Genomic DNA, 576,716 nt, shown 5'->3' on the forward strand with positions numbered 1-576,716 from the left:
CCCTGAGGCGATTCGAGGGGCCGACCTCGCCCCCTCCTCCTCCGCGCCAGCCTCTTTCCTCAGCCCTCACGCCCCGCCGCGGCACGGTGGAGGCCGCAGGGCAGCGGCCTGGGCCCGCGAAGGTCTCGGGCATCCTCGAGGTGAGGGCTGCTTCGCCGATGAGGCCCGGGGACGGCCGAGGCCGGGCCGCTGAGGCGGAGGCCGGTGCTGCAAGGCGGACGCAGCTCGCCCCCGGACCTGAGCGGGCGCTGCGGTGGGGAGCAGCGTGCGGCGGGGAGCGCCGCGGGCCGGGCACGGTCCCCGCCACGGGCACGGCCCCCGCCACGGGCACGGCCCGCCGCCCCCTCACAGCTTCGGCGGGAAGCAGCGCGCGACGGGACTACAGCGCCCAGCGCGCACCTCGGCCCCGCGGCGGCGCGGGGGTGGCCGTGGCTGGCAGCGGGTCTCGGCGGCTCTCAACCAACCTCGCACACAGCGCCGTTTCCAGGTGCGCCCGCCTCCGCTGTCCTAATTGATGAGCCTGACAACCAATCAGCCGGGAGGAATCTCCGCGGCTGCCCAATCACCGCTCCGGAAAGGGGATGTGGGCAGCGTCCCGCAGGACAGCGAGCTTGGTGGCGTCGCGGCTGAGGACGGGCGAGAGCGGGGGAAGCGGCGCGGGGGAGCGCGGCCGGCACTGCCGCAGGGATGGCGGCGGCGGCCGCGAGGGGGTTAACCGCGCCGGAGAAGGCCGCGGGCCCCTCCGTGACCCCCTGAGCGTCCCCCTGCGCTGCGCGTACCCGTCGTCCCTCCCCGCGGGCAGGCCGGCGCCGTCCCGGCACCGCAGTCGCCATAGAGACCGCGCCGCACGCCATGGGGCGGAGGCTGAGCCGGAGGCTGGGCCGGGGGGCGCCGCTCTAGCCCCCGCCCCGCTCCGTGCAGACCATCCCCCGCGGCGGCCGGGGGCACCGGGCTCCGCAGGGACTCGCCGAGCCGCCGCCGCCCCGAGGAGCCGCCGCCGCCTCCTCGGCCCCGTTCCAGGTGAGGAGCCGCGGTGTTACGCGTCGGCCGTCGCCGTTACTCCTGCGCGCCCCGCGGCGCGGGCCCCGGCGGCCGGGCGAGGGTGTCCCCGGGGGGCGCTGCGGCCGCTTCACGGGGGCGCGGCTCTGGGGCTTCGGTGGCCGAGCCTCTGCCGCCCGGCCGGGCGCGGCGGGGCTGCGTGGGGCCGCGTCGCGGTTTCGCTCCCCGCCGGAGAGGGAGTTCGCCGGGCGCGGGAGCTGCGGGGGCCCCGAGCGGGGCTTATTGCAGCGCGGGGAGCGCGGGCGGGACGGGGCGGCCCTCCCCGCCGAGTTAAGGTCAGCGGGTCCGGCGGGCTCTAGCAGCGGGCACCGCCGCCCCGGCCTCTACGGAGAATTCAAATTTATAGGCACGAGATCTTTTTTGTCCCTCCCACTTGCTGCAGGAAGGCAAGCGGTAGATATTTACGTGTTCCGATGGCGAAACGTCCCTGTTTTAAAATAGCTGCAGCTATATTTCCAGTCCTTAATTGCGGCATGCGTGTAACGGATGCATATGTGGGCAAGGCTGGATGGGGGCATCGGGCTGTCTGTCGTCTGGCGCTTTAAGTGCTGGAGCCATTAGCGGCAGTTGCATCAATATATGAATACAGATATGCCTGGCTAGGCCGCGGATGCACTCACTACGGTGATAATAGTAAACATGTAAACTGCATGTGGAAGGAATTTCACAAGCATTTTTACACATACTTTTAGTTTGAAAAAAAAGGAAACGGGGAAATACCTTGTTCCTGAGTCTACAGATGATCTCTGGAGCTGCAGCTGCATCCTTGCACTTCTGTTGTCACTCCAGCAGAAGCGATGAGAGGACAAAGATGGGTATGAGGTTTCTGACCTCTGGTGTCAGCCAGAGCTGTTGAGAACAACTGCTAGTGTGAACGGGGTTTGCAAATAATAATATTAGCGTGTTGTCCTCGGGAGAGGGGGACATGGACACAAAGGGAAGACCCCTGACTATAGCACAGCCTTTTGAGAATTTTCTACTGTATTTATAATCAAGACTATAGGAAATGAGCTATAAAATAGGTTGTAGTGGCTTTCTTAGTTAGACTGTATGTGCAGAACCAGTTGAATTTCAAGTTTAAATGTTCAGAATTAGTAAGCTATATTGAGAGGATGGTTGAGAGCCCTGAAATAAACCATACTCTATTTATTTTAAAATAATGTTACCCTCAGAGTGAGTGATTAGTTTCCATGTTGTGGCTCTGGAAAAAACGAGCAGCTTTTAAATATATTCTGCGTAGTTAATGCTGTACCTCTGTTGAACACATGCTATGCTTGTGTTATGCTTGGTTACGTTAGTTGTTGTAACGGCGAAAACAGAAGATTCGAGCTTATTTTGCTGGTCTTGTTTGATTTTTGTAGGTTTTTTTGGAGGGATCTTAACAATGTGAACTCACGGTACAAAGATACCTGACATTTTAATTCTGTGTTAAATTGCACAGAATACTTCATTGATGATGATTCCTTTGTTTTATGGTGCAAATTACACTTAAAGTATTAAGAGTTTTTTAACTTCTTAAACCAGAAGTATGCCTATTAGCATACTTGTTTGGCTTGTCAAAAAATTGTATATAGGAAAGTTTGACTACAGTAGTATGGATATTCATTGGTCAAAAGTTATTTTGAAAATAGTGCATCAAGATACCATAGTTCAAAAATGTGAAGATGGTACCTATTATCTCTGACAGATACTTTGTTCTTTTCTGATATATTTCCGATGTACCATTATGCTCATCAAGTTCAGCATTTTTTTAGACTTCTTGTTTTGGAAATGATGGGGTTAGAATGAGAAGAGCGAATTGAGCAACCGGAATATTGTGATGTTGCTCAGATGTAGTGTAGTCACTGTACTGCTGCTGCGTGCTGCAGGCTCTGTTACCTCTAACATCACAAATTCCAGAGAGGTTGTTCCAGTGTGACTGATCAAATCAAGAAGGATTTTTGAATGTGACAAAAGAGGGAGATGAGCAGAGTTTTTTAGCAGTTCTAGATATGAGTACAGAAGGTTAAACATTTGCTTAGTGTATGGAGTTGCACTATATGGTATATTAATATACTACTGTGTTTTCTGTGTTAGCTAAGATTTGTTTATCTAGTGGGAATGAATTGATACTTTACAACAGGAGGGTGACAGTTTCTGTGTATTCTTCCTGTGTGTTGCGTTGTCTCTTTACCCTGCTCTGGGAAAGCACTACACAAAGCCTTTGTGTTTGACTAGAGGGGAGGAGAAACAGCTGCCTTTTCAGTACAAGACACCAGGATCGTGGTCTCACAGGGATGTGTTGTATGTGGACCAGCCACTGTCCTTCCTCCCTCATTCTGTTAAAACACTCTTTCCTCATGACAGAGAAACCTGAGCTTTGTTTGATCGATCTCAGGAGAGCAGTGTGTTGCGTCATGGATCTGGCAGATCAGTCTGATGGACCAATTGTTAAAAGTATTGATGGGCAAGAATTAAGACGTGCAAAATTGACTAAATGCAAGGTGTATGTTAAGGAATCCCAGAGCTACAGATCATGTGTGTTTAAAAGTTACTTAGTATCAACTTGATTTCTTGTCAGTGATTGGGCTGAAAGGAACTCGTTCAAATGGGTAATCTTTTATTTGTTTTTTTCTTTTAACTGTTTAGTATCTAGACTACTTAAAAGGGAATTAAACATGTTAACTTTAAGAAGAGGAAATAAAAATGGATGAGAGAGTATAATTAAACAAAGCAGTTTCATTTTGTTTGTTTCCATAGAGAGTACTGTATTCGGTGTCACACAGTGGTAGAATAAAAGTTAACTTCCTTCTCTATGTTGGAAACATTGAATACTATGTAGTGTGGCTTTTAGTAACTGTATCTTATATGTTCTTTCAGAATTACTTCTATGAAAATATCATCCCATCTTTTACTTATTCTTTAAAAAGACATCATATTTACTAATTTTAAAGTTTGTTTTTTTTCTTTCCTTTTTTTTCCCTCTCTGTTTTTCTTCCCCTTCGGTGCTAGATGTTAAGTAGTATGCTTTTCAGGGAATCCAGTAACTTGGGTTTATTTTTAAGCTGCTTATGAAATTGAAGTGCCATTCTTAGCAGTTTAAATTTATAGTCTTTTTTTTTCTTTTTTCCTTCCTGTATTAGCTTAAGGTCACTAATCTTGAAACCTAAGTAGTGGAAAATTTAAACAATAAAATCTTATCTTTTGACACTTCACCTCTTGATCTTGTTGAGTACCTTTTTCCCATTTTTGAGATGTTGTGCAAGTCATAACTTTCAATAACTTATTATTTAAATTTGGTTTTCAGTTAATGGAGACAAATCTTTGAAAACCTTGAGGAATTTCTGGGGAGAAGGGAAAGACTGTATTTGAGAGCAGAGAGGGAAAGGAGGGGAAACTGGGAAACCGAATAAGTCTGTAGTATTTTTCGCAAAACTGTATCTGTTTAAGAATTCAAAAATGTGTTCATTGTTATGTTCAGGCATGTTTTTCTGTGGTTCTTGTGCTACATGGTTGAGAGCAATTCTGTGATGAAAAGCATCGCTGGAATGCTGTTTCATTCTGTTGTTTCGTCTCTGAAGATATTGATCAATTATTGAGAATTAGGTTATTTGCGTTGATGATGAACTCCATCTGGTAATTCTTACTTTCAGAGAAATGTGTATGTTGCTTATCCTTGTGTTTGAGTGCAAGAGAAGCTTCTGGGCAGCTGAAAGAGTTGAAGGCTCGCTGGGTTTTTATGGATGGCACTTCTCTCACAACTGAAGCTACACAAAAATTGTATTGTGTGTTAATGCACTTGTTCCACTGGACTTACCCACAGTTACAGTTAGGAAAGATCTTGCCTTTCAGACTTTGCATCTTTTCAGTACTTGGGAACTGTCTCCAGTCAGCAACTGCTTACTGATTCTGAAAGAGGGGGTGTGTTCTGCTCTCGATCACTTCCCAGATAATTCTCAGATAGCATTTATTGCTTCTGTCATGCAGTCTCTTAGGATATTAACATTTTGTGAGGGTTTTAGCAACACTTATTTGAAACATTGTTCTTCAGCAGCGTAGTAAGAATGAGATTGCTTTGTTGTGTGGTGTATCAGCAGGATGTGTCTTGTTGCAGCTGTTTACTGCTATTGTAATGCTTCAAATGCTACTCTTGGTGAGCATTATGACTTCAGAGCAAATTAAGTATGTCTGTTTAGCTTCACGCTGTTGAAGTATTTAAAAAAGGGGGACAATGATCTATAAATAGAGCATTCTTTTCAGCATCAAACAGGTGACTTTTTAGCATGTACTTGTATTGTTGTTTTGTTTTATATAATGCTATATTGAGTTATTTACTGTCTGAAATAAATATTTTCCTGGCTTTCCATTTGTCAGCTTCCTGACTTAAACAGATCCAAAAGGGGCATTATCAACTGGTTGAAATTGTATTAGGTGAGGAATGACTGTGCTACTCCTGAAGTTTTGTTGAATGCCCTGCCTTCGTATGTGACACTTTAATTTTCTGTTTCCAGTAGTCTATAAAATCAAAGTATAATTCCCTAAGTTGAGTCAGCTTAGAACAAATTGGCATGTCATAATCTGAGAGCTGAAGGAGAGGAGGAATTTATATTGGATCATGATTCTTTTTCTGCATAAAGTGTATTTGCTGTTTCATCAGGCTCTAGAGATTACTGTGATAATCATGATCATATTGGTGAAATGATAGTTTTACAGCTTTGAGCAAGATGGTGTTTCCAGTGGGGAAACCTGTTGAAGAGTTTGTCTGGATGGAGAAAAATCATGAAAGAATCAGAAGACAGAGCAGTGTGAAGAAAGTATTTATTGCCCTGCAGGAGAAATGTGCTAGCTAGCCTAGTCAGTTCTTGTCTTGACTAGGCAAGAACTAAGAAATCAATGCTGAAGCTGAGGAGCAAGCCGTGAGCCTCCCACAGTAAAGCAAATGCATGCAGGAAGGAAGCTCCATTATTGACTGCCTGGTGCTGGCTGTCATTTATTTGTAGGTATACATACATGTAATTGTATTTTTCACGTGTTAGCTCCTGCGGATGAAATTGCACATTATTGTTGAACCAGTCTAAGAGCTAGCTGCTGTTTATAAGCAGAAGATGATATCCTCTGCCTGTGCCTTTTCTAGTGTCCATTGATCTCTGAGCTACTGTGATTCAGCTTGCTAATTTGACAGAGAATGATTTTAAGAAGGGAGTTGTTTATACTGCTTTTTTGTTGAGATAGGTTTATAACTCTTCCTAGGTCATGCTGTTGTGTGTAACTTCACCCTGAATGTCCAGCTGAGATCTAGTCATAACCAGATCTTTCTATTACTGTAGCCTGGGTGCTCAGCTGATAGGTCTTTCTGCCCTATCGTCAGCTTAGGGAAGAAGAAAGAGGAAGAGGAACATCTTATCTGAAGGACTGCTTTGAGGCCATGTTGCACTACTTTCTCTGTTGATTTGAAGGAAGTTCAGCTAGATGCTAAAATTCAGCCTGGACATTTTGCCCTGTTGTCCATACTGGGTGTATGTGTTTCATAAGTTTTGAGCCTCAGATACCTTGATCATGTGGCCGTACTTCTTCTGTCCTTATCTCCAAAGGCTGGACCAACCTTTCCTTGATGAGTCAATTTTCCCTTGACCTCCCTCTGCAATTAGGGAGCAACTGTACTTTGCTTGATTTGTGGGAGTTTGTAGGTAATACTTCAATTCTATTGTTGAGAACATGTATCGCCATGTAACGGCTCCCTGATTTTTTTTTATTTTTTTTTTTTTCCTGGAGTGGTGATCTGGACAGAATTGATTTACGGTCTGAGTGAGGACCAGGGCCTGCCATACAAGTAGCCCTGCAGTAGATATTGCTCATATTTGGTGTTGACATGTTATAATGTACTCTTATATTCCTTGCTCTGGAAGAGGTAGAAGCTGGAATCTTGTTCTTAATAAAGAAGAATACAGTTATTACTACTCTTACCTGTATTATTACTATTCTAGTTCCTTGTATTAATAAAACAAAAGTGTACACAGATTTCACCCATATCATTGTTTCCTGTTTCTCAATAGAAACCTCATAACCCCACTTGCCATATGTTTGCATATCCAGCATGTTCTCTTATAGAGTAGAAATTAATTTTTGTTCAAATAATAATTTCAAAATGAAAAAGTATCTCACCACAGTTTAGAATTGAATATCCTTAAAACAAAGGTAATGGCTGTCAGTGTATTTAAAAAAAAAAAGGAAAACAAAAAAACCCCAAACCCAAACCCTTATAACTTTTGTTGATGGAATTGGGTTTCTTGTAAGTACATTCAAGAACCTATCAAGTACTGCTATTATTTTAGTGTTATTGCACTTTTGCCATTATGGTGTCATGTGTTACTGTTTCCATATCTACAAAATTAAATCTGCGCTCAATGTGAAGTAAAATTTAATCTAGTTTTAGACATTTTATTTGTATAGATCAAGCATTTAAATATTCAATATATACAAATATAGCAGGTTATATGTAAAAAATACAACCAGGATTATTTTTAAAGCCCAAGCTTTAATTCTGACAGATTTGGTATTGAATATCTTTATTTACACACAGCAGGTATTTCTTAAAACATGATACCAACGTAGTACTTTTTTTATTATTTAAGTAAGGATGAAATGAAAGACTGTAATGGGTTTTGGGAAACTTTGCTGTTGTGTTCTTAGGAATAATTTTGTGTTTGGCAGATAGCTAAAATTTGAGCTTGCACTGTTAGCTGCTTTTGTGTGTAATAAATTCACATAACTTTTGAGAGTCTCTTGATCCCCATGTTTGTAATACTTAAACTTGCTGATTCTTATGCCTCATCATTTTTATATATACATTTATGTATATCACTATATATATATATTATGTCAATATATACATTTATATATATCACTTTATATATAAAAGGCCACGCTTTATTTTTTCAGCTGATTGCTGGACTGTTGAAAAGTACTTTTGTGGATTTAGGACAGTCTCAGCATACTAAATTTGCCTGGGATAATTATATTTTCATAATGAAATATACTCGTATAGTTAATTTTCAAAGATAAAATACTCATCACTTATCTCAGCCTGACTGCTTTAAGACCAAGGGAGCTCTGGTGGTTATTGAGGCTAACTTCATGCGTAACACCAGCTTCCCTAGGACTTCTCTGAATTACGTGTGCTAACAGTAGTTGAATAAGATCATATAATTAAGAATTTCAGTAATGCAGAATTCAGTGAAATATTTCGTGAAGTATTCTGATGGAATATCTCTATTGACTAAAGACCATGAAGATCTTTTTATGTTTGTAAGTAATCTAAAGGTTCAGCCTTTTACCAGTATGATTTTGTATGTCAGAATGAAGATCTTTTGTAATTTCTTAGTCTAAAGCCGTTTTTAATAGATAATCTGGAGGAATTGAGCTTCATAATTTTGACACTAAATACATAGACTCTGGTATTTTAATATTTTGTTCTTCTGCATCGTTTTGCTTTTTCTTGAAATGTGAACACCGGAACTGGATATAATATTCCAACAGCAATCCTACAATGAGCAGATAGAGAGGTATTACGCTCTCCCATAGAACTTATTTCCCTGCTCATCTGTAGTTGGTATAGCCTTAGCGCCGCATCAGATGCATTTATCAAAAGTGGCTGATCATCTGTAATGTGTTAGGTGATGTTTCCATTTATTCCTTGCTCCTTGATGTATATTCTCTTCTTTTATCTGAGTTGGAACTTGTGTAGCTTGGTTGCAGTCCGACAGCTGATGAAGTTGGTGCTACACCACTTCCTGATCTCAGTATCAACTACAAAATTGATTTTTGTTTCCTCCCTAGTAAAAAACCTTTCAGGATAAAGTCAGAAATTATTCTTATGGGACTAATTAGAGAAATATTGGTTCAGTTGAATTGCAGTTATATTTTGGGACCTATTATTTAATGTGTGATCTGTTGATTTTCTGCTATTTTAGTTTCTTAAAAACAGACCATGCTGTGTGGTGCAAACTTAGATGTCTTCCAGAAGTGTAAGTGCCGTAGTAACTGTTACGTTTATAGGCCAAACTTGTAACGTAGCCAGAAAAAGTTACTTTGACAAGGAGGGGAACTTGGTTGAATGGCAGTAATTATATTGTCTTCCTTTTAATTCTTTAATACTCGAGTCCTCTGTTTTGCCTGGCATGTGTATCAAGCGGATGGCCCATAGTTGCCAAAGGAATTTTAATGTTTGGAAAGGATAAATAACATTAACTGTCTTCTGGAGTCGTCTGTGTTGGAGGAATTTGTGGGAATCCGCAACGATAAATCGGAAGTCTCCTTGAATATCCCTAGGACAACAAAGGATATTCAAGCGCCAGTCCAGCTTAGCAGCATCTGACTGATACTGGTCGCGGGAGCACAAGATGCATCGTCACCGCCACCCGTTTCCCCGGCCCGGGGCTGGGCGGGGCGGCGGCAGCGGCGGCGCTGAGCTAGCCAGGGTGCTGACCGGCCCGCCCGCCTTGGGCCCGGGGCGGGGGAGGGCGGCAGCCTTGGCCCCGGGGAGGGGGCCCGCGCACCAGGCAAGTAGGGAACGACTTCGTTACAAAAGAAAGGGTGCTGCGATTGTAGCATCTGGTTTATACATATCGTTATGTCCTGGGGCTTGCGCAGGAAATCTTTACGCCATTGCTGGCTGTACCAGAAGAAGATGCTACTGTGAAAGAAGTTTTCCGGGAATCGCAGCTCCGGGCTTTTTAATAGCCCCAGTCATGCTAAACTCGTTGTCATCACCAGCAGGTTCCTTGTCATCCAAATTATGTCAAATGTATCTACACCATCCCTGAGCAAGAGATACAAACTTTTCCAATGCACTTCCAAAAAGTTTCACTATGAAGTGTAACTTAACCAATCGCTGTACATCACAGCAAACTTCCAGGCAGTGTCTAAAGGGCAAACCCATTAATCTGCCTGTAGCTCAACAATTTTCACAAAACACCTGTTTTGTCATCTCAGCTCTGGCCTGAAGATGAACATGGAAAATAACACTAACATCTATAAATAACTTCCAGTGTATTACAGATGATAGTTTCAATTTTTCCCTCCACATCCCACTAATTGCTGTCTTCTGTCTTCTTCCCCACATCACTCTTTTATTTCTTATGTACTTTAAAGATGATTAGTGATAGGACCATTTTTAATTATTATTAGACAGAAACCCCCTTGTTTTATTAAATCACTTTTACAAATGCCTTACCCCATTTACCAAGCATTAGGGCATGTTCATTTGCATTTATATGTAGCTATGTCACCAAATTTGCAACAGTTTTATGTAAGTAGGTATGGTTAATAACATGAATCTTCATTGACACAATTAGGAAGTTCTGTATTCCCGTAAAGTATATAATGGTGTATTTGGAATGTACACATAATATATATGTAAATGATGTAAACACATGTATGTATAATGTAAAATTACATGTGTGGGGTGTGTATGTGTGTATATATATATATGTATGTTATGGAATATTCTTTATTGCAAAGTATGTTAGTTTAGTGGTATGATTCCCTGCATTAGTTTTTGGCTTGATGCAGATATACCTCAGTTGATGCAGAGCTGAAGCTGCTAGGCTTTGGTGACCTCATTAGCAGTTATGAGGAAGTAGTTACAAGAACTGGGAGAGAAGCAAGACGAGGGAGTGCCACAGTGCTAGAAGGTGTTTTGAACATCTGGCATCTTCCTCTTCCTCCCCTTTTCCGACCAATTTAGTTTGCTTCAGGCCTTTCCTGGTGAAAGGTTTGGATGCCTTTCTGCTGTGAGGACTCCATGGCTCTCAGGCGAGAGCCTGCACTTCTTGAGATGGCTTCTGTTCTGTGTAGTGCAAAGCAATCAGAATAAGTAAGGGAACTCGCGGGAGGCAGCTATAGATGGATTAAAAAAAAAGGGGAAAAAATAGAGGATTCATTTATTTTTATTTATTTAGTCTTTGTGTGTGCAAATTGGATTGTGTAGTCTCTAAACTTGGCAATGGAAAATAATGTCTATGAATTTTTTGTTTGGAATCCATGACATATTTTGGTAAGTTTCGTAAGTTTTGATAAGCTTCATTTCTTATGTGTGACCATATGCCTGGCAATTTTATTTGACACAAAAAAGTAATCTCTAGTTAGTTGATTTAACTACTTTCCTTTTTTTGACAGTATGACTATTACTTTATCCATGGGTGCTTTTTTTATTTCCTTAAAAGTAAGATGTAAGCCTCTTGAATCCTTTTTTGATTTCACAGCTTTAAAATTGTTACAGAACAATTGTTAGTCGTTATTGAACTCCTATTGCTAGCTACCAGACTGAAGCAAAGGTACTGGACTGAAGCAATTTAAAAACACTTTTAACACTGCAACACTGCAACCTTCAACACTTAAGTAAAACTTCTGAAAATGCACCTGAGACTTGCATCTCTTCTGCTGTTGTTTCTATCACCAGCTATCTCAGCTCAGCAAGCTTTCCAGGGATAGGTTTTTCTTTTGTCAGGCTTGACAACTGATAATGACCAACAGATAGATTAAAAAGCATACTTTTGCATGTATTTTTCCCTGCGCTGTAGGATCTTGTAGGATTTTAAATATTTAATAGTGTGGTTTTAAAGCCTAGTCCTCTTGAGGGAGGAAATTCTGTGTCAGCTAAAGTGTGTGATCCTTTCTCTAGCAAAGATGTAGAAATCTTCGTACCATTCTTTCTTTTATGCAGGTAGTACCAGATCAAACCTAGGTGTAACTGGGCTGAATGTAATTAGGAAAATAAAAAGTCTTAATCCAGTGGTAAGAATTGAACCGAAAAAGCCTGCATGGTATTGCATGTAATCAAGATTTGCCTCTTTGTGTTTCCTGTGAGAAAGGCAGCAAAGATGAGAATTTAGCTAAAGTTCAGAGATTCCTTATGAAATTACATTAGAGAATATCCAACAAAAAACATTTAAAAAAAATGAAAAGAATATTAAGGGGTGTGAATGTTGTATCAAGTGGCAAAGAATTTATATGAATTCTTGTCCCCTTTTTCATCAGTTTAACGGATTTATGGAAGGACAGTCATATGACTTCCCAGTTGTTTTACAGCAGTTGTTTATGGCTGTTCATGAGAGACAGATTTTTTTTAATATTTTTTTTTTTTTTTTTTTTGCTAAATGAAACACAGTATTGAAAGTTCCCTGAAGTAACCTAAAGTAGATATGAAAATCACAGTAGTTGTGGCTGTTTATACCCTTGCTTCTCTTGATGCTCAGACCTCTTTAGCAGCCTGAAACTTTTTGGTGTCACCTATATAAAAATTACTGTCATATGTTTTGCTGCTGCCAGAAGTAATAACCGGTTTTTAAATGCAAATTTTCAAACTGTAGCATTGCTGTACCTGGCTTGTCAGTGCATTCTGTGAATTTTAATTGTTAAAAATCTTAACCTTTGTGTTTGCACCAGCTTTATTAAGAGAAAGCCTTGAGGTTATGAGATATGTATTAATGTGTTGGTTGTCTGTATCCAAGTTACAGAATTATTCGAGTGTAATGATCAGAGGCATTTCCAAGTATTTTATAAAGCCAGATGCAGAGAAGGAAACCTATTCCTTGTCAAATCAGTATCTTTGATCAATCAGTTATAGTGTGTTTTTTTATCAAATTAAAGTTGTGTAACAAAGTGACATGGTAAAATGATAACAGCAGAGATAATGGCATTAGGATTGGCATGGATGCATTTGGTGTGACATCTTTGGCATCTGTAGGATAAAGTAATGGAAAAATTACAAGTAATGTGTGAACTCATAGGTAAGACAGATTTGCTGCTTCCATCTGATCAATGTGTGGAAGTCGTCAATGATCCTTATGGCTCTGGAGGTTCATCTGCCCGTGATCACCACTATTGAATCACACCATGCTTTAAAGTTCTACTAGCTCAGTTCTGTGCATGCATGACTCCCTATTCATTAAGAAGTGTTAAGACCTGTTGAGAAAAATCATTGAGTAGGTGAGTAGGTTAGGCATTTAAAAAAAGAAAAAACAAACAACAAACAAAATTTGATTGTGATGTGATTAGGATTTATACAGAAGACTCAGACTGTATGTTTTTAGTGTATTTTGTATTAAAATTATTTTGCAGATTCTGCAAGTTTTTTCTGGTTGTTAAGATGGTTCTAAATAATTGAATTAACAATAACAAAAAGTTATTTTGGCATAACTTTTGTCTCTGGGACAAAAAACTTATTAGAGTGCATTGCATAAAGGCTTTTAGCTAGACTGGAGAGGAGAAAAATAAATTATTGACAATAGTCATCAGAATCGTTTTACTTGGAAAAGACCTTTAAGATCATTGCTTCCAACCGTTAACCCAGGATTGCAAAGTCCACTACTGAACCATGCCTCTAAGCGCCACATCTACAAATCTCTTAAAATATGTCCCAGGATGGTGATTAAACCACTTCCCTGGGCAGCCTGTTCCAGTGCTTGACAACCCTTTTGGTGAAGAATTTTTCCCTAATATCCAATCTAAACCTCTCCTACTGCAACTTGAAGCTGTTTCCTCTTGTCCTGTCACTTGTTATTTGGGAGAAGAGACCTGCCCCCATCTGCCTACAGCCTCCTGTCAGGGAGCTGCAGAGAGTGATAAGGTCCTGCCTGAGCCCCCTTTTCTCCAGAGTGAAAAACCCCAGTTCCCTCAGCCGCTCCTCACAAGACTTGTGCTCCAGACCCTTCACCAGCTCCGTTGCCCTTCTCTGGACACGCTCCAGCACCTCAATGTCCCTCTTGCCGTGAGGGGCCCAAAACTCAACACAGTGTTCGAGGTGCAGCCCCACCAGTGCCCAGTACAGGGGGACAATCACTCCCCTTGCCCTGCTGGCCACACTGCTTTGGACACAAGCCAGGATGCTGTTGGGTTCTCGGCCACCTGGGCACACTGCTGGCCCACGTTCAGCCGGCCGTCAGCCAGCACCCCCAGGCCCTTTTCCCCCAGGCACTTTCCAGCCGCTCTGCCCCCAGCCCGTAGCGCTGTGTGGGGCTGCTGTGACCCACGTGCGGGACCCGGCACTGAGCCTTGTTGAACCTGGTACAACCGGCCTCGGCCCACGGGTCCAGCCTGCCCGGATGCCCCTGCAGAGCCTGCCTGCCCTCCAGCAGGTCAACACTCCCCCCAGCTCGGTGTCGCCTGCAAACTGGCTGAGGGTGCACTGGATCCCCTCGTCCAGATCGTCGATAAAGATACTAAACAGAGCTGGCCCCAGCACTGAGCCCTGGGGAACACCACTTGTGACCGGGCACCAGCTGGGTGTAACTCCATCCACCACCACTCCTTGGGCTCAGCCAGCCGGCTAAGTTAACCTGTGCTATTACTTTACATGTAGGTACTTTAACACTGCCACCTTGAAAACAATTCTATCCATTCACCCTCTCTCTTGATAAAAGGATTTGTATTGCCACTTAGTGATTTAGATCAGGCAACTGAGCTAGCTTAAAAACTACTTTTCTGAAAGGGTTAGTATTTTATGTTCCTTTAGGCCAGTTCATTGTGTAGTCTGGAGTGTTAAGGATGAGTTTTTAATGTGATGGATGAATTTACTCAGTGAAGTGCACTACTGGACCTGTTACTGAGGATTAAAGAAGAACTGGTCACACATGTGAAGGCTGATGGCAGCCTTGACTGCTAAGATCATGAGACACACGGTGTAAGACCAAAGGGAAGTGAGGAAAGTGAGAAGCAGCATAGGGACATTAGTCTTGAGAAGAGCAGACTTTGTCTTATTCAGAGAATGAACGGGTGAGATCCTGTGGCAGGCTGCTCTGAAGTTTACAAGAGCTGACGATATTTTTCTACGATTATGTTCGTAGAATAGAATTGGCAAAAGATGTTCTCCTATGGACTGTCAGTAATATCAGTCTGTTTTGTGAAACGAATCACCAGTTTTAGAAAAGTTTAAAAAACCTACATGTCTGCTGCCAAAATACGAATTGGACTCTGTCATGTGCTGTAAATTGCAAGTGCATCCTAAATAGGAAAATTTTTTAAAAGTACTTTCTAAACTGATTCTAACTTTTTTATTAATCAAAAGAGCTGTTGCAATTCAAGTAGCAATACTTAGCTGTGATATCATTCGAGTATGATTATATGATGATAAGTGATTTTGATAACACTGTACATTTTAATGTTTGAAAGTCTTTTGCTATAATAGCATATTCTATGAATAGCCTTAACTTTTTTTCTATAGCAGTGAGTATTACTGAAAACTTTACATTGTTACCACATAGGATTATAGCAAAAGCAGTATTATAACTGTTTGGTATTTATGTAAGAATGTAAGTGCGGTCTTAACCATCAAAACACAATGAACATTAATTAATTGTCACCAAAACTGAGGTGTGTTTAATAGCCTATGAATGGTTTGATCTCTGCTATAGTTAAAATTGCTTTAAATGCCACACTACACTGTGACTGCTCCAAGCCATTTTTCCTTTCATCTTTTTTGTGTAAGTTAACATTTATAAAAGATACATGGAAACTCATTTTTAGAAACGTTTTTTTCTGTATTTTTTTAAAATGCATATTGTAGTAGCTTTTGATGCTTCAGCTGAGGAGTATGTTTCTAATTTTACTGGTTGGCGGGATCACAAACTTGCTCTGTGTAATGATACCAAATTTAAAAAGGAGTATTCCGCTTCAGTTATAAGTGAAAAAAGATGAATGAATACGAAAGATCATTGAAAGTAGCAGACGTACTATAGCTGCAAGTTATTAGATCAACATAATTTCACTGCTGTTCACAGACTTGATGCACCTTTATTAGAGGTAGAATTCAGGCTTATAATATTAGTGATCAGTATTAGTTTTTAATGTGCATGTGAAAATCTGCATTTGAATAAGAAGCCTGGTGCTGGAGGGGATAGAAATATGCCAGCTGATGGGAAGGGCATTATAAATAGAAACACTGAGATTAGAGTTTAAACCCAGCATGAGATGGAAGGGACATAACGTGGAAAACAGAAGTTGAAATAATGGAACAAATTACACTCGAGTGTTTCTTGCATAAAAGTGTTTATAAATTCTCCCCCCCCCCCCCCCCCAAAAAAAAAAACAAACCTCACACAAAACCCCAACAAACAAACCAACCTCACAGAAGTGCCAGAAAGAAGAGTTTACTTGAGTTGAAATGGTTTGCTTTCTGCTGTTATTCCCACACCAGTTAGTCAACAGTTTTAAGGTTGGAGCTTCTTTTAAATAACTGACAAAAGATTACACACAGGAATTTAATTCAAATTGCAGCTCATTAGTTCATATAATTTGAATTTATTATTTATAGGGAGTAGAATTTCTTTATTATCTCTTCATCTTCTCAAACATAATGTATGAATGCAAAATTCTGGAGCAGACTAAAGGTCTATCTTCAAGAGTGGTCATAAGTGGATGCCTAAGGAAAAGTGCGAGAACAGAGAAAATATACATTATACTTTCCTGTAGTACTTTTCCATCTTCTGTTAAGGGACTTCCGGAGCTGAATATGCTTAATATGTATTTTCAGTAACCCATAATTTTCCTTTCCATGTAGTTGTCCAATGCCCTCTTGAACCATTGTGAACCTTTATCATTCACAATATCCATTAGCAAGAGGTTGCACAGGTTAGCTACAAATTAATGAAGAACTCCTTTCTCATGTTTGTTCTGAGCCTGGCTCTTGCTGACATCTTTTGATATTTTTTAGTTCCTTCATTGAATGAGATTGTGAATAGTTGATTCCAAGCCAACCTCTCCGCGCCCCTAATGATTTTGTAGACTTCTGTCAAATACACCTCTCTACTTCCCATTATTTCTTAAAAAAATAGTCATTCATTACCTCATGTGCAAATTAGTCTGTACCTCTGATTTTTTTGTTTCATTTTTTGAACCTTCCCCCCCCCCCCCTTTTTTTTTTTTGAGATGGGAAGGACTAGAATTGCATACAATAGTCAAGGTATCAGTGAACGATGGAGATGACATATACATGATCTTCATGTTGTCATCAGTTTTGTCTGAATTCTTAACGTATGATTTTTTTTTGACTGCTCTTTAGTATTGAGTTGCCATCTTTTGTAACTGTATATCATAATACCAAGACCCGATTCTTGATTGCTAATAGTTTCTCATATTTTTAATGAGAAGTTAGGATTATTTTTCTGACATACATAATTTTACATTTACCTATACAGAACCCCACCTACCATTTTATTGCCTGGTTACTCAGTACCATAAAGTCACCCAGCAGTTCCTCACAGTTGCCCTTCATCTTTTCTTGATTTCTGTTTTTTAAAGACCAAGTCACGTGTTACTGTCAGCCAACTTTTGTTACTTTAGTTCTCACCCTGTTTTCCTTGAACTGCACAGATCATGTTCTGCTTCTTGCACAACTCTGCTTGTAGCCTCGTTCCACTGTGTGAAATCCTGTGTTTCCTGCCTTTTAGCCATTTTTTTTTTGTGTGCAGAGGACTTGTCCTCTTATGCCATGCCTGTTTAGGTTCTTTAAAAAGACTTTATCAAATACTTTTTAGGAATCCAAATAGACTTTATTTGGATCATTCTTACCTGTCTGACTGACTGTCTCTTTTAAGAGCTCTGAGATTTGGAAGATGGCACTTTGTTTTATCAAAGCCATGTTATCTTCTCAACTCTATCACTTATGTTCAAGTGTTCAGTAATTCTGTTCATTGTTACAGTTTCTACTGATTCATTGGGTACAAATATTGGATTTCCAAGCCTGAAGCTTGGATGTCCCGTGTAACCCTTTATTGGCACTGTATTTGCCACACTCCAATGCAGGTATAAATGAGACATTATGTATCATCATAAATAGATTCACTATTTAATTCTTAAGTTTCTTTCGAATCTAGTGGCCTGGTTTCGGCTGGGATAGAGTTAGAGTCAGTTTTGCTTTGTCCTTGTTGTGCTTTTGCAGTTGCTGTAATTTACCATTTTTTTTTTTAATTATTTGCTTTCTTCTGCTGAGAAATTCTCTTAACCTTCTGTTCTTTCATGTTGGCTTTGCTTTGACCTTTTTCAAGTCTGTCTTAATTGATATTTTATGCTTTGCTTCCTGCTTGGGTTTGTGTTAGAGAGACTGCTTGGTTTGCAAGACCAAAATAAAACAGAAACAGAAGATACGGTCAGGCAGTATCTCTAAAAAATGTGACTATGAATTATGTCACATGCTGAATAATGATCTTGTGAAGAAAGATTGTGTTTAGATATCTAAGGAATCCATTCCAAATGTGAAAGCAGAGCTGTTAATGATCCAGATGGAAGATTATGATTCAGGTTTTCTAGATATGAATAATCTGTGCACATCAGCCTAAAAAGTATACCTCTCTGTGCTGTAGTGTGTATTCACAGATGGTCTAGAAAAGATGCAAATGCTGAAGTTACAAAGTCTGGTGATACAAGGGTATTGAAATTAGTAAAGATGGAGAGAAGGAGATGAGCTGGAGAAAGACCTTGCACCTCTGAGGTAATATGTCCTGGTTTCAGCTGGGACAGAGTTAATTTTCTTCTTAGTAGCTGGTGCAGTGCTGTGTTTTGGATTTGGTGTGAGAGCAACGTCGATAGCACACCGATAGGTTTGGTTGTTGCTGGGTGATGGTTATACTAAGTCACTTTTCAGTTTCTCAGGCCCTGCCAGTGAGAGGGCTGGAGGGCCACAAGGAATCGGGAGGGGACACAGCCAGGACAGCTGACCCAAACTAGCCAAAGGGATATTCCATACCATATGGTGTCATGCTGAGCATATAAGGTGGGGGGACATTCAGCATTATGGCATTTGTCTTCCCAAGGAACTGTTGTGTGTGATGGAGCCTGGTTTTCCTGGAGGTGACTGAACACCTGCCCGCTGATGGGAAGTGGTGGATGAATTCCTTGTTTTGCTTTGCTTGCATGTACAGCTTTTGCTTTAGCTATTAAACTGTCTTTATCTCAGCCCACAAATTTTCTCACTTTTACTTTTCCGATCTTCTTCCCCATCCCACTGTGGGGGGAGTGAGTGGGTGGCTGCGTGTTGCTTTGTCACCAGCCACGGTTAAACCACAACATAATGATAAGTGAAAATTATTATAAAGCAGTTAATGTAGGGAAAAATAATTTTAGAATTTACACAGTGATGAGCTTCTTTGGAATGGGATCTTGCAGGTTCTCTGAAAATAGCAGGTCAGTGTATAATAACATTGCGGGTCTCCACATCTCAGAGGGGATGTCGTAGAACTGGGAAAAGCACACAGATCAAAGTCAGTGAAAGACTAAATAGGAGAAGAGATAAATGAGGGGTATATGGTAGCAAATGTGTTCCCTGTGTAGGACTAAGGTGAACAGGGAGCAACAGTAAACTCTACCTTCCAGTACAAGGGTCAGTGAACCTCAAATGTAACTAGCAAAAGACAAATTGGAAACAAAGATGTGCTTCTTCCCACAGCATGGAATTAAGTTAACGATTTACTTGCAGTAGATGTGTTATGGATGCTAAAAGATTTCATGGGTTCAGAAAAGATCTGATGAACTCAGAGGTGAAAAATCTTAAATACCATCTTTGGCTCAGAATGTGTTTTGTGTCCCAGCTTGTTACATCCTCAGAAAATATTCTGGGAAAGTATGAGTTTATGCTTCCTGCATCCTTGTATTCTTCCCTAGACGTCTGCTGCTGGCAACAGTCAGAGATGGGAGATTGGGCTAGGTGGATCTTTGATCTAATGCAGCCTGTCTGCTCTTGTCATTAGCTGTCCATGCTATTTACTTTTCTACTGTCTAACCTAATTTTTTTCTGCTGAAAATTAAGTTGATATTTTTGGGTTTGTCCCAACTTTAAATGCCTTTGCTGAAGTTCCATTTCAGTTTTCTAATACCTGTCTCCCATTTCAAACTTAAGGACCTCCAATTAGGAGCTCAGTTTTCAGTCATTGTTTCTTGAAGCTGCCATCAACTATGGCTACAAAACAGGTGCATGCTCTGGCCAAGTCATTTTATTGACTCTAACCCCTGTACCTTGGAAGTTCCCAGCATAAATATTTTTTAGGGGCAGACTGCTCAGGCAGTCCTAGATGAGCTACCTTTCTCCTTTGCTTTTCTGGATTGTGCTTCTAGATTCAGTATTGCCTGAGCCCATGTGATCATTGTGGAAAATATCCTGTGAGCAAGAGAGACTCCCTAGCACTGTAGAAAGCCCTGCTGAAGCCAGCTCAAAGTGAAGATAAAGTAATAGCTTGTGCTGTTCTGCTGGCAAGAGCTTGTACGTTTATTTTAGCTGCCTTAGTGCCATCTTCCTTCAGCACAGCCAAGCACTAAGCCATTTCCCATATCTCATGTCATTTGGCAGTCCATAAGGGTCCGCTTCAAGTAACTGTCTCCTACCCACTGGCGCTAGGGATGTTGACATCAGTGCTGAGTAGTTGGTCTTGGCATGAGGGTCAGCACAGGGTCTCTTTTTTTTTTGTGTCTTTTCTTTGTGTCTGACTTCTGTAGCGCTGTTACCTACTGCTGGAAAGTACTCGGGTATCTCCTGCATAAACTAGAATGTGATGATGTGTCTTTCCTCCTTAACTCTTTCAGGGATTGCTGCATTGTGTGGCAGGATGGCTGTGCATTCCCTTCATCGAGGAAGCCAAAGCCTTTCAGAGTTTGGTAGACCTCCTGCACTGCATGGACTCACTCAGATTCCATCTTCCTGTCAGCTAGGCTCTTTTGAAGTCTTCTTGCTTGGTGTAGCAGTTACTGACCTCATTTCACACACTGACTAAAAGGAGAGTTGCTGTCTTCATGTATTTAAGGAGATGGGATACCTTTGTGTGCGTGGCCGGTGCCCTGTCTTTATCACAATACTGCTGCAGATTTTAGAGTTACGTGCCCTTAAGATAAGGATTCTAAGAGATTAGACATTACAGATTAAAAAAAGATTATTCTATTGCTTTTCTCCTGTTCTGCTTAGCAAACTGTTGGGCCTTATTCACTATGTTTTTGTGATGTGCTTTATCAACTGACGTATCAAGGGAATTCTCAGCTTTTGTTAGTGAGGTCCGTATCACTTCATGCATAGTGCTGCAGCCTGAGCACCATACAGTGAGTATAGACTTGTGGTCTGCCAGCTGGGCTGCTTGTCTGCCTCTGGCAGTCTGGATCATTTGAACACTATCAGTGCAGACAGCATTTTGCTGTTTGCGTGTCATCTATCTCATCATCTCACCAACGTTCCTCTGCCGATTTTTTTATTATTTTTTTTTTACACAACAAAAATGTTGTGTAATTTTTATTTTTATATTTAGTTTTACAAAATTTATATTTAGAATTTACCTTGAACTTTACTTGATTGGATAAAGCATTCAGAGGTTAATAGCAGTTAGTTGTATATATGTCCTTCCATCATTCTTGCACAGTCCTTAGCAGCAGCTCTTCTCCTCTATAAATCACTGTTTATCTACTGCAAAAAGTTGTGTAGGCTTTGGAAGAAAATCTTCAGAGAAGTGTGTTGTTTGCCTTCTTGCCCTCTGTAGTTGTGTGTTGTATGCCTGGGTTGGGCGTTTATGTTTTTCCTTACTGAGAAAACTGATTTATGAAATAATAGAAACGGATAGTACTAGTGAAAAAGGCGATAGTTCAAAGTGTCTTAAAGGATCAGTTTATGTTAATCTTCGTATATAAAGTTAGTGGCATTGATGGTAAGCTATTAATATTCTAAGTGTATCCTATGGAGATAACTGACTATTCCAACATTTCAAAAAACTGGAAACAAAGGTTTTATTTTGCTGATAAATAGTTTTATATTATATGATTGTGCCGTTATTTAAAATACCTTAATTGTTTGACTTCAGGCTGTCTTTGTATCAGTGTTCAAAACTATACTTCACTATCACTTAGCTCTTCTGCAATGAAAATTTTACAAGGATCTTTGAAAATAATTACTGTAATGCTGTATAATTTAGGTAATTGCAGAACTGACTTTCCGTTCATGTGTTTAAAAGTTTTTTTCACTTTATGTAAGTGATCAGAGACCTAGCTTCTTTGAAGAAGACTTTTATGAGAGGTAAACCAAAATCTTATCATAGGAGAAAACCTTACTTTGAGTTTCATTTATGTTTGTTGTAAATACCACATTATTTTTTTTTCTAAGAAATGACACTTCTAGGGTTTTAAAATTAATTTTTGCATAATTAGTAAGGTTGCACAAGCCTCTTTTTTACTTGGAACTCACTCTGAGTTGTGGAAAAAACTGAGACTAATAGTGTTATTTGGCATGAAGGTGACCTCTCCATAGGGTTAGGTTTCCCCATTTATATTAAAGGCTCTGCACCTGAGGTTGTAGTTCAACAACTGGTTTGAGTTGAAAGCACCACAGTAGTCCAACCTTTCCCTGTCCCCCACAGCTAACTTCCATTCTTTCTCTTGTTCTGACATTAAGTCTTTGTGCAATTGTGTGACAGATCAGATTAGGAAATGAACTCACTTGTCTGAAAAATACTGTGGCAAAAATATCATCTAATAAATGGAGTTTTTGTTTCATGGGTCATTCTAATTCTCCTTGACCAAAAATTTCTGATTGTCTGTAGGTAATAAATTAGGTGCTGTGTTTCTCATAGGAGCCACAACCCTATAGTCTCTCCCTGTCACACGCATATCCAGGTGCTTCCCTTTCTTTATGGCAAGTATTGAGTACCTTTTACCTCAGTTGGTCTAACCAAAAAACATAATGAAGTTTACTGTAGTGCAATTGCTTTCAAGTTCAGTTTAATTTTAAAGTTCTCATTCTATTTTGGACTTGAAGAGGGGTTTGTGTGTCTAAAACTGGTAGGGATTTGCCACCTGTATTAGTTGGTTTAGTGAAAGATAATATACTCCTTCCATAAACTTTGCCTTACTTGGGTTTTTGTAACATTTTGGTGCTGGATTCTCTTGCAAACTGGAAATAATGTAGTAGCTTGAAATATGTGTTTTTAAAATAAGATTGTCACTTGAAACTAAATGTTATATTTTTAACTCTGTCTTCAAACTGAGGAAATATTGCCCCTTTTGTAATAACAACATAGCTGTAAGTGCAGAAGCTGCCAAAAGGAAATCTAGACTCTTTAGCTATAGCACACAAGACAGTTGGGAGCTTTTCACACCTGGAATCTGCAAGTGGTGATGAGTATTTTGGCACCCAAGAGCTTGAGATTGTAAAACCTAAAATTGCATTGGTTATGTGTTGGATCTTTAAAAAGATTTTCTTCACAACCAGTACGGTTGGAAATTTAGGTCAACATGTTAAATTTGGTTTTCTCGTTGACATACTGAATGATGATTTTCAGGACCCCAGCTTGTAATGAATGCATTTAGAAAATATTTGGGTTAGAGGTGCAGGATAGCTTTCTAGTTTGGATGCTCAAATAGACACACTTAAATTCTGGCTTTAGAATTTACAGTTTGAACATGCTTCTTAGCCTGTCTAAGAAAATGGACTTCCCCATAAATGTGGTGAAATTAGGACCTTTGACTACTTCCTGTCCTGATTTTCTCTTTATGCTGACTTGTTTACATTTTCTTTGTTCCTTTAAGTTCTTCTGTTCAAAAGTACAAAGTACAGAACCTTAGATCTGGATTTAAACATCTACAAAGGCTGGTAAGCACAGATTGGCTTCAGTTTAGAGCCATGTCTAAAGAAATATATACATGCACACAAATTACGTAAAACAATTGACTTTGCTTGCTGAGCTAGAATCAGCTTTTACAAAATTGACTTTGTTTTTTTCTGGAGTTTTAAAACTTTTTTCTAATCGCATATAATCTTTCAGTATACTTGGTTGGGGTAATTTAAAGAAGTCTTGTGGGGATGATACATAGCTAAAAGCAGTTAAGTGGATAGAAGAGATTTAAATAATGGATGCTGTTTGTACAATATTCAATTCTGGATATAAGTGCTAACCTTCCTTTAGCTGTTCTCATGTTATACTGTGATCGGTTCCCAGGCAAAGGCTTATGTTATGGAACAAAGTTTGTACTCATTGTGTTGTCCTACTTATTACATGACCTGTCACCTGGAAATAAATTTGATAGAGGGCTAATTGCCTTTAATTGTGATAATTCTGTTACCTTACACATTTCCTTTGATCTGATAAACTGGTCTGATAATGAAACTGATGTCTTAATGGAATGTAGAATTCTATGAGATATATTGCAATTAAAATGTCTGTTACTTTTTTAGGAGAATTATAGTGTTCATTGTGCAGAAAATAACCGTACTGCCACCTGTAAAATTGTACTGCCGAATGATTCATCTGTTGAATGAGTAAGGGAAAGCTTGCACCTTAACTGTATGTCATTAACCAATCACCTGCTTCAGTGGGATACAGATCATACAGAGCTTTCTTAATTGTTTAACAGCATTGTAGGCAATATATGCCTGTATTTCAGTAATACAAATGGAACTGTATCTACTTTTATGGTCTTTAATTCATCTGTGGAGTTTAGAATGGGCCAAACTATCTGAATTCAGGTACTTCAAAATTTAGAGAAGTTTCAGTTTTGTCCTGAGCACCACCTCCAAAGAATGCATATTGATGTCTGTCCAAAAGTCCTTTAAATATAGTCCTCTCCAGTAACGTCCAGGGTTTTTTCCACATGAATTTGGAGAAGGTGGTTGTAATCTAAATTGCACCTACCAGGATACGTGTTTTCTGTTATTAGGTAAGGAATATAAAGATAGTTATCTAATGCAGTACATTAATAACTAACAGATTTTCAGTTATGCAGTGTTAAGGTTGTTAGAGAACAGAAGAGCAATGAAACCCAGTCTATAACAAACTTTGAATAAAAGCTTTAAAGAAACCATATTCTTGCAGCAGTGCCTGTGTATAAGCATCTGGGAAGAGTTGTGATTTAGCAAAAGTATAGAACAGCTTCAGACTTAAATTAGGGAAATAAGACTGCTATCATAAAGAAATAAAAAAACCCCTCTTTTCTTCATATTAGGTATTGGTATGCTTGAGTGTAATTCAGTGTTGGTGTCTAACTCAATTTCGTTGCCCATAACACAAGAAGAATGTGGAGCAAGGAGAGGATTTTCAGAGGCCTACAGAAAAAACCCATGGGATAGAGAGGGAGGCTTAAAGCTTAATTTATTAATTTAGAGGAAGTTGAAGAACTGTGTTTAGATGCTTAAATGAGGTGAAATTACTGGGGATGAAATTTGGTTTCCAAAAATGTAACAAAGTCCTGTGGTAAAAAACTAAAATCAGACAGATTAAACTGTGAAACAAAGCAAGTCATGCTTACTGTGAGGGAAGAGATGTACTAGAACATGTTGCTAGTGAAGATTGGGGACTCTTAATCATTTGGAGTCTTACAAATTAGCCTGTGCTATTTCACTAAGGGAGTGAAGTTCTGTGGCCTGATCAGGTAAAAGTTCAGGCTAGTTTTAAGCTTTCTGGCCTTGAAATTTGTGATTGAATCCTCCTGCTACTTTATGTAGGGTCTAGAAGAAAATATAATTCTTCAAATTAACCTTAACATGTTTGTAAAACATTTTTCAAGTAAAATACTGCTTGCCTTCAGGGGGTGTTTAACACCTTGTCTTCAGGGGTTCAGGAGAGAAATTTTGCCTCCCTGTGTGACAGTTTAATGGGTCCTGGGGCTTTGGTGCTTTGAATATGAGTGACAATGCAGAATAGATTTTATTGCTCTGTAATGATATAGGATGACAAGAGATTTAACAAGGAATTAGTGTATTGGAATAGGATTGAGGAATTGTGTATAAATGAAGATTTTGTTGCCCTGGCCCTGCAGATGTTATCTACAGTAATACAGTACTTCTATGATGATTCTTAAATATGGGGTGGTTCTGTGGATATATGTATTTTACCATTGCACTCTGGGCCAGTTACTGGTGCTCTGTTAGTATGCTCAAGAATTTGTGAATGAATAGCTATCAGAAATGTTTGTCAGAGCTGTGCCTATACATTGTAATTTGAAGTGTATTTAAAAAAAAAAGTTCAAATCAGGTATTGGATCAAGGCTGATAGCAGTATTAACAGAAAACGCTAAAACCACTGTTGTCATATCTTTGCTTTAATAAAGCATTTACTTTTCCTGCAGGTGATGAATTTTGCTCATGTTTGAAAGCTGTAGCAAAAGTCATACTTGCCAATTTTAGATTTTGCTCCAGTGAGATGAATACTTCCTCTATTACTGTTTTTTAAGCAGGGTTCAGAAAAACAACCCCTTGAAGTCCCAGTATAGGAGTAAACATATTACTTAGTGAAGACCACCATCTACTTTGATGTAACTGGGGTGGTGGTGGAAGGGGAAGCAAAGATCTGAGTAAATGAAAAAATCACTGTACATGCTGTAAGCATGTAATTTTGGAAATAAATCTTTTTTCCTTCATTAGTGCCATTTCATTTTCTCTTCGACTGACTTAGTTCCTGACTGTGTTACAATAATTCTGTTAGAAAGGTCAGTAATTATGGTCAGTGGTTAGTAATGTTAAGGGTGTTCACATAGATGACTATAGCTCTCTTTAGAATTTTGACCTTATCTGCAGGGGAGAATTTACCAGCACTGGTAGAATTTAAATTGGTTTAGGTCAACTTGATTAAATTGCAGCGTGGATGCTGTTACTCAGAGCACGCAATCTTAATTTGGTTTCCCTTCATTTGTTTGAATTAAACCAATTCAGGCTACATATTCTGAATGAACAGTCTTTTACAGGGATGTAATCTACTCTAATTTGGTATAAATTTAGATCTTAAACTAATCCTGATTAATTTTTCTCCAGAGGGGTCTGTTTTGTTTGGAGTTGGTTTAAATGTCAGAGTTTACAATTGAAGCAAGAAAGGTGTAAATGAAATATGAAAAATAAATATGAAAGAATATGAAAAAAAATCCCACAGTTACTGTCATGTCAAACAAACATCTGTTTTAAAAGCTAGGTCATTCAAGCAGCAGATTGTTTTTTAAAAAGGCTAATTTAACCCCAATAGTAAACTTGGCATTTACCCACATGGAAGGGCTTACTGTTAATTTAAATCAGAGTGGTTGTACTAATTTAACATACAATTTGTGTGTTGATTCAGGGAGAAAAAGAATTTTTCATTTTCAGTTCATGCTGTTTTGGAAGTGATAGAAATAAATTCAAAGCAAATACGCTTCTGAAGAGTCCTATCGTTGGATGAGAGTTTATACAGAGTTACACTTGTATAATTATACCAGTGTAACAAATAAGAATAATTCTAGAAAAACTTCAAACAATTGGAATAAGCTTTTAATTGGTTGTAGTAGTTGCTAATGGGAGCCATTATGGATGGATTAATCTCCAAAACACAAACTTTTACATTGCTATATAAAATTTGATTTACAGATGATTGCCTAAAGCCAGAAAATTAAAAAATTAAACTGATGCAATTACCTAAGACAATTTTTTTCCTTTAGCTATTTGTACTCTGAAATAAAACAACAAAATTTTACTTTAGACATATTTAATCATTAGTAATCCTATCTATGTGAAACACACTGTAAAATGTGGAATAGTCTATGCAATGCAATAAATTAAATTGCAATGCTGATTTAATTATTTTTAATTCTGAAATGTTTTGGTTAATATTACTTTAAACTTGTTATTATATATTACTATTAATTATGTAACCAATTATTTAGTAAATTATTTTTTTAGGTTTAAAAAGTTGTTTTTATTACAATTAATTATAAATGTAATTATGATTTACAACAATTTGAAACTGCCTGCAGAATATAACTTTGAAAATGTTGATATTCGTTAATACTATTTTGAGATTGGGCTTGAGGATTTGAGAGAGAACAGGTTAAAAAAATAAAGAGGAGTATACTTGACTATCTTTCTGTACTGGAAGTTATTTGGCTAGAATTCCAGCTTGAGTCACGGTGGGATACAAAACCTAGTTAAGATTCTGGGTGAGAAACACAACTTTTTCTGTATTTCATGTTGTTCTGTTGTTATTCACTGAGATCCCATGTTCTGCTCTGTTTCTGCAGTCCCTGGTTAAATGGAAGCCACTCCTGGGATCTGGATGGTTTCTACTGACATAGACTTTGCATAGCAGCTCCATCGCTTCAGGAGGTTGCAATGAGTGGAGGAGGGGAGCAGCCTGACATCCTCAGTGTGGGAATCTTGGTCAAAGAAAGATGGAAGGTGGTGAGTATGCCTTTCTGCAATATTTTCTCCTTTGAAACATGTTTTTAAAAAGAAGTAGTTTGCACCTTGAAATCTGTTTCAAAATTCTTGTGAGATATGTTTTGCTTAATACTTATGTTAAATGGTTAAAGGACTTTACAACCATGTGTTTCTTTTAGCCTACTTTAAAAAGAAGTTATATGCATTTGTGTTGGGTTTTTTTTGTTGTTGTTTGTTGTTTGGGGTTTTTTTTTTTTGTGGTAAGGACTTAGGGAAGCTTATAAGTCCTGACTTAGTGCAGCTTATAAGTCCTGACTTAGTGCCTGTTCAGAGCACAAGTGGAAGAGTCCTGTTAGTATATTGAATCCAGTCAGGCAGTGATTATGTCAGCCTGTTTTGGAAATCAGTCAGGCACCCTTTTGAGACTAGTCAGATCGTGAGATTTGTTACTTCTTACAGGAAGACCTTTCAGGACCTTGCTGCTCTTGCGATTAGAAATGATTTTTGTTTGTTATATTTTGTAGCATAGATTTATTCCTGAGTGATTTATATCCATTTGATTGTGTGCCAGTATCGGTGTTACTATAAATAGCTCTGTTCCTTTTTGGTGTTCATATCCTTGATTTACATCTAGAGGGAAATAGAATCCACTTGAAAGTATTTTTGCTGGGAAGGACAGGCTGAGTTCTCATAGTTCCTCCTCCATTCCCCTAATGACTTAAGAATTTTTTTGCATGTGGATTTGTTTAGATCTAAAAAAAAAAAAAAGGGTGGGGGTGGGGGGGAAGAGCCAAAAAAAGCACCACTTCATAATGGAACATTTTGGGTATCTCTTTGTGTTTAGTAGGCTGTGAATGGATACTGAATCACTATTTTTTGCGCTGTCTTTGGTTTATATTACTCCCATGTTTCAATATTTTATTTAAAACTATGAAACTGAGAAGATACAGATTCAGCATTCATTTCAAATTCATATAGAGAAAATTTCAACTGTCTTGTGTCCTGTCCTTCATTGAAAACTGCAGGAAGCTGATACTAGCTTTGTGTAGGAAAACTTTATATTTCCTTTTGTGTAAATAGAACATAAATGGCTATCTTTGGAGCATAAGTATTTGTAAAATGTCTTCTTACATTGCATCTTAATATTGCAGTAAAGTAAAAAGTGAAATCATAGTCTTGAATCAGATCAAATAGAGTAAGATAGAATTATAAATAGAAAACAGTATACTAATATATCACTAACCACAAAATTACTCTGTTGTCTGATATGTTCAACAGTAGTCCTGTTTCCTGCAGATTTATTTTCTTCCCTAGGTAATGAAGACTGATCATCAGATCAGTGTCTTTTGGAAATTTTGAGAGTAGGCTGTTGTTCATCTCATGTGATTATACATTTTAACTTGTATGTTTTCCAAATAAAGTATTACAGGTAGATGAGTGCCAAATATTGTCTGGGGGTAACTCTTAAATTTCTTAATTTCTGTGGCAGTTATTAAGGATGTCTTGATGGCATCTAGAGGTGATATACTTCTTTTGAAATTCAGGATTTCACAGGACAGTGGGCCAGTGGAAGAACATAACATACAAATTCTAGAAATTCCTTAATGCTTGAAATGTACATTAACATAAGGAGTACTGTTCTGTTAGGTTATGAAGTTTTTTGCTAGTGTTCTTGAAACAGCAGTGTACTTAAAAATTCCTTGTGTAGAAAGATATATATACTGGTGGACGTTCAAAATTTAGTGGCAATGAGTACTGTCCCTAATTATCAGTAGTAATTCTGATTTTTCCTTGTGGAACTGTCCCAATATCCTGCTTTTTTTCCTCCATTGAAGAATGGCAGCACTGTAGTATGATTGCATGAGATTATTTTGTTGTAACCAGTTTAAGAAAAAAAAGAACACTATCTGGAAGTTATGTGAAGATTTGTGGCTGAAATGCAATTTTCAGAATTTTTGCTGTTCAGGACCTTGGTCTTTGTAATTGTGAAAACATACCTGGAAATTGTGGACATGAACATTTTTTAAAGCTATGCTCAAATAAATTTAACTTTAACCTAGACATTTTTTAGAGTGATTCTATCTTGAAAAGACAGAGTATTTTTTCCTCATTGATACCCTCCCTCTCTGCTGGTCTCTGTATCTGTTAATGCTTGCTTTTATCCTCTGTCAATGCCTTTTCTCGTCCCTCTGTTTCGCCTTTGAAATGTTTCTTAGAGTCCTGACTTGGAGATACTTGATTGTAATTATAATTGGTTTTAGGTAGGTTTAAGAACATCATTCAATATGCAATGTAAGCGAAAGTACCAAGATAAAATATGTTGGAAATTGTATGCTGTAGACTTGAAGCATACAAAGAAACAGGAGTTGAAGAGAGAATGGAGAGGATGAGTTTGGGGTATGAGATGCTGAATGCAAAGAAGAGAAGCTTGAAACTAATGTGCAAAATGGGAGAATGTGGTGCAGGTGTAAATGAGGGCAGCATGATCCTTGTCAAGGTAAAAGATGTGCAGATGTGGCAGGAGGTGAGTATGGTTGAACAGTCATCTCCTGTCTGAACTCAAAAGCAAAATGGAAGCCAACAGAAGGTGGAAACAAGGATGGGCTGCCCAAGATTAATACGGAGACATTACCTCTGTGTGTTGGGATGAATGTATAGGAAAGCCAGAGCTCAGCTGGCAGTCAAAACTGGTGAGGGATGTGAAAAGCACTGAGAAAGGCTTCTACAGGGATATTGGCAGCAAAAAGACAACCATGGAAAACATGGGCTCATTGCCGAATGTGGTGCATGACCCAGTGACAAAGGGCATGGAAAGTATTTTTCCTACAAGCAGAGGTGCACTTGTGCTTGGAATTATTGACCAAGGTCATTATTGAATGTTTGTTAATGATTCTGGTGTACTTTCTATCTAAGGATAGAAATTGATCTGTTTATTTTATTAGTATGGTAATGTGTTTGTTTTTTAATTTTTTTTAAGCACACAAGCAGAAAAAAACCCTTTCAGTAGCAGTCTTTCTCAGTCTGGCTATTTCTCAAGGCCAGTAAATGAAGATATATGGTAAACTGCTGTAAGTCTGTGTAGAGGATGGCTGTGTCGCCTTTTTCCTTTTCCCCTCTCACCTTTTTCTCCATGCATTCTCACTGTCCATTGTACTTGTACTATGCTGAAAATTTATGTGCTTATGCTGAAAACTACAGTCAGATCAATGTCTATGTTTAACTCTTGGAGCCCTGTTAATAGCTCAGAGCTCAGTCAAGATAATGGCATTACCAGACCAAGAGGTGGAATGGAAAAGTAGAGACTTAAAATGGCCAAACTAGTCACAAAGCTACATCTTTGAGAGATATACATAGATACACACATAATTAAAAAATAATCAAAACAACAAAACCATATATGTAATCCTGTTAGAACTTCTTTTTTATTTCCCTGATATGTAGATGGCAGATCTCCTTCCCTTACGTAAGGACTATCACTCTGCATATATTGGATACATCTGAATGTAACCAAGAGATACTGAATATTTCACTGGACTTGACAGGTTTCTATTTTTCACAGTTTGTCATTATTTCAGAGTTAACCCTAGATTCTTACCGTAGTAGTACCTTAAACAAGTCGCGTCTGAAGACACAAACTTCTTATTCAGGATTTGTGATACTCTGATCTTGAATTTGTTAAGTTCTTGAAATGTGTATGCTGAAGAGTAAAGGTGTAAGCCTGCATTGGTAGTATGCATGTTGGTAGTATTCAGAGGAAGTATACAGCCTGTGGAGGAAATTGTGTTTGCTAACAGCTAGCGTGCTTATTAGAAAGAAATGAACATCTGAACTTGCAGGCAGCAGGTGTTGCACTAGAAGCAGATGATTAGGTGCATTAGTTCTGTAGGTCTGAAAATGTGCTGTACTGTCTATTTTATACACCTTTCTAAAATTGGTAATGAATTGGCCAGAAGTGAGTAATTTAGATCGTGCTACATATCTTGAACTATATTTTCCTCATCTTAAGAGTACTGAAATAGCAGTTGCTTGCGCTGGTCAAACATCTTCAGGACAGAAAGTACATGGTGAAATACTGAGTATTGTTGTAATCATACAGAACAAAGATTTCATGCAATACGATTTGAAAAATGCAGGTAAACAATGTGAGTATTTTATCTGTTACCTTCTTCCTTTTTCTTAGGGGCCTAGACTATTTTAAAAATTGTTATTCCTTCTCAGTCAGATGGCTTGTTTTATTTTCTGGATTAGGAGACGTGAGGTTTATTTTCAGAATCTGAAGATAGGTCAGCGTATTGCTGATCTGCAGATCCCCAGGATGTTTAGATGACCCTTAATACACTATACTCATATAACCTTATGTTTTCAAATGATGTTTAGAAAACAATGTCATTTCTTTCAAGGTAAAATATAGTAAAAATACAATATTGTGTGTTTCTTAGGGTAATTCTTTTTGTTTCCTTTTCTGTTTTATCAGCTTTAGAATGGTAGCTACAGGGGAGATCACTATATGAAAGCATTACATTAAATAACATTGACATTTTTGATACTGAAAACCAGACAAATCTCTGCTCCCTGTGAAAATTTAAAGCAGGGTGAAAATACAACTATTAATATTTGCTCTGAATGTAGTGCAAACTGTTCAATATGCCAGGAGCATTCTTTTTACCTCTTCCTAACTCGGATGAACTTTTAATTGTGCAAGTTTCTTGAGTGCGTCTGTTAATAAGAATGGTACTGGTGAGCCATAAGTAAGTGTGAATGTAACATTAAAATATAATCTTAGCCATTTCTTACTATTTATGATTTAACTGTTATGTGTAAATCACTGGATATTATAGAAAATGCTGTCTCTTTTCAGTAAGTCCAGGAACTTTTATACCTTTGATATTCAGTGTGTTTATCTCTGAAAAAAGGGAAAAGATGGCATATTTTAAAAAATTCACTGTACTTTTGTATTTGGAGGTCTCTGGGTAGCATGTGAATATTTGAAGAAAGATTTTATTTAGCATGATGACTTTGGTTGGATTAATGTTGGGAATGCTAGTGCATTCTTCTATTTTATAAAATACAAGAAGTTTAGTGCAGATGGAGATCAGGTGCATTAGCCTAGAATTTCCTAGAATTCCTAGTTTTCCTAGAATTCTCTTACAAACTTTATTTAACCATACCTTTGTAGATTATTCAGTAGCTCTTTTATGTACTAGAAGGCTATGATTATGTTATTTTAAAATCTGTTAGTAATACAACAGTGTTTGCAGTATGGCAGGCAGTACAAAGAAGTATTGATGTTTTCTTTCCTTTCTTCTCCCTTCTTTTAAATATGTTTTTGTTCTTTCTGTTTTTTCCCAATATAGTTGAGGAAAATAGGAGGCGGAGGATTTGGGGAAATTTACGATGCACTGGACTTGCTTACTCGGGAAAATGTTGCACTGAAGGTGGAATCGGCTCAGCAACCAAAGCAAGTGCTGAAAATGGAAGTAGCTGTGTTGAAGAAATTGCAAGGTAGGGCTGTACCCTGGATATGCTAGAAGCAGAATGTCAGTGTATTGCCTTAAAAAAATCATTATAATCTCTATTTAGTCACAGTTTGAGAGAATGTTCCCCATATTCTGCGTGTTATTGCTAAATGGTTATGAAATGTGGAATAGAAGCTCTTCCAGCTTCTGAAAGTTTTGCAACAGTGAACCTTTTCTTTGAAACAGGGTGATATGAAAAAAAAACCCAAGAAAAAATTAAACCTGTTTTAATGCAAAACCTGTTCTCAACTGTGTTTTATTCTGGATCCATATCTTCTCCTTACCTTTATTTCTCTAGACTTTGTTGTTAGCTTTTTATTTCCCCTTCTAAATTGGTATCTTTTTTTCCTATACTGTCTAGCATTGATTATTTGTGGGTTCTTCATATAGCATCCAGGATAAGGATGTTTGTGTTTCTTTGCCTTTGCAAGTATTGCCAAGAATAATTCTATTGTTGAAATGGGAGACATATTTAAACCCCACACAAACAAACAAAAAAACAATTTTAAAATGCTGTAACTTGTAGGAAAAAAAGTTATATTATTGGCATGTAGGGACCTGAAATACTTTAGGGTTCAGGTCCTTGGCCATTCAGAATCACAGCTTTGAATAGTCACTTTTGATGTCTGAAGCTATCAATACAGAGGAACAGGCAATGGCTTCTTGTCATTTGTTTTCACAACATAGGATTATAAAAAAGTTTAAATGGCCACTTTTTTCTTTAAAACAATTATTTTGTATCTGGAAGATTTTGACTAATACATCCATCCCTGTCAGCAGCTCGATTTTTCCAAACTCTTAATTTGAATAAAGCAAAATCTGCATGACATATGGTGCTGCCTAATCTACTGTAAAGGTCACATTGCAGTAGAAATTGATGGCCTGTATAGATTTGAGAGGGCAAGCATGTCACGTGTCACAGTGTTAACAAACTGTTCCTACGTTTTTATCTTTTTAATTAATTTCACAAAAACGTCTAGCATAATAGTCAAGCAAGGAGGTTCAGGAACTGCATATTGGTTTTCTTTCAGTTTTAGAATTTCTAGTACAGAGATTAATAGTAAATTTCAGTATTACCAATTCTGAATTTAGAAACCATTTGTGAGGGTTCTTGAAAGAAACTGTCTTAAACATCGTGTGTTTTGAAGTTACTCTATAACTGCTGGGTTTTTAAATGCTCAGAATTATTTTTTCAAGTTGTTTTTTTTTTGGGGTTTTTTTTTTTCCTGCACAGGAGCTTGATTTTGGTTTTAACAAAAATGGTCTTTCAAAATGGTGTAGGTGAAACAGCTAAAGTAATAAGGAAAACAGTAATAACTGAAAGATATTGGAATTTGGTAACACTGCAAGGCCAGTGTTTCTAAAAACATAGCCTTATATATGACTGCATAACTTGAGTGCTTTATAACTTTCTACTGTGAATTTAAGTGAAATCTGAGTTAAGATGTTACAAAAATACTTTTTTCTTATTAAAAACTTATTTACCTTTTGAAAACCATGAATGTTTCCTGAAATAATAAGAAATGGATTTGTGAAGAATTGCCATAGGGCCTTAGAGAAGTTATAATTTCTGTTATCAGTCTTCCTTTGGGAGTATAATTCCTTTAACAATGCGTCTTCCTGCAGAGGAGTCTCTGGTTCCACTGAATCATGGGAAAGGCTGTCTAGATGAAAAGAACAGAACAATGAAACACCTGAACAACAGATCCATTGAGGCGAATAATCCAAATAATACATAATCCAAATAATATATAATAAAAAACTTTCAGTTATTTTTGTTCCCAATGTTATTTCTCTGAGAAAACAATAAAGAGGAGGTTTTATATGACTGAAACCCTGATTTTCTATGAGATCTTCAGAAGGTGCTCTTTTGACAGTCTTCTTTAGGAGAAAACAATCTAAAAATTATTCCTTAATTTTTAATGTCTTTTTTTAAAAAAAATCTCTTACTATTCTCTAGCATATTTAAAAAAAAAAGTTGATGGTTCCATGTAAGTAACACTAGAGGCGATCTTTAGTCAATGAAGTGCAAGTTCCACATTGCAGTGTAACTGCTCTGGTTGTAGATAGGGAATAGTTCAGATGACCGGGAAAGTCACTGCAGTAAGAGACAGGTCAAGGCTGAACCTTTTGCATATATTGAGATCTGTAGTTTGCACAGATGGATAACTTTATTTTTACATGCATACATTTTCATCCATACTTAAAGGATTTTTATTAAATAAGATTATGGTAGAGATCATTTTATGTTTTACATAAAATTTTGATTCCTAGGAGACATTTCCATTAATTATTCTACCTTCCCAAGTTTTCAGTATGCAAGAGCTAGAAATTTGAAGCAGAGAGAAAATCAAGAAAAAGGGAAAAAAATAGGCAGTAAAACCAACTTTATCATATTTTTTAATTAAATGCTTCATTTACCATGTGGAAATTTTTCTTATTTTTGACAAGGTTTTTTTAATGCAGATTCAGAGCAGGTGAAATTGTAAACAGTTCTTTTAGGATATTTTTGTAACAACCTTCTAATAGCATGTATCCTCTGAGACTTTTTTTCTTTTCTTCTGTCCCTTTTTGGCGTGTGTGTGTGTATATGTATATATATGTATGTATATAATTACTATCCTTTTCTCAAAGGGCTTATGTTCTTTTACTTTCAAGGTGTTCTAGTTACCTTGAACATAAATCAGAGGAAGGAATGTAATTGTCATGAAAATCCTTTTCCTTGCAAATATTTGAGAAGTTTTATCTACGAATAGTATGTAATGAGAGACAGGGAGCTGACAGGGTCATTCAGAATTGTCTTGGTGTGTAGATCTGATTTTTAAAATACATATTTATTAACATGTTCTGTTTCTGGGGAAAATTATGTAAGAAACATATGGAGAGGAGTATGTTCACTGATACAGCCATTTATTACAGCTTAGTCATCAACTGTATCTTTGATTTATTTACTTGTTTTTTCCTGCTAATGATGCTGTCTCCTAATTATTGTTGTCAGAATACTGTTTAACTCCTTAAGCTCTGGGGTTTTTTTGTTTTGTTTTAAAAAAGAAATCTGCTGCAACAGATCGTTGTTTTAATCATGTTGTTAGGCCATCTGTTCCCACAGTCAGATGGGAGAAGACAAATTTACCACATCTCACTCAGTGAGGGTGAGATTCACTCAGTTGGTTTCCGTCTCACACAACGTTACAAACTTCTGCCTCACTCATTTACAGCTCTAGCATAATTTAGTGATGGATTGCATCTGGTATGGGCTGAAAAGCTATCTGTAGTGATACACTGCAGCCTGGGGAATGGCATGTAGGCTTCATACCCTCCCTGGGAAGCTTTTCAAGGGCATAGTTGTTCACTGCAGCCTAGTACCATCTTTTCCTCCTGCTCCCTAGCCATATAGCTCACAGGTGTGAGAAAATCCTCTTTTCTCACAGAGGGAAAAGGAACTGAAGGTATCTGCAAGGGTGAAGTTAAGTGTGTGTACCCACACTGGAGTGGCAGAGGATCATGCTATTTGAATAAGGTGTACAGGTCCTACTTCTGTCCTTTGCCGTTTCCTCCGATTTTTGTAAATGTAGTTTCCAGGGAATATATCACACAACTTAAGTTGCTGCTGCAGTTAAAATGGGGTTTCTCTGACCAGACTGAGTTTTGGACATTTACTGAATTTGTCAGATGAAATCTGACTAATATCTGTTTTTCTGAAGATGTTCCTTCAGCATACCCACAGTGGCTGTAAAATGAATCATTAATATTTCAGATGAGACTTTATTAACTGGAAACTGCAGCAATGAATATACAAAATTTAATCTTGACAAATTTGCTGCAAATAATTTTTCTTCATGAAATTACAGTGTCTGTAATATTGCCTGTCTTAAACAAATGGGTGGAAGGAAAAAGAAGAGGAAGAGCAGCGGTACTTACGTGCTTGGCAGAAGTTGTAGAGATTTCTTTTTAAATAATTCTTTTAAAATAAATTATTTTGTTTAATCCTGTACTGTTTTCTTTGCTTAAATGATCCTCTTTCTTAATTGTATGTGGCAGGGAGCTTCCTGAGGAAGCAATAAACAGGCAACCACTCTTCTGTCAAGTGAAGTGAGAATATTCAGAAGCCGTAGGGCCAAGTTTTAGAGGTTTGGTGGAACTATGAGTACAGCAGTAACAATAAGTCCCCCCTGGATCTGTATGTAGCAGTAATAGTATTTTGAAAGCAGTATTTTATTTTTTTTTAATTTTTTAAATTACTTTTCTCCTATGACTTTTTTTTACTGGTTTTTGGGTTTTTTTTTATTTATTTATGACATTCTGGTAATCCTAAGGGTAAAGATATTCATGAAAGAAACGTTAGGTGACACTAATTTTAGATAGCTTTAGCAACCACTTGTGCCCATCTGCTTTCTCTTGGCTATAGCTTCCATGGTGTCAGAACAGCAGGTAAATGGCCCGAGGGACTTAAACCCTGCCGTTCCCAGTTCTGTCATGGAGTGGGGTCATACGGGGTCCCAGCTTCTCTGCAAGTCAATAAATAGAGATACTGGAATGACAATGAGGTTGCATTCCCTTTCTGTTTCCCTACTGCAGTCTTTGGCTTGCCTTTTTCTCTATTTACACTGGGAATCTTATACTTTGGCTTAGAACTGCAGGATATTAAGGAGATGATTTTTGACCAACCCTCTTCTCCACAGTTTGTTCCTGGGACAGGAGGAGGCTTTAAAGAAAATTGGCTTAAGCCAAACTGTGGTTTTTAACTACTACAATTCTTTTATCTCTGCTTCAGTGTACCTGAGCTGAATTTGTCTTTTGTAGCTAAACAGCAAAGATCATATTCTAGAATACTAAGTTGGATTAGTTGAATTACTTTTTGTACAGTTGTTTTTAATACAAAATGTGACCTGCAGTTAACTGCTACTGTTTTCATTCCTTGTGGCAGCTGCCCCTTATAGAAAAAGGGGAATCGTGCCTAGGAATATTGTCTATAAAAAGCCACCAGCTTTGCAAGAAAATAACCTCTTCCCAATCCAAAATTCCTCTAGTTTGTGGACATGTTGTGATGCATGTTTTCTTATGGAAGAATGATAGCTGTGGTAGGTCTGCATATTTTATGGGAAAAAAACTTCTATTTAATTGGGGGTAGAACTGACATTGCTTTTACAGCTCCTGAACTGTGGAGATGAGGAGCTTAAATAAAAAAAATCTCCAAAGAAATAAAACCGCCTCTTCCAGCAATTTGCTAGGTTTCCAAAGGAATAAACCACAGAATTTAATTATTATTGGCTAATTTGCTTCTTTTTCTCTCAGGAAAAGATCATGTCTGTAGATTCATTGGATGTGGAAGGAATGACAGATTTAACTATGTGGTCATGCAGTTGCAGGTCAGTATCAAACAACTCTTCAAGTTTGCTTGCGTGTTTTTGTTTATTAGCCCAGCATGTATGAAAACACCAGCAAAATTTTAGAGGATGGCAAATTCTAAAAAATCCCAAAGGTAATAAGCAAACCTAAACTAAGCATATATAGATATCTTTATTCTTTGATATCCTTTCCATAATTCTCTCAGAAAAGAGAAAGTTTGCATCCTCAGAAAGACCTGACTATTGAAAGAGTGAACCATGATGTCTGCTGAGATAATTCATATTCCTTTGAAGTCTTCATCTGAAGATGGTCTAAAATATAATACATTAGTCTGTGCATTTTGTTGGCTTTTTTGATGAAAGTGAAAAAATACCCTTTGCAAGTAAAAGAAAACACTTAATTCACTTCACTGAAAGACTTGTTCCTGTGAAGAGGGATAAAATGGGTGATTAACACTTAAAGTTATGGGATTATTGTCCTTTATCATCTTGATAAATGTGTATACTGGAGAAAAAAAATATGCCCTGTTGCTGCACTCTCCAAACTAGCCAGCTGCAACAAGGTCTTTTACCATCTCATACCAACATACTCTTCATGCCAGTCCATCTGCTGTCTTCTCCTAGTCTCTCCTTATCCCAGGCACACATTCTCTCTCTCTTCTCTCTACTTCTTCCTCCTCTCTCTTCCTTGGCTGCCCAACCACTTAACAGAACCAGCCACAGCTGCACCTTATCTACAGCAGCCAACCCACTGCCCCTGAAGCCAGCCCACAGCTATATATTAACAATATTCATTAACCCAGCTTCATTCCTCTACAATTCCCCTTTTTTTTTTTTAACATTTCATATCATATGTTACAACCTTTTTACAAATAAGTTTTTTGTACAGTCCTTCAGAATTCCTCTACAATTCCCCTCCTTTTTAACAGTTCATACCTTAGGTATTTAACAATCATCATAACCTTTTTACAAATAAGCTTTTCATACAGTCCAGACAACTTGTCCCTGAACAAATACTCGTATTCCTTCTTCACTTTTATCTTGGGCTTTTCATCTTCTGCAGGTTGATCACCTTTCTTCTTATCTGCTTTCTTAGCATTGGGGATTTTGATTTCTTCAGAGCGGGGTTCTGATGAACTTACAGTGCCTTGTCCTTTCACCTCTTGGGTCATACTGGACAGTAACCCGAGTGAGTTTTCAGCAGCAGCAGATCTAGAATACAGCACTGACACATCATTCTGTGTCCTGAAAAACTTCTTAACATCCTTGTGGTCACCCATTTCTTCTACAAGTGGAGACACCTTCAACAAGCACACAAACACCAGCAAGAATACCACCAGGCCGAGCAGCAGCAGCAACGGTGGGAGCTGCCCACGGCACCGCGCTGCTCCCACACCTTCCCCAGGCACAGCCATCACTGCTGTCTGGCCAGACCCGCTCTGGACCCACCACAGCTGTGGGCTGCTGCCACATCTGGCCAGGTACTCTGCTGCTGTCACCCGTTACCCTCAGTCTCTTAACTCCATGGCAGTCAGGCTTCCTTCTCCTTGATCCCAACAGCTCACTTTTACCGGTGTCTGATCCAGATCCCCAGGTTCTTCCCACCTATCTCAATGTGATCTGGATCACAGTCTATCCCCGCCTGTCTCCGCTATGTTGGGCACCACCGTCACTGTTCAAAACTTCAAACATCCCCCAGGACAGCCATCACCGCTGTTGCCGCTCGTTACACTCAGTCTCATAATCCAAAGGGCCTCACACAGGGCACCAATTGTCACAGCACTCTCCAAACTAGCCAGCTGCAACAAGGTCTTTTACCATCTCACACCAACACACTCTTCATGCCAATCCCTCTGCTGCCTTCTCTTAGTCTCTCCTCATCCCAGGCACACATTCTCTCTCTTCGCTGGCTGCCTAAGCCTTTAACAGAACCAGCCACAGCTGCACCTTATCTGCATCAGCCAACCTGCCCCTGAAGCCAGCCCACAGCTGTATGTTATCAATATTAATTAACCCAGCTTCATTCCTCTACAGTGCCCTCGTTCACACTGTTCGTCTTCTGTTATTTTGGCAGACCAACAGTTCTGTGATATTGTGGGTGTGTATTTCCTGCATAGTATGTTTTTCGTCTCTTTGATTAAGTAGTCAGAGATGCACTGTATAAATAAATAAATGATGTACTCTTCCTTAGAGGTGAGTGTGAAGAAGTCTTTGTGAGCATTTTTTCAGTGGCCTCTTTTCAGGTTGATGCAGATACAATGTTAATTAATAGTGTATGTCTTAGTCTTCTAATAGAGATTAGTTTGGTCCATGTTATTTAGAAGCAGAAAGATACTAGGATTCATATATTCAAAAATAAATTATAAACTTAATGTTGGAGACACTCAAGGACATACAGTCATTGCATTTAGGTAAGATATGTTGTTATTGTGTATGAAGATAGGCAATGAGTATTCCATGGTTAACCATGAACAGCTAAAGAAGTAGGAAAACTACACTGTCTTGGTATTAGTATTTTTTAATGAAAATATCCTTTTAATTTCATCAGGGTCGGAACTTGGCAGACCTGCGTCGGAGTCAATCTCGAGGAACATTCACCATTAGTACCACTCTGCGGCTTGGAAAGCAGATTTTGGAATCTATTGAAAGTATCCATTCTGTGGGATTCCTGCACAGGGACATAAAACCAGTAAGTCTGCCCATTAAATCCAAACATGCAAGTAATATATGGTTGTTAGATGGCTGCATAAATAAGAATAGGTTCTATACTAGATGTTAAAATGAAAAAATGAGAAGGGACAGAAACTTGAATGTTTGTTCATCAAGGGCAGATTTTTTCTATTGATTAATGTTGAATTGCAACAACAACTGCAGTCTTTGTCATCATTGTCTCCAGTTACTTAGGACTCTTTGCAGTTTCCTGTAGCTAAAACTTCCAGCTCTTACCTGTAGCATCAAGCAATCAAGAGTGTTTGTCATGAGTTTGGTTAATGGCAATTAATATCTTCACATAATAAATCTAAGAGAATAGATACTAAATGTAGGGTGTATTTATAAGATCTTCAGTAGCATTTTATTTGTGGTTAATATATCTAAAACAAGGGAAGAAAAGACAGAGAAAACTATTGAATTGTTTTATTGTGCAATTCTGGTAAATTGAGTGTTGTCAAATGTCATGAGGGCAGTGCCTTCTTGATAGCACCATGCTTTTGTTCTTATTGTTTTTTATGGTTTTCTTTCAATTGATTCCTGATTTATTTATATCAGCTCTATATTAAAATTACCATTAGAACTCTGAACTTTCAACATTTGTAAATGAGAAAAAATAAATGAATCTTGTGTTTTCTAATAGATGCAAATATGGCTGGTTATATCTGGCATATATAGCTAAATTTCCTGTCAGCTGAATAATATTTACGTAAAACTTCTGGTAAGTTTCTGTGCATTAGGGGATTTTCATTTTCATCACTTCTTCCTTGCAACTTTTATAAAACTTGCCTTTTCCCTGACCCATCCCCAAGACTTCATTTAACAGGAAAAGGATACAGAAGCAGTGAATGTCAAGTGAAATAGGTGAGAAGGGGTTAGCTGGAGCACAAGATTTTAATGATGAAAACAATTCAAGTTTTGAATGGGAAATGTGTTCCTTTATGGCTGGCAGGATGGATTGGGGACATCTTGTTATCTAGCTGTATCTTGGAGTTTTTTGGGCCAAATAAGATGGAAATGGAGAATGCTGTTAGGGGATGGAAAATCCCAGAAAATTAAATGTTGAGCCAGGATAAACAGCAGTGTAAGGTAGTATATTAGATTCATAAAACAAAGAATTTTTCTTCCCCTTTACGAGTTATGTTGTGACTTACATGTGCAAAAGAAGGCATGATTGCTTTCTAACATGCAGTTTTCCTGGCTTGAAATTTCAAGTCCATTTTATTTTTTATTATGCATTTTCTAGATAGATTATACTAAAAGTAAGCATTGCGCTGAGCTGAAATCTTGAAATCCTTGGTTGGTTTTTTGACTTGTGGTGAATTAGGCAATACTGAAATTCTGTTCCATTTAAAAATAATGTTAAACACACTCATGTCAATTTATGGTTTCAATTGGTTTTCACCCTCATCCTTTGACATTGAAGCAGCTGTGAATTTCAGTTTTATTTAGAACAGTACTACTGTTTCACTTCATGGGAAAAGCAAAGTAGTTTTTCTAGAGTTAACTGCATTAAGCTTCCAGTTTGCTCAGATATGTAGTTTGAATTCCATTTCACAGAACTTGTTTTTAGCTTTATCTTTTTTAAGGGGATTTGGTGGGGAGAGACTTGAACCAATATAGCCAATATGTTCAAGCATCATAAACTAGGAGTGTTGAAGAATTGTTTTGAAAGGGCTAACGTGGAATGGTAATCTGTAGAGGCAAATAAGAAAACTTACTGAAGCTTTTCAGAATTAATTACCTCCATAAGTCCTCACTAACTTTACAGCTCTTACTGTTTAGTTGCTTTTGGGTTTTTTGGGGGTTTCTTTAGTTAAACCTGATTCTTCCCCCTCACATGAAAAGCAAAAGGCAGTGTGCGTGCCCTATTGTGCATTCTGCATATATGATAGGTGCATTTGTTTGGATGAACTTGTCAGTCCCAGGGTTGGCAGTTTTTTGAAGTGTCAAAACCAAATGATGTGAGTAGGTGACACAATTGAAAAATTCTTGTTAAAAATTAATATATTCTAAGTGGCAAAGTAAGATGACAATCTCTTTGGACCATGTAGGCTGCTGCTCAGATACGCTAACTTGCATGTCTCGTTTTCTTAACAATGTTTTCTTCAAGTTTAATGAGAATTTAGTAGAACTGAAAATATGGAAGGAAGGATAGAGAGGTAGAATGTAGATTTTCTATGATTGTGTTACTGCATTGATACATGCACATATTGAAATGTATGTGTATTTATCTGTCTCTCTCTCTGTATTTGTTTTTTTTCCTAGTCAAACTTCGCCATGGGACGTTTTCCTAGCACCTGTAGGAAGTGTTATATGCTGGATTTTGGCTTGGCACGACAATTTACCAACTCATGTGGGGATGTCAGACCAGTAAGATTCTTTCAAAGTTTCAATTTGATTAATTGAATGTGGTAGTAGCTGTCTTTTTTTTCTGGAGAAGTATGAGACTTGCATTGAACTGGTAACTGGTCTGAACTTGACAAACATTATCCCAGATCAGAAATGCAGTGTTATTTATTGATTATATTAAAAGATTGGCAGTCAGGAGTGAATTACGTTTCTGATCATTGGCTTGAGCCAGAGGTGTAGTCTATAATATTTTTGGATGACCTCTCTTCTGGAGAGAAAAAGAGGAAATCAAGTGACAAATAGGTTTTCATTAAATATCAGAGTAATAGACCACAGTTGAATTTCACTTGGTATTAAATATTTTATTAAAAAAAAATCTATGTAGGAGAAAAAAATCAAACACTAAACTGAATGTATAATCTTCTGAAAGAGAAAGTCTGAATAATTAAAAGTGATAGGAGACTAATTATAACATACAACAGGACGTAGTTATGTGTAGTTGCTTTATTCCCATGCGATACAGTCTGAAGAAAATTGTAGATAAAAGCGTATCAATGAGGACATTATAATTTTAAGTACAGCAGAGCCTCCCTAATTCACTGGCGGGCAGTCCTTTTGTTAATTTCAAAGTTTAAAAATGAGCAAGTCAGTACTGTGGTATATGGTGATGTTTAGTTTACATTTTGGTGGTAATACTGAATAATGTACTAGTCAATATTGTGTAGCATATTTATTAATGTGATGTGATTTGAGTGGTAGAAACCATCTCTACAGGATTTTCAATTTTATGTTGCCTAAGACATTGGGAAAGCAGCAAATTTTTGTGTGCAAATCATGAGGTATGTGAATTAGTACGGTAAATTAGCAGGGTTCTGCTGTACTCTATTCCTTCAGCCATAATGCTGGACACTGCAATGAAAGCAAAGAGCAGGGGAGACCAACAGAGTGGCTGCTGCTGTTGGAAAGGTGAGCTAAACATTTTACGTAGTTTTAAATTTTTTTTTTATTATTTTTATTTCTCAGTGTTCTTGTTGTGTTCTGTATGTTTGGCTGCTTATATTTTTCTAACTAACCTGTAATTTCGAAGAGAAAACAATTTCCAAGATTCTGAAATTTTTATATATATACACACACCCCAGTGGTAGTATTTTCAGGAAAAAATAGGCGATGACGACGGAAAATTTAATATTTCTGCTATTCTCTCTTTTGTAACAACTCGGCTCTTGCCTTTTTGTTTTTCATTGCAGTGCCCTACAATGTAACTGAAGTAATTATTTGATTTAATGTTTAGAATTTTCTGACAGTGTAATCCATATTAGTAGAGTGGCAGTGAGGGGGAAAAAAAAAGACTAGTTTTATTTATACTTAATAGTCAGAAATGGCTCTTGTATTGATAGCAACCATACTGTTGGCCTTGCTTACTAATAAAATGTATTAATATTTTCATTAAATGTGCTATATGCTTCTCCTTAAGGCTATCCTTCTTCTAAACTTCATTAGATTTCTTCAGCAGATACTGCAAATAACCTGGAAAAATGTAAAAGCATGTTCTACAAAAAACATAGTACTCTGTTGGTAAGAACCTGTTCCTTAGTTAAGGCTGATTGTTAGATTATTATGCTAAGTCTAATTTTCTACATACGTGACTTTCACAGAAAGAATCTAGTCCCATTGAGATTTTACATATCACCACCGAGTCCTTGAATTTTCAGTGTGTTCTAAAAGAATGAGAAGAGCAGTTTTGGAAATTATAGTTTCAAGTTTTAGTCCTTTAGTACTTTTGTATTCCGCCCAACATTAAGGAATTCCTGGTGGCCATAAATCTGTTTGTTCAACTCAAAAAGATGGAAGAAACTTATATGGATATATAAGTTGAAAGCAGAAAAGTTTATGACAGGACAGTATTTTCCCTCTGGAAGTCATTGGCCAGCACTACTGGTTAGCATATACATTCCGACAAGTGGAGAAAATAGTTTCCTTCAAGACTGATAGAGAAGAAAGGTGTGTAGTTCTTAGACAAAATGCAACTTAGACTGGCAAGTGGGTTGAAACTAAAACACAATTACAAGCATAAATTATAATTAGCTTTATAGTGTACATCTTCTTGTTAATCTAGGTAGTATTCACTTGACTGAAGTTCAAACAAGAAGTTGAAAAGAGGTCCTTATGGTAAGGAAGACTTGCTTTATCTTGTGAAATGAGGTCAAGAAGCAAAGAGGAAGTGAGAAATTTATCAAACCATTAAGCTACCCAACATTAGAGTCTTGGTTAATTGCAGTATATTGTACCAAGACAGAGGAATGCAGCAGAGTTTCGTACGTCTTCAGTGTGATAAGGTGTTCTTGTTTCAGATCTGTTATAAAAAGAGGAATTATAAAACGGGAATCTATGGTTTTATTCTGGTATTTGCCTGAACTATGTGCCGGTGGCTACTACTATCTTTGACCATCCATTTGGACTCTTCCATATTTCTGTTAAGCCTGTGCTTATTCTAGTCTGAACCTTTTCTTTTGTTTACCCGCTCTGGTTTCCTTTCTACATCCACCTTCTCATATTGCTTTGCTTCCAGTTTGCAGTTTTGGTGCCCACTGGAATAGTACAATACAACTAAGTGAAGTTTTCTTTGCTCTGAGTTTCTCTTCTTGGCATCATGATGAAAGCTGAAAGCATTCTGGAGTAAGAGAAAAGAATTTCAGGCTGGTGCAGCTCTGGATTGAATTATGCCTCGTGACAGATAGAGCACTTGAAGAATCTAAATGCCTTATTCAAACAAGACTGTACTGAGTTTGTGTGAAATACAGCTTTGCAAAAGCTCAGGCATAATCAGTTTGGGATGGCTAGTAGAATATTCCTTGACATCATCATGGTACACTCTCAGATCTCTCCTTGTCTACCTTCATTCCGAGGCACACAGGATGTAGGGTTCCTACAAATTACTGTGAGAGTTAATAACCGAAACAAACATTTGTGTCAGCTGCATTAAAGAACAGTTAGAAATGGTTTGCTGAATTAAAAGCAAGCAGCTACAAACCCAGTCATCTAACATGAAGAATTTCAACTTAAGTTAGTAATATGCCATAAGTTTCAAGTGGCTGAATGCAGGAGCTTATATGGAAAATAGTGGCCAGTGTTTAAGTATACATTTTACTACAGTTGCTACATATGATACATTGGCAGCAAAGTTCACAAACAGGCAGCAGTGCTAGTGAGTCTGGAGGAATTCCGATGAAGTTCCAGCAATATTCTAATAGAAAATGTTTATGCTTCAAAGTAGAAATGAAGATTCATTCAGGCTAGATAACTTAAATATTTCTGGTACTATCTGTAGTAATTACTTTTTTTGTTTCACATTGTTATTACAATAGTTACCAAACATACCTGTTTTCATTACAGAAAACACGCTGATGATACAGACACTTCCCTGGCATGGACTTGGTTCCCCCTCATCTTTTCTGTGCTGTATAGACCCGTTCTGAACATTAGTTTCTTCATGTGTACTGACTTGTCTATAATACTCCAAATCATGACCTATGGAACTAAGTCTCCCACGCATACTATTAATTCAATTGCAGCGGTTTAATGAGTTATCAGACTCTTTCTGGGCAAATTTTACAGTAGCATTGGATCTATTTGTATTTGCTGCAGTCTGTTTTCTCATCTTGCTGCCATGCTTTTCTACCTTCCCGAACAGGCTGCAGAATTAAGTTAAAAGCATCTCTTATCTTCCATGATAAATTAAATTATTCTCTAGAGTAAATAGATGTTATAACAGCAAAAATTGCTCACAGGATTTTTGTGCATTACAGACAAACAAAGCCTGTGTTCAAGTACTGCTTGTTTCAGTTGAACTTGAGTATAATCTATATTTTCCTCCTTTTTGGGTGCACTGACATCTTGAATTCTCATTTGATTGTTGTTTATTGCTAGAGAGTTTTAGAATGAGACATTGACACATTAACTAGAATAAGAACATATTTTAATTTATGATTACTGTGAAATAAAATAAGATTTATCTCATTGTTTTGCTGCTTCTGCTGTTGTTTACCATAAGTAGTGTTTATTATAAAGTTCACAACAAATAAAGCTATTCTGATTCAGTCTGCCTTGAAATTAAAAGTGGCTCATACATTAGTAAGTTGAAATTATTCTATTTATTAAAAAAGATGTGTTAATTAAATTGTCTAGGGATCATAATATAATCAAGCTTGCAAAGAAAATTGTGTAGGTAGTTTACAATTGGAAGAAAATGTTTAGCTTGTCTTTAGTGAGAGATGTTAGCATCCAGAATTTTAAAATTTCTGTAATTATGCCATCAGAACTAATTTATATCTTTTCCCATGCCCATCTGATAACTACATCCTGTCTATTGACATCTTCTTTTTCTGTGCTGGTTTTTCTTCTCACCATTACTAGCTTTTCTCTTCTGTGATTCCCATCAGCTTTCTCTCCTTTTCTCAGTTTTTGCCATTTTCCATTAATAGAAGTCTTAAACCTGAATCCACATAATTTCTGCTTCTCTGTCTTTGGTGACAGTCTTGCTTTGTCTCACTTTCCTCTGGCTTCAGCTTCTTTGATGATTTAATTTCAAGTCTTCTTTCTTCAGTGTATCCCCCTCTAGTTTTATGTTCCCTCCTTTTCCCCTTTATCTTCAGATAGCCTCATTCATAAACACATTTTTTAATCTCTAAGCATGTGATTCACATTTATGATATCTCTGTTCCAGTACAGTTTCCTTCTGTTCAAACTAAAACTGTCATCTGTCTCTACTGTCTTTGTTAACATCTTATGATGAACTCAGACCCAACATGCTCTTGGTGTCCTTTCTCCTGAGCCAGCCACTCGGTGCTACTTCTGTTCCTAGTCATGGCACATGAGATCATCTTCCTGTCACCAAGGCTTACTGGCAGTTTTGACTTGGTGTGTCTTTATATCCAGGCTCTGTATATATCCTGACAGTGTTTTCTGTAAAATGTGTGCATACATTCACATGTATATGTATAAGGTGGGTTGGATTTTTTTTTTCATTCACAAACCTGAAGATCTTGTGTAGGATCACCATCCCCTGCCCTGACTGTTACAGTACCCATTTTCTGGTTTGATGAATACAAGGTTTTTGTCTTGACAAACACCAAAATTCAGGGTGCTACTACAGATAGAATTTACGTGATTTGTTTTGATTATATTACCCTTCCGAAGTGCATCAAACAAGCTACTTATTTTCATTTTTAAGGCTTCTAAAGATCTCTGCCCACACAGCCTATTATCTTCCATTCACAGGACAGATAAGCAACAGTAAAGATGCTCTGTTTACTACTTCTGGATTTTTTTAAAAAAGGAATTTAATTCTTTATTTCAGGCTGTTGCTTATGTTGGGAGGGAGATTTCTATAACCACCCAAAACCTCACTGTTTTCTTTTAAATCACTGTTTGGAAACAAAACTGGACAAGTATCATTATTTTCTGTAGGAGGTGGAAGTAATATTTGTTTGTCCCTAAACCTTCAACTACAGTCTTTTATGACTGTAGTTCTTATTTAAGGTTTAAATGGAATGTGTGCTTAACAGCAAAAAGCAGAATGTAGTGGCCAGTCTGTATAGAACTACACAAGGATGGAGATAATACTGCATATGGAAAAGATTATCTTCTAATACAGAAACTATACATGAATGGTAGGAAGTCTTATATATGCATGTGCTATGTACATATTGCTGGCAGCTTATTTTTAATTACTGAAAAGAGTAGTTTCAATATTGCATTTTCACTTTGGCTGTTAATAATTATTTCTGGTAGACAGTTATGGAGGGAGGATTTTTTGTTGTCAGTTAGTTATTTTCTTCCTGAGAAGTTATGGTGTCTCATTCAACTTCTTACCTGGAAGAATGGTCAAGGCACAGAGCTTAGAATGAGAAAGCCTTTCTTGAAGATCATCCCGGCTAATTCCATGAAGGGTTCAAACCATACTTGAAAATTAAAGGATCCCACAGATTTTTGCTGTCATGCTTGTTAGATCCTAAGACATCTCAGTCTTGTTTTCAGAAATGTTGTTCATCTTTGTACTCACCATCTCAATGTCTGACTCCATGGTGATTTAGCACCATTAAATTTTTGCTACTAGGGAGTCAATTCAGCTGTGGTTGCTCCTATCTAAATGCTGTTTTGAGAAAAAGCAGGTTTAATATAAAGAGCTTCTCAGAAAGTAATATTTAAAGAACAGAAAGAGGAGTCCTAAGTGAGTAATTCAGTTCTTCAACACTTGTAGTACTTAATGTATTTTTCATTGCATTTTGGAGTGTCACATGTGGACTGTCTGTTTACAGAATTGAAGAGCAAGCAGTTTTCAGCCCATTTCACTGTTTTTTCCCAGTGGGATTTGCAATAGCATGTTGTTGTGGTTTTTTTCCCTTGGATTAGGTTATCTAAAATGATCTTCATTTGGTTTGCAGCAGCCAGATGACAGTAAAGCTGATTTTGAAAGTAAAAAATGAGACTTGAAGGAGCTATATTGTTGCTTATCCACCAAGAATGTGATAGAATCTAAGAAATTGTTTCTGTAGGTATTAGACATCTTTATATCCACATTTTTCTATCCATCAAACGCCCTTTTTCAAGAAAAATGCAGAACAGTCACAAAGCTTAGGCTTTTGAAGTCAGTAAGCAGCAGTTTTCATATGAACTGCTGTTACAGGATGCACTGATTTTTGCATGTCTGAAGGACACAAATGATTCACATGAAATATCAGTTTTTCTTCTTAATTATCAGTTAGCTTTTCCTCATTTATTGACTCGGGGACCTGGCCAGTCATGTTGTTTGGGTCATCCATTCCATCTGCTCCAAGCTTTCAATACAAATAAAGGAGTTAAAGAGCACAGGATTGCCACCAGTTTTTACAATTGGGAATAAATTGCTGTAAACACAGAAGCATATGGTATTTTTGTTTTTCCTTATTCTTTCTGGTTTCCCTTGTACTTCTGTCATCGCCTTTTTTGCTTTTTTACGGAAGCTTCCCACACTGCAGCTGAAATAGCCTTTTATAGCCTCTCTGCAGAACTATATAATTTCTTCCTCCAACAATACAGAACTCTTTCAGAAAACAATGAAATAATACATCTCCAGTGTATTTCCCAAATATTTTAGTTGTAGCTGTCTTGGTTCCCTTCCCTACAAAGTGAATGCATAGTTTCAAAGTCGTATTTTTACACATCGACTGTATAGGTAGTAATCTGTTGTAAAGTTGATAAAAAGGGATGGAATTGATCATAAATATAATACACCAACGGTTAGAGGAGGACTAATCTGTTCTGGTATTCCATAATCATTGTCTAGACTGTAACTTCAAATTCATCGTTTTCCTTCTGGGAAAATAATCACCCTTCTTTATAAAGATGAGTAAAAGTTCATTTCAGGAAATTATTGGAAGGAGTATTTTAAGAGAGGATTTTATGTAATGAAAATGTTTGTGTTCAAGGTTTATTGGTCTGCATTTAATTTTTGTTTTCTGGGAACATATTTTGACCACATATTCTTTTGGGAAACCTTGAGCAATGGTATGTGTGTAGCTGGGAATAGGATGAAGAATATGGAAACTCGGGCAGTATCCAAAATCTGAAACTAGATTTTACATGTTGGGGACAGTACTAAGAAACAGGTATTTGGGGCAGATGTAGAACTAAATTCTAGAATGGAAGTTGGTAAGGAAACACTTAATTGGTGTGAGGAGCTTTGTCTGGTGACAGAAAAGATTGGAAGAGAACAATGTGTGTGGGAAGAACAAAAAAACTGCTGGGGATGATGTAGGCTGTTAGAAGAAGGAAGGAGGAAATAGGGTCAGGGCATTAAATTGTTGGAGAGAGGAAGCCAGTAATTGAATTAATGGTGTAGATAAGAATTGATTACTGCAAAGCAGGGTAATTAGAATTTAATTGTGGGGAGACTCTCTAGTCATCAGGCAAATACATTTAGCAGGGTGCAAATCCAGTATATTTATGAGGTTCATAGTCTACTGTTTATTGTTTTTTGAGACTGTTGTCAAAGGATATTTTACCTACCATTTTGTTTTCCATTGTCCTAGTGATAGCTGAAGTAAGTAGTACCAGCATTTGTTTTTTCTTAAGACAAAGAATAAATTATTCTTTTTCAGTGTAAACCTAACTTCATAAACCTTCAGTTTACATATATCTGTTTACATGGCGATAGTGGAAAGTGAAGGTGTCAGCTGTGGTTCAGAAATAAAAAACCTTGAGGGACAAAATCCAAAGGACGCTTGTATTCTTAATATCATCAGTACTACAGCTAGCTCTTGGGCAGTTGTCATCAGCCTTGTTTTAAAGTGAATGTTAAACACAACTTTCTTTGAGGTACTATTAAATTTAATATAAAGCAAGCAAAATAAAAGAAAAAAGAAGCTGCTAGTCATTGCTTTTAAACACATTAACCTTTAAAAATGAATTTGAGTTCATAATTCTTAAAAAAAAATCCGTAAATTCAACCATCATGTATTATCACAGGCCTGTGTTTTGTCATCTTTCATTTATGTGGACTTCAAGTTACAAATAACTGAAATGTATTTGTTTTACAGAGAAGATAATATAACTTGTATGCAAGCTGAGATGACAAAGTTAGGGAAAAACACATTTGAATTGAAAAAGTATCTATAAGAAGGTGGTGTTTAGATAAGACCTTTTTATCTAAAACATTTGTGTTTTTCTACTCACTGACTGACAGCCTAAAGAATTATTGAATTAACAGCCAGTCCTTTGAGTCTGGTGATTTGGACTCAGCAAAGATGATTGAAGGAGAAAACTCCTTTTTTTTTTTGTTCAGTTTGGTATGTGAGCTTCCTCTTTCAGAGTATTCTAACTAGTGGGTTAAAAGGTGTTCTAATGAGACTATTTAGTCTGTGGAACTGTGCTATTTTTGATAAGTAAGGTTTTTTAGGTCAAAGAGAGAGTTACCCTATGACTGCTTTTCTCCCTCTCCCCACCTTTTTCCTGCCCTTCCCAGTGACTAGATTTTGGGTCATTCTTCCATTGTTACATAAAATGGACAGTTCCCACCCTCATAGGTTTGTTTAGCATCACCTTAATTTCAAGTGTCTAAACTTTCTGTATTTATTTGAAATAAGTAAAAAATTAAAATTAATTCTTTTAACATACATTATGGAGGTTTATGGTATTTTAAATCTAACTTGCTAGATTTCTTTTTTTACCTGGAAATTTGAGATCTCAAACCTAACCAAGCTGGGAAGTCTTGATTTGAGAACAACTAGGAAATGTAGTAACTGTTTTTTCTGATACCTTTGCATTAAAGGAGTCACAAAACTCTTACTCTAAACATTAACAAAAGGATTCAAATCCAAAGGAGACAGGGTACCCACCAAAATTTTCTGAGGAATTAATCATGCTCTTTACTAGTCACCTGTCAGTAACAAAATTGTCTCTGACTCCTGCTAAAGCAGAAGATACAGCAGCTGCTACACAGTCTGACCGTTAGAAAAATGCAGTGAAAGCAATTGTGAATGCAAATGTTTAGATCTTTTTATTGTCTAGGGAAGCAGTTACAAACCTGTTCACATCAAACAACGAACATATTATTCTATCCAGGTGTTTATGTACAAAATCAGATAAGTACTGCTTGCCTTTCGGCAGTGCTCTCAGGTTCTGATGATTTTCCAGCAAATGAGTTTTTATCTTCAAGTTTCACTTTAGGATGACAGATGGTGTCTGGGAAATATACTTTGAAGGAGCAGAATTCTTTGCAGGGGGGACAAGCGACAGGAATCTCAACAAAAAAAACTCAAAACAAAATAAACACCTAAAACCAACCCCACCCAGCCCCTGCACAGAGTGCGGCACAGAAGTGAGTTGGTAAATAACAAAGCAGAGTATTAGGTGCATTTTGAAAGCTTTCAAAGTCTATTGTACTTCAGTTAAATACAGGGATAGAAGGTATAAGTTTCTTGTATATTCATCTTTTACTTTTGGTTTTTACTTCATGAAAATTTGGGAATGGTTATGCATGTGAATGGCATAGTGTGTGTTTCTTTTAATATTCTGGATTATCTTGATTGCTTGATCTCCTGTCACCTTGACAGAAGAATTGCAGATTGTCTATTTCTGTGTTTGGAAGAGAACATAGTTTTTATGGTACTGAAAGAGTGGAAGCTATATCCACTAAATGCTTTCTATGATGGGAAAAAGTGTGGAATAATTTTAAGGACTAAAGGAGCAATGGTGAATCTACACTGTTGTAAGAAACAAAATCACTGTAAATCTTTAGTCTTCTCTGAAGGCAGTTTGGACCCAGAGACTGCTTAAAGATGGATTGCTCATAGATGCTTCTGAATCTCATTTTCAAGTAAATGCTGTTATAGCCTGATCTAGAAACACTGATATTACTTCAAGAAAAAAGTCTCAAAAGTGGTCCACAGGTAGTACTGACTAAAACTGGTGCTGTTTTATTTATTTGCCCCAGTGCCACTGATGATTTAGAATTTGTGGCAGTAACTAGTCCTGAATAATACCTTGCCTATGCATTTATTACAAATAAAGAGTCTATATACTGGAAGTTGTGCAAGAATAGTTACTGAACATTGCATCTGAATTAAAAATTGAGTTGAATTGAGACTCCTTATTACATTTAAATTATTGGAGCACTTTGGTCAACTCCAGAAAATAGTGAATTTATCAGGTTTTAGTTTTATTTAAAGAGCAGAATGATACATTGTATCTTCATCAGTTTCTTGATACATTCTCTGCTTTGAATGACACAGATTAAGACAAAATCCAAGAACAACTAGGACATGTTTTCTGAGTACAGTATTAAATGGCAGTGGATTATATGAAAAAAAATTCAATAGTACAAAAAAGTTCCAGGGAGCTGTTTCAATTCATAGTGCTCCATATTAAGCATATAATAAATAATTGGCTAAAATATGTAACAGGTCTAAAAAGACCTCTCTTCCAAACCTGACTGAAACTGTTGAAAGCCAGATGCTGCAGGGTAATGGTCCATGTCATTTTATTAAATGTACTGTTCAGTGATTGTTTCATCCTGTTGAGAAGCATTTTGTTGCTGGCATTTACCTTATGCTATCTTTTCTCAGTAATGTTCTCTCTCAGTCCCTAACAGTACATTACACAGGGATGTGATTAGTTGAGGACTGCATATTTGCACCTAAACAAGTAAAATCATTTTTATTTTTCCTTTTGAAATCTTACCTTCCTCAGCTATACTGCCTGTCTTATATTTAACACGTATTGTCACTTAAACTTGCAGTACAATTTTTGAGCTCCTCTTCATTTCATTTTTACCTTCAAGTTGTCACTAAATCATATTGTTTTCTCATGGAAACTTATGAAAACTTCTCTGAAATTTATCCACATGCCTTCAGTCTTTGGATAAAATTTTCATCAATCCTTAGGTTATTTCCTTGTAATTTATTGCAACAACTTCTTTTTAGCCCCCTCTTTTCAGAGTCACTGTCGTGTGAGTGGAGTTTACTGGAGTCATGCCTTGCTAATAATTGCGCTCCTGTGTAGTTAGGCGGCTCCTGTCCGGGCTGCAAGTGATGAATGTGACAAAGAAGTGTCTCTGTAGTTGTAGGTACTATGGTACTATAAATAATACGTTATAAAGAGGAATTTGAATCTGAAGATAACCCTGTTTTACCCTTCCCTTTTATAGTTTTCCTAACCGGTTTCTGAAAAACACAAGAACATGAATAGTTCAGCATGCATTCTCAAGCTGAGTATGGAGGCACCCTGTGACATGGAGCAAGAGCTATGTAATAGTTCAGGCATGGCACAAGAAGCACTCAAGAGCCTTCCAGTGCTCCCATGGGGCTAATCTGCTCAGGCTCAGCAAAGGCTTGTCTTCATTACTGCTGTACTGGACTAATAACAACATCACCTTCTCCTCTTACTGTCATAGAAAGATTCAAATCATGGGAAGGATGATGGAGGAAGCAAAACTTGTTAATCATTTTCTATGTGTATAATAATCCTCTGAGGCTTTTACACATTGATATGCTTTAGAGTAGATCTTTCATAAGTTGTATCTTTGAGTGAACACTCCATTATCTTGCAACAGAATTTTTTAAGCAGGGAAGTGATGAAAAGTTACTTTTCCCTCAGCATTTGCATGAAAGCTATGCATGCTGTACTGGACACCTCAACGCTACTGGTTATAAAGCATGTGCATGTTAAAATTTGGCATGAGAAGTTCCCAGGATGAAATGTCTATAACTGGGCAATCCTAAAACCAGAATTCTTTTTATTAATTTCTACAGTTTGTCTAACAAAGACATAAATTAATGTGAAGAATGCACTGAACGCGTTGAAGTAATGTCAGGCATTAAATGGTTATGTATCTTGCAGTGGCTCCTCCCTATCAAATCCTTTCAACCAATCTTTACCAAATCACTGTGAGTTCCAATTAACTCTTAAAATTCTCCCTTATTCCTTGTGAGGTCTGTGATCAGATTTCATGAAATAAGGGAGAGAAATGCAGTGTATGAGGTATGAGAAAGTGCAAGGGAAAAACAGGAGGAGGAGAGGGAAAAGGGTGACAGAGAGAATGAGTATTATTTACCTGCCCCATTCCCTCTCTACTGCAGAAGTAAAGATATCAGGTGCCAAAACAAAGAACAAGAAATGTTTGGTGATAACCTCAAAGGTAAATGCTTCAGTGACCTTTAAATCTGGAGGTAGTTCAGCTGTATTGGTGTGAAGCATTGTGTGGGCTATCTGGCCTGGGGAGACCACTGTGCTCTACCAGGACCAGAAGTAGTGCCTGTCTCTGTAGAGCATTGCACGGGGTCAGCTGCGTCTTGAAAGAGTTTGAGAAATATTTCTTCTGATCTGTATGAAGGGAGGAAGAAGACATGACAGGGAAGTGGGGTGTAGTGCAACAAAGCTAAAGTATGTCCAATTTTTCATTGTTTCCAGCTTAATGAAGAGTTTGACATGATAGAATAAGTGGCAAGTTGCAGTTTTAGCTTGAACCATAGGACAAGTGTCTTAATCACATATTTTGAGATCAGCCTCCTAACAGCCGTCTCTCTTCTCTTCAGCACTTCTTGGGAAGATTCAAGAGCTGGGACTGTAAAACATTAAAAATAAGTAATAGTTTTGTAGTGAACTCTCTAGCAGAAAGGCATAGAATGAGCAAGAAATTATAAACAAAGGAATATTTAAAATATTTAGCGTGTGAATCTTAGTTTATGTTAATAAAGTTTTGCACTGATTGTGTGTTTTGCAGCAGTTAGCAAAATTACTTCAGCTATTATGGCACCAATGAAAATATTTAAGGAGGGACCAATGGAGACATACGTATATGTGATACAATTAAGCTGCCAAATAGAATGTGATAAAGTCTTGAAAATAGAGTTGGAAACTATTTACTGCATGTTCTTTGTTTCTAAAATAAATATTTTTATTAATAAATAATGATTCAAAAGTAGTGTTGGAAGAGAGGACTGAGGTAATTTTTTTGAAACCTGACCATCCTTTCCTGTTGTAGCCCATTTCTGATTTTCCTGTCTATAAAATTAAACTTTGTACATTTTGCTACTGTAGAACAAATAAAATGTCTAAACAACAAAGATTTTAAAACTGTGTTTTCAGGTTTTCTTCGCTAAATCTGCATGCCAGCCTATATTACATGTATTTTTGGAAACAGATGAGATCTGCAAGATTTCCTTCTGAATTCTGAGCTAAGCATTTGATAGTTGATAGCTTTCTAAAAAATGAACTACTTTAAAGAAAAGATTTGTTTCAGTAAATGGAGTTCTGTTGAAGAGTCTGAGATTAATTATTACAGTTTTATATTTTCTTTATTACTTTCAGTTCTGTTGCAAAGGAATTGTTATATAATATCAGAGCCATTCAATGCAAGACATAAACAAATAGCCTCATTCTTAAATAACCTGTACATACTCCTTAATTCTTTCCCTCATCATCTAAGTCAACAAAGACTGGAGCCTAATTAATCTTTTCTTTTCTTGTTATTTTTTGGTTGTTTTTTTTTTTCTCCTTAAGTCCCAGGGAATACTAAAGCAGGTCTAGATTTTTATGTCAAAATGTCCTACATGGAAATGGTCATTTGCCGGAGAGACTAAGCCAAGAGGCCTTTGTTTTATTAGTCTTACCAGAAGGAATCTGCATGAGTTGAAAGAATTAGGACATTAGTCATTTGAGGCTCCATTTCTGAATTATGACAACTTTATAGGGAAAACAAGGCAGTTAGTTTGGAGAGGTTTTTGCAGACCTTATTTTTTAATAAAGAGATTAAAATAACTATTAAATAGTTATGTTTCAAAAATTTTTGAAGTAATGCATAGCTGTGATATACCTACCAGTGTTATACCTGTGCAGATATAATGACACAGCTGTGTTATACCTACCAGTGTAACACTGTTACGTTTCTCTGCCATAACCTCCTTCAAGGACATAGAGGGAGATTATTTAAAGTCATACAGTCTTTATATGTAGCATTTTCAGCATCCTCTGAACATGACCCTTGCAAGTTTGATTGTGCTATTACTGACAAAGAAGAAATGAAGGAAATCAGTGTTATAGAGACAGACAGCTGGTGTCTTGTGTGTGATGTGTGATAGTGTGAGGTGAAAAAGGCAGGTAGTGAGTTAAAGTAAGAGATGAAAAACAAGAATTATGAATTGACTTACAAGCGACACAAGTAGAATGGGTATATGAATTGAATCTGATCTGATATTTTAGAACATCTCTATGGAGTATTCTTGCAACAATTAAATGAAATGAAAAACTTAAGAAAATCATGTATGGTTATTTGTTTGAGAGGAAGATTGTTTGTGAGCTGGTGTTTGAGCGTTTTTGGGTGAAAAATAAAAAGAATATACAGTCTATTAATATCCTGCCTGAAGGAACGGGTTGATAAATAGTTGAGATATGAAAAAGATTTAATTCACATAATACAATACTTTGTAATTGTTGGAATATATTGGGTTTTTTCTCCTTTCCTGTGGTGTGCAGAACACTGATATCATATCCAGGCAATCACTGAACAGTTTAATTCTGATACAGCAGTTCCTTTATTTTCTATAGAACTGACAGATGCCTAGGCGAATGGGCTGTAGCAGTCCTTTAAAACAAAGAGAAATAGTTTTTTCACTGAGATTTGATATTGTCTTTGAAAAAAATCAAATTATTTCATGCATCATGACACTTACTTCATTCCTATAGTTTTGTGTACTGGTTCCCTTATGCCCTCCAAACTGCTTAGTATTTTCACCTTCATACTATACTCTGCCTTTGTGACCAGTCTGTAGTCACAGTTCTGGGACTAGGCATGTCTTGCTTGCCATCTAAAGTGCATGCTGATTGACCAGCTGACTGGTGTCTTTTAAGATGGAAGTGAGCCATTTTAATTGAATTTTAATGGTCTCCCTCTGTGTCAAGATAATAATTTGGGTTCTATCTGTAATCACTAATTTTCATTAATCTTGTAGAAACTGCTGGAAGCCTTTGAGAGCTGTCCTGTTTGCTTGAAATTAAAAGCTATTATCGTGGAAAGACACATGGTTTGGTCCAGTAAAATTTGTTTCCTAGTGAAAATAGAAGCAAACCAAAGCCAAACCAGAAACTTTAGTTTCTAATTCTTTCTGAGCTATTGACTGAATTCTCTGCTGAGTTACGAAAAATTATTTCAAATAGTTTAAAAGAAAGAAGGAAAGTGTGTTATTTTATGTACATTAGCTTGCTTGAGACCTTTTGCTTCTCATCCTTAGTTGTAAATAAGTCTCCTACTGAAATAAGTCTACTTCTGGATTGATGCAACTCTTTAATGTATGGTATTATCATTGTAAATACTAAATATGATATGTACAAAACAATTAAAAATTAAGGTCTCAGTTCTCAAGTCTGCTAAAAGCACATGACTTCCCATAATGCAGAACAACCATAGAATTTTCACTTATGAAGATAAGTAAAACAATATTCTGTTGTCTGGGGAAATTCTCTGCCAAAGCATTAGGTGGTTTACGTAGGTAGTCTGCATCTCACAGTAATCTCTGCTTCAGCTCTTGGTGGGAGAGAAAGATGGCACAGGGCAAAGCAAACATACACATGGTAGATTTATCATGTGTGATTTTTCACTGCAGTAAGTTCAGGTTTGTGACAGACACTTGGTAGGTTGTTCCCACCTCCAGCCCACCAGACTTTTTCTCTGCATATGAGTCAGCTGTGGAATGATTGCCATTTTCTGCTAGTGCATCACATTGGCTAAGTAAATGCTCCAGATTGAAAACGGAGTAGCTTGGGAGCTGGTTTTGCATATCAAATACTGCTGTTTAGAGATGGTGATGCTCTTTATAGCATATGCAGTTGGAGTTAAATTTTCATTTGTCACCACACATCTGTTAGAACTCACAATAGCAAAATTTAATTGTACTGTTACATGTTAATTGGGCTTGTTTGTTACCCAGCTGCTGCTGGAATGAGGTAACATAGGATGAGACAGCTGTAATCAATATTTGGAAATCATGACTTCTGTTTAGGTATGTCTGAGTCCAAATAATGTATCATACCGACAACTGGCAGGAGGTGGGTCGATAAAGAGTTCTAAGTACAAGTACTTGGTCATTAGTGTCTGATGTAGTTTTTACAGGGGGCTAAAAATGCGGCTTTGAAGAGCTGTGTATATATGGTGAAAACTAATACGTAGAATATATTGTAATGGCAATTGTATTTCAAGTGCTTACTATTTCTTTACCCAAATGATCCCTGAATTTTTCATTTACTTTAAACTGGTGCTAACACATGCTAGGCATTAAATTAGATTGCAAAGCCTACATCCACAGAAAAGGGGGGACTGGAATGTGAATTATTGAAACCATTTGGTATGAAAAAAGGCTCCAAAGAATTGGAACTGTGTATAGTTCCAATTCTGAAAATACATTCCTGTTGGGTAAAAGAACTTTTAAAAGTTCTTTTTAAAAGTTTTTTTTAAAAGTAATAGACTTTTTAAAGGGAAAAGATAATAAAGGAGGATTCTACCTTTAACAAAGGGAAATAGAGGTAATGGAGGTGGGTGCTTCTCTACCCACCCCACTATGTGCTTTAGAGGCAGCACTGAGAAGGTGGGGGTCACTGCTTGAGCTGGTTTCTCAATCCCAAACATAAAGACACTTAAGAATTCTCAGCCATTGCCTGACTGATAGAAAGAACCATGGTGTGTGTCAGAAATAGTGTAAATAATGATTATTATTTTATTTTTCCATATTTAATATCTAGTTTACATGACTGTAGTAAAAAGTTAACTTTTTGCTCTGCATAACATTTCCAACATTGCCGAAAGCAATAAACACAGAACGTTTAGCTAGAGATACTCAACTGAGCTGAGGATTGTTATTTCCCTCCTCCACAGCCCCTCCAAAGAAGCAACAGTCATAGACAGGTTTGTAAGCATAGTGTCTTCAGGAATCTGCAAACCTGTGTGCTGGGAGGAAATGGTTCGCTTTTCTAGGAACTCCTTATTTCCTGCGTGTAGTTTATCTAAGACATTGTCATGTGTTTCCAGGGCAGGGCCACCTCCAAAGAAAACTGATGTTACATTAAAAAGTAGCTTTGTGTGTAGAAAAATTCTTCAGAGTCACTAGATCTGCTTCATATGCATCTATCTTAAAAAAAATATATATTTTAACTTATATTTGAAGAATCTAATGATAGTAATCAAATCTGAGACAACTCAGACTTCCAGATCATCACTTGAGCTAATTATATTTAAAAAACCTTTTTTGTGTGAACCGATGCAAACAAGTTACAGTTTTGTAGATTTTCTAAGTACTTTTTCTGTCAAATATAACTGTGGAAGAACTCTAGTCTTGTTTGAAATTATATCCCTTATTCTAATCAAGTGACTACATCATGTGATTTGTATGGCCATTACTACTAATTTAATACCTGGGATTTAAGGCAAAGGTTTGTAGGAAATATTTTTTTTGCAGAAAGTATGACTACAAAATCTAAGAACTCTTCCTTAATTTCCTGTTTGTTTCTGTGCCAGTTTGAGGGTGGTTTATTTCAAATGTTTGCTTACTCTGTCTGAAGGGAAAACTTGCTGACAATGGTTGCTGTAAATAAACAGAAATGAATGCAAGCTAAATAAAGATGTTAAGTACAGAAGAGCTGGAGAATGGAATCCACTGCTGAGTGGACTGTTAATGGATCCCTGCGACTGAGACAGCATCTGGATGTGGCAGTTTCTCCCAGTCTGGAGAAAAAACCCCCCACTAAATTTCAAGTGAAAAAACAGGAGAATGTTGATTATGACATTCGTCATGGAAAGGAACGTAGATGTGATCCATTTTAATCAAGGGCATCAGGGGAATTCACAGGTGTATTTGGATGTAAGATGCACTATCTCTTTAGTACAAATACCCTTTCCAGCTATATCCTCCAAAAATGCCATAGATTCTATTGGTTGTCTTAATAGGTCACCTGTAATGATTTTAAAAAATGGTCCTATTAAGCTTTTTTCTCAGCATGGAAATCTACTTTGCTTTAAGGAAGCTCAGTTGCTGTGGTAGCAGCTTGCTTAGATAAGGCATCTGGAAGACAATACTATAACCAGTGTTTCTGTAAGGCTCTTTTCCATTCTTCCCCTGGTGACAGGTGAGCTCAGATGGAAAATTTGGGGGTGTTTAAAAACAAATCGACATGATCAATAACATCAGAGGAGGATTTTATTTGAAAAAATGCAGGGAATTGTTCAGGAAGTTGCTATTTTTGCCTCTGATATTTTGCTTTTACTACGTGAGCCATTGTGAGATGCATAAAAAGCTCTGAAACAGTTTCAGAAGTTTTGCAAATGCTCGGAAGTCTGTAAATTCTATTCTGAATTGGGCAAACTTGATTTGAGCTACTAGGGACATCATTCATGTTGTTAGTGACACGATGGAATTAATTTATTTTTGTTGTGCGGCATTGTAATACTACTGTTAAATAGTGACCAGCTGCATTATGAAAGATATTTCATTATGTATTAAATTACATATGCTCTTAAGGCAGATTTATGCAAACTACACTTTAAGGCAATAGATAGTAAAAGGAGGCAAGAAATTGTGAAAGGATTTAGATATCCTTGCTGGGGTGAATAATTCAGAATTCATTTCCTGATAAACTAATGTATAGAAACAATATTTATGCTTGCCCCCCCAGTGAGGTGATTCTCAGATGATTGAAATCATCTTAGGGCACATGATTTCATAGGGTTGTCTAAGGATGGCAGTGACTTTTGACGTTTAAAAGCAGTTGAGCTGGTACCCAATGAAATTCCTCATATGGACATTTCTCCACCAGGACAGAACTGGAATAGGTCAGATTATTAGTTTTTGTAAACTGTATGGGATAATTTAGATTCCATATGCCATTTTTTTACCCTTTTTTTATTTCCTTGTCAAGCAACTGGAATGTTTTTGTGTTAGTTATCAAGTAAGATTTTAAGTTGTTACTCTAGGAATAAAAGCCTCATTTCATCATAGTTTTCCTATTTTTCATTAATCTCCGAAGAATGGAAATATTTACCTTAGTAAAACTGAATATAGTCCTTCCTTTTTAACATTCAGACCAGAGGCTTAAGACAGTAAGCGTTTGGTTTCATCTCCTGAAACTTTATGCTCTTGGGATTTACTGAATTTCTGTTTCTGGGTGTTCTGAAGTTAAGGTCTCAGTGCCCTTCTGAGAAGTGTTAGTCATCAGACTGCATCTTTTCTGGAAATTTACCTGTATTTTGATTGTCTTGGCAGTAATGCTGTATTATTCTTACTTGGATGGTTTGCCAGTCTTCAAAACTACTAAGAAGGAGACTTAAGTCCTTTTTTTGAAAAATTTAGTTTCTACTTAAATTTAGCAGTTCAAAAGCATTTTGAGCTATTCTTTTTATAATTGCATGGTACTTGGAAATTTCTGCAACTACAGTGTTACGCTTCATTTCAGGATAATGTTCAGTATGCAATATGATATAGTTACAAGATGTAAGATAGTAACTCAGTTGTCTGTCCTGCCTGGACACAAAATGTGTTCCAAGTACTTTAAGATAACGTGCAAAACCTAAGATTTAAGGAATATCATCTGAGAACCTGGTCATGTTAACAACATCCTAGAAAATACTTTCCACCTGAACTAACGTTGGTTCAGCTCTCATCGTACCACTCTAGCAGATATTGATTATATGGGCTGTTGAATCCCTTTTAAAGACATTTAATGCATAATCCTGCTGTATTTAATTGATAGGGTTATTAACAGTAATGGCAGCTCCTGACATACTTAAATGATAACTCTCAGTGTAGCGTCTCTTGGTGGATAAGAAGAAATTATACCTATGTATGTATAGATGGGGAGATACTGAAGTGTTTTATCTTAATAGGGTAATGATTATGTATTATAGTGATCTCTGTGTGTATATCAAACCAGACTTTTCAATGTGGTGTGCAAAATTTTTAAAAATCGTAATTGTCATGAGTCTGGGGCAGGCAGACACATCACCAATACCCTTTTTAATTACAAGACAGAGCTGAGGAAAATAATTCAGGTTTCTCACATTCACTGTTAGAGGAAATAAAAAGAAATATTGATTGGGAAGATAAGACTGTGTAAAAGAACACAAATTTAGCAGTTCTGGCAGTTCCCTCTATATAAAATGATTAATTAAGGAGGTGACATGGATTTGATATTTGTTTTAGGCAAAGTAATATACCACCATTTGATTTTTTTAATTTGTAAATGTATACTAATTATGACTATTATCAATTATATAATTCCTTTTGTAACATTTTATTTGAAGGAAAGATGTATGGGAATATATACTCTCTGATTACAAAACACCAATTGACTCATGTTCATACAAGATCTGGAGTGTCAGGGAGAAAATGCCGGTATTCATGAACTAGAAAAGAATGAAATGTTTCTAACTGATGCTTGTAGTGCAGCCCTTGCTATTTATTGCTTAGCCGCAGCTTTGAAACTTACCTGTGGCGTTCCCTACTTTTGGAATTTCTCAAAAAATTGATTGGTTTGTTAGTTCGGAAAAGAATTTGTGAAAATGTTGCTAGGACATTTCAATAAATGGCTGGTTGTCTGTTCATACCACATAATATTGGTGTATTTTAGTAAAGTGGAAGAAATCATTATGGTTTATATCCTGTCAGAATTTAAAAACTCAAACTTCTAATGCTTAAACCCAAGAAATAATTTCATTATTGGAGAAAAAAGAGGAATAGTTCTGCCATATAGCTTTTTTGAGGGATGAGGTAACTAGAACTTGATGTCTGTGAGAACAAAAACTGACATAAATCGATGGTTTAAAAAACTATGGCATATGTCACTGTATGCTGCCAACTTGGATTTCCACTGAGGACTTGTAGATACACGGTAAATTGAAATAAAACAAAAAGTTTCAAATTATATTTGTTGTGGCTCCATACTCACTTTGCAGATGCCAAGTTTAGTAGTCAGAGGGTATATTTCTGACAATAAGAATCTTTTTCTGTTCTTTGACAGCCACGAGCTGTCGCTGGTTTTCGAGGAACGGTACGATATGCATCGATCAATGCTCACAGAAACAGAGTGAGTATCTCAGTCTGTATCATATCCATGTCATGTAGCTGAAAGCAGTCAGTAATGCGGTTACTATTGTTTTTTTGTATTCTTATGTGTGAATTTATTGGGTAGAAATTATAAATTTTGGGAAAAGATAATAAATTTTACAGTAGTGGAGGATAAAAAAGTTCTTGTAGAAATAATAGTGGTTTAACTAGTTACCTTTGGTGTTCAATTGTATTTTAAGTTAAGGAATTAAAAAGGTGAAGTTACTGAGTTTTATAAAATATATAATATCTATAATATCCAGTATATCATCTTAACATCATACACTAAACAAATCTGAATAAACAGCTCTTCCAGTATAGAGATCTGCAATGTTATTTTAACGTACTTCAGCTTCTGTTTTGTTTCTCTGGTCTTCTGTGGAAATTTACTTGGCTGTTTCTACTTAAAATAGTGGCTGGATTTAATTATACAAAATTGTTTTGCAGTGTTGATTATAGTAATTTTATAGATAATAATTTGTCTCCAGAGCAGTAAAGAATCTATGTTCCCTTTTGTCTTATAGGTATTTGTAAGATGCATTAGAATAATATTTCTTTTTCACAGGAAATGGGTCGGCATGATGACCTCTGGTCCCTGTTTTACATGTTGGTGGAATTTGTGGTTGGGCAACTGCCTTGGAGAAAAATAAAAGATAAGGTAAACCTAGAAGCGAAACCAAAGGGAGATTTACTTCTGGATTGCAAGTGAATGCCGTGATATCCACTAAGAATCACTAGTTTGTTACATTTTCCAGTGTTTTCTAGTGTTCTCATTGCTAGTGTCATGCTATAAAAAGCAGACAAGTTTTACAAACTGTTCTAGGCAGGAAGTGGATTGTATTTCTAGTTTGCAAATGTTTTACAAGGCCGAAGTAAGTGTATATATGCCATTTATTTAATTTTTCTGTTTTCACTTGAGGACTTTTTGATTTCACCTATCACAAGTTTAGAGTTACTTATCTATTTTGATTATTTGTGAAAGGAGTGTTTTTTACTTGCTGGTGAAGAATAGTGAATCAGTCAATCTGTGGTAGTGCCTTTAGTCATGTATCACAGGTGAGGTATGCAAAGAAACAGCGTCTAATTTGCCTGTCATTACTTCTTCCAACTTCTTTTGAAGTTGAAACAAGATTACTCTCTGATGTAGTTTATGCGTTGGTAGATGACAAAGTGGTATACAGTCTCTTTTTTGGTTTTGATTTACTCGTCTTACACTTTAATAGGATTTGCTGATCTTAGGCAGTATGATGTGATGACCAAATATACACCAATAAGTGGCTGGACTTCAGATGATGCAGCAGGATATTTAAATCTGTAAAACATGCTTTTTAGAAGGGTTGGAGTGTCTAATGACAGTCCTTGATATCAGGCAGCATTCAAACACAGCAGAAAATTAAATGGCTTTTCATACTGAATTTCAAGTTTCAAAATTATTTTGCATGTGTACTGAGGGGAATGACACAATCTCTTTCCTTGCTGTCTGATGTAGTCCACAGTACTATTCAGTGTAATATACTTACCTGTCTTTCTGGCCACTAATGTATTGAGTGTGTTGTAGCAGAGAATGAAGGCGTGTTAATGTTTGTTGTATTATTTACTCCTAGGAGCAAGTGGGCTCCATTAAGGAAAGGTATGAGCACAGACTTATGTTGAAACATCTTCCTCAAGAATTCAACATCTTTCTGGATCACATTGCTAATTTAGATTACTTTACGAAGCCTGATTACCAGGTAAACATTTTTCTATTTTGTCTCTATGATTTTTAAACAGCAGAATTTTATGCTGTTTCATCTTCAATTTCCTTTGATTTCATTGTTTAGTCTTGGTAGTTATGATGGATCGTGCCATCACAAAGTTATTTTAATGACCTTCTAGTGCCGTGGAAACTTTGTAGTTCAAAGATGTAATTTTTTCCCATTTTGGAAGAGTAAGGCAGTTAAGTTTCTAAAAACAATTGACAGTTGCTTTACAGTCAGTATGCGGTGCAGTTGGGTACTATCCTACTATTGTAGCTTCTCGTGGGTGCTCCTTAAGTTAAATCAATCATACTGTTTTCTCAGTCATAGTCATTCTGGCAGTTTTCCAAAATCTGGAGCTCAGCACCTACAATATATACAGCTAGAACGCAACGTGCAGCCATGGTGAGTTTTTCAGACTGAAGTACTGCCTCCAGAGATCACCAGAAAACTAGTAATTTTAATTTGTTTAAGAGCATTGCCTGTTGAAATGAACAGCCTCAGCTTAGTGATAAGGTGATAGCTGCCAAGAGGATATGCTGTAGAATGTGTCTTACTCAGTGTTGACCCATGATTTAACAATAAATAAAACACAAAGATAGAACTTACTTCAGTCCCACTATGTGGAAAGCGGCAGGGGAATGCTCAGGAAAAGCAGGGAGGGAGAGACTGAGTTGTTGAAGGTTGGCAGTGACTTTAACATTCAAAAGTGACTCTAACATTACGCTGCAGGTTGTCCCTGTGTGCCTTCCCTCTGGCTCCCAGAAGCACACATTCCTGTCAGCTTCCCACTTACATTACCTGTCTGCCTCTGTGCATTTGTTCAACTCACTAACTCGGCAAACCAGAAGGAATAGTTTTCTGCTGATGTGCAAGCTGAATTGGTTCAACTCCAATAAATCATTCTGACTAAGTGTGGAATTGTAACTTTGATAAGAATGATTCCTGTGCTTTACTTAGTAAGATTAACAGAGAAATCAAGATATATAACATTTGAAATAAGAACTGAAATTCTCAACTAATTTCCTGTTAGTAAATTAATTTCATTAGATGTAGTAGTATGTTCTTCTGCACATTTGCAAAAAAAAAAATAATCAATTTTTGTGAAAAAATTTGATGGCAAAGAAAAATCTTATTACAAATACAGGAAATGTTTAGCATTCCTGAAAAATAAATACCTTGGGTTTTTTTCCTTTCCTATTAAAAATTTCCATGGAATTTATCCAGTAGTTTTCAATTAAGTGAGGAAAATTATTAAGAAATTTTTGAGTGGTTTTTGTGCCTAGTTATAAAGATGAATCAGATTTCCTTTTTTTCTTCTATGGTAAAAATCACTGATTGCAGAAATTTTGATGTTGTATAGAAAAACCTTGATTGTAGACTGATAAATATGTTCTATTTACATTATACATCCTGAATGATAGCACATACACACAGGCATATTTTTGCAAAACCTTTTTCTTGTGGTCTACTTGTATCTAACACGGCACATGCTCAAGGATTAACATGATACCAGGATAGAATTTCTCTGTGATAGAGACAGCCCAGTAATTTACAGTCCTCTGGTTGGTCATGGAACATTTGCAGCTGCACAGCTGCAGCCTGAGCCTTCCAACAGAGTCTTGCCTCTGTGCTTTAGACCAGAGCAGGGTGGTTTTATTTAGAGCCATGAGGAAGTGCTTTACTTTCCATGGTCATTTAAGCTCTGGTCTTTCTTAACTAGTATTTGTTGTAGTTGTTGTAGCAGTGCTATGCATGCCTTCGATATCTATTGTTCTTTGTATGTATGGTTAGGCACTGAACAAGAATGTACGTGGTCAGGATCCCTGCTTTGAAGAGTTACAGTCTAAAAAGCTTTTTAGCTTTTAGGAAAAAAAAAAAAAAAGACTAATTTTAGAAAGGTTACAGAGTAAGAGATGATGTGATATGGACACAGCCTTCCCACCAGTGACTACAATTAGGCAAAGTTTTTTCACAGGGAGGGAACAGTAGACGCAATTTCTTTCTCTGTCATGGACACAAATTGGTCTAGGTGATTTTTCCTTGCATAAAATGAGGGTGGAAGGCTTCCAGTGTGACGTTTCTGTGGGATGGATGTCAGCATTAGAAAAAATAAACAATACGTGGTTCTAAATAACAGAAATGTACGAATTAGCAAATCATTATCCTTCCCTATGTACTCCTCATTCATTTCCTTAGTTTCTAGTGGTGTTACCAAATATATTATTTTATCTTCCTCTGCTGGAGAGCCATTTGATGTTATTCTGAAGCAATGTAGTTATGCCTCTGTGTGCCTTTCTGTCTTCTTATGGAAGGCTATGGTGTATCTTTGCCTTTCTTTACTGATGAAAACACAGGTGTATATGTGTTTTTTAAAAAATAAAACAGAATTTTGCATATCTTGAAAAATAAGAAATGGTTACTATAAATAACTGTGTCCTTATTTATGTAAATTGTCTGTCAAAATCTTGAAGAGACATATTCAAGTATTACAGGAGGATATTTTTTAATCGCTTGGTCTCTTAGACAAAAGTTAAACTTACTAACTTTATTCTTTCATTTTTAGCTTCTCATGTCTGTGTTTGACAACAGCATGAAAACATTTGGGGTTATTGAAAGTGACCCTTTTGACTGGGAGAAGAGTGGAACTGATGGCTCTCTGACAACGACAACAACTTCAACCACACCTCAGTTACACACTCGTCTTACTCCAGCTGCAATTGGGTATGTATGCACATTGTGGTCACTTAAAAAGCAGCCACAGAGTACCAAAAGGAAATTATCTCCATAATTTAGGGGTTTTGTGCAGGATGTTGAATAAATAGAGGAACAGCAGTTTGGGAGCATTTCAAGTATTTGCTTTTTTAGGGTTCCTGTCTGTACTATCCTGAAAGATCAGTACAGCAGACTTAAATTTATGGCAATAAAAAATAGTACCTCAGGAAACTGCATATAATTTGCTAGCCCATCCTTTGCTAAATCGTATTTTGTGAAACTAAATGGTTTGCCCTGAGTTTAACTGCCTGGAAATAAACCCATTGTTTTCTGTAAACTTTGAATAAACTGCTAGCTGCTGTCTCCTTATAACTTTGAAAAATGAATGGACCTTTATAGGAAATTTGGAAATAGCTTTTGGTCATGTTTAAAATATTATGTGGTCTTTGAGACCTTCCATAATTAAGTTGAATGAGTTGTGATGTTTAGTAATACCCATACTCATCTCAGGAAACTGGAGAATAGAAGAAATGTTTATGGATGAGAAGGAACATTTTGTGCCTGTTCTGGGCCTTGAGTAGATCAGCTTTTTATCCAAGAGTCACAAAGGTCATGACATGGGAGTTTTGACAGTGTAGTAAGGCTGAAAATAGCTAGAATTTCATGTAGAATGTATTGAATTCCCAGTATTTCAAGGTAATTAAAAAAAGAAGTTAAAATAAATGTCAGTCAAGACATTAACTGGTGTTAATATTACACAGGTGTACAGTGTGCGCTGTTGAACACACTGAAGTTGACAGGGATTTTGCATACGATTCAGCCCCATTATCACACTAAGCATCACATTGGAGTTATCAATAGTCTTGGCTGCGGTTAACAATTTTGGTGGCTATAAAGAAATGACTTTTAATTGACCTCCCAACCATTCATTTTTTAGATATAGCGTTGCTTCAGTTTCAGAATACTAAGCTAAGCCTTAGCCCTATTTAGCCCCAAGTCAATGGTACTACAGAACTTCAATTAAAATGTCCTGTTAGTGTTATGCTTATAAGTATAGTGATTAAAACTGTTTAAAAATTTAGTCTGCTGAGTGATTTCTCTTCCTTACACAGTATGTTTTGTTTTTCTACCAAATTTTGGGGGAAACTATATTATGAAAGTTGCCCATTCGGGTTTTTTTAATAGGAAAATATGTGTAGAAGAATCAGGAGCATAGCTGAGCCTGGACGTGATCTGTTACAAATTTGCTGAGAAGTTACTTCAAAAACATTCATAAAACAGCTTTTAAGTGATTGGGTTTTCATTTCACCTTTTGTTATGTGCCTAAATTAAAGAAATGTGAATTGTGAAAGCCAAGAAGTAGGGGGTATTATATTAATTAATTTACAAGATTTAGTTTTCTACAGAAGCATACTTTTACTTAAAAGGTTTTTTTCTTTTAATAGACTAGAAAATAATTGCAAGAAACACATTAGAGTCTCAAAATATTTACCTTTCCATTTTTTTTTAAACTACTTTTGTAGAATTGCCAATGCCACTCCTATCCCAGGAGATCTGCTGCGAGAAAACACAGATGAAGTGTTTCCTGATGAACAGCTCAGTGATGGAGAGAATGGTATTCCAGTTGGTGTCTCACCAGAGAAACTACCTGGATCCCCTGGGCATCAGCGTCCTCAGGAGAAAGACGTTTGGGAAGAAATGGATGCAAACAGAAACAAAATAAAACTAGGGATCTGTAAGGTACTTGCAATTCTGCATTGTGTATACCACCTTTGAACAGTTTCCTGTCCTCATAGTGCACATAAGATATAATAAATAATGCAGTCTTATTAATATCGATTAGCCAGAATGGTCTAAGAAAACGAGATTTATGGTACAGCTAACACATTTTATTAGAGCAACTTTATGTACTGGAACAAGCAGACAAGCCTTTGGGCCTTGTGCCACTTTATCAGGTCTTTATGATGAATGGTATATTGCTGATAATTTGAGATTCTTTGCAGTTTATTCATATTCATGTTCTTCAGACACAATTTTGATTCTGAATCACTGAATGAAAGCAAAGTAAATTTCCTGCATCTTGCATGTGTGGCAGTCAGATATTGAATATACAAAACTGAATTTAATGTTATTCTTCAATTGACAGGTTGGCAGTGTGATTGGCAGTATCCATTTACTTCACTTGGTGGTTTTGTGTCCATAAGATACGATACCTTTGTACTGATCCAGAGTGGTTCATCGGCTAGTCTTTAGAAGGGAATGCTGCTTTATTTTGAAAAGTAGTCTCTGAGAAATGATTCCTGTCTCCCTTGCTCACAATCACAAGATTTTATATTCTGACAAATATAGCCCTGTTTCATTATATAAACATATTTATTACATGAAGAGAAATCTGGTACTGAAATGTTCTTTAGCTAGGAGAACTGTCTAGTTTGAGGCTGTTACTTCTTTACTAGAAAAAAAAAACATTGTGGGAGAGAATATGGCATGGTGTCTATTTTCAAATTTTCTTACTTGTTTGTTTTTTACCAAGGAGGGAGAAAGATGATTATTCTGGTTTAAACGAAGGCAATTTCTATTAGCTATACCTGTTCAAACTAAGGATGATTGTGATTTCCCAGCTCTACATCATAACTAGTCAGTGTACAAGGTGCAATGCAATTTAACTAAAACAGTTCTGTCACAGAAATATCTAGTAGATTTAGCGTATAACAGTGTTACATGGTCCAGAGAATCATAAAGACAGCTTAGAAGCTAACTTCTTTTTAATAAGAGCACTTGAGTATAAAGCAGACCGAAGAACATACCAAGTGTCAGGTTTCAGACCATTATTAAAGAAAATTTCAGAGATCAATATGAAATATCAGAGTAAATTTAAGTGTATTATTAGGCTTTTGGGACTCTTGTTCTCAGACCTACCCAGAACTAGTATATTACTATTATTTTGTCAGTTGTAGGTGTGTGCTGAAGAGCATATCTAAAGTACATTAACTATGGCATAAACTTAAGGACCATTCCAAACACAAATTGGCTTATCCCAGGCTAAAAACCTGGATGGTGTCCACCATGTAGTACCTTGTCTTCCTCTGTTTTGACACTCCTAGTAAGTTATATTTTTACTTTACTTTTTGAACAGGCTGCCACAGAGGAAGAAAACAGCCATGGGCCAGTGAACGGAATGCTTAACGCACCAAGTCTTGGTTCTCCAATTCGTGTTCGCTCAGAGACCACCCAGCTAGACAGAGATGTCCCACTGGTGCGAAAGTTACGTTCAATTCACAGCTTTGAACTGGAGAAGCGCCTGACATTGGAGTCTAAGCCAGATACTGATAAATTTCTTGAGACCTGGTAAAGAAATTATTTTGTTCTTATGCTTAGATCTTTTCAGAATATGTGGTTAAGATACTGTCATCTTTCCTCTATTGTGTGAAAACCAGGAATGGAGCTACTGGGTTATGCTTATGCAAGCTACAGCAAAGTATTTATTATGTTCATAATGTGGCTGGATAATGGATGTTACCACTTGGCAGCTTCTTTAAAAAAAGATTAGTGCTGGTATACAGTTAAAGCTGGACTTCCACACTTGAGAATTTTTTATTTCAAGACCTATTGGTCTAACCCTGGTATTTATTACCTTTTTCTTCGGTGGGATACTCTTGACAGTCAGTACAACTCATCCTAAATAAAAAATGATGACATCAGGTGCTCAGTAGAGGTAACATGGAATTAGATTATATGAAATAAGGACAGTTTACAAGAAGTGGTGTTACGAAGTTAGAAGTCTGTCTGCATGCCGCAGGTTTAGTTATGCCCAAAGGTGTCGCAGCAACGTTAAAAAAGTCTTGATAGAATTAAAATTAAAATGGCAATTAAAGGCAGAGAGAGACAGATATATGAGAACAGGTTCAATCAGTTTGCTTATATGTAGAAAAAATAAGGGGAGAAGGACACAGTGAAATCTAGCTGAAAAGCAGAGGCTGAGTGGGGACAGTGGAAGACAGCTGAGATGCTAACAGTGGCAAAACCTTTCTAAATATGTCATAGGAGGGTTAGGAATTTGTTTGATGAAGCAAGTTATGCAAAGCCCAAGTAAGGAATCAAAACAATCAATAACATTGGTCTTGAAAGCATCTACTAACTTCTGCTGGAGACATCTGTTTCTTCTGTTCTGCTTTGAATCTCTGCTTTGTAGCATAAATTCAGTCCAGTGGGCATCTGGTGGTAGCCTCACCACTGAGCTGATATCCACTCACTATGCTCCCTTCTGGTAATTACATTTACAATACAACATGATAGATTACAATTACACTTACAATGTGTGCAAATTTCTAAGACCATCCACCCATTTTTACTTGCCATCAGAGTTATTTGTCTCAAATTGTGGATTTTTCAACCATTGTAGATTCTTCTAAAATATGACAACAAGTTTTTATATGTCTAGTTTTCCTCTACTGAAATAATTTAATTCATTCTTAACTAAGTCACATATTATCTTCTTTTCTTAAGTTTGGAGAAGATGCAGAAAGACTTGAATGCTGCGGCAGAGCCTCCTGTTGCTGCTGTTCCTCCTCTTTCTCAGAAAACACCCATTCCTGCTCCTGTAACTGCCCGTATGGACCATGTTTGGCACTATGATGAAGAATACCTTCCAGATGCTTCAAAACCTGTGTCAGCTAGCTCTCCAGAACATGTTGATGGTGTTATTAGCAATGGATTTGTAGCGGTCAACTTAAGTTCCTGCAGGCAGGAGGTTGATTCTAAGGAATGGGTGATAATAGATAAGGAACGGGACTTGCAGGACTTCAGGACAAATGAAGCTTTAGGTCACAAAACAACTGGAAGTCCCTCAGATGAAGAGCCAGAGGTACTACAAGTTCTAGAGGAGTCCCCTCCAGAAGAACAGCCCAGACAGGGTGGTTGGGCAGGAAACAGTGTCCATGCCAAGAACCAAACCTCAGGGGTGGAGTTTGTTCTAGCCATGGAGTGTCATCCTGCTGCTTCCGAACAGCTTACAGATAAATTGGAACTTCTGTCTGGAGCTGCTGGACAGCTTCTTGCAGCCACCCCTACAAGTCCTATGGAAGCTCAAGCAGAAGGAGCACTCACTCCGGTAAGAGAAATGGCTGCTGTTTTATTAAACCTCTCTTTATTCAGAATTACATGATGAGACAGTAAGGCAAAATGCTGTGACTGAAATACAGTAGTGTAGCAGAAATTCCTAGTTTCATCAGATATGGGACTTGATTCTTGAGGAGTGATCTTCCATGTTCTGTTAATGAGCGTTTACATTCTCTCATGGCAGTGGCTATTAGTTCTGCAGGTATGTTCCACAGAACTAGCCTCAATCAAAAAAAAAATTATCTATATATATATGTACACACACAAACAAGCTCCTTAGGAATTGATTCCTAATCAGTGAGAGATACACATGCAAATATATATATTTACATTTGCAGTACAGAAACGTAAGATGACAATGAATGTGTAAAGCACTGCTACAATGTTTCACGTGTTTCAGGAAAAGCCTAAATGGCTGAAATCAAAGAACCAGAGTTACTTGCTCCTCACCATCATCGATGTAGTGTTTTCTTTTGGAATTCCATTTGTTTCTTCTGAAATTTCTAGTGGTTCTTTTACAAACAACTTGTTGGCTTTTATAAATAGTTGCTACTTCTGACTTCCAAGATATTTTTGCAACCACTGCTTTGCTCCCAGAATTTTCTCTTCACTAAGACAGATTGGTTTGCTTCCATTGCATCCTCTTCTTTTTGTGTTTCTCCATCTTTTCTAAAGAATTCTCATTTCTACAGTTTTTGAACATTTACTTTTTTTCTTCTTTGTCACTGACTTTACTGAAGGAGGAAGTGAGATTAACGGTTAAGTGATTTGGCATCAGCTCCTGATTTTGTTTCTCCCCTTTTATGAGTAGAAATTGTGTCATTATGATATAAAGGGCAATTCTTTCAAGCTCCTTTGAGCGAAGAAACCTGGCTGTACTTCTTCCTCACTTACCACCACTTCCTGTGAAGGTTACAGCCAGCTCATTAGAAAATGAAACTTGTCACCTACACTCATTTATTATAAAGTGTGGAATATCCTTTATGGTGAAAACGTAATTAACTATAGCTGTACAATAAAATTTCAAATACACCTATGTTCTCATGGAAAATACAAGATTGTATCTTTCATACAAGATTGTAGTCACTTTGTGAATTACGCAGTTTAAGGAAGATTCATTCAAAATACAGAACTGTATTAAACAACAGAAGATTTTTGAGATTTAAGTTGAAATATTAGTTGCGTGAAGTTTTTGATTGGTTAAAAACTTCTAGAGACTAAAAATTAATTTAAATTGCTCGGTTGATTTCAGTTGTTTGATTTTTGTATTTTAATGTCAGTTTTAGTAAAGCAGACAAGAAAGAGCAACACAGTCTCTAATTATTGGGTGTGTTTATTTTGAAAGCTATTAAAAAACAGCTTTCAATTTTGTGTGCAAATGCACTATCCCACTTTATACAAATTTGGCTCTTTTTGGGGAAACAGCTATTTTACTTAAAACTGAAAGTAGAGGTGATATAAACATCATGTACTGCAGTGCAAATAATGGACAATATCTGGAAAGGAAGAAGCTTCTAAGCGTGGGAGCAGCAATAGTTATAAACAAGGTCAACAAATTACAAGATGTATTGCAAGAAACACTGGTTGAAGTAGACACTGGGGTAAGATTATAATTTAGTCTGGCTTTGCAAGCAGGTACGGGATATTTGCCATGACCTCAAAAATGGGGAGAGTGAATATGATTTATATTATCCTGGAAGGGCAAGTGTGGATAACTGGCTAGCTGAAAAAGTTCACATAGACATAGTCCAGCTGGCTGGACAAAAACGCACATCGCTCTCAGCTTATCTGAAGTAAAACAAAAATACACTATCCTTGGCTGTTCTTGTTACGCAATAACGGGAAGATCGCGGTGGGAAAAGAATGTTACAGGTGGGAACAGATAACTACAGAAGAGAAACTAGGGGCGGGCTTGGTATTTAGGCAACTAACCAATAATGAGCTTAACTTTTGTAATATGTATGAGCTAATTATAAGAAGGCATAAAAGGTGACTGTAAGGCACAATAAACGAAGTCTGCTGATCACTCATATTGAGTGACTGTGTCTTCCCTCCGTCGCGACAGGCAAGTAGTGCTGTGAGGGCAAGATGACTGGCAGGAAGGAGCTCACTGTTTTGAAGGTGCGTCATGTGGAATTGAAATGATAAATAGAACTGGGAATAAAGAAAACAAATTATTTGGCTGATTTAGAAACTGGGAACAGAGTGTGTCTATGCAGTATGTCTATTCCAACTGTAATGCCAATTTGCGGTAGTATTCCCTCTACTTCATTAGCCCTTGAAAGTCCAGGAAGATATTTGGAGGCGAGTTGTTCTTTCTGTCCTTCGTTGGTGGTATTTCACTTCATAAAAGTTACTTAAATATTCCTTGAGATGGGTACTGGAACCTAGCTGTTCTTTTAGGTGAGTGTCCTAGTCACTTCACAGGGAGACAGTATACATATGCCTCTTCATACAGTATTTCTGTCTGTTCCAGAGACCTGGTGACCTTTAGGAGCTGTTTGGCAGAGTCCTTTTTCTTCTTCCTCAAAGCATTTACCCACCTGAAACTGTTCTTTGAATGGGATTCTTGTTTGCAGATCAGATGTTCTTGTTCTTTAGTAATTTTATCTAGGTAGTGCCTTCCTGACAATACAAGTAATAGGTGAAGGGTCATATTTTACTTTTGTGCTGATTTAATGATATTGCACCAGTTACTAAGAGCAGGTTGGGATCCAAGAATGTAAGGTTAGGACCATAAATCAAATTACTTAAGTAATGATAAAAGGCGTTAAAAATACATGTTGAAATTTTAGTAGTATAATAGCTTAATATAATTTGTGAAACCATTTACTCATTTCAAATGGTTTGAAACTGTAGGAGGTCACCCCTCACGGTCATCATGCTTATGAGTATGCCTCCCATATGGATTTCTAGTGATCCGCTTCACTATCACTTAGGAGAAAGTGTGATGAATTACATTCTTTGAGCTTATTCTAATAGGTTTGTTAAATATGCAAGCAATTACTTCAATGGTGAATAAATAAAATAGTTTTCCTGTTTTATATATGTTTTTTTATTTTTACTTTGATGATTCTTCTGTCTTTCAGGGCTTTATTGCTCACTATTTTAGTAGTAAGTAGTAGCAAGGATGTTTCTATATGAGAAACTAAAGCTTCGTATACTCACCCATAATTTTATTTTCTCCTGGAGAAAAGAAATTGCTGGTCTGCAGTCCCCCCATTTGTAGGTAAATGTTCTTCCTGAAACTGTGTGTGTACACAGACTTCCTGTAATTGATGGTAATATCACTTCTTACCCGTTTCATGCAGCATCAGCATTCTAATGGCAATGTTAAGTTGTAGCAGTTCAGGAAGGAAAACTGAACTCAAAAAATAAGGGAGAAGTTATTGGCTTGGAGATGAGCAAGTTTCAGGCATTAAAAGATAGAGCAAATTATGCTATCTATTATGAAAAAAACTCTGCAGGTAAGAGAACTAATTTTCATGTTAACAGTCACGGTTTTCCAGTTGCAATACAGATTCTGTGTGCTACCAGCAAATACCAGTTTGATCTGGCTCTGTCATGGGCGCATGGTCACGTTCCTGTTGATCTATTCAGAGCATGCTAGGGTGTATATGCTGGCTTCATGCTTTCCTGATGGCTCTGTGTTGACTTTGGCTGCAGGAAGACAGACAGTACCTGATTTACTGTAATATCTGGTGGTATAACATTAATCTGTCAAAAGAATTAGAACTGATCTAGACTAGTGGTGAATTTATATTGGAGCAGCACTTTACATCATACAGCTCTAGTTTAATTTTCCTTGAGCTGGTGCTAAGAGCCTAAAGCTGGACTTGCTGTGTTGTTGAACCATGACCTCAGTTATTTACTGTGTTTGTAGGTTTTAACAGTTGGACTTGATCACCTATTGGGGTTTAACCCCAGCGAGAAATCAAGCACCACGCAGCCGCTCACTCACTCCCCCCAACCCCAGAGGGATGGGGGGGGGAATCAGGAAGGAGTGCAAAACTCGAGGGTTGAGATAAGAACAATTTAATGATTTGGATAAAATAAAATAGGAGGGGGGAAAAACCCACAGCAATAATAATAACAATTATAGTGAAAAGGAGGGTGAAGGGGAGAGGAATAAAATCCAAAGGGAAGGGTAAAAAAGCAAGTGATGCACAATACAGTTGCTCACCACCCACTGACCAGTGCCCAGCCAGTCCCTGAGCAGCCAGTTGGCAGGCCCGGCCGACTCTCCTCAGTTTATATATTATACTACCTTCTATGGTATGGAATATCCCTTTGGCTCGTTCGGGTCAGCTGTCCTGGCTGTGGCCCCTACCAATTTCTTGTGCCCCTCCAGCCCTCTGGCTGGCAGGGCCTGAGAAACTGAAAGGTCCTTGACTCAGTATAAACATTACTTAGAGACAACTAAAAACATCTGTTGTCAACATTACTCTCACACCAAATCACAAACAAAAAACACAGCGCTGCACCAGCTACCGAGAAGAAAATCAACTCCGTCCCAGCCGAAACCAGGACATCATCTTAAAGGTCTTTTCCAACCCAAGTGATTCTACGATTCTACTGAATTGCAGTGAACTCCACACAATGCATGCACAAAACTTTGCAATGTGTATTTGTCAAGGAGATATTTCAGCAAAGAAATAATAATGGCATTGAAGTAATAGAATATGTAACAGCTAATCCCATTTTTATCTTCAGTTTAAATTAAACTATAGTTTGCTCTGGTCAAACTTTGCTGACAACCTAATACCGTGCGTGTGTGTGTGTGTGTATATTTATTTACACACAAACACGCACACACACATGTGCATGCATGGTTAGAAAAGAGGTTTGATTGTATGGATCTATTTATTTTTATTATTTAGAAATATTACTGAAATGAGTATTTTTGTACATCGAGGTACTAAGTTTTATCAAAAACTTGCTCTTAAATTTACATTTATTTCTGAATTCCAAGTTGTTTAATTTTCATGTACCCTCTGTTCTCGGTTGATGCATTTGTGAGATACTGGAAATACGCTTTCTTATTTTTTTCTAGTTGAGAGACAGCTATGCATTATGGAAACCAAAGCTTTAGGACTGAGACAATTCAAAATACCTTTTCATTAGGTACTAAAATGCTTGATAGGTGCTCTGTTTTCAAGACACATAGAATTGCAAATACCATGGTAGGAAACAGAAAATGACCTTCATGAAGATTAGAGATATGGAAACTTTTTGCAGTCTTCATGGTTTTGTTTAAATATACTTGGAAGAAGGGCTTGCAAGCTGTATATAGCGATCTCATTTGCAGGTATTTGGATGTGTCACCATCAGATACTTATTCAGCACTGGAAAAGGTCTTGCAAAAGATCAGTTGGTTTCAGAGTTGTATGTCAAAGCTATAGGTTTATTAGAATCATCAATAACCAATTTGAAAATGTACTTTCTCTAAAATGATTAGTTTGGAACACTTTACAGCTCCTGGTCTTTATTTTTTCTTCCCTTTTCTCTAAATGCTTGAGTGATGTACTTCAATATGAAGCAATCGCTCATGGATTCTTCAGGCCAGCGTATCCTTCCAGTTCAATCCTATATTTGGGATATTTCATCAAAATTATTTAGTACTAATCTTACTGATTAATCCTGTCAGCTATAGTTCTTAATATGTGCTGCTATAGCTGTAGTTACACAGTCACATTTCTAAACCCTGCAGTGGGTGTATATGCTAAAAATACAGTCATCTCAGAAAACAATGCTGTTGCAGGGATGTGCTAAGCATTTGCAAGGACCAGTCAACAATCAATTAGTTTGTGTACACAATGCCCTTGGAACAGACTATGTTAGTTTATTAAATATGCCCTAGATTTTTACTGACTGATTGACTGAAGGTAGGAACCAGCTAGAGAAAGGATGATGACTTCTGATTTTGATACTTGATTTTTAAAAATTGATGGAAAATGTGAAGATTAGACTTAAGATGCCTCTTAAATTGTCAGCTTTTAACCTGTGAGGAACTTGTGAATATGGTCTTCTAAGAAAATGTATCTAGGCAAGACATAAACAAGAATTATTAAAATATTGATTTATAAACCTTATTTTCTTCCCCGCCATGTTGTTCTCACAGCTCAACTCATCTCATGTGCTGCATTTCTCCACTCCAAGAATTTCAAGTCCCATCCTCCGCACCATGAGCCCTATAGCCTATCTATCCATCCACTTGGACCCTCTGAAAGAGGCTGGTTTACCAAGGAGTCAGTCAGCTGAGAGCCACTCCTCTTCCTCCCGCTCAACTGGTCGTAGGCAGCTTCCAGTCATTCCCTGTGGCAACAAGTTCCCCCCTGCCATTTGCATCTCAAAAGCACAACTTCAGCAGGTGAATAAGCCTTGTTTTCATAAAAGTGACTGCATTTTAGCAGTCATCTGCAAAGTTTAACATTTTCAGTTGCTCTGCACAGTCCAGTAGTAGGCATATGCTAATCATACTGCTATACCCAACATCCAAAAAAATATTTTGAAAGATCAATTTGGGGAATAAGAATGGATCTTGTCCAGGACTAGAGTCAGGAGTACTCTATGAGAAAGATACTGTCCCACTTAGAAGAGGTAGTATTAGAGAGAGAGGAATATTGAAGGAGGTTGTGGTCTGGAGCATCAGCCCTCTCTGGATGTTCTGGAAGATAGACTCACTTCCTCAGAGGGGTTTTCTGTTGGAAAAGGTAGGATTATAAATTCTGGAAAAGTTTTGTTGCTTCTTTCAAAACTAAGATTAAAATCTCACTTTTTTTATGTGTTCCTATAATCAGTACCAGGTGGATTTTGAATGAGGAACACATATTAAAATTTGGACTACCTTAAATCATTTTAATGTGAGGAAAAATATCTAGAGATAGTGGAATTGCTACTTGGGGAATGAACAAATAATGAATTGTTCCACTGCTTGCAGTATACAAAGCAAAGATGGCAATTATCAGGAGTCATAGCTAATGAAAATGTCACTAGAGAAAGGGGACTTCTCATAGTTTTGTATTCACAGTTCATTTCAACATGAGAAAGATGAAGGCTTAGAATCATAATTGAAGTTAATCATAATTTGTCTGTTAGTCACAAAAATATTGAAATTTGCTAAGCAGCATGAGCTTGCATTGACTGGTAAAACAGTATGACATAGCATTAATGCATAAGACCCTAACATATCATTATCATTTTACCATTAATATTTCATTTGGATTATATTTTGTGTGCCTTTTATTTCTAATGTATTTTTTCAGTATAAATATTTCTATATTTATATAGACTTCTTTTTTTTCAGTGAAGCATGCACAGGAGTATTGATATTAAAAGTAACCATCAACATTAGCTTCTTTCAAACTTCCACAGGATCAGTGTTGAGTGATAACAAGGCAAACAAAGCAGCTAGTGTCAACATTTTGTCTGTTAACTCAAAAAGCAGTGTTTTTTTCCAGCAACTCCTGGCTGCTTTTTATCTGAATATAAAAAAACCAGTTCTGTCCTCGATGTATGGAAATGGAAAAAGAGTAGCTCCCAGATGTTCATTACTGTGAACTTTATGAGATACCAAAATACCACATTCTTCATGATGACTGACATATTGACTAGCTCAAAGGACTTAGAAGAAATTAACTCATGAAAAGTTAAGCTTCAGCATTTTTCAGGATTAGTTTGTATCCCAGGATGCAAAATGGCCTCTAAATTTTTTTTGCCTGTATATGTATGATTTAAATTTTCCAATTGGAATGAATTGCAGGTATAATTAGCAAACTGCTCACAATACTCAAAGAAAGTAGGTTGGCAGTGAGGGTCTTCTCTGGCTTCTTTAGTACCCAACAAATGAATAAAGCTGCAATATTAATATGAGCTGCAAAGTGATACACTTCCTTGTCATGTGAAAAAGAACTGGTATTGTGTCAGGTGCTGCTGCTACTGAGTGGAGTGAGGATTACATGTAGCATTCTCAGCCTCCTCTTTCTTTTTACCTGGTAAGTCCATGACTGCTGTGTTCCTTTTCAAGCTGTGGTTTTGAAACTCCTGACTGTTGAGGATTTAACTTCCAGTTTTTCATTTACTATGGAAACTACAAGCACATGATTCTTTAGTTCATTCCAACAATGAAGGCCTCGTGTACTTCATGGCTTACTGAAACGCTGAAATACTTCTTCAAGTGTTTCTCTTTTCTACAGTGCAGTAATGTTAGGTATTTAGCAAACTGGAAGTTCCAGCAGCCTGAAAGATGAATATGCATGTTAATAAGCTAAAGCTTTTCTCTAGTTTAATATTAAAAATAATTTGTATGTAATTCTATATTGTTCTATATAAATATTTGGTACTGAATATATGTTTGTGTATTTCATGCTGGTTGCAATTTGGTTCAATGTTCATAACTCATGAATTGCAGAGGTCAGGGATCTGTGCTGTTGAATTTAGTTTCCTGTATTAAAAAATAAAAAATGATACGTTTGTTCCTGAAATCAAGCAAAGGGATTTTCTTTCCTCATTGTTGATGAGTGAGGGTTCGGAAGCTATAGCCCACCTCCCTCTAGTTTGACATCAGATAGAGGAGGTCATGAAATTTCTGTATATTCCGTGCTCCCTAGTGCAGAGAGGGTGTGGGATGTAGGTTTACCTTTACAATATAAGACATATGATAGAGAACTGCTCCCTTGCCATATATATGTTATGTAAAAGAATTGAAGTATTTTGCTTCAACTCTCTGTATTTACTCAGCTTGCAGCATAGAAGAGCCTGGCAGCATTAGAGCTGACAAAAACCAGAATGAATGCTTTGACTGTACTTGAATCTGAAGAGTGGGGCTAGAGGGCTATTAGCATCATGTGCCTCTGTAGCATGGTCAAATTGTACGGCAAATCCTCTTGAAACATAACCTTTTCCTTTCTGTGAATTTTTCAGTCAGGTAAGTTCTCTGAACTCTGCTCATTAGAGGACTGCATAGCGTGTTGTGTGAGGCCAATGGAAAAGGTGATGTGATGGCAGCAACTATACTGGCCAGGGCTGTGTATGAAGAGACTGCTTAGGTAGACGTTGTGCTAAATGTGTAACTGTGTCTTGAGAAACAATCAAAATAAGTGGTCTCAGATGTTGATCTCTGTGGTTTCTCAGCCTGAGTTCTTCAATAAGATAGTAAGCACCCCTTCTAGCCACAGCAGCCAGCTAAAATACTTGTAAACTGGCTGCTATACAGTCAAATTCAGCCCTTAACAAAGGTGGATTTTGTATTTTTTATTTTTATTTTTGGTCATGCTGGCATATTTTCATTTTGTGAATGTGCTTAATGGGACATGTACAAGGGGACTAATTTTAATCTAATGATTTTGTGGTTATTCATTGTGTTAGGGAAGGATAATCTGTGTGTCTCAGGTTAAGCAGTTGAAATTAGTTGGCACTTACACAGATATTTTATGTCTTAATTTTCTGAAATTTCTACCTTACTGGAACATTTTAAAAATTATTTTGTAGCTATATAGACATGTTATTAGTTACAAAATGCTCTGAAATCTTCCCACACAAGATGCTATGGAAATGCAAACCATCATATTCATATCCAGGATGAGAAATAATATACTGATCTGAGTTGAAAAATTTACCTTAATTTTTAAGCATCTCACTGGAATTCAGGGACCTATGGAAGAATAAGGTAAGACTTCTTGACGTGTTCAAGGGGTATTTAGAGAAAGAATGCATATCCTTTATCATTGTAACTTTATTTTGGATGTTTTAGGTTTATAAGCCAGGAGTGCACGTAAATGTTGTAAATTTTGCCATTTTTTATGAACTAGTTTTGGCAGGTTTCACTAGTCTGCAATAGCAAGAGATGAACGTTTACATTGGTTTTCACATTTAACAATCCCTTTTAGAGCCACAAATAAACAAACAAAACCCTAAAGATGCTCCTCTCTTGTTACAGTGTTCTTTTAAAATTATTTTTGGCATCGGCATTAACTTGAAGTTTTCATGTCTGTTAGGATCTGCCTTTGGTATAAAGAAGAATTAAAAATTACACTATGTTAGGGTAGCTTTTCCTTCAATGGAAACTTCACACGTTGTAAAATAAGAAACAAACAGTTGAGGACAAGCAGTCAGTATAAATGCCTTGGTTTTTTTCAAATAGTGTGTTGCCTGTAGAGAGAACATCCATGTTTAATGACAGAACACTCTTGGTCATTTTTCTGCAGGTTTCAGAAGCAGCAGAAAAGTCATAGTGAAGGTCAGGACAATAAATTAGCCTTGGTAATAGCATCCACATACACCGATCATGTAGGAAAAAAACAACCAGTAAAAAGTTAATAATTGTTTAAAATGTCCATGTCTTCTGGAATCCACAATACTTTTAAGATTCCCAAAATTGATAACCACATGGTTCATCTGTTCTTGTCTGTCCTTGAAGTGGCCAATTTTTAATTTTCTTAAAAAAAATCTTATCCCAAACCTATGTGAATTACTACATTTTTCTAGCATCATAATTCCATTAACTTGGAATAAGTAAAGATAATTCAGGAAAGCTAAATGGTCTGTGGGATTTGCCATGGAGGGCTGCTCAACTCTGGTGTCAATAATTGTTTCCATGATGACAATTCATGCAGTAATATTCTTGCAATAAGTAGGTGGTTACAATTCAGAGCGTAATGGCCAAGGACTAATGATTATTTCTCATGTAATTAAGGTATAATTGATCTAATTAATAAATATTGTATATAAATAATTGCAGATATTGTCCATCCATAAGAGAATCTTCAGTTAAGATGTATTTATCTCTTAAAATCTTTTTCCTGCTATCATTAAAATCGCATATAATACTAGTCCAACTAGAATTACATGGGAAAAAAAAATCTTTATTTGGAGTTCGTGAATGTGTCAGCATCTTAGCATTTTCTCCTGGTTAGATAGGTCTGTCATAGGGAAGGAGTAGACAAAATAGGGAAACAACTAAAATTAGGACAAGTGCTCTGTGGGGGTCTCTAATATTTCTTAACTGCCACAACATGATTTTTGAAAATCAGTTCAGTTTCAAATTATTATTAAAATTTCTAGTATTGGGCAACTCTACACTGTTGCTCTACATGAGCCACAGGGATGTGTTTACATATTACCTAGCTACAAATGTAGAGCTCTTCTGACTGCTTTCAGGCAGCTTCTAGAGACAGAATATATGTAGACAGCTTACAGATGGGCTAAAGTGATACTCCCTTATTGGTGTATCTAATCTTAGTAATCAGGCTAGCAACCAAAACAGAATCAGAACAAACTGGTGGTGCCTTTGTAAGTATTTTTAAGGAGCTTGCAACATGCATTATACTGTAGATCACTTGAGTGCTTGGATGGAATCAGCCGTGTTATAACTGCTTCATGGAGGTGTGCTTTTACATTTATCATCACTCCTGTTCACAGAGGCAAGGCTATGTAATATAACAGGCTCCCAAAAGTTCTAGGTATTTCATTTTTAAAAGATAAGCTGGATTCTAATCGCATCTTTGTGTCTGTAAACTTTGTGACTATAAAACCTTGTGTGCAGAGGACAGAATATATGAAAAGACACTGTAAGAAAAGAGAAGGACTCTTAGTATAGATAAGACACTTATCTCTAGGTCTGTCTTCTCTAAAGGATATCTATTAAACATGCTTATAAGCAAACTGAAAGCAGCTAGTTCTTTATGTGAATTACAACTACTGTTGGTGGTAGTGCACTGTGGGCAGGAGAAAACCCGTAATGCTTTCAAATAGATCCTGACAATTCTGAGGAGAGATATTAAGAAAATTTTAATCTGGATTTCAAGATTGAAAATTAAATTTTATGTGTACAGTAATTTTAATTCTTCTGAAATTAGCATGTGTATTAAAATTATACTTGCAGGGTTTCATCAGTTTTTCTGGTATGTTTGACTCATCCATAGAAATTTTAGTGTTCACAGATTCTCTCCCTTGCAAACATAACATAACTGTGGGCAATGTGCTAATGTAGTGCCAGTCTTATAACTGGATAGAACTGGATTTAATTTATTTCAACATACAAATGAGTGGATTCACTATCTGACTGGAGGATCACAAGTCAGGAAGACTTAATTTTGATATGGTTGTTTTTTTAATGTGTTGCTGGAGCTGCTTTTTTAAAGAATGTTGCTGTTTGAACATGAAACATACTTTTACCTTTGCAAAAAATCAAAAATATAGTGTAAATGGCAAAACTGAAGCATAAATGTAGCACAACAGTAACATGTGAATTACCGATACTTTGTGATGACCCTTAATTGGAATTGATAAGTTGGAGAGGAATATTCAGTATTAATCTAAACAGTAGTAGCCAGAACCCACTGTTGTTACGCATAAAAGCAAGTTTTATGTGATTGAGTCTCTTTTTCATGACAGAGACTCTTTACTTGAATTGAACCTGGGTTCAGAATAGAGCATTTCAAATGAATTTTCCAAAGGAGATACTGGGTTAAAAAAACAAACAAACAAAACCAAAAAAAACCCCAAAGACCCAAAACCCCCCAAGTACTGGCCCTTAATGTGTAAAAGGTGTAGTGTGGCTTTGAAAATGAGAGTTCAGGGTTTTCCTGAGGAAGTATTAGCCTGTGTTTTTATTGTTTCTTAAAATTGCAGGTATTCTCTCTGTAGGGACAGTTATTAACGTAGAGCTTAGCTTCAAAAAGATCAAATGTAGTAAAAATTGTTTCTAAACTAAGAAAAATATATACTAATACATTTCTCACAGCTAGCTGCTGAAACAAAGCAAGGTTTACTTAAAGATGCTTACATCATTATTAGCTATGATATCAACAATAACAGTAATAATAGTAACAATAAAATGAAAATATTTTAACTGCATTTTATATACCAAAAGTGGTTGCACCATTAATTAAAAAATAAATGTCACTTCATATTTAATGTTTCCTCTATTAGAGGAGGAACCTTCTCATTTGTGGTGTTGTATTGCGCTTCTTAACAGAGTACCTAAGTATACTTGAGCAGCACAGTCCCTAAATATGCTTGAACATAACCTCTCATGGAGAACTAATTCACATCCTATTGAAGATTGTTAGATGTTTTACAAAATCTAGATTTAGAAATGCTAAATATATTATTATATTTATTTCTAATTCTATAATATTATTTATATTTTATAATAATATTATATTGTATCATTATAAATATATACTTATTCACCAGCTTTCATACTAAAACCACAGTCTTCATGGAATCGGTAGTTTCCAACTTCCCAGAGGAAAAAGTCTCGAATTGGCCAAGCTTCTGAAAATAGTTCTTCATCTCTAGACCTTTTGTGACTTTAGAAAATAGCCATGGTAAGGTAGGAATTCAGTTTCTGTAAACAAGGAAATAATAGCATGAGATGGAAAGGCAGAAATAGGCTTTAGTTGCCATCTTCTCACATCTCTGAACTGTTCGTTAAGGCAAATTCATCCTTTCTTTGTTAGAAAAAGCCTGTTTCTGTGGAACTCAAGAAAAATATTACAATACTGGCCCATTTTTAATAGGAGTATATGGCAGGAGTATTGTGTGAGTGTTATGAAGTAACAGCCTGGAAGCACCACTGCTTCCCAGTTCTCCAACAATGTAAGTAAATGTCGAGAATGTTCTTCAATTGGTTTATGCACTATATAGCAGTTTCAAATTACCTGAGTACTTGTTTTAGTCACATTACCAAACTAATTAGCCACTTATCACAATGACAGTCATTCTCTAAACACAATTAAAGATACTACTTTTAGAGCAATCATTATCTGCCCTATTGGATGTTTGAGGATAAAAGTTTATGTTAGAACAACAAAAAAATCTTCCTCTACCTTGTAAGTGGCGTAGGAATAACTGAAAAGGGAAGATACTTTAAAAATACTGAAATTAAGCCATGATTAATAAGTTTTAAAGTAAGACTGTACACACAGATCTGTATATACTTTATCCTCAAAAGATACCTATCACATAAGAGAATGTGAAAACACAGTTGTCTTGTTTATTTGCAGCTTTACATCTGTATTCCATCCTCTTCCCATTTCTTGCAACCTCCATATAAATTGATGCAAAAATTAGCATTATAGAATAGCAGAAAGAATATATCTGAAAAGTTACGGAGAGCAACACAGTCCTCTTTTCAGCCAAATACAAGTAAACCTTCAGATGTTGCTTTAGTTTATGATTAGGGCCTGTCATATATGAATTATTAACAACAGAAGGTAGTATCGTGGGGAACACCAGTTCCTAAAAACGCCTGCAATGCTTGCAGTACTATATATATATATGTGACTGTTGAAAGGGATTCAGTATCAAAACTTACAATCATCTCTGGTCTTATGTTCCATAACAGCATGAATTGCAGCCGTATATTCCTCCTGTTTATCCCCATGTTAGTCTACCTGTAGAAACAGCCTATGCATCTATAATCAATTATATTTAACTTCTTCTCTGCTGTGAATTTAATCTGGGAAGGGATACAAAGTAAGGGATACAAAGGATTAGACTAAAATGTCAGTAAGTAGTAGGCATTGAGGATTTTGAAGAGTAGAAGAGCTGTCCTGAACAGTAACCTAGATTGTCTACAAAGATGTAAGCATAGCAGTGGATTATTCATGTGAGAATAATGCTAGCAGTAAATTACGGGACAGTGCACTAAAATACCCTTTATGCTTTCATACAAACTGCAGTTCACGTTTCTTTGCAGAGGCCTATGGTTGTGCAAGTAAGTAGAAATTATGTGACATAAATAAAGAAAAACTCAAGAAGTAGAGGAAGCTGTTGAACTGGAAAGATTCAGGGAGGTTGTTTGGTATTGCAGAAGTTGCAGACTTGTACTAACATTGGTCATATTCCTGGTAGGCAACAGAGCTAACGACAGATGAAAAAGAGAAGCAGGGAAAATAGAAAAGATATATGAGGTTTGTTCTCATAGATACACAAACTTTACTAAGATAGGAAAGAAGTTCTGGAGGGTAGACATTAGGTAAAGTGCCTTCAGAATGCCAAGTAATATGCTAATGGCTTATTGATGTGAGAAGTTACAAATAATGACAGTATTAGCCGAACAATGGATCTGTACACCATGTTTCTAAGAGGCCTGAAGTCCTGACAGTACTGGACATGCTTGCACAAGTAGCAGACAGCATGAGTGGAGGGGAAAAGCTGTAGCTGAGGGGTCAGATGTTTACCTGCTTGTGTTGTACAATAATCCATATTCACACCTTTAGCTCTTTCAGACTTAGCAACTTTTCGGAGCAAAACTCAGTATTTCACTCCTCTGCAATTTGCTGTGTACATTCACAGAGAATTTCATCCAAGCATATCACTTGCTATTGCAGCCTGTCAAAGGTTTAAAAGGAGGAAAGTTTGTCAGATGTCATAAAGGATGTCCAAGAGGTATTTATGTTGTTGTTACTGTTGTTTTGTTCTTTTTCCTTCTTAACATCCAACTCACCATCTTGTAAAGTTTCTTGAAGAAAGTGCAGTCTAATTTCTCGTCTTTGTCAAGTGCTAATTTGAAAAATCAAAAGGGAGTTAAATTATTTAGGGAAGGCAAAAGGATTCAAGACTGTGGTGGTAATAATTTCATTCCAATGTTTTGGAGTGAAAGGAGAACCTCAAATTCATTGTTCCATAAATTGTCTCAGCCATTTTTGGTAATCTGCTGTATTGCATAACTTCTGCTGAACTATGGAAATCGTGATAATCGGGTAGATAGTGTTATAAACTGATTATCATAATGAGCTGAGAGGCAGCATTTTAAATTCTATTCCCCACATTTTTCTTCTTAGGTGAATTGCCCATAACACGTTGTATTCTTTGTTCCTTAGGTTCAGTGTTTTACAAAATTGACATGACTAGTCATAGAAATCTCATAGCATACGATTTTAATTAGTGGCAGAAGAAAAGAAAGTATGAGGATTATTTATGATTATGATTTTTTTAAAAATTTACAAGTTAGGCCATTTATTATTTGTTTTGTAACAAGACATGTATTGAATAACCTTGAGATTTCTGTCTCCCTGAATTAGACTAAATGATAAGATAAATTGGTTATTTTATATGTCTTGGGATCAGCCCTCCTCAGACTGCTTGATTCTGACTTCTGTCTTGCAAGGTTTCACAAACAAGAGAGTGAGAAGACCACGGGATAATTAAGGCCACAGGATTATATATTTTTCCCCCCCTTAAATTGTTTTAACAGATTCAAAACTTCCTCCAGTCTTTTTACTTAGAATCCTGCACAGTGTGAAACGTGAAGTTATCTGTAGTGGCCAGCCTTGTAAATAAAGAAGCTGATGCTTTATCCAGAGAAATCTTACAAGGGGCCTTAGGAGGATCATCTACAAGCTTCTTCCATTTCTTCAATAATTGACTATTACATCCAAGTTCTTCCAAATGAAAGCATTTGTATCACTGCCCATGACAGGGGGGTTGGCACTAGATGGTCTTTAAAGTCCTTTCCAATCCAAACCATTCTATGATTCTATGTTTTAACAGGATTCAGTTCTATGCAAGTTCTGTTTTCTCATACATGTTCCCAGATTTTTTAAAAATTGGCCTTGCTCTGTTGTTTCTCTCTTAAAGCTGCACCTGAAGTTGTAGCAACCCTTGCATGAAAAGCACTTCTGCATGATTACCCATTTAAATGTCTTGCATGTATAGGTGAAATGTCAAGCCCAACAGGGATATAATTTGATTATTGTGCCTTGAGAAGACCATTAAGAGGTTTATTTACCATCTGAGAAAACAAGCTTTTGTTTGTTAGTGAAGAATATCACAAATCAAGAAAGTGATCTATATGTTCAAAAAGCCATTTCTGAAACTGTGAACTACTCAGTAGTACTGAGTCTTTGATGGTACTTAGTCATCCAGTATCTGGTTCTTTCCTCCACTTGTTCAGTGTTTTTCTTTCATAAGTAGTTCCTGCCTGTTCTATTGTAGGTTGTTCAACAAACTTTCTATTTCTTAGGTGTAAGGGTTAAATCTGAGTTTGCCAAGATAGGCCTGAAAGACTAGGAAATTCTCTCTCCAGATGTGACAAAGGATATAAAGTCTGTTGAAAAATGTAAATAAATTTCAGGTCAGAGCTGGTTTTCATTAACAGAGAGTTGACATATGAGAGAGAGGTCACAAGGAAAAGAGAGGTTGAGCAAAGGAGGAGTTAAACGCAATTGCAGCACTTCTGGAAGTACACCAAGAAGATAAATGTCTTCCTAAAAGCAAATAATTAAGGTTGTCTTACCTCTGAAAATTGAGAGGACACCAGAGCCATTTGAAGGGAAGCCATCCTTCTTCAAATAAGTGGAAGACAACTCGGGTTTTTTGATTCCTGTGTTATTTGAATTGGCAACCAGATTAGCTCATCAAGTGAAAAGTTTGGAAAAGGAAATATTTTACCAGATTTTCTTACTTTGGGGATTCTGCCTGCAGCCCTGGGGAACAAGGTATTGAAACAAGCTGGAGACAAAGCTGAGTGGACAGCAGCTCCCCAAGTGATCTCTGGAAAATCTGAACCTGCTATGCCAAGGACTATGTTGCAGTAAAATTTTATGAACCCACTTTTTACCCAGCTTGTATTTGAAAATTCCTAAGAGATTTGATGATTTTTGTGTGACAGGCCAAAAAATGTTCTCCTGTAATATGAAAGCGAGTCCTTCAATACCTGGAGATGTGTTGCCTCAGGGCAACTTTCTAGAGAGGTAAGGAAACATGTGGAAGAACTGCCCCATTTCCTAGACCTTTTTTCTTCATTTTTTCTCTGGTTTTATACCTTTTCCTTTCTATGCAGAGTTCTTGCTAAACTATTTTTGTTTAACACTCAAGATTTAGGCACTAATTGACCTAATCTGGAAATGTGCTTTTAAAAAAAAAATAATAATCTGCTTCCTCTGGTATTTCTGTAGCAAAACTAATGTGCTTGGATTCTCTCATAAGAAAGCTTTTGAAGTAAGAAAGACTTCTCTAACTCAAAAGAGAAATAGTGTCTCTTTCAGAGGAAAGAACTGAGACCAAGAGTAAGAGGAGATGAGGAGGACTGTTTGGCCAAAACTAAGTAACTTCAGTTTGTTTCTGAATGTGCTATTTTAATTCAGCAAACTTGAAGGGACTGTAGTGGTCCAAACTTGTAAACAGTTTTATCAGGGAGACAAAAAGTAGCCTCTTGCTGCAGGTCTTCAGTGTTGGGGTTTTTTTGTTGTGGTTTGCTTTTTCCTCTATTTCAATAATAGAGAAAAAAAGAGAAATTTTCCTCTATTTCAATAAATCTCAACCTGGGGAAGATGCTACAGACAGCTTAAGTCTACTTAGGAAAACAAGAGTTCAATTACCTTACATTTCTGCCTTCCCGCCCCCATTCCAGTGAAAAATACCACTTGCTGTAGCCTAACAGCTAATCCTATTTATAAAACTAAGGAATTTTTTTTTCCCAAAAAATTTTTCCCAAATTTCTCAAAAATACGATTCCACATTTTTAGTTTAAGGTCCAAAAACTGCATTAGGTAAATTAGAGAGGTTCATAATGCATTGTATAGTACAGAAATATTTTCTTTAACATAAATAATTGTCCTCTCTAATTCAACTTTATGCCTGTGATTTGTGTTTCATGTTTTGTTCTAGTGAACTGTTTATAATATCAGTTGAATGTTTGTGTTTCATGGAGGTAAATGTGTGCCCATAATGATGAAAATTTTATTGTACAGGACTATGAAAAAGCAAAAAGAAAAAGAAATCAGCAAGAATTTCAATGATGCTGTTATACTCTCATGGGAAACCTGAGAAATCTCCTTCACTGTCAGTTCCCATTTTTTATTTTGGAGAGGTGTTCTATATTTGTGAATTTGAGTACACAGTGTAAATTGTTACAGGTCCTGACAGATGAGCTTGGTCTCTACCACCCAGTAGTACCAATGTACTAGCTCTTACAAAAACCCGTTAAGCTCAGCAGCATGTATAATTTCTGCAGCAAGGTCAAGTGAAATCTGTCTTGTAACATAGAATCGTGACAACACTGGAAATAGGCTACCACTAGTGGTCTCTTCTACCATCAGTGCATCAAGAAAGTCTTTTTGCCCAAACCCAGACTCCAGTCTTCCACTTTCTGTTGAGGGTTACAAACTCAAACTGTGTCAAGTTAATGAGGCTAAAGAACACCAGGAAAAAAAGGAGCTGAACACTCTATACATGTAGAGAAAGATGTAAGGGTAGCCCCCTGAGGTTTTTTTACTGTCATTTACAAATGACTCCATCCAATATGTATAAACCAGAATCTAGGACTCCTCTTCACATGACAGCGCGTTCCTCCCTTGGCCATAGAGGTAAAACTCCTCTCACTTTTGTGTGTGCACTGTCACCCTCTGACCTCATGACTCTTGCATTTCTGTTGGTGCAACGGCCTGACTTCAGCAGGGAAGGTGAGAAGCAACTCTGTTCTGATTTTTCCATACATGATGGGAACTGGGGCAAGTGGGTTAATGTCCCTCAGGTGGAGAGTGGGGGTTTCCTGAACGTGTGCTCTAACAATTAAGCTGTGTGCTAGAGGCAATACTCATCATGACGACTGTTTTTCAAAGGGACTCTGACTAAATACTATATCTAGGTTTTAGGAGTGCTTTAGGTGTATCTATTGGGTTAGACCCGTTAGGGGATTTAGATGTGTGAATATTTAGTTTGTGAAGCTCTTAATAACCTTAGGTAAGGAGATGTCCTAACCAGTTTGCTTGGTTAAAACGAGGCATAAGCTTCTGTAGGGAAGGTAACAGCTAAAATTTGGGTATTCGGGAAAGTTTTTCTGGACAAAAAATATAGGTATTACAGGTATGGATGTATTTAATTAGGTAAATAAAGTTTTTTGTTAATTGTTTTGTTAACAAAGTATCTAAATTCTGCCTAAATGGAAATTTAAGTCCATTCCTGAATCTAGATCTCACTGTGTTCTTTGTCTTCTGTACTTGTCTAAAATATTGTTGTGCACTTGTTAAAGATTGTGTGTTTATATTTTATTCTAAGGGTATTCAAACTAATGTAAAATAAATTAAAAGCCTACCTGTTAGGCTGGATCTCATTTCCAGGAGGGTTACTTGGTAACTGCAACATTTTCCACTGAGCTTATGTTTGTTTTTACCTGTTACACATTTCTGTCTTGGGGTGATAGAGCATTTTCTTTTCTAATTATTTAGATGTAAATTACGAAATTGGGTATTACTTGAACATTGTGAGTCATAGGAATCATTCTGTAATGCATCTTGAAGACATGGAATCAAAAGTGCTATTTAAAGAATGTTAATCTGTATAACATTCCAGAGTTTCTCACCTTTGCCTTCTCTAATTTTCCAATGCAGATAACAATACCCAGACCTTCAGTGGCATCCACACAGTCTGCTTCGGAGAGCTTTCATTATGGCCACCAGCTAGAGAAAAGAGAGCAGGATGCTCAGTCTGTGGAACACACTGTGGAACTTTCCTCTCCGAAGGAAAGTTTGCCAGGTTTGGTTGTAACAGAAGACGCACTTCCAGCTAGTGCCAGCAGGCAAGATTTGGTACTTAATATCAGCCAAGAGGTGCTTGACAGGGAAGGACTTGTCAAAGAATGTGTCAGCATCCTGGACTGTGGCCAAAAGGACCTACCTGATCAACATAGTGGGATACAGGAAGAGAAAGAACTTGAAAATATGCCTGTGGAGGCAGCTGAGGAAGAAAGGCTTCCGGTGGTTTCTGAGGATGCCATTGAAATGCTAAGCAAAGAACAGAATTCTTTGCCAGGAAACTCAAAATCTGCAGAGGAAGAACCTCTAACGAGTACTGAAGCTGCTGAAGAATCAAAGCCAAGGCCTGTCTGTTTGGTGCCAAATCAAGATGAGGTTCTGAAGTCAATAGCACCTAAAACATCAGAATTTTCTCCTTCAAGATTTACCAACACACACGTTAATAGACAGGCAAGCAAAATAGCACCAGTTCAGGAAAATGGTTTTCATTCTAATAAGGAAGAAGTTCATATCCAAGACTTGAAATGCCACCAAGTGGCCCTTACTACTTTTTTGCACCAGGAGGACAAAAAAGAGAAAAACGCACCCAGAAATGGAGAGTTATTCCACTGTATTTCAGAAAATGAGAATTCTCATCGATCTAAGAAGGACTTAGTTAAATCTCCTTTTGTATTCAGGCAGAGCCGAATCCCAGTTTTAGCACAAGAGATAGACTCAACGTCAGAGTCCTCTTCTCCTGTTTCAGCAAAGGAAAAACTTCTTCTAAAAAAGGCCCATCAGACAGACTTGGTCAGACTACTTATGGAAAAGAGACAGCTCAAATCTTTCCTTGGTGACCTCTCAAGTGCCTCTGATAAGTCACTGGAGGAAAAAATGGCTGCTGCTCCAGTACAGTTTTCTGAGGATAATGTCTTATCCTCATTTTCTAGATTGACACTGGACTCTCATTTCAGCAAGCAGACAGAAGACATCTCTTTATCTCCAAGCAGCCCTCAGTCCAGAAAAAGCAAGATTCCAAGGCCAGTGTCGTGGGCAACCACTGATCAAGTCACCAGTTCAAGTTCAGCTCAGTTCTTTCCTCGGCCACCACCAGGAAAACCACCTACTAGACCTGGGGTAGAAGCTAGGTAATGCAGAGAAAATAGAAACAGGTTTGCGGGCTGAAAATGGATTTGAGCTAGACTGCAGTTACTATGCAGTGTGAAATCCTGTAGAAGTTCCATCCTTTAACTAATATTTTTTTAAATGCTGGACTTCAGTTTTCTGAGAAATCTTACATTGGAGAATGAATGAGGAGAGGCTGTTACACAAGAATGAGCCTGCTTCACCGTTAAACCTTATACATCTATAGTTGTGTATTCAGTATTTTGAAACCTGTCAATCTATAACTAAGTCTTTACAGTTTTTTCCGAAGTGGGGTCACATTTCTGGAACTGTTGATTATTCACAAACCCAAAGAGATCAACAGGATTTGTCATATCCAGCCCCTTTGAAAATTAAACTGTTCTTATTGTAGACATTTTAAGTATTCAAGAATTTGGAGATTCCAGCCGTGAGTACTGAGTGAGTTAGCTATGCTTAGATCATGGCTAAGTAAAACCAGCTAATTAAAGGAGGGAAGAGTGAAATCTAGAAGCCCTCCTTTGCCAATTCTGTATACAGACAACCATGATCTAGTTTCTTCAGTGCCTACATTACCAGGATAAGGACAATTTTGATACAGTAGTGCGAAATCCTCTGAAGGAAGTTGTGGTGTACCTTGTCATCCCCTAAAATTGTGCACAGGAGTGTATTGGTGGTGTGCAGGAATGGATGTACTCCTCCAAAACAGGCAATAAGCAGTGCTCTTCAGTGTACTTCTTCCAGCACCACCAGGACATTTCAGTTATCCTGTAAACACATAGGCTGTTTAATGTGAGTGAGTTTATGCAAATATAAATACTGTGTTGGTTTGAACAATACAGAAGCCAAAGCCTAGATCCAAACACCTCTACCTTATACGAAAGATCAGCTCCAGATGTCTGTTCTGCAATGTAAACTCATCTGTAGTTGCTAGTGATACTGTGTTTCTAGATGAACTTTAGTGAATAGATGGGAACAGAAATAATCTTTCTTCATTTCTTCTTAAGGTTACGCAGGTACAGAGTCCTAGGGAGTAGCAGCTCGGACTCAGATCTTATCTCTCGTCTGGCTCAAATCCTACAGAATGGATCTCAAAGACCAAGGAGTTCTACCCAGTGTAAGAGCCCAGGATCTCCACATAGTCCAAAAACACCACCCAAAAGCCCTGTCATCCCCCGACGCAGTCCCAGTGCCTCCCCTAGGAGCTCTTCTTTACCCCGTACTGCCAGTTCTTCTCCATCCCGGGCTGGGAGACCCCATCATGATCAGAGGAGTTCATCCCCACATCTTGGGAGGAGTAAATCACCTCCTAGCCATTCAGGCTCCTCATCTTCTAGGAGATCCTGCCAACAAGAGCACTGCTGCAACAAACCAAGCAAGAATGGTCTGAAAGGATCTGGCAGTTCCTTCCACCATTCCCCAAACACTAAAACTCCCACAGGAAAGAGCAAATCAACCACTAAGCTTAGCAGATAGGAACTGGGCCTTGACAAGGTATAAAGCCTCCTCCTAAATCTGATGCATGTTATGTCTGTGTACTGTGTATTTAAAAAAAGAAAAAAAAAATCAAAAAAATACATTAAAAAAAAGGTGTTGAATCTGCGCTTTTTAAAGAAAGTAAGCATCATAAACTATTCATGAGAAAGCATACTGTGTAAATAAGTGGCCAGGCATTGCCTAAGAGCAGGCAGCAAGCAGATCTGCAAGAGGGGAAGTGGAGGCCAGGATAAAGATGACTAGACAGTCAAAGAGGTGCAATGTATTTAAAGTAAAAAATATCTTAAGGTGAGTGTTTTAAAAGGATATTTATTTCTGGTTTTAATTTACCTAGCTAAAAGGTTTGGCCTAATAATTTCAGGCATTACATACGCAAGGAGTATGTAAGAAAACCTGAAACAATTATTCCCAAAATGACATCACCACTTGGGAGATAAATAGTGCTCAAGCATGTCCTTGCAGTTTTAAAAAAGCACACAGTTTAGAAGACAATTTTATTTCTGCCTTAGAAGTCTCTTCCATTTTGAGTGACCATTTCTGAGTCACTCAGTGCTCGTCTTCTCCCCTGTCTACCATGGCACAGCCTTTTTATGTAAGGAAGTATCATATACCTTGCCCCTCCTTGACACTGATGACATTTTAAAAATTAATATTAACATCTGCCAAGACATTTTTATAGCTATATTCTTTAGAAATTTGTTTAGTACTAATTAGGACCCAAGAAGCTAATTCCCAGTTCTGTATCATATGCTTCTTTGGGAGTCATGGTGGGGTTCTTCAAACTGCATTTGGTAGAATTTGGAAAAGCATTCCTGTCTAGGAAATGAGAGGAAGGAGGAGATGTCTGCACTTCAGTGGATGTTGCAGATTTACGATAAATTGCAATACAAGTTAGAAAACTGACGTACCTTTTTTCCCCTTAATTCATCTGCTGAAAGAACCCTTGTTTGTGCTGGTTTTTGTTTTTCTGTTAGTTATGGCTCACTTAAGCCACTGATCTTACTGTGCAGAGATGATTACCAACCCAGATTTGCTTTTTTAGTCATTCATTTTATAAAAACAAGAAAGATGGAAGAGAGATGAGGAGATTATCTACTTCATGAACTTGGTAGGTTATAGATGACAGAAATATACTTAACACCTTTACAAAATTTTGTTAATAGTAATAGCCATCAAAGCAAAATATACAGAAAGCAATCTGAGTTATATTTTTTATTGGATTCTTGTCATTCTTTTGCCCAAATGTTTTTTGATAGCCAGGCTTCATTATCTTTCAGTAAAGTCCATGGGTTCTAATTTCTCCAACTTTGGATCTCTGTAGGGAACATAACGGTACAGCACCTTTTGCTGTAGTCAGAAGAGAATAGTGGGTCAGGATAGTAATGCACAAGAACACAAGCCTGAGAAAGATGCAGCCAGCTCACTGTAATTATTCCTGTTGTGGTGATGCTGGATGCATAGGGGACTTGTCAGTTACTGATCTGCTTGCTGTAGTCATATGCCTCTTCAGCCAGCATCCATGCATTTTTATTTAACCTCTGCCAAATGAATACCTTTGGATTAAAAAGGGAATATTTTGTCTCTGAGCTAACACATTCTAATGCTGCATTAAAGCTGCCCTGGAGCTGCACTGAATTTCACTTGCTTTGTCAGACTATGTTGATTTTTTTTTTTTTTTCCCTTTTCTTACGATGAATATGTATATCGTTTCCCATATGTAATGTAGCACAGTGTGGAACCTTAATTTCATTCAGGTTTCAAGCACTACAGATGAATGCAATAGGTAGGATATACCTGCTTTTTCTGAAGAAACTGTACCATTGGAAAGTCCTAATCCTTTGTATTATATTGTATAATAGGTGCTATACCAATAATTGCATGTCCTCATGGTAAATTATATAATATAAATATTTATATATATACACATATGTATATGCTTATATAAACTCATTCTTTCTCATTTTTCATTTGTAATTTATGGACCACAAATAATACAGCTCCCTTTCTGTTAGTTCCTGAATACTTTTCGCATTACATCTTCTATTTCGCCCCAAGAAATTCTGGTATGCACAAATTCTAATAGCCTTTATACCTTGGTACAAGATTGAAGGACTGCTGATTTTTCAACCAGCCAATGTTTTGTCTTGCAGCTTGCTTTTTTTCTTTATAATTTTGTGTGTGCATTTGCATATGGAACAAGAACAGAGACTCAAAGGTATTTTTATTTTTGATTACAAATAGAGCTTGTCGTTACTAATTTTTATTTCATAATGTGAGTTCTTAATTATTACAAATACTCATCACATAGGAGCAGTGACATTCAACGGATACCTAACAGACAAATGTGACAACAAACTCCATCTTTTCCTTCCTATTTTCCTCATGTTTCCTTAGGTGTACCATAAAGAGAATTTGGTGCCATTGTGTTATTTTTGCCCTGGGCACTGCTGGAATTGTTTGTTAAGGTGGTGTAGCAGACCATGATTATTTTTCCTCTCCTCTCCCTTATTTCTGAAAAGCATTTATTATGGTCTTGTAAGATTATTCCTACATTAACATGGTCAGCTTTAATAGGTACCAACTTTATGCATCCTTGCGTGAAATGCTGAAGTTGAGGAGTTTGTATTTTCTCTCCAGTCTCTCCAGAAACAGGTAATTGCTTTAAAGGTGAGAAAGAACTGTCTTCAAAGTACAGACTTGTCCATTGTTACATATTACAATGTAAAATCAATGCTGTAGAAATTAACTTGAACTACTTGCCAATGTAAAAATAGTAAACTATGCCAAAATGGAGAAAGAGATATCAATCGTGATTCATGACCTGGGCTTTTTCAGTGCAGAAAAAGGTAAAAGGACTGTATATCCGAAGTTGCTTTTTGCTGTAGTTTCAGCAGGATCTAGTGAGAAAACCATGAAGATACGAATGGAGGAGTGGTTGTGAATAACTTGCCTTGAAGTACCCACTCTTCTGGAGTTTTTTGTTGCTTGATACCTTCCCCTCAAAAGTTTACAGAATTGCTTACTATAGTCTAATGTAGCAATCAGTTAATGTAGTTAGGTAATGGTCAGCTGATCAACTCATGCATAAATATTAGCTTAATATTTCTAGAGGGCCTGTATAATCATCAAGAACTCTGTAAGCTTCAATATTTGAATATGCAACTGACTGCATAAAACCACCAATGTACGTGTGTGGCCCTTGCACAGAGTGTGAATGAATGGTTTAGAGGGTTATCTGCAAAAAATTTTCAGGGACAGGGAAGATTTTTCTCCATTGTATGAAACGGTTACAGTTATTCTGCATAGCATGGAGCAGCTTACACAGGTTTTTTAGCTGAGAAACAATACAATTCAAGGAGCTGTTGCTTTGCCCTCTTCAAGCCTCCTTTTCTTTGTAGGGCAGTGCAGTGGAGCCATGACACGTAGCAGATGCAGATGCTGCACACGCTTTTTCTCTTGATGGTGTTTCCTGTGTTGTGGCCAGCACTTTGGAGCATTTTTTAGAGAAATAGAGGCATGAAGCCTTTAAACTAAAATAGAACTTGAAAAGACTGAACATTTCACGCAGTCTTTTATGCTGCAGTATTGCATGGTATAATCAATCTAAGTTGCAACCTCAAAAATCTATATTAATACTAATAAAACTCATTATTAATTACAAATGCCAATTACTAACTAAGCAAAACCCTGTTAGAAGTAATAGAAGGTGTGATACAGTAGAGCAACACTGGCAAGTGGTAGGATGCTAGGCACCCATCTACTACTTGAGCAGGATCGGTAAGCATAGAAAATTTCACTGCTCAAAGGCAGGACCTGTATGAGGTCTTAACTGCTCGTTACATACAATTATTGAGGAGGCAGACTCCTGGGGAGTGACGCGGGGCATTCGTTACAGCCACTAGTCACATCCTGTCCTGGGAAATCTGGACATATTCTTGCCTTGAAGTCTGCATGTTTGAGATCAAGCTTTCTCACGTAACTCACTAAACAGTCTTGATGTAAAGAGGAGGATCTGGTCCTATATATTTAAAAATAGCTTGAAATATTTTTCAGCTGAAAAAGACTTGCAAGAGCTCTATCATTTACAATTTGTAGTGTTATCTTATTAATTGTAGCTGGGAAAACACGATTTTTGTTTTATATATATAAATACACATTTGTACATAAGTGTATCTATATATATGCTTATATAGATACTGTATATTATATAGATACATATATACATACATGCGTATGTGTGTATATACATATAGATAGGAACAGTCTCAGCTATTGCATCCTGTTTACTGGAATTTATTTGCCAGAGTGAGCCAAGGCCAGTTTTGCTTTGATTTCCTCTGATCTCCTCCCATCTACCATAATTTGTTATGCCCTAATTCTGATTCTGCCTTTTCCATATTACAAGGCCTGATCCTATAGTCCTATGTGGGCAAAGCTCCCATAAGACCTTCTTATTGCAGTAACATTTACGCAATGGTTGACTGTAATGCTTAGAAAAAAAAATATGTTCTTTTTCTCTTCATTGAGAATGTACACAAAGCCAGACTTACAGTACAGTCTCTTTCCTGTAAATAGAATTTTTCCATAATGAATTGGACATTTTTGTGGAACACTAAGATGCGTAAGTTCTGGTAAGAAGAAAGTGATTATTCCAATTTCTTAAAAGGGTCTAATGGCAAACTAGGGATATGTACCTCCATTATTTACAATCAATGTTAAATGAGAGAGGAATCATCTGAAAAGGAACAGGAGAATAAAAGAGAGCTCGAAGTCAAATCAGTTTCTCATTATAGGCCTATAATATATTGATCTTAATTTTTTCATGCAGGACTGATGCTGTGAGCTGGCAAAAGCCATGCCTGTCTTGTCAATTCCAGCGAGCAAGGGGCTGTGTAGGTGTCTTAGGTAAACACCATGATTCCTTATGCTGCATTCTCAGTATGCTTTTCCACTACAAGTAGTCAGAGAACTGTCAGCTATATAAATCAAAGCCTTGACAATTATCTGTGATTCCTTTCTTCAACTGCTAAAAGCTTTGGATGCTTGTTCCTATTTCTGAAACTTGTAGAACAGTGCATAATATTTTTATTATACTTTTAGCTAATCAAATAGGCAGTGAACTGAAGGGTTTTGTTTGCTGTTTTGCTTTTGGCTTAAATGACATTGGTTGCAATTACTGCAATTTTCAGTAACCTGTAATGCTGGTGAAAGGAAGCGAGGTTCAGTGTTTTGACTACATGCAATACGTAAGCAGAGGTCATACATTTCTTAGCTAATACATGCAGATCACATAAACACGCACCTCACACAAGAATACCTCAGCTGTCTGCTTGAAGCCAGTCTTCCTTTTCCCTACGCACATTTGTAAAAAAAGAAACTAAGTAAAAGTCAGCCTGAGTTGGGTAATAATTGTCTGAAATTATCTTAAGATACTGTCCAATGTTGAAAAGTTCTATCGCTCATTTTCCTGTGGTTTAAATAACCAGGCTTTAAAATACTAACCTTTGAGGTTTTGGTTGTTTGTTTTTTTTTTATTAAGGCAAAGTGCAAAAGAGTGTATTGTGTTGAAGTCTAATATATTAAACTTGGCAATTACTCTAGCCATCCAAGTTTGAACATGTAACTTGATTTTTACTCTCCGTTGTTGCTAACACATTCTCTCTTAACAGTGACAATCCCAAATGTTAGCATATGCCATTTAGGTGTTTTGCTTCTGTTTCTCCGCTACATGAAGAGCTTGGATCCTTGGGAATTCTTGCTGTTCCTGTGCAGGTGAAACTCTCATCAAAATCAGTATAGGGTCTTGTTTTGTTTTTTCCCATTTAGGGACTGAAGGAATAAACTCAGTCTATAAATATCGTATTTGCAGTTGCTGTATTTTAAATTGCAAAATGCTTTTTTTTTTTTGGTTACTAATATGACATGACATGCCTTTTGATCTCTACTTTTCTGTAAGAATTACTACCGAGAGCCAGCTTTGGCCAAGAGTACAAAGTGGTTTCTTCTAAAACAGTACTGTAAGTGAGCTGCTCATATGAGGTCCTGATCATCCACAACTCTGTGGGAATTCAGCTGACATTTATTTGAATTACAGATATTTGTTTCCTTTTGCGATCACTTGATCTTTGACCCAAATTTTATATAAAAGACCTATAATAACAGCAGACCAGCTTACTTAAAAAGGATACAGTGTAATTAGTTTGGTCTACCTGGCTTCAAATCCTTTAAAACAGGTATCTACTGCATGGCAGGCAAGGTCATAAAAGTTTGACACGAGGTGAGGTGGGATTTTTTTTTTTTTGCTATTTCACTTTTTTTTTGTCTGACTGGAGATCTGGATTGGTTGCCTAGCAGCCTTCTTTGTATCGTCTTAACTTTCCTTGGCTAGAAAGCAAGATTTGAAATTCTTCCCCAACTTCTTTCTTTCTATAGAGTCAGCCCAGGGATGAGTTGCAGTACTTGTGCTAACAGATGTCAATTTTCAAACGCTTTCCTGTGAATATCCAAACTAGTAAATTAAGGAAATCACCAGCAATGCCTTCAGACAAGTACTGACTTTTGAAGCTGCCAGCCAATGGCTACTAATCTAAAATCTCTGGGCAGTACCACAAAGAATGAAAACTGTATTAATTAAAAATACAATATTGTCACCCCATAAGAAATTAAGTACTCAATAGTAAAATCTGCAGCATGATTAAATTAAGTGGAAAGTAGTTCCAAGATTGTTTGTTATCACTGAGGAAGACAAATGTAGAGTCCTTCAAATTCTCTTGCTCAGTAATTGCAGTTCTCTTCCCCTCCTCGGAAACCTTCTAAGCCATTCTTTTCCTTTTAAGTTTGCTCAGGCACCCAAGAACATAAAGAGTTAATGCCCTTATAATGGTCATTTGTACATAAAGTTGTAATTATTTATTTTCTCATTTGTACCATATCAAGGCTTTGTACAATGTTTTAAGTTTTGTTTTCAAATTATTTTGTATTTTATTTTTATAAACTGGTTCTAAATAAAATATTCATTCAGCATGCAAAACTTCAATTCTTGATTGTGTTTGTATAATGATTTAATTATTTATGAAACTTCAGTTGAATTTTTCCAGTATTTTTTATTATTGTAACCCAGTACTTTAAATGGAGAAAGTGCTTTGACAGTGATGGTGGGGTGGTTTTTTTTCCGTTAGAAGAAATCAAAAAGCAAATGTCTGTTGGTCCTACTGCAGCATGAATTGGATGTTTGTATTGTAACTCAGAATGATTGGATCAATGGAAGTTTTACTGATTTAGTAGGTTCATGTGTTGTATATGAATAAGAATAGAAAAACTCAACTGGCCTCCTTAGAAGCCTCCCTTTCTATTTGCTCATGCTCTTATCCATACTGTCTGTATTCAGCCAAACAATGAATGATTGCCACAGCCCAATCAGATCAATTTTAGAAATGACATGGTGGATTCCAGCCTTGTTCTGAAAGGCCAGCTACTTTTTCCACCCACCCCACCCCCCTTCAAAATTGTAGTTTCTTATTTTGTCAGAGGCCGCCATAATTGATTTATTTGGAGATGATCAGCTATCTGGAAATAGTCACTGAGCTTTTACAGCCTCTTGAAGAGACCTGTCATGCTCTGTGTAGTATGCTTAAGTGGCAGCTAGCGGAGAAATGAACAAACTGAATCTGAGCAGTTTGAGCTCTGTGGAAATGCAGTGTTAAGCTACTAGTTGCTCTAGTTTCCTCTAAGATCCTTTCATTTCTTTTTCTAGTAAAACTAGGTAAGAGTAGAGTAGAATATCTTCAAAATTTATACTTGGGGTTTGTGTGCCTGCATGCCTTAGCCCTTGTATGCTGTGCAAAATGCTGCCTGCTCATTGCATAGCAGAGCAAGGTTTTTAGGGAAGTGCAGAAGAACTGGAGAAAATTCCCTGGTTCTCTTTCTCAGCGTTATCACTGTTAGGCCTTGCACATATGGCAAAATAAAAGCCAGCTCTGCTTTTGTTCAGATTATTGGCAGTATTTTCATTAAAGCTTCCTGACCAGGTCATTAGCTTTTGTCACTTATATAAATAGCCCATATTACTTCGAATGACAGGAAACAAATTGGGAATTCATTTACACAGTAACATTCTGAGAAAATTATGTTTCATCTTCTGTTAAGAGCAGCCAGAAGTTTAACGGCATGCTTCTGGACGGCATGTGCTTCTAGTGGTCCCAACAGAACCTCCGTTTGATCACAGAAAGGGTGCATAATTAAATAGCAAGCCAGCTGTATTAATATGAAGATTAAAGTAACAAATTTGCTCACTCTGTACTGGTGAGAGGTAGCTCAGTATCCTTCCTAGTTTTAAATATGTAAATCTGGATCATACCAGAAATGGAAGAGTGGGTTTCATCTGGCTTCAGTATACAGTATCAGTACAACTGGCAGACTGTGGGAAAGAGGCAAGATTGGAACAAAGACACTGTTGAGGTCTGGTAGTTGTCTGACCACTGAAGTGTCTTCTAGCATTGCCTGGCTTTGTCGTCTTCATTCATACAGGAGATCCAGTCTGCCCACTCCACTCTTAGGATCTTGCTGCACTTTGCACTTGCACTGTACCTGCCTCTCATTTAAATTTGCATTCAAACATGAGAAAGCTATGTGGGAGACAGAAGTCAGCTCTCCCTAGAAATGCTGTTGTAAGTGAAATTCAAGAATTAACAGTTAGAGAAAGAATTGAAACATTCAAAAGAAAAGTCAGAAAGGTAAGAACCAGCTGATGCAACCTGGACAAGCTCAAACTGCTGCCCAGAAGGACCAGGTAAACTGTAGATCACAGTTTACTAATCTACCTGGAATGTCACAGTAGCGTTAATTGTCGTCTTTGTACATGAGAACAAAATCCAAATGAAGGGTTAATTGTTGTCTCTGTACATGAGAACAAAATCCAAATGAAGGATGCCTTCTTCAGTTACAGAAAACACTGCTTGAGACAGCCCATCTGTACTAATGGGGGAGAAATAATGCTTCCAACACGTGAATTTGGGAAGTTTTAACAAAATAGACTCTACATTACATTTAAAAACAGGAAATAACTAATCCTGCTAAAACGAGCAATTTAGGAATAAGGCAGTGATACCTGTCACCCACACCATCTCCTTGTGTTAAGATAAACCTGAAAACAAGAATCTCCTCTTCTTCGAGGCGTTAATCCCAATTAACAATGCTTATGTTTTAATTTTGTGAGATATTTGCGTATTTCACTCCCTCTATAATACTGAAGGGAAGCACTTGCTAACAACATGACTATCCTGTATTCACGTTTCATTAGGCAGCAGCTGTTGTTTTTTGAGACGTACATGTGCGTGATTGGTATACCATAATGGTCTAAGGGCAGAAGTAGTACTTCAAAGTATGTTTTCATATGCTATAGCTTTCTGTCAAAACTGACTGCAAAAATGACGTATCTTACCCCAGGATTGCATGTTCTTATGCTGCTGGGAGAGGGACAATTGGGTTGCCATTCTCTACATCATTTGCATTTGCTAAATTCTTGCAGTAGGAACGCTTGTGCAAAATGATTCAAAAACTAGAGGCAGCTAGTCATTGGTATAGGCCATATTTATCTGTAGAACTTTAATATTGGTGATAAATGCTTAAGAAGAGAACTGCATGATTTTTCAGGTCATTGGATAAAATTACAGGTGAGAAGCTTTTTGTTTCCCCTTCAGCATGGACACTGGACGTAAGAACACAGCACCTCTGCTAATCTTGGATTGTGGAAAGTAGAGCGACTCTTAACATATAAGCCTTAAACTCATCTTAAGAATAGCACCAGTGACAATAGTTTCTTCCTATCTAAATGTGAAAAGGAGGTTTTTCAAATTAGGATAAAATGATTCCTTTGTGCTTGTTTTAGAGTTGACACTTAACAGGTTGCTTTTTCCTTCAACTCTACCTTGTCTTTCTTCTTCCTTGGATATATAGTTAAGAGAATGGAAGATATTATTCATCTCTCCAATACGTGAAGAGGAACACTTCAGAAACTATGCAGGAGCATTTGTACCGTCTGGAGCGAAGTCAGCTCTTGCCTCCTGTAATTTGTTTAACAGCCGATCTACTGTTTCATGTAGAATAAGGAAACTTTTTTTCTCTCTGTATTTCAAATGTTGCGGTATTGATTCCAGAAGTCTTGCAAAATCTGGTGCAGATACAGCCTGCTCATAAACCATATGGAGAAAATTTATTCCATGTAAAAAACAGGCATTACTCATCAATTACTATTTTTTGCTGTATTTCTCTATTTTAATCTTGTGACAAGAGCGAGCCTACCCTGCTAGTGCAGTAAAACAAAATACCTCTGTGAAGAAGGTGCATTTGACAAGCTGGGAATGAACAATAGCCAAGTGGAACAGTGCTGTATGAATTCTGAGTACATTCATAATTGAATCAACAGCTCGGTCCTAAACCATTCCTAAAGTAAGCAGGTACGTCACTCTTCCTGTGATGCCTTGCACAGCGCAGGCTTAAAACATAAAAACACCACCAAGCAAACACCCCCAACATTATAATTATTGGAAAAACTAGTACTTAAAAAAAATCAACTACTTCTGAGGTTTGTATAAGCAACTTGTGTAAGACAGCTCCTGCTGGTCAGTAACCATAATGTTACTTTTTTTACCCCACTCATGCCTTTTATTTTTCAAAAGGTCACATTAAACAAAGGATGATACAGACAACAGTCTTAGTCAAAATAAATCTGGGTTTTTTTGTTTGTTTTTTTAAGAGAATGAGAGGATAAAGAAAACAGAAGAAAATTATTAGCCAACTGCACAGAGTTAACAAACAATAGACTGGTAATTAGTGTTTAATGCCACCTATAGCAAAATGTTTCCCACTGGGAAAAATGTGGGAGGCAAGTCCACTTTGCTCCTTTGAAATCACAGGCCGGAGCAGAACATACAACAGCACCTAACACCACAGTCACTTTACATATATTCAAGTTTTTACACATCTGCAAAGCAGAAGTAGTAGCAGCCATTTGGATGTTCTTTCTTAATGGTTCTCAGGGGGGGCCTAGGAAACTCTGAAGGACCTGGTTCTTGTGACATGGAGCTGGAGCTGCAGCTGCTGCTTCTGCTGCTGCTTCCAGCCACCTGCACTCTACCTCTGTCCTCAGCGGAAGAGACCTGGGGGGAGCCTGGGCTCAGGTACCCAGCCGTGGTTTGAGTAGAGGCAGTGGCATACGTCGTCGGGCCAGTGTTGTTTTTCACGTAGACGTTTTTGATAGCAACAAGCGTATGCGCCATGATGCTGAGGCTGTTACTCAGATCTTGCATGCCTTGCTGCAGCAGCCGAAGATTGTGGTTGACACTGTCAAAGCCAGACTGGATCACCTGCATCTGGGTCTGCTGAATCTGCACTAGGTCCTCTTCAGTTATTTCATTTTGGTCTGCCTGGGATCTGCCTTTTGTTTTGGCTTTTACTTTCCCAGAGGAACCACCACCAGATGTCCCCAGAAAAGGCAGTTGTTCTTGGCTAGGTGGAACCACTGCCATGTCCTCAGAGCTTTCTTCTGGCTCTACCACCTTCACTACTATCTCTTCTTTGAGGTTCATCTTCTCAAGACTGGATTGATGAGATGTTCCAGGATCATCATTAAACCCTAGAGGAGATGGGGGGAGAGGAAAAGCAAAGGAGAGTCAGTGAGAAACTTCATGACCTCGGCGGTCAGTGAACTGTGTTCTCATCCACTTAGGACTAATATTCGTCCTCGGTGAAATGTGTTCTCGTCCGCTAAGGGCTAACATTAGTCCTCGAACCAAGACTCTAACTTGCACTGCATTATCTTTGATGCTTTTAAAACGCCTGTTACCTTGACAGGTGGGACGAAAACCATGAGGAAGCATTCACCAGTTAACCATATATTTGCATGCTACAGATCCCCTACCGGCCCCACCACAGAAAGCAGTTTTAGGCTCCGAGAGACAAAGTTCATTGCAGGCTCATTCCGCGTGCACGCCAGCAACAGCACTGCTGAAACACTGTGATTGCAAGAAATCCCTCGGTATTGAAGGCGATCGTTGCAGCGCACTAACGCGATGCCTCTCTGCTACGCACAACGCTGGGTACTCGCGGCACTCTGTACTGCCTGCACTGCCCGGAACCAGCCGGTACGGCCCTTGGCACGGCCAGCGCAGGGTGAACGCAGCGGCCGGGTCCGATGCCTCACAGGCAGGCATCTACCGCGGGACAGGGCTGGCTCGTAGGCGCCTTTTTACGGCCCACAGCGCAAACATCCCGGTTCTGCGCGCGTTTACAGACTGTTCGCGCCTACGAGGAGAGAAGCCCGCTCGCCAGGCCGGGCACCCTCAGGCGGGGCCGGTGCCGGCGGCGCCCGGCGGGCAGGCCGAGAGCGGGGCGCTCCCCGCGGGGGCCGAGCATGCGGCCGCCGGGGCCCCCGCGGTGGCGGCGGGGGGAGGCCGGGCGCGGGGCCCGGGGCAGGGCCGCGGCGGCCTGTCCCGCACTCACCCATCTCCCCCACGACGGCGCCGGGCAGCTCCAGCGTGTCGATGCCGCCCACGATGGGCACGGCCTCGGCGGGCAGCAGGGAGCCGTAGGCGCGGTGGTGGTGGTGCAGGTGGTGGCGGCGGCCGGGCGGCGCGACGGCGGGCGGCATCTCCTCGGGGGCCAGCAGGAGGCCGAGGGCGGGGGGGCCGGGCGGCCCGCAGCCCTGCGAGAGGCGGCAGAGCTTGCTGCGGTCGCGGCGCTTCAGGTCCCGCCAGCGCTTCTTCAGGTCCTCCACGTCGCGGGGGCAGGCGGCCACCGGGTTCACCTTGTGCCGGATCAGCTCCCACACCTTCCGCTTCTGGCCCGGGGAGGCGCGGCCCGGCCCCGCCGCGAAGAGCAGCTGCTCGTGCTTCAGCACCTGCTCGATCAGCACCTCCGTCTCCGCCTCGTTGAAATTCGCCTTGCGCCGCTTGGGCGAGTCCTCGGCCATCCTCCGCCGCGGGGGGCCGGGGCGGCCCGAGCCCGGCGCCGGCGGCCGGGCGGGCGCGGAGCCGCTGGGGGCGCCGCCGCCCCTTCCCCCGCCCCGGCCCGCGGGCGCCGCCGCCGCTGCTAGGCCGGGCTCCGAGCCCTGCTGGGGAAGCAAATACCGCGCATGAGAGGAAAAGACGCGCACGGACCGGCGCAGGCGCCCCGTGCCCCGCGTGTTGACATGGGGAGGGGGCCCGGCCCCGGCCCCGGCCCGCGCCGGCCCCGCCCCCCCCGCCTCCCCGGCGGGAATCCCCGCGGCCGCCCCGCCCCGGCGGGCGGGGAGGGACGCGACGGGCCCGGCCGGGCGCGCGCGGCGAACTCTCCCGCCCGCTCGCCCGCAGCCGGCGGCCGCCCGCCCCGCCCCGCCCCCCCGCCCCGGCGCGGGCTGCGCGCGTGCTCGGCGGCGGCGGCGGCCGGGAATGGCGGCCGTTTTGGAGCTGCTGCTGCGGGAGGAGGTGGCGGTCAGCGCCGTGGTGCGGTGGCTCCGGCACGGCCCCGGCCACCGCCCGGCTGAGGTAACGCGCGGGAGATGTCGCCCCGCTCGCCCGGCCGCAGCGCGCCGGATCTGGCGGGGCCGGGCCCGCCGCCCCCCGCACCCTGCCGCCGCCGCGGGCCGGGGCCGCGCGGGACAGCCGGCGGCGGGGGCGGCCGCGCCGCGTCGCGGTGAGGGGCGAGGCCCGCGGGGTCAGGCCCCTGCCCCGGGCGGGCTGCGGGCGGAGCGGAGCGGAGGGAAGGCGCGGCTGCCGGCGGCGTGCAAACCGTTAAAATCCGCAGAGCTGAGCCCGCCCGGACCCGGCGGCCGCGGCCTCCGGCGGGCGGTGGTGCCGCGCGGCCCCGGGGCGGGAGCGGCGGCGGGGCGGGCAGCGTGGCGCGGTGCCTGGGGGCCCTGGCTGCCGTGTGCCCGCGGAGCGCGGGGGGGCGGGGCAGGCGGGGCAGCTGGCGTCTCGAGGGGCCGCGGTACGCGAGGGGCCGACGCTGCCCGCGCCTTTGCCGGGAAGGCGGCGGGGCGGGGCGGCCGGAGCTGTCACCCGCTGCCGGCGGCGCCGTGCGGTGCCGGGGCCTCGGGCCTGGCGCTGCGGGGCGCGGCCGCGTGCGATCGCCGCCGCTGCGTCTCCCGGCCCGGGTGTTGAGGGGGGTCTTGGGGCAGGGAGAGGGGCATTGCTGCGTTTGGGTCGCCTGAGTTTTGTGACAGGGTGCGGCTGGGGAATCTGGGTTCCTGTGGCAATAAAAGCATTTATCGCCGTGGATGGACTATGCGTGCAGATGTTTCACTGCTAATGTGGGGAAGTGACCTCTGTTTAAAGCATTTTCTGCCTGAGCCCCTCGGTGCACGTTACCTAGTATTAATTAAAATCAAAACTGTCACCCCCATGAGTTAGTCGAGTATCGCTGTCATCCTGAACTTCAGCAGGAAGAAGGGACCAGCATTTCATGATATCAGGTATTTCCTAAACCGTGACTTGCAGAAGCAGACCTGTGGAGGCTGTGAAGTTTGAGGTGCTGGCAGCTCAGCTCACATTGCGTGATTGAGGGATGCAGAGGCCAGAATGTTTGCCCTTACAAGGGAGTTGCCAACTGCCTTTTGCTGCTGGGAGCAGCTTGGTTGCTTCAGAGTGAGAAAGCAAGTGGGAGGCTCGCGGTTGGCAGCTGGTTGCTGCTAACAGGTTGCTGTTACCCAGCCATGGAGGAATAAGCCTCTATTGATTTGCACACGGAAAGATGAGTTGAAAGCATGTTGTGCTCTGAAAAGCTGAAGAAACTACCTGACCTTGTGCATAGCACAGACTGTAATTGTCTTTGTTCCTCTGCACTAAACCCAGGGGGCACCTGAGGAAACCGTGGACTATGTCTTGCACTAGCTTCCCTGGCAGTTTCAGACTGCTGCTGGTAGAAGTTGGATCTCCTGACACCTCATGGGGTTTGTGTTCTGACCTGGGTTGTTTCACTGAGTGCTAAAGCAGGGAGTCTTGGCTGCTTGGCTTGTTATCCAGGCTGTGCTGGAGTCTCATGCTTCTCCAGGAAGCTGAATTGGTCTCATACTTTCAAACGTGAATTTCAGCCTAAGTGTCAAGGGTTGTAGGAGTCTAGTAATGGCTATGCTTTCACGCCTCCTTTTGGACAAAAAAGTCATGCAGAAATAGCATTTGCTTTCTTGACTTTTCATGTAGTGGAGGTGTGAATATAAATGAACAGGAATATGTGTGCAATGATTTTAATATTGGTAAGGAATAAGTCGCTGCCTGTGAGAGCAGCTCTGTTGTTTCTGCAAGTGGTGCTGATTCCCATTGACAGGAAATAGAAACCTGGTGCAGTGTTAGGAGCAAAAGAAATTTTACCCAGGAAATAAAACTTACAAAGTCTTTTTTTTTGTGTGTGTGTGTCTACATTTACCCTTGTAAGATCACCACCGCTTGTTTAGATTTTAAATGTGTTGAGTCTGTGGTGGCTTTGTTTGTTTGTTTATGTTTCTTCCACATACCTTAAAAGCTGCAAGGTCTTGGTTTAGACCTCTGTGAGGTCTCAAGGGAGCAAAATTAGGTAATTGAAATGCAAGAGCAGCTTTGGTCTTGTATTTGACACTGCCAGACCCAAAGTGCTTAAACAACTGTTGTTATAGCACCCCTCTGTGGAAGCAGGTGCCATTCATAGACACATAGGGTATGGAGAAGTTGCAGATTTTAGATTTTTCTATTAGAAGTAGCTACTTCATTATCAGTGTCTTTGAAATGTTGAACTTAGGGGTGCCAGTTGCTCCAAGTTCTCCCTGGCTGTAGCTTCAGTAAGTATTACTGGTGTTCCCATGGAACAGTGCCACTGTTTTCCAGTCAGAGACCAAAGTGAATGAATCCATCTGAAAACTTCTGCCAAAACATCTTCTGTGGAGGCTGAGTTTCAGATCTATGGCCACTGCTAAGGTTGTTTGAATTTCAGTGACCTGCTTTGAAAAGTCATGTTTTTTATTGTGCGTTGCAGTCCCACAGTTACTACTTAAATGAGTCTGGGTAGGTGGACAGAAAGAATCGGGTAGCATCTTTACATTAATGCTTTGTCCTCTTTCCTTGTAGGAGAACCACATCCATGACAAGCTGATATCTCTTAGTTTGCTTCAGAAAGACTTTGTGCCTTTTCTGCTAAATTTTTTAAGGGAGCAGACCAGCCAGATCCTGACTAATGGACCCTCTACTCCTGCTAAGACTCCTAATTCCAAGGCCCGCGGGAGCCATGGGATAGGATCGGAAAGAAGGGCAGGCCACGCAACCAGCAGCCGAGCGCAGCTCTTTTCCCAAAGGATTTCAGTGACCACCAGCACCACAGATACCAGCTTTTCTCCTGCTGCAGCACCCAGCAGCTCCTCTTCCTTTTCTGGGTCAAACCTGTCTAGCCCTTGCGGTGACTTCCCTAGCATGGGCTCCAGTAGCAGCCCGAGCTTTGGGTACAGCCCTGTGCTTAACCACAGTGAGAGGCGGTCATCTCAGAAGGCCAGCCTGGGGAGCTTCCTTACAGCCACGCCTGAAGCCCTGCCAGCGAGACGAGGCCGGAGGAAAGGCAGCAACTCGGTCAGTGCCTCTGGCCGGCAGGTAGCTCGGGATCTGGGGCGTTCCCTTGCTGACGAGGAAGAAGGAAAGAATGAGAGTCTATCTTGGAGCGGAGGGAGAAGGAAGCGGAGTGAAGTGCCTCTTGTTTCTGCCAGATCCCCGCCCAGCCAGCTAAATCTTAACAACTTGGAGGAGTTTCCGCCTATGGGTGCTGCCTCTGGCTGGACAAAGTAAGAGCAAGTCTGCCTCGCTGTCTCATTTGGATTTTGCTGCGGGTTACTGTTCCTTGGCTAGCTCATCCTGTTGTGCGTGTCCAGATACACAGAAGATGCCGTAATAAACAATATCTGGGAGCCGACTTCTGAGCTCCTTTGTCAGAACTGCTTTGTTACGGCTGCCGTGTAGGGGAATTGTTTCAATGGGTAGTCAGGCTTTTACTCTGGCAACTTACCCAAGGCACCTCTTTAGCCTCTCACTTGTGATGCTTCCCACAGCTTAGTGGTACACAGGCTGATACGAAGCTGAGCACATCTTTGTCCCTTGCATGTTCTAGCAAGTCAGCATTATCTTGGCTCTTCACATTTCTCATTTAACGCAATAGCAATTGCTAATGAAGAGCAGTCCTGGAAGGCTCTTCACCTTTACTGATGCTAGCAAAAAAGCTTTCGGATTGACGTTCTGTGGCTTCTCGTAACAGATGTTAGCATGCGGCTTCATTTGTGCTGTGTGGTCAAGGACAAAATAACTAGTGTTATTAATGCCTGTATTCTTTTTGGTCTGCAGCAAGCCCTGGTCTCCCTGATGACTTTGGCTTAGCTTCTGGGCAGCTGTTTGTGTTGTGGTTGCCTCAGTCCGTCTCTTTATCTTTGAGATGTTACTCTTTAAAGTCCTCATTACCAAATATAACGCTTTTATGTTAGTCTGTTTGCTCCAGGTAACCAGCAGTGGTCTCTGAAAGTGGGCCTTTCTAGGTGGACGTGCAGAATTCCAGCTGAAATTTGATAGGTCTGGGTCTGTACAGCAGACACAGATGCTGGGTCTAGATGGCACTCTAGATGATGCTTTGGCCGAGGGAGATAAGGTGTGTTTCTGGCATAGCCAGTAAGTCTCTCTTCCTCAATTGCACTATGCCCGATTAGGAAAAAGAGTAAGGAAAGAGGTTTACAGGGTTTTGGGAAGCCAATGCTGTAGTGATTTTGAGAATACTGTAGCAATTAATATGTAGCAACCAGCATTTCCTTGAGAAATGTAATGCCTTAGGTTTCTATATCTCATTTCCAGTATGTCTCTTACTGCATTACAGAGCCACTTCCTAAAGGACAAATCTAGGTATGATTTATGCAGGGAGGATGGGTTTTCCTAGACTGAAAGGGCCTGTGGTAACTCGGAAGCCTGGACTCTTACTGATAGACAATGACAGCGTGATGTTTCTGGGGTTTTGGTTGTTTTTTTTTCCCCTCATGGTCATATTAGAAGCTGCCAGTGAATTAGTCTCTTATTAAAATGAGGCACATCCTGTCCTCTCAAATTAAAAATGTTTGGAAGAGTTGTGTGGCAGTGTGTTATCTGTTCTGTGACTTGGTGATTGATAATTAACTTCACAGCAAGGGTCAGCAGGCTGTTTTTAGCAGCCTGTAGCTCTGTGACATTTTATTCAGTGACAAGAATGAAGTCAGCAACTATATGCACAGTTTAGAAGTTCAATATTCTGACTTCATATCCATTTTATTTTAGCATTAGGTTCTTCTGGAAGAGTTGCATACATCTGTCTTGAGACCTAATATTTTTTTGTTGTTTAGCTTGATTTCAGTGGAATCACTTCTCACTTTTTCAGCAGAAGCAAACCATCAAGGCGAATCAACCCAACTCCTGTAAGTGCTGAGCGCCCCCTCTCAAAACCAAAGATGTGCTTCACTTCTACGCCTGTCAGCCAGTCTCCAGCTGCTCGATTTTCATCTGGGTCAAGCCTTGAGGCCTTTACTGCTGTCCAGGAAGGAAACCTTACATCTGTGATAAGCACCAGCCTTCAGGAGGAGAGGGAGATGCTGAAGAAAGAACGGTACAGTTTGAGCAGGGTGGCAATAGGCTTGTATTGATATTTAATTCTCTTGTCTTAAGGTGGTACCAATACAAGAGTGAAACAATCAGAAGAATATCCAAAATGAGTATTGGTGACCTTAAACTGTAATTTGCCTAAAACCAAGTGTGACTCTGATATCAGACTAGGATATTAATGCAGCTAGCTCATGTTTATCATTTTAGAGGTGTGCTGACTAGGACAATGACCCTCACTTTTTCAGAAGTCCAGTTAATCCTTACTGCTTTCATAAGATTACCTCTCCGTGGGCTTGCCCATGTGGCTGTCCCCTCTGCAGCTTTCCTTAGACTGCACAGGTGAAGTAAGTGGGTTTGAGTTGGTATAATAAGGCTGTCTTTAAAGACTGTGTCTGTGATGGAAGACACACATGTGGGGAAAGCGTTAGTGATTTTGCAAGGTAGGCAGACTAACACAGGCTTGCAGTCAGAGAAAACAGGACATGGGTAGCATGAGATTTTGTTTTAAAAGTTACTGCTGCAGTTATCTGTTGAAAATGACGTTTGGGAGATTAGGTGAATTCTAGCTTCTAATTTTGTCTGCTGTTCAGTTACTGTGTGACTTTCATCCTCTGTAACGTTAGTCTGTGAGGACTGATACTTCAGAAAAAAGGTAAAGCACAGTAGTAAAGAAACTATTGTTTATAATTGCTGTCAGAACTGTTGCAGTTCTTTGTAGATTTTGTTCTGGGGAAACTCCTCAGGACGTGTGGGTAGTCTTTTCCTGCTAAGCCTTGCAGTTCACTTCAGCAGGACCAGAACTGGCTGAAACAGACCCAGTAGAGTTTCATGAGTCACTGCTTGTGTTGCAGCTGTAACAGAACTGCTCAGGATTCAAATCTGCTTCTCTGCACTTCAATGAAGCGCATATTTCAGTCTGAATTCTACCAGAAATGTCCCCCTAATCTGTATAAGCTAAGTTCAGCGAAATAGCAGTATGTGGGCTGGATCTTGCCTGTGAGGTGATCTCATCCGATCCATTATGCTTGAGAGCTGGGAGCTGCTGTTGTGTCCTCAATAGCAGTGGCGAAGTGAGATGCAAAACTAACACAGCACCTAGCTTGCTCTGAGCAAGGGCAGGAGGTGGAATTCATGCTGAGGTAGATGACAACACTGAGGCAGAGGTGAAGCAGAATCTAACTACATTATTGAAGTCTTACCTTGGTGGGTTTACAAAGTGCTTGATATGTAATTTTCTTGAGTTCTGTCAGTTGGGTGCTTATGTTCATTGCAAGGGAGATATTAAATAACCTTTCTACTCCCATTTTGGGACTAATTTATTCTTCACCACAGCCATTCCACTAGAAATTGGCCAATAGAAAAAGTTCTTTGCTGCAATTAAAAAGGTTTCTGTCTTCCCCACAGCCTTTGAAGTGACTTTCAAAGATTTTTACTATTTGAGACAATGTGGTAAGAGGTGCTGTGATGTTCCAAGTGTGAATGTTCCACTGGGGTCTTTCAGAATCATTTGATACTGCTGTTACTGGCTTTTTTCCTGCTTCTCATGTGTCTTACATATGCCGCTCTGCTGCTGCATTCTTGAATGACCTCTGTAGGTATATTTTTTTACAATATCTGTGTATTTAACTGAGTGATCATTGTTAATTTAGAATGCCGCAATTAAAGTAGTTTGTTCCTTCTGTTGTTTAACTTGCCAGTATGGAATTTAATCAGTTGTTGCATTGCCTTTCAACTTAGTGATATTGGATCTTCTCAGGGCATTGTTACCTTACAAATACATCTGAAGGTATGGATGTGAACCTTATTTTCGTAGATTTCTTGAAGTGTCTAGCTGTCAGAAATTGTACATGTAAAAATTTTTTTTAGGACCTGGTCTCTAACAGATTCCATGTCCTTAACAAATACTGGTTTAGATGAGAAGCAATAACATAGGTTAGTTAAACGATTTGGTCAAAGTGCCACGCTATTTTAGTAGAGTTGGAATATGAATGTCATTCTTTTTGAGTTTTTTGATTGTTAGCCCCAAGATCTTTCCTCATTAAGAGAAAGACGAGTTCAAATACTATTATGATAAAAAGCAGCTTTAGACAGTGTAAATTAAATGGTTAGTTATTGCAGGAACACCTTCATGCTAGACTGCAAGAGAAAGACCTCTTCTGGCCACATGGCTGCTGTGTATTCATCTTCAGTCATGTATTATGTTGTTGCTCTTGAATTTCAGATGCAAACTGCTGCACCAGGCATCTTCTCCTGCAGGGATATCTCTTGATCCTGGTACTGCTACTAAGCCTAGCTACACTCGCAGTGCTAGCCTTCCTGCTGAAAGCCATCTGGTGACTTGTGCAAATCCTACTAAGGTTTCCTGCAAGAAACAGTTGGAGTGTCTGGCACAGCTCTATTCATCGTGTATAGCAGGTGAAGGCCCAGAAGATGTGAGACTGACCTTTCTTTGAGCTTTGAACTTGCATGTGTGTTGTGAGGGGGAGGTAGATGAGAAGTGAAAGTTGTGGGACAGTTACAGTGTACAAACAAATAACATCTGGAAAAATAAACTAAGCCAACACTGTTATTAGAAAAAATGGGTGCTAGGTAAAAGTTGAGGGAAGGAGGTGAATCTGATGCAGTACTCTGAGCTGTAGTAGGCTGATGTTGTATGGCCCTGTCTGAAACCAGGCCTCTCCCTAACACATCTTTCCTGTAATTCTCATATTGATTTACACTGTGGCTCGGGTGGGGTGGGGGAGGAGTTGTTTGCTGACTGTGCCATAGAACAGGTATCTGTCTTTTACCTTTGTTTATTAAAGCAGGTCAATACTGAATATCCACCTTTAGTATCTCATTTCCTCTCTTCCAGAAAACCTGGTACCAAATATTTTTCTAGAGCTCTTTTTTGTTCTGCAGCTGTTGACATCTAAAGGCACTTCTACTGCAGAAGATGAAGATAGTGACCTTGAGGTCAATGAAAGAAGTAAAGGTAAGCACTAGTACTGAGCGGAAAGAATGCTACTTTCAAGGAATGATAATATGATACAGAGTAGTTGCCTTTAGCATGGACAGTTAGCCTTAAATTCCATGAAAATGGGACTTAACTGAAATGCTGACAAAAATCATGCATGTATGGGGAGTGCCTCTACCATATGATAACGTGGAGTTGCTAGATCTTGTTTGAATTGAGTTTTCTGCTGTTGTGTGAGATTTGCTGTAGCTACTTGCGAACACTGACTTTCAGAGAGAAGGATGCATATGCTAAAGTCTCTCTTCCATTGGTGCTTGCAACTCAGAAGTGCTGTTGATCTGATACGTGTTTCTTAAATTTAAGGTTGGGTTATAAGTGCACAGAATCTATCCATACAGATGTGTAATCACTGCGTTTGTTTTTTGGCAAATTCACACTTAGCTTGATGCAGTTAGTGCTTTGATATGGGTATATAAAAAACAAAACAGTGGCTTTAAGATGGGACAACGCCCACCTCTAGATGCCCCAGCTTGATTGACTTTTGTTTTGCCACTTACTGATTCTTAGGGGCTAAGATTAGGAACACGAAGTCTCCAGCTACAGGAGCAGCAGCTGGTGATTGGTTGCAGTCAGTCTGCTTTTCATCCTTGATCTGCTTACTGTTGGCCAGAAGGCTGAGTAGGAATCTTTTCTTCATACAGCATTAAACACTTCAGTTGCCTTTAGTACAGGAAGGATAGGGACGGGAGGATTTGTCTATTCAGGTGGCAGGGAATGGAAACTTGGGTAAATTAGATACTGCTCTGAAAGACTATTTCTGGATATGGCAGTTCCTACTTTCCTTGAGAGTTAATTGTTGTTGGTCTTTTAGTTTATAAATGGTGATAGATGCTGTTGTCTCATGTTTCTTTTTTTCCCTTAGATGCACCAGGGAGACAGCATTTCCGAAGTGTGCACAATTGTGTTTATTTTGCTGTTCAAGTCTTGGATTATCAGTATGAGTGAGTTGAGTATTTTTTCCCCCTCTGCTTATGTCTGCAGATGTGTGAGATTAAGCAAGTGTGCTTGGATTTGAGAGCTTTTACCTTACAGGCACAGAGTTGTTAATTTCCCCTCAAAACATACAACTTGACCTGGATTTGGATATCTTGAGTTTTTCTTGCACTGGTTTGTCTACTGAACTTCAGTGTAATTGTGCAACAATGGGAGAGTCACGAGATTGTAACGATAAAAAATGGCCCTACAGATGCCAGTAGGATTTTACAGTGGGTGCCTGGGGCTTAGAAGTCTTTACTTGGGAGCCTCATAAAAAATGAGCATAAGCATGTCTTTAGGTCTGATAATGTGCTGTTTATGTCTGTCTGTCTGGGTTTTAACTATGTTGTCTTGGCAGAATTATTTCCCGTTTAGAAAAGGGGATGCTGAAGCTATTGGCTGAAAATGAACGGATTGCATCTTTTTCTCCCACCTTGCATGAGAGGCTCAGGCAGGCTTATGAAAGCAGCACAGCCAAGGTAAGAATTGGCAGACCTTAACTGACGTTGCTTCAAACCTTTGTGGTGTTGCTCTTTTATCTGTGATGACTTTGATGTTAAATCTCATTCCTTCTACTTCAAGTAACTTGTCGTGTCATCTTTGGCAAGTGTCTAGAAACTACTTTTTTTTTCTTCTCAGTGGGTGAGTAAATTGCTAGGTCCAGTGATTGTTAGCTGCAAGCCACTGCTGGCTAGCCTTGCATTGTGCTTCAGGCACTGACCTCAACCAGTGACTTTAACAGGGTCAAATTTTGTTTGAGATTCTCATTTAATGAACATGGATCCCAGAAGAGTGATTGGTTAGATGCAATATAAGAGTGTAGTTTGGAAGAAGTGGAGTTGTTTCATACCTACAGACTCCTTTTAGGCAAGCGAAGCTTCAGAGGAGACCATGCAGCTTGTGAAAACTCATTTCCTGATCTGGGTTAGGAAACTAATGCTAAATGGTAGGAATGCCTTAATGTATTTTGTATCTTGTTTCATCTGTCTTTTAAAAATGGAAATGACTCTTGGCAAAGAAAGTAGTGTACTTTCTGAGACTAGGGCATTTCAATAGCTGAGCTTTTTAGTTAAAGCTGTAAATAAGGGTCTTTTGTTACTTGAAGGCATAGGCTTTTCAGATAGAAGAAGAATAATACAGGAATTTCCAGCTACTATACTGCATTGTCTGGAGCCCTGTATGGAAGGTACGCTTTGGCTGTTTGCAGATCATTCTTTCCAAGCTGTATCAATACTAGTTGCAATCTGTTCTGCAGAGATTTCTGAGAGAGAGACAAGGTGCTTCCACTCATAATGTTGAGTGATTCTGCCTCTGTAGTGTAATGTAGGTTGTAAAACTGTTGGTGTTTACTACAGTTAGCAACTGGGAAATGGCTAGTGTCTGAACAACTCAACTAGTGGTACTTGGTTTCCTCATCATGTCTTTTCCCTGTTTTTTCGAGATCTCATATTGTTGGATAAACTAGAGTCTTATGTTAGTCTAATGGCTGCCTTTATATTTTTAACAGGTGTCTCTCATGCTCCCATGCTCTGTACAGTCTGTTTCTTTCCAGCCGGAAACTGACAATCGCTCTAACTTTCCCAGTGACAGAGCATTTCACATATTTAAGAAACAAAGGTAAGCTTCTTCTACTGTTACTGTATGGCTCAGGGGGTGTAATCTTTCCATGATTGTGAACAAAGGATATTAAGAATGTCTCGTGTATACTACATGCTGTAGAAAAATCTTGAGTTTTCACTCTGATTAAAAAAAAAAAAAGAAAAAAGAAAAAAAAAGTCTTTGTCCATATTGACTGCAGGAGCTAAATGCTTAATGTCTTTAGAGAAGAACAGCCTAATTCTTCAGGAGTTAATGAGACTTCTGGTAAATGCCAGTACAGTGTGTCACCCTACTGGATTGCTTCTGCATATAAATCTGGTATGCTTTTATTCTTCCTGCCACCTCCCTCCATGCTTGCAGCAACAGGGTGAGGGGAGAATGGCAAGTTGTCTTGGTCCTTTTTTCTCTCCTCATAGGTATTATTTCATGTGGCTTATTCTTTCCTGCCTCTCAGTCTTCAGTATGTCTGGTAATGGGTGTTTTGGTCAGTCCGTCAGAGCTTGGGCATAACAAGCTTAAGCACTTGCTGTCAAAGACATGGAAAATGGAAACTCGCTGAAGTACCGCTAACATTAATGAGTTTTGCAAAGGTATCTGAATGCTTAGAGGCTCGACTTAAACTGAATTAGGTTCTTGCTGGGGAACTTAGGAGCAATTGAATATTCATTTGTTGTTACTTCAAATTTTGAAGAGCTTCATACCATTCAATGTCTTGATTCTCAGGGATATATTTTATGAACTGCTGCGTGAATGGGAGGATAACCATGAAAAAACTGGCTGGAACTTCGAAGGAGTGCTGGGCAACAAGATCAGGTAGGAGTCTTAATGAATGATTAAGCAACTTCAGCTAGCCCTTTAATGTAGCTGGATTGCTGGTAAAGCATACTAGACTCGGCGTACTAGCCTCAGCATCCTAAGTTCCATGTTCTCCCCAAGTCTTCTGCACTAATCTGTAGGGAGCTGTGCTTCTTGGAAGATGCTGTCCATATAAACTTGCTTCTGTATTTGGAAGTATCAACTCTTTATCTTGAAGAAACGAACCATAAGTGGCAAGGGCCTAATTTGATCAGTCTTGGTGTAGCTCTTTCCCTGTTCATAATCACAGGAAGAGCCACTGACACAACCAGTATGTTGTGGTCTGAACACTGTCCTTGTACACACGTGTGTGCATGTTTCCAATGCCCCACTCTTAAGTCTGGAGAAGTATGTTACCTGTTCAGAAACTCTTAGTGTATTGGCTCTGAAAACAAGACGATTGTGGCTCTTTCTTTGGAAAGCAGACTGGTTTATTCATTTATTGCTTTATCAAAATAGAATATATATAAAGAAGCTGTTACTGTTTTGAAAGTAGTTGCCTTTTGAGTTTCTGTCGTAGTCTTAACCACCAGCCTACTCCAAGTTACATGTATGTAGGTGAATTCGCCACAGGAGCAAAACAAGGCTGAGATTAAAACCAAGAAAATTTCCTTCTTTTAGGGCATCAGAAGCATTGCAGGTTTTGTTTTCTTACTTGCGTATGTGTGAACTCTCAACTTGCTGCTCTGTGCAGGGGAGAATGGGAGCAGAACGAGTTAAATTTTCTTCCTAAATAACATGATCATTGCAGAAAAGAGAGAGAATCTTTTTATCTCTACAGCTGTGTTTGCACTGCAGGTGCTCGGGGAGAGCTTTTGCTTACATGTTCAGCAGATGGGGCTCAGCACTTGGGAAACCTAGTTATAAAGACATTGCTTTTTGCAATGGACTTTGGAGATTGCTTTCTTAAAAGCATTTGTTTTTTTCTTTTCATATAGTTTGAGGTTAGAATAGGTTTTTTTGTACCACAGAAATCCAGTCAGCATTTTGTGATGTTTTCCTTCACAGGGCCATGATGGCTCACCTATCTGCAACCTGCAACCACAGCCATTTTGCCAGGCTCTTTCAGAAACAGCTTATCCAGGTAAATGACTTCTTTTTTTTTTTTTCTTTTTTTTTTTTTTAATGAAGATATACATCAAAGCAGATTTGCACCTTCCTTTGCCTGAGAAAACAAACCATGTCTTGCAAGTTTCTTCGAGATTTTCTTATTGAAACTTTTTTGGAAGAGCCAGATTTTCAGGATGGGAATTTCCTTCCTCTTCCAGAAACAGAAATCAGTGGCAAATTACTGATGAACTCTGTAAATTGGGGATAAGGCACACTGAGCACATAATGAGCTGTAAGAATTCATTCTTCGTGGTTATTTACTTTGACCTGCTAATTTTAGAACAGTTACAGTTTTTAGAAATTGTAAGGATATATTTTGATATGTATCAAATGCAGAGGCTTGCCAGTTATGTTCATTAGCAACATAAGTGTACTACCTGCAGAGTCTGTAGTTGTTCTGTGTAACACTGCAGCAGCCTCTTTTTGATACAGTATTGCTGTTGTAGTTTACGGGGGGGGGGGGGGGTTGGCCAGTTTTAAGCATCATCTGACTTCGCTGTGACTGAGAAATGAAGAAAGAAAAGATGCTTCTGATTGGAGTGTAGATATTCACTGTATTCTCTATAAATGGCTGGCTTATTTGTGGGCTCCTTTTGGTCTGATGTGTATGTTCAGGGAGATTGTGGGAAAGAGATTAGAGATGGACTTTGTTGCATCAACAGGACGACATTAGTCTTAGGTACTTGTAGTGAGTGGGTTTGCATGGCAATGTTTTTGTAGGGGGTGTGTGCTACAGGGGTGTCTTCTGTGAGAAGATGCCAGAAGCTTCCCCCATGTCCAATGAAACCAATGCCAGCCGGCTCCAAGATGGACCAGGCACTGGCCAAGGCTGAGCCTGTTAGCAAAGGTGGTAGTGTCTCTGTGATAACATATTAAGAAAGGGAAAAAAAAAATCTGCACCAGTGAGAGAGAGGAGTGAGATGATGTGAAAGCAGCAACTCTGCAGACACCAAGGTCAGTGAAGAAGGAGGGGGAGGAGGTGCTCCAGGCGCCAGAGCAGAGATTCCTTTGCAGCCCATGGTGAAGACCGTGGTGATGCAGGCTGTCCCCCTTAGCCCGTGGAGGGTAACGGTGGAGCAGATCTCCACCTGCAGCCTGTGGAGGACCCCACACTGGAGCAGGTGGATGCCTGAAGGAGGCTGTGACCTGTGGGAAGCCTGCACTGAAGCAGGTTTTCCAGCAGGACTTGTGGACGCATGGGGGACCCATGCTAGGGCAGTCTGTTCCTGAAGGGCTGCACCCTGTGGAAGGCACCCACCCACGCTGGAGCAGTGTGTGGATAATTGTAACCTGTAGGACAGACTCACACTGGAGAAGTTAACGGAGAACTGTCTCCCATGGGAGGGACCCTACACTGCAGCTAGGGAAGAGTGTGAGGAGGAAGAAGTGGCAGAAACAACATGATGAACTGACTGTAACCCCCATTCCCCTGTGCCACTTTCGGGGAGGAGGCAGAGAAATCAGGAATTAAGCCCAGGAAGAAGGGAGGGGTTGGTTATGTTACAACTGGAGTACTGTGTCCAGTTCAGGGCTCGCAGGTACAAGAAAGATACAGACTAACTAGAGCAAGTCCAGCACGGCGCCACATAAATGTTTAAGGTACTAGAGCATTTTTTCGTGTGAGGAGAAACCGAGAGAGCTGGGACTGTTCAGCCTGAAGAAGAGAAGGCTCCAGGTTACCTTAGCACTATACACAAATACCTGATGGGAAGGAATGAAGAAGAGGGAGCCAAATTCTTTTCAGTAGTGGTCACTGACAGGACATGAGGTGATAGACGCAAACTGAGAAACAGGAAATGCCACCTGAACACAGGAGGACTCTTCTCTACTGCAGAAGCGGTAAAACATTAAAACAGGTTGCCCAGAGGGGTTGTGAAATCCCAGTCTGGAGACATTCAAAACCCACTTGAACATAGTCCTGGACAACCTGCTGTAGCTGACCGTGAGTGAGCAAGAGGGTTGGAGATAATCCCAGATGTCCCTTCCAGCCTAAACAGTTTTGCAACTGTGTGATTCTTCGAGTATTGAGTAGCATCTATGAGTTTGAGGGATGGGTGCGTTAATTTTTTAATTTTATTTAGCTCTGTGGAAACTCCAGGAAGACCTGGTCTGGGAATGCATATTGCAGTATCACAGTTCTTGGAGACTGGGCTAAAGATCCTACTAATTAGTTCGTTAAGACTATGCAAGTGATAGGTGTTCTCTTCACGCATCCACATGTAGCCTGCTAGATGTGCCTGAGTTGAACGTATAGATCAGAATTACATCTCTCAAGATCTCTAAGCTGTTCATGGCCAAGGTGGGTAGCATGTTTTGGCATGAAAAGAGACCTTCTGTATGTGGGCTGCCTGAAAAGGCCATGCTTGGATTACTCTGAAAACAAACGCTTGTGAGGAAGGGAGAATACGTGGCATGAGAGATGAAGTGAAATGATGCCTTATTACAGATTTTCTGCCTCACTACTCTTTCTATCTCCTGAAGATGTGTAAAGGTCCTGTTGGTGGTGGCGCAAGCTGGGGAGACGCCCCAGACCAGGATGTCCTTAATATGCTGGGTTCTGATAATCTGAGCCGTCTGAAGAGGCTGCAGGAAAGATTTGTTGTTCCTCAGAGCATCAGAGGTCCTTGTCCACCCCCTTCGTTCCCAGGGTGCCAGCAGTTCTTCAGGGACTTCATCCTCAGCGCAGGAAGGTTAGCTGCTCGTGGTTGCTGTTTCCTTCATGAAATGTGTGAGTGAGTGGGAAATACCAGCATGTTGCTCTTGTGGCGGGGAGTTGTCCAGAGAGCTTGAGGTGTGGTGTAACCTGGGCAGAGCGTATAAAAAAATTACTACGCTTCGTGTTCTTGGCCAGCATGCGTGGTGAACGTGTCAATAAGCAGGCAGGTTCTGTCTGGGGCATGGAATGTGTATGTGTGCTACGTTAGGCTAGACTATATGGTAATAATTTTCCTTCTATAAAACCATAATATCTTGTCACAGGCCATCAGCATTTCCCAGTGCCGAGGCTTGCAGTGCTGCCTAGCAGGGGCACCGGACTGGCCAAGTTTTTCTTGTGTGGTAGTGCACGAAGCTAAGGAGTTACAGGATGGAGCCAGGTTCATGGTTTTGTTTAATGAGTTTTACACAATCCACAGCATGGAGGAGTTGTGATCTATGGGAGATTTGACTCTTCAGTTATTTTACAGCTTCCTCGTTTGACAGACCCATATTATTATCCTTATGCTGGGACTTGCTAAATAGTGTTTTTTCAAAAACAAGTATAAAATAAGAGTGGAAAAGAAAGGGGTTGGCCAGTACTAGTCTTGTCCTTTGCTTTCTTGTCTGTCAGCCTGTCTGCTGATGCTTGATGCAACTCATGAGACAAGCTTGGAATTTTGCATTGTGTTAGTTGAGGTTTTACTGCTGTTTTCAGCCCAGTCTGACTCAACATCTTTTGCTGAAGTTACCAGTTCAATCAGCACCTGATGGACAGTCTGTGCCTGAAGATACTTGAACTGAATGGCCTTACTCTGGTGGAGCATGAACACAGTGATGGAGAAGCAGATATGGATGAACAAGTAAGCTTGTTTTTTTGCAAACACATCTGGCAGGAATTTCCCTGAGCTTTTCCAGTACCCAGAGAATTACTGGCTTGATTGTGAGTTGCCTAGAGCTTCCACTGCTGTATTTGCAGGACAAGAGCTTCTTCATTTGGTTTTATCATTTACTTGTGGTTTTTGGGATGCTTCATAGAACTGTCGGAAGAGGATAATGCACAATAGTTTGAAAAGTGAGAGCCTCTTCTTAGGTAGTTAGTACCCTGTGTTAGATCAATTAAATAGTTGAGTCCAGTTGTTGGACTTAGTTGCAATAGCTCCTTGTTATTTTTCATGTAGAAAGATTTTAATTAGAATGAATTCGTAGTCATCCCTGTTCATACCCGTTCGTACGTTTCTGCACTCATCTATACCTATCAGAGGTGTCACAGCTCATAGTCTGTTAGGAAAGTAGTAGCCAAAGGCTCATGTAAACTTGCAGAGCAGTAGTGGTATAAAGGAGACGAGAGGAGATCAGTTTTCTGCCTTCTCGTTGACTCCAAAGTTGTTAATATGAAGATATGATTGAATAGCTGCTTGTTTTGGAAAGCTCTTGAATTAATTTCTTCTCACTGTAAGTGAAGCAGTGGAGGCAGAAGGAATTTAAAATGATTAATATCTAGTTTGGAAATTTAGCTTTATTAAAAGAAGTGATGAAGCTATGTGGTCCTTTTACATGAAGGGACTGGAAGTTTAGTGTAGGTAGTTGCTTTACCAGTTTAGGGTGGCAGTGCCCCAGCTTGCTTTTCTCCATTTCAGGATGAAAAGAAGCGTTTCACCGTGGTCCTGTTAAGCCTACGACTCCTCGCCAAGTTCCTGGGGTTTCTTGTTTTCTTGCCATATCGCACTGTGGAGCAGCCAACCAGAGACTTGCAAGACTCTGCAGTAGCATTAAGAAACAAAGTAAGGAACCAAACTCTTCTAAGAAGTCTAATACGACCTTTTGCTTGACAGGCAGGTTTTCTAATCCGAGCAGGGGATTATGAATAGTTACGCCCTTTCAAAGCAAGCCAGTGGTTCCTGGGCTGGTGTTACACTGTTCTGTGCCCCTGCTGCACATGCTGGGATTGGGAACAAAGGAAAGGAGAGTTTCTGTAAGCTAGAAAAGAGGGAGCGAAAGCACTGATGGTGAGGTACTGAGTCTTCTGTTATTTCTGCTAATCTGTCATACCAGAACTCTGACCGTGCCAAGGAGGCTTGTATTTATGGTGTAAAATCCCGCTACCAGGAATGTTTTTGTTAGTTTTGCACCTGTCTCCTAGCAGTATGTCATACTGAATGCAAGGAGGCAGGGCTTAGACCTTGAGTCCACTTGTACATAGCCAGGCATGCAGCCTTACTTCTGAAAGTCCCGTGGGACCTCAGGTTGTCATCATGATGTGTTTTTTACTTCTACACATGTGCAGAGAAATGTTTTAACTAGCCGGAAAGTCACCTCTTACTTGTATAAAAGGTGAAATCCTAGAAAGAAAAGTCAAGATGTAGATAACATTTTTCTAAGTATCAAAAGGTAACTTCAAAGCTGCTGCTTTAACTTCTGTTGTCCATAAAGACCCTGCCTGCACTGGATGTATTAATGCTTCTGAGACAATCTATTCGGGATCAACGTTCTATCCTCACTATTCCTTGGATTGTGGAGTACCTTTCCCTCGTGGATCATATTGCTCCTTTACTTGATTACTACAGGAAAGTATTTTGTCTCTTGCTGCAGGTATACAGGTAAGAGCCTGGGAAAGTATATTTATCAAGAACTTTTCTGTGAACGTTTGCTTATTTAGTTGAGGTGCCTGGCGTTTGAGAATGCATGCTGGCCCTAGTTTGAGATTCTATTAGAAGTACATTTTTTTGTGTGCATAAAGCTGCAAAAGGAGCACATCCTAAACTCAGAGATTACTGTTTGATTTAAATATGTGAGTTTTCATTAAGGAAACAAAATTCTTTAGATCCCCACTTACTCATTCTGCAGATGCAGCTGTGAATTTTAAATGTTGAATTTGAACCTTAAACCTGCGAAATCTCCCGGGCCTAAGTAATGCGCTAGTTTTATTTCCTATATACATGAGGAAAACTTGAAGCACATTCTAGAGAGTTAGTTAACGCTGGCTTTTCCAGCGTAAGCTTAAAACAGCATGTTATTCAGATGCATACATCCATAAAAGTAGAGCTTGCTCTCCACTCCTTTAAGCATACAAGTAAGGCATGTGCACATGGTGACAAACAGTGTAATTGGGAAGTGAGCGGTATCAGATTTTTTTTCCTTAATGAAAATGAAGCTACTGTAATCTAACACTTTCTGTTGCTGCTTTTGCTTCCTGGCAGGTTAACGGTCCTTTCTGAAGATAAGGAGATGAGTTTCCTGAACAAGCTGCTGATACTTGCAGTACTGGGTTGGCTTTTTCAGGTAGTCTCTCCTGTGTGTACACAGCTCTTCCCTGAAGAAAAACCTGGGCACAGAACTCAGTAGAAAACAGTATTAAAATCAGCTAAAACAGTGCAAAACAGTAGTTTGTTGTTTTGTTGGGGTCTTTTTACAGTCATGTGGACTTTCAAAGAATCCTCTGTATTGTAATGGAGAATTATTTTCCTTTAGTGGAAATGTGTAACGCAACATTTTTTTTCCAATATGAATTCTAATTGCTGCTGAAACATATTATGTACTTGGAAATCTGAATCTTGTAAGCAAATTCACAGCTCATTCCTGTTAGAACTGGAAGCTCTTGTCACAAACATGGAGTGCTAGCTGGCAGCATTGAATTCCTGGGGAATTTTTTGTCTGAAAAAGGGATGGGAGGTGATGAACTTCTAAAATCCTTCCATGCCTCCAGTTGGAAGCAAGGTAACTGCTTAGCAGGAACCTGCTGGAAGGGTGAAAGGTGCTGTCTGGGGAGGGTAAGGAAGGCAGTTTCTGTTATTGTGGTCAAACTATATCTTTAATTCTATGGAAAGGTTCTCCATAGGGCAGAAGAGAGGACCCTTAGTGCTAGTTATGTTTTGTGTGGGTGGCAGGTTGGTGAGATTTTACTGTCCTTTTTATCAGAAATGGTGTCAGTTACTGACTGATGGTTTGGGTTGTAACTGCTGGGGTTTCTGTTTCAGGTTCCGTCAGTCCCTGAAGAGTTGTTCTTTACCACTGATGTCAGGCAGGAGGGATTGATAATGGATACTGTGACATCTGCTGAGGCTTTGGTGAGTTAGTGCAGTAGCAAGTCCTCTGAATCTGTGGGTAAGGGTAGATCAACCATGGCCTCAGGAGTTTTATCAAGAACTTGGCTTCAGTGCAGCTGCATTGAGCATGTGTAATCCAATAGATGTGATGCCCCAGTTTGTCCAGGTGCCTTAATTGCATTGTGCCCTGGATTGTAAACTGTGTGTGTTACAGCTCTGGGGCTTTTGTCCAGCAGGAGCCATCTCACCTGCTGCAATGGCTTGCAGAATAGGTGTGCCAAGTTACGCTGGAGGGTCAGATGCTGTTTTCCTACTCACTGGTTATTGCAGTACAAGGTGAGCTGATAGCACTGTAGCTTCCCAGAAATAAGCCATAGTAACGGTGAACTCAACAGAAATAGTAAGATGGGACTATAAGAGTGCTGTCTTTGGAGTTATCTGTTTTCCAGTTGCACGATAAAGGGTAACTGAACTGAAAATAGTATGAACCAGCAGAAAAGGAGGTGAGTTTATGGCACGTGTGAAGTTTCTGGTAAGTCCCAGACATGCAAAAGAATACATGGTATTCCTTAAAAAATGAGCAGTGTGTTTGCTAAGATACAGGTGTATCTTGTTCTAACTAGAAAGTTCTGTTTTGCACTCTCTCTTCAGTGTCACAGATAATACGCAGAGATCAACTGGTTTTCTTCTTACTTTTTTTTCCCCACCAAATGAGTGCAGTGTACGCTGCCTGCATGGATGGGATCTGACGTTGCTTTTCCTCCCATACCTCTGGCTGTGCTGTGTAATACTGGGGTGACATTACTCTGCAGTGTGGTGTTCCAGTGAGACTCGGTGAAGACACTTGCGGAGGTGTAACACGTAGCAGATGTGTCTCATTTATTCTTCTCCATGGACAGGTTTCTCTTTTACAAGTAGCAGCTGTTGCCAACGGTCCTTGTTGCCTTCTGTAATCATCAGTTTTCAGCTGGGCTTTGACTAAATGTAGAGCAGCTCAGTTGTGGCTTGGACTGAATACTTGGGCTGCAGCGTTCATAATTTTACTGTGGATTTGGAATCCATTTATCTTTTATTGTTTTCATGGAAAGACAGTTCTGAAACCTGCCTGTGACTATGCACGTGGGATATCTGACTTGCTGAAGACTGATCCTTTCCTGCTGTGTCCTTTCAGCATTTCCTTCCTTTTCTCACCAGGACTCTGTACCCTTGGTGGATCAGCAGTTACTTTATACCTGCTGTCCCTATCTTGGTGAGTATTTTATTTGCTATATAAATAAAATATATTAGTATCTATCTGTATTCACTTACGCTTTTTATTTTTATTTATATTTCTCCTTTGGCATTGTGAGTCCTCAGATCATCTTTCTTGCCCCTCCTCACAACTTCAGGTCTCAGTTGTGTTTGAGTCAACCTTGGTAAAAAGCTGTATTGCAGAAGCTCATGCAGCTGTGAATAATATCTGTTGAAATTGTGGGAGGGAGGCTACACAGTCAGGATAGCTGATCTACAGAGCTTGAATGCAGAGGGACAGGGGAACTCATCCTTCACAAACTGGAAGGAAACATTATAAGGAGTAAGTGTATAACTTTTCCATCCCAGGGTGTAGGGAAAGATGTTTGTACTGTGAGGAATGCCTTGATCCTTGAGCGTATTTCTGCTGCTAGGCAGAGGGGAAGAATCCTTTTGTGCCTTGGTGCTTTATCAAGTTGATGTTTGAGGTATCTTTTTCCTGGGATCTGACTGCCATTGGTGAAATCCCTCTCTAGACAACAGTCCCACCCAGATGCTGGGATGGTGCTCTGCTTCTTGGGATTTAGCTGCTAAGAAAAACTGTCACGTTAAACCTGTATCATGAAGCTTCTAGGGGTCAAACATGTCTTCAGGCTTTTCCCCAGGTATTTTCTCCTGACCCTTTTGGAATTTTATGTAGCTGCTTGCCTTGTAGTCCTTGTAGACTTTACAGTTCCCGCTTGGCATGCTAAAAAGGGATGCGTAGAAATCACCGCTCCCTGATCCTTTTGAACAAGTCCTATGTACCAGGGAGCTTTTTGGAAGCTTCGTCATTTATCATCAGAGCCTTGCCTGCCTTGCTGTGCCCTGCTGGTTAAATGGGTGGGATGCCCCTCTGCTCTTCTGGAACTTCACCTGTTACAGAAGCTGAGAGAATCTGCTCTGGAACCAGGACTGGCAATGCGAAAGGCTCTTGAGTTTTGATTTGTTTCCTTGCTTATGGGGATGATGACTGCTTTTGTGTCTTTTTCCTGTACAGGTGAGCTGCGGAAACTACTTGCCTCTTTTGTGGCTGGCAGTGGAGCAAAAAATGGTGGCTTTATGAGGAAAATCACTCCCACAGCAGCAGAGTCCTTGGCACCCAAGGCATCTGTCACACAGCGGAAACTGCAGGTATTGAAATAAAGGAGTCACAAGGGGAAGCAAGGCAGGAGAAATTGTGTGAGGGTAGGGTACACAGTGGTATCCTAATGCCAGGGAAAGAAAAGAATGGGCAGCAGCAAATGTTGTGTTAAACAGTCAGGTATCCTTACTTCTCATTCTTCTGTTATAGTAATGTGGCTGGGATACTGTGTGGTTGTTGAAATCCAGGTAACTTCAGTAAATGTTCTTGCAATTGGAACAAATAGCCTAAAAGTTGGTGTGTTTCTCATACTCTTGTTTTGGTTAGATTAGAGCCATGCTTTCCACCAAAAGAATGAACTGTGTAGGAGCTTACAGGATTACCAGCCTGTAATTAAAAGAGAGGATTCTTTTTAAAAACAAATCCTGTGTGGTGACCCATTATTAGTAGGTGCTGTCAGAACTCTCCCGTTCTTCCCTTTACTGGGCTTTTGCTTTTGTAGCTTCGTAAGCCCTGATAATGAGCTTTGGGTTAAATGATTAGAAGGAAATAGGGAGCAAATAGTTTACAGGGGTGCTGAATGCTACAGTAGCAGAAAATTCTAGTGTAGGCAAATTGCATGCCTTTTAGCACAATTCCAGACAGTAGCTCTGTCCACCCCTGTGCTGAGGAGAGGAGGATCTGAGTGGAATGCTCTAATCAATCATTTTTCTCTTGAACAGGTAGAGCTGGAACAAGCTTTCTTCCACAACCAGCCTCCCTCCCTACGGAGAACAGTTGAATTTGTGGCAGAGAGGGTGGGATCCAATTGTGTCAAGCATATCAAGTAAGTGCTCGTGATCTATTCTGTGACTGAAGAAGTAACTTTACACTAATGAGACAAAATGTTGATCCTTTAAAACTTTGTATGGGGGAAAGAAAATTTTCCTTCGAAGTATGCTGTATAGCAGAACACCAATGCTATAAAAGGCTAAGACAGTGGGGTCCAGTAACATCTGATTGCCATCGTAGAGGGGAATTTGTGAAGGGATGCAGAGAGGAGGCTTATATGACTGTGGGACACCTGGAATGTGAACATAGTGCAGCATTTTGAGACTTTATATCCCTTTCAGAACATTCTTGCTAGTGATAGGAAAATCTCAGGTCAGAAGGGGCCTTTGGAGGTCATCTGGTCCAAACTCCTGCTGAAAGCAGGGCCGGTTTTCAAGTTAGATCAGGTTACTTGGCACCTTTCCCAGCTGAGTTGTGGAAGTCTCTAAGGATGGGGATTCAGCACCTTCTTAGGGCCATGTTCCAATGCTTAATTTCCCCAGACTTTGTCAAAAATGTTTCCTTATATCCTACCAGAATTTCCCTTGTTTCAGCTTGTGTGTATTGCCTGTCAACCTTTAGCTGCATACTTCCTGGAAGAGTCTTGTTCTTTCTTCTCCCTTTACCTTCTCTTCTCCAGGCTAAATGAAACTGGCTCCCCCAGTCTCCTTTCAAGTCTTGTGCTCCAGCATCCCAGCTATCTCGATGTTTTTTTTTCTTTTCTCCTGCAGTCACTCAAATTATCGATGGCTTTCTTGTACTGGGGTCCCAAAGCTGGACAGGGTACTCCAGATGCAGCCTCACAGCACCATGGGAAGCAGTAACTTCCCTTGACTTGCTGGCTGTCCTGTTGCTAATGTCAGCCCTGTATAAAGCTGGCCTTCTTTGGACAGTGCTAACTTATTTAGCTTGTCTACTGGGAACCCCAGATCCTTTTCTGCAGAGCTGCTCCCTAGCCAGTAGACCCCAGCCTGTACAGGTGCACAGTCACCACCCCACTGTCAGCCCTTTTCTCCGCCTTGTCACAGTCCTGAGTGGCAGCCCTGCCCTCCAGCATGTCACTCCTGAGCTTGCTGAAGAGTTTGCACTGTCCTGTTGTCCAGTGTGTTGAAGACAGTAAAATGATACCAGCCTACAGGAATGTTGGTGGTAGTGGGCTGCTGTGGACAGTTTTGAACTTCTGACCACTGTCCATGGCTTAAGAGTATAAGGGTATTGTTGCCAGAAAAAATACCTGTAACCATATATGTTTCTATTAAAACCTAAAGGCTTTTGACTCTTGAGTCTTAGTAATATTTTTATATCTTCATTGCTGCTTTCTTCCTTACAAAAAGAGCAAGGAGATGGTACAGTACTGAACGCAGCGTGATTAACTGGTTTTTTTAGCAGAGTTTTATTGCATTTGAGATGGCTATCCCCCTAAATCAGGGAGGACAGCTGGTTACAGTCAGTGTGCACTGTTTCTTGCATTGATTTCAGTCTCTCTGATTGTTCTTGTCTTTTTACAGGGCAACACTGGTAGCAGAGTTGGTTCAAAGGGCTGAAGTCATGTTGCAAGATAAAGTGAAGGAGGATGCTAATCATGACAAACTGCTTGAAGAGGTGTGCGCTCATCTGTATGAGGAAGGGGCCCAGGCACTCATCAAAGGCAGAGAGTAAGGAGGAAAAGTTATTTAAACTTCTGCCTTCCCTTCTGGTCTTATTGAGGAATCTATAAGCCTAATTTGGCTTGGCCTGTCATGCTCAGGTTCTGGTGGTTATAATCCCTGACCTCTGCTCTTCTTAGGGTGACTGTCTGCTGTGCCTCCAGCCAGTTAATCGTATTTGTAGGAAGGAATAAAGGTGCTGTGTGTCCCTCTGCATCCAGCTCCAAGCGGACATCCACTGCAGCTATTTTATTTCCCCTGTTTGGAAAACTGAGTATTGCAGCTTGGTGGCTTGTAATCGCTCTTTCTTTGTCTGGTTCTTTTGGTCTGAATTATTTCACTGCAGTCTTCCAACTGGTTTTGACTGTGAGAGAACATGTGAAAGTTGCTACGGTAACCTCTGAGTGTTGTCCAAGAACTTTGACTAATGCTGCGGCACGTTTTCTTTCCTTTCTTGCAGATTTTGCAAAAAGAAGGGTCCTGAGGCAGTAAGGGTGTTATTGCCAGAAGAGACATCTGCAGCAGTATGTATTTCCATTAAAACTTACTAACTAAAGGCCTTGACTTTCAGTCTGGACCCATTACCATTTTTCCATTGCTGCTTCACTTATCCATTAATGGCTTAGGATGTTGGAATCTATTGATGCCCTCACGTGAGGACTAATAGCTAAGGAGAGTCACCTCTGCCAGGCTGCCTTGGGTATTCTGGGGACCCTAGCCAACAGCTAACTGTTGAGACTAGAATGGCATATAAATTGCCTTCATCTTGTGAGGATATCTCATTGTTTTAGCATCAGCTGCCTCAAGAGTTGATAGGGTCTGTATGGGGTTGATGAGGTTTGAGAAATCAAAATGGGTCAGTCCTATTGCTCAGACTAGCAGTTCCCACAGAGGTGGTGGTCCTCTATTTAAATGTTGCATGTCAGATTTTAAGCTTTATCCCCTGTAGACCTCCTTCTGACTTCTCACTGACTCTGGTGCTGTGGCTGGTAGTAATCTTCTATCACTTGTTATCCTTCCTGTAAGGTTTTAAGTAGTGCAGAAGACATTGCAGTGGAACTGGCTACTGAGAAAGCCTGTGGCTGGCTTTCTGCCAACATTGCAGGTGAGTCTCCTTGCTCTGAACGGGGGCTTCTGACCTGTGTATTGTACTCTTCTTCTGAGATCAAGGGGTAGAATTTATTCCAGTGGTATAAAGTACTCGGCCCTACTCATTTTTCTTTTAGTGGGAAGTATGCAGTTGTTCTGTCCCTCCTTGTTTAGAAATAAGAGGAATGATTTCTAGCTCCAGGAACCTTCTTCAGGGACTTTTCAGGCTTGGCCCGTGTAAGTGATTTTTAGTTACGGAGGCTCGTAGGATGGTGAGAATGAATGCTGTGGAAAGCTTCTTCTAAAATGTCATCCAGGCTGAAGTTGTCTTAGTACTTCAAATGAATGATACAGATGGCTGCTCTTTCAAGCCACCTTCTGGTCCACATGTACAAGGTCTTTCTGAAGTGTTTTATAAAACAAACTCCTCTTGGACTGGGTGTGTGTTCAGCAGGCTGAAGGCAATTGTGGTCCTTTCACTCTGTAATAGTGCTCTGGCAGCTCCTCAGAATCTCTGAAAACATGTTGTTTCAGGAGGTTGTGCCAAGAATCCAGGGAGGAATATCCAGCACCATTTGCAGCGGCAGCAGGAGTTTAGTGTTTTGGATGCTGGTCAAAACTTATTTTGGTAGAAAAGTGTGGTTTTCATGGGCACAGTGGTTGAACTGGTATGATCACGCTGATTCAGCTTTCTGCTTTGGCATTGCTTCCTGGCTTAGTTACTGTGTTCATTAAACCTGCTGAAATATTTTCATAAAAAATGAGATGGGTTGCCAGTGGTACCTGATGGTAACGAGTGGCTGCCTTTTAGAGCTGTGGGTTAACACGCTCCACCTGTGCCTGTGCCCCTGCCCATTAAATATAACAGGAGCTGGGGGGGGGGTTGAAGATGTAAACTCTCGTTTCCTCATTTGCCGTGGCCCTCAGAATGAGAGGCTAAGATGGGTAGCGTTTGGAGACAGTTGTCTGCCTCGCTGAAGAGAAAAGCTGAAGTAGTCTGGATTTGTTCCCTGTTCTTTATAGCACTCATCAAAAGAGAAGTGAAGGCAACCTTCAACAGGATGCTCAGGGTCCCAGGATTTCCCTTGCCTGGTGAGGATGCTCTGGAGCCGAGAAGGGACTGCCCTCCAGGCTGTCAGCACTGTGCCCAGTTTCCCTCCCAAATCATCAATGAGATTAAGGTACGCAGGGTTCGCTTCCTGGCTTGCCCAAACTCCCTTTTTATTTTTCACATTGGTGATTTTTGTTTGTTGTTGTGGTTGGGGTTTTTTTGTTGGGTTGGTTGGTTTTTGGTTTTTTTAAAAAGGGGTATTCTGGTTCTAAGGATCTGGCTGTGAGTGTTCAGGAAGCACGATGAAAAGGTCTCATGTTTTTTTCATCCCTCTGTTTGCTGTCTGTGTAGATCAGAGTTCCCTGGTCAGGAGTACTGTCTCAAACACAGGATTTTTGGTAGCATGGCAGCGGCCTGTTTGACGTGAGTAGCATAGAAACCCTAGTGTGGGGAGTGTTACATACAGCTGTATGCTGAAGAGTCAGCATATTGAAATGGTTACTTTTTTGTAGACCTACTCTTTTTATGGAGAGTCTCCTGGCCTCTCAGGAGTTCAGAGTAGTTTCTGTTGGTCCTGTCAGTTCTGTAGAACTTGGTAAACTGTCCCATCTTACATGGTAGGAATTCTACATTGAATTAAGTGTCAGATGGATCTGTACAAATCTGTTGAAAGACTTTTGCCAGTCTGCATCTGCACCTTTGTTCAGCTACAGTAAGGGAGAACCAGAGTATCTTAAAAAGGTGATGATGGTATAGGCTTAATTTCAGCCTTAGGTCTAAACAATTTTCTACTCGAGCTGGTTCAAATTACATTTTAGTCTTTTCTCCCAGGCTTTTAAAAGGGCTATGCTTTTTAAAAAAATCATGCAGTTATATAACCTGCATGAGTAACCCGTGAGGAAAAGAACTGTAAAAACCTCACTTTTTTACCATTACATGTTCTGCCTTTTTTTTTTTTTCTGTTTCTTGTCTGTTTGAGCAATGATACTGGATCTCACTGCCATTCCCAGCATCTGTATAAGAATGACTACACATCCTTTAATGCTTTCTTGCTTGAGCTAAAATAAAGAGGAGGTAAAGTGAGGAAACCAAGGGCCTTTTTAATAAACTGTTGCTTTTTGAAGATCCAATATCTTGAGATACAGCTTCTAAATTTTTTTTCTTTTGTTTTCCATCCTGGATTTCTGATACTGGATGGTAAGTTGCTGGTGATGGAAAGCACTACCACATGAAAATTGTCTAAGCCAGTTTTCACACCGTAACCCTGTTAGCGCTCTTCATACTCAGCTTTGTGTTGACACTGAAGCTACCTTGACAGTGTAAGAGGACTCCGCATTTCTGTAGCACTTCTACCCTGGGCTCGCTTGCTGTGATACCACATCTACCAAGAGCTTTGGGAGCTAGTTTCTTTTAGGAAGGATGAACTGGTTGCCCTGGTTGACGTTGACTTTGACTTCATAACATTAGCGAGAACTATGGTAGAAAAATCAGACCTAGGTGAGGTTGTGAAAAAATCAGCTTTAATCTGTCTTTTGAAGTGAGTAGGATACAAGCTTAATTTTGCTACTTTATTTTTTTTTAATGAGGACCTGAGGACTGTCTGAACTGCTTTATCAAGGGTCCAATCTGTTTGTGGAAGTGCAGGTTACTAATAGGTGAATTACTGCTGTCTTTTTTTATCAAGGATGTGCTCTGTGTTGCTGTGGGCCCACGGGATGAGGGTGAAGTGATTGACTACGCCTGGCTGGAGTGCTTGCTAGGAAGACTGAGTCAGACACTTCGATGCAGAAAGGTAGAAGAAGTAAAAAAGCAACAAAACTCCCTTTGGACTGCTTTGAGCTCTCTCCATACCTGTAAACTTGTTAGCTTCCCTTGCCTCACAGTTGAGTTCAGTTGAGTGTTTTTTGTTGGAGTTCAAATGTGATGAAGTTGAACTGTTTTTTGTTTTTTGTTTTTTTATACTGTAGATCTGCTTGTTATTTCAAGTTAGCCTTTGTGGGTCCCCTTTTCATGTATGATCTTTTCTTGTCTTTCAGTCTTTAATGGTTTCCTGATTACAGCTCTGTGCTTCTTGCTGTAAATTGCCTGCTCTTTTCTGATATTTTTATCCCTTGTGAAGCCCTGTTTTGTCCAGTCTGCAGTATGGGGACAAAGATACAACTTTTTTTTTGTATTTTCCAGTTTATGTGTCCCACATCAGAACAGCAGCTGGCAAAGTGCACGGTTGAGTTGGCTTCTTTGCTAGGTAAGTCAGTCATGATAAGCTATTTAAGACGGAAATCTGTTATTACAGTTCTCTTAAGTCCTTGGGGTCAGAGACTGCAGTATTTCGAGTTCGTGGATGTTTGATTCTTTTGCTCTCACTGAGTCTGCAGATTTTTTTTCTGTCAGATTGAGTGGTTGGTCTTATTCCCTTCCACCTTCTGCTAAACAGCCTTATACTGTGACTAACCGTCCTTCAGGTCCGGTGTTCTTGTTCACATCTCCATTGTTATTTATTGATACCTTCATTTAAACGTGTGTTACGTTTTCCAGTATTTCCACCTCAGAAAAGTTGCAGCTGAGTGTTTTTTTCCCCTAAAAGTAAGGGCCTGTTCCCTTGAATTATATTTTTATGGCTCTTTTTGGAGAGAATGGAAGTAACTTGTTTTCTGCATAGTGTCAGTTTGGTGAGTGTTTTCAGGGGGGTTTTTTTCCCCCTCTTGCTCTAATGTGTTAAATACAATAATTTTTTCAGTGGGAGCTAGTGATCTGGATGCAGGTGTGTTTTCATTTGGCGACCTTCTAATGTCCTGAGTTTAGAACCTTCTTAAGAAGTTTTATACATGGTTCATTCTTTCAGAAAGCAGTTCACATCTGAATATACTGAAATTTCATTCTGGGGGGTAGCATTGTTAATCTGCCCCGCTCCATGAGACTGTACCAAGGAGGATCTGGTATGTTCCCTCTGTGTATGTTTAGCTGCAGTTAAACACCGTTCAGTTTTACTTTCACTTGTATGAAGTTATGCAACTCTGCCTATAGGCAAAACTGAGCAACTGTTTAATCTGTGTATAGATTTAAATGTTGTCTTACTGAGTTACTCTCCTCTCCTTTGAAGTAACACCTAGGCCCTCTTTTATTAAACATTAGGCTGACTTGTATTTATTAAGTCATCTTTCAAGGCTTGGGGCTATATGCCAACAAAATGGTATTCTTTATCTGAGTAGTATAAATCTCTTACTATGGAACACTTGTTTGAATAGTTTCAAAGCTTATAATCTTGCATGTTTCTGAACTACAGCCCTCTTAGGTTCACTGGTTTACACTAGTAGGTGTTTTTACTTCAGTGATTGTTTAGATACCAGCTATGCAAAATGTGCTGTTGGACCAAGATGATGACTGTAAAAGGAAAATAACGCAGCTATAGAAGTTCACTTTTCTTCCTTTTCTTAGTTTCAGGTCGTGTTCCTCTGAGTCTCAGGACCAAGTCCCCAGAGAAGAGCTCCGAGAGGCTTCATGTAAAGAGTAATCCCACCTATGGCCTTCTAAAACTGCTGCTTTCTGTCTGGAAGGAGGACTTCGGGACACCTGTTCCTGTGCAGCTGATGCTCAGTGAGAAGAACATCAGTTACCTTGCAGGAGTTAAGCAGCGAGAGGTAAAGCTTAATCCGACCTGTGGAGCTGCCAGTTATCGCTGGTCCGTTCCCTCGGAGCTCTGCCTGCCTGCAGCCTTAACGGGCTGCTTGTGCGAACGCGGCCGGCAGGACTTGGGTCTGCTGTCAGCTGGTGTTTCTGCGGGGGCAGAGAAAAAGGCAGCTGCGTACTACTTGTTAGTGTTTGATACCTGTCTGGGGGGACTGTTTGATTTAGGAACAAATGGCCAAATGGCCCATTTGGCCTGGGAGATCGAGGACTGAATGCGTGTGACGCTGGTTGCATTCATGTATCTTTTATCAGCTTTCATTTTTGCATGCGTATTGGTGTTATAAGATCCTCAACTATGAAGCTGAAAATAATTTAGTTGCAGGCTAAACCCAGTTTATTTCAGAAGGTAAGAAAATAGTTTTTCAAGCTCTTCTTGGAACACACAGGGATCAAATACTTGGTGTGTTTGGAAACTGGGAATGAGAAATTTTGAGACTTTAGGATACAATGTAGGAACTGAAGGAGTTTTGTTCCCTCATTTTGGATGTTGCTCTTTGGTGTCCTTCATTGCCACACCCAGATTATTAATGTGCTTTCTCCTTTTGCTCCTTTTTTACACATTCTGATCCAAGAAGAAAAACATGAATTGTATGTAGGTCTAAAGAAGCGATCACAAAATCCATTTTTTTTTTGAGTTGTTGATTTATTTTTTTTTTCTCTTCTGCAGTGGGATTTGTTCCTTTTCATGCTTCATGGACTTGTAGAACATGACCTAATGAGAACTAATGAAATAGAGAGTTGCTTGCATGGCCTTAGAGAGCTCCCTTGGTCTTCAGTAAGTAATTAGATGTGGAGAACAAGAAGTGAAATAAGAAGTATAGCTACATAAACAGTCCATCCTTGTAGTTTTATTTCACCTGCATGAAACCCGTAACCTTCCTATCTATAGTTCCTGCTGAATGCCGCAGAAGCAGTGGCTTCCAGCAGGCTTGTTACAGGTGTTCAGCTGAAAGCTGTACCTGTGTGGATCCCAGCATTGCCATGCAGGGCAAACATTTCCAAGAAAATTGTAAACAAAGTTTGGAGACCAGCTGGCTCAGCTGCCAGCTCTCAGTTCTAGCCTGAGTGTGTTCGCCGTGCTCCAGCTGAAAATGACGTGTCGGGCTGGGTCTTCATCGACCAGATTTGCATTTAAACCTCTTTGCCTCCTACCACCAGAATGGGAGAGGAGTGGGACTATTCTAGCCAGAGTCCAAATGCAGGAGACCACCCAGCACCCTTGCTAAAAAAGGAGAGCGTTTCAAGGCTGGTGAGCACTTGCATACTGGAGATGTTTAACCATTCAAACTGGCATTGATCTCCTCTGAGGAGATTGTGGGGTTTAGAGGAGAGTCCGAACATGTAGACCCACGAGCATTCATCTTTACAAACAATGTTGTAGCTTGTCTAGGTTTCTGCGCTGGAAAGCCGTCAACATGTTTAACCTGGTAAAGTTCTTTACTAGAAAAATTAGGTAAGCCTCTTCGCTGACTTTTGTTAATAAGGGTTCTCTGGTTTGTTTATGTTTGTTACAGAATTTCGTAAAAGAACTGGAAATACTGTCCAGAGCATTTGTATCAGAACTTCGTAGAGAAGAGCCCAGGACTAATCGTTGCAAGCTGACCAGACAATCTCTAGGTGCTGTGACAGCCCAGAGTTAGCGGAGGTGGACTCTCTGGGGGCACAAATTACTAATGAAGATGCAAATGGAATTTTTAGTGTTTCAGAATGCGTCGTGAGCTCTTTGCTGGGAGCATACCGCAGAGAAGGGGTCACTGTGCAAAACCTGCACTGGTCTTTCTGTTCATGGATGTTTTGCCATGGTGATGCTATGCTGAAGGATTTACATGAGCAAATGAATCTCCAAGTCAAAAGTCCTTTAAGCACCTTGATCGTGGCTCAGAGCAGCCGTTTTTTAGACTCAGAGACACGTTTTGTACGTGCGCAGCAGCAGGCTGTGACCAAAGCCAGGAAGCAATTCACGTGGAGAAGTTACTTCATGGTCAGAAAGGTGGTTTCCTGGTGGCTGTCTCTTCTCTTAAGTAAATGTGATTTCTCACTCTGCCTAGGGGAGGGAAAAGCTGAACCTGTATGACATGGAGATGAGCCTGTATTTATTTTTCATTGTAAGCTCAGTTTTGAAGGTTTAATTTTTTTGAAGGCTCATTTTAAAAGTTAAACCATATTAAATATATACACCAGAACATTGATGGCATCTTTCTTAAAGGATGTAGATGCTTAAGTGTTTTTCCATCTCTCATTGGAAACAGAACTTGTAATTTCCTGAGGTTTTTAACAGAAATAAGGGAGAAAAATATCTGTTTATATTTTTTACTGAAGGCAGTATTTTTAAGACACTTTTGTAGTATGTGAACATAAATGGCATCTGGCTGCTATTCACTGTTTTTTTATAAACCTTCTTGCCTTGAGTTTGGGTTTTATCATACAGGAAATGCTGCAGCAAGAAAACTACAGCCTGGAAGAGCAGACAAAAAAGCAGCACAAGAGCACTGTGACATCCCCTGGAGGGCTGCTCTTGAAAGGAATCCCTTTTGTGAAGGACAACGGGTGTTCTCTGCTTCTCTGCCCTTGTGGATAGATTACCACGGGTGTGACCTCCTGTTCACACTGCACTGAGCCCCCTCCCCCAGTATTTCTTTAAGCTGGGGTTTGTGGTAGGCACTGCTGGTTGTGAGCAGAGTATGAGTAGACGCTCTTTGCTGTCTCATGGGATTCCCCCTCCCCGTAGCCGTGAGGATATTGCTGCCTTTTGTCTGGGAGCATCCTATTAGTGCAGGTTTTTCCAGAAAGCAAATACTGTGTTATGTAAGAACAATATTTAGACAAAGTGAAGCCCAGGGCTTTTTAGCTTGCTAATTAACTAACCTCTTCCTTCTCTAAGGTGAGAAAAGGTAACGTCTTGCAGTTGATGACTGAAGAAAAACCACAAATAGGACTAATTAGGAAGAACTGTGGCTTCTGGTAAAATGTGTGTGATCCAGATAGAGAAACCACAGAGGCACACGGCTGTCTGAACTGTACCGAGCGTTTTCTTGACTTGGTTACTAAGCAGTGCACTGGAAGATTTGGCATGTTGCACCTGCGTACCTCATTTTAGGGGCTTTCTGATATGAATGAAGCACAGTGTCCCTAAAAGTGTAAGCATGCTGTGTATGCAGCAAGGACATGGTACTACAAATTGAAATAGCAAGTAATCGTACCATACCTGCTCCCTGAGGCTGAGCATTATGTGACATTTTGCTGCAGGTGTTTGTTGACGTTGTTGTTTGTCATAATAAACATGATTAAATGTCCTGGTTTGTGTTCAGGCTGTTGGTATACAACCTCTTTGTATTGGGGTGAAGTAAAAAAAAAAAAAAAAATTGCCTTGCCAGAAAGCAGTGGGCAGAGAAAGTATAGTAATATTGCTTGTCTGGCCTGCTGCTGCTTTGTTTATACTGAAATACAACTTTCATTTTGTTATAAAAGGAGGGGGATGGAGGCAGTGGAAGGGGGAAGCAGCTGGAATCTGCGATGGTAAAAAAGGTGCTCTCAGCTCTGGAACTGACTTTATTTGGTTATTGCAAAGCTGTTTGCATAGATACCATGGCTACAGCTGTCTTCACGTACTCAATTATGTACTGAATTATTCTTCTCTAGTACAACATGCTTGGAATTATTAATTTAAAAGGTGACCAACCCCCCAGGAGCAGTTTGCTGTGTCCAGAGAGCACAGTTGTGCCCGATGGGGCAGAAGGCAGGCAGCTCTTCAGCGGGAACCGGCAGGTAAGACACCTCTGTTTCCGTGTTCTTCCGGGTTGATGCGGTTGCTCTAGTTCCTGGGCATCCCGCGGTACTCGGCCTTCCTTGCTCTGTAACACCGGACACCTGACTTTGTAACTGAAGCTGAGGAACGGCTGTGCAGCGCGCTGTTTGGTGCCGAGGGATACTCAGCAGCGGGCCCCGCTCAGGAGGGCGCATGGCTCTGCGGTCCCCCTGGGCTGGTAGGCTCCTCGTGGTGGAGCGCTTCAGGCGTTGTACGCACTGCGGCTCCAGCTGCGGTGCCAGAGGTGCTGCAGGAGGGAGCGAGCTCACAGCCAGCTGGGTCAGCGGGGCCTGCCTCTGGCGGCCTTCCCTGCTGCACGCTCCCCGCGCCCTTCTGTCCGAACTGCCTTCTGGTCCCGTAACCCTGGAGCGCTCAGGAAGACGCTCCAGCCAGGGCCTCGTTTCAGAGCAATACAAAACCCCCTTCGCCTGGACAAGGCACGGGGTCGTGGCTACCAAACTTCAGCAGCGACGGGCTGCTTCGCTGCTGTGCCGCAGATGCTGGTTCCATGCATGTTCCTCCACAGGTAAGTAACTGGGAGACCTACGTCTTCTGTCACAAGCCGTTATGCTATTTCTCCATCCAGCCCAGTTCCATAGGTGGGTATCTTAGCTGCAGCAAAATAAGGCGGGGCTCGTTTCCTTGTGTAGAAAATACCATTTATTGTGGATATGAAAATAGCAATCTTGATTAAGAGCAGAGATGCAATAGTAGGTGGTACAATACAATTGGTTTGATCATCTACTGCTCAGCAGTAACTTACAGGAATTTGGTTTTTGCCTGTTGTAATTTAACAAATTAGCTATCTGCTGCGTTTTTATTCTTTCCAAACAAACCAATGCCGTACATTAACACGTACCATAAAATGTTGTATTTGCAAAAGAAAACATTCATATAAATAGGCTTTTTAGTATCAATTGACGATTGTTTAAAAAAAAAGTTACATTAATTCACTACTGATAAAAATAAAACTTAGCTTTGATAGCATATAAAAACACTTCAAAACAAGCATATATAAATAACTTAATTTGTAAACATAGAAAAAAAAATCTTATGTATATATAAAAATAAACATCTGATGCACTGTACAATAAGACATTATCCTTCACAGGCACCATTGATCAACAGGAGTCCCCCTAGATGTTTTTCCTACAAAAACTGCTTTATCACTTAGTGCCATGTCCAAAATAAAAGGGGGAAAAAGTGAAGCACTGAGCAAAGTTTTGTGGATTGGATGCAGACCTCCCCTACCTCCTCTGGAAGCCCATGGGAGCAGCACTGGGGACAGAGCCAACACACTGTGCTGCTGTTTCTGCTTACTTTTTTTACGTCTCTAATGCACTGCTACCTTCGCCCTTCCTTTCCTGGGTTCCACCAGAAGCGGGGACACTGTGTGACAGGTTGTAAATCTGGAAAGCCATCTTTTTTGCTCAGTTGCACAAAACTTTGTGACAGGTCACCCCTTTTTCCTTGAGGGGCTATGGAAGATGCATGATGCTTGAAATGAACCACGCCATGACTCAGTTGGGCAGGCTTTTAAGAAAAGGCTGAGTCTCACCAAAAGAGACCAGTACTATATTGGCGTTAAGATTGTAACCATCACCATCTAAAGATAAAACAAAGCAAATTTGTAAGTGAAAGGTTTTATCCTACCTGGTATAGTTGGGGGGGGAAGCTTGGGGCTGTTATGTCTCAAAACTGCTATTTTCTTAAATATCAATTTAAAATAGCTATTATCTTTTCTTTTAAAACTTAATATCCTAGGAACAGGAAGTAACATAGAAGCTGAGAGCGGGAATTACACCTGTGCAAAGGTACAGTCAAAGCAGATCTTGGCTCTTGAACTCAAAGGTGAGAAGTGCAGCTAACTTCACTGGAGGCTGGGAAAACACCAGTTTTACTGAAAGTAACTGTGTTAAAGTACAGATGCTGACTCTGGTACGGTGGATACTTGAATACGTATTTCTCACTTGACAAATTTATAGTGCAACAGCTTCTTGAACAATGGGGGCTTTTTTGAGCTACAGAAAGCATATCATAGCAGCTTTTATTGCTTAGATAAGAGATCTAAAGTGATTCTTTACTGTTGTGCTGAAGAACTACATGAAGTTATTCAGATACTTGCGGTTCTGTTCAATTTTAGGAATGTGTAACTAAACTAAGGGAGTGTGTTGGAACAAACACATAAAGCCTGGTAGCAGGATTGTTGGACCAAGTTCAACAACAGAAATACCTTGAGGTATTGAATGGGAAGAGTCTGTATTTGCTGCAGTGAGACAGCTGGTCATGTTAGGAACAAAGAAGTGCAGTAAGACTATGACCAGGCTAGATTTTCAACTCTTAGTGCATTTGGGTAAGCGTAGAAGGACCAATGGAAAAAGCCAGTGTGGAAAAATGCTGGAGCTACTACTCTTATGAGCAGGATTTAAATTCTAGAAACAAGCTGATTACTCAGTATTACTCCCTATTAATTACAAAGTGTCACTGTTTCCAACTGTCAGTTTGGTTTCTTTATTTCGAAGCACCTAGTTCTGCAGCGCAGTAAAACTGTGTCCTGAGGTGTGGTGGTTTGCACTGATGCTGCATAGTGTTGTGGCAATCGTCGCGAACTTTCAGCTGCTGTTAAGCGTCCAGTTTTGTGCCAGATGCTAACTAGCAAGGAAGTGTGCCAGTCGAGCAATCACCAGAGGCTGCCGCTTAGCAATGGAGCTCAGGAGCCTTGCGGGGATAGCCGGGGCACCCAGATCCACCTGCAGGAATGAGAAGAAAGGCCGCACGCTGGGCTTTGGAGCTGGTTTTGGACAAAACATGTCTCCAGCCTGGTACAGCTCTGATGTTGCAAGTATGTGTTAAGCGCAAAAGTAGTTCAGAGCCAAGTGCTATCGTCATGGTGTGGTTTATAACGTCTCCTTCCCCCTACTCTATACACGTTCAAAGCTTTGTTATTTGATGTTACTTTCAGCAGTATGGCCCATGCTGCTTTTGAGTTTAAGCTTAAAATATATATTTAAGTATTTAATCTATCTAAATATATTTTAATTATTTAATTTACATTCTTATTTACAAATACATATTACATATTATTTACATACTATATAGATAAAATCATATTTAACTAAAAATATGCAAATATTAATTTTAAATATTGCTTGTTTGAGACAGTGTTATGAAAATGTATATGTGTATACTGAAGTGCAATATAAAACGCACATAAAATTTTAAAATACAGTATGCATTGTAAAATGCCTATACTAATTAATTAAAAAATAATACTTTTAGAGTTGTATTTTAAAAACATGTTTTAAATAGGTAAGTTTAAAGGACTAATGCCATTTAGCTCTCAGATGAGCACTTGAAATTACACCTATGGTATTCCCTTCTGGGCATTTTTAAGTACTTGGTACCACTGTCTCAAAGAGAGCCTCCATTTCAGATGAGTCTGTAATAAATGGATGGCAGGATTTTCTTATTCTTAACTAGAGTCCTCATCTTGACTTCTCTTTTGCATCTATTAAGCATGAGGAATGAATGACTTCAGTTAGAAACAGTTAACAAGTATTTCTGTGCATTTTGAAAACAGCATAACCTGAGGTGGACTTCCTGTGTCCACAGCAAGATGAAAATGCAAACAAGACCCTCCATCCTGGCTCACCATGTGCGTAAGCACAAGCCCAGTAAGATTCTGTCTGCATTGCTGTACGTTGTGCCAGGTAACAGCGTGGAGGTGACTTTTAGTCACTTCATGGCTGATACATAATAGCTTTTTGCATTCACAGTTGGACATACAGCAAAACCTTACCTGTGCCATGTAAATAACTCTGGTGATATCTCTTCCATTGACTACATCAGGTTCCAGTATCCAAGCACTTGGCAAAATCTCCCCTCTCACCACTTCCTTACACGGGTGAGGCATGGATGCATCATACACAGACTGAATAGCCAAGACGGACAAGTTCTCCTGCGTGTGACAAAGCGTAAAGATGACAATTTGAAAATTTTTTATGCATAGAGTAAGACTTTTTTTATTTGCCATGAGGCATATTTCTCAGATCACTTAAAAAGAAATAATATTTCTCATGTTATTTATGAAATAACTTTCTGTCATACTCTTGCATGTTTGTAACCAGAATATACTGCTACACTGCTGTTACTGCCTAAAAAGGGGCTTGGTTGGTGACTGTCATTCACGAGGCTGTTTTAGCTATGGTTCGCTTCTGCCCTATCAGTGTGGCTTTTCTTCCTGTTACACTGTCACTTCTGTAAACGTGAGCATGGACTTTCCTTCCTTCTCTCCTTTGTCCTCGAACCATGAGTTCAAAACAATTATTCCTCTACACTTCAGAGGGAGCGTTCACTTTACCTCTTTGGCTTCTACAGTAATGCAGCAGAAATCCCGGGGTTGTTTTAGGTAGCACAGGGAGGTATCAGTCACTAAATACACTGTGAAAAAAAAAACACCCAAAAAACCAAAAACATGGGGAATTAGACTTAAATGCACGTGCATACTTTATTTTGATTTCTTGTTGCTAAAGAGCAGAGCTCTAGTTAATATGCTATAATGTGTCATTAAGATGTTCTTTCAAGCCACTTAAGGTTTGTTTTTATTTTTAAACCACTGTCTCTAGCTGTGCTTCTGCAGCAAGACGTGTTTAATATTATCCTTACTTTGGAATAGTCTTGCAAACCTGAAGTTTCTGTATTAAATAATGAGACTGTTTATTCAAACCTGAAGAAATGAAGTAAGATGCCTCTAAATTTCTCCCTGGCTGGCAACCTGAGCTGAGAAAGTACACAATGCTAATGGCGGCCAGCCATTCGCGTTGATACTCACCCAGCTGAATATGGCTGGTTACCTTCTTGTGTATTCGAGCGGTGTTGATAGTTCTGTCATACAGATGCCTTTTGCCAGGGTCTCTCACTAGTCCCCACACGTAGGGAAGAGGTCTTTCTATCACTCCTGCGCCCAGAAACCCGTGCCTTGTTGCTGAAGGGAAGACTTTGTAGTAAACCTGCACCTCTTTTTCTGTACATTGATATCTGTCAAAGACAAACGAAGGGTATTTGCACACAAAAGGGCCAGGTACATGGAAGGGCCTTCCATTGTAAAGATCTGCCATAAGCTTACTTCCAACCAGCTGCGGCTTGGCAGGTGTAGAGGTTCCTCAGGTTATGAGAGCATGCTGCCATTACCTTAGAAAATAAACAATGACAAATGTACGGGTAAGAGAAAGCTGTATAAACTGCGTTCAGCTTTTACATGCTGCTACACAATCTTCTAAGCAGGCCTTACCACAAATGGTTTTACAGTGCTTAGTAATCCCTAGGGAGTATTAACAGCCAGGCTCACTTACCTGCCATACTCTCTGCTGAAGGAGAATATATATAAAATGTAGCCTGTATACTAGCCTAAACTGTTGTGAGAAAATGGGAGACGGGAGGAGCCTGTATCTCCAAATGACGAAGTGACTCCACCCGATCTGAAATACAAAGTTGGTATGCTTTCCTTCCAGCTGCACACTCACTTCTTGCCGTACACGCACACATAAAACCTGCACTGGATGTCGTAGGAATTTATGGACACTAAAAGAGTTCAGCCACTTCACTCAAACATTTCAACTGCCGTGCAGCAGTCTCTTCCGCACCCACTGCTGCAGCCTGGCTCACTTTCCCCTGCCATTTAAAATCATCCCGTGTGTGTCTCTGTAACTGACAAACAGGTAACTTGGCGTGTCCCACACATTTTTGCCAGAACTTCCAGCAAGAGGTAGAGAATAAGTGAAAACTGCTTGTTTACTTACCTCAGTGGTAGCATTAGCCAAGATATGTTTGGATAGATCTTGGTATCCTTTTGTTGAAGAGGAGCTGACAGAAATAGTTAATCCATGAGTGAACCTACAGCTGATGCTGCTAGAAGGAAGGGGTGGCTGAATTCTGCCGGCTTCTGCAGGAAACGAAAAAGCCATAGAGGAATTTTAAAAAAAAAAAGTTAACCGACCACTATTCTGCAGTTGTAAGGACTTAAACCCTTCACTGGAGCACCCAATCCAGATGAAGGACTAGTAACATCCCTTTTCTAGACAGTCTGGTGTTGGTAATTGCACTGCAGTTACGTCTTGTGTTACTCAAGTTTAACAAGTTATTACCACATACAAGCTATTAAAATAACCTAAAGAAGAGCAAGCAACATCGGTTTTGAGGATAAAAATAAGAACTTGCACGTACAATCCTATACTCGCTGCATCTTTAGCACCCACACCCCCCCCTGCCCCACCTGCTTCCTTGGTTCATTCAAAGCATGGTCCTCATAGCCTCTCAGAACAATGTACTTTGACATCACCAGATCAAAAGACCAACTTCACAGGGACCAAATCACCATTTACTTTTCCATGAAATTCTAAGCAAGCTCTGACTACTGGTAACAGTATTTTTCTTAAGTCATGCAATGGTAGGGACATCCTCAAGATACCTACAATCAAATTAGATTTTGATTTGCATAAATGACAGATCTCATTTAGGCTTTGCGATACAACTCAAAATATTAGCAGACTTATGTTTTTCTTACCAAATGTTGAATCCTTCTGCAGCTGCTCTAGCACATAAAGCTGACTATTTCTAACAGCTGAACGACCTCGTGTATCTCTTGAAAGCAAAGCATTTCCAGAAGAAACCTGATTTAAGAAAGAGCAGAAGTGGGTGTGAAGTGGGAAAAATAAATTATGTTACATAGCAAATGGAATAGTTGTAGCAAATGTGCCTTACAAGCTTGGAAGCTTCTCTTTAACAGAAGGTAACTCCTTTGCCTTTCCCCTCGTTATGAAATGATACCCTGACTCAGGAAATTTAGCAAACCAAGTGTGAGGAGCTAGCACAGGTGCATACTCCAAACTGTAACTTCAAGAAGGTCCGTGTTCACATACACAAACTCCTAAGTCAGTGTGTGCATCACTGAGGGAGCCACACTGAGAATATCGGGTTCTGTTTATCACAAGAAAAGGCCTGTTGCTTCCAAAACATTTGACAGACAGTGCCATTCCTGGCAATAGCAACACTATCTGGTTTTTATCTGAGTGTAAAAAACCCCACCGCTTGAAAAAATAAGTGTGCCACTGTCCTTTGCAATTACATGGCAGTGCTCCCTCCACCCCATGTCACCCCTCTTGTGTACTAGTGACAGAAACTTGTCCTGTTTGATAGTTGTGACAGAGTATGAGCCATCTCAAAAAAACCCGCTTCTGTTCCTACATTATCTCTGTAATTGCTGAAACATCAGGAGACATCAGTCACACAAGTCAGCTGTTTCTCACCTGTCCTTCCTGGCTGCTGAGGTTACTCGCAGTATATGTAGCAGTATTACTGCTATTGTAACCAGATGTTGGGCCAGAGGAGAGGCTGAGGCTGGAGTCTGTACATAAACTACTTGTACTTGCAAGAGTCTTCAGCCTTGCTTCTTCCTGTAATAGGTATCACAGTATTACAAACAAAAACACCAGGCAAAACTCACCTTGCACAACAGCTAGTCAAAACAATGATAACAGCACTAAGAGATGAAGGAAGAATAATCTGAAGTTAAGTCGTTTCATTCAGGTAGTGTTGACAGGACAAAAGCTGTTGCCATACAGAAAGTATTAAATAAGCGGGCTCGTCTGAAAGACTAAGATTATATAAGCCATAGAGCAAAACACCCTTGTAAAACTTGGCAGTCAGGGAAAATGCAATGGAAAATGGGTGCAGAGCAATGAAATAAGCATTCACCATATTTTATGCCAGATACACACGAATGAGGAGAGGAGGTCTGCAGGTGTGATTGAAGCTGCATTGTCAGGCAGTGACAAAGGTTACTGCATGAAAGTATAGTCAGAAACGGGGCAGAACAGACACACCCCCACATCCTTGCATCCAGGAGAAAAATGCATATGCCTGGGCTGTGCCAGATGGGTAACAAAATGCAGAAGAAAAAACCAAAAGTACAGGACAAAAACACACATGGAAGACAATCTAAAAAGAGAAACAGGAAAAAAAAAAAAAAAAAAAAAAAAAAGAAGACCTGTATGTTTAAGTACATACTGAAATAAACTCAGTTTATTTAGCAAAACTCTTCCATGGACTGGGCAGATGCCCCACAGGATGGCTGTGTAAGCTTGATCCAATGAGAAAACGTTAGGGTTTCTTGCACATAAAATGTGGCTTCAGGAAGATGTAGTTCAGAAGCATGAACGTTATCATTCAGTATTACTGAGATCTTTTTAAAGCACAAATTTGCATTTAATTCTTTGGGTTTTCTATGCTGATGCATATCAAACAGGAGAATTACTTAGCCATGGAACAAGGCCTTTTAAAAAAATGCTTTGATGTGAAGAACGCGTAATGGTTTCCTCCGTAATGCTCACCTTCTGTAACTGAGAAAATATTTGCTCCCGTATGCGCCTTTTTTCTTGCTCAGCTCTCTCCCGAAGTTTGTCCCTAGCTCGTGCAATTTCAGTTTTGGTTTCCTCTCGTGCCCTCTGGTAGTCTCGGAGCAACAGTTCAATGTCTGAAGGATGCTGAATGCTTCTTTTTGGTTCTTGAACTCTGTAAGGATAGGTAAGTGGGAAAATACACATAATTACTTGAAATCAGGCCACCTGACAAAATACCATGAGAAAATAATCTTTCAACACAGAACAGGAAAATTTGCCAGAAAAGCAAGTAACCCCCACCAGATTAGCCTCCAAAAAGTTTCTCTTTGCTCACTAAAGGCTGCACAGACATTAACCTTGGAAAATTATTCAGATTGCAAGTCCAGTTTACCACTGAGATTACTCCAGAAATTGCACTGGTTTCTGAGTCAGCTCTCCAAATGATCTAAGGTTACCACTTTGGCATATCACACACAGAATAATTGTGTTGGGAAAATAACTGTCTCCTGACCTTCCTCAAAGGCAGCAAAAGTCATTCAGGGGATATGGTGGAGGATGAGAAATTCTGAACGGTAAAGTGTTGCAGAACTCTTCGATATTTAACATGAAGCTATTTCCTCTGGCTTTTAAGTATGTGAAGGAGTAAGAAGACAGACAGGTCTGTAATGAGTCAAGACCGAATACTTGGCTGTCCCCATAAATCATACACATAAAACAAATTAGACGCTTGTTATGGACCGAAATAAACTAGACAGAATATTTCAGTGAATGTTTTCTAAAATCAGCCACGTTTTTCCTGAAAGCACTTTCTGTCGCAAAGTTCAACACTTCTGCATTGAGAAGAATTCTGTCACAGAAGTCTCAGATGTCAGCAAGAACCATTAATGCGCACCCACTGTGAACAGTTAACGCACACCAGGCCGAAAGAGAGGTTCGTAATGCCCTACCTGGTATTTTCTACCACATCTCTCCTCAGCTGTTGCAGATATTCTCGGCGTCTGCTGGGGAGATCTAGATCCCTCTGACTTGCATCCAGTGTCTGCAACAGACTTAAATGCTTTTGAGGACTCAGACTTCGGCTTCTTTGGTATCTTTGCAGCCTTTTTTCCCTTTCTTTCCTCAGAGTTTCAATAGTCCTCATGTGTCTGTTGGGGAAACATGATTAGAGCAACAAAATGTACCCTATACATTTCTAGTAACCTTTACAACCCTGTACTTCAGAAAACACTTAAATATTAGGTAGCTTTGTAATGTCAAATTTATAGGAACCTAGTACCAGACACACTCTTTGCAAATACCCCTTTGGCCATATGGTGACAGATGATGCAGAAATTCTAAAACTCCACTGCTTTTATAATGGTAGGAGATGCTTAAGAGGGTCTTGGATACTGCTTATTTGTAATGGCTGAGAGACAAATTGAAGACAGAGGCTAACGTAGCTACTGCTAAATATTTTTAGTTACAAGAGCTTCCTAAACTGAGTTCTATAATCCAATTGCAAGCATCTAGGATCTTGATTTTTTCATAATTTTGTATATTTATGGGGTTTAAAAAAATGTTTTTGCATATTCATACAGCAGCATTTATTCACAGAAGCACAAATGAGATACTCCCATAAACAGCATGTATCCATTATTTTTACATTGCAATTCATCAACAAAATACATTCCCACGATCACCAGGTACTCATGATCACTCTTATATTTGCTAGAAGTTTTGAGTGAGGTGACACTAGATTGGATTCTTAAACTTTTCCCTATTTTCTTGAAGTCAGCCCAAAATTTTGTCTTAAATGCATTACTTAACTGTATATAAAGTAAGCTTAATACTGTATCCCTTCACATATAGTTCATTCTGTGTGACTAAGTGATTTAAGTGCTCGTTACTAAATGCTCTTTATGCTGCATGAAGCGTACAGGAAGTGCATTCAAAATACTTAATAAGTAATTACCTTTCATAAAGTTGCTGCTTCACTGGAATTGCCACCAGGTCATCGGTAGTTCCACTCTGCAGGACCTTCAGCAGGGCGTCTGTTTCCCCGATGCCGTAATTGAGCTTTGCTTCGGTCAGTTCCACAGTGAGGGGATGCTGATGCAGATCCAGGTGAATGCCAGACATGATCTGAGCGCGCTCTCTTTGAAGTCTCTCGATCTCTCTGCTCCTGCTGTCACAAAGCTGGGCCTTCCCTTCCATTTCTGTTGCTCGTGTGCTTCTAGGTTTCTTTTCTGCCTGACTTCGTAAATCGGTCACGCTGCCACTCAAGCTGAGTAACGAAGAAGGATGGCTCCCCTTAACACCACACCAGTTGCTAAATTTGTTGTGTATGGGTAAGTCACGGAGGCTATAGCTGCGAGGTCTGTAAGGCTTTGCAAAAGTAGTGTTTTTGTTGAGAGGAATTTCAGTGTCGCATTCACTTTCACTGACAGAACCTGTATTGTCGTCTTGGAAGGAAGTTTGCACGTCGCTCACATCAGAGAGGGGGGGAAGGCAGCTGTTTTCATTTTTCCAGAAGAAATCGTGAAATTGTAGAGAAGATGCTTCTACCAGAGGTTCTGAGGACACACCAGCATTTGTCTGACTTGAAAAAGTGGCACTAGCTTTTTGATTAAAAAGTAAGTCAGCATTTGGAGGTGGGCAGTTATGAATCAAAGCAGTATCGGAATTACCAACATATCTTTCATGTGCGATTCCAGCCGAAGAACCTCTTCCTCCCCTTGTGACATACATACAATGAAGCGAATGTGCCAGTGGGTCTCTGAGGTCTCCTGTTAAAACTTCCCTATGGCCCGACACCTCCAACATACTACTGGAGTGATACAGCCGTTTTGCACAAATGGTAGCATGGGAGTCAACCATGACTCTGGGCTGTTGTTCCAAGTCTTTTGAAGCATCCTGTCCCAAAAGCTCTTTGGCTGCTTTCTTATCTGAGAAACTTTCCAATTTCTTTCTTACACCCTTATGCTCTCTGGAAGTGCTAGATTCAGTGTCTGTTTCTGTCTGTGAAAAATTGTCCACACGAGGTTGCATGGACTGTGGACCTGCCCTCTGCTTTCTCTGCTTGTGACGGGGACTTGAAGTGTCACCAGAATGTCCAAGAGGCTCTTTAATAGGGCAGACAGACTTGCTAAAAGCAGTCTGGCTGCTGGGACTAGCACTAAGAGTAAGAATAGGGGAAGAGGCTCTATCAACTAGCAGGGTGTTTTTGTAACAAAATTTTCTTTCTGCTGGGACCTCCAGTTCACCAACACTTCTTTTATCCCGAGCATAAGACGCTGGAGATTGAGCGGTGCTATTAGTAGGGCTGCTAACTACAGTGCACGAGGAGCCATCTTGCCCTGAACTCAACGAAGACGATGTGACAGATGAAACTCTGGTACTAGCAGAAGTAACATTCTGCTGTGCATTTAGTGATGTTTTTTGAAAATCTAAGTTAGGAGTGGAGGTTCTGGGTAAGAGTGGCAGACTCATAAAGGAGTCTTCCAAAATGCTGTCAAGACTATCCTGGAAGTCAGGATTACCCAGATCTCTCATCCCTGTTCGTTCTTGTGTTCTTTCTTCAAGAGAGAGTGTTTCCTCTTTCCTTTTGGGAATCTTACCTACTGCATCTGCACCTATTCCTTTCCAATCAGTATTTACTGCCTGAGCTGCCCTCAATTCATTTTCTATTTTTGCCTCCAGTTGTTTTTCTTTGTGTTTGCTTTGAGGTTCTTCCAAAATCTCAGTTTGAGTGCCTACATCTGCTGTAGTCTGAGTGCAGCTATCTGATCTAGTAACCTTTACAAACTCTTCAGTTCCTCTTTCATTGATTTTGGCATTCTGCTCATTTTCTATAATACTCTGTTGGGAGAGATTTCCTAACAGCTCAGAAGTGTTCTGAAGCAGCTGTGACAGATGCATGGACAGATTCTGCATGCTTGTCCAAGAAGAAGGTTGATGAAATAAATCTCTGTTTGTTTCCTGCTTTCTTGCAGAAACATCTGTATAGCTTCTCTGATGTCTTCTCTGCCTTTTATACCTTCCTGTAGCTGTTGTTTGTGTTCCCTGCTCACATGTAATCCCTGGCAGTTTTTTGGCAGACCTTTCAGACTCAGAAGGATATAACAGTACAATTTCATCAACCTGAACTGAAGAGTTACCAGGTTGTGCAGAAGGATTCTCAAATTCAGCAGTGTTATTTTCTGGATTAGTTTCCAATATCTCACTGGATGCGTTGCTATATCGCTTGGTACCGTCACTTGAGTATGCAGATTTTAAGTCTTGTCTGACACTGTCCCATCCTTGAAGACCTTCAATGCTGCTTAAAGTGCTCGACAGAACTTTTGCTGTAGCATATGAACTGAGATGAGAGTGAAAAGGAGAATTTTGAGAATTCAATCCATTGTCTACACTGGAACATCTCATAACTTTACGATTTTCCAGGTTTAAGGGAATTTGATTGCAAGAGACATCACTTGCACTTCCAAAAACATACTGTTTCCAGCCAATCCTGCATGACCCACCTTGTGGCCATGGTTGAATATATGGGTTGATATCACTTGAACTAAAACGCATCGCATCTTTATTGTCTTGCAAAAATAAATCTGTTTCAGGCTGGTATCTGGCTTCTTCAACTTCCCCTTCACTACACTGAGCTACAGAACTACTCTTTGAACCAACATTTGCTTCTACACCCACAGAACAGTGAGCTGTGTGCTGTAAGGACGATGGAGATTGGGTACTACAGTCCTGTAAAGACTGGCTGCTTCGGGTTCTTGCTGAAAAATTTTGCAAATTTTTGAGGTCACAGTTTGCAAGCTTCTTAGTTTGTGCCATTCTTTGCTGAAACCTGGGTTTAGATTTAACCTGTAGAAAGTTCTTTGATTCCTGCTTTGAAAATCTTTCAATTCCACGAAGATCATCTTCAGTTGGTGATGGAGGCTCTACACTCATATTTAAATCTTGTAGTGATTTAGATGCAGAATATAACAAAGGATCTCCCTTAGGTGAAGCTTCCAAAGTATATTCTGTATCAGAAAAGACAGCAATAGCTGGGGCTGATAGTCTGTGACTGTATAAATAAGGTCTCTGTTCACTTTGTTTACAGCTCTTTGTATTCCGTGTAGTAGAATATGATCTTTTGCTCCTGAATTGCACCAATTTGGATTCTTGAGGAAGCAAATTATGGTCTTCTGGTGAAAAATTTACAGAGGTATTTTCATTATTCATTACAGAAAACTTCAGTCTTTCTGATTTCAGAGTCTTATTCCTCATTGTAGCATCTCCCATTGTTGAACAATTGTCTGCATCAGCAGCAGCATCAAGGCTATCAACACTTGAACCTGTATTATTTTTGCAAAGTAAAATCTCTTTTCTACCATCTGTATTTGTTTTGTCTGGCACCTGTTCTATCTGTTCACCTGCAGGCATATACTGACAATTATCTTGCACATCTGCAGGGTTTTTTTCAAAACCCAACACCGTGTGATACAGTCGCCTGGAATGAGTGCTTCTGCTGTATGTGGGATATGCTGGACTAAACAAATTGCAGGTGTGTTCATGATCCACATCAACATCTTCTGGATTTAGATTTTCCAACACTGTAACTTCTGAGCCTATTAATTCATTTGCAGAATTTGAGGACGCATTAGTTTGCTTTTCAACAGGTTCTCTACTTAATGTTTGTCTCTGCTTTGTCTTTACTGCAAAATGTTCAGCCTCAGTATTTGAATGCAGCTCTTCCTCATTTCTGTTACGTATTTTTCTCATTTGTCCCTCTTTAACAAGAACTGCCCTTCCAGTATCCCAAAAAGGTAATGATGGTAACAAAAGAGAACTATCATTTAGTACTTGCTCTATGTGTTCTGTGCAAGCTTCTTGTGGTGAAACTTTACTCCAGTAGTGCTGATCGACTTTTATATCATTGTCAATTTTTTTATGATTACTTCCATATACAGGTTCCCCATCTGCAGCAGAATGTTTATATGAAGTAGAGTCTGTGTCTGATACTGGACAATGCCTGTTTTCTTTTGCAAGAGAAAGTAAAATACTTCCTGAGGCACGTATTGGCTCGTCAAATACCACAGCCTTATCAGACTGAGTGTCTTGTATTTGCAAAACAGCAAATGGAGATTGTTTCAATGTGCTTCTATGTGAAATATCGTATATGCCAGTTTCACCATGGCCTATATCTGGAGTTAAAAATGATTCTGAAAATGGTGTTAAGGATGGGTGATTGTCACTTGCAAATACTTGGGGAAAACCTCTGTCTTTCACAGAGCACACATCTGCAGAACTGGAGGACACTTGCTCGGTCAAAAAGGTGTCTTGAAGTGAGTCCTCAAGCTGACTAATTATTAGAGATTTTGAGTCATCAAGTAAGCAAGAAGTGTCAAAAGCACTGAAGTTCTTGGAGCTTTGAAGTGGTTTATCAGTTGGAGCATCACCTGCAAGGTAGGATGGATGAGACTTCGATTCTTTGCTGCCAGTCCGTCCTTGGCTCTGAAAAGCAAGTGAGCCCGATTCTGGTATAGTCACGCTAGAAGTGTTACTGTAGTGTTCTGAGTACTCATGAATTTTATTTTCTTCTATGTCATTGCAATTCTGGAAAGAACCTTGAATTATTTCCTCCTTTTGATCTGCTCCCACAACTTTTTCAGGGAGTTTATTGTTCTGAGCATATGTAGCCTCTGCAACTGCAGAATTATTTTTCCTTTCATTTCCTTTTTGAGAAACGTCAGGAAAAGTTACAGATACACTTGAAACTGTTGAATCACTTTCAAAATATTTAGTTTCTTCAGAGAGAACAGCATCGGTTTTACCTTTGTCTCCATTGCTGGCCATCAGAACATCTGCAGATGATGCTGGATGATTCAGGAGACCAGGGGAATGTTCAGAAATGCCTGAGTTCCTATTATCATTTAGAAACTCTTTACTATAATGTGGATTTTCCCACGGAGACTTGTTCAGGCCTTCTGAAAGGGTTGAAGCATTCTCAGAAACAGTGCTGCCTGGTTGGTCTACACAGTGCTCTTCAGAAGTCCCGTGTCCCTGATTTTCTCTGGGCTCATGCTGATACCCAGCTACGCCAGGAGAATTTGCATTTTTGTTTTTACTGTTTGTTGTAGTATAGCTTGTGCTTAAAAATTTCTCCTCGTCATGCTGTGATAAAGTCCCTGAGTGAAGTACTTTCTGACTTGTATTAATATTGTAAAACATTTTTTGTGTAGAGATTTCTAGTAAAGGATGCATTTCCTGCCCCCCTGTATCTTCCATCACTTCTTTCTCTGAAAAAGAATGCAGGTTTGAATTATCCAAGAGCAGTGAATCGGGCCCAATGGTACCCTTTTCCTCTTGAGCTGTATCTTCTACGCAATTAAGGCAGTATTTTGATAGCTTATTAACCGTTAAATCCACACTGTGTTCTTCATGAGTGCTGTTAACATCCTGAATTACATCTTCAGAAGAATCTGATTTTTCCAAGGAAAATGAGTTTTCTTTGGCCCCTTGCTGAAGTACAGCAGCTTCAGACTGAGGACCGCCTGCACTGTAGGGGGTGGAAGAGGTGTTCTCATTGCCAGGTTGCCCAGATATGGCATAATCAGGTGCACTGTTAAATTCAAAGGGTTCTTCCTCCTGCCTGTCCTGTGTGGTCCTGGTTTGCAGAAAAGCTACATTCTTTCTTTGCATTTTATCAGGGAGATATTTGTCTTCTCCCACTTTGTTGACTGCAACAGGCATACCCGCACAGACCTCACTCTCCATAAATGTTTCATAGTAAGGCAGAACAGCTCCAGTTCCCACACTGCTGTTAGACAGTTTTGTATGTCTTTTCAATGCAGTGTGAACATCTTGAACAAGATGGGAATCATCACCGACTCCAAGATACAAAAGATGATCTACAGACTGGAATGGGGAGTCTTTAAGTGAAACTTCTTGGGTTTTTTCAGTAGACGTCAGTAGTGTTGTTGGCGGATTTTGTTGCTTGCTGATATCTTCATTATTTCTAGAAAAGCTGGTAGACACCCACTGGCTTTCTGTTAAGATTTCATTTAATCTGCTGTCATCACGCGTTATTTGGCAGCTGCCTCTGTCTTCAGGGAATAGTTCATTCAGCTTTTGTAAAATTATCAGTTCTACCTCCTCCGTGTTTTCTACAAACATCTGCTTTTCTTTGTCTGTTTTGGCCATCTGTACTAGATTCTTCAAATGCACTTTCTCCTGCTCGGTTCTGGAGCCTACTGGATCCAATTCACAAATACCAGGTCTTCTAACAATACTGACATTCAAGTTTTCTGAAGTGCCACCACACTCAGGATATTGCATAGAGCAACTCATATACATATGGCTGTCCTCTTTAATGTGGAGACTTTTAAATTCTTGTTCAATTCTATCTTGGCCAATACGAGTACTATCATCAACTGAATATTCATATGCATTGATATCTTTCATGAATGCACTTGTATCTGTAACAGAGTCCACTGAGCCACCATCTTCATTCATTTCAGTAGGGTCATGGTATCTTGAATCATCTTCTAACAGTATATTCTGTTCTAGTCCTGAAGCTGTCAGGTATCTTTCAGGAATCTTAAATTGATTTAAAATTTTCTCTTTGTTATCTCTGTCACAGTACATCTGATGTACAGCTGGAGACTCTTCAGTAAATAAAACATTTTCATCTGTGCATATGACTTCCTGCCTTGTGACAATCAGCCCCTCAGTGTTTGTCATGGTAATTTGTTTTTCACTCCCAGTCTCATCACATTCATTAATTTTGTCTTCCCGAGGCAAACAGCATGGTACACAACTTTTCAATAAATTGCTAGAATTTTCTCCTCCTTCATTTTCAGGTTTTGCTAAAACATTGCCTTGCCTACTTGTGATTAGTACTGTTGCAGCTACGTCCTCTGTATTAAACACATTTTCTGTTGTTCTGTTCATCTGTAAGAGCCCCTCAGAAGTATTAAGGAAGCCTGAAGTATTCTGAGTAGTATCTGCCATGCGGGAACACGCAGCTGAAGCAATGTTTTTGGGAGCAACAGAAAATGCTGGTGAATAAATACCTATCTCTGTTTTCTTGCTGTTTTCTTTTTGGCAAAAGCTGCTTGTTTCAAGTTGGCTGCCAGAATGCACAAGTGCTTTTGGTTCCCGCGTGTGTTCTAACCCAGTGCTGGCTACACGGAGTTCATCTTTCTCAGCCTCTTCATGTGTCAGGCACAGATTTGTATAAAACTCACACTGAGCTTCACAAGCTACAATATCAATAGGTTTTTCTGGATTCTGAGACAGACTAATGCCTTTAAAATCCTCTCTGCTCCTGTCTTCAGTTACACTTTGGATTTTGGCTACTGGGTAGTCAGGTAAACTTTCAATCTGTCTGGATTTAATTTCCAATGCATTTTTTTCAAAGTTGATTGCACTATTGATTAATTTTATTTCTTCATCAGTGTTTGCTTTTGTATTATCATAAGAAGTCACAGTTTCTTCTGGATCAGCTTCTGGGTTTCTTAAAAATTTGAATTCTTTATTTATGTATGGACTCTCCTCTTGAGAAACAGTAGCTGATGTATTTGTGTTGTATTCAAATACTCTCCCTGACTCTGAGTTTACATCATCAACAAGCAAGATACCCTCCGGACAATCACCTTCCAAAAAGGCCTCTTTCTCTTCTCTTGATTCAAGTAAAGATTTGTTCTGTGTTTCTGTTTCCAAGAGAATGGCTGCATCAAATTCCACAGAAATGTCGGTCATCTTATGTGTACTGGTTTTCTGCCCTGTTGATTTTGAAGAACATGTTGTGTAAAGGCAGCCAGAACGTGCATCAGAACAACTTTCTGTGGCACTGACTTCCACAGTAAGATTAGATGAAGCATCACAATCTCCTTTCACTGTTGTGACATGCTCCAGTCGTTTATCGTAACTTTCAGTCTCAGATGCACTTTGAAAAAGATTAGCTTTTGCTGAAGCTTTGTAAAAAATGCTTGAATTGGATTCTGGGAGAAAATCATTTGTACTCTTACAAATATCGGCGGGGAAGGACTCCGTGTCTTTCCCATTTACATTCACTATGAGATAACTTAGTTCATTTACCACTAAGTTTTCATATTTGGATGAAAATTCTTTCTGAACTACAGCCTCAGAATTCAAGATATTGTGTTCTTTGCTTTCACTGCTTTCTTCTCCTATATTACCAATGCATAATGTAGAATTTTTGGAAATTTGTTGGGATGAGCAACTTGCCCGACTCTCTGCTAGAGCACATTCATGGGAATAGTTTTTTGAAACAGATTTGCTTTTGAATTCATGATTCAGTGAAGACAAGTCTTCATCCTTTGATTCGTATTCTTCATTATCTCTGAATGAAGGCACCTCTGGCACAATCTCTGCCAAGCTATCTGTGCTTATTTCCATACAGATAATCTCTTTTTGAGACATCTCTATTGGTGTTGCAGATTGGTCATAACTTGCACTGCAAGCAACAACTGAAGGGTTACATCGGTATGTTGTCTTCTGTGAGGAAAAATCTGTCTCTGTTGTTATTTCTTCTGCAGCTATTTGTTCATAATCCATTTCTTGCATTGTTTCCAAACTACTCTCCCCAGATCTGAGGAGACCTACTGTAACAGGTGATTCTGCTCCTTGTCCAGCCAATGTCTGAAGCTCATAACTCCTTACTAGAGAGCAGTTCTTGTTTGTTAATTCACTGAGAAAGAAACCCTCATCACAACATGCTGGTATTTCCCCTCTTGGAAAAAGCTGCCCGTGGGTTCCAAATTGGACTTGTTTCACTGCAGGTGTCTGTGGTGAGGTCATATTATGAGCAAGTCCTGTAGAAGGTTCAGCAGCAGGTGCACTGACACAGGCACTTGTACTGCCCGAATCTGTTGATTTTGTCATCAAGTTATTGTAGTCATCATTGAGGTCATCTTTTTCAAAAGTTCTGATGAAATCATCTTCTAAATTTGCATCTATGCAGCCGTTTCTCTGTTCCAAAACTTGCATTGGCAACACAGTAATAAAAGGTGGTTTTTTCAGATTGCAATCTTTTGGCAGGTCTGGGTGAGTCGTAGAGAGAGAATCCTCCTCTTTCCCAGGTACCAGTGACAAGCAGTCTGCAGTGGAGATGCTTTCAAAACAGCTGAATGTTTGTGTGCATTCAGTGGTAGACCTATAAGTAGGCAATTCACTCATTTGTTCTTGTTCAGGATGATTTGACCTTGAATTTTTATAATAATCATGCTTTGGTGAAATAGGAACAAAAGAGGAGCTTGGTCCTACTGAGCTGACAAATGAGGACATTATGTCTTCAGATTCCAAGGAAGAATTTTCATTAGAGTGTGTCCATCCCTTAAGAATCTTGTTTAATGATCTGCTCCCAGGAACAATGCTTGCAGTTGTTGTTTCAGGTAAAGGTACTTCTGATGTGTCAGATGAGAAAACTGTGTTTATTTCGTTTATGCGATGTGATAAATGAGTAATACTGTGTATCTGCTTAGAGCCAGACACAAAGCAAACTTCAGCAGCTGACTGCTTTAGATCATCCTTCTTCAGCCAAAGCTCTGGTTCGCTCAAAGAGCACAGATGAGCTTCTTGAAATTCCAAATTTTCATGGGAAGAAGGCACTGTTATTCTGGGGCTGCTGATATCAACCTTTGAGTCACAGGAAGACCAAGCATCAGCAGTAAGCAAAGGATTTCCACTTGTGTAATACAGTTGTCTATCAAGAGACCTTTCTTGTTCTACAAAGGAGACTTCTGTCTCCTTCAGCAACTGCTTGCAAGCATTACTGGAAGCAGGTTGTTGTTTAGTGTCCAAATAAAAGGAACTGCTCAGTTTCAGATCATAGTTTGTCCTTTCTGTATCTCCGTCGCAGGTCTTGGACTCATGGTCTTCCTCAGTCTGTATAGTTGGTGATCTAGGAGTTTGTAACTTCCAAAAAATCTCTGCTGGCACTTCATCAGATGAATCAGATTTGGATTCTTCTACTGGATCTTCTGCTGGCATCTCTTCTCCATCAGCTAAACTGTCGAGAGAAAAGCTCCTTTCAGGCTTTCCCAGTCTCCTACGAGATGCATATGATGTCACCAAAGATGAGACATGGTGATCTGTTCTGCTTTTGTAAAGCTTAGCTGGCTCATGGTGGGCCTTTGACTTGTGAAATCGACTTGTATTTTGCTTTTTGGTTTTATTTTCCTTTTCTACCAGAGAGTCTTGTGACATTTGACTGTCATCACTCTCAGAATCTTCTGGGTTGGCAAGACATTTATTTCTGTCAAAATCCTCTTGTTTCAGTTTCTCTGTGAAAGCTTTTGCGTAAGCGCAAGACAGAGAATCTACAGAATAGGAACTGTCAGTATCAGAAATCTCATTTTCATCATCCTCTTGCCAGTTGCCCAGCACATCTGTTGCTGTTTTGGGTACTCCAGCATTTAGCACCTCAGCACTGTGCCACTTTTTTTCGACGTAAGAGAGTGGTGCATGTGTATTCATCTTAGTGAGATTTCCTACTGATGTTGCTACCACCAGAAATTCTTGCTGTTCCACTGATTTCTCGTGACTCGGCAAGGCTGAGTTTGGCTCTCTCTTCCAGTTCTTGACCATTTGGTTTAGATGCACTGATGGTGGGTTTCCATACACTGTTTTCTTCATTTCTTTAGGAAAGTTTTCTGGAGAAGACCTGTGGCCTTTTCCATTGCTATCCATTCTAGTCTTTTTATGAGATACCTGAGCTCTATTTTGTTCTAGGCTGCTAATTACAGGCTGACTTAAATCTCCTAGCACCTTTGCTTTTGTCATTCTTGTCCCTGTAATAAAGGTTTCAGGCTCATCTTTCTCCTTAAAAAGATCAGGAGAGGGGCCTTTAGAGGTCTGGTTTGGAGATCCAGCTTGCCCTGGGTTATTATCCAACTTTTCAATTTCTTGATCATTTCTGTTATATGCCATGATAGCTGAATCATTGGAGTCTTTTTCTGCTACTTTTTTATTTCCAAATGAAGATGTTTTTTGTTTTTCAGTTAGCTGCCTCTGGACTGAAAAGGAGATCCCTTTTTCATCATTAAGGTCATCACTCCCAGAAACGTCTTCACCTCTTCTGCTAAGATATTCTACAGATGACAGTCTCCCTGTTGTACTGCCTTCACAGCATTGATCAGTATTTGATGAGGTAGATAACTTTGAGACAGTCTCCCTCTTCAACAAACAGCTATGGAAATAAAGAAAAAATAAAGCCCAGTCCTTGCTTGAATAACATATTTAACCACTTCCACATCAGTAATGTCTTGTAGTTAAGAGTAACAACACATGAAACAACAATCTGAATACCTTTCAAAAGCAAATTCTAAATTCTAGCAGAAAGAAACAAAAAGGAGGAAAAAAAGAAAATTCTGACAGTTACCATACAGTCCCCTAGATACCCTGCAATATGTTCTGCAACACAAAGGAATAACTCAATGCTACATGGTGTAGCTTGAAATTTAGTCTCTCTGTAGGCTCAAGTAGCTGCAAACATTAGTTAAAAATAAAGAATGGCTCTATGTCACAGAAAACCACTTAGCAGAGTTTAGCTGCTTAGTTTAGTTTTCCTGCCTCCAGGACCATGTTCTGATAGACACCCTAGTGCCTCGATCTTTTAACGTAGCATAGAGATCTTTATTTAGCTTAGAGAAAGGCTGGCCAACTTAGAAGTCCAATCCAGAATCACCCCAATGACACAAATATTCTGAAGGAAAAGTTTTACCCTAATCAAGATAAAACGATGCAGAAATTAGTATTTAACCAACAGTTTGGACAAGGTAAGAACAAGAGTTAAGCCAGTTCTGGAAAGCATGCACAAAGAGGTTAAAAGTGCCGAAAGACTTGAGAGAGCAAAGTAAAAAACAGTGAGAAAGATCATGTCAAAGCGCTAAGCAGGGAATGCGCTGTACAGATCTGAGGAAAAAGGACAAACAGCTCCAGTGTGACATATTTTTTAAGTTCACTGATATTGCAGGTTTTCAGATTGTTTCAATACATTGAAAGGCATTCTGGATGGCCACTGAAAATACCTTGAATTTAAATTACTTTTGAAAGTGGAGAAGAATTGGCAGATGTTAACTTACCTGGGTACCTGGGGCAGATGTGGGTTACAGAATGAATGCTGCCTGTGCTGCAAGGAACTCGAACCAAATAACTTCCTTCCCTTTTGCAACTGGTCATCTGAAGAGGACCATACAGCAGTATTTTCGTTTAGGACTTGGGATTGTTTCACACACTCTTCATTGAGCCAGCAGCTAGCTTCCAGCTGCTCTAGGTTTTGCTTGGCTTCGAGTAATTTCTGCTTCTTGACTATCCTTTCCAGTTGGAATTTGACCTTTTTCCGCCTGATGTTTCTTTCTGCCTTTTTTAAGGAGTATCTTCGCAAAAGCTCCAACTGCACCAGTCTCTTCTTGTTCTGCTGGAGCAGGGAAGGGCAGATTTCCAGCCCAATGGGACACTGTGCCTCAGCCTCTGCATACAGTGTAGACTCTGTCTGCACTGCAAACTCCCTCTGCTGTTGCTGAAGGGCAGCCAGTCGTTTATTTTCATTTATAAGCCACTGCTGGTCTGTAAACAAAACAATGATTAAAAGAAAGTACAAATCATAGGGAAAACATTGTTTGTTACTATCTTGCTTCTTAATTTAATCAGCCTTGATTGCTCATCTGAGAACAGAATTTCTATGTGTGTAGAGCAGAGTCTTGACAAACCATTCAGAGAGAAATGTATCATTGCAGCACTTTAATGGTAACCGAAAGCCTCTCCATTGCGATAAGGACTCACTAACAACTGCGAGAGATAAGCAGGAGCTTGGCTGATACACCTAAGGAGACTAGTGGATAAGACCTTGTTTGTAAGGAAAAAGTAGAACACATTTCAATTTCTCAAAGAATACACTCAAATGTCACCTCAATGTTATTGTTAAAATACAGCAGAAGCATTAAAAGGCCTGAGTTCAATTCTGTGCACTTTTTAGACATAGGGTATATATTCACAAGTAGCAAAGTATGACTTAATTAGCTTTTTACTGTGAAATATGCTACTACTACTGCTTTATTTATTCTGAAGTCACATGCTAAACTTTGTACGTGTTACTTCGGGAATTAATGCATGTGCACTGAGAGCAGAGTTAACAGGGGAACCAGAAAAGGCAGTTGTACAGAGCTAAACAGAGCCTCTGTGTTAATGCAGCAAATGGAAATTCATGCACACGGTAATAAGCCTTTGGCTAATAAATTCCCACATTTCAAGTGAAAAAATAAGTACTTGTGCAATCTTAAAATGTTACTAACTTCTCACCACAGCATTTGAATGTTTTACAACGATTCTAAAATGAACATTTCTCTTTGTGCCTTTTCCTTCTATCCTTTCCTTCTTGACTGAACCAACAAAACCCACCTGCAAACGATTTTCTCTCACTTACCTAGTCATGCAGAAAATGAGGGAGTCCAGAGCCATGCTAAGGGAGCTTGTTTAGTACAGCAAATGGCAATTTTTATGCTCTCCCTTATCAGTGGCAAGTTCAGTGAGCCTGAAGGCTAGACCTCTTTACACCCCCGCTAGGACGTGCCTCATTTGTGGGAGCAGCTGCCAGTCCCGCAGATGGGCATGCAGCTTTCAAAGTGGGTTGAGGACAAGGCTGCAAGGAAGCCACCTGTACAGGTACCTGCTGCACAGTTCTGCCAGCCTCTCTAAACCCACCAGATGAAAACTTCCCAAGCAACACAAGCCCTGTGTGGCACCTAGCTGAGGTAAAGCAACAACCACAAATTAACTACCTGTTGCAACTACAGCTGCTCCAACAAGTACTTGCCAGAACAGCCTGATAGAAGCCCACATATCTTGTACATGAGCACTTTAGCAGGCAATGTACTCGAAATAAATCAAATACCCTCACGGCAAGGACACAGGTAAAGCCAACACAACTCAAAAAAGACAGGCTCATACCACCAGTGAACACATATTTTTAATAAAATAACCGCTCCACAAAAAGACTTAGCTTTTCTGCTTTTGTTACTGTCCCCCATATTTCATACATGCTAAATATGCTCACCAACCAATTAACTTAATTTGATAATAAAATATGTTACCTCTGCTTACACACTTAGTTTTCTCTAAAGGTTCAGAACCTGATCTTTGCACTCAATGGGGAAGCAGTAGAGAACACAGAACACCAGGTGGATTTGTTTTAAACCCTGGGTGCAAGACTACTTTATACCATGCCGGGGATGTGGCTAGAGCTTTTTCAGAGTGCACTGGCTTCAATCTGAGCTATGATGAACGGTAACAATCAAAAGAAGGGATTACTGAGATTTCCACTGCCAGATCGTGTCTGATGGCTTGGACATGTTCTCTTAAAGCAGTTTATTCATTTTTGTGCTGCTATAAAAATATACATATTCAGCTGCACAAAGCAAACACAAATATATCCTTAGCTGAAAAAGCAATGTAAAAATCATAGGCAAGCTTTCTTGAGAAGGAGAGCATTTCTTAACAGACCAAAGCTTTGCAAAGCACTTATGTCTTACTAGAAGCAACATTTTTTTGGCTGGGTTTACCTTCAATCTGCAGTCCTTTACTGAATAAGCAATCTTTCTTTGCTTATTTAGGGGGTTAGGAATTAAGAGGTATTTAAGTCTGATGTGGTGAAGGAAGGCTACCCACAGCTCTGCACAGCTGAGCTGTAAGAAAGGAACTTTGGGTTGTGGAAGTTTCCCTGATGTAACAAATCATTAGTGCACAGGCAATGTCGGCATCACTTGCTTGGTGATCTTTTAAACATATTTCATTGGTGTCCCCTACCACAATGAGTCTCCTGTCCTGTTTGTGTTGGCAGCTCTGCACATAGCACGTGCACAGAGGTAGGAATTCTAACTCTATGGTTACCCTAAGGATAAAAGGGATATATTTGATTAATTATTTTTGTTAATTTTTCTTAATAACATTGTTAACTTTCACATACAACATTTTTTTCTCAAATCTATTTCTACATCGGTTCTCTTTAGCATGTTTCTAGGAAGCAAACTATGTGGCAGATGTTTCCCTGCAAGAGAGCTTCAAGCTCTAAGATGCTAATTAATCTCTGCTCACAAACTTGCCTCTGTCAGGGGCTGAGAGGCACAGAAGGCACAGAAAATAAAAAGAACTTTGGTGGGCTGCCAAGTGAAGAATTGTATTTGGCTGGCCAGAACTACCTGCCTGGCTAAGTGTAAAGGGAACACAGCAAAACCAGCAGAACTAGATGGAAGCAGAGAATCAGTCTACAGAGTCATGAAATAAAGACATTTTTTGGGAACTGTCCTAGTTCTCTCTATTATCTAGATATCCTAAGTCCATTTCTTCTGTATTCCATCCCCACAATTTCCTCTTAACCAATTCATTGTGGCTGGTACAATTACAAGACAGCAAACTGCATAAGTTTGGGTCTGACAAGTTTCAAAAAATTCAGTTTTCTTCTTCCAGGAACCAATAGCAGGTTTTGCCAAGCGGGGGCAGTGCCTCTGTAATAGGCATATTTTGCTTATCAGGAAACCTGGATCAAATCGTTAATTAGAAGACAAACTAGAGAACACTATAACCACCCAATTTCAGTAGTCAAAAATATCTCAAGGTTTAAAACGTTCCCAAATCAGTCTATAAACTCATTAAGGGGCAGCCCAACCCCACCAAGACAACTTGCTGATTATGTCTGCCAGCATGCAAAGCAAGTACCTCTGGGGCCAGGAGCCACTGGCACTAAAAAATACCTCCTCAAATAGACTGTGGCTCCACTTTCTGACATAGCTATTTGCCTTTCAAAATGATCACTGATCTAGCCTTTAGTACTCTTGCATATCACTGTAGAACTTCCTAGAAGTAACTCCTGTTTGAACAGAAGAATGTCTCTCTTCCTTTAATCCAGTTTTGGTTTCAAACAAATTCAGCAGTGGAGAATGCAACACCACTAATTAATCATCTATAAGGTAAACAAAACTGGCATCTTACTTTTAATATTAATTTGTCACACTTTAGTTTCTATGACAGAATATCTTCATATATTTTTCTTCACACTATAAAAGGGGTGTGTGGTGTAAAATATTGACTATATAAAAGCCAGTGAAACTCTCTTTCCCTTAACTGGGGCTGGGATTTTAGCTCTGAACTTTGTGTCCCACCTACTTCTCAGGTGCGCTTTATTTGTTTTGATTGTTTAAAACTCACATAGCAACCACAGAAAACTCAGTTTGAGCTGCTGTCTTATGTCATGGCTCCATTTTTCCTAATGAGTGAAAATCATTGAAAGCACATGAAAACGGTTTATATTGTTACAGGTGACATCATCAATGAAATGCGTAAAGATAGTACCCTAGCTGACACACGTCACTGTCTTAGAAGTGCTGCTTGGTTCCTATCGCATCCTGTTGTTAGAGCAGTTTCCCCTGAAAGCTTATGGTAGGAGTTACCACAGTCATCTCAATTTCAGTCTCCCAGAACAACTCATTGGATGAAGCACCGGTATATCACAAGAAAAACTTAAAACACAACAGTAGCTTTGGTCTACATTGCAACATGGCAGAGTTGCACTACAAGTATGTGCAGAGCAAAGCTGCGGGGAGCTTGGATGGGCAGCAGCTTGGGAGACAAGAGGCTCAGGGCCACAGATGGCATGCTGGTGCCATCTCTCCCAGCAGTGAACCTGCAGAGCTAATTAAACAGTGCTGCTGGTGCACTGCAAAGGAGGCCCTTTAGTCCTGTTAATCAAAGCTTAATAACTGTTCTCAAGCAAAAGGCAATTATAAGAGAAAACTAGTAGTAAGCTGTAATAAAAGTTTCACCCGTAATATAAAGCATAACTAGGACAAAAACATCAAGATGATGAAAGAATGCAGCAATGGAAGGGAAGTGAGAGAGGGGAAGAGGCAAGTACCCACTTTCTTGGATCTGCTGGTTGATTAGTGTTTGGTCATTTTCAAGTTCCTGCTCTGCTTTGATCTGTCCTCTCAGGATCTGCTGCTTTAAATCCTCAACATAGAGCTGCTGCCGCTGAATTTGTTTTCTGTGGAAAGCTTCCTGGTCCCTTAGTTTCTGCTTGTACTCTTCATGCACAGCATCTATTTCTCTGCTGTTAGAAATGTTGACAGTGAATTTAAACCAGAAACAAATACCAAACATTTCTAATAAAACAAGTCAACTTACTAAAGAAAGACAGACAATATTGAAGATGTTTTGTTCAACAAAGGTGCATTGTAACAAAACCTCATGATGGTAAAATAGCTGTGTACATGCACGTCACAGCAGGCTACAATCCTGTGAGTATCATAAATCCCAGGAAACATAAAAGCTCTTATCGTGCAGCAGAAAATTTCATCACAAGAAAGATAACAGCCAAAAGAATTTAAAAAATATTATCACTTTTCATTTTGCTGTACATCTTCCAAAAACAAAACTGGGGAGGAGGTATTCCTTGGTGCCAGGGAAGGTTATGGAGCAGATCATCTTGAGCACCATCACACGGCACATGCAGGACAACCAGGGGGTCAGGCCCAGCCAGCGTGGGTTTAGGAAAGGCAGGTCCTGCCTGATGAACCTGATCTCCTTCTGTGACAAGATGACCTGCCCAGTGGATGAGGGAAAGGCTGTGGGTGTTGTCTGCCTGGACCTTAGTAAAGCCTTTGGCACCATCTCCCACAGCTTTCTCTGGAGGCACTGGCTGCTCACGGCTTGGGCGGGTGCACTCTGCGCTGGGTTAAAAGCTGCTGGACGGCCGGGCCCAAGGAGTGGTGGTGGATGGAGTTACACCCAGCTGGCGCCTGGGCAGGTGGGGGCAGGTCTCTTTTCCCAGATAACTGGTGACAGGACAAGCGGAAACAGCCTCAAGTTGCACCAGGGGAGGTTTAGATTGGATATTTAGATTGGATATTTCTTCACTGAAAGGGTGGCCAAGCATTGGAACAGGCTGCCCAGGGAGGTGGTGGAATCACCATTCCTGGAGGTGTTTAAAAAATGCATAGATGTGGTGCTTAGGGTCATGGTTTAGGGATGGACTTGGCAGTCCTGGGTTAATGGTTGGACTTGGTGATCTCCGAGGCCTTTTCCAACCTAAATGATTCTATGGTTCTATTTTTATGTGTTACAAAACTTTACAACCACTACACAGGATTTTTGTCATCTAAGTACTTCACAGTGCCTTACAGAAACAACATTCTGCTCTGTTTTCAGATCAAAAATCTCCAAGCTAGAAAGGGTTACAGGCATTGCTGAGGTTACACTGGGTCTCTGGCAGTACCAAGGAAAGAACTTGATCACGCAATTCTCTGTTGGATGCAACAACTCTGTTAGGTTACTGTGCCTGTATCCGGAGCAGAACTGTGATCAGAAAAGTGACTATAAACTGTGAAAAACTGCAGGTTACTGTGCCTGTATCCGGAGCAGAACTGTGATCAGAAAAGTGACTATAAACTGTGAAAAACTGCCTTGCAGTCCCTTCCAAGATGTTTGGCTCCTGACTGTGTGCCAAAATTTTACATGCACACACAGACACAGTAACAAAATAGTATCTATTCTTAGCATGATCCATGATAATATTCAAAATACTTTAACCTTCTAAAAGGAATATATATTCTACCTGTTCACACATTATCATGAGAAATTCTTGATGTTGAAGTTGTATCGTATATAAAGGTGATATATGATCTTTGCCTGTTGTTTTGTTTCTAAACACATTATTATATGAAACCTCAGGAACTTATTAAATTATTTATTATAATTAGGTATTTATTATATTTTTATTATTATTATATTTTATTATTATTATATTTTTAAAGAGCAAAGGTATCAAAACTGTAAAAAGTCCCTGAAGATCAAAAGAAAACAAAAATATAATTTCAAAGGAAATGCTTTGGAAACATCATGTTGTTCGCAAAATCATTTGCAACACAAGGTCACCTATATGAAAAGAGCATTTGACCTTTGATACATAAGAATTACTTTAACATCTTTATTTAGAATTATAAGTATGTGTTCAAAGCAACCATTTCTACAGCAACTACTTTGATTTTGTGTGCTAGATTAGCAGACAAAATAGATGAAACAAGCAGCCAAAGTCTACAAATCTTCTGGAATACCTTTACAACTTTATTAAGCAGTGGGAAAGCTTCACTACATAAAAGCCTTAAGATTCTCAATAATTTACAATTTTAATGTGACTCTCGCTCACCTGAGGAAAACAGAATTCAGTTTGTTTTTAATGTTTACATAAATGTAATGCTGGTGAGAACAACTGAAAAGAAACATCATCTGTTCAGTTGTCTGGCACAGTGCAAATATTTAGAGTACAAACTTTGTTACTGTCATCTGCTGAATGGTTTGTGTCTGTTTGGGACCCACAGGAACAAATTGTGAGAATAGGCAACTCCAAGATCCATTTGTCCTTGGCTCGACTACAAAGATGCCAACAATCTGTGATTTGTAATTTTTTCCTCTTGGATACACTTTAGCTGATCCCCAGGAAATAGGAGTGGGATGCCTCATTTCTCATTCAGCTGAAAGAGGTTTGAATTGACACTTGACTGCAGCACTGAAACACTCGTATGGCCATCACAAATCTCCAGCTGTTCAGGTATTTGTAATGCCACCAACCACTAAGGGACAAACTCGAAGGTTAAAGCTAGATTGGTCAACTGAAGAAGAATCACTTTTCAAACATAGTATTAAAACTGAAGCATCTTGTTTAGGAAAAGCTCCTGTGGTTTTAATGATAACTCTGAGGGAGGCTTTCCCTGAATATGGCATCCAGATTACCTTCCATATTTTCAAAGGGAAATGTAATGGAGCAGCCAAATAATGTGGAGATTAAAGTACTAATCTGAGACAAAACCTCTCTGATTTTGGAGTAATTATGTCACCTCTGTGCCTTCATGTACTTAGACTGCAAGATCTTCAGAGCGCAGACTGCCTCTGGCTGCCTATGCACTGCACCTAACAGCCCTGATGTCCGCTGAAGCCTCTTCTTGCTGGTATGTCAAAACCAATAAACCTTAAGAGCAATTGTAAATGTTAAGTCTCTGCATGTACTCTGCTGATGGGGTAGTCTTTAACCTGTTTTCCTAACAGACACATAAAAGCTCTGATTCCTACGGTGGTACGAAAGTTGAAAAACGTCAGTCTAAATTTGTTATTGGACAATTCTGTGACCTTGGGCAAGTCAATGTGAGACATATGTGAGAGAAGCAAAGTACATTTATCCAAAAGGAGTGACAAGGATCCGTTAACATTGTCAAATCTCAGAAAGTCAAGTATCAATGCTCAGATTTCTATTCATTTAACACTATTAGCACCATTCTGTATGAGATTGAGAAAAATGGAGTAAATCATTGCCAATAGGGCTGAAAAAGGGAGTGTGATATTAAAACAATAGAATTCTTGTTCTGCAACTGTTTACTAGAAGAAGATTAAAAAAAAATTCCTCTTACAAAATGTCTCATATTCTTCCTAACCATGACTTTCAGTTCTAAGCCATCCTTTTCATAAAATCAATCTATCACAGTTCAAACTGATTACAAATTGAAACCCAGAACATTTAAGTATATAAAACAACTCAGTGTCGCATTTCAATCCAAAGACCTCACAATGCTCACTGAGGTGGTTAGGTAACATCTGTTTACAGCTGAGAGAGGGTCACAAGCTCTTCCCATACTTCCCAACAGTGCTGAAACGGCACCCCACATCCCTCCAAAGTATCAGAGAATAAGCAATGCAAACAACGCACACAGAAGTATGTTGTTTGCTATTCTCAGCAGCATTAGCATATTCCCTCATGTGTGTGGTAATGGCTTTTTGCTGAACTACCACAAAACTGTAAGATCCTTTCCAACAGGCACGTGTGTTTGCACACAGAGCAGAATACGATGCAGGCCAAACTGCTGTTACTAATCACAGCTCCATACTATGACTACACCCCAAAAAGGCATAGTACAGAGACATACCCATACTTTAAACCTTGGAAAAAAACCCACACACAATAAGCGCTACAGTATTATTACTGCTTTTGTTCTGGTGATGTAGCTGGTTGGTACAATTCTCACTAAAGTTACAGATTCTGTAATAAAATACTGTTGCTGAAGGTATATATACAAATTGCAGTTCTGCTACTATTTCAGTGACTCTCTTCATCTTCTAATTTTTAAGAGTTCAAACCAAAAACCAAGCAGGACAGTAAAGACAGGTCTGAATACAGAGACAGAACATTAGAAAACCCTCTTTAAGAAGCAATTTCATAAAAAGATGTCTAAGTGGAACAAAAAGATAATGAAAATTCACCATACCCACTTATATAATACAGGTATGCCAGAAGATGTTTTTCCTCTGGCTGTGAGACTACTGACTGTGAGAGCAACATGACTGGCTGGTATGGGATACAGATCTGTCCCTCACAGAAACTGCTGAAACCAAGAACATGAAGTAAGAATGCTCCCCTTCTACCTTTGAACATGCTTTGTCATGTCAGCACACTCTTGATGGTTTCTGGAAATCACACAACAAACAAATGAGGTGACAACGGCCCAGAAAGAAAATAACAGATTTCCACACACTTCATAGCTAAATCACCTAACAGACAATTTAAAGACCAATCAGTTTGTGTATCACATTTCTGAATGGTTAAACTAAAAGCAAATATCAATCCAGTTAACATAGAATTGAGTGGTCTCATCTACCTATGACAGAAAATGGCTAAATTCTTTTCACCTAAAACAAATTAGATATACTGCAAATATAGGAATACTACGAGAAACAGGAATCAAGCATAGATGAATTTCTGCCATGGCTTGTATTGCTGCCTGCCTACACAAGCAATCTATACGTGGTATAGTTTTAGCAGGAAATAATATAACCTCAGGACAAACAGAAGACAAACATCTTCACTTCACAGGTATCAAGACATACATAAAATCTTGGTTTCATGGGACCAGCATACTCTGGCACACAGCATATTAAAAAAAAAAGCAAAAAAAAAAAAAAGCAACCCAGCACAGGATTTCATAAAAGCATGCAGATTTTTAGGTGTACTAAATGCAGCAAAAAGTGTCAACAGTTACCCCTCCTCCAAGCAAACATTTTAAACCAGCAAATAAAATTAAAACAGAAAGACACCAACCTTAAATTAAAGGTAATCACAAATTAATGAGAAAATTTTCATATTATTCCGATGCTGTCCGATTGTGGAGAGAAAAATGAGATGGAAAAACAAAGTTTTCATGACGCATGCTAAATGAACCATCTGTAAAGCCACATTTTTTCCAGCCTGTTCTGTTGTCAGCTCTCCAGGATTGTATTGTGCAATTCTCCTCCCCTCTTCCCCAAACACTTCTACTGCTGATGCAGACGCTGGCGGCTGCTACAGCATAATGCAGTTTTCAGTAACTATGGCAGCAATAGCTCTGTGGTGAGGCTGCAACAAAATCTTAAGGCTCAGACAGAAACTCAAGTGAAAATAACCACTGTTGCTAAAAGCTGGAATTTGCCAGTTTTCCCAAAGAAAACATCAGTCAAGTTAGCATCCCCATTCTTCGGTCTTCCTAGTGTTCAAGCCCCATTTTTCTTTCACAGATTATTTTTTCCAGGGAAAGAAGAGTTAATAATAAAGCAGAAAAAAAAGATGTTGGCAAGGCATTTTTACACCCTTGCAAATCCCAGCACTGAAAGCAATCACAAGACAAGGTTACAAGCCTATCCACTGATATACATCCACCCCCACTTCACCCTCCCCCTCCACCCATGTCCACTCCAGGGCCCTTCTCACAGGGCCTCACAGCATCACACAGCAGCAGGCACCACGCAGCTGCACAGGATCATACATCCGCTCCTGCCTAGCACAGAGGCCCAAACCTCTCCCTTCTCCTCCCTAAAGCAAAGGGAAGAGCGATGAGGGAGATACAAAGACCTTGTATTATCATCTTTTCCAGCCTCCTGAAGCAATGCCACTTGCACGATTCAAAGCAAAAGCTGGGGGACACAACCAAAAATCAGTCAAAACAGCCAGCAGAATCAGAAACCTTTAGAAATAAGGGACCTCTGGAAATGTATACAGAGAGTGATGCCCTTCAGAGAAATTACCATCAGAAGTATCATTTGGATTTCTGATTAGCTGGTTTGCTCACAGGAAAAGCACATCTGAGCTTTTTTTTTTTTTTTTTTGGGGGGGGGGGGGCAGGTGTTCAGTCTTTCTATGCAAACCCTCATTATTTTATTTGCCTAAGCTCCCAAAACAACAGTAAGGCAACAACTTACTTTAGGCAACCCTTTAAATACACTTCTAAAACACACCTCTTTTTGGCAAGGAGTCACAAGCGCAAGATGTAGCCACACACTCCAGTAAAGGTCACCACTGCCTTGCTAAATTCCAGTTCAGCTGGAACTACAATCTACTACAGATTTTCCTCTTACAATTCTAGTCATATATAGAATCAGTTAGTTCCCCTGCTAACGCATTATATGTGATTCTGCTGTAAGTTGTAGAGTTGCTGTAATTGCCACACTGCATTTCTTTGTGAAATAAAATTTTGAGGGATCTTTTAAGAGATACAAAAGATTTCTTTAACTTGCATTTGTAAAGCACTTTGAAATTCTCAAATGAAAGCTGTTAGGAAGAACTCAGTATTATTTTTATAAATATTAGTTAAACACATTAACTATACCACATTAGAATAATAATTGTGTTGTGTTCTCCAGCATCAGATGCCATATCTATGGGCTGTTTCCCTTCCAGTTCAGTAGAATTTCGCACATACTTATAAGATACTTCTTTTCTCAGTTTAATAATGTTGGTATTTTTAAGGAAAGAGAGCTTAAACATGTTCCAAGCAGCTAAAATTAATTATTTTATTATAATTAATAATTATAATTATAATTAAAGCAGCTAAATTTAATTATTAGAGTCCAGTGTTGTATCACTGGACTCTAATGGAACTAAGAGAACAATATCATGTTTATATTTATATGCAGTATGGTATAAAGGCAATGGCAGGAGCAACAGCTTAATTACCTACTTATTTGTGGTGGTGCTATCATATGAAAACCAACACCAGTCACAAGCCTTTTGCATGTTTGCTGGCTGACAACAAACGTCAGAAGTTTGAAGTGCTGGGGCTCTTCTGCATAGGGTGTATAAGCGAGCCGCCAAGTAAGAGTACAATGGATCACACCCCTTTTCAAGGAAAGTTTCATGCCTGAAGTTTTAATATTTAGTTGCAATGGTAGAAATTTGTTTTTCCTCTCATTTGTCAAAACATTTAAACATACAATTAGAGGCTGAACCAGTAATTCAACCCATGAAAAGCAGATGAGAAAAATTAGTCATCATACTGACAGCACGAGAGATAAGACTATAAGTAATCATTACCATGATATATATGTTTATATGTTATGAAATAAAAAATCCAGAAGAAAGCAAAGTACCGTCAGTTCTTGATTAAAAAGTACTTAAACCCATGGATGACCAACAATTTCTGAATTATTTTTGTGAGCAGCTGCTGTGCTTCTTTGCATGAATGAACCATGTTCAGTGCCAGGGCTTCTTTTTTGGACACTTCCATAAAGCTGTTTTCTTCTCACCAGAAGAGAACATAATTTGTCCAAGGAATTTTCAATGTACTAGAGTATTCATAGTGCCTACTACTGACATAAAATTTAACATATTTTAGGCTTCTTACATATTGTAAATTGGTGGCATCTTCAGCATAAACCCCACTCTAGTCAGATTACACATGTGAAAAAGGTGCCATTTGCACAAGATTGAGTATGAAGAATGAACATGGTTGCCTGTAGCTCAGCTGCATGTACAGATTCTTGTTTCAATATCATAAAATCAAATTAAAGCTTGAAGCCTAGTTTGCATCTCTTCTGGAGGAAATCAGTGTAGCACACAAGACAAAGCTAGAGGGGCCAAAAAGTTCAGCATGCCTTAGACATATCAATATTCTTACCTTAGTTCAGAAGAATATTTGTTTTCTTTACAGTTTCTACATTTTTGACTGTAAAAATAAAAACAGCAAATCATAAAGATGTTCAAAAAGAAGGCAAAAATAGATGCCACTGAAGTCTATTACACACAGAGGGGTTAGTGTATTTTTCAGTAGAGGGAGACTCCAAGATGCAGACTGTTAGCATCTGGGAGAACATCAAGAAATATGAGTTCTTGTGAGATCTATCAAGTGAGAGGGGGAAGAAAGAGGGACAGACATGAACACACAGAGACACCCGGACACAGTTTGTCCTGTTCTTATATTTTCCTCTAAGCATCTCTTTCTGACAGACAAGATCCTGCACTAGGTGAACTTCCTGCTGATAAGCAAACAAGCACTCCCTGTCATTCACTTAGTCCTGTATTGCTGTTTGCAAAGTACCTCAGACACACCTTGTAGTACTTGACAATGACTTTTCTTCACAAAAGCTGGACATTTGAGAGACCAATATGTCTTGGTTTATTCTCATATTATAGATCTTAGGATAGATGTCTCAATCATAACTCCCTCCATGAGCAAAACTACTTGTCTGGACAGAAACACAGCCTTACTGGTTACTGTAAAGGAAGGCTGAGTGGATCAATTCAGTTTACCTTTGCCCAAAATCTATTCAAGAGGAAAAAAAGACCACCGGATTAAGTAGGGTGAAAGATAACTAATATTAGGCATAGTTATTAGCTTATTCCTGTAAGATGATGGACATTCATAAAAATCATGGAAATGCAATAGCATAATGCTTTTCATTTTCACTGAAGTAGCCACTTAAAACACTCTAGGTAAGTATAAGGGTAATATTAAGTAATGCTGTATGTATAGTCCTATCCAAGTGATTAAAAGAAATGATCAACACAAACAAATCTGCTATCTAAACATGGGCTGAAAACAATGAAATCAGAAATGTTTTGCAGTTTTGTCAGGTTAAAAAGGGGAATACCAAGTGCAATTCTGTGCTAAACTGTTCACAATGCCTTGGAATTTCAGCATGTTTTCTAGGACAATCAAACAAATTTCTGTGACAAAAGCTCCACCTCTGATGTTTATAATCATGTAAAGAACAACTTAGTATCTACTTTTGGCGATCATGACACAAATCCTTGTTTTAAAATTCTTTAAAATTTTTACAAAGAAAATAAAAGCAGTGATGTTCAAAATGTACCTCAGTAAAGAAATAAAATGAAATACCATTTTGTATAGAGAGGTATCACTGCAGCAAATGAAATGCAAATGAGGATTAGATACATTAAAGAGAACACAGAGAAACACACTATCCAAGGTAGAAAGCAAGCCCCTTGACTAGATGTATGAAGAGATTTTCAAAACAGAGATAACATTTTATACTCCTAAAAACAAGATGAAAACCAAAACATCCTTTAGAAAGAGATAAAAGTTTCCCAGTATGTTACCACACCAAAAACAATCTAGCAAGAAGCAGAACTATCAACAGATATGAATGAGAAGATGGTTGTTTCTTGCCTTTAACAGATCAATTGAATGTACCATGCTGAGAGAAAAAACCCATTTACATTTAAATCTGTGATGTTCTTCTTCCAGTGTTATGAAATTATATGTTATATGATATCTTAATTCATTTTTCTGATACATATTAATCACTGTCTTAATCACACCAATCCTTTCCCTTTCAGAAAGGCTCTGCCATGAAAAGCATACACTAGACACTGTGAGTATGAGTAGCTCTTCAACATTTCAGAAGCATTCTATGCCTTATTTACTGCTCAGTTTTAAAAAAGGAGAGAATCACAACGGCTTTCCGAGATGAAGGGCTCAATGACAGCTTGAAATGAAGGGAACTTATGAACAAACCAGCCTTCTGATTTCCACAACAAATTAGCAGGGATACCGAACTGGTAATAATTACCTTGCCTAAATCGTATCTAGAGAAATCCATTCTATGCACTGAAGTAAGAATATTGTAAAAATTACAGATTAGCTTATAAATCAAAACTGCTATAATGCAGATGTGCAAGTAAACTGAATTAAGGCTGTCGGACAGTCTCATCTGAGGCGTTTTCTTGATTGTGCATCAATATTCATTGTGCATCAGTAAATAATTTTTCAGGTTTGTTGTCTGGATATTGTAACACACTGTATTAGTCAGTTGGCCAACATTTTCTTGTACACTTCTATCTGATCACTTGAAAACACGATGGGACCTAATCTATATACAAGTTAGTTTTGTCTGAACCAAGTCCTGGTTTCAGACATCATCCCAGATGAAAATTTGTTTGTTAGTTTTAAACTTACTTGTCAAGAGACGGAAGGATGTAGTGAGGAGAATGGGTGCAACTTCCATCCAGGTTGAGCCAGTCCAATGCTCCACAACTCAGAATGCGTCGGGTTTCATTAACCTACAAAGCACACAATGTAAGAACAGGAAGAAAAAATATCACAGCAACCCAGGAACTTCCAAGTTATTAAAATACCACCGTTGCTAACTACTGTGTGCCATTCTGCACAATACCTCCATGTGAATTTATAATCTCACTTACACTTGTGCTTAGCCTTTGATGCTTTGCAAAACTGCTAAGTATTTGTTACTGCGTACACCTCTTCTTGTAGCTCTGTTTTAATGTGCTGCATGTTTCATTAATCAAGAAATTAAGAATGAAAACAAATGGAAGTTAAGCCCCTTATCTCAACTACAGAGGTGAGTACAAAAGGACAATGGAGCAGAAAGTATAAAATGTTACTATATGAAAATCCATTTTAAAAGGTAGATTCTTGCCAATATCAGTCGGTAATATGATTATGTCCTAAAGCAGAAAATATATGTTCTTTAAATTAGGTTTTTTAGTTATATATGCCAGTCATTTTAAGAATTACCCGATTTTTTGGAAACATTATTGAACTAGCTGACCAAATAATATCTTGCAGTAGTTAGTTCCTGGGATTAACATACCAAAAAATATTTTATCTAATTCTGATGTATGTAACAATTACATGTTTTAAGAGTCAACAATACTGAAGCAATTAATCCTATAAATTTTCCATTTCTTCTGGTAGACCTCATTCAGGACAGTGAAATTACAGAGAAAGAAGGTAATTCAAAAAATTATTAAATGTGGAAAGATTCTTAACTGGTGTTTTCACTGCAGCATTCTGCCTTTCTGTTTCAATCCTACTACAGTCATGACTAGAAATAGGAAGCACTAAATTATTTAAGAGATCTGCATCATCTTTAGCTAAGCACATCTGAAAGAAGCGCTAGTGTCCTCCTACAAAAGGTTTAGTGTCATTACAGACCATTAGATGGAGGAAACGAAGCAAGTAAATACGAAGATGAGAAGAAATATTACCTATATCGGGCTTGCCTTTAAGAGGGAGAATAATTAGGAAAATCAATGAAGAATTAGGAGAGAAAAATACAGTTTTAGAACTTACCAATCTTCTTTGTCTTAAGATAGCAGCTTCTGCTGGGTGATTGAATCTAAACTTGTGAGACTTGCCAAGGACAACAAGCGCCCCTGTGAAAAAAAATCAGAAACCTACAGAGACATAATTCATCAAAGCTGGTCCCTAGAACATTAGCAGTTTCTTAACTCCAGAATACAGACTTCTGTATATAGAAACTACTACAGAATAGTACATTTAAAAAAAAATAATATTGTTTTGACCAACAGCTTTCTGACTATCACAGAACAGGGAACTATTTTTAAAATTTGCCACTATGGAACAGCAGAGTTATCATTCTATAACGACAGCAAACTAATCTTGGAGATCTCTGCAAACTCAACATAAAAGTAAATTCCCTGTTCATATTAAAGATGACTTCATGTGAAAAACACAACCAATTCACTGCTGGAAACTTGGTTTTACATTGTCCTTTTAAGATTCCAGATCACTGCAAGTTCCCAGAAAGCTGACTGTTTTTATTTTAAACAACTGTAAAGTATCAAAGCCTGACCCATTTCATCTGAGCTCATTCACCATAGCCTATGACTCAGCGGCTAGTACCCTCCACCTAAACGCTCTGTGAAAAAGTTGAAGGTCATTTCAACCATATTACATAATAACCAAATAAACCCACCAGTGGTCAGCTGACTTAGAGCCAGTCTCCACTACTTTTCACAACAGTCCCTCTGACTACGGCTCTTCCCTTTTCAGAAGGTCACAGACTACTGCTGCCCAAAGGGGTCTTAATATTGTCATCTGTGTCTTCATTTTACTTTCTGTGAGTTACTTACTTTATTTGTCCCAGTCTGGAAGCTCTAGCCATGGACCAGACCTTGTGGTGCTAGGCAGCAGTAGGAGACTCAGAGATCCGTTTCTTGGATCTGCATGAGTTCCATAAATCTTTGTCGCTAAACTCCAGATATAAGTTGATTATAATGCAGCATTCACAGAAAAAGCAAGGTTTACCTTGTGACAGACGACATGACCCAGTGACTTCACATCCATTCACAGTGCAGTGTGCACCCTGAACCGGTCGCAGGGTCACAATCCCACAGTTGTTATCTATGATACAATGATCCCTTTCAATCCACCGTCCCTGCAAAACTACAATATATAGATTTGTATTATCTCACCTGTTGAAGCGGTTGGGTTTGCAATATTTTCCTCAGAATGAAGTGTCACGTGCTGTTTGACATTATGCTGCACACTTCATACCTCAGAGATCTATGTCATGTGCAGAACAAGGAGATTAAATCGTCATCTTTGATTGCTAGCCAAGTACCCCATCACAGAAAAAACTTACTTGAAAATAGTGACATTGCTCTTTTAAAGTACTCCTGGTTTTGGAAAACTGTACAATACTTTCTGATTTGTGAGCTGATGTGCAAGTTCTTCTGTTGTCCTGAATTTTCTTATTGATATTATAGTATTTATTGTTTATATTTTACTAACCTACTGGCTGAAAATAATCAAATTTAAGTAAGCTTAGCAGAACTAACCAGAACTGAGATTTTACAAAGTTTCCAAGTTCAGTACAAAGTTTCAGCTGACTATCATAATTCGTAGCTCTTGAGATTGACTATTGAAATTAAGAGCAGAAATAAATAAAAAATATTTTGGATCATTTGGATTTTGTATCTAAAATACTCTGCCCAAGCAGAGTTGAAAAGCATTTTAAATGTCTCATGATCACTTGCACCACTAGAACATACCAAGATTTGGATGTTGGACAAAGATTAAACTCTAGTGTAGCATCTCACAAGTAGGAAGAAAATTCTGAAGAGATCTCAATTAGGTCAAGACCATTGACTTTTTGACTTCTTAAAGAAAAACAAAAAATAACCAAAAGATTTTAACCAACTTAATTATTCTCTTCTACTTAACCTCTTCTATAAAGAAAGCTGACAAACAGAAACATTACCCAGCTATTACACACGACAAATGCAGACCTCTTGATTTGACCTGACCATATCATAAAACAATGTGTAGTATCATTCTCTTACCAATGTCTTGATCTTGGTCTGAATCACTTCTTCCAATTTTGGTTGTTCCTTCCTAAAAGAAGAAAAGAATCAAGTTAAAAGTTGGTTACTGAAAGGAACCATACCTAATAATTAAAAAAGCTTTGGTACAGCATGTTAGCAAATACCTGAAATCAATCACCTCTGAATGACTGAACTGTTTTAGAGCAAACTATCTACTAATTCATAATACTACAGTCTGCTGTTCCTCATAGCGATGCAATTACTTCTTATCCTGCAGCTATGTCAGCTCCTCTTATTACAACTTCAGTAGATGAAGTCACCTTCAGTGAATGATTTTTGAACTGTGCTTGAGACACATATTTTGAATATGAATACATGTTATGATGCTTTGCAATTTTACAGTAAGACTTGATGTTTGTGGAAATGAGATAATTCTTTTTACAGATATCCATGCAGGAAGAAAGGAACTGCAAAATGATTATTCAGTTAACTAGGCTTTTCAGATATAAAAGTAACAGAATTCCTATTTTGGGAGGAACTTTGTCAGAGATTATGAAATCTTCAAACAAACTACTAAAGGAGAACTTTCTTCCAAAGTGTAAATGATATTTATAAGAAGTCTTCTTGGCAGTTATGGAATATGGGCAAGTTCCCAAACATGAAGATTTAATAACTTCAAAGAAAAGAACTGCCTGTGAACGAAAGTTTCTAGAACAAGCAGACTCAAACTGTATTACGAGTCAGTGATGGGAGACAGTTTTCTTATGGCATAGTGCAAATATCAACAAAACAGAGTCATTTCATCAATACTATGAGAAAAAAACTATCAAAAAAAGCAATAAATTTACCACTGTCTAGTATGTTCCATTACCGGTTCTATATTTTCCCTTAGGAAAACAAAGAGAGATAATTTCCCAGCTCTGATTATTGATTATTGTAAACTGATTAGTGAATGCAATCTAAAACAACTTTAGTGGCAACTCTGTCAGTCATACTACAATTAGTTATGGTCATTAAACTACTTGATTTTTGTCTTCTATTTAGAATGAATTGAATATGCTTTCTCCTCCAAGTATATTACAACCTAGATTTAAAGATGAAACAAGAAGTAGTGATCAGAAGCCTGAAGACTGGGAAAAAAGAAGCTGTGTGTTACTGTAAAAGAATGCAATTATAGGTAATTATGGGTAAATCACAGTGGGTTTGTGCACTGGAGGGAAAGGGAGTGATTATAATTCAGTTCCTCACAGAGCTCAGCTGTTTGAACCAACAAACAGACCCCGCTGCTACAAGCCCTGCTGAAACTCCCTTGCTGGAGAGGCTGAAATCTGAACTGTGTCCAGTGCCCCTGCTTTGGAATAATTATCAGCCTACATGTCAGCTTAATGTTCAGTGCACTCAAACACGAAATATCCGCCTGACTTGGACAAAACTTGTAGAAAACTTAGGATCCATACAGCCTTTGACTCACCTCACACAATCAAGTGAGTCAGCAACATGTATTTTATACAGAGAAGCAAACCAACACCTAAGACTTCTTTACCAATTATCTTCTTAACTAAGCAAAGAAATAGTTATTGCCATTCCAAAATAAACTTTTTTCCAGTGTGCCGAAACAACTCTCTGGTAATACAATTCAACTCAGAAAAGTATATTACAGCAGTATTGGCTCATGAAATTCACAACAGTATCCCAGTTAGTGGAGTAATTCTGGGTGCGTTTAACTACAACTAAAAATTACAGCTGAGAGCAAGGGTACAGAAACAATACAAGCAAACTAACTCAAGAAGAAAACAAAACAAAAATAACCATAACCCAGTCCCATGACAGTTTAATTTTTTCAAATGCTATTACTGAGCTAATAATTTAAATATTTATTCTCTTTCCTAATTCAATATTGAGTATTCTACCTGAAAAAGCAAAAGACAGATGATTCATATGAAATGATTGCACTTCACCTTAACATATCGAGGTACATCTTGGTATCTGTTGAAGTGCTTTTATATTGTAAACCTCTTCGGGCAGTGTTTCCTGACTAAGGGTAGAATTCCCAAAGTGCATTATATAACCGTGAAGAGTAAGATTGCTTTCCCCCTTCAGTTTTGGGAGTACTACAACTTTCAAAAAAGTTTGTGAAGCACATCTGTTTCTAAAACAACATAAGAAAATCCTGTATTTTTAAGCTATGCAAAAAAGTCAGATAAATTACAGGGAAAATGTGTTTTTTGTTAATGAAAGCCAGAAAAAAAGAACAGAACCTAAGAAAGAAAGGTCCTTTAAGCATAGACACAGCACTGATCAGTGCAATTAATACTATGGAAAATGAACAGATTTAAAGAGTAACACAATGTTTATTCTATATGATCTGAAAACTGCTGCCATGACCTCTTTCTAGAAGTACAATATAAAGTGCTGTTACATGTTGAAGCCCTAATACGTAAGGAACCACTGTTTTACCTTCTTGCTGTTCAGATGAAGGTAATAGACACCAGAGTCTAAAAGATGCAAAGCACAAAGAAAAGAAAAGGCAGCATCTAGGAGCAAAGAAAGAGGGGACAATGATGTTAGTGTGACAGAGAGACAACAGTGACTTCAGGAGGTGACCTTCAAACTAGGCTTCTCCATAAAAATAAGTATCATTAAATTACTTTAGATCTTGTCAAAATTAGTATGTGAAAATACCTGACATTTCCAAAATGGCACATAATGGAAAGACACTTAAGTAGTAGCAATTACTTTCAATAAATATTTAATGTTAATGTAAGATTGAGTAGTTAAAGCTGCATGTTGATCAGCAATGGACATTATTACTTAGTCCCTAATTATTACCTGGTACAATTTCTTTGTGCAGGCATGAGAAAAATTAGTCAGGTTTCTCTTTCAACATGATAAAGAACAGCATCATTTCTGCTTCAAACATTTGATGTGACTTTTAATGGGAAAAAAAATTCCTGTGTCCCTAAACTATATCAAGTACCACAAAACCTAAATTCAGAATAAGTTACAGCACATTTTTTGCTAATGAGTACACCTCTGTGGAGATGCCCATCCATCATTCCCTTTATGTTAAACAGCACCAATATTTCAGTAATGTCCGTTCATTTATACAACATTAAGAAGTTAAAGTCCAACTTAGCACTGAATTATTAAAAATAAAATCTCCTAAAACTATTTGACCTAGCCATGCACGTGATAAGCTGCAATGTGGAGTAATACACAATGTTAGCTAAGTTTCTCGGTGAAACCTTGCCTTAAATGAACAGCTACGCAGCAAAACAACATGTATGAGGCCAGGATTTCCACCTGATCCTGGAAAATAACCACTCAAGTGGGATCACAAGTAATTAGCATTCAAGCTACACACCTAGAATTCACAAGGGAGGCCTGGTAGGGTTATAAGAGCAATCATTGCCAAAGTGAACTTGTGCTTGTTAAAGCTCACTTTTATCTTTGATCTACACATACACAAGTATTCCAGTCTCAAGTATACAAGTACCTAGTAAAATCTGGACCAGTACCTCTGGTATACTTAAACAGCACCCTGTATGTTTACACATACATGCACGCATGTGTGCGTGCACACACACACACACCACCCTCATGTTTTGTGGACAAACTACTAATGCCCAGTTTGAGAATTTTGCTTTGCTTATGATACATTATTAATGCACACGCATTCATAAAAGGTCAACTTAGTATTCCATATACAAAGTCTTCTCCTCCTCCATTTTCATGTACACTTTTCTGCTTTTTTCCCCCGTTATGTGCGTCTTGTGGGCTGTGGCCTTTACTTTTTAATAACTGTTGTTGTGATGCCACCTTAATCACTCTATATTTCCAAAGAAAACAAGTGTTTTCAAATTCAAGGGAAAAATAAGACAAGTGACAATATCTCACCCTGAGATGATACAGCACCACACCTGTGCTGAGGATATCATCATCCATGGCCATTAGATGAGGTAAACTAGAATCTATTGTTACTCCAGCTTTTTCTTTGTTGATGTCCACACTATATTCTTCCATAATGGCTTTTCTGTCTGTCCACTTACTTGTCCAGTCTTTGGTCAATTGCTCAATCTTAAAGAATAGAAGAAAAAACTTTGACTTACTAAGCAGGTTAATTTTTCCCACACAAATTTCTTCAGAAAGAACAGCATTTTTTTCCAGTTACTGGATGCAAAAGTCTTTCACCAGCTGCAGTGCAAGCGTATTTCTAATTGCAGTACATTTCTGTGGCAACAAAAAAATCAGGTAAATCTGCACTTCCACCTCATGAAGCACGTTTAATTTATTGAAGACTCATTCCCAGAATATCAGAAAGATATATAATCATGCTAACTAGTTATTTTACCTGTCTTTAAGCAAAACTTAAAATTAAGATCTCCAAAACCTTTCCAGGTCACTAGTGATCAAATCTTAGTAATTTAGTGACTGCACAATAGTTTCCTTTGAATAAATTGATGGAGTTTAATCTTGGAAGAGACAGGCTCTGGGTAAGGAATTACTGTGATATATTGAGACAGCTTTCAAACATGGAGTAGATTGTGCAGACTTAGTAGTATGCAATGGACAGTATCCTGCTAAGGACACGAGACTTTCATCACAAACTGGTAGAGAGAACCCAACATGCATTAAGAATAGCAGTTTTGTGCATATTCAGAGCAAACAAGAAAAGATCAGGTCAAAAACATTTTCACTGTTGTTTCAGAACTATAACAATGCTATCCCCCCGGCCCAGTGAAACAGGAGAGAGTTACAGCATCAAATACATCATACACACCTTCATTTCATTCTGAAGAACCAGCTCGGTCAGATTTCCATCTCTCTCATCGCTCCAAGCAGGACTGGAATTTCTCTGTACAAACAACAGCCAGCAAGATCTACATGTTAGTTTCCTTATTCACAACTGGCAGGCATGTTCTTTCAAACTCCAGGATTTCAAGGAGATGAAGTAAGGAGAAGGGAAGACAAAATACACAGACATTTGTTGCTGCCTTCTAGCATCTAGCCTACACCTCTTAACTATTGCATGCAAGTTTTTGTGAAGACCTGGTGAAAGGGCATTAACAGAGAGATATTTCTGTGTAAATAAATCCTGGACTGTAGTTCCAGTCTCTCCCAGCAAAACATGCCCTTCACGCCATGGAGAGGAAAGATGCTATTATTATTCCAAAGGAGAAAAAACAGAGGGTATCAGCTGTATTGTGAGAGCTTAGAGATGTTCACAACATCTTTTGGGAGACAGACTGTGCAGGCATGGTGAAACCTGCAAAATACTGTTGAGGTCTACCAGTTCATTTTTGGGGGAAAGAGGATTGTAACAAGTCTGGCTGGGAAATTACATCAATGGTGAACATTTTTTACAGTCTTGGTGCTTCCATATCCCTACAAATAAAATATTTCTATTTCACAGTACTTCTGGACAACAAAACCATCTGACTCTACAAAAGACAAGCAAGGAAATCCTTTCTAATCATTACATGACTGCTTATACTTCAGGATTATCAATAAAATGCCAGAAAAAGAGAAATGACAGAAATGCAGTTAGCCTTATAATCATCATGAAATCACTCAGAGAACATTTTAATTTCCCTCCAGTTACAATAAACATGGAAAGATAAACAGGTAAGATGAAAGTAAGCTATTGTAGCTACCTAAAGCACCATTACAGCTCCAGCTGGGAAGTATTCCTACATACCAGTTCAAAGCTCATCAGCATAGTTTTCAACCTATCAATTTCTTCTCGCAGATCTCTGATCAGTTTTACATTTGCATCCTGAAACATTGAGACACAGAAGTTGGAAAAATTACTCTTCAAAAACTTCTAGCTAAAGAAATAAAGGCAGAGCTGTTCCGAGAGTCAGGAGAAGAGAACAGGCACACTCACAGCAGCACTCCTTGCTCCACTATTCCAGAACCCCAGGATGTACTGCCTAGGGGCAGGTGGTTCCCATCTTCCATAGGTTCTCTTTTCACATAAAATTTGTTCCATCTCTTTTCTGAATACAGACCTACCATAGCATTTGTTCCCATCATGACAATAGCTGGATACATCACTACTTTTATGGATTTACCTTCAAAATAGCCCCATCAGGTCAGAAAAATGCTGTTATTTCTGTCACGCAGAGGAGAAAATCAGGCTAGAGACTAAGTCAGAATGTCACCAACCATGGCATTAAAAGCCTTTGCCCTGTTACACAAAGCATTTCCTGCCTAATTGGGAGGTGGCATTTATCTCACTTTTAGAGTAAGCATCTGCACCGGCAGTGTCTGGAGACCAGCTTTTTGCAGACAGTTCAGGGAAACTCTTGAGCAGAGTCAACTTTCTCTGGGCGTCCAGTGACACATTGGCTCAGGCCAATTTGCAGTGAGGGGAAGGCGGCAGCTAGAGGAAGGGATGGAGTTAAGGGTCTAGCACTGGCTGTGCAAGACAGCAACGGGCACACAAGCTGGGAGGCTGAGAGGCTGTATGTGAGAGGCGACTGTATTTACTTGCATGCCACAGAGTTAAGAACTGCTGCTGCCAAAACCAAACACACTATTGCTGCCACTAGTGATGTCTAAAAACTAGTTTTAGTCACTGGTAACAAGGATGCAAATTAGATTTGGGAAACCTTGGGTTAGAAGGATTTCCTTCTGCACAAGATTTAAGAGTATCTTTAGGAAAGCAAATAAATGAAGTACATTTCTAAGATTCTATCCTTTTGTCTATGGATAAAATCTTGATACACCCAGGTCAAATCACAGAAGAACCCTACTAAAGTTATAAAGTCAACTGCTCAAAGATTAGGAAATGCTGGAATCAAGACATTTTGAAACCTAAATTCAGTCTCCTTTAACAGACACACTGTGATTCAGTCCTTAAGTTATGGGATCACTGTAAGACAGCAGCCTCATGCAGAATGCCAGGTGAAGAATGCTCAGTTAAAGCAGCAATTCAAGAGTTTTATATGTCTAGCCTGTCTGATTAAAGATCTTGATTATTGTGTGCTATTTTAGTTTTGACTATGAAGACAGAGAGAACTATGCATTTCCCATGGATTTTTTTATGCCTGTTCTCATCACTATAGTGTATAAAACCTCCACAACTGCTAATCAATCTGTTTTAACAGCATGTCTTCAGGAGAGCTTATGTGTTTCCCATTTGATAAATGTAGACTTGGGGTAAGGGTGGAAAATGAGGAACAAGGACACACTGAAATTTTGCTAGCACTGAAAAAGAATGCTGTAGCTAGGGCAGTGACAGAATCCAGTCCTCCAAGGCAGCATCAGACTCCCCCCTTAATACCCTGCCACCTTCTAACTTGTGCAGCCTGTGAAGGACCCCTGCACAATCAAACAGATGAATCTGCCATAAGGATCAGAGTTCATACCTGGAACAGGCCTATTTTGTGCAATGAATGAACCTGGGGTTCTGTGGCAAAATTTGTTTCCGTGTATTTAAAGGACTCATCATTTTGTGTACTGAAAAGAAGACAAATTGAGGCTATACAGACTGCCTCAGGCCTGGCATATTAACTTCTGAATTCCTTGCGACATTAACAGAGTTCATTTAACATGTCAAAAGAAAGGACCACAATGGTTATGTGCTTATAGTAACAGGTTGAATAGTAACAAATGATCCTAACAGATCTGTAACTCTGCTAATATTTAGGATAAAAATAGGGTAAATTTTCATATCATAACAATTCAAAGAGAAGGAGGACTGAAGCTCAATGAACAAAGATGAAGAATGTAAAATAGGTGTGAAATTCGAAATGGTTTAAACTACAAGGGATCAAAGAATTTTTTTCTGTAATATCCAGGCTCCTATTCAGCTCTCATTAACGTGGGAAAAAGAGGGATGAATTTTATTCAGAGAGCAGATACTTTGAATAAACCTTAAATAATAGACACAACAAACCAGAACAAGAATGAAAAGCAGAACTCAAGGTTTCACCTCATTCACTCTGGGCTTGTTAATAATATTTTTGGCGTTTGAAGCATATCTCAGGGTACTCATGGTCTCGTTGTAGCTGGAGCTGGCAGGAGAGATAGCTACAGACAGAAAACAAACAGAAAAAGAAACACTATTTTAAAAAGTAATCAGCTTAACCCACCACTTTTCAAAAAGGTGGATTTTTTCAGTCTTGCTTCTATAAAAAACAAAACTAAAACCATCTTTAGGGATATTTCATCAAGCTTACAGATAATGTCTTCTCAAGATAGTGTTTATAACTGAATAAATCACTTTAAATCAAAGCTATGACCTTGGAAATACTCTTAAGCTTAACTTCATGCACAATCAGCATGCCTCTTCATTTCCTTGAGTATTCTATGAAGCATTTATGAAAATCTTTACAAGGACAGATTCTAAGTGATCTAGCTGTATTCTCACTGTAGTACAGATATATGTTAAGGAAGTAATGTAGTGCAAAACGTTAACAATGAATAGAAACCAAACTCACTGGCAATCATAATGGTCTTGGAGTTGCCCCCCAGACTGTCCTTCAGAAGCCAGGTAAGTATGGAGTCACGATACGGGATATAAGCTGGTCGCCGGCTCCCATTGACGCTGCCTGTGGAAGGACTGTCCGCATGACTGCTCTCCCCTTCGCTTGTTATGGTGTTTATGCTCTGGCAGCTGCTGAACATCTGTGAATTTTGTGCTGAAGGAGAAACACCACAGAGTTCAGGAAAGGGGTTATCTTCTTCTGTCACGACTATTTAATTTTCTTAGATGGCATTACAGTTTATGAAGATGCCACACAGCTGTTTTGTTCAGTGTTTTGTTGTAAATATAGATAAATATTAAGACAGCACATGATGAGTGAATCCTATGCTTTTATCACTACCCTTCAATATAAAGAACTATTGTGCTTACCTAAAGTGGAGATGACAATTCCAAGTGTAACTAATGACTTGTTAATATTGGCACCTTCGGTAATTCGATCTTTACAGTAACTTGGATCAGCCCTTTCACTGTAGCACACAAGCAAGGAAAAGACAATGCAAACCAAACAACAATACTTAATTATTAAAACACAATCAATACGAAAAAAATGATGTATTTTACTGACATACAAGAAAACAGAAATTGCGATCTTTGAAATTTAAAAAAAAGAATATGCTTTGAATACTTTACATTGCTCTCTGGTTCAGAAAATCCAAACAACCATGAGCAAAGGCCATTGGCGCAACCTACTGTTAAAGACCCATCAAAACATAAATCCCAGCCTGAACTGGGCAACCCAATCATAATTGTTCTGAACCAAAAAAACAACAACATAAATTTCTCAACTCTGCAAGAGTATGCTGGCTCAGTGCAAAAGTCTGTATATCTCCTCAATACTATTTTCTCTGCCCAGACATGTATGGAGATTTACATTCTTGAGAAATAAAAATCTCCTGTTCTCCAGCTGCTCTACAGCTCTTCAGCACAACTTCCATCTTTCTGTTCTCTAGTCATGTTCAGCATAACATGTCATAACCACATGTTCCTCATTGAAACACATAGCTAAGATCAGAGACTTGGGAACTTTTGGAACACAAACAACGTAAGCAATGAGTTATGACTATTTTCTCCCACCCATACTAGGAAGCAATGAGGAATACTTTCTTTTTCTCTCTCACTTTACAATCTCAGATTTGGTAATTACACCAATAGCTACTGGAAAAGCCACTTAATAAGAACACAGAGTTGAATGGAATTACCTTAAATGTGTATGCAACAGCACAATACTGGATCTGAGGACCCAGGAATTCCCTTCCTTAATGAAATCCAAGACCCAATACAGAAGAACATATGACAGAGACAATATTAGCTCAATATTCCTTGTTACTGTATACAAAAATCAGTCTTATTGTTAGTTTAATGAGGTTTTAAAATAATAAATTTCAGCTTTTAAGGCACTACTACCAGCATCTTCAAAGAAAATTACCTTTTTGCCCCTCAGTATATTATTACCTGCCTGCAAGGTCCACTAAGTTGATCTTGCTTGCAATTTCAGAGGGGAGATTGTTCTCCAATATAGCCTGAAGAGAAAAATATACATAAGGAAGATTATTCCTTTTAATTAATTAATCAAATTAATTTCTTTTGTTTGAAAATCTTTTGTTTGAAAATCTTTTATTTGAAACTGAGCTGTGCACATGACTGTCCCACTGTCTTCCTTTGTGGCCTTGACTATGTCCAAACCATTAACTCAACAGCTCTCTCAACCAACAGAGAAACAATCCTCTTATGCCCATTTCCTCTTGGAAAAAAAACAACTTTACTGCCTAGTGACTGTGAAAGGCTTTCTTGTAGATCTTGCAGAGTTATTTTCCACTAATGTATTCCAAAGGTCTTTTGTGAAACTACTGAAAAATATCCCAAAACGTTCTGCGATTACAGGATGTTAGAAGTGTGAGATAGAAAAGGTCTATTGGATCACTGAACGACTTCCCTGCCAGGGAAGGATATAATTCCTCTGGAAAAAGAGTGCATTGTCTCTGGGAGAGTACTAGATGCCAAATGCTAAAGAGATGAGCACATCTGAAAAGCTGGACAGATACAAAATTTTGGTAAGCACTGCTTATACTTCAATTAAGGATCCTAAACAAGTGTGACAAAACATAACTTCAAACACATTCACACACAATTTTCACAGCATCCTAGAAGGAGTATTGCATTTCAAAGGGCTGATTAAAACTTTAAGCATTTCTTTTTACAGTGAGACTTTGGCATCGCCTCTGACTATAAGCTTGCATAAAGGAACAAGAATACTTCAGTAAACTCTCAACACATCAGGCAATGTAGGAAGTGTAACACAGCTGCAGTGTGATCCAAAGGAAATAATTAACAGCTTCCACTGAGGTTATTACAAACAGCACAAAACAGTGACAAGTAAAGAATGCACAACACACTGAACAGTTCTTTTTGAGCATGAAGAGAAAAGGAAGTTGAATTATTTCATCTAACCTGAGTGTAGTGGATGGTGAAGATAGCATGGGATCTGCTGCTGGCATTGTGAATATGTGTAGCTGCTGTGATTCTAGAAAGAAAAGCAAACCATTCAATTACAAAGGCTTATTTACCTCTATTCAGGGAAAGCAAAAATAACAAATAAAGAAGATAAATGAAGGAACGTGAAACTTGGAGAATATGGTAGGTTGTATCCTTGGATCTGATCACAGAACGTTTGGCAGAGGACCTGGAAGCGTGGAAACTGAGGGTCAGTTAGAAGTTTTTTTGTCCACCTGCAGCACTCTGAAGAAATATCTTAAAGCAGCCTTACAGCCCAGGTGTAAGGGAACTAGAGCCAACAACAGTATCATACAGCTCAACCTCAACACCACGGAACGTACTGGTCCAGTACACTCCGTATTGTCCCCACTTTTATTTCTTGGTACTTCAAAGGGTCCAAAAAGCTTCATACACCACTTGTGGGACTCCCTTCTGTCACAGAGCTGGTACAGTAGTTTTACACTGTTAGAGGAGTCCAATTAGATTAGGCAGTCTACCCATACGAGTACCAAATGAATAATGTAATTCATTCTTGTAGCACTCGCTTGGCTTTACCACTGGCTCTAGCTCTCTGACCCACTGCACTCTGGCTAGCTGGTACCAGAGTATGAGGTACCATACATACATACAGAGGAGGAAGAAAAGGAGCAGCAGCACTCTCCCACTGACTGTAACAGAAACTTTTGGAAATTCTGCTTTCTTTGTCGTTGTTTTGATTAGACAAACCTAAAGAAAGCAGGGTGGCAGAAGCCAGGTCATGGGTCTTTTGCTTTGTCATTCTTGTAGCTTGCCTTGAATATCAGCTATATGTACAGCTTTTAACATCAGTTTTGCCCAGCTTACCCTCCACAACAGCACATAATTTTAGTAGTGCCGCCAAGGACTGCAGAACCACATTTTTGTTACAAGCTCAGCTGTCAGAGGACTGTAGAAACCAGTTGCACTAGAGAGCAGAAAGCTGCCGTTGTACGTACACTGCTGAGCACCTGCCACAGGAGGCCAAAGCCAGGACTCTCCTCCCTATTGCTCTCTGCTTCCTACACCTCCAGAGCCACGTGATCGGGCACTGCCAAAAGCTACAGACAGCCTAGTGCATCATAGTTATAAGTCAGCCTAAGGCAAGGAAGCAGGACAATGTGAACTAGTCTCCAGATGTTGGAGGAGGAAGACAAACAATTAGGTAAAGGGCAGAAGACAAAAAACTGTTCTACAGCAGGCACAGAACGTAACAGAACAGTACTGAAGTTTATAAAGCAAGAGAAAAATAGAAAGAGCCCCAGGATTTGGAGGAGAAAGTGTTAGTACTCGCTTCCCACCTCTGACAATACACAGGGTAACTGGAGAGCAAGTTCACATCTCAACTATTCACAACCTATGCGAGCATTTTATGGGAGAATGGATGTGTTAGTTTTTCATCACCGTATGTGATATACATTTTAATACTTCTACCTACTCTAATAATATTTTCTAGATTCATCAGTTGTTTTGCTTTACACAGCACAAGGGGCTATGCTTTTGGAAATTTTGAGATTTGTATTTCCTGCATTTTAAAAATTTTGTTCTTAAGCATTTGAGACTGAGTTTTTCAAAGTGTCAAGAGAAAAAAAATAGCATTAAGAGTTACAACAAAAATAATGATTGCATGTTGAAAATCATATTTGTTTGTTTTATAACAGCTAGCTGCAGCCAGAGCAGGGCTGGAGCTGGCCTGATAAACCCAACTGGTAGAAAAAAATGCCTTCAGTAAACTCTGCTTATTTTTGGCATAGGAACTGCCTGCCCACCCACCCATGAAAGGCACCACCCATGTTCAATGGAAGCTTCCCCCCCTATCCTTCCTATATAGTCAGACCTCGAGCTGTCATTCCCCACCTGCTCCTCTCCTGTCTCCTATATGGGGCAACTGCAACCTGTCCACCACCTTCTTTATCCATAAGATCTTGATGTTCATGTTTCATCATGTTCCATTTGCCAGACTGCACATGTTTTAAGTTACTTTGTTTGCATTTATAATGTGATAATAAATACTCTGCAGCATATTTCAGAAAAATAAAGACTAAGGTAAACAGGAGTTTCCTGTATATTCCAAGTAAGCTTTTGAAAAGTTACTCAGAAAAGGAAGTTGCTTGGTTTCATACAAGTTTGAAACTTCAGCATCACAAAATCAGTATTTTGTGTGTAAGTTTTTGTTTTCTCTGCATCTTCTATTTCCTTAGCAATAAAACAACTGTAGGATTGCACTAGTAGACAAACGGGAATTTTGTGTTGTTCTGAAAAAGTCTCTTCCTATGACAGAGTTGCTTCTATTGATTGCTACAAGCAGAAGCAGCAAACTTAATCCTGCCGTATATTCTATGTGGTTTTGTAATAATGCAGCTTAGTTTTTATTTACTTCCCAGCATCACTGATATTCTAAAGTCTTGACCTTTCTTATGATAAGACTTAACATCAGTTTTGGAACTGTGATTTGTATTTGGAGGATCCTTTCAAATATAACTCATTTACATCACTGTAATGGCAGTTGTATCGATATCCAATGCTCCCTGTCGAAAAAGTAAAAAAGTGTCTTGACTAATTGGAGCTGAAATCATTGGCTTCACTGGTGTGTCAATTCCTACAGTTCTTGCATAGCAAACATGCACAATTTGGTCTAAGAACTTAGAAAAATACTTACAAAAATTAAAACAAATAGCAATAAAACAAGTACTTTTAGAAATTAAATAAAAATACTCTCTTTCCAACAGTTTTAAATCACTAAGTTACACTAACAAATGAGTTGAAAGCTATACAGTCTAAAGTGTCATGAACAAGCGGAAGAGAAAAAGAGAAGTTGAAAGCTATAGTCTACAGTGTCATGAACAAGTGGAAGAGAAAAAGAGAAGTCTGTTTACAGCAAAACATTTTCCTGGCATGCATTTTTTATCCCAGGCAGATGGTTGAATCTTGTGGGTAAGTCAGCATGGGATCAGTTTTGAAGAAACAACTTCATGAGTGCTTGTAGCTTTTACTGTGGATAATACAAGGATACATAACATCTTATTTGTATATGACAAATATGACACTTATATGACAGGTGTACATCATCCTGTCACCACAAAGCATTGGCAACACAGTCAGCAAAATAAACATCAATTAAATTAACACATGGTGAAAGAAGTGTTAAATAAAGTTGGAGCTGGGGTTTTTTTTATACAATACCTTTTAGCTATTCCTTCTTCTAGAAGTTCTACAACTTGCTTGTAGTCTGTAACTAAATGTTGAGTCAATCCTGCCAAAGATTTAAAAAGACTTAAGTGCATATTTTTCTCAGGAAGTTTCAGTCAGTTTACCCAACAATTTACCCAACACCAGGAGCATAAGGATGTTCTGCTGGGATGCCAGTCTATTCTCTAAGTAGTCTCTTAACTGGAGTAACTATTTTACCTTTTTTTTAAAAAAAAAAAAAATTTTTTTGAAAAATTGCAGTCCATCCTTCAGATGCAGTGATATCAGCATAAAAAAATGCCTTGTACCTTCAAAGTACAGACCTTTTTCCTATCTGTCTGCAGAATAATGGTATTTAAAAAACCAATATAGTTGAAACTCCATAAGAAATTTTCAGCTATGTCACTGATACTAATTGGACACAGATCCTGTAAAGCAGCTTTTTGCCACTGCCTCTGGATAACGGCTCTGCTCACGCAACTAACAGAATTAGGAACTGTGAATATTTACCATCTACTTCACCAGTCTTCAGCCTGCAACACATAGGAGTCTTCACTCTCTTTTCTCCCCATATGATAACCAAATAATGACATGAAACATCTGGCCCTTTCATATCTTCTACTTTCAGGCGTTTTGATTAATTTTTATTTTATTTTTAAGGGGGAAAAAACCCACTGAAAACAAATGAAAGCAGCACTGCATTCGGAGCCTGCGGCGTGGGAGTGGTGGCTGTGACTCACAGGGCCCCAGCGGAGGGCAGTGTGCTGCTGTGCTGTAGCGGCACTGCCAACCCCCTGCAAAAATGCAAATTCCAAGAGATGCACAAAATTAACCTCAACAGACTTGTATTTCACATAAATCCAATTTAATATACCTTGTTTGCATTTCATGGTGATGATTAGTTATCATTTGTACTGCAGTGACTCCTACAAAACACCTGAGTTGTGAAGCAAGCCTTTGTCATACAATACCGAGTAAAACACTCCTCTGGGGAATGTTTTATCCCAGCTGGAATCCAGGACATCTGCTGCCCCCCAACACTGATTTAGGTCTGGTTTGTTTTATTGCAGACCACAAACGTGTGGATGAAGGCAGAATACTGAAAAATGTGGTTTATTTGGATCAAATAATTTATGTACTGCTAGAATGTGTCAAGATGAATATAAAATTCAACAAGACTGAATGAAATAAGTACTTCTGACATTGTTAGAGTCTATCCTTACATGATAATAGCTTTTTTAACTTTAAATGAAAGCACGATCTAAGCCAAAGATGGGAATTTCTTTTAGTCCTTTAACAACCGATACACATAAAGAAAAAAACCCCAGATTTTTGGATCACCCACACTTTAAAGAAAAGAAACCCTAACTGTAGCATGCATGCATGCACACCCACACACACAAGAAGTATAGTATGATTTTCAAACAAAAGCATTTCTTCTGCTCTCTAGTGTCCCTTTACAATACATTAATTCCAGAAGTCATCACATTTTCCATTTGAGAAAGAGGCCCATTATTTTTCCAACAGCACTGGGATCTTCAAAGTTCAGAACATTGAAACTATCTTATATTGTTTTCCCAGACACTTTTTCAGGGTCTTATTTAACTGAATAAAAATCCAGTTACAAAATGGAGGCATGGAAGAAATTCTTACCTACCTACATTTCCATAAGTACTGGAAACGTGAATCTAGCAGAGTTCAAAACTTTTAGTTTTTCAATAAGGTAAATGAAATATTGTAAATTATGTTTGAAAACAATTGACAAAGTGTTCTGTTGGCTGCTAGAGAAAGAAAGTTCAAGTTCCAAAGAAAGATCAAAAACACTTGCTTGTCTAGAAATCTGCCTTGGAGTTAAGAAAGGATCTCCCCCAGAAAAGTGTCTCAGAGTAACAAAATAGATTGCATCATTTCCTGATTTAAGAGAGGCTGATTCCTTAACAGTGCGACCATCTGTGAGGGAGAAGTTTGAAATGATTCCAACCCAAAGCACTGAAACACTTTCAGCATTTTAAAGGCTACAATCTCACAGCCTTTACGTGGAAAAATGATGGGCTGGAAACTATTCAAAATACTTGGTGTTCAGAGCTGGGACTTCCTGACTGGACTTGCAAATGGAAAATGCATTGCCCAGAGCATCTAAGCATCCTTCAATAGTGTAAGTTTTCTGATTTACTTCTCTGTTCTTCATCTAGTGCTATGGTATACATACATACATATATGATACTCTGGGTATCATTGACACCAACCACACAACTGATAAACTAACGGTACACTGGGGAGCTCCTGATCAAAGTCAGCAAACCTTAAAATTGCTGATGGCTTGCAAGAAATATGATGTAAACAAATAAGATGCTCATCCTTAACATACTGGATCCGTGGGAAATAATAGAAGATTTCTGAGGATTGCTGTTGTTCATCATCTTTATTTCTTTCATACAGCAAATCACCCGGAAGGGCAATACAAAACAAGCGCCCCTTCTCATAAGCTTGCTGATAATTATGATCCCAGCCATCTAGCTACTGGAAACAATACTCTTACACTCTAATCCTGTACAGAGACACTACATATAAAACTGCCAAAGACTACTTTAGCACGTAGAAGGCCCTCATTACAGAGATCAGCAGCTGTTGATTGCAGCAATACATTCCTGCAGCTGACAAGGGCATTTTGTACCAGTGTTGTGAACCATTTCATTTTCTTGAATTTGATGTTATTAAAATCAAGCTGACTGTACTCCTCTCACCTACATTCAAAACACCTCTGGACTTTCTCACTACTGTTTATTTTCAATGTGAGCTAATGAGTATAGTTCCAAAAGGAGCTATGTCATCACACCTTCTTTGTTAGTCCCTCCTCCAAAAGACACCAGGGTTGTCTCAAGTAAGACAAACTGTTCCAGTTCTTAATTGCATAAACTGTACATAAGCATCTTTGTTTATTAATATATATTATTTATACATATTTTTTAAAAAAACTGTCATCTGACCGTTGCCCTAAGCCACTGACTCATCAGCCTGAAATCACTTCTGTTCATGTTCTCTCACAACAACATCTAATTATACCCCATCATGCCTTCAGCAGAGAAATTACTTCATTTTTTATGTTTGTGATCAGATTTTCTAAAAATGTGAATCACATTTATCATTACAATTAATTTTTTTCTTATAGACACCAACACCGATTTTTTTTTCTGAGGCTGTCATAAGATACACAGAGAAAGGATCTTCTAAAATAAAGTATTCATACTGGATTTACATATGTGGCCAAAGCTGGCAAATATTATTTAGGTTAATCTTTCTCCCTTATCTTTTCCTCAGATTTTACGAGTTCTAATCACTTGGGAACTGTTATGGGATATTTCACAATACTAGCATAAAATTGTTCCACTTAAAGTTTTTAGTTGTGTCTAAGTATAAAATCCTTATTCAAAAGGGGTAAAATTTAGTTTAAAAAAAAAAAAGACACCAAAACCAAAATCCACCCAACCAATCAACCAAAAAAACCCAAACCCCCAAAAACCCAGAACTGAAAAAGAAGTGACAGATTTGGCCTGGAAGGTTGCAGATGAAGACAAAATAGTGACAAAAGGCAAGCCAGCCCATTGGCAGAAGCTGTAACTTCATTTTCTTTTAAAACAAGGAAACGCCATTATGCAGCCAAGGAATCACTGGAGATATAAGGCCTGAGAAAAGGGATGGAAATTGCCAAGGAAGGAAGCAGTTTAAAGACCTTTTCTTGCCTGGTGAATGAGCAGCTGCTCAAAGAAAATAATTAGTATCTGTATCCCACCAACAATTAAGTTCTCCAATAACAAACAGGTAGAAAGAGAATCTTGGAAAGGCCTCAGCAAAGGCCAAATGTTTATGAACCTGCTTTACAAAGAATGATAAGCTTGCCATACTAATGAGACCATCAATTCATCTATTTTCTAAATCTCCTTGAACAGGATGCTGATGTGCTGGGAAAGCACTGCTGAAATAACCAGAATGCCAGATAGTCCCTTGTGTAATGGACCATGCAAGTTCAACATTTCCCAAGTGCTTATTTCAAATTTTGAGAGGAGGAACTGCTAACAAGCGTTGGTTGTTAGATGCCCTATGACCAATACTGCAGGTGCCCAGGGAATAAGAGCTGCAAATTCCAGACTCCATTCAATCACATTGTCAAGTCACCCTATCTGTTCTTACATCTTGCCTTAATCTCTGAAGTAAGCATAACAACCTGACATGTAATGCCACGATAACGAAAGAGGGACAAAAATAAACCAGGGAGAACAAAAGGAATTCACAAAACAGAGACAAGGCAGAACAAATCAGTATTTGACCTGATCTGACAGGACCAATAAAATTCTGTGGGATAAGCATTTTGCATACTAAATACACACCCTCCACGTGTTACTATCCACTTGGTGGCCAGCCTGTTAGAGACAGTGATACCAGAGGTAACTCTGGAATTCTGCCCACTAGATATAAGGCACACTGAAAGGAAACATATGCATTTACTTTCTAAACAAACTCACTAATTTTTGAAATTTGCCTAAGTTTGGAAAAGGCTTTTCCTTCTGACCTCCACTGTAAAGCTACTCTGTATGATTTTGCACTGGTGCAATGATTTTGAGACACATGCCTTTTGTTAGTTGTTGGTCAGATAAAGGGTGACATAGCAGGCAAACTTTAGATCAGGAGCTAATCAATTTACAAAGTACCAATGACCAAACTCAAATTTAAAGCTACGTAAGACCCTGAAGCGAACGCACCAATTAAAACTGAAAATTAACTGGAAGTACAAAAACAATGAGAAGATAACAACTAAATGACACACAAGTGAAACAGAAAAAATACACATGGGGGAGTGTTTTCATCTGTGTCACCTGATTTGAAAGCTATGATTCACTAGAAAATGCAAAGTCACCTGAGGAGCTGCTGCTGCTGGCGTGAATTAAAGCGTGTGATGTTTTTAATCATATAATGCACCTACATTACCCATTCTGTGCTTTTTCAGTTAATGAAGGAAAATGAAGCTTACTGGGTTCTCACTTGGGTAATACAGATTTTCATTGCTTCTCATGGCCTGGCCTGCAACATCAAACAAGTTGAGTTTATCTACTTTTTAAATTATTTTATATATGTACTGCTGCCAAGGACTGAACCAGGTATAGAGGGACCTTAGGCTGGTCTGGAGAACTCATTTAGAGCTGACGTTAGTGGATTTCTTGATTAAGATTTCTTTAAAACCAAAGAAAGCAAAACACTATGGCTTCCATATGACTTATGCCTGGAAAGGCAACAAGAAAGTGTAGGATATCTAGTCAGTGGGATAACAGAGGCAAAGCTTTCAGTGTATTACACATGTTCATATTAACAAGCAAAATATTTGAGGAAAGTAACGCCTGAAGAATAGAAGCAATTAGGATCACACCAGGAAAATATGCAAAGACACATACAGATCTGATCCACATTTACTTGAAATTCTGATGCTAGTTGTGAAGCCCACTCTCACCTTGTACATATGGTCCTGTTTCAGGGTGTTCTCGGACTCGAAGTGTGTAAGGTTTCTTTCGGTCTGACTGTTTTAACAGATCTCGGACACGCTCATTATAGATTTCAAGAAAACTGAAAAGCAAAGAAAAAAAAGAATGTAAAATGCAAATTATTAAAAAAAAAGGAAGCGTAATTTTGACAATGTAAGTACCTAAATCTTACATAGATCTTTCATGATATAGTTGATGAATTCATTTGTGTTATCTCTGTTACTACCCCTTCCCATGCAGTGCATGTAGAAAGAACACATAGTAGCAAATTTCCAAGAAGCAAGAGGCATTTAGTATTTTATTTAAGAATTCATAAAATATGCTTTTTTAACACTGTGGACACAGTCCACAGATTTCCAAACATAATGCTTCATTAGATCACTGGAACAACAAATAAGAATGGAATGTAGGATTATGGCTCAAATTTAAGAGTTAAACAAACAGGAAACAATTTTTTAATGCACTCCTATTTCAGCTGTCTATACAAAAGTGAACAGACAGCATCTAAAGAACTATACAGAGATCAAAAAATAAAACCAACAGTTTCTCATCTATTCTCTGTGTTCTCCCCCTTGTTCCAAAATGATTAGGCAACTGAGAAAACAGAAACAAAATAAACTAGTCTTTACTCTGTTTGATTACAGGAATATGTTGTTGAAAGCCTTCATAGCATTGGCCAAAACACTGACAAGCTTACCTGACCTTTACTCTGCAAGATGCTGTCTGGTCTGAGTAATCATCCTTCCTTGAAAAAAGACCCTGTACAAATCAGAACTTTACATAAGTTTTAAATCCATTGAGAAAATCTAACTGCTTAAACAAATGCAAGTAAAAAAAAAAAAAAAAAAAAAAAAAAAAAAAAGTACCTCACATATACGAGGTGTCAGCCCAATGGATGCCTTCAAATAATAAACAGAAAAAAAATTAAGCAATGTACTTGCTGTGACTCTTGCAAAACTTATTTTTAAATAAAAGCCAAGTTACAAGAAAAGGACAGAATCACAGTGCAGCATTAAAGTAATGACTGTATGGTGGATTACAACACAAACCACCCTGGACTGTAGGTCAGAACAGCATGGCAATGTTCTACTACTCCAGCTGAAGCATCTTGCATGTGAAACTGCAGGGTCTCACATGCTGTGCCATGTCAGCTGTTTCAGCTTTAGTGCAAACGTTCTTTACAGCAGAAGTCATTTTAGAGCAACCTATACAGCAGCAATGAGAAGTTTAGAGGCAACACTGAAACTAGCTTAACTAGTCATGAGTATAATGTTTTTTTCTTATTCTACTTTTATTTCTTTATGCTATGGCATCACAGAACAGGCTTGGAACAGCTTTATGTTCTAGATTCATAAATCCAGTCTCTCAGAGAGAATGGTATAAGGCTGCTAACAGCACCCAAACTAGCCAATTTAAACTTTGCCAAAACAGTCTACACCAAACTGAAGTAACAGTGTTTTTCATGTGATAAACTGCTCTTACAACATGATTGCTTGCACTTCGGTGATCCAGTGCCAACACACCCTGAGAAAGACTTAGGTAGAATCTGCTTGCTGAACAGCACGAAAGGATTTTAGAAGGCACACTTGAAATGGTGTTAGGGGAAGAAAGTCCAAGTTCATCAAGTGAACCACCATGGGCAAAAGTTCAGTTTATACCAAACACTTGTTTCTTCCTAGTTTTGAACACTGTTTAACAGTGAATACCATGAAATATTAAAGATCAGATCAAAGTAGGATTCCACTGGAGAAAAAAATCATTTTATAAGCCACAAATCTCTTCAAAACACAACACCTGGAAATTGCCTTAGAAATAATGATAACTTCAAGATGTGAACATTCTGAATTGCTAAGATATTTTCAAAATAATGTAATAACAAATATCCTAGTTTGTCACCTATTAACCACAACTTTAACAATTCTTCAGGCTTCCATGGTGTTAAGCTTGATTTCACAGAAAATGGATGGAGAATCAGGTCATGATTTAACAAAAACCTGTTGCTGATGTCTGTGGGGAAAACAAAATCAAAAAATCCGAACTCTTGTCAAAAGTACAAACCATGCCAGAATAGTCTTTTTTTCTTATCTTCAGGGTTAGAACAAACTTTACCCTCATTTCACATTAAAAATTGAATCCCATGGGTGTAGGAAATAGTAGTCCACTCATGCAAACTGTTAATTTTTTTTTTCTTTAGTAACAGGTTTCACCATCAGCTGAGAATATTTATGGACAGAGATCAAATTGTCTTGTGTTGCAGCAGAACACAGGAAATCCTCAACTGACTTCATTGATCTGAGTACCAAGACCAAAATGCACTTTAAGTGGTTCCTGGTAGACAAGAATCTTAAAATGCAACAGCTTCATTCAAATACATTTCAAAACTGGAAGTGAAGAAAGTACTAGTTTCCACAGGCCAAAGGATAACTTCTGCAACAGATAAATGTCTCAAGTACAGAATGAAGAAGTTACAAAAGTATTCCTGTGAATTGTATCCAGTTTTGTTTGTGAAAGTGATTTAATTTCAGCATAGGTCAGATAATACAAAATATTCTCATGGATTTTTTTGGCTATCTTGAGCTATAGATTTCTAATACAGAACTATTCAGAGGCATAGATTTCTTCACCCCCACCCCCCGCCATAGCAGTAAGATTCATACATAGTAAAATGAAGATTATCTAAAATAAATATTTAAAGTACCGTCATATTTTCTAGCAGTTTAGCTGAAACTACATTATTTACCTAAATGTAAAGGCTTGACTCTCATTTTATATATATATAAATACCAAATAAAACATATATAAAAGCTTTCTGCTCAACATGCACCATAATCACTGTTTCAAAATAAAGCAATATTTCTGCTGGACATCCTGCCCTCAACTCAGAGTGTAAAATGAATGGCGTAACTCACAGGTGTTCCCATCATTGTGTAAGTTTTTCCTGAACCTGTCTGTCCATATGCAAAGAGGCAGATGTTGTATCCTCTAAATGCACCTGACAACACAGAAGTGCCAAGGTCCTGGAACACCTGAAAAAGACCAAAAGAAACAAAACAGTCCATGAATAATTGGATAATTAAATACTCCTCCCTATAAACACTCTGCATTACCTGTAGGTCTTGAAGCTTTAATAACTCCTCGGGAACAAGCATCTCCACAGTATTTGTCTTTCTAATTTATCAGGCACAATATTAAGCACCCAGTGTTCACTTGTTAGATCTTCCTCCAGATGCTGATACACCAAGCATGGTGCTGACAACGAGCAGTAGCGTTTAATTGTGCTTCCTTGCCTTTACTACTTTACACTTAGACTGTATGATTTCTCGAGGATCTCTCCCACCCCAAGTTTTTACAGTCCTCAGCATAAACCTGACAGAAAACGTGATCAAAGCTCTTTAACGCAATTACATTAATAGGAGCATTAGGCATCAGAACTATAGGTCAAAAGCTAAGCAAAGTCTAACCCGTAGCCTGCAAGCAGACCTCACCTAAGCAATACTTCTATCTTGCCTATCTGGTCAGTAAGTGATACCACCAAAGGCTAAACACTATTTTCTGTTCATGCCACACGCATAGTGATGTGCCACCTTCCACTCATTGTAATGCAGAGCTAGGAACTGTTACCATCAAGTCAGTGTCAGCCTCTAGGGGCTTCTAAAGCTTGCACTGTTCCCACTGTGGCTGCAAAAGTTGGACCATCACAGCCAGACTACCCGTACAGCAAGATCTGAACAGTCATTCCTTGTGTATTTTGAACTTTCAAAATAAATGTTACAAGTACTAATGGTTTTGCTATTCACACAGAAAACTAGCTAGTACATATAGAGAGATGAATGTGATTTCAGTGTTTCACTGCTGTGAAGTCTCACTCACTGCCAGGTCATTTGCTTCTCCAATGGACAGATAAATGTACTAAACCTAATAAGAATCAATAGAAAAACATATTTCATAAATATCACCACTTTTCTATACTCTCCAGAAAAAATTAGTAAAAAAAACTCTGCCAAGACTTTTATTTTCACATCATATTTCAACTCAAACTGAGACAAGATGCTAGTTTCTAGCTGAAGAATCAGCAACGTTCCCATGCGGCAGAATTTGGCTACTCCTGCGTGTATTTGTAAGGGTATGTGGCATGTCAGAACATCTGCTTCATTAGGATTATCAAATCAAGTAACTTTTCCATGCAAAGAATACAGTGAAAGTCATAAACAAAACACATGAATACAAATGTAATAGACAAGGTATAACAAAGATAGTGACAAACTCACCAGTTGCTACTGGACAGGCCATTAAGAAACTGAAGCATAGCTTTGGAGAGGGCCAAGCTGGACTTCATAACCAACAAGTGGGGGAAACAAGAGGAACAGGAGGATTTTGGATATTTGAGGAGGGCCTGCAGGGCTATACAAAACTCATTAAGGAATGTTTAAGGTGAGGTGATCAGAAAGGAGAAGAGGGTATATACGGGGCTGGTCTCATGTAAGCAACAGTAGATCAGTACGCTTGTCTGACTGAGCCCTGTGCCCGATTACAACAGTCTGTCCTATTTTCTTACTAAATCCTTTCTTGATGATCTTAACATGTAACCACACTCCATCCCATGTGTGAATGCTGTTAGGACTAGACGCCAGCATCTGGAGAGACTGGAGTGAATTTGGGGACAGCAATGGAGTCAGAAGACCTCAGGCAATATAGCCATCACATCAGTGGTGCCAGCAAATGAAGCCAGTGAGAACCTCAGCATTGGTAGCCAGTGTGGCCATGGACCTAAGAAGTGTGGGTCCAGGGTGTTAGCTACTGGGGAAACTGGGGGGAAGTAAATTCAGGTCAGCAACCGAAATCAGCCTCGGGTTATATGTCCCCCATATCTGTGGTACCAGCAACTGGACCAAGTTAGAGTCTAAGTGCCATCCATTAGAGTGGGATTATGTGTCATAGCATCTATGTCCCAGCTACTAGGGGAACTGGAGCAGTGTGAGGGTTTGTGTCAGCAGCTGGAGAGGGGACCATGGGTCCCAGGGCCTGTGTTGCAGGTACCAGCTCCTGGGGTAGGTGAGGTGAAGCAAATGAGCATCTTGGCATCAGCACCTGGAGTAGAGAAGCACCATGGATGGGGGGGGCAGAGATGGGGCTAGAAGGCTGATATACATCAGTGTGGGCATGTGTAATTTGCTAGCAAACTTCAAACTGGATAAGCTGGTGAGAAGGTGGTACAGACCTTCTTGATTTGACCATAAGCATGCCATTGCTTTAGAGCATGGTGGTAAACAGAACAAGCTACATGCTAAACACAATGATTCTGGAGCTTCTCCTTTCACTAATATTGATGCACTCCCTCTAGCCTCAGTAAAGAAAGAGGTCGGCCTCATATTTACATCACTATAACAGATTAACTTGGTTTCCATCAACAAAGATATCTAGAAAAGCATCTAAGCATTAACAGCAGCCATGCAAATCACTGTAACCGATTCTTGGCAGGAGTCATCAATCAACGCAAGATATAAGTCAAGTTCCTTGACATTGTACAGCCCATAGATCAGTCTAATGACTTCAGAAATCTGTTTAACTAATCCTTTACAGTAAATCTGTACACTGACCAAGGACAAGACAGGAGACTCAAACGAGTATGCAGGCCAATAATGACTCACTAAACAAACTAGTGGCTTTATATGTGATCTCCGCTCTCTTGTGCCTCCTGCAATTCTCTCATGGATATTTCAGCACCCACCACCCCTACACTGCTTCCTGCCATCCTCCTGCGTATCTTCTCATCCACTCTCAGCTGTCCTTGGTCCAGAGCAGAGACACAAGGTGTAATGCTTTGGGGAAGAGGATATGACTGATCAGTCAGAACATGGGACACTGCCAACTGCTCCAGCATCTGCCAGCTACCAGTGGAGAGGCATACAAGCCTGGCACCAAATACCACAGACTAATTCTCAGCCCTGGCAAGCCACAAAGAAATTCACTATAATTTAAATGTGTCATCAACTGCATGTCATACAGACTTCTAAAAGATGGAAGAACGGTACCCTCTTCCAAATGTCTTCCATGTTACTCAACAGTCCTTGCCTTCCTCCCCTCCACTCTTTGCCCTCTGCACCCCAGCTTCCAGAATTCACCTCCTCTCTGCATCCCCGGCTTTTCCACTTTGCTCCTTACTATTCACTTAGATGCCATAATCCTCCAAGACTGCAAAGAAAAACAATCATAACATAATTCCTGAGCCACTTAACCTTTTTGCTTAAGGCCTTCCCTCTTAGGTTTGTGCTCCGATGTGAATTCTCCAGTAAGCACTGGACAGCAGACGCACCATTAGGATCTCTTTCCTAGTTGGTTGACACATAAAACTTGTAGGAACGTAATATCAGAGATCTCTAACCCTCTTTCAAATTGGTTCAACCTAGCCAGTTTGGTCAAGAATTATTGGTTAACATGGGCCAAAACCAGACAGCCATTGTAAAAACACTTTTTTTTCAGAAAATCAGGATAAGAGACTGTGGTTACTACCTATTCAGTAGAGTCTAAGATTTCACCAGCTATTTTTTTTCTGTAGATTCTGCCTGCTCTGGCATACTTCAGCTCATGAGGTGAGAAGGATCTTCACTCACATTCCAAACTGGACTACTGTGGGCTAGAACACCTCTAAGACAGGTCACTTGAATTCAGAGCAGGAGAAAGAAAGTTTCTCCTGTGTGAGTGGCTCAATGATTTTCAGTAGCTGGAAATGTGAACAGAGAGGAGGAAAGAATCTAAATTCAAGATGAAAAGAGCTAAATCTGAAGATTGACAGAGGACCGGGGAACAACCAGGTAAAATAACAACTGCTGAGAAACAGTAATACTGAAAGGAGGGAATGAAAAGAGAAGGGGACTGATATAAGGCTCTGAATAAGGAGAAGGAGGTTACGGATTCAAACTGGACAGAGTTAAAGGAGGGAAGATGAGACTAGTATTCATTTGGAGCAACAAATCAGTGGGAAAGAGATCGAATTTGGAAGCCAAAGCTCAGGAAACCATTGTGTTGGGTTGATATGGAAGACAAGGAACAGGGACAAAAGTGTGAAAGGCAGACATTTGTAGATCTGGAGTCTAAAGGGTAGAATTTTGGGACAAGCCACATGGGATTGGAGTCAAGCAGTATAAAGAACAGGATTAAGAAATGACAGGATGCGTTATCTCCTAAAAGAAGAATATTCAACTCCAAAGTCCCAGTTAAGCAAAGCTCTGTTACATTTAGTCTCTATTGAATAAACGTGGCTACTCAGACGCTTCAATTCAAACGTGTTTCAAATCAGTCCTTTTTGAATTAGGCCTTGAGAGAAGCTGTGTTATTACAAACAAAACTGGTTAACTCTGAAAACAGTGCCATAACACTATGATGATAATGAATGAGAATTTTAAAAATTATTTACTGAAATCCAATTATAAGTCAGTTCATACTGTTTTGTGTTTGTTCTTTCTGGTGAATTTCTCTCTCTCCTTTTGTGAGGATAAATTACAATTCATTTAATTGAATATAGTCTCAATTTAGTCAGAAAAGCCTCTTTGTTTTAGTGTACTGCAGAAAAAAAATGGAGAAGTGAAGCAGAGCAATGAATTTATGGCTTGCTTAAAAATAAAGAAGAGTAATCGAAATCAAAGCTTTTTCTTTGCCAATATCAGAGGCATTAGTCCAAATACGTATCAGTATCAACAGCTGCAGATTATATAAGAAGTACTACGATTAATCATTTTGGACATACCTACTAACATATTTCATGATATAATGGAATGAATAATAGTTTTTGTTAATCATGAGGAAAAAAGAAAAAAAAAAAAGGATTCTTCTGGGATTCTTCCAAGTCTCGTTTTTGAAATGAAACTTCATGAAGATGAGGTTTTACAAAGAACATGCGTTGGATACAGCTTCCTGCAGAGAGCACACCATTTGGCCAAGACAGCTATGTCTTCCTTGCATGGCTGCTCTGTGTGATTGACACTGTTCAGTTTGTTCCATGCAAGAATGCTTCTTTCAACAAAGCCTTAATTGGCTTTGCTATGCCTTGTTCTCACACTTGCCCAGCTGTATGAGGTCCATATCACATGGTGATCTGTGAAACACTCTACAATTTATTACCTGTCAACTGTCCTAATAGTGGAAAAACCATGCCTTTCTGAAAAAGTTATGAGAAGGCATTAAAGACAACTGTTATCATTCCAGGTTCTTGGCTGGCATGCTCACTACAAAGCTGCCAGGTTCCAGTTCAAATCTAACAAATCCCGAATCATACAAGTTAGCCCTCATTACAGGACTTGCAGTACAGATGTAATGTAGAGAAGGGGAGAAGTTTTGGTCTTAATTATGCAGTTCAGGCATACCAAAATGCTGTCCATGTTGTTGCAATATCTACATATTTGGGGTTGAAACTGTTTAATATTAGATAAGGATAATCTGCTTCAAGTATAACAACAGATCACTTAACCATTTTAAAACCTACTTCAGTGTTCCTTTAGAAGATACAAGAAATAACTCAGTCTAAATATTTGCAGAACAGGTAAGTTAAGCTGCTCACTGTGAAATCCTGTTTAAGAAGTTGTGCAGTTATGTACCTGTATGTTAGAAGCATATAGAAAGATCGCAGCAGGAATCCTGCCCTTAAAAAAACATAATTGAACATATAAAAAAGGACTCAAGTATATATTAAGGTACAAGGCTTACCAACACTTAAGCAGCAACCTAAGTTTTATGACTCAGTCCTAACTCAGACAAGGAATCACAGAACTTAATTTCTGAAAATTACAGTGTTAGTAATTTGCCCTTGTCCAAACTAGAAAACCAGGCCATTTTAACTAAAACTTGTTTTTAAAAAACATTTTAAGGTTTACAGATTTATGTGCCAGGGAGGCTACTTTTACTATGATTCAGTTAAAAATAGAACTATATTCAGTTTGATCTTACCTGTTTTCTTGATTTTTTGAAGCCATTTGTACAATTCATAAGCTTACACTCTTTAAACACATACAAACTTTTTCAATCCTCTTTGGCTGTACTACCAGACTGAAATCACACTTCAGCACATGAGATAGGCAATTGCTACTCAGGCGAAGTTCAAAGCCTCAGGTGGTACAAGAGCAAGCTGCAACAGTTAATGCAGGAAACTTAGAAGATCCTGGCCCAGCCATGCAGAAGGACCTTGTGATCATCAACAGCTTGAACAGTTACACTATCTTTCTGAAGCAGATAAATGATTTTCTAAATGCATAGCCAGTGCACTGGAGTACTGTTGACCTGCCCAATGTCTTTCTCCTCTTTTTGTCTCTCCCCCTCCTTCAGTTAGCACCATTTCTCTTCAAATAAGTGGTTTCAACAAACCTCCAGTGCAAAACCTTTTAATCTTATGAAATTCCACATCATCCAAAGAAAACTACTATTCAAGTAAAGAATAACAGACCCAAATCAAATGCTCCAGAAACTTGGGCTTGGTATTAACAGCCCTGACAAGTGCCTTTAAGTGTCTATGAGATGGTAGACTATTTGATCACAGAAAGTTTTATTCCTTGCCTCCCTCTTAAAATATATTAATTTTTTAAATTAACATTTTTTAAAAATAATTTCAGGATTATATTCTCATTCAAAATTGTTTTAAAGACAAAAAAAATGTCACTCTTAAGAGATTTTACACATCTCAAGTCCAGCATCTTCGTCTAGAATTACAAGGTCAAGTTTACCATTGGCTATCATGCTGAAGTGAATGCTTCTGTGTGGGGTAAGTGTGCCTGCTTCCCACCAGTTTATGCTGCTTGCTTTTTTTCTCCTCTGGTTTGCACACCAGCTCTTTTACTTTAATCACTACGTATTACACAGGACATTTTTAACCAATTCTAACACATACTGTTTAGACCTGGACTGTAGAACTTTGAAGACACAAACAGAAAATACGTCAGATGAAGTCTCACTACAGTGTATGTTTTTCAAATATTTATGTGAACACAGATTCCGAGGCCATCTAAATCCTAAAAATTCAATTTCATATAAACAAATGTATCAAAGAAAAGAATTTTCATATGGTATATAAGCAAACATTAAAATAAGGATATATTCAGTTTCTAATTGCTGTTATGTAGGGAAACAAAGACGAAGTTGTAATTTAGTGCAGTCTAATTATTACTATTGAGTTAATCCTAATTAAAATTAAAAGCTAGGAAGATTGATTATATATTTGCTTTGAAACCCAAATATATTAGAGGCCAAAAGAATTTGCCACTCTGCAAACAACCTCCAAAACTTTGTTGGAAGCAAAACAGCATGAAGTGCAAACTGCAGTCAGCTTGGAACACAAAGTTTGTATCAGGTCACCCTTGATAAAAAAGTGTGGATTTATTACCCATTTCAAAAGAAAATAAAAATCGATGAAATTAAATAAAAACTGAGCCACATTTTGAGGTTGCTTTTTCTAAAGTACTTGAGAATTTTAACCTTTCCCCACAGACCATTTTTAAAATGGCGTCTGAAGAATATTAATTGGAAATGCACCTTGCATTATGGAAAGACACAAAAATTGAAGGAGCCCAAGAGATTTCAATGAAAGCACACTAGCCTGTCCAAAGAAACAGTGATAACCAAGTGACAGGAGACTTTTTTTCCCAAGTGATGGGAGACATATTTTCTCCCTGTTGAATAAACCTTTATAAAAACTGTTTCACAACATTAAAATCATAAAACTCTTCCTTTTTAGAAACTGTGAGTATGCTTTGCAATTAGATTTGTGGGTAAAGAACAAAACCTTTTTCACTATCAGGATATTTATATCAGGGAATGATACTCTGTTCTGATTTTTTCCCATTTGGACAGCAGAATCAGAAATCTTCTGACGGAAAATTTTCAAGATACTCAAAAAACCCCTATTTATTAGCTTGAGATTATATCACATTTTATTACATTAGACCTGCATGTCTCTGTCTAAATATGCATAGCAGATGCATGACTGTATTTTTTTCTGGAATGAAAACATACCAAGAAGAAATAAAATATAGCATGGAGCACATCCAGTCAGACATCATAAGTGACAGGCATTTATTATTAACAGTGACAGTTTGGGACTTTGTTATTTTACATTGAAATCTCTGCTTGAATATTAGAAGTGTGAAGCATCTTGGTTTTAAACTCATATTTACAAAAAGGCATATTTATGTTTGCAATAAAAGTTTTAGCATATCCTACTTCTCCCAGCTGCCTGTGTATATTATGAAGCCCTTCCTTTCTTCCATATTCCTTGACCTCCAAGTTACTATGAAACCACTGGCCTGTGGATAAACCCTGTAGTCTATAACCTTCTGTGTGTCACACACAAAGGACAGAAGTGTTGGTTGTCATTTTTTCTTTTGATCTTAAAAAAGTTAGAGATAATTAAACTCTCCTTTAATGCACATGATTCAAACTAAAGCTATTGACTATTGTGACACAAGGCTTAGTTAATATCAGTATCTTTGACTTTTAATTGAATTGATATGCAACTAGGACAGCTGATGACAGCAAATATATACTTTACATTGTAACTGCAACAGGCTTCCTTTATTTTGTGATAATTTCCCTCTTATAGTAACAAATGCTTTGATTTTGAATATAATGGGGGTATTTATCAGAAATGAAGTTTTGGCAATATAAATTTACCGAATATAAAAACTTTCCTTTCTTAATCCAATCAGAACCTGAATTGCAGAAGGAAACTAAAATTAAACTACAGTAAACTGTCTGTTATGCTTTGGGGTTTAATAACTTGGGAAACAAAGTTTTCCCAAGTCACTTGAGCGAAGTCTCAGAGTAACTTGGGGGGGGGGGGGGGGGGAAATAGTTCGGTAAAACCTCCAGGGACAGCATAAAATTTGAAAATTTGCAAATTTCAGGGATCAATACTGATAAAGGTTATGGGGTTTGCTGGGGGTTTTTTTGTTTGGTCGGTTGGGTTCTGTTTTGGTTTTTTTACCCTAAATAATTTCTGGTAAATAGTACTTTGCATTTTGCTTAGACTACAATGAACAGGCTAGGATCAACTCTGACTGAAGCAGAGGAGAAGGGAGGAGAAAGTGGAAAAAGTAGAAGAGAAGGAGCTACACCTTTGAGGTGCACAAGCTAATACAATAATTTATCACGTCTTATTTGTATGGTAAGATTTCTTATTTGCAAGTGTCTGAAATGGTCAATATTTAATGTTATCATTAAAAAACTAAATTAAACTTGGAAATTTCAAGGGAGTTTATTTGGTCAAGGCAAAAAAACAGACAAGAATAAAAGCTTCTGGTAATTTTTAGGAGAGGTTTTTGAATAAATAAAATTGCTACTTGTTACAGGCATAGTCCACATGCATCAGTATGAACAAACAACTCACTAAAAACAAACTACTTGTACTGTAAAACATTAGACTAAATTCAGAATATTAAGATAAATACCCACAGATTAATAACTGGAACCAAAACCAGAAAAAAATAATCTTCTTGCATAGCACAATTTTAAAATAGCCTTTAAAACCTCACTGATATAATGGAAGAGGAAAAGACTAAAGGAAGACATATGCCAACAACTGCTTTTCAACATAGAATCAACAATGACTTTATTAATACTGAAAAACTCAACAGCTCTATTTCCATTAAAGGTTTGCCACACAAGCAAGAAAACAGAAAGCTTCATCTGTAGATCAAAAGATTGAGAGCATCTAGACAGTTGCAGCAGATCCAGGTATAAAATGAACTTAGTATAAAAAAAGGTGCTGTTATTTACTATGCAAACAGAATCACTCTCAACTGATAGGTCAGGACAGTTTAAGCATGTGCATAAAACATAAGAGGCTCGGTCCTTCAGTATCTATTTGTCACCATCTCCGCTATGAACTACAGATGCGCAGGATCTTATATTTGGTGTGTTTTCCTTACAGAATCTTGCCCCCCTCAAGCTGTTACTGTTTGGGTTATGAACAAATTCTGTTTAATTAAAATTGTTGCTACATCTCAGTTGTAACATCCAAGACGTGGATTTAAGGTGAAGAAATATCTCATGGAAAAATATTATGCAGAACTAAACAATTCCTGCCAAAATAATGAAAGCCTTGGTTCTAAAACCTTTACAAACTCCCCCAAATTAATTTAAATAAAAAAGGCAGAAAGAGGATGCAAGGAAAGAATATCTGAAAACAAATTTAGGGGTTTGTTCCAATAATGCAACGGGTTTTCTGCACATGTTTTCTCTTAAAGAATATTAAATGTCAGCTGAAGGGCTTTCTATACATGGCCAAAGAAAGCACAAGCAGAGGGAAGCACATTATGCTGATCAGCTGCACAGAAGCCTCTACTGCGATGTTAGGATTACTTCAGCAACACTACTTTTTGGTTTGAATAGGATAAAAGGGGGGGGAGGGGGGGGCGCGGAAGCATCAGTTGGTTAGTTTGGGAACATTTCCTCTCTCTTGTTAAGAGGCCGCAGCTTCACAACTAGGATTACTTCTTTTCCTTCTCTCTATCCAGCCTTTTCAGTTTATTTTCCCAGTCAAACCGGAAGCAGGGGAGTGAAAGGGACAGCTTCTCTCCAGCTCAAGAAGCTTGGCCCGTGGCAGTGGCATTTGCACCAGAACTTAAGAGACAGTTCAGTTCTTGGCTCTGCCAACAGACTTCGTGTGTGTCCTTAAATCCCTTCGTGCTTTAATTCTCCCTGTGAGAGACAACAATGATTTCTTTCTTCATCTTATCAGCTGTAATTTTTTTTTTTTCCAGTGGAAAAACTGCTCTTTGTGGTAACATACATACACACACTATATTTAACAGCATGAAAATTCAAACTTGATGAAGGTATTTAGGTGTTATTGTAAAATAGTAGAAAAAGTCACAGATAATGTATGACAAATATATACTGTTTCTCTGGTGGGGCAGGAGTGAGAATATGAGAAACACTGACTAGGTTGAGTGGTTGCTTTATATTCCTGCCATTTTATTACTGAATTATACAATCATGGAAATACACCTTATCTGCTCATCAAAAACCTATTTCATTTTGAGAAAAGAAAAAAAAACAAAACAAAAAAAACACAAACCACCAACTGTGCTTACCACATCAATCTAATTTATAAACTTTCTGATACAAGTCTTGAACCTCTAAAAATTCTGGAGTACTCAATCAGCAAGGATGGAATTCCACCCTCTTCTTTTCAGGTTTGTTCTTTGTTTGGTTTTGTTGTTTGGTTTTGCTGTTTTCTTTTGGGTTTTTTTTTGGGGGGGGGGGGGGGGGGGTGGTTTTTTTTTTTGTTTGGTTTTTGTTTTTGTTTTTTTTATTAAATTGCTGGTATTCTACTGTAAACGTCAACGTGAAAGAGCAGACACTCATTGCAAAAATATTACCTGGTATTTTCACCTACCTGTACAACACCACAGTCTTCTCAGATCCCTCTTTTCCTGCCCAACAGGGATTCCTATTGTGCAATCACTGAATTACAGAAAAGTAATTTGAATGCAACAGCCACACAATCCAAACCCCACAGCATTTGACATTGTATCAATATCTGACTTAGCTCAGTCCAGTTATACTTGTCAAAACAAAGCTTTCCACACAGGAAAAAGAACCTGATATGATTTTTGGCTTTACTAATGAATACTTCAAATAAAACAAAATGTAGCGTGTAAATCTTAAATTTTATCCTGGTAATTCCTTCATCTGCCCATCGAATTAAGGTAGATGAATCCTATCCCTTAAGGACTGAATTAAACCCCTTTTATTCAGTGAATTGTGAAGCAGATGTTAGGCTTGGTGATTCTCTTCAGGAGAACTGCAGTATTTGTTAGGGAGATACAGTGAAAACAGCCTCTGTTTTTCCTCAAAAGCTAATAGGTATAAACCGTTACTACGTAACAGGAATCACAGGAAAAAGACTGTCTGGGGAGCTGTTTATTCCTCTGATCTAAACCTATGGATCAGCTGGCAGAAGTCCAACTTCAGACTTGAATTCTCTTTCAGTACAGATATTCTGTAAAACAGAATTGTCACAGGTACTCTATTTTTCCAAGAGCCCTGTTCAATTTATGTAAAATAGCCCTTACAGATACAGTTACTTGGACATACACAATTTCTCATGCATGTCAAAGGAAAATTCAGAGCAGTTGTATAATTCTGGATTTCCTTCAGGAATACATCCTGCTTAACTCCCAGCTAAAGAACACTCCTTGATTGATTTTGAGCAATTCTTCACTTGATATGAGAACTTCTATCATGGCACAATTGCACTAAAAGCAGGGGGGGGGGGGGAGGGGGCACGGAGAGTCAAATTGATCCATGTGTTAGGAAAAAAATGAACATTACTAGATCAGACATGCTCAAAAAACACAAAAGATTCTTGTTATGCCTACTTTCTGCAAAAGAGTGAATGACTCTCTTGCAGAAGGCAATGAAAGACTGTGGCATCATTGTATTATGGAGATTAAAACGAACAAGCATCCTCAGGGAAACCAAGGAGAAAATTAAAAGTAAATAGCCAGCCACACACAACCTGCCACATTGTGTCTACAAACCACTTCACGAGCAGACGAGCAACTATTTTATTTCTCTGTCCCAGGAACCTGAGACTGCAGGTTTGAATGTTGCTCTATCCAGAGATGCTTGTTTGCTGGGTTGGAACAGAATTCCTTCCTGTGCTATGCATCTTCACCAGCAGAATAGCAACATGCTGACTTACAGTAGTGCCAGCAATATGCAGCTAAGCAATATTTCTCCTGAGTGAATTCTGGGTCAGACCACGCAAGAATGGAACCACAGGGGAAACTAAAAGCTTCAGCTTTTCTAAAGGCCTAGCAAAAGCAAATGTCACAGCTGGAAGAAGAAGCACAATGTTCTCTACATGTAGTCATACTGTTTTACTCCACCAGGACCAGAAAATGTTTCAGACATCCCACACCCCTGTCCCAGATATTACTTCATGCCAGAAAAATAAATTTAATTTGTCAGTTTAAATGTTGTGATGTGATCATTATCTGTGCCTGAATGTCTACCAAACAAAACAAAACACAAAAAAAAAAAGGGAGGGTGGGGAGGGGAGTAGTTTTACTAATATCCCTTATAATGAGCAAAATAAATACTGTGAGAGTTATTAGGGTTTTTTTTAATACTGAATTATATCGTTCTTGCAATGAAGAGAGCAAGGAATAAATAATAGATTATAATGAAGTTATAAATATCCTGCATTTTCTACCACCACTGCTAGCTCTTGGCTAGAATCCCAGGTCATTAGCGGATGTCTGTGATTCCATGTGAAAGGAAAGAACAACATAAAATTAGTAAGTTTTATTGTTTAAGGCAGCAGGGACAAAATCAGTTCTCCGCTGTCTCTCTGAAAATAACCACCATTAATTTTGTGAGAAGATAGGGGATGGAGATGGAAAAAAGAATGTTCCTTGACTTTATTACAAGGGCATGGGAGCAAAAAGTAGTGATCCAAGTTTTTTGGTAATCCAGTAGGGGCTAACAATCATCTGTAACACTTGGACAACAGCACGATATCATTATCAAGATTAGATTTCTGCTTTTTTCCTTTCAGCTAGAAATGAGTATTCTCTTTTCACGTGTCAGCTCATTCAAGTTGATGTTTTTGCTATTAGATCATCAGCTCTTAAAATTACTACACTGGAAAACAGTTCTTAGGCCTATAAAATATACCTTCCCAGCAATAATCTCATTTCTTCACCTTCATATAAGAGACTTTTTTTGCATTGCCAGAAGAAAGTAGAAATGAAACAAAAGAAATGACAAGACATTGAAAATACTAATTTATATAAACAACTCTTTTAAAATACCACTAGAAATTCTACAAGGCAGATTCCATTTGTAAAACTATCAACAACTAAATTTCAACAGTACCCAAACCTGATAGGCTTCACTTCATGCTTCTGAAAGCAAATTTCCTGGGTTTGTCATTGTTTAATCTGGGCTCGCAAGCACTCATGGAGTTTGGTAGTGCTTGGTCTCAGTTGCGCCTCAAATTTCAGTTTTTGGTAATTACAACTATGATAGCTGTTGGAAAGATACACAGTAACAGTTTCAATAAAGTATGTCTTGAGTTTCATCTACATAAATACTATAAGCTAATAAAAGAATCATAGAATCATTTAGGTTGGAAAAGACCTATTAAGACCATTGAGTCCAACCATAAACCTAACACTGCCAAGTCCACCACTAAACCCTGTCCCTAAGCACCACATCTACATGTCTTTTAAATACCTCCACGGATAAATAAAAAAAAAAAAGGGGGGGGGGGGGGGGGGGGGAGGGACACGACAAACAAAAAACCCTAAAAAGCCAAATCTTCTTGAAAAACTGAAAATCTAGAAGTACAGATTTTGAGTTCCACTGAAAACTGCATTAAAAAAATATTCTCTTTAGACTTTAGAAGATTTTAAAAGGCATAAAAATACAGCAGCTACTTAAACAGTTCCATTTTTAAACTTTTTTTTCACTGTCCAAGCTCAGAACATTAAAATCCAAATAAAAAGCAACTACCTTTGCAACAACAGAATTTTCCACTTCATAACAAATTAATTGTATTATTAGCAGCATATGTAAAAGGGGTTTCAGATTTCTTGTAGTAATTTGTTTCCCTTTAAGCACACAAGTAAATGCAGTTTTACTTGCCAAGTCTGGGACTGAAGAATCTGCACTTTTCACACAGCAATCAGCAGCAGCTAAGCAAAGAAAGGAGTGGCTTACCCTGTTCTCTTACTCTGGTGAATACACTGGTTGTCTTGTCAGATTCAGCCAGGGAAAAATAAATCCTTTGACTTAAGTTGTTACAGATGTATTAAAGGAAGAACCAATTTTTAACCTGATTCTATAATACAATATAGACATATATTTTGTTTCTAATTTGGGATATTAAGCAAGCTATAGCAGCATTTTTGTTAATAAAGCAATTAAACTACTCTTTTTATGATGATACTGGACACACCAGAAGTGTTGCCACTTTAAGACGAAAGTCTATATTTAAAGTAAATTATGCTTCCATAATTGGAGAGATGAGAAGGTTTAAAGGACATTTATTTATAATACACAGTAGTCACTTCTACTTTTGTATTTCACAGAAAGAAAGTAGATTAATGTATTCCTGCTAGTTTCAGGCAATAGACTTAGGACTACATCTACTTTAATCATTAGAAGGACTTTTTTCTCTGTTGCTTGTTTTCTTAAAGATACAAAAGTACATACCTTTTGATAGGAAAGTTTGACCAGCTTTTAGAATATGTGCAGGGCTTATTGCTAAAAGAACAGGTTGAGAAACAGATACTTCATCAACCCCACTTGCATACATATATATATGTGTGTATATATATATATATATATATGTTTCATCCCACACTTATAAGTACCAGCTATCTTCATTAAGCATGGTTCACAAGGGAGGAATCTGCAGTCACTGTTTTCACAGGCACAGAGACAGATATAGAATCATAGAATAGTCTGGGTTGGAAGGGAACTTTAAAGGTCATCTAGCCCAACCCTCTTGCAATACGCAGGGAACAATGATACAACAGTGATGCTTCCACTGAGTAAAGGTCTTTACACCAATGGAACTATTTTTACACCTGTGTTTTGAAATACCTATCTGACTACTCAAGGACTAAATGTGCACAAAAGAGATATAAAGGAAAAAATTTATACACTTGTACAAATTCAGATATTACTTCAATTTTTATTGAGAAGAGTGAGAACCAGTCATCGAATCCCCAAATGAGTTTCTTGACCATGGTTCAGTTCTTCAAAGATTCTTGCAGAATTGAAGCTTTGTGGGATTTTTTTAAATTACATTTTAAAAAAAATGCCGTCTACAGTGCGTCCCACAACTTTTTAAAAAAAGGTTTGGAGCTGTACAAAATCCTCAGGGGAAAAAAGTTCTTTCTACATGTATATGGTTTTAGCAGCTTCTCGGAAAATCCAAACAACAGGAGGTAATTTAAGGTCACTTAGGAGTTCATGGAGAGCTCTTGGCATCCTATTGTCAAGAACGCATGAACAATAAAATTTGCCAGGACCAGTGGTTGAGTAAATTGTTAATTCTGATCTTTTGCCAGGTCACTGGCCTCTGTTCATTTCCAGCTTACAAGTACTGGGGGCCTGCATATTAACAGCCAAAGGTGCAATGAGCAGTCACAGCACACTTAATTAGAAATATTGCATTAAAAAGGCTGCAGGGACTATCATTTTCTTCTATTTTTGCTCTCCTAGTGACAGAAATTACTTAGGCTGGACATAACTGCTTCTTTCTACTGTTCTTCTCTTCCCCACTCACTTCATACCACACCAACCTCAAAACGAGGCAAGCCATACTATGAAGACAGCTCAGTGCTTCTTACTGCACTTTGCTTAACTAGACAGAAAGCAAAAAGCAAGCTGGTGAGTGTCAACCAGCCCAATAATTCCATAAAGCAAAAGATAAACCCATACATTTTCAAAAAGAAAAACGTGCAGATCTGCTACAAACAGAGAACAAACAGGCATCAGAAACAGGGAATTCCCAAGTCCCAATTAAGGTCACATATTTCTGTGTCATTACAAGCCCAGTAGTAAACCAAAACCTTGGTATTACCAGGATGAAAAAAGAAAGACCCTTTGGCAAACTGTCAGAATACCCCCACCCTCATAATATTATGACAAGACATTTCCTGTGAAGACAATACTGGAGTTTTCCTCTCAGATATGAGGCTTTCTGGGATTAACAAAAAAACCCCCCAAAATAGGCCCTAAAAATATTCAGAGGAACACACTTGATTGCCTAAGAAAAACAGCATACTTTTACCCTGGAGTAATAAAATAAATGAAAAGGGGTTTAGTTTTGGGTTTTTTTTCCCCTTTTAAAATGAGAAAGGAGGAAGAAATTTCATCAGCATTTAAAGTTCTTCCAAGCTGAAGATGCATTAAATTTTATTTCTTTACACATTAAAATTTTGTGCTATGCAGCACATTAAAATAGGCAAGAAATGCACAAGCAATGGGCAGAGAACTGGTAGTTCAAAATAAGGGATTCTGAAAGGATTGAAATGTAAGCTATTTATGTATTTACACTGGGTTTAAGTAACTATCCACCCTTCTGCATATACTTTCCAATATGTTGGTACAATACTCGTTTTAATGAAGTGTAGATTTTGCCACTTATAGTTTGCAACTTAAATTGTCAGTTCTGTCTCAAATTAAGTTTACTATATTAAGCATATGTTAAATCAATACATTTTAATACATGTTCCTTAACTCTTTTTTTTAACACAAATGTCTTATTACAACAAACTGATTCAGAAAAAGACAGGTTCACACACAACCTGAGGACATACTGGAATATGACAACCTAATCATGCATATTTCTGCTTCCACTATTTTCTTTTAGACAGAGAACAGTTGCATTATTGACGTAACTAGAAATTCAGTTATTATATTGTTTCCGTTTCAAAAGATTATTTAATATAATGACCACATGCCTAAGTTACTGGATGATTTTCAGATAACTGTGCTGTTTAAGGCAACGATCTACCTCCCAAGGAATTCAGCTCAGGCTTCTCTCTTTTCAGTGTAATAACTTACAGCAGAAACATTGAGTGTTTCTTACATTCAATATATATATAGTCTGCTGTCTTAAAAAAAAAAAAAAAAAAAAGGCCCCAGCATCTGCAAATTCTTCGTTTTTAAAAATGGCTGCCAGCTTCGATCAAAGCTGCACAAACAGGTCAAAGTAGCACCGTGCTCTGTATAAATTAGAGCATTTCACTTTTAACACTTCATATTTTATTAGTCCCTCAACCATTTTTAAAAAGTCAAAGTCTGATTTGAAATGGGTTTTTAAAACATACTTTTAAAATATTATTCTATGTATATCATTGTTTCCTCCAGATTTCCATCATCAAATAATTTTTCTCTCCAGGTCCTTTTCCTCATTTTTAGAAATTACCTTCTGTTAAGTGTGCTTTTATTCTATGGTAAGTAACAATAGAAAAAATAGTTAATATTATGACAAAATATTTTTGAGTAACATTATTTCATATCAGTATTTTAAATTGCATTAATAATTTCATCATTTCAAGATGCTTCCTTACCCACTAACTGCTATCTTAATTTTGTATATACTGCATGTACAATTCTAGCAAATTAGTAATACAGGTCTTTCTATTTAAACGAATGCCAAAAAAAAAATTATTGGAAAAAAGCATAGTTACTAGATTGTTGTTTAGGAAGCATAGCATGGAAAACTTTTTGTACGCTACAAGTTTTAACCAAGTTTATACCACTTTAAACTCAACAAGAGAACACTTTACATTAAAATATTTCAGCCAAGTCTATTGAAAACTTCTTCCAGTTCCTATATAGGTTATTTCTTGAACTAAAGGTGTACATCTTATACTGCCTCATTAATAACATTTTACAGTTGCTAACTGCACTGCAAATTGAAAGCAAATTTTGTTGATGCTTTGTGCATAAAGGTATCAGTGCTTACACTACTGACTGTAATAAATTTATGAATGTATAAAAACTTCTGGTAGACAGTAAGAATACTTTTTTTATATTAGAAGCAACTTGCAACTCATGTCATTCCTTCTGGGAGGAAAAATGGGGGTAGAGGTTAATTCTATACAGAGCTACTCTGGCATTTTCTGTGAGAACACAGCATTTTCTGAGTTCTCAGCCAGTGTTACATGGATGACTTGCGAACTGTGTCTGTGATGGAAATGGTTGCAAGGGCTTACCTTGCAGCCTGAGCTGTTTCTTACAGCTGGGTCTTAGAAGCACAAAAAAGGACCTAATGAATTTCTCTTTCCTTCAAGTGACAAATTGTCTCTGCACCCTGCCTAGCCTTTTACTTCTTATTAATGTTTCTTAAAGATTTTTATTCTAAATAGCAGCCATTCACTACCACAAATGTGTTAATTTTGTCCTATTTCTGTCTGCTATCTCTTCCTGACTCCTACCCTGGTTTTTTTCAGGGGAAAAAAAAAAAAAAAAAAAGAAAAAAAAAAAAAAAAAAGAGTCTGAGAAATACTTCTGTATCTGTAACAGTAGCAAAAAAAAATCAGGAGGCTGAAAGAATACAAAAGGAAGGTAGAAAACACTAAAAATTTTCAGAGATCCCTGACATTGTATAGACATGCTAAAGAACGTGCCCTCGTGTTCTGGGATGCAATGTCGGGTGCCTCAATTGATGAACAAATGTAGAAACTTGCACAGAAAGCGTGCTATACAGAACCAGCTCTAATGGTAAATCCATCTTTAAAACACAAGCTGCAGGGACTCTCGAAGGCTGGTATACAGACACAGGAAATGGATTTATACAGTCTCACTGTCAAAGGGGCTCCAGATTCCTGCTCAGTTGTATCAGTCCCAGAACAACATCATGATGCGCGTGCTACAAGCATCTTGTGGACAGCATATTAAAAGAAGAAAAAAGTTTTGATGCTTAGCATGAAACATAGCCATTAAAACAAAAGGTGCTGAACTGCGTGCAACAAGTTTCAGCCCCCATAATTAACTCTCCACCCCTAATCCCTCTGCTGGGAACAGAACCAGCTCCCATCACGGCTTTAGGTCTGCTGCTGGTTATGCACTGCAGGCGATCTTGTACCCCACAAAGACACAGGCAGGTATAATGCCAACATAAAACGTGATTACTTACTTGCCCCACAAATCTGGAAAGACAGAGCCAGAGGCATATGTCTGAAAGACATTCTCCCTTCTCCGAGTGATAACTTCTAGTTGCTTGCAAAAGCATTTCAGAATCACTTACAAAGAGGGTGGGCTACAAGCACTTCTGACAGGACCATGGAATTACAGCTGCAACACTAGCAATGTAAACACCCCCCACCCATATGTCACAGACCTGCCTACCTTCATCCTATCAACTACTCTCAGCCTCCAAAGCAGGGTGGCCACATGCAAGCTGCCTGTCAGCAATGGTCACGGTCCCTGTCAGTTACTGGACGGTGTCTAGAAAGTGTTATAAGAAATACCAGCTATCCCAGCCCAAACAGTACCAGGAAGGAGCCTTAACAATTTAGCAGTATAGATAACCAAGCTGCAGAGCACAGGGAATATTCCTGGGCATTAAACGGGGACATTTTATTTACTTGTACAGATACAGACTCAGTTTGGTATGAGGAAAAACCCATAGACTCCAAGTTAATAAAACAAGGTGACTTTCAAGTCTGTTTTGCTCTCTCTTTTAACTCAGCATGCCAATAACATTCAGCTGTAGAAAGGCACTTACATTCATAATAAATAGAATAGAAAGATTACATTCCATACACTGTAATAAGCAATAAATTTATGCAAATGACATGCAGTAGGATGAGACAATAAAAGCATTGTGCTGTATCAGAGTCAAACACACAGGAATGATGTAAAGGAGGACAGCGTGAAGAGCTGGTAGCAAATTTCTACAGTCCTCTGAAATATTTGTGTTTTCAAACTAAATGTATCTTTAAGGCATTCATAGTTCTTTTGAGTTTCTGCTGAATTCAAGTTTAAGTTAAAAATACCAAAAGCAATTTAAAGCCTGGGCTTAAGTAATCTCATTCTTCATATATAGGAATCAAGAAGGTTGCCAATTTTCTGAACATGAGCTGAAAATTCAGCATTAGTTGGTTTAGAGTTATACACTAAAAATAACTAAAAGGTGCTACAATATTAGTTGTCAAAAAAATAAAAAGGAACAAGTTACAGCCTCAGATTGCAGACTAGAATATTTCCCGGTTGTTAAAGAAATGTGATGATTTTTGGCTTTAAAATGCTAAATAGCTCCACCAAACCCATTCATTTGATTGGAATTTAAAAGTAAGGACTGGAATATGTGAAAAACTCATTGTTTCAATAATAAATTCGTATCAACTCACTTTCTAGATTGTTAATATGATCCCACCTTTTTTTCCTATTTCAAAACAGCTATGAGAAATGCTCTTAGTTCTAATAAAAAACAAAAGGAAAACAACAAAGAAAAATATAAAAGCGAGTGGGTTTCAGATTTTGTTTAGCTAATTAAAAGGTCAGTGAATTCAGACACATTTCAAAGCAGAACTTGTGTTCTATTAGGAAACAGGTTACAACGTACAGCAATTAAAAATAAATTTTATATATATAAGTAATTCATTAACTACTGTGTCTATTACTTTCAGTCATTAAGAAACAAGATGCAACTAAGAGCATCAAAGAAAGATAGACTAGAAAACAAAATGGCCTTGGAGCACTGTCAGTTATTCGAGCAGCATGACATGAACGATGCAGGGTAACCTGAGTTAACCAACCATAACCATCAGCAATAACACTGCCTATGTACATCAGGTCCTGGAGATGATGTGTGAGAGGGAGTGCAGAAGTCCAAAGCCCAAGCATGTGGGTCACAACGCCAACAGCTAAAGGAGCACTTTTCAGTTCTGCACATAGAATTTGTAGGTGCGTCTCTCCCATCCCAAAGGGATATATGCTTTCAAGCTACTATATAAGGAAGCTCTTTTCATCATACTTCCAAGGTTCCAAGTGCTCAGGTTACATTTATTGGTCATGCCACAAAATTATTATTGTGATCTTTACTGTGAAGGTCATAGACAGGTCCAATAGGGCTTGCTTGAAAAGACTGGGCATCATTGCTTTAAGAGATTTTTGGCTTTTAAAATCCATCAGGAAACCTCTTTCTTCTACAATGAGGATAACAAAAAGTATTACCCATTGTAGCAGGTTTGCATGGCAAGGTTTTGGTAGCGGGGGGGCTACAGGGGGGGGGCTTCTGTAAGAAGATGCCAGAAGCTTCCCCCATGTCCAATGAAACCAACGCCAGCTGGCCCCAGTATGAACCCACTGCTGGCTAAGGCCAAGCCCATCAGCGATGGTGGTAGCACCTCTGTGATAGCATATTAAGAAGGGGGGAAAAAAATCTGCACCAGCAAGAGAGAGGAGTGAGACTATGTAAAAGCAACAACTCTGCAGACACCAAGGTCAGTGAAGAAGGAGGGGGAGGAGGTGCTCCAGGCGCCAGAGCAGAGATTCCACTGCAGCCCACAATGAAGACTGTGGTGAAGACCGTGGTGAGGGAAGGCTGTCCTCTTCAGCCCATGGAGGGTAACAGTGGAGCAGATATCCCCCTGCAGCCTGTGGAGAACCCCATACCCAAGCAGGTAGATGCCTGAAGGAGGCTGTGATCTGTGGGAAGCCCATGCTGAAGCAGGTTTGCTGGCATGACTTGTGGACCTGTGGGGGACCCACGCTGGAGCAGTTTGTGAAGAAATGTAGCCCATGGGAAGGACTTACACTGGAGAAGTTAACAGAGAACTGTCTTCTGTGGGAGGGACCCCACACTGGAGCAAGGGAAGAATATGAGGTGGAAAAAGTGGCAGAAACGACATGTGATGAACCGACCAGAACCCCCATACCCCTGTGCCACTTCTGGGGAGGGGACAGAGAAATCAGGAATTAAGTTAAGCCCAGGAAGAAAGGAGGGGTCAGGAAGGTTTTTTTCTGATTTGAATGGTAATAAATTACACCAGTTTTCCCCAGGTTGAGTCTGTTTTACCCATGGTGGCAATTGCTGAGTGATCTCCCTGTTCTTATCTCGAACCACAAGCCTTCTGTTGTATTTTCTCTCCCCTGTCTAGTTGAGGAGGGGAGTGATAGAGCAGTTTTGGTGGACACCTGGCCATCAGCCAGGGTCAAATCACTACACCCATGAAGCTTTCAACATTGTTGTTCTAGCCAAAAGAAGTTATCTATTCCTAAGTCTATGAGCAGTTTCTCAAATCCGTTTTCTGGTATGATAACAGAACACACTTCGCAAAACCTAACACAAGATAAAACATGTCTCTGTCCCCCTTCAAAGCAACTGGACCTTTCCTGAACGTTGCTTTGCTGAAGCCCAATTTAAACACACCTTGAAGGACCTTCTACTAAAATCTGGGCAAAACTTGCAAAACATTTATGGTCTCAGAAAAGAAGCTACCAAAGCAAAAAGCATAAAGCAGTCTTGCACCAGTAATTTGAGCTCCTTTTCTTTTTAGTTGTATTCCAAACAAAACAAAGTCCTAGAGACACTTCATTTTCAAAACCACCTATGAAATACAAATACAACCTCCCTGAAAGCTTGCCTACTTTAAATCCAATACATAATTCCCTGCAATTTCATATCTCTGCTTCTCCAATGCTAAGGCTTTCCTTACCCACTGATGTCAAATTACTGACCTCTGCCTATGAAATAATAAAATTATTTTAAATTTATAAATACAAAGAAAAAGAGGTAGGCCAAAGTAATTCATTCTGGCCTGGATCCTTACAGTTCCTTAATTTTTCAGACCTGATGCTTTATATGTAGGTCTGGCACATGGGATGAGGCACATACTCTTTACAGACTGACTCTTTTCTTCATAAGAAAAGCTGGCAACAATACTGTAAAGGCACACAGTATCAATGATACAATCCATGTATACACTCGTAAAGACATATGTTGTGTTCACAAGAGGGATGTCTGAAAATTCAGAATGGAAAACCTTGCAGTAACAGCAGAGCACAAGCTGGGACCCTTCTTAAAGTTAGTAGATGTAGTTTGAAAGCAAGTCACTCCTTACAGGCACAAAACAAAATCCAGGAAAATATTCATTGCCATTCAATATCTCAGGAATGAATCAATCCTTGCTGGATAGGTTATAAATGGTCCATTCCAAAACTTATTAATCAGCTATTTCATGTGACAGTGATAGTCTGTTAAGACATACTTCAAAATACATTTGCCAATCTAAGATACAGAACATCATCTCTTCTGCTTCAGCTGAGAATGTTCCGACATTGTAACTCTGAAGTTATAAAGAGTGAGAACCTCATCATAGCATATACACTTGGGGGTAAGGAACCTTAAACTGACACTCAAAATTTTTATTTTCATGTGGTGAGGCTACTGTGTTTCTAGACTGAATTAATGTTATTCCTTTTCACTCTTACACAATTTAGGAGCACTGGCAACAGAATCTACTTTAGCAGAAAAGCAACAACTGAACAGAGATGTTAATTTTGCTTTTCACATATGAGCACTCAAGGGCCAGAGTTTTTATTAATTAAAAACAAAACAGAACTGGGAGTCAACATGCAGGTGCTCAGATCAAGCCAAAAGGGTGATTCATTCAGTTTGTGTTCAAGCCCCCCCCCACATCTTTCTGAGGCATATCATCTTAGCTAACAGAAAAATACAAGAACAAGCACAAATCTATAAAAAAGGGACGTCCTGGTTTTTGCTATAATATAAAGGAACAATTGCTGTTCGCACCAAACACTTCAATAAGCAGTAATAACAGAACACATGCATATTACTTGGGTTTTTCAGGCCTTAGCTACTTAAGCATGCAAGTCCAATCTCATGGCTGCAACATGTCAGAAACAGAGCACATTTTCAGAAATAAACAAAATAGCTGTGTTGAACTTGGTCACAGCTGCTGCAATAAACATATCTCACTATTCTGTACTAGCACAGTCCTGCCCAACAGTATCTTTCATAAGCCAGCTGCCTGCTAAAACCACATAAAACCCCAAACCCATAAAATAAAACCCCCAAACCTGGCCCAGTCTCCCACTAAAAGTCTGTCAGCATCCTTCCATCCAGTTACTACAGAACTCACAGATCTATATGATCTTGGAGACTTAGTTGCTAAGTTCATATTAATTTTTCAGTAATTTCAGTTCCCAAAAGACCAGCCTAACTGAAATTATTCACACAAAATTGCCAAGATCGGAGGAAACCCACTCCAGGTTAAACACTAGTCTCAGATCAATCTGCTACCTTGGAAGAACCATTTATATAACCTTCCATTCTGTGTCCAGCCACACTGTGGAAGTACTTGCAGATGGGTAAGGGAACCTGTTTGCAAAGCAGAAAGAGTAAGGAATGCTCCTCAGATTAAAATAAGAAAAATGTATCACTACTTTATGAGCATGGAAAAAAGATCAGTATGATCACATAGAGGAATTTTATTTGTGAATGTTAATCTGCAAGTAAGAAAGAACAATCAACATCTGCATACAGCTTATCTATATAACACTGTTTTTTAAAATACACCTCCATCACTAGAAGTTAAAAAAAAAAAAAAAGTCATCCTTCCAAATGACCATATGCTGTCAAGTTACTTCAGAAAGCTTACAGGTCACCAGCACCAAGTTTCTGGTTTTACTTGTAAGACACACAAAAATCACCAGGTTTATAGGAGTAACACAGATTGTGAATGAGCAGGTTCACGGCAACGTGCATGACAACTGACAACCCAAAGCAATTGTTATTCTTTTTCTTCTAAGTTGCTGAATGCACTTACACATCTTTTCAATACTATTTAGTGAATTATACTGCCTGCATATTGTAAAGAATGTGCTCTAGGTATCTAGTAAGTAACAGTCAGTGCCTATCAGGGACTATGAGCACTAGCAGATTGAACAGTCAGAAAATATCTCATTTCATAGTTTGTGAAACAGTTTATTGATTTCTCTCAACTTGTTACCAATATTAAGCTTAATCCTTTCTTGTGTACTCCTGTTTAGGCTTCATATTTTAACTGCATCTGCATTAAATTATAATTGCACATGTATGTATATGACTATATAATTATTTCTGTCAATTAACTCAATGTCTCAGTTACTTGAAACTAATTTTTTTCTCCCCAAAACATATTTTTAATGTTATGCATGGTAAACTCAAAGTCAACTTAATTCTTCTTTGTCTTCCAATAAAGCCTGCTTTGAAATTTGCAATTATTCATGACAATTTTCAGGTAAGTTTTCTGAAAAGAAATCTTGGTATAGCCAGAAAGAACGACCTTATTAGATCACAAACTAAACACAGCAGCTGTGTTGCTGGCAGAAGATATGTAGCACGCACTCACGGTGGTTTCCCTCCCTCCATCATAATCCATTATATAGTGATCCAATTATTGCACAAAAAGCCTTTTTCTTATAGCACGCTCTCCTTTCTACTTCTGTTTCACGCTGGTTCGGAGAAAAAAAAAATCATCTTGTGGATGGAATGCTTACTGCTTCTCAAATATTTAATGAAAAAAATGTCATTTACACCCACAACCACTGCCGCCTCTTCTTTCTGTCTCCTTCTACACCAAGGGGAGTGGGGGTGCAGAGAGGCAGAGAGAGAAAAGAGAACAAATTGAAGGATTTTTCAAAATATTTAAATTAAACCTTTATTATGTCATAATTTTTAGAATTAAGCACATATGCCAGATAACAGTTTTTAATTTGTCTTGAGAATTCACAAGACAAATAAAAACTTAAATCTCACAGGGAACGTATGGAGGCACAGAAGTATCACAGACTCAGCTTACAAAGGAAAGGTCTCTCAGTTAAAGTTCTTCAGAAGTGTGACTACATTTGCATTAAAAAAAAAAAAGAAGAAAAAAAAAAAAGTACAGTGACTTAGTTTGACAAAGGGTGGGAAAGTATGTTGCAATGTTTTGCTTCCAAACGATACTGTTGTGTAACTTTTCTAAACTTTTGCAGTCAGCAAACAAAAAAAACCCTCCAAAAAACAAAACAAAAAAGCACTGCCATATTGAAGATCTTGCATATTAAAACAAGCACATCTGCTGCTTCTATTTGCTTTTTGGTTATACTCTGACAAGGAGGTAAGAAAAGCATTTGCTTGCCTGCCTCTTTCCCCAACTATTTTTCTTAGCTGGAAGTAGTATGAAACCCAACTATGCTGGGAAGTCAAATGTGATAAAAAACAATTATGGTACTTTAAAAACAAATAAATGGGAAAAAATCTGTTTAAAAGGGTCATGTGCATTCACTCACTTAAGCCATCAGCAACCCCCATTTCTGCCTTCAGAGCACAGAATAAACCCCAGTCTCCCCAATGAATCTATTTATAAACAAAGATAGAAATAATTAGATAATATGTTTGAACAGAAAGGAGTTCTTCCTAGCATACATTTGGAATGGACAGACAGGCATAGAGAACCTGTGTCACTTGTCATATAAAGTTTAGAAATAAACAACTTTAAATTTAACACAGTTTTGCTTTTGGACAGTCTTATAAAACCCTCAATGGTTCAAATGCACAGTGGAAGTGCACCAAAAACCAGAATCACAGTTATTCTCTCACTTATATTAGTAAGCCAGTGCTGAAGAACTGGGGGTGGGGGGTGGAAGGGAGTGATAAGGTCAAGAAATTAGGAGCAGTTACTGACATTTGCAATAAGACTTGGTTTTGTACCCTTACTGCTTTCTCACTGTAAAATCATCCTGATTCGTTAAGACAATGCTTGTCACATGTGACATCACAGTGCAATCTCCACATACAGGGAAATCCACATGAATTTTCAAATGAAGATTTTTATTTTCTTTTTTTTAATAGGCAGCCACTTCTCATCAAACAGACAATGTAATATTTCAGGGGGAAAGATGCAAGAGTATATCATCACTCAGCTACTTATAACAGCCTCAGTGCACTCTCACATTTCTTGTATCTACCTTATTTTTGTTTGGTCACAGCCTTTTTGGTTGAGTGCTTTTATGACTGCATCTTAGAAGGTTCAATGAGGGTCATAACGTTACTGAAAATTATAATAGTCAGAGACACAGTGAAGGAAGATACACACCTGCATAAACCTAATACAGTATGCCAAACCAAAATAAAATCCTTATCAAGTCAAGCCCAGAAATCCTTGACCAATATGAATATCATTTATGTCATTCTTTTGACAGCCTGAGTAAAAATTCTGAAGTCTAAATTATTATTTCCCTTATAAACATTAACATCTCCATTTAACTGATGCACTAAGGTACAAAAACTAAGCTTGAGATCTACAAAAAGTGTTTCAAGAAAACCCAGTCTGACATTTGGATCCCACTAAAAATCAGTGCGAGTTGGGCACTTAAACACTTTTCTAGATTTCTCTCTCTACCATTCAAAGCCTATTAGCCATGGGATGTATACCTCTTATCAAAAAGAACAGATTGCTACACACCAGCTATCTATGGGAACTGCTGTGTGTAAATACCTGCTTGTACATCCTGTGGGTCAGCCTGCCCACCGTGCTTACTGTGCATACACAATAACCGGATGGGTAGGATGGCTGGAGGGAAGCTGTGAGGACTGGAGCTATAACAACCAGCTACAAGAATACTTAATGCTTGCATGTGTTCCTTTAGCCTTAAGAATACCCTTGTGCAGACACTTTGTTTAACTGCACTTGTATCAGATCAAGCTGAACTATTCTTTCTTTTTGTCAGTAGGATTTAAATGGGCATTTACTTAAGTTCCGCAACTGTTTTAAACATTTTCCTTTGCTTGATGGAGCTAAAACAGACCTGAGGAGTTCATTAAGAGGTACCTTAGGTTTTAAAAAGGAAACTCAAAAGATTGAAACAGACTGTTCTATGCCAGACAAAAATTAAGTAAGTTTAAATTTAGATGCTTGTCTGCAGGACAACTATAAAGGTCTCAAAGCACCTACATATTAATTATCATATTCATCCAGCAGAATGAATCAGTAAGCCTGAATCTGCCTATAAGAATAAAAGTTATAACCCTAAATATCATTATCACACAGTATTTTTACCAGAAAATGGAAATATGTCATGAATCTCTATTAAAGGATAATCCCATAGTTATACAATGGCCAAAAACTGATGGATTTCAAACGTAGTCTTTGGAAAACAATCCTGAACTACACACAGCTTCCTGAAGACATCTGTGGAGGAAGGGTGCAGGGGAAAAGGAAGCAGTAGTCACTTCTACACAAATGTCCCCTCACTTCTACACAAATGTCCCCTGCTACTGGTCACCTTCCAAAAAAAAACCCCAAACCCAAAAAACAAACAAAAACCAAAACCAAAAAAACCTCCCAAAACACAAGAATGCAGGAAGACATGGTGAAACTACTTCATTTTATGGAAGCAGTAAAGCCCAGGTGCAGACTAAACTAATTCTGCAGCAACATGGCACAGGGAAAAATCAACAGTTTGTGTCAAAAATGGCAGGAAAAATAACATCACCAGAAGTATTACAGGTTCTTGTGGGGGTTTTTTTTTGGTTGGTTGGTTTTAGTTTTCTCTCTCTTTTTTTTTTTTTTTTTAAGAGTATAACTATATCTTGACAGTGATGGTGTGGAAGACCATTCCCTCGTTTATAACCATGGAAAATGCATGTTACGAATTGCAAAATTAAGATCAGAAAAACCATGCATAACCTTTTTCTCATAAATGCCTATAATCTTTTAGAATTTCTTTTTGTTTCTCATTTCATATTTTACCCATTAAATGTGAATTCATATTTATTTGTTGCAGTTCTTTCTCTGGTCCCACACAATGTTTTGATACTCAGTTTCTTTCCCTCATTCTACCCATGTAGCCCTAGTGCCTAGTTCATCCTTTCATACTTAGAATGATTTAACACATCTGATTCCTTTCCTTCTTCCTTTACTGGCTGGCAACTGGTTGATTTAGACAGTGACTCTTCCCTTAGGGTCTTTCTTAATTCCTCTATTCTGTTTATGCACCAACAAATCCACAAAAATTGTCTTTAAAAAGAGAAGGTAGGCTCCACTTTGGAAAGAACAGCACATCTGTGAAAGCAGATGAAAACCTTAGCTCAATATCAACGCAAAGCGTTCTACTGCCTAGTAAGAAATCAAAAGCAACAGGCCCAAGGATCAAAAACTGGCCGCCTAAAAACAGAGATCTCATTGTAAAATTTGGCATTCTACTTATCTTATGAATACTTGCATAGGTGAGCTATTGCAAAAATATTACATTTTGTGAAGAATTTATGTAACTTCCAAATGAAGACTAAGAATTAGGTTTGCTACTAATGGACTTCTAAATTAAGCTTATAAATTACTGGGTTATCATTAGAAACACTGTATAGCTTTATATTTCACCACAGTTAGGAGAGAAATAAAGAAAAAAGAACTCTGCCTCAGATCTAATTACTCAAATGTTTTAAATGTGAGAATAATATTTAATAACAATCAAAGACTATCCACTTGTACCTGAAACCATCTTCCAAAACCAATTACAAACCACCAGGTTCTCTCTGCTAAAAGGCCTGCTTCCCAGACATGAGTGATGTGCTCTTCCTTCAGTAGTCAAAAATCAGCTTTGTTTTTAATTTAGGAAACTCTCTTCTTTTCAGAGATATGACAAGGCTTACATTATTTATGTAATGCCAATCAAGAAAGCTTGTGTATATAATGAAGTGAGAATTATTTTTTAAATTCAGCCCTAAATAAATACATAGACAACATTTCCTAAAAATAATTTATATATTTGACTCTGTTTGCTCCAGCTTTTAAGGGAAAAAACATTTCCAGTTTCAGTGCTGTTAAAGTCAGGGGTGGGGGTGGGGTGGGGAGGTAAAGGCATATCATCTGTCACTTGGGCATTGCAAGTTTTACTAAATTGGTTCAGTTCACCGTATTGCAAGGTCTACTCTCCCCAAACTAAAGTGAAAAAAAACCACACACACACCAAAACACCTTCCCAACCTTTTTTGTTTTCTTTTTTTAGATTAAAATAAGGCAATAGAAGAAATATTAACATGAATATATTAGGAAAAACAAACAAGGTGGGCAACATGTATTCCCATTTTGGCAAATACAAGTAGAACAGAGGTGGCAGAAAAAGCACAATTTTTATAAACAGAACAATAAATCCAAACTTTTCAACCAAACATTTTAAAGTACTTACACATGTGTGACTTAAGTCTGTCACAAGTACCTGTGAAATACATGATAAAAAAAAGGGGAATAAAATGCATTCTGTGTAGTCATCTCTGGAATGCAAGGCACTGGAACCTTAAGTGAGCAATGTTAACATCTGGAAGAAACTCTAAGAAGTATTCAGAGAAGTGGATTTGCATCTTGAAAATCATACTTTTACCTGAACACTAAGATTTGCAGCCCTTCCACTACTGTTTTGTTGTCACAGAAACCTTAATAACTGAAGAAACTGCAAGGACTTCATTTTATACATCCACCCAGAGGACAAAAAAGTTTACTACAAGAGAGCATTCTACAAAAATGAACCTGAAGGCAGATACTTTAATCTACTTTTCATCCTCAACCAATACACCAATCGTGTATTATAACTGTTGGCAGGACATCTTCAAGGAAAAAGCAATCCAAGGTCAGCTCATGAAAGCAAGCTTTTACTGGATGACAATGTTAACCGAACCTCCTTTGGCTGCTGATAGCATCGCTGCTGTAAGGAAGCTTAGAAATGTCAAGCTCAGCACTGAAGTAATGATTCAAAACATGGAATTAATACAATAAACTTCATTCATACAGTGTAAGGGGGCAAAGAAATGCACAAAAGCATGGTAAGATTGCAGTATTCTTGCAGTCCTCTTCTCAAGGACATTTAAAGTATGCTTTACTGGTTCTACAATCACCAAGACAGGTAAAAGCCCAAGAAATTCATTTATGACTCCAGGCCCTTTAAAGCACCTGTCCATCTTTAAACTTTCCTTAACTTGATGAAATACATCTGTCTAAGGCTCAGTAACCCAATGGTTACATGAAGCAGCACTGGGTGCCCTTTCAGCCAGCATCAGGCACAAGTAAGGAAACTATGGCCCATTACTTAATTTTCTAAGGCCAAGGAGTTCATGTTTTCCCTCAGTGTTTTTATTACATAAAACTGTATTGTATGATAACACAAGGCTCTCCACAGTGTCTGAAATACCTACTCAGCCCCAGCAAGGAAGCTGCACTGTTTATATTGCATTTTACATTCTTTTTTGATCGCACTTGTATTTAACAACAACAAGAACAAAATATTACACTTCGTAGCCAGTATTTACATTTTCCATTTGGCAGTTCTGATAATTTTTCATACATAGTAGAGATAAAACTGACTTGGCAGACTGTATTTATCAACATTTCATCTACTGAACCATTTCAGCTAGAAAGCCAACTGTATTGTCAACAGCTCTAAGAAGGCTGTTTCTAAGCACAGTATGAGAGAAACTCACAAAGAACACAATCAAAATAACCCAGTAAGACAACATAAGGGGAATGACGGACCCCAGCAGTTCAGCACTCAAAGATTTGTTATTTGTAATTGTTAAAATGGAATCTTACCTAGTGCTGGATACTTTAGAAAGACAACTTACTTTTTTAAACACTAAATACACTTCCCAAGTTCCCCAAACTGCTTCCACACTATTGCACCAAGAAGGAAATGGAACACAGTCAAGAATTTAAACTGTAGTTCTGGTAATTGCCAAATCTGATAGTTTTTCAAATGTTGACTCCCGTAAGTAAAACAATTCTGTGCTCATCACTACCAGAAAGACAAACTTCACCAGACTAGCTCAGCCTTAAGTGATACTTTCTGTGAAAACAACACAATTATACAAGTTGAAATTTCAGGAACAATCACACCAACAACAGACAAAGATGAAATGGTACAATTCTGAAGACCAAACAGAGGCAAAAAATTATTTTAATGCCAACATGTAATAAAATGCATGCGTAGTGAAACATTTTGATAGTTCTGCTGTGCATTATATTTATTTGTAATAGATGTAATAATTCCTTGTTTATTAACAAAAATTTGTAACCATATTCAATTTAAATACTGAATCCTTCTACCTTCTTTCTTAATCAAACCTTGGCTCCTCAAGCTAGAAGTAATCTCCATTAATTATAAGAGGTTTCTGATGTTTCATTAATGAAAAGTGCTCTCAGAACAGTATTGTATAAGTAAAATAAGTACTGTTATTTAAAGATGTGATTACTTCACTGTTGACCCTCTCAGAATTGCCTCAACACTCCTTCCTCTCATTTCAGAGCTTTGTCCCTCTAGAATCTGATCCCCCCACCACCCCCGAACAAAATGTCTCATTGCTAGCCTAGAGTCCTCAGATCATTGAAATTAATGATCACTACCAAAGTTAACATATCTAATGAAAGCATGCATTACTTGAAAAACAAGGGTATTACAGTCCTACTGCACCAACTTAAGATAAAAGGACCGAGTACTGTGGTATTAGAAACAAAATAAGAAAAAGATGGGGGCAGAAAAGAAAACAAAGTTTTAGGTATCCTGCATCTCTGTCTCTTCCTGTGGATGTGATTATAAAGGACAAAACAGAATGGAAACACAGACATGAAGAACAGCATCACTTACCATTTCCTGAGATGCATACTTTGGATCTTCCGGATCAACTGACCAGTAGCAGTAATCAAAGCTGAAGGCGACAGTCTTCTCTCTCGAGTCCCAAGTGCTGTCAGGCCTACTGTCAACCTGACAACAGAAGGAAACAGACAGAAAAAACCATTCACTTTGAAGCTAACTGAAAAGCAAGCATTTTAAAACAGGAAGTTTAACTAGGATCTGTGCTGTGGAAAAGGAATGACAAATAGTTTATCCTCTTTATTAAATTTTCTTTGATGTTCAGAGTGATGCAGAGACCTCCATGACAGACCTGCTGAAGCCTTTTTGCTGAAGGGTTCATTTACTACAGCTAATATTGTAGTAAAATGTAGTAAAATGAAAGCGATTTAGTTAATCTTCACAACATCTACAGACTGGCAGGAAAGCTCTATAACCCTTTAGATATTTCTCTGTCCTTCTGTTTCACCAAGAACCACATGACAGAAATGAGGCCCCAAGTGAGAAAACAAAACTAATATTCTCACTGCATAGTTGAAAACACAGGTCTCTTCCCCCATTTTCCCTTCGCTTTGTCATGGTTGCAAGCAAATGCTTCTGTCACTGGAACTGCGTGCTACAAACCTAACATTTACAGTTTAGTAATAATGACAGTGAAGCCTTTCTAGCATAATAGTCAGAAATGGTGACTGAAATTAAGGGAATTGTTTAAGTCTGTATAATCTTGCCCAAGTGACTTGTAATAAAATATATAAGCTTATGAACTATACATTGTTCTACTCATCAAAGGAGAGCAATGAGTCAAAACATTACACAAAATTAACACCATCCACATGTAATTCTGATCTTACCACTAACTTTATTGTAGCCTTGACATTTGGAATAATCTAAGCAGAAAAAAAGGTTTGATATAATTTGCTACCTAACGGTGCCAAAACCCAGGGGTGACAGTGCTGTCTGCCAGATTACTGGACAAAGGGCACTCTAAGCACCAAACTCTGCCACTAGCTGTGATGTTTCCAGGGAAAACTAACTTACAGGCTCATCTGACAGGTTTGTGACTTTTACGGCTTTATTAAATCAAGAAAGAGCACAGCAAAAGAGGACAGACACAATTTTAAATTATCTTTGAAGTAAAGAGGTAGGTATTTTAAACCCTGCATGAGTCCAAAGTTGTCACACTGAATTAAGTACAACCAAGGTTTCCTTTAGTCGGAATTAATGTCTTAACAAGCCTATTGATCATCTTCAGTAATGACATTTTCAACATGGTGATTCAGAGATTTTTATGATTACCTTTATTTTCTTTGGTTTTCTACAGCAATAAGCAGAAGACAGCTTGCCTTCCTATTGGAATGTGTAGAAAAAACAAAAAAAAACCCCAACAAAACAATTCCCTTTTACCTCAGGAAAAGCAGCCCCTGACCACAGCTGGGATAATTTTGCTCTGAACTACAATGCGTACCTACCCCAGATATAACATGAACACTAGTGTATAAAGTTAACTTACACACTAACTTGGATTCATCAAAGGCTGCCTAAATTTAGTTTATGCGTAAAGCAAACTCACGCCCATTACAAAACTCACCAATTGGGAAAGCTCAAGAGAGAAACAGTCCACAAACCAGCCACTGTGCCTCCAAACCACCATTCTCGGCCTGCTGCGCGCAGTCTGCCCCACTGCTGTGGTAGCCCCAGAGTCCCAAGGCAGCCCACAGCGCCTCTTGAAACAAAATTAAAAACCCTCCAGGTCTAATAAGGCTCAGCTGCACCCTGTCAGGCAGCTGCAACACCCAGGCCTCCACTCACTGCGGGAGGGGGTGGGCAGCCCTCAGGCCAGGGCCCCTCGCAGCAGCCTGGGGCCCCCCAGCCTGCCTGAGAATGGCCTGGGGATGGGCAGCCTTGCACCGGGGTGAGAGCTTCATCAAATGTATGAAGAACTGGGTAAAATTATTTCAGAAAGTAATGAGTGTCAGACTCTGCAAACACAGCCTTTGGAAAGGAAATACCCAGAAAATAGGCAACATTTTACATCCGTGATACCTTTCTTTAAAAACAAGCACCTGTATTGTCAATACAAGAATACTTGTAACAGAAAAAAGTAAATAGTTCAAATCTTTCCGTTCAATTTTTGACAAGGTTTCTCTTCAACGCATTTCTCTTGAACCAGCAATCTAGAATCACTGGGTTCCTTGCAGATACAAACAGGAGACAAGAAATACAACAACAAACCCGCCTTCTAGCATCCCCACAGTAATCTCACTGTTCATTTATTTGCCTTTCAAGCAGAAACGTGCTTGACAACACAAAATTGCTTTGCTCCTATTCTATTAATTTTGTGAAAGACCATGGCAGCTTTAAGTAGTTCAAGAGTCTAAACCAGAGGGCTGATTCCCCAGCACGCTGGCTCCGGAGCTCTCACCAAGGATGACAGCTACATTCAGTTTAGTCTTATAGTTCTTGGTCTTTTATCAAGGCCTGAAGCGTAGCTGAACACATTTTGCTTCATTTCATGCAAGTCAGTTGCACTTTGAGTGTAAACATGAGAAGAGGAGACACACAAGGAAAGAAATTATCCAGATGTTTAGTAAGATAAGCACAAAATCCTAAACAATTTACTAACAGCTTTGAATGATGGCATGCAGCCAGACAGCAGAAGTTTCGACAAATATAAAATACAGAACACATAACTACATGTTAAATCCACTGCCACAAAAAAAACCCACGCCCCAAACCAAAACAATCCTCCCCAACACTTTTATTGCAATTGTTCTAGAGCTGTGCCAGTTTAAACTTCTCCCTTAATATTTTTATTAGAATGATCCAATAGCCGAACAAACACAGAAAAGCATCAGGATATCAGGATCCTTATATAAGAAGACAACAAAAAGCATACCTTTATATTTCTGACTTTTGCCACTTTGTCATCAACTTCTACAATCACTCTTCCTCCTTCTGCACTCTCTCTGGAAACAGAACACATTTAAAAATCCATTTAAAATATGAAGACACAGAAAGATGCACATCAAATCCATAAATCTCAGAAATTTGTGTTTACTTCAACAAACTATAAATCAGAGCTATAAAACAGATACTTGTAAGACACTTGTAGAGGAATGAAGCTGGGTTAATTAACATTGATAACATACAGCTGTGGGCTGGCTTCAGGGGCAGTGGGTTGGTCGATGTAGATAAGGTGCAGCTGTGGCTGGTTCTGGTAAGGGCTTGGGCAGCCAGTGAAGAGGGAGCAGCTGAGGAAGAAGCAAGAGAAGAGAGAACGTGCCCTGGATGAGGCGAGATGAGAAGGCAGCAGAGAGCTGTATGAAGAGATGCTGGTATGAGGTGGTGAAAGACCTTGTTGTAGCTTGATAGTTTTGAGGGTGCTGTGACAGACACTCTGTGATGTTAAGTAACATCAGGAAATCTGCAGCCAGCTATCTCAGTAGTGAGAGGGGGGAAAAAACCCACAGGACTGTGGCGATTAAACAGTTTCAAAGTTCTTGTCCTAAATACTTTGTTAGGATATTATTTCTAATTAAGAGTTGTTGTTTTAAATTACATTTACAAGGAAGTAGAGTGGAGCACCAGTAGACGTCCTGTGCTTTGTGGAGTAGGGATCCACGTCACAGACTTGCAAGCTGCAAGCGTCAAGTCACGCTGTCTCATTTTTACCCTGTAATCCAAAGTGTTTGTTGTAGTCCTCAGAAAAGTACGCTTTGGAAAAAGAAAACTGTCCTTAAATGTAAATTAACAGAATTGTTCTTCAAGTGCAAAGGGCCAAGCACTCTTATACACTGTCTAAACTTCCCACTGAACACAGCTATGAATGGCTTCTAGAGCCAACTTCCACTTCCAAAATTAGTCATACTAGAAAAGAATGAAAAAAAGATGTGGCCAAAGCAAAAAGAAAAACAAACACCAAAACAACAAACAAAAACCCCACACCAAAACCCCAACCAACTTATTTCTGGGCCAACAGCACAACAGCTACTTGGAAGTTAAGGAGATTCTTATTTAGAGGTGTGTTGATTCACATCCCTCTCAATAATTATCATGTATTTTTTTAATACATAGCAAGATAGAAATGAGGAAGAAGAGGTCAGGAGCCTAATTCTCTCACAGCAGAAAAATAAACAAACACTTAATTACTGAGAAGCTAAGAACAGGAGAAAGATTTTTGTATCCTTTGTATCTCTTCTATATTTTGCTTTGCACTCTGATACTGACAAATCTTATAAGCTGTAACTTTACCAGAAAGTTTTACTTTGATGAAACCTAATGCCTTTGTAAATTTGGAAGGAAATGGTTTAGAAATAAAATCAATGCCCTTAGTGCAGTTTTGGCACACTTTGTTTAAAAGTAAGCTGAAGACACAGACACTGTCATATGAGACTAGCTGTATAGCTATCTCCTGATAATCAGCTGGATCAGTACCATAAGATCAATTAAAAACTAGATAAGATAAAACAAGAGTAAGGAAATTCAAATCCAGTTGCCCACCATACATTCATGGCCCTAGATCCATCTTTTAACAGATTCCTTACATGTGTACAGAAGTATTTACTCCCCCACCCATTACAATCTTCACTGACAGCTCTTCCAGGGAGCACAATGTGCCCTACCTCTGAGGTCCCTCTGGTTCTCACTTTCTGTACCAAAACAATATTCAAAACAATGCCTTAGAACACTGAAGGCTTCCACAGAGACACTCATTTGAGCTTTACAAGCATAAAGGAGTTTTAAACACATTTCTCAGCATAGGGTGTCCCCATTTTGCAGATAGAAATAATGCTTTACCTTAACGTCTCTCTGCTTCATGTTGCTAACTTTGAGCACCTGCCTGGAGACAGACTGAACTTAGTATTTCTATAGTACATACTTATACACAGCACTTCACTTAGAAAATACACGCGCAGCTCCCAGACGTTTTAGTTAAGCTGTGAGTATGCACCAGTGCAATATTATCAGCCACCAGAGCCCTGAATTCAGCCCCAGAGGAAAGTGGAACACTCAAAGGAGAGAGAATTTTCATTACATACAGCTGATTACTGAACAGAGGCCTCACAAGGCTCCCTAAAAAACAACAAACAAGGGCAAGCATCTAAGGATACAGGCTGTGAGCATCTAAGGTAGAAAATTGCAACTGATGCATTTAATCTGTACATGTGCTTTTCAAAGCACATACAAAGTTGCAAGTGTTTTCCAACACAGTAAGTTTGGGGACTTGCATATCCACATACAAACCTCTGCCAGGTGAGCTAATGGGCAAAGCTGACAGTTAACCCTGTACAGCACACCAGATCCGAAAAAAAATGGGACGTTGTGACAAAGAATTTCACAAGAATTTAAGAACAGCAGAAGGCAGACAAAACCAGAGGGATCCCTTAGGAGGGAGCTTGCTTCACTTACACATACTGTTTCCTCTACTGCCTCAGTACGATCTTGGCCCTATCCTGCTTCCTAAGGACAAGAGCACTGCCTATTTTTCAGTCCTACTGTTAACCCTCCAGTCTTACCACCCTAGTTACAGTTCACTGAGTTCCTGTCTTCCTCCCCTTCCGCACACACATCATCCCTTACAGGTACCTGCTACCTGTTCTCTCTGACATCTTGACCATGGGCCCACATTCAATTTTAGTGCTTTCAACTGCTCTGCAGGTCTTGTCTCCCTTCTCCTACTGCACTGCAGCTGGTTTAGGCTGATCTCCCTGCCCCTAAGGTACACAATCCTACTCTCTTCGTTAGCTCTTCCAGTCTCTATCCCAAGTTTATTTTTACACTCCACAGCTGAATCAGTGTTTCTTCCTTGACACCAGCCGGGGTCAGCAAACAAATTATTGAGAATAAATGGGATAGAAGACCGTGTTCTCAGTTCCTATACCTGGGTTTCAATTGTGAGCTGGACAACACTGAGCTCAATTTATTAAAGCAGTGCTCAACTGATTTTGACTTAAAGGAATGGTGCAAGCACAATTTGGTCAACATGAAGGAACACAAGTTCAGATGCACTCAGGGAAACCAGATCCCTTAAAACTTTCATCTGCTGTATTCTTACAAGTCTTCACTAAGCATGTTAAAGAGTTTCAGTTATTTAGAACTTCAGCAGAAATGGGTAGATTCAGATGGGGAATTTCAAAAATACATACCAGATTTCCACTTTTAAATCAATTGGGAAATTCAAATAAATGGTCACCCTAAGTTGCTTTTAAATATTTTAAAAACTAGTTTTCCCTTAATTTCACCTTCAGTAGCAGCTAAACCGTTCTGGATGAAGCCTAAAAATAATTTAAAATATCTAGTCTCAGGCAAGCATTCATGAATGGAAAATTTCTAACCAAATTATAAAGACCTGGCAAAGCTTTTAATGGTTTTAAATGCCAGATGTAAGGCAACCTCAACAACAAGCAGTGCTCCCAACCCCACCTGTAACAACTAAATGAAATTCACTGTGTTCAGTCCACTTGTGTTATACAGAACCCTATGAACGAATGACTTTATGCTGTGGTTTCTCATCACCTGATGTTCTCCCAGGCCACAGTCATTACTGAAGAGTCAAGATAAAGAAGAAATTCCAAACATAAAACCTTTGAGGTACAAAAATTTTTCATATATAGAAATCATATAGTCATATTTATATTATAAAATAACTATAAACCCTGTAAAATATAAACAACAAAATAAAATTACCACACCACCCTCTAGGGCAGGCTACCAAGGATTCCTCACTACGCAGGCAAAAAAGCTCTATGCAGCAATCAAATAGCTTTGTTCAAGTCTCACACAACAAGAAAACTACCAGCAAACAGGGATAGAACTAAACTCTCCCCTTGCTCTGCGTGCAAATTCACAGCACCCAGACTTTTATCTTAACTGCAGGCTGTTGCTGCAAGAAGCAATTTCTCTTGCTGCTCCAACCTCCCACATGTGTTCCCACTTTCCCACTTCTTTTCTTCCATCTGATCTAGCAATCACACCCCCATGCTATGACTCAGATCAGCTGTGATCAGAAAACAAAACACACCAAAATAAATAACCAAGGCACCACAGAACCAGCGAGCTCTTCCAGAGCACAGTGGTCGCGCAGTTGCCAAGCCGAAGCAACAGACAGGACAGGAACACGCATGGTGGTGGGAACAGAGACCCCTCCCTTCAGCAGCACCTCACAGCCAGAAAGCATTAAGCGTAAACAAAACTCGACCTGCAGCCATCCTCAGCTCTACAAACCATACTTCAACCTCCCCATAAACTTGTGTTTGTATCATGCTTCATTTAGGTACAAACGAGAGAACTCTGGGAAAGAAACCACAGTTTAATATCTAAAGCCCAGGAGGCAAAGCAGACTCACAGCTGTTCTAGATGTTCTGGACTTAACTCCAGACTGCAAACATTACAAAAGGTCATTCAGCAAAACCTGTTCGTCAGTACAATCTCACACAGATGTGCATCACAGTTTGCATTTGACTGATAAAACACATATGCATCCTTAGGAATGGGTGCTCTGCTCCACAAGTATGAAAGCTGTGTTCCTTGTACCAATAAAATCAACTCTAAAGTATGCTTCTCTAGTAACACATTTGACTTCTGCAGCTCAGAAGTCACAGTGATCCTAACATTTAGTTTCCCCATCCTCCCTTCTCCCCTACCTCTTGAAAAATTCATGCTATATTTGGGAAATTCCTCCCTTCTGAATTACTTTGCATGAAAACCAGGCATCTCTACAAAGATAAAGCTGTAGAAAGACCATTTAATCGCACACATCCCAAGAAAGAGCTGGATCTTCTCAGACACAGAAAGTCTGAGAAATGCAGACCCAGCAACAGAACAGTGACACAAGTACAGAATGCAGTGGCAGGGCTGTAATGGGGAGCTACGAGAGAGACTGGACAGCAGCAAAGCTGCTGTGGCAATCTAAAAAACAGGGGCAGCCCAAAGCTGCTGTGGCAGTCCAAAAAACAGGGGCAGCCCAAAGGAAATCTCCTCATGCTATTTGCTATTCTCATGACAAGTCATTTCTGCAGTCAACATGTAAAGTTAACGCAACCCCAGGACAAGAGACACTCTGCAAGATGCAGAAGTACAAAACAGCAGAAAAGAAACATGGGAAGATCAAGACCCCTGAGAAGAACATTTCCACAGATTGCTGGATCTCACTGACAAGTTCAGAAACAGAGTACAGAAATGCAAGAAGGTATGTAGAGCTGGAGGAAGCAGTGTACGGAAAAAAATGGGGCAGTTGTTCATTTGAGGCTTTACAAAATTTCCCCACTTCTCCACCCTCTCAAATGTAAGTCAGGCTCTTGCAGAACAAAGGAGCTGACTCTTAAAGAGTCACATGTACATGCAATAAAGCAAAAATACTGGAGTCATTAACAGTAGTCATGTCATGCAACAATACAGCTTCTACAAATACCACCAAAATTACTCACCAAAGCCAATATATACCATTCAAGTACATGAGAAATGCTAAATAATTTTTGAAAGACTTGCATATGTATCTACTCACACAAACTTTCAAAATAACCCTGCAATGTAATTGTTGCAAGTACTTACGCTTTCCTACCAATTCCTATCACCCAAGTAAACTCCGAACCCAATCTCAACCTGTACTGAGAGGACCTCAAAAGCAGTATGGCAATGGTGTCAATCCCTCTCCTCTTGCAGAAAATTCTTGCTGATCTGGGCAATTGCATAGGTTCTGGTTTTTGGAACAATTCATTTTCTAGACTTTTCTAGAAAAAAACTAGCTTTATGTGGCTTACTGTCATGGAATGCATTTTCACACTCTGCTTACAAACACACGCAAAAGCACACTCGTGAGCACGGCAGGATGCATGCCAGCGGTCACTGCTGCTGTCTCTGGGACCCTGCCATTTCCCAGGATATGGGGAATGACTATCATATGACTACAATAGCCTATAAGTAAGGCACAACATTTACCAAACTACCTCCACTTGTACCTGGGACACTTTGTGCTGTCTAATGGCTATCTATGCAATCACCATGCCAGCAGCTGAAGTATAATCCTGAGGCAAATCTAACTCAAGGTTTTTCTTGGTCATGAAGTCTAAAGGTTTTATGGGGAAAATTTCAGGTAGCCAGATTTATCTTTTCCTTTCCATTAACAGTATATTGTACAGTGTCTCTGCCTCTTGCTTACTGGTGGCCTTGGCAAAGGTATCTTTGAGGTGATGACTGACTTTGGCCATGGAAACAAAGAAACAAACAATGGGGGCATATTTTCTAAGTTTTGCTAGTCTTCAGAGAACACTGTACCAGACAAAACAGGTTGAGGACACATCTGTTGAGAGACCAAAGGTACAATGAGAAAAGCACTGAGTCCATGCTGCTCCGTCAGAAATTCTTGAGAAGAATGTCAAAGCCTTCAGCCATTACAGCTTCTGCACTCTACTGACAAGCTAAGTAAGGCACCTACAACCACAACCTTCCCAAACACAGCATCCCCCCCTCCTTAACACCAGCATGATCTGTATCCTTATCCCTCCTGCCGTAACGTAAGAAAGTCGAACTGCTAATAGTATGAACATCCTCACTTTGGCTCATCCAGGATTTTTTATTTGAAAAAAAAAGTATCAATGATCAAGTAAATGTAAACTAAAGTTTGTTTTACCCAAAGTTTATTTACTACCCAATGCCATTTCTGATATTTCTCTTTAAGTATTTTTTTTTCTGTCTGGCAAATATCATTGCACACTCAGTCAGCAATCCGAACAGAAGTCTATAAATAACTTAAAAATCTATATTGAAGCCAAGTACACAGAGTTCACCAAGACAGCACGCTGCTATACTAGGCATGCTGCTCAAGTTACCTTTCAAGCCTGCTCCCAGCTGCATAGAGCTCTCACTGGTTCTGATAAAGGTTAACACAATCTGAAAGTCAAAAATCACCATTCCTAGTGACCACCATCATCCACGTGTGGCTTCCCCCTATTCTTCTTTGCAAATGTTATATAGCAATAAAAATGGGGAATATTTGGTGCAGAGATAAACGTGAGGCACTGTCAGTGCTCTTTTTGGATACAGGCCTGCTCAAACAGTTAAAGTCTTTACTTAATCTTACCCGACTTTTGATATATGTATCCACGAGCTAGGAGGGGAAGCGTGGGATGGCTTCCTCTGGTCACAGTAAGCTCTGCAATCCTGCCCATGCAATGTCACAGTACGAGAAGAGCATTTCTGCCTACACCATCTCTGAAGTCTTGCACTGCTGGAACAAGAGCTTCAGGCACATTCCTTGAGCAATCCAAGTCAGAAGTACTCCTGATGATCCATCAGTGCTTTGAACAGCTGCTGAATAGTGCTGCTTTCTCTTGAATGCAGAGGCATTGAGGGGAGAAGGAAAGAGGAGAGGAAAAGGTTTTTTCATCTGTCCTACCCAGCATTTAAGGAAGCATGAAATATGGGGGATTTAAAACAAAGCTACGGTCCAGTTTCATCCACCCTTGATTTCCCAACTGTTTACTGAGCAATGAGATAATATAATTCACACACTTCTGCATCGAAGAAATTCTGTGCACATGCCGCAATTTCCATGCAAACCAGAATTTGGATGTAGTGGTCAGTCTTCATTCCACCGACAGAACTTCAATCTGCAATCACAGATTAAATAAATGACTGTGACACTGAATGCTGCGATGCACTGTCTCATCCCTCATGTTTAGGGACATGACAACCTTGTCCTTTTCTTCAAAAAAAGTAGTGGTTCTATATTTGAAAATTAAATCCATATGAAACATATGTTGAATACCTATAAAACCAAATTATACTACATCAATTTTCCAGAGAATTTTTGACTGTAATATATTTCTTGTGCTAATGTAAAATATATACAGGTTTCTAAGGAAGTTATTTCCAATTACATCCAGTAAAGCAGTTAATGGAGTTGATAGCACTATTCCATTAACAGAGAGCTAATTTATCTAACACACACTTGGGTCACAGAGGAAAGTTTATGTCAACTCAACAAAAGTACCAAAGGGAAGAAAAAAATGCCTCACACTTAGCTTTAGAAATATAAAGGGAAATAAATGTTCTCTGCTTGCAAACACTGGGGTTTTATTCTAAGACAGTTAAATACAAACACTATCCAAATAGCACAGAAAAGCTAACTTAAGCAGAAGTTGAAGGTGTAAAAAAAACCCCCAACTGTAAAAATACTAGTGATGCCCGTATCTTGTGTCATTATATTTGACTTGGATCAAATACATTTGAAGTAGTGTATCACAACAACAATTTGAATAAAGTAGGATCATGGTTTTTTTTTTCTTTTTTTTTTTTTTTAATATAGTTGGAAAAGCTTTTGAAATGTTAACCTAAATGTCTATGGCTATCTTTCCTCAGAATACATTCCTCTTAACAGTGGCATTATGAAGTTATAAGACAGAGATACACGCACCTGAACAGGGTTGGTTCAAAAAGTGCCTTAAAAGGGCAGCAGTGAGCAGCTAGTGAAGAACAAACATTTTAAAAGGAATATGCTTGAAGAATTTGCTTTGGTGGGGTAAGAGGGAGAACAACAATAATCTCCGATCTGCTATTGGTTTAATTTTATTTTGATACAGCGTTTAACATGTTATGCGTAAGATTCAAGGAACTGCTTTCTACAAAATTTGATACAACTTATCACTCTTGCCAGCAGTAGGCCATATTGCTCTAAGTTCTTGTAGTTACACATAAGCATGTAAAATAGCTAATAGCACAGTCTATAAAAGAGCAACAAGTCTCTTGCTTACAAAACAATCCTTCCTTTTACTTACCACAATGTGATGACAAAGAACAAAGGAGGTGGACCGCAGCAGAGAGACTAGTTAACAAAGCTGACCCTGCAGCAGATTAATAAAGGCATACCCAGTAAAAACCAATAGTGACTTACATCGTACCATTTCCAGAATGATTTTTAAAGCAATTCTGCTTTTCCACATAGCTTTCCTTTTGAGTAGACATTAATTTTAGATATTCATATCATAATGCACCAGTCATCTGAGTTCTTCTATCACCTATTCAATGCAGCTGTGCTCAACGCGCTGCTCAGGTTAGCCTGGCACAAGCAGCATGGTTTTGTAAACAGTTCGCAAGAAACTTTCCCTACAATTTCCTCCCAGCCTTGGGCTTGCTCACACCCATCACCCAAGTTCTTAGGACCACAAACTTTAATCCGCTACCCCTGTCCCATCCTCAACCCTCATTGCCAGCTGCAACCCAGGAAGACAATTAAGAGGACTATGCCATATAGAGCAGCAGTAACAAGGAAAACAACTGCTGCAGCTCAGAATGTGATAGTAAACACCTACACAACTGGAAGTTCAGTTCAGCTTTGCCACTTGGAACTACCCAGACATGTCTTTGATGTTCTCATTTGCCAAGCATGAAGGCCAAGCTCAGGAACTCCCGAGAGGATCGGGAAATAAACAGCTGGCCAGGAGGCTTCAGGTTACAGCCTGGAAACAATGAGAAGCAGAAAAAGGCAAAGGGCAGCTTTCGGGGTAATTAATCTGTTTAGCAACTCTTTCAGGTGACATGTCTATGAAGTTTGTAGAGCATGTTCATTTGTGAGTTATTAAAGACACCTTTCAAACAGGAGTTTCTTGCCAGTCTCTCCTTTTCCAGGCCAGAGAGGCAGCTGAAAAGTGGAGAAGGTATTTTCAACAGCAGAATATGCCTTCTGTTTTGCTGGGTCTTGCACAAATAGCTCCCAAGCTTTTTAACTAACACCACTATAATTTTACAATTCAATTAAACAAACTCACTATGAATGATTTTACCCAGGCCTCAATGCATGATCCATAAAGGAATGCAACGCCTTCTAGCCACTGATGCATGCTAAAAAAAGAATCCTATAGTAATGCATGAGGCTTTTTTCACTGTAGTATAGAACACTGTAAAATTCTTCTTTCCCCTCTTTAAGACTGCTTATACAGCAGTTCTCAAACTACACCATGACAAGGGAACACATCCTGAGTATGCACAAGTGAACTGAGGCCAGCTGGATGCAGAGCAGAAAATGCAGTGGAAGTGGATCACAGAGGGAAAGGCACAAGGCAGCTGTGCTCCATCCTGGTCCCAACGATATGGTCCTGGACACACTGACCGCTCCCCTCCCAGAAGGCATCTCATGTACAAACACAGCCTCCCTTCCTCCTCTCATGTAACAGAGGGCTGAGGTCCACCATAAAAGCCATCAGCAGCCACAACTAGGGAGTAGAATTGTGATGGGATACCACAGGGACAAACATTTTTGAAACTAGCAGCACAGAAAAACTAACACTGGTTTTTACTGGCCTACATAAATAGTAAAAGGGCATGTCGAATGCTGCAGGTGTTTCTGTAGCATATAAACACCCAACTTAGCTTTAAGAGAGCTACCCAAGGGAGAGCCCTAGACAGAGTACTGAAATACTTGAAAGGCAATGTACCCTCCTTCTCAGCCAGTCACGCTATTTCCAGGTCAGGATCTGGGGTCAGATCTGCTATCACAGCACCATGCTGCAGACCATGGTGTTGGCACACCCCACAGCAGAAATCAAGAAAGAGAAAGAAACAACATTCCTAGTTCACATAGCTACGTGCTAGCATGGAAAGTGTTTCCATCAACAGTTTCTGACTGACAGCCAAAAATAACATTACACTTTCATTACAAAGGTCTAATATCTAACGGACCAAGCATTAAGATGTCCAGAAATAAACCATAAAGGGATTTCATCCGTTCCCAGATCCTGTTTAATATTTTTACCTGATTATTACCTACCACTGTAGTCAATTTATAGCACACATTCAAGCCCCTGTATTTCATTCCTAGGGGAAAAATGTATTTGCACAAAACAAGTATCCATGTAAGCACAAAGTAACAAATCTTCTTTACTATGTATAATACTAAATGTGTAACAGACTTTTTTTAAAGCAATGTCACTCCAGGGAACATATTTGAGGGAATTTACTGACAATGTTTTGGTGATAAAAAAATCATTTAGTCTGTAACAGAATGACGGATGGCATTAGGAAGAACATTGGCTACAAGGTATTTAAAGTTTAGGCAAAGGAAAAACTGCGTTCTGTATAACTGTACTTGCTTTATAACGATCAGCAATTATTTGTGCATAGCAGCTCTCTGTCAAAGCATGCATTGTGATGGGCACCATACAGGCACAGAACAAAAAGACCACTCTTTGCCTTATGCTAAATAACAAGTTGCAGATGTGATTAATATAGTTTATAAAAATTGGAAACTTTAAAAAGAAAGCATGATTTTATGAATTCCCCTATTAATAACACTTTTAACATCTGAATATTCTATAAATTTTAAGACGCAAAACCAACATTCATCTGCCATCGTAAATTAAATGAAAGAAGCAATGAACAAGTAAAGCTTGTATGATAGTTTAGAAACAACCAACATACCCTCTAGTTCCAGCCTTTGCCCCCAGCTTTTCAGTTTTGGGGACTCTTAAAAAATTTGGGCTGTGATTCGCGATTGTACACATTACAGTACTTCAATCCAGTTGAACTGAAAATTTTCTGCAGGAATGCTTTCTTTCTAAAGCACCTAAGAGATCCTAGGAGCTCTGGCAGCACAGGTACCTGTTAGAGGCGATCATGACATGTGTGTAAAGAGGGTGAGAGGGTTGTGTGACCACAATACGGAAGTGATATAAGAAGCTGGAATAGAAAAAAAAAAGGACTTTATGCCCACTGACAGCTTTAGTCCTTTCAGCATCCATCAAGGTTACTTTAAGCCTTCGTATATTTGGTATTTGCCTTGAAGTCATTACATCTGGACAATTTTAGTCTGGGCTAGAAAGCAAGTTCTCATGTCAGATCCTTCACAGACAATATCCAACCATTCCCCCTTCCCATTTATAATACACAAATCCATCTTGAAATGCTTTTGCTGACCTCAGCTGTGGCAACGCAATACAAGGAACAAATGGCTTGTTGCCTTTGGGGTCAAATACCACAAGACTGCTCTCTGCCTTCCCATCCCATCTGTTACACCCCCACAGGCTGAGTAGATGGAATTACTTAACAGTCTCTTCCACATTTCCACTCTCACCTTCGTACGAACATTTCTGTTCTAGCACCAGATTAGCTTCTCCCACATGCAGGAGGCTTTCCACATTTCTGATCCTACCTTCCTCTCCAAACTACATTCCTTATGAAACAGCTGGCCTACACCTACTGTATCGAAGGTTCTCCTGTTTAGCACACCTTATCTGACAGACTTATAGGCTCTGTTTAATGCTGTAATGATGTATGCACTCTTAGGCACTATTTAATGCTACCCATTGGGGAAAAAACACCAAGACACATGTGGTGCAAAGTTCCTCATCAAGGAAGGTTACACTCCTGCCAATTCAGTCTTTGGCCTCTCTTCCCCAGCTGCTAAGAAACACTCATTTTAACTTATGCCTACAGGACACCCTACCAAGTCCACTACATAATTGCAAACAGGCAGCCAAATGCTGTTGTGGGAGAAACAAGTATGTCATTGATGCACAATGAAATACATCACCAAGTTGGACTTTTAAATACTTTCAATCGCCAGTGAATGCTGCAAGACACTAACAAAAGGGTCCTATGCTCTGGATAACTTGCTTATCATTACCAAATTGTCATTTAATGTTAATAGTTAGCACTTGTATACTGCTTTTTATTTCTAGAAAGCATAACGGCTATTTATTTAACCAGCAAATGCTAAGAATGACTAACAAAAGAAAATAAAAACCAAGTATCTCCAACACTAAAGCAACACTAAGCAACCAAAGGTTAAACTTAGCTTACTTAAATGCTGCAACTCTTCTTACAGTATGCCAGTATCTGTTAAAAGCTATTCCATTCACAGCTGTACAACAGATCAGAACTACAGTACCCAAACACCCTTTTAAATGAAATTATGGACAGAGTGTATTTTTAATGTTACCTTTGAGTTTAAGGTAAAATATATTGAAAATCTGTGAACTACTTTCCACCTTTTCCTTTTCTATTAGTAGTAGCAGGTTTGGTTTGGGTGGAGTTTTTATTTTGTTCAACACTCTCTGGTACCTTTTATCGAAAAAGAAAAAATATCCATAGACAAATAAGAACTTAAAGAGTCCAAAATATGCTAGTGCACTGCTGGCTAAATGAGTAGGATAGTTTTCTGGCTAAATGAGTAGGATAGTTTTCTGGCTGGGCAACTCTTCAAGAATCATTTGCTGTGCTACATGGAAGAGTTATCACAGAAAGTCAATGCAGTCAGAATACACGAGGAGCTCAGCTAAAAAGAAATGTGCCATCAAAGCAAAGACGGGCCCTCAGAGCTCGTACCACTTTCCAGACCATCCCTGCCTGAAGTGCTACTGCACTTCTGCGACAGGAGGAGCAAGTTACCAGCCGCTGAAACTGGGGCTGCGCGCTGCTTCTCTTTTTCCTCCCCGAGTTTCCAAAGTCTGCAAGGTTTTAATTATGTATTATATCCAAACAACACAGAGCATTGTGCTACGGCATCTTCTTGTTTGTGGGAGTTGTCTTCAAGCCGTACCATTTAGCTTTTGGGAATTCTATTGGAGCCAAGCACGCCGGGGAGGGAGCGGAGCCAAGCGACAATGGGAATATCCGGCTCTGCCTCCCGCTGGAAAAAACCAGCAACAACAGGAGGGGAAGGGAAGATCCCCTGACACCGGACGGCAGCTGTCCTATTTCGGGGAGCTCAGGAAGGGGGAACTCAGCCCCGCAGCTCCGGTGGGAGACTTCTCCACGAAAACCTTCCAAGCTCTTCAGCGAGCCGGAGAGCCGAGCCCTGCCGCTCCCCGACCCGCACCGTTAGGCTGCCCAGCGCCCGCCGCCCCTGCCTCAGCCCCAGCCAGGCCACCTCCCCGCCGCCGATGACAGGACCAGCGGCCGCCGCTGGCCCCTCGCAGCCGCCCGTAACTGTCCCGCTGACGCGGCTACCGGGACCTCCCCGCCCGGGTCCCTGTCCCCGTCCCCCCGCCGCACCTTTTGCTGAGAGGCCGGACCCGCACGGCCACCTTGACGTTAGCCATGGCCCAGCTCACGCCCGGCAGCCGCTGCCGCCCGCGCCCCGGCCCCGCATCACGCCCCGGCGCGGCGCCTGAGCGCCCGGGGAGGGGAGGAGCGGCGCCGCCCGGCCCGGCCCGCCCGAGGGGGAGGGGAGCGCCCGGCCCGGCCCCCGGGCGGGGGAGAACCTCCCCGGACGGAAAGGAGGGGTTTCGGGGAGGCTCCCCCCAAAGCAGCCGCGCAGCAGCCTCCCCAGCCCCCACACCGGGTTTCTCCGCCCGGGAGAGCGGGGCCTCCAGACCAAGAGTCGGTGCTTCCACGCCCCAGGCCCCCGGCGACACCCGCGCTCCCCCCGCAGCAGCGCCCGCTCGCCGGCAGCCCCGTAACGACCCGCGTTTCGCTCGCAGGGCTTCACGCCGACGGTCAGCCAGATGGGTGCTGCCACGGACATACTCCCTAGGGGCTACCCCAGAGAAACCAGTTTGTTTCAGAGGAAAACTGCCAGCCCAGCCCCACCTACCGTTTGATCAGGTTTCTTTTCCTAGGAACATGCAAGCAATCAGAAAACCAGCACCGTTTAAAGCGCAAAGCACTCCACGTTTAATTAATTTAACAGCAATTTAAGGAAGGCAAGCGCCAAAGGAAAACTCTCAAGTGTTTGAAGGAGTTTAAAAAACCTCCAATCTTTATCTGCGTTGTACTTAACGGTGTAAAACAAACTTTTGAAACTTCCAAAGAAGTGTCACTGAAATCAATGTCAACCTGTTGCACTTAGAGAAATATAAAAACCACCAAAAGTGTAAAAAATATTTGCTTCTTAGAATATCGTCCCTGTCAGCTGCTGCCATTATTGGGAAGAAGTGAGAGCAAGTAGCATTGGCATAAACAAGATTCCTGCTTGGTTTTTAATTTTTAACTGGACTCTTTCTGGTTTTGCATTTCAAACTGTGAGCTGAATACTGTATAGGGCTGTTTTTCAATCCATTTTAACAACTTCTGTTTAAATGGCCTTTTAACTGTACTATTTATTTGTGCTTTAAGTACAGTTCTCCTCATGAGACTATTTGCCTTATGCTCCAGAAACAAATCTAAATGAAAAAGACACCACAATACAGAAACCTTCCAGACCGAAATATGGGATGGATCCTTTAGACTCAACACTTCTCCCACTTCATGAGCCACCACAGAGACACTAAAGTACCTACAAGCTGTGAATCACTGCAAACTTCAATAGACTTATCCCTTTAATCATACTGAAGAATCAATTGGTACAGCACTCACAAAGAATATTGGCTAAACTCTATCATGCCCATCGTCAACTGTCTAGTAAGATACCATAAAAGAAGAAAATATGCTTGACTCTTTGGGTACGGCAAAACCACATTTGTCCTCACTCCAAGGAATTATAGTGACCAAACTAACCAGAAATGTCTTCATCCAACTTCTGGAAGCATTAATTTGCCCCACCTAAACCATCACTGTAACGCAATCAGAGAGAGGTTAAGCCTGTGATAGATACACAGGACAACGATTCCAGAAGTCTGGATGCTGTTTCTTCCCATTTCACGTGCAAAGTATTTTCAGTAAAAATGCCAGCTCCTCTGCAATTGCGTGGGAGACCTTAGTTTCCGCATCCGAAACAACAGTAACATGGGATTTTGGACTCAAATGTTGCAGTGATACATAGCAAGTGTTCTCACAAAGATCCCATTAAAGTTTATGGGACTCAATTGTCAGTTCTATTCTCAGATTCTATCTACTGACATTCTGCTTGACTGAATTCAAATGGTTACTATCCTCTTAACTTTTCTCAACAGCCGCAGAAAGGAATATGAGCTACATTTGCATAGTTTACTAGAGAATTGTAAAGCTATACACCTTGTCACCACACTCAGCAGAATGGTGTGGTCTACAAGGATTAAAATGGCATTCTCAGAAAATTTCAGATACAGAGTAGACTGATCACAAGTAAACTCAGATCAGAGTGTGCTCAGAGAACCAAAGATTCCTCCTTAAAAGTAGAATTAAGTAACTACAGTGAAATTTGTGTAGTACCGAGCCATCTAGTGGTTACTTTCAAAAAAATAAAGGTCTCATTTTCAGAAACAGAAATCAACAGGTTGTATATACAAAGAATTCAGCTAACAAACAATCAGTAGAAAGGCATACATCGGCATTGCTTCCAGTTTGTTTTATATCCCGAATACAAAACTGGACATCCTTCACAGACAACCAACTATCCTGGTTTACAGATGTCCTGCCAATGACATTTTACCAGCAAATCTCACGACATAAAAGTTGCTAAGGTTGCAAACTGGAATAATCGATGCTTTTGCTAAATTGCCAGTTGTAATCGTGTCACAAGAGTCTTACTGTAAAGGGGGCACAGAAAATGGGGCAAGCAACAGAAAAGGAGAAACTGAAGAATGTATTTGTCCTGTCACAGAAGCGTAGTTTGCAGATCAGTAGACCTGCCATATATCGCAGATCAGTAGACCTGCCATATATCGCAGAGCCTATTCCCTGTTTTCCCACAAAACCACATCATAGCCATAAAAACTAACTTAAAACTAGTTTGGTTTCTTGGTTGGAACTCCTATGGAAGCATAAGCAGTGACCTAAGACTTTGCACTGTTCTTTTAATTATAGGATCTTAAAACAAAAAGCAAGAAACAGCTCTTGAAATCTAGTGCTTTCACTGAAGTTTTACAGTGACATACAAAATACAGTGTATCATCAAGACATTTATAAAAACTAATATAGACACTATAGCAAATGCATAAGAAATATCAAAACAAATTTCCATTGAAGAAATAGCCTCCAAGGGAGTACTGTCCAACTATTTAAAAAAGGAACTCCACCACAGTCTTCTCGGTAGTCTGCCTTCCTATGAGCTACTGTTCATTGCCCCCCCCCCCTCCTTTTTTTCCCCCCCAAAAAAGTCATTGAAGAACTGTTACAGAAGAACAGAAATATAGCTACCTACAAAGGCCCTGTTGGATTAAAGCACAAATTTGTTGTGGGTTTCACAGACTGTAAGGAGGTAGTTCTTTGAAAAGCCATCCCATCTAATGAAAAATTTTTGTCAGGTTCAAGATAAGCCAAAGTCCAATTCAGCAGTATTGCAGATGCTGGCAGAATATACTTCTTTTTGCAGTTCTCTCCATTTCAGTATTTGCTTTGTCAGCTCCTCTAACTCCATCACGAGCAGCTCTGTTTTTGTCCAGGCAGTGTCCTGAAGCAGAAAAGAGCTAGAGTTCATCTCTATACATTCTGTCAATCTAGCAGGACATAAAAACAACCTATACAACCAAACAGCATTGAATTCTTAATGCTGGAGGAGACAGAAGGCTCAGGTCTTCTGCTACTCACCATATCCCTCATGATGTTCGGTATCCGAGGGATGCTTCTTAAAGCCTGCAAATGGCTTTCAAGCTTCTCAATGAAAGTCACAGCCTCAGCCAACAACTCTACTATGTATCTGTAATAAGAATGAGCACCCTACTCAAAAGTTGTGCAAAACAAGGATTCAATACTTCCAAGCTCTTGTTTGCCCCCCCCCCCCCCCCGCAGGTGGTCTTAGTCCTCTAGTTTTATACAGGTTCCTAACCATCTAATAATTTCTCTGCAATTACACTTTTATGACTCTCGGCAACAAGTAGGGCAGGAATTACAGAAGTTAATATGCATTTCTTCAGTAACTGGACTAGATTTTTAGACAATAAGAAGGATTATATTTTTCAAACTTGTACTATGCATGCCTGGGAATCATTGACACACTTATTCTGAGCAAGTGACAGTGGAAGGAAGATGGCAAATGCTTAAGTAAGAATTCCTACCTATGCAGAAGCATAACGAATCAAGCATTCAAGACACCTATTCAAAGCAACACATCACAAATTGTTCTGTAATCTTCAGAATACAAGACCAATAACCTAAGCAATTATTCATGAAAATATGTATCACCACCTTTCTAAGAATTTAGCAATTAATTACTAACTTTTAGCTGAGGTTGTGCTACCTTTTACTACAATTCCTATAAATGGAAAAGTGAATGCAAGCATGCAATTCTTATGCCTATTAGTTCAAATTTAATTTGAACTCATGCAAACAAAGAACTATTATTTTCTATGTGCCTACTTGTGGAAAGTAGCCTCAATAGGCAGGCTGTCTTGACATTTGGGCTTTATCAGCCTCTTCCTAAGACATTTCTTGTTCTTCAGTACGGCTTCCAAGTGTCTGTTCATATCTTGCAAAATCTCACATTTTTTGCCTGTAAAATAAAATTGCAAAGTTGAACTCATTGTCCTGCTAAAACAAGAGCAAAATTTCTTCTGGAGAAAGACTGAGAAGTCGTCTGATCTATTGCACTGGACAGGTTACATTTGAGAAAGAGAACATTAATCAGAATTATTTTTGTTGGGATTATATAGAACTTAATATCAGCATGCACCTCAAAGTCATAATAACTACTTTTTAAAGATACAGCTTTGTTGATTGTTTTACATTATCTATAGTTTTAACTGTGTTTGAGATGAAACCAACTTCTTAAAACTATACTATGACACTAAAGCATTACAATATACTTCACTAGCCTAACACAGCAGTAGCAAGCTAGAATGTTTTCAAGCATCCATCAAATCATAGTTGGAAAAGTGCCAAATAATAAAGAAATTAATACATTGCTCCTACAATACTACAATAAAAACCCAAGAGATTTTAGGGGCATACAGATGCAGCAAAAAAACATCGAGTTCATGGAAAAGCAGCAAACTAGCACACAGGGCAAGGGAAGCAAGTCAGGTTACTGATGATCTCTGAACTCCTGATGCTGCACTGACCCTGGGAAACTGACCACACACACCCCCCTTTTGTGGCGAATGAGTTACCCACAGAGCTGCTATTCAGACAGCAGAGGATGCAAGTTCAGATAGTATGGAAACATTTCTTAGGGGCTAATAAAACACCTGCCATCTCTAACAAGCTGTTCAGCGGAGACAGCTGCAATAACTTCTGGAAGTGTCACACAGTCAGATAAAACCTTAATATGCTGATGAAGTCACTTAACACTCTTGGTTTTTCTAAGGAACAACTGCACTTACCTAAGTAAAAATGGTGAGCAATGTCTGCTGTCTCCTTCTCCAACTGCAGAATTTCAATTTTCAGTTTCTTCTACAACAATAGTAACATCAAATGAAAATGCATTTATCCAGATACTGTTGACTTTTTAGGCGTGGGGGAGGAAGTAGAAAGGGAGAAAGCGGAAGCATGGGGGACAACACGCGTGTGAAGGAGAGGGAGCATTTGCATGAAAGCATGTTACCATGCTCTCTGGAGGGTTTTATTATCTGGTGAGGCTTTTTTGGTCAATAGGAAAAGACTGTTAAAAAAACCAAAAACCAATTTGGTGATTTAATGGGAATTTGTGATGGAAAAGACAGATCCTGCAACTAATTCATAAGACACAGAAACTTACATCTCCTACAAAGCAGTTTCATAGTCTATGTTCTACTAAAACTTTTCACAGCCTCAAACTTCCTCCTTCTGGCAAAGATTGGTTTATGGTGCATTGGGTTGTTTTAACTGTAGGAAAAGCACTTTCAGGTGAAACTCCTACCTTTAAGTCTTTCCAATTATAAATCAGCACAAGAGCAGCAGATACTTTCTTGTGGCTGAAAGAATTTGTGGTACTTTTGGCTAGACAAGAGAAGACTGAGGAAAATACAGAAGAGGATCACGTATCAAGTCTCTCAGGACACACAGAGAACTGTTGCGTTGCTTTTCTTGATCAGTGAGGAAAGGACAAAAGTAAACCTGCTTCACTCATAGCATATTGAACATCTGTCAGAGTACTTCGTATGTGAAATCCTTCAGCAAGGGAGACTGAGTAGCCACCTTACTGGGACCTCAAAACTGCTCATTCCTTCTGCCCATCAATACAGGATGATGGCAGCTGTTTAACACATCCTCCAAAAAAGCAAATGATGAATTTTTAACACTGCTTTGCAGTGTGCCTTTGTAACTGCTGAAGCCCACACTGCACAACTTAATAAGCACAAGTTTTTGTACCAGCCAGCAAATCCTCAGAACACATTATCACAAAATACAAGCCAATAGCCAATTCAGTCAGTAGGAAAAGACTGAGGTTACCCCTTGCTAGCCAACAAGATGGTTACACTGTCTATAAACAAACTCGTCTTCGCGAATTCAAGTCAACTACCAATTCTTATTTGTTCTTCAGTTTCCTCAGAAGACTTCAGGTAACACTTCAGTCACAGATGCAGGCTGCTGCCTCTTTCCAGTTACACCAAAAACTTTTGTTACATAATTCTGGGGTATTTTTATGACAACTCAGTCCACCAGGGAGGAAAAGTGCCAACCACAGTTAAACCACTAAACTGTGAAAAAAACCCAAAACATGAAACAATAGTACATGGCAGTCCGATACATCATCGGTGCCATGTATTATCTCTAAGTATTGAAGCGTTGAGTGTGCACTGACAACAGTGTACCTCTGGCTGTACCTCATTGATTTCAGCTTGAATGTCTGCCATTTTTTCCATCTCTGATAATTTCACGAAGCAAGGGGTTTTTCTACAGGTTAAATCCAATGTCTCCTGTGAAAGGAAAACAACGGGGAAAAAACACAGTCAGCAGCCAGGACGTACCAGGCAAATTCTCAAGATTGGCTTTTAATAGTCTAAAGTTACTGTTAATTTCTCACACTACGCCAGACAGCAAGTTTCACCTGATCAACTGATAGAATACACGTACCGCCTGGGGAAAACGAACAGGAACGTGGAGAAAAATGGGCCAGGGGTAAACAAAGCCCCTCCCGCCGCAGCGCCAGGCGGGGCCACGGCCGCTCGGGAGCGCCGCCCAAAAGCCTGACAGCCCCACCGCAGCGGGAAAGATTTCTCTCCCTTTCAAGTTAACGCGCACACACTTACCCACCCGCAGCGCGGCCCGGCACCGGTACCGCGGCGGCACCCCCAGCCACGCAGCCCCGGCGCGCAGCCAGGTGTGCGGGCCCGCAGGCCGCGCCGGGGGGCGCCGGGCACGGGCGGGAGCGGGGGCCGCCCTGCAGCGCCTCAGCCGCGGCTCCTCCGACCCTCGCGACTTCACCCGCCGCCCCCGGCCTTCGCAACCGCTCCAGCCCCCCGGGCCGTTACCTGGCTCACGACGCCCGCCGCCAGGCACCGCGCCAGCAGGGCGGCCGCCGCCGTGGGGTTCTCGCCTTTCCAGGGGCGGCAGGCGGCAGCCGCGTCGCTCGGCATGCCTCGCCACAGCATCCACTCCGGCGCCCCCCGGGGCGTCCCCTGCGCGGGGCCCGCCGCCACGGCCGCCGAGCCGAGGGGGCGGTGCTCGGCCGTGCCCAGCGTCTCGGAGGCCCTGGCGGAGTGCGGCCGCCGCCATATGCGGGTGGCCGCCATGTTGGGTGTGACGGGCCAGGGGGAGCGACCGGCGTCCGGTTCCGGGGCAGCCCCTAAGTGCGGTCGGAGCGTCGGTGCTCGAAGGGCGGGGGCGGAGCGCGGGGGGCTGCGCCGCCGCGGAGTGTGGGCGCCGGTGCAGGTGGGTTGGGCCGCGGGGGGGGCGGCGGCGCCGGGCGGGGGCCGGGGCAGTCGGGGCGAGACCGAGGCGGGGGCCCGGGGCCCGCGGCGGCCGTTGCTGGCTGCGCCGCTTGCCGAGGGCCCCGCTGAGCCGCTCCCAGCCGTCGCGGCGCGGGGCGCCTCCTCCCTTGGGCAGCCGGTCCCGGCCGCGCTGGGCTCTGCGCCCACCGCCCGGCTGCAACCCTGGCGCGGCTCCTTCGGCCTGGGGCGCGGCTGAGCCGGTGATGGGGATTAGACCCCGCTGGGGCTGCGCGACGTGGGTGTCGTACGTCGGCATTTAGAGTCGCCGCAGAGGAGCCAAGTCCGTAAGTGGAACAGATGTTTCCAAAAAAGCAAATAACCCCCTGGCACTGACAGCGGGTGGGTGCTGGTGGATGCCATCACAACCACGGCCAGCCTCCGCGGAGGATCGCCTTGCGCCGCTGGGCCCTGCAAGAGGCAAAACGCGGAAAGCGTGCAGGTCTTCCGCTTAGTCTTAACTCTATTTGTCGCATCATTTCAGTATTCAAGCTGCCTTCATTAAGGCACCTTAAACTAGATAAATCTTTTAAGTTCAAGGGTTTAGTTAGAGGGACATGAAAACGCAGCAGTGGAACGGTTCAGCATGTTGAAATACATGTAGCATTGAAGATGGTGTATGTAAAAAGTCATTTTACATTTGCTTTATCACAGAGACTTTGGATTGCAGTTCTCTAGTGCAGAATAACTGAGAGAAACTGGCAGAGACTGTCACTCAAACTCTGTACGCCTGCAGAGAACTGTTAGGATGGGCAATAGTGCATTAAAAGCCCACCTGGAGACAGCACAGAAAACCGGCGTGTTTCAGCTAACAGGAAAGGGACTTACAGAGGTAATGTAACCACAGGGGAAATGTGGCTGTTTGTGTGCCTGACTGGTGCTTCTGGAGAGAAGTTTCCCACCTCAGTGTCATAGTGCATTGCATGCATGTATTTCTCATAAATAGTGATGGATAATACTATTTCAAGAAGGTTTTTTTCCTTTTCATAGAGCAGATTTTTCCTTGCACTTGCTTCTGATTGAGGATTTACCTGTCAGGGCACCTGTATGCTTATGAGCTTATGCTTTTAGAATGCATGTGTGTTCAAGAAGTACTAGTTATGATGTTTTGCTTTTTAAAATAATAAATAAATATATTAATAAAATAATAAAAATATTTTTTAAAATAAATTTGAGGGAACAAATGTAAATTTTATAACCGTATTGTTACCTAGAAAGACACTCCACAATCTGTCACATCTAGATATTTACGCTGTATTTAATCGTAGTCATATGAATAGTCTGTGCAGGTTGTTCACTGGGCTGTAAGCATCCTGAAGTTTATTAAGTCAGAAATTGTCGTGTCTTTGACTGAACTGCAGAAAAACACACAATGTCCTGGGGCCAGAAGTCGAGTAACAATTCAGAGCATAGCCAAAATAACTCTACACTGCAGTATTTTTTCCAAGACTTTCCTAAAGTGTCTTCTTCCACTATCCTACCTTCTGACTTTGCTTTTCTTGTGCCAAACCAAAGGAGAATCAAAACCACTGTTGCCTGAGATTCGCTGGTGCGATTGTCAGGTTTTTCTTTCTTTTTTTTAGCTCAGTGCCAAGTGCAGATTAAAGTAGTACAGGATGTAAATAAGAATAAGAAAAATGCCTTACATCATTATTTAGAAAGTAAGACAAAAATTTGCCAGTCCTGATCTGCCAAAATCTAGATGTGTTAACTAGCTGTAGAATATTTTTAAATTATAGGCAAGTTTAAGAGAAACATACAAGAGGACTAAAACATAAATGAGCTTGTGTCTTGGTGTGCTTCCTTCTCCCTTTTTAATTTAAATTCTTTAGGTTAAAAACTGTTCTTCCTAGATGTTAGGACTGTCTAGTTTGTATCCCTTTTCCCTTCTTCAGATGAATAAATATTTATAAAAATATGTATTAAGTAAATTTGCCAACTTAGTTGCACACTGCGGTGATTGGACATTGTGATACATATGACTATATAATAGTGATACAAATTTCAATTAAAATTCTAAGGTGTGTAACTTGAACATTTGAAGTATTTAATATTTTTTATTTATATTTATAATAAGTGTATTTAAAATTAATTAATACTAAATACAACTATTTAAATGCTGTATCTTTCTTCTCCCCCGTAGTTTCCTGAGGATCTGCAGAAGCTAACAAGCAACTTAAGGACAATAGACTTGTCAAACAACAAAATAGAGCTCTTGCCACCACTCATTGGAAAATTTTCCTTTTTGAAGAGCCTTGTTCTAAACAACAACAAACTGAGTATGCCTGCTAATTAATACCTCCACAGATTTTTAAAATAATAACCTGACTTTTTTGATCAGAGAAACTAAATTTAACAATTTAACTCTCACGGGATGTAAATAGGGAATTTAGTTGCCTGAACTGAAATCTTTGGAATTCACTTACAGTCCCATAAATTCTTCAAAACTAGTTGCCAGCTTAGTTGTATTATCAGTTTTACAATGACATGTAAGTACTTAAAACCATAATGCTTCTGCACTATGACTTGTCTGATCTGAAGGTTTAACAATGTCAGGTGGTTTAGTACTTGCACAGAGAACAGGTAGTGAAAATGATCTGTAGAAACTGGTGCTAGCCATTCAATGGTTGTTAGTTTCTGTTGAACGTCAGACTTCATGGAAAAGTTAGGATGAGGTTAAGGAACTTAACTTTTTTTTTTGTGGAATGTATTATCTGCCTTTTTGGAAAAAGAAAAGTAATTTGCAAACCTCTTTGACTCTGTAGTGCAAGTCAGGAGTGCTACAGGTTATACATGTGTGTAGGTAGCATGAGGGGTGAATAAATGCCAGCAGAGCTTATCTGGTGAGGCTTATATGCTGGTATGATATGATAAGCTTTGTCTGAGAACTTACTTTTGAGTGTGTTGAGTAATGCCTTTAAAGCGCTGCAGTAGACCTGAAGCTGTGAACTGTGTGGTACCTCAAATGTCATAGAATACATTGGCAAAGTGGTTAATAAGGAGCGTAACTGATAGGCTAAAATCCTCTGAGGGTAGTGTTTTCAGCCTGTGATTTGAAGGTTTGTCTTATCTGCATACGATTTTTAAGATACTTGTGAAAGATGGTTAAAAAGCATGTGTTGTCAGTGGGCTTAAGTTTCTGTGCAGGGTTCTGTGCCTTCATTGGAAAATGGGGAGGAATCCTGTGAGAAATTACTGTAATATGGCACAGTTTACCATGCAGAAGCTTATTTGAATTAAATGGGTATGAATGTTTACTGCTCTTTGTTTAGGTCATCTCTTTGTTATGTCATTTATTTCTAGCTGCTTTACCTGAGGAGCTATGTAAACTGAAAAAACTGGAAACACTACACTTGAATGGCAATCACTTGAGGCAGCTACCAGCTGCGTTTGGACAACTTTCGGCTCTCAAAACCCTGGGCCTTTCTGGAAACCAGCTTCGGGCTGTGCCTGTGCAACTCTGTGGTCTTCGCCACCTGGATGTGGTAGATCTTTCCAAAAATCAGATTCAAAATGTGCCCGACACTGTGGGAGATTTGCAGGCTATCGAACTCAATCTGAATCAGAATCAGGTCCGGTAACTGACATATTATGGGCATGTAGATTTAAGACATGGTTTATCTTGGACTTAGTACATTCACAGGACGTAAGCTGAGACCATCAAAACTTCGTAGCTAAAAGCCATCTCCCAAACGTAACATAAATGAAGGGTCATAACTAGAATTTATGTAGTGATACATCCAACTGCCTGATTTGACTAACAAATCCTCAATTTAGTCATACAGAAAACTGGTTGAACAGTTCTTCAGTAGGAATCTGATAAAGACATGTAGTTCGCCTCTCATGATGGAAGAAAATATTAGTCTGCAAACTGTCAAAATTAGTCAGAAACAACTGCAAGTAATCATGGATCACTAAATTTTTAATCCCATTATTTTGTTTTTTAATTTCTACCAGATTTCCCAGATCTCGGTGCGGATCTCCCACTGTCCACGCCTCAAAGTCTTGCGTTTAGAAGAAAACTGTCTAGAACTCAGTATGCTTCCTCAAAGTATCCTCAGTGATTCCCAGATCTCACTGCTTGCAGTAGAAGGCAACCTTTTTGAAATCAAGAAACTCAGAGAACTGGAAGGTTATGACAAGGTTTGTGTATTTTTTTTTATTTTTTTTTTTAAAGAAGCTTCTGGTGACGTCATAACCCAGTACCTCCTCAGAATACTAAGTATTTATGCTAGTGAATAAAAGCATGATCAGTCTATCGCTGTTGTCACTGTTCCTGGATTTGTAACTAACATCTGAGAAGAATTTCAAGAGTTCTTCAAAGATTAACTTTTTCATAGGATTCAGGATCAGTGTTCTTTCATCAGCATCTTTTGAAGGGTAGCTAATGATAACAAGTGTGTGTCTTCACTTTGATCAGATAAAAATTAATGGATGCTTCCTATTATGCAGCATTCTTAACTGTTTAACGTTAGTTCATCCTTAACACTTGAGATTTGACTGTTGAGCACTGTAAGGACTTTCTTTCTCAAACATGAATCTGACTTACAGCAAATGGCAGAAAATTTGGGGGTTGGACTTTTTTTGTTTGAAATTTTCAGTGTACAGCTGTAATGGTTATATCTGGGAAATGAAAATATGCAGAGTGCTTTTGAGTCTGAGAGCAGAAGCTTAGCTGCTTTCAATAGTAATGAATCTTGTATTAATTTCTGAATCTTACCTTTTTTTGTTTTTTTTAGTACATGGAACGATTTACAGCTACAAAGAAGAAGTTTGCATGATCATTATTCTGACCCTGTGTATTCCCAGTAAGAAGAGTTAGTGACTGAAGTACCTGCTTCACTGACTTAAACCATGACTGATGAAGGAGATCATCAGAGCACTCCTCCCTTAGTAGTCTGATATGGTCTGTTAAAGCCATGTCGAACCAACTTGAACTAGAGAACATGGGTATTGAACTGATGAACCTGCCCAGGGTCCAGTTTTTGAATTTTGAGCCGCTATAGCTTTTAACACAATACTTGCTCTCCTTTTTCAGGGCTTGTTCTTTCACAGCAAAAGGGAATGAGCATTTCAAAGTTGCTAGTTCTCTTTTGTCAGGAAGCTGGCTGTTGATGTGCAAGAGGATTATTTCTTCTGGAAACACTCTTCCATGATAACACGTGGAAGTTCTACCACCAAAGCAGATGTGAAACATTGTTTGTCTTGCAGTAAGCACTATTCTACAGAGAACTTTTACAGATGAGGTTTTAGTTTATAACCTGTATAAGGTGTTTATGAAGCACAAATAGTTGTGGCTAAGTTAAGTGTTTTATTAACTGCTTCTGGTAAACAAACCGTGGTTTGGGCATCATTCATTCATATTTCACTGTACAGGCTTTCTTTTCCCATAAGCAAAAATTGCACTACAGTCCACTTCTGCTTGAGCTGTATCAAATAAAAGACGAGGTTCATCTTCAATGTAAAAATGTAAATTTTTCAGTAAAAATGTATACTGCTGGAAAATCCTTGCACTGAATCCTTGTGTACAGAACAATGCTGAAAGTTCTAGTCATCAACCTGCTGCTACTGCCTTATTACCAAAAGCACCTAGAAAGAGCTAAAAATGTATGCAATTGTGTAACTTATACTGAAAATGGAAATGTACTTATTTTAGTAAATAATTTTCAAAAAATCAGTTCCAGTTTATTTGGTGTAACTGCTGCTGTTTTCACTTCAACAAGTAGTACTAAGCCATCACTGAAAGCTGTTACTTAACGTACTTGGTTCCATCCGTTGTTGTTAACAGCTATACTTCAACTGCTTTGGGAATGCAGAGGATATGAATGTGTCAACATCTTGGTAGCAATTTTATTGGTATGTACTGCACACTCAAAAACAGTGAAGTAGGAGCTGTACTAAGTACACTTTTTGGCAAGATAAGCATGGACATCTATTCCTAATAAAACTCTTACGTTAATTACTGTTCTAGACTTAAGCTTTCCTACGTTAGAAGAAAGGACAGCAAACCACTTAAAGTTGCTGCTGTAATCATTAAATGTATTCAACTTCTTATGCCATCTGCAGTTAAGAAGAATGAAGTGACCCCTGTGCCCATCTTTTCCCTCAACGTAACAACTATAATGAGATTAGTGATAAGTGATTCTTTTTTAAGATGCTCAGAAGAGGTATCTAGTTTCCTGACCCCGTTGCTGTCTTATTTCAGTGCTTACATAGTGATAACTATTATAAAAGTTTTTTAGGGAACTTCAACTCCTTATTCAAAGGATGGATGTGATCCATCATTAAACAGGGAACTAGTTTTACGTTAGAACCCCTATTCTAGGTGTTACTTTATGGAAGAACTACTAACTTCCTCTAAGAAGTAGCTGACTGCAGACAATGCCTACAAGGCTACTTTGTTTTGCAAGACAACTAGAGAACTGATTTAAGAACACATCCTATGTTACCATAATACAAGGCCCAGTATACTTAGAAATTTATTCAGCTTCATACTAACAGACTTCACAGATTCTGATGTGCAAATCCAGCCGTGAATAGTTTAAAGCCTCAGACTTGTTTTAAATTTCAGGTCCTTCCATTTGGTACCTAAAGCCCATTTGAAGTATTAGCTGTTTTTCCTAAAGATTTGCCATGTGCGAGACACCCAGAGAACAAAGCCCCTCTGTTAACAGAGTCCCCCTTTGCATTCACCAACCTGGACTACGAAGGGCATGGTCTGTCATCAATATGTATGCACTTGGCAATGTTGTGCTGTGGTGGATTTTTGTTGGTTTTGGTTGTTTTTTTTTTTAACTGGAAGTATCTGCTCAGACATGCTGCTTCTCTCATTTAACATTTGTTTATCAGGATTCTTTTGTCTATTCAGCAAGGATGTGTAAGAAGAGATGGTAGATCAGAACATTTAAAAATTACGTAGTTAGCATAGCTATAAAAAAATTCTCACTGCTTTTGGAATTATTCGAGAAAGTCAACATTTCTCTTATATGATCGCTAGTACACTTAGAAACCTTTCAATTACTTATTGTTAGTCTTTCCTACCTTGAAGTTATGACAGCTATCAAAAATTTTGTAAAGCAAAAGGGAGAAAACATGCAAAATACTGAATGGTGCTGAGTCAGTCCTGGATTAACCAAATTTGTACCAGAACAGAGAAAGACTATTTCTGTTTCAAGAAAAAAAGCTGGCCAATACCCTCACATGTTTTAGACCACAGCAATAAATAACCGTGACTGAGTCACTTAGTAGAACACTGTTCTGTACATTTCAGCACTGCATGTAATCTGTTAGTAGTTTCATATTGGGAGTTTCTCAGTTTTCCCTTCTCATCACCCTCACTCTACAACAGGTGACTAGAAAACGATTTTATTTCCATACACAATTACACTAGAAGCTTTTTTGTTTTGGAATGACTGAGGTAGAAAATGCGACCCTAGTTAACAACATAAACCATTAATGTATTTTATTTCAGTTCTGTATCACTGGCTTTTCAATTTTTCGTTGGGGTAAAACTTTTTATGCATCTATTCAACATTTAGATAGTGCATTGCTGTTCCCAAATGCAGCAAAGGAGAATTAGCAACTGCAAGTCACAGCACTGTGTAAACAGCAAATTGTTTCACCGTATAGCCTTCACAGAGGAAGGTTCTGCAAGTGGCTGCACAAGCAGCATGTGCTGCAGTTCATGCTATAGCTACCCCTGAATAAAAGGCTTAATTAATCTTTTATCAAAGAATAGGCTAATTTGATTTTACCAATTATCGTCATTTAAGCATACCCACGGGACGTGCTGCAAGCTCAGAATAGTTACATATACAGGCTGTCCCCAGTTTTTTTCTGCCCAGTTATGGGTAAGAATATACTACATGAGAAGTACTTCCAGGCCGTTCCCAGGTATGTTCTTCTCTCTTGCAGCTCAAAACTGCTGGAAGTCAACACAAGCTGCCCCCAGGAGCATTCTGGGAATCCAACATTCTAGTATCAGAAAAAATACAATTTAAATTGCCCTGGAAGTGAGATTGTAATAGCAGTAGGTGAAATCTAGTGATTTAATATCTAGGTATTTGCTAGGCATCTTGTTACCAATATTTGACTGGAAAGTTTGTTACTTTACTTAGTTCCTTTATCAACCTGAACTATAGTCCCATGTCAAATAACGGCCTTTCAAAGAAGAGATGGACACATTTCATAGTTTGAAGTTAGGTGATGTTGATTATGCAGGGATGAAAACTAGAGTTTTAAAAAAATATTCCTCTTTTTTTTAAAAAAAATCCTGTCTTTCCAACCACACCCATTCCTTTGTTAACATTAGGATTTCTGTGAAATAAAAATAGAAGGGAAACTTTTTAGTTGCAGAGCAGCAACTAGTTCTGCCAAGTTTTTCAAGGACAGGAAACCAAGCATAAACACTTGTGTTTTAACCTTGGCCAACAACCAAGCCCCACGCAGCCGCGTGCTCACCCCCCCCCCCCCCCCCCCCCCGTGGGATGAGGCAGAGAATTGGAGGAGTAAAAGTGAGAAAACTCATGGGCTGAGATAAAGGCAGTTCAGTAAGTAAACCAACAACTGCACACACAAGCAAAGCGAACAAGGAATTCATTCAGCGCTTCCCATGGCAGGCAGGTGTTCAGCCATCCCCAGGAAAGCCGGGCTCCATCACATGTAAGTTACTTGAGAAAACAAATGACCTAACAGACAACCTTCCCCCCCCTTCCTTCTTCTTCCCCCAGCTTATATAGTCAGGATGACATTCTATGGTATGGAATATCCCTTTGGCTGCTTCAGGCCAGCTGCCCTGGCTGTGTCCCCTCCCAGTTTCCCATGCCCCTCCAGCCCTCTGGCTGACAGGGCCTGAGAAACTGAAAAGTCCTTGGCACGACTGTTACCCAGCAACAACCAAAACCATCGGTGTGCTATCAACATTGTCTCACACCAAATCCAAAATACAGCACCGCACCAGCTACTAAGAAGAAAATCAATTCCATCCCAGCTGAAACCAGGACAGACATTTCTAAGAGAAAATAGTTTTCAAGCACATTCAGTGATAAAGGGTGTTATTTTTTGTGCATCTCACACAGGTATTACCTCAGCTGCCCCCCAGCAGCAGTGACAGGCTCAGGGACTCCCTGCAGCATGTGACCTGGACAGCTGCACATTCACCTGGGAGCTGTCTGGGCCACCACATGCCTTCTGGCACTGGCTTTTGGCTGAGTGGAAACCATGGCAAGGGTCCTTCTTAGGAGGGGGGGGGGGGGGGGGGGGGGGGCGGCGGGGCGGAAGGCAATGACCACTATGGAGCTCACCTCTATGGGATTTTAGGGGAACATCCTCCCTGATCACCGAGTCAGCACTGACACTTCCCAGGGACACACCACTTCCCACTCTGAAGGGAGGGGGGGCTGCGGCACCATCTCTCTGCTCTCGCTTCTCCTTTTTGCAGATTCATGGAAAGTTCCCCACAGTGCCTTGGCACAATCCTCCACTCCAGAGCACATCTGTCAGAGCACCACACCTTGGAGACTTCTGTACTACTCGAAGGAGGACAAAAACACCCCTGAGCATACAAATCCCCTATGCTTTCCCATACATGCTCTTGTTAGAAATGCAGTATGCAACGTTCTTAAAAGTACTTCTTTGCTACTTGTGTTTTTAAGCACATAATCTTCATTTTCTAATGGGGTAGACTAGTTTTTTTGATTAGTTTTCCAGCAATTACCATAGTCTAGCATTGGCCTATTTATTACATGCATCAGCTCCATCCTTTCGTCAGTTTTTCTCCCTGCTTGTTTTGTTGGGGTTTTTTATGTTTGTGGGGGGGTTGGGTTTTGTGTGTGCACGTGTGTGTCATTTGTGGTTTTTTTTTTTAAGTTGTTCTGGAAGTGAACTGAGAATTTGCCAGTAATAACGATTGTATTTCTCCTAAAAAAAAAAAGAGAGAATAAAACACTTAATACTGTCTTACATTTCAGTAGATTAGTGTCACCTCTCTAGCCCTAGGATTCATTACTAACAGCTACAGGATGCTGTGGACTGTCTTTCCAAAAAGCCATGCCATAATGCTATTAGTCTTAATTATTCCTCCCATTGACTTTGAGTATTTTTGCCATCCAACACCGAGTATCACAGGTTAGTCCAAAGCATCATTTTCACCTTTAAAAGAGGCATAATATATTTCTGAGTTAAAATTATACAGGTCACTTGCCATTTACTACAAGAAAATCCTGGGAATAAATCTGATGATATTACAGTAAAATCAAAATATTTTTCTTCTTCATCAGAAGACAGCTTTACCTCACCTGGTCAGAAACTCCTCTATTCTGCAACAGAACAGGAACATTTATGTTGCAAGCAACTTGGATGTGCAGTATTTCCAATTGCCAGTCCCAAAGTCTGCAATAATAAGCCAGTCAGTAATCTATTTAGAACTAGTTTATTTAGAACTAGCATACAGTTCATAAATAGGTTCTGCTTCCTCCAGACTTGTGACAAAGAAGTTTCATAGTAAGCTTCTGTTTTCTATATGTTTAAGAAGCTCCCCCAAAGTCACCACTGAGAGCAAACTCTGCACCACATCTCAGTCATTATTTTGCACTGGAAAAAGGCATAATCTGAACTCCAGCGAAAACTGGCCAAAACAGAGTCTCATATGGGATGTGAGAAAGCTGCATGCTTTTCTATTCAGTTTCTTCCAGTGAAGATGCATCATTCAAACACTAAGAGTTAACTTTTAAACGTGGGGCATAAAATTTTCCATCAAATAAATACTTCAAGGAGATAGTTTTATTTTCTTCTACTCACATGTGCAGGGGGTTTAGATCAGGCATATATACACACAACAATTATCAGAACAATGCAGCACAATTTCCTAGTCATGACCTCCAAATCAACGTCAATTCATAGTAAAGAAATGGCAACCTGCCTATCCCTTCAGTTACCTTTAATGTTTGTGTGGTTAGGAAGTGTTTTAAACCCTCAACCTTTAAGTAGTGGGCCTCTTCAATTCTGTAATCCACAAACTCAATCCCAAATCAATTATGTGGTTTGGATTGTAAAACTATGGTTAGCCTGCTAGAGATACAAGTCAGACAATATTCACCAAGTCCCTATTTTAGTGAAGACACTCAACTTATGAGGTATTTCAAACAGTGCATAGTGCCCTCTCCAGCATTCCACAACCGTGAATTCAGGTTACCCTGCTTGTTCATCTTCAATGAAGGACTATATTTTAGGTGCAGGAAAAAAAAAATAAAGAGAGAGACATGGGAGAGGGGAATAAAGCATGCAAAAAGATTCTCAAAGCCATAACCTTTTAGCCCTGAGCAGTTTAAAGAACGTGAAGGCAGATGAGTAGGAGGAAGTTACATTGGCTGCTTTCTTGGAGTCACAGCCATGTTTACATGAAGCAATAAAAACGTAAAAGAAAATCAATCCCTATAGAAAGGGTACTGCTTCATTTCTCCCAGCCCCTCTTATTTCAGAATAGAAGTTTCACAGATCCATGAATATGGTGGCTTGCAGCTGGAGAGACCATGTCATTGAACCATGACAGCAGGCTTTAATTGTCAATTAGTTTCTTGGCTCTGATGTTGGCTTGCTCAATACGTTCCCTGTTTGTATCGGCCTGAAAGAGAAATTCACAGGTCATATGCAGACTCCATGCAAAATAGTTTCAAAATTCAAACTGACATGAACTTCTGAATTGCAGGGTGTTTTCACTGTGGCAGACAGAAGGAGACCAACTTTTATAAGCTGGAAATAGTTCTTTTTCCTGCCCTAGCCAGCATATGCTGTCAATTCTGGCAGAAACAGAAGCAGGTGAAGTAGTTTTTAACCTTAAGCTGACCCTCAAAACACAGAGCAGCTTGCCTCAGCAAGTCAGGAAGTATATTAACAGAACAAGAGGATAAAAATTCCCTCTTTCCAAATGTTTAGACAGCTTAATGACCTCTACAGAGCAGCTTTGTTGCTATGGACTAGAAGTAATAGTCAAAACTGGACGTGACCTATGGGCATAAAGTCAAAATTAAAATGCCTGGGTTTAATCCACATGCCCTCCAGTGTCCTAGTGTCATATTACGGTATCTGTAAACAAAAAGCACTTTATAATTGTTTTACCATTATAAAAAGTCAGCCACAGCATCTAAGCTAAACAAATGTCACAATACAGTTTTACCAAAAGGTATGATAAACAGCTTAGAAATTCCCTGATTATCCACCCTGCAGTGGGGAACGAGCAGGAGGGGCAATAAGCACAGAAGTAGTCTCTACCCTCACCATGAGTGGAACTCCCGAGAACTCTACCTGTGCCTAGCATCAGCCATTTCACACTTCCATCCTGCAATGGGCTAGGAAGAGGGCATTGGCAGTTCTAGCCCTTCCCTCCAGTTCTTTCCTTCCTGAACTTCCGGTCAAGGGCTGGGGAGGGGCAAGAATCTACTACAGAAAAGTGAGAACCCAACCTGTTAACACCACTTTGGAAACACACTGACCTAGCTACTAGATCATCTTCTCAGGAAAAGACAGTAATGTAAGTCACCCAGTCAAGACTATTTACTTCCCCGGTGAGTTGGAATTTTTCGTATTTTTATTTTTTAAAGTAAAAATAAAAGCATCAACTCTATTCTGAAGTTAAGCCTAATACTGCTCTTTGTTTCTTTATACGGTCCTTTGGAAATTCACCCTCAACATTTTGATTCGGTTTCCACACTGTTCACTAGATTTAAGAAACAGTTATCAGCAAAAACGGTTTAATTTAAATTTCCTGAGATAGTCTGCCAGTCTCAGAGCCCGGAATTGCACTTCTATTTTTATTGCTGTTTTGTAAAGCAATTCTAACTTGTTTACATCATATTTTAATAGTTAGTAAGACCTGATAAGCAAGATTTATTCAGACCACTAAAATGAAAAAGCATCAGGCCAAAACATGTGCTTGAAGCTACAAGAAACACTACTGCTAAAAACAGTAATTCCCGCTTGCAGTTAGTTTGACCAGGAAATTTTCAGTCCACTTAATAATCTGTAAGAATTTCACACCTTGCTTTAAAACCAGATTAAATTTTCTAGTGTTCCTTAAAAAGTTTGACTTCTTTTACTTGACAATCACCTCAGATCTTCATTGTCGTTCAGTGTTCCCTGAAACTGCTGTAATCTTCCATAAGATCATGTTGATTGGCCTTATTAATACTCCAATGCCTAAATTACTAGACAAAAATTGAGATGCTGACATAGGTACAACCAGCATTTGTGTCAGGCTAGCTCTGTATATTTGATAAAATTCCATTCCTCTTACTTTTAACCTTACTGGGCATTTCAGTGGTATCTTTAACTTCCCATTTTGTCTTAATACTATAATTTACATCAACTGGTATTCACTTCTGCTTTTAAAAATCTTTAACATACACTATTCATTAAAGGTTTCATTTCCTTTCTTAACCAGGATGCCTGTAAAAGAGCTTCCATTCATTTTCAGAATGAGGATTTCTAAAAGTAGGGGTAACTTCCTCATAAGTTGGCCTCTGAAAGAAAATTCCCCAAAATATATTTATCAATGATTCACCTGTTTTGTTAATCTTTAAAGCAATAAAAAAAATGTTACTGGCTATGACTAACTTCACGTGCAGATGAAGGCAGACCATACCCCTGAGCACCTACAAAACCTACTATTCCAAAGTCTCCCCAGCCCCAACATTAACTTGTCCATAAGAATTAGGGCAGTGAGCTACTTGTGTTTTATTCTACATTCAATGATTATAGTGAGTTTTCCGAATTTCCAGAAGAATCTTGCTACTGTTAAAAATACCTATTCCCTACCACATACAAGATTCCCTACAAGCAACAATCCCCCAGTTATACCTCCAGTAAACGTCTGCCCTTTTGAGCCGATAAAGTGTAGTTGTTTCCAGAGTAAGCGGTGACCTGTGTCTATCTAGGTTTACTGACACTCTGAAGCATTTGAATTTTCAGCTACATATCCAAACGCCAAGATGTATGCTTTGCTCCAATCACTGCAACCTAGAGGATGGTATAATCTTAATGCATATTTACTGTAAATACAGGTAGATAAGACAGTGAACCCATTCCTTATAACTTCTCTGTTACAACCTCTAAGCTGAAGGCAGAGAACACCCTTTGACACTTACCTTTACATTTATCCGGTCTATTTGTTTATTCTGGGCATCAATCTCATTGCCCATATCCAAAGCCATGTTTTTCAAATTCCCAAGAATATTTCCCACTTGAGCAAGATTTTCATCCATTTCATCTTCTCTGGCATCATTTGTTATCCTGTTCAAATAATTAAGACAATGTTTCCACGAATCAAGAACTTGCTTTTCCCTACCCTCAATTTACTTTAATAGAAATTGTTCGTTGACAGGCAATGTATTCAAGCCAAGGTACATTTTTCCCCTCTCTTAAAACCCCACTTATTCCAAGCAAGCAGCCCACCAAAAATGGTACTAAGCTAGCTGCTATTACAAAAAATAGCCTTAGAATTCAAAAGAATGGCTACCAGAAGCTTAAGACATGAATTTGTCTCAAATATCTTTTATGACAGTAAGAGTACTTGGTATTTTTTAAGAAGCCCCTCAATAACTGAGCATTAAGTCCTCACATCCAGAAACAGACTGATAATACCACCACTATGAAAAAAAAAAAAATGGAAGTGTAAGATAAGCACTACAATACTGAAAGCACAGGTATCTCATCTCATCTCCAAGCAGTAACAGCTCCTCCAAGCAGCAGAGAAAACTTACTATTTAACAACTTTACCTGAAATGCATCCAAAAGAAGCAGACAACTGGTAACTTAGGATTTCTGCATTTGAGATTGAGAAATATGAAGCAGCAAACCTGGTAATATATCCACCACTTGGTCCTCCAGAGTTCTGAGGCTGCTGTTGATTTATACTTCTTGGTTGCATGGATATCACATGATCTGCAGAGTTCTCCGTTCCATCTCCCCAGGTTGCTCTGTATGCTTTGCTAGCCTCGAAGTTCTTCGTCCTACTCCGTAAAAATAAGAAATCTGAACTGCTACATCAGAAATATGGCTTCCTGACTGAAGTTCTGTATTAATCAAGGATTTTCAGAAACAAGTCTTGTGCTTGAAAGACATTAGATTTTGTATACACAAAGCCTTGTCTATACAATAGTGTTTCTTATGTTTGTACTCTCCAGATACAACTGGGTTACTCTAGGGACAGTGATTAATTCAGTGTTAAGCTTTAATACAAGCATGGTAATTTCCTTAAAGTAATATACTCAACCAGAAGAGGGGAAGCTTATGACAGTAATGGGGAAGCTTACATGGTCATATGATAAAGTTGCATTTACAACAGGAATTAGTCTAGAGTCAGGACTACTTACTTTTCAGGGAACAAATGGGGATGAAAGAAAATACTCCCCTCAAATACAAACAGCTACAGTATGCAACAAAATCATTAATCTCTACTGATTTTTGTCAAACATTTTCTGTTGCCAAATCTTTCTTTCTAAAGCTAATGCTTCTCAGGTTAATTCTGACTATGAAATAACAGCAATATGTTTAAATAGCTCCTTCATTCTGCAATTCAGTTGTACTAACTCCACTGAAGTGGCAAATCAAATTGCTTCATGTCAGTGTCCTTTAATTTTTTTTCCTCTTCTGATTTATGGTAATCTCAAGAATCACAGACCCACAAAAAGCAAGAGGGGAAGAAAATATAAACGAAAAAAACCTGAATGTAAATTGGGGGTCAGTTCTCATGAACTCTAAAGAACACATTTTGAGAAGAATATTCTCATGGTCACCTTGTTTGCTGGCATTTTCAGGTTTAAGGTAGATAATCCAGACTCCACTGCTACTTTTCTGTCTCTTTAAAAGCCTGTGAAGGTGAGCCTGTAGTGTCTTTCAGAACAACTAACTTTGCAACTACAGGTAATCAATTTATTTATACTGCCTTTCAGTAGCTCAGATGTTTCACATTTGAAGCGTGAAATTAGCTGTAATGAAGAAATATTCCCCTCATTCTTCTGCCATTTATGTAACCAAAATAGGAAATTGTATTTCATAGGTCAGAACTTATGAAAAGTAACCTAATAGGAATACATCAAGAGGAAGAAATGGAATAATTTCTCAGTTTATAATGGAACTGTAGCACGCAGCAGAATCCTAAACAAAACTAAACTAGTCAATTCTAGCTCCTGGTACATACAGAGGCTTGAAGATATCTTTATGTTTACTACAACTAGATCAAGCATTCTATTTTTTATCTCATTCATACTAAAGCTGCAACAGCAGGAGTGCTTTGTATGCTTGGATTCTGGATTACCAAAGTCTTAGGTACCAGAGGTAACAGAGCAATTTATTGCATAAAAACAAGTGGCCTGAAAACTATTTGCACATCTGAAGTAGGCTACTAGAAACAGAATTGTTGCTCAAACTAAGCACAGTTAAGAACAAAGCTTCTCACCACCTGATTTTTTTTTTTTTAAAGAGCCATTATTCAAATTACATTCACTTTTCTCATGTTTCATTTCTGTAAGAGTAAGGTATTTTGTACAACCTGTCAAACCAGCAAGGGCTCAAGCACTTGTTGAGCATTTCCACAGCTAATGCACTCTGTAGTAACTGACATTTTCTGTTCACATGAGCATTACAACACATCACAGTCACAAGGAGACCTGCATGCAGACATCATGCATTCGGCAAGCACAAATCCAATAGAAGCACCACTTCAAACAGCTGGTTAAATGCACTAATAAGACTGACCTTGTCCTAAAATCCGCTTTCACCAGTTAAGTGAATACAGCTTCTTATCCTAGTCTTCATTTTTAGAAAGCAAGCATCAGTGTTAGGAGAGAATGGAAAAGAGAAGAAAGAATAGTAAAGACCAGCAAACAGGTAAATTGTTATTAGTACATAGATGAGAGTACTGCCAGTATTTTGTGTTCTCACAAAGCTTTTATAAATAGTGTAAGCCTAGGAGAAATGTGCAAAGCAATATTTTAATTCAGCAACTGTTCTAATTTAGCTTTATGAAAAAAAATGAAAAGCTTTGGAGATAACTGGTTAGACAAATAACTCTGACATTGACAGAAAAAACTGGTGTACCAGTAGATATACATAAAGCATTCAGCTTCTTCTCTAGTGGTTTTTCTCTATACATTACTGCCCATTTTGGTACACAAATCATTATTTCTTTTATTGTTATCCATTTATTGCCACAAGAGTTAAATTCTGAGCTTGCTCAGTGTCAATAAGCAGCTTAGCTTCAGTGAAATAAGACTGTCAAATACAGAAAACAAAGACTGAGTGTCAAAATGCTCAGAGTCCATCAGCCTGATAAAACTAATACAAAACAGAAAGGACACTATCCAGAGGTCAGGACAGAACTGTTTTTTCAAGATATTAAAGCACTACAACTTTCAGCCTTTGAGTCCATGTTCCCATCTATCCTAAGTGATTCAAAGTATTATTCTGTTGGATAAGCAGACTCAGCTACACCAAGGAATTTTTACCTAAATTTCTACTATCTCTCAGTTGAATGACAATGTTTTTTGCTCATGCTTACAGAGCAAAAGTGAACACACCCACTATTCACTTCAGTGGTCAAACTCTTAACTTATTTCTCCTTCAGCTGGAAGAACTATGACCCCATCCAACTCACACAAACTGGTTTGATACTTTGGCTAAACATAAAGCTAGCACACCTCTAAATAAAATACTTTTCCTTATAATACTGATTTCTGATCATTGTTTGTACTTCTAAACACCTAAACAGCATAAGTGCCATAGAAAAGATTAGATTAATCTTAACTGACTTGGATGTGGTAGCTGTAACACTGATGTTATAGAGGTAGTGTGAAGCAGGCCTGCAAGAATTTATGTAGTACCAGTGAAAGATTAAAAGCTTTAACATCGTCCGTTCTCCTACTCTTCCTCACTACAGCATGAAAAATTTTTAAATGCCTAGAGAATCAATATTACTTTCCTTCTCCAAAACATGTTTTCCTGCTTTTAAGTTAGTACCAAAGCACTTTTGTGAAAAAATTATTTTTGGAGTCAAATTTCTAACAGACAAGCATTTAAAAATAGCTGTTTGCAGTCCAACTTGGTCTCATCTGTATGGACATTGATAGTATTCCATTAAATATAAGCCTTAAGGTGATTCGGGCACAATTGTGCAGGATGTTATACAGCAGCTATATTTACAGTGAAAGGGGCATAGTATACAGTTAGATGCAAGCAAGCTTTAGCTACTCTCATACAATTCTAATAGGATGCAGCTCTATGATCCAGAATAGTTGACCTTCCTACAGATCCAGCATTTTTTAATTAGCTCTTTCATTAGCGACCATCTCCCATACAGTAGCTATTGGGAATATTCTAGAACATCAGACAAAAGTACCAATTTAACTGACCTGTTACAAGGACAGACACAGAGCCCACAACATTTGTTGAGCTCTGTCAGTGTCTTCTCAGCTTCTCTCATATCCTTATTTATCTGGTCCATACCTTCTTCTATGCGATTGAGTTGTTCTAGAAGAGAAACAAGTAACCTGAATAAACAGATTGGGGGAAGGCGGGGGATATTAATATTTCTCAAGCAGGAATTTCTAAGTTTCAGTTCTATCTTTACACCAAAACTAATGCCTTTTTTCTTTCCTGCCTTCTGGGACTTAAATTTTTTCTTTTGTTATTATTATTTCTTAGAAAGATACTGAGTAGTAAGTTTTGTTTACTACATTAAAGATACTCCACCCCTATTCTTAGGGCAGCACTTCTGTTGCTGCTTTTAAGAGTAAATGCAGACAGTTACATTCATGCTGTGGTGGAAAGGATGGGCTTCTGTAGCAGAGCTGTATTACTTGTAACTAACATGATCTCTCAACTACTTAAAAACCTCTTTTAAATACTGCACACGGGAATAACTGATCAGCAAATTTCATGCTCACATAAGTAGTCTTTAATAAGCCTTTAGCTTCAGCAACAACTCTTGAATGATAATCCTTTTTTAGTCACAAAATTTATTTTCAGTTTTAGAGAAGGAGGAAGAACTCACCTCCCTGTTCATCCAGCATGGTAATAGTTTTGATACCAACATCCTGGGACTGCAGAAACAAGATTATTTGCAGATATGAAAAAACAGATTTCAATACAGCAGTGCTAAATCAGAAGGTCTCTATAGGAAATTTGATAAGGCAACAAAGTTTGTAATAAAACACTATCCTAAGAATACATCCTGCAGTAAAATTATGCTAAGTTTCAAATTAGACCCTATGTTAGTGTAACAGGTGAGATTGTCAGCCTATCTCAATCAGTGGGTTCTTGTGAAGTTTTTTCATATTACAACAAGATAACATTATTGTCATAGTTCAATCTATTACAATTATCAAGCTAAAAAAGTAAACCTAGCTGTGCCTTGTTCTGAAAAGTAGTATTTAGTTTGTTCTTTATCCCTACGCCCTTCACTAGGGCTGACAAGGCCTTTAGTCCTAGAAGACAGAATAAGACAAAGCAAAACAAAGCCTGCAAAACCGTTCTTGAGAATTCAGCAGAAGAGATCAGGAAGAGAATAGCTGTTCACTAGTTTTAGAGGCAAGCAAAACAAATCAGCATTGAGGAATATATCATAGTACTGCCTCAAAGTCTCGAGAATCTAGCGTGCAAGTCACACCAATGCTTTACTATAAACTGGCAACATACAGCTGTATGGTAGGAGTTATTTTAGTTTCTAGGAATCACCAGACTATAGTATCAGGAGAAATTATGGTGGCTTATTACATGTTCTTAACGTTTGTGTTTGAGAAGCATTCATTAGGCTATGCTGGTTCAAATGCCTCACTGACAACAGTACCATCCTCAGTTCCACAGCAGCCTGCTACCATCTGGACTGTGAATACAGGCTCTAAAGCAGTAGTGACCAAACACTTTAGGCTCCTTATTCACAGGATTTTTTTTTTAACGTTCTCACACTCACAATAAATTGTCTCAACTCTTCAGCACTAAAAGTCTGGACATTAGCTTTGAAAGGCATTATTGCTTAGCCTCTGGATTCCCATTTGTCTATGCCATATCCAAGTACCAGCAAAACTGTCCTGCTGAACCAGTCAAGCTTTGTTAAGTCTACCAGAGCTGACCACCAACCATCCTATTTTACTCCCTACCAACATGATGTTCTGGTTTTTTTTCAAGTTACAGTATCAAAATTATCAAGTCATTTTTGCAATGGGGCATGCATGCCATAAGTGTAGAGGAACAGATTTCTCACACAATGTCATGTACAAGGGTGTTAAAGAGTTTAACCAGCATACTTAACTACCTTTAAAGTTAAAACTGATTAACAGATTGTAGGAAGGTGTATGTAGAACTACTTTTGTTCAGAAACAAACCCCACCCTCTACTACCCAACCCAACTGAGCTCCACCCTCCTCCTCAAAAAGACATTTTCACACTGTTCACAAGCAAAGTGAGCTCAAAGACAAATGGAAGACGTTATGAGAAGCAAGTGATGCAGCAGCCAAAGCCATAACTGACCATCACAGAATATTTTTTATAACTGATCTGTAGCATTTGGAGATTAGTCCATTCTGCTTAGGAGGGAAACAGGTAAAAAGAATACTGATCCTTGAATTTACATAGTGTGAAAAACATTAGGTTTAAGTCATTCCAACCCTACTACTAAATTAGATCAGCAACTTCTAATAATGAAATATGTATCTCAGTTTGCGAAAGACAAAAAAGTGATTAAGATGACTTCATGATAGTTAACATGCTGCCTCTTATACTAAAATTAGTAAATACCCAGGGAATGCAAAAGCTTTTCCTCACCTCAATGGCCAAGCCAAGAATCCTCCTTGTGCTTTCCAAAGACTAGAAAGAGAATTTTAAATGAGTGTGTTAACAGTACATATCAGTGTCTGAAAAGCTTTTTTACCAGTTCATTGCAGTAAGGCAACTAGTATACAGAGGTTCCTCAGCCTATTTGTAATACACACTACAACACAATCATACTGGCAGCACATCAGAGATGTTTTTTCAGTAGCATAACCCCTTGGTTCTTAGTACTTGCTCATACTTTGCTTATCCCATCTGAAAGTCACTATGAAACAAAATATATTCAAATGAATTTTAGTTAATTAAAACAGTCATGAAGTATCAACATGATTACAAATAGTTCAGGTACCCAGCCTGTGTTGTCTCAGTAATCATGACTGGGTGATCGGTACTCAGTCAAGTAGGTGGCTTTACAATTAAGAAGTTTAAATCCATTCTTACTTTCAGGAAGGAGTAGTCTTTGCTCTGGCATTTAACGAGTAAAGCAAGAGTTTGAAACATTTGAATACCCTTGCAGAATCACTACCTTAGACTGCCTTTATTTTAAAAAGATATTGTAATCTTGGCAGGTAAGTACTGTAATCCTAGATGGCCTCCTATAATATTTACCTCATCAGTGACCTGGTTGGCCCTCAGCTGAATTTCTTCATGCGATAGTTCAGCCATGATGAGGAACTATTACTTCAAGTAGTCACGTTAAATAGAATCTTCCCCCTGTAATAAGAGATACCAGTTAAGCATCAGAATTACCTTTTTATCAGTATTTTCAGTTTAAACTGGAAGACAGTTCAAAGAATGAGAGCCTATACATTTCATTCCGCTTGGTACAACACCTGGTTAGGACTAGAACGCACTGAAAGAATTATTCAACTGATACGACCTAAGAGAGGAGCTAAGAAAAACGTAGGAATAATCAGTAGGTAAAATAGTTCCCTTTCCAAAACACTTTCTGAATATTCTACTTATTGTTAGTTTAAGGTACAAATCAGGAAGTCTTAAAATAAAAAAGCTTCTCCATGTTGGAAAAGCACATTCATTTACCCAATAATCCATAAAGAAATTCATTAAGGCATTTAATTACTAGCATAAAACTTTAAGTGTTCTTCCTCTTCCCTTTGAGGGAATTCAGACAGAAGGGAAAACATTTTCACTGCCCAAGTACCACCTAAAATGGTTCCAGTAACACTCCAGAAATAGTTAATTCTTATGGTATGGTGAATCCTTCAAATGCAAATGGATCAGCAGAACTTTTAAATGGTACATCTGCAACTCCAGCAAAGGTTTTTCACATCTACCTTTTTCGTAATAAAGAAAGGATCAAGATTCTGATAACTGAAGTCCCAACACACCATGATTTAACCTTTGCTAGAAACAGAAGATACATTTTTGCCTGAGGAGACAAGGGAAAAAAGCAAGCCCATCAATAACTGTATTCTTATCAGAGCCAAGAATCTGCATTTTTGTTGGAGGAATGGTAGTAAAGCCAGCATTCCTACCAACGGGAATATAGAGCATCCAGGCTATACAAGCATTTAATGAGATAGCACATAAGCTGAGAATAAGAGTTTTTTTATCTATTCATTTTCCCTTAACTTTAGACTAACCCTTGCTCTTTCACATTAGTAGCTTCCCATTAAGTTCACATTATCCCTTGAGATCACTCCAAATATTCTGCTTGACTATGTTCCATTTTTCCCTACAAGGTCAATATTTTATAAGACATAAAATTAGTAACTGCCCCTAGAAGGGCAATTTATGCAGACTCACCCAGCTATTAGCTAGACAACAGCTCTTTGCAGGACACGTGCAGACCTCTGACAGTCAACTGTCATCAAGACACCTAATCCCTTACAGCTGAAGGATGCAGAGAATACTTCAGCAGGTCTGATCTTTAGCACCTAACATATCTCCTCAGCCTATGACGGGAGCTCTAGGAGGTTTTTCTAAGTAGGTGTCAACAAATGTTATTTTTTGTCTGACTTTTTTTTACATGATGGCATTCTCACACAAGGTCTCTAATGCTCAGTTTGCAGTAGTCCAATATCATTATATAATCAGTGACTTACCTTTTCATTCACAGCCTTAAGCTCCTTCCATAAGGTTTATTTTGGGCACCTCAATCCTAACTTTGAATTTGAGAATGCCCTTCAAGCTGGTTTACACAGCTAAGGACTAGTAAAGCAAGGACTGGGAGGAAATGGCCTATTTTTGCACTGGAAAGTGCTATCAAGCTGGTTCTTTGGATGAAAATCTCATTTATTTAATATTCAGAAACAGGGTAAGTTTTCAATTATATAGTTGCACCAAAGCAGCAATATCTCAGTTACTGTAATTATTGCAGGCTTGGCCAGCCTTTCCCTACTTTGGTTGCTATGGTTAGGTACTCCTGCAGCTTGGAGCCATAAAACATATCACATCCCTTTTGCTCTGCAAGATGAGATGTCCCCACCCTCTGAATATAACAGCTTCCCAACAATTCCACTGTAATTGCAGAATAGGGCCAGAAATGCAGCTGTATTCCCAGAGTGAGCTGCAGATTTCTTTTTCAGCAGCCCTGGTGTCCCACTTCCCTTTGCAGCTGTGGGTTCAGGCTACCTAGGAGTTCACGTACCAGCATAAGCATAACCGATGGCTGTATGATGTAATCCCAGCTCAGAGGCTGTAATCGAGTTTCTGAAGAGCCACACTGCAGCCAACACTACACAGTTTCTTGAGGCAAGGGAATGACATGCCTGTTCCCAACGACTGAAGTACATACTTGATAGTTGCACACCTAATTGAAATAGCTGCATATAGCAGGTGCCTTCATTGCAAGATATCTCTAAAGAAGAAGTTATAACACCCAAGATGAGGCCCCTTGTTTTGAAATAATAGCTCAACTATTCCAACAGAACACAGCATACATACATAAAGGATATGCATTAATCTTTCTGCCTAGGAATCGTAAGCACCCATTGAGGTATCCAGCTCTTAAGCTAATGGCATATGATAACATGATTTTATATCCAAGGTATTAAGATTCCTTAATAAAGACAAAATATTCAGGGAGAAAATATTCAATATAGCTAAAGTATTCCTGGCATGTATTTTTATTATAATGCACGATTCGCTAAGGCAATCATTTATTTTAATATCAATGCTCAACATCTAGTGGCTTTCCCTCTCCTACCATTTTAAAAATCCTAGTCGCAATGTAAAAAAAAAGACAAAGAGACTTTAGAATTATATTACAACAATAATCTGCTATTTTAGTTTATTTTCTCTCTAAAGTGGAAAGTTTTAAACATGAAACTAGTATGTCTACATATAAAGTAGAACTCCTTCAAAGAAGGAAGTTTGTCAGCTGTATTTACTTTGTTATCAAGAAGTTCTCTGCAGAATGTACTCAGTTACCAAACTGCAAGGATTAAACATATTTCAGCACAACTCCCCCTCTACCTCTTGCATAGGAAAATGTGGCACCTACAGAGTATGCAGAACTAAGCTTGCTACAAAAATACCTTTCCTTGAAGTAATGGGCCTCATAAAACTTTTCTACCAGGAAACGTAGAAGACTAACACATTCATCATAACTATGACTGTCAGCCATCATCACTATCCTAAAAAGGAAGATTCATCAAAAAAACAAGAGCATCAAGGTAATGAACACAGGACCTGCAAATCATAAGAATCTCTCTTTTCTGCTGTGTTTTATTTTGGAGATTGCAGGGGCAGAAAGAGTGCTTTGAAATTGCAATTCCAGCCACAAGCTTTAGATAAGATGTTATGTCTTCATAAGACTATTCATATCATGCTTAGCCATCCTACTAACTCACTATTATAATGCATATTAAAATTAGGATATTATGGTCCAAGCCAGTTGAGGATGGATTAGACTTAAGTTACTTCTATCTTTTGGACAAGAGGAACAATGAGGTAAGGCAAATAAATTTGTCTGCACAGACTTTTTTCCATTTACTACACATTCAATCATGGCTCCTGAAAAGCCTTACATTCGCTCTCTTTATGTGAAACTTGGGTAGGACAAGGCTGAGGAAAACACACAGCAAAGGTGATTTAACAGAACTGTTTAAAACCTCGAGGTATTTCCTGTAAGAAAACAAGGGACATGACAGGCACTTTTGAGCTGGTTTTAGCATTGTGCCAGACCCATTCAAAGAATCACTGGCTTAGAGATCTTTATTTGGTTAATCAACACAATCACACAGCAGCTGAAGCATCTTAGTAGGTTCTTGGTCTAACTTGAAAAAACTGGAAGGTGACACAGACTGATGTGAACTACGGCTACATTAGCAGTAGGGTGATCCTGTGAGAGTACAGTGCAAGCTTTTGTTTGGGGAAAGCGCTGCTCACATTACCACATTTCAGCTGGATCAGTCACAAGTATTTAATCAAGAGTTCTGCCCCTACCCCAGCTACTGAATTGAGAGCTAACACCTGCCAAGCTGTAATTTTCTTAAGACTGAGTGCAACAGCAGCATCATTACTGCATACTACTGCAGCAGGCTCATTTTATCCAACAGCAGCTCTCTGGCTGGGATTCCCTGACAACAGATACATTAAAAACTTTGAGGGAAAAAAAATTAAGCATCTGAATTGACAGAGCCTCAAGATCAAAGTACTGTTTTCTGCAGCCTGCAACAACAGTCATCTTTGCCACCTGTCTCCCCAGACCACACAGTAAAAAATTAACATGAAATCTTTCTTTGTGGTCTCTGTCGTTGGTCTAAGATACTCCACTGAACCACTAAGGGTTTTTCTTGCAAGTGTTTTTTTTTCATTCAGAATTACTTGTAAACTGGCTGCCAGCTATTTATGCCAACACTCAGTTTCCAACATAAACAAGTTTCAAAAGCCACAACAACAGTGAGGTTGCGTAGTCTTTTCAACCGTTTTTCAATCCCAGTAACCTCCTGAGGCTTATAAAACACTTCCAAGATAATGAAATCTATAGTAGACAATTTACATGCAGTTTGAATCTGCTTTTCTTCACCACTAGCTGAAAAGCAATTCTAAGGATTATTAGCTCTAGGAAAACAAAAAATTACTTCCTTGTTTTACAACAGTTACAGCATACTCGGGCTGTGCTACCCAAAGCACTCAAAAATTCATAAGAATTTTTTGTCTTACCAATCTTTGTGAATTTGCACCAACTGCAGGGCACCACAAGGCATAAGAAAGTGCTTTTTCAACTGCAACTACACAGTCCGCACCTGGATAGGGCTGCAGGCAGGAAGAGGCTGCCATCCCTGGAAGCGTTCAAGGCCAGGCTGGATGTGACCTTGAGCAACCTGGTCTAGTGGAAGGTGTCCCCGCCCGTGGCAGAGGAGCTGGAACTAGATGATCTTTAAGGTCTCTTCCAATCCAAACCACCATGATTCTATGGTGACAAGTTTTCTTAAACCAGACAGGTCTACTTGCACCAGACCAATGAATTGTTCTGATTGCTTGCACTTTCACAAAGCCAAGATTTTTGCCCTCCATCTCTGGCTAACATGCAGCTGTTTTGTGCCTCTGACAGGCTTAATGCCCTTCAGAAACTTGTCATAGATCCATCACAGTTGCTAAATATCATAAATTAAGTCCTTATTCACCACCTGGGGGCCCTCTATTTGAACCTAGCCCCCTCTCTATCAAGTAATGCTTCTAAAACAATATCACAAACTTTTCTTCCTCCTTCACTGATAACTTTTTTGATAACATTGATAACAATGATAACATTTCCTTTTTTTCCTGTTAAAGATATTTTGATAATATCAATAGCACACAGCAGGCTGTGCCTTGGTGCCTGGTTCCACAAATAGAGAATAAGAGGTCTGCAATTTTCTTCTGAGCAGTAAATAAAGCGACAGAAGAAGAAACTGGCATAGTATTTGTGGCCATGGAAGACAATAGCTGTGAGAGCTGGAAGTTGGTGTACGTTTATCTCTTTAATGCCAAAACACCATAAGGCATATTAAGTTTGCTTTCAGAATAATTTTTTTTCTCTCTCAAAAGAGCTATTTCCAAGCTGTGAATGAAAATCACAACTCCTACAACATGTTCTAGCAAGACTCCATGCTTATATCTTCACATTGTTTTCCTCTTCAAGGTCTAGCAAAAGTTTTTGGCAGTCAGGAACTAAATGCAGGAGAGTTGAGTGGAAAGCTTTCATACATTATGTTCAAGTTAACTCATTTTTATACAGTCATGATATGAAAGAATCTTACCTTTTCTATTTCCAAATAACTATATTTGACTACCTCTTCAATTCAGATAAAACTGAAAGTAATACTTGTACTTTATTCTTTTAAAATAATCCACTAGTAAGAATACCAAAGTATTAAACCTTAAAATCCTACAATCCTCATCTGACTAATTCTTTCCTTGAATGTTTCATATACATACCAGGAAAGAAAACTTAAATAATACCTACTAACCAATACATCTGAAAGCATGATTGAGAAATGCAGCCTATGCCTCATTTTGTGTAATCTTAGCACAAAGGTAGAACTAAGTGACACAACCTTGTGGTTGCAGCAGTTAACTGAAAGCCAGTATCACACGAGCTATACTTTTAGCCATCAGTGAATTGGTACAGCCTCAGGTGATCATGGAATCTCTCTCGGTTCCTTCTCTTGTAAAGCAAGTTGTTGCCTTGCCCAAAAGATCATGAAATGATCGTGACAAAATCATGAAAACATATTATTCGAAAACCATGAATGTTATATGAATGTATGAAATTTCTGTGCATTATTGCAAAGATCAGAAGTTAGACGGTTTTCAAATTAGATTACTTAGGGCTGGGGGTTTTTTTGTTCTTCCAAATTCTTCATATCACTAGTGTAAAAGGAGTTGTTTTTTTAAACCCTTGGCTTCACACAAACAGTTATCCTACTTGTTAGTCAGCTGAAATTCAGCTCAGCTAATGCAGGGTGGTACAAGGTATCAGCACCAGAATGTACTGCTTACAAGATAAATGAATAAAGCATCTGTGACCCTGGGGAAAAAGGCCAGGGCACAAGAATAAGACACTACTTGCATGCTTCCTGCTTTGTCTTATCTGCTTCCTGAACACACTGCACAGAGGCGATAACACAAAGAATAGGCTCTAGTAATGCCACCTCCTCTGTGGAGTGTGTGCAGTTCTATACTTGTCTCAACAATTCATTTCTGTTCCTGGAAAAGCCTCGTGATACCTCCTCCAAATTAGTTACTGGCCAATACAAACTAACAATCAACCCTAGATCCACATACAGACAGTAACAAATCCTACTTTTTTCTAATGACACAAACTGTGCTATATAATAATGTACTTCAAAAACGGCAGAGCAGAGGAAGTCAGGCATATAGTTTGGTCACTAGACTGTCAGCAAGCAATTAATTATTGCTCAAGTCAATGAATCAAACAATTGACATTACAGGAGGCTTTTCCTTTATCCCTAAACACATTCCTACAGAGCTGTTCTCTCTGCAGCACAAAATCTGGTTTGTTTATGAAGGAGAAGTAAAGCAATACCCAGCTGCATAGTTCTGGATGCTGAGCAACTACCATCCTTTTTAAAAGGGTGAAAAAGAGGAAGGTAAACAGCTAGAGAAGTTGTATAAAGACATTTCCAAAGTTTCCTTAGCTCATTTTTCTTAGGTCATCAAATCACGTGTGTTGATTTGATAACTTCTGTTGTGCAAAACACAAACGAAAGTGAAAAAAGGAGAAAGAAAAAATGAAAAATAAAGCTGACCCTTCATTAGCTTCCCAGAAGCGCCAAGGGCATCAAGATGTACAACCAAGAGAAGCACAAAAGTACAGATTAATTTCGGTGCTTATTGCTCACCACGTACCACAACAGCACCTCACCGGCGAGTCTCAGGGCCGCATGACACCCAAGGCGAGGAGGGCGTACCAAGAGGAGGGGTTTCCGCTGTACCCTCCCGACAGCCCAACCCCGGGGCCCTCGCCAGGCAAGTGAAAACCACCTGGAAACAGCACCGAGGGCCCCCGCCGAGGAGGGTCGGCGCGGCCTCCGGCACGGAGAGCCTGAGGCGGGGCCCTGGCGGATCCCCCGGGGGGGCCCGCCCCGCGCCCCGCTACCCCCGCGCAGCCCGGCGGGCCCGGCCGCCACGGCAGGGCGGCACCAGCTGGACTAGCGCGGCCGCCCCGCCCCACCCCGCAGAGGCCCCCGCCGGGCCGGGCCCGCCCCGCACGGGGCACTGCGCGGCAGGGAGGCGGCCGCCGACCGGAGCCGCCAGCCGTCTGCCGCGCCCGGGGCGCAGGGAGCCAGTAAGCCACAGCTACCGCACACCTACCGGCCCCGCCGCCGCCGCTCTCCAACCGCGCCGCGCTGTAGCGAACCGCCCCCTCAAGAGCCCATGTCCCGCCCGCGCCGGTGCCGAGCGCCGACCCGCCAGCGCGTCGCTGCCCGCCCCCCGGAAGCGGGGCCCCGCACCGCCCCCCGGAGGCGGCGCCGCGGGCCGCTCCCGACGTGGCGGGAGGACGCAGGCGCGCCGGGCGCCGCGGGCAGCCTCCGAGCCCCCGGCGTGGCGCCGCGCGACGGCTCGTGCGCACGCGCCAGCGCCCGCCCCTGGCCGTGGCAGGCAGCGCGCGGCCCGGCCTCGGTGGGGGCGGGCGCGGTGGGACCCAGCGCCGGGCAGAGGCGGCCCGGTGGCTACCGGCCGGGGATGGCTGCGGGAAGTGCGTCCGCCCCGTGCCTTCACCAGGAGGAGAGCAGGGGCAGAAGGGGGAAACGGCTGTTGGGAATGGCAGATCCCGTCTTCCATAGCCTTTCCTGAGACGTGAGCCTTCTTGGGTGCGGTGACTCTTCCCTGCCGGCAGCTCTCGCGGCATCGAAGCCGCTCTTTGAGCCTGTAGAGTCAGATAATCAATCGTTTAGGTTGGAAAAGACCTTTGAGATCATCAAGTCTAACCATTAACCCAGGACTGCCAAGTCCATCACTAAAACGTGTCACCAAGCACTGCATCTAGATGTTTTTCAGACACCTCCAGGGATGGTGGTTCCACCACCTCCCTGGGCAGCCTGTTCCAATGCTTGACCACCTTTCCAGCGAAGAAATATTTCCTAACATCCAATGTAGACGTCCCCTGGTGCAACTTGAGGCTATTTCCTCTTGTCCTGTCCCTTGTTATCTAGGAGAACAGACCTGTCCACACCTGCCTACAGCCTCCTTTCAAGTGGTTGTAGAGAACAGTACGGTCCTCCTTGGGTCTTCTCGTCTCTGGACTAAACAACGCCAGATCCCTCAGCCGATCCTTGTAAGACTTGTTCTCTAGATGCTCTTCCAAGGTCCCTCTTCCAGTAAAACCGCTGTGATCTTGGACCCAGGCCTTGCTTTCCCTCTGGGGATGCTCAGAGCTGCTGCGGACTTTGGCCCCTAGAAAGGCCCGGTAGACTAAGGCTTATTGCACCCTGCACCAGCTTCTCGCTGCTGAGGCACCTGCCGCCTTCAGCGCCCGCTTTTCAGAGTGGTAGCGCGTGGCGCTACGTGTATTTACGGCGCTCCGTTTCCAGATGATAACAACGTCTGTTACCTTTGTCGGCTGGATAACGCCCCTGACTGACGACAAGCGCCGCTGCCCTCGCCCGCACGCCGCGCCCGGTGTCCCGCCGCCGGGACTACATTTCCCGGCAGGCAGCAGGGGGGCGCAGGCGTCGCTCCCGGCGTGCAGCGCGGCCGCCGTCCCGCGGGCGCATTGGCTGTGCCGGGCGGCTGCCCCACCCCGCCGTGCGCCGCGGGTCTCGGTGGGGTCGGCCCGGCGCTGGTGCTGTGCGGGCGGCGGGCTCGGGGGTAGGCGGCGGCCGGGCCTGCTCTGTCCCGGCAGGGGGATGGGTTTTCGGGCCGCTGCCCTGGCGAGGGGTGCGATGTGTGAGTACCGGGGCTGCGGGGAGCAGAGGGCTGCGGGAGCGCGGTGGCGGTGGCGGGGGTGGTGGGGGGTTACTCCGGCTCTGGCGGAGGGGGCGGCCTCAAGGGAGGGGAGCGGGGCAGGCCCGGCCTGGAGGGCGTGCAGCGGGCATCCTTCTTTGGGGCGGGCATACCTTTTGTTTTGCGTTGTGAGCATCCTATACTTGTGGTAGTGATGCCTAAACTTTGTTAATTCTGTTAAATACTAGCTTTGTTAGAGCAGGTTTCTAGCTATCATGTTGTCTCTTCATACCCTCTAGAAGCGTTTCCAGCGTTGAAGTGTGACTTTGGGTACAAAGTTGCCTAGTTACCTTTCTTACAACATACAGCTAAAAACGTGATGTGTGAAAGCATGTATAAATCTGATGGTAAATATTGTTAACCTAAAAGGAGTGGGACTGATGGTGTGAAACAAGTCTTAATAGTTCAACAAAATATGAGATATTTAAAAGTAATCAGTCATCATTACAAGCAGGGTAGTTCACATGCAAACTTGCATTAAGAACTGTTCAGGGGTGCTTATGAACTTCAACTTGGAAAAGTTTATGAACATTGGATAGAAATGGCATTAATAATTCAATATATTTTGTTGATAGTGGTTTGATAACAATGGTCTTATGCGAGTAAGAAATTCTCCTTTTCACCTTATGTCATTTGCCTTCTGAAGTGCAGCTGTAAGGAGCTTTGTAGTACAGATGAGTTCTAAGGCATGACCTGAGAGAGAAGAGGACTGAGATTTGACTGACTGTTTTCAGCATGAGTTCCTTTGCTGGTTATTTCTGCTCTTTTGTTATTTGCTACTTCTTTCAGTCAAGCCTCAATTACTGTATTAAACTAATTGACTGTTTTGGTGAACTGATAGATCCTAGCCTTAAAAAACACTTAAGCCTTCCAAAAATTTGATTAATAGTTTTGCTGAAATTTAAAAGAAACTCCCCATTAGCACTGCAATATTTGGGATGAATACTGCAAGTCCTAAGGGTCAATGCAATGTGGGTTGGTAATTTCTTACCTTGGAAAATAGATTCCTATCCTGAAGTCCCTTCTGTTAAAGGCAACTATTTTTTGGTGGTTTTTTTTTTTGTTTGTTTTGTTTTGTTTTTTTGCGCTTGCTTGATTTCAACTGAACTAGCAGTATAAGGCAACTGCATTTGCACCACCACGTATGTTCCATAACTGACTTATTTTTGTACGTAAAGTTTGTTGAATAGGTGCTATATTCTAGTGTTTTCAATTTGGAACAAGTCATTGGTTTTAACCAACTTTGTTAGTCCGTTTCCTGTATCAGTTTGGTTGCTGTGACAAACTTCGAGTAACTTCTAGCCCGTATGTCAAAAAATGTCACGTTTGAAGAGATGTCAGCCAAATGCATCTTAATTTATGCAGGGCTGTGATATCCAATACAAAGAACAGCAATCACATGTTCAAATTGTGTACGGAGATGCTAAGACTTGTAGATACCTTCATCTAGGGGACATTAAGGTAATTTTCCATTAGTTTTTCCACTTCATCTTGTAATGGAAAAATTAATAAGATATCTGGAAGCAAATTCTTTTTAACAGCTGGTAATCATCGCCTGTGAATTCTGCCACCAGATGGTGTCATAAGATTTGTGATGTTGCCTGACTCAAGCCTATAGGAAAACAAGAGACTGTTACGCATTACAAATAACTTCTGTTTTTATAAAAATGTTTTTCTTATTTGTAGCGTAAGGAATTTTTTTTGTTTTTTCTCATCTAGTCCTAGACTATTTTATATTTTGATCCCAAATTGATGGAGCTGCTAATATTCAGCCCTGGGACAAACTGCATTACAGAGATGTAAGAATTCAGACAGACCCCTCTATTTCTATTGCGTTGTCGTTAGTGACTGTTGTCTTAATGTTTGGGATCCTTAACTTGAATTTACTTGGCACCAAAGCTCCATGCACTGGAGTGACCTGATTACCTTGGTTTGAGTGCCTCAAATCACTCTCCAGTGGTTCTTCTTACGCTGTAGTGACTGTATAAACAGAAAAATCCCAATGACTGACTGCTCTCCTACACACACTTGTGTTTACATAGGTCTTTCTTAGGGACTCTGGGTCATTTTACCTGCTTCTGTGGAACTGCAGTAGATAGGATGTATAGAATTGTCTTAAGATGGCTTCCTAGTCCCTGTTCTTAACTTCTCATCAGTGAAAAAGATGGGAGTATGCATACCTGTGAAGGGTAATATGAGCTTAAATACCCTAGGAAGGGAAAAAGATACAGCTAAATGTTACCCACCACTTAATTTTACACTTATTTCTGTATTTCTGTCATTCTTATAAGGGTCTGTTTGTTGAAGACCTTTTATTAAGTGACACACGGTTATCAGAATAAGCTGATGTGAATTCTTTTGCAAGTCACGGAAATACCTAAATCAGTTATTTGTCCCACATCTTGTGTACCACTATGTTGTTTCTTAATAAGACTCTGCTCAATCATTATCGATTATGTTTTAGACATATTATGTAATGGTAATAGAGGTATAAAGACAATTCCCTTCTCTGAAGGGTGGTAATAGGGGTCTTAGTTGGAGTGCTGTGTCCAGTTTTGGCAATTTCTTTTAGAGTGTTTTGGGCAATTTGGAAAGAGGAACCGCAATTTTAATAGGTTCAGGAAATGTGTTGTTTAAGGAAAACATCTGAAGAAAAAGAGCTTGTGTATGTCTAAAAATGAACTGGGAGTATAGGGGAAAACAGAAGCTTTCCAGTTGTGTGGATTTTAGGTGTGTGAAATGACAGCATACAGCAATGATGCTGAACAGCTCTCCGTTCCAATTAGGACAGTGTATATCCCTGAATCTTCCAGTACGTAAAAAGCTATAATAAGTTAGACAGTGATAAGGCATTTACTTACACTAATGAGGAGTTATCATCTCACTTTACAGCGAGGAAAACTTAAGTTTGGATATTAGGAAATCATTAGCATTGCTTATATATAGGGAATTAGAAAGATGCGGTTTGATTGTGACTTAAAGTGTGTATATTGTTCTGGTCTGCACCCCATTCTTAGATTTACTTGAAATAAAAATAGACATCTGTAAAAACTCTCTGTTCATGCTGGGTGTTCCTGTGTCTGTTTAAGGTATTTCTCTATAGTCTCCCTATCTCCAGTATACCTTTCCTGTATATTGTAAAAAGCCAGCTGTACTCATGGGATAGCACACAGGTGGTTTCTGCTAGGTGTTTTCTAGACTAGTTAGTGAAGTCTACTTTATAGCTTTTAACAGGAACTTAAAGAACTTTGATCTGTGAAATCTCCTCCTGGCTCAGTGTCAAAACAGTTGAGTCTCAGCTGCTCATTTATAACATTTGCTATGCAGTGGTGCTGCTTCAGTGCTGAGAGGTCTAGAGTACCCTGTCAAGAGGGTGAATTTAAATCTTAAAAGCAGGGAGGAATTTACCATAAAAGTCTTGCTTCTTGTGCAAGTATTTTAACTGTTGGGCTGTAATATAGTTATCGCTTTGTCATGTTAAAAAAACCCACAACCCGGTGACTACAAAGTAGTTTATACAGTGCATGATAGTGTGCTAGAAAATAATGCTGTTAATCATCACTTAACCGTAGTAAGTCCTTACTTTTCTGTCTGTTGATTGGATTAGGTTGTATAGATCAGCATCTCAGAAGGAAGGTTAAAGTGCCTCCCACATATACCCAGAAGTAATGTTAAGGTAATGGTTAAAACTTAAGGTCTAGCAAGGAAACGTATAGTGAATTCAGATGTCTCTAGGGCAGTGAATCCGGGAAGGAAAGATAGTCTTTGAATGTTGGTGCTTTGTTCCACTAAATTCTGCTTAAGTTGGTGAAATTTGAGCATAGGCCTCTATGTTGTTATGATTAATGACTTGGTTTTATACAGCATTCTTACAGCATTACAGGGCTTTGATGTGTGGAGCAGCATGTAATACAGGGAAATGGTTTTATAGTCACAAAATTTTTCCTTAAGAAAATATTTCTCTAATACTAGGCTTTAATAAATTATTATTAGTTAGATTAGCAATCATATTGCTTTGTAGATCCAGTTATCGTATTCTGTGGTTGGATACAGATTTCAAAGGCCTGTGTGGAGTTCTCCAGGTTTTCCTATGAAAAGACTAGGCTTCATGACAGATCAGCAAAGTTAGTTGTGCTGATAATGAAAGTACATATGGTCTAGCTTAGCAGTGGTTGTTTAAGTTCTTCCCAGGGCCTAAATACGCTTCCATTTCTAATTCTTCTGAGCAAGAGGCTTCTCTGAGTCAAAATGACCTTGTGTCCACCACTTCCTCCCATCGACCAACTAAAGATTTTATGAATGTACTTTGTGGTGAGTCGCTTCTTTCCTCTCTGCTCTCCTCTCCCGTGTTTGTGGCAGCTGGATTAGTGTTTTGCAGCTCAACTAGGATGTCTGCAGTCAGTTGCTGCAGGAGAGAAGTCACTAAAGCAGAAGGAGTCACATCCCTGTGAGGAGCCGAGGATCGTTTGCTGCCAAGCATTCTGACACAGTGAACTTCTAGACTGCTGCTCTTCTCAAGTGTAGAGTTTCCACTGCTGTCTGTAGGGACGTGCAGCATTCAGGCAGGCCTTTAAGACAGGCCAGTGCTGCTGATCTCTTTGAGGCCTCCTGAGGATTTCTAGGCAGCTGGAATGCTGGGCTGCCTGCCCCACTCTATGGTACTTGTGGCTTTATATAGTCAGTGTTCAGCCACTGGTCTGTAGCAGATTTAACCTTGACGTACATTTTTAATGTATGTTATCCGGTAAGGTTGAATAACTGTGGACAAATGGATGTTGTAGCAGGAAGGAGTCTAATGACTTTTTTTCTTTGTAGACTATTTTTACTCGTGAGAAGTGTTCTCCAAAAGTGTCTGTAGCTGCCTTGCTTAAGTTCATTAAAAACTCTGTGGTATTTCCAAGCTCTGGGCAGGTGCAGGCTATGGGCAAGTTGCGCTTGTATCACACAGTTGGAAAATGCATCCCTTCCTTTAAAACAAACAAATAAAAAATCACCCATTGAACATTGAGGATTACATTCCCTCAAAATAGTTGTCGTAGTGTCTCATTTGTTTTGAAGGCTTTGCATTTTGCTCTTGACGTGTTTCTCCTTATATGATGGTGTGGGCTTTCGGGGTAAAACCTTATCTTTGCTTGCAGTATGCTTGTGTTTTAGAGTAGCTCATTTTCCTATTAATGTCCCCTAAGTATTCTATGCTATGGTGCAAACTGGTGATTTCAAAAGCACAAACGGTTAAATCCAATAAAAGCCTGAAGGTTGTCTGCTGTTTAAAATATGGGATTTTTTTGTTGCTGTTGTTAAGAATTCAAATATGTCTGTATTTATGTAGAGAAAGCTCTGTTCCTGAAGTTTCTCAGTATGAAAATTTTGTGATTGAACAGACCGGTATATGATGAGATTAAATGCCATCACGGATTGCATAGCTCAAAAGCTGTCTGGTTCTTGTCGCTGTTGCATAGTGAGGGTATACCTTGGATTTATAATGTTTTTCAAAGTACTTCATTAAAGTGAGCCATGGGTTTTATAGCAGGATTTGGGAGAAAGCTAAGGGTGATAGGAAGTGTTTTATCTCTATGTAGACGGTAAGTCAAGAGGTGAAATGGAAAGAAAACATGAGACTGTCTTCTCCCAGTCCCTGTAGCATCTACTGACTCTCTACTTCTAAGTCCTTGCCTCTTAATGGCTTGTGTCTGTGGAGGTGAAAGTTTCACTTTTCGTAGTGACATCCAATAGCATTTGAATTCCACTGGTATTTTTAGTACTCTGTCATAAGTAATGCCCCATTGATTGGGCAGTTAGCCTAAAACTTCCTGTAATCATGTATAGTTACTGTATGCTTTAATTAGCCAAAACGGGTGTAATGTTAGCTGTACTTGTGGAAGCTTTTTAATGTTACATGCAAACTGGCGTTGGCAAGTCACCATACTTTGCTGGCCTGCTTTTCCTGATCCAAGTCCCGTGCTGCTGTTTCACCATTGTGCAGAATGAATTCTGTAAATGCTTGAGTAATCTTGAACACATGTAGGATATTACTCCTCTAAACTACAAAGTCATGCTGGTGAAGAATGTGGAGCGAGCACAGAATATTTTAATGCAAAAGGAAGTATCTGAAATTGGTGCAAGGATTAGCACCCTTGCTTTTCAGGAGCAACCTCATATTAATCACATTAAAATAGCTCCTATATTGGGTAGTCATCCAAACCCTTATCACTTGCGTATAATCATAAATAATTCTCTTAGATCTGATGCAGCTGCACTGATCTGTGTATAAACAATATGTTGGTCATGTGCTCCCTTACTCATCTAATAACTTACTGGAAAATCATGAGACTGAAATACCTCAGTTTGTCTCTACTCAATATATTAACTTGAACCGCTGTCTCGGTTGAAATACGTTTAAACCCAAGTTATACTCTTTATATGTGGTTTCAAAATAATTTGTTCCAGAAGTTGCTATTTCTGTGTGCCGACCTTCCATGAAGGCAGGTAGGTGCTTTTGCATGTACATCACTGATACCATATGAATTCATATGCATGCTCTGTATGACCTAGGCTGGTACAAAGTTCTGAATGATCTTGTACCTTTGTTGGGGGCGATTTGTCAAAATAAATAGCTGTTACTAACGATTCGAGTACATCAGGTGCCTGTTTGATGAAGCTAGAGAATGCATATTTAAACACTTATCAGGTATTTCAGTAAGATCAAGAATGGCACCCTAGGAGTGTTGGTAAGGTAACATAAGAAGGTGACTGAATCTCCTATTGTGTTTTAAGTGTGTTTGTTTTGGTATGATGATAGGGATATTTTTATTTTTTTTTTTTTAGGGAAGAAACTGCTTTCTCGGTTGCTTAAAGGTGAAAGGGCTATTGCAACTCTCAGTTCCTTCCCCTTGATACTGGTGGATAGCTAGACAGAAACTAGAGTGTATGTTAATGAACATGGAGGAAAAGAGTTGTTTGTCAGAGAACTACATTTTGGAATTAGAGTCAGTGTGGGTTTACTTGCTTATTTTTAGTTGTTTACGGTTGGACAGTACCACTGAATGTCAGAGCTTCTTTAGGTAATCTGGATTTGGTAAAAATCCAGTTCTTGCCCTTTGCTCACAGCTTCAAGTCAGTATCAGACTCAGAGGGTTTGATGCCCCTGATACAGAAGGTTGATGATAAATAATTAGAATTAACTTTGTAGGGTAGGTTGTGGAGATGAGCTGTGAAGAAAGCTCTTGTAGGTTGTTTGATGATATCAGCTAAGTTAGCTCTGAAGTTGGCTAATGGCAAAGCTTGGAAAGATTTGTGGTTTTGTTTGGGGATATAAAAGGTCCTAGTAGTAAAAAGATACATTTCTTTCCACTTGAGGGTGAGGAACTGCCTCTGCCAATCAGTAAAAAATTACTACAATGCACAATTATTCTGTATTTTAGTGTCTTTTAAGAAAAAAAGGGCAAAGATTGTACTTTATTACTTCTGCAGACATGTCTATCCTTGTATTATAACCTAGACTGTTATGTACCTCTCTGATTTAATTGTTCTCCTTATGAATTAAATATTGTGACAAAAATACATATAGCATTTAACTTGACGTGCTGGCTTTCATTGCATGTATGCATAGCCTTAATTTCATTTTCCTAGGAACTTAAATATCTTACTTTTGCTGCCCTGTGTACCAAAATGAAGATCTGAGTTTACAGTGCTTGATTTCCCCATTTCCTTATCTCCCTCTCATCTTGGTAGTTGAAAAGTGTTTTGTTAATATGATTTCAGTAGCAAGAGGATTCCTACAGAGCTGTATTTGCTTGTAGAAGGAAGTCTTGGAGAACAAAGAACAAAATGAAAGAAAGGGAAAGCTACTTTTTATTATAGCTGTTTTAGATGACTGTTCAAAACTACTTTTTTTTTTTTTTTTTTGGAGAATATTGACTATGCACAAGAGGTGAGTATTCTTTTAAAGAAACTCAACACAGGTGTTTTCATGAATAGTAACTTATTTTTACTTTCCTTACTGAAACAGGTTAATGAAAAAAATCCTAAATATTGGTTCTTTTTTAAATTATGTTTATTTGCAGGTGTGGGATAAGATCTCTCCAGAGTAATAAGCATGGTTCAAGAACGAAAATGCATATTATGTCATATTGTGTACAACTCAAAAAAGGTAAATAATTCATGCTTACATCTATTGGTAGATACCAATATGAAAAGTGTGTAAGAAATGCTTTCGTTTTAAAATTGTGTGAAGTGTGGAGGATTTCTCCCTCTACCAGGAATACATTGAACTAGGTCTATCACAAATCAAGTAATATATTTGCATGTGCTTTAGAGTATCTTTCTTGAAATGAGCTGTGCAGTATACTTGATTCTGAACATTAAAAATGTTGAGGTCTTGTGAGTTTTTTATATTGTTGTATAAAGATACGAAAGTGAAAAGCACTGACTCATTTGGCTATAAATTGTGTATCATAGTATTCTTAACATATCGCATTTTCTTAAATTCCGTTTGGGAGCTCTGTTTCTGTATGGAAGGAAAACATGGAATGTTTCTCTTCCAGCTGTTGTCTTTCAATAGCAACTATTTATAACAGCACTGCACTTCATGGATCAAGGTTGCTGTAAACAAGTTGTAGGTGTTATATACATCACAGTTTCTGAAGTGCATCTAGCAGAGTAAAATAGGATGTGATGATGATGAAATTACAGCCATGTCATAATACAAACACAGACTGCTCAGGTTGCACAGGAAAACTGTTTTAAGTAGTGTGATTCTGGAGAGTGGTATCAATGAGACTTTTAATAAAAATGATCAACAGTAATTTGTCAAAAATCAGTCTAATACACTTTGCCACATGCACTCCTATTTGTCTTTCTCTTGGAATTCCGCACCCCTTCTGTTGAATTTTGGTGACTCCTGGGCGTCCTTCCTCAGGAAAGGTAACATTATATAACTTCCTGGGAGTGTGACTGTGCTTTCACAGTCATAGAAATGGAAATGGCAACTGCTACAGCCCTACAGGAGTAGAGTACACCTTCCTGCAAGGCAGGAGAGCTCTCAAAAGTGAGCTTTTCAACTGTGATACACCATTTTGTTCAGTTCTGACCAATTTTACTGTTTTTCCCCCATGTTGAAGGAGATGGAAGAACACATGAGAAGCATGCTTCACCACAGAGAACTTGAAAACCTGAAGGGAAGGTACGAGAACAATCTTGCATCCTTCCTCTCTGCATTTTGTCTGTCACTCTCTGGAAGAAATCATGTCCTGTTTTCCCATACAAGCTGAGTTGCACAATTTATTTTTATGTATCGCTTAATTGCATGCCTTGTGATAAAGCTGTGAATTAACATGTTCTCTTAATGTCAACCACTCAGGAGGCAAAGAATGATGTGGAAGAAAGCTCTCTTGTATTTCTTGGACTGCAGTGAAATAAAGAACATGTTTTTTAGGTCTTGGCAGTTTCATGCTTGGTTTTTGGAAGGGCTGGAATACTACATTTGGCGGAGTTACTGGTGGTTTCATTTCTAAAAAGTTTTCAGTGATATAGAAGCAATTGTTCATCTTTTAAACCACTGTGAAAAGACTGATATTTTGTATGCAAAGACTGCATCTGCTTGAGTGACTGCCTTGTCCTGTGCCACCCTGGTCCCGCTGTTTGGTTAAGGGACCTAACCATGTGGATGGTGTTTTCCTTCTGGTTTCCTTGGTTTAATTTGCAACCTTTGGAAAACAGGAGGAGGGAGTTAAGGGGTATTTAAGTATCATCCTGATAATATGAAATCAGGTTGTAACCAGAGTGCACTTTTAAAAATGCTTTCAGATGTGTGGATTTTGAGGTACCTGGCAAGATCAGATAGTCTGCACTTAAATATTCGATCTACAGACTAATTTTTAATCTTCTTGCAGCACAAACTTTATGTGGAAATGGCAAATATTTTAATGCCTTTTAAAGGACTAAGAAGTGATCCTCTTAAAACTCTTAAGAGGTGTGGGAGATCCATTTTGTCAGGACATCTATCTTGTATCCAGGGAAGAAAAACTGTAGACCATTTGTGTTCACACGCTAGCTTTTTGTTCACATAGCTTTTATGCTATTTTCTGTAAGGTGAAAGCAAGCAGCTGTTAGGGCTGCTCCAGGCCCCTTTTTAAAAAAGTTAACTGTTAAAGAAAGGCTAAATGAAATTAAGGCTCTGATCTATACCATGATAGATACTAATGGCCACGTACCATGTGGTTAAGTTGTGCTGAAACTGTTCTGTTTTACTACGTTTCAAAACTAGAGGAAGTTAGAAACTTACTTCTCTTCAGTAACTCTATATGCAAAGTATGTGAGTAGCTGCAGAAAAGTGTCCGCATTTGGAGTACAAGATTGTATTACGTACCTGCCACAGATGAATACCCTTAATTGAGCCAGCTGTATAGTATTTTATACTACTATTGTGTATAATCACTAAGTATTGCTGTAGTTTGTCTAAATCAGCACTTTAAAATGTTTCTAGGTTAAGACTTCCAGAAAATGCATAGCGTATGTGTATGTCCACTTACATCTGCTAACATTTCAAATTCTGTGTAAAATAATATAACCCTTATGGCAGGACAGTAAGTAAAAAGATACTGCTTACCTTGAAGTGCATATTAACTGTCTGTTAACAACCTCTGTTGTCTAATTTCTGCTTCCATTTAATATTTGATTAATTTGTCTGCGGCTTCACAGCAGGTTAGTAAACTGGGGAAAAAAACTTCCACCTTTAGAATCTTTATCACCAACCTGTTTTAAGGCGGGGGTTTGTGGACTATCAAAATGTTAAAATATATCAGAAAGAAAAATAATCACTCTTGAAATGAAATTTGTTTTAGTGGGATTCAGAAAACCTTCAAGTTATCCAGATCAGCAAAGTTGTTCTTGTGTCACACTGAGAAAACATATGAAAGCGGCTTTTTGGAAGCTATTTCTTTTTTTCAGTAAAAATTGCTTTGTAGTAAAGATGGAGGACATAAAAGTGATACCTTCTTCATGTTCCCCACCCTTTTCTTTTTTTTTTTTCTCCCCCCTGTCCTGCCATTGCCATCCCTTGCTCAGCCCTACATTTCTTGGGTTCTTTTTCTGAATTCAGCTACTTACTTAAAAAGAAAAGAAAAACAAAACACAAACAAAACTCCCAGATAATTTTGTTTTCTCTGCCCTGTACAACGGTATCTTGGGAGCTAGGAACGTTCTGAAATTATGAGTGGGATCAAGCACATCATGCTACTTGGTATCTGTCCTGTTGAGTGTGAAAAGGATGTTCTGTTACTGAACAGCTGGGAGGGGGTGCTCAGAAACTGGAATGTCCTCTGCACTAAAACCTGCCTTGGGGCTTCTGGTCAGCTAACTTGTAGTACATTTGTGTTCTGGACTTTCTTTGGATGGTGATTCTGAGGTCTTCTTAAAATTTCACACATTTTGGCATCTTATTTCTGGCCTTCTAAGTTAATGTTTATTTTTGTTAGTTTATGACTTTTGAAGGTCACAGTAATTTCAAGTTTACGTATGTGTCTGCAGTGACTTTTAAGTGATCTGACAGTTCTTGGGTTTCCACTTCCATAAGACTGAAATTAAATTAAATTTGTTTCATCATCATTTCATTTTCTGTTACAAAGGTAACTGTCTTCATTACTTTTAGAAGAATGCATGGAAGATGTTTGTTCTCAAAATGAATGATGAACTTCATTTTTCACTGTGCAGAAGCAGCCTTGTTCTCTTCCCCTGTGCCTCTCCTTCTTCCTCTCATTTAAGATGAGTAGAAGTCTTTTCAGAGCCTTGCAGCCTTGTAAAGCAAATGGTACTCTCAAGTGGAAAATGTGAAGCACAAGCAACAGCCTTGTGAGTGTGGTTGAATTGTGTAACAGAGGATAATACTGTTAAAATGTGTAGTATCAGCATCTTATTACCTTCAAGTTTAGCATCATCACTTTTTAGATTTTCTGTAGGGAAGAGGTAAAGGAAATGCATACATTGGTTCACAGTTTCCTCCTTTTAAAGTTAATTTAGTAATCTCAAGAGCTAGAATAATTTTCTGAAACATTGTAAGACTCTTCTCTTCTTGAAGTCTTATTCCATGTGATACATAGGGAGAATTGGTTGTCAAGTACCGAGCTTTAGTGGTTTTGTTTTGCTTTTTGGTTTGTTTTTTGTTTTTAAATTGAAATGAAATAATAATCTTGTATGAGGCATATTGAGTCTGCCATCTGAAGCGCACACACACATCCAGTAAATAAAGCTCTTGAATGTGTTCATACTGAGAATACTTTTGTTATGTTTATTTCAAACTGCTTTTGGCCTTCTTGTTGAGCAACTGTGATTTGAGTTCCTGTATGATAGGGAAATGCATAGACATGATCAGTGTGTGTCATGGGGTGTGCTCAGTTCTGGCTGATACTAATGGGGATAGGTGAAGGAAAGAACTGAAGGAGATCTAAATTCCCTGAAGTGCAACTAGCTGAACCACTAACCAATTCATGTTAAATTAAAGCAGTTTTTCTTATAGAAAAAAATAGTGGTTTTATTCGTCGGATTCATAGAGATTAAGAACAGGACAGAGAAGTCTTTTCTTTCCAGATGGTCAGTTAGTCCAAGAGCGACAGCTTTGTAATTAGGAACTTGCAAGTTATAAGTGATAGAAAGAAGTTCTTTGTCCTTAGGCTAGCTGCTAACTCACTGGCTTTCTCCAAAGTAAGTAAAACCTTGCATTTATTCAGTTAGTCTATAAATGAGGATGATGGTTTTATGAAAGAATTGAAACATGAGTCATAGGGAGGATTTGGATTGTTTTCTAAAACCTAATTAGTACCACTGTTTCTCATTGAAGTTTCCTTATGTTTGAAGTGGAATGTTATGTAAAAAGAACACCTTTTTCAGCAAGAAACCAGCTTTCTATTTGCAGTTTGCCTTGTGTGATGTCCTAAGTAAAAAACAAGTCTTATTAGCAATGCATAGATGTGGCATTTATGAACATGGAGAGGATTCTTCCAGTGGCATTAGTAACATTTACTGATTGTATTTGCTTATCTTTATTGGGTTAACTTGCATATTTATTAGTGAGTGTGAAGTGCAAAATGAAGTACACCCTCTGGAAAATACAAACTAAATTGTAGGCTTCTGACTTTAGTAAAAATTTATCCAAATACTTAATCTGGAATTAGTTAGGCTGCAACATACAAAATAAATGTAAAAAAATAATTTCTAATAATTAGTCTATTTAAAATAAAATCCTCTCTAACTGTGCCTGAATGACAGCATTGGTTAAATAGCTCAACTATGTTAGCAGGAAACCCACAAATTTCCAGGATAAATAAGACGTAGCTGCTGACATGCCATTAACAACTCCAATAAGGATGTTTGCTCAATATCTTGAGTGAAGGTGCATCTTTAGATTATTTTTTTTCTTATTTTATTTTTAACTTTGCTCAAAAAAAAAAAGACTTCAGATTTCTTTTTTTTTTTTTTGTATGGATCTGATTTTTTGACCCCCAGTCATGAACTGTGTGTTGGTATTATAATGCAACTGTTACAAGACTTTGGTCTCAAGTGTGCCATAGGGATATGCAGATCTGCTTTTATGAATTAAACAGAATTGAAGAAAGCATTGTGGAGGCAGGCAGTGGGTCCTAAGTTAGTCCTGCTGAGTTATTTGCAGTGGACTATGCTCTCATTAATTTTTTTCTGACTTTTTTTTAACTGGTGCACATACTTTCCTTGTTTAGGTTTATTATTAACAACATATTTCCTTAATAGTGGAGTATTGAAAGGTTTTGTCCGGAGAAAGAAATCAGGTATTTTTAGAAATCTGAATTTCTTGGGGAGGGGGGAGGTAAAAAAATGTTGTAACCTTAATCCAGTATTCACAGAAACATGAGTAAAGCCATTTGTCTGACACAGCTGTCAACTTCCTCCAGCTGAAATAATTTCTGTATTTTTTAAGATCAAGTCCTCTAAAGTAGAAAGCAGACCTCATGCACACTTGAACCAAATAAAGTACAGTGAACTGAAGACACCCTTCCATCACTCGCTGTGCTGTGGAGTCTTTGCATTCCAGGCAGCAGTCTCAACTGTCCCAGTTTAGATTATGTTGTATCAGGATTGGCTGTATGCATGTACTGCGTCCTCCCTCTTCTAAATTTCACTGGGGGAAGGCTCAAGGCAAGGATTAAATGTAGAAGCTGTCACCAGGCTTCCCCAGTGCAGCTGGCACCATGGATGGGCTTCAGAGCAGCTCCCGCTAGCTCTGTAAGCCTTCCACTCTGCCTCCGTGCTCACTATGTTTCCTCTGATAAGATTTTGAGTACAACAATTCAAGAAGAATTCCTTCTCTCAGTTAACACAGCTTTATTACCAAGTCGTTTACCTCTTGATTGTTGGAAAAAAAATCTTCAAAACTGACCATCAAGAAACTAGACCTTGAAAGAAAAAACCCCAGAGAATTCAAGTAAGTTAAATATACTGAGCAAAACTAGTTGCCTTGAACTTGGGCACATTCAGAGGAAACAAAGTAAGACCAGAGATACGTGCCGTGCCATGCCTGTTGGCAGAACTGAAAGTCCACCCTCTGCCTCTCTTCCTAGGGACAGTAACCATGAATGCCAGGTGTGCAGGGTGACCCTGGTGGGTTTGTCAGCATATGCCAAGCACATCTCCAGCCAGCTGCACAAAGACAATGTTGATGCCCATGACAGGAAAGAGGAAGAGAAAGAAGAGGCAGAAGAAGAATACCTTGACAAAGAACTGATTCAACTAATCAAGCAAAGGAAGGAACGGAACCGGTGAGTCTTCCTTTCTCCTATTAGGTCATAGAATTGCTTTTAACACAGTTGGGGTATGCTCGTAAGGTGTAGGTGCTCACGAAATGTACAATGCCTGTAGCCAGCGTATATGTTACGAGAACAATCCAAGTGATCTGTGTGGATATTGTAGTTTCAACATGTAAATGTGGTTCTGCTGAATGTGCCTGTTCTGTTGATCTGCTACTAGTAAGGAAGCACAGCTATTCTCCATTATGGATAAAAACAGTCCCCAGTGTGGAATCGTGTATTTTGAGAGCCCTAATATTTTTATTTTAATATTTGATACCCATTTAACTGAAAGGCTTAATAAACATGACGCTAGTGCTAATACTCTTTGGGGTGAGGTGTGTCTATAGGAACTGGCCTTTTAGAAACTGTTGCTGAAAAGGTTATGTTATAAAACCCTAATCTGTCTATTTTTAAAATTAATCGGATTTCTCTGTCAGTGTCACACTGAAATCCCGTAATCCTTGAATGAAATTTCTTACCTGTTTTATCTTGCTGCTTACCATTAGCTAAACATAATTCTGGTGGCTCACTATGAAATAGAAGGCTGCAGAGAGTAATAAGTATTGCCTTTTATCTTCTGTGTAACTCTGCAAGTGTGCATTGCAAATATGTTCCAGTTGGGAATATATTGTTTGAATAGATTTATGGCATGGGGGTGGTATTAAAGGGGCATACGATTTTTGAAAGAAGCTCTTGCTTGTTGTGGCTAGAAATCTCAAATAGTGTCTCCCAGTGCACAAATCTGTGGTTGTTACTTGGTTTTGACAGTGTTCTGTCATACTAGGGTGTCCCTGTACTGCAGGATGGTAATGTTTTCATATTGGTTAACGTAGGTAGCAACAATGTCACTTTTCCTGTTTTATAGTAAAGGAGTAATGCTGTCAGTACAGTGGTATTCTGAGGCAACTGAGATCTTAGAAAGTGTGTCTCTGCTGGATGCTGGTTTGGAGTGGGGGGGAAAGAAAGTATGTGGATTAAGTTACTAATACGGCAGGGTTGGTTTTTTTTCTTTTACAGCAATAGTCAACTAGATCATAATCTAGTTGAGGCAGCTCCTAGAATTTACAGTATCACTTAGGCATTGTTTCTTTGAATCTTTGTTTTAGAGCTCAACTTTATCTTATGCAGTACGCCATTTACTATTAGAGAGTAATTATTTGCATCTTTTAGCAAAATTGGAATGTGTTGAAAACTTAGAGTGGTACAATAGGAATTTTTAGTTCACTCAAATCAATTGTTTTTGAGCAGTAGTGTGAAAGTTTCCTGTCTTGTGTATCTAGGAATCTGGAACGAATGTATTCCTGTGATGCCAGAAAGAAGCGTTTCTCTAATCAGGTTTTGGAAAAAACTTTTATTAAATGTGGAATAAATACTTGGAACATTTAGACTGCTGACCCTAGGAATAGCTGTTGGTGTTAAGGTAGCATTTATCTTTAAATGTGCATTTAGTAATTTACCACATGCTCGTGATAAGTTGTCAAGCACAAGTACTATCCAAAGGGCAGTACATAGCGCTTCTGGGAGGCTCATACGGACTCAGCGTTGCAGGCTGTGGACTGTTCCAGTCTGTTGGTTAAAATAAGAAGAAATATTTTTGTATCTGAGGTACAATTTCTGTGGATGTTTTACATCTGTGTTTTAACTGAAGCTTTATAAACTGGGTCATGATCTCAGTTGTTTTCTCCACTAAGTAACTGCTTCTCTCAGCCAAACTTTCCTTCTATTTTGTATCAATTTGCTCTAGATATGCTATCTAACACCAATGGAATAGTCTTCAGAAAAAAATTATCTTACTACTAATTAATTTTTCATCTATCAAGATTACTTAAATAACAAAGATTATACAACAGATAGGAGCTCTCTTTTTGTTTGTTTCTTAATATTCCATTCTATTTACTAGTTATTGGACTAGTATCTTCTGAGTTAAACAGAAATATTTAGTCTATTGAACTGTCCCTACACCAAACCAGTTGTTCTTGTAAGAGCAATTTTGAAATACCATATTAAAGTGAAGGTACTACATTAGTTTTGAATACAGAAGCCTGAATAGTAAAGCAGCTAAATAAACTACCTCTGTCTCTTTTTATTAAAAAAAAAAGTTTTCTTCCCAGTGCAAATAAAACGCATGAGACTTGTGTGCTGTTGGATTTGTGTGGAAAGGCATCAGTATTTAGGTTTTCTCAATTGTTTTGTAGGCAAGCTGAATCAAGCTGTGCAAATCAAGAATTAGAATGTGATGATAGGAGATCACAGAGAAGGCGAGAAGAAAGAGCTACTTACAAAGAAAGAGAAGCTTATGACCAGTCATTGTGGCATCATCATAATGCATCACAAAGGGACTGGAAATGGGAAAAGGATGATTATATTAACCCTAGACAAGGCAAATTTTCACACTCTCAGAGGAACCTTAATATAAACAGACATTCACTTGGCCCAAGGGGACACTCTGGATGGCACCAGAATGTTTCAGGAAGCTCTTCAAATTGGCGTAACTATGGGAATTCTGGAAATGTTTGGCATCCAAGTGGGCGGAGAGGAGGAACGTCAAATTGGCATCACGGTGCCAGGGAGAGAAATTCTACTTGGCACTCAGAAGGAACAGGTCATTTTTCTAGCTGGAATTCAAAGAGTTATGGAGGAAACTGGAAATCTAGTCCTCATGGTGCAAATGGCTGGAATTTTGGAAGCTCAGGAGGTACATATTTGGTAGATCCTATTAAATATAATAAGGAAAGATATGCATGGCAGCAGCAGGAGAAAGATATTGATGTTCTGCCATATAGAGATCGAAAAAATAAGAGTGACTTGCTTGATTTTACTAGTGATAAACTTCCTTCTGAGGGGGCATTGGATTTTGGTATGTTGAAGCAACCAGAAGGCAAAACTTCAAGAGTCAGTGGGAAAAGTGGCAGTCCTTCCAGAGATAAAATGTATCGCTGGACTCCTTACCGGTCCCAGAAAGCTGCAGAGCAGCAACCATGGTCTGAAGATAATGTTTCTAAAACTCCAGATAAAATGGATTCTGTATTTATGCCTCTTACTGATTCAGCAATGAAGGGAGAAGCTTGTGAAGCCAATGTTAGTCTTTCAAGACTTAAACAAGAAGCATCTTCCCCTTCTAATGTAACCTCAGATCATCTTGATTCTTGCAAAGTAATGAAAGACTGTTCCAGTGGTGAAAAGCCTGACAGAGATGATGGCAGGAGTAGTAGGATGCCATCACTGAAGTCTCCTCTTCTGAATATCACAGATATAAAGTTATCTTCCCCAAAGCAAGACACAAACAGTCTTTTAAAAAATGTCAAGCTCGTGTTATCCTCAGCTAGTGAAGAGCGGAATCATTTGAATGCACTGAACTTGGAAACAAACAGTGTCTCCTCTTATTCGTTGAACCGGCATCGTGCGTGTGCTGGTAACTTACAAGACAACACAGATGTGCTTGGTAGCAATCCAGAGCCTGTTAATAACTTCAGTGAAGCAGAACAAAACCCCAAAGATGTTCAGTCCAACCATTCCTTGCAAAATACTCCCTTAAGCTCTTGCAAGCATACAAGTAACCAGAATAGTGAAGAAACTGGGAAAGCATCACCAAAGAACGAGTTCAGACTAGATTCATTAGAAGATGTGAGCGATGACGATTTGACCGTACGTGAGAAGTCAGAAGCAAGAGTTGAAAAGTTGTGTTCTTCTGTTAGTTCTTGTTTACCCTGTGACACTCCAGAAGGTAAACCTGCCACCTCTGAAAAGGAAGGTGATGAAAAGCCAGCTGCTTCAAGTGTTGTTTCTGCCAATCTAAAAGATTCTGCAATTCAGATGGGATCCACAGTTTCTCCGTTGAGTGGTCAGGACCATTTGCACGTGCGTTTGAAAACTGCCTCACAGGATGGAGAAGGGGACGAAGAGCATGTCAAGTCACATGATCACTTTGAAATGGAAGGTTTTGAAAATCCTTCAGATCATGAGTTGCAAAAAGGAGGAAGCCAGTCATTAGGCCTCCTTCTTCCTGATTTAAGCAAACTTGGCCTCCCTGCCTCCCTGCAAAGAGACTTGACACGACATATTAGTCTGAAGAGCAAAGCTGGGACACATCTTCCAGAGCCCAATCTCAATAATGCACGGCGTATTCGGAATGTGAGCGGCCATCGGAGAAGTGAGACAGAGAAGGAGTCAGGGCTAAAACCCACCCTTAGGCAGATTCTTAGTGCTTCCCGGAGAAATGTAAACTGGGATCAAGTCATCCAGCAGGTAACAAAGAAGAAACAGGAACTTGGCAAAGGTTTACCAAGGTTGGTAGCTTTCAGATCTAATGTGCTCTGTGTGCGTGTTGAGGGGAGTGGGTGGTTTTTCTCCAAATCCAAAAAGAATTCCAGAATCCTAAAACTAAGACTTCAGAATGAAGCTTGCTATACCACGATCTTTTGCGTATACAAATAACTTTAGAGGTTTTGTGATTGATTGCTACTATGGATGTCTATCCATAAATAATAGCAGTCTGCTGCTCAGAAAAGGTTCTGATCATTTCATAATAGTTGCTTAATATTTGAATATGGAGACTAGCAATATATTTGCTTTTCAAGTTCTAGTAAGTGGAAGAATGTAAAAATTCAATCACAATCTGAACAGTGCTGTGACTTGCTTATTTCTTCATTTATTTAGGACTACAGGAAATGCTTGCGTTGCTGCAGGCAGAATAAATGCTTCTGCTTCACTTGCTAGTCTTTTAATCTGATACACTGGTTTTGTGTTTAGGGCAAGCAATTATATAATACTTCACTTTTGAAACGTTCTTCAATCCTGAAGTTTTTGAAGCATCTTAAAAAGATGTCATATTTGCTTATTCCAAACCAAGTTTAGAATAATTATAGTAATGTGATTTCTGACTTGGAAATCATGCTGTCGGTTCTTAGCCACTAAATCTAATTCTGTGATACACAAGAAGATACTCCTTTGCCAGATGAGACAGAAAGCACAGAATACCGGTGTAATGAGTTGCCTGATCTCTTAAAGCAGTAATGTGCATTTGGGGAAGGGGGAGGCTTTGTTCTAGATTTAGCTGGCTTGTTACATGTGTATTTATTTTTCTTTTTATCTTGTTAAAGGTTTGGCATAGAAATGGTGCCTCTTGTTCAAAATGAGCAAGAGGGTCTAGAGCTCAGTGAAGAATCTGATCTGTCTACTCTAGAAGGATTCCAGTGGGAAGGGATTTCCTTAGCAGTTCCTGGCTCAGCCAGAAAACGTAGCTTTTCTGAAAGCAGTGTCATTGCAGACAGAAATCCTTCTGCTTATAGTTTCTTCAATGAACAAGCCAAAACGAAAGAAAGCGGGCAAATAGTTGCAGCCAGCCACTCACATCACATAACATCTGGGTATGAGGCACGCGCTGACATTGAGGCTGACTTGAAACGGAAGACATCTCCTCTTCCTTTGTCACCATTTATGTCTGAAAGAACTGAGACTAGTGGAAGGAGTGACAGTCTACAGGCCACCTCTGAGGTCACAGGTCTCGCTAAACAAGACCAGGAGAGCCCAGAGAAGAGAACTCCTCTTCTTGAAAAACAAAATGTACTAGAAATCTCAGAAGAAAATCGTCCAGCTTCAAATAATGCTTCACTTTTTGCAGTGTCTAATAACATAGATGCAGCTACAGATAGTAGCTGCACATCTGGTACTGAGCAGAATGACAGCCAAGGAATTGGAAAGAAACGAAGAGCAACTGGAGTAAGTGTGCAATTTTGTCCAGCTTTGGTGCCCTAAAAAATGTTTTTTCCTGTCAATGGTTATTCAGCCTTGGAATTATCTCTGCAAAGAGGACTTTCCCCATTTGTAGCCTCAAACTAATTTGCTTATTTGACTGAACTTGCTTTAAGATTTTTTTCCATTTCTGCCTTCAAGGTGCAGGACTTCTGCTTAATCTTTTTTAATAGTAGAAACGGCAAATGCTCTTTAACTTTTATTTGGTAACTGGCATGCTCATGCTGGTAAATGAGAGCTGTTAAAATATTTCCATCAAAGTACCTGGTGTAGCGGAAAGGCTCTTTGTCTTGGTTCAAGAGTCTTTGTTTCAAAACTTAAATGGAAGCTAGGCTGTAGTAGAAATTTGTTTTCCTTGATGTTCCTGATCTTATGGTCAAGCAAGACAACCGTTTTACAAAATTATATGCTTAAAATTATTTCTCAAATCTGAATTTATTTCACTGTCCTGTCTTGGATTTACCCAAAGGGGGAAAAAAATGTTTCTGATCAAAATGTTTTTGTTGTGTGCAGAAAGTAATATTTTAATTTCCTCACCGATTTAATCCTCTAGACCTTCAGCTAAGGGCAGAAAATCTGACCCAAGGTGTAGTCTTAAACATCTGAGCAACTAGAAGGCTGTTGGCTTATTTGATATTTCTTTGTAGCTGAGATGAAAACACAGTGCTCACTTTGTTGCCTTCCCTCTTTTTAAGAGCAGACGAAAAGATGAGTTATAGAGAATGTGCAAAATTGGTTGTGTGTTCTTCTCTGAGGGTTATGGTAATGGTTGAAAAGACAGTGGGTGTTTGACTTTTTGATCTAGGCAAAATGGTTCATGTAGCTTTTGTTAATAAATGATTTTTACTTGCAGGAGGGGTCTTCACCTGAAATCCCTAGTCTAGAAAGAAAGAATAAGAGAAGAAAAATCAAAGGGAAAAAAGGTGAGTGGATATCATACACGTGTGAATCTGATATAGAGGTTATAAATACCTAGTAGTATTTTAACTTGGTTAAAATGCTAGTTCCATAATGTTATTTTAGTGCTTCTTGGGCTCTTAATGAAGATCATAAGGTGGACGTCTCTCAAGTCTGCAACACATTATTCTCTGAAGAGTCCCATGTAAATTTGTCAGAAGTTATTTCTAAGAGAAAATCTTGTGCCTCCTTTCTGCCTGCACTTTATGTGCTTGTTTGCACAGATGGGACGCTTGATTTCCCCTGCTCAGGGAAGAGACCTTTTTTTCCTTTTCGGATGGAAGTTCTGAAGCGGGAAGCACCCATCACTCCCTTCTAATTCAGCCATGCAACTTTCCCTATCTATTTCTGGGTGGTCTCACCAGAAAACTTGTACTCTGTGTAACCTGGGCTGTGTTCTGGTTTTGACATCTCTGGCAAGACTTCCTATTTTTTGACTCCTCCTTCCTTGTCCTCAATGGAAATGAATGTGGAATGCCTCACTCCCTCCTGCTCCTGACCAAACAAAACTCTAATTCTGGCATCAGAAAGGTCTTTCTCAAATGTGCCTAACAGATCCACATCACTGTGTATCAAAATGAACCATCTGTGTTTTAGGCAGAATGTTTTCTTTGGGAATTAAATCATTGCATCACCACCTGGGAGCTTTGGGGTCCAGAAGATAACTTTGAAATGTTCAATTTCTCTTTATTAATTATTTCTTTATAGCAAGAGGTGTTTGGAATGCAGGGCAATTAATATGGATCTTCTTGTGCAAATGAAATTTCACTGCTTGAAAAGGTGGGGTTTTTTATCAGCCTCTGTGTCTTTGATGACTGGTGTTTATTATGGAGACTAATAACACATTCAGTGAAATCTTTCTTTCTCCCTTTCTATGACTTTGCTTTAGCATCATTGTTAAGGTATTAAATCTACTGAAGGAAGCTATAACCTGAATGAACTAAGCAGTACTCCAACTGAAACTTAATTTGGAGAATCTCTGTAATGCCAGAGGATGGTAGAAGGTAGTATAGTAGGATCTTTTACTGAGTACAGTGCTCAGAGACTCTTTCTCAAGATATCAGAAACATGAGTCTCAAGTCCCAGGATCATCCTGGACAGTAAATGATTGATTTTATTTTTTTTTGTTATCATTAGGTTCTTTTTCTCTTAAGCTGCCTTTCCTCAGTTTCTGGATTAATTTAGTTTAAATCTTGTTTAGCTTAAATTTGCTTTTGCCTTTTTGATTACATTAAAGGCAAGTGTGTATTTGTACTTTATGTACACATGTACTTCAATAAAAGATCTTTGTGGTTTGTTCAGCTAAACTAAATCAGTGCTGACAAAGCTATGATGGAAATAGTAGAGTCAAAGTTGAGATCCTGTAAAGAGGAATTACTCAACTTTGCACTTGTTTTAAGTAGACCTGACTATTCCTGTGCATAGATACTCCTTTCCAGCTCCTTGGGTGACTCTTGCCCTGATTAATGTGATTTTTTTTATGTTCTGGGGTGGTAGTACTTATTGAGGTACCATGTGTAATGTATTGTAATGTCTGGTCAAGTAGAGTTATACTCTTATGTTTTGTTTCTTTTTCAGAGCGTTCTCAGGTAGATCAGTTGTTGGCTATTTCACTGAGGGAAGAAGAGTTAAGCAAGTCCCTGCACAGTGTGGACAGCAGTCTCTTGCAGGCTAGGGCTGCCCTGCAGGCTGCCTATGTTGAGGTTCAACGTTTCCTCGTATTAAAGCAACAGGTAACAGTCGGCTTTCGAGAGCCTCCGAACTAGAAGTTAGCAGCCTGTAAAACTGCCTTAATTAGGATTGATTTAAACCACAACTGTTTTGCAGATAACCATGGAAATGAGTACACTGAGAAGTCAGAGAATCCAGATCTTGCAGGGGTTACAAGGTACATGATACCACAAAATCACAACAGTGGGCTGCTGACTCTCATATTCTTTGAGCTAAGCATCTTGTAAAAGTTGTGTTTAGCTTGAATTCAGTCATTTAAAACGTGCAATAAATTGTAGGCTTTCAAATTGAAGTCTTTATTGTTCAAGTCTGGTCTGTCGTCTTTGGTAGTGCCATCTAGTGGCTTTTTTACAAATTACTCTCTTTCTGTGCTCACAGTAAATGAGCTCTTGGCACTACTAAATTTTATTGTAAAATGTGAACATTTTTGTTCTGTGAATTTCTTGTGCTTTTTTCCTCCCATCTCCTCTTTTTCCATTAGAAACATATGAGCCTTCTGAACTGCCAGAGCAACTTTCCTGCAGCGTCTTGAGTGAGAGAAGAAATAGCAAATCACAGATGACAGCTGACTTAATTCCTGCAGGCTCCTTCCTGCCCCTTTTGGACACTTTGTCGTCTTCTGTATCTCCACTGGGAGCTTCTGTTCATGTAAGCATGCCCTCACCATTCCAGTCTTCTGGCATCACACCTACCACTCCTCCTGACTCCACAGTACAAGTTAAACGAGAACCTGTGTCTCCAAAAAGCGCAGAAGAAAATGTGAATTCAGTCCTCCAGAGCTCTCCATGTGCTTCCCGAGCAGGAGAGGTGAAGCAGAAGGATGGTATGTATGGCTTCCCTTTGTTTTAAGAGAACTAGGTTTAAGAAAATAAGGAAAATATTTTTTTTTCCCCAAAAAAGAATGGAAGTTGGGTCTCAAACCTGCAGCGTGCTGTACAGGGGTGAACTCCCATTAACTTGTGTAGGGCTTTGTCAACTTAATGGTCTTAGAAGCTGGGGTCTTCTTTACAGCACATCCAAATGGATTCTACATTTTTTAAATTAAGCACATGCAAATTGTAGTCATATGCACCTACAGATTTCTAGTTTTACTTAAAAAATAGAACAGACATGAATTTGAAAGTTACATCCTTTTAGTTAATTAAAAAAAAACAACAAAAAAACCCAACGCAAAACAAAACAAACAAAAAACCCCCCAAAACCCCAAACCTTAAAACCTCCCCTGTAATTTTTGTCTTCTACTCTGCTTCCTAAGAGCCTGTGAAGTCAAGCCAGGTGACTTATGACAGTTGTTTGCCATAACAATGTCACTTACCCAAACCTTTAACTTAGATAATTTAATATAAAGTTTAATAAGTAAAATCGTTGTTGAAGGTAAATATAGCCAACACAAAATGTTTTTCTTTGGTTTAAGTGGAAAACACTATTGGAAAAAGCTGTGCTGCTCTACTTTTATAAGTGTGTTTTTTTCTCAAGCACAAGATAAGTGTTGGCTGAATTTAAGCTTAGACTACTGTAAATAGAAGAATTTTAAAGGTTTTTGGTTTTATACCTTTTTGCAGTTTGCTTCAGATGTAGAATTCTGTATAAATAGTGTTCTTTGTGCTTTTTCAGTCACCATTGCATTTCCTGTATTCCACTCTGTTACATTAAGTTACATTGATGTAGTATTGTGAATTTTGCTTCATCTTTTTTTGGAGGATTTGACAGGGATTATGAAGCTCTAAGGGTGTACGCTAAAGTAAACTTGGGTGGCAGGGAGAATCTGCTTTTGTGTTTGTTTGCTTCGTTAAGACTCAGCTTTTAGGAAGCCACTATCTTTCTTTCACTTTCCCATTTTTATTGGCATATGCCATTCTCTTATGTTGAAACATCAGTAGGGAGAGGTGTAATTTTTCTTTAGAGTTGGAATATTCAGAATAAAGATTTAGTGATCACTAGCTACAGTGGCATGAAGCACCTTGCTTGCAAAATCTTCAGACTTCACTGATGTTTGTGCAGGCACAACAGAAACTAAAGAGTGCGGTTTGGTTTTTTCTCTCATAAAGGTGAACCTTCAATGTATAGCTGTATTTATTACTTAAATGATTACTTTTTAATTGTCTTCATTGCATTAGCATATTTTTCAGTTTCCTACAGATTTGTTTTTGATGTTTGTCAAATGTGGTTTTGGTATTGATCAACTTCTGTATGCATTAAATTTTAAATATGTCTGCCATCAAATGAATTTGGTAATTTTTGGGAAAAATAAGGATTTGCCATCAGGTAAATTTTGTAATTTGGTGGAGAGGAGTTCTCTCTGGGGGCTGGCTGTATGCTTTCTGGGGATTGAACACCTGGCTTGTTAGCTTTCCTAGGATGTCAGCTCAGCCTTGCTTTGAAGGAGCTGATTGCATTTGGTTTCCCCTAACTCCCAGCAATCTCTCCCACCTGTGGAACTGAGTGATTCTGTTTTATTGCACTACACGGTGATTTCCTACTTCCTTTTCTAACACCTACAGTACTCCCAAGTGCTGACAATTAATAACTTTTGGGTTTAGAAATTTCAGTTTAAGTTGCCAGTTACTTTGATTTTCCTGGTTGTTTTGTTTTTAAGTGACTGGACTTTCTTCCTTCCCCCTTCCTGTGGGTAATGAGGGATGCATGATATTAGAGGTGTATTCAGAATTCAAGGGCTTGTACGCCGCCTTCCCAATATAATTCCACACAGTAACTTCAAACCGTGTCTAAGCATTCATTTCTTCTGCCTAGAGGGTTTTCTAACAGGTTGCAGCTGTGTGTGACAGCTATGGGTCAGGGGAAAAATAGCTTTCCATCGACTTAGTTTAAATACAATATACTTGGCTGTCAGCAAGTTCTAATTTTATCTTGGAACTTCCCACCTGAGGAGGTTGTGGGGCGAGATGCTCACGTTTAAGCTGTGTCTAGTTGGATGTGTGATTTCAAAGCATCAAATTTGTACTATGATGTGTTAAACAGTCCAACAGCTTTGTCTAATCATTGCTGTAGGTTTAATTTGCTGGTTTCTAAGAGAGGGAAGCAGGGAGGTGTTTCAAATGTTGCCAGCTTCCCATTCGCATTGAGAGATCCCACCCAGTAAATGCAGTGAACTTGAAACATCCTGTTCTGGATTGTAGTTACTGCAAATGCAGCTGTGGAACTTCAGGGTGTGGGAAGCACAGCTGTGAGAGATGCTGCCTGTGCTCTTAGCTTGTCTCAGTTGAGAGGTTGGATTCATTTGTTCATATTGGCTTTGAATTAAAGTGACAGGGAGAGTATGTTTGCCCCATTGCTTAGGCCACCACTGATGAACTTACAAAGCTTGCCCTGGTGGCTACAGTGCTGCCATTCCCAGGACCAAAGGTTGCAGAGTGGGTTGTGCATGGCTCACTTTCAATTGGGCCCAAGTAACTTGGTAGAAATAACTAATGCAGATGGCTTAAGTGCAAGATCTTCAAATTGTGTCTCTGAGTGTTACCGAAATCTCGGAATGAAGAACTTATTGACACCAATGTGATGTAGATAAGCAGACACTTCTTTATTAACGGCTGGGTGCGTGAGTGAGTCTTCTCACGATCAACGCACACCAAGTTTCAAAATCAGACACTATATATAGAACTTATTCATGCATAGTCATTAAGTATTCATGCATAATCATGATATTTCCTGAAAATCATTAACATATTCTCCTCCCATATCCGATTCTGCGCAGTAAAGGTTAGAAAGGTCCAGAAATGGGTCTGGGGTACGATTTGGGTAGGTGGTATATGAGTCAGTGGTCGCGATCTCCCCCTGCCAGAATTACCTTTTACTCAAGTTCATGGTTTCTTGGCAGATAACTACAAGCTGTTCCAGTCGACTCTCCCCAGTTCCCATTAATCATATATTCTGACATTTCAATACACTTTCTACATACAGAAGACTAGTTAACTACAAAGAAACCTTTCAAACCCTCAATTTACTACCTAAGTTTTAAACACTATTCTAGCCCATTCTTCTGGCCTTGGTACGGGACTGTACAAAGGATTTCATAACGGCTTTTGCTGTGCAACTGTAAGTTTCATTAAAATATATTTCTTGTCCCTCTATATTTCTATTAAAAATGATTTTTTAAAATCAAATAAAGTCAGTCAATCTTAACTTATTAGCAAATCTGTAACATGAGCAGCTGAGACATACTAGGCATGCACTGGCTAATACCAGTCCTGCAGCAGTGGTGACAGCTGGTAAGACAGCACCCAGTGAAGCCGTCAATATAGGATTCACCAAAAGCTGTTTGTCAGAACTTTAAAAGCATATAGTCAGCCAGCAACTTGAGTGATGTGCCCCATTCCTTTGGTTCTGGGTACACAGATAAACATTTTATTCTTCAGCTATGTTGTGGGGTTTTTTAAAGGCTGGATAGCTGACTGAGATAGCGAATCTGCATGTGCATGTAGCTTTCAACATGTGGGAAAATGTACTTTGCATGCACAATTAAGTATAAACAGAAAAATGCAGGGAAAGCAATTTTGCGTAAATATTTATTGCTGTACAGATTGAATATAACACTAGTCTGCTTTCTTCAGAAGAGACCAACCAGAAGACTTCAGTATATCCAGTTATCTCTGAAACCATATCCCTATCAGAGCTGGCAGCTTGTTTCCAACACACTAATCAAGATGTTCACAAGCCTGCTGCGGACAGGGGAAAGGCTGGACTTCCTGCAAACCTTTCTCCTCATTCACTGTCTGTTTTTAGCAAGAGAGAAATAAATGATACGGTGACTGAAAGCTTTTTACTGGATCAGTGTAGCACTCCTCTTGCGAAGCATTTAGTCCTTCCAGAAACACCAATGGATAAAACCCCCAAACTGTCAGCAGAACCGTCCGAGCAACAGGTGGCAACCACTGTAGCCCCAGCAGAAAAAGGAAACAGGAGGAGGAGAAAGTTAAGGAAGAAGAAAACTCTGAGGGCAGCCCACGTGCCAGAGAACAGTGATACAGAACAGGATATAATTGACTCTAAGCCTGTCCGGAAAGTCAAGGGTGGAAAGGTACCTAAAGGAGAAAAAGTTACTACATCCACTCCTCCAAGACAGGAGGATGGAGTTGCTGCTCAAACAGCAAGAAACAAAGATGAGAATGACAGTGATGCTTCTCTGGAACTAGTGGAAGTTCCAGCACCCCAGTGTGAGGTGGTTGACGTAGGTTCATCAGAGTCGGGCGATGAGAAACCAGACAGCCCATCAAAGAGGGGTTCACGCAACTCTGTGAATCAAGCAGTCCTAGAGGCGTCCTGCTCCGGTTATGATGAAGTGAGCTCTACCAGTGAGATTGGCACAAATTATAGGGATGACGGGAAAAGAAGGTGAGATTATTGTAGATCTCAAAAGTAAAAGCACTATATAATATTCATAAGGGCCTCATTTTTTATTTTTTTTTCCTATTCAGAAAGTCTTACAACATCAATAACTTTTTAATTTCATTCAGGAGTGAAATAAGAGGGGAAAATGAAAACTGAAATTTTTTTTGTCCAACAAATGAATGTGTCTTGTTGCCTACTAATTTCTTTAATACAAGAAACAAGGCTGCCCTGCACAGAAAGTTTGTTTTTGAGCTTATCTGTTACAGCCTGTTTTCTACTAAGTGCAGTGTCTTGTTTTCTATTGTGTTACAGCAATATTTTGTCTGAAAATGAACATATAGAGTCTAATCTTAATACTCTTTATTTCTGTGTTACAGTGTGGCTGAGACACAGACTTCCATATCATCACTAAGAGGATCAAAGAACTCATCAGGTATATCTTTTTAGCTTTTCTTCTCATGCTTTATGTATGTTAAGTCTCGATCAGACTGCTTCCAGAGGGGAATTTGGCCCCTAAGAGAAAAACTGAAGTGGGAAGTGATGCATACTCACTTCACATCATCTCTCACTGCACGCTTTGTGCCTTGACTCCTCCACATCCTCCCTCTTCTTCCCACATGAACACTTCTGCACCACAGTCTCCATAGTGTTGTAGGACAAACAATATACAATCCTTTTGCTATTTTAAAGATCTTTCTGGACTCAATGTCATATAAAGGTCTTTCTGATATTTTATGTTGCCTCCTGCTGCTCACAGGCTTTAACTGGGACCCACAATGAAATCTGACTTTAAGATGCTGAGACCACAAAACAGTTCTGCTGTTTGGTAATACAAACGACAGCAGTATGTTTGCTTGAGTGTGTTCCCATAATCAAAGTACTCATGTCTCTGTCCTACAGAAGTGTCTTCAGAGCCAGGTGAGGATGAAGAACCTACAGAGGGAAGCTTTGAGGGACATCTGGCTGCAGTGAATGCTATTCAGATTTTTGGGAATTTGTTGTACACCTGCTCAGCAGACAAAACTGTTTGTGCCTACAGTCTGGTAGTAAGTAAGGTTGTGGGAATGGTGTTAATTAATTGCAGTTACAAGGCTACAATTCTGGTTTTGTAAAGCCTTACTATATAGTTAAGAAAGCGCCTGCTTTTTCAAGCACCTGGGTTTTTTTACGCTGTTCTTTTTCTTCAAACCTCGCTTCTCCCCCTCCCCAACTCCTTCTCCCTGTGAGAGGGGTAAGGGGAGATAGATTGCCGCATGTATCCTGCTTTTGTTAGCTGTCCTACCCTACTCCATCAGGCACAGATCCTGAGAGGCATTATGGGCCTGTATGTTGACAAATCCTGTGCTTTCCTTTTTAGAGCAGGAAGTGTGTGGCTGTCTTTGAAGGACATACTTCGAAGGTGAACTGCCTCCTGGTCACTCAGACAAATGGGAAGAATGCTGCACTCTTCACTGGCTCAAGTGACCACACTATCAACTGTTACAGTATCAAGGTACTCAAACTTGGTGTTGATTAGTATGTACTGCATTTTTATGCGAGTGTTTCTTTGCAAATATAAATGAAGAAAGCCTTTTAAACCCATATGAACTGGACAAGAACCCCAATTCATACTGCATTAGAGCAGAGCACGAAAAAAACCCCAACCCCAGAACCCAAAACAAACAGCAAACCATTAAATGATTTACTATCCTTATCTTTTGGCTAGCTTGTCAGTGTAATTTTTGCCAGAACAGCATGATAGGACCCCAGATGTCAGGAACACCAAAGTGCAGAATGGTTGTCTGACCACGATTGTATGTCTTGCTGTATTCTGAACTTCATTGCTTATGGAAGGCTCTGCTCTCTGTGTAGAGAAGTTGTAGAGAGAACAGGTATCTGTTTTTCTAAGGGTAGGTGGAGGAGCAGACTTGAGTCTTCCTGAACCTGGATTTTTACAGATAATTGATTGGAAGGCTTGTCCAGCCTGTGGCTTGAAGGACTAGAAAGGAAGTATCTGCTTCAGGGGGCAAACTGCTAGAGATTTTTAACTCTTAGGCTGATGCTTCATGGCACTTTATCTGTGGGGGACTTCATGGGGATTCCTCAAAATCAAGCATGTAACGGGTTTTTTTCATATATATATATATGTGTGTATATAGTCTGTAGTCTAAATTTCTATATACATTAGAGGTTGTAACTAGAATAAAGCTTTTAGGATTGTAACTGGTTGCTGAAGTACGGTCAAGTCTCAGAGATGGGAGTGAGCCGAGTAAAAATAGGATCAAACTGCCATGTGACACCAGCCTTTCAGATGTTTTTCTCTAACGCTGTTGGTTCAAAAAATGCAGCTTGTAGGTGAAAATCATCATTCACTTCAGGCTTTTTTCCCTGAATTGTTTTCAGTTAATGAAAAACTTTAAAAACTTTCTATTGCCAGACCAAGGAATGCATGGAACAGTTTAAATTAGAAGATCGAGTGCTCTGTTTACACAGTAGATGGCGGATCCTTTATGCAGGCCTTGCAAATGGCAGTGTGGTTACTTTCAGCATAAAGGTTAGTTCATGTAAATATTGGCACCTAAAAGCCTGTTGTGATGGTTTTTTCCACTCTGTGTTTCTTACCATTCTTTGTCTTGAGTAGTAAGTGTATTTGTAATGAAAGTGTTGGCCCATTCGGTCCCTTATTTTGTCAGTGCATGAAGCTGTCCCATCTCCTCTTCCCTCTGGTTACCTTTCTCTTAACTGCTGTATTGATGTCACCCTTTTCCTTAAGGTTCCACCACATGGCCTACCAGTCATGTGTCATGAGAGTTTGCTGACACAGCTGATTATTTATGAATCTTCCTTTCTTGTCCGTCAAAGTAGTGTGAGAGACTTCAGTGTGGTGCTGGTTTAGTCTGCTCTATTTGCAGTTATAGAAGAGACTCGTTCACGGGTTTTCTGGCAAAGAGGCTTAATCAGCAGTCCCTATGATGTTAAAAGATGAATAAAAATAATTATTTAAATAGATTATTTTCTTCATGCATCCTAGACTAATTTCTCAAGTTTATCTGTAAAAGTTCATTCTGGTTTGCATTTTTTCTCATATTTCCTCTCATTGTTCTAATTTGGAAGGAGGAATTACTGGACCTTTGCTAAATAATGAAATATTTTTTAAAAAGACAGGAAATGGAAGCCTAACATAAGGAGTCATTTCCTTGATTTGGAAGCTTAGTTCTTAAGATGCAACTCTTACCGCTGCTGAAATGGGGTGTTCCTAAATTCAGATGCTGTAACAAGTACAACACAAAAAAGACTTGATGGCCTAGTCAGTGTCATAGCAAAGTTTTAATTCTTAAACACCACGTTTTTTTTCCTCCCCCAACAGAACAACAAGCAGGTTGATACCTTTGAATGCCATGCTCCTAGAGCAGTGAGCTGTCTAGCCACAGCTCAGGAAGGAGCACGCAAGTTGTTGGTAGTGGGCTCCTATGACTGCACCATCAGCGTGCGAGATGCACGGAATGGGCTGCTTCTCAGAACCCTGGAGGGTCACAGCAAGACTATACTCTGCATGAAGGCAAGTGTCTCTGAAAATACATTTTTGACAAAGAATGCTTAAAATGATGTGGTTTTTCTTCCTCATCTAAAAGTGAGCAGATTGTGGTAGGAGATAAAGGATTCCTCCATTTTAAATTATAAAAAACTGAGTAATTTGGTAGCAAAATTGTCTCTGGCTGGCTGCCTTATCTCGTGTTCCCAGCAAAGCTGTAGGGGGGGTGTATGTAGGAAGCATGTTTATTTTGTGTTGTTAGAAGATTCAGGGAATATTGAAATTTGAGTTTGCCACCAGAGGAAAAGTTAGGGAAAAGGTTAAGTTTTTCACATACTGTCATAGTACAGACCTCAGAGGAAACTAGAAAAAAATTAACTCTAGAGAAATGTTCTTCTTTTTTAATAGAGGAATAATTAACACTTACAGGTTTCTGGCTCCTGAGATTACAAGCTGGAGCATATGCTTGTCTGACTGCCTTGCTGTGACCACCATGTAACAGATAGGGGATGACTTCTATAAATTGTATTTGTCACTTTAGATGTTACGGTGCAGTGGCTCGGCCTTTTTTGCTCTGTGGACTGTCCCAGTCCTGCTGCATGGCAGCATACTGTGGTGCCTTCTTGATCCATGATGGATCGGTTAGGCTTCTTTTCTAGATCAGTACAAGTCAGGAACACAGTCTTTCTTACACGACCAGAACATAAGTACACAGTACATCCAGTATTTCCAGGAAGTGGTGAGCTTTACTATGCATGTGCAGAGCAGCATTCTGCATCCAGTTTGCTTGGCCCCTGACCTGCTGCTGAGCTGTCCCTGAGAACAGTCCTTAGGTAGGATGAGTTGGCCTCGTAGGCTGCAAGTTAACAGCTTCTAATGTCAATTGTGAAAGTGTCAAAAGTCATTGTTAGGGGATAGCATAGTACATTTTATAGCTCTTATGTAAAAAATTCAGTGCATGCTTTTTTGGCATACTCTGTTGATTTTAATTCTGTCAAATTTAGGAGATGTTACAGTACAACTTTAAATTGAACAGCGTCTTAATGTTTTGCTTGCCCATTTCCATGTCTGCTACAAAAGTAATAAATTTTTTTTTTTGTAAGGTTGTGAATGATCTGGTATTCAGTGGCTCCAGTGATCAGTCTGTCCATGCTCACAACATTCATGTAAGTCTCATATACAAAGTTGGAATGACTTTTGCTATTAAGGCAGTGAATTCCTGTGCTATAAAGTCAGTATTTCCAGGATTTTTGACTGACTGGTGGGGCAAACTGCTTCCAGGAATGGAAGTCATATGACTTTGTTAATGTGACTGTGCACTCTAGCTAACTAAGGAGGCACGCAGAGGATAGATAAACATGCTGACTCTTGTAATATGATATGCAATGCCTTTTTATCTGGGGATCTTGCTTTTGCAAAAACTACACAAATGTGCTGATAATGTAGAAAGGGTTTAGAGCAAAGGTGTGTGAGGGAGGAGTTCCTCTGTTACAGGGAAAACTTGAAGGATACAGTGTTCCAAACTAGCTGGTTCAAAAGCTGTTATACTGTCGTGAATGCTTTGTCTCTAGCCTGCCGCTCTTTTCCTCTTTTACACCATCTTTCTCCTGTGCTAGCAGAAGCATTCATGTAGCTATGCAACAAGGTAGATTAAGAAACTTAACAGAGATAAATTTTAATTGAAAAAAGAAATGTGTATTCAGCTAAATTTGCTCACTGATCCTTGTGGCTACATAAATACTGCTAGTAGTAGCTGCACAGTGCTAGTTGCAGGACAGGTGGGAACATGTTATAAATGATAGAAGAAGTAGACACTTTTCGTAGTGGTACACGTTTCTAGTGTACTGGAATGGCTCTGTGTTAACATGGGGAGGAAAAGGTAAGTAGTGTTTGATCATAGTCTAGAAGTACCTTCACAGGAGATGGAATCTAATAAAAGGTGTTTGCATTTTCCGAGCAGTGAGCATTAAAGCTAGCTATCCTATCTAGGTTAGGTTAAACTTTTGTTTTAATAAAAACAAACACACACCTATTTGCCTTTGCTTTTTCTTGATGCAGACTGGAGAGCTGGTACGGATCTATAAAGGTCATAACCATGCAGTAACGGTTGTGAACATTCTTGGGAAAGTGATGGTGACAGCATGTCTGGATAAATTTGTTCGTGTTTATGAACTACAGGTGAGAAAACTTTTAGTTACTAATGACATTTACCTAATACGTGCTAATTATTTAGGAGTCATCTTTGTGCTTACTGGTCTCTGGCCCATCCTTCTCTTTCCTGTCGCTCAGACTATATCATTATCTCACCAGCCAAAATACATGGGTTTTAAAGAATGTAACCTGAACCATTTTTTTTAGAACCCGGGTTATCCTAAGACAATGACAGCTCAGAAAAGTGGGAAATGTTAGTTTTGTCTGCTGAAAGACTAAGTGCTTAGTTGGACAAAAAGACTCACAAAAGTAATGTAAGCAAAAGTGAGATTTCCTGGTGGCTCCGAGGTTTGGAATCCACCAGAGTAGTTTAGTTGCTACTCAGGAAGCTGCTGTTGGAAGCGTTGTCATTTGTGAGTCTGTGCAAAAGGGCTGTTAACTGTCATGCTATTAAATGTTTGTTTCTGTTTCTTTCAAGTCTCACGACCGCTTGCAAGTGTATGGAGGCCACAGCGATATGATCATGTGTATGACCATCCATAAGAGCATGGTAACTTCCTTCTTTCTGCTGGTCTCAAAGAGAAGGTTGTATTTTCCACAAGCATATGCGAGACAGTTTTATTTTTTCAGATAATGAAATCAACCTGCTGTCTGACTAAGAAGAACTTAGAAACATCAGCCAAAAAATTAAGTTACTATAAAGGCTTTGTATTGATGTAATATTATTGTCTGGGGAAAAATTACCTTCTAACTTACTGTAGCATTAAAACAATTATTCTGTTTGAAGTGATGATTGCAATGAAGAGTCTAGAAATAGTAAAATATTACCTCTTTTCAAGCATCATGTTTGACTTTTACTCAGGAGAGTCACCCAGATGCTAGAGAAAAACTTCACCCACAGTCAAACCTCTAGTAACCTTTGATAGAATGTAAACAAAGGTATGCAATTGATTTAGGCACACAGAATTTCTTCATACACCTGTCCTGCAAGATAGGTTTCAGAAGCACTTCTGGATAAATAAGTAGCTTAAAGTAGTCGTTAAAAGCACTTATTTGCCTGCATATGTAGGAATTTGTTTGCAAACTTTCAGATTGTAAAATGAAAGGTATAGAGATGATCTCTAATAACAGAAGCATCAAATCTAACAGAACGGTCTCCTGCTAATTGGTATGCATACTGCCCAAGCCTCACTTCTTACATGAGAGAGACTGAGAGCTACGTGCACTCAAGCTTCGCACAGTCTGAGGCTTGAACTGTCTCCCAGCAATAATCTGTTTTGGGCATTCTCAAAAAAATGTTCAGATCAGGAGCTTAGTGATGAGTGGAAGATTATCATTTTCTGTAGCAGTCTTAAGTACTAAAGTGTAGTCTTTTACACACAGCAGATTGGCTGTTATATCCTAATGATGAATTTCCAAGAGACAAAAATACTTGAACAAAAATAAATGAAATCTTCAGCTTGCAGAGTTTTCTTTATTATGTGAGTAATTATAATATTAAGAGAGTATTCTCTGTTATGTATTATATGATGAAAGTTCTTTATGGGCTTACAAGCATCTGACATCTTTTTCTTTCCCAAGGACAATTTTGTGTGGTGTGTTTGCCTAACAAAAGTGTTTTTCAAGATGACATTTTGCCTATGTTTTTAGGATCTGTGTCAGTCGTCGTCTTCTGAAATCCTGATGTTCTTCCTCACCCTTCCTCTTCATCCCTTTTTGATATGCACATAACTGTTTAAGTCTTGGAAATATATTCAACTTGACATTTGCACCCAATTTTTTCTTTTTTTTTTTTGTTTTTTGGTTTTTTTTTTCACTTCAGTGGATAATAACATATTTCAAAGTATTCTGAACTTTTACACACAGGACACTATCAACAATAGAAATTATGGAAACATTTCTTATTCACTAGTAGGCTTTTGTAAACTATGAATGCAAATCTTAAGAGTTAGGTTAGACCCATTTTTTTTAAATTCAGAATCATTGCAAGTTGGTCTTTTCTTGTTTTTCACCTAATATACTCTGCACTGAAGCTTCCTCCAAAATTTTACTTCCTCCTCCTCCCCCCACCCCCCTGCCCCATTATTCCTAGTTTGCTTATCCATAAATGTTTTTTTCACAGATCTATACTGGATGCTATGATGGCAGTGTCAGAGCTGTGAGGCTTAATCTGATGCAGAATTATCGTTGCTGGGTAATGAGAAAAATGTTTTTAGCCTTCTTTTGTTATAGTTTTTGGATGAATCTTCTGGGCATGGTCACTACTCAGTCTTGGATAGCTTGACCTTTAATTTATTGTAATTCAATAATATTTTTAAAATGTATATGTACATTTTGCATGGTCTTTAGTGTATGTGTATGCTTTGGGGCAAGTTGATAGCAGCATCTTAAATTATTTTTCTTTCTGTCAAATTTTAGATAGTGACACGTAACTCTAAAACCAAAAGCTTCAGCTGAGTGACATAGAAAGCTAAATTACTCTGCTCAATAAATTTAATTAAATTCCCAATGACTCTGTCTCAGGTAAGCTTCAATCTTGTAAGAGCCTTGGTTCCTCTCTTTCTCCTGCCATTCTTGCTGATCGTCTAGGCTTGGTGAGAGGCAGGATGAATTTCTGTAAAGCTATAATTCAAGGAATAGAGATGAAAAAATGTACAGGAGGTGGCGTACATGTGAACATGTATGTCTTGGTAAAATATTGTGAAGTTGCAAGAAGAAAACTACTAGCTAAAATTATTTTTCTTTGGCTTATTCTGGTGTATATTTTCTACCAGTGGCATGGATGTTCACTGATCTTTGGAGTTGTGGATCATCTGAAACAACACTTGCTGACTGACCACACCAACCCTAATTTTCAGACCCTAAAATGTCGTTGGAAGAACTGTGATGCTTTCTTTACTTCCAGGAAGGGTTCCAAGCAGGTATGTGGTTGAACTAACATAGTTGTATTTGGTAGCATAAAGTATCTACATCACCACAATTGTGGGACTTGATCCTATTTCTCTTTAAAAAGGGTTAAATTCTTATAGTCTTGACAGGCTTGACTGCATACAGTTAGTCATACAAGGCTAATAGGCTTCAGTTCAACCTGTGACTGATAAAGAGTGCAACTAAGTATTATAACTTGAGATATGGTCAATTTAAAACAGAAATACTATATGGAAATAGTAATATTCTTGAAATATTAGAAGAAATTCTGATAACCCTACTCAAGATGCAAGTTTCTGTAGGAAAAAAATATTTTTTAAGATGAACAAACATCAGTCTTGAAACAGGTTTTTATCCTCTTAACTTTTATCCATCACTACCCCCCTTCATTGTTGTGGATGCTGATACTGTTCCTTGGCATATGGGATTGGTTTTGCTAAGAATCATTAAATAAGTAGTGCATACATTTCTGCGTGAATGTTAGCATAGGTGGGAAAAAAATGAAGAAGGCATAACAGTTGGATTAAGTGATGTGCAAACGGTTGGGGGGCGTGGGTGGAAGGAGGGTTGTTACCTGCAGACTGATTGGTAAAATCCACGTTTTACTCCTTGGCAATATAAACTACCTTCCTGTTGAATGCTTCTCAAAATATGCTATGGAAGGAGGTTTCTTAGAAGACTAAGAACCAGCAGTAGAATCTTTAATTTTTTCTTCAAGCACTAGCTTTGTATATGTTGTGTTTATTTGATATGCACATCTAGTCAGAAAGGGAACTGGGTTTTACTTACCTTGGATCATGTGGTATGTGAAATATTTATAGAAGTGATTTAATAACTTGGCATTGATAAATTTTTCAAGTTTGGTTTTTTTTTAGAAGCTTTAAACCAAAAAATGCATATTATCCAGAATATCACTTTCAGTGAGGCTTCAAGGATCTTTTGCAAAGTCATTTGTTATTGTTGTTGCTATTATTACTATTATTTTTAACTGTCTTCTGGTGGTTTTTTTTTCTAGGATGCTGTAGGACACATTGAAAGACATGCCGAGGATGACAGCAGGATTGACTCATGAAGCTTTTCACCTCCCACATTGGGAAGTAATTTTATATGTCAGAATTATTCCAAATAACATCAATTTCTTACTCCAGTCTTTCCTCTTTCTTTTCCCACTTGGAATCCAAAGTTAGAGTGGGGCTGAAATGCCTTGCTACAGAGACTTCAGGTTGTGTTGCGCTCTGTAGAAATAAGGCTGGTCAAGTAAAATTCGGCCCAAATGGAAGATTCTTGCAAGATTTTAATACGTTGACAGATAAGAATATTCCCTCCACTTGTCTGCCTTGGTTTTTTGTTGGGTTTTTCTGGTTTTGGTTTTTTTTAAGAAGCATAGTCTGAGGGTTCTTGGGAAGTCCAGAGGGTGTTGAGAACTTAGATGACAATAGGTGCTGGTGTCTGCAAACTCAACTTGAAGCCTGTGAAGTGTCTTTAAGACATGTCTGATTTTATGTCGTATCCCATTTTTTTAGCTGATCTTAATAAAATTCTGCAAACCAGAATATGACAGATTCTAACAATGTAACCTGAATTTCCAGTGTACATTTTGACTTCCTTCATAAAAAGAAGAGGTATTCTATGGAGAACTGGAATAAATTAACTTTTTTAATGTTAATTGTAACTTATTTTTTATTCCTTGTGTAAAAATTGCTACAACTAGCACAATGTATACAGTGACAGACTTCCCAAAATACTATACCTTCTGAGGTATTTTGTTTATTTGCAGGAAGGCAGTTACTTCTTGAGAGGTATGCCAGGAGCAGAAAAACAGCCAGAAGAGTGGCTCTGCTCACATGCTTTGCAATCTTAAGTCTTTTTAAATATTGGTCCTTATATACAGGAAAGAAGTGGTGTTGGCTTTTGTTTTAGTTAAATATCAGCATAGCCGCTGCTATCTTGATATGCCACCACAGCTGGATTCCTGATTTTATTTGGAATCTTAGTGACTGAGTTTTGTATTTCTGTATCTTCATGGCATAGCAAACAGAGAAATGCAAAGGCACTACCTAAGTGCATCCACTTAGGTAATGTTTTGTTTCTGTTGTGAACTGGCTTCATTGGCTTGGGCTGTGTCAAGCTCACAAAAACTCAGCTGGAAAGAATGGAGCAGGATTTTAAAGGGTAAAGTTCTCAAGCAGAAGCTGAGGATACAAAATGCATATAATGTATAGGAGTCTTGGTTCTACTAATGCAAGAAGGTACCACAGAGAAACCAGTGCAGAGGGGAAGACTGTTTCTACTTGTCAGGACTCCTCTGCAGGTGTCCCTTGGCATGGAAAACTTCACCCATTAAGTTCAATTAAATGTACTACTTGTATTTGCAGTCCTGTCGCCTGTAATGACACAAGTCTAGCAAAGCACTCTTTTGAACAATGAGACTAATTAGTAAGGGGCTTTGTGTTCACATTTGCCTAACTTGTTGCTCAGGATAACAAAAAGGTGAAATTTAACTAACAGAAGGTAAAGACAGCACAGTGGCAAAACTGAGCTGCTTGTAAATGAATCCCGTGCTTCTCAAACAAATTGAATGTACTATTTTGACTGGGCATCGCTTTCACCACTTCTTCGAGGCTTGGTATGTCAGCCATAGACCAAATGAGTTTTATAGCCTCATCTTTGACTACAAAGAAGCCTTTTTAGGCCAAGAAAGTGATTGAGGAGAGCCCATGGATGTTCCACTGCCGTCAAATCAAGGAACTTCAGGGCCTTCTCTGAAGCACGCTGTTTTTGTATTGTCTTAGCGGACAAGCATAATTTCTCTGTGATTGCTTGAGATGGATGACTTTTTTGTGAGAGACAGAAACAAAGTAGGAATGAGATGTAGTAGCATCCTACTTCAAAGACATGGGAATCTCTCAGGTTCCAATACTTTTGCAGTGATTTGTTTGGGTGTTTTTATTAAGCTGTTTGTGAACAGGAAAAATTCCCGATATGTGACTCAGACCCCACGCTGTTTTGAGGGAGTTTTTATTTTGGCTTTCAAGGTGTGTGTGTGGGTGTGTGTGTTTGTGGTTTTGATTTTTGGTTTTCTTTCTTTCTGTGGTCTGTGGATGAAACAATTCAAGAGAGAATCAAGTTCAGGGAGATCTCTGAGCATCGTACATGTTTTCTGATGTAGGTTGTATTGCTCTAATGTCTCTGAGAGTATTTGTTTTTTTCATGACCTAAAAGCTGTAGACTGCGTAATACTTAAACCATTTCCAAAATTATTGATATTCAAGAGTTGTTCTGGGCTTTTTTTCAACCACAATGAGGGAGCATGTCAACATGTGGCATAAATAATGTGAATGTTTCAAGTGGTCCTCCATGGACTGCACTTGAAGTGGAAGTGTGTGTCCTTAGGACGAGCATGTGGAGTGATTGTAGCATTCTGAAAAATGGTGTGTGAGACTAGATATTATTACTGCTTCCGTATGATTCTTCACATTCTTTCATCTGTTTTCAGGAATGTGTAAAGATCTTTCTCACTAGGTGTTGCAAAAGACACAGTTATTACACTTTATTTGCATTCCTGATTGCTTGTTGAGTTTATCTGTTTCAGTTGGTGGAAGCAAACTTTCTTTTCTTGTAGTCCATGATACTTCCTTATCCGTCCTTGAAAGGAGTACTTCTGAAAAGACTGGACTTCTGAAATCCAGCTAATTTCAGATATATTGTAAGAATCTTAAAATGGATGAGACGGGGCAGTAGCAGCCGCATGAGTGTTCATAAAATTTTGCTTCATAAATTAAAAACCATTTTAAAAATTGCTCAAGGGTTCGGAGGAAAATGCAGTGCTGCTTCATCCTGAGGGTGTCTTAAAAGGTTTTGCTGTGAAGTTATTGTGCAGCTGTGGAAATCCCCAGGCATCTCTGGAGTTCTGTGGGAAGGTTTCCTATTAGTTCAGCTGGAACTCGGTGCAGCTTTCGCTATTGGCCGTTCACTTCTTCTGGAGGTAATTGCAGGAGATGCCAAACTAATGTGTTGGCTTGGTAGCCATTAATGACATCCTCTCCAGTCTTGCAGCTTGGGGTTTTGATTCTTGATACACCTCCAGTCAAAGAGTGTAATGACTTTTGGGAAGGCAGACTATTTGCCAAATTTAGCAGAATAATATTTGCCTGAAAAGCAGCGCTGCACACGAGCCTGTTTCAGGACTACTTTTGTTTTCAGGTTTGGGGTTTTTTTTATGCAAGTAAAACCTTCTAAGTGGAAGAGTGGGTAGAATGAGGGTTGATTTTGTGGTTATCTGTGCTTGTTTTATTAGTCAAATGTTAAATCATGAGCTGTGGACTTGATAGGTGGCTGACTACATATGGCAGGCCCTTTGGGGGACAAGCCACCATTTTCCTCTTAGCAGGACTGACATTGTGCTTATAAAGCTATGAGCCTCCTCAGCAGACAGAAGGTGCTCAGAGGCATTTTACACTTTTACAATATAAAGAGTGGGCCAGCCACTACTGAAACCAGTTACATCATTCTCTTCAAAAGCATGAGAACTTGTGCTATAGGCATACCAAGCCCTGACTGAGCTCCGGAAGGAAGGTGTGTAGCATAAAGTTATGACTTGAAGTTCACATGGGCTGCAAAGCTTAACCTTCCCAAACCCAGATAGCCTTGCATGTATTGAATGGTAAAGACGATGGTAGGATTGTCTATATTCATTGCTTCTTTCTCCTTCAAATCACAGAGACAAATAACAGCTAACTGGCAGTGCAAAATACTCTATGGCCTAACACTGCTGCTTCTGTACGTGGAAGGGGCTGGAGGGAAAACTGCTGCATCTCTTGGTACGAAGATGCGTTAAATATCCCAGCTTCTGCTTGCCTTGTGTCACTTTATGTGTGGGTTGCAGACTTTAAACATATTATCAGTGCATGAGCTGACTTCTGCAAAATAGCAGGAGTTCGGCTGTGCGGTGCGTTTGAAGTAGTGCAGTTCTTAATGCACATTTTCAAACTACAATAATGCCAGATCAAGGTAAATGGTAACTGAAAACTCGCAGTAAACTGCAGGCTCCCAGAAATAAAAATGTGGTGTTGAGAAAATGTTTTTCCCTTTTTTTTGAAATAAAACACAGGTACAGATGAATCTTGGTTTTCAGGCTTGTATGGTACTATCATTCAAACAGTCTAGGTTGTCCGGAGTTGCAGAATATGTGAGGAAGGATAAGGAAACTGTTTCAGTTACTGTTTGTAAAATTTAATTGTGAAAGAGCAAACTGTGTGGGTATATATTCTGTTATATGCACCTGCCAGCTTCTCAAATTTCATTTTGCTGTAAGTGTTAAACAGTCTTTTTGAAGAATGGAAGTGGAATAAACCAACATAATTGAATATTTAATCATTTAAGCTGTGTAGAATATGTGCACAGATAGATCATGGTTTTCTTCTCTCACTCTGGTACAAAGCTGTGAGCGTAATAACAAAACTACACAGCAAAAGAAGAAAAAGAAAAAACCCAATAAAAATAAAAGTTCTTTATATTGTTATGGTTTGTCAGTCTGATTCTTCTTTGTTTGGAATAGAGTGATTCTTTCACAGGATTTGGTAGAACTGGACTTTGTTCTGGATTTTTTTCCTTTTTTAAGAGGGCTGGATAAAATCAAGACAGGCCACTTGGAAGCTCCAGCACTGGCAGGAATGTTGCAAGTTTTTGCTCCTAGTGTGCAGCAATCTCAGACCTAGGCCTTCAGCAGGGAAAACAGGAACGGTCCACCCAGCTGGTGCCTCCAAGATGATGTACTGACTCCCTTTCTTCATGGCCTGTTGCAAAGGGAAGTTCTCTAGAGCACCTGGTAGTTCACTCACCAGGACCTGAAGGACTGATTTTGAGTTGCCAGTCAAAAATCCTGATTTTGATCTTTTGACTGAGAGATTTTGGGTTTCTCTGAACATCCCAACTGAGAGAATCTTGGCCATATTTTTTTGTATGGAGATAATGCATGGCTGGAACGGAGGTCTCCTAGTGTTCTAGTCATCTTAAAAATGTGATTTGGATTAAAACAGGAGTTGAATTTAAAGGAGAGTAACTCTTCTTTAGCTAAACTTTAGGATTTTCTTACTCTTTCAGAGTAAGTTACACTGCAAGACAACATTAAGAACTTTTTAGTCAAAAGTTTTTCTGTTTCTTGATGACCTTTCAGTTGAATGTGCTATTTACCAGAATAACTTTGAGTGGATGTTATGATTTGGTTTTACAGTTTTGCATTACAGTAGTGGATTGCTTTGTTACTTTTCACCACTAGAGAACTAAGTGGAAGGTTCTCCTGACAAAGTCTGGTCTCTTCACACCTTTTTTTGCACATTTTGTTTTTCCTTCCAGTTTTATGTTGATCAGCAATTGACCAGTTGTGAAAGCCTGTCATCCTTAAAGCTGGTAATGATGGAACCTGTCAAGTTCAAGTGCTTTTTTGTAAATGCATTCAAGGAGTGCACTGGCAGGTATTTGAGATATTAAGCTGATCTCATGCTTGCCATAAAACCCCAACAGCTGCTGTATATTCAGGAGAATGATGGAAGAGCGCTCAATGTTTCATCTTCTGCTGTTCTTTCAAAATAAAAACAAAAAGAACCTCTAAAAATTAGGCCAAGGTCCAGTTGATTTTATTTTCAATTAATTAAACTGATTGTACTTACACATTCTAATAACCTTGCCAAAGTGGTCATGCTAACATAGTGTCTGATTCTGCTGCAAGTCACATCTTACAATAAGGAAATACAGAATACTGTCAGGAAATCAGACCCTGAGGTGGGGGGAGAGTGGGTGTGTAGATATATACATTTGTATGTATAAGAGGGTTTATGTCTCAAATGGGAAACAACTTTCTCAATGTTACAGAAAATGCAGTTACAATAGAAAACATTCCAAATGTCCAATGTGTAATTAAGATACTATGGCGGTACTAAAAATGAGAGCAAATTGCTTAGTTCCAGTACTTTTGCTGAAGCACTAGACTAGGCTGTACCTAGATACTGCAGTCTGTTGTGCCTTACTGCCACGTTCCTAGCATAGCAGGGAGCCAACCTGCACAGCCACATCTGTAACAACGTGATTGGGATGCATAATATTAATGTAATCTGGCACAGTCTTGTGAAATATTCAGTCAATATCATGAAGAGGCTGTAATTGATAATATGAAAAGCAGGACAAGGAGTTAATGACTAATTACAAGGTGGTAGTGAACACCTCTGACTTTCACAGTTAGATACAGTCCCAATTCTGCTTGACTTGAGGGAAGGCTTTTCCAGTTGTCAGCATAAGCAGAATAACAATGCATGCTCCGTGTCTCAGCCATGCAGAAAAAGCTTAATTCAGTCATCAATAAATTAATCCTTGTTGCCCAAAGGAAAATGCCAAGAAATTGTAACAGTAGTTACAGAATATGCGCCCTGGTCTGCCTACTGCAGTATGGTCGTCTTTTTTTTTTTCCTAAGGGCTTCTTCCCATTATCTCAGTGACCGAAGCAAATAATTGGGAAATGCTCTTCTTTGCACTTGGAGATGAATGGAGCTAGTCACTCAAAACAGAGGTCTTGATGAAGGTAGACGCTGGCTCTGGTGTTACGCATACATCGTGAGCTGCAGCCACTGAAAGAAGAGTTAGAATAAAAGGATGGAAAACTGGTTGGCATCCTCCAACAAATCGTACTTGAGACATCACCATCTCTAGCTGGAAGGCAGCTCCTTGCTGAAACTTGGTATGAAGCATAGTGGCAGTGGGGAATTTTAAGCTTCTTGCTCCTATTCCTCCTTCACTTGGCAAAAAGTGAGGGGTCTTTTTAATGGCCTACTTAGCAAAAAGACATGCTTTTAAGTTGAAACTTTGTAAGTCGTCTTAGTAAGAATTTAAAAAGGTAAAGAAAGAACTATGTTAAACCCTCGTATCATTTAATGCTATATCAGTAGGTTTGATTTAAATCGCCCTTTTAAAAAAAAGTCTCAAAAGTTTTGTGAAGCATTTCAAAGATGATACAAAGAGTCCGCAGCTGTGCTCTTCAGCACCAACTGGAGTCTTACAGAGCAGCTGTTACTGGCAGATTATGGATGTTTTCCATGTAAAGTTGGTAGCAAAATTTTTAGGAGGTTTTGCGACCTCTTACCAACTGGATGACAATTTCAGACCAGTTCTTGTAGGCTCCTTTGAGAATGTGTGCAATGAATAATACGACTAAAATTTAGCGTTGTGACATTGTGTTAGAAATAGTAGCGTAAAGCTGTTTACCTCCAGGACGTTGAGCTTAATGATGCCATCTCCGTCTTTATCAAAGGCGTGGAATGCCCCTGAAGCAAGGAAACAAAAATATATGGAGTAGATTAAATTGCTCTGTGTGTAAAGGTAATTCCAGGTAGTAAATCAAATTGTGCTCCTGGTGTGTTATACAGACTTGTGCAGGTATTTACTTATGTGGTCATAAAGTATTTCTGCATACGTGTTTACCTTAGCCAATACAATGGTTTCTTGTGTTTGTATGAGATGGCTGTCATATTTTAGATTCCCTAAGCACACGTCTTTAATTATTAATACCATATATATAGGCAGGAGTGCTTTAAACAAACTTCGCTTTGAGTATGGCTGCATTTTGGGGGCGAGGGGGGGAAGTACAACTGGGGCGGCCACTCACTGAACATGGCGTCCAGGCGCACGAAGCAGCAGATGAAGCTGTCAAAGTCGATGTTCATGTTCTTGTCAGCGTAGCGCATGGTGATGATGTCGTAGAGCTGGTTGTTCAGCCGAAACCCTGCGGAAGAGCAGAAATGGGGCAGAGCTGTGCCACGGCGGGGGAGGCTCTGGGACACCCAGGCCTATGGCTGCTGTTCGGCCGTCGGCGCTTCCTGGGCCCGGCCAGGGCTCGGCCGGAGGGTCCCGCTGCAGCCGCTACATGGAATGAAGGAAAGCTGTGAGGAGCTTCCCTGTGTCCAGCCGCTTTCTTAAGACAGTAGTAATATTCTGAAATCGCAGTTTAGGATTTTTGTTATTATAATTTAGGGTATTTAGGAGAGCCAGCAGCACGTGAGTTACCTCACGCTGTATCAAGAGCAGAGGGCTGTGCCCAGCAGTCTGCGGCTTAGCTGGGCCTGATAAGAGCAAAGGAGCAAAAGCTGGGCGACAGAAATGCAGGAGGAGGTCACTATGAAAACAAAACTACGCAATGGTCAAAAAGCAGATGAGGAGGTAACACCTCGGCAGGACGTCAGGGAAGCGTGGCGCTGACGGCTTGTGGCCGTGCTTCCTGAGGACTCTGTTGTGGTCTAGGTGCTGCCGGCTGTTGGATAAACGTGAGGTCATGCACAGCCTGCATAAGAAACCTTTGTTGTGGAATGTGTTCTCGAGTCTAAAATCAGGGCAGGAGGTATTAAAATAATTTTTTTACATTGACAGCTTTCCTGGTGAGAATAGAAACCTGGAAAATAAAAATGACCCGTATTTCTACTGCAGCAGGAGCCCAAATGCAGGTGTAGTTTTGTCCTTAGCAAAGGATCGAATCACTGATGTTTTGTAAAGTACAAGATAGCCATCCATTTCTGTTCTTTGAACTGGAAAACAATGTGCCAAAATACTACTGAAGTGCCACTGAAATCATCCCATCTAGGTTTATAGGGACACTACAGATTTTCTGATTAAAGAAGTCATCTTGCTCCCTTAGAGAGCTGATAAGGACATTTTCTGGGGGAGGCCCGCTGTCGAGGGGAAGGAGCACACTGGTGTGTTTGAGACAAGAAGCAAGAAATGTCGAGAGCTTCTCTGCTGAACAAATTTCATTAACTGCAGGTTTTGCAGAAATTCTTTCTTCTCACTGCAAAGGTAGAAGAGGAGACTGAGCCCACAGCAGCTTAATGCCTAAGAAGCATGAGCAGGACTCAGGAAATGTCCATTCAGTTGCCTCTGATGCAAACTTGGACATTGACCTGCTGTGCCTCGGATTTGGTGCCTGTACACTTGGGTTGAAGGTTTTCCACTGTTCTTTGTTTGTTACTTATGCAAACATAAAGAATCCACAGCTTAAATGAGAGCAAATGTCTTTGGCACTCCCTGGTCCCCCTGAACAGCAGGATCCTGAGCGGGAGATACTTAGGACAACAGAGCATCATTCATTGGAAAGTTTAAAGAGCTGAAGAGATCAATTCGGTTGGAAAGACATACAAGGCTTGCTGTTTGGATATTTGAGAAGCTCTGCTGGAGAAAAAAAATTACTTATAAATTTCTCCAGGGTCAGTCTTTAACAGGCATCACAGTGTTCCTGATTTCACCCTGTGATACATCAAACAAAATAAGGTTTCTTCAGCTGTTGGACACTGGGGGAAGTACCTGCATCATTGACGGCATTGCGCATCTCGTAGCTGTTAATGGTTCCTGAATGATCCGTGTCATAACGCTTGAAAATTTTCTGGAAAAAGAAAAAAAATACACAGTAGAAAGAAAAGCTTATACTAGTGTTGAATGTACCCGGTGACTGGATATGGGATGTGTGCCTCAGGCACCTGGAGGTGTTGCTGTTTGCCTTATATTGCTGCTGCTGGGCAGTCTGGGTTGTTAGCACTTGAACTCAGTCACAAAGGAAAATAATTCAGATCCATACCATGAGAGGCAAAAAGCTCATCCCTTGAGACTCTCCTTAGTTTAATTTGAGTTTACACTCTCTTTTGATTGTCCTAATTAAGCTATTTGTGAGGCCTGATTCTTGTTCCCACCCTCCTCCTCCTCCAATTTGTATGCCTCTGTGCTGTTGTCATGGGGGAAGTTCTTACATGACTTGGAGCTTCAGAGATTCAGGCTATTTGCTTAGGCTGTGAGTAGGGTGAATGAAAAGAGATACTACTTTTCTTTTTAGAAGCTAATTTTCAATTTTATAGGTTTTCTTTTTGTTGTAGCATATGTAGAGAGCTCTGGTTTTCCCACACAAGCTTTTGCGCTGCAGAAGCTGTGAAGAACAGCACTGTGAATACCAGCAATACCTGCCAGCTTTTAATCTTGTCCCAGAGATGTCGAAACTCATCAAAATTTATCTTCCCTGAGCCATCTGTCTGTGAGACAAACATTCAGGTAAAAAACCCACAATATTTTTAAGAGAAAATTAATTAAATCTGCAACTACTGGTGAAGGGGTGAATGTGCAACTAAGCTCAGGATCTTCTCGATGTTACAGGCTGGCTGAGCTGTGCAGTAAAATATTGTGAACGTTTTGGTTATTGTGCATAGTATTTTGTTTCAGGAATGTGAAGCACTATTTGTATAAAAGCAAACATCTAGTACAGGAGAGATGCTTGCTCCTAAAGTACATAAGCAGAGGTTTAGGTTTTTTCCAAATACCTCCAAATGTGAAGCTTACCCAACATGTTCTAAGACAACTGAGCTTTATCCTAGCTTGAAGCTCTTTCTGCCTTGCTTAAAATGAATTGACAACTAAGCAAAATGTTGACTAAAGCCAGTTACAAAAATGTGTTTGGCTTGCAACCATTATGGCTCTGGGTTGTAGTTACAGTTTTGTTCTGGTTATGCTTGAATGCACTTATGTTGTCTCAAAATCATGTGTTACGTCAAACAAGAAAACTGAGTGATGTTGTATCAGAGGTAGCCCCATACGGCATCTTGTAGTGTGTTTTATTATCCCTACTCTGAGACAATTTCCATATGTGTTGCATGCTAAGCACCCAGTGGAATGTGTAATACATTATAAGCTTAAAGATAAGAGAGAAATATACTAAGTCTATTGAGAAGAACCGTAGTCTGTTGAGTTGGTTTAAAAAAAAAAATAGTTTTAAAATCATGCTTTAGCACGTGAGCTGCCAATCCCTGATTGAAGGGTATCATATGGACTGACTCATTCTGTAGTTTTCTGTTTGGGGATATTTTCATCATGCCAGCTATATTGAGATGACCGGAGTTAAGGTGTGCCAAACCAGGAATGCTGTGTTACCTGACTACAGACTATAATGTACTGTTCTGCTTCCCTGGCTTGCTAAGGGGTGTGTGGGTGTGTGTAGTGGTGGGAAATACAACCCAAGTGGACTGCTGTGGTATCAAGCACTCCACCTTCACCAGAAAAGGATACATCCATTAAAGCAATCATGCTGCGGCAGGATTCCAGTTCAAATCCTTCTGTCTTTAGGTCTTTATCTGAAATAAATTATCCCAGGTGAAAACCAATCATGCATGTCAGCAAGCGCTTCTTCCTCTTAGGTGTAACTGTACTCAAAGTTGAAGCCAAACCTACTTCCTTCATATAGTAACAAGGGAGTGGTAGAGGAATCTGAAAAGACTCTTAAGTAATGGTTATTGCTGGTGAATTAGAGATTACTTTTCTTGACCTGTTATACACAGTAAAAACTTCTGGAAAACTCTTAACTTCCTTGTAATTAAGCAAGCCCAGGGTCTGTAGGCTGAAGTTTGCTAAAAAGGGGAAAGGTCTGCCTCTCCATTAGATTTTTATCTTTTTTAAAGGGCTTTTGCAGACTGCTAGAAATACTGTATTATCCTGTGTGGTGCTTCCAACAAACATTTGCTCATTTCTGTGTTATCAGTACTTGATCACCTGTAGAGAGCATCTCTATGAAAAGGTCAGCTTGCTAAAGTCTTGGATGCAAAGTCTATGGAAGTATAACTGAAATTTGTGAGTTTGAAACCATAAATAATTTTTGGAGTGCAGCTTGGGAGTGGAAGGTTACATTATATCACAGATTTCTTTTTCCAGGGTTACTGAAAAACATGCTTAAACTCACGTTTTTTTACAACATTGTTGAGAACATTCCTGAGTTCTTCAGCATTGATCTCCATGTCCTGGTGGGAAATGTGTTGAGAATACCATTAATTACAGCATTCCTTATTAAGCAGTTTATTTTATGAATGAATATGCTACACGTATGAAGTCTTTGGTCACTTTTCAGTCTGGCATATACATGCTTCAAACGAGAGAGCATTCTAGTTCATGTAAACATTCACCCACATCTTTCTTGAGACTGCAAGATCAGTCTAAAGTTACCATACATTATTAAAGTACAACTACAAGAACGACCAGTAATCTCAAGCCACTTTGCAAACCAAAAAGCAAAATGTGAAAATCCCTGTAACCTATTTGCAGCCTCTTGACTTACACAGTTCTTTGATATGTTTTACTTTTAACTTCCCTCATTAGGCATGTACTGGAAAGCATTGCATTTCTAACTTGTTTATACATGCTATGCAAAATAGCATCTTGTAGTAGTGATAGAAGTAAAAGCCTGAATTTAAATAAGGCTCCCTCATATACAATGGGAATAGCTTATATGTACATATGAGGATAGCTGTATATTTAATTGGATTTTGATTTGGTTTTGCTTAGCTTCAAGTCTCAAAGGAAATTTGATGGAAGGAAATTCAAAATAAATTTTAAAATTCAGTGTTTTGAATCCATGAAGCAGTTGACTTAGGTGCTGTTGTCGCTAGGCTGCTTTGATGGCAGAGACAGGGATCAGTCGCATACTCACATCCCCAGCAATCTGTCGGAAAATATTCCTGAACTGGTTTTCCTCTTCACTACTCTCACGAGCTTTTGCTGAAGGACGCTGAAAAGAGACAAGCAAAGAAGAGGGATATCCCCTTAGCTCAGCAGGGAAGGGAAGGGGCCTGGATGTCTCACTTGCCCTTACGTAAGGGAACCTCTTTGTGAATCTAGAGATCTTTGGTGGGATGGGTTGTCCTCCTGTTCCTTTCACCTTTTTTTGGTTAAATGTGTTCCTTGGCAAAACTGCTGAGTAGTTAACTTCATCCCATTGCTCTCCTTTCTCTTGGAAGGAGCTAAATGATTACTTTCACTGACATATTTATCTTTTAATTTTTTTGTTTCAAAACATTGCAAAGGAGAAGTTGGAGCAGAAGAGGCCTATCTGCTCCATAGCCGCCCTGTAGGCTTTGAATTGCCCAGAGAGACTTGGGCTTGAGAGTTCTTTGTAATGTGGGAGGCCCCTTGCTGGAGAGAAGCAGCACAGGAGACAGGAAAGCAAAAGTGAAGCTTTCTCAGACACATGCAAAGAGCAAGCCTGAACTCTGAGGCTGGTACTGAAAAAGGAAACCATAGTTTATTACAGGAATTGTGTGTAACAAAGTAAAATTAATTTCGTAAGTTAGTTCTTATTTTCATTTGGGAAAAGTTAAGGTTGGTTCACGCTTCACCACCTGCACGCTTTGGCAGTCATGTAGCAGAAAAGCACACTCCCTGCAATCAGACACTCCAGCCATGCCTCTAGATGCCCCAAGCCTGGATGCAGGCTGGCTGTTGCATCTTGTGTCCCTCACCCACCCGCTGGCAGAAACTGAATTTTGCTACGCTGCTTTCCTCCTTTCTGGTAGTGAGAGAAAAGACGAGGGATGCAGTAGCTCCTGGGTTTACTCATCCTTTTCTCCTCTGCCAAACAGGAACTGGTATAGGGATGCGTAATTTGTAATGGGGAGAGGCTGTGATCATTGCCAGAAGCTCCTGAAACCCCTTGAGTGCAATTTATGCATGTGCCCTGTGTAAAGCGGGTACCATGTAAGGGGCTGAGCAAGAGTGGATTGAACTGTGTTGCTCGTGTTGAAGGGATCTCTCACAGCTGGGATCCTTGTATGAGAGAGCAACCAGGAAATGTTTTCAATGGACTAAATCCTCCAGCACAGGTGTTAAATAACTGAAGGGGTAGTCTCTGTTCGCTCATGCTCATTAGATCCACATAAACCAGATGCAAGTTATGGTAAGATTTGATGAAAAGCTGTTAAGTATCTTAGGACACTTCTTTGCCCCATTCCTGCGCTCTACCCAGCCACTTTCATGTTAGTGAGACCAAGCCCTATTTTCCCCTTTGCCACTTGCTGCAGAAACCTTTTTCTCATCTAGATTGGTTTTTTCACCATCTTTGCCAGCATCTTCATCTGCTGTCAGCTCCTTATTGCTGTTTGCTCTGTCAGAAACAAAGATGATAGGCTAGAAGAAGAAGGAAGAAAGCAAAAGAAAAATGGAAATTACACAAGAAATATTTGGTGACAACCAGTTAGTGGTAAAGCACATGCAGCAACAGCTCCTGTCCTCGAGAATGTGACCAGGGAAGTTAGAGCTGGGAATAAAAGAAAAAAACAGACAGAGGAATTTCTGAAGTTACTGCTCTCCTCATGCTAAAACAGCTGCAAAAGCCTTTTTGCAAAATAGTGCAATCTGTTTCTAGCTTTCCTTCTCAGAAAGCAAGTAACCATTAACTGTTTAAATGGGTTGTGTGGTCTCCCCATCATCACCACCCGTGCAAAATGAGCCTCACAGATTATCAATTCTCAGTTAAACTGATGAACTTGACCCTTTCTACGACGGACAGTAGCACTGAAAAAACCCAGGATTGGAATCCTACACAGAAAGGGACTATTTGTGTAGGAGCCTGTTAGTTATGCAAAGCATATGTGCTTTCTCTGTATTAATTCTTGAAGCAGTCAGCTGTAAGGAGCCACATGCAATTGCTCTGTTTTAGTGCATTTAAAACAGGGAAAGCTGCTACAAGATGCGAATCTGTTACCATAGAGTATGAATTGCAGGCAGCCTGTGTGGAGATTGAAACGTCTAATTACATTTTCAAGGTCCTAAATGTGTCGTGTACAATCAAAAGGAGAATCTTGGACTTTGGTGAGGAAAGAGGAGTTAGCTGCATTAGGCAATAGAAAGCAAATGTGAGGGCACGTGTCTGGAGAAGGGGTGCTTTTCACCGAATGCTGTGTCAGGGTGCTTGTGAAGGGGCAGGAAGGAAGGGCAGTTTGAGCAACCCAGAGGATCAAGCTTATAAAGCTAAAAAGTTTCTGTTACCCTTTTGCCCCCCCCCCCCCCCTTGAGTGAGAGGGGTATACGATGCTAATGCTATTTCATTACAATGTAGCGTAGAAAGATAAAATCTTTGCTGCCTGCAAATGACCTCTTACCCTGTGCACTTCATTAACGAGGTCAGTTTCCAGATGAACAGAAATCACAATAACAAGGAACTCTGCTTCTGCTGCATGCATTGCGCATGCTCTTTGCCTTGCTGGCACTCAGCACATTGCACAAGTACTCACCTTGCCCTTTTTCTTCTTCTGTACAAAAAGAGACAATTATTATTTTTTTAAATGTGTCTTTAAATAGAATTACAGTTTTTACCTAGATTATGCAGAGCTAACGACAGGGTTTTTTTTCTATTGCCCTTTCTGACATTTATTTTTCTTGTTCCTATATTCATACTTTTTTCCCCCATTTCCTGTATTCACAATTTTCAAATCTCAAAAAATTAGGGAAAATGCTCCCACCAAGAAATTGCATGCTGAAGGACAGAAACTGCAGAAACTATAGCAAAACAGTGTCCCATCTCATCTGGGGCTTTGTCTGCCTGAGTAAAATTTCTGTTGTATATTTACCCCTGACTATTCCTTTTCTTTTTCCCCACCTGTCAATGCACTGGAAATTGGGCTTCTCTGCCCACACATCAATGCTATCTGAAGTGGCAATGAAATTCCATCAGATCTGGACAGATACTTTGTTAGCACAACAGTAAATGAAAGGGGAACACTTCTGAGCAAGGTTTGATGAGCTCAACTCTGTGCAAGAGCATTTCCTCTGATTTCCTCCTTCCCCACCCCCAACTAATTACGCTGTATATAATCTAGTATATTCCCACAAAGATGTATAAAACCCCAGGATAAAGTTAGAGCTTGTCATGGATGCTAGTTGGAACAGAGTATCATTAAGATCCCTTTCCAGAAAGCATGTACTTCAAAATAAAGCACTTCTGCACTTTTTTTTTTTTTTTTTTATTAGGTGCAATGCCAATTTCTCACGCGAAATATCTTGGAGCACAATTAGGTCTCCCCTAGTAAATGAATAATCTCACTGATGAGGCAAAGGCAGTACTTAGCATCCAGCTGCTTTATGTCAGGAGCAGATTTCAAACCTGGTAAAAGATTTTGGTCTGACCAAATCAGCAAATAGTGTATATAAAGTGTTAATAGAAGTATCTTGATGAGAAAAAAAGTGGGAATTTATGCTCCAGGAGCTGCCACGTGGCTGCAAAATGGTTTTCTGCTGTAGGTTTCCCTAGATGTGATGCTCCTCCTCTCCCTACCCTGTTCATGTATGGAAGAGGCTCAGGACAGTACTTACCGATGGACGTTCTGCCTCAATCATATTTTCAGCCTCCCTAGAAGAAAGCAGAAAGTAAATAAATCAGGAAAGTGACTGTTACCAACGTTGCTTGTTTCTGTAGCTGATTTGTAAGCAGCCACTTGAACCTTCCAAACAGCCAGCGGTGTGGGCTGGCTTCCAAGCAGTACAGCTGCAGGCTCCAGATGAAGCTTTTTCCCAGTTTGAGCTGAGCATCCCAAGTACCACTTCCAGAAGGGCTTACTCCTCTAAAGAGCCTAGATAACACTGACAGCTGGGACTAAACCAGGAGCTGTTTGGCTTAAGTAGAGTCACACTAGCTGCTGGGAGCTAGTTGAAGAGCAGGATAGAAAAGAACTACCTACTTCTGTGTTTCATTCATGACTGAAATTAGATCTGCTTCAACGATCTGTCTGGCCAAAATTTCAGCCAGTGGCATATAGCAAAAAACCCCCAAAGAGGTTCACTTTTATTATTAAAAATGGCTAATGGTATGTTTACAAAGGATGTTCTGCAAGTAGTAAGCTTCTCCGAAGACAATTCAAAGCAGGATCTTGTTAGACTATACGGGAAGTCCTGGGAAATGAGTTTGCAGCTTGGAGTTTCTAGTGAGGTTAAGAAAATTACAAGCAGGGTGTATGGAGCAAACTGGAAACATGACTTTAGCAGACTGGCAAGCTCACCTCCACCTTTATGGCCAGATAAATGAATCTGCAACTTACTCTGAAAGACTTCTTTTCTCTGAGAAGACCCTCAGGATGAATTCTCCCTCCTGATGGGGTTCATATGTTGACGGGATGATGACATACTCATTGGGTGGTAACCGGAAGCGCTCGGAGATTTCTCGCATGTTTATATAGGTTTTACTTCTAGCTTTGGAGGCATTGTAGAGGAAAAAGTCCTTTTGCAGGTGGTGCTTAGTACCATGCATCTGCAGAACAAATAAGTCAATTTGTCTTCAAGGAAGTCTTACCCATTCCCCAGGTGGCTTGTTACGCGGGCAGTACATAGTTGGGACAGAAACCACAAATGAACAAAGCAGCAGCTTAGCAAGCAGGGAGCTGTCAAGGGATGGTACCTGGTAACAGATACGGAGTCTGTCACCTTTAAGTAGCTACTGGCTGGGTCTAGTTGGCTTCTGAGGGCTGCCTCAGGACCCACCTGCAGAGCATTGGCTGACCTCTGCTGTGTGGGCACTTTTATCTGGCTGTTTTGTTAGATGTTAAGTTGTGTGTAACCAAAGTTCATCTACTTTCCTTGGAGGGTGGCATGGCAAGGTATGGTATATGCAAGCTCCTGCATGCAGTGTGGTAAGGTGAAGGTGTTTGCAGTGGGAACGTGCCCTTGCCTGGATGAACCATGGATTCTGTATCTGCTGAAGAAACATGGTACATTGCATTGGTTCACATACGAACATTAAGTCAAGAATTGTGGGCTAAGAACGCTTGCAGGCTGTTTTCTCCAGAAATAACCACCTGTAAAATAGTCAGCAAGGACAACATTCAGACTGTTATCTTCATGTTTTCCAGGTAACATTGCCTTCAGGTGAGATTGTTTGCAAAACTTGTGACACCTAAGATTCACAGCTGGCAGGCTCAGAAAACCTTTAAATCTGTGTACTTATAATACATATTCTTCAATGGTTGAAAATACCATTGATTTTCCAAACAAATTCTAATGCTAATGAGGAAACTCTGTGGCTGCAGGATATGGTCCACTGGCATTATTTGCAGGAGGAAATGGAAGTGGTTTAGGGTGGTTCTGCATGGGGTGGAAAGGCAAAGTGCTTGCTGACACCGCTTCCTGCAGCACAGGCTCACTGACCAGCCCTGCAAGCCACGGCTGGGTCTCATACCGGCTAGAAAAGAAGGACTGAGGAAAAGGTGCAAGTGAAAATCAGGTGTGGGTGAGAAGGAACTGAAAATTGCTGGCGAAGTGTTACAAATAAACACTCGAAGTAGGAAGGTTAGCAGTTTCACGTCTGTTACATCCCTGAAAACAAACTTGACCGGGCGGTTTCCTGCTGACTTACAGACAGGCACAACAGTAACACTAGCTGTGAGCATACACCGAGATGTCAGGCTGCCTCCGCTCTGTTCATACCTCTTTGGGCACCTGGGGGAGAAACGGAGAAGAAACAGTCATAGCCGCTGGGCAAGTCCACTTGTTTGTAGATCACACACAAGAGTGTTCACATAGATTTCTGGGGACACAGCCAGTAATTAAACTGCCCCGAGTTTAATTGATTAAAAATTAATTTTAAAATAAATAATTAATTTCTCTCGTCTTTTCTAGATTTCTTGGGATCTACATGAGATCCACTAAGGTCTGAACTAAATATGTGCAAGGGACAGGGTAAATTGACTTCTTCATGAAGTTGATAGCAGGGACAGAGGTTAATTGCTACGTATGCATTATGGATGTCTGTTTCCTTTTTTACACTATTCTGCCAATGAAATGCTTAGTTTCAGCAAGCATGAAAGGGAGATTGGAGAATATATGGGGAAGAATATGTTAAAACCTGGCATTAAGTCACTATAAAAGCCTAAAAAGTTTGTTACTTATAGATGGAGTAAAGCCTGAGGTTACTAGAGTTTGAATGCTTACAAAGCCTTGAATTTCCTTCCTCTCCTCCATTTTCCCTGACTTCCTCACAAAGTAAAAATTGCAGTTGATGTAATCAGGCTGAATGATTCAGTGACTCTCCTGGTGAATGCATACTGTCAGGATTTGCAACCACGGTGCAAAGAACAAAGTCTAAAGCTGGTACCTCATAGATGGCAAAGCCAATCGTGTACAGGTTGGCTCCCAGCTTGCGTTCTTTCCTCCTATTTTTCTGCATCAGTGCGACGAGGAAGCTGCAGACAACCTCTTCATCCTCAGGATCATCATCTTCCTCCAGGAGCTTCAAGCGATACTGGGGATTGGTCCAAAATGTATCTGTGAAATCCCAACGACAGCCCAAAGCAAACACATAAAGCTTCAGTTTTCTAATGATACTCATTACCAAAGAGAACTTTTATGTTCCCTGCCTGTGGGTCCTGAGGGAAAGGTTAAAACTGGGCTAATGCATGTATTTCTTTTTTAACATATTATGGATTTTACATAGTTCTAACAAAACTGCACAGCAAAGGAGGATATAAAATGAAGAACTGACATCTGACAAACTTCCAAAACACCTAAAACTATCAGAAAATGGATTTCCCAAGTGAAATCTGTTAGTGTGTAACTGTTGCACTGTGAAGTATTAGAACGATTATTTTCTAATATAGTTAGATATTAGAAAATAATTATCATTAGATAATAGAAAAATTAGAATGATTTATCTTTGCCAGGCCTGCCTTTTGCACTTGTGAAGTGCTGTCACAAACATAGAAGATTACCAGCCACAAATTCACGTACCTTATCCACTGGGGAAGCAAGGCTTTCCCTATGGCTGAGCCCTGATCAGGCTGTGGTATGACAGCCCGTGGGATCTAACACAGACCCCATCAAAGAGGCTGTATCTCTCAAGACCCATTGCTTACCTGGATAATTGCGGCAGCCTCCAGCTGAGCAGCCTCTCACCCAGCGCCCTTCGTTGACTGACACAGTCCAGGTCTGGAGTTTATCGGCTTCCAGAGTATCAGGCGTGAGGTTACAGATCTCAAGTTTTGTGAAGTGCCTCATGAAATCTTCAAATGCTATCCTGGAGGAATTGAGGGGAAACTGAACCCGGATGGATTTACGTGGTGGGGGGTTGTCTGAAAGATCCTGGTGAGGTGGCAGAGGGTGACCAATGATGCTGGCACTGTTAGGGCAAGTTTGCAGTGGGAGTACCATGATTTTCTGATGCATTTGGCCCACTGGTTGGCCAGTTAATGTGGGTGCAGCTCCAAATTGGGGGAATCTGAGCTGAGAGAATGGTACATAGGAAGGGTGATGGAGAGCTTGTGGAAGTGTGGCATAATTAGGACTGTGCTGGTGGTACTTAGTAAACCCTGGTGGGAGAATGAGTGGATTGCAGAGTAGGACTTATTTAGAATATGAAGGGAAACAGGGATTACTGCAATAGTTTTAGCAGATTTAAGTAGTGCAGTGTGATTCATTTTTGCTATGGTTGTGTATCTCCTAGAGAAGCACAGGTTTTTAACTGATATTCTCACCAGAACTCGCCATCCTCGACGATCTTGTGCTGCAGGCGGATTTTCTCTTCTTCATTAATGAAGTTCCACTCCTCTGACCTTCAAAGGAGTTAACAAGTTAGATTATGATTTGCAATTCAGTTTTCATGAAGATTTCTACTCTTTACTGTAAGCCTTGTAGAGTAGAAATTCAAGAGTCATCTTGCTACATCCATATAATATTTTCTTTGTGAGTCTTGCAACCATTTGTTGTTCTCAATGCTACCCTCCTCTCCACATGCCCAGATTAAAGAAGCAATTGCCCTCCTTCTCCCCTTCAGACTTCCTCTTAGCAGCTCTCAGAAATCTGAACTGAGTTCATTTTATTAGTTTGAAGAAAAGAAGTGTTTGCAGACTTATTGCTGGAGTAGCTGTTGAAATTCCTTTCTGTAAGACCTAATGAGAAGCTTTATCCAAATTTGCTATGTACTGACATCTTGCTTCATCCAGTTCTCTTATAACTTAACAGATCTTTCCACTGTCACATCTTGTTCTGAAAATGGACATTGCTGAACTTTCTAGACAGTAAAATCAGATTGACTGTGCCACTAGAATGGTCTGTCTCTGAATTTTCATTGATTGAAGCCCCTCAACATCTTTTTTAGGTACTCTTTACAGTTTCAGCTAAGTGCTCAGCTATGATCGCCTTCAGAGTGCATGTGTCAAAATGACAGCAAAGACAAATCAGATACCTCATCATTAAATGTTAGGGTCATGCCATGCACAAGCTGCATAAGGGCAAATAAAGTTGCATATTTTTTTTCCCCCAAATCACATGGAGTGCTGTTTTACTCACTTGTCACTCCAAGGTCCGTTCCATTCCACCTGCCCCCAGGGGTTTCTCAGCCTTACCAGACGTATTTTTTCCCCTTTAAATGTTGTCTAATTGAAAAAGAACAAGAATAGACTGAGAGTAGCTTCAAGAGGAAGCATTCTGCCTGTCAAATCACTGATACCAGCCCCTCCAGTGATGGTGCTTTCCTGGGCCATCACCCAGCCTGACCTGCTTGGGGTGAGTCGGGGAAGGCTGTAAGACCAGGAGGTGGCTGGATGTGGCCACCTTTGCCCAAGTGGTGGAATATCCATCTCCCCAGAAAGCCAAAACTTGGATAGGTTTAGTTCCCCATGAGGCTTTCATTTCTTTAAATAGTAATTTTATTTCCTTAGCTTATAGTTTGTTTTGCTTTTTTTTCCCTGCTCATAGGTTTGCTGACATGCATGGTACTAGGCCATGTAGACCACGGTTCCCCATAGCTGGAGGAAAGGGCCTGTACGTACCTCTTCCACGGCTGTGACAGAGTAGGCATGGCCTTTGACAAGCCCACAAGACATCCGGGTTTCGTACTGCATTGGCACTATGGTCTGTTGAACACAACATAAAAACTCATAAGAGTCATGCAAAGCTCAGCCAGGTGCTCTAAAGCAGGTATTGCCACCCAGGGCTTTTGGAGGGACAGTGACACCGTTCAGGTGACAGATTTTTTTATCTTGTCCTCTTCTTTGCATTTGCCAAGGTGGCCAAGCTTCATGCCCACAGAATTAACGTTGTTGGTATCATAAAGGAGTGAAGCATGAACTAAAAAAGGAAAAAGTTAATAATATCAGTTGGAAAGGACATTTTGTGATTTGTTTTTTCCCTTTGTGTAGGTCACTGCTTTGTGCACTTATAACATGCTAGTATATAGCATGCTTAATCAAAATAATCAGATTTTGTATTAGTGGGACTACTCAGCCATTTCTGGGGTAGTATGTTCTTGTCTGGCTTGGTAAGGCTATTGCATATTAACTGGAAACATCAGAGCAGATCAACACTTAGAAGAATGTTTTCATCTTTACACACGGCTGCTATCTTATCACAATGACATTAAAACACCCTATTTAATATATTGTCCCTACTAACTTACACTATTTTTCAAAAAAATTAATTTCCTGTGGAAATATACATTTTGTTCCATATTTTTTTTTAAAAAATCATGAATGAATCTTTTTCCAGCTGACATTCAGGACAGGCATAGCTTTCTTCAGCAATGTATTGCTCAAGTGCAAATACACTTGCTGTCTTGGTAATCAACTATTAGTGTGCCTGAGGATTTTTTTTTTTTAATTTGCAAATCTCAGAATACTATTTATCTCTGAGATAAAGAGTCGAGAGCAAGATGGCAGGTGCACACAGTCCTCTGTACTTGTAAGAGAAACACTGAGATCAGTGGGATGGGAGGGCTCTGACAGTGTGTGGGGGCCATGGACCCCTCCTTCATTATGTCTGTCACCAAAAGGTGACTGCAAAGCCCTGCCAGTAAACCTGCCATCCCTTCTTGACACATCTGAGGGCATGAGAAAGGCAGAGCTGGAAACGGAGAATTACTAGTCACACAGGTACATTCTGAGCTTGCACAGGGAGGATTCCACCCAAATACATCCTGCCTGTTTCCTTTCTGCTCCTCTTTCTTTCGTTTTTTTTTTTTTTTCCTTGCTCCTGTTTCCATACTTTTTGTGCCTAGAACCTCATATCTATTTCCTTTTTTCTTCATTTCTACTCACATTGTTGCCATCATTACTTACCAGAACCCCTTTCTGTCTTTTCTCTTTAAGAACATTAACTTCTGCTGGTGCTCTGGACAACTTCTCAGAAGCGCTTCTGAAGCCTGCACTATCTGCCTCTTTTCATAGAGAGTCATGATTTTTTTCTCTGGTAATGGCTCAGAATGTGTAATAACCAGAAGCACAATGGCTATGGGGACAGCAACTGTAGAAAGAGTTTTGCAACCTTCGTTCAGTGGACAGGCACTGGGGAAGAAATTCCCCCCAAAACATGGGTGATTTGGGCAGCTGTGCTTGCAAAATGAGACAGTCACACTCAGCTTTCCTGAAGAATTACACCATTTCAATCTTTTAGGAAGACTAAATACGAATGTTGAAAGAGGAAAAATCAACTATTTCTGCTGCAAATACAGAAGACAGTTTGCACAACCAAAAGTTTCAGATGATGTAATTGTGGAGGCTTTTTGTTTGCTTTGTCCCTCTCTAAAGTGTATGTAAGTGTATACAGCGGACATAATTTCATTGTCACGGAAATGCAGCTCCCTAAAGGGCAAGGTGTCACAGCTGCCTGATGGGGAGAAGGAGAAAGCAATGTGTCCCTCTACAGATTTGAAAGTTTTTAGGTTTACCTGTTTGGAATTTTTCTTAAATGGTTTTAACATCCCTCTCTTTATTTTCCTAGATACTTAGGTATGTTGGAGTTACTGTGTATTTCACCACACATATAAAATTCTACATGTTTTTTCTTTTCCTTGTTAGGTGGTTTAAATGAGGATCTTAATGGCAGTAATCTAAAAGGAGCATCCTGAGAGCAGACTCCCTTCCATTTGTGGGCAGAGCTCATAGCACTCTGTCTCAAAATAAGTCACCAAGTACTTTTGTGCCCGGAGTGAGAGCCATGCAGAGTTTGCTTTTTCTTTCTTTCACATTCCCCACATGCTCAGGGATCTTGTTCTGCTCTAATATTTTAATGTTCTTGTTTTCTCCACCCTTTGCAAGCGAGGGACTTGATAAAATCCACTAATCATTTCCTGTTCTGGAAATTATAAGCTCGTCCCACAAGCCAACAGCCCTTTGCCTCAGTGTCAGCAAAGCACTCCAGTATCAGTCACTGTGTCTGAAAGCACAGAAGTCTTTTAACATATGTCAAATAGCATCCATAAGAACAGGTCTTTAGTGTTGGGATAATTCAGTGAAGCCAAATAATGATTCAAAAGCATAGATGATACGTTTCGCTAACTGTTTGTAAATAAAAACACTGTGAAGTCAACCACTTCTGGAGATATACGAACCCAGGCTGGCCTCTCATCTGTCCCATGGTAGTCTATAGTGGAGTGAGTCATCTGCGCATTTTCTAGATTCTTCACCATTCGAGCAATCAGTTCCCCAATGTTGCTTCGAGGAGCTGATCCATAGGAAAAGCCTAGGTTATCCTGGTACAGACAACAGGAGAGAAGTATCATGCAGAGAGATGAGGCAGGGAGAGGGAAAAGGAATGATACAAGAAAGATGAGTGGTAAAAGATAGCCTAGATAATTTCTCTTCTCTCTCATTATGTCCCTACTTATCTACAGTGGCTGATAGCACTGGTTGTTCTCTTGCCTTTACTGCAATGTCATGCTCCATAATGCTTATCAAAATTATTTTTTTTACTTTTAAATTTACAATGATAAATTAAGACAATCTGAGGCTGTGTTGGCAATCAAAGGGTTAATTTCCTAATTGTTTGCACACTTAGCATCTTTGACATGACAATTTGTGTCTTAACAGATTTGCAGCACCCCCATACTAACCTCATTTTACTGGGTGAGGGCACTGAGGGCGGGGGGTGCTGGTTTTGCTGATTGCATCCTTTCTCTCCACCTCCATGCTTCTGTTCATTTCCTTTTTCATGCTTGCTGTTTGCTAATGGGTGGTGTCTAGTGGAGATTACTTGATCTCCTAGGAATGGATGTTCACTACGTGGACTAAACCAAGCAGTTGCAAAAGGTGGCATGTATTTGATTATGGACGGAGGGGTCACTCTCCTGTACCATTTCTTATGGCTCATCTGCAAAGTTCATGTGGACTCACATCAATGGAGCTGGCCATGAGAGATCCTCTGTCAATGGCATGTTTCATGATTTTATAGATATCTCTAGGGGCATCCTTTATGTCATAGAACTCTGTGACTCCTCCGGTGAAGTCCTCCATGGCTTCGGTGGTGTTGCCTCCTTTCAAAGCTTCGTATGATCCATGAAGTCTTGGAAAGAGAAAAGAAAAAGATCCTCTTGTACACAGATAAAGATACCTGCCTATATATTTATATCTATCTTGTGTGTTTATAAACATAGATGTGTAAAACCGCATACTAAACACCCCCCACCCCCAACCCATCTGTTTGGTAACCCACAAGATAAAAGTTTCAAAATATGCCACCTGCACACACCAAACAAACAAACAAAAAGAAGACATACTGACAATGAAATGTAGACCTCTGAATGAGTAGCAACCCCCCCCCTAGAAAATATGCTTTATCCCATCCCCAGTTCTGAGGCATGAGAATGTATGGGAAAAGCAGTGGTATGTTCAGAGCCTCTCTACATGCTCGTTGTAAGTCTTGTGCACAGCGGTTTAACCACCTCCCCAGCCGAAGTTTTGGCAGGGAGCCTGACATGGTCCAGCCGGTCATTTTACTTTGCATAGGCCTTTTCCAGGAGGGCGCTCCAGAACTCATTACGCTGGGAGGACTTCGTAAAGACCAGCTGGTTGTTGTATGTGGGTAAGCAGTCATCGACGACGACGTCCACCCAGTCTCCGTAGCGCCAGAACTGAATAAAGGCAAACAGAAAAAAACCCTCGGTTGTCTTGGTGCAGGCAGGGGAAGCTGGCTGAAAAGCCAGGCTGAGAAAGGAGAAATGTGTAAATTAACTTCTTAACGTGGCAAAAAGTGATGGCTATCGGGAGGGAGGCAGCCATACTGAATTCCCCTGGGCAATGCCTGCGGGACAGTGAGAGGTGTCTTATGAGAGCCAAGGGAAATGTGGGAAGCAGTCAATCTTTCCTGAATTAGCGGTTCTTCAATAACTTGTTTTTGACAGACCAGCTGCTTGTGGGTCTAAAAATAGATGCTCTTCCCAACTGCCCACGTGTCTGTGCTGGCCATAGTGCCGCATCTGAGCAGCGAGGCAGGACCGGGCACCTGTTGCTATCCCTTATGTGCAGGACGCAGCGATCTGCAAATGCTTCCTTGGTGGGTTAATGCTCCCTAATTGCTTGTACGGGCTGGCCCTTCTGTGACTGCCCTCTTGGAAGAGTTTGGGGTGAGGCAATTCAGTCCCTCTTCCTTCTCCATTGCGGCTCATGCTTCCAAAGGGCAGAGAAGCAAGAGGGAAGAGCATGCTGAGAGCTGAGCTCTCTCTCGGGTAAATACATTCCCTTCCTGCTAGATGAAGGGACTCACCTGGAAGTGAAAGATGCCAGCATAGTTTTGTATAAAGGACTGGTCATGAGGTATGACTCTACAGAGTAGTTTTTTATTCAGTGTCAGGCAAGCAATGGCAGCCAGGAACCAGCAGTCACCTGCAAAGGAGCAAAAGCAGCAGACAAAATGAAGGGATAGAACAACTACAATCAAAGGGAAAACGTGAGATACTGCAAAGTGACACATTAATTTTCAGTAATGCATGCTGTCGCCTTTCAGGAGAGGGCTCTTCTCCATGTGTTCTGCAGTACTTTAGCACTTTATTTGTGCTCTGGCAATGCTTGTTGGCATCATTCATGGCTAGGTACACAGCTGTTAAATAGATGATGTTCCCTGTACTTTAGGAAAAAAACTAAAATCTGATGAACACTGTTCCATGTGAATGCCCATCTGACTTCCTGCATTAGTTATCCTTCCAAGCTGTCCATTAGGACAGAGACCAGCTGAAAGAGGGCTCTTTCACAGGTGGAGCTCTGCACAGCTGAGTTTCAGTGTCTCAGTTTTCATTTTCTGCTCTCAAGATAAACCACTCTCCCAATCATTATTCTGTGGGGCCTCTTTCCTGCTTCACTGCTCTGATGCTTTTTCCTCTTTTTGAATCTGTCTCTGCACTGTTGTAAACACTGTCCCCTTTAGTGCTTTTCAGTTCCTCCTTCAGACACTTGCACAAGTTTGCTGCCTCTGTGGGAGCCTGGGGAACGTGGCTTTCTCCTATAGTACTTCTGTGTTCAGCAAATGTTGCCTCAACTCTTAATTAAGACCTCCTAGCTGCTACTTTAAGAGAGATTATAGGGTAAGCTTGCCTGGGCAGTGTGAATGAGTGGGGTGAGAGAATTACACAAGGCAGTGAAAACTAAACCTGATTGCAGGAAGTTGTAAAATAAATTGGTGAAACTGGTGGAATGATAAAACATATAGAAATACATATATGTATATATATTGGAAAGCCAACGCTATACATATGGCAGTACCTCCTAAGTTACCTATTTCCCATTAGTAAGGATGTGGGGGCCACGGTGACCAGGAGTTTTCTAAACTATCAATATTCATCAGAAGTCAAAAAAGGTAAACCATGTTATGAGTAGTTGGGAAAGGAATAGAAGACAGAAGAGAAAATATGCATGTAAATTCATTGTGCCCACACCTTGGCAACTGTGAGTCACCTCAAAAAGAAAGGCAGTTTAAATAAATTAAAAAAAAAAAACAAACCAGAAAAAGTACTGGGATGGTGATGAGGACAGTCAGAAGCACAGAACAGCAATTAAATGAAAAGATTAACTCAAATTAGGATCTATTAGCTTAGGAAAAATATCACAGGAGAAGTTATAAAACCATGAAAGACGTGGGGAAGCTGAGTGGGGAACGACTTTACGAAGCAGTGCAGGTGAGCACTGTGTAGACAGCTGTTGCAGAGGCATCACTTGTACCTAAGTAGTGGCCCTCTATATCAAAGTATCTTTGACCATCTGAGATTAAGGCCTTCAGTATAGAGGTTGTCCTTGAGTACAAGGCACACTTAGCTGGAGGCGTTCAGAAGCTCCTGTATGGAAATAACAGGTCTAAATACCTGAAAAAATACAACAGTAGCTGATTAGATTTTTCTTTCAGTCAAATAACTCCTCTTTATCTCTTATGCTTGTCTTAACTAATTTTGTCTCTTCTGAAAGCCTAAACAGTGTTTTATAATGCACTTATGATATTAGTTCATTGAAAGCAAACCACCCTGTAAAGTATCTTGTCTTCAAGTTCTTCCCTAGATTGTTACTAGGCTGATATCGATGATCCGCTATAGAGAGAAGGAATTGCTAGATGTGTAGTGGTATGCTGAGACAGAGGATTTCAAATATCACCTTGGAAGCAAAAGAAAATTGAGAGCTAAACTATGATGTAGACTATAAAAAGTGCAGAGCTGAAATAGGAGTTTCATACCTAATTCTCCTTGGCAGATATCTGTTCTGTTGGCTCCACCAATAATAAACCGTGGATTCTCACAGATTTCCTGCAAAATATAAACGGATGTATCAGAGGAAAAGCATGCATTACAATACCTGTTTGCCAGAGGAATAAAGGCTGTGTTAGGACAGTGTTCTCCATAGGATATTTTGTGGGTATCAAAATGTCTGACAGAGTTTTCAGCTGCAGAGTTTCACTATGAAAATGTTTTGGAATATGGATGTTCCAGACTTCAGCCGGAGTTTTCTCCATGTATCTACAGGGTCTAATAGCCAGCCTGGGGGGCTCCCTCTGCACAGGGTGCAAACACTGCATCAAAATGAGAAGAATAGGGTAAAATATTTTTCTACACAATAATGAAGAAAAAAACACTGGAGAGGACAGGAGAGCAGGTCAGTGGAAAAAGCACCAGGGGACCAGATTAAATTATTTTAAAATGACTGCAGGTTTAACATGTCCAATTTGCAGTAACTATAGTGTGCTGGGGCATTAGTAAAGCTGAAGAATGCATTTCCTCAGGAATGAGACCCAGTAATGCTCCTCCTTAAAATTTGCCCAGGATCAGGTCTTTCATTCTCAGGAATAAACAATTGCTGGTTACGAGATTTTATTCTTTTCCTCATGTTGCCGTTTTTAATTACCAACTCTGTATTCAGAAATGTAAACAGACATCATCTGTCTCTGAGAAGAGGAAGGTCTTCTTTTGTCCTGCAATTAGAACAATGTATTGGCTTTATCAGTGTTTATACTAGTACGGCATGGGCACAAGATGCTGTACAGGCATAAATAATCAAGGAATTGCTGTAGAGAGGGAAGGGCTACGTAGGAGCTGCCAGCAGATGAGGTGGGACTATTGCAGGGTTACACAGAACGTTTTCTATATGGGACAAAGAACCACAGTATATAAGGAAGCCAGGGGAAGAAGCAGGTACAACCTCTCTTGCAGAAAGTCCCTGCTTTATCCCATCCCGTATACTCAAATACTTGGTATGGGGAACGAAAAGAGGACACAACTTTTGGACCCATCTCTTGTGAGGGTAAGAAAGAAAGATATTGCTACCTCAGGACCACTTTCCTGAGCAGCTGTGAACGGGGAAGAGGACAAAGTGTGGTCCAAGAACCCAATCTGCTGGAAGATGGCAGAGCTGGAGTAGGAAGCAGAAAGTAGAAACAACTGGCAATTTTTTGTGTGGCAGTACAGGCAGCTGGCTGCAGTCTAAAACTTTTTTTCTCACATCATCCGGGTAGCCCTGGATGTTTCCAGACTCATGTTTCAGCTCTAGTAGTTTCACTTGGCTTACACCCATTTCTTTGCTCCTTCACAATAATCAGCAGAGTTGCTTTGATGTAAATTTTTGGATTAGTCGTATAGCCAGATAGAGAGAGCAGCTTCCAGCTCCCAGTAGCAGTCATTTTATTCGCCTCAAGGGAGGGAATGGAGGGATTGTCCTGTTATTCTGGGCTTCGGTCAGCTGTCCTGGGATCCAGTTCTGTCAAGGCAGCTGTTTGAGATGCCTTCATGCTTTTTTCCACACACTTGCTTTGTTGAAAGTATCCTTCCTCATATTGCTGTGGTGCTCTCTTGAAAACTATCTGTGAGATGCCAGGTTTTCGGATTGTGCTTTTTTCAACCTCTGTTACTGTATTTTAGCTTGATCCTGCTTCTATTGAAGTAAAAAGCTCTGAAATCCAGCAAGCTGTGTTTTAGATAAAGGTAGTTAGATGGTGTCTAAGTGTTTCCAAATATTAACTGTACTGCAATGATCGTTCCTCAGAGCCATTTGTTACATCTTGGGCTTGTTTGCTTTGTAGGATGGTTGGAAAAGGAATGCAAAGGGAGTCATAAAGTTGTCATATGGACTGATCTAGCTATGACAGAAATGCTTTTCTTGCATTTTTTTGTGGTGGCCAGGTGTGCTTAGTACACTGCGGATATGTTTCTAATATTGTATTACTCTCGTTCATCTGCAAAACTGTGCTGGATGTGCTGAGTACAGTCAAAGTTACATGGAAAGGCTTCAAGGTCTTCCACGGCTGATGAAAAGTACTCAGCAGAGCGAGACGACCTGGTGTTGAAGGTGCAGGTGGCAGGTCTGTCCTTCCAGATTTCCTGGCTGAGCGAGGGATTGCTCTCCACCTCTTAGGTCGAGTTATCACAGAGAATACATTGCACTTTGTTGAAGCAGTGATTCATCCAGATCTGCATGCCTCTGATCTGAGTGCCTCAGATTGCCTTGGTACTATTCAAAGGACCTTTGGTTTCACTGGGTTGATTCAGTTCAGATGGTAATTTCACTACAAACAGTCAAAGTTACTGCAAAGGAGACAGAGTCCTAGGAAAACCCTGCATGCTGCTTTCTGGGCAGAGCATAAGAAATGAGTCAGTTGGAAGGGAGCACTGGAAAATGCAAAGACAGCATGCAACTAAAAATGACATTTGACCTTCATTATATTTTTCAGTAGCTTTTCCTCTGTGTCAGGAAAAATCTTCCTGTCAGCTTATACTGTTACAGCAAAAGGCATTCATTCCTTTAAACACTGCTGTTAATAAACTATAGCATTCTAACTAAACTCTGATCTAACTAAAAACTGATCCTATCAAGTAGAGGAATCATTTTCTTTGGTCTGCCTAAGACAATTTGTAGCCCTGTGTTTCTCCCTTGGCCTCTCTTGGTCTGGACCATGCTATTAAATGGCTGTGCTGCACACTTCAAGGCTGAGCTTGATGTTGTCAGATACCAGGCTGGTTTTAGAGTTTCAGAGTTGGATTACCCTCATCTGAAAGTCCTGCCTTGGTGGCACTAAATGCCCTCTTTGCATTGCAGTACTGCCTGCAGAAGCACACATTCTGTGGCGACTAAATTCAAACAGCTTTGCACCTGTGCAGCAGATGATCTGGTTCATTTTCATTCTAAGCAAAATCCACTAGTCTGCTGACTTGATTTGATTTATATTCATTATGAAAAGAAAGCTCCTCCTGCTGATTTTCTTACTATGGAGAGGATCCCCATGGGCAAGTCATCAAATTCGGCAGTTAATGCTGTGACCTCCTGGCTGTGAGCAGGGACAATGACAGTGGTGCATTTGAAAGTACAGTGTCATGGCAGAGCCATCCTATTAATGCCCTAATGTCATTAGCTCCAAAGAGGACTGTTGCAGGACCCCTCGATGCTCTGCATTATGTTACAATACAGACTTTTTCTCAGCTCTCAAAGATCAGCAACCTCATCCCTGCTCCCAGCTGAGAGAAGCCTCCGAAGGCAGCCTGGGTGTGGGAGGCTATTAAGAAACCTGAGCACAGCTCAGCTCCGGGTTGGATATAATCAGGTGCAGGTGACAACAGCTCTTTGGGCTCCTCTTACCATCCATGGGTGAGCAAATTATTTAATATTATGCATTAACTGAGGGGGATTTTTGTTCCCCTCTATGTACCTAAATCATGCTCATGCATACTCTGAACAGAAACAGTGGATGGATTTACTGTTAGGAGTCTGCTCTGCACATACGTGTGGTGGCATGGCACTCGCTAGCTGAGTGGAATTACAGGGGCCTTCTCGCAGCCCCCCTGCCAAGTCTCACGGCTGCCCTGTGTAGCAGCCACCCCCGTTGGAGGCACAAGACTAGCCCTTGTGCCCTCGCTGCCCTTGCAGCAGCAGGGGCCAGTCGTTCCGGGGGTGGCAGAAGAAGACCTGACCTCTAGGTAGCACCGACAGCAGGGAGAGGAGCCGGTAGGGCCAGAAGCATGAGAACGAGGGGTAGCTCTGGGCTGGGATGCTGGACACCTCTCACCACCTTGGTAATGCACTGCAGGAGCCCCGAGGGAAAGGGTCGAGTCACATCACAGCCATTGCCAGGGGAAGTGGGGAGAGCCCAGGGTCCCCACAGCCTGCGCGTGCGAAGGGGAGCTCCCCATGCCAGGCTCAGAGGGCAGCTCAGCTCGGAGCCAGGGAGCCGGGGAGTGTCATCCCTGTGACTGACTTGCTGTGGGGTGCTCACAAACCCCAGGCACAAAAGCAGACTCCCAGCCTTTCCATATGCCAGCGCAGTGTGTGGGGAGCTGCAGCGAAGCAGCACTATTCAGCTGAGGAACCGCACCGGCACCAGGGCTTGGTTATAGCATTGGTAACCAACAAACATGTGCCCTTTAGGTTATTTATTATAAACATTATATTAAATATATTCATTTGAGTTTATTATGTTCTGTTAACACGTCTATTGTGGCTATTTGTGTATATAATATTATCAGACAAGTCCTCTTGTCATTGCTATATAACCTAGAGTTTCAAAATCCACTGAAGTCCTGGGTCAGTCGGAGATCAGTGCCAACAGATATGTCTTTTGCATCAGTGCCCAAGAGAAGTCTCACTTTGCAGTTGTGGTGACAGAGCATTAAATGTGAGTCTCTCCTCTTCGGGGACCTGCTGGGTACAGCACTGAACTGAATTACAGGGTTTGTTTTAAAACAAACACATTTGTAACAGAAAGCACAGGGATCTCTATAAATCCGACTCAGTGTGTCCCAGGCAGAACAACCATCTCTATTGGGGTCAGGACTGACTGGATCTATGATCCCACAGCATGCCAACACTCGGCAGGTGCAGACCGCAGCTCTCTGGATCTCCTTTGCTCTACCTGCAGCTGGCACCACTGACACATCAGGTAACTGAACACTTGTATCAACACAGGTGGCTTTGGTTTTGATGTTGCACTGTATTTTGAGTCTTCACACAGTCCTCAGCTTGTTGCTACCCAAGTATAGAGCTTCCAAACTTATTTGTTAATGAGTGGCTTAAAGAAATGTCTTTGGGATAAAGACCCTCAAGTCTGAACCTTCCCAAAAACAAAGGCTGGATATGCGGATGCTCAGTTATATTAGACAAGTCTGAGGTTACACTGTGGGTTTTTTTGTTTTGATGCTTTCTCATATGCACACTTGCAGTCTGTTTGCCCCAGGGCACCGACACTCATCCACTGTACCGCTATAGCGCTTCCCTCTCCGTGGAAACAGGAAATCCAATCACTTTGATTGACTTGTGGCTGCATTTAATTCATTTGCACTCATTTCCAGGGGCTGATGTAGCCATGGTGATGATGAAGGAATGACAAACACACAGGCACAGGGCACAGCATGTTGCTCCCTCCACATTGCTCACGGTGTTGTGACTGCAGCACGTGGCCTTCCTCTGCGCCTGGTCTTCCACTATTCAGTTACATTCCTGCGGTCAGTTTTATCTGTCACCACTGACTTTGCCACTGAAGCACAGATTTGGGTGTTGGGGAAGTATGGCAAATCTAGAAGAGGTGGCCAAAACCTGCCAGAGAGAGGGAGCTGGGGAAGCTTCTGCGAACCACGTCCTCGCTGCTGGACAGGGGACAGAAGGGGCCGAGGCGATGTCCTGGGGGCTGCCCCGTTGGCAGGGAGCACCTGCCCAGCAGGAATGGCAGGGAAAGAGGGTAACTTCCTCTGCAGTAGGACAGGAAATCACTTGGGAATTGAGGAATTAGTCCTCTGCCCGTGAGAGAGACTCAGGGTGGGAAAGAAGAGGAAGGCTGGCAGGGGAACGCCCACAAAATAGGAAAAAGAAATAGGATTAGTAGGCAGGAGTGGGTACTCATAGTGGTTACAACTCCCAAGTTCATAGTAAGTGGATAATATGATAAACACCTTTTTCAAGTTAGTTAAGCCATGCTGGGAACAAAACAACTGAATAAAAACATGCTTCAGACCAAAATCTGTCCTTTTATTTTCACAGATTAGGAAAACAGCAGAATACTGAAGTAAAATTGTAAGTGAAATAAGATAGTGTTTAAAAATCAAGCCTCAGCAAACACAGTAACTTGTTGCAGAATGAAAAATTTTCTTTGGTAGTTTCAGACAAGAAAATCCCTAGCAAATAATGCAACAAGAAAATTAAATTCCATGTTTGTTTTTCTACGCATTTAATTCCATCTCTTTTTTTGATTTCATTTTGGTTTATTGTATTTTAGTCATTATATACACACACTCTGAGCTTCCACAGCCCTAGCTAGTCGTCTTCCAGAGCTCTTAAGGAAATACCTCTCCAGCTTATTCCCCCTGCCTCCCCCGATACACGCCTTCTGCGAAAATATAAGTTCAGGGTGAATACTTCAATTTACAGAAAGTAAAAGGCACTCAGAAAACATGTTACTTACATGTGGCCTTTTCCATTCGAACTTGATGGGGATTTTCTGGCTATAGAAGAGGGAGGACTCATTTGGCGGGAAATCAGGATCTTCATAAAGAATGTTTTTCTCCAGGCACGCCTTGTGAAGGTCTTCATAGGTCTTCTGCTTTACCTTGATAATGGGCTGGTTGCGACTTATGATGGCAGAATAAATCCCCCCTGTGCCCCCACCCACACCTTCAGTTGTGGTGCTGATAGTAGCGCTGGGAACGGACCCAGCAGCTGTCTGCTGAGCCACTGCTGCATTTATGGCGGACGGCATGGGAATCAGGCTTATAGCAAATGCTGAAAGAAAGCGAGATCTTGCAAACTGGAAGGAAATCTGAGAAAAGAGGAAGCTGCTGTGTAAACTGCTTTTTCTATCCGTTTAAAGTCTCCCAGTCAAATCTGCAATCAACAAAATTCCCTGTGGTTGAGCACGTTGTGCATCCTCTCAGAGGGCAGTATTTTGTCATAAGAAGTCGGAATTTATTCGTTGATGTGGAGGAACAAGATAATCTGTTGCTAACTCCTGTGCCCGAGTTGTAGTATCTACAGCACGTGTGTGCCTGCCCTGTGCATACAAGTGTCCAGAAGGGACAAGCTTTAACCCGTGAAATCTAAAAATAACTACAGGCAAAGAGAGGAGAGGGAAAGTGAGAGGGACGGGCTTAGTGAGATGGTGTCAGTCTTCTGGGAAGCTCATGCGGGGGCCAGGCATGTTCCTGGGACAGGCTCTCGCTTCCAGGCTGACTCCTGGTGCACGCAGCTCATCCTTTCCTTAAGTAGAGAGCACAGTGAAACTGGAAGCTAAACTCCTGTTGGTTTGGGAATGTATTTATGAAGTACTGCCAGCCAATAAACTAGTCGTGACACCCCTGAAGGAGCTGTTGTACTCGACTTGCTGCTTTTACTTATTGCTGTGGACAAGATACATATTTTCACTAGCAGAAAGGATTATCTAAACACATGCACCAAACAGTGAAAAAGGTAATTATTTGATGCTACTGAGGTCAGGTCGATACCTGCCAGCTGGGTTTGGCTCCTCTAGAAAGCAGCTCACCAGTGCTAAGATTCACCTGGTGACAGCTACCTCCCATGTAAAAGGCACCTTCTCATACAGGTGCAGAAAAGTTTACAAGGGGCTCAGTGTGGAAACTGGGGTGTTCTGTGTGTGTTAGGATATACTAATCTTAGAGGAGATGTCTGACTTTGCACATTTATTTTGTCACACAACAGTGGGATAAGGGACAAAATCAGTCTCCTGTGAAAGAAGATTTAATGACGTTGCTCTTCTTCATAACACAGTTCTTTAAAAGGTGACATTGTTTATGTGTCAAGAAAAGTCCCTACACCTTGATTTTTCTTTGACTGGGAAGTCTTAAATCACATCATGACATCAGTATTATTTCTGCCTGATGACACTAGTCTCTGGACTCTGGCTCACGTAGTTGCTGACCTTCTGCCCTAGTGCTATGGTGTTTTCCAAAGCACTGATTCTTCATTTCTCAGCCATTTGCTTGGCTTACACATTTCAAATTAACAGTACAACGGACCATCTCTACAGCTCATTAAACAAACTCCACTAGGGGAACTTTTAAAGAAGGTAATATAGTTGACAAGCTTGACTAACCTCTAGGCATATTAACTCTCAGCCTTCTAATGGTAGCCTAAATTATTTTCTTTTTATCATGAATACAAGCCTTTTTGTACCAACAGGACAATCAGAAAGAATGGAATCAAGTGTCTGTGGAAATAGAAATGTAATTGCTTCAGAGTGGGTTGTCCAGATGCAGAATTGATGACTTCCTCATCACATTTAGATGCAAGGATTGCAAGTCTCATATTTGACATTACTTTGTAGGACAGCTTGGCAAAGCCATGCATCACTCTTTCCAGGACATTTCAAGAGCAATGCAAGTAGTGAGATGCAAGGGCCTCTCTAACTGCACAGCTTCAGCAAAAATGCTTATTTTGTAGCCTGTGCATATGTTCTTTCTCTCATATTCTCCCTTCTTGCCTGATTATAAAAACTGTTCTTCGTCTTGTACACAGAGCTCTGTTTCAGGAAGGTGTGGTATTTGACAAACTCCTTGTGGGCTGCTGGGGAGGATCAAATGAAGGATTAGCCATGTTTTTATATTTTTGCTTCTATTTCTTGGGATGGTCAGCAAGTGTCACAGTATGACCTGTTGCTACAGCTACAGCTAACGGTTCAGCTAGTGCCTGCATAGGGAGGAGCAGGTGGACACACACTCCTTGCTTCTAACCCAATGTTGCTCTTTATGGATGTTCAGGAGTATTTTGTAGTTATACCTGTTCAAAAAACAGTTCTCCCTTTCTTAGTTTTTACTGGACAGATGGTTTTGTTATATAGGTCTTTTATGTGAGATGATATTTCTATTTAATTTTTATGAAATTTTATCTCCAGGTAATTGAATTCAGTTACCTTTTTTGTAAATACATACTATAAAAGTTTATTTCTTCACTTATGGCATAAGTATATGGAAAAGTATGTGAGTTGCTACAAATAACAGCGTAAATTATATTCTTTGAAATGTATTTCCTCAGATTTAAAGACACAACTGCTAACATTTTTAGCAACTAACTCCTATCGAAATCCATAGAAGTTAGGCACATACTACTGAAAATTTGCCCCATAAGTACTTACTGTATCTATATACACTATATATAGATAGATATCACACTGAGGGCGGGAGTGTAAAAGCTAGTCATCTGCTTTAACCAGATACTCTTGGAAGAATGCTTGGTAGTGATTCTCAACAGTAGAAATAAGGTTGGAAAGAATAAGGCGTGTAACTTGCTTCATTGTTATTTTATTTCACTTACTTTCCGACTTCAGAAATACCAGTTAAAACATTTCACTAAAACGCTCCAGACAATTGTATTCTGTCAGAAGCACTGCTATGCTTAAATATAAGAAGCAATTGTCAATTAAAGCTTAGAAGCGGATAGAAAAATAGGGTCTGTCTCTCTTCACACAGATGTAAAAGATCTATTTGCTACTGTTCTACCTGGATTAAGCATCTGCATTAAGCACAGCAGTATTTAGGCTGCCAGTTCCTGGAGTGGAGGCTCACACTGTCTGCTAGAAGGGGCTGACAAACAGCTCTGCAGAATAAAAAAGAAGGAACCTAAAGGTCTGGTGGGGAACAAACTGCCCTTGGTAGTCAAGAGAGGAGTAGTCACAGATTGCTCTTGCATTTGCTGTTCCCAGACATCTGCCCTGCAGAGGACAAACAGCAGCAGGTGGGAATGACTGACTGAGCACAGGGAGGACTTTGTAAGAGTAGGGAACAACGTACAAATGGACTGTTATGTTGCCTTTAATTGGCAAAAATGGTGACTATCCTTCTCTGTTTCCTAAGAATTAATTTACTGGTATTTTTAGAAAAAAAAAAAAACTTTCTTATTAAGTAAATTTTGCCCTTTTATATCCACAAAACCCAGTTGATGGCATGTCCAAGTTTGACTCAAAGCAGAACTGTTTTTAAAATAATATAGTTGACAAGTGTACAAATGGAAAGGGCAAACAACTTGAGCAGTGGAGCACTGGTAGCCTGTGAAAAGACATGCCTGATATGGAAAAGGCTGTGGGAATAGGTAGGATGTAGGGGATGTGGGACTCAGGATGTCTCCTATTTTTGAAAGGGAAGAAAGCATCAGGACATACCAGCTTTGTTTGCAGAGATGACGGGAGAAGGAGGCAAGGGAATACTAGACCGAGTTGTAAGAGAATGAGGGAATAAGCATGAAGTGGGATGGCTAAATGCAGAATTAATCCCATTAAAACCAAAAATTTTCTTCATAAATACCAAGCTCAAATCTCAGCCAGACACTAAAAATTAACCAAGAAATTACTAAAATATGTGTAAAGGAAGCCAAACCTTGGCAAGAACTGGAAGATGTGGAGAAGCAGAGCTCTCCCTAAGCAGAGTTGCTTCACTGGGCTGCCTTTAACCAATGGCATTCCATCATCCAAAAATGCCAACTCTTTCCTAACAAAAGACTTTTTTTCTTATGTAGTACTTGCAGAGAGAGGGGAGCAATAACATGGAAAATGTTTCCGCATGAGTCTAGCTGCTACTCTATGCCAGTATTGCACTTACATAGACCTGTGCCCTTTCAAAATCCAAATAGCAGTTTCAAAGCTGGCTATTGGAGAGAATACTGTCTTTTACTATTGCACAACTAACTGGCCCAACCTACTCAAACCATACCTTCAATGACTGAACTGTTTGGCTAGCCTGTTGTTTACTTTCCTGTACAGAGTGCCTAATTCTGCGTTGTCACAAGGGCTGGAAAGGGGAAGTGTCTGTAATCACACTGGGTGGCTCCTGTTTTCACAAGGCAGCTCGCAGGCAGAACTCTGATGATAACCTCTGTGTCTGGCTATGTACCGATGCTGCTCGTCAAACTGGCCCAAATCTGCTCTCCTCAAGTACTCCAGTCTCTGAGTAGTGGGACTTCCAAATACTTACATTAAACCCCATGACAATGAGCACAGTCTATGATTTTTGTTGCAAGTGAAGGCAGAATTAAATCCTAACACCTAACTGAAGCTAGCCTGGAGCAGACAGTATTTAGCTTTTTTCCCCCAAAGATACAATCCTAGCACTATTACTCCTGCTGTATCCAAATTTAAATTACTGCTTCAAAAGAAAAAATTGTAGGAAATGTTAGTTTGGGGGTGTGGGTGGGAAATAGGTTCCTCGGTTCCATTGGATTCAAGTGAATATTTAAGTCCTCCCACCTTATTTCCCCTCAGCCTCTCAATGACTTCTCTGAAGAAGGTGAGTCTCCTTTCAGTTGATGTAGATCTGCCAGTCAGCATCAACACTCAGGGCTAAATTTTCCAACGTCAGTGCAGAGGTCTTCATATTGTATGTGAAAACCACTTCTTTTCCTTTACCATCTGAACAAGACAAGAGAGTTTACTATATGATTTAAGAAGAACCCTTCTGAAACAGTCACACATGACTTCCTCCAGTTTTTAACTCTCATTGTCCCTGCCACTGGTGGAAAGGATTGATGAAAAAAGAAACAGTAGTCAAATCTGCCCGGTATACACATATGAACACAGCAGAACTGGAAAAACTATTTCTTTTTTTCTGACCTTTCAAAACCACGGTACATCAAATTATGGAACTATTTGAGGGTTTTTCTGAAAAAACATAACCCTTGTTTCAGCACAGGTTTTCCTCCAAGCACCCTAGAAGTCCTCAAGATGGACAGGTGGAGACAGAAAGTCCATGTCCACACGATTCCCAGAGCAAAGGGGTGTGCTTGGAAAGCAGCCAGAAATTATAAGCCCTTTCTGTAGATGCTACTGCTTATTCATATGGGATCCCTCACAGCTTCTACAGATCGCCACATAGTCAGGAACTCCAGACACTTTTGAATGAGCAAGAAAACAGAAAAATAATTCTGGTTTTGTCTGCAAGTTTCCTGTTCTAGACTAGGCAGGCCTACAGATCTGAGCAAATGGTCCTTCATTTGAAACACTATCTTGGGCCATATTCTGTGCAGGATAAAGTTACTTGAATTTGTTATTTCTGAACCACTTTTACTGATGTATCTATTGCCTTACAAAGCAAGCGTTCTTCAGTTCTGCATGTAATATTAGTGGTGAGTAACCGCTGGTTCCTTTCACTAAATTCTGTCCTTGATATCAAAAAAAGTAGCAAAGAAAAGTAAACAAAGATGCTCCCTTATACAGTAACACTTCCTTTATAGAGCTGTCACTTTGTTACCTCTAGTGAATGGCAGCAGAGCAACAGTATTTAAAAATTTTGTAGTAAAATAGAAGTAATTTTGTTACCCTTGGAACAGGCTGTCACAAAAGTGGGCTGCTGTCCAAATCCCAGAACTATCACCCGTTCAACCACACATGTAGTGTGGTACTTCCCGCTTTCTTCTGTGCGGCTGAAAAAAGAAAATGATTTCATATATGTTACTTTCTGCTTATCAGCAGTTCAGCATCACGCAGAGAAAGTATTACTTCAGTCTCACCCTGTAAGTTCCCTATACTGGTTTCCTTTTGTCTGCCTTTCTCCTGAAAGAAGTAAAACTTTCCCCCATTGGCAGCTAATTTTTCACTGCGTAGCAGATTTCAAAAAGTTAGAAGAAAAAAAGTTTGAGAAGGTATTTTGTGGCAAAAATCATGGCATTGACAACCAGAAAAGTTCTGTATTTTTGCAAAATAGTGGCTAAAACTCTTAAGTATAAATATAAAGTTGTTTTTAACATTTTTCAAGTAAGATATTTCGATCTGAGACACAATTGCCTTTCATTTTGTAACTAATTTAATTTTTATTCAAAAGCTCTAAAAAAACCTCAAACCAAACTGAAATTTTCCTTTCCAAATAGAATGTTATATCATTCATCTCAAAATTACTTTTTTCAACTTCTAGGTTTGCTAGCAATTTAGCAACATTTTTCTATTACAGTCTGAAGATTTAAGCTTTTCAAGATTGCATATCCCAGATAAAGAGATTTAAAGCATACTTTTACCTACATTATCCAAGCTAGTCTACAGTTTTACTCTGTGCTAAATTTTACAGTTTCAAGACCACTTCCTGCATATTTTTGAACCCTAAAGGAATAAAGAAATACCTGTAAAATCATGATTTATGCACTGCACAGCCTCATGGGCAACACACTTCAATAGTAGAAGTGTCATAGTGGCATATTTAGCATTTCTTTCCTTACAAGCAGCTATGGATATTTTTTGCTTTTAGGTTGTTTCACTCAGCCTTTGCAGGCTGTGTCCTCTCATGCTTCCTTTCAAGTGCTTTTCTTATATATTTTACCATTCTAGTATTTATGGTGCACTTGTTGATTACTTTTGGAGACCACATGTAATGGTGTCTATTTGTGGTTCGCACATAGAATCACAGAATATCTCAAGCTGGAAGGGACCCGTAAGAATAGAGTCCAACTCTCTGCTCCTTGCAGGACTACCTAAAACTAAATCATATGACCTAAGAGCATTGTCCAGATGCTCCTTGAACTTTGACAGGCCTGGTGCCTTGACCAGTTCCCTGAGGAGCCTCTTCCAGTGACCAACCACCCTCTCAGTGAAGAATATCTTGGAAAATATATCTTAGAAAATACAAACACTCCAGGTGTTGCCTATCTGCAAATCTCCCAGTTTATCTTTGTCTCTCTGGTAGGATTTACTCTTTCTGATTACTTCCTTTGTATTTGAGTAAATCTGTAGAATCTCTAGACATGTATGAGTCAAGGCAGTATTTCATGTGTTTCTGCCCTTAGACTTCTGCAGAACATCGTTTACCTCTGCTGTTTTAATGACAGATTCTGCATGGTCTGGGACTTCACTGAGCTTCCAGCAAGACTAATACATCTATGTTTGTAAGAAGGCCTCATGAATTAGAAAAGGCATTTACAATGACAGTGTGTTGGTGGCTTTTGTCCATAATGGCTGTTACCTGGAAGAGAGAATGTTCTTCTGGAAAGTGAATTTCTGATACAGGAACTGCTTCTTGTGGAGATATTGAAATGAATGTCCATCATCTAGGTAGAGCTCACCTATTGCACAGGCCTGTGAAACACACCGGATGGAGTACAAATCAACAGCAGCTTCTAATGCTGGCAATGAAACTAAAAATGTCTCACTGTATGTAATGCTTCATAGTGAGGGTGTGTCTTTATTTTTCTTTAGTGACTTGTATCCCTGGAAGGCTCAGGGAGTCCAGCTCTGAGAGTGCGTGAAGGCTTGAACGTCCTGGTTTTCTAAATTGACATAGGTGCCAGATGTCATCTCATTTATTAGAAAAGACAGTTGTGGGAAGTTCTCCCTCTGTGTCCAAGAAGTTTGTGGCCTACTCGTTCTCTGCTCCTTCCTCCAAGAGACTAGAGGAGGGATGAGAAAGGTCAGAAAAATGTTCTGCCTCTGCTATACTTGGATAGTCTTACTTTGAGGGAACAGTGGAAGGGAGATGGGAGCGCCCCCCCCCCCCCCCCCCCCCAACTAGGAGAAGTGGAGGAGAGCCACTGGGCATAGAGATCAGATACCATTGTGCTGATCAAACAGGCAGCAAGGACATAAAAAGGTCATATGGAGTAAAAGACAACTTTGTAAAGGGAACGTCATCTCAGAGTACCTCTGTGTCCAGGGCCACATGGAGTTCATAAGAAATATCTATCATCCATTCAGTGGATTTTGCAGCCCTGGTCTTCAGAGGTATCACAGTGCCCCCCCGCTGGAATACAGGAATCTGCAAAAAAACAAAGCCAGGGTAGAAAGGTTTCATAGACTCTGATCATGTAATTTTAACTTGGAACAGGGATAACTGAAGCTTGCTCTCAACAAAGTTCAGAAATGAACTTTTACCAGGAGTACATAAAGAAAACTATTCAAGTAACAATGGGAATAAGTAGTAATCTTCCAGTATGAGTACAAGCAAAGTATCTTTGCTTATAGAAGTCATGCTTACATCATCTCACTTTTCTCTGCCACCAGGACACATTAGTGTTCCATCTAACTACAAAGGAGACTTTTCTTCTCTACAAAAGCTCTTTTAGATTACATTCCTACAAGGAGATTAAAATGTCACTTTTCTGATTTCAAATGTTGACAAAACAGAAGTCTATTTGGGTTTATTTGCTCAGTGGAAGTAGTATTTTAAAAACAAAACCATACATTCTCCAGTGTTACCGGGATCTTCAGAGTGCCTGAATCTTCCATTCGTTTAAATTTCCTGAAATCATACCAAATCTATAAAAAACAAAAAAAGAATGAGTGTGATACATACAGCAAGATCTGTTGCCTCTGCAGATGCAGTTACGCTTCTGCTTAACCTTGCTGTCACTATTCTTAGTGACCTATTTGATGTGCAAGAAATATAATTTAATTTTCAAATCAAATTACTTTCTGGATGGAAGGAATAAATCCTCATTCCTGAAGCACAAAATAAGCTGATCTTTCCTACAGTTTGCACAACATCTTTTATGTCTTGAAGCATCTGGAAGTACAAAACAAAGAAATACCATCCTTTCTCTTTTTTTATTCTGGAACTCAGCATTTCTAGATTAAGCGTATTCACATTAAAGTGAAAATTAATAACAAAGTTGCTAATAACAGGTCACAAAAAAAGAGCTACATCTGAAACTTCCCATATACCACACCTGCCAGCAGGTTTAACTGCTTTAAGTGTGCCAAGCAGTCAATTCCCACAGAGATATTGATAAAAAACGTTTTTGTTTGGAGAGCCTAGTCTGGTTTTCTCCTTATATTGAGAAGAATTCTAAATGTCCTTCCGTGCATTAGCAGAGTCACAAGGCTCCGCATAGCCTCATACACTCCTCTCTGCTGCTTTCTTTCCTCTTAGGCCTTTCTAGAGTCTCAGGCTCTCCATTAGGAACTATTTTCCTCCCAAATTCTTTCCTTTCTCCCACCTCTCAGCTGTTTCAGCCACTCTGTAGGAGTGGACCACAGTGCCATCCTGTGGATAGAGAGCTTTACTTCAGAGAGGAACTCATCTCTCTACATGTCAAAGCCTTTGCTACACACATCCCAGGCTACTGAGGCTTGTATTTCCTTGTTATAATTTTCCCTCCCCACAGCTTCCCACTGATTTCCTTATGACCTTTCTTCAAAGATCACTTTCCTTCCACATAAAAGTCTAACCCAACGAGAAATACGTGAAAAAAAGGGAACTGACAATTTAGTGAAGCTGATTCTTCGTGTTCCGTGAGAAGCAGCAAGTCTTGAGGGGAGATTTAAATTATAGGAGACCTGAGGTTTGTGCAGCAACTCTTGGAAAAGCGCAAAAGTAAATTTCCTGTGAGCCAAGCATGTGAGGTATCAAGATGGAATGGCCAGCCGGCCACTGGCACAGCGGCAGTACTCTGCAGTTATGAGACGAGGAACTGGAAGATTGCTGTATACAACACTTCTTTGGACTGAACAGCTGAGCAGCTTCATATTCATCCTCACCTCCTCTGACCCTGGAAGCAGAACACTCACGGCCTTGGCTTCTTGCTCTGTGACTGGATGCACCAACAAAGCATTTCCTGGAGAAAAACATAAACACAGCTGTGGTGCTCAAGGCCACATCTCACCGGAGCAGAAGCTGTGTGCTGTGGGGTTGTCAGCCTCCCATAGCCATTTTAGGGGCTCGCTTAGGCACACCATATGCTTAGGTTCACTTTCTACTGGAAAAAAAGGCGTGTGTAGGGAGCTGATGGCTGCTTGGGTCTTGTTCTGTTACGGCACTGGGATGCAGCTGTGCTTTGCTGCATACCCACCAGCCTGGAGGCACTTCTGGCCCCTCGTAGTCTAAGAGATGACTTGGTTTTGCTCTTTGGTTGAACAAAAGAACACATTTTTCTAACTGTCCTGGTTTCAGCTGGGATAGTTAATTTTCTTCTTAGTAGCTGGTGCAGTGCTGTGTTTTGGATTTGGTAGTGAGAATAAAGTTGATAGCACACTGATGTTTTCTGTTGGTGGTAGGTGATGGTTATACCAAGTCAAGGACCTTTCAGTTTCTCAGGCCCTGCCAGCGAAAGGGCTGGAGGGGCACGAGAAATTGTGAGGGGACACAGCCAGGACAGCTGACCTGAACCAGCCAAAGGGATATTCCATACCATAGAGCATCATGCTGAGTATATAAACTGGAGGGAGTTGGCTTGGGCCTGCTGACTGCTGCTCAGGGACTGGCTGGGCATCAGTCAGTGGATGGTGAACAATTGTATCGTGCATCACTTGCTTTTTTTCCCTTCGTTTGAATTTTATTCCTCTCCTCCTCTGAAATGCTCTTTGCCACACTTAGCTTTGCTGCTGCATCTTGCCTACCTTGGTCAGACTTCTGTGTGAGAAGAGAATGTCCCTTCCTTTGAAAGTCATTATTAGGCAATCTTGAGCCCAGAGGTAAAAAACGGTAATACTGAAATGCAACACCCCCCTCCCATTCTCTCTTTCCATATAGGCTGAATGTGCTTTACACAAACACACTCATCTCTTCAGCTTAACTTCTGAGAAAACTGACTTCAGCAGCCAGCCATACTGGAGTAAAAAATGATCGGCTTTGGATGGTAGTTGTTTGCTACTATCATTTCTGAAGCAAACTGCGGTCTTAGCTGCTACATTGAACTTCCACATTTCAGGTCAAAACCGACCATGTTTTTTCAAAGTGACTAGTGAGACTGAACTCAAGTTCTTCCATCTCGTATGACCCCTGTTTTCAAAGTGCTGTCAAAAATGAGTCCCTTAAAGAGGTCTCAAGTTCTATATTCAGTTACAATATAATTTTAAAGTCTTAGGCAGAATTCATGTTTTGTTTTTGTTATCTGACACTATCACCTCAAAAATATTTTAACTCAAACTCCAGAGAATGAGAAGACACCTGCTTACCCAGCATGTACTCATTTTCCACACCAAAAGTTTCTGTTTTCCCTGGAAACTCTACCCAGAGAGGCCTGTAGAAAGAAAGATAGAGATCCAGTTAGTTTCTCCACTCCCACTAGCCTGCTCAAAGCTTTCTGGCATTTTCAGGCTCCATTTTCTCTCTCTCTTTACAGGGTACAGCTATAAAGAACTGAAGATAGAGCAAGGTCCTCTTCTGTGCCTTAAAGTACCCCTTTTGAGTCACTGATGAGAGTTCCCAGTAAAACATGGGTTAAGACACTCCAATACACCTATGGTTTGGCCTCCTGCAGCATCACCTTCTTCCCTCCTGCCTTCTTCCTTACAAACCTGCACCACATATACCTTCCTTCTAGCAAAGGAGAGGTGGATGAGCCTGTCTGTCATAGCCTACCAGCAGCGCTGACACCTGATGAGCTAGTCCCTGCAGCACAGTCCTTCCTGTTCTCAGCAGCCCACTACAGCTTTCATAGCATCTCCTCCTGGTCATGACTGAGAAACCTGCACCAGAAGTTAATTTTCAGTCTTTCTCAAAAAAGGGTAGCGCAATCACCAGCTGGTTACAGAACAGGAGTTGTGTATTTAAAATCTGAGAGATCATGACAATAATAGCTCATTCAGAAGCAGGCTCTGGGTTTTCTTACACAAAAAGCCTGGCTCATCTGCGTACTCACAGGCATCCACTTGTTCACTGCAGCCCTGCTGTTTGTGTGCTTGCTAATGAGACACGTTTTCCACTCCGCTTGTTTCAGTGAAAAAAATATCATGCTTCCTCTAATTCTGTACCTACTGCAGCAAATGTAGCATACTCAAAGTTTTATTTGCTATTGTGGGCAGTGCATGTGTCAACATAAACTTCATTTTAAGAAAGACAGAAACCCGCTCTCTATGTCAGTGCATACAACAGGGACATCTATGCCTGTGTAATACCCATATACCTATGCAACAGATGCTCACACTATGTAATGCAAATCGTCTTTGAAACTCAAACGACTCAACTCTAGTCAACAAGACCTTAATGTTTTTAAAACTCAGGAGATGTATTGTATTTGGATAATAGTAAGTAAAGATAAATGTAGTGCAAAAAGACAACCTCAAAGACACAGCAATACCCGGCAGATCAGTGACATTCATTTCTTGCTGAAAGGATTGTTGCATTCAGTTCCACTGAGTCACTTTTTTATTAGAGGTTAGAGAGCAGCAGAACAGAAGTTTATTTTCTAATTTCACTTCTGTTCTAGATTACTAGATTATTTACTAAAAGAAAAATTGTAAGAAATACTGCAGAGATAAATGATCAGATTATCAATAGGAAATAAGCTTTTATAACAGTATCAATTCAGCCATAACAAATATTTTCAAGAGGGGCAAAATGACCTTTAGGTTTTTAGATCAGCATGTTCAGAGACCATCAAGCGCTGTTTTAAGTGTGAGTCGGAATACTACATAATGTTCTTTATCATGACAAGAAGTTTGGAGCCCACAATACTTTAAAAACATGTTTAAAGTCTGTGCAGTGTTTACTGAATTAGTGTGGTCCAGGTGTCATTTGGAAAAAAACACAAAAAATGTAGTCTTCCTCTGTGAACCCTACCAAAGCTTGCAGAACGCACGACAACAGAATTTAGTAATTTTTGTGTCTTTTGTCTTTAAAATTTAAATAAGTAATCACAAAAAGAAGATGGAAATTTAACTTCCCTCCTCCAAGTAATTTCCTGAAGATAATCACTAAACCTCCTGACATGTTCTTACCTCATCACTGGTTCAGCCGCTGTGTGAGCCCGATAGAACAGTGTGTATAAGTATGGCAGCAGGACGTAGCGCTCTCTAATGGCTTCCCTGATGATCTGGGTGTTCTTCTCCCCAAAGAGCCACGGTTCTCGCCGTTTGCTCTCCATGTTAGAATGACCTCTGAAGAAGGGCTGGTAGGCTCCAGCCTGATACCAGCGAACAAGTAATTCTGGTTCTGGATCTCCAATAAACCCTCCCACATCAGCTAGATATTGCGCAGACAAATAAAAATACACATTTTTGGAAATTATTCTGAAAAATGTGCAGTTCTTCTCTAACAAACATTCTAAGTGTATAAATCCATGCATTTCACAATGTGCTTGCAGTTCTGCTGTTGGACGGCTGCTTGTCCAAATGAGAGTGGAAAACTGGTGTAGTATGTTATCCTTTAATAAAAATCTCAAGTGAGCTTTTGGAGGCTAGGTGAATGCCTTCCTCAGTGACAGAGGACTGTCACAGTGATGGTACAGACCACCACCTGAGGACTGCTCCTCCAGATGGGATGCAAACATGAGATAAAAATTAGTGGAGGTATGATGGTGAGAGTCAAGTTACTGGCTTCTGAAGCCAGACTGATCTGTAAAACTGCCTAGAAATGCACTGAACTGTTTAGCTTGGAATACAAGCTTGGTGGCACCACCGATAGTGATTGTAAGCAACCAGCCGAACACCTTACCTCCACAGAAAGAAATCCCTGCCATGCTGATGGTGAGAAGCATTGGAATGGATATTTTCAAGTAACTCCACTCTGCTGTGTTGTCTCCAGTCCACACTGCCCCTGGAAATACCCAGTTTCAGCATTACACAGGGAAGTTGGGCATATGCTTCAGTTTATGCTTGCAGTTAAGGAAAGAAGACAAGAATGGTCATGAAATACCGGTGAACTGCTGTTCATTGCAACTTTTTTTTCTTTATACACACACACTCCTGAAATATGCAACAAGAGCAGGCAGTGGTTTGTCACAGGACACAGGTTGTTAGTCTGCCTTTAACTTGTACACACTTTACCAACTTCTCTTGATTTAATCACTTGCACTCTTATAAGCTCACTGTGTCAGTATTTCTAAGATAGTTTCTGTCCTCTCCAGATATTACTACTACACAGTGAACTTAATAGAACAAAACAGCATGGAAGGCATCCAGCTCGTCCTTACTTACCATACTTCTGTGATCCTGCAAAGAAAGACCGTGTGAGGACAAATGGTCTCTCTTTTCCTGAAGAACGTCTTATGAGTCCTTCTGCAGTTGCCATTTGCTGAAAATCACGAACATAAAAGTCAGGAAGATAAACTCTATAATTAGGATATTCGCCACACCACCTTTTTAGCCCTTCCAAGGCAGGAAAATCAAGAAATCTGTACCCACAAATAATAACTATTATTGAAGTAACACTTTCTTATTATAATACACTTGAAAAAAAATATTAATATTGTGTAGTTACAGCCAATGTCATTTACGCTGTTATGGTAGAAAGGCATGGATGTTGTCAACATTTTCTTGTGATCAGTCACAGAGTTTATTTCAAACATGGCAACATCCAGCACAGCAGAGTTGATGGACCTTGATGGAGGTTACACAATACGAACTACTGTGTAAATTACCACATTTTGTTGTGGTTTGTGTCTCCAGATATTCTACCTGGTAGAATCCGTAGAGGTTGTGTACTTCCCGATGCTCCCAGTTGTTGTAGTGCACAGCATCTTTCTGCATTGTTAGTTCTGCCCCTTTGAAGACTGAAGGCTCATTCATGTCGTTCCACACAAACAGGATATTAGTGGATCCCTACGATACAGGGTAGCAATTAGGACATAACACAGCCATTGCTGTGACTTGGTGTGGTTACCTCTAGTGGGTGTCAAACAGTCTGGGGTATGAGTTGAAACAGCAGCAGCAGCAAAGCAAGACATGTTAATTATACTCCTGTGGTCATTTGAAAGCTGCCAGTCATTCATCTCATCTCTCCTGGTGGCCCTTCTGGTCAGGGTGGTGGCCTATCAGCCCACTTGATTTTTGCAATTCTTATAATACTTACTAGGTACTTACTATTCCTGCCTGCTGGTGAGGGAAAAGAGGCAGGGAAAAGAGAAGTAGCAAATAGCCATGAGGAAAAAGATCAGAGAAGGCCAGAAGAGAAAGACTGGAGAGGAAAAGCAGCATGGGAAATGTCTACTATGCATGTCTGCTACAGGAGTAGTTTCAACAACCCTACTGCAAAGCAGAACTTCGGGGCGGGACGTGGTAGAACTCGAGATGTCCAGCAGTGTTTACCCACACACCTTCAGCACTAGGCAGGAGTGCTGGGAGGAAGGTCAGGGTGAAATTACCATGAGCTATGAGAGAACATTCTCACATCACTCCTTGTGTGCTACCATGGTAGTAAAAGCTGGAATTGCAGCAGCAGTGTTAGATTAGAGGCTGCTAAAACGCCTGCAGTTTGTCCATCCTACTGCTGCAACTAAATGAGCAGGTTCACTAGTGGCATATGCATTCCAACTTTCTTAGTGTAGATAAGCTCATGGAGAAAATCCTTCTGTGGTACTTCAGCTTATCAAGATACTTTCCTCTACATTATCATAATACAGCTACAAAAGCCACCAACTTGCTTAACCCATAGTTTATCTTCTCTCTTTTCACCATTTTCAGGCTTTCTGGAATATGCAGATCAGAGCAAATAAATACACACCTTGTATGTTTTGAAGGTAAACTGATCTGCATACCATTTTCGCACTTCAGGATTGGTGAAATCCAGGTAACAAGAGGAACCTGTGGATATGGGAGATCCCAATTATTTACCTGATTTTAAGAGCAGACTTGCTTTGTCTTTGCACCTAAATACAGTGGCCAAAAGCTAGGATGCTTTCCACAATGGGCAGCAATAATGTAGTTGCTATTGTTTCTGAGACAAAAGCTCAAGAGCAAATTCCAGGCTGACTTGGAACTCAGTACACCTCTTGCCACGTTCTGCAGGCCAACACATGTAGATGCTGATGGTCTAAAGCTCAGCACCACTTAAAAATGACTGCTAGCAGTTTGAAGCATGTTCAGATGTGAACAGAACGCCAGGGAGAGACAGCATCGCTGGCATTTTGAGCTCAAACAGGAAAGTGTCACTGAAAAGCTGAATAACTAAATCCTGTCATGCTACTAGAAGTTGTAATATGTCCTTGATTTTTCCCATTTTCATTTCTTTGCCAGAATTGTGGGTTTTCTGTCTGTAAAGAAGGGGGACAAGCTCCTTTGCCTCCCTGCAGTAAGATCTCCTCATGAAAAATAACGTGTCAAATCAGGGTTCACTTAATTCATCCAGCCCACGTAAGCTGTGCTCACTGCAACAGACCAGCCTGCATTTCTGTTACCCAAAACAATTTGGGAAGAGGGATAGCTGTTCTGACCAACAAATCCAACTTTTTTAGTTTGAGACACTTGGACTATCTACAGATCCAACAGATGTAACAGAGGAAGTTGTACAGCTGAAGCAATTGGAACATGACAAAGAAACCACAAAGTACATGAAATTGTGAATATTCACCAAAAATGCGAGGAATGTAAGAATCCCAATTAAACTTTTCCAAAATTTTTAAAATAAATAGCTTGAAATGTAGAGACAGAGAAGCTTTTTACCTGGCCAACAGATGCCCTCAAAATCTTGCCCATTTCTGTCTTTCACAAAATATCCTTTGTCTTTTGCCTGTGAATACAGGGTATACGTGGGATCAATCTTAATGTGGGGATCTACAATGACGACAAGCTGCCAGGATAAGAAAATAAAATGCATCATTAGCAACAACTGTACTGAATAAAACAGTAGAGTTCACTTTTGATAAAGGGCAAATAATGATTTCACTTCAGGTAAAGAAGGTAGCTGTGTCAATAATTTAACAAAGCAGTTACCAGTTCTTGTATATACTGTGCTAGACTTATGTATAATAGCCGAATTTACAAGGAGGGCAGGAACTCATGCTTACCCCTCTGAAATAAGGGCCAAACCCCATTGTTTCAGACAAAAGCAAGTACCCTCACCCCTAAAACCACCATGTTTAATTCACTGCTGTATTCTGTGAATGGGAAAACACCTGACCTCCATGTTCATGTCCCTGCTTAAAATCATTTGCCTTAAGACACTTAAACATATCTTAATTTATATAGCATACAACAGCAAAAGAAATTTCTAATTAAAAAAAATAATAATGTATTTTGCAGTTACTTTCTGCTGCCATTAACTGCCTTGCTGTTAAGTGAAAGTACTATAGTTCCAACTAAGAGATTATAAAACTTGAATGCTATTTCAACAGTCCTCTGTTCATTGACTTTTAGCAAAGGTTAGGCATTAAGCCATTCCACAACTGTTAGGCATTAACTGTCTACATTTTAATACCTCCATAATTCCAAGGAAAATATTTTAGCTGTAAAAGCAGAAACAAAGACTAACTAAGCTAACAGGCTGCATATCATACCAGGACTTCACCAGAAGAAAAAAAAACCAATTTCGTTTATGGTAAGTAATCCTATCAACAGAAAGCACAAATTAAAAAGTAGTGTCAATACAAAGAACAGCTGAAGCAAGGATAGTAACTACCGATGGTGAAAGCTCAAGTTAAGTAGGAAAATTTTCTACTGTGCCCATCAAGGACAGCACTGGGCTGCTTCTGTAAGGTGGAGCTTCACAGGGGTCAAACTTAGCCTGGTGGTCAGGGTACAAAACGGACTATGAAATAATAAAATGGCAAGAGAAGCTGTATTAAACAACATAGCTTGCATACTGGAAGCATCACCAGACTGCAACACAGTCTGATTTACTCTACTGTAGTTAAACTGCTTCCGGTATCTGAAATACCTTCGTTAAAGCTAGATTGGGTAGCTTCAAACTACGAAGAAGTATTTTATATCTTCCTGCTATATTATTTACCTTGCGTTTTTTCTTCCTGAGATGTTCTTGCATCTTTCTGGGGTTCTGGAATTTCTTTTTGTCCCAAGTAAAATACCTTTTGCCATCTGTGTGCTCTATGTCCAGCCATATCACATCATAAGGAATGTCATGTTCATCAAAGCCAGCGTCTACTGCCTTGACGTCTTGCTCATCCTCATAATTCCACCGGCACTGATGGTAGCCCAGAGAAAAAAGGGGGGGCAGGGCTTGAGTGCCTAGGGAGAGTACATAAATTAAATCAAGGCAGCACTGTTAATGCCCTTCAGGATTTTATCTAGAGACTCTAGAAAAGTTAACATGATTAATATGTATCTGTTTGGAACTAGGAAATGCTAGCCTGAGTTGAGCCTAAAGCACATTCTTCATACTGAAGTGACTGAACTCTTGAAATAACAAACATTACAACCAGCTCAACAGCCAGAAAGAGCAGAGGGCTGTAATAATAATACAAGACTGAGAAGGAACTCGCTGTTCCATAATGATGAAGTGTTATTTCAGTAACCAGTGTAATTTATTTTTTTTTTCTAATGTAAATATAGTCTAGATTAGCTTAACTGTCATTAATGCAAACAAATAGATTTTAATCAGTAGAATGCAATTCCTGTGACTGCTTGAACCTGAGTACTGTAAACAGGCCCACAGGTGCTGCCGTACAAGAAGAACCATGGAATTGCAATTGATAGGAATTTTTAAAATTAGAAAACATGTATGTATATATGTATATGGCCAAAGGGAGCTGGGAAACCTTCCTGAGTGTGCACTTCTGCTGGGAGAGATCCTCTTGCAACCTGGCTACTTTCTTATTCCTGTTCAGCTGAACCACGTTCTCTCCATAACATCTGTGCAGCAAACAATCATTGCTAATACACCAAAGAACTATCAGGGATGTTTCTGTACTTTTAATTCTATTTAGTACGTAAAGAATTTTGCTTTTGTAACATGTTCATCCTCTTGCCTTCAATTTTTTCATCTCTTTCTGAGCCCCTTGTGTCCTTCCTTTCCCCTATCTGCATGTTGTCTCTTCTCCCTTCCCTAATGGAACCACTGGACAGTTACCAATATTCTTTCTCTACATTCCAGGATATGTTACTCTGTGACTTCAGTCTTTTCTCATTATCAGGTGGCCTGCCTTGACAGTGACTGGCAGTTCTAGCCCCCTGTGTCTCCACACTTCATCCAAGGCAGCAGATTCAGACAGCAGTAACTATGCTGGCTTCTCAACTAGGGCCAAATGTGACCAGCTGCAAATGCTACGAAAACAAGGATGGAGGCCTGTCTTCACAAAGTACCAGCCTTTGCTCTACCAACTGCAGTTTGGGAACAAGTGGCCTCCTGCACACAGTGGGCTAGGTAAATATTAACCCATGCCTGGGTACAGCATGTTACTCTGAGAATCTCCCAGGTAAATGTGCCATACTGACTCCCATTATGTGAGTTAGTACCTGTCAGTTGTGCAAACTGCTTGAAGATATCAAATGCAGTGGGTCCCATCAGCAGGAAAACATCAATGATCCCACTTTCTGACATCCAGCGCACATCAGTCAGAGGCACCACTCTCTGCTTAGCAGCCTCTGCTGCAGATCCGGATGACATGGGCTTTGAAGGAAACCAAGGTAAAAGTGAGTACATCTCTATCAAACTTTTGTTCAGTCAAGGAGCAACGATGGAAACCCACAAAAATCAGTAACACACACCTGGTACCTGGCAAGTATTAGGAATATACACTGAATGTCTCTTATATATCCTTCACAAATCCTTTACCTTGCATGCTGGTTATACAAGATGGAGTAATAGTTAATGAGGAAAAACGGATAATGAGGGGCAAAGTAATTAAAGCTTTTCTGTAATTATAGACTATGCATTTTCTGCAGGAGTTTTGAGTAGTATCTGTAACTGCATCATAAATAATAAAGAAAATTAATAATGTTAACCATGTAATGAAGCAAGATTTTTTTTCTCACTGTTTCAATTGTAACAGTATTTGTATGTTTGTGTTTCAAGAGTTGAGGGAGTTCATCTCCTGAACTTTCTATGTTTCTTGAAGGTCAGTTACAATCCACAGAAGAATAAGACTACTAAGCAGAAATGTGTGGCAATTCCAAGAATTTAAAAACTCAGAAAAATTTCTCAAACCCAAGAGATTGTCAAGATACCTGTCCACCCTTTTTTCTGCCTCTACATCCACTTGTGTAGATTTTTTCTGCTCCAATATTACATATTTCCTCTCTGCCTTCTCTGCAGACTTGTTAAGACACAAGTTCTTTAACTTGACTCTTGAAAGGAGTCATCTCCTTGTTCTTTTTAGTGGTTTGATGCAATAAATTTAGCAATAGGGAGGACAGGAGGAAGAGACTGACAATTTTCATTAGGGAGCAAAAGATAAATCTCCAACAATGTTGTTATGTTCGTGTTGGACTTGCCCTGGTGTGTTTTCTTTATTAAATTCTGAGGAAAGTGAGCAGCTCACCTCAGCTACTGCCTTTGTACTAATATCCACCAGCGTTTCTGAAGAGTTCAGCCAGAAAATCCCTGCAGTTCTGTTAGGCTTATGTGCTAAGAGAAGGGGCACCGAACCGTAAATGCCTATTTTGTCATGTATCTTGTGGCCGAAGATATCCAGATTATAAAGCCGGTAGGCATCACCATCACTAGGACAAACAAACAGATGTGTCTGTTATACGTAAGCATCCCACACTAGGCCAATTTTAGCTGTATTGCCATTCCTCTAAGCCCAATGAACACACTCTGTATTATGGTCTTTTGTTTAGCAACCAAAGCTGAAATGTGGACAGCCTAGATTGCTACTCCTTTGCTTTGGTCCTAGCTATCTTAATTAAACATTTTTGCTGCCAGTCAGACTACTGTTCATTTGCTCTAAGTCCTAAAATATAAATTCTGAACTCTCCTGTCCTTCCATGGAGTTGCTCTTCTAAGAGTTCTGCTTAAACATGACCAGTCCTGCAATTCACGAAAAAACTGCACGGAAAATTGCGTGAGAAGAGAAGGGGTCATTCATGAAATTGCAGAGTGGAAAGGGAAAGCAGAACAATTTACTCCATGTGGACAGGGGCTGTGTTTGCTGTACCGTTACACTAAAATATACACTATAGAATACACATATCTCGAGCTGTTGTCTGCGTTAAATTATTAAAGACAATGTTATAGCTCTCGTCTACAAAAAATGATACTGTTTTCACTAGCAATCTACCACCTTTACCTGGTGTTTTTGAGAAGAAGTGCTTCTGTGTGTTGTGGTATTCCATAAACATGGTCAAATCCGTGTAGAGAGAAGTCCGTGCCTACCGAACTAGGACCTGAGGGAATAACATTAAAAGAGAAGACTACAGAGTTCCATTCTCAGGCTTAGCTGAAAGCAACAGAGCAGAGCAATCTAACTGAAAGAAAAATATTAAAAAGCAGGTTTTAATAATCAGCTCTTTCATTCTTGCTTTCAGCTTCACTTCCATTATTACCTCTATGCTACAGAGGTAATGTTTTAAACAGATTTTATGGTACTTATTCTGATTTTGATCTGCTTATGAAGATGAAATGAATCACTTAAATAGAAAAAAACCAATACATGTAATAGCGGGTATCTTCCTTATTCTGTAGTGAAACTGCTTAAAATTATCTCCTGTTTCTATCCCAGTACCTACAAGGCAAGCTTTGCAGCACAGTGGACTTCAGTGTCAGTTCCCTGTTTTGTACTGCTCTTCAGCCTCAGCCAGGGAAGCAGCATGAAGAGCCCCTGCCAGTGGTATTATTTTGTCACATCACTGAATCCAGAGCAACTTTTGGCAGGTGACCAGAGATCCCGCAGACTGACAAGCAAGCAGCCTCAGGATCAGAACCTGACCATACGGACTTCTTCCTCTAACACAGAGAAACAGGAAAACATGACGCCGACCTAATACATCAGATACACCGTAAACAACAAGCTTCCTGCCCCTCTGTGTCTTGACTGTGAACTGAAGAAGCTGCTGTCACCCAGAGGAAGCACTTCCAGACCTCTCTCGCTCTACTGCAGCTGCTAGGTAGTGCTGGTTGCTATATAAGTCTGCACGATAGTGGTAATGGACAAAACTAACCAACTCAATTAATGTAGAATATAACTGGACAGACAGCACACGATCATAAAATCTGATAATTAATAATTTAAATTGCATTTGAGCTACTGACCTATATGGTTCTAGAATCTCCTTCTTATCCCTTAAGACTGCTCAGTATTTCCTTTTGTAAGTCCTCTACTTAAAAAGTTTCTCTGCGACAATTATTACTGCTTAGATATGATTTCTTATATGTCGTGAGAATAAACTACAAGTGAAATCAATGTTATGTGATGATACTCAAACAGAAAAAAAAGAAAATAAAAAGGAAATAATACATTATATACCAGTCAACCAATGCAGATAGGGCTATGCTGCATCAGAAACGGCACTGTGAGCTGATGTGATGTGTTGCATTTAACGTGTTCCCTCCTGAACAGAAATCTAACGAATATTTCCAGTACTTTTGTCAAATTTGTTACCCATTACTCATATCTGATAGGTTAAAAGAAGGCACGAGTGAGACACTGATAAACATTAAGCAGCTAAACAGAATGCAGACAGAAATATGAACACAGGTATATACAAAGCAGTAAAGCTGTTTTCAGAACAGACAGACTTACCATGAGCTTTGACATCTAAGAAACTGCCAAATTTCTCTTGCCAGAGACCTAGATCCTCCTGTTTCCCCTGCATAAACAGAAATAACTAAACCTAGAAAATGCAATGGCTCACACCATCTATTTCTAAGAAAAATATGTTTATTCACATGAGCTTTGTATATTGTTAACTGCTTTTTTGCTAAATATGGTTAATATAAGTAAATCCAAAACACAATTCAGATCCTGCTTCAGCAATTCACACTGAAGAACAGATGTGCTAGTGGAGCACACATGCACTCTGCTACAGCACAAAAGTAATACCTGAGGTCTTGGATAAAATCACAGAATGACAGAATAGCCCAGGTTAGAAGGGACCTCAGAAGATCATCTGATCCAACCTTTCATGGGAAAGGGAGCCTAGATGAGATTATCTAGCACCCTGCCCAACTGCATCTAGAAAACCTCCATTGATGGGGACTCTACCACATCCCTGGTGAGACTGTTCCAGTCAACGATTGTTCTCACTGTAAAATATGTCTTTCTTCTGGATGTTGAACATGATTATGAAATGTAAAGACTGCATGGATGGAACAAACAGGAAAACCTATAGAAACAGAAACGGACCCAGTCCCCTACACAGTAAGGGTCAGACAACACAAAAGCTCTCCAGACTCTCTGGAGTCCTGTGTAACTGATACTTTTAGCTTCCTTCACACTTTGAGCCTTGTGCCCTGTCATTCATTGTCCTAGAATTTCCACTTTTTGCAGCTTCTTTCCCAGTTTTATTTTCTACATTTGTCCCAGAATAAGCAGGCATGGCCTCTTGCAGCTGTGTGACTCCCCGAAAGCAAGCATGCTCCCTGGCAGGACTCAGAGTTCAGACACAAGTATGCTCAAGGCAACATAGCTCCAGCAATTTGTAACAGGAGGGTGGAGTAAGCAGCCATCTGCTCTACAGAAGGCTAAAATTGTATCATGGGCATAACTCATCCTCCTGAGAAAACTGGTATGTGCCTTTATGTGCTGCCAGGGCCCAGTCTTTTTTCAGAGAGACTCTCACTTCTGTGTTAAGCATGAATGTATGTGGAGGCACATTTTTGGACTGTTATAAAACAGGTCTTGCTTTTTTTAAATGCTCCTTGCAATGAGCAGGGAATTTGAAAATGACTAAATATCACCACAAAACTCCCTTTTACATGTCTACTCCAAATCAAGCAAGAGACCAAAAGAGAAAGAAATTCTTCATAAAAAGGCCACAGAAAAAACATTTTTGAGCTAGATGTGTCTGACATGCCTTCTACAACCCTTGTAAAACACATAAACCTTTGTTCAGCTATAAATTTGCAAAATATCTCAATACAAAATAGCAGCTCCTTTCTGATTTTCACTGGAAAGTGGTTAAACTATGCTTGTAAACATTGTACCAGAAGAAAAAAACATGTGATTCTAATTCTCTTTTCTACAAAATATTCATGCTGAATTTGCAGTAAGCATGGGTTACCTTGCAGGAATCACTTGCTGCCTCCTCATTTTCTCCTGTAGGTTTTCTAGCGAAAATGAATACACAGAAATGATCAGTTTATTGTTAATGCAAGGAAGGATTTCAAACAGAAAACTCATAAAACATTATGCATTGCCTTACACATTATGTAAGAGTTTTGGTGCTCGCTTGACTGTTCTGAAAACTGATGCCATAGCTGAGAGCTCTAAATGGCAAATAATTTTAATATTCAATGTGTCAAAATAAACTCCACTCACTATTTGAGTTAGGTCGGCTCCCTGGCCTTCCACATTTATTTCCATTTGCATCAGCGTTTTACCTGCCCAGAAGATCCTCACTTCTTTGTCATTTTCTGTTAAGGGCTGACTGTTAATTACAATTTCTGAAATAATGTTTTCTAGGAGAGACGTTTGCTATGCTCTTTTTCTAGTCATGACATCTCCTGCACTGTGGTTTCTCACCCTTTCAGCACTTAGTGGGATTGACCTGTAAAATCTTGCAGCTACATGGCACATTGTTAAGAGCTTATATGGCAAGTAAAACTTACCTAAAGAGTAAGTTTAGTCATAAAAGGAGATGAAACTAATAACCTCATTATACTACTATCACTCATTCCCAAGAAAGACAAGGGGGTACCAGGATACTTCAGTGTTTTGCACTAAATTGTTTGGCCATTAAATGAGGTTAGCATTTTGCACATGGCTGCTGCAAGGGATTAAAAGTCTGCAGTTAACTGATCTAGAACTTCTTCGGTAAAACTTCACCATTGTACTCACTGGTATGAAGTAAAAGAGAAGACAGATTTCAATGCATAAGAGCTTCTAACACAGAAATTGCAATTCCACAGAATTCTTTATCTTGAGCTCCAGCATAATCAGTACATACTATGATGCAATAGACAGATACTGTACCTATCACAGGGAAGTGGTTGTAGGTGCTCAAAATACAACAACCCATTGGAATTCATGCTCAGAACAGTCTCACCCTTGGACTGTAGCTCAACCTGGAAGGGATTTGCTGTGACTTGAAGTTTGTAGTCCTCGCTAACACTTGACAGCACCAAAATACCTGCCTCCTTCTGGGATATGAAGAGTCTGGGAAATGAACAGCTTTATATGAACAAGCAGCACATGAAATCCACTGTAACTAAACAATGATTTGAAACAAAAGATGGGCTGAGAGTATCCACATACATTATAAAAACCTCAAGGCCAACACTGAGGCAAAGAACATCAGAAATACATGCTGTGTGCAGGGTTCACTGCACAGTGCAACAGGTAGCTGCAGAACTGCTATGAAAACTACCCAGAGTTTGCATTCCTTTCACATTAACAAGTAATTAATGCCTTAGGTAAAAATGATGTATCATAACAAGCAGGGTATTCTCTGATTGGGTCAAATAGCCTCAAGTTTCTTATGTATATGACAAAACTTTCTCCTAGTATTTAACATGAATTTTTGAAAGTAAATTAGCCACATGCGTTGTTATTTTCTCTTCCTGTTAACAACTCTGTGTTGTAGAGAAAACTAGTGGAGCACAAATGAGGGAAAAGGGAAAACATTCTTGCAAATGAAGCTGCACAAGTTACTAAGGTGTTAAATCATCTTCCCATCACTTACCTCTGGGTGGTAGGTTCCTTTGTAAGAACATCAGGAACTTTGTATCTTGCTCTGAGAGGAGTTGCCTCATCAATTTTAAGCCTGAAAATATTGCCTTCTATTTCACAAATTTCTACTTGTAGAAGAACCTGGGAGCAAACAGATGAACAGGCCGCGATAAAAAATAGCAACCAACTTTTCAACTCAACATCACCAAACACTTACTGTCTGGAAAAAAAATGCCTGCTTTCTGATTTGATATTCTTTAGCATTGGTCAGCTACAATCATCACCCATATGAACTTGCACCAGCTAACTCTACTCCCCTTTGAAGAAGCAACTCTTTTTAAATGGACTCCTTACCTTCAGGCCTCTCATGTCTAGCACTTTGCAGCTTTCCCCAAAAGCAGCATGGAAAACAGGGGTAGTATACACCAATCCCAAAGTTTAGACAATTTCATTACTGTGCTGTCAATGTAAGAGTGGGACACTATTGAGATGTGGGCTTTTTGCAAAAATGTCAGTGCTCTGTGTTCACTAGTATCCACAGTGGTGCTGACACTGATGAACTGTGTCAGAAAGACACCTAAAGAAAATGTGTAACACTGCCTTACCCACTGTAACTTGCTATTTTAAAGTTCAGGGAACTGGGAAGTCACCCTGTTCTAGCTCATACAACACGACTCATTTCTCTTCTGTAGAGGATCCCTAAAGCACAAGTCTGATTTTTTTTTTTTGTTTTTTCCTTTCTTAATCTCTCCTTCCATGAGACACAAAATTGGCTGCAGAATTTTGGCCCGGTATCTTTTCCCTCTACATGAAAACCAATCAGCCCTGCTCTCTTCAAAGACATAGAAGAATGAAAGAGCCATAATACCAGAGGTAGAGTAGTCAAGAGAGAAAAAATTAATTTGGAGCTCCAGATTCTGCTTCCTAGGAAATACACTATGCTTTGTATAAACCCCTGAATAGTCTAGGAAGCTACAGAGCCTTCAGTCTTTTACCTACCTTAAAATCTAGACAAAGCATAGGCTCCCTTTTCTGTGCTGACTGCAAAGGTCAGGATTAACCAGAGAGGCAGAAAATACTTTTTTGCAGAGTATCTACATAGTGTGATGCTTATGAGCATGGAAGAGAGCTGTAGTTCCAAACTCTCATCATCTGAGGATGGGTTAGGTTGCCTGTTGTCTAACTGAATGTGCTAGCTGCTAAGCTGGTAAAAAAACCTCTTCCTGGCTGTCGTCTTAAATGCAAAGACGACTTCTTTTCCCCAAAAAACTGCCTTTGAGCAAATACAGGAATGCAAAAGACATGGTTAGGAGGTGCTGGAACATAGGTCTTTTTATTACATTATAGAAAAAGAATTTATTATTTTGGAATAGTGGAGAAAACTCTGAATTTTTTTTAAAAATAGATACAAAGAGTTCTATTCATAAATTTGCTAAAGATTTTTTTTTAGTTCCTTAGAATACCTGTTCTTGCACAGTCTCAAGCTGCCAATAAATACTGACCACTAACGACATCTTTAGGCTGATACTTCGCATATCTGAAATATCTGTCACTGAAGAATCTCAAAACCTGCAAATACTATCAGACTTGTTGATAATATTCGCTGCTCTTTCTGTACACACACTCTTCTGCTAGGTGGGATCTCACCTTATTCTCCTCATGAATAATATGGAATTTGACATTCTCATCACTTAACATGACTGAATCCAACAACGCTCGATACAAGGATTTTCCAGGATGCAGACGTTTCTGACGCCTGTCAAGACAGAAAATAACTTTTGGTCTCCTTAATTGTTGTGGCTTATATCATACAGAGGAACATAATATCATTAGAAATGTTTACTTAATAATTTTGTCTTGAAGTTTTTCAAATACAATTATTACCAGTGTTTCAAGTCAAGGGGAAAAAAAGGAATATAGTTCTGAGAGCACATACATGTTTATGAATGAGATGTTAGAGGGGTTTGGCCACCCATCACCACTCCATAATTTTTTTTTAGATAGTAATAGTCTTAATCCAAGTGTCCAACTAAATTCTCGGCTGTCCAGTTACATTTTTTTCTTCTCTTCATGACCCCAGAAATTTCAGTGGAATAATCCAGTTTTAATTTTCTGTCATACACCCCTGCTTGGTCTGCAACCCCCTGGTGAACAGCTTCTGCAGTTTGTGGTGATGAAGCAATATATACTGTGGAAACTGTTTTTCAACAAGCCTTCTGACGACAGAGTGTTGACTACATCTTTTGGTCCTGATAAAGTTTTTAGGACAGAGACCCTGAAACAAGAGGCTCTTTCAATGCTTGTGGAATGCTCCTTGCTGAGCCCAGGTTTTATGAACTATTTGAAGATAAATGTCGTGGAGGCTACCTTAAAGGGAAACTTCCTCATTAGTAGACTGATTTTGTTTCCTTGCAAACAGATAATGCACAAATGTGAGCAATCAGATAAAGGATTTCTTTTAAAAGCAGAGCAAAGACGTTTGCCGATGTGTGGCAATCTCTTTCTAAGAAATTGGATGTGCTAAGTTAAAATGGCTAGAAAGGGCCGGTGTGAAAAGAAGGAGTCCTGCTCCCACTGGCAAAGTGTTATTTGGGGTTTTCTGAACATAATTTCCTGCAGAACAGAAATAAGTATCTGAAAATGTACCCCAGTATGTCAGTGACTAATTGCTATAACAGTGGGCAATCGTTCCTTTCACTCAGCCGGCACAGGACAGAAGGCAATGGAGGACAGGAGGAAAAAAAGTTGGAGGAAAGGTATCTCAGTTAGAAATGGGATGAGAAGAATCACTTAGCTTAAGGTTAGCTTTAAGAGACTACTAAGCTAGAAGTTAGATTTGATGCTGAATTTTGGCCAAGGTACTTGTTCAACAGGACTGAAATCATGTATGTGACTGTCACAGACTAATGGGTTCTATTGAAAATTCTTGTTTTGAACTATGGATATTCAAGAAATATCCACATCAAGAAAACAACCTGCGTCTTGAGTTTACCGATAGGTAAAATATTGCTGGGGCTTTGTCAGATGAGAGGACTGACTCTTAAATTTTAACAAAGAGGTTTCGGATGTAACATTACACCTTCTAAAATATGCTGACTATTGCTTGCTGAAGCCCACTTTGAAAGATAAACTCTTGAAAGTTAGCAGACTTACTGTGATTAAAAATCAATATGTAACTACTTCTTGTATCTTTTAATATTACTAGTTTTAAAAAAAACACCTTTCACTACAATTCTTCTCTTTACCTGTAAAACGCAATCTGGTTGCATTCCTTAAAAGTGCTTTTGTCCACAGCCTCATCTTGGACACTAGAAAGAGCAGATTAAGAAAATGTTTAAACGTGTTCACTAAACACCTGCTGAATGATCAGATGGTGGGGGTCCTCAAGAGGGGTAAGGATTAAAGAAGGTGCAGACAACTGTGGTGACATAAAATGTGTTGGACTTTGAACTACTGTGTTTGGATATCGCAAGAATTTCTTACACATTTAGTTCCCACCCTAAACCACCTCCTTTCAAACTCTGACCATTTTGGCGAACAACAGATTTCTGCATTTTGATCCTGCAACTGCACACTTGCAATTGTCTTGCTGCAAGACATGAAACTCAGCCTTTGAGCTACACCGGACAAGTGGGAAAACCCTAACCCTGACTAACAGCTGAATTTCAGCAACAGTGAATTCTTAGGGCTTTGTGTTTTGCAGCCAGACCTCTCCCTGCAACCCTCGCAGTGAAGTATTACGTTCCAGCAACAAGCACGGAGGAAGGGGCTGGCCTGGCAGAAAAGCAGAAACCCTGCGCCCTTCCCTGCTGCCTGCAGCGGGGCTGCCGATGGCCCTGCTGACGCTCTGCCTTACCTCCGGGCTTAACGGAACTTCTCATCTATTAGAGAACAGTAAGCTGCTGCCCAGCCTGAAAAAACGGACTGCCAGTTGTGGCTGTCATCCAAACACTTGCCAGAACATGCAGAGTTCAGACACACGTGGAAGATAATAAGGTTTTAGTGCTGTCCGACAATGAGCTGCTGCTCATAAAATACTTATTAATTATATACACGCAACATATAACATGCAGATGGGAGCCACGAAGGCTCAGTCACAGTCACCGTGACCTAAACATTATTAGAGGCCGCGCAGCAACCAAATATCGAGGCCAGTCAGCCCCTGCCGGTTTCGCCCGAAGCCGCCACACGCGCTCTGCGCGGGGCTCCGCTGCCGCACCCCGGCCGCCCCCGCCCCGCCGCGCCCACCCCGGCCCGCTCGGGGCCCGCACCCCGCCACCCCCTGCGGAAAGCTGGGGGCCCGCCCGGCAACGCCGGGAGCGAGGAGAGGGCCGGCCGAGGAGCCGCGTTACCCGACTTTCCCCGGCGTGAGCGCCTCCTCCATGGCGGCGGCGGGGCGCGGAGGGCTCCCCGGAGGGAGGGGCGGCCGCCGGGCTCCCCCCGTGACGGCCGCGCCTGGCTCGCGGCACCGGGCGCTCCGTCAGCGCGGCAGCCGGCGGGCCCCGAGCGCGGCCGGGCCGGCGACGGGCGCCCGGGGGGCGGTGACAGTCCGGGCCCCGTCGGGCGGCGGCTCCGCCCTCACGCCGGCCCCCGGCAGCCGCCTACCGCCGCCGGGAGCGGAAGGGGCGCGGCCAGCGCGGCTGCGGCGGCCTCCGTGCGGCGGGATGGCGGCGGCGTCGCGTTCCGGGGGCTGGCGGCGGCCTGAGGCCGTCCTCCTGCGGCTGCTGGCGGTGCTGCTGCTGGCGGGCGCGGCGAGCGCCGGGCAGCGCTCCAAATGGCGGCTCCCGGTGCTCATGGTAGGGGCGGCTGGGGCGCCGCGCTGGGGGCTCTGGGCCGCCGGGCCAGCGGGCTGCGGCGGCGGTCGGAGCGTACGTGTGCGTGGCGGCGGTCGGAGGCCGCTGCCGCTCGGCTCGCCCTCCCCGGGGGGAAGCGGGGCAGCGCCCCGGGGGCCGGCGGGAGGGCTGCGGCCTGCGGCGCCTGACCGCGTCCAGGGCTGGTGCGGGGGCGCCGGGCACCGTGCCGGGCTCGGACCCGCTGCGGCGGGTCGGCGGTGGCGACAGCACAGGGAAGGGCTCTGCGGGGAATGGCCCGGGTGGGCGGCGGGGAGCGTGTCCCCTGTGAGGCCCGTGGCGAGGGAGGCGGCCCCCTTGCCTGGGCCCGGCCCCGGTGGGGTCTGCGCGGGATGGGGGCACCCGCGCCCCGCGGGCGGCTGGGCTGCGGCCTGCTGTCGGGAGCGCTGGGCCTCTGCAGCGCTGAACCGGGAGAAGTGCGGGCTCTGGGAAGGTGGAGTGGTTTCCAGCACTTCTGCTATACCGTGTGTTTTTGAAGTTGCGTGGAGAAAAGTTATTTTGCCTCACGTGAAACCTGCCTTCATCTGGCCGTGGAAGGGGGGAATGTCGGCTTTCTGTGGGGCTCTTGAGCTTCAGAAACAAAATTAAAGGATCGCGGTGAACGCTCCTGTTGATTCTTAGGACAATTTTGTTGGATAGTCCAGACTTTCTTATCAGGAAGAAAATGCTTATTTCAACAGATGTCGATGAAGTTGATTCAGTTTTGCAGAACAAAAAGCCCCAAGCCTCTCAAGCTGAAGGGGTGGTGAAGCATGACTGGAAAGTCCAGTGAGGCTGGCTTCTGATTTGGCATTTGCTTTCATTGCTGTATTGAATTAAAACTTACAGTGGAAGGTGACGTGTACTTAAGCTAGGTGACATTAGGCCCACTAATACCTTCTCGGGTTTTGTGTCTTTGCAGGGGAAGAAGTTTAACTTCGGGAAGATTCTCTTCAGCAACACCACCATTTTCCTGAGATGTAAGTGGTTACAAGGGATTAACCTGTTTGCTGTTTGACACACTGCCACCCCTTTAACATTTGGGACTTGACACACTGTGAAGTGTTTAACTGCAGTGGTTGCAGTGACAGCTAACGTAGCACTGAATAAAAGCCATAGCTCTGATACAGCTGGGTGTGTTAGCAGCCGTGAAGCTTCGCAGCTGTGATCTGTTTAGGCTGTAGCAGAAATGAATGGTTCTGTTCAGGCGCTCTGTGGAGAGGGCGAGATGGGCAATGGCAGCACCACTTCATTTCAGATAGCAGGTAATCAGGCGTGGGGTGTGCTGAAACCTACTGTGGGGGTGTGCTTTCCCTGTTTAAGATACGCTGAATTCCTCTAGCTGGGAGATCTGGTGCTGACTGGGACAGGGGCTATTTCTGTTGCAGAATGATTGATGCCAGTGTGCAGGAGACTGTGCTTTTTGAGCACCCTTTTTAGCTGGGTGCTTCTGGGAGTGGTAAGGGAATGCTGTTGCATGCTATGGCAGCTCTCTTGAGAGCTGTTTTCTCCTCCTGGTCACAGTGTGTGAGTGCCACAGAGCAAACATGTTTGTAGCCGTCCCAGTTGTTCTTTCTGTTTATTGCTCTTTGCTATTCTGGCTGGGGCTATGGGTTATGTAGGTTACTGCTCAAAGGGGAGTTTCTGTAAAATACCTCTTAGCTGTGAACGTGAGGACAGTACTTAGATGGCAACAAGATGATGTAGATGACATGTGGAAGTCACTAGCTGAATTAGAAGAGCTTGAAATCTTTTCCATGCACTCTGAGCACTTTTAAGGTGTTTGCACCAGTTCTTAACTGGGGCAACGGAGAAGAGGCTGTTTGATTTCCAGCTGCTAACCAGGTGGTTATACAGGTACAGTGCCTGTGAATGCCCTTCGTGCAGTTGTGTCAAACAAGGATAAAAGTAACTGTAGAGACTGTTTAGTGGGATCTGTGCCTTTGTCACTTCAAGACTCTGTTGCTGCAGAGATTGTGCTTTTTTTTTTTAACAGAAAATTAAGGTGGTGTGAGGGTTAGCTGACGCTTCTTGATGAAATTGCATGTTGCTGTGCTCCATTACGTTTAGTACTTACCTTATCGATTTTCAGGTTTAATTTCAGATACCTGCCCTTCTTGAGACAGTGTTTCAAAGGGATTTTGTTAAAGTTCCTCCATTAATCCCACATGAATCTGAAATAGGAGACTAGTATTGCAGTAGTTATTAGTGAAGGTCCGTTATGTCAGGGTTAGGGTTTTCCCACTTGTCCAGTGTAGCTCAAAGGCTGAGTTTCACGTCTTGCAGCAAGACAATTGCAAGTGTGCAGTTGCAGGATCAAAATGTAGAAATCTGATGCTTGGGGAAAGCTGGGACAGGAGTTGAAAGGGCATTTGTAGCTTTGGTAGGTGTTTAGTCTGTGTTATCTAAAGTTGAATAGAAGTAGTGTGCTTGTACTAATGTGGCATCTTAAGATGTGGGTCCCCTCAGTGAAATGTGTGGTAAGTCTAATCATGAGATGTACAGCTGAAATACTAAGAGAAAGAAGAAACTAAGGCACAGAACAAATAAAATGTTTGTTACAAGACAGGTTTGTGGCAGATCTGACAGTAAGAATTCAGTCCCCTGGCTCCTGTTGTGGATTCCAACTACATTGTGTTGTCAGCCTTTAAACAGTCATTAAGCCTTAAAATTCTTAAAGACACCTGTTTTACATGCCGGTGTGATTAAAGGATTTACATTAATTTAGTTAATCACTGCAAGAGGAAGGAACAAAGGCTAGGAACTTAATTTCAGTTCCTCAGCCTAGATGATACTTAAACTGCACCTGGTACTGGGAAGCTTCAGCTTTACATACTGCTTCTTTGCTGCTGTGGAAACCAGCCTCTCTTCTTCTGTTTGCTGTCTGTTGCCTCTTCCATCTGCTCTGGGATGTTTGTGCGGGCAATGTGACCCTTCTTGCCAAACATGACTGCTCATGGGTTGTTCTTGGTGTTTTTGGTGAGCACCTGCATCTCCTCCTCCACCACCTCCTCCTCTTTCCCCTTCTTGGGGTTTTGGGGGGTTTTTTGTGTGTGTGTGTGTGTGATGTATTGGTGTCTGATGCTTTTTGCTTCTGGCTGGAAAGAGTGCCACTGGTGTTTAGTATTGTCAATAATGATTTTATTTCTATCTTCTACCTTTCTTAAGTGCTATTCTAGTATACATCAGGCTTCCTGTCTAGGATCATGGTAGAAATCCTGCTCTCTGTAAATGAGTACAAAGACTGCTTTTGAGTGGAATGTTGCTGGTTTTGTTTGAACGCTAAGGGACTTGGATTTCCATGTTGCTGAATCTAGTAAATGCCATGGATGCCTTTTATGTCTTTTGGAGTACTTCCTTTTCAAGGTCTCCGTAATCTTGATGCTTGCAGATATTGGACTGTTCTAGTCATTACCTGTTTTGCCTTTAGGTGGTGTTACTGCTGAATGTAAAAGTTTCAATAATCTTAATTATTTTTAATAGGTAAAAATGTATTTAAAAGGTATTTTTGAATCCCTCCTATTTTTTTCATAGCACTTTTTTGAGGTGTTCCTCATTTGATCAGTTTATCAAAGAGTCTTTGTCTTCTATGAACTTGCCATGTACCCATGTCACTGCAGTGCTTGTGTTGACTATTAGTTTCTTTGTTGTGCCCTCTGCAACATCTAGGGCTATGTGGAGAATGTGTGCCTTGTTTTCATGCTTACCAGAAGGTGTCATAAGGAAACTCACGTTTTTGCAGTGATTGTATTCCATTCTTTTTTTCTTTTTCTTTTTTTCTTTTTTTTTTTTCTTTCCAATCTTTGGTATTAGAGACTCAGTTGTTGAGGTTTTAGGTCTATGTATACTTGTTTTAGTAGTCATGTGGTTTAAAGTGGGATTAGTCAGTTAAGACTCTATGGCAGGATCTTTTTTTTTTCCAACTGCAGGTTTTACCAACAGTGGTCAATAAGGAAACATTTCATTAAAAGCTCTGTATGTGTAACAAGTGTGTGGATATCTAGTCTGAGGTTGAGTGTTGCCTGTGAAGGTGTGAGCACTTCTCAGCTACTAGAAACAAGCTGTCAACTTGAAAGAGTTTTGCCATCTGTTCGGTGGCAAAACCCAAACATAATTATCTGAATGGCCCTTCCAGAACTGTTAAGGGTGAAGCTTACCTCCTTAAATTCTCTTGATCAGGCTTCAGTTTCAGGATGAGATGTGAAACACAAAAATCAGACGGTTTGTCCTGGGGCGAGCAGCAAAGAGGGAGAGGGAAGTCTTGTGGTTCACTTTTCATGCATGTTGTTCCTTAATAAATCAAAGTGGAAAGTTGTCATTGCTGTTTTAAGTAGGATTGCGGCTTTGACAGTGAGCTAATGTATAGATGGCTTGTTTGTCTTGTTGGGAGTGTGTGGGGTGGATGTTGACTCGCAAAATCTTGCTTTTTTTTATTTATTTTCTTGTTGATGGTGTTGATATTTTTAAATTACCTGTGCATTGCCCTTAGCATTAATATGTTCCCAACTCTCTCCACCTGTTATGTGTCCCACATATCTTGGAAAGGGAAGGCCTTTTGTGTATTTTAGTTGCTGGGAGTCACTGCTGTTCTCCTTTTGTTTGGTATTTGCGGTTGCTGAAATATCCCCGATTGTCTTGAAAACAAAAAGTTCAGCAATTTAAAAGAATCGTGTAATGTTCCACATGCTGCTTCCTTTCACTGAACTGTAATGGATTACTTGAGAAAAATGTTTTTCTATTGTTTTGCTTTCAGTTTTGTGTTTAATTATGGTAGTTTGGCACAGAATGAGAGGAAAAGCACGGCAGGTAGAGGGTGTCTTACATGTTCTTATCTGGTTTTTCAGTTGAAGGAGATGAAAAAACTTGTGATCCCTCCCAAAGTTACAATGTTACTTGGTACTTAAGATATTCTGACTGCTACAATGAAGTCTTCAACTTTGGGGTAAGAATTGTGTGGGAGAAGATGGGTTATGATTTTTAGGGGTGAGCTGAGTATATTGGAGATGTCTCACTTGCATCCTCATAGCTCTTTGGGCCTAAAAGACACTTGTGCATTGGTAGATAACAAATTTCTGAATCATTGGGAATGGAAAGGAATTGATCCACAGCTTGCTGGAATTACTGACTTTTCTGGGTTTTGGGTAAGGTGGAAGTGTTTGTCAGAATTCTTCGAAACCCAGAAGCTTAAATAAGTGCGTTGATTCTGAAATGAAGTGTGTGAGTTTGAGGTAGATGAAAATATTTACAGCAATGCTTAATGACAGCAAATAGAAAAAAATTACTATTTTCATATTTAGTCTAAATTCTGTTCTTTATGGATGCACATTGCAAGTATTAAGTTAGACAAAATTTATAGTGTCTCTGTCAAATGTGGTAGAACACAACTGTGGTTCATACTGTGTAACACCTTCCCCATGTTTACTTAAAATATTAATTATGATAGTTGTAACTACTAAACACATTACTGAGGTTTTTAGTCTTTTAATATAATGTAGACTTTGTTTGTGTAGACTGAGCTTTATGATGGCTGCTGCACCTCCATTGCAGAAATACTGGGATTTCTTCTTTTTTTAAAAATTAGGTATTAATTTTTACTTAAAACCTGTATGAGGGTTTTTTTTGCGCCCCCTTTTATGGCCCTCATTTTTACAGTCTTGTGTGGTCTTGATGGCCTTTATGCTATTAAATTCTCTTTGGGGCAGTGTGCAGAGGGAAGGTATGGTGCTCTCCAGGTCTTGCAGCTGCCTACTGAGATAAACCATTTGATATATTGGATGCTAACCTGAGATCTGTTCTATGTTTGGCAGGATGAACAGGCAGAGTACTACTTTGGGGCTACGTCTGAAGAGCATCCTGGTTGGTCAGGATACTATGCCACAGCTTCTCTCCCCTTTCCAAACTGCTCTGAGCTCTTCAGACCTCAGGTATGGGTAGAAACTTCTGTTTGCTCTGTTCTCTTATCCAGTATACAGAGACGGTGGTAGTTCCTGTTACATGTGTTAGCATCCTATGTAAGTATCACTGTAGATAGGGAGGTGCTTGTTATTATCTGTTTGACAACCAAACTGCAATGATAATTTTTTAATTTTGCTTTACTTCTGGCTTGCTATTCAACATTTGGCCCACCATGAGGGGAAAAAAACCCCAAACCACAGTAAAGTTCAGTGCTGCTTTTTGTTTATGGTTCTGTGTTCTGAATTTGTTTCACTTGCACAAGGCCGCTGCTAGTTGAGTAGAAGTGTGAATCTCTGGCAGCAGAGTGAAGCTCCTGCTAAATTTGGTTTGATAAAGGACTGGCATTTTTTGCTCAGATAATGTTCATTTACAGTAATGTAAATTAAAGTGTGTTGAGAAGTGGGTTACTTAAACACTGATAGCAGGTTAAAAATTAAAAATAGGTAATGTTAAAACATGTTTGAAACAAATCAAATGGAGAAGACAATGCAGAACGGCACAGGGAAGTAATGTGCAAACATAGGCTCTGCACCAGCTGTGTATCCCCAGCCAATGCTGTGTGATCATGCTAATGGCTATCAGTATAACATGCTGTCTTTAATTGTGTACTTAAGAATTCAAGGTAAATTATGCAGTGTTGTCTCTCTGTTACGGGGTTTTTCTTTGCTGGGTTTTTTGGTTATGAAAAAAGGTGTGCCTAAAGGTGACTTACAAACGTTACTAAAAACCTTTTTTATGCCTCTAATTCCTTTGATATGCAAAGATGGCTTGAAAGGTGGGGTTTTTTTAAATTTGTGTGCTGCTTGCTTTTTATGTTTAATAATTGAGAAGTGTCAGTTCTACTTGTTTTTATACAAGAGATCTTGTGGATTTAGATGTGTAATGTGAACTTGGGCGTCTTAACTGCATGTTCAAGTTGGTGAAACTGGGGTTTTAAAAGTCTAAGTGACTTTCCTCCAATTCCTTTGATAAGTCTATTGAAATTTTAACAAAAGTTATTTCTCTCAGATACTAATTTCTGAAGTTTCACATAAATTTCTCCTTTTGATCGTTCAGCTTATTTCTTGTGGTTTAGCAGTTTCACTAGATCTCAAGTCACCATAGTTTGAGTGTTGGCAAAATCTGGATCTCTAATAGGCACCCACTCATGTAGGGACTTTTTTTGCACAGACTAAGGCAGAAGGCTCCAAATTGTGTATCTGTCTGTGTAGACTTCATCTAGTAATGGAGACAGCAAACAGATTCATATTTGAAAAATAAAATACTGTCATGTCTGTGGGTCTAGTTCTAAAAATAGACACCTGTTGTCTGAGGGGAGGAAAGTAACTCTCAAATGAAACAGTATTAATTTAAGTATTCAAGACTCCATCTGCAAATGGACAGTTGTTTGATTTAGAAAAATGAAAGTTCTCTAATACAGCTGTTACAAGACTCCTTCCTTTGTAAGCAAGTTTACTGGAAGCTGTTCTGGCAATGTCATGTTAATATTAAGTGCCTATAAATACTGTACATTTCTTATCTTGCAGATTTTCTATAAAGAATTTGTTCATCCAGAGCCTCTCTCACCTGAGAAACAAGAGGTGATTTTGCCCCCCACCCCCCCTCATAATGAGTGAGTGTGGGCATGGAAGAGATAGTTTTGGCGTACTGATTTATCCATTTTTCTGTTTTTCTTCAAGAGCTTAAAAGATAAGAAGGAGAGTGGAGGAAATCACACAATGGTGGCAGATAAAACTGTATGTATATTGAGTTTAAACATGACTTGGAATCCAGCAGTCTTAATTTGTTTGGTTTCTGGTTTGTTTGTTTTTATTTATATTTCCTTGTTCAAGAAATTACTGGTAGCATTTACAGGGAAGATGCAATTATCTGGGGTTTTTTGACACCTGGATTGTTTATATCTTGAAACTAGGTAGCAATGTGTGAAAGAACAGAGCAACTGCTGCTTCTACATGTGAAATATGAAACTCATACCATTCAAACTAATGGTATAAATGTAAAAAAAGTATTTTTTCATAGTAATTTAAAGTATGATCTGTTTTAAATGGTGACTAATACTTAGAGGTTATGTTTGATTTCGTCTTCAGCTGGTCAATCTTTTAAAACATTGTACCTAACAAGTTGAGCAACTGATTTTCAAATTTGTTTGTATTTTTATTGTGTACTATGTTCAAGCCTTAACCAGGAACGATTGTCAAAATAACTTCAAATTGGATGTCCTGGATGCCAGCAAAGAAAGTGTATTTAATTCCCTGTGTACTTACAGGGCCATTTACCTTAAAGCTAAAACATAAATAGCTGTGTGTGCAGTTGTGAAATAAGGAATCAGTGCAGCAGGAGATGGAGATCATATAAAGGCAAAATTGGTGTTTTAAAAAAATATGCCCATTTTCTTTTAAGTTTACTCTGTTTTTTAACTAAGTCTTTTAATTTCAGTCAATATCAGCATAAACTTTTTTTTTTTGGATACTTCAAAGTATTGTAATCGGGAGGTTTCTTAAATACATGCTTTTAATACTGAAGTTCTCTTGGAGAAGCCATTATAGAAAATGCCTTTGTGGTAGTTCTGCAGTAGTCATGTGAATGGCATATATGTGGATAGTCTTAATTTTAACCTTAAAGCTCTTCGTAAATATTGTCGTTTCAGAGATGGCTAGAACTTCCTCAGTTGTGTAATTAACAGTTTTGTATCCTGAAACTCAAGTCTCTGATTTATTCTGTGGTGCATATGTTTATCTGGGCAAGCTTCTTCTGTTAGTTTGTTGGCAAGGTTTGAGTCTTATAGGTATGAGAGCTGTTGCAGGGGCAGTAGTAGTTTTCAGGGGAAACAACTACTATAGAAAATTCTAATTTCCCAACTACCTCTTGTATCTTACACTGTAAGATACAGCCTTCACCAGGGAACTGAGTTATATGCAGCTGTGCTGTTGCCAAACAATTGATTTCAGGAGCAATGAAGTATCTGTGTGGTGATCATTGTGTTTCTAGACTGAAAGCAAGGAACATGATGATGTGCTGAATTCTTTGTAGCTTTGAGATGGCTCTTTGAGGTTTTTTGTAGCCACTTTTGAGATGACTCTTCAATATTAAATTTGCAAATAAACCCAGATTACCTGCCAGGTCTTTGAGGATTTATCTGGATTCAAACAACTAAATTTTAAGTATCATGTCTAATAAATAGATTTCAAGTTTACATATCAAATATTTATTAACAAGTTTTAGGCTTGGGAAGAGATGAACTTTATTTTTGCATGGGAGATATCACCCATGTATGGTAAGTCTAATTCTATCATCTTCGTGTCATCTTGACTATGCACTGTCTACATGTAGACATTTTATTTTCAGGCAATGAATGCTGTTATCAAAACTTGGCGAGATGGGCCATACATATTTATTGTGCAAATTGGAATTACAACTGCAAAGGATTCTACTACCAAAGTTAAAAGAATGGAGAGAACAACACCTTCCTCATATCAAAATAAGCCCTTTACAAGTAAGATACTTTAGGCTAAAAATTCAGTGCCTTTTTTATGTATACCAGTCTGAGTGTATTCTGAGGTACTTTTAATATGTTAATTAATATTTTAATTCTGCATGGTTCAGTTTGATAAGATGCTATCTTTCACTTCAAACAAATGTAAGTATTGTGTACTACAATGCTTTCTTATCATAAGAAAATAAGTGATTGTTAGTGTCTTGAAGATCCTAAGGCTGTTGGTCTGTCAGATTAATGATGGAAGTAAAGAAGAATCCCAAGCAGTTCAATTTTGAGGCTTGGTAGCATGTTTCAGAAATGTGCAGACCAACATGGTGATTTATATTAATAAGCTCAAATCATGTAGAATACAAAGATCATAATTGTCACTTGAAATTATATTACAGTATATTTAAGTGTGCATTGATAACCTATTCAAGCGTTAGAGAAGTTTGAAAATCCCCTTTAAAAAAGTGAGCTTATGTGTGTTTCTGAACTTTCCTGTTACACGTGAATCTCCAGCACAAATTACTTTTAAGTAGTTACTTGATAATAGTGTGTAATTTTAATTGCATGCTTTTAGCTGAGTGTGTTGGGAGTCTTGTCTGTCTTTGATTTAAGTTCAAGTTAGATTTAACAACTGATTTTTTTACTCAAGTGTAATGAAATTCCAAATCTTCACATAGCTAAGTATTTTATCCTGGCTTCCTCCTTTTGGTTCTTGTTCAATTTGATTATTGGATTGTCTTTTGACAGTGACAGTAGAATTGAAGGGGCCATATGAGTACCTCTCTCTTGCAGACTATCCTCTGATGATTGTAAGTAAAACAGCTTTCCTTTGACTTCTAAATTTGTCCGTTGATTGGAATCTCAATTAAATACTCTTCTTCCATGCTTTAGGAAACAGAAGGGCAGTGTCTCAGAAAAAATAATTTAGCAGAGGGTGTTTTTTGGTCTGTGTGGTGGTTGGTGGGGACTTTTTTGTACTAAATACAGGCTAGGGAAAACAGACATAGATTTTAGACATTTGCATATGCCACTAATGTCCTTTTCTGGATTGTTTGACTTGGTGCCTGTTGATTTGTAGTTCAAGAAGTTACCAGTATCATTAGCTCTAAACTGACCAGTTTTACTGATGCTGTTTTTCTCCTTAGCTCGTATCTTAGAAAATGTGCTATTCTATGCATTTGATTACAGCTACCCTTTCATTTGTCACTGCTTTCTTTGTTCTTTTACAGCTTTATCATCCTTCCTCCACCAGCTCTCTTGCAGCCTGTGAGGAGGTCCTTAATACTGCCTAACAGTGAAAGCGTAATTGAACTACAGAGCTAATCCCCTTTTTATTCGAAGGAGTTATTGGTTTGGTTGCTCATTCCTTCTGTTGAGGAGACTAAGAAAATAAAATAAATTCAATATTTATGTGGTGTAAACAGACTTTAGCTGGGGATTGCTAACAAGTAAGGTTTCTAGCTTGACTATATTGGTAAGAGTTGCCTGTAAATAGGAGAGCCTGAGGGTATTTCTGAAACATAGGTTTTACTTCCTGCAGAAGTAAAAAGCCTCCAGCAGCTCTGTTCACATACAGTCCACTGGTGTGAATATCCCTATGTGGCAGGTCCAGAAAAAGATCCCTGTCTAAATGCTTCTGTAATGAAGCATCTAAATGTGAACTACATGTCTGGGTCTTTACCATTTGAACTGTATGGATCAGTCAGATGTGAAAATCTGTAAGGATTAGTAAGGTAATGAAGATGTTCTCAGTTTGTGAAAGCTTCAACAGATTTTGCAGCTGACTTCAGTGCTTGCTTGGTTTATAAAAAAGATAATCTACCTCTGCAAGAGAAGACTGCTTGATTATTACTGTTCTGTACTTTGGCTAAGTAATTCCCGTTATTCAGTTAATGTCTTAGACTCTCCTCCTTATTCCTCTTCTTAACCTAGTATCCTTTTTGAAAACTTAACTTGCTCTGGTATGGTGCTGTTAATTAGAAAATTCAGCACCACGTAGCATAGTCAAGCTTATTGTTTGCTGTAGGAGACGTACCCTGAAAGTTCTTCTGAAGCAAGTAACACTAGATGGGGAAAAAATATTTTAAAAAATGACAAAATTATTTTAAATGAATATCTAGGTTTCTTTTTCAGTTCCAGATTTTTGGCTGACCTAAAGCTTGGTCAAAAACTGAGTTTGCTGGAAATTAACTTCTGAGAGAAATTGTCAAATTATTTGAACTGAGGGATTAAAACCATCAGTTGCTTATCTCTGTTCTGTGGAATGGTGTGTAAAGGTGACTTGTAAATTTATTTGGAGAGTACTGTAAATGTACAATTAAGTTAGTAATAGAAAAATATGTGAGAAGGAACAGGGTTTCTAGTACTCAATGATTTGCTTGAGCTCTTATCAGAGTTTTTGAAAGGTAGTAGCACTTGATACCTTCCTTAGAAAAATTGCCTGTGAAATAAATTGGCAGACCTCTCGAGAGAAATTGTTCCGAAATTCAATTACTGTGATTCCATGTACTGGCAGTGGGAAATTAGGCTGTCACTGTAAAAGAATCCAGAGAAGACAAATGAAGCAATGTTTGTTTCTAGTCACTTTTGTATATAAGACTTCAAAAGTTGCTACGTTCAAGGAGGAAACAGATCTGTCTTACAGTTGTGGAATGGAAACAAGGATATGGTTTTTCTGGGTCTAAGGTTCATATTTCTTGCTTCTTTTTGTGTAATAGTTTTTCATGGTGATGTGCATTGTGTACGTATTCTTCGGGGTTCTATGGCTTGCATGGTCAGCCTGTTACTGGCGGGATCTCCTGAGGATCCAGTTCTGGATTGGTGCTGTTATCTTCCTGGGAATGCTCGAGAAAGCAGTTTTCTATGCAGAGTTCCAGAATATCCGCTACACGGGGGAATCTGGTAGGTAGCAATTGCAGCTTGCAGTTTAATTGATGGGGCATAGCACTAACGGCTTATGCTAAACTGGGCTGACATATGCATGCTAAGTATATGATTACTTGGGGATTGTTTCAAGACAGAACAGGAAACCAGAATTTCTGCATTTTTTTAATATGTTGTAAATACGGTGATCTGTGTTCTTCTAAGGCTAAAATGCTGTTGCCTTCTCTGACTCCTGAGTGTAGTGTCTTGGGGATGTAAAATGCTAGGTTCTGGAAAGTATTCACTGTAGTGCTAGTTTGAAGTTTAAAATAGGACTTCATAAGTGTAGCTTGTAATTAATTTCCTGTTGGCCTTGGAAAGAGACTTTGAAACTCCTTTTTCAACATGACAGCATTGCAGATGACTTGATATTCAGCCCATAGCCTGATAATCAATCTTAAGTGATTCTCTCCACATAAAGCTTTGGGACTTTGGTTTTGAGTTTTTAGGATGGATGCATATAAATCAAACTCTGCAAGTAAAACTTCATTATGACTTTGTTAATTGGCCACACCCATGGTATAGAAGGTTTTGTTGCTTGACTTGTTTGGAAGATCATCCAGGCTGATCTTACAGATAAATGTTTCATGGATCGTTTACTCTCCAATTTCTATGGATGTAAAATTTTTCAGTACCTCTTTTTATGCTATGTGACGTATCTTTTCTTGAAAGCTTACTCCAGCTGTCGGTAATTAAAAGATTATACTGTTTAATAGTCCACTTTCTGGAAAAAATGGTCTGCTCTCATGCTACAATTGCATGCAGTAGCTATTAAAATTTTCTGTTTTATTAACCTAGCTTCCTCCTCTTTGCTTTTGGTAGTTCAAGGAGCAGTAATACTGGCAGAACTGCTTTCTGCTGTGAAGCGCTCATTGGCTCGAACTCTGGTCATCATAGTCAGCCTGGGATATGGGATAGTCAAGTGAGTGATTCTGTAACAGATTTGTTGTGTTCTATTAACAGGCTTTTCACTGTTGGTTTTTAATAATCCACCCCTTTCTGTGTACCACTGTTGGGTAGGCTTCTGAGTCACTGTTGAAACACTGCAAGGATTGGAATGGGAGCTTTATCTGCCTTCCTTCTGGGCAAGGAGGAGCTTCTAGAAATGGGGGAGGTCAGGAATTATTGATAGGGGAAAGGATCTGCTTTAGGAGGCTTCTGCTGTCAAGATTGCTGCTGATCTGTCTGTCCCCACCTGTATGGTAAAAGAACATGCTGTGTGGTAGTAGAAGCTTCCAGCAGGTATAGGTGTGCTGGGGGAACTGATGAAGCAGAGGTGGGCTGAGACTTCTGGAAATGGTTGTAAAAAGCTAAACAGATTAACTAGGAAACAAAACTGTTACCCATCTCTTCCTTAGTCACGTAAGTTTTGAGCACCATAATAAAAATATTTCTGGACCTTGAAGTGGCTTGTCACAAGGACCTTTTATTCATATGCTTCATGCCTTATGTTAGACTCAAATTGACATGAGTTCACTCTTCCCCTTCCCCCCCCCCCCCTTAATTAAATTTCACTTTGTTTTCCTACAGGCCTCGCCTTGGAGTTACTCTTCACAAAGTAGTTATGGCTGGAGCCCTTTATCTGTTATTTTCTGGCATGGAAGGTGTTCTTAGAGTCACAGGGGTCAGTAACTGCTTGAATTTTCCCATATGTCACAGATGCTACTGGCTTTATTTACTTACATGCTAAGGGAGAATCCCAGGGCTATCCTGAAAGAAGGGAATAGAGACAATGAAGTGGTTGAGTCTGTGGATATGGATTATTGACAATTATTTTAAGTTTGATGTCTTCTCATTTTATCAGGATGTAATTCTGTGTATTTTAATGTTAATAATTTTCTGATTAGTGAGGTTTCAGACACTATATTCTGCCTAGACCCTTGTGTCTAATATTCAGATTAGGTAGGGCTAGTTGCAGACACAGATGTACAGCTTGAATCATCTGGCCATGAGTGCGCATCTCAGGAAGTAGATTGCTGTTGTTCTGTGTTTGGTATTTTGGAATAAGGTATTTAACATATATTTGGTACTTTTTCAGTTTTTCTATGACACTGTGGCTCTGATAGCAAACTTGGCCCTGTCCATGATTGATGCCTGTATGATTTTGTGGATATCCTTTCATAAACTGCAGAGTGTTCCAAGCTTATTCGCAGCTTATTATTTCTGTCTTTATCTTAAAAGGAATAAAAGGTGATTTGTTTGTTTCAGCTGGGACTTCAGTAGTTCTCAATGTACACACAAAGGCAGTTCTTGCCAGTTTCAGTCAAACTCATGGTTGCCAGTGGAGCATTCAGTTCATCCATGGATAGTGTAAAAGACTTAATTACTACATCTCTTAAGAAGCTGATTGCTAGTTTTCTGTAAAGGAACTGGCCAGAGCACATTGTTGCAGCCATTGCCTCAGCAGAGACTCCTTTTAACAGTGCTAGGTTTACTTCATGTGGAAGACTACTTCTTGCCTTGCTGGTTGAGAACTGAGAACTGACAATGTGGTGTTATCAGTTCCCCTCAGTGCATTGAGCTAACTTGTGGTTCAAACCCTCTGCTTCTGTAGCAAAGCTCAAACATTGTGATGGAGTGTTTGTGGTTTCTCATAAAACAGCCTGACCCTCTTCACTTCTTCTGTACCTTGTTTCCTTTTCAGTTTGTTCTTACTGGCTTTCTCTTTGTCTCCAGGCCCAGAATGATCTTGCCTCCTTGGCTTTTATTCCCCTGGCTTTCCTAGATACTGCCCTGTGCTGGTGGATATCCTTCACTATTTTACTTGGTGGGGTGTGTTTTCTTTCAAATTTGTTTTTTTGGGGAGTCATTTTGGCTGAACTTTTTTTAAGATCAGCTTCAAGTATATGTTCTTTCTACTTCAGGTAGAATTGTTAGAACCTCTGTAATTGAGTGTTCAGGTAAGCTTCTGCTACAGCCAGTTCAAGGAAAACTAGGTAACCAGTAGACACCTGTTTTAGAGCAGCTCCTGAACATAGACTAGGTAAGTCTGCCTCTTACCAGTCTCCGATTGTTGAAGTATGAAATTAATTTGTTGTCGTGTAGCACTGTAACGGTACCATAGCAGTAGCCTTTGGAGAACAGACTCAGTTGATGTTTTGGGGAGAAGGTTGCTTAGCAACATCAAACCTAAAATTACTTTTGTAAAATTCAAACTTGTCTTGAAGTAGGTGACAAAATGGGGCAGTGTTAACTTTTTGGTGTCTTGACATACTACATACAAACTGCTATAGTGTGACTGTAGCAACTGCTGTTGAAATGCTGAACTCAAAGCCATTTATATCAAAATCCCTGTAAAGTATTTTTAGCAAAAGTCAATCACAAAACTATTTAAAATGTGAATAGCTTGCTGCCCAGCCATGACAACCCCAATTCTCTCCTACCATGATGTTTCTCCTAAGCACTTGTTCTCTTGCTATGGAAATAAATTTGTAGGCAAAAGGGAAAAAGACACTTGTATGCTCTAATCGGATTTTAACTCACTTCTAGTTCAGACTTGATTTTTCATTTATCAGAAGTACATCTGACACTTTTCTGGAGGAATGGGCCGTAGTCCAAAGTAGATGCTTGGATGCCATCTTTGTGTGATGAATTCTAAGTGTAGATGATTAAATAACGTGAAAGGGATGTATCCTGCTGTTTGCTACCTTTGCTATAGGATGAACTTTTCTTCTACTGAGTCTGGTCTACCTTTCTGAAGGGCTAAGTGTGTGGGTGGGAGAGCTGTTGACCCAAAGATCTGTGTTCCTCCTAAGTCTGTGACCAGCTTGTCCCTTCAGAGGCTTTCCTTGACTCTCCTTACATATTCATCAGCTTAACTCAAACAATGAAACTGCTAAAACTTCGAAGGAATGTTGTGAAACTCTCTTTGTATCGGCACTTCACCAACACGCTCATCTTGGCAGTAGCAGGTAAGCAGAAAATAACTGAGAGCATTTGCCATTTCCATATATGGCTTGATTTGATCACTAAAGCAAATTTTTAGTTTGGTGGCCTTTCTTTAAATGCAATCAAAGTACTTGGGATTTCTAACATTTAACCCATTTCTAATAGTGGGTGTATGCCAAGTGTTACATCGATACTTCAGAGGTAATGGATTATTGGTCCTGATGTTATAAAATCAGTAGGTTTTATGCAGTGCCTCTTAACAGAGCACTTTCGTCCCTCTAAAAGCTGCTGGGGGCAAAAGATTATTATCCTGTGCTGTTAACTTCATAAAGGTACTTCGCAGAGGTAGTTTTTGCCACAGTCACAGTCTGTGTACTGCAGAATTTTTAAGATGGCTGAAGACTGGAGTGATTCTTGGAAAAACAGTATTCTTAGTATTGTAACATAATGCCTTCTGTATTCTGGCAGAGTACAGATCCAAAATCGCTTTCCATTTGTAGTAGTAATGAACTGAACTTCAAGAATAAACCTGTTGGTGCTTCTAGGTGCTCAGCTGCTCTTCTATTTCCAAGTACAATCCAATGAGCAGAAAACTTCTAAGGACTGAATTTTTGGGGGGATTTAAACCAAAAAAAATTGAATTCCTTTTAATCAACAGCTCTGATTAAATTCCTTTCATCTGGTTTTTAGTCATCATAGAGCACCTTAGTGGAGGAAAGTGTCATCTTCTAAAACTGCGGTGATAGTATTGTTTGAGCATTGGAACTCCTGTGGGTCAGGATCTGAATGCCTAGGCATTGAGGCAGGTTGGGTGGTTCAGTTACTTCAAGGTAGTCTTTATTTGTCAACTGATAATGACAAATGGTTTGGTGGCTAGATGAAAGTAATGTAAAAATGGTGAATAGGGATGAGGAGTTGGCAAAATACTTCATACTTGATAGATGCCTTGTCTCTGAAGAACCATGAGGAAAATGTACTAGTCCTTGTCTAAATTACCATATAAGGTTAGTGTGATAAATCAGTCTCTTGTTTTCCAGCAGTAATAAATTGGATTCCAAGAATTCACTGTTCAAGTCTTTGCCCTTTGTTTGGGAAGCACAGTCTTGTTAGTAGTATTTTTGGACTAGCATCTTTTGTAGTCATAAGCAGCTTGTTTGTTTTAATATTGCAGCATCTATTGTATTTATCATCTGGACCACCATGAAGTTCAGGCTGGTGGACTGTCAGTCGGTAAGTGAATATTTAATACTTTCTGCCGTTTCTGCCTCTTGATAACTTTACATTTGGCAGTGTAAGAGGTGAGATTGGAGGAACAGAATTTTATATGGATTATGTCCAGAGTAATATACCACATGCTAAAATTCTCACTGTTGTGGGTAATGAGCCTTTGTCGGATGCTTTTAGTTCACCTTTGGAAGGAGCGGAGGTCATGGAGTCTCTTCCTCCACAGCCTGTTCAATTTGTGCTGCTGTTTGCCTTGACAGGACTGGCAGGAGTTATGGGTGGATGATGCCATCTGGCGTTTATTGTTTTCAATGATCCTTTTTGTCATCATGATTCTGTGGAGACCATCTGCTAACAACCAAAGGTTCATCTTTTCTTACCTCTTTCTAAAAATACTGGGTTTTGGGAATGCTTGTTGATCCAGAGAAGTACTGGTGGGTGATTTTAGTTGCTGTATGCTGTTCCATAAGGATTCTAAGCAGAGTGCGTAGGGGCTTGAGGAAAAGTAAGTGTAGGAAGTCACGTAAATAAAACCCAATCTGTTCCTGGTGGTAAACTTACGTAAAAAGAAGTGACTTGAACTTCTGATTATGTAGTTTAGCATAGGTCTTAAAAACAACGAACCACACAGAATAGTGAAGTCGTGTGAATGTTGAGGTAATGAATCTCTTGGGTGGCAAAAGGTATTATTCTAAGATAGCTTTTGTTCTTTCCCTCCTAAAGGTTTGCTTTCTCACCACTGTCTGAAGAGGAGGATGATGATGAGCAGAAAGAGCCAATGTTAAAGGAAAGCTTTGGTAAGAGAAAAGATCTTGTTCACCTAGCTTAAGTGTGGAAGAGATGCTTCTGTGGAGTGAGGTCTCTTGTTCTCTGGTGAAAGTTCATTACTGCTGTAAGAGCAGAGTGCATGCCTCCTTGTTGCCATTGATTTATGTAGTTGTAGAGGAAACATTGGCTTTGTTTAGTGTTTTACGTTGCCTGTTTAGTTCTGGGGCGTTTAGATTGCACTGAACACACTGCTGCTGTTGTGGTTGCTTTACCATGTCCACTGGACTTTGTTTATTAAAAGTGTCAAGTCATAGATTTGGATCCAGTGACGACAAGGGTCTCTAGGATATTGTTGCTAGGCAGTGGTTTAGTTTGCAGTGCTCTTAAAATCCAGTTTAAGGATTTTCGTTTATTATCTCTTCTTTGAACTCTGCAGTCTTCTTCATTTTCCATATCAAGGCCTAAAATGTCCAGTATAAACCTATGGATGAATATGTTTACATACTTATTAATTTACATATGAATGAAAGAATCCTGCTCTGTAACACTAGATTGCGTCTTTCCCTCCACTCACCCTCCTCCTACTGTAAAACCCTCTTCTCTGCCTTCTATCTCCCTACTATGTCCATTGTAACATTGCTCTTCATAAGTTGTGCAAAAGGTAGGGTGACATCCCTGCTGATGCTGTCTGTCCACAAATCAGTTCTGCTGGCATATATCAGTGCTGTTGGGCTTGTTTAGGAGCTGCAGAGCAGTGTATAATCCCTTAGGTGGATTTGCCAAATCAGCTCTCTCTGGCTGTCTGCTGGTTTGGGAGATGCATGTTGCCTCTCAGCTTTTAAGTCAACCTTGTGGCTGGTCAGCAGTCAGTATGTTAAATAAATTTTGGGAGTTGCATATGTCTCAGAATGGTTGAGGTTGGAAGGGACCTCTGGAGGTCATCCTGTCCAAACTCCCTGCTCAAGCAGGGTCACCTAGAACAGGTTGCCCAGGTTCTGTCCAGATGGCTTTTGAGTATCTCTAAGGGTGGAGATTCCACAGCTTCTCTAGGCGACTATGTCTTTGAGTTCTGTGCTGCTGGTGCCTGGCTTAAAAGGACTCGAAATTGGCATTTCCTAAGTAAAATGGCAAAAATCAGGAAAAGCCATGTATTCCACCTGTCAGGAAAAAATACTACAAGCCTTTCAAAGGGAAAGCATTGTCTTAATCATTAACTTTTCCTGTCTTACTCTGTCTCTTTGGATTTGATAAAATATTCTGAACGAACATTAAACTCTTTCACTTGCAGTCTATGAAAAATTACAGTTCAGTTACCCCAATCTTTTTTTCCTTGTCTTCAGAGGGAATGAAAATGAGAAGTACAAAGCAAGAACCAAATGGGAATGTAAAAGCAAACAAAGCTGTGAGTATGCCCTCCCTACCTTGAAGGTTATACCATCTCTCTTGTTTTGTGAGCTGCTGCTGGGAGGCAACCAATATGCAGAGCTTTCAGTCTATAAATGTGAGTTTCATAGTTTGCTTTAGGGTGGGAGTGAGTCAGTTTCATATGTTTACAGTACTTGTGAACAGAAAGTAAGCACGTTTTTCATCTAGTTTCCTGTAAGTGCAATAGAAGCTTTAGAATTCAGTCTGTTCTTTAGGAATGTTTGCATAGTCCAGTATAGATAGAACTGTATAATACCATATTCTGGTAATGAACAATACATTATTTTTAACAAGTTTGTCGGGCTGAGGAGGAGGCTGAGCTGTATTTTAAGTAAATAAATTGCCTTCAAAGTTTGAGATTTGTGATTCATTACTCAAGTGAGTTGATGTGTATATTATTATGTAACTACCAAAGTAGTTTGGATGTAACATTTTTTATATATCTGTGGTTTTTTCCATGTGGTTTACAAGCAGAGGTGGTTTCGCATTCAGCTAGGAGGTAGAAAGTATGTCTCAGTCTTTTAATGGAATTCATGCATAAATTTAAAAGTTGAAAGAACCTGTAGGAATTCACGATAGTAGCATGAATATTTGTCGTTAATGTTTATCTCAAAGGTTAGTTGCAACTGTATTCTACTTATCTGAGGATAACATGAAAATCAAGCTTTTTTACTTTGGGGATGGGGTGATCAAAAAGGGTCAGTTCTCCAACTTCAAAACAAGTGTGCTTGTGTTGTGAATTAGTGTTTACCAGATACAAATGAGAAACGCTGGCAATACCTTTGCAAAATCTAGGTTGTGCTTTTTATAACCTTTTTTAATCTGTAGCATCTTCTAAAGATAATGTTCTTTTGTGGGAGACTAAACTAGATTACATAAGTAACCAAAGTGTCCTGAGGACCTGCTTTTGCTAGTCACCATTAGACTATTATAGAGTTCTCAGTAAGTTATAGGTGGGGGGTTGTTTCTTTTTTTCTTGGAATGTGTTTTCTATAATCCAGAAAGCAAGTTAAAGGTGGGTTTTTTGGGTTTTGGTGGTGTTTTGAACTGACATTATAAATACATTGGTTTTTTGTCAAGTAAGCTGAGAAGAAAAAGGCTTGCATGTGACAGCATTTTGGGAGAACTGACTTTTGTTTTCCATTTAATTTCTGTACTTATAGCAAGAGGATGACCTGAAGTGGGTAGAGGAGAATGTTCCTTCATCAGTGACAGATGTGTGAGTATTTTTATAGTCACAATAAAAGCAGGTTCCTTGCACATAGGAAAATACAATTAGAAATCTTGTATTTTTTAAAAAACAATTATTTTTTTAAAAAAATACATTAGAATGACTTAAAACTTGTATGCTACACTTACATGAGCAGTTACAGAGTTTAGTCTGGAATTGGCCCTCTGACTACTTAGCATGGTTCTGTTTGTGCCTATGCAGTCTGTCGGCCTTACAGTTTGTGCCACTTGAACACATGCTGACTTAACTGTCTCAGACTCTGAAATCATAGACTGATTTGTTTGTACTTCACTGAAGTTAAAATTAAATAAAAAAAAATCCAGAAAACAAGGAACAAACAAACCTTCTCTTTCTGTTCAGTGCTCTGAGAAGTCCTTTGAGTATCTTGCTGAATGTAAACCACTGAATGTCATGTAGGTCTAAATGTTACTTGGAATGTCTGTTGAGTCATTTTTATGTCTCTGGCAATATAGTCAGCTATGTAGGCAGTCCATATCTGTTCTGCTTTTGATAACTTTTACATCCTAAAAATTTCAGTGTCTGTGTCTATAAATTTTTTTTTGTAGCAAAACAAGCTCACAGATCTATTACGTTCACAACTCTGAATGGCTGATTTTGGCAGAGGCTCTGGATTTAAGTACAAAACTCTGCTTGAAGTTAAAGACAAATCAAGTGTAGCTTCAAGAGGATGAAAAAGTGTATTTTTTCAATTGAATTTGTTTTTTCCCCATTCTAGTACTTGTTTTTTGAAGAATGGTAGGATTCCTTAAGAAAACAAGGACTACACTTGTATAAGCTGGGAAAGGGCGCCTAGAGGTAGTCTGCTGCAGGGTTTTCTGTTCTTAAAAGTATGGTCAGGGTTGTGAAGAGATGAGGTCCCAGTGGGTGGGAGATCTATTGTAGCTGATAAGGCTATATGATACTAGTGTAGCTTGTTTGATTTCTGTGATGTGTTTTTGCAGTATGAGACGGTATTGTAAATGTCTTCAGTGTATTTCAGCAGTGTTCCTGTATGAATGATGCAGCTTATTTCATGGCAACGTGGATTGTTCAGTTGGTAATGAGAAGCTTAGAAAAAAAGGATTTTAAAAATGTAAAGGTCATTGAGGATCCTTCTTGGGCTCTTCATCTTTTCTGTGCCTTTCTCTCATTTCTCTGTTTAGTTGAAAGGTCTGGCTTTATTATTGATCTCTTGTGCCCAAAAAGGCTTAAAGTGCAACACAAGACTGAAAGTGATTGTCAATAATATGCTCTCAGTAGGTGCTCTAATTCGCTTAACTATTTTTTTTTCCTTCCCTTCCCTTGCCCCCTGCAGTGCTCTTCCAGCTCTTCTGGATTCAGATGAGGTCAGTAAACTTGCAGTTCAAAATTAGTCTTCTGACATGCCAAAGGAGTCATGAGTCAGCTGTGAAGGGCTTGGCTTACTAGAACTGCACTCTCAGATCTTGCCAGTGCAGCAGTAAAATACTACAAGGAGGGGAAGGGTAGTGGGGGACAACCATGATACAACTGCTTGGAATAGAAATGCGTATTCTAAATGTATATTCTAAAAGAACTGGTGTATCTGCTGTGTAAGTTGTACTCCTGACTTAAAAGGCATATATGAGTGTGCATTTGTTGTGAATGTGCAAAGTATACCACCTTTTTTTAATAATGTAAACTTACTGGGGGAAATGACAACATTGGGCATTTTATTTTCCAGGAAAGAATGATTACACACTTTGAAAGATCCAAAATGGAATGAAGGAGTAGCTTTTTGCTATTGGAAATGGAGACGCCTCTTTTAAAGTTGTTTGGTGGAGCAAGTTCATCCTGCTGATTTATTTCTTGATCTCAGCCTTGGAAGTCTGATGCTTTATTGCCATGAGGGCGTCTTGCTGTGGAAGAAGTTCACAAGGACATTATAAACGTTTTGGAAATTTGAATTTACAACGTTGCTGCAAGTTTGGATTTTTAAGCAATTTAAATGTGTACTGCACCTTCTGTAACTTTTCAAATATTTAATCTGTGAAACTAAAATTCCTAATGTCTGCTTGAGGAGTTTATATTTCAATGTTACAATTGACACTTAGAGGTGTGAACTGCCTGTACCTTTTTGGGGGGGAGGGTGATGACAGAGAGAAATAAGCACTGAAGAAACAACAGACCCATTTTCTGGTAGATAATGGCTTAATGCTGTTGTATGTCATGTGCTGAACATGAATGAAAGGTTTTTAGAGAGAAGCTCCTGTTAATGAAGAAAATTAAGATGCCAGAAAGGAAATATTTGGAAAAGTTACAGTGATATGAGTTTTTAACAAAATCAAGTGCAATTTTATTCATAACACTGTGTAAGAAAGATTTTTCTATTTTAAATGCCATTGACCTATAGGTAACAGCTGCATAGAGCTAACGCTGTTGTGGCACATCTCATTGCCGGCAATGTGGTGGATGCCTAGAAAAATGATTTGCCCCTACCTTCTATGTGTGTTGCATGATTTAATTAAAAAAACCAACACAACAAAACCAAACATCACCAAACCCACTCATGCAGTGCTCCACAAGTGCTTGACTACTCATGTTAAGCAGATATTAACTAGACGTTTCAACAGAACTTTTCTCCCTGCACATGTAACATCTCCCAGCAAGAAGCTGGCACTCTTCTATGATAAGATGGCATTGCTTTTCAGAGGGTGCAGGCACTGCTTACCTTACTTGAAAGAGGCTTTAATAGAAGCCCACAATGCTGGGACCATTCTGCTCCCAGTGTCTGTGCAGACTTGCCTTCCATGTAAGTGATTTGATGATGGGCTTTCCTGTCCCAGTTGGTCCCTGTGGCCAAGAGGTACTCTGAGATCACTGTGTTTAAGTCAAAGTTGTAGATTTCTATTCTATATAATTGCTTTTTGTTTCTCCTTTTCAAATGAAGAAAGAGCTTGTGGACAGTGTTCTGTTTTTATTCGATGCTTGGTTGTAGAGGCTTCATTTGCAATAATTTACACATGGAAACCCATTGTGGACTGTGTGACAAAAGCTCTAATTTGGGTTCATAACCTTTACAGCTGATAATTACCAGGCAAGCAGCAGCACAGCTGGGCTTCTACAGAGCTGCTGTGGCTGCTGTGGAATGGCACAGGGAGTCAGTTTTTCTGGTTCTTCACTCATAGCTATGTCAGCAGAAGTGAACATGTGCCTGTACTTCACTCATTCCACTGTAAGGTCGGGTAGCTTAGCTCTAGTTCATCTTCATCAGCGATTTATGCTGAAACTTGGCACTTTACAGTAGAGTAGCTGAGGCACAAGTGCATAGTGTCTTCTGCTAGCTGTGCTGTGGGGGCAGCAAATCCTCGGTGGATGGGCGAAGAAAAAAAAAGCTGTGGCTGTTACACCTCAGCCTGCCTCAGCAAGAGTTGCTGGAGCTCTTCTGCCATCCCCTTTAGGCCACAGGTAGAATCTTTGAGTAGAGAATACTTCTAATTTGCTATGCTTGATTGATATAGGTGGAAAAAGCATTACCTCCATGTCCTTTTGGGGAGAGGAAATTTTGTGAAATAAAGCTACACAAAACTTGCTATTTAATTTTTTGTTGTTTTTTTTTTTAAGTCCTGTTGTTTTGGGTTTGTTTTGGTTTTTTTTTTTGAGACAAATAGGGGAAAACGTTCTCTATTGGAAGCACAAAAAGGAGTTTGTATGTGCTATTTAATAAAAGCTAGGCGAAGAGTAGAAAGGCTTACATTGTGTCCTTCCACTTTCTTACTATCTGTTCTCTCACAGACAGCATTAACATCTTCACAAAGCTGCCTCGTTTTTTCTTTTAACTCTTTATTGCACGGTATTTATAATGCAGTTATTCCCAATAGCGCTTCTTTCTTGTGAAGTTTGACAATAGAGTGGAAGTATGTCACTTGAAAAGCTAATATAGATAGGGCAAAGAAGACATTTCTGAACAAAAGGGAAAGACCTAGACCGTTTTCCTAATTGCCTTCATAGTTTTTATGAATAATTTAAATATTCATATTTATATTTTATATAATTTATATAATTCAAATAATTTAAAGACCAAAATAAATTTAGTAGCAGCATGGTGCTTTCAGCCTACAGCTAACGGTGATCTTGGGCAGTTCTCTCTGCCTTCTATCCTTCCATCCCTGTAGTAACTTCCATCAGTATTTGAAGTTGTTCTGAATTCCACAGGGGGCTCACTGCTCCCTCAGTTACCTGTTCTTGGGTTTCTGCTAGTTTGGCAGAGTTCGTGTCCTTGGAAGGTAGCATCTGCTTCCTAGCATGCAGCAGGCATGTGCTGTGACTTCCCTGTTTGCAGGCTTACAGAGAATGTTCATCAAAGCCCAGTTCCCACAGTATCATGCAGGCTATGGGCTCATGCAGAGCTACTGCCGCAACTATGATTGTGGAAGAGGTGGCTAAAAGCAGTAGATGAGATGTGGGTGAGGAGTGACGTGTATGTGCGCATGGCAGTTGCAGTAACCTGGCCTCTCCCCTGACAGCATGTTTGGTCTACTAAGGAGGTCTTTGCCTCTCTGGATTCCTGATTTTGTTCCTAAAGATGTGGGAGCTCTGTGACATGTCAGGAAAGCTCCATCAGCAAGCTAGTTTGCTAGGATGCACAAAATCAGAAATCCTGCAGGATTGTTACCTTGAATTATGTAGATGGGGGAAGACTTCATTCAAATTCATACCCGTTCTTTCAAAACGGGTACTGTAATTTTAAAACAAACTGTATGGACTACTCTGAAGACCTGGTGAGTGGGAGGGAGAAAACATATCTACTCTTTAGGTCTAAGATCTGCAGAAGTTTTTGGTGACTAGAATAGTATGTAGAACCTGAATTTTCTTTAGGAAATTGGGCTGCTGGCCAAATATTTTCAACAAGCTGTTCTTAACTGAGATAATGCTCTACTAAATGTCTGCCAGGAATTCAAATTTAGAGGGAGTTTTTTAGAGTTCCTGTGCCTGATGAGTTTTCTGTGTGTGGATTTATTTGTGAGAAGTAGCTGTGATATTACTGATGCAATCATACCATGTGCGTGTAATGCAGAAAACTGAAAACAAATTCACAGTGAAGCAGATGATGTTGACCGGCTTTTCATTAGGGTGACAAGATGTTCCTGCTAGGAGTGCCAGAGGAGGGACTGAGTAATAAGGGATCATGTGGCATGGTGAAGAAATGCAACAGGCTTGATAGCACAGAGTGAGTCAGGATCATAAGACCTGGGGTAAGGAAGGGTATGTTTGTCTTTTTCTGCAGATGTAGGGGTGTGTGAGTTTGTGGGCTTTTTAAAAACCTTCCTGTACACTTTATATGGTATTTTGTTTGTGAAAGGAAAAGTATGCTACTTTTTAAAACCTGAAGAGGTGTCTTGCACGTAATTTGCATTCTGGTAAAAATCAGGTGAAGTCCTGATTACTTGGTGTTAGTGAAACTTAAATTTTCTTTCACTAAATTGGTGCTATCACTGTATTCCTTTTGTAGGAATCCTAGGTCAAGGAGACCAGATACGTGCCTGAGCCATAACTATCAACTTGCAGTTCTGGTACCTGTGAAGGGGATGTGACTTAGCATGGCTTTGTGCTCTAGCAAGGTTTCATTCCTGAGCAGGAAAGAAGCTGGATGCAAGAATACCACACTTGTTCGCCTGTTCCTGTGCTTCGGTCTCCCAGCACAGAGCATCCTCAGTCCCCTTTTTCTAAAACAGTGGTCTCTGTCAGTGAAGATGCTCACCAATCAGCACGATGTGCTTTTTCAGTTCGGTTCAATTAGTTTAGATTCTAGGCCAGTGGTGGTGAACGTTGCACCTCTCTGTGACCAAAATGCCATCGTGGCCTGTTCTGGAAGGGACAAGGTAGCAAGTGAAGATTCCTTCCCAGAGACTGAGCTTCACCTGCGAAGTTCATTGGAGAAGTTAATTACGGTAAAGCGTAGGCCCTCCAAACCCAGGTATTTACTTGCAAGAGATGTTTTGCTGTTCTCATCTGGTTTCCTCAGGTTACTCAGGTCAGTTTTTCTCTTGATATACGCGGTGACTGTCCTGCCTGCTGTGGTTTGTGTTAGCGAGTGGCACCCTGACACTCCCGATAGCCAGACGAGGCTCCGGCTGTCTCGCCCCCTGTGGGGCTGCACGAAGGCGCAGCGGGGCTGTGGCCGGGCGAGGCCAGGCCCCTCCGGGCCGGGGAGCGCGCCCCCCGCCGGCGCTGCCCGTGCTCCCCCGCGGTTCCCGTTGGTGCCCCAGCCGCCAGGCAGGCGCTGCGGGAGCGCGCTTGCTGTGCGGGCTGCCTGCGCGGCTGCCCCGTGCCCGCCGGGCCCTCACGGGGGCCGCAGCTGCCGCGGCACCGCCCGCCCCCGGGGCGGCGAAGGGACGCGGCGAGGGCGGGCACAGCGCGCGGGGCGGTGCCTCGGCGTGGAAGCGGCGGCGTGCGGGCGCGCGCGGCGGCTGCCGGGAAGGGCGGGGCGCTGCGGGCCTCGGCGGCGCTTCCGTCGGGGCCCTTCCCCCGCCCGCCGGTGCCGCCGCTACGCTGCGCTGCGCAGGGGGAGCCCCCCGCGGCGCTGCCTCTGCCCGGGTGGCGCGTCGCGCCCCGAGAAGCCGCCGCCATGCACGACGCCTTCGAGCATGTGCCGATCCTGGAGAAGCTGCCGCTGCAGATCGACTGCCTGGCGGCCTGGGGTGAGCCGGGGGCCCGCGCCGCAGCCCCAGCCGCCCCTCTCCTGTCCCGGCCGGCCGGGGCGCCCCATCAGCCGCTCTCGGGGCCGGCCGCGGCCTGCCCTGCGGGCCGGGGTCGGTGCGGCGCTCGGGCCCGGCCGGCTGCGCGCCGGGGGCGCCCAGCCGCCTGACAGGCCTGGCCGTGCGGGCAGCGCAGGAGCGGTCCCCGCCGTTTGCCCGGGGCGCTGGCGCCGGGGGCTGCTCGGGGCGGGGGCGGCGGCCCGGCTGCGAAGGCTGCCGTGATTCCCGGTGCGGTAACCGTGGCCCGGCTAGTGTCCTGCCAAGAAGCTTTCCTTATGTTTTGACTAAAAGTTTTTTTGGAAACCCTGTGTGGTATGTTCCAGTCCCAGGGTTAGGGTCTGTTTGCATGTGTTAGCGGCGCACAAACACAGGGTTATATTTTTGGGCACACTCGACGGTCAGCATTTTGGTCAGGTGATTGCACCAGCTGTGGTGTTGAGAGGGCTTGGTAAGGCTTTTTGGGCTGCTTGAGTGCTTTCCATCAGGTATGCTACCATAACACAAAACTGGTATTTACAGTAACTCAGGCACTGTGGGGCTGTGACCCCTTTAATCTGTCTGGGGAACAAAACCTGAGCAGCAGTGCCATGTTTAAACATGGCTTGTTTATGCTAGAGTTATGTAGTCGAGAAGGTGTGAAGATGCTTTATCCCTGCATTTAGGCTTTCACCTCTTTCAGAGTGTTTACTGAAGTAGAAAAAAAGCCCTAAACCCATAGGCCTATGGCAGTATAGTTGTGTAAAAAGAGGTGTAACTCTGTCTCTACAACTCTTTTATTAAATAGTGGAAGAACGGTCTTGCAGGAAACAAGGTTTTGTTGGAGTACCGTTATCTTTGGCAATGAAGGAGTACTGGATGTAGAAAGGAGTATTTGTGTATGCTTCTTTCCTGTATGATCTTCAGCAAAAAGGAAGGATGTCAGTTGTATTTTATGACCCAATGAAGGCGTTGTGCCTTTCGTATGCTATAAATAGGAAGAGTCTCAAACTCCACAGATTTTGTACATAAAAAGGTTGTCTTTTATAAATCTTGAAGGACTGGTGATTGTTCAGGCAATTCAAATGCTACTTACGCAAAGCTGCCACTGTCCTTCCAGGCATAGCTGACTATTTGAGAGGGTTCTTATAAAAACTTGGACTAGTTAAAAAAACCAAACTCGCTTATACAGAACTCATTTTTCTTCCTGACAGTTCTTCCCGTTCTGTAGCAGTGTTCCTCTCTGGGAGATAGCAATGTCTGAAGAGTAGTTTCTTGCCTCTTTGGATTGCACAAAAAATGGAATGGTTTTCTGCTTTACTTTTGTGTAAACAAGTGGGATGTCATGTTTAGGCTGTACTTTCTGCTTTACTGCTTGATCTTGGGCTGTCCTCTCCTGAGAATGAGAGCTACTTCTGAGCACTTCCAGCAGAGATGATGGGAGACAAGTGTTTAGTCACCACAGAAAGTCTTCTTTGGTGTGTGGAACAACTTTCCAAGTGTTCTGATAAACGTAACTTAGCAGGGAAGGGCAGTCTTGGCTGAAACTAATTAGACTCTTTTTCTCCCCCATCTTTGTAGAGGAGTGGCTCCTTGTTGGTACCAAACAAGGGCATCTCCTGCTTTACAGGATCAAGAAGGACATAGGTAAGTTGACTTCAAGAAAGTCGCAAAAAGTTGATGATGTTATTTTTATTTCCCTGCACTTTAAGAGGCTGTAGTAATGTTAACACAAATGTGTTTAATTGCTGATTTTGTCCTACATAGAGTTTAATGAATATTTGTGGTATCTTTGGTGAAAGTGTACTTACCATTTATCAGATGTGCAAGAAGGACAGCAAGTAGTGTCAGCCTTCTTTTCTGTTTTAAAGTGTGTTTTATATCAGGTATCTATATGTTTGAATTTATAGTAAGTTAGTATATTTTTTGTGAATACAGTGCACAAACATATGCAGAACCAGTGCAGTTTGCTTGTTGCTAGAGGTTTGGTATTTGTTAGTGAAGGACTAGATTAGTGGAAGAGCAGCTTTATTCAATAGGTCCATGACCATCAAGGGGTGGGGCAGCGAGATCCCTCCTAACTGGTTCTGTCATGTATTTACTCTTCTCCCTGCCTCTTTGAAAGTCATAAGTGTTCATAGTCTATTCTACAGATGCCACAAATAGAGCTGTTCTATTTTTGGTTTAGTTAAAATTGATTTTTCACTGAACAGATTTCTATTTTGCAGTGTCTGGTATTATGTAGAAACTGATGTTATTGAACACAGTAAAGTTGTGTAGTGTGGGACAGGAAAGAAAGAAAGCAGACATCTTTTTCCAAGTTCATTGGCTCTTGGAAAGGTGTTCATTTGTAGCTACTTGGATTCTAGAGACTAAATTCAGCGTGCTTTTTCTGAAACTTGTAGGCCATATGTTCCAATCAAAGCATGCTAGTCTTGAGTTGCTAGTGTCTTGTCTCATGTGGTAAATTTCTCCCCCTTTTTTGCATCAATGCCAGGAGAGGTTATGTCATCAGAAAGTGTCTGTAAGTCTTTATCCCTAAAACTCCTTTTAAACCCTTGTGGTGTAGTGTTTATTTCTTGTCTTTCTTTGCAGTGATATGCTCCCTAGCAATTTAAATTGCTGGTAATTTGGTGTGGATAAATTCTTTATGGGTATCTATGTATCTCTGGATTTCAGAATACCTAAATATAATTCCTGTAACCTAAAATTCCAGAAAGGCAAAAATGTAACTTTGTGAGTCTTTCAGATGGGTACAAGAACTGTAATTTACATTTTCACCTGACTGTGTAGAAGACCTTCTGATGCATTTAGCTATTAAATAAAAGATAGCCCGCATATGTCAGACGATTCTTTTAGTTTTAAGTGGCCAAGTTTGCTTTCATAATTCTTTGTAGTCTATTTAGTATAAGGTATATTAGTCATAAATTTAAGGGCAACTTCAGTTTACATGCTATCTCAAATCTCTCTGGTAGGTTGCAATAGGTTTGAAGTGACGCTAGAGAAATCCAACAAGAACTTCTCAAAAAAGATTCAGCAGGTAGGAAATACCATCTTCTTGAAGTGGGGAAAATTTTATAGTGATTTCAGCCAAGAAATGAAATACCAAACTTGTTTCTGGAAACTGTAAAGCTTAAGAAAAAAAATACCCCGAACTATAAATTCTTCTAGAGGTGGCACAGCCTGTTTTTTTTTTTTGCACACTCTTCCCATAACAGGGATAAGTTTGGTTTGGTTGCTAAAGCAGAAAGCAAAGAATTGGAACTTACAGGTTTATTTTTGGCTTTTATGGAAATGCTGTTTGCAGTGAATCTTCAGCTGCTTTGAGAATATTTGTTAAAATGATGGTAATACACCAGCAGACTGTTTGATTCTTGGATAAAATGCTATAGGAATGTGAATGTAATTCTTCTTATTTGGAATTTACAACTAAAATAACAGATTATCTATTGCCAGTCTTAATTATTTTTTTTTGAGAACTTTTGTTCATTTGTTACATTGATGCTCAGGAAAGTAGTTGGCTCAAAGATTATGCAGCCTCTTTCAGTAACGCTCTCCATTTCCTTTAGAAGTACTTTTGTACTAGTAACATACCACTTACAGCAATTTTTACTAGCTTGGGTTGCAAGCTCTGTGTGCTAGCTTGTAAAAACTGTGTAAATGAAAGATGTTGCAATAGCTGGAGGAAGGTTGTGCCTACATAGCTGCCTTGTCTTTTCGTCATTTGCAGAGTATCTAAAATGCGTTTTCGTAGACTTTCTATAATCAAGCCTTATTCAGAGGTTTAGTTTATGAATGGAGTCACTGATAGCATTCTTTCTTTCAGATTCATGTTGTTTCTCAGTTTAAAATTCTGGTCAGTCTATTAGGTAAGTGAAGAAAATATTTTAATATTTAAGGAGGTCTTCTTGATGCAGTAACTTGGCTAAACGTGGCACCCTTTCTACATACCTGCATAGTAGTCTAGTTGTTGAAAAGTCATTGTGTAGGATTTAAGCGTTTTCACTTTGCAGAGGAAGCACTGCAGCATAGATTGAGAAGCAGCTTTGCTTGTCGTAAGCCAGCTTGGAGAACAAAGTATTAACATGAAGTTTTGTGATTAAAAATCAAAAAAATACGTATGTGCACTGAAGTGTGTGTATATACAGTTTGTCTGTATTGGCATGTGTATATACATACATGCGTGCATATGTGTGTGCACCATGTGATAGGGGCTAAAACTTCCATCCAGACTTGTTTGATGTATGAAACTCACATTGATGTGTTACACCAAATTTATGCAGATGGCGATCTTTTACCATCTTGTGGAAGATCTAAGTTTGCTTGTCTCTGGCTATATTTGTTTAACCTTATGATCTTCCTATGTCTTTTTTTTTGCTTATGATGCTACTCCCTTCTTTATGATCTCCAAGTCCCAGCTCTTCCAACTCCAGCATGTGTAGATTTCTGCTGCCTGCGTCCTCGTGCGTACAAAAACTTGACCACAGTACCCTCCATTTGCAGCCATTCACTTTCCACTAATTTCAGGAGCCAGTTCAAAATGGTCTTTGTTCATACAATCTTCCATCATGAACTTGGTCTCTGGCCTGCTTGCTGTTTCTTTTGTTCCCACTTTCACTTGGTTAGCACCTGTTCTCAATTTCTTCGTGTAATTTTGCCAGTGCTGGTGTTGGTTGTCTTTTCTGCATTTATTGTATGTGCCTTAGCACTTTTCAGCTTTTGGGAAAACACTCATTTTCCTTTCTTGCAGCTCTTAGTTTTACAAGTTCTTCTTTTTATGTAAACGTGAAATGCGATAAAATACTTGAATTAGCAATGAGCTCTACATGTATTAAATATTGAATCATAATTGGAATTTTGTTTTAAACAGAAAACAACATTTATGTGCATGACCTGTTGACATTTCAACAAATCACCACGGTTTCCAAGGCAAAAGGTGCATCTCTCTTTACTTGTGATCTTCAGGTAAGAGAGAGAACACAATGACACGATGTTGAAGCTTTGCTTAAGTGAACAGTTTTTAATGTAGTCACCTTGATTTTCTTCCTGTGCTTCCTAAGATATCTTCCTGTGCCTGTTGTGACTGTAGGCTTTGACCTCCTGATACAAAACCTCAAGGGATTTTTATCTTGTAGTAACTCTGTGTCTCTTCTTTTTTGAAAGATCCTCTTCAATATAAAAGCCATTTCCTTCCCTTAAATTGCTAGTGTACTAGCTTATAGTGAGTCCTTCTGCCAAGCATCTTCATCACTGTTTTTGTTACATATTTGTTTCTTCTAAACTGTATTGGCCCAAGGAGCACCAGGGGAAGTTATGGTAGGTTCAGGCTGTAAAATGGTTCCATAAGGTTTAGTAATTCTCTGTTCATATACTGTGGTTTAAGTGACTCATTTCTATCCAAGTGAGTTTCTCAGCCTACCCATGCCATTCAGAAACCTTATTCATAACCAGAAGGGATGGCTTAGTGTTCTTCAGCACTTTTTATCTCTCTGCCCGGTGGGAACTTAAGTGTTAAGTATTTTCTAATAAATACTTAGGGTTTTCTAGTTGTTAAAACTAGTGATGTATTTCAGAGCACCTTTAAATATGGTCATTCCAAAGTGCCTTGTTGTTTTGTGTGTACAGGCATTTAGGTTTGCTGGGATCTCTTGTCAGGAAACTTTTCTGATAGGCTAGAATATTAAATGGCTATTCATGTTATTATCTGTCAGTATAACATGTTCTTTACATTATTCCATTTTCTCCCCTCTCCTATACTGCAGAGAGTTCAAGCTACTTATCCTAGTCTTCAGGGCTGGGGTGATAACTCTCTACTTATATTCTGTTTGTGCATGTGTATGACTTCGGTACTCTTTAATTTTTTTGTTTTTATTTCGTTGGTGTCACAATCCTTGCCAAAGTTAATTTTTAAGAATCCTGCCCCACTTCTCTCTGTGCTTCCTTGTTTAGGGAATGCCCTTGTGGCATGGATGAGCAAAGCTGCTCTTCAGCTGGCAGCTTTGCTTCAGGCTGAGGATTTTTTGGCCTTGTATTGTCTTACTTGGTGGTTAGTTTATGAGTGCCTATGAGTTAGGCCTGTCTGTTTTCACAGCAGTCAGATACAGGGGAAGAGGTGCTCAGAATGTGTGTGGCAGTGCGGAAGAAGCTACAACTGTATTTTTGGAAGGACAGAGAGTTCCACGAGCTACAGGTGAGTTGTGCGCCTCAACACAGGGACTGTAGTTGTTCTTTACTGCTTGTTACGCAGTCCCTGTAACTCAGAGACACAGAGACTTTCAGAGCATTAACTCCAGTTGGTTCTGCAGTGACTTAACAAAGAAGCAGCAAATAAAAGTGAAAATACTGGTTGAAATCACAATTAATGGCATTAATGCAGTTTTATCAATTAAATCGAAGGCTGTGTTCTCTATTTTAATGTTCTAGTTGTAGCATACTTGTGAAATGTATTAACCTGCAGCCTCTATAAATGTAGAGCTAACAGTAACACTGTGAAAGTGGGTCACTTCTATTCAAAGGTTTCCAGGTATGTCATTAAGTCAGAAGGTAGTTACTGATGACAGGCATAGAGAACTGCACTTGTAAATACCAGATATTGGTATGATAAAAATAACCAATGGAAATGAATAGATGATTTTTCAGCTACGCTGCTCTTCTAGGAAGTTACCGGCTAACTTGAGAGCCCACCTCTTTATTGTGCAGAAATATAGCCTTTTTAGGTGAATACTGCCAGCAGACCAGCAGAAGTCAGATGTGTGGTGGTGGGGAATACAGTGTCAACAACAGTGCTGCCTGTTACAATCAGTGTTGCCAGATCTGACCTGCCTTTCTCTTGTAACAGCCATTTTAACCTGTTTTCCTCAGGGGGACTTCAGTGTACCTGATGTACCCAAGTCTATGGCCTGGTGTGAAAACTCCATCTGTGTAGGCTTCAAGAGGGACTATTACCTGATACGGGTAAGGCTGGCATTTGGAATACAGTGTTTCAGATGATTTGGAAAGCAGTAGACACTATGGAGGCTGCTCCTGTGCTCAGGGATTTGGCTAACAGACATTTATCAAAAACGACATCTGGTACTCTTGCTGTATGTAGTTTTGGAAAGGGCGGTCTAAGTATGTTCTTTTGAACTGCTGTTTTGTCAGGAAGTGATCTTCTCTTTGTTGCTGTTGAAACCAATGTTGGAAGCTCTTGCAGAGAAAAGCCATTGGAAAAGATTTGTTTTGGTTTGACATCAGTCTCTGTAAGCTCAGTTTGCATTTTATTTAATGTATTAAGAAAGGATATAGTTATAAAAGGGAGACTACGATATCTTCTTATCTGGCGGATGGTGGAGCTTCATTTTTTCTTTTTGATTTTTTTCTTTTGCTGAACCGTAGTTGTTTCAGTTAGAATGCCTCTAAACTTAGTGTTGTTAATTTAGTATTAGAGTTTCCACTTACGCTTTGTGTGACAACTATATTTGATTCTCTTCTCTGCCTTTACAATTGGCTTCTGCTGATACTATAGGAAAATGAGATGAAGATGAGGTAAACCACACATACGTATGTGTATGTACATGGGTGGCAACACTGCTCTGTAGTTGACAGGAAAATTGCGCAGTAATTTTTACAGTCCCTTCAAACTGACACTGCTCACAAAAGATGCCTTTCTGCATCCCTGTCCTAGATGTTGATTCCTGCCATTCTAGTGATAGGAGCAGCTGTGCAGCTGCTCAGGCAACCAGAGTGGAGACTTGCCATCCAGGCATCTACTTTGGGTTGGCTCTGGTACTTGACTGACCTGTTACTGAATAGCTTTATTTCACTAAATAGGCAGAAAAAAATACACATATTTTTATGGTATTGTTTTCTGCTGGCTAAGTCTTGATTTATAAAAGTGCTTGAGCTGTAATGCAAAGGAAGCAGCAGGAACATGTAGCTGGAGCTGAAGGAGGAAGGATTCTCTTTTTTGGTGGCAGTAAGTTGTTAGATCAGCCCACAAAACAGCTCTTCGGATTAGTGTTTTTTTTCTTTTTTGGAAGGTGGGTTCAGTTCCCTGGACAGCATGTGGCCACAAGAATGAGTGGCTAGGGCTGCTGGAAAAAGGCTAGGTAGGTTGCTAGGCCTTTAGTTTGTTTTTTATGTGGCAACATTTACTCATGCCAGAATAGAACCAGGTTAAAGTTTTGGCCTAAATTAAATCCTCTGGTTACACCAAGATGTGTTTCAACACTTCAACTGGTTTTGCTACTATGCCATGAATTTTGTAAACCTGTATGAATTATTTGCTCAGCTGCTGTTAGGGTAACAGGAATACATCATCTCAGACACAAAAGTATTAACCCTTTATTTGCAAATGATGTATAAGCAAGATAAATGATGATATGCAGAAAAATTTATTGCTGCTCTTTAAAATCAGACTTGTCCTGTTAGTGATTAGTCTGGGTTGTAAATCCCTCTAGGTACTTTCAACTGAAACCCCCCTGAATAACAGTTGGTTTTCATTTTCTTTATTATCCTAGGTGGATGGAAAAGGATCCATCAAAGAACTGTTTCCCACAGGAAAGCAACTGGAACCATTGGTAGCTCCTGTAGCAGATGGAAAAGTTGCAGTTGGCCAAGATGATTTAACAGTTGTGCTCAATGAAGAAGGGATCTGTACTCAGAAGTGTGCCTTGAATTGGACAGATATTCCTATAGCCATGGGTGATTAATTTTTTTAAAAACTGTTTCTTTGCTTCTCTGTATATGACAAAATTCATGTGTTCCTGGTATTTAGAAACTAGCTGAATTTGGAGTGTGGCAGTCACTGAAGTATTTCAAGTCATGCTCTGTGGAAGGTTTCACATTGTTTATTTTTGTTTCTTCCTCTTTTTTGCTTGTAGTCTGTATGCCCGTCTCAGAAAACCGGCATGTTGCCTATCTTTTATAAAGGGACAAGATTTTAAATGGAATGTAGTATGTTAAAACATTGTAGTTCCTGGGCATCTGAGTGCCACAGAAATTCCTCCTGTTGAAAGATGAACAAAAAACCTGGTAGTGGTCTGTTAGCAAATTGCTGTCAGTGTTGGGCATTGAGTTTTGTTTTTAATAAGCAAAAAAAGGGACATATTTCAAGCAGGGGTGGGGATTGAAGAGAAGCCTTACTTTTAAGTCATGACTTGTTCTCAAGTATTGCTTGAAACAATCAACTTATTTTTTCATTTGTTTCACTAACAGAACACCAGCCTCCCTACATCATAGCTGTTCTGCCAAGGTACGTGGAGATCCGCACTTTTGAACCCCGGCTGCTGGTACAGAGTATTGAGCTGCAAAGACCACGCTTCATCACCTCTGGAGGGTATTGAGCATAAACGATAATTTTTGTCAGGCTGTCTGGGTGTATGGTAGCACTCTGAAAAACTGGGAGAGGAATAGCTTCTCAGCTTAAGTAGTAGCATTGAATCAGTCTGGTTTTTATGAACAGATGGGTGGAGGTTATACTTTGAGGAGTAAATGACAGAGTTGAGTGTCTTTTTGGTATTTATCATCACTGGAGATACAGTCTTCTCCTTTCTGCTTTGCAGTATTGCTCAAAGTGCCCTTGTATCTGATTGATCCATGTGTGTATTAACCAGGAATGTTTTTTTCAGATAGGGTATTGCTTCTTTCTCAGGGCTGGAACTTAGTAACTGACCCTTTTGTCTTGTTTACAGCACAAATATTATATATGTGGCAAGTAATCACTTTGTCTGGCGGCTGATTCCGGTATCGATAGCTACACAGATCCAGCAGCTCCTGCAGGACAAGCAGTTTGAGTTGGCTTTGCAGTTGGCGGTAAGTACTCACAAACCTTCGGGTTTGCAGTGGATGCACTTGTGCAGGAGGATATAAAAGGGTGTTTTCCTTCTGCTTGACTGTAGCTAGTCCAGAGAGTTTAACCTCCCTGCTGTCCACATTGCACAAACTGGTAAACTCTAGCCTTTTTTGACTTTTTAGGTTTGTGCTGCCATTTTTCCCTGTGGATCTATTGTGGTTTAGATTGAGATACCATCTCGTATTTGGAAGATTATCTCTTAGCTGCTTAATTGGTTGCCTTCTTTTCAACTTCAAAGTCAGCTGGACTTCAGAGTCTTCAGACTGCTAGTAAACAGTTTTGCTTGGAGTTGTGTGGTTTTTGTTTTTTTTTAATAGCCCTCCATATTACTTCTGAAACATCATAATTTCTTAGAGATGCTGAAGCAGTACATTTAGTTATATTGCTCCTAGGATTTAGGTTTTAGGATTTTCTGGTTTCAGGACACTTCCCTGGAACTACTTTAAAATGAATTAATTACATTTTGTGTTACTAACTTGAAAAAATATTTTGAAAAGGCAAATGAATGAAGAGATGCTTGCTGTGATAGAGTGAGTATATACATAACCAGAGCTAGCTTTCAAACCTTTCAGGTTCTGAGTGACACAATAAGTGTAGCATCTGAGAACCACCTTCAGAGGTGTTCACTTTGGAAGGTTATCTTTCTTCTTACTCTCTCCAAAGGATAATAGTCCTATTACTTCTGTAGAGTGTTTCTTTTTTATTTACAAGGCCCAGGGGTTTTTAATGTTCATTTATTTGTATGTGTGTAGGAAATGAAAGATGATTCAGATAGCGAGAAGCGACAACAAATTCACCACATAAAGAACCTCTTTGCCTTCAACCTCTTCTGCCAGAAGCGCTTTGATGAATCCATGCAAGTTTTTGCCAAGCTTGGTACAGGTGAATTCTTGGGTTGACATTGAGATACCTAGGTTAGGAGGAATGAAATGAAGCTCACAGACTGTTCTGTGGGTTTTCTTGTTTTCTGTTTTGTTTTTGTTTTAAAACAGTGTTGTCTTGTGCAGACCAGTCCCCTGTGAATGGCAAATAGTGTACTCATTTATTTAGCTTTTTTTTTTGTCAAACTGGTTACAGTACTTTAACTTCAGTCAGAGAGTTAAATCATGAATTCGTCCGTTGTGCAGAATATATTGGTATTGTAGACTATTTTACAGCATGCATAGCATGTACATAGACCTTGGAAGTTGAGGGTTTCAGCAGCTGCCAAAAGCCGGCTTTTAGTTTGGAATGAAAGATAAGGATCATCTGTAGACTTGCTAAATCCTTGGATTTGAACCAAACTGAGGATCCTTAACCCTGTTTCCTCAAGCTGTTGAAGCCAGGAAACTTTTAAGTGGTTTTGGAAGTCAGAGTAGCCTCTGGTGCTGTTCCTCTGGTTTGTACTGGGATTATTGGAAGAACACCTGAAGACTGGACTGTACCATAAAATAGCGCTTAAGACTGAGATTCTGTGGTGACAGCATATCCCTTGTGCATTGAAACAGAATTTTTACTTGTTTTGATGACACAACTTCATATTTACTTTGGAAAACTACAGTGAAAGAAAAGGACTGATAACTCAGAATACTTTGAAGTTAAATCAGAGGGCAGTAGTTCTGAATTTTCCTAAATTTCATGAAAATGGGTGCTCGTTAGTTACAAATGGCACTAAATCAGTTCTTGTTTCAAAAGCCCATAAATTGTCTCTTAAAACATTGCTTGTTCCTAGAAATCCTGTCCTTCTGTCAGAGTTGTTAATGCTGGGATTCTGGAAGAAGAGCAGGAAGAGGATTATAATAGTGGCTTGTCCTGCAGGTGTGCCAAGCGCACAGGTTGGAGCTTGTTGTGCTTGGACTTTGAAACAGCCTTTTTCTTGCTGCTTTTGCCTTGTTTTAGCTTCTTGTCTGTAACAAGCAAGTTTTGCTATCTTGAACTTTGTGTACATACAAGTTGACTACAAACACCGATGTTGGAAAGCTCAGGTTACTCAATGGTTACATATGTTTAAGAGTTTGCAGAAATAATGAATGGTTACTAATACTACTTATTTTTCGCTTAGATCCTACTCATGTGATGGGTCTGTATCCTGACCTCCTGCCCACAGATTACAGGAAGCAGCTACAATATCCCAACCCCCTGCCAGGGCTGTCTGGGGCAGAGCTGGAGAAGGCACATTTAGCTCTGATAGACTACCTAACTCAAGTGAGTGCTCCTGTATCAGTTTTCAGAGCAGGTTTATTCAGTTTTAGCATACTTGGTGGTTAACTTTGTACAGGAAGCAGTATACTGGTTCCAGCTCTGTCATGCTAGCCATAATGGGCTGTCTTCATGGTTGGAAACTATGGCAGTAACTCCTGAGAAAGCAGGCGAACTGGAAGACATGAGGTACCCCACAGATAATGTGGGAGGCATCATACTTATGCACCAGGTCTGAATATGAGTCCAGTATTTTATTTCTAGAAGCCTTCTGAAGAGGACTTCAGCTCTTGATCTTTTGGTTTTGTTTGGTGGCTGTTGTGGAGGTCACACTATCCAAGAGACAGGTCAAAAGCATGCAATAAAAGGTGGAACAGGAGGTAGTGGGTACTGTAACTTCCTGTCCTCTCTATTTTGTTGTAACTGGAATCTGAATTGTTCTGTTGCTGTTCTTACTACACTAAAAGGAAGCTTGTGTCTGAAGGAAGATAGTTTTTGTGCCTAGTAGTTCAAAACCTAAATTGTTTTCCAAAATGTTCTAAATGTCTCCTGAGTTCTCTAAAATGTCTCTGTTTAGGTGAACAGAACTTCCTTCTGACTATTTTTGCAAGATTCTGGATATCTTGCAAAACTATAAATTCGCAGAACAAATATATATACATGAATGTGGTTGGAAAGGTGACGTGTTGAATAGGTAGTAACAATAGAAATTCAATTGGTTAAAAGAAGTTATTAATTTAGTTTAATTTAGTCTTTTTACTTGGTGGCTTGTATTTACTGAGGTGGGATGGAGAAATCCATAGCCTCTTCCTGATAAAATTTCCTTTGATGTCCTGCAGAAAAGAAGTCAGCTGGTGAAGAAGCTAAATGATTCTGACCATCAGTCCAGTACCTCACCCCTCATGGAAGGAACACCCACAATCAAATCCAGAAAGAAGCTGCTACAAATCATTGATACCACCCTGTTAAAGTGTTACCTCCACGTGAGTTTCTGCCTGACCTAGAGACCTTTCCATTATCATGCAAGCTCTATTGGAATTTCAGGCTGAAATGTTTGAGGAGCATAAGGAGCTACTTCAGAAATTCTCACACAATTGTCTGTCTTTGGTCTAAAAACAATCTGTGAAACTTTGGCGTTAGCTAGTTTGCTCACTGGTCAGGAAGTAGTTTCATGGAATAAAGCAGATGTATCTGTTTCTGGTTGCTGCCTCTGTCAAAGGAATGTGGCCATGCCTGTGTATTTTGAGGTTCTAATGAATGCTTCTCATCTTGCTTTGTACTGTTGAATGCAGGCGAGTATTATCTTTGCTGTCAACAGTGTTTTTCAAAGCTGACCACTATTCTTGAAAAGGAATAGCTCTCATATATTGTTTCCTTTCTGTCCCAACAAATTATGGAAATGAAGATGGACCTTGCTCTAAAATTTTGAACTGTCATTTCTTATGCTATCAGACTGTTCTTTTTATTTCTCTTCCAGCTCATGTTTTGTACCATAAGCTTAGGAGGTGCACATTACAAGTATTAAGTACTCCCTTTTTGCTTGCAGACAAACGTAGCCCTGGTGGCACCATTGCTACGTCTGGAGAACAATCACTGCCATATTGAGGAGAGTGAGCATGTACTAAAGAAGGCACACAAATATAGTGAGCTGATAATACTGTATGAGAAGAAAGGTCTGCATGAGAAAGGTAGGTGTGAGGTTGGGGTGGAGAGAGAAGAGAAGAGATAGTAGCATGTATTCCTAATAGTGAGTTTTAACTTACCTTCAGTGAGCAGGCAATATTCTGAAGAGACTTTGTTTCTGGGTCTATCTTGTGATTGAATAGCCTTTGTTCTTGTTACCGGTTTGGTCTGTGTGTTTAAAACAAACCCTTGTATTGTGTTTGGTAGCAGAAAAGGAAAAGTGCACTTTTTTGTGGGTCAAGTTGGGATGATACTTTGTTTACAAAGGAATGAACCTTTTTGTTGTTCTGAAAGCATTACAGGTACTGGTGGATCAGTCAAAGAAAGCAAACTCACCATTGAAGGGTCATGAGAGGACAGTGCAATATCTGCAGCATTTGGGTGAGTATGAAGGAGAGCATTTGCTGGGCTTAGCAGTTACTGTACTGTTCATCAACTTTATAGAGACGACTAAGCTAAAGCATGTCCTTGTCATCTTGTCTGGTTTCTTGCATAAGGGAAACTTCAAGGATTAGTTTCTGAGTGTCTTGTTGAAACTTGAGTATCTTACTGGAAAACACTCCTTATTTACAATAAAAACTTCCATTGGTAGAAAATGTGCCATAGTAGTATTTTGAATTTTCTTCCAGTGATGATTTACCATCACTGACAAAAGGAAAGTCTAACTTCTGGCTTAGGCTTTCCCGCTGAAAGTCAGACTTCTAGTTGCTGGGGCTCCTATCTTTCCTGAGATGAGTCCTATAAGAAGGTTTTTTTCTGTGTTTAGGTAGATACAGATAATGACCTAACAGTTGTAGTTGCTGGTCACAGCATCACGGTAGCAACTTGCATGGCTGACTACTAATTGTGAACTCCCAAGTCCTTTTTTGTTTTTGCAACTTTTGAGAATAGTCCTCCCATCAAATAATATTATTTATTTCTAAATGCACAGCTTTTAAAAAGTATTGCACTATTAGTTTGAAAGCAAGTCGTTTATGAGGGAAATAACTTTGTTCATCTCATAGTCTTATACTGTTGGCAAAGTTTGATATTTTTTCTATAATAACTACTACAGAACTACTGGCTTCTGTTGGCAGTTTGTTTATTCATTGATAATGTTATTTAAAATGACATGAGACCTTTCCTATTTGTATCACATCTCTCATGTTTCTTGTGCATTGGTGTAATTTGGTAACATCACTCAGAGAAGTATAGGTATGTTATATGCAGCATACAGCTTTACAAAACAAACCTTTAATCTAACTTGAAAAAGAATTCTGTTATCTTGATAAATTCATCTTGATTGACCTGTGTCAGCTGTTCATTTGTTTTTTTCATTGGTGAGATTGGTGATGTTTAAGACTTAGAATTATCCGAGGTGTCTGGAATACTTCTCTAAAATCTTGGCAGCTTGATAAATTTCTTTAAGACTTCTGGAGCTTCTCTGTTTCAGGACCTCCTGAAAATCAGCTTTCCTGTATGCTTCTTGCTCAGCTCTTTAAAACTGATAAAGGACATTTGAGTCTGTTCACTTCAGAGTGGTGAAATATGGTGGAAACAGCCTAGAAAGATAACTATTGGTAATAAATGGAATGTTTCACACTAGTGTTGCTTGCAGATTTGCAGATGGGTAAATAGCAGAAATGTAATACTGTGCATGTGTGTGTTTTTTTAAATTGTGCTGTCCATTCTGCCTTGATTGGTAAGTTTCATTTCTGGGAGTCCCTTAAATAAGGTGATAAAAGCATTTCAGACTGAGGTTTCTCCAGATTTATCCCTCTGACAGCCCCATCCCCTTTTGGTGTGAGGCTTCTGTAGTTATGAATTTCTAATCTAAGTAATATTTGATTTTTAAAAAAATAATACATTTTCAATTTTATTTATGCAGGATGGATTTTTAGTTGCTTTCACTTCACATTGAGTGAAGTAGAAACTCTTCTTTATTTATCTCTTATCTGTTTTTTGGGGCATTTAATGAAATAGTCTTTAATAGTTCTCAGGTAATTAGGGAAAATTTCCTTCAGGCTTGTAGCTGTGGTCTTCTAAGTCATCAAGTACGTATTACTGACTTGGATTTGATACTTGCCATGTGTCAGCAGAGTAAGCACTTATTGTTCATTGCATTAAAGCAAATATTAATTGTTAATTCCGTGATTGGCCATGTCCATCAAAAATATATTTAGTCTGTGCAGGGGTAGGCACAGGAGAACTAATGTATTCAATTGCGTGGTAGATAGCTTTCTGTATTACACCATTCTTTATCTGTTAAAATAGTGTTATGCAGAACTTCTTCCTATTATAGCTCATATTTAGAGTAGGGATTTGTTGCTGAGAAAGTTTAGAAATTCAGTGTTGGCTTTAATTCTAGGAGCAGAAAATATCCTTGCCTGTGACCTTCAGTATAAATCGCCATTTAGCTGAATATTGTGTGCTGAGGGAGCCAGTGTTCTGTGGTGTGATGTTGGCCTTTCAGTATTGTGATCTATAAGCTTGATGAGTTCCTTTTCTCCTGCCATCTTGAGCATTTTGAGTAGGTTGTAACTTCATGTTTGATTTGGTTGCCATTTCAGCAGAGGCAACTTGATTCAGTGCTTTGGAAAGGAGCTATTCTTATTAAACTCACACTTGATTAAGGAGTTAACTTCCTCTTCTCTGTCTCTTGTTCTACATAAGAACTTACTCCCATGACTTGTCCTGCCCTTTATTTAAATTTTTTCAGTGAGGCTAGCAAATCCATTACCATACAATGCCCTGTTAATTCAGAAAGCTAATCAAAGTTCAGCAAGATTCAGACCCATGACCTTAGTGCCACTTGCCAAGTTACTGTTTTGTTCCTGAAACTTTGAAATTGACTCTTCTGGGCACTATACTTTGTTTTACTTCATAGCACCCATCTTCTGTTTTTCAAAATACTGCTACTATGAAGATGCTGCTTTGTTTAAGTAGTAACTTCTTTATGGTATTGTGGGATGAAAAAAAGAGCAATGACTGCCTTTCTGTAGGGTTGGTGTAGGGTTCTGTTTCTTGTATAGCTTGTATAGTTGTGTTGCTCCATTGTTTGGGCAGTGAATGCCTCAGTGGTTCTCATCAGGAGGGTGAGAGGAAAGGCTTGTTTTCCTAACATGTTTTATAAACCAAATTGTCTAAATGAAAGTGTTTTTTTAAAGAGACAGGTCCTGAATTTTCTTAAAAGTTGAAAAGTTATTACCTGTCATGTAGTTTCTGTGCCCGTTACTTCAGTACTATGATGTTTTACTACTATTTGACCATTTGCTGTAGAAGTTAGTAGACTCGCAGGCTGAAAATGGACTGAAGCAAATTACACAAGTGAAAAGTACAGTGCTTTTTCTACCGTAATAAAAACAAATTGTAAGGGAAGGCCTTTGGAATGTGGTTAAGATGACTGAGCTTGGTTGTGGTCTGAATTATTTATGTTTTGTGGCATTTAGTATTTGAGTTCTTATTTCTGTTTAAAATCATGTTTGTAGAGCAGTGAAGTTGTGGCTTTAATCTGGAATGTGTAATTTACTTGACTGGAGCAGGGAAAAACCAAATGAAGTTCTTCCTGTAAATTAAGCTTTGCTGGCTCTGAAAGCATTTGCTTGTGTTGGGAGTAGATAGATATTAAGGATTTTAACATTGAGCACTGTTGCCTTTTGTATTCCAGGCACAGAGAACTTGCACTTGGTGTTTTCCTACTCTGTCTGGGTGCTAAGAGATTTTCCTGAAGATGGACTGAAGGTAAGTGCGGTTGAAACAGACACCTTGCCATTGAGATTCTTAGTGCAGTGTATGGAAGTGGGAGAGCTCAATGTAAGAAGTGATGTATTAATGGTAAATCCAATTAAACATATACTTTATATTTTCTATGTTCAGTACTACGGTAAGATTAGCAGTAGATACAACAGGACAGCCTTTCAGTTTTCCTTATGCTTTTTCATTCTTGGAGTTACCTTATCTTGCAACAAGTAGGTAGAAACCTTTGATATAACATTTATTGTTGTTGATGTCACAGTTTTTGTACAAGAGCCTGAGTATTTGAATGTGAAATGTTAATTTGCCTTTCTTATTTTTCCTTTCCTCATTGATATATAATTTACTCCCTGTATTTGGGAGGTGTTGGGCACTGTAAAAGAGTGTTAACTAAGGCAGAAGTGGGAATGTTTATTAATCCTTTCAGATGCGAGAGAGCTTCTCAGAGCCTAAATAAGCTGTTCAGATATTTTTTTTATACTTCCTGTACTTTGTGGACATATGTGATGATATGCTGGGTATTGGTGTCTCGGGGAAAGTACACTGTGGTGCTTAATTTTTTTTTTTTTTTTTTTTTTTAAATCACCATTCTGTGGATAAACTTTTGTTTAACAGATATTTACAGAAGACCTCCCTGAAGTAGAAGCTTTGCCTCGAGACAAAGTGCTCAACTTCTTGATAGAAAATTTTAAAAGCTTGACTATTCCTTATCTGGTAAGAACTCAGTCTCTACTAGTGCATTACATTTGGTACAACATGTTACATGTAGGGTTTTAGTTCTCCAAGCGTTTGAGCTTGATGCTATCTCACAGCATGCTAGCTTTGCCATAAATTGTGCAAAGAAAAAATAATTAAAATATATGAAATCCTGAAGTCAAGGTTGGTAAAGGCAGGCATGGGACTGTGGCTTATAACAAATGACTTTCCAGAGGAAGTGTCTGTAACTGAACCTGACTATGTATTTACAGGAACACATCATTCATGTCTGGGAAGAAATTGGTGCAGAGTTTCACAACTGTCTGATCCAGCTGTACTGTGAGAAGGTGCAAGGCTTAATGAAAGAATATCTCAGTTCTTTCCCTGCAGGTATGTTTAGCCTTTTCTGGTGGGAAGACCAGGGGCATGGGACTGTACAGGGGAGCCTTCACAGTGTATTGCTTTAAGTCTTCCCTGTTCACATCCAGAAGATGTCCCAAGTGATGAAGGAACTAGAACAACAGAAGTTGTGGGTTTGTAGGGAAGTCTGCCTCCCTAGAGATCTTAAAGGACCAAGCGACACTTTATTCATGATTAAGTGGAATGGCAGCTACTGCTTCCTGAATTCTGCATGTTGAGGGTGGAGAAGGGTCTTGAATAGCTGAGTCTATTGTTTAACCACCCACTTAATGCGTTTTAAGGAGCTGATGTAATTTGGCAGGTGCATCAGAGTCAGAGTCCCAGTCCCACCTGTAACAGTTTCATCAGCACTTGGCTCTTCCTCATAATTATTTATTTTTTTCTGTGTACTAGTGTGGTGAAATAGTTGTAATACCATGGCCTGTGTCATTTTCTTCCACATAGATAAAACTCCAGTGCCTGCTGGAGAGGAAGGAGGAGAATTGGGGGATTACCGGAAAAAGCTTCTGCTTTTTCTGGAGAAGTCTAGCTGGTATGAACCCGGTCGACTAATTAGTGACTTCCCCTTTGATGGTGAGTTCAGTTTTCCTAGGTTATTTTAACCCTAGCTTATTGCATTGCACAGCAAAACCTCCTCACTTATTGTAGAGTCGTGGTAACTAGCAACAGAAGATGGTTATATCTGTAGTTGTAGACCACTGGTGTATATACTGGTGTATACTGACTGTTTTTGCTGGCGTAGTTAGGTTTACCAATCCCTGCAGGATTCCTGTAACTGTGGGCCCAAGACATTGTGACATCTCCCATCACTTAAATATTTAGCCTAACTTTTTGATGAGCCTGAAATGGTCTACAGATCTGAAGTTTGTTGTTTCTTAAGTTGCTTAAGAATTCATAAAATGTTACTGAGACCAGTGTGAAGTAGGCTTACAGTCTCAGTGTAACTTTAACCTGTGCTTAGACTTTGGTTTATAGTTCCTTCTGTTAGTCTGGTCACTAATGAGCTTATGTTGTCACTTCTCTGTGTAGCTATTGGCTAATCCTTCATTGCTGTCACTAGGTCTCCTAGAAGAACGTGCTCTGCTCTTGGGTCGTATGGGGAAGCATGAGCAAGCTCTGTTTATTTATGTTCATATTTTGAAGGACACCAACATGGCTGAAAAGTAAGGGCTTTTTTGTTTGTTTGGTTTTTTGCAAGACTTGGTTTGCTCCCTGCCCTGTGGATAGGATATGTAATGAAATGTTGCTTTATGTGGAGCATAAATGCTGTAAGCCTTCAGGATCTTCTGGGTTTCCATGCTTTCTTGACTTTTAGGCTCTTCCAGGTATCTGTTCATTACAGATGATTATGCTGTCCCCTTGAGGTTTACCTTCTCATGCTCTTCTGTAATTGCACTTCAGAGCAATATGACAGTCATCAGTGAGTTCCTTGTTTCCACCTGTCCTTTGCTTGTGAACTTCTGTACGTTGTTTTGCTTCCTTTCTCTTTGGAGAGATGTTCATTAGCCCACATGCAAAGTTAAGCTCCTTCAGTTAGCAGAATCCTCTCTAGTAAAGGTACAGCGTTTTGCTGGATGTATCTTGTCAGGGAACCTTCTGAATGAATCTGAAGTACTTAAGTGAAAATGGAATTAACTGATAATAGCAGATATATCTGAACATTGGGGCCTGTTCAACATAGCTTCTTTTGAAGCTAATTTCAGCAAATGCCTGTCGGAGAACATTCAACCCTGGTATGCAGTGTACACTAATGAACACCTTCTCTTCATGATTCAGGTACAGTAATTGGATACATCTACACGTATTTTTATACTATGATGTGCTGACTGGAGAAATCTCCCCCCCCTTTTTTTTTTTACACAGCTGAATTGAGTTAAGTTTCTGCATTAAAGCTTTTTAAGTTGATTGGAAGTGGGGGACTTGCATGAAATCTCCCTTTTCTCAGCATTGTTATGCAAAGTAAATGATGTAATTTTGTTGTGCAAACTTGATTAATTGATCAAAATCAGATGTGCGGTCACCTAATTCAGTATTTAAAGCGTTTAAATGTTAATTTCTGTGGACTGATTCTCTGGGTTCTGAAACTGTCCCTGCATTTCACTTGATTCTTTTCTGTTCCAGCTACTGCCATAAACATTATGACAGAAACAAAGATGGGAACAAAGATGTAAGTAGCTTCATCTTTGCAGCCTTCCTTTTCATTAAGGATGTATTAGACTATTCATACCATGTTAGGGACTTTAAAGTTTTTCCTCAATGTAGACTTCACGGTTTCTGTAGGTGGATGGGAACCTATGTATAAGCTCTTGGAATTTTGGAATTACTAGATGATTGGGGGTTTGAAATTGGAGTTGAGTGCATATTCTGTAGCTAAAGTTCTGACAGAATTCAGAAGACAGAATATGTACATGTGTATTCCACATCTACAGAAAAGTTAACGTTAAAAAACAATGAAGCGTTGGCTTCTAAAGGCTATGAGTTATGTGAGTTAAATGAAGGAAGCATGATTAAAACTGCTTTTATCGAAAAACCTTAGTGTAGAATGCATGCCTTAAAAGGCCTTGAACATCACTGGTACTTTTAAGTTTCTGTTTTAAGAATAGAGCTGTTTAAATGGACGCTTCAGAATTTTTGAATGGCATGGGTACGATGTTCTAGTACCATCGCTGTGTTCTACCAGCTCTGTCAATTCTGGATGCATGTAATGGGTTCAGAACTTTCCTTTTGTGCGCCACAGGTCTATCTGTCACTGCTCCGGATGTATCTCTCCCCACCTAGTGTTCATTGCCTGGGACCAATTAAGATGGAAGTACTGGAGCCTCAAGCCAATCTGCAGGCTGCTCTGCAGGTTTTGGAACTACATCACAGCAAACTGGATACTACCAAGGTAAGAAAGACCTGCAAGTACTCTGTACTGTTGACAGAAGGTGATAGAAGGCACTGGAGTAGGCAAGTGAACAGATTGTAACTGTTGTCAAGCTAAATGTGCTGATTTCTATTCTGTTTTGCTCTCTGTTCCGTCTTAAGTTTTGCTAAGTAAGTGTATTTTGCTCTAGGCAATAAACCTGCTCCCAGCAAATACACAGATTAGTGAGATTCGAATCTTCTTAGAGAAAGTCCTTGAAGAAAATGCTCAGAAGAAAAGATCTAATCAAGTACTCAAGAATCTTCTCCATGCAGAGTTTCTGAGGGTAAGTACCCACCACCTGTCATTTATTGGAATGGTGGTGTAAAACAGATGTTCAATATTTAAATTAACTGTTCCTTAGGCGGAATGTGTGTCATCTAGGTGACACTCTAGTGCGCTTGAAATTAGTAGATGGGCATCAAGTAGATTGAATGTCCCTTTTTCTGGAGATGGCGAGTACGTTCATTTTAGTTTGGATGAGGTGTGTGTCTTTGCTGTGAGTCTCTGGACTCACTGTGCTCTGGTGTGCGTTGCAGGATGATTTCAGAGAGCATGGACTGGATTTCTTTCAAATAAGCTAAACCAGATGGTGCAGTTCAGTAGTTCACCTGCACATCCCTCGGTGGTTAAAATGATTTATCTGTGGACCAGACTAGTTGAAAATAACATCCTGCAATTCATATAGCGTGGTTGTTGGGTATTCAGTGTACCTGCTCTGCTCTACAGACCTGCTGCTTCTGTGCTGTACAACTTGCTATACAGTGGATATAGCCACTGAAAACGAAACACTGTGACAGTTTTCAGTTTCACCGGACTAGAAAGGAGCTGTGGTGTGGCGTTACCTGTTCAAAAAGTTCTTTCTTTCTTCTTCTTTAGGTCCAGGAGGAGCGAATCCTGCATCAGCAAGTGAAGTGCGTTATTACAGAGGAGAAAGTGTGCACTGTATGTAAAAAGAAGATAGGTAACAGGTGAGCGACCATGTATCTTAAAACTTGTGCAATTACATCAAATATGAATCCGGTACACTTAAACTAAGAATATTGCAAAACTTGGAATCTTTATGTACACAGAATAGCAGTATGAGGGAGACATTTGAAGGGTGTTTCAGTTTACAAATTACATCACTCAACTGGGTGGCTGAGAAAACATCAAAGCTTTAGTTAGGGAAGTTTACTGCAAGCGTTTAATCCTGCTTTCAACAAAGGAGAATAAAATCCATTCAGAAAATCTTAAGGCTTCTTATTTCACAACTCTAGAAGGCAGAAAATCGCTTCTCATACTGAATTTGGAAAAAATTTTAAGGACACTGCCTAATACCCACTTAACTAGAATTAAGAAGGATGATATAAAGAATGTCAAACTAAGGTACATGTGTAATACTTTTCTGTATCTGATGGCTTTGTGGTTCACTGGCTTATTTACATTTTGTAGCCTAATTATCTTGGGACTTGTAAAAGTCAAATTAATTCACTTGATAACCAGATGCCAATAACTTTCCTTCTACCATTCCTAGTAGTTAATTATCATAGAATATAAATTTTATCTGCTTTTTTTCCCCTCTGAACTCCAGTGAAGTGCCATGTGACTAGCTTATTCACTGTTTCTTTTGTTGATGTGAACCCTTCTGAGGTATCAATAGCATTCACAATGATAGGGGAAAGTTTTTTTCCAAAGCATTTTAATGAACATAAGTCTAAATATACTTATTGCTATGCATATATGATTTTTTGTGGTTAGTGTGTGGCATGTAGCATCAGATTTTAAATTTGCATATGCAGTATTGGTTTAGGTGTTTAGGATTTTTCTAATGCTGTGAAGTTCAACAAGATTTTAAAGGGCCAAGCATGTCAGCATGTCACCCAGTCTTTTTTGTTAGCAGTGACTTCAAAGTAAAGTGTATTTATAGAAACAAAAACATAGATTTTTTTTTCTTTTTTTTAAATGAAGCTTACAAAATCCATAGAATTCTTTTGTCTGTCTTTTTTTTTTTTTTTTTTGAGAATAAATCAGGCTGTAATTTACACAGTGTCACTTTCCTGTAAGCATGGTTCTGCACAACTTGGATGTTTTTGTTTGAATTGGGGAAAACTGATTGTAACTACTGACAGTTGGGTTTTGTGTTCTGTCTCTTCACAGTGCATTTGCTCGATACCCTAATGCAATCGTTGTGCATTATTTCTGCTCCAAAGAAGTCAACACATTGGACACCTGACCTTGTCATGGTCAATAATCCCAACATTCATATGAAATGCAGAACTGACGACTTAAGAAGTTGATGCCTCTGAGATTTTTGAGGCTTGTTGTTAGGTTCTCTTACACTGGGTAGAAGTCATTTGTATCTTTGGACTGACTGTACCTACCTGGTAATATTGATTTATTAGAAAATGACTTTAACCATGTTGTTACAGTGTGGGCAACTACACTGAACTTCTCAGTACTCATGTGAAGAATAGAAACTGATTTTTGTACTGAGTTTTGTATTACACTCCAGCCTTGCGAATGAATTGTTAGACAACTGTTGGGTGTTCACAAGTCAAGTTTTACTATAAAACTTACTTCCCTAGGATGACAATATTGTGATTTGGCCTTGTATGTAAATAGTTCTTAAAAAAAAAAAAAGAAAATTATTTTAAAATCTTTGCAGCTGTATCAGTATTGCATGAAGATCACCAGGGGTTTGGCATGGAGAAGGCTTCTGTGCCTATTTCTAGACCTAGAAAATATAACTTTACTTTCATCTCAGTAACGGGAATGTTTTAAGTGCTGGCAAAAGGAATCTTTTTATTGGTACTCAGTGTTATCACCTGACCTTCTGATTAGGAGACAGTCAGACAAACAGTAGTAAGGATTTTTTTTTTTACTTTAGTTCAAGAGCTGTAAATTGAATCAACTTGTATGTTTGCACTGAATATGTTCACTCTTAGCATGAGTGGAAGCTCAGAGACTGTTCTAAGAAGTTCACATCTGCACTTATAGCAAAAAGCAAAGAACACTTTGAGAAGCAAGTTCTGAAGGGAGTGAGCTATAGTTATTGCTTGAGCTTCTAGACTACACTTGAGATTTGTGTATGTAAGTTCTTTGGTCTCTAGTTCACTTTCCAGCATTGAAGTAAAATCCAGACTATTTCAACATCTCCATTTTAAATCCTGTAGAACTGCGTTCTGCTCAGGCTAGTATTGTTCTGAAGTTACTGTTGGGCTGGAAATCTTAACTACAAGAACTAGATTGTACCGTACTCCTTGTAGGCTGTAATATTTTTGTCTAACTTATTTTTCCACAAACTTTTAATCTATAGTAGATTGGTATGAGGGCTATTAAAATGTTTGATTGGTGCAGAAAGAGTCTGTGCAGTGGTAATGAAAAGGCAGCAGTAGCAAATAAACCAGTAGAGTGGCTATTTGACTCCCAGCATCCTGGTCTAGCAATCCTTATAAATATGTAATTATTAAATAGTACAGAGCATGGCATGTAACTATGAGGTATCACCTCTTAACAGACATGTAGATGAATAAAGCTTGTCTGCCTAAGATGTAATTGGATCTCAGTTAACATTGTAGGTTTACTTAAGCCATTGTTACGTGTTTTTTAGGAACAGATCTGCTGCAGGCTGACGAGTCCTAATTCACTTTCATTTGCCAGTGTTAATAATTTTGCTTTAGCCTTATTTTTTCTGTTTCCGCATGTGTTTGTATTTATTGTTCATGTGCCATGCATTTTTGTGGATCTCTTGGTCCGGTGTTTTGCTACTTCTGTACTTGGATGTCTTGGGCAGTATTGCTGCTGATGTCTTTCTGCAGAGGCTGGGTAGGGGGAGTCTGTGGTGTTAATGTTTTTAATCTTGTATTTCTTCTTTTTGAAGAAGAGAGCCTGAAAATACTTATATTGCATTTGCACATTCTGTATAGATCTTTATATACTAGTTCGGGTACAGAGGGAGGATGGTTTGGGAGAGTTGTGTTTACAGGTCACTGAGAATGAAGAAGGGTATTTAAAAAGTCCCTGTATTCTTTGTATACAGATATAACAATATTGCTCTGATTTTTTCATATCTTATGTTTAGTACTGTTAGTCTGATTTTTATTCACCTTCATTATCTGTTGCCAGGAGAGCTTTATTCACATGAGGATCTTCATTGTGCTCTTACTATGGTTAAGGTTGTGCCTCTCTTCACCTCCACTGCATACCTTTTACAGAGGTGTAGTTTGTGCTGTATCTTTTTTTTGTTGGTTCTTATAATGTGGTTTGGGTTTACTAGCCATACAGCAGGTTTATCTAAAGCAATAGATTGTAATAAATATTGTGAACCAGTGTGTGTTTCAGTCATTGTGCAGTTAAGTTTCTCTGGGGTGCTGTAGATTAGGGTTGGGTTTTTTTAATATTAGTCCTCACTTTCTCCTCAAAGTCTCCTCGAAGACCCAATGCAGGGACTCCCAGTATCACTTCTGCTTTAGTATATGTAACTCAGATGAGACCATGTCATATGAGAGCTGTCATCGCTTCTCACCTTTGGTTTTTAAATCTACAAGTTTTTAGTATGCTTGTGAATGTTCTCAGAATCCTACTACATCACTTTTGTATTCTCTTTGAGTAATTTTTTGAAAGTCTTGTACCATTAAATATGTACTTACTAGAGAACACTAGAATTACTGACAATTTTTTTTTTTTTTTGAGTGGTGGTATGCTATTTTGGGGTGGGAGAAATGTTGAGCTCTGTGTGACTAAGTCAGGAAATATCTAGATTCACAGGTTTGCAGCTGTTTGAATTGTAGGTCATAGACTAGTCTAGCGTTTGAAGTAGAATACAGATCTCCAGTTCTGCCATTCTGTAGAAATGGGAGTAATCAGCACTGAAGAATAGTCTTTTGTTTCCATATTGCACAATTAAGTATATGGCTATTTCTGGAGAAGACCAACCCACCAAAAAAAACAACCAACCAAAACCACCCCCCGCCCCCCTCCAAAACCTCCAAAAAACCACACCACAAATCAAACCTTGCTAGCATCCTTTGGAATCTTGATCTCTTCTAATTATGCACTGCATCTCTGCTCCCATTAGCAGCCCTAAGAGGAGAGCTAAAGGGGTCCCTTGTGATATCTGTGCATATTTTAAATACTGTATAGTATAGTTGGTGTCATCTATTCATGCTGACAAAAAAATAACTGAATGAAATGTAGATATAAATCTACCTTTACCACTATGGGGATGCTAATCCAAGCAGAAGTAAAGTTACCAGGTATGAGGCTGTTGCCTCATCTTTCGTTTTTTTCCTTAGTCTGCCTGGAAATGACAAAAGCAAGTAGCTTCTCTTTGGATATTAAGCTGGCTGTGAACAGAGTCTGTAGATAGCTAAAACTGCACGCAAACACTGTTTGCTAATGGAACAAATCTTAAACATATGTTCTAAAGAGCTTTCGATTTTTCTTGAGAGAGAAATTCAAGAGAAATTCTATAAACATGAGATCCTTGTGCTGAGATTTCACTGGAAGAGGAGAGAGAACTTCAGGAGAACGCAGGTAAGCCAGATTTTTAAATGCAAGTGGACACTCACAAGATAAAGTACAGGCTTTATTTACTGCCTGTAATAAACTGTTTATAGTAAGTCTGATTTCTCCATGTTAGCTTACTGTGTGAGCCCACCTCAGTTTTACTGTAATTTATAGTCAAGCTTAGATTAGATTAAATATAAATAAATCACACGGTTTTGCAATTTTCAAAGGTAGATAAAACCTAGTATGATAGCCCTTGACTTTCAATGCAGTGGTATGTAGAAATGCAAAGAAACTGCTTTTTCAGTCCAGTGTCTTATCTTTACCATACCATTTAGTACCACATGAGAGCTTTACAGCCGTTGCTGATCATTTTGCAGTGGTGGTGTTTGCTTTTTACCTGTGCGTTGACTCTTAAGCCTGTAAATTTGCTAACTAGGACTGACTTGTGTTCCAGATGTCAGTGCCTGTGCTTTTATTAATTTTCTTAAATTCTGATCTAGTGACTGACACTAATGACAGGAAATGATTAACGAATGGGATCTTGCTGAGAATGTGTCACATTCTCATGTTTGTGTAGAACTGGTGATACGCTGCATTACTGGCTTTTGTACATTCTCTGCCACTTTCTAATTGTTGAAACACTTAAATTTGTTTTGCTTCATTTCAAGCTCTTTAATAAAAGCTCCAGACAAGCCAACTGTCAGCAGCTGTTAATAAACTAATTGCTTCCAGGTAATCTCCTTTGCTGCTTAAATGTTTTTTAAGGCACATTAGACTCATTAAAAAAATATAAAAATCTGCTCTATCAGTTGTACCATTTTTCAGGAATCTTTGGTGGAAGAATCAGGACTGCTACATGGAAAATGAGAATAAAGGGGGGACCCATGGAGGCTGCTCACAGAGTGAGGAGAGGTGGTGAGTCAGTGTCCTCTGGGGCGTCCTAACGCAGACCGAGCTGCAGTGTCTCTACTCGCCTCCCTGCAGCTTCTCTGAATGGCTGCAGTCAATGGCAAGTCTGGATTTGCTTCAGCCTTGTAAGATGGGTATTTCTGTTTAAAAATATTCTTTTAGGGTATGCTGAAATTTTGAAAGGGTTTAAAATGGCCAAAGTTCTAGATGAGGTTGCTGGAACACTCAAAGTAAATCTGGGCTAGGGGTTTTGAGGTTGTGGCAGAATCACTGAGCGGTGCTTCCTCCTACCTAGGGCTTCCATGTCTGTCCAGTGCTGCTTTGCTGCCCTTATCTTCTTACCAGTACTTGAAAAACCTGCCAGCAAGGTTTTGAACTGGGTTGTTTGTCAAGTGCAGGCCACACCTCTGCTTGCAGCTGGAAGGCAGCCCGGTCCTGCGCAAAGCAAAGCTTCAGACTTCAGACGGAGCCGGTGGCCTGCAGCCTGCCACAGCCAAGGGTCCAGGGACTCTTATTTTCTGCGTTTCCCTGTCAGGTTTTCTGTGGAGACAGCAGGACGTTTTCCCCATGTTCCATGAGGTGCTGCGGGGCCCGCTTCCACCCAGAGTGCTGCCTTTTCTGGCAGCTGTGCTTTTCCAAAGGAAGGAGAGGAAGGAGACGGGGTTTTATCACTGGCGGGTAAGAGGAACGGTAGCACTGTTTTTGAGACAGCGTTCCTTAGCCAATGTGTTCAGTAGTGACTTGCTGTGACTGCATGTGTGGAAAACCAGGCCTGCACTTGTGCAGGAATTGATCAAAAAGTTTGTCGGGGAAGATTTTGGATAACAAAAGTGCTAATGGATGTTCCAGGTTTTTACTAAATTCAGGGTCTGTGTGAGGCAATGCAGAGCAGGTCTCTGGTTCCTTAGGTTTTGGGGAACAGCTAAGCTGATGTCAGGTACTTTTGGTGGGGCAGGGGAGAGTTCAGGAGACTGTGCTTCTCATCAGTAGAGACAAAATACTGCTTATGTGTTTTCTTGCAAAATGTCCTTGATTACCATTCACTTCCTCTCTGCTCTCTACCTTATCCCATGGGGCTTAATGGTCTGAAGTAGACAAAGATTAATGATTACTTCACCCCCTGTTCATAATGCAGTACAACTACATTAAAGTGGTTTCAGTGTGTTTGTCCTTTAACTGGTGTAAGATCATTCCATTGTGTAAGACAGTCTGGCCAGTAACCTTGATTTTGAATTACGCTAAATGTTTGTGAAGGAGCCTTTGCTTAGGAGGTCTGATCTGTTGTCTGATTACCTGTGTGTGTGTGTGTTTCCCAAAATCTGCAACTTAAAATTGAGGTGACTGTTAAATGTCACAAGATGGTATGGCTTGCTGCCTGTATGCCTCTCCACACTTCTGCTTGCTCTGTGATAAAAATTATCTTGATAGGTGGTGGATTTTTTTTTTTAATGTTGTAGTTTAGTACTTGGAAAATCAGGGTAGAAGAGACTAGTGTTAGCCTGTGTGAATTCCGTTAACCCATAAACCACTGGATGTGATGTTTCCCCTTTAGGCGCTCACTATATAAATAAATTTCAACACTGCTTAGCAAACTTATGCTGGCTGGGGTGGAGAGAATTTGTATTGACTAGTTAATAGCAACTGAGCAAGAGATGGAACAGAAGATCACCCTTTTGGCTTTCTAGGTGAATTCAGCGTGATCAGATCTTCTTATTTTCCAAAGCTTAGCCTTGGTTTCACATATCTAAAGACAATGGTAAACTGGAAACAAGCCCACTGTTTGCCACTATTGTGATACCAAGCTGGTAACACTACCTGTATTGCCTGACTGATTATAAAACTTGCCTTCCAGAAGATCATGGTTCTTGTGACTGGGTCTGAAGTCTCCTTTTATGACTGTAGGTGTACACTTCTGGGGGTGGAGGGAAAGTTAGGGGTGCCTAGGCCATCTGAGTTTGCTTTTTGGTTTAAAAGCAAACTTCCGGCACTCTGGCCATGAGGAAGGGAATTACAGGCAGCAGTGTTTTCCTTGGGAGCAGGAACAGGGGAGAGAGTGCTTCCTTGGTAAACCAGACACTTCTCTGCCCACCTGATTTGCCTAGTAGCTGTGAACACAAAAGAAAACATGGCTTAGAAGTTACATTTTTATTTGCTATTGATGACATTTTTGTAATGTGATTGGCATGCTTATAGTGAGTCCTCTGCATCCACTGAGAGATGTGGAGTGGATCCCAGCACTTACACCCCCCTGTATAAAGGCAAGTATTCTGGGCCATATGAGAATAAAGACTGCTGGGTCCTACGGCTGGGGTAATCTGTTTTGCCGTCACTTGCTGCTGCATCAGCATCTTCAGCTTACAGGGAAGATACAGACAGTGCTTAGCGGGGCTGAATGTGTGAAAATTCAGTTTTGTACCCTCATTTAAGGCTTTCAAGGTCTTTTTGCTTCAAATGAACTCTCTTGAGCTCTGGAAAAGGGGTGATTCTGAAAAATCCTTAAGCTGCAAAGTAGAAATTGTTTGGTTGCATCAGTCGCATACACTGGTATGCTGTCATGTACACTGGTGTAGGCAAAACTGTCATTATTTGTTGTTCATTTCCCGTACAGATTTCTTGCCTGCCTTTTCCCTGACACATTCAAATGGATCATATCTGATACTCTCAAGCTTCATTACTCTGTAAGCTCACCTTGCACCATGCTATGACCTTGCTGTGCCTTGGCTAAAAGATAAATAGAAAAAGCAGATGGGAGGGTTCTGGTATAGCACAGACTTGTAAGCCCAGTGAAAAGTCTGTTATATGCCCTTAAACTATGATCTGGGCGTGGAAAATGTGTCCTCAGCTGTTTGATGGCTGACTGCAAATCGAAGTTCATTAGAGACTTTCAGAAGGACTTTCTTTTGAACATGTAACTATACGTTGACAGATGGTGTGGGTTAAAAGAAGGCTATGCTATCTTCAGGAGGGTGTTCTGTGCTTCCTCTGCTGATAGTGTCTGAATTTCAGGCAATAGCCAGGCTACGTGAGTAAAGATTGCTTTGGCAGTAGTGGGAGTGTGATTACGTAGCTTCATTTCTCAACAACCTGAAGAGTTGCAGCACCTTTAGGAAGCTGGTGAGAATAACATATGCAATCTTAAATTTCTCTCTGTAGTCCATTCTGCAACTTGGTGAGGTAGCAAGGAGGTTAGGTATTGCCTCAGAAACTAGCGTTGGTGGTTGAGCAAAATAGAGGTGATTAGGAAAAGTTTTAAAAGAAAAACTAGCATCTGAAGGGTAGAGTTCATGGTTAAGTTCAATGTGAAGGTATGTCTTGCTCCTAGAAACAGATCAGGGAAAGAGTATGTTCAACATGTTGATGCTGCAAATAAGAACACTTTAAGAGTAATAATAATATAATTGGAATTTATTTGCACAAATTTAATCTGGCACCAGTGTGAGAGATCTTAGACAACGTGTGTAACTTTTATCCTTCACTCGTTCATCAGGGTGGATGGTAGTCACTTAATACAAAGACATTCAATATACGATGTGTGTCTTGGTTTTGTGTTGTTCACCTGGTAAGCTGAGAAGTACCTTGAAGTGATAAGAAGTAAAACACCACAAGTGTGTGACTGCCTAACAAACATAGTACAGTTCCAGTTACCAGCTAAGGAATATTCAAGAGAAGTTTGTCAGTTCAAGGTTCATTGGTTTCCTTGAGATCCTAGTTAGTGATATGTAGGGCCTATGTTTTTATATAATATTTGGCACTCTGCAGCACTTTGTTGTAAGTGAAGATCCTGTTGAATTCAGTTGTAGATGAATGCTTAGCCTATCTGAAATTAAAGTCTGGTCCCAGGTCAGCTATGTAGAAAATTATGAACATGAAATAGTGACCACTTGTGAAAAGCATTTTGAAATGAGATTTAAGAATAGAAAAAGTTCTTAGCCTGCCAGGATTGTGTCATAACTTATGGAAATGAGGCAGAATCCCATTCTTTTCACCGTATACAATTGTTGCTGGGCAGTCTCTGCACTAATTCCTTTCAAGGTATTTTCTCTTGTCTTCTTCTGCCCTCCCCCTGCCAGTTCTTGATCTTCTAGGATTCAGTCAGGCTTTTTTTTCCCCCTCTTCACATCCAGACATCTAAATACTAATATTACTTTCCAAAAATAGTGTCCCAGAAGCTTTCAAGAGCAAGAATTACATTTTGATCTGTGCTTGTGAATTGGCACATGCATGTTTAGAGTGCTGACACTAGTAACTAGTCCAGAATGAAAAGGAATTTAAGGTTTGTCTTTTCTTGCTCAGACTGCCATGAAGTATGTGTTCCTACAAGAAAGTGGTTTGGTGGTTGTTTTTTTCCCCCCTCATTGTAAACAGCATATGCTTCTTACGTCTTTAGACCATGCTGTTAAGATTCTTGTCATGTCTGGTATTACTCAAGCATGCATATGCCCTTGGCAAGTAGTCTTAAATTATCCAAGTCATGATTAAAATTATTTGAGCAGCTTTAGTATCTGTTTATCCTCCAGCAGGAATGAACTAATGAAGGAATTAAAAACTGATCTATAATTAGAGGAAGCCCTAAATAAGGAGCTTATTTTCTGAAGTCTGTGAGGAGTTACCCTAAGACATCACTCATTGCCCTGCTGAAAGGGAATTTAGTTTCCTTCTAGACTCCTTTAGTCTTCTTGCAGGGCACTGAGAGTGCTGCATATGTTCCCAGACTGACTCAATAGTTTATTTTGGGTTGGCTGGTCTGATCCATTTCTCTGGACTGATACTAGTGTGGTTATAGAACGGGCACTGCAATTGAGACAGGTGCTGAGCTTGTTCCTCTCTTTTCAGTGGGAGAAGCACCCTTACTACAACCTAACAGTAAAAGTCCTCCAAGCCAGAAACATCAAGGGTACAGATCTGCGTAAGTATTTAGTCAAGTTTATATGAAAACAGATAGTTTGTTTGGTGCTTATCTGTAACACAGGTGACGTTGTTATGGGAACTTCTTACTGACACATAGTGTATTGTCTTTGGTCTGAATAAAGGCTTCTCTTGTAAAGCTTGATCTGAGGCCAAGCTGCAAATTAACCCTTCTACTATGCAGAATTAGATTGGGTAAGTCCTGGTAATGTTTTGCTTCCCTGCTTCTTTACATCTTCTATTGTGGCCCGTTTTGTGTTCCTTGGTCTGGATTCAGCGCTCTGGCCATGGCAAATTTCACGCTTGCTTCTGCTGAGCAGTCGTCTTACACCTGGAAGCAGCAATCTTCAGTTCTAGATTCCAGATGTTTCTCAGTTGTAGCAGTGCTTTCTTTCACATGCCTGCTATTTTGTTTGTCATTGAAACTTTTCAAGGAGGTAGGTGGTTGTCTGATTCCAGGACAAGCTGCTTTTTACCTGTTCCTGTTTTTGATAGCATGGTATATATTCCCTTCTTGTTACGCATCTGTGTTGAGTAAAGCTCTCAGGGCTGTTTGGGTCATTTGGATCTTTAAAAGTAATTTGAGATTCAATTACTTCAGATATAATGTAGTAAGGTAGTCTGCCTGCTTTAAGTTTATATCTGACATCCAACATTGAACTGCTGGAATGCTAAATGACTGTCCAGGGAATGAAAAACCCTTCTGAAAGGCTGAGGGCTAGAGTCACACTGTGAAGAGAGGTTCATTTTATGGCCTTTCTGCGCAATTGGTGTGATGAATGGTCCCCATGCTTATGTTGTTAAAGGGGCCTTAACTGGAAGAAGGAAGGAATCTGAGGCAATTGGTTATTTTCAGAGAAAAGAAACGGAAAGCTTACCTCCTGGCCACACTAGATGTGGGTATAGCAGTGGTGGATATTGTCTACTTCGACTTCAGTAAGGCTTTTGACACTGTCCCCCATAAGATTCTTACAGAGAAGCTGATGAAATATGGGCTGGATAAGCAGACGGGGTTGGATTGAAAACTGGCCGAGTGGCAGAGCTCAGAAGGTGATGATCAGTGGTACAAAGTCTAGTTAGAAGCTAGTAACTAGTGGTGTAACCTAGGGGTCAGTTCTGGGCCCCATCTTTTTCAATGTCTTCATTAATGATCTGGGTGATGGGGCTAAGTATATCCTCAGTCAGTTTGCTGATGTTAAAAAAACTGGGAGTAGTGACTGGTACACCAAAGGGTCACAATGCTATCCAGAGGGACCTCAACAGGCTGAAAAAGTAGGCTGACAGGAACCTCATGCAGGTGAACAAAAAGAAGTGGAAGTCCTGCACCCTGTGCAGCAGTGTACGCTGCGGGCTGATGAGCTGGAAAACAGCTTTGCAGAAACAGACCTGGGGGTCTTGGTGAACAGCAAGCAGGCCATAAGCTAGCAGTGTGCTCTTGCTGCAAGGAAGGCTCACAGTGTCCTGGGCTGCATTAGGAGAAGTGTTGGCAATGACAAGCAAAGTGATCCTTCCCTTCTACTCAGCAGCAGTGAGGCTGCGTCTGGAGTGCTGCGTCTAGTTCTGGGCTTTCCTCTGAGAGATACTTGGGCTACTGGAGAGAGTCTATTGAAGAGCCACTAAGACTGTAAACAGACCGGAGCATCTCTCATATAAGGAAAGGCTGAGTTCTGGGACTGCTTAGTCTGCAGAGCAGAAGGCTCAGGGGGACCGTATTAATGTGGACAAGTATCTGAAAGGAGGGTGTCAAGGACATGGAGCCACACTCTTTCAGTGATGCCCAGTAACAGAACAAGAGGCAATGGGCCTGATATCAGGAGTAGTCTTTTTTGAAAAGTTGACATTCTTCATTTTGAATAATAGTCTCTTTTATGAAGGGCTTTATGGTTTGAATGAATCAGAAAAAATAAATAGAAGTGCCTAATGTTCACTTTGATGCTGTTTAAAAATGTGTATTTCATTAAAGGCTTTTGCTTTACAAGTCCAGCCTTGGTTTTGCAAGTTTCTATGATGCAATGAGATCTAGAAAATGAGCTCATGGGAAAGAGTATGTTTGATTAACATTATTCTGATATCTGTCTCTACACTGTGCTCTAGTGTCCAAGGCAGACTGCTATGTGGAGCTAAAGCTGCCCACTGCGTCTCCCAAAGTGTTCCGAACTCAGGTTGTTGACAACTCTGATAACCCAGAATGGAATGAAACTTTCAAGTATCGAATCCATAGTGCTGTTAAGGTAAGGAATGCGCTTTGTGGAGCTGATTGAGCTGTGTGCATTTGTGTACTGACTTAACTTTTGATCATTCATTATTACCCTCAAAACCAGTGGTGCTTGTAAGGTATCAGTTGTTTTCAGTGGTACAAAAAGCTGTACCATGCATGTCCAGTGATAACCACAGCAATTTGTAACTGCACTTATGCAAGTTGCAGCTAGAATTTTCCATAAATATCCTTGTGATGCAATTCAGGAAAGGGGAGTTATGGCGGTACAAGGAAGTTCCTTGGTAAAGCAAGTTTCTATTTGAAGGTTGCTTTTTACTTTGACAGAGTAGCTGTTACCTTCTTGTAGTTCTACTTGCCTTACACAGCCAAGTGGCTGAGTGAAGGTAATGGGAACTAAATTTCAAGTCACATTGCCACTTAGTTCATTCAGTCATGTCTTGCCATCAATTCCTATGATCAAGAAAAGCAAAATTCAAACTCCTAGAGACAGTACATCTGTCTGAGCAGGACCAATAGAGTATTGAACAAAGTCTTCAGATTGTCAGCGTTCATTCTCAAAGTAGACGCTAATGGTAGATGGAAGGAAACTGTACTTTAAAAGGTTAGATTTACTATGACACTATTGCTTTCAATAGCATCCTAGCCTTTGGAATAAGGTGCTTATTAACAAGAAACAAACTCCCTCACTGGAGTACCTTTCCATAATGGTTGGTGACAAAGGCAGAATAGTAATTGACCTAAATCATAAGGAAATTGTAAATTAAGCTTTAGAGTGTGTGACCTTTTTCTTCCCTTGCATGGGGGACAGCCGCCCCTGCATGAGGCCTTAGTCTGGTTACTGCTGCGAGACTGTGCCAGCACAATTCTAACTTGAGTTTTGTCTCCTTGAAGAGACAAGTTGTTGCAAGGCCACTTTTTAGGTGCCATACATACTGACTATGTCTATTTCAATTAGTTTCTGCTGGATTTACCTGCTCTGAGACTGCTGAGCAGGAAGTGATAGTTCCCTATAACATCCTGGACTAAATCGTGCTGAAAGAGTGGAAATTGCTATTGCTTCTTCAGGCAAATCTGTACCTGAAGGTGGTGGAGAATACTGGCACATGCACTCATCTGGGACCTCTCTTTATTTGGGAAGCTCAGAAAATCTTAGCTAAAAACTGTTATCTAGGAGCTTTTTGCTTAACTATGCTGTAAGCCCTGCTGGAAATAGTGAATTCTCTTCAGGAGTGGGAAGGGTATTGATTAATGCTTAAAGTTTCCATTGTATACAGCTACCCAGGTTTATGGAAGTGTTTCTGTCTTATCTGAGGCTGTTTCTGTTTGGTTTTAGAACATTCTGGAATTGACACTCTATGATAAGGATGTCCTCGTCAGCGATGAGCTCACATCTGTTGTCTTTGATGTAGGGGGCATGAAGCTGGGTCAGCCCCTGCTGCGTACTTTCAGGTTGAACCCTGAGGTTAGTCTTTGGCTTCTTCCCAGGTCAACTGTGAATAGCGGCAGCTCATCATTACAGAAATCTGGCAGTACATGCTGGTTGACTTTTCTGTTCTAGAAGCCAGAAGGGGAAAATGTGTCAGCAGGTAATGACAGCATATATGGTTTTACTGTCAGATGTTTCTAAAATCCCTAGTGATTTTTTTTTTGTGTTATGTGTTCCACAGCTTTTGAGATGCCCACCTAAATAAAACTTGGAATGACTGCTGTCTTTCAGAAGATGTTAAAACACCTTTAAAGGGTATTGATTTTTCAGAAGACTAGAGGGGCATAAAGTGGGCTCAAAATTAAAAGCATTTACAGGCAGCAGTCATTGTGGGGTCTGCAGACAGTCTTTAGTTGATCATCATCAGCTTGCAGTGAAGGAGTTTATTGCTGTAAAAGTTAGCTCTATATTTAATAAGTCAAAAGCCTAAGGAAATCTTACGTCCCTGAGATATGTTCAGTTACATTTAGCCTCTGCTTCAGGTGGGTGACATTGGTGCATATCAGCTGCTCTCAGTCCCCATGGACCTGTTTATGGACTTGCAATAAGACAGCTTGTTTTATGTACGTAAAGCCACATCACCACTCTGATCTTTTTTGTAACTGCCTCAAAACACATTGGTACAGTAGATCTGGATTAAAGGGAAGCTTGAGCTTGTTTCTTGAGAAATTGGACTTTAGTGCTGTTGGTGCAGTCAGAAGCAAGCTAATTGGTATGAAGTTAGCAGGAAGGTTTTGGTCAGTGTTACAAGCACTCTAAATGATTTGTAATCATAGAAAGAGGGTTAGAAACTCCCTTTTTTTCCACTAGCCATCCTGTTTGCTAAATGCTTAAGTCATCTTGATCAGTAATTACGGAACTAGAAACTTCAGTAAATAGAATTACCTAGATTGGCTTCTACTTGGTTATTTTAAAAACTGCATTAGGTCTGCTATCGAGCATTTACTGTACTGCTATGGTAGGGGAAAAGATGGCTGGATCAAAGTGTACAATACAAAGACAGCAATGAGTGAAGAGAGCAACCTACTGAAATAATAAATGGGAGGAAGCACAAAACCTCATGTAGAACCTGTTTGCGGAGGCGGCACTGCAGTGATACTTGAGCCAGAAGAGTGTGTTTTTTCTCATTAGCAGAGTAGTGGATCTGAGACCCAGCTCTCACTTGTGTGTACTTGTGTCTTGTCATATAAGATATGTCCAGGGGGAGAGGAATCTTTAAAAGAGTAACAACAAAAAGCATGAGTTTTCGACCTTCCAAAAAACTGGAGCTTCTGTAAAAGCAACAAAAGTAGTTACTATAATTTGTAACAGGAAGAAAGCTTAATCTCTTGGAAAAAGCCTTATATTCAAGATCAAGGGTCACCTGTGTCCAACTTTTATTTTTAAAGGCTAATGAAGAGCTGGATGTAGAGTTTTACTTGGAGAAATGGTGAGTCTTACCTGAAAAGCTGAAAGAACTTGTGCTCCACCAATACGTTTTCTTAGTTGCTTTTTCTGGGCAGGGACAGTCTTGTCCATAAAAAGGCTAATGCTTAACAGTTCTCGGTGATGTTTGAGTTGATTCAGCAATGGCAGATCACAAATATCCTTAAAACACCAGTCACCAAAAGTTTTGGGATACTAAAAAAAAATAATAAAATTTGCTGGACTTTGTGGGAATGGCAGTGCTGCAAAAGAAATGAACATTTTGTAGATGAATTACTTAGGAGTGGAAAGCTTTCACAATTAACCTTGCAATATAAAGAAATAAAGGCTTTATCTATCTGACAGTCAATCTAAGCCCAGCTTTTCTCTAGGTTGTCAAAATAACTGAGATGGGGAGACCTTATAGCACATGCTTATAGTTGCACACAATTTTTTTCTTCAGTATTTCCCCCCACATTGTTCCATGAAGAGTATACTTGTGTCAATCTAGTTTGCATAGATCTCTCACACTGAGGACTTTCTCCCCCAGTGTTTATCCAGGCAGATAGTTTGTAAAGTAGGATGAAGTAAATTAGTAACAAAACTAATTTGCATTAAATCTCTTCCTTTCACAGCTCAGATGCCCCTACAGAGGTTTTGACTAATGGAGTCCTTGTGGTGAGTACATGGAAGCCAATTACATACATGTTGGCATTCACTCCTGAAGGTAGGTAATAGCAAGAAGACAGAATTGTTGAGAATGGCTTCCTGGCTTCCAAATAGCTCCTATTCTCTCCAGCATCTGCCTCTCTTTTAATTCTGGTTTAAAAAGCTTCCTCAATTTTTAAAACTTGATACCAACTCACAGAAAGGGTTGGTTTTGGTAGTTTGGTTTTTTTGGTTGTTTTTTTGTTGATTTTTTTTCCAGTGGGGTTGTTTTAAAAGATGTAAACAAAAAATGTCTTTAGAAGGCTAGTGAATCTTGCACATTTTACTGAGTTTCTAGAGTAGATGCTGGCCAGGTATAGTCTGCCACTTTAACACCTATTATTTGTAAGCTTTTAACAGTACCATTAATAAGTAAGTGATGCTTCCCACTCTCCAGACTCTACCCTCACAGAATAGACACATCCATTAGGATGAAAAGTCCTAATCAGAGAAAATCAGTGCATTATATCTTAAAAATACAGGTGTTTTCACCTCTTTTGTCCCCTCAAAAGAAAGGGACCAAAGTTTTTTAATAAGGAAAAGAGGATGGGAAGGAGTTCATCATTGTTGAAATGTAGAGTTTTAACATTTTTTCAGGAAAAGTCGGTGGCATTTTACAGCACAGTTCTGCAAACTATTTCACAGGAGAGAGACTTTTGTGTTCCCATTTCCCTTAGCAAATAGTCTTACATTCAAGCAGTGGAGGAGTTTCTTATCCTTTAGGGCAATTATGGCCAATTAAGTATTTTATCTGCTGCCCTGGAAGGGAAGCTGATGGTTGAACGGTGTGAGAGACTAAACTTCATGAGCATGTGGACAATCCAGGACAGAAAGTCATGGCAGAATTTATCAAGTGTTTGCTTGGATCTGCACAGGCTCAGAATAGGTACTCACACATACATTAAACCAAGGTAAACGGAAAAACCCCTGGCATTGAGAACTTGTAACTATGAAGTACTGGTTGCAAACAAAAAAACCTCCAGTAACTGGAATAGGAAGGGTAGTTTTGATTTTGAAATGTTTCAGCAGGATGGGATATTTGCTCAACTTGCCCTTTATTTGAAAGATCAATGTAATACTTAGTGGGTTTTTTTGACAGCTTGCAGCTGTAAATCTACATCTTCTATAGTAGGTGGATTAAGTTTCAACAGAGTAGCAAACTAAAAATCTCATAACCAGAACTGGTTTCTTCTTTTCATAGGTTCATCCTTGCTTGTCTTTGCAAGGCACTATCAACAAAGAGGAAAAAAAAAAAGAGAAACAGAAAGGTAGGGCTGCCTGAAGAGTTTGTCAGATCTACTTTTCAGCATGTTTACTCCTTGGGAGAGAGGGGAGACTTGATTCTCTGTCTATCCAGCACATTTTTATTTACTGACTAGCAAATTGACTTTTAATTTTGCTTTTATTTTTAATGCTAAATAATATCATGTCACTTTCACTAGGTACCACAGAAGAGTTTTTGCTTGTGTTTTCATCATCTTAGCTATACTTAACAAGTACCTGATTTTCAGCATCTATTTAAATGGTTCCTGTGGTCTAAACTTCTTATTCTAATGCACAGGGAGCTGTGAGGTCAAGGTGTCTGTTCCAGGGGCGTATCAGAAGCAGTTGTGCATTCCTTGGAGACCAGACAATGAGAAGGATTATGGAACCTCATTTGTGTTTCATATGGATAAAGAAATGTGTCCAGAACTACAAGTGGAGCTGGAGCAAACCATATCTGTCTTACAGGTAAGCAACTGGGCTGACTGCTAGGAAGTTTACAGCCTACTTTTGAATAAATCCGTTCTGAAAGCAGTGCCTTTTGGACTATGAAAATGTACTTGAATGGCCTTAATTTAACGTAAGACAACCAGGGACAACTTCAGATGTTTAGGGATGTCAGTTTTGGGTATGTTATTTGGGTACCTGTGGATATCAAAAGCTGGCATTGGAAGCAGATTTCTTGTGGGCTACTATATGTATGTGGTGCTGCGGACCATCTGTTATGAAGGTTACTAATCACTTACAGTTACACCTTTTTGAACTGAACTCTATAATGTTGTAACCGCTCAGATCAAAATTTTCTAGACTAGAAGCCTGTCTTGAATGGATGTATTATTTTTTGGTTATATATTAGAAATTTATGGGCAGAGATATAAGTTTTTCTCTAGTGTTGCTTTTTACACTACTATTTTTTATTTTAAAAATTGATGAAAAATGTCAGACTTCACATTGGGTCTTTGACTTTGGTAAAGAGGTGAACTTGTCTTAAAAGTATACCCTCGCCAACTCTTTAAAATCTGTTCAAACTTGGGGATTAAAAAAATCTGATTCTGCACATGCTTGCCACCTAAAGACATCTTTCCTTTTGCCTGTTGGGATACTCTGTAGAAAGTCTTTTCTATTAGAAGCTTGTGGAGCACTTGCCACTTGCAAAGGTTTATTTAGCTTTGTCTATAACTTCACAGTTTCCACAGATACCCACACAGTGTGTCTGTCCCATAGGAATGGCTGAATATTCATTGTGATAACTGCTGCCAGTATGGCCTAACACCAAAAACGAGAGCAAGGAAACTATATATTCTGTGATGTTTTTCATCCCCACAAGCAGTTGGGCAGCATGAATGCGGATGGTGATCTTGACTACTCTAGAGGCAACTATGGAGAAGAGAACACAAAAAATAATATGGAAGAATAGCTTTGCAGTGGGGTTGATTGGGCAGCAAATATGAGCTGAAGAGAGAGACCTGGACTTAAGCAGTCAAAACCTCAGAGCCAGGCAAGCAAAAATACAGTAGAAGTTGACTGTGGAGATTGGTCCAGATGGTAAACCTCAACCAAACCACCCGTGGTAGCTAGCAGAATGTACTCCTTCAAGAGCTGGCATAGAGCACAAAGCTATCAAGTCTGACCTTTCCTATCTTATCAGAGGTAGGAGAGTGACAGGAACATAGTCATGTTGCTTGCCCTGTACCTAAATGCATGTTGTTTGTCCCTGTTAGAAGGACAGTGGGCTTAGAGGGACATTAGACTTAGGACACATGGTTTTGGTCAGAATACATCTGTGGAATCTGTGGGTAGTTCCTTGTCTGTCCAATTCTTGTTGTGAGAAGGGTGACCACCTGTTGTTTCTTTAAGGTGCTGTCTCCTCCCAGGGGTTGAGGCCTGCAGTGGTTGTAAAGGCTCCAGCCCACGTGGTAGGCTGTGTAGGTTTTGAGTGTGGCCCTGTGATATGAGAGGGTTTTTTATATGCCCCTTTTAAATATAGGAAACTGCACACAGCTCTGTATTGAGTGAACTTGCTCTTGCTAATACAGCCTGGCAAACTTCGTTTTGCTGTGCTTGTATAAGATGATTATGTTTTTTAATTACATACTACCATTTGTCCCAAAGGCTGTATTTTGTTTTCTATTTTGTGGTATTTGTTCTGTACGTCTAATGCTATTGCCTTGCTGGTATCTTTTCCAAATCCTGCTTTCAAGACAGAATGCCAAGCTTACTTGTAAGCTTTCTGATACATGTCAGACCACAGTTATTTTGGGGGGAAATTTTATATTTGGAGATGGAGAAATTTTGCTTGTGGCAGACATCTATATTAAAAAACAACAACAACAACAAAAAGCTATTTGAGTGACACAAATAATCCCAGAAAAGATCTGTCAAGCAGAGAGCAGGATGATCTTGAAAAACCTTAAACTTCTGGGAGAGATTTAGTTATAATGATCTTGAGGGTTGTTTGCTGGTTTGACACATGAAAGTAATATATTTAACTTTTTTCTGGATTTTTCATTTATTTTATTATTCATTATTCATTACACCAAATATAAAAATAACATTTTATTTTTATTAGGATGGTATGAACCCTGATATTGAAAAGCATACTACAGTTCTGGGACTGGGAACTGTGCTAGTTAATTCCCTTCCTATTGGACAAAAAGTTGAAAGAATCATTTCTCTGGGAGAGGTAACGTCAATGTTTTGCATTTGTTTTAACATGCTTGGAATAACTTTTTCCCCTATTGCCTGTAGGGATTTGGAAAGTTAATCTGCACGTGATTCTTAGGAGTGCTGTTTTCTTGAATATCTGGAATGAAATACTGAGATTAAAAAAATGTTGTCATGGATGTGTCTTGCAGAATAGGTATAAAGTACATCACTTCCCAAAGAAAAAAGTCTGTTAGGTTGTGAAAGAAAATATCAGAGGAAGAGAAAAGCAAGAAGCTTGCAGAAAAAATAATCTTTTTCACCCTGCTCTCAGAGTACTTGTTTCTACTTTCTGTGGAGACTACTGAAAGTGTCTGAAATAAGTGCAAGGGAAAGGTGTTCCAGAGAGAGTTTTGTGGGTGAGATTGCTGTTCTGGTTAGTATCTAGTGACCCCGCTTATGTTATAACCTCTAGTTAATAGTTTCACCTGCGTAGTTGCTATCAATTGCAAGATGTGTTCTCTCTTCACAGGGACAAAGTTTGGATATGAGTTTGAAAACTGAAGAGAGGTGAGTGGGAACCTCATAAACCTCTAAAAATCAGGAAAGGCCTTTCTTCTCATAGTGAAGTAGCTGAGTGATTCTCCCTGATATTCTGGGGAGGTCTCTTGTCTCTGTTGATCTTTTGGGGTAGATTAAAGAAAAATATTGCTGGTTATTTTTCTTCTGAAGGCTGTGACTCTGCTTTGCTGATACTGTATTGGAATGGTGTCAGTCTTGCTGAAATCTGAACAAATTTTGTGTTCCTAATACTTAAGTGTAAAATAGCTGACAGTGTAAATCTTAAGTAGTTTTGTTAGGGACAGATGGTTCCCAGAATATGTGCAGCGCTGTACTGACAAATAGGAAGGGACGTCTCTGCATGTGAAGAGGTTGAGCTGTGAAGTAGAGGAAGGGTGCAAGAAAGGAGTGATAGGGGAAGAATAACACACAAAACTGAGCAGTTGGCTAGTAAGTTGATAGGGTTATTTCGTATATAGTCATTAACTGAAGATTCTGCTCCACTTCTACAAACTCATAACAAGTTTATTGGCATTCACTTGTCCATTTCTGCCTTGTAAGTTCAGAAATTTCTGTTTTAAAATTACTCTTCCCTTCATTTCTTTCCATGTCAGTACAGTGATCTCAGTTTCACCTCATACAATCTTCACCTACTGAGAATCTTTACTTTGTGAAATTCCTGAAGCTTAATCTGAGAGCTGTTTGACACAAGCTTTGTATTTAGACATTAAGGGAGAAATTTAATTTTAAATTCCAAAAGCGGTTGTTTCAAAATAGCTGGTGTATAGATATACACACTAAAAGTTCATTTAAGAGTTTGATCCAGTGATTCAGATCAGCACCAAGATCGCGTGTTCACAGAAACTGTTTTCCCCTGGTAGTTACAAATCCTTCAAAATTTTGGGTTTTTTTTGTCTTAATTTCTATTTCAGCACTTGGGATCTTGATATACGTCTGGGTTTTGACCTCTGTAAAGAGGAGAGAGAATTTTTGGACAAAAGGAAGAAAATAGTTTCTGAGGCACTGAGGAAAACTCTTCACTTAAAAGAATCCCCTCCAAAAGATGAGGTATTGAGCTCAGTGCTGTAGTGAGATTCATAAAATCCTTTGTGCTTGGTTGATAATTAGGTATTGTAGGATTCTTGCCTGTAACCAACAGAAAACATGGTTTGCAGTCACCATGGCATGAAATACATCCCTGGGACATTTCGGTTCTGAAGTCTGAAATGGTGTATTTCTAAAATTTTGAAGGATGGGGGTGTGTTTTGGAACACAAAACATTGAAATTTCAGAATGTGTGTACTTTCTTTAGTTGAACTCTTGTATCTTGGGCTTTGAACTCTGAATTGTGATGGGGAAATCTGTTTCAGAATAGTTAAATTGAAGCTCAGACCACAGGAACAGCTTCATAATTTGAGGACACACTTATATCTAGATAGCCTGATACCTTGCTCTGTGTTCTTAGTGTGCTGTTATAAGAATGATTACTTTTTTTTGTCCTTATGTGTATATTGTATGGCATGCAAGTAAATGTGTGGTAATATACAAAATAATTTCAGTGACTGTCCCTAAGATGACATGCTGTGTCTTATAGTAAACAGTATATTTCAATTACAAAATAGAGAAAGGAATTATGGTTGAAATCTAACTGAAATTACTTGAAATGTGTGTAGAAATAGAGATTTTATCTCTTATTTTTATAAGAATGAGACTTAAATAGGATTAGTTCTGTAATTTGTTGGCAATTCAAAAGTCTGTCATTGTGACTCCTGATCTGTAGGTCCCAGTTGTAGCGGTACTGGGGTCTGGAGGTGGGATGAGAGCACTGACATCGTTCTACGGCAGTCTTGCTGGGCTTCAGCAGCTGGGCCTTTTGGATGCTGCAATGTATGTGTGTGGGATTTCTGGCTCTACTTGGTAAGTTACATTCAATGTTGATTTCAGAAACTTAGATGTGAATATGTAGTAGTGTTGATGTAAATCAAGGTCAAAACTGCATTTGTGTCATCTGTAGAGAGACAACAAAGTCAAATATTTTATCAGTTCTCATCTGTGAGTTCTGATGGGGGTCCTAAAGAGTCTAAGAGATTCAGTATCACTTCTGATACAGCTACTGCCTAAATTTATCAGTCTGCTGCTTTTGCAACAGCTTGGCAGTTGAATATTAGAATGTGTTACATCAATAAAACTGCTGTGTGTTCCCTCAGAGCCCTGACTTCAAACACTCCCCACTTCCTTGCTCTTTCCAAGAGGATGACTGAGGTGGTGCAAGTCACTGGAAACATGCTCTCACAGACCACTTAGGTTACCACCTTCCAAAATGGCATATGTGGCTGAATAGAGGAATAGCACCGGCGTACCCTTTGGTGGACTGGAGCAATGTGCTGAAATGTTAGATGTGGCTAGAATGTTTCAGTAGCTCAGTTCTTGGAGTTTGTGGTGAAATCATCCTTCATAAGTACATATTGTTTTTGTGAAATGGTTTCACCAAGTTGTGCAACTTTACAGTATAATCTTTCCTTCCAGAGCTTTGTATGTTAAATTAACTCCTATGTACCTAGTATTCTTCCACTGACCTCATGATCTGACCTGCGCCTTTTGATTCAGAGGCAAACTTTCAAATGTAGGCATCTGTTCATGTGGATAGCCAGTAGTCCAAACTAGTTTCTCATTTAATCAGACCTGTGTTCTGATAAAGGCTGTGGCCTCTATTGTTGTATGCAGTATAGCACCCTTACTGTCAGCTAGTCTGTCAAGGTTCTGGAGTTCGCTCATATTTATGAACTGGTTCATGTGCGCTAGCTAGCATGTGATGCTTGGAACATCCTTGAAAAGTAGGTTAGCAATCAGGATGAAGTCCTCTAGGTGTCAGGGTTTTCAGCGTGTTCTAGAGTTCAGAGATCCATCGTTTTTACGGTCTCTTTTCATGGTTTTATCTTTTAGCTAGACTTCTTAAGCTTTTAGTTTAGTGCTGCAGCACTAATTATAACTAGCTAAAATTATTGTTTACACAAGAGTTGTTACTACTGATGACATTAATATAAGCATTTTCAGGTGTTTATCAACATTGTATCAAGACCCTAACTGGTCACAGAAGGACCTTCAAGATGCAATCAGAAGAGCTCAGGGTACTGTGTCCAGCAGTAAAGCAGGGGCATTTTCCCCAGAACGACTGAAGTACTATTTCCAGGAGCTGAATGCAATGGAGATCAGTGGACGGAAGGTTTCCTTTACAGATTTGTGGGGCCTTATTGTGGAATATTTCCTACAACAGAAGGTAAAAGAGTTCATGTTTTGGGTGTGTACTGCTGTTTGTCTTCCAGGTGGGAGCTCTGAACACCCCGTATATTGTGTGTCTAGAAACCAACTTCTCTCTAACTACCCAGAGCTGTCCTGGGATAGATGTTGTGGAATAAACATAGGGAATTATTATCTCTTTCTGCCTTGAGTTTCCCAGCACCCTTGTTTAGTAAAGAATTTTGAAGTAGTGTAGGTCAGTGCTGTAGGAAAAGGTAGTATTTATTTGGAATGACTGTTATTAAATCAGTAGCTGTTGTACTGGGCAGGTAAAGAGTATGATGTTGGTTTTGCAAACCGGTATTTAACCAGTATTTTCATGCTAGTTGCAATCAGAAGTCAGAGAGTAACTAGTTTATTAACAAACACCAAACATTCGAAACATGCAACTGCAGAAATATTCTGGCAAAATCTAACCATATGCATGGGTTATGCAGAGGGAGGAAAAGGGACTTTGAATTAGCGGTATTGTTAGTCTAAAATGCTAAGCAAGAGCTTCAAATTATTGAAATAAGGGTATAGAACTTACCTGATTAAAGTGTGTTTCTTCTTCCTTGCTTGTGACCAGGAAGATCCGTCAAAGCTGTCTGATCAGCAAGAAGCAGTGAAATGGGCCCAGAACCCTTATCCTATCTATGCAGCTGTCAACGTGAGACCCAATATTAGCAGTGGCGACTTTGCCGGTATGAACATCACAAATTTATTTTTATTTGCTAAAATCCATAAATCCTGTTAACATATAGAGTTCCTTGGGTAGTGAGTAGCTAACAGGAAACATGGCTCAAGTAGCAGCTGGTAGTGCAAGAGGCCATAGGATTGGCAGAGTGTTATCGTCCTGATTGTAAATGTCTTCATGGCTATAATGGAGAAAACAGATTCAACTCTGCTGGCCACTGCCCATGTTTTGCTAGGAAGTGCCTGAAATTTTCAGGAGCTGAGAGGGAAGATTCTTACAGTACATGAGTCTGTATCCGAATAGGAGAATTGAAGTCCTTGGTTATTAGGTGACTGACTGACTTTTATAGTCTCAGATAATCAATTTGTATAGGATTCATGTAAAATGATGGATTGGTAACCTTAGAATCGTTTAACCATTTAGGCTGGAAAAGACCTTTGCCATCATCAAGTCCAACCATTAACCCAGGACTACCAAGTCCATCACTAAATCATGTTGCTAAGCACTGCATTTACGCATTTTGTAAACACTTCCAGGGATGGTGATTCCACCACCTCCCTGGGCAGCCTGTTCCAATGCTTGGCCACCCTTTCAGTGAAGAAATGTTTTCCTAATATCCAATCTAAACCTCCCCTGGTGCAACGTGAGGCCATTTCCTCTTGTCCTGTCATTTGTTATTTGGGAGAAGAGACTGACCCCCACCTGCCTACAGCCTCCTTTCAGGTAACTGTAGAGGGCAGTAAGGTCCCCCTTGAGTCTTCTCCAGACTAACAACTCCAGATCCCTCAGCCACTCGTCGTAAGACTTGTGCCACAGACCCTTCACCAGTTCCCTTACCCTTCTCTGGACACGCTCCAGCACCTCTACATCCCTCTTGCAGTGAGGGGCCCAAAACTCAACGCAGTATTGTAGCATGCATCATGAAAATTGTGGTATTTAGCAGCCTGGGTTCTGCTGGTTATACAATTACAGTAAAAGATGAAGGCCAGTCCTACTCCAGGTCACTTGAAACTTTAAATATGGTGCAACAAGCGAGGATAGATACAGTGGGACAGGAACGTGAATTCTTTTCTCCATCTGTGTACCACTATGAGACTTCCTTGTTCTGGAGGAGAGTGTGTGTATGCCAGTGAATTTGATCTGTAAATATTTGTGGAAAGCTTTCAAGCATGAGAGAACTCTTTGATAAGCAGTCAGTGAAGTCTGACACAATGGGTCAATTGAATTTTCAAGTCAGTATGATAACAGTTTATGAGATGGTAAGTAGTGTGAAGAAAGCTGAGAAAAGTGAAGTAGGCTCCATTTGTGATGGAAAAGGGAGCCACCAGAATGGTTTAAAGTGGAAGTAATGTAGGCAGGCTATTTCTGCAGAAAAACAGTCAAGATGGAGCAAGATGAATTCCCTGCCCTCCCCATGGCCCCCCACCCCCCCAAAAAAAATTTAAAAAAAAAGGCCAGGAAGGAAGGATGTTGTATTTAGTCAATGAAAGCTTGTACAAGTTTTTATATTAATCATGTGTAAGATGATTTACTGAGGAGTGACAGGGAAATCCATAGTCATGGTGAACAGTGGAGGGAGACTGTTCTGTCTCCCTTGTGTGAACAGAAGTCAAGTGAGCATTTTCACCAAGTGTTTACTCTGGGATGAGTAAATATCCTCTTGGCTTGTTCTTAGAATGGTGCGAGTTCACTCCCTATGAAGTTGGATTTCGCAAATATGGAGCTTTTGTCCAAACAGAGGACTTTGACAGTGAGTTCTTCATGGGACGGCTCATCCAGAAACGTCCAGAGCCTAGGATTTGTTTTCTACAAGGTATGATCTTACAGTAATGAATGAAATGGGCAGGTGGAAGGGAGCTATGCTGCTTTTGGGATTCATCAACTTAAACCCATGCATTTTTGTGTCTTCCTAAAGAATTTGAAGAAGGGAAAAATGTCAAATCTTTCTCCAAAGGTTTAGGTGTACATTCATAGTATTACAGTCTAATATTCTGAGTTGCAAGACAACTGTAGTATGAGCAGCCTGTCAAAATCTTTGGCTCTAGATCTTCCCAATCTCTTGCTATCTTTCCCTTGCTGATAGAAGAGATTTTCTGTTGGAGAAATTTTTGCATAATGTTATTATATCAGAATTTGTCATGTGATTAAATCAAAGGTTTAAACTCAGTCATCATCTTTTAGAATAGTAGGGGTCATGTGACACCTTTCCCCATGACAAATGGCAGCTGAATTGTAGGCCTTCTGGTTAGACTGTGGAAAGCCTTTTGAATATTAAATTCTTCCAAATTTCTCCTGCAGGAATTTGGGGCAGTGCCTTTGCTGCAAGCTTGGATGATATCTGCCTGAAGGTGATTGGTATAGGACTGGGCTTTCTAGATTCTTTCAAAGATGTTATCAGAGTTGTAGGTAAGAACATACGTTAAACATACATTAAACTAGTACAACTTTTTTGAAAGATTCCTGATTTTGGAATACAAATCATACAAATAATATGATTTAGTGTGCTGTGTATAGTTTTCAAGATTAGCATAAAAGATGGATTTGGACGGATCTTTCATACCGTTTATCAGTACACTTTCTCTTCCTCCTTTTCTAAAATTTTATGTCTGACTTTACTATAAATCAGCTAGTTCTAGGAGCTGTCTTAAACACATACTGCATTGCAGGGGTCTTAATTGTGACAAGAGGAAGAACAGAAGCTGTACTGCTAAGCAGGAGGTGAAAAATAGGTTTTCAGTTCCCTCTTTGGCCCGATTTTTCTATTCTTGGATAAGCTAGTTGTATGTTTATGCTTTGTTCTCCATTTGTGCAATGCCTCCCTAGCAGTGAAAAGGAGGTGTATTAAAGTTGCTCAGGTGTATAATTATAGCCTTACAGTAAGTAGTGGGAGGAGATATTTTTTTTTCTTCTCTGCTTTCACAGCCCTGGTTTTTTCTGCCCACATTTTTATTGTTGTAACTATAAATGCTGCTGTGTGTGGATGTCTTGTCTTATGAAACAGAAGCAGTCATTGTTTGGTAACAAGAGTTTCTTTGGGTTTGAAATCAATGTGGACAATGATTTATGAGTAATGCTATTCCCTTTAAACAGGGCAGGTAAATTATCCAACTATAGAATATGCAGCTGATTTAAATTTCATGACAATACTCTTTTTTTAATTAAAGGAAAAATTCAGCCTTAGAACAGCTGGTTAAAAATTGTAGAAAAAAAGTCTGATCAAAATATTGGAGCTGGACAAGCACTTGCTATGTGTTCTGTGGCTTCTGCAGATGACTGCCGAAGATTCCATTTCCGAGATCCAACACGACTGAAGACTCGCTTGGTTATACCTGGGGGCCCCTTGTTACAAATTTTTCAGGATTTCTTCAAGTCCCGGGTCACATGCGGAGAAACCTTCAACTTCATGCAGGGATTGTATCTTCATAAAGATTATGTTAATATCAAGAAATTTGTGGCTTGGAGAGGTAAATGAATCTGTCTGTATCTGGGATATAAAATAGTATGTTAATATTTGTAACAGTCGTTACAGAACATAAGTGAGCTTGACTTGGTTCTGCTGAAGTCAGGGAATTTACCCTCCCTCATACCATAGCAAAAATTGTGAACCACTATATATGTTCTGTCATATAAGATAAGCTTATCATCAGACTTTACAGGTCAGTTTCAGATGAACGTGCACGTTGGAATGTCCTTTTTTCTTCTCATAGCCCCAGCGTAAGCTTTGTTTATTGCATGTACCGAGAGGTGTGTAACGAATCATTATAGTTACTTGTGTTACTTGGAGTCTCTTCCAGGCACTCATCTGGATGCATTTCCCAACCAGCTGACCCCCATGGAAGAGAACTTGTATTTAGTGGATGGTGGCTTTTCTATCAACTCTCCCTTTCCTTTGGTACTTCAGCCAGAGAGGGATGTGGATGTTATCTTGTCATTCAATTTTTCTTGGGAAGCTCCGTTTGAGGTGAGAGATGTAGCTGAGCATTATTACATGAAGATAAAGCATAGAATCATATTCACAGTGGCAGCAGGTCGGTTGATGTTGAATACATACACTAATGAAAGAATGCATTAAAACAAATCCTTACCTCTTTCAAATATTATTGTACTATGCTTTTTACTGTGAATATCATGAGGAGACAGTAAGTGACAAATATAATAAGATTCCAAACTTTTCAGAGGCCTAAATAGATTGTTACCTAAAATAAGAGTGTTTGTGTAGCTTGTATGATCCATGTTACTTAGATATGTGGTTCTAATGGGAAAGTGGCTATTGGTGATTTTCTTCATGCAAACAAATCATTTCCTGTATACACGAGTGTTTATTTTTAAGTGTGGAAAAGTAAAGGTGAATATATTTAGAGCAATAAAACAAACAAAGTTTCAGCTGCAAACTGTTAATGTTTGGTAGCAGTTCTCAGTTCTGCTCTTCGTTCTTCTGTATCACTAGCCAGAAAAACTGTTTCTGCCAATTTGAAGTTGGATTTCTGTCACTTTTTTGGTGAAAGTCTCTCTCCCTTTGTGTATTGTAGTTAGATGATCTTATACATGTTTCTGGTATTCTACCAAAATTATTTTTGTTCTCTGACAACAGGTTTTAGAACTGACTCAGAAATACTGTGAGGAGCGGGAAATTCCTTTTCCAAGAATCAAATTGAGTGAGGAAGATGAAAAGAAGCCAAAAGAGTGTTACATGTTTGTAGATGATGATAATCCAAAGGCTCCAATTGTGCTCCATTTCCCACTGGTGAATGACACCTTCCAGAAATACAAAGCTCCAGGTAAGGGAGCTGTGTCTTAAAGAGCTATTTTAACAATCCTTCGGGTGTGTTGATAGGTAAATTTCAGTGGGCTCAATATCCCTCCTTTCATTCTTCTTAGTGTTACCATGTTGTTAATAAATTATTACATCACTTTAAGAAGAATCAGCTTCCACTAGCTTTTTGGAAGAGGGAGATGAAGAAGCAGCTGACAATTTTAAAAAAATAAAATCTGAAGGCTGGAAGAATCAAAATTAGGCAGCATTTTTGCTTCTTTCTGAACATTTCTGCCCTGATACCTGATTTTGTTACTTGTAGTTACTCTGAATATATAGGAAGGCACTATAAATCAGATTAAATTGTAAGTTCATTTTATTTATTGGATATGAATAAACCATTAATCAACAAAGTGTTGGGGACCAATCTGTATGTCAGATCATGTAACTCAGTGCTAAGTGACCTGTGCCCTTGTAGGGTAAGGTCAAGTGATAAATGATCCTTGCTTCATTTAATGTGATAAATACCAACTACAAGGCCCAGCTCAGTCTATCAAGCAAGAGCACTGGGATGAAACAGAGCTGTATATTTAGGAAGGGATAGACAAAATTCAGTGTCCTTTGGAATACGTAGGAAGGAATGTGCAGAACTGACGCAGACAAGAAGGTGTAAGGGACTCTGTTGATGCTGCCTGTGTTAATACTATAAATATTGGCAGGCCCTGGCTGCTTTTCCACATCAACAATGAAGAGTTTCAAAGTGCTGGGCTTCAATATTCTTCAAGACTACTATTTTTGTAATAGCAACAAGCAGAAGTGTTTTTAGCAAATTTAACGTTTGTCTTTCAAGATCGGTATTTAAATGTAAGTGGCAGGGTGCTAAAAACACAGGTTACTGTATTTTGAAGAGTACATGCCAACCTCCTAAGGTCAGTTGAAAGCAGGGTGCTAGTGTCTTTTCTTTTAGTACAGAACAGCACTTTCAGGAAGGATTGAGCTTTGTATTTCCCATTTTGAGTATGATAATCGTGGATGCACTGAACTATTTATCAATCTAGTGGAAGGATAACAATACTTTACCTTCAGCTTCCAAACATTTTGGATCCCGAAGGAGCTGAAATCTATGAGGAGGAGCTTTGGGGAAAAAGTTTGGGTACAACAGAGTTATCTGTGATAGACTCCTTGCAGAATCCTAACTAAAATGAGTGTCCCACAGCTGGTTTTTTTTGGTGGTGATTTGGGTTGTGTTTTCCTCCCCCACCCCCCTTCCTTGCTGCAGGAGTTAAACGTGAGTCAGAAGAAGAGAAATCCTTTGGTGACTTTGTCATTGAGTCAAAAGATTCTCCTTACCGTACACTAAATTTCACCTTTGAGCCGTATGATTTCAACAGGTTAGTGGAAGTGAATCGCTACAACGTTCTGAACAGCAAGAACACTCTCTTCAAAACCCTAAACTTGGCTCTGCAAAGGAGAAAGTTGAAGAAAGTCATCAATACATCCAACACATGAGCAGCTTCCATAGCTGAGGATACAGACAGGCTGCAGCGTACAAAACTCAGGTGGTGCGAGACACAATATTGAAAACTCATAGCTGGAAGCTGCCCTTTTGGGAAGTGAGTGGCACTAGTGACACTGAAAATTCATTCCGGATAACAGATGTTCTTATGAAAACTTAAGGGATGTACAGTACAACATGGATGTTGCTTTGTTTTGTGGGGAAGAGTAGAGAATTATCTAGCATGGTATCTCATCTGATAGTGGCTGATACCAGATGACTAGGACCACCTTTTCAAACAGTTCAAGCATCAGGAGAATAATCTTTGAGATTCCACTGAGTGAAGCATCTCTTTTTGTCAAAGGTGCAGCAATGTTTGAGGAAACACTAATTTCTTCTATACCTTTATCTCTCTTGCTTTATGAACCTCCCTCCATGAACTACAATTTACATCGTCTGTCAAGGAATTCCACAGATTGTACCTATGCGCTGAGAGAGGGAATGTGTCCTTTTTGCTTTCAATTTGCTACTGCCTGATGCCCATGTACTTTCAAGACTGAACAGTCATTATCTGCTTTCCATTTTTGCCATTTGTGGTTTCAAGGATCTCTGTGATATTCCCATCCTACTCTTGGGAAGGATTATAATGGCTTTTAGTCTCCCAGAAGTTCAATGTAGAGTACCTTACTTAGGTAACTGTTTGGTTTTGAGGAAATAATAGTTCCCTTTTTTTATATGTAACAATTAAAGACATATCATGGGATTGTGTTGCTGCTTCCTACAGTTTGATCATCACAAACTGAGGAAACAGTGAAAATGCTGTAAGTTTAATCTTTCGCTTTCTCTGTAAGAGGAAGGAAGGCTCCTTTGAAGAATCTGAATTAGATATTTTTACCTTACACTTGGTCTTGCAATTCAGCCAGACCTTTGTTCAAGTTATTTCTGTGTATCTATATATTTTAGAAACATCAATATTCAAAGTAGGCACACCTTATGAATGTGAATGAATAAAATGTCAAATGCTGCTACGGTGTGGGATGGAATTCACCTCACTTTGCAGAAAGCTCAGGGAGAAGTACTGAATTATGCACTTGGAAAATATCTAATAGAAAATGGCGGCAAACAAACACCATGTACCTTTCTGGCTTTTACATTGAACTGAATGTATTGATTCTGTACTCGAAAACTGGAGACAGGAAATTTGTCTTTTCTGAAATTATGTAAAGGCTTATAAACAGGTATGATTCTTGATATTTTTTTAATATGTTTCTCTTAATAAATACTAGTTTTGTTAATGTGCTTTTCATGATTTTTCTTATAAACACTTAATATATTTTTCCTTATTCTAATAAAAAGTAAGCAAAAAAGTCAATGTAATACTATATTGCTTAGTTTCGTTTATTACATCAGGATACCTGACAGTGAGAAAAATGACAAGTCTATCTCGGACTGGTATCCACAGCAGTGGGAAGTAATCTCTTCATTGTGAGACTCCTCTTTGAGGAAGCATGGCTCATAACTGAATTTTTTAGATGTATTTTGAACAGTGACTTCATCTGGGTGATTAGACTTACCTGGTATCTGGAAAGATGTATTCTTAAAGTTCTTTGTATGTGTCTACTTAAGCTGAAATAAGAGAAACAGCAACTTAATGTTAACATTCTTCTGTGTAATTGTTGCCACGCAGCTACCTGCTATGTAGGATTTGGATATCTCATATTCACTGAGTGACTTTTGTGTTTTTTCCACATAAGATTCGCAACTATTCTTGTCTTGCCTGCGTTTCAGCCTGCTGCCATGCCTTTGAATGCTTGTTTGTAGCAGGATGGTCGTTTCTTCTGTTTCTCCTGAGTTGTTCCTTTTTTTTTTCCTGGTATGAAACTGAGTTGAACTGCCTGGTTTGATTTACTTTCTTGGTTTTGAGGTCCTTTCTTAATGGGAAGTGTTTGGGCACTGTGGAGATATAGGTATTTAGATGTCAGCAGATGGATGGGAAGATGGAACATTTTTCTCCAAAAACTCTATCTATTCAAATTTACTAGGCATATACAATGGAATCTTTTAAGGCACAGTTTCTCCGTAAGTTCTTTCACAGTGACAGGGCTTCTTTGTTGGAACAAGGTATGGGGCCCTAATAGTGAATTTTAATTTCGTAAACTGGTGTGTAAGTAGCCCCCTCACTTAAAACTATGGCAGGAGCGCTGTCCACAAGTCTGTGCACTCACTGTGCAGCGTATGTTCTTCGGTCTTGCTAAAAAGCTTCTGTCTTTTAGAAGGAATGTGTCTTTTGTCCCTGGCATGTAAATTCTATTCTAGTTAAGTTGAAATCAGCCTGGCATCCCAAGTCAAAGGAGCATTCAGGAGAAATGGGAAGCGGGTAACTGTGGGACTGTTTTGTTTTGAGATTTTTTTTGGTTGGTTTGGGGTTTTTTGCAGAGCCCAGGATTAAAGCTCTCTCACAAAGGAGTGCCAATGGGGAAAGGAGCCTGAAAGCGCTGGTGGCTCCAAGCTCCTGTTACCGCTTTCTTCACAAGCCAGCACCACAGCAGCTTTGCTCGTGCTCTGCCACCCTACGCTGCTCGTCAGCATTCCACTCGCCCTGGCTACAGACCAGGTCTGAAACTAACTCCTGTCAGCTGATGAGCCCCTGCAGGAATGCCCCGGACCGAGAGGCGTCGGCGGCCTCCGCCTCCCCTCGGCGGCTCCTTCGGTCCCACCGGCAGCGCCGCCCGGCCCGGCCGCTGCAGCCGTAACCCCCTCGCCAGCGCGTGGGCGCAGCGGCGGCGGGAAGGGAGGCGGGCACCGATTGGCGGGGAGGGGCGGACTGGGCCGTGTGATTGGCCGGAGCCCGGCGGGGGCGGGGGGTCAGTCAGCGCGGGCAGGGGGCTGCGGCGGGGCGGGGCTCGCCGCGAAACGCGGCCCCCATGGCCTCGCAGCCGTCGCAGCGAGGGAAGCTCCAGGCACTGCCGGGAGACACCCGAAGGTGTGAACGTGTGGGGGAAAAGGTGCACCGTGGAGGGAAGCACTGGGCGTGGGGGACCCGTTTGGTGGCGCTGTGAGGGGACTGCAAAGAGAACCAGGTGTACGAACGGCTTCCAGCCCTAGCCCACGCCGAGGGGGAGCCCTGGGCAGTGGCTCTGCCTTAGGTTCCTGGCCTTTGGCAAGGGAGGGTCAGGTGTTAGCGCAGGGGCAGGGCACCGTTGGTGGGGCTGTGGAGGGGCTTCCAAGGGAAGGTGGGAGCCTGAAACAGCTGTTACCCCCTGCCAGTTCACCGTAGGAGCCTTGCCTGGAAGCTTTCTGCATTGTTTATTAGGTCTGGCTAGAGACAGGCAGTAGACGACAGAAACCATGAGGTGTCAGAACAAGTGTAGATCCCCTCAGTTGGTGGGACCGTGAGGGGAGTGAGTGAGGACCAGCAACAGTTCTCACTCCTGGCCACTTCTATCTGGGAGCCCTAGCTGATGGCCGTCCCTTTTCTTGTAGTCTATGGCAAAGGTGATGATTAGTTTCTACAGTAAAGATAAGAGTACCAGTGGTGCTGGTGATATTATGGGGCTGCTGTCGGTAAGTAAATTCCAGCAAGATCTTTCAGTCCTAGCCCATGTGTCTGGGAGCCCTTGCTGGAGGTTTTCGCCTTTTGGATCTGGGCTCTAGCTGGAGTGAAGAAGGATGAGGGAGATCATCAGGTGTCAGAACAAGCACCGAGTAGCACTGCTGTTGGTGCTGTGGATGAGCTGCAGAGGGCAGCTGAGGCCTGGCAACAGCTTTCAGTCCTGGCCACTTCTGTGTGGGAGCCCTACCTGTCCTGGCTGTTTTCTTGCTGGGCTATGAGGTGTTCAGAGCAAAGACAAGAGACCCTGTTTGGATGAAGCTGTAAACTGCCGAGAAAAGGTGAGTGCCGGTAACACTAGCCCTTGCTGGTCCTGTGGGGGAGCCTTACCTGGAAGTTTTCTCTGTTAATTATTAGACCTGCCAAAAGGGAGGTAGTAGATGATGGAAATCATTAGGTGTCAGAACAAGCACAGATCCCCCATGTAGATGGGATTGTAAATAGGCTGGCAAGGGAAGGTTAGTGCCAGCAACACAGTACTTGTATCTTCTGTGTAGGAAGATGGGAGATTTTCTTTTTTGAACTTGGGTTCTGGCAAGGTTGAAGGAGTATGGTTAGGGTTCAGGTGGGAGTTAGAAGTGTGGGTTAGGGATAGGGCCCTAGTGATTTTGGTTTATTTTTAGGGTCTGTTTGGTTTAGGATTAAGGTTAGGGTTAGGGTTAGGGCCTATAAGGTTTAGTGTTAGGGTGACATTTAGGCTTATGGTAAAGGTGAAAGCCATTAGTGTAAGTTTTATGGCCATTAGGGTTAGGTCTGTTAGGGCACATTAGCATTTGTGTTAAGGCATGCTAATATTAGGTTAGTATTAGGGCCTGTTAGGTCTAGGGTTACAGTAAAGTTAGGGTTAGGGCCTACTAGGATTAGGGGAGAGTAAAGATCTGTTGTTAGGGTTTTTTATTCCTCTTCCTCCAACACAGCGCTGATGGGCCAGATTTAATCCATGCATCTACGTGCAAAAGTATTTATTGTAGTAGGAAAATCTTTCCACTTTGTAAAAAGGGAGCCTAGAGAAACTCCTGTTAGAGCAAAGCAGTAGGTGACAGAGTCTTCTAATTGTTAATTGACTACTTTAAAATGGTTTGATTTTAAAACCATCAAAAAAGCTCATGGATTTTGCGCATTATTTTGAGTTGGCTTGTTGAGTTCTTAAGTGTGGGTCAAATGACCTAATTTTAATCTCTCTTCTGTGAAATTTATTTCCACATCTATATAGAAATATCAAAAGGGATAATGAATGGGTACGTTATAGTACATAATGCTTGAGAACAGAAACCCCAGGTTATTTGTTAAATTAACTCCTGTTTGTTCAAGAATTAACTGTTATTAAAGATCAACAATAGAGGCTTCACGTAACAGTGTTTAAGTGATTAAAATTAAAGGATAAGCAAAAAATGTTATATTGATACTCGTAACATTTTTAAACATACAAAATACCAAGAATTATCTTAGCCTTAGAATTTTTTTTCATCAGTGATATTGTTAGAGCTATAGAAATATGGAGATACAAGCAATTGTGGACTTGGACCTGCTTGTGACAGCCATTGCGGAGTCTTGTCTTGTGCTTGTACTATTGCTGTTTAAGCATCACTTGCCTATAAATTATCTTTTCAGAGGTGGTGTGGAGAGAGCATTCTTGTGCTATGGGCAAAAAAGTGTAACTGCTGGGGAAAAAAAAATCCAGCCAGTGGTATAGCCTTTCACTTAACTACTTAAAGATTGAGCTCCTGCACTTTACAGTTCTTCACAGGAGCCTTGCTGGAGTAAAATTTAAATATGCTAAATGGCATGTGAGGATTTATGTCTTAGAAAAAAAATGTTTTGAGAAATTGCATGTGAAAATGTTTTTCTACCTATAAAACCTAATAGGGATTATATAAATTTTATCTCCTGTCATAGCATGTAAAGATCTTGCAAGTTGAAAGAAGAGATATTTACAAGTTAAATAGTAGAGGCATCTCTGAAAACGTTATGAGCCTGCACAATTCTGGGGTTTTGGTAAAGAACCGAGCTTTGCCCAGCACACAGCTGTTCTAGCTCAACTGTAGCCTCTGCTGGACTACTGCAGTGGTGCAGATCAGCTGATTTTGAAATAGCTGTCAAGAATGTGAAAAGATGAACTGTACTTCTGAGCACAAGTGCTCCCACTGGAATGCCAAAGTAAATCGAGAATAAAATTCTCTGCATCCTTTTAATATAAGGAATATTCAGTAAAATGCAAAACAACCCAAAATATGATTATTCTTCATACCTGATGCCTTGCTGGCTATCACACTCTGCCTTGCTCACACATATAGCCCAGGAAATGTACTTTCTGTGTTGAAGAAAGTAATAGAAGTAAAAAACTTGGTGTTTTTTTATGGATGTGGATGGAAATACCTTCTTCACAATTCTGGAGATGCAGAGGAATCTGTAGATGCTCAGTGTTAGAAGGCATGATGTGGAAGCTGGCATGTACTACTTAGACTTTGAGTGCTCTTGTTTTGTGTTTCTGCTTTTGTATGGATAAGAGAATAATTGATTGCATCAGGACCCTGTGTAAGCATCTTCTGACAAAAAACACATTGGCTGTGGAGTGTGGAAGTTGTAATTACTGTTGAGTTTCAAGAGCAAGAAGAGGTTATTTGTACTAGGTGGGTGGTAGGGAGAGTTGGCTGAGTTTAGTCCTGGAGACATTCAGTGCCAGCAATACAGGACCACTGGAAGTAAAATTACCCTGCTGAGAAACAGTATAGGCAATCTTCATTTTCTTCTTCTTCCTTCTATGCAAATACTTGTGCAGATGTCAAAATAATTTGCAAAAAATCAAGATACAGATGAGCATGATACTTGTCACTCCTCTCCTTATTGGATATCTCATACAGCATGAAGGGTTTGTTAGTAGGTGAGGAGCACTGAGACAGGTGTTTCTGTGGAGTGGTGGCGGTGATGAGGAGCACCTGGTCTGCACTAGCCCTGAGCTACTGCTGCTCAGTTGGATTGTGCAAGGAGAAAATTAAGATGGGGGATTAAATTTTGTCCCAGTGAAAACTGTTCTGCATGGCATACCTGTCACAGGGATGTCTTCTGTACTTTTGTTCTTGGCACGAAGGAACAGCCAATTATAATATGGCTCTTCTCCCTGTTGGTGCAGTGGCACAAGCTGTGGCTGCCAGGCCCTGGGGAGCCACTGGAGCCCTTAGCCCTGCAGTGCCCTACCAGCAACATTGGCATTGGCACAATCTTACATCCTCCTCCTTGTACGTCTTACAGCACTGCTAACGCAGAGGGTGCGCACTAACCCCAGGATTCTGCGTGAGGAGGCAGTTGCATACACATGCTTCAGAGCCCACATGGCTTGTGAATAACGTGATCCTTTAGTGCAGCTTTTCTCTTTACATCAAGCCATTATACGCAAAAGAAAAATGCCAGAAGATGGGCTGTTGAAACATTTTTGTGTTTGGGTCATAGATAGCTGTTCATAAATGTGCAGAGGTGTCTGGGGCACCTCTGGTACAGGTTAGAAAAATATGAGTAGAAAAAAAAGCCATGTGTCTTGCTTATTAAATTTTTCATTCATGTTGTTAACAAATTGCAGTTAAAGGAAACTATACAAGCCCAGAAGTAGGTATTTTAGTCATTCACATTTTAAAAGCATATTTACAGTAAATCTGCATAACTGTATTAGGGCCTTGTGGTTGATGGATTGTCATGGTGGAAGATGGGTTGAAAGGAGTGCCAGCTCTGTGGGTTTTGTCCATGATGCTGATGGCTGTGCAGCATCAGGTTAGGACACACAAGGTAATTCCTCCAAATTTTCAAGATTTTGAAAGTACTACTTTAATTAGCAGCCCAAACAGAATATGTTTGTACCACAACTGTGCATTTTAGGTAGTAAAATTTATTTTGAATGTGCTCATTGCTTAATTCTATTTATTGCAACAGACTGAGAAACATTTTTCTGTGGTGTTCAGTACCCTTGTTTTGGCTGTGCCTATTGGTTTTTCTTTTAGCAAAGTAATTGTTTCATTATGAAATAGGCAGCTGCAATAAAATTAGAGCACTTTTCACAGTACACCTTTTATACTGTATTCATATCCTCAGGGGGGTTACCTCTCGGGAAGAATGTGTGTAGCTGTTATGCAGATAAAAACAAATGGTTGGAAAAATGAGTAAGAGGAGGATATCCAAACAGATACGCATAATTTTTGGAAGAAATATCAGTGATAGACATCACTGATCTGAATTTTGCAATGTTTGGTTGGTAGAGATGAAGCTGGGACATGATCTAGGTTGTAAAGTCAGTAACAGCCCTCCTGTATCCCAGCCATTGCCTGTTAACCCTCGGTGGTGTGGTACCAACCTAAAATAGTATTGCTGCAGCAGCACTTGATTTGATAATCCCAGTTCTTAAACCAAATGCTTTCTTTAAAACAAATCGGTATTGCAGACACTGCCATAGTTTTCTGATTTACAAGAATGAGACTTTTAAGGCTAAGGAGCAAAGGAACTTGACAATTGAACTGAGGTTACATGCAATAACATGCTGCAGAGCAATCTGTTGGAAAGCAAGACCAGAGCCCTATCAACACTCCCTGAATGCTAGTTGTAGTAGGCTTAAAATGGTTGATGGATTTATAATTGTTGCTTACATTCATTACGAGGAAAAAACAATGCCCGTAAGAACTACCAAACAGCTATGATACTTTCAAAGACCACAACTGAACTTTCATATACCACCTTTCATTCTAACCGATCTACTGTAAGTTGATGTATGGAGCAGCTGAGAGCAGTTAGTGCACATTCATTTTTATTGGTATAGGTACAACTGTATGTATAGGCTGCTTGAAGAATTAAACCTATGTTTGTAAAGATGTGGACAAATGCTCTATAGAAACCTCTCCACAAATAGCCATTTGCAATTCAAAAGTAGTAACTTCAGCAAATGCTTGTAATCTTTCAAGAATGGCTTCTTCTAAATGCAAAAGTGACTTGAGTACACCTTTGTGAAGGTTAATAGAAAGAAAATTCAAACTTTCATGGATGAGAATTTGTATAAAGTGAACTTGGATTTCACAGAAGTGACTGTTTTCCCTCAAAATTCTTTATAATAAAAGTTATATTCATTCTGCTAAATACCAGAATTTATATTGTGTGATGAATTGTAACTCAGCAATATTACAGAAGGAACAGTACAGTGAACTCTTTTTAGGTTCAAAAATCCAAATACACCAAGTATATATGGATTAATATATTTGCATGGATGGAGTTAGTAGGCAAAGGAGGTAGCTGCTTGATAAATAATTCAGAATAGAGCTTTATTTCTTTGTTAACTATATTGATGGGACATATTAAATGCAGACAAATAGACAGGGCCGAACTATTCATTTTGGACAACATACTGATTTCTAGCATATCTGAGAAATTCAGTGGCTTAGGGTACGATGGATGAGAAAAGTGATTTCCTTATGAAATGAAAAAAACTCTTCCGTGTTCTTCTGAAGTATGGGCACCTAACTGGGAAATGTCCCTAAACAATCTCTTTTTAATGGTAGTGAAACGGGCAGGAAATTAATCATTCTCAGTGGACAAACTGGTTGAGACAGAGATGCAGGGAATTTTTAAGTATTAAAATTATCCTAGTATCTTGAGCAGCAGTAAGGATATTCCTAAAAGTGTACTAGGAGATAGTGCTTGGCAGAAAGCACAAAGGGGAAGATGACTCCAAAATTCAAGTGCTGTTTTTGTTACTCTAGTCTGTCTCTTGAAGCAGACTACAATGAATTTATCCAGACTGGCAGAGGGGAGAGAGGGAGCAGAAAATGTTCCCTCAAATGTTCATTGCACCTGGATAATTCAGGCTGTGGCATGTTTTGTGCTGAGAAGGAAGCATGGGGCGGTTCATTATCTTGGTTTTCTGCCATCTGTGGGCATTCTTTCCAAACTTGTACACCAGCCTTCTGTCCACTCTTTCAAAAATGTCAGTTTTATAATTGTAACTGCAGGGTGGGGAAAAAAAAAAAAAAAAGAAACCTTGTAGAAAGTAGTAGTACCAGTCACAGTAGGAGGGGTCCTTCAGGTGGACTTCATGGCAGCAGCAGCAGTGCAGAAGTCAGTGTCCTTTAAAGTCAGAGAGCTCCTCTTTTTCTGTTAAAGCTCTTTAAAGTCACAAGAGCAATTTAAACTCTCCCAGGTGCTTTGGAGTATGCCTTCCACTGTTTGAGAGATAAAAGAATTATAAATAAATGGGGTCTTTGGTTGGTTGTATTTTTTCCTTAAGATTACCACAGTTCAGAAGAGATCAGCAGTGTTACTGCTACAAGGGCCATTTTGTGTGTGTGTGTCATTTGGCAAACACAGTCTAAAATTCTCAGCTGAGGTAGTGAGACAGCTTTGTTGTCATCAGTAGAGTTATAACTGTACCACTTTACATTTAGTCCCATGCTATTGTTTAGAAGCGGAGACTGGGTGCTATCTCACGACTATAGGAAAAAAGATGAAGAAAATAACCAGTCACCCTAACACCACCACCACCACAGCCCCCGCCCCGAGTTTTCAGGATAGTTATGAAAAATGGATGCTGAAGTAGAAGTCAGCTGAAATGAGGTGTCCTGCTTTCTGTTACCTCACCAGAGAGCACTGCTCAATTTTTCATATTTCATTCTGTCATTTTTCTTCCTCTGTCCCCACATCTTTGCTAGAGCTTCTGATTTAACAGCCCCCAAAAATGCCTTGTCCCCTGTTTTCCCATTCCAGGATGCCACTGTTTTCTTCAAGAGAAAGGAGCAGAGTTCTTACAAATTTCCACAAATGAAAATTCTACAGATCTTGAACAGGAAGAAAACAGCTATTTAGAGCATGTTTTCTTACTCATGCCAAAGTACTAAGGCATAACTGTATTTACAATGCATCTTGTTAATGGGTTGTTAAGCTCACAAATCAATTCTACTTATCTCAGTTTAACGTCCAGAATTTTAGTGCATTGCCTTGCTGTAACTGGCTTCAGATTACTTGCTTCAGAAAAAAATAAATCAGGGTGATGCAAAACACCTATGATGCTAGAATCTGTTTTTTACTCCAGAAACTAGTGAATTTTACTGTCTTGCAACGTTTATGTCATTGATAGCTTCTGTTCCACTGATCATCAATGATCACCAAGGCCTTATGCTTTCAGTTATGAAGGTTTCATGGCATATTCGGAGTCTACTGCTGGCCCAATAGAGCATGAGCTAGAATTGGTAAAACAGTATTCTGGAATATATATTTTTATGACTTTATTTTCACTGGTGTCTTTCATGTCAATGAATTTGTTCAGTATTCTTTTATTGGCTGAAGGGTTTGACAAAAGGAGTAGCTCACATTGCCTAAATCCTAATGTGGAATGCAGGTAAATCTAGCCAGAAGTGCTAATACCCCAGAGCTCATTGAGAGTTACTAGATTATTAGAGCTGGTTGATAGCCAAATCTGAGTGATTACAGAATATTCTGTTTGGGCTTAGGCAGTCAGACACCTGATATTTTGCTAGATTTACCCATTTGCCTCCTCAGTGGATAAATAGCAAGCTCAGCTGTGTTTAGGATGAATAGGATCTGTATTGCTGACTGCATGTTAGTCCACCACCACCTCCTGCAAAAATTTAAAGTATTCTCGTGGAAATGAACCTGTACTTCTGCCCTTTTGAAATCTGTGGCCAAAAGAACAGCTTTGTTCTGCTCAGTGGCTGGCTTGCAGCCTCAGTGAATATACAAAGGCTCCTGGGATCCTGCTTCCCTTCAAAATACCAATTCAGAAATGTTGGGATCTCTGCTAATCTTTACTTCTCTGCATACTCCAGGTATTTCAGGAAAAGCATTAGACAAAAATTGCCTGGATTTTTTTCATTTTTACAAATGGCTTGAACTGCTCTATACTGCTAATCTTTGAAAAGTATGTTTCCTATTGAATGGAGCTCATTATGTACAAACAAGTTTACTTACAGTTCTTGTTGGCTGGCTTAGTTTCTTCTGCTTGAGTAAAAAAGGAAATGCCTAAAAGGGAAAAAGATAACTCAGTGTTCAGTACTTTTCTTCATAATTTCTGAACTGAAATTGAGAGCCAAGTCCTGGCCTTTTGCATCATTGCTAGTGAATATAGCTCAGCATAGGCATTGTAGAAAATGCAGACTGTACAAGTATGAATTGATTTTTCAATTTATCTGCTGCAAAAATGATTTCATGTGTACTGTTTCCTTTCTCTCTGGTCCCTTTGCACTTGGTTTCTGCTGCCATTTGTATCATAGCTTCTCACCATTTCTTTACGCTTGTATTAGTCCTTTCTCATTCAGCCCCTTGTCCCTTTAAAACTACTCCTGCCGTTTTCCCTCCCTCCTCCTCTTAACTAAAAATAATCTCTGTTTGAACTCAGATTTTCACAGGGCTGGACCTTGTCTGTATTAGTAGGACAGTGTCACCATTTAAAGGAGTCATTACATTTACAACTCATAAATAAATGCATCGCACATACAAATCTGCATTCAAGGAACTTAATTCATGTTGTAAGTCCAGCATGCAAAATTGGAAAAAGCTAGAATTAAGTCTGCTTGTGTGGCCATAGTTTGGTCCATCACTTAAGTATGTTGTGGCAAACTCTTACAGTTTTGGACCATATACTGCCTTTCCTCACAGGCCTTGTGCAATTCGTTATAGGTGAATATGCATGATCTGTTGTATTTCAGTTACTGTCAAGTGTTCAGTCTGTGAACTGACTAGAAAAAGTTAATTTTCTTAATAAACTTTTCTTCCCATCTCTGTATTCTTTAATTCCCTTAATAATATCTTTGTCTTCTGCATTCGATAATTTTCTTCTGAATGGCCTGTCTGACATGATACATGAACACTGCGTGGAAGACAGAGATGGTTGTCAGTCCCACAGGAGAGCTGTGCCATCCTAAAACAGAGTTGTTTTGTTCTTCTGGCAGCCTCTAAGTCTTGCTGATCTCTACCAGTCTTACACATCTATTGACAACAGTCTCAATCACTGCACAACCCTATAACAATTTGAAAAGGCATATACATATTTTCTTATGCACTGCCTTGTCGCTGGTCTTCCCAGTCTCTCAGTGCTCCTGTTCCTTTCAGCTTCAGCCTGCCCCATCATGTTTGCCATGTACCTAGATCACCCTGCAATGCTGCCTTCTCCCTTTCTGGTCCCTGTGTGTCACTGGCCGCTCTGCCCACTGGGCAGCTGAGAGGTAGGTAATGGACCAGTAAGGGACGGTTAAATTCTTAACATGTTGTGACACAGCAGCTGCTCACCATCAGGAGCCACTGGCAGTGTCACTCCCATGGGACCCTCAGGACTTGCATGCCTAAGCCCTTCATCGTTTTCCAGCAGCCCTATGGCTCCAGTTTGGTGAAATACTCCTCTAAGCCAGGGAAGGGTTAAGCTATTGAGGGCTTCAAGCAACTAAAATGCTCCTCAGTTTCTCATTGCTAGGGCATGGGAAATTAACTTCTGAATTTCCCTGCTTAGTGGAAACTCTTTTGTTCATACCATAACAAAGGACACCGGTAGAATTACCCTATCTTGGTATAGACGCTATTTAATCTTTGGGAACTAGTGAATATAGAGAAAGGGTATCTGCAACACAGATTTAACTTCTATTTCACTTAAAAAAACCTGTCAATAACTTAGTTTTTGAACCTAGATTAATGTAAGCAGTAACAAATCTTCCAAGACAAGGTGAAAATAGTAAATTACAAGTGTTTCCATTGAAGAGCATCATGAAAAATGCTACTAATGAGGTGGATTATCAGTGCATACTGCACTGATAATAACCCCATCAAAAAAAAATTTGCCTACTTTTTAAGAAGCAGAGCAACCTTCACTATTTTGAATTACAAGAATTACAATATTTATATGTCTTTCTGTATCCAGGATGTAAACCTCCTTCAGATTTTATGCTGGCTGACTAGTTTCAGTAGAAAGACCAAGGACAGACCAGTGCTGGGGTCTCTTTGGAGATCTGACTGGCTTACAGAGACGAGCCTGGTCTGCGTGTAATTGTGAGGTCCAAAGTTGCATTGGGCTTTTCTTCTGCCTGACATATTTCTGTGTACTCCTCATATCTAAATGGCCTCTATGGTTTGCCTTTCTTCAGTACTTGAGGTGTGTATCCCATATTTTCTGTTATCATGAAACACACAAAAATGCAATGCCTTTTATTTTGTGTTTGATATCTGGAACACTAACTGTGCATCCTGATGTTCTGTGAGATGAAATACTAGTATCTGCCTTAAATGCCTGCAGCATCTAGGAGCTCTTCCTGAGTCATGTTGCACAGCTGTAAGCTCTTGATATTAAAGTGGGGAAAGGAAATGCAGTTGGCATCTAGTTTGCACTGCTCACAGCAAAACTTCAACCATTCACAGATGTTGTGCTTACTCCGGTATTCTGGGTGGATGGATGTCCAAAAAGAATAAGAATCTGCCAACATATTTGATAAGGAAGAGGAACATGGCAATGTAAAAGTCATAGTGTGCTTCATTTTAATAAGTGTATTTCAAACAAAACTAATCCCTCTTCCTCCTTCGGTGACAACTGCAGTCTTCCTTCCTTATTCCTCTAGAACACATCAAGCCCTGCCTTTTGCATTTTTCTGTCTCCTGTTGTCACAGCCTTTTGTATTTCAAATATTCATACTAATTGTGTGAGACATTTCAAGAGAAAGTGCTTACGTGTGAAAAAAAAAAGAAAGAAAATGCCCCTCTTAAAATGGCAATTCAAAGCAATTAAAAAAGATTAGAGTACAGAATTTGTGAGAACTCTGCAATAAAAAGGAGTGATGCATTCCTAGACTGAAATAACTTCGGGTCTTAGATGTGAAAGTACTCTCATTCAAAGACACCGAGCTACACTCTGTGGCGGATGGGTAAATACCATCTATTTATTATTATTTTCTTTACAATTCCAGCAAGTTCTTTCATCTAAAATAATCTTGTTAATGTTGTTGTAGAGAATATAGTGGGTTTTTTAGATCAGAAACTGAAAAATATGTTACTGTTGACACACTTACCACTGGAGAAGCATTTAACAGATAAAAGGAAGAGTGAAAGAGCTTCCAAGTAAACCTGCCAGGCTATTGTAACCTAAAACTACTTTGCCAGTTAAATGCCCAATTTTTTAACAGGCTTCTCTTCTCAGCAATGCAGTTACCAGCAGAATCTGTAGAAATATATATCTGTATTTGCAATAAACATTTTTTTCCCTACAATAGCATATTTTAACTATTACTGATATGAAATGTAGTCCTGCTATGATAAACCTGTTTGCTGCAGCTAACAAGCATAATTTGTGAATCACACACTTTTTCTTTAGAATCAAACACAGGCTTCTATTACTGAAGCTGATTGGGTTTGTATTGATGGGTGCACTCTTCAAAAAGCTCTGCTTTTTCTTTCTCTGTCCCAGACAGCTACATGCATGGGAAGGTCTAATCTTGCAGTCTTCTGTTGGATGTCTGTGCATATGCAGATGGCTTTTCTGGGTGATTGGAAGAATTCTAAGTAATGGCAAGGATACGTCCTTTCTGTATCCGTTCAGATAACGCTTAGGGAAAATAGAATTCAAGTCTACATCTTGGAATCATTATTTCATTCATTACTCAAGTTACTTGTATTATGTTAAACTTTTTAAGGTTAACTAGTAATTTCTCTCAGGTGCGATTCTTAGGCAGTTATAGGTATCCCAGCCTTGACACATTATTGCTTTAGGAGCTTTAAAGATTTTAAACTGGAATATGTTATCTGTAATACTTAGCATATCACTGGAGTGGCACAGTTACAGAACAGTAAATAGCGACAGAAAGGCAATCAAACATATGAATGAGAGTAGTGTAAAGAAATCATAAAAGGTTTAGTTTATTTTCACGTTTTACAACATCTTGCACTTATATTTCACAGTTTCTTAGTCCAGTCATCCATTATCTATTATTTCATTTTCAAATGAATCCTGAATATTTGATTTTAGGCATTGCTTATATAAAATTGTTATTCAAAATGGGTTATGCTAACACTGCAAGCCAAGTGAATTGTGTCTGTTATTTGTCTAGACAGCCAGTTCAGGGTGCAAAATGACGCAAATAGGCTGCATGAGTTTCCGTAGTAAAATTAACCCAAAGGGTTCAAAATTTGTGACAGGATCACTGAAATGTGGACCTTGCATCCTACATGGCTTCGTGTAAAGTAGTTAATACTTCTAATTATAAGTCATAAAAGTTTACAGAGGAATTTGTGGTTGCTTTCATGAATCTTTCCCATGCTATAAATATCTTCATATGTATGCACATACAGAATTAATGTCATACTGAATACTGTGTTTTAAACTCTGAGATGTTACTGTGAGATCCTAGCAAAGTGAAGAGGTGGGCAGAAGTACTGGGTCTGACTTTTGGGACCCATAGCTTGAGGATATTTCAATCTCAGATTTTATTTACTTCCTTATTTAAAAGGAAAATCAGATGAGTTTGACATTGGATCGGCTTTCTGAGCCCTGCAGACTGCACGCACCTGGCTATTTCAGAGTCTGAAGGCTTCCTTCAGGAAGAATGGGAGTGCTGGGAGCACCAGGCTCACAAGGCTTCTGCCAGGAAAAAAAAAATCTTTAAAATTAGGCTTGAGCTCTACAGGAATCCCAACTTCAGAGGCTGCTCAAGAAAAGCAGAAAGCTGAACCGATCCCTTTGTGAACCAGGCTTTTTCTTATTTTTTAATCCTCTGCCAACAGCCTTCAGCCACCCTTTGGAAAACTGGAGCATCACCATCCTCAGCTAGACTGGCAGAGGGGCCTCCCTGTGGGGCTGGGTGTGATTTAGCCCTGTGTTACTGCAGCAAGCCAGCCCAGACCCTTTCATGTATCTGTGTGCAATACATAGCCGAGTGCAAAGGTCATAGCTTTGTTTTTCTATCTACAAGACTGTTGGATTGCTCTTTATTTTTTTTTCTATCTTAAGGCAACATGAAAGAAAAGCAGTACTATTTATTACACCATTTCATAAGTACAGTGAACAATCTTGAAATATTTTGGCCATTGGCCTTGAAACTTTGACTTGATTGTGATAAATATCAGCTTTGCTGACAATTATTTGTAGTGTCATATAAATGGTACAGCATGTTTCTTTCATGGAACAGCACTCATCTGGTCCAGCTTCCTTGTTTGCTTTGGCTTTGAAAAGGCTAATTTTTTTGTGGGTTTAGGGTTTTTTTTAGAGTATTTCAGGTCCCCCTGAAGCACTGTTGTGTATGGTGAGCATCTAAAAGGTGCTGACACCAAAATTTCGCCTTTGTGTGTGTTCACAATTTTTATTTCTCATATCAGAGTTAAGCATTTAGGGAGCTTTCCCATCTTCTAAATGATGGACGTGCCCAAGGTATTATGCCACTGTGGAAGAAAAGATCTGCCAAAGACAAAGGCTCTATGGAAGATTCAGGTTTTCTTTTAGAGAAAAAGAAAGGGGCAGGTAGAATTTCGTATCACCATACAAAAATATAAGGGTAAAAGCTATGCAGTAAGATAAGGTGGGGGCAGGTAGATACCCCAGTGGCAGGAACATGCCAGAATTGTGCCTAAAACTACAGCCTGAAGGCGGCGGAGGAGGACGACAGCTGGAAGGATGATGGTGGGTAGCTGAGAGCAGAGAAGAAAGCACAGTATTCAGACCTTGCCCTTTCCACCATTTTAAGGTGATTTCCACTGCTTGTTCAACTACATAGATGACCTTATTGTACTTCCCCTTGAGCCTGGGTGTTTAAACCCTTTTGTGCTGGGTAGTGTCCAGCCCTCAGGGAATGGCATTTGTTGACATTATCTTCCCAGACTGCACAGGTTGTTTCAATCAGTAGACTTGATTCATGTCCCCTAGCTAAGGTGACACTGCTGAAATAAGTCTCCTGCCTTGCGGGGGACGTGGTTTTTATCAGTGGTGACAAGCAAAGCTATGGAAGGCAGTAAGTATCAAGTAGGTTCAGGAATGCAGGCCAAATAAAAGGCAGCTGTCCAGAATTTCCTGGGATGCACTGATTTCTGCATGGCATGTGCAGGCAAGCTAATACGGTATGTGTGCTTACAGTGGGGGAATACTGCTATCAGCCATACCAAAACTGGAGGATCTGTTTATTTGTAGCCCAGGTTTAATATAGGGGAGGCAGATCATTCTTGTATAATTAGGCCCACATTTTTGTCAGCTGGAAAAGATATATTTCATTTAGGCATAATGTTTTAATTTTTGGAGCTAGAATTTTTGTGTATTTTCTGTACTGCTTTTCCTTTTTCACCCACTGCTGGAAAACAAAGAGAAGAAATTAAACTGACACAATATTTTTTGTGTCACAGATTGTAACTTCCTCCACTTTGTATGTAAAAAAAAAAAAAAGATGCCCCCAAATATAAATCCTGATATATTCTGATTGCCAGAAAATAAAAACATTAAAATGAGCAATGTGGGAACTGTAAAGGGAAACCCCATAGGAACATAGGCATGGTGCACTGTTCCAGGCTGAAGTCTGATTGGATTTGCTGGAACAATTGCACATTTTTTGAAAAAATATTGTAGAAAATTACTTTGGCCTTATACATAAAAATACTAGTGCTCTTTCTAGCACAAGAGCTGAGCCCAGTGATAGCCTGTAAATCAGTGGTCTTAATCTGTTTCTTTCTAGGCAGGCTTGCCACCCCTTTTTCATTTGTTGAACCTTGAGCTTCTACTTTGTTTCTAGGAAGTACAAAACTGGTTTTTCAAAAGCTATAGCCATCACAACCCTTGAGCCTATTACTGTCACCAGGAGAAGGTGTAGGTTGAATGTTACTATGTTGATTTACATTATTCTCTGGCTTCAGAGCAAAGTACTTTTCTGTTCAAGGGTTGCTTGTGCAATGCTAGTGGCACTGCAGTAGTGGTTTTATTTGTGTGTGCTAGAAATATTAAATGTACTCCTCGGCTACTGTGGAAAGGATGGTAAGACAACTCACTGACTGGTTTAAATTTGATTCAGGAGAGAAATTACTGTAATTGTGAAGGACTCCTGGAATACCTAAAATAATCAAAAATTGAGCAATAGAAAACATGTGGAGGACCATGTTTAGTCCTCCAATAGAAAACATTGTCGAGCTACTACCCTGGTCAGAAAAGGCTAATTATTTCCTCAGCTTGGCTTTGCTTTGCAAGAGGCAGTATGACCTGATTGTGGCCCAGAGATGTGAATCTTAAGAACTGAGGGGGCTTTGCACTTAGTTACAACTGGGGTTCGATAACAAAGTTGCTGGGGTATAGATGCTGAACCACGGGTCACCTGGATGAATTCAGGGCTGCACAGGTGTGGGGTTACAGACTTTATACTGTTAATAAGTAACAGACTGCAGTAAAGCTAGAAATTGTCAAAATGCCTCAAACAGGCTGCTTTGGCAAATGCTGATCTGCTGATATCAGAAATTCTTTTGGGATTATTTCAATTTCACTGTTGTGGGTTTTGTGCTTGTGGGTTGTTTTTTTTGTTTGTTTAAAAAAGTGGAAGAAAATTTAATAACCGGAAAATCTATAACAAAAATTAAGGCAAAAGAAGAATTATCTGACTGATCCAAGATTAAGTTTAAATTGAATCACATCAGATATTTAAAAATGCGTATTTAAATTCTAAAACAGAATACTTGTGTGATTTCACATGGAATTTAGAATTGTGTTCTAAGTTGGAATGAAAACTAATATGGAAACAATATGAGTTTTTTAGCAATAAAAATTCAGTTCCTGCAGAGCTTTAAATACAGCCATTTAGTTGAAAGAAGAGATTTGTATTCTGCTTTGTATGTCAAACTTGGCTATACAGAAACAAAACAGTACATCGTCAGTGATCATGGGTTAGTACCATCAGAAGCCATGTAGAAGTTTCTATTTCTTATTATTCAAACTGTGCCTTGGCAGGAATGGTCTTTTCTGTAAGATCAACAGTGTTTGCATGTAAAAGGACAAAAATAGCTTTGGAAGAGAAAAAATGTTGCAGAAACCCATATTTTGCTTAAACATGATAGATGTTGTCTACCTGGACCTTAGTAAAGCATTTGTCACCATCTCCCACAGCTTTCCCTGGAGACACTGGCTGCTCACGGCTTGGGCGGGTGCACTCTGCGCTGGGTTAAAAGCTGCTGGACGGCCGGGCCCAAGGAGTGGTGGTGGATGGAGTTACACCCAGCTGGTGCCCGGTCACAAGTGGTGTTCCCCAGGGCTCAGTGCTGGGGCCAGCTCTGTTTAGTATCTTTATCAACGATCTGGACGAGGGGATCGAGTGCACCCTCAGCCAGTTTGCAGGCGACACCGAGCTGGGGGGAGTGTTGAGCTGCTGGAGGGCAGGCAGGCTCTGCAGGGGCATCCGGGCAGGCTGGACCCATGGGCCGAGGCCGGTTGTACCAGGTTCAACAAGGCTCAGTGCCGGGTCCCGCACGTGGGTCACAGCAGCCCCACACAGCGCTACGGGCTGGGGGCAGAGCGGCTGGAAAGTGCCTGGGGGAAAAGGGCCTGGGGGTGCTGGCTGACGGCCGGCTGAACGTGGGCCAGCAGTGTGCCCAGGTGGCCAAGAACCCAACAGCATCCTGGCTTGTGTCCAAAGCAGTGTGGCCAGCAGGACTAGGGAGTGATTGTCCCCCTGTGCTGGGCACTGGTGGGGCTGCACCTCAAACACTGTGTTGAGTTTTGGGCCCCTCACTGCAAGAGGGACATTGAGGTGCTGGAGTGTGTCCAGAGAAGGGCAACGGAGCTGGTGAAGGGTCTGGAGCACAAGCCTTGTGAGGAGCAGCTGAGGGAACTGGGGTTGTTAGTCTGGAGAAGAGAAGACTCAAGGGGGACCTTATCACTCTCTGCAGCTCCCTGACAGTGGGCCGTAGGCAGATGGGGGCAGGTCTCTTCTCCCAGATAACTAGTGACAGGACAAGAGGAAACAGCCTTAAGTTACACCAGGGGAGGTTTAGATTGGATATTAGGAAAACATTTCTTCCCTGAAATGTTAGTCAAGCATTGAAACAGGCTGCTCAGGGAGGTGGTGGAATCACCATCCCTGGAAGTGTTTAAAAAATGTGTAAATGCAGTGCTTGGCAACATGATTTAGTGATGGACTTGACAGTCCTGGATTAATGGTTGGACTTGATGATAGCAAAGGTCTTTTCCAACCTAAATGATTCTATGAGTGGCTTGTGCTAATTTTCCTTTCAGAGCCTGTTGAATCATTCAGCCTGAATGCAGAGAAGAATATTAGGACTGTTTAGAAGGGGGAAGATTTCTAACAAGTAATACTTAAGCTTCTGAACAGCAACCTGGCCTGAAACCAGGACATCTGGAATTCCTTCAGAGTTGGGATCTCCACATGGGATGTGTGGCCCGGTAAAGCGTAGCATTTCCATATGCACAGTTAGAGGATTGCGTGCTTGATGTTGGCAAATTCTGCCAAGTGGAGAACTGTTGTGTTGTTATGGATGCATTTCTACAGCTGTACCGTTCTCTGGTGGCTTTCTGCAGCTCTAGTTTCATTTATATGGTCACTGCTAGGCATTACAAAGTTGCAAAGCATTTGAGCAACTGTAAATCTCCCAAATTTACACTTCTGTTACGTAGCTGAAGTGCTGTATTTGGGAATATTTTCAGTGATAAATGCTGCATTTCAATCAGATGGGGTGAACAAAAGTAATCAAGAATCTGAGGTCATAGTTGTCCTGCCCCTCTTAATGAACCATGCTGTCCTTTGGAAGTTTCTGCTTGCATTAGCTGTAGCATTTTTTCAGATGAAGGGGAAAGCATCAGATCAACACAAGGCATAACAGAACTAAAGCTGTTACTTCTTACTACTCTTCCTGTGCACTTTTATGTTGCATGGCTGGTGATATGCCTGAAAAGGTCAGTAAGACGAGGAAATAGAATGCATATAATAGAAGGCTTAGGAGCAGTTTCGGAATCCATAGCCTGTTTGTTGCATGAATAGTCTTGAATGAATTAAATTCAGATCACTCCTGAGTTTTGAACATTGTACTTTTTTTTCTATTGGTGTCTATCTACATACCTTTTTGATGATCACAGGCAGTATAGTAATATTTGGTTGTCCCAAATAACCCTGTCAAAGACATCAGGGGCTCACAAACCATTTTGTTTGACAGAGACATGCTCTCAGTTACTGACTCTAGCATCATCTTAAAATATTAACACATCAGTTGAAGATCAAATGATAGTACTAAGGACCAAAGTCATAACACTTCAGGCATTATTCCCTTACTGTGTATGTACAGATCTATGAGGGACCATTGCCCACCATTGCCTAAACCTCAGCAGAAGCTAATGATGGTCTTCTGAAACTACAGTGAAGGAATCAAGAAATTCAGAAACAATGTGGGTGATGAATATAGAATAGGTAGATTTACAGTAAAAATGTTTGTAATGATACGTTCATAGGAATTTGAGAATGCAATTTATGTATGTAAAAATGAATGAGGTATAAGCCATAAAATAATTAGAAACATGTGCATGAGATTGTGGTTTAATGACATCATTGGTTAAAAATCTTTTGCAAGTCCCCATAGAAATGTATGAGAAAACATCATTCGGGCCATAAGGATACTGACTTTGTAGGACACTGCCACAGATGTCAGCCAGTCCAGAGTGTGGGAAGATTAACAAAGTCTGAGAAAAAAATGTGTTTTCAAAAGAGATTAGAAGTTGAGATATTATGCAGAAAATTGGTTGTACCTTCAGGGAAGAAGGTTCTTGCACCAAAACTGAGATGACTGAAGAATAAAATAGCAGAGAACTAATGTTTCTTTCACTGAAACAAACGAGTGGCCAAGGAAAATATGAACTAAAGTAGTAGGTACAGAAGAAGATAATTTTTGCCCTTCCCTTTCATTTATACATGTATCATATACATATGCATGCATGGATTCATCTGTTCTTTATGACTAAGACTCATAATGCCTGAGTCCCTACACCTGCCGTATGAGATTTAGTAGAAATGGTGATGGCTTAAAAGACTTGAAGGAAGGAATTATGGTTCTTTATGTTCTATTTCATGTCTGCTTTCCTGTTCGAGATAGACTGGAAATGTTCCATGGACTAACTGCTGTGAACGCACAAATGGACCTGATTGTGGCTCTTGACTTTCAGACATTGCACAAAACTGCTCGAACTAGTTTTGGCTCTTTTCTTCAGACGTAAGCTGCTTCTGCCTTTCATAACTATTTTTAGCAAAAGACATCTGAGATGGTTAGAAGGGTAATATGATCTTAAAGATCAACGTGTAGTCAAAATTTTTCCATAAAGCTGTGTATATTGAGGAGATGTGAAGGATTCAGAAGTTTTCATGGATAGGTTGCAGAACTGAAAGAAAACTCTGATCTCAGTCTAAATAAAGAATTGGTGAGATATGGAGCATGGAAACATTTGGAAGGCTCCTGAAATCCTTTGATATGCTGAAATTCATATGTAGGGCAAGGTAATAGTTCACGAACATCACATATATATGTGTAATTGTGCTTTTGGATGTATACCGTATATTCAGTGAGCAATACAGAATTTTACAGAATTCATACAAAGTGATCCATGCGAATCCAGTGGTCCTGTCTGAAATATAAGAGGATTACCAGAATTTAAGATTGTGATGGTTCCAGTCTGATTTTTTTATTTCTGAGTGCCCCACAGAGAGAAAGGTTCCCAGTGTCATATCCATGTAGAAAGTCAAAACAGTGACATTTTTATCAGTTCTGAGTTATTGCATAATGTAATCCAAATCAAAATAAGTACAAAATGCACTTATTTAGTTTTTTGTGCAATTGCTTTAATGCTTAATTCCTACTTTAATAAGATGATATTGGCTTACTATGTACAGAATTCTGAAGTTCACAGGGCCAGGTAGAAAGAGATCAACCACTTCTTACTACAATGCAAGTGTGTTGACCCAAGTGTCTTTGAAAAACAACAAAGTAGAGACCTACTCATGTTTACCATCTAGGTAAAAGAAAATAATTGTTTACCCAAAGGAAAAATTATTTTGGCCCTCTTGAAATCAATGGGAATTCTTCAACAGAATTTCACTGCTCATTAATCACCAAGGGGTGGCAGGACAGAGACATGCAGAGGAGCTGGATAGAAAGTCACCGAAGTACAGGTTGAACTGAGTCGTTGACAACCCAGATCTGTAGTGACAGGACATTGCCAGAGAGGTACCTACATCTGTGCAGTAAATGATGCCAGTTAACAATTCTGAAAAAGGTGGAGACCTTCAGGACATGTGTTGTGACCACGATCTTCCCACCTGTACCCTCTGCAGCCAGCATACTCCTGTTCCTGTAACAGTCACCCCCACAGGGCTACGAGCTGCATGTTGTGAGTATACCCTGGTACTGACTCAGTGGTCAGAAATAAACTGAAAGCGAAATTGCCATTCTGGAGAGAACAGAATATCTCTGCATATCATTGGAGAGACATGTTTTAAGAATGATTGCAAAGATAATCTGTTCAGAGTGTCTCCCCCACTCTCTATATCTGCCTCCCCATATGTAAGATTTCCCACAGATAAATGCCTAGAATGAAATCCCAGTCCTACTCAAGACAGAATTTTCCCATCAAATTCATCAAGGATAGAATTTCACAGTTTATTTGTACTGGCTGTCAGCAGAAATAATTTCTATCTGAGAGTTTCACAAGTTTAAGAGTTACTTCTTACTAGAAATGGAAATTAAAAAGGGTGAGAGGAAGGTGAGTTCACATTTTCTTTACAGTTTCTCTGTTGACATTTTTAGGCTAGTGCTTTTAGTGAAAAAAGAAAAAAAATGGAAATACTCACGGCTTAGATAAAACAATGTTATGCAAGATTATAATCCTTCCTCCATCAGGGTAAGATTTAGCTAGAAAGGTAAGAAGCTGTTATATTAATATTTGCACCGCTGCTATCCAAATGGTAATGGCAGATTAGCAGATTTAGCACCTTGCTTGTGAATTTCATAATGTTTTTTCAAATGTGGAAAGTAGATTTGCTCAAGGTGAAATGATACCTGGGCAGATGAATGAACTGTTACAAGCAAAGAGGCGTGTGAAATAAAGCCAAACCAAAACCATTGGGTATGAAAAAATTCAGAACTAGGCTCATGCTTGGTTTTGTAGTTTATTGTGAGGGAAACTTATTTCTCCAAGCTGGGAAACTAACTTAGTGATGTGGAATGGCAGCCTCAGCCCCTGCTGAGGACTAGACGTGGGCTCACAGGCGTGAGGCAAAGCTGCCGGCTTCAAATCCTACCAACAGGCTTGACCACATTGAGACAGGCAGCAAAAGCCATTTGGGAAGTAAAAATCCTGTTTTATCCCTACTGCTGCTCCCATGTAGAGCTATAGGTGTTCCAGAAAATAATGTTAATTATTCATATCATTGGCAAGGATAATCTCTTTTCAAATATTTTATTGAAACAGGATATTGGTTTGGGTCACATCGAATAGTATTTCAGTTAGCTGGTGCTGCTTATGTACACACATATATCTGCTTAAATACACTTTGGGGACATAGAAAGGGGAAGAGGCAGGCAGGTTTTTCTAAACAACAGGAGTGCTTTACAGCTCTTGGTTTTACTCCAATTGGTACTGGGTTCAAAGAAGCTATTAATTAGCTGTCACATTACAAACGATCTCTTGATTTAGGTAGACAGGCCTAGATTGTTATTTTTTTTTAAAGTATTTGTTGAGGCTCATCCTTGTCTCCACTATTCATTCATTAAATCAGGTCAATTGTTTATCATTGAGAAAACTCGTGATGCACAAATGAGAATGGCAGGCAGTACATCAGTTTGATGCCTGATAAAACCATCACAGCAAAACCACTTTGACAGTCTATAGCTCTTTTAAAAACAATTACTTCAATAAAGAAATGGAGCTTACTTGTAGGTAGGTAACTATGCCTGATGCGGCAGTTAAGTCCAGAAGCAGATCTTGGAAGCAAGGGGGAGCAGGAGGCTTTAACAGCAGCACAGCCTGACACTTTGGAAATAAAGCCGCCTGCAGGACTGTGATCCATGGAACACCTTACAGACAGGTTCGTTTAGTTTTTCAAGTTCTTATACACACCCCTTTTGATGACAGTGATACTATATGGTATAACAAAGCCCAGGAATCAAGGGAGAAACATTCTCAAGTGTGGAAAGTTTACCTTTATCCCATGTTGTTTTTTCCTTTCTCTAAAAAGTATTGATTCATGTGAGCATGAGTCTTGGACCACCTTAAGCAAATCTTTTGTTTAAGCACTTGAACTAAGGAGACTCTCACTGTTGCTTTCAAGACCTTAGCATGTAAGAAGGGCTGTCGCATTTTGTTCAGAGTTCTCAAAGCCCATGGAGTGACATTCTCACCATTTACATCTGGCAAAGACCAGGATGCAGAAAAACGACTGGCTTAAAGTCATGCAGCAAACCACACTGCATGTGTTAGAGAAAGGACAGCACTCATCTCGTGTCAGACAACTTCTCTGGCTGAGCACAGTGCCTCTGAGATCCACAAAACCTGCTGGATTTTAGCCCAGATGCAGCTGCCTTTAGGTCTAAAATGGCTGTAAAGTGATTTGAATGTTCATGGATATGATGCTTGGCATTATTAGAAGCACCAGATCAGAGACACCAGCGGTGGATAGAATGGAGACTGAAATGAGTACATCTAACATAAAATGATACTTCTTTTTAGTATAAATTAGGAAGAGCTTTGGTCAGCCTAAATCAAAATATATTTTTGTGCCACAGAGGCCCATGTTAATTAGTAGTCTCTTGAGGATGCCTGCATAACCAGCAAGAATTAAAAATTTAGGCACGTAGGTCACCTCAATTCTCCTGAGACATACTATTTCTAATACTGAAAATACCTCATTATTAATGTATTTTAGGTGGCCTTTGTACTAAAATTTTCCCGTCTTCAAGAATTTGTCAACCAGACCTGTCATTTGGGGTGGCAGAGGGATGGAGGAGGGAGGAGTGATAGAATCACAGAACAACAGAATGGTCAGGCTTGGAAGGGACCTCTGGAGATCATCTAGTCCAACCCCCTCCTAAAGCAGGTTCTCCTAGAGCAGGTTGCAGAGAGTCACATCCAGGCGGGTTTTGAATGTCTTCAGAGAAGGAGACTCCACAGCCTCTCTGGGCAGCCTGTTCCACTGATCTGTCATCCTCAAAGTAAAAAAGGTCTTCCTCGTATTCAGAAAGAACTTTCTGTGTTTCAGTGTCCCTGGGCACTACTGAAAAGAGCCTGGCCCCATCCTCTTGACGCTCGCCATTAAGATATTTGTAGACATCGATAAGATCCCCTCTCAGTCTTCTCTTCTCCAGGTTACACAGGCCCAGCTCTCTCAGCCTTTCCTCACAAGGGAGATGCTCCAGTCCCCTCAGCATCTTTGCAGCCCTCTGCCGGACCCCCTCCGGTGGTTCCCTGTCTCTGTTGAACTGGGGAGCCCACAACTGGACACAGCACTCCAGATGTGGCCTCACCAGGGCAGAGTAGAGGGGGAGGATCACCTCCATCAACCTTCCAGCCACACTGCTCCTAATGCACCCCAGGGTCCCATGGGCCTTCTTGGCCCCAAGGGCTCACTGCTGGCTCATGGGCAACTTGCTGCCCACCAGAACTCCCAGTCCTTCTCGGCAGAGCTGCCTGCCAGGAGGTCAGGCCCCAGCCTGTGCTGGTGTGGGGGGTTGTTCCTCCCCAGGTGCAGGACCTCACGCTTGCCTTTGTTGAACTTCATTAGGTCTGTCTCTGCCCAGCTCTCTAAATGAGGCAACAGAGGCAGAAGCTTGCAGGATCCCTTTGGTTCAGTTTTCTTCTTTTCTTTTGTGTTCTTGCTTCAAGTGAAAGCATGTGTTTGCTCCATTGCTGTGCAGTTAGAGTGCCTCATCAGCTTCACTGTGCTGCTCTTGTGCACATGCCATGTTAGTGGTGCTGCACAGCATGCCTAGGGAGAAGCAGCTGATGTAAGGTAATGCTGTTGCATGGTGTGAATACAAGTGACTCAGAGGGAGTGTCCCATTTTATCTCCCCAACATAATATGGGCCATGCCAAGATGCAGTGCTAATGAAGCTGGCAGAGAGCCAACCTGGAGTAGTGTCCTGGCTAGCCATTTCAGAGCAGCAATTGTACCAGGCGACGTACCTTCCATTACACAAGATGGTGTCTGACAAACATGACTGGAGCTTCGTCTGCGGGCTCCCATGTGGGAGACCCTTAGCCCTAGATGATCCCTTCTTCCTCTGCTCAACTGCACTCGCCTCGCTGTCCTTAAACTAAATTCTCTCTCTCCCACTTGTTTCTTTCTGTTTTCTTCTCTGCTTACCTTTCTTCTGTTTTTCTTTTTCCACTTTTCTTTCAAAATGACATAATGATGGAGTTTGCCTCTACCAATGGGGAAAATGCATATATGCTGTGGTCGTTCTGTTGCAAGCAGATCCTTTCAGAAACACAATCATCCACTGTGTGTGAAGCCAAACAAAGGAGTTTGTGCAATAGCTTATCAGTTTGTCCAAAGCAACAGTCTGATTTCCTGCAATGTGGCTTTTGCATTGATCAAGCAGCATACAGACTGTGCGATCATCCAGACAGGAAATTCTTGGTAACCTTGTAAATATCAATAACTGTTTAAATAAGGAGTAGCAGTTACTGTACTGTGCAGAACGGATCTCAAAGGCTGTGTAAACAACATGATAGGTATAGCCCTAAGAAATGAGCCAGAAAAAAAAAATAATTCCTCTCCTTTCTTTGCCACTCCATGAACATATTTAAAGAAAATGTGCAATTCTCAAGGATGTGGAAGACTTCTCTTTTCATTTCTTATAGACATGCTTCTGCACTTGTGAATTCACAAGGCAGTGTCAGTCCCTGCTGTGTACTTTGTCTTGCACAGAAGTGCCTGAGCCTTGGTGCTCAGTTTATGAACAAAGACCTGCTTTTAAGTAAGATTGACTGAGTAGCAGGAAGAAGTTATTACTGGATTAGCCCTTGACACCATCTTTCACAGTTTTTAATGAGAGTGCCAATCTCAGAGCTTTGCAGCCTGATTGGAGAGGTATTGCTGATGACTGCAAAGGGACACTCAAGATTTCCACAGTGAGATGTTTCTGATTCAAATACATCTCAGATTTTGACTGGCTCAGTTGAACTTTGTTCACAGACTATTAAACTCAATTCATTTGATATTTTCTCATTTTATGGCCCGTTATTATTTTTTATCTCACTCTCACAGAGTGGAGGTTTATTGTTTATTGCATGTCTGTGCAGAGATGGGTGCTAGTCGTAATCCGCAAAGCTAGCACCCCTCTTAATACATAGTAAAACTTTGAACAATTGTTTACAATTACATTTAGTCACACTTAATTCTCATCGTTTCTTATGAACCTCGTCTCTATTTAAACGTTCTTTTTTTTCACTGCATATGTTTTGTGGGGAGGGGTCTTTTTTAGTAAGAAACTTTCTTTGCTCGAGGGTTCTAAATTCATTAAAATGGCTAGCTGGTAAAGGCACAGAATTTGCCCTAAAATGGTCCATTTCCTATTTCCTTATTTATCCTCTTCTGATGGATATTCTAGTGTGCTAATTAAGATCGTTCACACATAGTTCAAATAATTTTCTGTTTAGTCTCATTAAACATTTGGTTCTCCTTAAGCTTATCTTGTTGTGTCCCAGCTTGACATCTTTATGATGTCTATTCCTTCTCCCAAGGCCATGTTTTCTTAACTGTTTGTAAGAATTTAACTAACATCCTCTGTTTTTCAAATTCTTTCCCTTGTTTTTCACTATAGATACTTACATTTTCTCCCTCTGTTTTTCTTTTTTAAAGTAAATAATTCTTATATCAAATGTCCCTTTTGATACTGTATAAGGGAAGACTTTATATTTTTCCCGTATATTACTCTCATCTTTTCATTAATTCATCCACCCAAAATCAAACATTTCTATGTACATTGAATTAATACATGTATACTTATCAAATATTAGAACTCTTAGAACCACAGTGTGTATCACTTTTTTTATCCATGAATTTTAATCTGATACCTAAGAGGTCAGCCATTTCCACGTTTCAGCAAAGCAAACAGAAGTGTCATTCCTTTGTATCTCATGTAAACTTTTAGTTTGTTTTCAAATCTCATTAAGGTCGGTAGATATTCTACCACTTTGGTACACATACCCCCCTTAGATGCTAATGGCATGTCAATCTAATTTACCTGTTCCTTTTGGAGCTGGGAGATCAGGGGTAGTTACTTCCCATTCCTGTTCTATTCCATGGCTTATATTAAAGGATATGTTTGTCCATAATTCTCCCCAAGATACATTAGAATGGTATTCCTCATTCTGAGGCTCCTCAGAAGTGCGTACAGATCCAGCAACTGGTTCCTTTTACTATTTGTATTGTTTTCTGTATTAGTTTTAAAGTGCATATTTTTCTTTCGAAGGTCCTTTAATGGCTGCCTCTCAGGGTTCCTACATTATTCTATCACTGTAACTAAGCAAAGGATAGCAATTTCTAGTACAACGACACACTCTATTACTACTGCTATTCTTTTTACTTATTACTATTAATAGCATTAATAATACAAAATTAAGTGCAATCTAATTCAAGATATAGTTTTCCAGAATCCTTTGTACAGTTCATCAAACTTTAGTATTACAGTCCCTGGGTTGTTCCATGGTCCACTGTTTTGTTATAGGTCCTTTCTTCAGTTGGGTATAATGTATCCAGGATTAATTTCACTGCTGTGTGGGTGGTTAGTAAAGCAGTACGTGGTCCTTTCCACTTTTCTTTTAGTGGTTCAGCTTTCCAACATTTGAGGTAAACCAAATCTCCTGGTTGAAACTGATGTACTGGTGAATCCAAAGGCAAAGGAGCTTTTTGATTTACATATCTGTGTAAGGAGGATAAGATCCATGACAGAGAGATTAAGTGTCTCCTTAGTATTTATTCATTTATGAATATGCATTTGGTCCTCTTTTGTGGTTAGGCTATTGACTGGATGTGGTTTCCCACATAAAATTTCAAATGTACTAACCCTTTCTGTTGTTGTAGGGTCAATCTTAATTCTCATTAGGGCCACAGGTAATACCTCAATCCATTTCATATGAGTTTCCTGGCACCGTTTTGTTATTTATCTCTTAATTGTTTAATTCATCCTTTCTCTTTTCCCATGAGATTGTGGTCTCCAAGGGGTGTGCAAAGTTCATTTAAACTGGAGGAATTTGGACACTAGTTGGACTATCTCTGCAACAAAATGGGGTCTATTACCAGAGGACAGTCCTTCTGGAATCCCAAGTCTAGGTGACGTACGGAATTAAACTCTATAACTTGAAAGTTATAAAGTAGGTATGTTTATTGCGTGCAGATGCACGGGGGATCGCTCCTCCACTAGCGTGCATGCCCGAAGTGAGGAACCATCTCACATTTATACAATAAAGCAAATGAATATTCAATTAACGCCTATACATATTCGTTACCTAAACCCGCTTACTCTTGCTTCGTATGTTAATTAGCTTATCAGTCCTTTGCCTGGAATGTGGTGGTCTTGCAGGTTTGTAGGTGATTCATGTCCTTGTGACCATCTGATCTTCTCCAGCAAGGAGACTTAGCACTCCCTCCCTCTAGATAGCATTGGAATGTCTCTCATCCTTTTCATAAATAGCCCCTTTGTTAGAGGAAGAAGGGCAGGTGTCTCCTCAAAGCTGTTGCCTCTGTGACCATACACCACACCCATGACCAGTCACCATACCCACATTCCTTGAGCAGACATATACAATCACGATCGATGTCCATTGTCCCCATTTCACACTATTTCTCCATATCATAGGTTTAGAGGGATGAAGCTGGGTTAATTAACATTGATAACATACAGCTGTGGGCTGGCTTCAGGGGCAGTGGGTTGGTCAATGTAGATAAGGTGCAGCTGTGGCTGGTTCTGGTAAGGGCTTGAGAGCCAGAGGAGAGAGCAGCCGAGGAAGAAGCAAGAGAAGAGAGAGCAGGCCGTGGATGAGGCAAGATGAGGAGAAGGCAGCAGAGGGGCTGGCATGAAGAATGTGTTGGTATGAGGTGGTAAAGGACCTTGATGCACCTTGATAGTTTGGAGAGTGACTGCGACATCTAGGAATTATTTCTTTTAATGTTACCTTAGTGACTTCTCTTGCCCAATTGGTACAGTAAAGGAAAGTTTCTGGCCATCGTGAAAAGGTATCTACTAAAAGAAGCAAATGCTTGTGCTGATTGCACCTTGTTAACTCCGAAAAACCTGTTTGCCAGTGTTTCCTAGGAGCAATTCTACTCTTTCTACATTTCCTGCCAGTGGTTTCTTTTGGATTTTAGGATTATTCATACAGCACATCTGGCACTTCTTCACAGTGATATCTGCAAGGATCTACATTTTTGGTCCTACAGTATATCTTTTGATACTGTCTACTAAGGCTTCTGTTCCCCATTTCTGCATGAGTTTTTCCATCATTCTTACAGATATTAATATTTGATGATCATGTGTCACCCACCATCCTTCAGAATTTTTGGAACGTTTTAGTATTCCAGCCAGTTTATCTCCTTTTCTGTATATTTTGGTAACTCTAAACGCATTCTTCTTTTGGGTATCAGTGCTTCTAGTATCGATCCTTTTATTGCCAGCCTTCTTGCTGCTGCATCTGCTCATTGATTTCCCAAGATTAGGTTCTTGTGCTGAGAGAGGCAACAGCGTGGCAGGGTTCAGGGAGGTTACTGTTTTAAGATCGGTGTCATCTTGTTCTAGCTACATTGGCTTGGTATCTTACTAGTTGACTAGGAGAGATCCAGTGATGTTCTTTCTGTTCTAGAATGGCTGTTACTGCATGGGGCACTAGGACAAGTTATTGGTTGTGGGGGTATTTACCTTGCCACGGCTCCAGTTCCTTTGCCAATACGTTACCGGAGCAGGGCTGTTCTTGAAACCTTATGGGATCACAGTCCAGCATAACTGCACTTTTCTTCTGGTGGTTGAGTTCTTCTGTTCAAAGGTGAAGAGGGATTGACTCTGCTCAGCAACAGGTGTTTTTTCTTTTTTAAAGTAAATAAATCTTATATCAATATGGTCTGGAAAGTGTGGTGGTGATAATAACATAAACACTAATCTAGCTTTTTCTTTCAGCTAAAACAGCAGAAAACATGATTAACTCTGTTTCCTCCATTTCAAACTGACCAACACCAAACAACTCAAGGTCAACTCTCCTATGATGGGAGAGGATGCAATGAACACACGTGCACACGTAGACCCTCTAACAAGAATCATGCCACTTTTTTCCAGAGTAGCAGAAGTTTCTAGGAGATCTGTCTGGAAGAATATTTATTGGAAAAAGATATCCTGCTTAATGAAATGATAGACTGACTGAATAAATTAACTTTTTTTCTTTTCCACAATAGTGTTCCCTACAAATACTGACATACTTCTGAAGAACTGTTTGAAAAACAAAAATCTAAAGGTTTAGTGACATGCATGATATATCTTAAATATTCTATTGCTCCCTCATTTAACATTGTGTCACCTCATGTCTCACCCTGACATTTGCAGTGAGGTTAAGTAAAAATGCTCCAAAAATCTAGGTGGTTGAATAGACTGAAATATTACTGTGATGTAATTTTTGGTTTGGATTTCTCAGGCTCCTGGACTGGCATAAATGTTCACAGACATGACTTTGTGAGCTTTTTCCATGGTAGACAGTGGGGAGGGCAGTTCAGAGGATGAACCAGAGCCTCTTCCAGGCTCTTTTCTGGCAACTGGGAGGCTGGTCCAGGATGACATGAACCTTGGGGCCACAGAGGAAACTGTCATGTACAAAGGAGTGTAACTTGCACAGATTCCTCGTACAGCTCCGTAAGGAACGAAACCCCGTGGATCTGACCAATGGAGAAACTAGAATTTCAGATGTTTCTCACATTCCAGCATATCTAAAACCCCTCAATGTCTTCCTGCAATAATCTGCCAATCAGTAATTCACTATGCCTACCTTCTGCCACACTGCAACCTGAATGTGATCAGCTCATGCATAGACATGCCTAAACTATCACACTTCTGATAGCGCCCTGGTGCTCAGTGTTTACTAGTGGCATGAATAGTTAGTTATCCAGGTTTTTGCTGGGTTTTGTAGCCTTTACTCCCACAGATTTTCTCAGTCTCCTGGAAAAAGTACAGATTTTCCAAGGGATTTTTTCCTGTGTAATCCCACATAGAAATAGTGCTACTGATTAGGGACAGAGGAGTCCCCAAGTGATAACACAATTAGTAACATGTTAAAACAAGGCTGCAGCATACCACAGATTCCCAGAATCTCTTCTGACATATCATTCCCTTGTATCTATAGATCCTCTACACCAGACAGAGTGGGACTGGGGAATGGTGGAAGCACTGACAATCTTGGCGTTACGTGGGACAATCATTGTCTGCTAAAGGTTCATGTCTTGCACGTTTACTGCTCTTAAAATTTTTTTGTGAGAAGCCGTTGTTGAATGTTCTCAGTATTAGCATATATTAGAATATACTGGTGGCAGAAAGAAATATTGAGAAAAAACCAAAGCCTGATTAGACCCTTGGTGGTGAATAACAGGGAGCTCATGAGCTTTTTGAGTTTATCTGGCTGCAGCTGCTTGCATTTGTAGTTGGAGGTGAGTCGGAAAGGAAACATTGGTTCTCCAGCCAGCCCAGCATCATGGCTTTGACTTCTGTATAGAAGAGGCTGCTTTGCTGGATTAATTTTGATGCAGAAAATCAAAGGTGTGTCTTTGACCTTTGAAGTGTGATTGGAGTTCCCCTACAGACTAAGCTTGGAGGGGTTAGGAAATAATAGTATTGATCAGTCTGAGACAGCATAAGGGTTAGAAAACAGCAGGAGAGATCAATTTAGTGCTGCAAAAACTATCACCCTTTAAAAATACCTTGTGTATTAAGGTAGATTCACCTTTATTTAAGTTCAGTGCCCTAACCATAGAGCTGTAAAAGCAATCCTCCTCATGCTTTGGCTCAGACTTATTGCAGCTTAATTAATTAGTCCATGCAATGCGAAATCCCCTTAATTAGACTAATTAAAAAAATACCATACTACAACATGGCTGTCTCATAAGCAGTAAAGAATGTGGGGTCTTTAGGCAGAGGGGGAGTCTGAATTTCAAATTCTGCATCCAAAGCCCTGGACTGAAAGGCAGTTCGTTCTGTGGAAGACTTGGCTGAAGCCCTCTGTGCTAGGCAAGTTTTGGAGACATTGGTGAGCTTGGATGCCTCCAGTATGGTGGCTGAGGAAGGGTGACTCTGTGGGTCCTAGACAGTGTGCTTGAAACCTGACATTTTGGTAACTGGAGAATATAACCAGCATAAATGAGGATTTTTTGATCTCTTTTGAGTAAAATCTGTGAGTCTGATTCTGCAGGTTTGGGCAGCATGACAGCTATGTGAGTTTATGGTGGTCAGTCTGTGAAATTTGAGTGGAAGGTGCTATGTAATCACATAATTATTAGGTTTTACAGGGAAGTACAGGGAAACATGTTGTATATTATCTACCCTGGCACGAAGCAGAGCCTGGTTCAGATCACATCTCTTATCCGGACTCTTCCAAGCCAGAACAAAGAAGAGGGAAGGGCAGTAAATATATCCAGGGAAGGGGAAGCCTCGCAGAGAGCGCACAACCAGTTGTGAAAGTTGGGGAAAAAAATTCCCCTCTTGACTCTTAAGTCATCAGCTGATGCCATGAGCCATAAGGTTCAAAAGCATTTATTGCTGTCTGTCTGCATAACTGAAGTGGATAATCATGCTGCTGCAGTTGTTGAAACCCAGCTGCCCCGTTTGTCTCAGTGATAACCACCTTCAGCAGCAAATTCTACAGGCAGGGCTGCTGTAGAAAATGTTTCCTCTTAGGGGTCACTGTTGATCACCCTCATTCTTAAGACACATCTTCAAGAATGCAATGTCTTGTTAACACAGCAGCAAGGAAATGGAACCTTTTTCCCTCCTGTATATTTTCAGTCTAGTTTTGTATGACTCTTTGCTGAAGTCAACTCTAAGAGATCTTGTGTGGATCAAGCCCTAACCTGCCACTATTGCTTCCAAGCACAGCAATTCAAACAAGAGCTGAGAGGAACCAGAGCTTCCTCTTTTTGCTGTAGAGGAACACCCTCCTTTCCCAGCAAAAAATTGCAAAGGAAGGGGAGGAAGGATGAAGGAGGAAAAAGCAGGTTAGAAGTTAGAGATTCCAGCTGCAGCATCATAAGCTGGGTGAAAGGAAGGAAATAGGACCTGGGACAAATATTTGTGCTACTGTATTTGGAAGTCAGACAAAGCAACTGGAGCCCTTGCTCGGCAGGGTTTGCACAGCATATTGCAGTGTGGAGGGATCTGGTTTCCTGTCTCTTACTGCTTCCTGATGACCAGTCCAGAACCAGGCCTGAGCACAGACTGACACAGCCTTGCTGAGGGTGCACCATGGCCGTGGGGTCCCATTGCAGCCAGAGGACTGCCAGAGCGTGTTGTACCCCACATATAGCCTCTGGGTGCAGGGCTGCAGCTGGGGCATCACAGCCACCGGTGGGATGGGTGTGGGTTTTTCTGTCATCCCCAGCAAATGCATAGCGGGACAGATAAGCAGCACCCATTTGTGGTATTTGGTGGGGATAGAGGACAGGGTGATAAGAGAGGGCAGCTTTGCAGCTCCCCTAGAAGATGAGTAAAGCAAGGTCCCAGTAACTCACAGCTCATGCTGGCATGAGAGGACCATTTGCCTATCGCTCACTGATGAGCTCCCTCTCTTCCTCACACTTGCTGTTTGTGCAAGACAGTTTTCTTCCTCGTGATCCTACAGTGTACCAAAAAGCCAAGCTTTTAGTGTTATGTGTGAAACATGAGATCTGACTCTTTGCTAGCACTGTATAAATGCTTACCTCTGTTAACAGTTCTAATTAGTATCTGTTTAAAATGTAAGGGTCATCTAACCCCCAGGGACTGATGACGTTTATTCATTCTTCAGTGTCAGATCCTTTGCTTTCTATGACTGCTTTGACTTAGCTTATCAGCATTCAGGCCCAGTGACAAAACCTGCAAAGCTCAAATCAGCTGTGACGGATGTGATCAACGTCACGCGGTGTTCATGTGTCACGCGGTGTTCATGTGCGTACTCCCTGCCCCTGCCTGCCGCCACCCCCCACCCCCCTCCCCACCCAAGGCATGAGAAGTAGCTAGAAAAGCTGTAACAAAACTCCCAGCTGCACCATCACTCATAGCCTTGGGTTTAAACAAAAGGGCAATGTAGTTCTCAAGTCAGAAACTCTAGATAAAAATATAAACAAATGAGTGAGAAATGGTGCCAAGTTTGGAGGGATTAAGGGATTCAATGAAAGATGAAACTTCAAAAAGTGTTTGAGCCTGTTTCTTAATCCTTGAAACTGAAAGGCACAGAAAAGTAACCTCTTAGTTGCTACACACCTGTGCATGACCGTCACTGCCTGCAAAAGCAGCTGATATGTTTTAGTGACCAGAAAGGTGGACATCTCTCAACCATAGAGCTGCACACAGTTCCAGTTAAATAAACTCTTTCCTCTCTGTCCTTGTATGAGAAACAAATTCTCTCTTACGAGCACAAAGTGCCTCTTATGCTTGTCTGTCGATACTAATCTAACCTCATGGAGATGTTCATGACTTGCGGCACAAGAATCAGAGAGTGGAAATACTCATGACAGCCTTAGTTGGAAAAAATGGGTTTATGAGAATCATTAAATCCTGCAAGACCCTCTACTGTCCTGGAGACTTGCAAATGAATGGGACTATCCAAGTAACTAGTTGGATTTCAACAACATTTTTTCATCTTCAGTGGTACAACATAGAAGGACAAAATGTTCACTTATCCTGATTCAAATGCATCTGGAGGATACAGACAGGAAAAGAGCAATGGTTCTTCTGCCCAAATTAGACTGTCTAGATGGTAGGTCAAATAGGTAGGCATCTTTTCATTGGAAGACTTTCTTCTTTCTCAAGCAGCATACCATTAATACTGCACACTAGTTTCTTGGCAGGAAATGTTGCTTCAAAAGTCCTCTCAAACCATGGCTGGGAAGCTCAGTGTCCTATGCAGGTCCTTTGGGACACAGTGAAGAGCCGCTCAAAGTACAGCCCAGGGACGACAGAAAGCAGCTAGCAACAAGGACACTTGTGGCTGGCTTCTTGCCATACTATGCATTTCTTTGGGGAAATGCACCCATTTGAGTTTTCCTTCAGTTTAATCCTGAAAATAGGCGTAGCAGTAATTTGTACTATATGGAAGCACAGTCAGTGACTGTCCATCACTATTTGGAAAGGTCACTTAAGCTTGTTTTAGTGTTTCATCATGTTGATTTTCTCCTTCAAATGACCTTGTAAACTATTGGCACAGCGGCCAGCTGAAACTAAGCCTTAACTAGATGGATTTGAGAAAGAAATGAAAATTTCTGTGTCTGCTGTTTCTCAGGAACATTGGGCAGAACAGAAAACTTAATGCTGCCAATGCTGTTGGCTCAAACAATGCTTTTGATGTTTCAGGAATTAAGCATGAAGGATTAGCAGATAAATGCACATTGTGCATGAAGAACAATCCTTAACCCTTCACACATCCCAAAAGAATATGCGCATGATCTGGTGGCCAGTAACAAGGCACTGGGGAGAGGGCATTTGGCTTACCCTTTGTCATTACAAAGGATTCACTTTTGAACTAAGAATCCCAGGGAACTTGGTGGAAAAACTGTAAATGTTAGGGCAGATGAGTGATGGAGGAAGGGCAGCAGGGGTGGACATGCTGCAAAGTTTTGTGTGCATGACAAGAAATGGATCAGAGGAAGTGTTAACTTGTGCTGAGTTTACATGCTGCAGTTTATAAAGGGGAGGTGAGAAGGTGGCTTTCAGGCCACTACTGCAATCAGGGAAACATCCTGGAAAGATTGTCACTGTGGTGCTGCTCAGGATTTTGCAAAAGCAGTGATGGAGTCAGTCCTTGCCTTAGCTGAGGAGTTCCTCATTAATTCCTCATTAGTAAGGCTTTTCAGCATTGTAAGTGGAACCTGGTAACTAGGTTTCTGCTCAAAGAGGAGAGTAAGAGGACAAGCAAAGGAGCAGGAGGTGCGGATGATAGGTATGAAAGCATACCAGTGCAGAAATGAGGAGACAGAGGAAAAAAGCAGTAACACATACAGCAAGATTTAACTAGAAATCTTGGGAATCGCTGGCCCAGTCCATTCTTCTGTTTTGAGGCATAATCAGCATCTAGATAACACCTGAGAATTTTTCATCCAACTTCTTATTAAAAAGCATCAGTGGAGAAAGTGCCTCACCTTCCCTGAATGGTCCATTACCATACTGTTTCAGACAGCTTGGATCCAGGTTTGAAGGTGGCCAGAATACTGGGAATACCTTTACTCCTGTAAAAAGTGTTTTTCAAACTCCATTATAAACAATATAAGTTTTAAATGAGAGCAATGCAGCATCCACTGTTGTCATGCTCTGGTACTGGGACAGAACCGTTCCACTTGCTGGGTCAATGCCTGCCAACAGCAATCGCACTTTTGGCCATCTCATGTCCAACTAGTCGTCGTATTTGACCTGGCCTTGTTTAAGAGCTCTTAAAGGATCAGAATGCAAGACTATATGACTACAGCTCTGCAAAAATTTGATGGAAGATAGACTGAAAGCTAGACTAGGATAAATTGTCATTGTTAAAAAGAAAGTTAAATATCATCATCTTTGAATCATAGAATCATAGAATTGTTTAGGTTGGAAAATACCTTTAAGATCTTAGAGTCCAACTGTTAACCTAGCACATCTTACTCTCGGGGATTAAGCTACAGCGATTTAAGGCTACATGAGAGCACTGAATTAGAGGTTTAGCATATACATATCAACTTCACGTGCTTGACTAATTCCTGTCCATTTTCCTGAATAGATAAATGACAGTCAAAGGTTGTCCAGGAAGCAAGGGAGCTGAACTGGGAGCTAACAAGTATGTTAGTTTCTGCAACCATTGCTATGTTTTTCTTTTTATATGGATCTCAGCTTATATGACCTCCTATTACCACTCATTAATTCTCCATTATGCTGGATACAGATCTCTCCCAAACGAAGTTTTAGTGAGGAAGTTTAGAAGGCACATCCTTACTGCATGGCCAATTCCTCTTACAACACTGAAATACTGTCAGGTCTTAACATGCTCAGGCTGTACCAAGGCCAAGTCAGATAGTGATCAGTTGTCATGCTTTGCGAACATTTGCTTGTAATATGTCTCTGTACATTTCCGTGGGGGAAGAGCTGCAAGTGAGGTGCCCTGGGAGGGCAGAGGCAGGGAGCAATGGGGAACGGCTGTCCTGCGCATGTGCCAAACACCTACAAGATGAGGAAGGTGTCCTTGTTCATTTTTGCTGTTGGGGTCTGCAGTGGTGTTTTTAAAATTTCAATTTTTCCTTTGGGATATCTCAGAGATTGCGTTAGCACAGCATTAGCTGTCCTATAGACTAGACCCAGAGTGGGATACAATTGTTAACAGATACCACTTCTGCAGTGACAAGTAATGTAAGTTTTACAGCCATTTCTTGCTTCATTTTTTTAGCCAGTAGTTAATATTATTCTTTGTGCTATCTCTTTTTTTTTTTTTTTTTTTTTTTTGTGTAAAGCTGTGAACATTATCTTTTTGGAAGGAATCTCTAGCATCTCAGGGATTTTTAATAGGCATTTCGGTTTTCAAATGGGAACAGTCCCTTTATTTGTGTATTGTACCTGGAAGAAATCTTTAGTGCTTAAGCTGATTGCTGTCCTCATTGGCCTAGGCACCTGATGAGGTAAATTTTAGAGTGTCATTCCCATTAATATAACTAAAATCCTTTAAGATACATGAATGGTTAAGTATAGGAAGGTAGGTAGCATCAGTGTGTTTCATCTGTCATTGCAATGTTATTCTTGAAATGGATACAATAACCATACATAACCTATTTTTTTAGAGGAGAATCTGTTGAAAAACCTCAGCAGAAAGCAGGTTTGGATAGCACAATTGTCTCAGAAGTCCTGCTTGTAATTACCTATAGAACAAGGATAAAAATACGGAGGAGACATCAACAGCAACGGTCCCTTGCTGCTCATTCAGGATGTTATTAAGTGTTCTAGAGCTCCAGGAGTTTGAATATGCTTCCATTAAAATTCTGTCCACAATTTATGTATAAGCCAGTCCTTGTAAGTACTTCACAAAATGGAACTCTGATCTGAAACTCGTTATGCATCTTAATCAATCAGCTACAGTAAATGGCATCAATTGACTGTCTGCGGTAGCCTTACGTGAGATGTATAGACTCATTTTGCAACCTTCTCTCTTACTAGCTCATTAAGGGAAAAAAACACCAAACAACAAACAAACAGAAGAATAACAGAATAATTAAGGAAGAAATTATATATCCTGTGGCCCTGAGAAACCTCAAACTCACTTCAGGCAGAGAATTTTCAATAAAGCATATCATTAGAAAGTAGTCTTAAGAACTGCAACAGACTGCATATAGATAATTCAGATTTTTAGAATTAAAGTAAAACCCTGATATTTTTTTTTTTTCAATTTAAAGACATATAATAGCTGGGTTTAATTCTGCTCAGGAATTTAAATCAAAACCATACTTCAACTCCAAGTTTCCCTAGACTCACAGACCCATTTTATCATATGTGATGAGTTGCACAGATTACATACGTCAAGTGGGACAGAGCTGATCTGCGAAGAGTAAGTTAGGTGTTCCCAGAGTTCCGCAAAGTGAGTTAGAGGCTATAGCAACTCCTTTGTTCTTTGCAAGATGATGATGCAAAACAGATCAGGACGATCGCTGCTTTTACTTTTGCCTTGTTGTCCACCAGGTGGTGCCCTTTCCCTTGTGCTGAGGTGGTGGTTGGCCAATCCGAATCAATTACTACTTGGCCCCTCTGCGTCTCTTTGTCTGTCTCTATCGACGCTGTGCACCTGCATGCATTGCCACTGGGTGACTGCCTTTGGCCAGCTCTGCTTTCACGGATCTGACCTGCAGTTGTGCATGCCTGCTTTACAAGATGTTTGGTGTCTGTTTTGTTCTTCAAAACCTTATGCTTCATTGCAAGACTGTGATACTGCAACTGAGTCGAATCACATTGCATCAATACATCCCAATGCTTTGTTACCACCATACATATTCACCTTTATGGCACTGAGGCAAGCAAACCAAGAAATGAGGTATCCTCTGTGCAATGCCACACACCAGCATGACTGGTAGTGGTCATGATACATTAATCAAGCATGGAATTATGACCTGTGATGGAATGTGTTAGCTCTTTGGAAATTATGTATTGGTTTCTCCAGACTAGGTCTATATCGCTGTAAACAAGTAGATGACATGCCAAATTAAAAACAAAGGCTGAGTCAAGCAGGAAACAAATCTGATTTTACGGCGTCTGCATCCTGTGATTTCCAGAGCACTTGCCTGGTCACCAGGCTGTCTGCTCCCTGCTGAGGGCAAGCTCTGATCTTCCAGCAGGCAGAGCCAAGGCACTTTGGCTCACCCAGAGCAGCTCACCAAAGAGCTCTTGTAACTTCCCCATGTGTCTAGTACCAGGAAGATAGCCAGGAAAGGGTGTTGTAAAGGCTTTGTTGTCTCTACTAAAAGCTCTGAAAAGTATAAAATGTTGTGTCCCATAACACATTCCCTGTCATTTTAGATGTACGTAGCGACACCACTCAGAATAGTAAAGGCACCAGTCCACAAATAACGTTCGTGGGACCTGAGAAGCCCCCAGCCACTGGCTGCTTAGTGGTAGGGGGGAGGGCTACAGACCCAGCTGCAGCCCTGTCCTTCAGCTATCAGCATCCTCAGCCTGCTCACAGCTCTCCATAGGCCTCACCTCTGCCTTTTCCATGGACCTTCTTTTAAGTAAAACTCCTAAAATAACTAAGCATATATTTTGCTGTAAAATTTTTCCTTTATTTCTTTCTCCCTCTCCATATATTTAGCCTGCTGTCCGTCCCCACCCTGCCACCCCCCCAGAGATAGTGTATTATTGGTGGTGTTGAGGAGATACACCTGCCAGATGATCAATGATTAACTCAGTGTCAGGAATGGGTGGGGGTTCCAACATCTGATATAAATAGATGGTGGGCAGTAGGATTTGCTTTTTTTGTAGGACTTTTGTGCTTTGTTCTGGTGATGTTACTTGGCTAGGAAGGAGGGAGGTAAGAGATTGTAGTTAGGGAATTAAGCCTTTTCATAGGAAGTGCTTAAAGTATTTTTTAAGACCGAGAATTATCACTCCTTTGTTAACCTCTTCATGAAATAAGACAGACACTTGCCCAGGGTGCGTGGTGAGTCAGTGTTGAATAGGTATGCCTGGGCTGTAGTTTGCATCTTCATAATGCATTCTGGGGACTCTGTAACAGAGGCAGATTTAAAAAGGGAAAAAAATTATTAAAGAAAAACTTGGTGAGAACATGTGACTGTAATAAACCTAAGGCTTGTAACTGTTGAACCCTATCACCTCTTGTTGGAGGCTGCTAATTCACATAGGTCCTTTCAGCTGTAGATGAAGTACCATTTTAAAAACAGTTAGGACTTTTGCTAGAAAGCTGAACTAAAATTCTATTCTACATTTTTTCCTTCTTTTAGTGAGAAAAAAAGTTTGTAACTGAATAATTTCAGTTTCAATTTTCATTTTCCCCTCTGATTTCATGTTTTTTCATGGTCTTATATGCTATTGTGGATATTGCATTTAGTTAAATTGCAAAAAGCATTATATTTTCCTCACCAACAATTAGCTGATTACTACAAATAGCTTCTTCTCAGTCTGCATGGTGCTCAGTTGCATGGACCTTGAGACCTGTCTTAAGCTTGATTTTCCTTGATGTTTTAGTGTGTATCAGATCACGTTATCTGTTGTGAGGTTTGTGCTTCCTGCTTTTTCAAATGGCTAGGTGCTATCACCTTCATGGACAGATTCACGCTTCAGCGAAAAGGGGCAAAAATGTACCCCCACAGTTATGATTATAGTGATAGAGCCATCACGTGTTTGTGCCAAATACTTGAAGGCAGCAAATGACAGCAAATCCTATGGCTCAAGATCTGCTTGTTAGTATGAATTGGAAAGTCTGTTTCAGTTTGGTCTTTTCCTACCTTTAGAACCAAATCATAGGAGTGGGCTTCTCCTCTTCACTCTCCAGCTACTTTAAAAGTAGGTTGCATTTACAGGAGAAGGAAAATTATTGGAAGAATTTAAGCTTTCATCTGATCCACTACCCAAGTGAAAAAAATGTAGAGTATTTGTGGCTAAATGAATTCTTTCTTTCCCATTCAGAACTGTTTGATTCATCTGTCTCTGTGAATGATTTTTTGCCAGATGACCCAACATTACACTGACGTGTGAAAGTTGATTTGGAAACAGTCACAAGTCTTCATCAGATGGGACAATAGGGCTGCAGGAAATACTCACTTTGCTGAAGTGCAAATTGTATAGTATGCGTGCAGTAGAGTTAATCCAATAAAAAGTGTTTTTGTCTCAAGACAATCACGCAGTTTGAAACTGTGCTGGCCTTCCTTAAAACATCTTAATGACAAGTGGATAGAGATAAGCTAGTGCTCAGAATTACAACAAGCTGATATAATACTTTGTATTGAGATCAAAGGAATGGATAGCTTGCTTTACCAGTCTCAGGCATGGGCAGGCAAGAGAAAAGGTAATGTCAAGATTTGGGAAGGGTCTGGAGATCCTTCCTCCCTATACCAGCCGGCCTAGGGCAGTGGAAGAATAGCTCTATTGCTGGGCCTGGTGCAGTCTGTCTGGGCTCTTGATGTTTAGCGTAGCACTAGTGATAGTTAATGGGCCAAAAGTTACTAGGAGAAATGGCTTTTGTTGAGTCATAGACTCACATAATACAATGAAGATAGTCTTGCACTGACAAAGAGTGGTAGGTTGATCTAATGTCTTAGTTCTGTCTCGACTCTGAAATTAACAGCTACAAATCTATGATCAGGTGAGCTAAAGCAGGACCCTCTGAGGAAGGAGTGGATTTTGCCTCCTAAAGGTTACTAAGGAACTGCCACGATTCAGAGCTTATCAGAGCTGAAGTGACAAGAATGTGCCTTCCAGAAAGCCTCCAGCTATCGGCTATGCAGCTCAGATGGACACTGTTCCTGGCATGGAGCTGTGGTATTGATTGCTGGGCTAGCACTATCTGGTGTCCTTGAAGTTGATGGCACATGTCTTCTGACTTTGCCCTCTGCATTTAGATTTGTGTGCTGGGTGTTAGAGGGCTCTTTTTCTTTTTTTTTTTTCCCTCCTCCTTTTTTTTTTTTTTTTTTTACTTTTTCCCCTCCATAGACACTATGGTAAACACCCTGTTTAATTACCAAAAAGAATTCAATGTCCAGGTCAAGTTCTCATCCACTACTAAAGTCCCCAGGAAAGATGTTTAAAGGCAGAGTGAGGAGTATGAGGCACTCTGCAGCACTGACAATGCCCCTTCGCACCCACTGAGACGTAGCTCCTGTGCCTGATACACCCTTTTCAGAGACTGTGAGCATTTCTTGGGGAAATGCATCTAGCTGAAGGTCTCTCAGTCATACCCCTTTTTCTCTCTAGGGCACAAGAAGAGCCGACAAAACTGTACTGTATAGGACCTGCATATTAACGAAGCAATGATGAGTTTCTCTCTGTCTTTCTCAAGGGAACCTGGAAGAGTCATTCAAAGAGCTTTGGGAATATATGTTTTAATAACAACCCTGGACTCTACTTGCTGGTCTTTGCATTTGGCTTGACATTTTGTTTACTATAGTGTTTGTGAAATAGAGACAAGCCATAAACATCCATCTAGCTGCACCTCTGCAATGGCATGCTCTGACACGCACGAGTATTTTCAGTGGAAGTGTTCCTGCAGCCATCTTAGATCTTTGTGGGTTCTCAAGTCATCCAGTTAGAGAGAAAAACAACCATAACATGCTACTGAGGTCAAGGATGAATAAGACATTATGAATAGTCATGCTGGAAACAAAAGCTCTGGCGAATACTCAGTGAGAACTGTGGGGGTTGACATAAGTTTGTAGAGCAGTTCGGAATGATGGAACACACAGAAAAATGTTAGCTTGTGAATAATTTCCAGGCAACAAGAGTTTATGAATAAACTGTTCAATGTGGGGATTTCACTCACCCTTATTTGCATCTGAGCTGTGAATCATCTGGTCATAAATAGTTAAGTAAAATATTTAGGGGGGCAGGGGGGAGGAGTGGAAATCAATATGTCAGGTTTACCCTATGTCCCAGAGCAGTGAATATTTCTTTGTGTTGCTGTAGCAACTGATGGCTTAATCCCCTAAGCTTAAACTTCTCACCAGCAGTGTCAGATCTTCTGCGTGGGTCACAAATAAATGAGAACATATCTTCTTTGCATGAGAAATTTTGCCAACAGACATAATACCTTTCTTTCCTATTCCCTTTAAAAGAGGGCACGTACTAACGTGTCCACATAATTACTTGTCCGTTTGTGACAAAGCTTTTCTCTATATCACATCTTACTGTTGATTCACAACTTCCTTCATGAACTGCTGGTATTTTATCTGAAAGTTTCAATCAGATGTGTATTTATAAGCTCTTCTCAAATATAGATTGTGAACATATATACATTTTTTCTTCCAGCATGTGTATAAAATGATATAATGTTTTACATGTCTCGACCCGAAAGGCAGGTATAATATAACCTGCCTACGGTCTTGGAGAAAGACTATGGTAGAAAGAGAAATGCACTCTAGTTTTCCTAAGATCAACCCCAGACCCTTAAATGCACAATCATCCAAGCTAAACAACAACTCTGCAGTCATGGGTCCAGTCATAAGTGTCCTCACTGTGATAAATGGCAGAAGTATACTGGCACAAAATGATGGGGTGAGCTTGAGTGTCAGAATATTTACTTTTCCCAGTCTTGCGAAGTCCTAGCATGATGATCTGTTTTTCCTCCCTCTGAGGTAGATTTTCAGATTCTTAAGTGATGCATCTCACTTCAAGTTCACTTTAGTCTTTCAGTCGCTTATTTCCCCTTTCTTCCACAAAATACAAAGAGGTTTGCCACCTGTCGGGAAACTTCCAAGGGAAGAACAGAGTTGGTAGCAGCAATCAGCTGAAAGGATGAACGTGCTTATTACACAAAAGTGCATGCTTAGCAATTAAAATATTCTAAAATAACATTGTAGTTGTTTTTTTCCTTTATGTACAGTATTAAAAATAAAATAGTCTACCACAGGTAATTTATGAAAGCAGCTAATAATGAGTTCATTATTACATAGCAAGCCAATGTTGCAGTCGTGGTTTTAGGCCTGGCCAAGGTCTTTGATCTTCTAGTTCATTAATGTATAAATGAAAAGACTTTAGCTTTCATCTCACATTCATCGGCTAATTATCTCAGTAACTGGTCTCACTCAGGTCTCAGTCACTTCTTATTCAAGGACTTACCCTTTCATTTTCCATCCTCTATACAGTGAGTGAGTCACCAGAGTCATGATTTATTGTCCTTTCGTATAAGAGATTTGTTATTTTCACAGCTCTGTCCAATGGACTCACCTGTCTATAAAATTTGCAGCTGAAACAATTTGAAAAATACCAGGTGATGTAGCTATTTGCAGTGACACCATTGGATATTAGTTAGGAGGAGCTGATTTTAAATAGGAAAATGCAGCACACAGCCAAACGCAGGGCTAAACTGAGTATCATCAGAGCATTACTGTACTCTTTGGACTAGTTCTGCTCCCAGTTGATGAGGACACAAAATCCATGGCTGTGAATAACATCGATGTTAAGAGGGCCTTTAAAAAAAAACAATTAAGTTGATTTGTTGGATCTTCTAGGCAGGGTATTAGAGTGCACTCTGTCAGGAATGAACAGCAAAGAATTTCCTCTTGGAAAACTTTATATCAGTTTAAAGCTTCCTGTCAGCTCTAGGATCTCTATGCAAGTACATTGTGTAGTTTAAAGCTTTCATTGACTTCTGAGTATTGCAAATGGCCACTTCTGTTCAGATCGATTTCAGTCAAAATTATATATATATATATAAATTCTCAATTCTAAATGAATGAAATCTGATCTGGATGGTGGTTTTAAAATGTGTTGTTTTGTTTTATACACAGATTGTGGTTTTCACCTTGCCTCTCAAAAATATTAATAGTTACAGAATGGTGCTCAATAGGTGCTTGCTAATCTTTCTCTCCCCTCCATCTTTTCCATTATTTTAATAATAATAAATCAGTGTTAGTAAATAGCAAGATTAAGTTCCTCACTTAGAACTTGCATACCAAATATTTTATGCAAGGATGCTAAGGTGTACATCCTATATTTCTTATGACTGTAAAAAAAAAAAAAAAGCATGTTTCTTGAAGAATTGTGTCATTAGAAAGTCACATTAAATTCATATGTTACGGTGTTAAGATGATTAGAATGGTAAGACTACTGATATGTCTGCAAGTTCTAGCATAATTTCTTTTTTTTAATATCTTTCATTGAGTGATGAATCCATGTATGAACATATCATGGCTTACCTCCTTATCTACCACTGATTTTTCCAGGGATGAGAGCTGGTGCTGGGAATGGAGCTTGTTCTCGGCAGCTATGCTATATGGAGAGAAATGCTGAAGGTGATATTTAGCAATGGTTGAACTCATGTATAATTAACCATCATTTTCAGGTGAATTTTCTTCTGTTATTTTTTTACTATACACAATTGCACATGAACAGGTGGCTGCTTTCTTTTAACTTGTACCCTTGTGGACAATGGATTTCACAGTGACTCAGTGCCTTTACATATAGCATTATTTGAGGTATGAAAAGGGATATGATGTGCAGTTTAGAAGGTGAAGTGACATGGCAAGAGGAATATGACAGTGGATTATTATTGGAGCACATGGTTGAACACGAACAGAGCAAAACTGAGACAGCTGACTAGGATAAGCTTCTTGACAGAATGTGATAAATCATTGAATGGTCTTGTAAAGAGGTACAAGTACTGTCCTTAGGAACACTTAAAACTAGCTAGATGATAGTCTAGTTACAGTGGTAGTTATAATAGTAGTTGCAATTTGTGGAATACACCTGATTGATCAAGGAACTGATTTAGAGGGATAGATAAAGCTCTAAAGCCTATAGCAACCTGGTCTGGTCACTTAGCTGACTGTGGATTGAGCAGGAGATGAAATTAGAGACCTTCAGAGGTCCCTTCCAATGTGAATTGTCCTATGAAATAAATACATCCAAGCGTATAGTGAAGAAAAATACAAAAAGTCACTGTACCATTTCCTATACAATCTGTAAATTGAAACTTCCCCTTCTCTCTGCTTCCCCCACCCTTTTTTTTCCTCTTTCCTTTTCTTCTCTCCTTTTCTTCTTTTTTAAGTCCTAGGCATATTAACACACTTTCCTGTGTAGCTGTGTCGTGATCCAAGAAGATGCTTTTTGTGCACCCATTCTTGGGTCCATACCTAAGAATGCTCAGAAATAAGCATGTTGTGTCAGTCACCATTTAGATTAGATCATCAAGAGCAATAACTAAATTATGTAATTGGCAGTAATGACAGAATAGCTAATTCATTTTAGTAGCAATGGTGCAATCTACTAGTACAGAAATTGTTTTAAAGACGGTGACCATTCTTTCCTCCAGATGTGGATGCTCCATAGGTGCTTCTTTCAGGTATGCTCTTGAGAGGCATTTCTGCAATGTGTGTATGTGTGTGGAGGTGCATGGTAAAGCCACCTGTCTGCTTAATCAGCAGGTCACTTCACTCTTTTGGGGGGATTGACTCCCACTACTAGGGTGATTGCAGCAGGCATTGCTACCTGTTAATATGTCCTGACACTCTGACACTTACATAGAATTACTTGCACACAAAATAAGCTTGTAGAGCTCTTCTGTAGAAACTTCTTGTAAGTAGAAGGATTGCCTGCAGGGCATGAGACCAGCAGTGGAGTTGCCTGAAGATCACAATTCCAGCTCCAAGGCTTTCGCTGGCTTACTAGAAGAATAGGGAGCAGCTCAAGGAGACACTCACTCCTTTGAAATTCAGGGCTGTTTTGCTGTGGGTCACTGAGTCTAGTTTGCAAGCCACAGAATGAGTCCTAGTAAAGTTACTACAATTTTTCTCATTCTTTCCTCCCACAGATGCACCATGCCAGCTGCTAAAAGCCATTTCAGAAAGGGCATGGGAGAAACCTGGGAGAAGGTATTTCTTTCTAAATAAATCAAGTAATTAATTCTGAGTAATGGAATGTTGCATAGTAACACTGTACAGGGGTGACGAGGTGCCAGCTTCATGCCAGCGTGCCTCGCTGCAGTACCCGTGATACTGTTCACATGGTCATTTTCCACGATTTAACAGCCTGGTTGGTAAAAGGCAAATACAGCTCTCCAGTGCTCACTGATCAAACGACTACATAGCTGAATAAAATTGGTCCCTTCTCCTGGCAAAAATGGTGTACGTGTACTTTCAGATGGGAACAATGTGCCAAATGTAAGGATTAGAAAAATGAAATCTTTGCAGAGTAAAAGGCATGTGTAAAATATTGCTGCCAGACATGGACAGCCCGTCTCAAAGACTAATGCAGCAGAATACTAAGGACAAAGCCTGAACTTCTTTGCCCCTCAAGTTTAATTAGCACGAGAAGTGCTAGTACAATTGTCTGGCATACACAAGATTTTTGTTTATGGGGTACCTGCTTAACTCTGTAGAATCTTCGTATCTAGACATTTCCACTGAGCCTTGGAATGTCTCAGAAACAAGATTGCATTCATCTTTATAGTGTTACATTGTTACAAGAAGAGTTATCTCATTTGCATCATAGACTAGATAGACCTAGAGAGGCAAATTGCTGAAAGGCAACTCAGGACTCTGAAGTCCTGTCGATGTCCTGCTTAGCAAAAATATCTGCTCCACGGTGCAAGTTCTGTAGTGGGAGCCAGCTGACTTTCTCTGAGGTCAGTGTAAAATATTTGCTTAGTCTATCCTCCATCTCCAGTAGAACAATATTTGCCCCAGTCATGCATGCAGTGAACGTGCACGTTCCTTGGCAGATAGTGTACTGGCATGTTGAACCAAGGGATGTCAAGGAAACTCCTGGGACATATAAGGATATGGCATATATATCTACTGAAAGATTTCCTTTTAACTGCTAGCAAAGTGAAAGTATAGTAAGGAAAGGGTGCATTGTTTTAATTTCATTATACAAACAAATAAAAGTTCCATGGAATTTTAACACAGTTAATCATAAACCTGATATTTGCATATCACAGGCACTGAACATTTTGTAGATATTGGAGTTGGGATAAACTGGTTTGGAAAGGTTTGACTGCTTCAGCTATGTTTAAGGGTTAACCCTCACTGCCCTGCTCAGGTGCTGGCAAAGGAAATCCTCTCATAATCACAAAGATTGGAAGGTAGCCTATGAATTGTTCGCATCTAATGCTGTTTTGGGGGTAGCTGCTTGCTTTGTGATGTCCCCAAAAGATCTCTTCTGGTATGTTTAATGACAAAGGGTTGGGTTTTTAATATCCTTTGTACTATGCAGTTCTTAGCCCCCCTTCATTCATTTCTGTGATGCTATTCCAACTTTGCCTTATGGCAGATGCATCCACTTCCTGACTAAATGCTGAAATCTTGGAGGCTTCTTTAATAGTCTTTCCCAAATACATGAATGCGCCCATTTGAATGCACTCAGCTCACATTTATGCACCAAGACAGACATATGCATAATGAGTTTCTTAGTTAATCCCCTCCTCAGTCATTCAGTCATGCAACGCTCACCCACATGCACGCAGACATGCATGAAAATGCGCTCATACAGAATGTCATTACTCTTCAATGTCATGAAGAGTGAGAAGTTCATATTGAAGAACTTGGTCACCCACATATTCATGCTGCCATGGGACTCTGTTGGGTGTGTCCCTACTGCAGCAGTCCAGGGGAGCAGCACTGGTGCCATTGATTCCTCATAACAAATCAAATCAGCAATCTCCCTGTCAGATGCCGTGCACCCCAGCCTGTCTGTCTCTGTATTCTCCGTTAGGGCCTATGTTGTGCTGTCCTGCCCTTGAATTGCTTTTGATCTATATGTGGATGCGGGTATTTGTGTCCAGGCATGTCCTTGAGTCCTCATCTCTATTTCATTTTGCCGTACCATATGGATTACAAGGGTGACTGCCTTGAAAAGTAGCTGATTACAGTGTGAACAATGTCCATTTTCACATAACTGGCCCTGCCATCCCTTTTCACTCCTGTTTTATTGGCTTCTTGATCATCTTTATGACATATAACTGGTCTTATGTCAGCCTGTTGTTCTTACTTTTTAATTTCCTGCTTTCCCAGCACATAAAAGAAACCACACTTGCTCTTGTAGGCCTCTGCTGCAGATTATCTCTGAACAGCTTGTAATTTTGGGAGGCTTCAAACCATTTAGATTTACAAAGACCCCAGCCAGTTCTTAGGGAATCCAACACCCTTGAAGTGGCAGAATTTTAATTTGATAAGAAAAAGTTAGAATCAGCGTTCTGCAGCTGGGAACCTCTTACCTATTTGTAGGTTTCTTAAAAGGGTTGCCATTACATGCTGTATGTAAAATGCCATAGCGAAATACAGGTACAGAGTCGATGATGAGCATCTAAATGCAGGAATTAACTTGAACTCTTGTTCAGACAACCCACAGTGCTTATCTCCACTTGTTCTTATATTTGCAGCTCAATACTAAGGTATCCACATGACAGAAGGCCTCTTCTAAGCTCTATACTTGAGCTCCAGTTCCTGTATCTGTGAACAAGTGGCAACTGGGGGATTACACAGTGGTTTGTAGTCACGAATGGTAATAGCACAAGCACTTCTATATTCACCACATTTTGGGAGGGAGAGGTGCTACGGTCATAGGAATGGTTGTGCCTCTCCTCGCCCCTGTGGTTTTGTCATGTCCTGGTATATGAATATAACAGGAAAAGTATTTGAGCCCTGCTAAAAGTTTGTCTCACTGTATTTGTGCTCCATTGTTTATATTTGTGCATTACTTTGTGTTTGCATTCAGTGAAAGACAGTTTTATGTTCTGAAAAATTAAAGGTTTTGTTTTGCTTTGGTATGGCAGCATCAAGATGTTTGCTAAGAGATTCAAACCACAACAGATAGAAAAGACCTATTAGGTCATTTTGCCCTGCCTGTTGTTTAACACCTACTATTGCATAGTTATGAAGTTTTTTCTCTGAGAGATCATTCATAGTCAGTATAGCCTCCTTATATATTTTTTGACTCCTGAAAAGGCAATATACACAACTATATTAAAAAATGCTGTTAGACGTACATTGCCAAAACCTCACAGAAATCCCTGGAACTGCATCAGGTTCATATAGGCAAAAAATAGTCTTATAAATAGTTTCTTACAAATTGGTCCTGTGGACTCCTTACAAATTTTTCACATTTTTCCTTCAAATGAGAAACATAACTGGTGCAGCACTGGGTTTAGTGTTCTCCTTGGTGCTACATATCTTTTTATTTGTCACAGACATTATTTATTAATATTAACCTCTCTCTCCATTTCTCACACGAGTTTACTCCTGACAGTTTGAGCAACAATGGGTCTTGCACAAAGGAGTGGCTGGATGCCACTGCACTGTTATATTGAGCTGGTTTGACCTGCACACTGAGGAGACTAAAACAAATACATAATTAATAATAAGCCTACATTTTCTCTAGGATTTGCATTTTTTTCTTTCAGTGTTTGTGTAAGCATTTCATGTTTGCCCTGCTGGTTCATTCTGGCCCTTTGTTACCCTTATCTTTTCCATGGAAAACTTGTCATTTGAAATATTTATTTGGTTTCTACCCTATCCCCAATCAGTTTCTCAGTCCAGGTGTCTTATGGTTTTTTCCATGAATCTCTCTCTCAGAGCATGGACAGTTTTGCAGTAATCCTTGCAAAGATTCCTGCATATGTTTTCCTGCAAGTCTGTAAATCAACAGATGCACACTGGATTTTGCCTTCTCTTTACCTTTAGACTGCCATGAGAAGAGAAACCACTGTGATGTTTCAAAGAAAATGTCCATCCCTTGAGCTGTGATGTGTAGGAAGGAGACCAATGGGTCAAGATGGCGGGGCTCCTCCCCAGAACAGAAGTGGTGCTTGAGTGGTACTTGCTAGCTGGCAACTGGCTTTGCTGGGGAAGGAATTTGAGGGGGCTTGTTTCTGTCCCTTTGTTCATCAGGTTGTCCAGTATCCCTTTTGAGGCATGTCTGGATTTGCAGGGCATCTTCTTTTCATCAGGAGAGTATACAGTACCAAAAGGATTTGTTACTCAATTACTTCCAGTTCATTGGTTCCATTTACAGCAAGTTACGGTCTGCCTGATGATTGGGATGTGTGTGAAGAAGCTGAAAAAATATTAATATACATAGCTGTATTGGTTTAGAAATTGAACCTTCAGAGAATTGTATGCAAAGCTGATAGTGCCTTGTGCCCTAGTTCCACAGTGTCTACCTTTACTTATAATTTATCCAAATGGTCACCAGCTATAATGGGCTTTTGCTTGAGGTTGAATATGTTTGGAAAAATCCAGACAAAGTGATTATGCTATCTCCTAGACTAATGCCACTATTTGTTCACATTTTTTAAAAAGTAATCAATTTCTTCCTCCTTTTTCTGGGAGAAAAAGAGTCTGGTTTACAGAGCTGCTATGTGCTAAGTTCTGAAATGGAAGTGTATGAGAGCTCTGCTTTCAGTACATACATAACTATACTAAGCTCTCTAAATACCTGGTGCTTAGGCATCTCAGAATGGATACCTTGAATTATTACACACCTTTATCTAGTCTTTAGGATTCCCCATTAAAATAGGGATAATAAATTATTAACTTCTCACCTCACCAGAGAATCATAAAGATAAATAAATTTTTGGTGCTAAAATGGTAGTATTAGTGCTAATGTGTTAATATAATGTAATGCACTAATATACATTATAAATAAATGTGTTAATATAATACTTCAAATACCATAAGGATGAGTGCTATAAGAAAACTCATGAGGAAATTAATAGAAGTTTTCAGAGCAAGTTTGATTCATGTGCAGCAAATACAGCTCAGGGCCACTCCCTGAATGCATAGTATTGGCTAGCTTGTCTTCAAACAAGTACCATGTTGGCTATGTCTTAAGTACAGTAATTCCTAACTTGTCACAATGTTAATAATTTTCTTTTAGTTCTGTTTCTTGTGAGTGGTTTCTAGGTTTTACATAAGTGATGTGCAGAGACAGGTATTTCAGCATTGGGGATCCTGTCGGTTAAGCCCATGAATAAAACCTTTAGCTCCCCTGTACAGATCTCTGCCAGTTGTACTAAAAGCAGCTGCTGGGCCAAGTGGGGAACTCGCTGCAAAATTTGCCTTTTCAGGGGCTGGATGCACAAGAATAGGCTTGGTTAGCTGGGAAAGCCCTGTGAAGCCAGGAAGTGGAGAACACTCAGTGCAGAAGGAAGCTGCAAGGAATGCGGCTCTTCATCATGGAATCCATTATGTGGAGTATGATTTGTCATTGAGCTTTAAACTGGCTAACATTAGTTGGATTTTATTGGGAATCCTAAATAGCACACCTTTAACTTGACAACCTGTTGTAATCAGTCCGTGCTTCAAAGATATATTTCCTGAGCCTTCCAAAGAAAAGATAGGAATTTTTTTTACTATGAATACAAAACACAGTATTTTTTACCCTGTCTTTTTTAATTTGTCAGAAAAACATACACTATCATGGATGACAATTATTCAAAATTTTATTGCAGAGCAAATGTCTGTGATGGAAAATTAGAGTTTAACCAAACAGCTAAGGGCTAGAATTTGTCAAAATGTAAAGAAAAAAATTACAAGGTCTTGCAAGCCTAAGTAATGGGCAACCTTAGTAATAGGTGGTGCTTGCCTATAACATTGAACACATCTTGGAAATCGCATCTGTCTTGCTCCTTCTGGCTTCTCTAGTGATGGTTTTATAGGCAGTGTACTATTTTACAGCAAACTTCATGAATCAGTTTTGATTTTGCTGAAGAATGAAGGCAGGAAAATCATACCCTGAATTCTCTGATTGCTTGGCATTTCTAACCTACATATCAACTTCTTACAATCTCCTTTTGATACTCCTCTGGAATTTAACAAATTAAGCAGAGATTAATATTAATGGAAAAGTAGAAATTACCATACATTTGTTCTCTGTTTTCATTAGATGTCAGACACTACAGTAACAGACGCCAATTTAAGAATCTAGACAGATTTAGATAATTCCCTCGATGCTTGATGGCTATAATTAAATTAATTCTGGGAATCTGCACTGACACTTCTGCCATACTGTGAATGTGGCCTCCTAGCTCCTAATTATAGAGGTTTTCATGTTTACTCTGCCAGCTAGAATTGTGTGGGGACCAAAATCATGTTAATTTTGTGGCTGCAGTGCTGGAGAAGGATATGCAGAGGGAAAGGTCTGCCTGTCTCTGAAAGCCACCTGTAAGCCTCTCTGTGCTGAACCACATGTAAGTGTCAATAAGCATACTTGGGAGCATGGGGGCAGCATAGCTGGCCAGGCAGGGCAGTAAATTTAAGGAGCCACCACCCCTGTGTGGCACCCTGCCTTTGAAAATAGCACACTAGTAAATAATGCATGCTGGTATGCCGACTAAGTTAGCCTCACCTTGCCCAGACCTGTTGGTACAATGTGCTTTTTTTGTCTGTCTGGAAGTATTCTGGGTCTTAGCAACCAGAGCTGTCTCTGCCCTTGGGAGCTGAGACAGAAAAGGATTACAGCCACACAAAAAGAAAGTGACACACCAGTCAAAGAACCGTATTTGAACCAAATTTCTGCTGCTTTTGCTGGTACCCTTTCTAGCAATAGGAAAAGTCTGATTTCCCTAGCTATGTTGAGATCCAGCGGTCACATCCTCCTGTGGTGCTTCTGCAGCATATGGAAGAGATGTATTACAGTGTGACTCTTAATCTCCCACGTTTAGCTCAGTGAGATGATGTAAAAGGTGGGTTCCTTGTTAAAGATGTCCTTCCTGGGAAGGGAAGTGCTCTTTATTGTTTTCCTATTTCTTTCTTTGCTTACTTGTAAGCTTTTTCTTGTTTTCCTGCTCTGGATTGATCATCCATGCTGATATGATAAGACATGATTTTGATGATGAAAGCTTTAGTATAAATACTCACCAAGACATGAACTGGTATGCAAATACTTAGACTTGGTGACATGAATGCTTAGAGAAATCTGACAGGTAGTAGACCTACTTATGAAATCTCCAAATAGTTGCCTAGCTGTTTTCAGTGACATCCTTAACTCTTTGTGTTAAAACTACAAGACAATACTGCTTTCCAAGACAGACATTTACAGCCTTCCTTCATCCTCAAGGGCAACTTTCTTTGATAGATGAGAATCAAAGTGAGCAGCCATGGAATTTGGCTGTAATCTGGGTGAAAAGCAATGGGATCTTTTCAAGCAGCACTTGTGCACAGGTACATCATATTTGTGTGAACAAAAGCAACTCAGGTTTTAATGTAATTGGTGTTGGTGTCGATGATAGGAGCAAGGGTGACATTCCTTGAATCTGAGATCCACTATTTATCTTGAAATCAGGTTCAGCATAAGTAACATGTATGAAATATTTCCCTTACACTGACAATGAGCCTTGATTAATAATTAATAGTATCTTTGGATGTTGAAGAATAATTAATTCCCCGTGCTTGCTAAATCTAACACTGAGAATGCTTGTCAGCATCTGTTGGGAGGGGAATTTATGATGAGACCTAGAACCAACAGTGAACGAAGACTGGAAAACTCATACAGACCACTGAACAGTCACTGTATAATAATATTCTTGTGTTTTATGCACATAAATTAACCTCAGAACCTTCTACATTTTACAATACTACATTTTTAGCTGTTTTTATGTTAGATGCCTTTTCTGACAAGTGAAATAATGAGAGACAGATGAGGGTTCATATTTGCATTTAGGCAACTCATTTCCTGTTCAGGGTCATGGTTGCAAGTTGGAAAGGTAACCCACACATAATCAAGGAAAACTTTGGACTCACAACTCAGAACGGTCCTGCAAGCACCGATCTTCCATGAGGAAACAGCCTTTCTTTGCTCTTCACCCCAGCTGAGGGCTGAACTGATGACTGAATTAGTGAAAGGCCTCTAATGTGATGCTCAGGCCGTGGCTCGCAAGAGTAAGCAAAAAATATTTTGCCCGACTTCCATGTACTGTGGAGCAGGTACCTTACGAAAAGTTTTAGCTTTCCTTGCTGGTCTTAACCTTCAGAATTAGAAAGATTAAAAGCAGGGGAATGTAAAACTGAGCATTCATCTGCCCACCTGCTAACCTGCATGTAGTTGAGCTTTCATACTCAACCCCATAGACATGTATGGTGATGATTTTTTTCCTCATTTTCTTTTTACTTTCTCTTAAATACCCAGAGAAGCTGGAAGACTCCCCTTTCTGCAGAGTCATGCATTTCACAGGATGCTCAATGTATGAAAAGCAAGAATTGAGCCCATGATATTGGCTCACCCAGTCCACCTCCCTGCCAGCACAGGGTTATTCCATACCATGCATCTCCTAATGTTATTTCCAGACTAATCTTAATTTAGGACATTCCTGCTTTTCAGTTCTCCTCATTCTAATTATAATCTCCCTATCTACCTGAAATAACCTCCATTAAAAAAATAGGGATGGTCTTAAAAAAACAACTCCAAAGAAATCAATCCCTCATCCATTACCAGGTTTTTCTTTTGTTCTGGAGCCACGCGTGTAACCCGGTTAGACCTGTTCTCTTTGAATACTGAGGACTGAGCTGGCCTTATGCAAATGTTCCCAACCTCATCTTGGTTGTTGTCATTGCAGACCCAATCAAACGAACAGGAAGTGACCTAAGAAATTTCCCTATTGGCTGCCCGAGTGTTCAGCAAAATGTTTTAAAATTAATATCACATTCATTTATCTTCACTCCTGGGAGTCTTTAGGAGACATAACCTAGTACCTGTGTTTACCCAACCTACTGTTCTGTAGACAGTTTTCCCATTGCCTCAGTTAAGGATTTCCACTCCAGAATCTGCAGCTAAATGAGGTAAGGTGTTTGGGGTATTTTTTTTAATATACTTCCTTTAATTTAACACCAGTGAGAATTAAAAAAAAAAAAAAAAAAAAAAAAAAAAAAAAGAGAGAGGTGTCTACTGGATTCATGGCCACCCTACCAAGCCCCTCCCTTCCCACTTTGGAACAGCAGCTAAGCTCATTTCATCAAAAGGCTTTTTTAACATTACAGTAAAGACTTCTGTTTTCCTATTTTGAATTTGTATCTTTCTTCTGTTTAAATATTTCTGTTGTGTTTATGTATGTTTGACTGGGGCCAGATCTGCTGCCTTTACTTACCCTGAATGTCATTGACTTTGAATTGAGCCAGTGGCTTCATCAGGATTACTTAAAGATTCCTGAGTATTCTTTTCATTATGATGTATCTAAAAATATTCTGGGTCCTAGGTCTGCTGCTTTTGTCCACAGAGTGGTCATCTGTTCAGTAAGGCAAGGGGTGAGAAAGTAGACCTTCCTAATACCATTGAGAGTGCTGGTGTCGCAGAACTGGGAGACACTTTACAATGATGGTGTTTCTGTTGCTTTTAGTGATAAGGATGTTGATGGTGATCGTACTGATAACAAAAAAATCCTAAAGGACATTTATAATTTGGCTTGGTTTTATCCTAAAGGCAATTTCTTGGCAGTTCCTGTGGTAATGCGTGTTCTGCTGATCACAGTCTCTTTTAAGCTAAAGCACCACACAGAACCCAGCTCATGCACTGGGTAGGTAAATGCAGTGTGAGTAGGGAGACCTGCAGTGTCTTTGCCTGTTTAATTTGTTTCTCTTTCAATGGTAATTTTATTTTAATAGAACCAGAATTGGCCCCTTAAGGTATAGACACAGCTGTTAAAGTAATGGTAGAAGTGAATGTAAAGAAAAAGTTGTGCAAAATCTATGTTGATTTTGTAAAATATGTGTAATGGGTTTTGCATTTAAATATTTGCATTTCACCACGAGTCATTTTAGGCACATACTCCTGTATCTATGGTTATAAAGTTATTGAATTTTATTAGTAATGCGCTTTTGGATTGCTTCATCTAAAAATATTGTGTCACCTTTGCGCTTCTAAAGTACATCCAACTATCCTTTTTTTTCCTATTCTTTAGACAATGAAACCAGTTCATAATGACAGAAATTAACCTTGAGGTAAAAGCTTCATTTAGTGATTTCATTTGTACTTGTGTCACATGGGACTGAGTTAAATATACCTATCTCACACAAGTGTTTCCTATAATTTGTGAAAACTGTAGTGGAATAAGAAAAAGCACTCCTCTAAGTTTTGTTTTGGTAGCAGATTTGAGGGTGGCAATTTGAGTCAGTTTTCTGACACCTGTTTTTCACTGTAGCAAATAACAGAGCTGGAAACTATAGGAGTTTTATATTTAATGCAAATGCAGAAACTAGAAAAAAACCAGTTGCAAATGAAACTAGAACAACAACAGGATTAAGATGTTTCACCAACAAATATCACAATGACAGGTTAATTCCTGGTCCTTACAGTTTTCAAAACCAGAAGTGACTGCTGCAGAAACGACACAGGACTTCCCAGAGTTTTTCAGAGTTTAACTACATGACTTGAAGTGGAGCTTATCTTCTAGAAAACTTCCAATCTGCCAATGAAAAAAAAAATATATAAATCTGTAAGTCCAGTAATGGGAAATTCACCAGAACTTTAAGTGTCCCAGCAATTAAATACCATTCCTCTAAAAATATTTTATCTCGTTTTCAGTTTGATGTGGTCTAGCGTCAACATTCAGCCATCTGATTTTGTTGTCTTTTGATGATCAGTGTGAAGTCCTCCTGAGTGGCAAATTTCTTTTCCTTGTGTAGGTAGCTCGGGACAAGTCCTTCTTTAGCTGTCTTTGATCATTGTGGTAGACCGAGCTCCATAAGCTCATCCCTCTCATGAGAAAACTTACACTACAATGAAAACCTCTAGGACCTAAACCTGTTCCACTGTAAGCTTTTCCATCCTTTAATCACTTCAGTTGTCCCCTCTAATTTTTCAACATCTGCTGTGAAATTTGGATGTCAGAACTGGACACAGGCTATAGGAACTACAGCGCCAAACACAAAGGTAATGTGAGTCAATATACTGGGAGGTCACGGTCAGGGGTTTATAAAGCATGCCCAAGGCTTTCTTAGTTGTTGTCCTCCAGACCCCCTTCTCGCCTTTGAGCATTGGTCCTCCATGAAGAGACAAGGTTATTGTCATTAGTAGAGTTTATGTTTGCTTGCTTTTTTCTTTTTCTTTGTTTTTTTTTTCCAGTCCCAGTGTCATTTGTAAAGCCTATAAGGATGGTAAAAAAGTATATTTTCCTCAAGTCATAGTAGTAAAGGCTCTCATATCAGGCCAGAATAATGCTTTTTTTTTTTCCTGGCACAAATTAAGTAGCCCTTCACAGCAATTTATAGGGTGACAACAGTACGTATTACCCTAGTCATGCTAAGAACAGGTAACAGAATGTGGACTGTTTAACATGAGATATTATTACCCTCTTTTCACCTGAGAGAATACGCTGTGGTATTGCCATAGTAATTTCATATTACTTCAGATATTGTCAGGGTGTTGCAAGTTTTCAGCAGTGATGGGAACAGACAATAGGACAGTTGGACAAAGGTAAAATTAAATCTTTTGGCTCCCACTGAACTTTTTTTTTTTTTTTTCATTCTCAATGAATTTTATTGTTAACATCAGTACTCGTTCTGTCTGGGAGGTGCAAGGTAACAAATTGCAATGGAGAGAGATCAAACTAAAAGGAAAAATCATTCAGAGACACAGATGAAGATTGATTAGAGAGGAAAAGGAGGATTTCTGTAGGTGTGTCTTTCTCCAGACAGGACTGATATGTTAGCCTGTTGCATGTCCCATAGCAATTTGCACCAAAAATAAAACCCTGTGAGGATGAAATTCTACACCTGCTGAAGAAGTGAATATTTATGTACAATTCTCACAGAAGAGGATTAATGATTTTATTGCCTCAGTGAACTCAGAGATCTGCCCATGAGCCAAGACACCTTTCCAGAATCAGTGCTTACCTTCCCTCCCTTGTTCACCCCCTACATGCTCTTTATAAAGATGTCTAACTTGGTCTCAGGACCAAACCATTCAGTCTTCTCCTAGGCAAACTTCCTACAGGCTGCAATGTAGCCTGGATCTATCCTGTAGAGCCTACAGTTACATGTTTTCTATTGCTGTTTACTCGCTTACATTCAATTCCTGCACAAGTGTCTGAGCTCTTTCTGCAATACAGTGAATACCATCTCTGTGGACTGGAGCAATGACCAGCTGTATGGAGAGACAGGTTGGAAAGTGAGTGCTGCAGGACAGGCCTGTCTGGCTTAAAACTTGGTCAGTCTGCCGAGATCAAGCTACGGATATAGACGAATGACCTCTTCTTATTCTGATGGTAATGTGACCATTTTATAGAATGTCACCTATAATGTGACCACCCTTTATAGGATTTTCTGAGGTGTTCTTGCAGTGCTCTCTTTCTCATCAGCCTTCCTACAGCTGTAAAGTAGGTATTCTTGTTGAGGACTAGGTTTCTGTGGCAAGCAACACATAAAAAGAAAAGGGTCACAAACTTAATTGTCAGTTGTCATTGCTAATGACACATGATGTTAGGATGTGGTAGAACCAAATATAAAAAGGCTTTGCTGTACATGAGGAAAAGAACACAAATGCTAACGATTTTTGTAGCTTGCATAGTTTGTGATGTTTAGTGCAGTAAAGTCTCTGCCCAGTCTAACAGCTTGGTTGCTATTGAACTTTCAAGTATAAAGTCATGGAGTTTTCTTCCTAATAAGTGCCTTGTGAGCACCGGCGAAGTCCAACACCATCTTCAGCAAAGCGTGCTGGCTTTAACCCCTCAGCCAGCCTAGTGCTCAAGTGCGCTTCAAGATGTCTTATCATAAACCTCTGCTTCCCTTTCTCCCTGTCCCTGGGTTCAGCACACTCTGCAGTTTACATGTGTTTTGGCCCCTGGTGAACCAAGGGTTTATTTTACTAAGTTTCCAAGGAAAGGGTACATTGCAAATTTGGTAGGGGTGAAATTCATAAGTAACATTACTGATAGAAAGGGTAAACAAAGAAGGGTTTGTTTGCAGAGCTGGTATATGGAAAAGTAAGGATTAGATTAATTTCTGTGGAAGTCACCTGGAGTCCTTCTTAGCTCCTTTGAGCTTTACTGTGGATGCATCTTGCACCAAATCCCTCACTGAATGCCTAAAATACTTGGGACATTTGTTGGTCATTGGTCTATAGACAGGTGAGAATGAGTAAACATGAAGTCATGTAGGCAGTGGAGCAATCAACTGGCGTTTGGCATTTTGCGTCTCTCTCTAAGGTAGAGCCCTCAAAGGCTTCCTTTCTAAAAGCTGACATTGCACGTGGTTATCGTTACCTACTCCTCTGCTGATCTTGTGAAATGTGCTCCACAGGAAAGGGTATGAGAACTAGTAGACAAAACAGCTAGCTGGGGCTGGATAATCACTGGTTATAGACCAATGAGATGGGGCAATAAAAAAGAATTGCTTTGTAGCGATTAAAAGAAAGTAATTGTATTTAAAGGATCTGCAAACACATAGAGTAAAATAAAAGTTCCTGCCTATGATAGAGGAAAGCTGCAGGCATAAACTTGAGATATTTCCTCAGCTCACAATCAGATGTAGCGAGAATAGTCTCCTGAGCCCCTACAAGTCTGTAAGGATTAAGCAACTCTGTGTAAAAATATGCTCTGTTGTCCAAATTGCTAGTGCCATCAGCAGGAGAATTGGTTTTGTTTTTTAAAGCTGCTCTGGGTTTTCTTTCATCTAACAGTGAACAGGTAACTAATTTATATTGCTGTATGATTAGCGAACTCATGTAAAACTCCCCAAGATGCCATGGTCAGGAATCAGACTAAGTCCATGATATAATGATTACCCCCCCACTTTCTTAATGATTTTTACTGAAACATGTAATTATTATTACACAACAGTTCACAAGCTTGCATCTTGATGATGCACTTTCAAAGTATGCTTGGTTAAGCAATTGTCTCATAGATTGGCATGGCTATGGAAGGGTTTTATCAGGGAGTCAAATTCTGACACATTCAAGGGTGCTGTTCTCATCTCTTTTGCAGTGGGGTCTAACACTACTCACATAAAACTAATTTTACTTGAAATATGTCCAGGTAGCTGCCCTGACAGAGGAAGAGTAAAAAGTTTTAGAAGACTGAATTAATAGGTGATTAGATGAGTAAGATATACTTACAGACTTATCAAAAACAGGACGTACAACATGAAATACAGTTTTTCCTTCATTTAGTGACTTGTTGATATCCTTACCCTCTCTAAGTCTTTTCTGGCTGGAGCTGTAATACTTTGTAAGAACAGGTAGAAACTTCTCTTCCTTCTTTAAAATCTTAAATGATTAAATGTTTTTGGATGATAGTCAAATTGTAGTCAATCCAGTAAATTTTTCCTAGTCTGCCTGTAGCTACTCCTGATATGCATACACTCACACAAACATACTGCATAAAGTACATGCACATGCACATCCCTTATCTCCTGTGCAGGCTTTCTTGCTTTACTTTTTAAAACAGGAATTCAGATATTTGCCCCAATTTCAACCTATTTGCTCATCAGAGTAACTCCTTCATTTAATACTTTAAAATGCAAAGCTATTTGCTTTTGTTATTTGATATATATGTGTATTTTGGCAGGTATAAGTGACTGACTAGCATGGTCCTGCAGCAAGTGAGGGGCTGCTCATGCCCAGATCCTTAGGCCGAGCTGTCTGCGACTTCCACGCCTGCTGGTTTTGCCCTGTGCCACGGTAGTTTTTCGTGCAGGAACACGTGCACGGACTGACAGCTGGTATGCTCAGGGCTGCCCTTCCCCAAACCCCGGACCGTGGGTGGCCGGTCTGCAGCTCTAGCACCAGCCAGGCTCTTGTACGCTGGCACTGATAAAATGGAGAAGGCACGGACTCAAAGGTGTTAATGTAATCGCTGCTGCTGTACATGTGAAAAGCTAACGGCTTTGGGTCATTTAGGACCAAGTTATCAGCTTGCCTTGTGTTATGACACATGTTCAATATTAAAAATCTTACAAAGATTTAATCATTAAAGATAAAAAGAAAACAAAAGCAGTCTCCAGCACCTGAAAATAGCTGTTATAAGGATCTCTGCTAACACTAATTTCCTAGAACAATGTAAAAGTTAGTATAATTCACATGGTAATAAATCTCCTTTTGAAGAAAACAGTTGTTTGAAATAGTCCGGAAATACTTTTATTGGTTTTGTTGGTGAAACCTGTTCCAGTTACCTTGAGGACAAAGTGAGATATATACCTGTACAGGGCAGCAAAAAGAACTGAGGGAAGCAAGCTTTTTTCCCTGTTTCTGACTCCTCCAGCCTCCATCCTAGAGACCAGCCACAAACTGCGGTTACTGTAAGACCTGGCACTCTTGTGCCACAGGTAGATGATTGTGTTTTTGTCTGGTTTACTGGTTACAGGCTTACAGTGGTGGTTGAAAGAAGCTTCCTTGGCCAGGTCAGCCAGTCTGCCTAAGTAGAAGGCAAGAAATGAGAGAGGGAAAAAATGAAACAAAATTTTTAAAAAAGCAAAATAAAAGAAATAAGGATGAAGAGAAGGAACAGCAGCAATCAGCAAAAGAGGAGGAACAGGACTGCAAACTTCATATCCTAGGTAGTGTCTGAGACAGTCCAATCTGGTAGTCCGCAAAGTCTGCATTTCAGGATTACCATGGTGAGGCTCTGCAGAGGGTTCCCTGGTGACCATGTACACAACAGCCATGTTAGGCAAGTTTATTGCTTCTAGCGCAGCTGCTCCATGGGGACATTACTGCCTGTTTGCAGTAATATCTTAGCTTGGTATTTGATATTTTCTGTCCTTTATAAACAATTCTACATAGCAGTCTGAGTTGCACTTTCATTACTTGGACAACTTGAATATAGGTTTTTACATGTAAGTTGATTTGAATGGGGATCCTCCCCCTCTGTTGCCAGGGAACTTGCTTTTTAAAATTCCTTTCTTTCATTGTGATTAAAAAAAAAAGAAAAAGAAAGAAAAACAATGCCTTGAAATAGCCACAGTTCCACAGAACATAAATTTTGAATTTCAGCCAGCTCTACTTAGGAATTTCTAGCTCAGGATCATACATAGGTCAAGGGCAGGTTTTTTGATTTAATACTTTGTGTGTAGATTTAATTGTTTGGCTAACATAACATTCAAATCTCTACTAGGCACGAAATAGCCATGATGAATCTTGGTTTCAGTCTGAACAGGTTTCTTTTTTTATAGAAAATTCTTTCCCTTATTTAATACCTTCTCTTCACCCTCAAAAACCCCATGATCAGACTAATTCATCTGCATGTTGAAATTTTTGCTGGAGATGTGATGCAATGGGTAGCAATGGGTCTTGAACTGGAAGGTATGAGTTGGACTGACTTGTTATATGACTTAAGCAAATCATTTCAACTCTGTGTCTCAATTTACCTATTTGTGATAAGGAGGTAACGTAAGGAATGCTAGGTCCTTCATTTCTGTGCTTTGTGCTGTTTACTGCCTTCGTTGTCTCTGTGGACTCTCCCTTTTCTGTCTGGTGGATGTCAATGCTTTAGGAGTTCTTCCATCACTGTAGATGCTTTTACAGTAGATGAGCCCTGCAGGCTTAATTTTCAGAACTTAAAAGTAGCCCATTTCCTACCTGAGTACCTACTTCTCATGGACTTATTTTTTTACTTTCTTTTATTTTAAAATAGTGGATTAAGGGTTGGAGTGTGTGTAGGTTCATAAGGGAAAGCAAACCCTCCCAGTGCTTGCTTTCTCTCTCAACAATGTTCCTTTACTGCTTACACTTAATTTGTTGCTTTTTCCTGCTATTTTTTGAACCACTGTGTCTCAGCTGATTTTTCTTCATGTATATTTTATGATACCTCTTCTGACTTAAGTCTTAGAACAGCGTGTTACTTTGACCTGTTGAGGTTTCAGTTGATGGAAAAGTACAGTATTGAGCTGTCCTCCGACACCAAGCTATTCTGTAGCAAAGGACTATTCATGAAGCGGGAGAGAGTTCACGTAAGAATTGAAAGAGTACATTTGCACAAAACCCAATGGGAAAAGCTCTATCGTCAAACCGGCCCAGGCTGTCGAGGCAGATGCCTGACTTTGCTTTTTTGTTTATATTCCAACAAATCAAAGCTGACCTGTGTAGTTATCGGACTACAGCAGCAGGTGCAAAAAAATAACTCTGCTGCCAACTCAAACGAAAGGGTAAGACTAATACCCTCTGGGAGGTATTGAGAAGATAACAGAGCGCCATGCCAGCAACTGAATTAACGGCTCTATTTACGGTGGGTTTTACTTAATAACCTGCTCCTAACACTGACACATAAATACTCCATTGTATTGTTTAACACAGCCACTAGAGAAATCAATGGAAACAGGATGGGCAGTTCTTGCTGTGCCAGGTGAGAATGAGCGATGCCATGGAGGTGTTTCTTCTTAACCATAGGCAGGAGAGTGAGGAGGAGGCTGTTCTCAGCTTTTACAAAAGTGGAGAGACATTGTTTCCCACAGCTTCTTGCCTTAGTTATAGAAGGTGGCTGCAGAGCAAGGAAACTTCATTCCCCCCCATATTCTGGTTATTTTTAGTGAAGACAGGGAGCATAAATGAGCTCCAACATATATGTCAGCTACTGTCCCAGTGCCATGTGTCTCCAGGAGGCTCAGGGCCAAATAAGCCTGCTGCTACACCCAGGGCTGAAGCAGAAAGCTCTTGTACAGCCAGTGGATTGGGATCCCAGGGCAGTGGTATTGCAAACTCTTAGTTTTTACACAACAAATACAATACGAAGAAACTGCATGGATATAGCTGGTCTCCAAATAAATGTTTAGTAAACACACACAAACGTGAAAACCTTAATGACAGTCAAGTAATGGTCTAACATCAGTTTTCTGAAACAGGGTCAGTGAGCTCCATTAAAGTATTTCAGTGATAGCTGCCCACCTGGAGACCCTTTACTTTGCAAATAGCTGCTCACCTTGGGATACTTGGTAGTCTAGAGAGGAATGAAGGGGAAGCAGGCATTCTGGCTGGAGCTATCACACAGGTGGGATCAGCGAGTCCCAGCTTGGCACTAGGAAATGTGGCTGACCCAGGCACAGGAGTTAATAGTCAGCCATATAAACCCTCCCGGTTGGCTGCACAGAATGATCCTTCCCACCATGAGCTCTGCAGTGCCTCTGCTGTGTCTCCTCCTTGAAATAGCCTTTTGCCATCATGCCAGCAAAAGTGTGATCAGATTGTGGTTAGTCAGGCTGTGGGTTATAATAAGGTGTAAACACTGCTATTGACTGGGTTAGTCCTCCGGCAAGCTACTTAGTTTATGATAAAATGCTTTACACTCAGCTTCCAGCTTCCCCATACTAGCTAATTTGTGCTGTGCCCCTCATGGATTTAATGAAGAGACACGATTAGTTTATTGATCGAATGAATTGATTCATGTAAAAAAATAGTAGTCCCAATGGGAAAATTTGCATGTTCCCCAAGACACTTTCCTGATTTTGGTGTCCATCCCACGTTCCTTAGTCTGTTTAGTTCTCACTTGAAAACCAGCCCCAAAGAGGAAACTTGCAGTTTCCAAGCAGATGCCCTTTGAAAAAACAAAATGTATGAAACAGAGTTTAAAAAAAGGAAAAGAGGAAAAAAAAGGATCTTTTTACTTTGGAAGTAGGCAAATTAGTGGTTGTTACTCTTAAAAACCAGACTAGTCCCGTAACAAGAGAGATGTGCTGGTGGTGGTAGCGGTTAAAATAAAATTCTCCATGAAATACTGGCTGCTGCAGCTGCATGTATCTGAGTGGCTGTTATGTCAGAAACACTTCAGCAGCTAATGAGAGCCAAACATGAATACAAACATAACTATTATTGTTATTATTTGTCATTATTCACTAATAACTGAACAGTCACACAGACTACCTTAGCAGTATGGAAAGCAGTTCCCTCGATATGCTGTTAGTATTTAACACAATACAAAGAGAAGCTGTCGTGGAAGGTAGAGGGAAGTGGTTGGGGAACCAGAGCCAAGGGAAAAGGAGAAGGTGTTAGAACATGATGGTAGTATTCTGTTAGCTGATGAGGTTCCTGCCTAATTATAGACATGTGGCTCGTCAAGCTTCAGGGCCATCTAGAGCGCTTTTTGGCCATTTGTATATTTAGTGTATTGTAAGCAAAAGAAAAATGTTTAGCAAAAGGAGATTAGGGAGATGAGCTGGCTCCTGGTTAGAGGAAGGATGTACCAGAGAGATAGGAAGGACATGAAAGGAGGTGTGGAGTTGTTCTATGAGGTGTGGTATTAAGTGCTGAAAGAAGAATAAAGAGCAAAGGCAGTTTTTCCCATTATTGTGTTTCCAAGACTCTGTATCCCTGAGGCTAGACTGATGAATCTATGGCAAATGACTTCTAAATATTCAGGAAAAATGGCTGACCCAAATTATCATGAACTTGCTGAGGTGGTGCAGACAGTAATGAAAGGAGTGCCATATGCCGGTCAAAGCCATGTTTTGCAGCACTAACTCTGAAAAAATAAAAAAAGAAAAAAACATGCTTTTTTGCCAGTTTTTAGCAGATGTATCTACTTGTTCCAAACATTCTAAGGATATGTTAATGCAAAAATGACATGAATATTTATGACAAGAAATAAAACCTTTTCTTGACTCTCTTTTGTCTTAGCTCTATGACTAGCAATTCCACTAATAATACACAGATCTGTGCACAGATCTTCTGCAAGGGGAGAATGAGCTTTTTGACAGTAAAATAAGCGTTGATATTCTTTTTTTATATTCAAAAACTAGTGGCGTGGCAAGAAGAGGCACATCTAGTCTGTGATGTGGCAAGGAAGCACCGATCCGGAACACTGGTTCCTTGTTAAGAGGCAGGTTCTGGTTGACTTTTTCCTCTGTTTAGGTAAAATTTGCAGAAGTACCAACCTTTGTCAGTTAGCACTGTCAGACACATCTATGCCTTGAGGACTCTCTGTTCACAGTTGGCCTTTTGTTTGCTTCTGATTTAGAAAAACAAACAAACAAAACCTCTTTTAAAATTCTGCCTTTTATTTTCATTATACTAATGAGTACCTTGGAAAATTGAAGTCAGTTCATATGAAGATTGTTGATTGTGAAAAAAAGGGGTCAGAGGAAAAACAACCTATGAGACTTTGCATATCATCAAGTAAATTTTCTTCTTTTTTTGCATTCATAAAATGAACTTTGTTCTCTCTCAAAAAGGAAACTGTACTATGGTTTTGTCTTTAAATTACATCGTTAAAAGAGAGATAAGAACCAAACCCAAACCCTGGAGCGGAGGGATAGCGCAGATACAGATCTAGATCCTAACTTTTCTACCCAAGCTTCTCTTTAGTTAAAATATATATGCAAGATTTTGAAGCATCCATATGAACATGTTAAAACAACCACCACATATACAAAAGTTGCCTTGTAGTGCATCATGAAAATCAGATCTTTAGTAATAAAAGATTCCAATCAAGCTTTATTTGATTTTGTTTATCATGATCCTATCTGTAATGTAGGTAAATGGTAAATGCTCCTTTTCTATTAATCTTTCTTTTTCTGGTCTTTCAGTTTACCTTCATGTATACATTTAATATACAAGGTTCAAAGAAAACAAAAGAATAAACCCAACTCTTCCTTTCCAAAAGCCCACAACAGTAAATGATCAAGGTATTAATGTAGTCTCTGAAAGCTCACCAAGAGTCAGTTTTGCACATGCAAAGGTAGGTTTATGCATATGAACCGCAGCTGTATACACCAAAACTATAGTAGCATAGGTATGTGCTGTTCAGAGAGGTGCAGAAGGGAAGAAGATTGGCCTCAAAGGCCCAAACCAGATCCTAAATGCAAAGAGTTTTGGAGATCATTTAGAAAATTTTCTTATAAAAATGATTCCTTGAACTTCACACTCGCAATGTGATTCAGTAAACACATTTTGTTACTGTGGCCCAAAGGTACATATGATGGAATAAAAATGAAGTGCATCAAACACTTGGTATGTTATACAACAAATAATGAGTGTGATCATAGTGCTTCTTCATATGAATTTTCTTCAAAGCTTTCAAAGAGATTGGAAACAAATTTTTACGGGGTATGTTTGCAGTGGTATTAGTGGTGAGTCTTGAGATTATCATCAGGCCAAGCTGCATATGCTGTCATCTGAATGGTACCTTGCAGGTCCTAGCAAAGTGGTCCAAAGTTGAGCTTTTTGTTGTGAAGTAGATCTCTTCTGGGAACCAGCTGGCAGATGAGTTGTTTCTTTTGAGGCTTCTCTCTGCTTTTGAGGCACTAAAACAGAGAGGTGGAAACAAGGAAGTGTGCGATGGCTACATGTGGATCTACACGGCCAGGAGAGATCCTAACACACTGCAGAATAGGTCATATCTGAAACTGAGCTGTGCCAGGGATGGTATCTTATTTGGGAGTTTGGCACAGACACCAGGGATTAACCTGAGACCTTTGTAAATCAGAGAGAGATCACAGGGCAATCTTAGGGTCAGCCATAACTGTACCTATAGGCACACTAGCTCAGAATAAGACCTGGTAGTAATACACATTAAATGAGAGGAAAAAAACCCACCAGAAGACCTAAAGCTCACAGTAACATACAAACAGACTCTCAACATTCATGTATTCAGTTTGTGCCTGCCCTTACTGCCACTGGAGATGTAAACTAGGTGGTTGGAATGCAAAACAGCTAATTGATCATATACAAGTACAATGCATTTATGTTTCTGAAGTAACCATATATGTAAAGCAGGTCCACCTGCTTTGTTGTATATGTCCTTTGTTTCTGGTGGCTTGAAAAGTAGGCCCACTTGGTTGTCTTTTGCTATTTCAAGAAAAAGATTAGAATCCAGATCCTATTCCTCTGCAGCTGCAGTTATTACTGGGTATCATTTATTTTAGATTGATGTTTAAGTGCTTGACTGTAATCCAAGGTGCAGTAATGATCTAAAATACTTAACATACTCTGTAGATACTTGTTCCATAAACTCCAAGCCCTGAAAAGCAGGGATTGTGTCTTCACTGTGTACATAACATACTTCAAAGAAAATAGGCCCAGGTGAAATCTGCATTTGAAGTTCAGCCATGATGGTAAAAGGGGAAAAATGGGGAAGGATCCCATAGGTAAATACACCAAAAGAGATCCACCCTTTCGGACACGCCAGGAGGAGCTGCACCGAGCTTGTCTCAGCTAGAAGTCACTTTTAGACTTTGCATAGCTTACGGGTGGAGTCATAGTTTAATAGTTTCAGTCAGTTTTGCCTTAGACATCTTTTTTTTTGTGTTTTGCATAGAGTACATAGCTTTGCAAACCAGAAGGCTGTAGGCTCCCTTCCCCTATGGGCCCCACACCCCCTCATATTTGTAATTAATGAGACCCTTATTTATCAATGTCAGAACAATCACTCTGGTTGTAGTACTTTAGGATTTGCTCATTTTCTCTGTGCTGCTTCCTTGCCTTTCATACTGTGTTCAGCATTTTTCCTGTCATGTAATATGAGCTCTTCTTGAAAGATTCTGGTTCAAAGAAAGGAGAAACTCATTATCTGGATGTTAAGACTCATTGGGTTGAATGTGGAAATGAGGATCAGAGTAATTTATTTTCAGAGCACACCTGTAGTGCAATAAAATAATTTGAATAGAGTGCACTATACAGTGTTCAAGGTTCAAGGATTTGTAAATATGTTTTTCTGCAATGCTGGATTTGCTCCATGGGCTGGCCATGGCTCCTTGCTCTTTCCATTACTGCTGTTTACTCAGAGTGTTCAGGCGGTCAAGGAAGACAAGACAAACAGAGCAAATGACCTCCTGTTACTGCCAAGTTGCTGGGTTGTGGCTCGGTCAAAGCTCTTCCTGACTCCAAGTAAGAGCTTTCAGTAAGCGAGGCCTTAAGGGTTTGGTCTTTGAATACCACCTGATATACTGAATGTAGGGGAAAGATCTTTTTTTTTTTTTAATGCATTCATCCTTTCTCATAGGACTCTCTCTAGAAAGAATGTTGCTGAACACCAGTGGACAACTATTTTTAACCTTGCTGATTGAGTAAAGTGTTATTTGCTTCCTCTCATAACTGTGCAGTGTTCCTACTAGTGTTACAAGATTATACGCCAGAGATGGCCCTTCTTCAGCGGAAGAGTGGAAATGTGTGTACAGATATTGTACAGATACCTGCAATGCACACACAGAGAGGGGTGTGTGTGTATATAAATACATGTGAATATATACACATATATTTCATGTGTGCTTTCATTTATAATGTACCATCTTAGTAGAGAGACAGATCCCAATACCTTTATATTGCTTTCCAAAATCTCAGCTCAGATAGAATCCCTTTTTAACACAGTTTCCTAAGGAAATGGGGCTTTTGTAGTTATTCTGCCTGTGTGTTGGCTTTTGCATTTGGCCTGTAACAATCTTTGAGTTCCATCACTAATTTTAATTAAATTTGATATGGGGTAGAAGTCTCAAAGATATGAAGTTCTTGCAGGATTAATGAAAACTGGCTGCCAAGTACAGGAGGAAAATCTATTAATACTCCGTCTGAAAGAAAGAGTGAAGCTTGAGCTCACTTCTTTGAGACAATGAGATATTATGAATGCCCCAACCGTGGGAAAAACTTCAATCAGTGCTCACATCTTACTAGACACTAGAGAATCCAACCACAAGATACACATTCATAGGAAACCAGGCTTCATTAGTTCCACTGTTCGCTTTGATACATGGCATATGATTAAAAGAGAACTGAACATATTATGTGTCCTTCCCCTTGAGGCTTCACACCCTTTAACCAGGTTTGTCTGTACACAAGGGAGATTTGAGTATTTGGCCTTAAACTAATGAAGAGCACACCCCTTCCAATATCCTGACTCAAAGTCTTTCCAAGTATGGGATGAGGTGCTGCTATAAGCATAAATCTGCCATGAACTTGTGTCAAAGAAAGGCACACAGAGGATGAAATGGAGAAAATCACATTTTGGTTTTCATAGGGAAAATATTCTTGAGGGTGATGCAGTACGCTTCCAAGCAAAGGTGTGGAAGTTAGATTATTATGACTTTATGCTCACCCTGAACAGAGTGCTAAAATCATTTCCAAATAAGGAACACCCTTGCATTAAGATAAAGGAGGTGACTTGACAATTTTCAGGTCACCAAAAAAACAGCGCCTTGAATAATACAGAGAACTTTGGGGAAGTTTGGATTAAAGCTAAATCCAGTCCTGTTCCTGTAATTGATGTCATATTGCAAATTCTTCCTCTTATGCACAATTATTCTCACAGATGGTGATGGAAATTGATTATTCTGGTTGAGATGACTTATATAACTTTCAAAAATGGGATGTATTCATTGATTAATTTGTAAAGCAAGTTCCATGGACATTATCTGAAAATACTATGATTGTTTACGGATACTGTGGAGAGGAGTTGTCTGCTAGTCAGTGAAGGAGGAAGAAGATTTTTGAGGAAAATAACTGAAATCCACATCTAGGGAAGAGGCTGTCAGAGTGCTTCTTCAGAAGTCTCTAATGTGCATTGGTTTTGGGTACTGCTGGGGTGCAAAAACTATGCAAGACACATGATTTGGTTTATTTAGTTATCCATAGTTTCACTTGCTAAATCAAAGTGTCATAGGATCTTTTGGTTTGGAAATTCTCCTGATTAGTTATGAAGAACGAAAAATGAGAGTTTACCTAACTGAATTTTCAGAGCAAAATTACACAGGAGCTTGAACACAGAAATAATTTCAGTTGATATGCACACATCTTCCCAGACATATTTTTATTTGCATGAGTATCAGGCATGAAACTTGCGTAGAATTCCAGAAACTGTGTAAGTTGCAGAAGACAAAACCACATAACACAGCACCTGAAATTCTGAGGTGGCTTCTGAAAATGTGACTTCAGATCAACAAGTTGAAATCCGGTATGAAGTACATGTTGTAATTTTTAAAAAAGAAGTGAATTTACCAGGCTAAGTTCCTAAGAGTGTTTTGCTAATCCTCAAGTTTCTAGTTGTTCCAGAATAGCCGGTATTCTACCTCACCTCTATTTGATACTGTATTAAGGTCTTCATCATTAATACTTCATTCATTCATACCTAATTGTCTTAAATGATTAAACCCCAACGTAAATAAATAACTTGATATATCATCAACCAGTACAGTCTCAGAAGTGTATGTATTGACTGTCAAACATGCATTATAGCTTAAAAAGTCTTATGTATCAGGTATATGAGATAAATTACATACATGCTGAACAATTTTATAATCAGTATAATAAATTTAAATGCTTCCTTACACTTTCTCTCTCACAATAATAAGTCAGTTGGCTTTAAATGGGACTAAAAAATGTCTTGACTTGCATAAATGCACTGACTGATATGACAGTCAGCCTTATTTGGCCAGAGCGGGACAATAGGTACCTCTCTTAATTATTAATATTTTATACCCCACATACCTTCTATGAGAAATTAAATTCTCCTTGCTGGTGGTCACTGAGTCACAGATGGGTGAGGATTATGAGTGAAAAACAACAGGTAAAACATCCGTGGTTTGATTTTGCCATTTTGTATAGCTACAAAAAAAGGTCCTGAACTAGGTTATACTGTGAAGCACCATTCCCTGTGATAAACTCCCTAACGCTTTGGCTTTTTAAGCAATTCTTGGTAAATTCTCTCTCCCTCTCCCACTCTAAATACATTTTGAGGGGAGAGGGAAGAGAGAGAGACTTGTAATTTTAAAAAGTTGCATGATTTATTTTAAATGACAGAAGGGAACACCAACCCAGGTAATTTTCAGGCTGTTCTTTAAAACCAAGGTGGTAAGTGTTTCTATTGACTCTTTCTAACAAAAAGGTTGCAGGTATAAGCTTGTAGGGGGTCAGGCTGTGCTCTCAATGGAAGTTTTCTCATTGGCCTCAGTGAGAAAACAACCAAGACCAGTGACCTTACTTTTCACAAGTCCATTTTGTATTTCATCATCTTTTTAATTCCAGGGTGATGTCTAGCTGCGTGCACATGCCATCCTGATGTTTAAGATTTTGTTTTTACAGACTTTGTGGGTTTCTGTTTAGAATATTTTTGAACAACAGTTTGGTTTTTTTTTCCCTGTGTATTTGTATAAGAGTAACAATCTGAAGCCTTTATAGTATTTAACAAATTATTTTTCCAAACTCTTGAAGAATGTCCATGGTTATAATGTGTGTTTTTAAACATTGTAACTTCAAACCACTGAAAGATAAGTTAAAATATAAAAAATACCTGGAGAACTGTGTATACCTTCACTGGAATGATTAAGCATGTGATAAATATGTGACATTTTTCTAAAATTTCGTAAAAGCAGGGTGGAGTTTTTTAAGTATAACTGAAATAAAGGACAGTTTTATTCATAGTGCTAATTCTAGGTAAGTAGAAAGTAAAGTTTGTGTTATTTAAAAGAGGGAATGCTGGCTTCGGGGTGGTGTCACTCCAAAATGCTGTTTCTGTTACAACAGTGGCTTTCTCATTTATGAGATCTATGACCATCTGATTTTTCAGTAGTTTGAAATGTGTGATCTGTGATATTTGTTACTGAGAAGTGTTATAGACACTGCTGACACAGATCAGATAAGAAAGTGGGTCACCTGACAAAATATTCCTTGTAACATCACCTCCCTGTAGCATTAACATGTACGTCCTTCTATGTGAGGGAGTTTCTGAACATGGGTTGTTGTCAACTGTATAGTTTCATTTGCAATTACTGAAAAGTCTTTTCTCTCAAAAAAAAAAAGAAAAGAAAAGAAAAGAAAAAAATAAAAGCTTGTTTAAGCCATTTTTGTCTTCAAATTACATGTAAAATAATGAAAATATTTAGTATTTCATTCCTTAAAGCTTGGCAATTTTCCTGTATTGCTCTGTCAGGAGCTTTGTCTTTTCATTCAGCTTCATTTCTGATTACAGGTTATTCATTTATGGATGGGCAGCTGTAGAAACTTGCTTCTTGCATATGCAAATCAATCATGGTAATGTTTATCATAAAGAGATTTTGTGGCAGTGGAAAAGGGGTTGTGGCAACATGTTCCTGATTTCAGTTGTATCTTCTACAAATGAAATTGGCTTCCTCACTTCACTTTCAGTGGATTTTTTGGGGGTTTTTTTTTGCCATTTACTTCTTGGACTAGACACAGCTCACTAAGCAAGCTGTTCGATTCACTTACAGATCATGATTTTGGAAGGAGCTGGCAGAATGAGTATCAATTCCGGCAGCAATCTACTCCATCAGCAGCCTTCCTGGACAGACGGATATTCCACATGTAATGGTAGGAGGAATTTAGTGGCTCTGAGCCGTGTTTTTTTGGGGAATGCAGAGGAGAAGGGGCTACTACACCTTTAAGCATGCACAGATGTTATTTTTCAGTAATACTAGTTTACTGGAGTTTCACTTCTGGTAAGAAAATTTTCCATTTGCTACTTTATTTGTAAAAAGCTAAACTTGCAACACTAAGTTTCTGAAAGTGACCGGTTTATGGTTCATTTCCTTAGTGGTTCTTTTTCTTAGAATTAATTTAGTGGTAAATTGAAAGTGCCAAATATTCCCCCTCCTTGGTCCGGAATTCTTTCTCTCTTATCTTTACCCCTGATGCTTTCTCTGAACCAACATTACTCTTCGTTGCTAATCACCCCCCAGCTTTCCAGGGGGAATGGTCTTTTTGCTGCTTTACCATATTTGTTTTTTCAGCTCAGATTACTTGATAACTTTCTAATTAGACTGACGTTAGAGCACTAGATAGTTTGTGATCTGAGAACTATTTTTTTCTTACTATTTTCTGATTATATGGCTGTATATATAAAAATATGTTTATATATATTCCCCCTCGGTATAAAAATATAGATAGAAGTACATATCTATCTATCTAACTATCTATCTATAGTGTCTGATACAATTTCAAAATCATTTTTATCACTCAATTGACAGGTAAACCTTAAAATCTAAGCAGACGAACACATAGTGCAGTTGTTCTAATGCAAATAATGCTGTACAAAACTTACAATACAAATTCCCTCTCAACTAAACTTTTGGGGGGTTTTATTACACTAATTCTAAATTTATAAATTTCTAAATACACAGGAATACGTAAGTATGCACTTAATTAATGTGCTGACCTGTCTGTAGCATGTTCATGGGGAAAAATGTCCTAGCTGAGTTTCACTTTGCACAGGATTTTGTGGAGGGAAACGGTGGGGTCTATTTTCATGTTTCCAGTGTGGATGGAGCTCCTCAGGATTCACTTATGTTTTAGAGGGACAGGAAGCCAAAAGCTCTGACCAGCCTCTATCATCATTCACCACTTCACTTCCTTTTACCCAGCTAGTATTTCCTCTCACTAAAGGTTCTCCATTTACATTAAGAGTCTAGTGGCCTCTGAAGTTCCTATATGCTTCTGAAGTGATGGAAATACATATCAACCTCCTTTTCAGGGTATACTTGACAGTCCATCAAATCTTTATTCTCTGACATATGACACTTCATAATTTGCACTCTCATTCCCCAAATCCTTCAACAGGAGGATAAGAGACAGTCCTGCAAACTCCCTAGGTTACTGACACAGACCTTGTTGGCCAATATTTATGAAGAAACCCAAGTAACTGTGGGGCTTTTTTGTGTTTACCTGGAAACTAGCACTGCGCACAGCCTTTCTCAACCAAAGAGGCCTGAAGTCTAGTGGGAACTGAGGGGAGGTGATTTCCTGAAATGTGCCAGCTCTGTTGCTTGTGGTCCTCTAGCACTATCCACTGTTGTCAGTATTTCTGACAGCTATGTGGGTAATTTTTTCTTGAGGACACTGAGAACGGACTGGCACCATATCCTGGAGTGAGGCTACTGTAGAGCAAGGCTGTGGCAGTCTTTGCTCCTCCTGTAATTCAGCCACCTCTGCAATTTCTCATTCTCTCATCCTTAAACCCTTTATGCACTTGTGAGCATTTTATCATGCCACCATCTGTGCCTGGCATACTCCATTGTCCTCCTTTCCCAAGGAATAAATTGCACTGAACTCCTTTTGCCAGCCCTTCTGTGATGGCTGACCAAAGCAGTGCTGCCTTTGCTCTTTAATAATTATTCTATCCCCACATACAATTTCTTTCATTTGGTCACATAAATTATTGTCATGCAATGACATAAAACTGAGGGCAGTTTAAAAGATTGTCAGGAAAAGATTCAGACAACCTGACAAGAAAATTAGGTGGCTTTCGTAACTAAAAATGAGTTTTAAAACTGCATTCAGAAATCACCTTACCAGACTACAGAAGTAACGTGCATTCATCAGAAAGTGGGCTCTGTCATGAAGCTGAATAGTGATAGGCTTTCACTGTGGAGCAATATGAGAGTGCCTTGGCTTTTATCATTCTTTGATTAAATCCCACAGTTCATATTTAGTTCTTACTAAGTCCTTATTCAGAGAAAATTTCCATGTCACATTATGAGATTTTTGCAAGGTTTCTCCATCATTTTCTGATGCACAAAATTATTTTCCCACTTGAGGATCAACATACCTTTTCAACAGTACTTCTGTAAGGTATCTTCTATCAAAGAATTTTGGTGTATTTAGCCAACATCAATAAATTAATTCCTACATACTCAATCTGCCAAGAGACGTGTAATGTAATAATTCCCAGTTTTTAATTGGAAAACTGAGGCAAAACCGCATAACAATACCTTCTCCAGAAATAGCTACTGAGCTAGTGTTAAGGACTGAGAAAAGAATCTAGATCTGTGTACTTCCAGGGGGTGCAATTTAGCTATAGACCTTTCTTGTTGTAGACGTAATCCTGTGGCTCTAACAGAGACAGCAAACACCTATTTTCTTTTCCAGTGTCCAGCAGCTTCTATGGAACCCAGTGGCACGAAATACACCCGCAGTACTGGACTAAATTTCAAGTCTGGGAGTGGCTGCAGCATCTTCTTGATACCAACCAACTGGATGCCAATTGCATACCTTTCCAGGAGTTTGATATCAACGGGGAACATCTGTGCAGCATGAGCCTGCAGGAATTCACTCAGGCAGCTGGGACAGCAGGGCAACTGCTTTACAGCAACCTTCAACACCTAAAATGGAACGGTAAATAGATGTGAGGCAAAGATGCATGTACAGTGGTCAGAATTCTGGGGTTGTCAGAAGTCGCTTACATTCCCCAGAGACCTAGCTGGCAGGTCTCATTTGCTATGTTTACTATACTGCTTACACCTCATTCACTCTATTGCTAAATTGCTTAGATATGACATAACACAGAATTTTGAAGGACCAGGGCAAAGAGTATGTTTCCTGCTCCAGATATAGCCCTCTGGCTCAGCTGTAGCAGTTGCCACTTGGAGCTAATACCTTTGATTCTTCTGTACTTGTTGTCATACATCCTATCTGCCATGTTTTCTTGCAGGCCAGTGTGGAAGTGACATGTACCAATCTCATAATGTCATCGTGAAGACAGAGCAAACAGGTGAGTAACAGTTGGGTAAGCTGTCTTTTAATGATGACAAAAGGGGGAAACTCTTCATTCCAAGAGAGCTATGTCAAAGTGGCATTAAATTAAATGGAAAGTGTATCATGCAGGATAAAGGAGTAACACAAATATCAGTCAGTGTCTCCTTTTTGAAGTTTCAGGTAGTACCACCGATCTTAGTTTGCATGTGGCCACTTTTCCTGGGAGACCTCTGCAGTATCAGCAGTATATACTCCTGTTCAGAGTTGGAATAGTTTGCGGTGTTCAGTGAGTGTGGCTTTGTAGAGGACTTCATTCTGTGCTTCGTTCAGCAGATTTGAAAACCAACTATTTTCACAGTATTCTCAGTTTATAAAAAAAGAGAGAAAAAATATTTTGTTGTGAAGTGCTATTAGTGCTTGAAAGATGAGGAAATTTCCCAACAAAACAACTTAGAGAGAGAGAAAAATGTTACATTTCCATTTCTTCACATTTCAATGAAACTGAAATTCAGGTAGCATTTTGGTTTGAATAAATCTGCATTTTTCCTGTTGCAGTCTCTTTTTTTACTGTGTTCATAGCTAGATCCCTTTTCTCCCAGGACTTTGTTTCACTGAGAAAGAACATCAGCTAGGTTCAATCCCACTCTTCAGACATGATTATTTTCCTGGTTCCTTTGCCAGAGTACCTCTGTCTGTACCCGAACTCTCTCTATCCCACTAGTCCCAGCCCCTTTGTATGTGGGTGTGTTCGTGAGCCATGTTTTAGTATCTCATGGCAGAATGAATGCAGATTCATAGCGTGCGATGTCTCTGACAAATACTGCCAGCCTGTTTATTCAGCTAATCCAGAGGAATCCAGCCTCTCCAGCCAGGGATACTATTTACCTTCTTCTTGCAGTGGGCCAGGCATTACAATCTGCCATCCACTCTCTGCCTGTGCCTGCATAGTGTGGGTGATGTGCATGCAGCAGCCTTAATGCTTGCCATATAGGAAACTACAGTAATCCTTCAAGTCCTAATTTATGAGATCTTGGTATAATATTAGTTCCTTCTCCCACCAGAGATACACAGGGCAATGCAAAGTACCTCAGCTGCACATCCTAGAAAGGTCAAAGCCCCGGACTAACTGGTGGTTCTCCTAGCTGTGGTGAATCAGGAGTGGCATGGTGGGGCTCTGGCAACGCTGACCGTGGGCAGTGGGAGTAGGTTTAGTTTCTGCATGGGGAGGAACAGGTGGTACGGATTAGGGCTGCCGCGAAGGGGACTCCTTGTGAGCCAGCAGGGATGGGGCTGGAGGTTTAGAGGGGTGGCCTGCCTCATCCTAGTAGACTGTTGCAGTTGGAAAGACGTGGGTACTGAAAAAGGCCAAAATAGGAAGACAAGCTGTCTCGCCATGTTCTGGCTAGGTAAGGCCTGTTTTCAGAGGCAACATTAGGCAGATCAGGTGTCCAAGCAAGCAGAGGGTGTGTGCTATTGTAGGAACGCAAGCTCAGGGTGCCCAAACATGCAGCTATTACTTAGCATGCCTGCTAAATTCCTATGTCGTAAGTGGTAACTCAGCCAAACATGATGATTTAGCTATAACTAATTTTTGATTTTTTTAAAATTTTATTTATATGAACATGAAAAAAAATGAAGTAAAACCTAGATGTAAACCTTACATCTTATCCTTTCTGAGCTGGACTCAAATAGAAAAGAGATTTTTAAGGCTTCTGACCTCAAAAAATGCACTGTGAAGAGAATATTTTTCTGACCAATATACAGGTCATAAAGACAATACTTCTGTATATCTTGCAATGTACAGGTCATAAAGAAAATACTTCTGTTCTGCTTATCTTGATCCATCTGACCAGAAGGTCACTAAAAATAATTCCTCTTTTATCATGGAGATGCTTTTTAGGTTAAGGATGGGGACCTGACATGCCTGGAATAAAATGGTCCTTCATCTAGGATGAGGCTTTCATGTTTCTCACTATGGGCTTACACGTGAAGCTGTTTCAGGAGGGACTTTTGAGTTCTACCATTATAGAAATAAATACTCATTATAGGCATCCTCCTGTTTTACTAGATATTTGAGAAGACTTTCATCTCTATGGCACCAAAGCACTGTCATGATCACCAGGGGCTGAGAATTCAGGACTGGATTGGATAGAATTAGAGTTGATCTGCCATAGGAAACCTCTTTCAAGGGCAGGCATTAATGATATATTAGCCAGGAAAAGGAAGAGCCTAATACGTTATTTCTAAAAGTCAGTGCTTTGTGTAAGTACATTTGCCTGAGCATGCAAAACCCCATCCATAATTTTGAGTGAAAGAAAATAATTTCGTGCATAGCCCCTTCACTTCTTGGTTCCCTTCACAGCTCTTTTTTTGCACATTTCTTATTCCTTCAGTGCTCAGTATTCACCTCTGTGCTAAAAAATTTCTTTTAGTGAACTAATTTTCCTTTTGGTCCTTTACCTTCAGATCCGTCACTAATGGTGTCCTGGAAAGAGGAGAATTACCTATATGACAGTGGCTATGGTAGCACAGTAGGTAACTAACATCACAATACTTCATGCATTTCTGAGATGGTTTTTATTGTCTGAAGCTATTGCTATAAACGTCTTCTTTTTAATTCCCAGAGCTATTAGACAGTAAAACATTCTGTCGTGCTCAGATTTCCATGACGACACCTAGTCACCAGCCTCCTGGTAAGGAACTTGTAATTATATTGTTAATTGTTTGTCACTTGTCCCAGAGCTACCGACGTGTAATAGTCTCTGTGGTGTTCTGTTGTAGGATTGAATCTGAGCCTCCAGTAATTTTAAAACAAGTAATACTGATTCTGACGCTCTTTTAGCTATCATTATTACAATAGCTTGCTTTAAAGAAATGCTTTTCTCTCTGTCAAGACAAAGAAGATCACATAATCTGCAATCTCCACTTATCTTTTGGAATGGCTGAGTCAAAGGGGAAGGTGTTAGTGTCAGAGATGAGATGTTTCAGATCCACCACACTTTTCTGTGGTGTAAGCTGGATCTGGGCAAATGAGTGCCATGTTCCTCCCCAGAAGTGTCTGCATTTCCCTCGTGAGCCAGTGGTTCACACTGAGTAGGTGGCTGGGTTTGGGGCTGGCCTGGGGGAGCCGTAGGGCTAACACCAAGCCCTCAGTCCAACTGTGCCAGCAGAAGGGCTTCTTCGTGGAGCCTGTCTCGGCTGACAGCAGGTCAGGCACTGCACGCCTCTTCACCGTGCTTCCATGAGGCAGAGCTACAATCTGCCTGCTAAAGGGCAGGAGAAAGAGCAAACCCATTTGCCATAGCGCCTGGCAAAAGTGCAGTCCCGGCACATGTGTAGGGGCCACGGGACTGTGGGCCATATCCTGGGGGTGGAGGCGGGAGAGCGACGCAGCAGGAAAAGAGGAGAGCAGAGATGGCAGGGGAGTGAGAAAGGCGGGAAGGAAAGGCAGGTCCTTCTTAGGAGATTGTTAAGCAAACAGACCCGAGGGGGAAAGCAGTGAAGCTCAGGGGGGGATGAGAGAGGAAAGCACACTGCTGTAGGTGCAACCCCACAGGCACTGCCTCCGCGCTGGGGGCAGCCGGTGTCGCTGCACGTGGGAGGCAGTCACAGGCTCTGTGATGCCCGTTCACGGCATCCCCTGGCCTCCCAGCACAGCCGCATTTCCCAAGTGACATACAGTTTAAACTCAGCAATAAATAAACAAACAAACAAACAAACAAATAAATAAATAAAAGAGAGAAAACCTGACCAGAAGAGAAAACCACCAAATCTTAAAGAAAAACCCAACCAAGCACTCTGTTTGCTTTCTGCACTGCCTCCACCCACTCTCACAAGATGGCTACCAGGATTTCAGAGCTCTCTGACAGGAATGGGGACCAGTCAAGATCCTGGCACAGTGTGTTTACCCGCTGACTGCTTAAGCCTAGAGCTAGGGTGGCACGCCAAGGGCACAGCCTCCTGTAAAAACTAAATTTGTATATCCCGTAAAAAAATGGCTCATTCCTGAATCATATGCAAATACTGTGCAACCTTTTGTCAAAAGTTTTGTAAGACAGCTTTGTTGAAACTGCATCATAACTCTTTTCATCTGTCAGGCCTCAGCCTCCTAACATGGCATGTTTGAAACTGGTCTCCACGTAGGAGCGGAGGCAGAGCGGGAGGCTATTTACACAGCTGAAATCCAGAATATATCACCAGATAGGCAGAAGGCAGCTAAACTTCCAAGAATAAATCTCCAGCTAAGTGGAGCATAACAAACATTTGCAAGCGAATTGTGGGATTACAAAATGAGAAGGAATTATGTAAGGGCAAATAAAGGACTGAGTCCTGCTTTCCTTGCCCGGAGTTCCCACAGGCTTTTAATAACATCAGGGGAATCGTAATCTGGGGAAAGGCAGCGAAATAAGCCTAATTTTACTTTTTCCCCCCAAGCTGAGTGAGGTTCAGGCTAGTTCCTGCTCTCTGAGACTGGGAAGGCAAAATGACTCAGAGCACGTTTGCTGCTTGGGGGTCAAGGACAATAATTATGTCAGGCTCAGAACAGTGGAGGTTAGGCTTATCCTCACTGACCTGTTCAGTTTATATTTCCAGTTATGTATGAATAAAGCAGGTGTGTGAATAGCTTTGCATCTACCTTTTCACATGCAGTTGTTGCAGTTGCTTGTGCAAATCTGACAAGTTTCTATGCAAATTAATATTTCCTGTGAGTCATTTTCCCATGCAAATGCCCGGGTTCCATGAAAAGTATGATAATCGTGCATTCATAGGAGCTGGGAAAACATGCGTGGGACCTTAAGCTTTGCTTTATGGAATTCAGGCATGAAGTAGGCTGAAAAGCAAACACAGAAGGGGCTCCCTCTTATGACTATCCCACAGATTTTGCGAGACTTAGAGCAATCAGATGAAAGATATTCATTAATGACAAAAGGAGAGCCAGGCTGCGGTGGTTTGAGGGCAGGAGGGTTGAACGTGCAGACTGCAAGGTAGGTTACAGTTATGAACAAGCAGAACTTTTCTTTTTCTTCATTTCTGAAGAAACACTTGTGCCAGAAATCCTATTCTTGCTCTGGCTGGCTGCAGTTGATAAAGTACCATTGATGAGAAATGGCTTGTTTCTATGGCTCTGAGCCATGGAACAATATATGCACGTCCAGCTGCCAAAAACTCCTACCAGCACAGCCCTGTTCCCCCCTCCCCGTTCCCCCCTAAACAGCAATGCTTTGCCAGTTCATTATGTTTTAGTCAGGTAGGTGTTCTGTGCATTGGTACCAGTGCATACATTTCACATTAGATCATCTCTTCAGAAACAAATAAGCCCCCAAAGATACATGCTTCTGCAAAGACTAAGACATAATGGGACAATTCAGGATTCGTTTTGTAGAGGTGATCATCTTATTTTTTTCTCTCTCACACAAAACATGAGGTGAGGTATTTGTTAACCAAATTTAGGTTTCAAAAGCCAAATGTTTACCTCTGCATTCATTCTTTATTCATCAATGATCTCTTTGTGAAGTGTGCTGATTAACATATAGTACAGAAAACAAAACTGTCCCCCTTCCTCCTTACTTAGATTACCTTCTGAAAAGTGATTATCTTTAAAAGAGATATTCGTTCTTTTTTGTGGTTTTATTTCTTTCAACCTGCTAGTCAATGGAAAGCCTTTAATCAAATTTACAAATAGGCTTCATTTTCCTTCTCTGCAGATTCTTCAGATGTGAAAAAATCGCAAGATCATGCCCCAAAGTCCCACACCAAGAAGCACAGTAAGTTGACATCCATGTTTAGGACGGTTAGGATCCGAGGAAGAGAAACCCATTAAAAGTAAATCCCCTTCGGGAGAGAAAAGGAAGCATTTTGAAAACAAAACTGGTTAGATCCTTATTACGATTGAATCCTCCAAGGATCTGACTGCTTGTAGTAATGTTTTCTTATGCTATTTTTGACTCAGTGTTGTTATACTTTTCAAATTGCTTTTTATCAGTGAGGGCTTATGGGGAAGCAACCAGAAACCAGTTGCCTCTGCCCTATGTTGAGCTGAGCTGGTGGAAGGGAGTAAAGGAATGATGAAGGCGACCTAGGACTAAATCAGGAAGGTCCGTGGGCATGGCCACGCTTGTGCCTGCACCTGCTGGGCGCAGCATGCACCAGAGACCCTGCTCAGCATCTCCTTGCAGAACTTCTCATGTACGGCATTACAAGCAAGCACCTGCCCCTCAATCCTGACACCTTCATCTCCCCTGATACGACAGTCTTTGTACTCCCCTAATCTGCTTTTTCTGCTAGTTTTGATTGAACCTGACTCTGTAGAGGTTACCATAGTTGTGATTTCTGGAAATAGTTCCACTAATGTACTTTACTGAGATTTTAATGCTGAAAATATCTTGTGTATGTCTTTTGCATCCCGTGTCATTCTGTCATTCCCTATTTGTAATAGAACCCCCCAATATTTGTCCCTCACCACATTTTGTAGTATTTGATGTCTTCCTGTTTCAATATGGTATCCAGATTGACTGTCTCTTCCTGACTCCTCTTCTTAGCTTGCTCTGTGACTTCGCCCAGCCAGAACTCCTAAACTTTTTATCTGCACGCAGATAGCTTTTTTCTTTTCTTGTGTGTATATCAAGGTGGCTAATTAAAGGGTTAGATGGGACTGGTCTGAAGAAACCTGCGAAGAACTGAGGTCACTTGGTTTGTTCAGCTTAGAGAAGAGAAGGTTGAGGGGTGACCTCATCACAGTTTACAACTTCCTCAAGGAGGGCAGCAAGAGGGAGGTGCTGATCTCCTCTCTCTGGTGACCAGCAACAGGGCACGAAGAAATGGAATGAAGCTGCATCAGGGGAAGTTCAGATTGGACGTTAGGAAAAGGTTCTTCACTGGGAGAGTGGTCAGTCACTGGAACAGGCGCCCCAGGGAAGTAGTCAGAACACCAAGCCTTTCAGAATTCAAGGAGCATCTGGGTGAAGCTCTTAGTCATATGGTTTAGTTTTAGATAGTCCTGTGAGGAGCAGGGTGTTGGACTCTATGATCCTTATAGGTCCCTTCCAACTTAAGATATTCTGTGGTTCTAAGAACTCAATCACAGCCTTGGCATATAGAAAAGGTCATCTTGTCATATTGGGCTAATCCCCAACATTTTCAGTTTCTTCAGGACTGCTGTGTCATCACCTATTGGGTATGTTACTGATGTCCAGATAGACTAGGTCCACCACATTTTGGTGGTTCTAGAAAACAGTTATAATAATAAAGAAAAATATTGGATTAGTTGACTGAAATCTACTCATGTCGCACTGTGTACCACTTTCTATTTACCTTCACATCTTTGACTTGCTTGTTTCCTTCTTAATTTGGTCTAAACCCTCGCATACTTTTGAAGTCAGACCAAAGGGCTCCTATCTTTCTAGCCTGCCTTGTCACTGTGCTTTTTATTCTCCATCATAAACTACTACATCTGACATGCTTATTTAGTCTCTTTTTCTGGTGCCGCCTCTACAGTAACTGTGAGATGGATTTGTGCTTAAAATGGGAGGTATGCCTGTTGAACTCAGAGATGTAGTTTTGCCTTTTCTGATACCACGGTCAAACTTTTTTACACCCTTTTCACATACAATTTTGGCTAGCCAGCTTTTTCACTATCCCTCTATTCATTCTATGCCTTCTTACTTCTTCATGTATACCTAAGAGACCTGGGACCAAATACTCATTAATGTGGAATGGCATTTCACCTCCTTTGCCTTCCGTCTGTCTTTTAAATGCATGGAGATTCAGTGCCTGCTTCACAATTATCTTGGCGTTTTCACGTACCACATGATAATATCAGGTTACATGCCATGCTGTAGAAGAATATCAGGAAAATGGGCAAATGAGATGAGGGGAAGAGTTAAACATGTTATCTTCAGGGCAGGAACAGTGCCAAAGGCAGAAGGAAGCAGTGAGTGGTTTGGACTCTGCTTCCCCTGGTTGCTGGGGCTTCTACCTGCCTGCCACAGGGCTCAGACTGCCAAAGGCTGACGCTCTCCTCCACCTCCACGTAAAAGGCTGTCAGCATTTTTTGCCTATATATCTCCGAGGTGGGGGTCCTGCACTCCAGGAACTATAGCTTGTCCTGGCCGAGTGGTCACTGTCTGTAGATGACATGCTGTAAGAACATGACATAAAAATGGCAAGCATAGCCTGGAGACCTCTTTAGACACTCCTTTTTCCTGTCCCCTTTCCTCTTTCAGACCCTCGAGGAACTCATCTTTGGGAATTTATTCGAGATATTCTTCTCAATCCTGAGAAAAATCCAGGATTAATCAAGTGGGAAGACCGGTCAGAAGGTGTCTTCAGATTCTTAAAATCCGAAGCTGTGGCTCAGCTCTGGGGAAAGAAGAAAAACAACAGCAGCATGACTTACGAGAAACTCAGCCGGGCTATGAGGTGAGCTGAGATGTCGCTGTAGAAGACTGGGACATGTAAAGAAACTACCTGAATGGAGAATCTGGTTGACTTTTAAAAATGAACTGTCAGCAGCACCAGTTGCTTTCTTTGACATTTGGGGGTCTCCCACTAATTTTGAAATTGTAACACTGTGTTCTTCTTTGCCTTTTCTTTCCCCTGCTGTTATATATATATATATATAACACATACATTCTGTTGCTGTCCACCCGAACAACCAATGTCAGAAAGAAACATGGTTGTAGCAAGCTGAAAGTTCATGTGCTACTGCTGATCAGGGAAGGCTTAAATGGCCCAGTAATGTCCAGATACCTTGTTATTTGCAGCAGCGCTCAGAAACTAGACATATCCCCCACCCATTATCTTAAAATAGGTTTACAAATTGTATGTGAGAGTTTCCATTGCTCTTTGCTTTAACACTTGTAGCATTTTCCTGTCATCTATGAAAGTTATAATTTTAAATGGAAGCTGAGATTCTTTCCTAGTCTGATTTCAGATCCTGGCTTATCTGGACAAAACCCCGTGAAATCTCATGAGTGTGTGATAAATATAGCGGTATGCTATGACCTGAAATATGGTGAAATTCAAAATAAGAAGATAATTAATATAAAGTAAAAAGAAGACTTCAATTTATTCTTCTCTATCTTTCAGTTATAATAATCTTAGGTATTAAGACTTTCCAGCTAGCTAAGTGATTGCCTATTTGGCAGTGGCCTTTTAGGACTGTAGGTGAATTTAATCTTCAATCTTTTTCTATGTTTTTATTTTAACAGATACTATTATAAAAGAGAAATCCTGGAGCGTGTGGATGGTCGGAGATTAGTATATAAATTTGGAAAGAATGCCCGTGGCTGGAGAGAAAATGAGAATTAAATATGTCAAGAAATAACATTTAAAACACCTGGATGTAAATATTCAAAGACTATTTTCTTATATTTATGTACCAAACTGGGGTGAAAAACCAATTCTACTTCTGTCGGGAAGAAGGAGCATTATCATTATTGGTGTTAAAATTATTTTATTTGAAGTATGTCCTGTATGGGGAAAAAATGTACACAGTTTTCTGTGATATAAGTTAACATTATAGAATTATGATTATTTTTCCCTTCTTGTGAAGTTTTTCTCTTTTTTAAAAATCATACAGGCATAATGTGATTTATGAGTCATGCAAAGAAAGGGAAGGAACAAAATACTAGGGCATTTAGGGAGTAAGATAATACACTTTGGAAGGCCACTATAAGTGGAGGAAAAGTAAAGCATCTCTGAGCCAAGTAGTCTTCTTCCATAGTCAGCTGGTTTATAGCTTTCATTGGCCAATATCACTTGTTCCTTCCCTCCTCTAATTTCTGAGTAACACTTTGCTGGCTTCCAGTTGCTTTTGTTGAGTCAGAGAGTGGGTTCCTCTTCAGTTAGCTTATCCCAGCCACAGAGAGCAGTGGCTCTGCAGGGTGGCTGTCAGCATTTATTTGGAGAACCCATACTACCTCCACCACTGGGACCTTCTTTTGTAGGCAGAAGTTTAGGACCTGACCTTACCTGGTACTGTGTATCCTCCCTAATCTCCAAAGGGCATTCAGCTCATCCCAGGAAAAGGGCTATACATTTTTGAGGTGAACTGCAGAAAGAGTCAATCTCGAGGACCAAAAGCTATTGAAAGAAGGTTGTTTTCTCACTGAGCAAACTTACTAAAAGGCACTGGTTTCCCAGTAGAAACACTAATACTCCTCCCACCCTCTTGTACTCCTAATTAAAGCATTCAAATCCATGCCATACGAAGTAGTGAGGGGGTGGGCAAGCAGAACATTTATTAATCCCATGGCATGAGGGAGCAGTCTCCCTTCAAGTCGTATGGTCCTCCTGGCAGATCAAGTCTCACCTGGACAGATAATTTCAAAAAAACTTTGAGAAATGCAAAGCTCCATTGCCTGTAATATATGAGTTCCCTTTGCTTTTCTCAAGTCTAACTCTATATTGTATTTGTCAGCTGTGCTTGGGATTCTTAGCTGGAAAAAAACCCACCAACACAAAGACCCTGAGAGTCTGGGGACATTCAGATCTCAGTCAGTATTTTGGGCTCATCTCTAGAAGTGCAATGCAGAGACTGAATGTTTGTTGGCAGCTTTTTCTTTCTCCAAGACACAAATGCTTCCTGCTGGCACCAAGCACACACAGAACATGGGGAAATAAAAACTAGAGGAGGCAGCACTTCACTAGGTCACTGAGTATGTGAGATATGGGAGTTGAGAAACAGGATTTTCTTGGTGATGTTAACAGAGGTGAAACCAAGATTGATTCCAACTCACTTTTTCAGGGATGGGGAATTTGGAAAACAATAACGGGGACTGAGAAGTCCAGGAGAAAAAAAAAAAAAAAGAAAATTAAGAATATTAAATCCATCCAATAACCATTTCCTCAGGCATCCCCTGATCCCCTAATCAAGATTAGCCTGAAATGCAGCAAGGTGCAGCTGGAGGTTGTAGGTTATTCCATTTTTTGTTTGTCTTAAAAGTTAACAGAGATGAAATCAAGAGACAACAGAAGTATCAATATAAAGGGTATCAAATGTGCTTAGCAACAATTTGTAAGCAAACATCAGAGCCTAGCTTGTTATCTACACATGTAGGGCATGTCAAACAATAACACCACCTCCTACACTGTATGCCAGAGCTGTCACCATCAATTACCCATACATGACAATTTTTACTTTTCATAACCTGGGTGGAGAGAGGTTCATCTTATTTACAAATCAAATAATAAGTCTCTGTACTTCAAAGCATTTTTTTCTCTCAGTCTCTTTCTCTTTTTGGACTGACTGTGCTAGCCTTGCTTGCTTTTGCGCAACTCAATAATTTCCTTTTTTTTTTTTTAGCTTGATTAGCTACATTTCACTTCCTTTACCATAATTTTGTAGTTCATATAACAAGAACCAGGCCACCAGACAAGGAGAACATCTTCACTTTGCTCCAAAGACCATTCCTTCCCCCCCACCCCATGGTTATTTGCAGCCCTTTGCTCCATGCTCTTCACCACCACCCACCACTCCCAATCCACACCTTGGGTGAAAATCTGAAACGAGTGGCACCATCACAAATCTGCAGTACTGTTGTACCTTATCTCAGGTTACCGTGCATTGTACAGCAACTGATTGTAATACCTTCATAAAGCTGCTTTCTACCAGATCTCTCAACAAACTTCTTGGGAGATAAATGAACTTGTGATATACACGTGTCACTGCTTGGTTACTGAGCAGCAGCTAAACCTGCTTTTAAAGGTTGTGAAGGCTAAAGCTTTATTTAGAAGCATACTGTATAAATCTGGAGAGTGATTTATGCTGGGGTGCAGTATAAATGCCAGTCTTCCACCGTCATGTCTTTCAGCACGTGAAAATCATGCAGGTTTCTGTTCCCACTCTGCAGAACTTTTCAGACTATGTACTTGTCATTCAGCATTAAAATAGCACAAAGCTGGAATAGAAGACGGCCAACATTTACTCTCTTTTACAAATATATTAACCTTTGTGTAAGACAAACAAAAAGGACTGTTTAAAACTACAGTTCTTGCCAAGGACAGATGCAACCAAGCAAAGGGAGTCTTTTTACCAGACCTAAGCAAATGGAGAAAATGAAGAGATTAATGTTTATGTAAATTACTATTTAAACAAGAAGAATTTCTGATTGCTCTTTTATTTTATATTTCAGAGGCTGAGCAATCATATTTTTAGATGTATCCTTTAAATTAGCAGCTGCTGAACTGGTAGCACCGTGTGTATAGATTTTCATTGTACCATAATTTTTCATATGTATAAAGCTCTAGAAAGGAAAGTATATTATATTTATATAGTTACAAGCAAATCACAGTGTCAAAGGTGTTGGCATGAGCACTCTCAAACTATGTTTTCTGCACAAAATTAGAGCAATTTACTCTAAAAACATCCTGAGAAACTGTATGTAAGCTGGTGAACTACACAGACATTAAAATGTTTAGTTACATTTTCATCTTTCTGCAGCACATTGCGTAATTCCTGCTTGCTTCTCACAGCATCATCTTCAATGTATACATGTGGAAACAAATCCAAGTTAGATATTTCACTATTGTCATTGTAAACCTCAGCTTGGAGACGATGTATCACAAAATGGTTCTAAAGGCTGTTTCTATTTTTGTGGATATGATATAAATTCAAATAAAACACTCATGAAAGAAATTTTCTGATGAATGTTCATCTTCACTTTTTTATGCCTTGAGATTGGAAGTGACTTCTTTCAATATTGGACAATATTTCAAGATTGGCGAAAGGACTGATGTAATTACCACAAAATCCAATAGCATAAATTCGCTGACATGCTGAATAGCCCATCTATTGTGAAGATACTGGATTTCCCAAACCTGTTTTATGTCTCACAGGCCTCGCTGGAATACTTGATTGTGTCGACACAGCTAGATTGACTTTCTTGTTCGACTGCTAAACTGTACAAAGGTCTTACTTCAGCACTGATTTAACTTCAAGCTATTTTGAAGTGTGTGCAAGGGCTAGGCTGATTAAGGATGCCATTACTCACACTGAGCATTTCCTTTACTGAATCAAAGCAGCTGAAACTATGAAATCCTGTCCTTCGTGTTATTTTTCCATCTAAGTGGTGGCTACAAAAGCGCTCAATAAACAAAGAGAACATCTCTCCTGATTTGGTCTGCAGCTTGAGGGAAAAAGGTGAAAACCCTAAAATTAAGAGAAAGTCAAGGTGGGATCGTCTGGCATTTGCACTCTGGCGGACTGTGGCTGTATCGGTGCGGTGCCTGGAGCTGCCGTGAGCCAGCCTGCGGCCCCTGCCACCACCTCGTGCGGTGTCCCTAGCTGATGGGCAGCGCGCGGCACCACGGTAGTACAGTGCGGCACATCTGCTGCGGCGACTTGTGCCTGTCGCTGTGCCAGCATGTCTGGAGTCGGGCTTGATTCTCAAACTGGGAGCTTCACTGCAATGGGACACACCGCACTGTCATCCTCTATAATCTGCAAATGTGCTTAATTTTAAGCAAGTGAGTGATTGCACTGCACTGCATTTGAAATTATGTATATGGTTGTTTGAGGATAGTGACTTTGCAAGTGTTCAGCCTATATTGAATCAGCCTAGATTCAAACCCAGAATTTCAAGGGGCTCCAGCATCATGTCCACCTAAGTAGGAGAATATGTTTGAATTTTAAATAGAGCTACAACCGTCATGTTTAACGTGCAAAACCAGGCCAGTGCCCTGAAAGGGTTGTCATAGTTTGAGAACTTGGGAGTCCCAAGCCAGGTTTCAAAAGGAATTGGAACCATATTTTAAGCAAGTTCAGACTGAATTTTAAATAAATACACAGCTGGTTATTACAGTAAATGGCCAGGCCTTTCGTTTCAAGCAAGCTGAGGCCAATATTTGAGACAAATACAAACGAGAATAGTATTTGGAAACATACAAATAATGCACACTTAAAAAAAACCCAACTCTTTTTGGCTGAGACTTAAAATCAAGCAAAACTTCAGCTTTCAGCTGCATTCTAAGGCCATATGAAATAAAAATTCAAGGCAAAATTCAGAGTTTGCAAATCCTATGTAAATTGAGAATAAGTAAGAGGAGTACTATAAACAGAGTCTACCAAGCCACATCTAAACCTGATACAAATTTGTGGGCATGACTGCATCAAGGACGAGTGAGAACTGCTTCAGGTAAGTGAAATGTGGTACTGCAGAAAGATGAGCAATTAAGGGTTACCAATACTAATAGCTACCAAGAAGTGTAAGTGGGATAATTATAATAATTTGAAAGATAGATTATCTATCTGGGTTTTCAGCATTTGCTCCCTTGCGAATGGAGCTTTGCACAATGCAGTCCAAGTTCTGAGCTTTATATCAGCCAAGAATTTCCTCCAACAACCAGTCTTGCTGACTTTCCCTAGATATTTAGCTCCTTCAGTCGCCTGACCGGTTTCAAAACATTAAAATGTTAGAGGAAATAATAGAGAAAGAAAAAAAAAAAAAAAACCAAAAAAAGCAGGAGAAAGAGACCGAATAGATGGCCAGGTTTTACTGCACTGAACAGTTTT

General features: G+C 39.8%; 15 protein-coding genes across 38 annotated transcripts; 8 read left to right on the forward strand and 7 right to left on the reverse strand.

Moving 5' to 3' along the window:
* Window positions 1-612: 612 nt before the first annotated feature.
* On the forward strand, window positions 613-105,417 carry TTBK2 (tau tubulin kinase 2). 3 transcript variants are annotated; one of them, XM_056346833.1, is made up of 16 exons: window positions 613-1,020; window positions 28,033-28,192; window positions 33,526-33,673; window positions 38,983-39,056; window positions 41,584-41,724; window positions 44,013-44,117; window positions 65,631-65,696; window positions 66,282-66,374; window positions 67,321-67,446; window positions 70,019-70,176; window positions 71,691-71,907; window positions 73,304-73,515; window positions 74,674-75,277; window positions 81,407-81,655; window positions 95,625-96,895; window positions 97,898-105,417. In XM_056346833.1, the coding sequence occupies exons 2-16, from the start codon at window positions 28,124-28,126 to the stop codon at window positions 98,364-98,366; spliced, it is 4,002 nt and encodes a 1,333-aa protein (XP_056202808.1). In that variant the 5' UTR covers window positions 613-1,020; window positions 28,033-28,123; the 3' UTR covers window positions 98,367-105,417. The 3 variants fall into 3 exon arrangements, with proteins under 3 accessions (XP_056202808.1, XP_056202809.1, XP_056202810.1); XM_056346834.1 differs by lacking the exon at window positions 81,407-81,655; XM_056346835.1 differs by lacking the exons at window positions 613-1,020; window positions 28,033-28,192; window positions 33,526-33,673; ... (1 more) ...; window positions 41,584-41,724; window positions 44,013-44,117 and adding an exon at window positions 44,991-45,062.
* Window positions 105,418-108,631: 3,214 nt separating this feature from the next.
* LOC130152141 (uncharacterized) lies at window positions 108,632-111,494 on the reverse strand. The gene is made up of 2 exons (XM_056345144.1): window positions 110,886-111,494; window positions 108,632-110,019 (listed from the first exon to the last, which is right to left on the reverse strand). Exons 1-2 carry the CDS (start codon window positions 111,352-111,354, stop codon window positions 109,361-109,363), a joined length of 1,128 nt encoding a protein of 375 aa, XP_056201119.1. The 5' UTR covers window positions 111,355-111,494; the 3' UTR covers window positions 108,632-109,360.
* Window positions 111,495-111,674: 180 nt separating this feature from the next.
* CDAN1 (codanin 1) lies at window positions 111,675-145,207 on the forward strand. 3 transcript variants are annotated; one of them, XM_056345142.1, is made up of 28 exons: window positions 111,675-111,907; window positions 114,458-115,158; window positions 116,763-116,987; window positions 119,205-119,398; window positions 119,838-119,957; window positions 120,862-120,940; window positions 121,333-121,453; window positions 122,482-122,591; window positions 123,297-123,386; window positions 124,437-124,512; window positions 127,020-127,228; window positions 127,981-128,095; window positions 128,873-129,016; window positions 129,666-129,832; window positions 130,433-130,514; window positions 131,210-131,299; window positions 132,473-132,527; window positions 133,548-133,681; window positions 134,354-134,457; window positions 135,950-136,096; window positions 136,548-136,611; window positions 137,114-137,192; window positions 138,200-138,357; window positions 139,912-140,019; window positions 140,409-140,472; window positions 141,663-141,865; window positions 142,582-142,689; window positions 143,429-145,207. In XM_056345142.1, the coding sequence occupies exons 1-28, from the start codon at window positions 111,812-111,814 to the stop codon at window positions 143,552-143,554; spliced, it is 3,969 nt and encodes a 1,322-aa protein (XP_056201117.1). In that variant the 5' UTR covers window positions 111,675-111,811; the 3' UTR covers window positions 143,555-145,207. The 3 variants fall into 3 exon arrangements, 2 of the variants coding, with proteins under 2 accessions (XP_056201117.1, XP_056201118.1); XM_056345143.1 differs by having other exon boundaries at window positions 116,766-116,987; XR_008822895.1 differs by lacking the exons at window positions 138,200-138,357; window positions 141,663-141,865; window positions 142,582-142,689; window positions 143,429-145,207.
* A 243-nt stretch (window positions 145,208-145,450) lies between these two features.
* Window positions 145,451-259,446, reverse strand: STARD9 (StAR related lipid transfer domain containing 9). Its single transcript, XM_056345141.1, has 34 exons — window positions 259,333-259,446; window positions 245,243-245,312; window positions 242,362-242,478; window positions 209,130-209,246; window positions 207,087-207,119; window positions 206,918-206,979; window positions 206,190-206,302; window positions 200,684-200,753; window positions 197,441-197,513; window positions 196,445-196,512; window positions 195,362-195,459; window positions 194,946-195,146; window positions 194,438-194,535; window positions 192,197-192,274; window positions 191,279-191,353; window positions 190,396-190,575; window positions 186,517-186,568; window positions 185,480-185,617; window positions 184,502-184,584; window positions 183,365-183,468; window positions 181,064-181,111; window positions 173,015-173,205; window positions 168,188-168,671; window positions 156,067-167,292; window positions 155,063-155,260; window positions 154,107-154,287; window positions 153,024-153,170; window positions 152,282-152,387; window positions 151,518-151,660; window positions 150,845-150,909; window positions 150,551-150,756; window positions 150,080-150,159; window positions 149,519-149,677; window positions 145,451-148,469 (listed from the first exon to the last, which is right to left on the reverse strand). The coding sequence occupies exons 1-34, from the start codon at window positions 259,377-259,379 to the stop codon at window positions 148,368-148,370; spliced, it is 15,213 nt and encodes a 5,070-aa protein (XP_056201116.1). The 5' UTR covers window positions 259,380-259,446; the 3' UTR covers window positions 145,451-148,367.
* Window positions 259,447-262,032: 2,586 nt separating this feature from the next.
* On the reverse strand, window positions 262,033-266,869 carry HAUS2 (HAUS augmin like complex subunit 2). Of its 2 annotated transcripts, none has more exons than XM_056347642.1 (6): window positions 266,526-266,869; window positions 265,866-265,970; window positions 264,456-264,525; window positions 263,494-263,626; window positions 262,726-262,834; window positions 262,033-262,588 (listed from the first exon to the last, which is right to left on the reverse strand). In XM_056347642.1, exons 1-6 carry the CDS (start codon window positions 266,784-266,786, stop codon window positions 262,445-262,447), a joined length of 822 nt encoding a protein of 273 aa, XP_056203617.1. In that variant the 5' UTR covers window positions 266,787-266,869; the 3' UTR covers window positions 262,033-262,444. The 2 variants fall into 2 exon arrangements, with proteins under 2 accessions (XP_056203617.1, XP_056203618.1); XM_056347643.1 differs by having other exon boundaries at window positions 265,878-265,970; window positions 266,526-266,800.
* Window positions 266,787-271,926, forward strand: LRRC57 (leucine rich repeat containing 57). Of its 2 annotated transcripts, none has more exons than XM_056347644.1 (6): window positions 266,787-266,925; window positions 267,636-267,813; window positions 269,125-269,260; window positions 270,285-270,553; window positions 270,939-271,124; window positions 271,721-271,926. In XM_056347644.1, exons 2-6 carry the CDS (start codon window positions 267,730-267,732, stop codon window positions 271,760-271,762), a joined length of 717 nt encoding a protein of 238 aa, XP_056203619.1. In that variant the 5' UTR covers window positions 266,787-266,925; window positions 267,636-267,729; the 3' UTR covers window positions 271,763-271,926. The 2 variants fall into 2 exon arrangements, with proteins under 2 accessions (XP_056203619.1, XP_056203620.1); XM_056347645.1 differs by lacking the exon at window positions 266,787-266,925 and adding an exon at window positions 266,972-267,268.
* A 5,468-nt stretch (window positions 271,927-277,394) lies between these two features.
* On the reverse strand, window positions 277,395-297,343 carry SNAP23 (synaptosome associated protein 23). Of its 5 annotated transcripts, none has more exons than XM_056347650.1 (8): window positions 297,325-297,343; window positions 288,408-288,512; window positions 287,793-287,834; window positions 286,024-286,072; window positions 285,383-285,500; window positions 281,831-281,983; window positions 281,120-281,264; window positions 277,395-278,601 (listed from the first exon to the last, which is right to left on the reverse strand). In XM_056347650.1, the coding sequence occupies exons 2-8, from the start codon at window positions 288,462-288,464 to the stop codon at window positions 278,536-278,538; spliced, it is 630 nt and encodes a 209-aa protein (XP_056203625.1). In that variant the 5' UTR covers window positions 288,465-288,512; window positions 297,325-297,343; the 3' UTR covers window positions 277,395-278,535. The 5 variants fall into 5 exon arrangements, with proteins under 5 accessions (XP_056203625.1, XP_056203621.1, XP_056203622.1 ...); XM_056347646.1 differs by lacking the exon at window positions 297,325-297,343 and adding an exon at window positions 296,085-296,225; XM_056347647.1 differs by lacking the exon at window positions 297,325-297,343 and adding an exon at window positions 295,620-295,849.
* A 160-nt stretch (window positions 297,344-297,503) lies between these two features.
* Window positions 297,504-340,425, forward strand: ZNF106 (zinc finger protein 106). 3 transcript variants are annotated; one of them, XM_056347628.1, is made up of 22 exons: window positions 297,504-297,659; window positions 305,780-305,865; window positions 306,836-306,897; window positions 312,302-312,499; window positions 314,725-316,815; window positions 317,629-318,247; window positions 319,134-319,203; window positions 320,816-320,970; window positions 321,065-321,125; window positions 321,450-321,791; window positions 325,537-326,317; window positions 326,692-326,747; window positions 327,215-327,360; window positions 327,672-327,806; window positions 328,731-328,847; window positions 329,661-329,852; window positions 330,929-330,991; window positions 331,884-332,003; window positions 332,455-332,526; window positions 334,099-334,170; window positions 334,751-334,897; window positions 335,920-340,425. In XM_056347628.1, exons 2-22 carry the CDS (start codon window positions 305,812-305,814, stop codon window positions 335,974-335,976), a joined length of 5,610 nt encoding a protein of 1,869 aa, XP_056203603.1. In that variant the 5' UTR covers window positions 297,504-297,659; window positions 305,780-305,811; the 3' UTR covers window positions 335,977-340,425. The 3 variants fall into 3 exon arrangements, with proteins under 3 accessions (XP_056203603.1, XP_056203604.1, XP_056203605.1); XM_056347629.1 differs by having other exon boundaries at window positions 325,540-326,317; XM_056347630.1 differs by lacking the exons at window positions 297,504-297,659; window positions 305,780-305,865; window positions 306,836-306,897 and adding an exon at window positions 311,905-312,165.
* A 1,092-nt stretch (window positions 340,426-341,517) lies between these two features.
* On the reverse strand, window positions 341,518-373,041 carry CAPN3 (calpain 3). 7 transcript variants are annotated; one of them, XM_056347639.1, is made up of 24 exons: window positions 370,347-373,041; window positions 364,149-364,218; window positions 362,199-362,317; window positions 361,433-361,566; window positions 360,830-360,998; window positions 360,049-360,189; window positions 357,494-357,577; window positions 357,012-357,097; window positions 356,198-356,275; window positions 355,580-355,740; window positions 354,823-354,992; window positions 354,156-354,167; window positions 352,775-352,983; window positions 352,053-352,089; window positions 350,975-350,992; window positions 349,767-349,868; window positions 348,397-348,474; window positions 347,653-347,710; window positions 346,986-347,050; window positions 345,890-345,958; window positions 345,243-345,321; window positions 343,558-343,674; window positions 343,158-343,216; window positions 341,518-342,523 (listed from the first exon to the last, which is right to left on the reverse strand). In XM_056347639.1, the coding sequence occupies exons 1-24, from the start codon at window positions 370,638-370,640 to the stop codon at window positions 342,497-342,499; spliced, it is 2,436 nt and encodes an 811-aa protein (XP_056203614.1). In that variant the 5' UTR covers window positions 370,641-373,041; the 3' UTR covers window positions 341,518-342,496. The 7 variants fall into 7 exon arrangements, with proteins under 7 accessions (XP_056203614.1, XP_056203613.1, XP_056203607.1 ...); XM_056347638.1 differs by having other exon boundaries at window positions 348,397-348,448; window positions 349,729-349,868; XM_056347632.1 differs by lacking the exon at window positions 349,767-349,868.
* Window positions 373,042-373,178: 137 nt separating this feature from the next.
* Window positions 373,179-400,709, reverse strand: GANC (glucosidase alpha, neutral C). Its single transcript, XM_056347631.1, has 24 exons — window positions 400,594-400,709; window positions 399,487-399,549; window positions 397,889-397,997; window positions 396,255-396,382; window positions 395,546-395,728; window positions 394,635-394,680; window positions 393,155-393,221; window positions 391,703-391,799; window positions 390,953-391,133; window positions 389,928-390,081; window positions 388,465-388,700; window positions 387,180-387,306; window positions 386,242-386,321; window positions 385,197-385,340; window positions 384,717-384,813; window positions 384,235-384,336; window positions 383,520-383,763; window positions 381,756-381,820; window positions 380,340-380,416; window positions 379,044-379,118; window positions 378,505-378,618; window positions 377,830-377,942; window positions 376,200-376,303; window positions 373,179-375,293 (listed from the first exon to the last, which is right to left on the reverse strand). Exons 1-24 carry the CDS (start codon window positions 400,623-400,625, stop codon window positions 375,184-375,186), a joined length of 2,748 nt encoding a protein of 915 aa, XP_056203606.1. The 5' UTR covers window positions 400,626-400,709; the 3' UTR covers window positions 373,179-375,183.
* Window positions 400,710-400,853: 144 nt separating this feature from the next.
* Window positions 400,854-425,525, forward strand: TMEM87A (transmembrane protein 87A). 2 transcript variants are annotated; one of them, XM_056347640.1, is made up of 20 exons: window positions 400,854-401,037; window positions 401,993-402,050; window positions 405,915-406,012; window positions 406,878-406,994; window positions 408,552-408,605; window positions 408,705-408,761; window positions 410,371-410,518; window positions 411,257-411,318; window positions 413,227-413,410; window positions 414,254-414,353; window positions 414,962-415,055; window positions 415,470-415,541; window positions 417,234-417,342; window positions 418,491-418,549; window positions 418,804-418,907; window positions 419,267-419,340; window positions 420,652-420,713; window positions 421,900-421,955; window positions 423,283-423,313; window positions 423,670-425,525. In XM_056347640.1, exons 1-20 carry the CDS (start codon window positions 400,906-400,908, stop codon window positions 423,709-423,711), a joined length of 1,713 nt encoding a protein of 570 aa, XP_056203615.1. In that variant the 5' UTR covers window positions 400,854-400,905; the 3' UTR covers window positions 423,712-425,525. The 2 variants fall into 2 exon arrangements, with proteins under 2 accessions (XP_056203615.1, XP_056203616.1); XM_056347641.1 differs by lacking the exon at window positions 415,470-415,541 and adding an exon at window positions 416,108-416,176 and having other exon boundaries at window positions 400,899-401,037.
* Window positions 425,526-428,388: 2,863 nt separating this feature from the next.
* Window positions 428,389-454,416, forward strand: VPS39 (VPS39 subunit of HOPS complex). Of its 3 annotated transcripts, none has more exons than XM_056345257.1 (26): window positions 428,389-428,626; window positions 430,241-430,306; window positions 431,157-431,183; window positions 431,635-431,699; window positions 432,486-432,528; window positions 433,530-433,624; window positions 434,754-434,849; window positions 435,521-435,613; window positions 437,158-437,341; window positions 437,855-437,975; window positions 438,331-438,451; window positions 439,244-439,373; window positions 440,533-440,675; window positions 441,509-441,652; window positions 442,216-442,357; window positions 442,647-442,733; window positions 445,999-446,072; window positions 446,700-446,798; window positions 447,053-447,170; window positions 447,645-447,773; window positions 448,261-448,363; window positions 449,322-449,367; window positions 449,938-450,087; window positions 450,257-450,391; window positions 450,985-451,076; window positions 452,245-454,416. In XM_056345257.1, exons 1-26 carry the CDS (start codon window positions 428,554-428,556, stop codon window positions 452,318-452,320), a joined length of 2,652 nt encoding a protein of 883 aa, XP_056201232.1. In that variant the 5' UTR covers window positions 428,389-428,553; the 3' UTR covers window positions 452,321-454,416. The 3 variants fall into 3 exon arrangements, with proteins under 3 accessions (XP_056201232.1, XP_056201231.1, XP_056201234.1); XM_056345256.1 differs by having other exon boundaries at window positions 428,390-428,626; window positions 434,751-434,849; XM_056345259.1 differs by lacking the exon at window positions 431,157-431,183 and having other exon boundaries at window positions 428,390-428,626; window positions 434,751-434,849.
* Window positions 454,417-454,566: 150 nt separating this feature from the next.
* Window positions 454,567-483,574, forward strand: PLA2G4F (phospholipase A2 group IVF). Of its 3 annotated transcripts, XM_056345260.1 has the most exons (22): window positions 454,567-456,330; window positions 456,408-456,513; window positions 457,043-457,185; window positions 461,341-461,413; window positions 463,507-463,643; window positions 464,964-465,092; window positions 466,505-466,545; window positions 467,156-467,198; window positions 468,430-468,496; window positions 468,790-468,959; window positions 471,061-471,174; window positions 471,667-471,704; window positions 472,628-472,763; window positions 473,476-473,612; window positions 474,750-474,972; window positions 475,561-475,675; window positions 477,344-477,481; window positions 477,967-478,074; window positions 478,938-479,132; window positions 479,463-479,629; window positions 480,260-480,446; window positions 481,701-483,574. In XM_056345260.1, exons 2-22 carry the CDS (start codon window positions 456,462-456,464, stop codon window positions 481,928-481,930), a joined length of 2,643 nt encoding a protein of 880 aa, XP_056201235.1. In that variant the 5' UTR covers window positions 454,567-456,330; window positions 456,408-456,461; the 3' UTR covers window positions 481,931-483,574. The 3 variants fall into 3 exon arrangements, with proteins under 3 accessions (XP_056201235.1, XP_056201236.1, XP_056201237.1); XM_056345261.1 differs by having other exon boundaries at window positions 454,567-456,513; window positions 481,813-481,949; XM_056345262.1 differs by lacking the exon at window positions 481,701-483,574 and having other exon boundaries at window positions 454,567-456,513; window positions 479,453-479,629; window positions 480,260-480,398.
* Window positions 483,575-491,279: 7,705 nt separating this feature from the next.
* On the reverse strand, window positions 491,280-503,700 carry ELF5 (E74 like ETS transcription factor 5). Its single transcript, XM_056345946.1, is given in 7 exon segments — window positions 491,280-491,501; window positions 492,133-492,224; window positions 492,226-492,321; window positions 492,776-492,831; window positions 493,480-493,530; window positions 495,734-495,967; window positions 503,574-503,700. Coding segments are annotated over 7 exon segments (825 nt in total). The 3' UTR covers window positions 491,280-491,332.
* Window positions 503,701-558,921: 55,221 nt separating this feature from the next.
* Window positions 558,922-574,777, forward strand: EHF (ETS homologous factor). Its single transcript, XM_056347852.1, has 8 exons — window positions 558,922-559,045; window positions 561,599-561,844; window positions 562,161-562,220; window positions 564,671-564,739; window positions 564,829-564,897; window positions 567,910-567,969; window positions 570,427-570,622; window positions 571,414-574,777. The coding sequence occupies exons 1-8, from the start codon at window positions 558,949-558,951 to the stop codon at window positions 571,511-571,513; spliced, it is 897 nt and encodes a 298-aa protein (XP_056203827.1). The 5' UTR covers window positions 558,922-558,948; the 3' UTR covers window positions 571,514-574,777.
* The last annotated feature ends 1,939 nt before the right edge of the window (window positions 574,778-576,716 follow it).

Source organism: Falco biarmicus, chromosome 7 (genome assembly GCF_023638135.1).
Source record: "Falco biarmicus isolate bFalBia1 chromosome 7, bFalBia1.pri, whole genome shotgun sequence".
NCBI lineage: Eukaryota > Metazoa > Chordata > Aves > Falconiformes > Falconidae > Falco > Falco biarmicus.

Excerpts from the sequence above, each read along its gene's own strand:
- VPS39 (XM_056345256.1), top strand. The coding sequence starts at position 428,554 with ATGCACGACGCCTTCGAGCATGTGCCGATCCTGGAGAAGCTGCCGCTG. Across the intron at positions 438,452-439,243 it reads AGTTGGCTTTGCAGTTGGCG|GAAATGAAAGATGATTCAGA; the intron begins GTAAGTACTCAC and ends GTATGTGTGTAG. Across the intron at positions 447,171-447,644 it reads TCTCAGTTCTTTCCCTGCAG|ATAAAACTCCAGTGCCTGCT; the intron begins GTATGTTTAGCC and ends TCTTCCACATAG.
- LRRC57 (XM_056347644.1), top strand. The coding sequence starts at position 267,730 with ATGGGCAATAGTGCATTAAAAGCCCACCTGGAGACAGCACAGAAAACC. Across the intron at positions 269,261-270,284 it reads TCTAAACAACAACAAACTGA|CTGCTTTACCTGAGGAGCTA; the intron begins GTATGCCTGCTA and ends ATTTATTTCTAG. Across the intron at positions 270,554-270,938 it reads TCAATCTGAATCAGAATCAG|ATTTCCCAGATCTCGGTGCG; the intron begins GTCCGGTAACTG and ends AATTTCTACCAG.
- GANC (XM_056347631.1), bottom strand. The coding sequence starts at position 400,625 with ATGGAGGAGGCGCTCACGCCGGGGAAAGTCGG. Across the intron at positions 390,082-390,952 it reads GTACAAAGGCAGTAGCTGAG|CCCATGTCATCCGGATCTGC; the intron begins GTGAGCTGCTCA and ends TTTCCTTCAAAG. Across the intron at positions 379,119-380,339 it reads TGCTTCCAGGGTCAGAGGAG|ATTTGGTATGATTTCAGGAA; the intron begins GTGAGGATGAAT and ends TGTTTTTTATAG.
- CAPN3 (XM_056347638.1), bottom strand. The coding sequence starts at position 370,640 with ATGCCGTCCGCCATAAATGCAGCAGTGGCTCAGCAGACAGCTGCTGGG. Across the intron at positions 362,318-364,148 it reads TATCTGCCAAGGAGAATTAG|GTGACTGCTGGTTCCTGGCT; the intron begins GTATGAAACTCC and ends GCTCCTTTGCAG. Across the intron at positions 354,993-355,579 it reads AGGCTGCCGCAATTATCCAG|ATACATTTTGGACCAATCCC; the intron begins GTAAGCAATGGG and ends GGGATTTCACAG.
- SNAP23 (XM_056347650.1), bottom strand. The coding sequence starts at position 288,464 with ATGGCTGAACTATCGCATGAAGAAATTCAGCTGAGGGCCAACCAGGTC. Across the intron at positions 285,501-286,023 it reads CATGCTGGATGAACAGGGAG|AACAACTCAATCGCATAGAA; the intron begins GTGAGTTCTTCC and ends TTTCTCTTCTAG. Across the intron at positions 281,265-281,830 it reads AGTGGTGGATATATTACCAG|GATAACAAATGATGCCAGAG; the intron begins GTTTGCTGCTTC and ends TTATTTGAACAG.
- ZNF106 (XM_056347628.1), top strand. The coding sequence starts at position 305,812 with ATGGTTCAAGAACGAAAATGCATATTATGTCATATTGTGTACAACTCA. Across the intron at positions 329,853-330,928 it reads AGACTATACTCTGCATGAAG|GTTGTGAATGATCTGGTATT; the intron begins GCAAGTGTCTCT and ends TTTTTTTGTAAG. Across the intron at positions 332,527-334,098 it reads TGACCATCCATAAGAGCATG|ATCTATACTGGATGCTATGA; the intron begins GTAACTTCCTTC and ends TTTTTTTCACAG.
- CDAN1 (XM_056345142.1), top strand. The coding sequence starts at position 111,812 with ATGGCGGCCGTTTTGGAGCTGCTGCTGCGGGAGGAGGTGGCGGTCAGC. Across the intron at positions 123,387-124,436 it reads GTGCTGGGCAACAAGATCAG|GGCCATGATGGCTCACCTAT; the intron begins GTAGGAGTCTTA and ends TTTCCTTCACAG. Across the intron at positions 136,097-136,547 it reads GCACTCATCAAAGGCAGAGA|ATTTTGCAAAAAGAAGGGTC; the intron begins GTAAGGAGGAAA and ends CCTTTCTTGCAG.
- HAUS2 (XM_056347642.1), bottom strand. The coding sequence starts at position 266,786 with ATGGCGGCCACCCGCATATGGCGGCGGCCGCACTCCGCCAGGGCCTCC. Across the intron at positions 265,971-266,525 it reads CGGCGGGCGTCGTGAGCCAG|GAGACATTGGATTTAACCTG; the intron begins GTAACGGCCCGG and ends TTCCTTTCACAG. Across the intron at positions 264,526-265,865 it reads TCAATGAGGTACAGCCAGAG|AAGAAACTGAAAATTGAAAT; the intron begins GTACACTGTTGT and ends CTATTGTTGTAG.
- TMEM87A (XM_056347640.1), top strand. The coding sequence starts at position 400,906 with ATGGCGGCGGCGTCGCGTTCCGGGGGCTGGCGGCGGCCTGAGGCCGTC. Across the intron at positions 408,606-408,704 it reads TCTCACCTGAGAAACAAGAG|AGCTTAAAAGATAAGAAGGA; the intron begins GTGATTTTGCCC and ends TTTTTCTTCAAG. Across the intron at positions 418,550-418,803 it reads GGCTGGTGGACTGTCAGTCG|GACTGGCAGGAGTTATGGGT; the intron begins GTAAGTGAATAT and ends TTGCCTTGACAG.
- TTBK2 (XM_056346833.1), top strand. The coding sequence starts at position 28,124 with ATGAGTGGAGGAGGGGAGCAGCCTGACATCCTCAGTGTGGGAATCTTG. Across the intron at positions 33,674-38,982 it reads TGTGTTGAAGAAATTGCAAG|GAAAAGATCATGTCTGTAGA; the intron begins GTAGGGCTGTAC and ends TTTTTCTCTCAG. Across the intron at positions 66,375-67,320 it reads GGAGAAAAATAAAAGATAAG|GAGCAAGTGGGCTCCATTAA; the intron begins GTAAACCTAGAA and ends ATTTACTCCTAG.
- STARD9 (XM_056345141.1), bottom strand. The coding sequence starts at position 259,379 with ATGGCTAACGTCAAGGTGGCCGTGCGGGTCCGGCCTCTCAGCAAAAG. Across the intron at positions 196,513-197,440 it reads TCACCATCCACTACACTCAG|GCTATATTGGAGAACAATCT; the intron begins GTTAGATGAAAT and ends TTTTCTCTTCAG. Across the intron at positions 153,171-154,106 it reads TATTTTCTCAGTTACAGAAG|GAAGAAGCAAGGCTGAAGAC; the intron begins GTGAGCATTACG and ends TACCTATTACAG.
- EHF (XM_056347852.1), top strand. The coding sequence starts at position 558,949 with ATGATTTTGGAAGGAGCTGGCAGAATGAGTATCAATTCCGGCAGCAAT. Across the intron at positions 564,740-564,828 it reads TGGCTATGGTAGCACAGTAG|AGCTATTAGACAGTAAAACA; the intron begins GTAACTAACATC and ends TTTAATTCCCAG. Across the intron at positions 567,970-570,426 it reads GTCCCACACCAAGAAGCACA|ACCCTCGAGGAACTCATCTT; the intron begins GTAAGTTGACAT and ends TTCCTCTTTCAG.
- PLA2G4F (XM_056345260.1), top strand. The coding sequence starts at position 456,462 with ATGAGAATAAAGGGGGGACCCATGGAGGCTGCTCACAGAGTGAGGAGA. Across the intron at positions 468,960-471,060 it reads AAACCATATCTGTCTTACAG|GATGGTATGAACCCTGATAT; the intron begins GTAAGCAACTGG and ends TATTTTTATTAG. Across the intron at positions 474,973-475,560 it reads AATATTTCCTACAACAGAAG|GAAGATCCGTCAAAGCTGTC; the intron begins GTAAAAGAGTTC and ends GCTTGTGACCAG.
- LOC130152141 (XM_056345144.1), bottom strand. The coding sequence starts at position 111,354 with ATGGCCGAGGACTCGCCCAAGCGGCGCAAGGCGAATTTCAACGAGGCG. Across the intron at positions 110,020-110,885 it reads CGCCGTCGTGGGGGAGATGG|GGTTTAATGATGATCCTGGA; the intron begins GTGAGTGCGGGA and ends CATCTCCTCTAG.